At 44.5% G+C, this 576,716-nt stretch overlaps 1 protein-coding gene and 1 non-coding gene across 8 annotated transcripts; one reads left to right on the forward strand and one right to left on the reverse strand.

Moving 5' to 3' along the window:
- Window positions 1-12,331: 12,331 nt before the first annotated feature.
- TLN2 (talin 2) lies at window positions 12,332-459,607 on the reverse strand. Of its 7 annotated transcripts, XM_043555270.1 has the most exons (60): window positions 459,421-459,563; window positions 385,936-386,025; window positions 280,471-280,548; window positions 224,260-224,347; window positions 220,745-220,916; window positions 218,535-218,632; window positions 216,956-217,085; window positions 215,741-215,893; window positions 213,881-214,023; window positions 212,273-212,400; window positions 193,323-193,386; window positions 192,171-192,275; window positions 184,656-184,811; window positions 180,340-180,441; window positions 179,346-179,422; window positions 176,379-176,559; window positions 175,102-175,215; window positions 172,676-172,784; window positions 171,756-171,964; window positions 171,102-171,200; window positions 167,237-167,404; window positions 165,722-166,016; window positions 162,993-163,159; window positions 159,023-159,151; window positions 157,229-157,342; window positions 154,992-155,105; window positions 151,629-151,763; window positions 149,574-149,702; window positions 147,051-147,153; window positions 130,855-131,063; window positions 129,659-129,778; window positions 128,447-128,644; window positions 127,251-127,390; window positions 120,221-120,314; window positions 118,236-118,325; window positions 116,247-116,369; window positions 114,622-114,765; window positions 112,637-112,798; window positions 105,749-105,889; window positions 105,109-105,290; window positions 103,606-103,738; window positions 96,032-96,133; window positions 89,829-89,999; window positions 79,115-79,261; window positions 74,938-75,039; window positions 72,231-72,350; window positions 65,133-65,279; window positions 58,529-58,695; window positions 57,491-57,674; window positions 54,102-54,227; window positions 53,778-53,894; window positions 51,304-51,489; window positions 47,568-47,675; window positions 36,214-36,319; window positions 35,205-35,329; window positions 23,526-23,655; window positions 21,386-21,444; window positions 21,067-21,294; window positions 17,895-18,020; window positions 12,332-16,383 (listed from the first exon to the last, which is right to left on the reverse strand). In XM_043555270.1, the coding sequence occupies exons 5-60, from the start codon at window positions 220,878-220,880 to the stop codon at window positions 16,255-16,257; spliced, it is 7,674 nt and encodes a 2,557-aa protein (XP_043411205.1). In that variant the 5' UTR covers window positions 220,881-220,916; window positions 224,260-224,347; window positions 280,471-280,548; window positions 385,936-386,025; window positions 459,421-459,563; the 3' UTR covers window positions 12,332-16,254. The 7 variants fall into 7 exon arrangements, with proteins under 7 accessions (XP_043411205.1, XP_043411206.1, XP_043411203.1 ...); XM_043555271.1 differs by lacking the exon at window positions 224,260-224,347 and having other exon boundaries at window positions 21,112-21,294; window positions 459,421-459,607; XM_043555268.1 differs by lacking the exon at window positions 224,260-224,347 and having other exon boundaries at window positions 459,421-459,607.
- On the forward strand, window positions 322,526-322,629 carry LOC122469898. The gene has a single exon (XR_006293777.1). It is a non-coding gene; the product is annotated as a small nucleolar RNA U13 (small nucleolar RNA).
- Window positions 459,608-576,716: the final 117,109 nt, after the last annotated feature.

The following is a 576,716-nucleotide window of genomic DNA, read 5'->3' on the forward strand; positions in this document are numbered from 1 at the left end:
CCACATTTCCCCTGTGTAATCATAACACCAGTCATCCCGGATTAGGGCCCACCCAAATGACTTCATGTTAATTTGATTACCTCTGGAAGTACCCTATTTCCAAATAAAGTCATATTCTGAGGTATTGGGGGTTAGGACTTTAACATAGAAATGTCGGTGGCGGGGGGGGGTGGGTGGGGAGGGGACACAATTCAACCCGTAATAGTGCTTATGATAAAGAAAAAATGCAGCTCTGTCATGATCTCATTATGTAAGTACTAGGCATCTGCATAAACACGGACCCAGCACATGTAGGAAAAGTTGGTCAGCCAGATGTTCATATCTGGGTGGTGGAATTTAAGTTGATATTTATTAGCGTGCTTTCTTGTAGTTTAACATTTTTTACCTTGAATATAGGTTAGCCATATAGTCTGGTAAATATTCTGATAAATAAAGAGTTATCAGAAAAAAAAGAGTAAAGGTTGCAGAGTCAGACTGCCCGGACTCAAATCCTGCCCCTGCCCCTCTGTATCTCTGTACCTTTGGGTAACGTACTGAACCTCCCTGTGCTTCAGTCTCCTCATTTGGAAAATGGGAATGGTAAGTTGTACCTCGCAGGGTTGTATGAGGGTTGTGTACATGAATATATGCAAAGTGCTCACCGCAGACATGACAAAAACCTGAGCTGTTGTTCATTTATTGCAGCGATATTTCTGAGTACTACGTCTACAACTGTAGACAGGCATATGTGCACTATACCATAGTATAATAACGGTTAGCTCATAGCAAGCCCTTTCGACGGGCCAGGTAAGCTTCTAGGCCTTTCATGTACACTTGTGCATTCAAATCTCACCAACACTCCCGGACATAGGTATTAGTTCTATTTCTCTTTTGCAAGTGGGGAAACCAAGCCACGAAGACTATTAAGGGGTAGAGAAGGGTTGGAACATGTTGCTCCCGCCCCCAAATACATGCAGAAAGGGCCGTAGCAGGGCTCGGAAGATCAGAGTTTGCCAGGGGCATGAGCAGTCATGGCAACCCTGTTAAGGAAGAAAAGATAACATAGCGCTTCAGATAGGGGCGCACCTGCAGCCAGGACTTAACCAGGTGGTGTCTCAGCTGAGCCCAGAAGTGCGGATCTGCAGTTCAGAGTTAATTGGCTTCAAATGAATTCTTCCACCTTGATTTTCCTTTTATAATGACATTGGCATTCGTGTGTCCAGTCTCGTGTCCACCATCTGTTTCGTTCTCAAAAGGAGCCCATGACTCACGAGAATGAGGCTCACTGGGGCTTAGAAGCCCGGCCAAATCGCAGAGAGGAAGGGACAGAGCCAAGACCGGACTGGAAGTCAGGACTCCTGACTCCTGGCCCACAGCTACTCTTTCACAGGGCCCTGGAGCCCTGAAGGCACGTGCCCTATGTTTTAGGCAAGTGTGGGCCTGGAGGGTTTCCCCTGGAAGGAAGAGCACCCCCCCCCACGGCCCCCACGTTCATGGAACCTCTCCGCTGGCCTGCCACTCTGCCTGCACGTGCTTGGAGCTCAGGGTCCCCTGCTCTGTGCTGGCTCAGCAGCGAATACAGTGCCTGGCACACATCTCCCCAGGTGGACAGGGCGGCAGGGACCTGGAGACTGCCTGGTGTTTAAACCCTCCTGAAGCAGCAGAATCCTTTTCCAAGTGGAATTACACACGGAGTCCCTGTACGAATAGCAGATGCAAGCCGCTCTTCCGAAGCAGGTGTGGGGTCCTGACCTTCTGCTTCCCCTTCACGTACCTCTGCCCATGGGGCCTTCTGAAAACCTTGGCCTCCAAGAGAATTCAGGGTGAGAACTGCCCATCTGGTCCAAATCCCCCGTCTTACAGCTGGGAAGGCTGAGCCTCAGAGAAGACACCGCAAGGTGTCAGAGCCAAGGTCAGGAACACAGGTCCTTGGACTCTGAGTCACTGCTCTTGGCAATGTAGTATTTATTTGCTCTTTTCAGCAAGCATTTGTTAAATGACGACATAAACCTTCCTGGAAAGCCTTCCATGATTTTCCCCGCCCCGACCGAACTTCCTTCACCTTGAGAGGCTTCCTCATTCCTGGAGTGGTTGGTGCCAAGCACCTGGCACACACCTGGTCAAGAGCAGTCGCTGCTGTCTCTCCTATCACCATGGCCTGTTTGTCGGGCCCACTGGTACCCCAACCATGAGCTGGACTCACTGGAAAGACTGCAGCGGAGCTATGACACGGTTACATCACGGGGCGTCAGGGCTATGGGCCACCTTCGAAGCCCCCTCCACTGGTCAATTTGGCCAACCTTCACAACCGCCTACCCCACTGAAGGAGTGCACAGACTCCGGGCAGACGGACGAAGCTGGTGTTAACAACCACAAACACTGAGAACTATCGGAGACTTACCACTCACAAGGCGAGGCGCTGCCGTAAGCACTGTGCTAGCTTCGCTCCTCAGGTCTCATTTGGTGGCAAAGCAACAGAAGCTCAACTCAGATCAACATGAGCGTTCGGGCCAGAGTCTTGATCTGAAGTTTCATTTAAAAACAAAACAAAACAAAACAAAACAAAACAAAACAAAACAAAACAAAACAAAACAAAACATCCTTCCAGATTCACAGGGTGTGGGTGAGGGGGTTTTGTGCCTTGGGAGAGCATCCGCTGATCAGGAGATCGTGAGAGGCAAGGACATCTATGTCCCTTCTGGTCACTGTGCAATGCAGGCAGTGAAGCATGAGACTCGGCCAGCAGAGGACAGTGCCAGGGATCAGTGGGAAGTCTGGACGCGTCTAAACCATACACACTCCTTTTTGTAGCCTCCCTGGGTTTGGGTGAGCACCTGACTGACTCAAACCAGCGAGGGCTTCCTCTTACTTGGGGGAAGCCGCCACACTGGTGTTCCTTGTGTGTGCGAACCAGCTCCTCTCAAAGTTCAAAAGGAGTACAGGGTTAGTGGAAATGAAGAGTCCGTTTTCACACAGTACAAACTCCATCTGTGGGAATTTAGGAACTGTCACTAAAGAAACAGTAGCTCAAGTTACAGACATAATTAAGAAAACCAACTATGCCAAAATCCAAATTTGCAAACCGCATTATTCTCTTTGCAGAAGAATTCTGCTGTTTACGAAAACCCCTAGGGGCGCCTGGGTGGCTCAGTGGGTTAAGCATCCGACTCTTGGTTTCAGCTCAAGTCATGATCTCACGGTTAGTGAGTTCAAGCCCCATGTCGGGCTCTGCACTGTCAGCTTGAGATTCTATCTCTCCCTGTCTCTCTGCCCCATCCCCACTCGCTCTGTCTCTCTCAAAACAAAACAAAAAAACTTAATAAAAACCCCAGAAAACCTCAACACATGCATACATACATACATGTACACACACACACACACACACACACAAATTTCTTTTAAATGATGTTAAATCATGTAATGATTTTTTTTTATCCAATCTTTTCAGGAACAAATGGAAGATAAAGCAGAGAATTAGTGACAGCCTGCGTATTTCCAGCTCAGAAATGCCCCAGGTCTGAATCCCCAGGATGGGAACAGGAATTTGTTCCTTAATAAGAGTTAATCATTAGCCTTTGAGATTAAAAACAAAAAATCCCCTTGGAAATACTTAGCATAAATGTTTCACTGTTCTGATCTTATGGCCATAAGAAAATGCCATAAAGGGGTGTTGGTAAGAGTACAGGACTGCAGTCACAGGAGAGACCAGCCTTACGGAGACTCGCTGTACTTCTCTCTCTCTATCAATACTATTGATGAACGCTGTGGCCTGAGCCAGCTGGGTGACCTCTCTGAGCCTCAGTCTTTATGTCTGTAAACAGGGCCAGGCCTAATGCACATGGCAGACAACAGGTCTTGGTGTCTTGGGCCCAAGTTTCACCCTGAGTGGACTGGGGAAACGGCTTTGCTTTGAAGGACGCCAGGCTGAGCTGGGCACAGGGATGCGGGCCAGGAGGCCACCAGAAGCATCGTGCCGTCTGCATGGGCAACAGCTGTCAGACCACGAGGAGCGGGACACTCCTCTGGGGGGTTAGTGACCTTGGCTGCAGGTCAGACTCACAGAGTCGTTGGGGTGTGTCAAGTAGCCCTGCCTCATGGCAGGACATTGTCATGGAACTTTTGTCGTCATGGAGCATGGACCGCTTTAGGGTCCTCTGCCCAGGGCAACCCCAGCTATTTCAGGGCTCAAGCAATAGCTGATGTGCCTCAGGCCACACCCCTTTCACATACCGGGGACTCTACATTTTATTTTAGCTTCATAAACCCTCTTTTGTGCTTGGCAAGGTAGTAGATGAGCAGCAGGTATTTCCTGAAAGAATTTCATCAGTGAGGACACCGAGGCTCAGAGGGATAGGAAGCTTGCCCGGGCGCACACAGCTGGAAAATGAAGAAAGCATGATTCAGGGCCAGTTCTCTGGACTCCAAAGCCACTCACATCTGGGCCGGTAATCTCCGACCCGCGGGCCACATTCAGCCTGTACAGCCAGGAAATCGAGAATAGCTTTTACATTTTAAAGAGGTTGTAAAAGAAAAGAAAAAAGCTGTAAAACACAAAAACAAAAATAAAAACAAAACTCTGCAACAGACGCTGTATGTGGCCTGCCAGGCCTAAAATACCTACCATCTGGGGGAAGGGGTTTGCCAGACCGCAGTTAAGGCTGACATATGTCTAGTGCTGAGCTCACCCTGGGGTGGTCGGTGAAACGACTCAGGGTCATTGTGTCTCTCCAAAGCTGCATTGTCAAAAGGACCCTTCCAGCAGCTCTGAACCCTGAATACGACCCTAGGTCTCTGGAGTCTTTCGCAATACTTGTTTTTCTGGCTCCGTGTGCAGGTGGCACATACTCGTTTGGGTGCACCTGTGTTTGCTGGAGCATCACAGGGAACTAGGGGCTTAGCAATTTATCCTGCCATGTTCAAAGTCCTCCAACAAGGACCTCCCGTGGCCAAGGCCAGGGGCTGATTCCCCTTAAATCAGAAGCCAGAGCAAGAGCTGACCCAGTCCTGCTATATTCACTCTTACTTGATCGTCCCCCAAATTCTGTGAGGTCGAAGAGAAAGTATGGTTATCCTAATTAAAAAAGAATCTTTTTAGATGACTAAACTACGGCTCAGAGTATAGAGGTTTGCTCATGCACACAAAACGGCAGGGCCTCGATTGGAACTTGGGCGTCTCCTGATTCTAAACACCATGCTTTACAACATCGTGCTACAACAGCTTTGGGTGGTCATCAGCTCACTGCCCTGTGTTTAGACTAAGGATCCAAAACTTGGAGTTAGGCAAAAGAAAGACTGCATGGGGTGTGTTCTAACAGAGTCATTTAACTCTTATCTAGCCCTCTGGGGATCTATTCCTTTTTTACTCGCAAATGGGACACTGTATTATGTGAAATTGCATGAGACCAATAGTCACACGTGATTCCTGTCTTCTGGAGGCACCATGATTTTGGCTGGTAAAATAGGTTACAACCCAAAGGCTATGTTTTTGTTGCCTTATAGGGTAATTAATCTTGTAAGCAATTTAGCAAACTTACCCCAGCATTCTTTCAGGGGTGATTAATGGTTTTCTCTATTTTTTGAATGAACCTTGCCATTCTACTGGTTCCTTCTTTCATAAGTTAAATAAATCTTTGACACATGTTCACTATTTGTAGGAGTCATGAATTTGACCTTATCGCACGTCATATTTGGACATCCTTATCATGGTTACAAACGGGACTTCCAAGATCAGACCCAGCCAGCTGCTGGGGTTGCCTCGAGAGTCTGAAGAATTTTCTCTCTGTATAGGTCTGTTGAGAAGTGGTCCACAGTGGTGGAAAAACTTTGACCAACACATCCAGGTTTGGCTCTAAAGCCTGTGGACAAATTGTATGGCTTCTCTCACTCTGAGTTTCATTGTCCGTAGAGATTATACCATTTTATTTAACGAAAAATGAATCATGAATAACAACAGAGCACAGTGGTTGAAGATACAATTCCGAGCCAGGCAGCCTTGGGTTCACTGCTTGCATCTGCTCTTTTTTAAGCTGTATAAACTTGGAGAAAGTAATTGTGCCTCAATTTCCTCATCTGTAAAATGGGGTTGGTATCTACCTCGTAGGTTTGTAATGAGGATGTAATGAAGCAATGGAAATAAAGTTCTGAGACCTGTGACTGGCACATCGCAAGCACGTAGTGAGTGTTAGCTCCAGCGAAGAAAATGACAGTACTTATGAAGTACCTAGAGGAGCTCCTAGTATATGATTAATACTCAAAAATACTGGTAGCTGTCAAACATCAGGGGTGCCCTTCATCCAGGCTCAGTTGGAGTCACGGCAGAAGACAGACGGCCCGTTCACTGATGAAAAAGACGTTCCATGGAGTGAAGAAACGTGCCCAAGATCGCCCAGCCAAAACTAGAACCCGGGTCTCATGACCCCCGGCCGGATTTGGTCCCCTGCACAAAACTAAGGAGCTAGACACTGAAGTATGCTGATCGGTGTCATTCAGTGGTAGCTCAGCCTCCTCCCTGCCTTATTCTCCCCTGTGGCTTTCAGTTATTCTCCTCCCCGGGGAAATGCCTTCCCCTTCTGCCACAGCTACTTCTGTTTCACTTTGACTTCTCCTGGGGTGCCTGGGGTGCTGGCTGGGGGATGCCAAGTGCAGTCCTGGGAGCAGGAGAAGAGGGAAAACTATCCTACCTACCCGTCCCTACTTCCTACTCCCTGGGTCCTCAGCTCCACGCTAATGCCTCCAGACAAAATAGTGAAGGATTTCCTTGCCAAGTGATGAACAGAAAAAACAAACCTACACCATATTGCATACCCTGCATACCAGACATTCCTCAGATGGTTTGCTTGGTAGGTGATTGGCCAGACTTCTGAGCTCACCAGTGGCAGATGTCTATCTGAAAGGGAGGGAGGGAGCCTGGGGGTGGAGGAAGTGGGGGGCATGGGGGAGGGGAGAGTCGTGTTCCGGTTGATCATCCCAGAGTCCAAAAACAGGACTCAGACCTCTGCAACAAATTTGTCTGTTATCTTTTCCACCCTGATCACGCACGCCATGAGCTGAAATCCAGACATTACTGACATCATACTCTAGAGGAGTGTCATGGGTTAAGAGTCATTCAAATACTTAACCGAAGACCCACTATGAGTCTGGCACCACGTTAGGCCCGCGGGAGAACACTTGAGCTGCTTCTTGAAAGTGGAAGAAATGGGGTTTTCTTTGGCCACATTTCAAGATCACTTTTACGTAGGTGTGAGGGAAAGGGGAAGCAAAAGGTTGCCGAGCGCCTAATACGTGGCCAAATGCTTGTGGCTCTTTTCCACCATGACTGCTGGCCGGGGTCAGTCACAGTGTGCTGGGAGCAAGTCAGACTGAGCAGGCTTCAACGTGGTAGGGACGTACTGGTTAGGGATTGGGAATTCTGGAAGAATTAGAGTTAGACAAGTTGGCCGACCACGTCACCAAAGACACAGATTCTTTGTCTTCACCGTGCATCCTTGGGATGGGCTCCATCCCGAGGCTGGCTCAGCTGTGCTCAGAAGCAGCCTCTCTTTTCACTATTGATGTGGGGGAGAGAGAGGCTAACGCCTTCAGCAGACATTGCCTCCCAGCTGATTGGCCATATCAGGTTTTTCCAGAACCAATCACCAACCTTGGAGTGGTGTCCTTGGACCAGTCATGCCCAACCCTGACTAGGGTCCACTGGCCCCAAATGTTGCTGCAGCCCCATTGGGGGAAAACAAATGCTGGGGAGAGAAAGGGCAAGGTCCATCCAATGTATATCCCCGTGGGCTTGGAAGCAACATGATGTGCTTAAAACTAGGTCAACCTATAGTCCAGAGCCCCCGTGTGTGTTCTTTTCACTTCACGGTGCTGCCTTCTGTGGCAAAAAAAAAAAAAAAAAAAAAAAAAGGATGGATTGGGGAATTGAATTTCAGGTGCCCTTTTGAGGCAATGGAGCTGCTGGGGAAAACTTAAGAAACCCCTTCCTCCCACCCCAGCTTTTCCCCTTTCTACCAGATGGCCTCTGCATTGCACTGGGATTTGGGCCATGGGCACCATTTTGTAGGGATCAACTCACAGCATCCGAACGAAGTCCTTTCAATGTTTCATTAACAACCCCCTCCGGCCTGAGACCATCCTCTGGATTTTGCCACATGTTGGGGGAGTGTTACCAGGAGGTTTCAGGATATTTAGGGTCAAGATGTTTCCATGCAGCTGTGTTAGGAAGGGAACCCTAGGAGAGCAATTTTCAGAGAAACCGTTTTGACCATAATGTTGCCCTGTGGCACGGTGGGGCCCTGGGAGGCAGTGGGGGAAGGAAGGGGGTGGCTATCATGTGTAGGCCCTGTTTGGGAACAATTTTTTTTTTCTTTGGCCTATTTGAGTTCAAATCAGCCAGAGTCCAAAACAGCTGATCCCCAGGTCGTAAACACTGGTGCAAACGACATGGTCTCAAGTTTATCACCCGGGTCATCAGTCTTTAGGAAATATCTCACATATCCACAGCTCAGTTTTAGGAGCCGGGGCAGCTACGTGCCAAGATGTGATCCCCGCCTAGGACCTACATGAGGTTGCTGCACAGACGAAATATTACCTAGTAATGTTAGACAGGGTGTGCCACATGTGACAAGTGAGGAGGGGGGGCAGTCATTCCCCACAGATCCTTGAGCAGAGCGTCCCCGGCTATGCTGCGTGGGACATTTGTCCCTCCAAGTGCACTGGAATGAAAAGAAAAGTGCCTTAAGGCCAAATGTATCATACGCTCCTTTGGAGATATCCAGCGTACCCGACTATCTCGCAGGCCTGAAGACATCTCACAGAGGCTTCTTAAGGCACTCGCTTGTTTAATACTCTGTTTCTTAAAAGTATTTGCCAGAGGAAAGCCCCTTTTCCCTCAGGGGAAACAAGAAGGACTGGTTGGTGTCCCGTGGAACCACACTGCCCCCTGGGGTCAACACCAGCCAGGATGCACAATAAACTAGGGCCGTAAGGGTGCAGAGGGCCTTCCTCCCTGTAACCTGGGAACAGCCTGTGAGGGGCAGAAGCGTGCCACACCGAGGCCTCTGCCTCTACTTACCCTGCAGTGTCAGGCCTCTTCAGGTCCACCCTCTCCTCCCGTCTCCCTCCCTCGTCTGCCGGCTTAGGCCCCCCAATGTTCTGCCTACTCCTCCCGCTTGTCCAGCCTAATGGCTTCCTGGCCCCTCCAGAACCCAGTCCCTGCACCCTCCCAGCCTTCGGCCCAAGGGCTAGCAATGTGTGTCGTCTTCACCTCCCTGGAAGGAGACTGCCTTCTCCCGGCAGGTCTGACATCTGTGGAGGGAAGGACTGTGCCCTTATTCTCTTTCTACCTTTCCTCATGCCCGGAGCCCATCTTCCTCTCCCTCCCTGATCCCTCTGAACGTCCTATTTCAGGGTGCCAAGAATACAGTCGGAACCCCTTCTCACTCTGGGGTGCCCCGAGACCCAGGCTGTTTGCCCTCTGGTGAGCACAGAAAGCATGTCTCAACATTCGGTTCGGGGCTTCACAGAATCAAACTTCTCTTTCTAAAAATAAGACATAGAGCGAAGAGAAGCCCAAGCAGACAGGAAGCTCTTCTTGTGGCCCCAAGTGCTGGGGCCCCATTACTGTCCCTCTCAGGTGCCAGCCCCACAGGGCTTTTCTGTCCCCGTTTCCAAGCCAGCCAGTACAGAGGACCCGGGGCTGGGCTTCTCATTCGGGAGGTTCAGTTAGCGAAACTGCTGCAATCACACCCTGTGATTGCAGACAATGTTCAAATAAAAACCCACAGTTGCATTGCTCTCCACCATGAGACATTCTTGAGCACTGGAGATTTAAACTATTTTATTTTATTTTTTTTAATGTTTATTTTTGAGAGAGAGCGAGCGAGCACACGCAGGGGAGGGACAGAGAGAGAGAGGAGGACACAGAATTGGAAGCACGTTCCAGGCTCCGAGCTGTCAGCACAGAGCCTGATGTGGGGCTTGAACTCATGAACTGTGAGATCATGACCTGAGCCAAAGTTGGGATGCTTAACCGACTGAACCACCCAGGTGCCCCTATTTAAACGATTTTTTAAAACTTGAGAGATAGCAAGCGGGGAAGGGGTCAAGAAAGGGGGAGAGAGAGAATCCCAAGCAGATTCTGTGCTGTCAGCGCAGAGCCTGACTCGGGGCTTGATCCCACGGACTGTGAGATCATGACCTGAGCCAGAATCAAGAGTCCGACGCTTCACCGACTGAGCCACACAGGTGCCCCAGCATGGGGCTTTAGACTCAGGAAAGAACTGTGGTCTGAGAGAGAGAGAGACCCCAGATCAGGATTTTGGAGATGCCAGGTGGGAGTAAAGCCAAGGCTGGCTCTCAGGAACCTGCACCTTAAAGAACAAGCTCCTTAGGCACTCAGTGACTCCTGGGATGCCCCCTGCCTCCACACACTTGAGGACTTGCCATCCTGTCCTGTTCCGAATTGCCCAGCAGCCCCTCCAGCATGTCTCTGGCTCTGCCACATGCATACGGGGTTCTCTCTGCCCTTGAGGTTCCTTCCCCCTGCCTCTGCCTAATTTCTACCCAGCCTGCCAGGTTCTCCATATACTGTTGGTCACAAGCATGAGCTTTGGAAACAAACAAGTGTGAGTATCTGCTTTGCCACTCACAAGCTGCGTGATCTGAGCACAGCGGTTGGGAGATCCCAGTTCTGCCGGCTGTGTGGCCTCGGCTATGTGACCTAACCTCTCTGTGCCTCAGCCCTATCGTCTCTAAAATAATAAAGGAGTGCCTCTGTGTCGTGCTCTGTGTGGATGTGGTAGGGATTCCAGAGGGTAATAAGTTCCGTTCCTGGCATGTGTTAAGTGTTCAATAAACTAGCTATCTAGACATGAGTGCTCTATCTGCTCCCCTCTAAGTCAGTCCCTCCTGTTGTGGCATCTCCTGCCGGAGAGGCTCTCGGCTCACACCCTCTTTCCTTGCTCTCAAGTTTTCTGGCACAACAGCCTGGGCCCCGACGCACTCCTGAGCGGCTGACCTCTGTCAGTACATCTCCACGCTTCGATCACGAGTTCTCTGAGCTTCCTGCAGAGGGATTCATCTGATAACAATCCCAGTGTCCCAGCCGGATGCAGCGGCCCTTGTGCGGTGTTCCTGGCCGCCCTCCTCTCTGGGCCGCACGCCCCAAGCCCCGACTTCCTCCTTGTTCCCCTAAGCGATCCATCCTTCAGAAACCAGGCCTCTGCATGGGGTGGTCCCTAGTGCCTGGAATGCTAACCCCTGCCTCTTCTCTACCGGGAAAACTCCTATCCGTTAGGAGTCAGGCCGAATGCCCTCTTCGTGAGGCTTTTCTCAACTCCAGGGCTCTGGCCTCTTTGCTCAGGGCCCTGGCTCAAGTGTTGGTGACCTTCTCTACGGTCTCCAGTGTCCTTCCCAGAGCTGGCGATGGGGCACTCAGGTCTTTGTGGGCCAGCCCGATTTAGCTGCACAGAGGATGTGAATTCCTATAGCCGGCCTCCAACCCCTCGCCTCCCACTGCTGTGCCTTGCTGCCTTCTTGCTGTGCCCCTCCGCCAAACGGCCACAGCACCTTCCCCACTGCTGTGGAGGCAGGAAACGTAGGGGGCCACAGGAACACTGGCTCCCCTTGCTCCCTCCTGGACTGCACCTCAGGCCATCTGCAGTCTGAGCCCCATTTCCGTCAAGTCAAAGATAGAAACAAATCACCAGTTTGCCTAGAGATCCTCCATCACCATTTCAGGGAGGGAAATAATCCTCTTAGTTGTGAGACAGGGAGGGCACACTCTCCGTTGCCATGGTGATTCTCTGACATCGCCCTCTTGCAGAGTAGAAATGCCTCACAGTTTTCGGAGTGTGGCTTCCCCCCACAAGGATGCTGCCAAGCCATCTGCACTCCCCCCGCCCCCCAACACAGAGGAGAAGGTGCAATCCCTGTGGGTTGCATTTCAGCCTCAGCTGTCAGAGGTGAAGCTCATCTTCCTGGGTCAGGTGCCCCTCAGGGTCGGAGAGTAACGCAGGGTCAGCTGGGTACCACACCATGGTCACTGAGCTCCAAGCTGCTTGTCCACGGGGCCTGCTTCTTTCAGAGGAAAATAATCATCTTCCTACTTATGGTCTATTTCTCTGAATTTCCTCCAGAGCCAGCAAAGCTACATAGACAGTGGTCCCTGTGGCTTTGCCTCTGTCACACACACACACACACACACACACACACGAACTTCGTTCCTGTCACACACACATGCCTGGTTAACTGCGGGGTTGTACTCAAGGTAGAATTTCTCGCCCATAAAAAAAGGGCACATCCTCCTCCCTCTCCCCCACCTTCCTTCCATTTCCCAGGACATTTTCACACAGGCTCATTCCTTTAAAAGTTTATTTCTGGTGAATTAAAAAAAAATAATTTATGCGACCAGATCAATAAAGACATTATGACATAGGGCAGAGCTTAACTTTCCTGTTTGCTCCTAGATTTTGCAGCCAGGTGGGAAGGTGGTGGAGGGAGACCCACACTCATGCACTGTGGAACAAGGAGAGGCCGACGCTTAAGGGAAGGCCGAGCGGGACTCAGAGGAAGGCCAAATCCCAACCTCTTGTACAGAAATGTCCCTTCATTGTGTTTTTTTAGAGTCACCAGAAGCTCTGTCACATGCCTGTTCCTAATGACCATAAACATACCAAGCAGACGCTCAGAAAGACGGAGTTGTCATCTCAGGGACTTTTAAAGGTGGCAGAACCTTGCTTGTGGACAAAGACACCTTTCCCCCGAGGCCCCCTACTGGGGAGGCCAGCACCTGGAAGAGACCTTGGGGAGTTGGAACCCGAGCCCCTAGCACAGCTGTTAGGATCTTTGGGTTTCTGAATTCTATTTGCCTCTTAGCCTGAAGGGGACATGTGTCCCCAACTCCTTGGGTTCCCCTAAGGGTCTCAGAGGTGGCTACTCCCTTGGTCAGCAGCGGGGACACTTCCTCCATGAGTCTGAGAACTGAACATGCTCATAGTCTGTCCTGGGGTCTCAAAGCCAGAATCCCCTGAGGCTCTGCCATGACCCAGAACCTCAGAGCTTGGGGAGATGTGAGGGTTCACTGCTGAGGAGGAGGAGGAGGTGGCCTATGAGTGGGAGGTCCTCAAGTCCCCGGGGAGTGGAGACCACAGCTTGCTTACCACCATCGTCCTGCAGCCTGGTTCCTGCATGAGGTTTCGGCCTTGGGATTACTTTGGTGGTGGGGTTCATTGTCTTGGGGGATGGTGAAATTTGGTACTAATACATTGATAAGCTTAGAATAGGCTCTGGTTACTAGAAACTCACAGACTGATGAAACACCCAGAAAGCACATAGGGAAAGCCTCTGAGAAGCCCTAAGGGTATTTGTGATAAAGCATTTGCAGTGGTTCAGGTGGCTCCTCAGTAGGTGGCCTGGGGTCCCCATGACACCTGACTGCACAGCCGCCCAGGACTCAAGGTTCTGCTCACACTGACCTGCTGGGGCACCGCCAGTCTAAATAAGGGCTGGCTGCTTAACTGAATGTGGCTTTAAGCATCCTTACACTCCAAGACTTTTGAAAGGCAGAACCAAACAAAATCCAAACTCCCAAATCAACGAGCAGTTCTTAAGGCCAGTTCAGGTTCCTTTCTTGACCTTCTGAAATAGAAATTTTGGGGCACAAAGATCAGCTAAAAGCTTCGAAGCCCAGTGCCAGTTCCCCTCATGGGGCACACACCTGCTTTCCCTTCACAGGGACAGAAGCATTTCTATGCTCCAGGCCTGGGACCATTTTTACCCTGAAACCATCTTCTTGTTAGAGGCTCCTCAATGAAGGCTCACACCCCAAACACAAGTCATATCTGCCTTAGCTCCTTTTGAAGAAGAACCAGAAGCCCCCTCAATGCCATTTGGGATCATGTGCTGTAGAGCCTACTAAATAACTCCTGAAGCAAAGTCTTTCGACCATTTGATGAAATGGGAAGAGATGAAGGCAGCCACGAGGTCATGCACACACACACGTCTGCAGTGTGGATGAGGAAGGGACAGGTGAAAAACCAGCACCACGCCCGGTGATAATGATAACTGGGAACCAACTTCCCCAAAGCTCCTAGCAGCAGAACACTTGAGACAAGAGTGTATTTCTATAGGTCATACAAGAACAAGCTTGGTTTCATGCCTGTTCTCTCAAGTTGTAAAGGACAGGCCTCTCTGCTGCCTCTCTCTGAAGGGTTTTCTGTATCGAACGCAATAGAGGTTTTCAATGACTGAGGCAGGGACAGAGAACTCCCTGTCTGCCCTTGCCTCACTCCTGGGATGCCGGGATGTGACAGAGGACAGGTGGGAAGAGGAGAGGGAACCAAACAGCCTGGAAGAAAATATGGGGAGGGTGGGCCATGGAGGGGCTCCCTGGGTCCTGCTACATGAGGCCATTAACACACCTCGACTCTGAGCCTTTGGGTCTGATTAAGAGTCTCAGCACCCTGTGCCTGTCCAGGGAACATCTCTCGGGGAGAACCTTCATCCCTGCCAAGTCCAGGGGGCCCTCAGTTTTCATCCTGAGGTCTGAGAGGGTACAGCCCAGGGCAGGGAGGAAGAGCTGTACTAGCTACACTCAGGGAGAACCAAGAGTGTGTGAGCTTCTTCCTGAGAGGCCAGGGCTCTGTTGCTCCCTCCTCTTCAGAGCTGGTACCCACATCCCCCCAGTGCCCTACACTCTCTCCGCTTTTTATTTGTACTGTATTTCCTCTAACTTTCCACTTGTCTGGAAACAAATTTGATGTATAGCGCTTGCAAGTCTCTAATAAATACGGGCAATGGTCAGAGGTTTAATTAAATTTTAAAATTATGCCACAGGCTAGAGTCTATTAAAGCAGGACCAGGGGGCAAGGTCTAAAAGTTATGCCTTTTGAGGACCCAAGCATCCAGTTATCAGCTTTGAAACCCATGGACGTCTGTTACCATCTTCTTCCCTTCCCCTCATGAATTCTCTCATGGACGCTTGCTACCTGGCGTTCGGATCTATTCCACGAGTCATTCGTCCTTCATGTACTGTTCTGATTAAAGACTCAGATTAAAGGTAAATTCAAGGCCTTAAAATGCCCTTTTAAAGAAAGGGATCTGAAAGGAGAGCAAAACAAGAGAGGAGGGAAAGTAATACGAAATTCGGGAGGTGCAGCATCAGGAAGATGGACTCTGGATGTACCATACACCTTCCCTTGAAAGATGCGAGAGTGAGCAAGTCTACTTGTTAAAGGTTCACACTGATTTCAGTTTGCATCTGGATTGTAAGAATGTTAAGACACAGAACAAATTTGCACCTTGGGATGGAGGGCAGGGGACAGATTTTGAAACAGATGCCTTGCAGTTCTGAAATCTAACGATTTTGAGAGCAGAGGACCCCGGGTAGGACCTGGCAGTCACCAAGGAAGTGCTTTATTCTAGCTGAATCCCCACCTCGGATGCTCCGGAGGGGGTGTCGAGGGGACTGTCATCGGAGGACATGGATTTGTCATCAGAGGCCATGGGACTTGTATGAACTGAAAAAGTCTCTGCAGAGTAAGGAGCCCACACATTTTATTCCAGCCTCTGCTCACCGAGCCCTGACAGTCCCCCATACTTCTGCCCTTTGGATTACGGAGGAAAAAAACAATCGTTCAGTTTTTTTGGGCCACAGATTACAAGACGGGTCTAGATTGTACAAGGAGCTTACACACTGAGGCAAGAAAGCGTGCAAATGGGAGCAGGAATTCTCCATCCTCTGGGTGAGCCAGTGCTTGAGATACAGAAGGACGGCAGTGGCCCTCCTGGAGTCCACACTGGTTCACATTTCTAGCTTTTATTAGCCATGTCCAACTCCAACCTCCATCTTCTCCTGAGAGGGAGAATAATCTCTAGGATATCAATGCTTTCCCCCAAGCCATTATTTTTGTTTCCTCTTAAGATTTCACAGAAGGCCCAGGAGCAGGCCTAGAGAAGGACCAACAAAAGCAAAAGTGTCTGAGAACGACATAATACTGACTTCTCTTCTTTTTGGTAACAGTTCACGAAACGTGTGCCCCTCTCTCCTGAGATACGGTGAGGCATGAGGGGAGGTGGCGAAGGAGCTGTGGGTGGGACACTGTACCGTGTGACATCACGATCATGCAGCCGGTGCCCGACAGGACAGAGACGTGAGAATGAGCACTCAGGGCTCTGCGTTGGCCCCAGGGGAGGCAGGCAGTTTCCAGGTAAGTCCCAGCTTCTCAGGAACACTATTTGTTGCAAAGTCGTTCCCTGGGGCACGCCATCTTGGCTCTGGCCTTAGCCTTCATCCTCCCGCAGCTCAGTGGGTAGGAATTTATACTGCTGTTGGCGGATCTGTGCCAGTTTTTTCCTCGCTTCTTCCAGTTCTCGTTCTTTTTTCAACATCTCTTCCTGGGCGGCAATGATCTAGAAGGAAAAATGACAAGCTGGATGGATCTAGAACTCTCCAGAAAACTGCCCTCCCAACTCTACTGCTTGTCTCATAAGTTCCCATAGCTTCTGCTACACACAGCCGTACAATGGTACTAAGGATCTTAGTGCTGGAGACCAGCCTATGGGCCACAGTTCGGTTTTTGAGATCCAAACGACCCAAGAAAATTAAGTGGCTTCTGGCCAATGATTTAACAGCAAACATCTACTGCATCCCTACTATGCACCAGATGCTGTGTAAACACTTTGCACGGAGCATCCCATCATCCTCATGACAACACGGTGAAGTCCTTATTGAATGTCCCATTTTTCCAATGAGTAACTAGAAACTGAGAGATGTGGGTCTACCTTCCTTAACACCCAGCTAGTGGAGCAGGACTTGGCCAAGTGATGCTGAAGCTAAAGCTGGAGTCCTTAACCAATTGACAGCTTTCATATATTTGTTTCATGTTTCTAAGATATGATCTGAGGAGTAGCACTTAATAGATAACAGGTGAAAAAGGTAAGTAAGTGTTCAAGAAAGCCAAACAGCGTACTTTCCCGTGGGCCCTTTCAGAGCCTCTACTAACCATCAACGTGCTAGTCCAAGGTGGAGGTATAGAGGGCAGTCTTTCCCACCTTATCTGATCAGTCACTTTTCCTCATGGAACTTCTCATGGAACTAGCGCATCAAGAAATCGATGCTGATAAAAATGCACCCAGTGTATGTCTACTGGGAGTGGTTTGGGAAGAGCTGAGGAAGGCATGGGCATGAGTAACTTCTGGGCATTGATAAGAAAACCGATCATGTATAATGGATTTGTATTAGCACATATCCTAAACGGCAGGCCTGATTTCCTGAAGTTTGCTCCTCACTACCATGCACAAGAATGCAATCCTGTGTGAGTCTGAAGCCCAGCTGCTCTTATAAAAGTTGTGGGAAGGGGTTATCGTTCATTCTCTCTGTAGGGCCAAATATGTGAAGTGGGTAGTATCTCCAAATTCGTCATTTTATTTAAATGATAATACTACTGCCTTTCACTCTCTCTTCTTCCCCCTTTCTGTAACAGAATCCCTGATTTTTACCTAGCCACAGGGGTACTCAGAAAAGAATACTACATTTTCCAGAATCCTTTGCACCGGGTTGGTTGGCCATGTGACTAAAGGCTGACCAATGGTATGTGAGCGGGAGCAAGGGACGCAACTTCAGGGTCCTGTGGTCCCTTCTTTCTCCCTTTCTGATGGCTGGGAAGTGAGGGTGGTTACTGACCCATTTTGGAGCAAATGGCCAAGGCAACATCTCAGGGAAGGTGGGGGGAATAAGGCAGATGGATCCTGGGGATGACACACAAAGGAACCAGCACACCATCCACAGATTGCCTACACCCACAATTGTTTCCCAAAGGAGAAATACACTTCCATCCTGTTGAAGTCATTGTTACTTTGAGTCTCTGTAATAACAAAAGGCCCATCTCGGGAATAAACACTGTCTAGATTTAATCACAAACCTGAGCAATGCCCCCTACAAACTTTGTTTTCACTACAACATCGTCATCGTCAGCTTTGCCAAATGCTGCCTTCTGGGCTGCACGAACAAGATTATCTGAGGCTCTTTTCACAGCATTTCCTGCTGCCTGGAGAGGAGGGAAAAGCATACATTATATCATTAGAAACAGCCAATTTGGATTCACCAAGAATAGACATGAGAGTACAATTCATGGGATTATGAATGGCTTATCATCCAATTATAACACAGAATTTCTCTTTAGCAAGTATCCATCTGTCTGTCCAGCTGTCCAACGATTCTACCAATGCTGGCACCTACCTAACCTTCGCTCATTCACAGATAAATGAGATATAGTTCCTGGCTCCCAAAGAACACATACTTTTTTTTATCTTTTACTATTAAAAACAATTTTTTTTTAATGTTTATTTATTTTTGAGAGAGACAGAGACAGAATGCGAGTGGGTTAGGGGCTGAGAGAGAGGGAGACACAGAACCTGAAGCAGGCTCCAGGCTCCGAGCCATCAGCACAGAGCCCGACACGGGGCTCGAACTCATGAGCTGTGAGATCATGACCTGAGCCAAAGTTGGCCGCTCAACCGACTGAGCCACCCGGGCTCCCCAGAACACATACTTTTGAGGGAGAATTAAAATTATGTCCACAAATGATGGTAGCAATGTGAAACATGTGTTAATAGAAGCATGCCCAGTGGTCATCTCCTTGGTCTAGAAAACTATCTCCCGCTGCCCCATCCAATTAAAAAAACTCAAAGATGTGGTTCAGATAGCACTCTTCCTGTCTGCCTTGGCCTTACCAACACCTACTCACAGTGCTCCCTGCGTGCTCTGCACTCGCTTCTTTGTGGCCATTTCCACACTTGGGGTTGCCTCTCCCTTCCTGGACAGTGAGTCACTTGGGGGCAGAGGCTGTGACCGTTCTCTCTGCATCCCTAGTACTGGGCACACTGGATGCCCAGGGGTGGCACTCGCTGAATGCTTCTTGAGGGAATGATGGGCTAGGAAAGCACAACCTATCCCTGCATGGGAAGGCTGGGAGCCCCACAGTAACTAGGGCCTCGACAGGTCTATTTTCCGAGTCACAGCTGGGCTTTATGCCAAGTGCTCAAGGATGGGGCAATTGCTAGAGACAGGTAAAGAAAAGCTTTTTGATGTGAAGTCATACGGGCTTACTCTTAATGCTCATGAAGCATGGCCCTGGGGACTTGTCCTCTGCCCCCTGAGGTTTGGAATTTTCTTCGAAGGGTGGTCAAAGCTGCATTAAGACTCCCATATTCCTTGCCCAGGCCACCTCTGAGTCAAGGGCTTGTGTGTGGGGATTAGCCATCAGAAAGTTGAGTTTTTCTTAAAGCGAACTAGCTCATCTGGCTGGTGATCTCAAGTCACCAACAGGGACTACGAGGGCTTTTGCACAAGAAGAGAAGGGGAAGCCAATTAATATATATGACAAACCTGGTCTCAAAAGAGCTTTCTGAGTTTAGAGGTCATCAGTGCACTTTTCTGAGGCAGGAAATGGGGTCGAGTAACTTACCTCAGACCCTGCAGCTAGTATGTTACAGAGATGGGATTTGACTACAGATCAGTCTAGCCCCACGGGACCTCTGGGTCACTGCAAGGGACTCAGATAGGACACTGCAGCATCCAGTTAAATCAGCAATGATGACAAAGAGAGCGATGCTGTGCTCTGTCTGTGTAAGTCCTTGGGGGTTAGAAATCTCTTGACCCCACATCAAGAGATGTGGGGGTCACATCTCTTGACCTTCCTAAGAGCCAGTGAGGTATCTCTATCCACATTTTATAGCTGAGGCAAACTAAGGCCTGAAAGGTTTTGAGTCATCTGTGTTAAGATCACATACTTCATACATGGCAGAGGCAGGACTTGAACCCAGGTCTCTCTTAACTCAGGATGCTTTCGCCAGAAATGTCCCCCAAACCCACAAACCACATGTTCGTCAACATGAAGCTCCCCATTTCCCCCCTGGGTTTAGGGGAGGTGGGTGAGAGAGAGACTCAGGAGAACCCAACAACAGAAATACATGTTAGGACGTGCAAAATAAAATTAAAGTTCTGGGTTTTGGTGAAATTGTTCTCACACTTCTGCCATTTATGAGTTTATTCACGACGTATAAACATTTTTTTTCAGCAACAGAAACAGTCTATATCCTAAATACCTGGAAAATCTAGGAAACTGGAAACAAAACGTCCAAGGCATAAGGAAATTCTGGCATAATCAGTTGATGTAATATCATGCAATCATTAAAAATGAGACTCATGAAGAATGGACCAGTTAGCTTTGCATAGAGAAATTATGACGCCTTGTCTTCAAGTAAAAAGACCCGTATGATAAAATGTTACGTGAAAAAAAGCAGAATGTCTCTTGCTATGATTACAAGTAGACACAACTATTTTGTATAGACATAAAACAGGAAGAGAAAAAAATGATAACATTTGCCATGGGAAGATGTCGAGGCTATGTGGTTTTTTTCATTCAACCATTTCCTTTGCTGTGTTTAAAACACTTCTGTAATTAAAACAATCAGGAAAACGTATATGCACTGGGAGAGACTGGATTATAACCTACATAATAACCATGTCCTTTGGGCTCTGGGAAACCTTAGCCACAGTCGCATATAAATGCCTCAGTCCTTTCTCTGCTTTCTTTTGCCAACAGTGGAGGAGGGCCCCCTCTTGAATAGGCACCATCTCGGGTGTGACAGATGCAAAGATAAAGATGTGGTGCCTGTGCCTAACGAGTTCACAGCCTCCCGAAAGACAGATATAAAAATAAATACGGTGGTATCAGGTGACAGGAACCCTAAGAGTGGTCTGGCAAGGGGCTCTGGCAGGATAGAGGAGGGAATGACTGCCTGACATGCAGGAGGTCAGGGAGGGCTTTCTAGAAGAGGGGACTCTAGTGAGGAGTCATGAAGAACGAGCAGGTTGGGCTGGTGGGGAGGGGCCGGGACATTATGGGTGAGAGAGGGCCCCAACTCATGAGACCAGAAGGCACACATGGACAATGTCAGTCTGCTGGGGCAGCAGCTGTAGGATGCATGGCCGTACGTGGTAAAAATGAGAAAAGTAGGACAGCGTTAGCTGATGGAAGGCCTGGTGGGTCATGCCAAGGAAGTGAGACTGTCCCCGTTGGCGACACTTACCCGCTCCAACAGGAGTATTTTCCCACCAGCATCAGTGACCATTACCTGTAGCCGCCTCATGGCCTCTGAATCCTGGTCGGCCTTCACCTTGCAGGCCACGAGCAGCTGAGCCGTGGAAGCAGCGACCTGCTTGGCGGATGAGATGAGCTTCTCTTCACTGGCATGTCCCTGAACAGAGGCATTGGCCGCCTCACAGAGACTGCTGGTTGCAGCTGCCACCATCCGGGCCTGGGGACAGTTGACAGAGAAGTGACCCAAGGCCCAAAACTCCCTCAGGGGACCCAAAAAGCAAATGGGAAGGAAGGAGAAGGTGACTCACGGCAGAAATCAGCCCCTGCGACCACTGTCCGTCATCCGCAGCATTGGCGGGGATGGAGCCTACCTAGAGAGCGTAGAAATCCATAATGAGAGCCGGAAGGTGCAGGGTCATCTGCAGCCCCTCAGACTCTACCCTGCTCTGGAACTGGAGAGAACGACATCTCCTCGGACACACAGCAAAACCGGCGTGAGAAGGGAACACCCTTTCTCATGTGGGATTCTGCCATTCTGAGACTGCCTGCGGTCCACGGCGCCACAGTGACTTAATCTGAAAGGCTCAGAATGGTCTCCCTTTAGTTTCTGGGAAAACTGCTCAGGAGTGATGGACTGGGGCTGTCCTTACATGCTTATTTCCTCTGCTGACCTTTCTCCATTTCAAACTTGGGAGCCACTGAGCCCTCTTCTTTCAAGGGCCAAGGGAAACTTACATCTCTCCTGATCGTTGACCCTCAGGCCATGCTGTGACTTTCTGGCAGATGATGGGTGGGGGGAGGGGTGAAAAAAAAAGATAGTGCCTTTCCTTTGGTATGGTGGAGTGCAGACCTTGGTCTTAAGGAAATGCAGACTATTTCGTCAGGGGTGGGGAGAGAAGTAGGAAGCTAGATGTAAGATGATCTCTGCTTTGATTTAGAAATTATACGAAGAAGTGAAACATTTTCTGTCCAGATGTAGAGGGAATGGCTATGGGAGGAGACCTTTACATACCTTTACATGGTGGGAGGTGCCTGGAGAGGTCAGAGAGGAGTTCTCAAACCTCAATTTGAATATGAAATTAGGGATCTGCCAGCAATTATTAGGCACCATACCAGGGCTCGGTGAACATCAGATAAAACCCCAAGGTCCTGTCTATAAGCCTATAGTTTACTCAAGTCCAGGGGTGCCGCCTTTACCAACTTTCTCAATGTGTCAACAAGTTAGGTTCTCTTAGTACCTAGCAATCTGGTGCACGGTCAGCCCTTTATCAAGAGACTGAAATTTGTAGGTAAGATATTCCTAAAATCTTAAAATTGATCCATTTTTAGTCTTTACATATTGATGGGTCAACAAGTACTTGATTAAATAAGGTCAACACTCTGCTATATCTACAGAGCCTAAGGGAAAAGCACAAAGGGACAGACCACAGGCTGGCTGGAGAGAAATACAGATGTCAATAATGAGCAATAGAACACATGATGGTTTAGAAAGAGGAGCCGAAGTCTGTGGTCTGGACTACGACAAGGCTTAGCTCACAAGACACTTCGTGGAGGAAGACAGATGGCCACTCGTTGGACCTAACTTCCTGTCTATATTACAAGTTTTCTCAGGTCAAGGTGCAATCGTATCCATCTACCTATACACTGATGGCAAAGGCCTTTTAATATCAGGCAGAAATAATTGAAAACGATGGTGACCAAATTCCCCAAGCCCACAACCTGACAGGATTTCTGTAGTGCCTCTATATTTGAGAGGCTCTCTGCAAGGCGCGATTTGGATGGAGTCATTCCATGTTGTATGGGAACAACACCAGGGGTATTCTAAACTGTAAGACCCTCTTATATCCAGGAGTACTCTAATATACTAATAATCCTTTGGGTCACTGAAACAGAACTATGCTTTCATGCTAAAGCGGATGGAATGGGTTACTAGGGATGAAGCAGGTAAAAGAAATCTCAGATTTGAAACCAGACTGGCCTTTTTGATCAATGGGCTCAGGAAAATGCTAACTGCAGAGTTGGACGGCATTTAGCTCAGCAGTCCTCCAAAATGGATTGAGACGTTGGAGGTGGAAACTGTATTATATAAAGTCCCTGACCACGGTGCTCCTCCAGCCATCCGCTAGGAAAATATGACAGTTCACATCTTTAAATAGCTTAATCTACAGTGGGAATATAAACGTCTTGTTCAGGCCCTGATCACTGTCTGGAATGGGACGCTTTCCTTAACAAGAAGCAGATGAGAGGCCCAGCGGCCAAACCCGTCCTTCTGGAGGGCAGGCTTAAGCGAACAGAGTTTTCAGTCCGATGGGGCAAAGACGACCCGTTCGGTGAGGGAGGGCGCAGCACTGGTTTCCTCAGTGCGGGCCACGAGCAATCACATCTTTCCCTCAGCCCTCAGAGGCTCTTGCTGTGGCAATGTTCCAGCACGTGGCCAGAGGGGTTTACCCACCTTTCCTTGGGCCACCAGCTCCCTCTGGGCTGCCGAGGCCGATTTGACCAGGGCACTCGTGGCAGCGGCAATGGATTTAGCAGCTTCCAAAATCTGTTCTTCAAAATCCAGGGTCTCATCTGCTTGCTATAACAAAAGAAAATGGCGTCACATGCCATTCACATCCACAAAGGGTACTTTTTTGCCCAACTACTTACTGCTCCATCACCTGGCTCTTCATCCATTTATGTCTTTTGGCTGACAAACCACACCCAGGGCAGGTAGGCCTAAGCTGCCCCAAATCTCCATCTGCTGCCTCCCCCCTTCCCCGATTCTAAAAGGTACAAGCTGCATGGACATTCTACACAAATTTCAAATCAAGAAATTCTAAGACTATTTTTCCAGACCAGAATCTTTAACAGGATGTAAGTTCACTGTGAATAAACTACGCTCAAATTGCTCCACTAGCATCAACAACCGAAATTTAAATAATCGGTAATCAATTCTCACGAGTGGGTGGTAGAATCCTCTTCCAGACCTTAAGGCTCAAAAATGGGTTGAAACAATGATGAGGTGGCTAGGAGTTGTGAACAGCCTTATTTTTCTTGGGTAAAAACAAAAGCAAAACTGTATTTGCATCTTCTGTGGCTGAGCAGAAGGAGTTACTTACTAGCCACAGCTCACCAAAGGGGGGAAAGAAATCCAGGTGACATGACATCGAGGTGGAGCTTGTTCAGCCCCCTGGGAATGTGAGGCCCGGCTCCACCTGGGGAAGACCTCCGGCCATGACTGTGCAGGTGTTACGAAGCTAGGAGGGCCCTGCTCTAAGTTCACCAGCACCAGGCCAGCACAGCCCAGGTAGCTGAAGAGAAGCTCTGGTAAGTGGGGCAAGCCTAAGGACCTTGATCCCAGGCTGGCTGGGATGCAGTCTCACAATTTGGGGTGGTCACGCTGGATGCCCTCCGTGGTCCGCTCACCACTAATGTTCTGTGCACCTGAGTACGGTTAAGCCCCCCTTTGGTTAAGGAAAGTTAAAGGTGTGGCTGGTACCTTTCAGGCACTGCAGTGAGGGTCAGGTATAGCAATACTTTTCTTTGTGTGTTAAAATATACATGCCATTCACCCTCTGAACCAATTTGAAGTGTACAATGCAGCATCATCAGGTGTATCTGCAATGCTGTGCAATAGCAAAACGTCTTTAAGAGTGCCTACCACGTGCCAAATGTTTTGTTAGGCATTTCCACTTCCAATGCTTGTTTAATTCTGAGAAAGACGAAAACAAATCTTACACTGTAGTTATATTCATTCTCATATTCACAGTGGGAAAGCAGACTCAGGGAGCTAGAGTGTTGGGATGAGGTCATAGGGCTGCAATTAAGATTCTCCATCTCTCAGACTCCATGAGGATCTGTTCTTACTAGCCTGGTCACCCCTCTGGGCATCAGTGATGACTAACTTCATGCCAGAGGCTCAAAGTTGGTCGCTAATGGTCCCATATGGAACCTCAGACAGGATGGATACATAGGTACAATTTGTTTCCGTTCCCCATTCTTTATGACCACATCTTGAACTATGAGAGATTCCAAGCTCATTTTTATTTTTTACAAGTCATGTTATCAAAATAACATTTCAGTGCACGTCTGGTGAATCCAGAGAACGACGCCAGCATTTTAGAAGTTCTGAGAAGCCATACGTTCTTTCTTATCTGACCAAGTCTTGCTCTAGGAGCATTCAGGACAGAAGTGGGTTCAGTTGCAGTGGATTCATTTTGGAGTAAGGGAGTAATGGTGGAGTATAACATTTATTTACTGAAATAGAAAAACAACTCATCGTAAGACACTGGCATAAAAGGTACTATCATACGTAGGCCCCAAAGAAATTGCATTAGGCTCTGATATCAGTAGTTATCTAGTCAGTGACCTCGAATTAAGAACTTTTTTGGGAAATTCAGTCTACAAAAGAAACTCAAGTATCTAACAGATTAAAGCACCAGGGAAATCACGTAATTCTTGAGCCCCAAGGGAGCCCCCTCCACTGTGGCAGGGGAAACAGAAGCCCATGGTGGCTTCTGAATGGGTCCCAGATCCTGATCTTAGGCGGCCTCCAAGGTGAGTCCATGCACAGTGTGAAGTACCCCATCCGATTTCTGCTTTCTCAAATTTTGGGATCCACAAAAATGGAGTTTTCTTCCAATTAACTGCTAACTCTAAGCCATGGCTAGATCTTACAGAATCATTCTATTAAAACTAATTTTAAAGGCCTCTACCACGTCTCCTGCTGCCGTGAAGTTTTTTTGTAGAACACATGCTTGAAATAGATATTCAGCTTGGAAATATTTTTGACACCCACAGATTTTTCTTGCAGTGGCAACTGGTATAATGCCTGCTGATGAATTTTTGTTTTTCTTTCCGTAACGTCTCGATGTTTTCAAACGAACATGGCAGAGAGCCTCCTGTCTGGGAGACACTTGCTCTGACTAAAAAGTACTAGTTTCCCAAGAAAGGCTTAATAAAGCCGAACGGGATGACAACAGGGACAGAGGGCTAACGTCTAGACATTGTAGGCCAGGTTTATCCCTAAGACTAAGTGCCCATCTTTTCTCTCCTGCTGGACATAAACATCAACACCGGGCACTTCTTCATACCACACACAACTTCTAGCCTACAAGGTGGGATTCTCCCCAAGCCAAGGACACTCGGAAATGCCTAAGTGTCCCTGTCCATGCTGCCGTCTGCTTGGCTCTCACCAGCACCTGTGACGGCATCTGGGGGAAGGGCGGTGAGAGCTACAAGAGGAGGAGGGCACATGCTCAAGCGTGTTGCAGAAAAGGAAAGACACAAAGTGGCTTGGTCTTCAAAGGATCTTCCTACATAAAAGGATCACAACGAAATTGCAGGATTTGTCAACAGAACAAATCCCGCTGTAGCTGGGGGATGGCGGGCCATGAGGACAGTCACATGGAGCCGCTACAAGGAGAGCCTGAAGAACCCCGAGACCCAGGGCACAGGGAACTTAAGAAAAGGCTTTCATTAAACAGGCTAATAAACGGGCAGCCCTTGCTCAGAATCACCTGATGATCTGGTTCAAGATGCAGATTGTGTTTCAATAGGTCTCATTTCTAATGGAAGTGGGCTACTCCACGGGAAATGCTAGCCTGGGCTACGGGAAACAGACCCCAGTTAACTGAAGCCTACCCGCCTGACATTTCCTCCAGGACACGGACTGTGTTTTATTCCACTAATGTGGTCTCTCGAGTATACAATCAGGCAGTGTAGACTACATGATAAATGTTTGCTGAATGAATGTATCCATTCAAAACGAGTCTTCCAAGTTCTAGAGTTCAGCCAGAGGGCAATTTACATGGTTGGGGAAGGAGAAATGCATGGAGTAAGCGTCTACATCAGTAACTGTCCAGTCTGGGTTCCTCCGGGAGGAAGAAACACACATCTACACACTGGCTCCTGCCCCGTTCAAGGCCATGGGTTGTTATTTGTCTGCTCTGCCTTCACCCCTCAACCTGCATCCGTAGTTTGGTGTGACATCTACTCGTGCACATACGGACGCAAATGGCATTTCCAGCATTTTGCAAAGAGGCTCTTAGCGACGCAGTGCTGGTGAAAAGAGCACCAGATGTGCCAACAGAGAATCTGCTCTGCTTAAATGATTGCTGAATCTGTCTTCTCATCCTCTGTACAGTGTGCCCTTTTCCCTGCTCCCCTTCACTGTAAGAAAGCACTGGCCAGCTCACCGCCAGCCCTCAGGAGCTGTCCCTCCTGGACTGTCCACTAAGCCCTAGCAGAGGATAGACCTATCCTCCTCTTGACTTTCTGGTAGCTGTGGGAAAGGCCCAAGCACCCTTTTGCTGGTATTTTTCCTGTTTGGTGATCTCCTGCAGAGCTTCTCTTTTAAACAGTTGGAGGTCTGGGGAAGTGCCTCTGGGGAAAGGCCACGTTTTGGGCTGGCTCTCTTGATGCCTGCTTCCTGTGCTCAGAAGAACATGTGAGGCTCTTGTCTTGTTCTGATTGATCTAATGTGTCTCAGGAGCTTGAGGTTCTACTGGGGTACGAAGGGGGAGAAGAGAAGGGAAGGGAAATGGGAAGTCTTTACTCAGTTTGTATTTTGCCTTTTGGCCTTTCAGGCATTCTGAGGACATAACCTTTGGAGCAATTCATTTTCTGAACCTGCCTTCCCTCCTACCTGATAGGGTTGTTATAAGTACATTATAAATACATGTAGAGCACAAGTGACTCATAGCAAACGCTCAACAATTCCTAACAATTAATTTCATGGTGACTTCTCTTACTATCTTCGTGTTCTGTGGTTTTAAAAACTGTTCTTTTTAGACTTGGTGCTAAGCTACTCTGTTTTCCCTCTCTGAACCATTTTCCACTCATCATTTGGAGAAAGGGTCTAACTGCCACTTCTGATGACAACCTAAAATAACTACAAATAAAACCCATAATACACCAATGATGAATGAAGTTTCAAGTAACACACGATACCGACTGGCACTGCTTCCAGCTTCTGCCTCAACCCCCCCCCCCCCCAAGGAGATGGGCAATCTGGGGTTCTAGTCAGTGCCCTGCACTTTCTGACCACAGAGAATTTGCTGCCTTTCTCCAGGTATCAATCAGTTTTCTATTCGTTACTTACGGAGGAACCTCAGCTCTCTTGGTCCTGTAGCCTAGACGTGCTACAGTTCCAAATTAAACAGTTCTTAAGAAGGTGCTGACTTTCTCTCTTCCTTATTCTCTTAGTCTCCTCCATGGAGAAACCCTGCCTCCCTCAGGCCGCATCTTGGCCAACCTTCTCCCTGACGGGTTGTGGGGCACATGGTGCCCAGAGAAAAAATGTTTTGGTCTGTCGTCCTTTTACTTGCCATTTGTGAATTACATCCCTGCAGCCCTATGGCCCCTTCCCCCATGAGCTTGAAGGTGAGGTAGCTGAGGGTATCCATAGGAGATGGTCCAAAGGTCCCTGCCCTGGTGTCCGCCTCCCTCTGTGTAAACCTCCTTTAAGGGACTGCCTTGCTAAGAGCTGATAAACACAGGGGTCACCTTTCTCACAACTGGCTACAAAAACCAGACCACAACTCATGGTGCCATTTTTCCATTTAGAAATTGTGCTTTGTTCTGTGTTACCCAAAGTCCTGCAGAATGCTTGCTGTTAAAAACAAGGTCGTATCACATCAGACACTTTAAAAAAAAAAAAACTTTGGAAATATTTTTTAAAGGTGTGGACATTTTGCATATAATTTAAATATACTTGAGGGAAAAAAGGAGGCCAACACCAAGAACACACACAACACCAGGGAAGCATTTTCTTGCCAATTGGAAGCCTGAGTGGAATAGTTTGGCTGCTACCAGTTTGCTTCTGGTATTGAACTGAGAAGTGCCTAGGGGAGACCTTAGCCTGTACCCAAAAACTCAACTGTATAAGAGCCAAATCAGCTTTTCTTTTAGAGGCCACATGGGTGGGTTGTCTTTAGGACCACCACTCTTACTATAAATGAGAATTTATAAATGGGAAGATTCTTAGAATAACTAGACCTGCCAGGATCCCAAACCTGGACAGCTGGCCTCGTTCCCCTGAAAGCCCTAGGCAAACAGTAAACAGTCAAAATGGATGATGGAGAGAAAGGAGTGCCAAATGGTTTTGCCTCCAACTTGGGGAGGGACCACTCTTTGTACCCAGGTAATAACTGCATGTTCATGCAGCATCCATTAGAAAGGGTCCGAGCTTGCACGATTCGTATCTTAGGAGTGGTTTTCCCATGGTAGCTGTTGTTTTATTTGTTTTATTTTATCTTTTTCCTGATAAAAAGTAACACCACCGAAACCAACTTTTAACTGCTACTTCTGTTTGATGGAAAAATTATTAAAGATGATCGTGCTTTCAAAACAAGTCATGTGAGTGTTTACTTAGGAAGCACAGACAAAAAAGATAATGGAATGCTTTCAAATATCTCGATGAGATACATTCGCTGCTGTGATAGGAATCCTCTATAACTGACGAGAGTGTGACAAGACCTCCTGTTCCACACGGCCAGGAGTTACCTAGGAACATGGGTGGGTTGAGTTCCCCGCACACCTTTGCTTTTCACACTCTTTACATCTCGGGGACTGGCAGCCACTAGTGGCAAATGAGCTCAAAGCCCCCACTTCAGCCTTACAGAAAATGTCCTATCTGTTCCTACTGCTCCCTGAACACCTGGCTGCCCCTTCCCATCCACTCAGCTAATCAGTACAGCATGCTGGCCAACAGCAAGATTACAGAAAGAATTAAGAAAATCCCATCAGTTTTAACAAATGGGTTTCCCCTCAAGGCCCTTTTAAACTGGGTTTTTCTTTTTCGTTATTTATAATAACTTGTCATCTCTTTCCCATGACAGTTTGTCATTTTGGTCCAATAACTTTAACTGCAGTCAAAACCCAAACGCTGTCCTCTAGCTGCGTGAAGGTGGCAGCATCTTGCACACCCTCCAAACTGATCTGTTCTCAGTGGACAAGGATCCCAGGGACAGGTTCCACGTTATAACTCTGGAAGCTGGGACTCCAACACTGTGTTTCCCTCTCCTGTGTCATCACTTTGCTGCTGTCACTACGCATTCACTGCAAGCAACTTGGAGATGGCTTCTAGACCTAACAGGGGAAACTTTCCTGACCAACCTGTTCAAACCACTGGCTTGCCACCTGTGTGGGGCATTGCTTACACACATACTCAAATGTGCTCTTAAAAGAGCACTTCTCTGCTCCAAAAGACTGAGCTGTTGGCACAATGGTTCTCTTTCCAGAAAGCAGTGCTCAGTCTTCTGTTGAGACAGATCAGAATGAACTCACAAACTTCACAGGCGTTTCCATGAGGAGGAGGTCAAAGCCAACCAAAGGCGGCTTGCTGCGTGCCAGAAAAAATGTTTCATAATCCCAAACTTCCTGTTGCACCCAATTAGGCCATGGAATTACTTTCTGATTGTCAGCTTATTCTAAATATTATCACCTTCGACTGACCAGTTAACCTATCACAGGAAATGTGACAGACAGGGTGCACACTATCTTTGTTAGATACATTTAGTCCTGAGGTTTTTATAAACCCAGTGACTCACCATCCCTACAGTTAGTATGGCTGATTTGGTTTATATGTTTTGATACTATGGGCAGAAGGGAAATTTACAGAGAGTTGATCTGTGTTTAAATATTTGCTAGGAATTAGATTATGAAAATTACTAATTTCTAAATTGAAGATCAGGATGAAATGTAAATCTACGTGTGTGGGGGTTATAATGCTTTTAGCCCAGGTCACAAACATGGCCTGGAACCTTCCATTTTTTTTTTCCACTGAGCATATCCCTTAAGGATTCGTTACTGACAAAACTAAGCTATACATAATATCTCAAGCTCTTACGAAAACATCCACAATTATGATTTGTTTCTACAACAAACAAGAGAATCTAGCGACACTGATACAGGTCTTAAACGCTACAAGAAAAAAACGGAAATATAACATTATGAAATGGAATGAGCACCCCATCTTCTAAATCTGCTTGTGAGTTTAACATATGCTTTCCTGTTGCCTTATAAACTATATTAGGAACCCCCGGAGACAGGGCAAGACACTGTAGGAATATGTTTGATATATAGTTGGATTAAATAACAACCTAATATATCAAACATATCACACAGAGGCCTGCAGAAAAGGCATCCAGGTTTGACTGAGCTCGAGAAAAGGCAGCGTACTGCAGGCTACGGCTGCAGGGGGTGGTCACCACTGCCGCAAGTCCATTACCTCTCTGTGGAGCACAGTCTGTCTGTAAGTGTGGAAACGACACCATTAGCAACATTGTAGGTACACGCACCAGCCTTAATACCATCCGACCTTCTCTCCTTTTGCTTTGACACCATCTTCCCAAGAAAACAGTGGATCCAACTGTGCCAATTGGTTATTTGTGTTTGGCAGATCCCAGGCAAAAAGAGGTGCTGAGATTTTAAGGGCCTGAGGGGGGAAAAGGTGCCAGGAATCATCTTCATAAACCATGGAGCATTCTACTTTTAAAACAGGTGACCTGAGAATGCGGTGAGCAAAACAATTCAAACAGACAAAAAAAAATAAAACATTGCCCATCCCCGATACTATTCCTCTAAGCAGTGTAAGTGCTCTCCCGTTATGAAAGGAAAGCATTATTTGCTCTCTACTAAGGGCTTGTGTGTTTGTGTGTAGTTACAGGGATGGGAATGCGAGAGCAAATGCTTATTCACAGTATCTTGGGGATTACTTTTTTTTTTTTCAGTTATGGAAGGGGATGGAGAGAACCAATGAACCACAAAAGACTGGCTGCTTTTGGTGTCAGACTGGGAATTAAAAAAAAAAAAATGTTTATTTTGACAGAGTGTGTGTGAGTGCAGGGAGGGGCAGAGAGACAGGGAGAGAGAGAACCCCAAGCAGACTGCCCACTGACAGGGCAGAGCCCGATGCGGGGCTCAATCTCACGAACCACGAGATCATGATGACCTGGGCCGAAATCAAGAGTCGGACGCTTCACTGACTGATAAACTGGGGAAATGCATTCCTTTATAAAGGTAAGGAAGATATCTGATTTTATGCAGTTATTACCACATAGCAGATGGTTTTGTTCCTAGACAGGCACAAAAACCCTGGTTTGGGTTGAAGATTTCTTTAAAAGAATTTTATCGATAATATAATCCATGTGTCAGGAGCCTCTGGCCAATGGGTGGCGTAAGACTTCACTTCATTGTGAGGCACTCAGAAAGTACTGAGCACCCTTCCTAATAGGAATTGGGGAGCGGCCTAAGGTAGGCGTCCCCAAGGAAGAGACTCAGATCAACAGTTATGTCCACTTTGACCTTCACCGAAGGATTCCTTGGCTCTCCGTAAAGAGCCACACTGTAAATACAAAAGCTAGGTGACCCCAGGGCAGTGCAGGGAGCACCCACGCATCCACCTCTGCAGCCATCATTTATTTTTTAAGTGCTCTTATTTTTAAAACACTGTTTTACAAAATTTTAAAACCCAGGCACTCCCTGAATTCCACTGTCATTCTTGTACATTCCCCGCCTGTCTCCTCTGTATGTAAGTGTTGTTTACAGAGTTATACCGAGCACATAATTCTGCATCCTGTTTTTTTGTTCTGTTTTTTTTTTTTTACTTTACGTTTATGCCATGAGCAGAATCCTCTGCACACTGAACAGTCCTACCAACATTATTCTCAACAGCTGTGTACTTTTTCTTCAAGGAGACACTCAGGTCACGTCTAACTTCTTCCTACTACAAACAAGGCTCCAGGCAACAGCCCCGACCCCTTCCCCTCCCCCAGGTTTCTTTCTCTCTGGATTTCCTCCTTTGCACAGGAAGTGGCAGTAACAGCTCAGAGGGTACAGGCAAACCAAAAAGCTTCCCTGTGGAGCTGCCCCAGCCTCTGACATTGGCTAAACCCAGAAAACTGGTATGAACTGACTGTGTCATCCATAGCGCACATACAATGCTTCCAGATCAGTCGAGGCCACCTGACTCTGGCAAGGTATTTTGCCTCTGATCCTGCATGGACAGGCGTTGCTTTGTGGGCACGTTGCAAGGACCCGACGAGCCAACGCCTGTAAAGCACTGCTGAGCACATACTTGGTACTCAATCAGTGTGAGTCTTTTATTTTCTTTTTGCTAAGGCCATCAGCTCACGGGTCTATGGAAAAATTATTCTTTCAGGCATTCTCCTAGGAAATAGTAGATAAAAGTCTCTGAAGCATCTTTTTGGTTACTGCTTATTCAGTTAGGCACTGTATTCTTAAATTATCTCATTTAACTGTTATAACAACAATGCTATGGGGTAGGACCTCTAATTGCTGGGTTTTTTTCAGATCAAGAATCACGAGGTATATCAATGGCTGGACAGAGGGCAATTAGGACTCAGAGACAGAGCACAGAGGGACCTTACAAAAGGACAAAAGGAGAGGGATTAAAACAGGAGCTCTCAGAATCTGGGGAAGTGCTAATGTTACATGAGCACCAGGCTAATTCTCCAGAACAGTGTCAATTGACATGACTTCAGCAATAGCAGACGCAAGCTCTCCAGGAGAGGCTACTTGTGCTAAATCAGATGAGGAAAAGGGAAGACAAATTACACACAAAGCCTCCAAATCTTAGTCAACAGTTGCTTGCTTCTTAGTTGAATGCACATTTTCCATTTGCAATTAACCTGATTTATCAAGCAGAAATAAAGACAAAGCCAGAAAGTGGGAGCTGCCCCTATATACACATCCAGTTCTTAAACTTGTTGAGAACACCTAGGCCAATCTCAGACCTCTTAAGACCCTCAGGTTAGAGGCTAGTAGAGAGAACCCTGGTAACCCCTCAAATCAGAAAGCCATAACTCCTAAATTATATCTTGATGAGAGATTTACAGAAATGCCTTCACCAACTATCAGCAACTATCAGGAGACTGGTTCTAAGAATTTAATGGTTTTAAGAAGGTTCCCAAGCTCAATACATTCACTTACATGCTCACGTCTGTTTTACATGCAGCATTAACCTGGGTGCTGCTTTTGAGTGGTTTGGTGTATTTCAGTGCTCAGACTCCCTATTTTGGTTTTATAAAAATGGTAGAGTTTTAGGCATACCTAATCTGGGGGATCCAGCTTTTTCTGAGGGGAAAAAACCATATTTTACCTCCTAATGTTTTTGGGTCCTTGGAAGAGAAGTGAGGTGATGGGTACCAGCAGGGACTTGCTTGAATACAAAGAAAAAGAGGCCTCCTCTGATTCCACCGTCTTCTGGGAGAAGACAGCCGTGGGAGGTAGAGTGAAAGGTAACTGCTTCTGGACAGGACTAGGCTTTGCCCCTGGACAGCACTAGCTCACCATCCTTTTATGTATAATTGTCCTTCCTATGGCCCCATCTTAGAGTAAGTCCTTAAATGGCTGTTTCTCTTTAACATCTTAAGTTTTACATTTTTAAAAATTTATTTATTTTTTACAGAGAGACTGAGCATGAACGGGCAAGGGGCAGAGAGAGAGGGAAACACAGAATCCAGAGCAGGCTCCAGGCTCTGAGCTGTCAGCACAGGGCCCAATGCGGGACTCGAACCCACAAACCATGAGATCATGACCTGAGACGAAGTCAGATGCTTAACCAACCGAGCCACCCAGGCTTCCCTTAACGACTTAAGTTTTAAACATTTATCTAGATGACCAACACAGATGGAGAAGACATACCAGCCCACCAGTCTCCAGCATATACTGAGGAAGTCTGTTACTAGGTCCACTTTGAGGTCCACATTACCCTTTACTGATTTGAAGAAAAGGAGAGACCCCGCATTGCTATTTGCACTGCATTATGGAAACCAGAAAATTTGAGGGTGACAACGTCCCCTTCAGTAACAGGGACTTTCCATAGTAAGCATCTAACACCTGCTTTCTATATAGTGGAACTAAATTCAGATCCTAAGTGCCCTGGATTCTTCCTTTGGATACCCAAAGGTATTTTTCTGGGTGCTTAACCTGAAGGATCAACCCATGGGTTTTTTTCCATGCCCTGTAAAAAGGTGCTGGGCAGGTAGAGCAGGTCTGCCACTTGCCAGTCTAACCACGGGGAAGGGGACAGGCTCCCTGCGGGCACACCTAGCTTCACTTCACAGCCATCCACAGGAAGACCTATTGACATCGGACAAGCAGCCACACATGGACACTCACTTTCGGTTTGGCTCTTGGCTTCAGTTGCTCTAACTTCTTAGCAGCAGCCTCAATGGATGCCGCAGCCCCCAGTAATTCTGTTTCCGCGATGACAGTTGGGTCTTCTGGATCCACCCACTCTGTTCCTAAAATCAGTCCAAAGAGGGTCATTCTTGGTAGCTATGACCGCAGGGCTCTGGCTTCATTACCAACCATGTCTGGATTTACGTGCAAGGAGGCTCTGTCAGCCTACTAGTTGCAAAGTCCTAAGGGATCTTCTCTCCAGCTCTCACCGAGACCAGCTGGGCAAAGGGGGGCTCCTATCTGATCCTGCCGCTTGTGTAAGTCAGTTGTGTATACAGCCCTACCGCAGGAGCACTCATCGATGCAGTGTCAAAAATCAAGATCTCATGGTTCAAGGCCAGCTCGAGCCTTACTCTGACCTCTTTCTTAAAGCTCATGACCGCAAGTAACCATTTTCAAGATACTTGAGACGATGCGGACCACACAGATTTGTCATCCTCTTCTCTTGGGGACTCATGGAGAACCACCATTCACCTCAACTCAGACAAAGGGAACCTGATAAGAAAACCTTGCTCTGGTGAGGTGACTGCTTCTAATGTGACCACAAGGGGGTGTGCAAACAATGTACGGAGATGGTATCATTTCCTAGACATGGACTGTATGATTGAATGAGGATATTCTGATGAAGGCAAATGCAGATAAAAATAAAGGGCGATACCCTTAAGACAAGTGAGCTGCTCTAGGTGGATTATACCATTTAAGTGGAAGTACTTAATCAAAGGACTGGAAAAGAGCCTTGCTTGAGGAGGATATTACTTTGAAATTCTAACTCTATTCTCATTTGCTAAAAAAAACAAACCAAAAAACCCAACAAAAAAAAACCCCTACTGTATTCCTTCTGACTGTGTTCACCAAGAAAGGGCCCGTGTTGGCTGAGGGGTTTCTTTGCTCAGTTCACGGCCACTGAGTGGCGTCCCACGAGATGACACGAGAGAATCCAGCCTACCTTTCATGGCTTCTGCTGCCTGGATGAGCTCAGTCACGGCACCAGCGACGCGCTTGGAGAAAGCAGCCAGCTGGTGCTTGAGTTCCGGGGTGGGTTTCTGAAGAATCTGAGGATGAAGAATAAGTCAAATGCATAAGAAAGATGGTAGCCGTTGTGACAGCACACTCTTACTGGTGAACCGAGTTGGACAACCTGGTTTGAATTTGCAACTCTGCCACCCAAGTGACTTCAGAAACTTGGGGGAAAACACTTAAGGCTCACTGGCCTTCAGTTTCCTGTGAGAAATGAAAAGTTGGGAATTACGAGTTTTTCTAAGGTCCCTCTGGACACATTTCTGTAAGATCGTAAGTGAGATGAAGTCCTTCTGTGTCCTTTATTTGCCCTTTCTTTTGCACATAAACCAAACATATGCACACGAAAATTACGCACAGTTTAGGAACATTCCGAGTGAACGCGAAAGCCTGAGGTTACAGGTCAGATGGTACTTGTGACAAAACAAATGTGGGACCAGAAGAAATATGTGACTCCACTGGGGTCTCAGAGACAAAGTCCCAAGAAAGCACAACCTTCTGATCAGAGGGCAAGCTCTCCTGCGAGAGATTCTGAGGATTTTCCTTTTTTTTTTTTGAACTAGCTCAAAGGTTTTTTTGTTTCTTTTTTTGCCTTTTGGTGTTTGATGGGGTTAAAAAAGATATTGGCTATCCAACACCCAATCCAATTTATAGGATATCCTGTGTGAGGATTTCTTCTCCAATTCACTCAATGATGGGATGAGATCTTCACCATAAATTTACATTCTGACTTAAATCAACTTGCTCCTGCCTAACTCTGAAATTCCTCTTCCAACATTCTTTTTCTGCATTTCTTTCTCATGCTTCCCAGTGCTACTCTTCAGATTGAGAAACGCTCAAACCTTCAGGAGCAAAGCACAACGGCTGCCTCTCTCTGGATAATTCTGAAGCCTCGAGCCACAGATAAACATCGCTTTGGAACTGGACAAACTTGTGTTCACACACCTGGCTTCCTTTGTGCCTGGTTTTGGATGCTGGGCAGATTAATGAACCCCTCAGAACCTGTTTTCTCCTCTGTAAAGCTGGGATAATGCCTATTCCTCAGGATTGGCATAAAGATCAAAAGGAGTAACACATAAGAAACACCCCACACAATGCCTCCAACACGGCAGGTGTTCGTTAAATGTTAATTCCCTTCTTGGTGTCCCATACTCATTCTTAGGAGTCTGGAAAAGAAGTCTTTTGGACCCCAGAGATAAAAGAAAACTGTAAGTCTGGTTAAAAAAAAATCTGGGTTTGGGGGAGTTAGTGGGATTATACTTTGACCAGCACTGGCCGCACTAGTGTGTAGAAGACATTGTGTTATATGCCTGAACCGATTAGTCAAAGGTCTTTGAGCATCACTTTACATGCATCCATCACCATCCTCCTTCCTTTGGCAATCTTTAAAATTTATTTTCTATTTGCTACTGTTCCATGAATTCAGTTATTCTGCTCTTACTTTCTCACCCTAGGACTTATACATGTCACTATGTAGATACTAAGAACTCAGTACAGGGGCATCTGGCTGGCTCAGTTGGTAAAGCATGTGGCTCTTGATTTGGGAGTTGTGGGTTCAAGCCCTATGTTGGGTGTAGAGATTACTTAAAGAAAAATTTTTTTTTTAATTTTTTTTTCAACGTTTATTTTTAAGACAGAGAGAGACAGCATGAACGGGGGAGGGGCAGAGAGAGAGGGAGACACAGAATCGGAAGCAGGCTCCAGGCTCCGAGCCATCAGCCCAGAGCCCGACATGGGGCTCGAACTCACGGACCGCGAGATCGTGACCTGGCTGAAGTCGGACGCTTAACCGACTGCGCCACCCAGAGGCCCCTACTTAAGGAAAATTTTTAGGAAAAGAAAAGAACTCAGTACAATTCTGAGAATGAGTGAACAAATGAATGGATGGGTAAAAACAGAGCAACATACCATTGGGACAAGTCCTAATATGATAGCTTCATGGACCAGTTCTAAAACACTAGAACCATGGAGAGGTGGGGGGAGGAAGTTAAGTGTCTTTTATTCTCTAATACAGCCAGGGGTAGGCAGTTTAGTTAAGTAAAGGTTCTAGAGTCAACTTACCTATGTAACCCTGGTCTAGTTACTTTTCTTCTAAGCCTCAGTGTAAGTAAATTGCCTAGTAAATAGGCATAGCAACAGTCCTTTTGTTACCGACTTGTGGTAAGACTGCATAAATTAATATGTAATTTGATACAATATATATTCCCATCAGGGCTATTGATAGAATTGGACTGAAGTACAGCTTGGGCACCAGGGTTTTTAAAAGTCCCCCATGAGATTCTCATATATAGCCAAAGTTGTGAACCACTGCCCTAGACTCAAATGGTACCATTTGGCACCACTTAATCAAAGGCCTGTACTATTTTTTCCCCCCTGAAACAATACATGTTGTAAGTTCACCAGGTGAATAACGGTTATGGTTCAGGGTTTGAAAAGCTAAGTGGTCCATAGCCTTGTTCGTTGGTTAGTTGGTTTATCCATGGTGGTCAACACAACAAGAATAAGCAAAGAATTAAAAGTATGATGGGGAGATTCACAGTAAATGATGAAAGACTGAACATTCCCTACCTAAGATCAAGAATATGGTAAGGATGTTTGATCTCACACCCTTATCAGTATTGTACTAACATTCCTGGACAGTGCAATAAGGCAAGAAAAATAAGCAAATGGTACAGAGATGGAAAAGAAGAAGTAAAAGAATCTTTCCTTATAAATAATGTGAATGTCTATATAGAAAATTCTGAGGCATATGTAAACAAAAGCTTCTAGAATAAGTGAGTATAGCAAGGTGACAGGCTATAAGGTCAATATACAAGTATCAATTATATTTTTAGGTTCAACAGCAATAAAAAAATAAGAATTTTAAAAAAGCAGTATCATTTATAACACCATAAAAATTATGAAATACCTAGTGCTAAATGCGACAACACATGTGCAAGACCTGAATCCTAAAAACTATAAACATTGTTGAAATTATTAAAGGAGACCTAAATAAATGGAGATATATGCCATGTTTATGGATTAGAACACTCTTAAAATGTCGATTACCCTCAAATCTCCCCCACAATCCCAGTCAAAATCCCCAAAGCTTTTTTTTTTTAGATATTTACATGATGATATGAAATGCAAAGCACATAGAAGAGCTAAAACTATTTTGAAAAAGAACCAAGTTGAAAGTCTTCAACTACCAGATTTTAACATTCATATAAAGTAGTAGTAATCAAGACATCATGATATTGGTACTTGGACATATAGATCAATGGAACAGAAAAGAGTCCAGAACTAGATTTCACACATATAGTCAACTGATTGTCATTAAATGTGCTCAGATGCCTTTAATTCAATGGGGACAGAATCATTCTTTTCAACAAATGATGATGGAACAATTGGATAGCCATACGTAGGAGTATGAACCCTGGCCCTTTCCCCACATCTAAACCTAAATATAAGAATTAAAACTATATAGAAGCAAACCAAAGAAAATAATCTTAGTGATCTCAGATTTGGTAAGGATTCTCTGAGGACAAAATATAAACTAGGCTTGAAAACTTTAAAAATCATGAACTTGGAAGTTTATGTTTTATAACTTTAAAAACATTATGCTAATTTAAAGAAGCAGTCACATATACTGTGTGATTCCATTTATATGAGAAGTCCAGAATAGGCAAATATACAGAGGCAGAAAGAGATTAGTGTTTGTCTAGGTCTTAGAATTGGAGTGAGGGCAATGAACGACTGCTTAAGGGTATGAGGTTTCTTTTTTGGGGTGATGCAAATATTCTAATATTTTGTGATAGGTGCACAGCTCTGTAAAGACAGGAAAAAACAATTAATTTAATGCCTGAAATGGGAAAATTCTGTCATACGCCAATTATACCTCAATAAGGCTGCTCAAAAGAGAATCAATCGGGCATGCAAATAAAAGAACAGGAAGCTGGTGAGAGGTAGCAGAGCATGCCCCCCCGAAATAACCTCTTTGGTATATGGATTGTTTTGGGCTAATTATTGTGAGAAACAGACACGGGAGAAGCTCTGAAAACAGAGTAGAAGTTACTCTTTTGAGAGAGAAATTTACAGTGACAAAGCAAATCTTCCTCTGTTTAGAGTGTCTCCCTCTCCCTGCCTGAAGAGAAGGTTGACTCTTTATCATGAGAGAATTTATCAGAGGAGAAGGCACAGATTTAAAACTGCATAATCTCCTGGCAACCTCCAGGAGGTTTTTCCTGGCAACCTCCCATCACCTGTCCCAAACCAATTACACACCTTTTTTTTCACTGAACTGAAGATGGTCTTTAAGCCAGTGGTTTAGGCCACCTATGTAGTTACTCATTTTTCCCCTGGATACCTGCTATGCATCCATGAGGTACACAATGTATTTGTTTTTCTCTTGTTAATCTGCCTCACTACACAGGGTCTCAGGCAAGAACTCTGAAGTGTAGAGAGAAAATTATTTTTTCTTCCCTTATACCGAGATATAATCCTAAAAATAATTTGCTAACATAACTGATGCAAACAAACATTCAATTCATCTTATGTGTTTAATTATTTGGGATATAAGATCTATTTTGGCTTTACTTTCCTATTTTTCCAAGTTTTATCTGAGCTTTTTGTTTCCTTAACTCTCTGCAGCATTGTTATTTTCTTTTTTAATAACACATTTCCATCTCTCTCCAGACGTTGTTATGAAAACGACAAGGCAAACCACACCCTAAGAGAAAGGATTAAAAACAATCTCACAATTTGTATCTAGAAAATGTAAAAAATTCTCAAAATTCCATAATAAGACAAACCCAATGAAAAGCAGCCAAAAACATCTCAATAGGGACTTCACCAAAAAAGACATACAGAGGGCAAACAGGTGCATTAAAAAAGATACTCAACAACGTACATTAAAACCACAGGGAGACACCACTGCACACCCACTGGAATGACTAAAATGGAAAAGACAGACCATTTCAAGTGTTGACAAGGGTGTGGAGCAACCGGAACTCTCCTACTCTGCTGGAGGAAATGTAAAATAGTATAACTACTGTAAAAAAGTTTCCCAAGAAAGGAAAAAAAAATGCATACCCTATTTTATAAGTATTCCACATCCAGGTATTTATCTGAGAGAAATGAACAAATTCAGGCTCAGAGATTTATACAGAGAATGGTCTTGGCAGTTTTATTAGTAATCAGAAGCTAGAAACAACTTAAATATTTGTCTCTTCACCTAATGATGGACAAGTATGGCAGAACCATTTGATGGAATACTATTTAGCAATAAAAGGGGACAAATTATTGTCACACATAACAACATGGATAGAATTGAAAATATTGATGCTGAGTGAAAGAACCAAAACAAAGTATGTGCTATGTATCCCGTTTACATAAAAGTCTAGGAAGTATAAACAGATCTATAATAACAAAAAGACCAGCAGTGGCCTAGACATTCTGAGGAGTAATGGATACATTCGTTATTTTGATTGTGGTGATGCTTTCAAGGATATATTCACATATCAATACTCAAAATGCACACTTTATTTTTTTATTTTTAAAAAAAAATTTTTTTTTCAACGTTTATTTATTTTTGGGACAGAGAGAGACAGAGCATGAACGGGGGAGGGGCAGAGAGAGAGGGAGACACAGAATCGGAAACAGGCTCCAGGCTCTGAGCCATCAGCCCAGAGCCTGACGCGGGGCTCGAACTCACGGACCGCGAGATCGTGACCTGGCTGAAGTCGGACGCTTAACCGACTGCGCCACCCAGGCGCCCCCAAAATGCACACTTTAAATATCTGTTTATTGTATGTTAGTTATGGTTCAATAAAGCTGGAAAAAAAGTTAGGGGTGTGGTGGGCACATTCACTTACATCATCAAAGTGGGGTGATTAAAGACTTCTGTCTTTAAAAAGAAGAGCCTGGAGGGTGAGAGAGAGAGAGCCACTCCTTCGTATACTCTGGCTCTGAGAAATTACAAGTCCTATGGTAAAGTATCCTATTCAGACAAGGCAGGAGGAAAGGAGTTCTATTTTTATTCTGCCATTAAGTCAACATGATTTCTAATAGCAGACAAGAGACGGAACCAAATTAAAGCTCTGCTAGTGGAAGCGAGGGTAATTTTAAGGCTGTCAAAGATCTCACATTGTGGTTCAGCAGCAATATTGAACTGTGGTTGCTACACAGGCAATGTGGCTGCCTCTTGCAGTACAAACCTACTATGACAAACCAGCAGAGAGCAAATGCAGGAGGCCAACAGTGCTCACATGGGCGTGTCTAAAGCTTCACAGAGCAGCTCCCTGGACAGCAGGGACAGGGCTCTGCCTAAACTGGATCCCATTATTTGTTCATTGCTAACTAGATTCTCCAAAGGAAAGGATTCCCCAAGCAGGGGTTCTTGATTTGGAGTTTCTAAATTCCCAAAGAATCCAGCTGGGCATTTGGGTCTGGGGACCCTCTTAACAGTTTAAGGAACAATTTTGTGAATGTAATGTGCTGCGGTTTCTCTGATGCTGGTAGTGGGAGGCAGGAGATGGACTTTCAGCTCCGAGGGGTCTAAGAATGCTAAAATCATGATAGTTATTTGTGCCTAGAGAAAAACGGAGAATGGGATTGATAACGGATAAAAAATTATTGATATATATTTTTTAAAGTAGGGATCTAAACCAAATAGGACAAAGCATTAACAAAGTTAGTTAATTATAGTGGGTGGGCACGTGGATGTTGATATGGTTTTCTGTATTTTTAAACCCTTTCAAAAGTAAAAACTGAAATATACAAACCAGCCATTAAAGTTAAGAATCCTTGGCCCTAACGTATTTAAATCGAACAAGACTGAAGCAGCCTAACTTTCCCCACATTTTGATGTGCCTTAATTTAAGAAAAGCAGCAGCTCACTAAAGAAGCTCCCCGACCAGCTGAAAGTGACCTCAGTTTATTTCTGTAAATCGCTGGACACTGTCTCCAAACCTTAATTTCTACTTCTTTCTCTTTTTGTAAAAATTAGACAATTATCTGGCCTTTCTTCAGCTTTCAGGAATCTTACTAGTTCTCTTTCAACAATTAAAACAAGACGTCAACTTTACAAGAGATCCAAGGGGACTATCTCAAGATCTGTTACAGTTTTTAAAATTTATTTGTATTTTTTAAATTGTTTTTAAGTTTAATTATTTTGAGAGAGAGAGAGCACAAGCAGGGGAGGAGCAGAGACGGACAGAGAAGAATCCGAAGCAGGCACCGTGCTGTCAGCACAGAGTCTGAGGCGGGGCTTGATCCCACAAACCATGAGATCGTGACCTGAGCCAAAATCGAGAGTTGGACGCTTAAGTGACGGAGCCATCCAGGCGCCCCATCTCCTGTTATACTTTTAAGTTAACTTTCTTTTCGGAATGGAGATGCTGTAGCCATCCCATGAAGACCAGAAACGAAGAGGAGAACAGAATGCTGTGTGTTCATGTGAAAAACTCTAGTTTTTTAACTGTTTCTTTATTCATCACCCTCAAGGAGCCAATTTGGTATCTGACATGAATGCTAACTTCCCTGTTTGTGTGTCTCCATTTTCCTTTATTCCTTGCTGGGTTCTCCACCAGCACTGGCCTCAGTCTTGTGGCTCCTGGGCCTCTCACTGGTGTATAATCTTCCACACTTTGGCCTCGTGTTAGTCCAGATTTCTTCTCAGTCTGCTTTGGAGGAAGAATTAGGGCTAACGATATGAGAGATGAACTTATTCTCAGCTGCAGGCCCAAGAAAACTACAAACGTCCACAGCAGACGTGAAAGAACGCTGTCATAGGACTTCCGCAATTTTTAGTTATGAACTGCTATTTTTCCTATGTTTATGATAATCCCCAGGGAAGGCTTGCTCTCTTGCTATGTTTTTATTAGAAAATAACCTTCAAAGATGATGTCCAGCTTTCCAAAGAGACAAACATAAATATATGAACAAATAAAGGTATGATGCTAATTCATTCACATTTCCCTCAAGTCGGAACCATCAGTACCTGTCATGAGGAGGCAGAAACATCCTTGCAAAAGATGAGACAAGTTCTGCATGTTTTATACCATTTTTAACGCCATTCAGGCTTTCTTTCTATTAATGATTTCTTTTTAGCACTAGCTACCTTCACAAAATATACCTCAAAACAGCTCTGGGGAAACAAGACGTTTCTACTTCCACCATGATTCTGGGTCACAATGATGAAGACCGTATAGAAAGATGAAGAGAAACTCAGATGGCAGGCTTTTAACAGTCACCTCGACCATCCAACTTGACAACACATAAGGCTTAAGAGTCTCGTTACTCTAATAAATACAAGGAAGAACTCGTAACAGAAAACCCGTCAACTAATATGAGCAGCCACAAGAGAAGCACAATCTACTGCAAAGTGCAATTGCTCTTGCCTGGGCCCAGAAAAAGAAGGGAGTGGATGCTCCCGTTCTTGCTAAGCTCTGTCCTCCATAGTTAATCTCCCAAATCACACATGATGTGGGGTTTCCATGCACCAAGTGCCCTTCTTCCTCTTCCAGAAAAACCTGATGATTATCATTAGGCCCGATGCCTGATACAGTAATTAAGCGGCCATAAAACTGGGGTCTCTGAACGTGTGGACTGGGAATGGCTACTACAGCTTCCCTACCTAATGTTCATGGAGGCATTGGACCTCTTGGCCTTTTCTCGGGCAAAGAGGCCAATCATCCACCCACCCCCTAGAGGCCTTGTCTTCTTTTGCTCACCCAAACAAGATGCACACGGAGAGAAGAGGTCAGAGACAGGGGGGTGGGTATCCCTTTGGTAGATGTGACATCTGGCTCCCAGATATTGGCAAAGGGTCTAAAGTTGGCTTGAGGTGGGAGGGGACCCTCTGAGGGTTCCATTTTTCTTCCCTCCTTGGGAAAATTTCTCAAGTGCTGGCCCCTGCCCCTCCTCATGAAGGCAAAACTCCTCTCCCAGGTATAAGCTGTCTTGTTACTGCAGAGCACGACAGGAGACCTTCAGTCCATTAAACACCTTAAAGGCTGTTGCCTCCTTTTTATCCAGGGTGTGGCTTTGTCAGAGACACAGCTGGAGGTAGATGCCTCTGCAGTGACATTCCTGGTACAAGGCTCACCACGAGCAAAGCCGGAAAACACCAGCCTGAGGGCAGTGTGCCTGAGGCCTGGACCTACAGGCGTGAGGTAAATGATCAGCCCTGCACAGATACAGGCACAGGTGCTACAAGACATGGGGTTTGCTCAATAAATGGAGCTAGAGAGGGGTGCCTGGGTGGCTCAGTCGGTTGGGCATCTGACTTTGGCTTGGGTCAAAATTTCACGGTTCATGGATTCGAGCCCTGCGTCGGGCTCTGTGCTGACAACTCAGAGCCGAGAGCCTGCTTTGGATTCTGTGTCTCCCTGTCTCTCTGCCCTTCCCGTGCTCATGCTCTGTCTCTGCCTCAAAAATAACCAAACATTAAAAAAAAAAAGAGAGAGAGAAAAAGAAATGGAGCGGGGGGAAAGGGGCAAAATGAGGATCCCTCATTTAAATGAATACGAAAATCCCAGTATTTTCTTCCCTTCCAATAAATGATTAAGAGGAAAAAAAAAAGTCTGAGACAGAAAGCAATATGGGAAATGGGCACCCTGTGGGTGGAAAGCACACGTGAGCTGAGCCCCGAAGCCCGATCTTCCTGACATTCTCACGGATTCCTGACACTGTTTACCATCCGAGGAAACTCAAGTCTGGACAAAGCAGTAGTCATGCGGCTATTTATGTGGCACAGCTGGGAATCGAATGCAAAGATTCTAAACCTAAGCCTAACACTGCTTCTGCTGCAACTCCTAATTTTCTGATAGAACAAGGTTCTATGTGACTAAGACTATACGATTCCACCAAGAAAAAAATGCCTTTTGGAAGCCTTGCTGGCATCATTCTGAATACCCTGAATTTCCTGCTAATACGCATGCTCCGGACTGAACACTTTAACTCTGTTCTAACGCAGAAAGTTAGTTTGGTGGCAGAGGCTGGTGCCTTGTGAACAGGGACTGGCCAACGCGTTTTCTTGGCCCACATGCGATGATACACTGTTTTCTAGTCACCGGAGCTCAGGGCTTTTGGAACACAATGTTAGTAACCCCAGAGTGCCTCCACTCACAGAAGATACACTTTCACACAGACCACACTTAACCTGGGTGAAGAATCAAAGTAATGCTCCCTCCCTAAGAGACCTAACATGTTTAACGTCGGGAGGTAATTTAATTTCAAGGTGGCAGTGAAGTGCTGGAATGAGCCCGGGCCTGGAAGTAAGAATTGGGATTCGGTTCCAGGACTGTCCTAGTAGCTAGGCGACCTCAAGCAAGGGGCCGAACTTCTCGGGATCCTTCCTTTGCCTTGCTAGCCTCATATATTGGCGCAAGGACAAAATGAAAAATCTCAGGGCTCCACAAACGAAAGGCTTACAGTTGTCTGTGGCCTGGTGGTGATCTTTTTTTGTTTTTGTTTTGTTTGTTTGTTTTGTTTTTAAGGTTTGGGAAGGAGCAGTAAGGGAATGTGGGGCATCGTCAATTCTCTTCGGAGGCTGTGTCTGACTCCTGGACAAATTCTCTCAGGGCCTGCGGCAGACCTCCCCATGGCGGGTTTTGACAGAGAGAGACATGTAGCAAATACATTTCTCGGTTGCTCAGAGTTTGGCCCTTAGGATCTGTGGGGAACCTAAGGCGATATAAGCCCGAGGCTCCCATGTAGACAGTCCCTATAAGCCATGACCACTGTCCCCACCTCCCCTTCTGGCATTTTCCCTACCAGCCTTCTGTCTCAGCTCCAGGTGGGCACTCTAGGCTGACAGGAAGGTCATCAGAGGAAGGGAGGCATCATTCTCAGTGTGGTCTGAGTACTCATTCAAGGACAAGAGGCTGGTAGGTCACCTGCAGCACCGGTGAAATTTCTCCTTAACTCGTCATGGAGGCCAGGGTGGCTCTTTCTGGAGCTTTCCCTGTCCTCGCAGGATGGACTGGGGTCTTCCTAACAGGACCTCCCAACGTTGTTCCAGTGGTGGCTTTGCCTGTCCCACCCTCTGGCATGCTATTCTTGCCTCTTTGGTGCCAAGAGAGAGCCTGGCTCTCCTGGATGCTAACTGCAGCTTCTTCTAGAGCCTTCTTTCATCTCGATGTGCTGAAGCAGTGTGATGCTGGGCACTTTCCAGCTCCATCCACCCCCAGCCTCCCAAGTGGAGCCCGCACAGTGCTCTACGAGGTACTTTCCTGAGGAAAGGATGGTCTGCATCTAAACAAGCTCTTCCCCAGTCCTGGCCCGGCCCACGCCCCTCCTCACCACCAAGACGTGCTCGAGAAGGTCCAGGTAGCCAAGGGTGCACTCCGTCCCGTACCGCAAGGCTCTCGTGCGCACCTCCTCGCTGACATCAGGGTGAAAGGATGCTTGCTGGGGAGAGAAAGGAATGTGGACATCTTAAACAGGAAGAGCCACCTGGTGAGTGGACCAAGGAGTAAGGGGGGAGGGGAAGGCACCTGCCTAGCAGTGCTGACCAGCCCTGCACCCCACAGGGAGGAGACCTTGATTCTGGAATTCCCTCTGCCTTGCCCTCAGCGACCTCCCTGAGAAGCCTTCCGTGACTCCCTGGATAGAGAAGGTGGCCTGCCTCCGTGTTCTCCTGTTAACCTCACACCTGTGTCCACAGCAGGTTCTCTCACCGTATTTTGTGTCTTGGCTTTTTTAGTGCCCTGGAGCCAGACAGAAGCACCCGAGTCCTGTCCCTCCTCCCATCCTTTCTCCCTGTCCCCTTCTATTGCATTGTAAGAAATTCCACATGCACTAAGAAGCCCAGGAAAGGGTCATGATTAGGGCTTACAGCAGGACATGGGCTGCCTGTTCCAGGGTGTGCCTGCCTTTCTCCAGCAGCATGGGGCGGGGGGCGGTTCCTGAAGCCCCTCTCTGTTCACAGGCTGATCACACTCAGGCCCTCACTCCGTGGCCTGACCATGCTGCACTCACCATGTCTCCTCTGGCTCTTGGGAAACTTCAGATGGTAAGCTCCCCGCTACCTTCAGAGGGGCCGTAAATAACTCATCTCACATTATGCGCGGTGAGATAAGCAAACAAGGACGTATGGTTAATAGAGCACCCTGTGCTTTTTTTCTTGCACTTGTGACCTGTTGGCTTCATTCAATCCTGATATAACAGATGACACGCCCATTCACAGGGTTACCAGGTTAATCACAGTTAACTGTATTTTTGAAGAAACAATAAAACAATTTTTAATGTTAATTTGAGAAACGCCGTTTTTTATTTGCTAAACCTGGCAACGCTGCCCAGCCTTTCTTCCTTCCAAAGCCTTACCCTGGAAAGAACTTGGGGCTTACAAGAACACATTCAAAACTGCAAATACATCGCAAACCAGGACACGTATGAATCATACATTAGGATAAAAAGTCAAAGTGGTGGGGGATAGTGACTAGCCTTCACGTTTGTTCCGCTCAAGCCTTTCCGTCTAGGATTGGGGGATGCTGGTGGGAACACCTGTGGGTGCTCCCCTCACCTGCTCCCCCAATACACCCCAGAAAGAGTGGGGATAATCTGAGTGGCCAGGATCTATCATTACTGAGCTCAGTTTTGCCCACCTGAGGACTAACGGGCCGTGCCTTTAACCACTGCCCTGTGTCTCCAAGTGTGAGAATGGAGCCCATGTCTCGGGGAGGACACAGGCTATGATGCTACCTCTGGTATGGAGTGTGTCAGACCCCAATTTAGAGTTGTATGGGGACTGAGGGTGGGTGCTCTTGTCCAGGCAGAACTCTTTGGGAGAGCAATCTGGCACGAATTAAAATGCCAGACCATCTGACTAATTCCACTCCTGGGAGACGTGCCTAAGGAAATTATTCAAAGCATGGAAAAAACAGGTATGCCCAAAGATGTTCCTGGCGGTACGGTTTATGCATTATTTAAAAATGCAGACAACTGAAATTTCTGGTAACAGGGTAAAATTATATCCATTGACAGAGTATTTGTGGTCATTAAAGAGTCAGTTATAAGGACTCAGAGCACCAGAGACCAGAGCCATACGACATTAGCTGTAATAGTTGATTGTATTGTATATAATGCAGACATACGCACACGTAAGTAAGACGAGAAACAGACACAAGAATTAACTCAGGGTGTGGGGCAGCCCTTGTCGCCACCTGAGCATTTAGCGTAATCCTCCTTTTCTGATAAAATGAGCCAGGACGTAACTTCCTGCGCTTCCCTTTTTGCCCCCGCCACCCTGCTCGGCCCCAAAGGCCGTGCTGCAACATGCCAAGGTGGCCTTCTGGCTGGATATAAGGGCTTCTTCTTGATCCACTGCTCGGCTTCCCTGGTTTTCTATATACTCCTTATTGCACGTCCTTTCTGGCAAGCTGCCTCATTTCCTTGCTGCACTAAGTCTGCTAAGTAAGTGCTCTCCTCACAGAAGTCTCAGAGCTCAGCACTGACACTTGTCATCCAAGTCTGGCTTTGAGGTATGAAGCTCCGGCTGTTATTTTGTCCTGCGAAGTCAGGGTGGCCTGATCCGGGGGCAGGAAGACAGAGAGGAGCAGAGGCTGTGCAAATGGCACCTGTCCTTATCCTCCTCCCCTGAGAACAGGGGTAGGTGTGTCAGAAAGGGACTTGAAAATCGAGCCGCCTTCCCTTTCCCCCTTAATCTATTTCCCCTTTTCATTTCAGGTCTATTAACACGGAGACAAAGCACTTGTCACTGATCAACCTCAGCGTCGTTAAGAGAGGAAATAGCTGTGTGACCATGGTCATTCCCCTTAAACTCTCCAAGCCTGTTTAATCATCCATCAACTTGGGGTGATCCCTGGTGCCCTTCCCCTCCAGGATCCAATGACAGAATATGCATGCCAGCCTTCCCTGCATGTCATGGTGGCCTTCAGACCTTACCTTGCTAGAAAAGTACTATTTTCTGATTGAGGCCGTAACCCCTCTGGACAGTTGTCACTTCTGACAGGGCAGATTCCATTAAGTACATCATAACTGCAAACACTTACGGCTTTAGGAGAGTCTAAATCCCTGGCACAGCACACATGGTCCCCCATGAAAGTGGCCCTTCCACCTTCTACTGTCTTCTCCTCCCCCAACCCCCCCACACCGTCTCCCGTGCCTGGTCCTCACACACCCATTCCTTCAGGCTGGCTGCCTCACCGTCCCTCTCCCCAGACACCTCTCACCCATCCTACCTGCTCATTAGACCTGGCGCCAGCTCTCCCACAAGTGACTTCCCCACAAAGAACGGCCCTGTCTCCTCAGACCCCAAGCTGCAACAGCTGCTTTTTGAACTTCTGTGACTCATCCCCAACCCGCTCACCATGGTGGGGGGTTATCAATCAATCTGAGCAGAAGCCAGAGTCTCTGGGACCCAGCTGTACCCAGAAGTGTGAAGGTCTGGTGTGGGGTGCTCAAGGGGGCTGGTGGGAGGGCTCTTATGACTCACTTTCTTAATAGATTTAAAAAAAATAAAGTAAAGCTTGTAATGGTCAGGTCCCACCAGCACCCTCACCAAGGATGGGCTCAGGGCAGCTACCCTGCTTGTCTAGCCAAGGATCACGAGAGTTTCTGCAAGATGTCTGGCACAGAGAGTGAAAAAGGCTGTTCCCCAACATTCTGTCTTGTTCCTCTGACTCACTTCCTCCCCCAGTCATGGCAGAACCTCTCCTGGCCCAGAATGCTGACCTGCAGAGGCTGGAAAGGGGGGCAGGTACAAGTGGGATGTGTTTTTTGTTCAGAGGGCCAGAAGCCTCTTCACCTCTGTCAGAGCAGGCATCCTGCCTACTTGGCAAGAACGGCGAGGAAAAGTGGGAGGGTGAGCTAGCAGGCCGACTCCATCCCCTCTCAAACACAAAACTACGTTGGAGAGTCATTTCCCGTGGGCTCTTCAGCACGCATTTCGTCACCGAGTTTGAGGTACTGAGCTGCTCCCTTCTGCACACGGCCGGCCCCTCCCTGGCTCCAGACTGAACCAAATAGTCGTGACAGGGCATCATCCGGCCACCCAAAACAACACCAAGGCCTTTACCTTACAAGCCGTCAGCATATCTGACACGGCTTTCCGGCTCAGGTTGGCGGTGGCAATCACATCCTCCTGTCTGCATGAGTTCCCAGCGGCCACGGCTTTGGCTGTTGCCATGGTGATGCCTTTCGTCATCCTTATCGATTCTTCAGGTGATGATGTCTTTTCAGGCACCTCTTTTGACTGGAACACCTGGAAGTTGGAAATACGACAGGTGGAAAAAAAAAATGAAAGAAAAAAGACAAAGACAAAAATAAGTGGTTCTTCTCTGACCAGGATGCCGCTCACGGTCTGAAAACTGAGCCAGCAACAGGAAGAAACCGTCAAATGGCAGGAAATTAGAAATTTGAGTAATACTATTCTTGCTTTCAAGATGCTAGCACGGATAAGTCTTGCACACCTGTACTCGGCATTCAAGGGAACCATATGGTGAGGGAGACAGGTCTACAGCATTAACCTGTTCGCCTGCGGAAACAGACCCTCGGTATTTGTAAACTCTCCGGGGGAAGGTGGTGGTGTGGCTTCCCAGTTCTTGCCCCCCTCCCTGCTGGGGCTTCGGCAGCTCCCGGAAATTCTGCAGTTCTGATGCTGGTTCCTGGGCAGGACGGACCTGGACGCATCCCTGTGAACTCCCCTTTCTTTCTTTAAGAGGGTGTGGGGTTGGGGGAAATGAAGCATTCAGTTTCTTCTATTCTTAGCTTGTCTTACAAATATAACTGCATAATTGTGTGGAGGCGTTCATGTTGAGGGCGCCACAGTGACACTGTGAATTATTTAAAACCACACACGCATGCACACACACACACACACACACACACACATACACACCACTCTTTAGAGAAGCTGAAATAATTAACCGTGCTGAGTGAATATCCCACTTTAAAATTCCACCTGTCAGTCAAGCCAGCCATTTCTGCTTCAAGCCCATCTGTCTTGTCTCTCTAACATGAGTGATTGGTGCCAGGGGCTGTATGTTGCATGTGCATCTGTCCCTGCACATGAGTACTCCTAAACCAGTTGGGGTTGCTCTGTCCTCAGCCCCAGGCAACCACCTTTCAGCCAGGTAGTTTTCCCTGAGGCAAAGGGGAGAACCCAGCCAGCATCCTTGCAGCCTGTTAACCAGCACCAAACATCACCAGCCCCCTAAAAATGGGCAGGTGCAATTAAGCTACTCAGGACCATGCCTGAACGCTCAAGGGGAACGAATACCACATGTATGGAACCCTTTGCATTAATGTGGCCCTTTGGCACATGCTCCTTTGGAAACTTCCCACGTCTGCGGAGACACACAACCTCTGTCAATTCCAAACCACGTTGGCAGACTTCGGTTGACCGTGGGTAATGTCCCAGGAAAGCTCCCAGTTTCAAATCTCTTCCATTGCCACCATTAGCTCCACCCACACCTATCAGAATACAGACCCGGACTTTTGATAGGAAACATACAGCCCACAGAGGCAGGTGAGCGTCAAGAGGCAGTGCTTAACGACACCACCTGCAATTTTCAGTTTTTTCTTTGTGCAAGAACTGGGTTTAACACCAAGCAAGACCGGCTTAATTAAAAACAGGACAAGAGAACGCAAGGCTCAATCACCAACAAAACCCAACAGAATTGCTGCTTTATACTGCTGATCCACAGGGGCCTTCTGCCTTCCCAGGTGACTCTCTAAAGACGCAGAGTAGCTGGAAGCAAAAGCAGGTCCCCTGCTCCCCGCAAAGAGAAACCGAATCTGTGATCAGACCTCCAGTTAGAAAGAAATCTGTTTGAAACCCTCATTTTCAGCATATTTCTATTTCTAGGGATTAGGGTGAGTCAATCCACAGCCATCACAGGATCAAAAGAACAGGAGAGAATATCCATATCACAGGAACACCGGGACACCCTCACTATACAATGCGGGAACACGGCAAGAAAGAACACGCGGTCAATTTCCTGGAGATCAGAGGGACCACGCACAGAAAGATGCTGAATTTTACAGGCCAGTATCTCAGGTAAAGGCATTTGTGTTTTCCTAACAGGGCACCTCACCCTCTAAAATCCGTATGTGGGCGGCCGTGTGAGCTGATGCTAACGGCACTGGGAATCAGGAGGTGCTGGGTGGGCCTACACGCCATACACATCATTTAAGCTCAAGGTGACAGCCAACACCCATACCGAGTTTTCCCTTTGCCGGCAATCTTCTGTAATGCTTTAGTTTCAGTTCCAGTTTTAGTGGAACTAAACCTGAACAGTCCTAAGTGACACATTTTAATTGATTTCTTAATTACAAATTGATTGTAGACAAACGCTGACGAGGTCGGTTACACCCGGGGCCTCAATTATGCAAAGCTGCCGGCAGGCAGGTGAGTGGGCCTCCCGGGCTCAGGTGCCCCAAGGTAAAAAACCTCTTTATGCAACAAATCACTGAGATGTCTGGGGGGGGTGGGCGGGGTGTCAGCTCTTGCACGTGGATGCCCGAGGGAGGTGACTTCTGGCTCCTTACCGTGAGCTCCTGTTTCATGTATTCGATTGTGGCCTCGAGCGCCCGTGTGCCCCGGGTGGCCTCGTCCTCCACTGCCTTTACAGTCTTGAGGAGGGAGGTGACATTGGTCACCATCACCTGCATAGGAAGGAGAGGCCGAGAGAAAATGAGGAGCACCCTGATGTCTACTCCCCGCTCCTTTTAGTTCTGGCTCTGATGCCAGGAGGACAAAACGCTGCTGAGCAAGGAAGGTGCTCAGATGCATATGTTCCCATTATTCTTGGGTGTGCTTCTCTCATTCTGCACCGCCCGCCATGCCTGTCCCTGCTTGGCACCCCGCTGTACCTTGGCGGCCCCCTTGAGCTGGTACATGGAGGGGTCATCGGCAGGCTTGCTGGCGGCCCCCTTGGTAGCACCTATCAGATCTGAAAGGGCCTTGGCCACGTCTTTGATGGCATTGATCAACACCACCTGAAAGAAAGCAGACAGCCCAGGTGAGCAGCCCCAGCGGTCCCCTGTGGGCAAGACCAAGAGCACACGGCCCGAGGGCCAGGTGCGGGCATCCAGGAGGCCAGTCTCTATCTCGGCAGCTCCACAGCCTGCATCAAGGCAGACTCCCCAGGAGCCACCCCTGAAGATGCTGACGCAGGAGTCTCCCCGAGGGAGGCTGACGCTGAGCCGGAAGACAGACCCCACACACACCCAGCACGTTCGGACACCTCCCAGCCGGTAGTTGTGACAAGTTGCCTAGGAAAGGAGGCGACCAGCTAAGCAGACGCCTGAGAGGCAACGCTACTCACCCGCACCCTGAACTGGTAACCCCAAACATGGAGAACAAAACGCAAGCCTCGTACCCTGGCCTCCAAAGCGCCCGTGGCATCCTGCCTGCGTCTCCAGATTTGGTTCGTAGGATTCTGTGACTCAACATGCTACGGGCATACAGGTCTATCTTCCCCAGGACAGATCCCCCTCATTCCTCCTTCAGGGACTCTGCTCTTGCTCTCCTCATTACTCACGTCTCAGCTCACATGTCGGGCCCTTCGAGACCTTTCCTGACCACTCCCCATCCCCCACCCCCCACCTGAAATTCCATCAGCGCGTCCTTATTTACAGCATGTATCAGTACGTGGAATTGTTGTCTTCTCCCCCCACTGTGATGTGAGCTCCAGGCGGGCCAGCCTGGACTTGTGTGTGTTGTGTTTTGCGCTCGGAACGGGGCCTGGCCTGTAGCAGGCACTCAGTAAATACTCACGGAGTGACTGCATGGATAGGTGTGCACCCTAATTACACCGGACAGCATGTGGTATCTTCCCTCTCGTGACTCAACAGAGAACACAGGCCACCTTTACAGTGTGTGTGTTGGACCTGGGGTCTGAAGCACCAGCCATACTTAGGAAAGACGGGACACTGAATGCGTAACACGAGTCTTCTTAGCTCCTGCTGCTGTAATCGCAACAACCTCCCTTTACTTGAGGGCAGTGTTCCAAGCGCTGAGCCATGTGCGCTACCCATGCCCTCACTTAATCCTCACCCCTGCTGTTTCCAGTGGGAGCTACGGTGCTCCTGTCCACACTGTCTCAGGGCCTGGGAGCGGCAGGCCTGGGATTCAGACTCTAGTCAGCATGATCCCTAGGGTTATGGTCTTAACCTTCACACTTGGATTATGCTCTAGGGCTTCGGCTCCTCACGTACAAATGGCATTGGCAGTGCCACTGTATCTCACTGCCCGGCTGTGAGGGTGGCTGCGTAACATACATGAGAACACATCAGAAACTCTAGTGTCCCAGATGGCTGGGGAGCACAGTGACACTGTGCCTCTGCCCCTCCCACCTTTCAGGCTCCATCCTGTACCTTCTTACCCTCAGGGTACATGGAGCCTCTGGCAACCTCTGAAACACGGGGCAGAAGGGGATCGGCTCCTGAGGAAGGGCTGAAAGGTGTGGACCTCACTCACACTGATTCTGGTCATCACAGCGGGGAGGGGCAGCCAGGGAAGAACAAGGGACAGCGAGCAAAGTTTGCTGTTAACACCCAGCATGCACCGTCCCATCCCTGGTCACTGGGCATCTGACTGGTGAGTAGGCACATTTTTCTGAAAGGATATTTTCCACTAGAGATCTCATTAGCAGTTGGGGCTCTAGGACATCTACTAGACCATTTGGGAGGGAAGACTATATAATTCGATACATTTCCGTGTGTTCAAAGACTTAAATGCTCCCCAGCCTGTTCACTCTTCCTAAGGCTGAGCCAGGCTCGGAGAGTGTGGATTCCAACCTCACTGAGCGTTTTCAAGCTTTTCCTTCCTCCACTGGGTAAGAACAATACCACAGGTAGGCATTTCTGTGAATGCTTCAAATTCCAAGGGGCAGCCAATCGGAGCTCAGATGTTATCAGAGAGAAATCCAGCAGGAGGAGTGAAATGGCCACACGTGGAACGTTTCCTCATGGAGCTCTGCTCCACTGGAGGATGTCGGGCAGGGAAGGGTCATGGTCACATGCGAGCAAAGCTGACGGCCTTGTGTTAACCACAACAGTAGCTGTCGTCAACAGGGGCACTGGATGGTAGGCGGCTTCCAATCCAGTTTTGTCCACGTGGACCAAATAGACGAGCTAACAGAGTGGTTTAAGCAGTGAACACGGAGGTGTTTGCCATCTGATGGTGCTGGGATGGAGCAGAGGGGTTTTCGGTTCTGCCCTTGGGAACGGGTAGAGTCCGTTACTGGTAGCCCTGGTTGGCTACTGGTTCCGTAAAAGCTAAGGAGACATTTGCTGAGTATCCACCTTGCGCTGGAGCGGTGGTGGGTACTTGGCTCTCCGAGGTTAGCGAACTGTGGGTGCTGTCCCTCACCTGGACCACCAGGCTGAGGACAAAGGAGCGGGCAGATGGCGCTAAATCAAAGCATGGTTACAGGAGCACAGAGCCCTTCCCAGCCCAGAGCTCGTCCCTCCCCGTCCCTCCAGAGCCAGACTTCTCAAGGGGTGTCCATACATGCTGGCTTCCTTCCTTTCCCTCACCGGGCCACTCCACACAAATGGCGCTCGGTGGCACGACAGCCAGTGGCCAGCTCTCAGACCTTCACCTTCTCGACAACTCAGCCGTGCCTCCGGTGGAATGAAACACGCCCGCTCTTAGCATCAGGACCCCTGGCTTTCCTCCTATCAGCTGCTGCTGCTCCTCAATCTCTCTGGGCATCCCTTTCTCCTTACCACGGTCTTAAATGGTGTCTTCCTCAGCTCTGCCTTGAACCCCCCTTTTTCTCTTGCCTCATGCTCTTCCTCTCCTATGGCTGTAGTCATTGTCTGTATGGCAACACCCCTGAATCCACATGCCCTTAACTCTGCAGGCTTATGCCCCCTCTCCAGTTCCACCTGCACGTGTGTCTAGCACGGTCCCATGCCAAACCTGCCTTTGTCTCCCTGTCCATGCCGGCTGTCTCTCCAGGGAGCCACCATCCACTCACTCATCCCACCCTTTCCCTCTCCCATATACCCAAGGGGTCACTGTGCTCAATCCCTCATCAGTCATCCCTACCCTCGTGGCTGCCGTCACAGTCTGTGCCACCGTCCTGCCAGGATAAATGCCTACTAGCAGACCCCAAAGCAACAGACATACTCGCGCACCTACTGGTTACTGCAGAAGTTCCTATTTCGCCCTGGGCCTCTTCCGCGGTCTGTGGCGCAGTGTTTATGGGAACATGAGGGTGACTGACCTGCCCCCCGAGGCCCACCCATACCTGCGTCTCAGGGTCATTAGAGCCGAGGCTGGCGGCCCCCAGCTTGACCACTTCAGCGAGCTGGGTGATGGTGGCTGCCGACGACTGGGCTGCCTGGGCCAGCTTGTCCGGGGTGGACGCAGCCCCTGACACCAGTAGTTTCGTGTCTTCCACCAAGGCCTTGGCTGTCTTCAGAATGTTCTCCCTGAGAAAGGGGGGAGGGCAGAGGAGATGGGGACAGACAAAGGGCAAAGTTTGACTACCAGCAATTAGGAAGCAAAGAAACCCTTCATACGGGGCTTTTTGTTACAGGGCTTTGAAAAAGAGAGGTGATGTGTTTCCCCTCCCTTATCAGGGGTACTCATTTTCTGTGTAGGAAAATTGGGAGAGGAGAGCAAAGTCAGCCCAGTATCCACCTAGTCGATTAATAGTAAACTTCCACGAAAGATTCAGGCCCACCAGTTTGGCCCCCCACCCTGTAGCTCAGTGAGAGGTCAGCTGGGTCCTGGAATGGGTGACAGCATTGGCAGTCTCCTCCCTAGCCCGGCCCTGGGACTGAAGAGAGAGGAAGAAAGGTGACAGACATGTGGCAAGGCTACTGGGGAGGGGGGGTGGTTCTCTAACAGCAAGTGGAGACCCCCGCACCAGCCTCCAGGAGCAGGGCCTAAAGAGCCAGTCTGGGAGAGACAGGAGGCTCAGAGCCCCACTCCCCATTTATGTAAGAGCTAAATGTGGCTGTCCTGGCCACTCCCACGGGGGTTGGGAGCAAATGAGAGGCACATCTTTTCAGCTTGGCAAGTAGAAGATCAAAAAGCTGTCCTCTGCCAGAGCAGGCTGGGTTCAGGCTGTGAAAGGCACAAAGCTGGAACATGACTACATGTTTACAGTTGGCAGGAAGGGCTTGTTTTGATTATGTGGTTCACTTTCTCCCCTTGAGCATCTTATTGAAATCAACATGGATAACCGCATTTCTGGCTTCTGAGCAGTCTCTAACATCCATCAGGCCAGCCTGAACCTTTCCAGATCCAGAAGCCCCCAGGACGGCCTCCCCTCCCATACCTGTGGTCTGCAAAGGTCTCGTTGTTCTCTGCATTCAGGGTCCCTGCAGTCGCAAACATGATGGTGGTGTCCAGGTCGGCGATAATCCCAGATACGGCAGTGGCAGCTGTGATACATGCCTGGGTCCCCTTGTTCCCAGCCTGGAGAGCTGACAACACCAAGGACACCTGTAGGTACAGAGAGAATGCCAGGGGGAACAGGGAAATGAAAAAGATGTAACCCAAAGATTTTCAGACTCAAACATCACTGAAAAAAAAAAAAAACAACTCAAAAAACAGAAAAGGAGGGAATTCTTCCAAACTTGTTTTATAAAGCCCAAATTACCCTGATATCAAAGCCAGACAAAGATGCCACAAGAAAAGAAAATTGCAGGCCAATATGCCTGATGAACATAGATGCAAAAATCCTCAACAAAATATAGTGAACTGAATTCAAAACATTAAAAGGACCATACACCATGATCAAGTGGGATTTACTCCAGGGAAGCAAGGATGATTCAACATCTACAAATCAGTCCATGTGGTACCCCAACAAAGGATAAAAACCTTTTGATCATCTCAATAGATATAGAAAAACCAATGGACAAAATTCAATACCCCTTGATAATAAAAACTCTCAACAAAGTAGGTATAGAGGGTATGTACCTGAACATAATAAAGCCCACATGATAAACCCACAGCTAACATCATTCTCAATAGTGAAAAGCTCAGAGCTTCTCTTCTAAGATTAGGAACAAGATAAAGATCCCCACACTCGCCATTTTTATTCAACAGAATATTGGAAACCCTAGCCAAAGCAATCAGGCAATTCAGAGAAATAAAAGGAATCCAAACTGGAAAGGAAAAAGTCAAACCGTCACTATGTGCAGATGACATATTGTATACAGAAAACCCTCAAGACTCCATCTAAAACTGTCGGAAGTCATCAATGAATTCAGTAAAGTTGCAGGATACAAAAACAATACAGAAAAATCTGTTATATTTCCCTAATACGGAACCATCAGAGAGAAATTAAGAAAACAATCCCATTTATACAACTGCATTGAAAAGAATACAAGACCTAGGAATACATTTAACCAAGGAGGTCAGACACCTATGTATAGAAAAACTACAAGACATTAAAGAAAGAAGTTGAAGAAGGCACAAATAAATGGAAAGATTCTCCATGTTCACAGATTGGAATAATCAATGTTAAAATGTCCATACTAGTCAAAGCTATCTACAGATTCAACACAATCCCTATTCAAATTCCAATGGCATTTTTCACAGAAATACAACAAACAATCCTAAAATTTCTACAGAGCCACAAATGACCCTGAATGGACAAAGCAATCTTGAGAAAGAAGAACAAAGTTGGAAGTATCATACTCCCTGATTTAAAACTATACTTCAAAGTTACAGTAGTCAAAACATTATGGTACTGGCATAAAAACAGACACATGGATCAAAGGAACAGGCAGTCAAAGAATAAACCCAAGCATACAGTCAATTAATTTACGACAAAGGAGCCAAGAACATACAATGGAGAACGAACAGTCTCTTGAATAAATGATGTTGGGAAAATTGGACAGCTACATGCAAAAAATTTAAATTGGACCACTGTCATACAGCATACACAAAAATTAAAAAGGATTAAATACTTGAATGTAAGAAAGAAAACCATGAAACTCCTAAAGAAAACATAGGCAGTAAGCTTCTTGACATAAGTCCTGGTGATGAACTTTAGAATCTGACATCAAAAATGAAACAACAAAAGCAAAAATGAACAAGTGAGACTACGGAAAACTAAAAAGCTTCTGCACAGCAAAGAAACCATCAGCAAAATAAAAAGCAGCCTACTGAATAAAGCATTTACAAATCACATATGTGATAAGGGTTTAATACCTAAGATATGTAAATAAGACATACAACTCAATAGCAGAAGAACAATCTAATGATAAAAATGAGCTAAAGATCTGAATGGACATTTTCCCAAAGAAGACAAACAGATGAGCCACAGGTACATGACAAGATGCTCAAAGTCATTACCTATCAGGAAAATCAAAACCACTATGAGATACCATCTCGCACCTGCTGGCATGGCTATTATCAAAAAGACAAGAAAGAAAAAGTGTTGGTGAGAATGTTGAGAAAAGGGGGCCCTCTTGCAGTACTGGTGGGAATGTAAATTGGTGTAGCCACTAGGGCAAACAGCAGGGAGTTTCCTCAAAATATTACAAACAGAGCTATCATATAATCCAGCAATTTCACTTCTGGGTATGTAACTGAAGAAAACAAAAATTCTAACTCAAAAAGATATGTACCTCTAGGTTCACTGCAGCATTATTTACAGTAGCCAAACACTGGAAACAACCTAAATATCCACTGACGGACGAATGGATAAAGAAAATATGGGACCTATCATCCAGTGGGATATTATTCAGCCAGAAAAAGAATAAAATCTTGCCATTTGCGACAACATGGATAGACCTCGAAGGTCTAAGTGAAATAAGTCTGAGGAAGAAATGCCATTTGATCTCTCATATGTGGAACCTAAAATAGAATTTAAAAAGCCAAGGGGTGCCTGGGTGGCTCATTTGGTTAAATGTCTGACTTTAGCTCAGGGCATGATCTCACGGTCCGGTCTGTTGGTTCAAGCCCGTGTTGGACTCTGTGCTGACACCTCAGAGCCTGGAGCCTGTTTCAGATTCTGTGTCTCCCTCTCTCTCACTCTGCCCCTCCCTCCCTCCCTCCCTCCCTCTCTCTCTCTCTCAAAAAAAAAAAAACAAAAAAAAACCAAAAAAAAAACATTAAAAAAAAAAAAAAAGGCAAGCTTGCAGAGACAGAGAACAGATTGGTAGTTGCCAGAGGCAGGGGATGGGAGTTAGGATAAATGGGTGAAGTTTTTTTTTTTGTTTGCACGCATTGAATAAAAATTAAAACAAAACAAAACCCAACCAACCAACCTCATGGAAAAAGGGATCAGATTCCTGGTGGGAATCAAGTTGTGTTTTGAACAAAGGTGTTTAAAAGGCATAAACTTCCAGTTACAAAATAAGTACTAGGGATGTAGCATTCATCCATATTATACAGCAGGGTTAAGAGTAAATCTTAAGAGATCTTACCACCGGGAAATATATATATACATTTCTTATCTACATGAGATGGTGGACTGTAACTAAACTTCTTGTGGTAATCATTTTATAATACACAAGACAGATAAAGCATCATCCGGTACAGCCTACAGTTAGTGCCTTTGTCAATTGCATCTCAAAACCAGGGGGAGAAAAGTACAATACAAAACACTTAATTTCCTCTCTGGGACTCCACGCAGCTGATGGGTTAACAACACAGTTTTGGTGCCAACATCACAGGCTGAATACCAGTGAATATCATTCACTGGCTAAACAACTTTTTTTTTTAAAAATGTTTATTTATTTTTGAGACAGAGAGAGACAGAGCATGAACAGGGGAGGGTCAGAGAGAGAGGGAGACACAGAATCTGAAACAGGCTCCAGGCTCCGAGCTGTCAGCACAGAGCCCGACGTGGGGCTTGAACTCACAGACCTTGAGATCATGACCTGATCCAAAGTTGGACGCTCAACTGACAGAGCCACCCAGGTACCCCGGCTGGCTAAACAACTTGGGGCAAGCTGTTTGACCTTGGTTTCCTTCCTCATCTGTAAAATGGGGATATTATTTCTTGCCTATAAGGCTTGTTGGGAGGAATAAGGAGGGAGGACGTATGTAAACTGTCTAGCATGACACATGATCACATACTAGGTGATCAGCAGGGAGATACTTTTAATAGGATTACATTTGTGGAACCAGAAAGAAGTTCAGGCTCCTGTGAAAGGTGTGATCATTTGTGCCCTGCTCTGATAAGGTTTTCTGTAGAACAGCCTTCTGCTAACACTCGATATTCCTTCCTCTGGCTGCCTATCGATGAGAAATTCTTCATGGTCGACTCCACTGAGGCTAGAGCCCAGAGCAGACCTGCGTGCGTCACCTCTCCACCCCAACACTCCCTTGAGCTATATCACCTGTCACTAAATAATAATTCCAGTGACCTGAGAGTCCAGCAAGTTGGCTGTGTTCCCTCCAGTGCCTTTCAAGTCAGAAACCCTTCACTGCCACCTGCCACCCATCACCCCTTCTAGAAAACCCTCGCTATTCCTAGACATACTTTCCTATAACACAAAGCTAACCCCACGCCCTTGCGTACAATTCTCCCCTGCTGTCAAGGGAAGCTGAGTTCCTCCCACGACCAGACCAGTTCCACTTCTGTGGCTTCCTGCCACATTCTTGCCACATCGGCCAGCTCCTCACTTCCCCCGCCTCTCATGCAGTGGGTCTGCCCCCTGCCTGCTGTGCCTCCCCTCCCCATTCTCCAGCCACTAACTTGCTCATCCTGCAGAAGCCAGCTCAAAGTGTCAGGCGTCCTCGTCCAGAGACACGAGCATGCTGTCCCTGGCTTCGGGGCAGCTCATTCAGCACAGGTTAAAACAGCACGCGTCCAGCCAGTGACCGGAGGCTCTGAGTTGAGAGACAGTCTGGAGCTGTCGTATTAATCTTTCTGTGCCCACACACGCACCACCCTTGACTATGACTGGCTCATAGAAGAGTCTGCAAAGTTTCGTGAATGCATTTTCTAAAAATACAATGGCCGGGACAGAGGAGTTATAGCAACACTGAGAGGCACAGAGCTTGTATGCTCTCTTCCTTCTGCGCTGCTCACATCTTAGGAGAGGTGGTGGACACAACCCAGCATGCAGGGCAGAGGGCCCACTTCCCGAGCACCGGCCACATCCCAAGACTAGCCCACAAGGAAGAGCTTCTCTTCCTCCTTTGCCTGATTCTCCTTCCTGGAGTTAAATGCCACTATGTCCCACCAGGAAGAGAGATGGCCTGAGAATCAAGCATCTAGTTTCCAGAAAGAACTCTCTGAGGAGACAAAGGCCAAGACGAGTGATTATGAGAACGAAAGGGACGTTCTCAGCCAGATTCAAAGAGTACGGAAACAGTGTCTGCCTGCTACAAAAGCTGTGTGAGTTTACTGAGCAGCTACTAGTTCCTAGGGGACAAGGACACGAAGATGAGCAAGTGAAGTCTCTTGCGGCTGGTGGGAAGTTACAGACACAATCAGGACATGTAAGAAAGACACACCAGGTGGAGATGGGGGGCCAGAGCACGTAGCAAGAAAGCACCAAAAAGTCTGGTTTAGTCTGAACAGCTGATCCTCTGACTCTGAGCCTCCTCCAGGCAGGAGGTGGCAGGGACCCTCCGCCGGGAGAAGCAGTAAGACAGAGAACAGCTCAGGAAGATCATGTTGCTTGGACCTCTGCCTCCCCGCCTTCATGTGCCAATTCCAAGGTCTTCAACAAGGGAACCCGGCCAGAGTAACTTCGACAACAAGGCAGGGCTTTGAAAGGAGGGAGAATGCCTTCCTCCGGCTGAGAGATTTATTTCCTCATCCTGTGGAGTCCGAGGAGGCCTGGGTAGTCCTGTGGGCTGCAGGAGACGGCCAGGCGTTGCTTGGCTTCGGCTGGCAGCCCTGTACAGAAAAGCATCTGTACCGGCAGCTGCCAGGTGAGGGGTCCCCCACCCGGCCCTTGAGTCCTGTGGCCAGGCTGCTCAACAGGGCAGAGCTCTGTGTCCTGGGGACCCAAGAGAAGGAGAGGGAGAAGCCAGCAAAGCACAGATGCTTCGGCCTGCAAAACAGCTGTCCTGAAAAAGGACTCTTAAGAAATGAGCAAAGCAGAAGAGGAGTATACTTTGGGGCCATCAGGGAGCCACGGGAACGAAGGGATGCGGAGAACCGGCTTCGTCGAGCAGGGTACATTTCGTGGGAGGAGGGTGTCACAAGGCAGCTTACAGAGGACAGCAAGTATCTGTGACACGTTGGGTTGTGTGTCTGGCATGATGCCAAGCAAGCACCTTCACGCTTATCACTGCATTTCATTTTCACAACCCTATGGGCCAGGAAATGTATTTCTCTGTGCTCATTCTGCAGGTGAGGGTACAGAGGCTCAGAAAGGTGAGATAACTTAGCTGAGACCCTGGAGCCCCACTCGCTACACCATGGGGTTCTCTCCACAAACAGCCGCTGCTAGACTCTAAAAAGATCACACAGGATCCTGCTCTTTCAACCAAGGTGCCGTGCGACTTTGGGTGCGGTGCTCAACCCTTGCACACCTCAGTCTCTTCTGGGAGGAAGGAGGTAACCCGAAGAGAGCTTCAGGCCCTTCTTACTCAGTCCCCAGCACCTGGGAGCCTCCCTGAGAAGGAAGCCCAGGGGACGAGTGTCAAAAGGGGGCTCCTGGTACTCACGTGACTGTGATGTGGTCTGTCCAGTCTACCTACAAGAAAACCCATCAAGGAGGTGCACAGCCGGGGCCCTGACTTTCATGGGACAGTACGTCCCATGTTCGGAATTTCTCAGGGCTATGGATTACCCTGGCCCCCTTATGTGCCCCATCCCTGGGGAATCCCTGCATGTGGGGGAAGACCAGACCTGACTGGATCCTTTTTGGCATAGCGTCCCGCTTATGTCACTGGTCACGGTGGGCCATCGAGGGCGGGTGTGGGTGACCGTGGCCGTGTCTGACCTGAGGGCTGCTCCTTACCTTCTCTGTGACTGCACGGGCACACTCGATGAGCTCCCTCTTGGTGTAGCTGTCCGTGGGGCACACCTGGAGGGCCCCCGCCTTCTGCACCAGGAAGATGCAGCCGTGGCCCAGGTCCTGCACACGTGTGCGAATCTGGAAGCCGATCTGCGGAGGCAAGCCCGGGGTGGGGAAAGAGAAGCATGAGGGATTCTGCCATCGAGGTCTCCCCTACGTGGAAAATTTCTCCTACATCCTACGGGAGCCTGGCTAGGAAAATTCCACTGCTGTTAGGAGTCTGTGCTTGGTGGAGTATGGAATTTCATTGATTTCACTTCCCCTTTTAGAGACTGTAAAATGCCCACGGTCCCCAGGAAGCAGGCCTACACCTCATCCTGCTAGCCTAATGGCTTTCTGATATTTGCTACCTTTTCCAGTGAACTGCCAACTTGTATCTGAGCCACCTGATAGGGAGGTTCATTAGATGAACTCTGTGGGGGTAATTATTAGCCATTCAAGCACTTATTGAGCCCCTACTGTGTGTCAGGGCCTCTTCTAAGCAGGTATTGCATTTGCTTTCATTTATTCCACACAACAGTCCTAAAAAATAATTAGAAGTTCAAAATATACAGCTTTAGTAAGAAGCATAAAGCTTGCAGATTCTTGCAACATCGGGATGTTTCCAATCAGAACGCCCCCTTCCTCAGCTATATCCACACTGGGCCCAGGCTGCCTATCAGGCAAGGTTGAGGTTTCCTTAAAAAGGTATATTTTCAGAGCTAAAGGCTCAGCAGGCACGCATTCTTTTAGTGACCTCTGGGTCATGTGATTATAAAAGGTACTTGGCCTAAAAGAACCCAAACGAGCTCCACTATGGATAAGCTGCCAGCTGTCTCTTTATGGGGTAATAAATTCCACCGCCCAAAGTGTGCATTCCTCTGGCGATTTCACATCAATTTTCATTTGGGTCTGATCAATACAGCTGCCATAAATAATCTGCCCTCCAGCTGAAGTAAGCAGCTAAAAACAAAAAACCGTAAGCTCTCGTGAACAAGCATTATTTCCAAGACTCCACGATAGCAAGAAGCCGTGGCTTCTCCTTCCAGCTATTCTACCAAGAATAGCTGCTAAGATCTCTGGTGTCTCGAGTAAAAGCTGGGAGATCTGGACCACCTGGGTGCTATCTTCCAGCATCGTCCTATTAGGAAGGGGGGCTTTGGGCAGTCAAGGGGGCTGCAAATGTTAACTCTGTTATTGAAACACATAATGCTTTTGGGAAGATAGGTAATTCCCTTAACCTTTTAAGGCCGAAAGCATGTTTAAATCCATTTAATGGAAAATTGTCCTGATCCAGAAAGTGGAACTTCGGCTCTTTTGGGGATGCTGCGAAAGCTTCACGATCAGGCAGGCCGGGTTTCTTATGGACCATCTCCAGTCCGATTCAACCCACTCAGCAGAAATACCCCTGAAATGTAGCTGTTTGCTGTTGGTTTAAACATGAGGCCCAGCTGAAGTAGGAAGATGCCCCATGAAAGCTGAAAACTCAGCCTGGCTCTCGAGGCTTTTTCAGATCCGTGTACTTTAACCGGAAACGCTTGAGGCTCAGCACTAATCCATAGGCAAGAGCTCTGTGTCAAGGATGCCTACAGAGCTCTAAATGACAGGTGCTGCTGGGAAAGCACAAATGGAGGAAGAAACATATGATTTCAAAATAAAAACGACTTCACTAGTCAGACCTCAATGACAGATGAAGAGACTGTGCAGAGACTGTGAAGAGAAGTGATCAGAGCCACCCTCTGCCCCCTACCCCCCACCCAAACCTCTCATGGAAAGTCAACATGTAAAATTGATATCATCTGTTATTAAGTATACCTTTCCTATAGGAGTCAAAACTTCTATCTTTGACTCAATAAAAAGTCAACAATAAGGCTAAATGAGCCAAAGTTTAAATGTCAGACTCTGAAGGCCAGATATAGATAGCCTTGGCCACCAACTCATTTCTGTATTTTGCTTTGGCTGCAGTGTTGAGAAAATCCTGTTTTGTGCATAAGGCAAACAGGAGCGATTTTCCCCGTAGTCCCCTAAAGCATAGCAGGCAGAGACTTGCCTCAGCCTGACATCTGCACAAGCCACCCAGCAGCCCACGGTAAGGCGCTGGTGGCCCCCAATGGGTTACCATTTGGCCCAGAGTATGTTCAAAAATACACACAGGTTTTCCTAATAGTTTTAAAAATAGCTGAATTATGTTTAAAAAGTGAGCCTTGAGTCAAACATGCAGGACTTTCAAAGCGCCTCCCGGGGTCAGAGCTCTTAAGAGTGAGGTGGGTGACCTCGGTGCTAGTAAGGGCCAGGCCCAGAAAGAACATTCTCCGTGCTCTGCTCCTACTCTCTCCTTGGAACCATGCCTGAGCTTCCGGTCTGCACAGTGGTGGGTACCAGTGCCAGCAGAGGTCTCTTAAATCACTCTCAAATCACCCTCGGGGTATGAGGGAGAAGGGACCTGCTCCCGCACTGTGTCGAGCCTTGAAACCTATGGGCGGGCAGGACACTCGCATGCTCCCTCTGCACCCCTGCAAGAGGCCATGCTATGAAAAGCACCCCAACGTCCCGATGCTCAGCCTCTTCCTTGGAGGGGACATAGTGCACGTAGCAAAGGATCCTGTAAAGACGATTATGGAGCTGGGACACTGATCATTAGCGATGAGATTCCAGTTAGGAAGCCCCGATGAAGACCAGCACCAGAAAGCAAAAGGATGCGCCTAAAATAAGGCCACAGGTGTACAAGCCCGTGGAGTTCCTGGCCAATCCAGCCCTCAGTCTGGGTATCACGTCTGTGCCAGGTCACATGACTGCCTTCTTGGTTGCCATGCAATCCTCCTATATACTTGGCCGCACGGCCCTATGTGGACAGCATGCAGGAGGACGGAGGGTCACAAAGGACATGCTGAAATAGGGTTTGCGCACGTCCACAGGCCGAGGGCTGAACACAACAAGAAAGGGAGGCGTCCCAGGATGCCAGCCCCACTCCTGGCCCTTGGCCCATGAAGGCAGCATGGGCAGCAGAAAGGCCCATGGACCCTGCTTCTGGCCGGCCCTCTCATGGACATCAACTCCCTGGGTGAGCCAGCTAACCTCCCAGGCCTCTGGTCCCTCACCTGTGAAATGGGACAGAAGCTGCCCTACTTCCCGGGGCTGACACCCCACCAAGTCAAAGATATGTGTGTGAAAACATCTCCAAGTAGAAAGTGCCACGTGAATGTTCACTGCTGTGATAAGAGGAAGCTCGGTGAGGGGCAAAGAGCAAAGGCTGTGATGCCCTGGGTTTGAATCCCGGCATTTCCATGCATTATGTACTTACTTGAAACTTCACTTATTCCAAAAAGTCATTTCAAGTGGCTTCCACACTAACTCCTGTAGCTATGTGGTCTTGGACAATGTAAGCTCCCTGAACCTCAGCTAACCTGTGAAATGGGGAAGAACAAAGGACTGTGCAGTTGTGACGGTAAATGAGGCCGCAGCCGTCACAGGTGTGACGCGTGGTATGGACCTGATGAACGCCTCTCATCGTATTCTTTTCTACGTGGGACCGTCAGAGCAAGCGTTTACGTAAAAGGGGATGACAGAAGCAACGTACTCTATTGCAGTGTCCCAGAACATCCTGTACTGCTGGAGGAACATCCGAGAAAGGGAATGTGTTTTGAAGACTGTATTCAAAAAAGATAAGGGCTTTAAAAATGTTAACTTGTCAAAGCAACACTGCAATTCTCAGCAAACAGGACCAGTCCCCAGGGTGATCCGCCTTACCACCAGGGTGTGTTATAAAGGAATATTGCTCAGAGACATCCAACTTGGGGTTTTAAGTTGGCAGCTTTAGTCAAAGCGTTACTCGAACGGCGAGAAAAGCCTTCAATTCCCTTCTTGCCCAAATAAAATGGGCATCGTCTCCTGGTTTTATGCCTTGGTGGAAATTGGAAGTCTGGCCTTTATGAAATTTTGGATCAAATTTCAAGTGGAGGGGGCGGTCTCAGAAATACGGATCATCTTCTTTACTACATAAAACTAAACAAAATGTACAGATTTTTCTCAGGCTTCCAAAACCATCACATCTGAAATCAGGTCACATAACTGCCTGGGAGAGCTTGAGAACACTGAAGAGGCAACAAATGGCTATCATGACAGGCTTTACAAATTTCTCCTTAAAAGGAGAAATCAAAAGTGTACAACAGAAGCAAAGAATCACTTCCCACCTATAGAAACTGTGTCCTGGAGTGGAAAGTTTTAGAGAATTCTAGAGCAGACACTCGTCTCATTTTTTGGGAAAAGGCTGTGGTTCTTGCCACAGGCTCTTGACGAACGTTCCCGCCGGCTTTGGAGACAGGCAGTATTACAGATGGTCCCAGCAGAGTTTTCTCCAGAGACAAAGCTGTAGTCACTAGAACCTTCCCCCGGCATTTATATTCAGGACTTGGGGCTCACAGGATCTACATTTCCTTTTTTAAGGAGAGCAGTGCTCTTAGATCGTGAAGTTGCCTGAGGGTTTTAGTTTTTCTGAAGAAAGTAGTTTTCACGGTGATGTTAACCGGAGTTGCGTTTCCCATGGAAGCGGCAGCAGATAAAACTCCTGCTGGATGTTCAGAGGGCAGAATTGGGACCTGTCCGCGAACGGTCACATTCCAGGAAAGCCCAAAGCGCTGACTCGGCACAGCCTACAGGACTGCGGCCGGGGGAATGGCTTCGTATTTGCCCTGGGTATAAATACTTTCACATGCTGTGATGTGGGGCCCTCTTGGATATAAAACTAATTCCACAGTCTTGGAAAAAAAAAAAAAAAACTACATTGCTTTAGGGATCTCCCAACCTTCTCAGTTTTCCCGTAAATATCTGTCTGGCAAATGCACACAAAGAATTTTCCTGAGCAAGCCACTGGTAATTTTATATTCTCTCTGCCCCCTTTTGCTTCAGGTCACACTGCTCTTGTGTCTGGAATGTAAAATATAACTCAAGATGCAATGGTGAAAAGGGAGAACCGTAATGAAAACGTCAGCTGCTACAAACGCAGGGCCAGGAACTAAAGTCATTTTGTGTTGTGCTTTTAACGATACCTTTTCTTTCCCGGCTGCTCTGGCATTATTTTGTATTTTGCTTCATGCTCTGGGTTGCAGTAAGAAAACCTGCTTGTTTCACACATGGGCCGGGTAGCTGCGAAGAACTCAGATGTGGAAAGGTCTCCACAGATCATGGGCTCTTCACTCAGTAACTCAGGCAGGTCAACATCTGAACCAACCAGACAAATGTAGATTCCGTCTTGAAAGATTTCTGCAAACAGAGATCCGAACCTTCCCCACAGCCTGTTAGTGTTTCAGTCCTACAAAGCCTAACATTGCTTCCTTCTGTCCAAACTGTCCCTTTCTGTAACCCAAGTTCCCTTACATTTATTCAGGAAATTCAAAAGCACGAGTAAAATCAAAGGAGTTATAGGAGTCCAGATGATCTTACTAACACAGGGAGCCTATTTAAAAAAAAAAAAAAAGATTGGGCAGGGGCCACCTGTGTGGCTCAGTCGGTTAAGCATCGACTTCAGGTCATGATCTCACTGTTCGTGGGTTTCAGCCCTGTGTCGGGCTCTGTGCTGACAGCTCAGAGCCTGGAGCCGGCTTCAGATTCTGGGTCTCCCCCTCTCTCTGATCCTCCCTTGCCTGTGCTGTCTCTCAAAAAATAAACATTAAAAAAGAATTAAAAAAAATAACAGGACTGTGTAAAGAATCAAGAGAATCCTAACTGGGGTCAAGGTGGGGAGGTCTGATGATTTTTCTTTCTTGGTAGTAACTTAACAGACTCATTACAAACAGAATTATTCATGCTGCAGCCTTAATACTCAACCATACTGAAATCTCAAAATGCAGGCACTGTTAGAAACTTACATCATCCCATGCTAGATATATATGTATGCAAGTACATACATATGATACTCCTATTTACATGCGTTGTTACAACATATGTTAGCAAGTGATTTTGTTTTGGTCATTCCTGCATTATCTCTGGGAGTCTTTGTAAACACATACTTAGAAGGGACTCCTAGAAGAAATGACACCAAGTAACCTGGGGACACGGGCTGTCACCACAAAGAGAAAGGTAGATCAGTCACAGCCTTCCATCCTGACAGCACGCTTCATTTAGGAATATCATATACAGGATCTGTGCTTCATAAATGGCTATGCTAACTCCCACAGTATGTAGTTACCTTCATCTTCCCAGTGTCCCTATAATCGACTCCACTATTCTTTATTCCAGACTGAGCTTTCAGTCTCTAAGGAGCCGGGCGGTCGCTCGGGGAGGGGCACCTTCTGTGTGCTAACACTGGTATGGGTGCAGCATTCAGGCATGTGAAGCCCCCACCGGCTTGTTTGTTTCCCAGAGGACCACCCGATTACTTGGGGTATCAGAGATGAAAGCAGGTTCTTAGAAAGTGGCCTTTGGGACCAACTTCTCACCAAATTCAGAATCTTACAGGTGCAGGCATTCTAAGGCAAAGTCTGTGTTTGGCCACTAAGGAAAGTGCGTTTAGCGAAGGCAGGTAGGTAATACAGAGGGGTCCAAAGGAGATAATGGGGGGTAGATCTTAGAAAGCCACCAACCATATTCGGACAAGACTTTGTTACACAAAAGCAGGCTACCCGGCCCTTAATCAGAGGCAGTTAACTCCCATACTTGGTTCTTCCAACATCTCTGTGAGCCTTTAGAAACAGGAAAATAACTGCGGGGGATGTGCTAAGCACGGGGATGATGGCAGCATGTGTTCTGCCCTGGGAGCCAGGTGATGGGCTGGAAGGGAGGTGAGCTGGCCGAACACTCTCAGCAGAGGCCGTCTGTCTGAGAACCCGCATCCCCAGATGGACCCAGCTCTCAGCCTGTTGGCATCAGAAAGGACAGTGAGCTCTGGGCACAGCCCCGGGCTACTGGATCTGGACCTGGAGGGCTGGCAGGAGAGCAGTGAAAACTAAGCCTGGTTTCGGCTATCAGGCTGGAATCTTCTAGGGTGGAGCTACGCTATAGAGCATCCCCCGGGCGTGGGTACCAGTGTGCATGTGCTTCTTAAAACAGGGGCTTATGATGGCAGACCTCCTCTGGTTCCGCCGTGGCTGCTGCCATCTGGCCCTGGAGAGCCAGGTGCCCATAGTCACTGGTCATTTGTGAAGCCAGTCCTCCCAACTCCTCCGGGTTAGTAACCGACTTAGTCATCTGGAAAAAGAAAACAAGCAAGACACAAACACACATACACATACAGAGAAAAGCATGAGAACCACGTGTTAATATCACTGGAAGCCAAAGGGGTTCGTTCACTTTTAAGCTCTCGACTTGCGTGGGGGGCTGGGCACCGGAGAGGGCAATTCAAGCGAAGCCCATGCTGCGACGTGCACAACAGGCCAGGGCCCCTCTCAGGCCAGCAGGCCCTGGCCAGGCCAGTGGGCGACATGCTAGGCCCCGGCTGTGCAGCGTGGAGGCCGGGCCCTCACGGGCGTCCATCCGGGAGGCGAGCGTGGCAGCCCCTGGCCCGGCCGGCCCTGCAGGTCGGCAGGAGAGTTCCCCAGGGAAACACGGGGGGCACGGGCCCCATGCAGTGCACATCCCTGGTCACATGCTTCTGCAGAGAGCTGACCTGGTCTCTGGGAACCCAGGAGCAGGTCCCACACGGGCAAGAGGGCATGAGGACAGGGCTGTTAAGGAAATCATGACTGAGGAGGGACGGGCGAGCCGGATGTCTGGGAGGACGATATTCAAAGAGAATATAGCTTTGTAGTAAATTTGTGCCAAAGAATAAGGTTTCAGCCACAAATTTAGTTAAGAGTACACTCTAGAGCACCTGGGTGGCTCAGCCAGTTAAGCGTCTGACTCTTGGTTTCGACTCAGGTCACGTCTCTTGGTTTTTGTGAGTTCAAGCCCCGCACTGGGCAGAGTCTGCTTGGGATTCTCTCTCTCTCTCTCTCTGCCCCTCCCCCACTTGTGCTGTCTCTCAAAAATAAATAAACTTGAAAAAGAGTATACTGTAGCCTAAATGGTCGAGCTCTGCCTTTTCATTATCGGGATATTCAGTGTTTTCCTCCTGCTTCATAGAAAAACTTGCTTAAGTTTACCCTACAAGGCTAACACAGTGGTTTCTAGCTTTTCCTTTTCCTCCAACAAAATGCCTGTTGGTTGTCACAACAGCAGTTTTAACTGCCACCCGGGAAGATATCCTCATTCTCTTAAGAGGCTTTGCTCCTGCCCTACCCTCTCCTCTCTCTTGGTGGCATTAGAAGACTTTGGCTTCAAAGGGTTTTAAAAAATGTTTTAAATGGCTCCATATTCACGGAGGCTGGATGGGAACATGTAGCCATCTAACGCAGATGTACCAGAAAACATCACAGGCTTTCTGGCATAGGCGTGGGCTCCCAAGGAACACACACGCTAAACACCCTGCGAGAGGGAGGGTGCTTTGTGTGAGCCCTGGATCCCGGGCAACCTGGCATGGCGAAGCGGACCCTTGCCAACTCAGGGTCCAGGCCAGCCAGCCTAGGAGCAGACATGCCATCCCAGGCGGGGCTGCTCAAGAGCATGCACATCAAGGATCAGGATGGGCCTGCTGAGAACCTAGCCTGCGAGAGGTTCCAGAAAACGCCACGAGGCCACTCAAAATACCTTCATCTCTTGCTGTGCTGTGCTCTCTGCTCAGAGAACTTGGCACAGGAGGGCCGCCCGATGCGACCTGTGCCCCGCCCTGGAGCGCCCTGAGCAGAACCAGCATGGGCCCGACTCCAGCTCTTTTAGTCGCCGAGACAGGCACTGCTCCTGTTCCCCCTCCCATCCCAAATCCTTTTAAGTACCAATGAGCTTGGCACAATCACAGAGTTTCTAAGAAGGAGTAGCAGCAGCCGGGGAAGCCTTTGTGGTCCAAGCTCAACCTCTAGTGGACGTAAGACTACATGACAAAACCATCCAGAGGTGCTGGGTCTGGTGGGGCAGGAGCCAGGCCCGGACTCAGTCCCTCGAGCTGGGAAGCCACCTCCTCTCTCAACTCAGGCTCATGTGGCAGCAGCAGAGAGGCGTCTCCCAATATTTTATTCTGTGACCTCTGAGCCTTCAGAGGTTAAGAGGAGCTTTCTTACTACGTACTATGTATTTTTGAGGACACCATTTGTCATCTTTTGTATTATTTTTTTAGCATACCAAGATAGCATTCACTGTCTCTCAATGCCATTTTTATCTAAAGATGCATCTAATACAATTCTGATGGCAATACATTCTAAGAAAAAAGAAAAATTGAAAATTACCTCCAAAGGTTACATGCCTTCTGTTGTCTGGGAAATTGATTTTACAGACCCATGCTGTTTCACTGTGCCTGACAGACTAGCATATCTTATTGTCCACATACTGTAGCTTGATTCCATTAGACAATCTGTACTACCCCCATGTGTCTTCTCTTATACTGTAACTTGATAAAACATGTCCAGTCCTTGGCGAGGCGGATAGGATTTCTTTCTTTCCCCTTACCTCCAACTTCCTTCTCATTTTCTCTCCCTCCTTTGCTCCCCTGTCCTCATGCCCAAGTCTCAATTATCTGTAATTCCCTCTTGCAGCTTTTCCATGAAATCAGAGCTCCCGCAGACTGGGGCGTCTAGACCATAGGCAGCCGGAGAGATCACAGATAAAGCACAGAGCTGGGGCCCATAAGGAACGAGAAACACGGAGTCATCTCTCTCCAACACAGACCCTGATTTGATGACTCAGTGGTGGTAGTGGAGGACAACAGGGCAACCAACGGTGGGTGGGGAAGCTCTTTTCCTCTTACCATTTCCTGAGCTGTTACCGCAATGGCTTTGGAGTATTTAACCACAGTCGTCTGATAGTCGACAAATGTTCCCTTTGGTTCTGGAGGAGTGCCTTCATCCAGCTACAGAGGAGAGAAATAAGCACCCACATGTCAGGAGAGGACAGTTGAAGGGTGGACTGTATTTTACTAGAATCAGAACTTTGAAAATGGAGACGCGCGCAGAATTTCTTTGGCTTGGAGTCAACAGCATCCCTCAGCTTTGGCGATAAGGGCTTTAACAGAAGTGCCAAGATGGCACTCGGGGTACACAGGCAGGGAGGTCCCAAGCCTTGTCTGAGAGGAGAGGGAGGGCACTCCAGAGGAAGGACATTTCTGCCAACTCTTACCAGGGGAGGAGTCTGCCACACACAAAAGGTGGGGAAGATGTTCCAAGAAGCAGGGTTAGAGTTCAAGCATATGGCAGTGGGCATGAGCCAGACCCTTCTAGGGAAGCACAGAATGACAGAAGATGACTCAGGAGAGGAGGCAGAATCTACATCCTGAATGGCTTCCCTAGGACTGGTGTAGCCCACAGAATGTACACCCTCGAACTCTCACTTCTGATCTAGGTTGGGGAAGACAAGGAATTGGAACCACTAGGAACCACTTGCTGCTCATCTGACTGAAAGCAACAGGAATTGACAAATGGCCGACATCACTGTGGGGGGAAGAGGTGGAACAAGTGGGACAGTGACTCTGTCCCTTGAAGGGTTGGGGGCATACTGGTTCAGAAGCCCTGGTTCCAGGGCTTGTGAGGGGGCCTCAAGCTGGTCGCTTATACTCTGAGTCTCAGGTCCTTCAGTGGAGACTTCCTAGCGCCAGGCTGTTGTAGGGCACTTCAAGTGAGATGAAGGAAGAGATGATGACCAGGATAATGAAGACGATGATGATGATGATGTCAATGAGCACTATGACGATGAGAAAGGCAACCCATGTCTACCACCATCATCATCGATACTGTCGCCACTGACTGCAGAATGGTATTCCTGGTAAGGACGTAGAGGAAAGAGAAACGAATACAGGTAGAGGGAGTATAGTGAACAGAAGAGGGGCTGTTGAGAGCATGGGGATGAAGCTGGTCTGTCTGATGAAGAACCTTGAAATCATGGGGAAAACGTGGGGTCCGGGGTAGGCAATGACAGACAGTCTGAAGTCTGGGCAGAGACCAGGGGGCCTATCACTACAGCCTATGTGTGATGTGGCCGCACAGTTCGGGAATATAATTCCCATCAAAGCCTCAGCACAAACCCCAGGGTGGATCTGTCTAGGCTTCCTTGCCAAGGATAGAGCTGCTGTCTAAGTCTCCATTGGACTATGGGGACCCTGTTGGTCAAATGAGGACTGAGTTGTGGACTCCTTCTCTCTGTAGAGACTGACTGGGCATCTTCTAAGTGTCCAGCAATGTGCTGGGAGACTTCATACGAAATGTGGCCTAACTACAAACACACCAGGATGCTGGAGCTGGAGGGCAGCTCGGAACACAGGGGCTTCAGGCTACCGTGGCAAACTTACCAATCTGAGGACAGTGACACAATTAAGATCAAAGGGGCCGAATTTTTGGATTCCAGATTTCTTTAGTCTAAAGAACTTTCCTTTACTCTGAGATTTTAATTATAGCCTTCCTACTTTTTTTTGAGGGGGATGTTAAAATGACCTTTCTTGCAGGAAACAGTAGTGATGCAGATAGCAGGTTTTTTTTGTTTTCATCTCCATCCCTGATCAAAAAGAATAAACCACCACCACCACCATCTTATAACCCAAACAAAAACTCAAAACAAAGAAAAGGCAGTGGGTCACAAGATCCCCAAGGCCAAGGGCCACTAACCTCATTGAATGAGGAAATCGAGGTTCAGAGGGCTTGAGTTCTTTATCCGAGGTAGACCAGAAAGTTGATTACTTCATATTAACCCAAACCTTCTGGTGCTTAGACAAGGAGAGAGAATTCCAAAAAGAACCTCCACAGCAGAAGCACCAAAAGTGGTGTAAACTGTGTCCACGTTAGAATCAACTTTGGGCGCACGTTGGTTTTTTCCGCCAGTCTCTCAATGGCTTTAAGAAGTTCAGACAATGATGCTAACAGTGTATCAATAATGTAACCAAATAACCAGAACTAAGAATGTGTGCCAATCCTAATACTTCAACGCTTAGGGGTTCAAAGGATCTGGAATATCACTTAGCCCAAAGTGTGTAGCGATGGGCAGTTTGGGGTGAGCTGAATGAAAGGAGAATGGGGAAGAGGCACTAGGTGGTTCACTGGGCTTTGGCTGGCAGGTCTGGGTAGGTCCGAGTGTAGGGGTACCAATAAAATCCTACTTGTATACCCTGTGGAACTGAGGAAAAAAACCCCTTTGTTCCCGGCCTCTGTGGGTCGTGTCATTAGCAGTTACTAATTATTGCTATCAGTTCACACCGGACTTCTCTCCCCAGTCCTTCAGAGAGAATCAGGTGTGTCCTGGGCTGAGTGAGAGAGCAGCTGTCAAACGACTGACAGCAGCCAGTACAAGAGCTGCTTTCTTTGCTGAAAAGCCGTCACAATATGGTAAGGCTCAAAGGCTATCAAAAAAAAAAAAAAAAAAAAAAGACTTCAAGAATCTGACTTCCATATTCCAGGGATTGGTGGAACCCTTCCCCATCATTGAGGTGATTCTGGAAAATACCTTCTCCTAGGAAGAAAAAGGTTATCATTTGAATTTCTAATTTGTACTGAGAAAACCTGAGCTCCATTATTTAATAACCTTGGTAGGCACATGGCTTACTTTCAAAGTTCTGGTGTTCTGACTCCTGGAAGCCAAACAAACCAATGAAGACTTACCCAAAGGCCTTTAGAAAGAGAGGAACTTCACTCATTTTCTGCCAAACTGTCCATATTTGAGGCACGAGAAGCCCACAGCAGAAATTACTGGAGGGCTCTGACAAGGCACGCCTGGGGTCTCTGAAGGAGCCCCAGCATCTCAGCCTGGATTGTGATGTTTAAGGAGAATTATCCTAATTACAGCTTCGGGCTATCACCTCTTTATGGAGATATGAACCAACCAATCTTCTCTAAATTAGCAATTAAAGACCACTTATTATCCTGAAAAACTGTAATAATGTACTCACAGTCTGACAATGGACATTTCAAAACACAGACAAAATCTCAAGTTGTTGGCTGTGCTATCCCAGAATGGCAATTAGATGTTGACGAACAATTGTTAATTTTAGTGACTACCAAACTGCTAAGACGAGTGAAGGATTCCTTGGGGAAAGAGCAGGAGACACTCTCCAGTCTTACTTCTCTACTGATCCAAGTCAATGGAGGGGTCACTGCAGGAGAAATAATTCTCACATTATCTCCTATGCCCGTTGCCCACAAGAGTTCACTACAGGCTTTCACACATACTACTTCAGTGGTTTCTGCATTTGTAGATACCAAAACCATGGGGAGATTTAAAAAATACAGAGATTCTGGGACACCTGGGTGGCTCAGTCAGTTAAGCGCCAGACTTCAGCTCAGGTCATGATCTCATGGTTTGTGGGTTTGAGCCCCACATCGGGATCCGTGCTGACAGCTCAGAGCCTGGAGCCTATTTCAGATTCTGTGTCTCCCTCTCTCTCTGCCCCTCCCCTGCTCATGCTCTGTCTCTCTCTCAAAATTAAATAAACATTAAAAAACATATATAGAGAGATTCCTAGGCTCAACCCCACAGAGATTCCAACTGATTATGGCTAGGGTAGGGTCTTGGAACGTGCTCCCTGTGATTCCTAAGTAGCCATTCCAAAGACTAGCGCTTGGGAATCACTTCACTATTTCACTTTGCTGTTTGTTCCCCACGACATCTCTGTGAGGTCAACAGGGGAGGTAAATAATTATTTCCATTTTATAAGTGAAGGAGCCAGTGATACCTTCTCCATCTCCATTTTGTTTCCCCTGCATAAAACTGAAAGACAGGGTGAGAGTGGCTTAAAAAAGTAATGAAGGAATAATAAGGGATGAATACTATGGTGGACAGAGGATAGAAAATGTATACATTTATCAGAACCCTCAAGAGGAGGCTCACTGATATCCACTTTGGCCGACCACTCCTTAGAGAAAAGCACTTGGGGATCACGTCTGAGGGAAACTGAGGAGGAGATGGGGTCAAGGGGTGAAGGTGAACACGTGGATGCCCAGGCCTACCTTGCTCATGGCCTCTGCAATGGCATCGACCATGCCTCCCACCAGCCCCACTTCGCTAGCTGCTTCATTCAGTGTCACCATGATGTCATCAACAGCCTCCTTCATGAGCTGGGCGGCCTCTGTGATGGCGTCGTGGGTGTGCTGGGCCTGAGAAAGCAAAGGGGAAAGAGGATTGTGGGAAATTTCCATAAACAGAAGAAAATGGTGCTCAGTTTCCTCAGAATCACTTCACTGCTTTTAAGTATAACCTTCAAAAGACACAATACAAAACTGTATCTCCATTATGGAGCACAATAATGTATTCTGGGTTTTTCCTTTTATTATGTGGGTACGTTTGTGTGCGAAATCATTAAAAACCAGAAGGGAAAATAGAAAAAGATCTCTTTTTACAATTTAAAAGGAAAAATGGCAATATATGAAACAGCATCTTACGACAGGACCAGTTTTAAGTTAGTGCGTTCAGGGTAGCAGAAAGAGAATGCCACAGATTCCCAAATATATAAGCTGATGGGTTTAATTAAAAAAAAAAAACTAACATGGGGTGCCTGTATGGCTCAGTCAGTTAAGCGTCCGACTCTGGCTCAGGTCATGATCTCACGGTTCGTGGGTTTGAGCCCCGCGTCAGGCTCTGTTCTGACAGTTCATAGTCTGGAGCCTGCTTCGGATTCTGTGTCTCCCTGCCTCTCTGCCCCTCCCCTACTCACACTCTGTCTCAGAGATCAATAAAATGTGAGTTCTTTATAAAGAACTCGCCAAACTCCACACCCGAAAAACAAATATTCCAGTGAAGAAATGGGCAGAAAACATGAATAGACACTTCTCCAAAGAAGACATCCAGATGGCAAACAGAAACACGAAAAGATGATCAACGTCACTCATCATCAGGGAAATACAAATCAAAGCCACACTGAGATACCACCTCACGCTGCTCAGAGTGGGTAAAATGAACAAATCAGGAGACTATAGATGCTGGAGAGGATGTGGAGAAATGGGAATCCTCTTAAACTGTTGGTGGGAATGCAAACTGGTGCAGCCACTCTGGAAAACAGTGTGGAGGTTCCTCAGAAAATTAAAAATAGATTTACCTATGACCAAGCAATAGCATTGCTAGGAATTTACCCAAGGGGTACAGGAGTGCTGATGCATAGGGGCACTTGTACCCCAATGTTTATAGCAGCACTTTCATAGCCAAATTATGGAAAGAGCCTAACTGGCCATCAACTGATGAATGGATAAAGAAGATGTGATTTATATATTTAATGGAATACTACTTGGCAATGAGGAAGAATGAAATCTGACCATTTGCAGCAACGTGGTTGGAATTGGAGGATATTATGCTAAGTGAAACAAGTCAGGCAGAGAAAGACAGATACCATATGTTTTCACTAATGTGGAGAAACTTAACAGAAGACCATGGGGGAGGGGAAGGGGGAAAAAAGTTACAGAGAGGGAGGGAGGCAAACCATAAGAAACTCTTAAATACTGAGAACAAATTGAAGGTTGATGGGGGTGGGGGAGAGGGGAAAGTGGGTGATGAGCATTGAGGAGGGCACCTGTTGGGATGAGCACTGGCTGTGTATGGAAACCAATTTGACAATAAATTATATTAAAAATTAAATAAAATGTTAAGAAAATAATAAAAAACTAACATAAAGGAAAAAAGTGTTTACAACAAATGCACTTCTGTTCAAAGCTGCCCGATACCCTACCATTCCTTAAGACTGGATCATGTAAATTTAAGTATATGGCAAACAAACAAATCTGCAGAAAGGTGAACAGGTTTTGGAATTATGTCACAAATTACACTGTCATGAGGTTGGAGGGATGAGTGAGCGAAGTTCTCCAGGGACAGATGTTCATTCCGCAGGCAGACTCGCGAGCGCTCATGAGTTCCCCCCTGACCCACATTTGGAGAGGCTCTAATGACCACAGGCTTGCTACATGCAGGACAAGCACAGAGTAGGCGCTGGTTGAATACATGAATGAAAAGATGAACCAATGGTAATGGCAGGCTCCCTGAAAAACACCTCCAGTGGAAGCAAGATGCAGGACAAAGAACCAAGGTCCTGGCATCAGAAAAGCTGGGTTCTAGCTCCAGATCTACTTCTAACTAGCTAAGTGGTCCTGGCCTTTGCTTCCTCAGCACAATGGGAATAATGGTAACAACGCTCTGCCAAATTCTGGTGAGATGATATGGCTGCATCACTGTATATTTATAATAAGAGGAGTCTAGTAGGTGCCTGAGCCTAGGGAAGCTTGACCTAATGTCAGGTAGTCAGTGTGAGAATGGTGAGGTTCCAGGAGCTGGGGCCACCCATGCAATGGCCGTGGCTGCCCTGACGTATTTCAGGAGCGAAGACCTTTCCAAAGGCCCAAGAAATCGCACCTTCACTTGGGTGGATGAGAAGGCAAGGAAGCTACTGAGCGAGGGTCAACGGTAACTCTTGACCGATTAACTGAAGAGAAGAATTTTTAGAAGAGGCTGTGTGAGCCATGGGAACTGGCTCTGTGTGGAACTGAAAGCATGCCAAACGAGAGGAGGCCTTCCACAATGACATCTGATGGGAGGTGAAACACACATCTCACGGATGGTTACCTTGAGGCAACTGTGTCAGGAGGCAAACGCGAATCATTGACCATTGTGGCTTGCCCAGACTAGTGGCCATCTTCTCTACTTCACAGGCCTTCCATGGGGGCAGCCAGGCAGCCTCCCTCTTGGGACTTCTTCCCCCTGACCTGCTTCCCTGGTATGGTCCTGGCGGCCATCTGGAAGCCTCCTCACAGCTGCACCCTCTCACCTGAGGCCTGTAGCAGCTGGTTCTATTGAGTTTGCCTCTTTTCTTCCCTCCATGCAAATCCCAGCCCTCTTTCAAGGCCCAGCCTAAATACCACCTCCTCCAGCAGCCTTCTTGTCGTCCTCCCGTCAGCTTTCTCTGGGATTCCTGTAGCCCTGAGAAGCAACTCTGGAGTCAAACAGTCATCAAGAGACAAAGGCCTCAGAGAAAAGAACATTGGGAAAAGAGGCTCAATAATGAAAAACAATACAAGTACTGCCCTGCTCTCTCAGGAGATGTTCCTGTGAGGTCCTCGGCCACTGGGTAAGGCTAGCTATCTTGAGGCTGTATGCCGGCCATACAGAGCGAGAAAGGGCTGCCCATGGAGCCCCAGCCCCCTCAACATCTGATTTCAGCTCAAGCGGTGGGGAGTGATGGAGAGTCCAGTCATTTAAGCCCCAGCCACCATCTAGCTTCAATGGCAGGAGGGACTGAATGAGAACTACCTTGCTGAGCTCAGTCCACCTGCAGATCCACCAGAGAGCATACTAAAATGGTGTGTCTGAAGTCACTAAGTTTTAGGACGGCTTGTTTGGAGCAGCAGTGAACTGCTACAGCCCCTAAGGAGCGCTCCTAATGCAACCTTGGGGCCAGACAAGACTTCTCATAGGTGGTGTTCATGTTGAAGCAGAGACCCGGATGAACAATCCAGAGTCTAGCAGAGTTGACGGGGTGAGGATGGGAGAAAAGGGAGAGGCTTCCAGGCAGAGGACACAGCCTGTACCAAGGTCCAGAGGGAGGAGGGAACGTGGACTGCGAAGATGAGCCCAAACACTGTGTGTGAAGGGTCTGACACGGTGCCTGATGCACAGCTCCTGCCCCTTCTCCCACTAGACCGTGTGCTCCTTGCCAACAGTGGGCTCTGCTTCCCTCTAGAAGCACGGTATTCAGAGGAAATGAAGGGTCCGATCAAGTCACCAGGTGGGGCTGATGTAAAGGGTGACACATTAATTTTTTACTTTCACGCATAATTTTTTTAAAAGGTTGTTGGTGCCAATTTCCCCTCTGGAGAGGCTTGTTTAGAAATTAATGGAACCATCTGTTTTCATGCCGCTGAACAGGCACGGATGGCAGAGCTGACGGTGGAGACAGGGCTTTGTGGGGAGTCAGAACGGGACCCGGCCCTTCCTTCCTACCTTGAACCATCAACTGGGCTCCCTCGGGCTGCAGTGACCTGCTCCAGCTCTTCTGACTGGGCCAAGAATACCCAACGATGTTCCTGGGGATGCGAGCAAGATGCCAAGGGCTGGTGTGTACTTTATACAATGTAGGAGCCAGCCTGTGGACCCGATGTGACTTTCCAACTAGTTTCATAACCTGTGTTCCTATATCTCGGGTCAGGTATTTTTGCATTTGACAGTCACTGCTTCGTTCTAGGTGACAGGCAGGGGACCAGGAATAACAGTAAATGTCAAAGCACGTGACAGCAGGAACAGCAGGCAGCTGCTAACATTCCCTAGGGACTCCTCTGTGCCAGGCACTGTGCTCACCACTGTGATTCAGGTCCCGTTCATCCTCACGGCCCACTGGAAGGGGAGGGTTGGACCATGTCCCTGCCAGGGACCCCCTCTGACAGTCACAGTCTGAAAATGGGAGCTTAAGTACTAAAGCTTCCGGATCTGGTGGATGACAAATGCCACCCACCAGCGGGCCATCTGCTGAAACGATACCACTGGTCACGAGGAAAATGAGCAGATGGTCAGATCAGGTCAAATTTATCAGCGCTACTAGGAAAAAACCCACTAATGTAGGGAATTTGCCATCTACAAAGGGAAGTTTCCGCCTTTCCCCCCAAACGGGGTGCTTTTAAATAAGGTAAAGCCTCACAAGTATCATGTGGCAAAGGCAAGGGGCCTCAGGACTTGCTACTGTTCCCCGAGTTGGCTGGGTCCCCATCATTCAGTGCCTTCTTCTGCATTTCAGCAACAGCCCGGCCTCTAGTCTCTCAGCTCTATCTGCCATCGTGGGCTCCACTCTTGCCCATGAATGTGTTGCCAGTGAGAGTTCCCCAATCTGCTCCCTGGAGCTCCCCAGGGCCGAGCTTGCGTATACCTTCCAACACCTGGTAGCTTTTGCCACCAGCTGAGCCCGACCCTGGAACCTCACCCAGGGTGAAGCAGTAAAATATCTGCTGATCGGGGCGCCTGGGTGGCTCAGTTGGTTAAGCGGCCGACTTCAGCTCAGGTCATGATCTCACGGTCCGTGGGTTCGAGCCCCGCGTCGGGCTCTGTGCTGACAGCTCAGAGCCCGGAGCCTGTTTCAGATTCTGTGTCTCCCTCTCTCTGACCCTCCCCCATTCATGCTCTGTCTCAAAAATAAATAAACGTTAAAAAAAAAAATATCTGGCTGATCTGTGCTCTAGGTTCCTGGGAGGGAGACTTAGCCTTTCCAAGATCAAGAACTGCCTGTTATTCCCAGTGGGCCCCCTGGACTACACATTAGTTTATGCTAAGGAGGTGACTCATGGCGGCCAGTGGGCAATTTCAGGATGGGGGGCTGGTCGTGCTGGAAAGACCAACCATGCGATTAGAGGGCTGTGGCTTTGAGCAACATAATGCCAGCCTGACCTCTGCGGACATGAGGGGGCTGGAGACTGAATCACGGGTCATATGACTAAAACCAATCAATCAAGCCTACATACTGAAATCCAGCGAAGCTGGAGTGAGCCCTCTCTGGTTGGTGATGCATGTCAATAAGCTGGGAGGGTGACACCTTCTTGGGACGTGTTCGGGCACCCCCCAGACCTCACCTCTAGGTCTCTTCTTTTCGCTGGTTTGTATTCCTTTACAACAAAACTGTAACAGTAAGTAGAGAAGTCTCCTGAGTTCTCTGAGTCATTCTAGCAAATTATTGAACCTGAAGGGTACTGAGAATCCCTTGAATTTGTAACCATCAGGTCACAGTGAGGATGACCCGGGAACCCTGGAACTTAGGTCGGGTGCCTGAATTGAGGACAATGCTCTTAAACTGGGAAATCGGAACTGATGCCAGCGAGTTATTTCTAGAATTGCACTGCTCCAGGCATTGAGGTCACCCAGGCAGTGGCCATGGCTGCCCTGACATACCTCAGGGGGAGACGACCCTTCCAAAGGTCCAAGAAATGACATTTTCACTTTGGTGGATGAGAAGGTAAATAGGCCAGTAAGAGAAGGTAAATGGTAACTTTTTTTCTTGTTTTAATATTTTTATTTATTTTTGAGAAAGAGAGAGAGAGGGAGGGAGGGAGAATGCATGCATGTCAGTGGGGAGGGGCAGAGAGAGAAGGGACAGAGGATAGGAAGCAGGCTTCATGCTTATAGCAGTGAACCTGACGTGGGTCTCAAAATCACGAACCCTGAAATCATGACCTGAGACGAAGTAGGATGCTCAACCAACTAAGCCACCCAGGTGCCCCTGAATCTAACTCTCTTGACTAACTGAAAGACGAGAATTCTTTTTTTTTTTTTTTTAATTTTTTTTTCAATGTTTATTTTTATTTTTGGGACAGAGAGAGACAGAGCATGAACGGGCGAGGGGCAGAGAGAGAGGGAGACACAGAATCGGAAACAGGCTCCAGGCTCTGAGGCATCAGCCCAGAGCCCGACGCGGGGCTCGAACTCACGGACCGCGAGATCGTGACCTGGCTGAAGTCGGACGCTTAACCGACTGCGCCACCCAGGTGCCCCTAAAAGACGAGAATTCTAAGAGGTGGCTGTGTGAGCCACAGGAGCTGGCTAAGTCTGCAGAATTGAAAAGTCTCAAGAGTCAAGAAGAGGTCTCAACGGTCAGATCACAGGTGGTTGTCTTGAGGCAAACGTGTCAGGATGCAAAACTCTATCAGGGATGTGATGGAGGCAACTGGTAATTTAGGTTGATCGCTGATTTCCTGGTACAGAGAAGGTAAAACACAACATGTGCAGATTGCTTTATTTTGATGACAGAAGCCTGAAAGGTGACATTTCTTGCATGTTACCCTCTAGAGAGAGCCCCTATACAAAGACGTTCTCATTGATAAAAGAAGGCAAAATTGGACAGTGTGTATTTCTCTAAATCTCACTTCAAATGAGACGATCACTGGTGGCACAAAAGTGTCAGTGATTCTGCACCCCCACATTAAAGTCGAGTGCGTGTTTCCAGGGAGAAGTGAGCATTGCCCGCCAAGCGTGTGCCTTCCCATATGGGCTGAGGAAGGTACAAGAAGCAAGTTTTGGGGGCGGCAGCAGTGAATCACAAAACTGCTCTCTGAACTCCGAAAACGTAAACAACGCTTTCTCCACAGTGGGGCATCCAAACCCACAAAAACACGCCCTTGCTCTTGGCTGCCTGAGAAACGATCACCTTCTCATCTGCTTGTATGAGAAGCTCGCCAGGCCCGCTCCCCTTCACTCTGCATGCGTTAAGTCCCAGACCCTTAAACGGTCAGCTGAGAGTCTGTGAAGCCTCCTCCAGGTACCCCAAGCCTCTCCCAGGGCTGCTTCCTGTGCCTCCAACGACAAACCTCATCCCTGCCACACGGCCACGTCCCTATCATCCCGCAGGCCACCTGCGCACACCAGTGTCAGGAATGCAAAGACACAGTAGGCGCTCAACGAGGGCATACTTAAGTCCAACAGCAATCTGGGAAGTGGAGTCAGAAGGCTCAACAAAGACCCTTCATTATTTTAGATTCCGGAGGGGCTCCTTGTTACTGTTCCTCACAGCACAACACGGGAGAAACATCAGACTCGGTTCTTTTTTGGAAACACGTCTGAAGTCTACTTCCAAGGGAGTCTGATTTCTGTATGACAGTGCTTCAACTACAAAGCCCAGTAAAGCGGGCACAGACATCACAGGAATTTGGAAAATGGGAGAAGGCTACAGGGGGTTGGGAGACAGATGTCAATGTTAGCAGAAGGGAAAAAACCCACTAATAATTAGAAATGCCCCACAGTGTGCAGGGCTGTGGATACGCTGGAGGGTCTCAGGCAGAAGAAACAGGAGGGGCCCTTCAAGGAGGATGTAGGAGGGAACTGGGTGGGGTAGGGGTGAGTACAGAAGGGAGAACTTGGGGGTAGAGAATGAGTGTGGGAGGGGACTCCGCGGGGCAAGGGGGAGGCTACGCAGCAAATTCCTTGTAATCATATGACTCATTAACAGCAGGGTCTGGGGAGGTCACTTTTTTCTTTCTTAGAATACCTACTGCGTCAGGCACATTATCTCAGTCAATCTCTACAACTCTCCCTGAGAGGTATTCATTATCAACCCCACTGTCTAGATGAGGAAGCAAAGAAATGAATTCAATTATGTTGGACCCAAAGCTTATCCTCTTTGTCACCGCATCAAAGCCACTGATCATCATTTAACCGTATTTCCTCGGCAAGCAACGACCCACAACATCTAACACACACATCCATCACTGAAGACTTAGCAAGTAACACCTAGGGAATATTTGCCCAAAGAATAGCGCCCAAAGGGATTAGGTCCACGCATCAGGCTTCTTAGGAAAGGACCTAAAAGCCAACTTGTAGTGTCTTAGGCATCCTCTGTGACAAGCCTGTCAGGGTCTATAGACAGAGCATGGGCCGAAGGATGCCAGTCAGTGGAGACACACATGTAGCCACCTTGCTCCCGCCAATCATGTCTCAGCTTGTGGCCAATGCTTCAGGTCATTCGCTGAAAACTGTTCCACTCTCATGTCCAGCCACCATTTTCAAGCAGGTGATGTCATTATAAAGCTTACAGTGCTCACTACATACACTCCCAACCGTGAGTTTCTTGGTATAGAACAGAATTCCACATGGAGCTCTGAACTTGTAGTCCAAGTAGATGGGCTAATATCTTAAAAACCCAGAAAACGTGGAGCACCTGGGTGGCTCAGCTGGTTAAGCGTCCAACTCTTGGTTTTGGCTCAGGTCATGATCTCTGAGTTCATGAGATTGAGCCCCACGCCGGGCTCTGTGCTGATAGCGTGGTGGAGCCTGCTTGGGATTCTTTCTCTCCCTCTCTCTCTCTGCCTCTCTCTCAAAATAAAAAAAAAAACAAAACGTTAAAATAGCCCCCAGAAAATTCCTAATTCCAATTACTCTGCTGGGAATAAAAGCCTCTCAGGTCAGGGGGGAGACATGTGGCACTCAGCCCTGGAGAAAAGACAACCCAGAACTGGGTCTGGAAGGCAAATCCTGGCTTCTCCAGTTTGGGGCAGGTGCAAAAGGGGCTGGTGCAACTCAGAGGCAACTATCATTCATCCATCAGTCAAAAGGGTGTTCTTGTTCCTGAGGTTCAACCTCGCCATTTCAGCAACGAGACTTATTTTTTGTCCAGAACACTGGGAACAACTTGAGGGCAATGGCTGGCTCTGAATATTTTTAGCATCCCAAGAATTAGGCTCTTAATAGTTGCCAGATACATGACGGGTAAAAGTGCACACAGAAAACCCAAGTCTAAGAGAGTATGCATGGCGCTACGGGAGCAGTGTTTCTGAACTCTGGTGGGGTTGTCATCCCCACTACTCACAACAAAGCCCAACCTCTGTACAGTGTGAGGAGACCCGTCACAACACGGCCCAGTCTATCCTCCCACCCTGATGGCCCCACTTTCAGCACATTCCATATACACCAGACTGCATGCTATTTTCTAAAGGTATCACAATCCTTTTATAACCCCACGTACGCCTTTGCATATGCTGTTCCTTCTTTCTGGCACGCCTCTGACCACCCTTATGTACCAGGTAATTTCTTTTTGTGAGACCAACTTGTCACATGTCGCCTCTCTCCTGCAACTTTCCTCGACCTCTCTCCAGCCTTTGCTTTGGGCAGTCGGCCTGTGCTTTCACAGGGTGCAGGCTCCGTCCTGACTCCACGTCCACCTCTTCTGCGACGTGGGACAACTCACCTAACCAGTCTCAGTTTCCACATCTGTCCAGTGGGAACCTTCTCACACCATGGGATTTTTATGATGATCAAATATCAAGAGGATATGAAGTGTAAGGGGTGACACAGAGTCAGCGCTCAGTAACTGTGAGCTCTGAGAGGACCCATTTGTGATTCTGCCTCTTAATCTAGAGTCCTCCCTGCTGTACCATGTTGTCCATGTAAAGACCTTAGAAATGCAACAAAGCACACTAAAAAGAATAGATACATAATATGGATTTCTATAGCCTATAGGCAAGTATCCCATACAAATCTCTCCAGTCAGTAATCCCACAACTTAGTCTGCTTAAGTGAGGACCCATTAAGTTCAGATGGACCGTGTGGAGGCAGTTGCTAGAAGGTACCAAGAGCAGGAGGAGCCTCCGACCTTCTCACAATGTACGTGATGGTTTCACAAGTAAAATAATCACCCTGACACAAGTATCAACTCTGAAAGATGGCATGCTGTCACCATCTCTGGTCGCTTAGTAGCTGGGTGATACCTCTGGCTGTGGAAACATTCTACCTGCAAACTGGTAAGGGAGATTTCCATATTAAACGACTGTCCCCAAGGCAACAGAAGCACATGCCGTGGGTGACCTTGCATCGCATTTTGCTTTGAACTTGAGAACCGGGAATGGAAATAACATTCACTGGAAAACAACAGAGCTTTGCTCTGCGCAAGCTGGGTGTCACCACCGAGCAGGTGCCGGGCAGTATTAGTTTTTATTCCTGCAAACACCACACAATGTTTTTCTTCCCCAAGGACGCTTGCCTGCACCTTCTGTCATGGAAAATGCAACTTCTCAATAAGGCTTCATTATGTAGATCTCTCGGTTTTCCTCTTAAAGGTCCCTGGGAAGGCCAATCGAAGATTATTTCCCATCTTTGTGTGGGAAATCACATACAATCAACCGAGAACTGGAGGAGTTTTCCTTGGAGGAACACAACAAGGAGGAATGTGTCATGGCGTCTCAGTGGCCCTAGGTGAGTCCCTGGAATCCTGAACTGTACCTTGGGGTTTCCTCCACCTTCTTTGGCTGCATACAGCATCTGGAGGGCAGATTCTGCGAGCGTCTTGGTCTGGTCCAGCACAGTCATCTGCTGCTGATGGTCCAGAATCTTGGAGGCGACACCAACTGCGGCCAAGATCAGGGGCTCGAAGTAGCTTGCCAGCTGTGTCACCTTTTAAGACAAAAAAAACAAAAAAAACAAACAAAAAAAAAACGCCACAGATACATCATGCAATCACATGTGTCTCCTTTAGGGGTCGCACTGGTGGGGAGGGGACTGGGATGATGCACAGGGAGAGACAGACGTGCTGAAATTTGCTTTTTACACAGGCTGAGGCTTACTTTTTGTTTTTTTCTATTATTTAATATAATTCACTATCATGAATTACAGTCATCATGTTACACATTAGACCCTCAGACCTTATTCATCACTCAATTTTACTTTTAGAAGCACTTGCTCATTAATGAACTCTTGCTTGGATGTTACTTCCTCTGGGGAGCTCTTCATCTCATCTCTCATCAAGGCCCAAGAGTTAAGGAATTTGTTTCGTGATCCTGAGTCAGGCGTGAGCATTTTACAAATCTCACAAACTGTCAAGCTTTCAAAAGAACCAAAGAGGAGCATCTTAGGAACTCAGAAGAAAGGGGGACAGGAGCGGAGCAAGGGACCAAGGACCACTGAGAAAAGAAGCCTGAGAGCAAAGGCTTTCGAGGAAACCAATCCAACTGCTGTCTACCTGGAGCATTGTTGGCCTAACCATAGATTTGGAATAAAAGCAAAAATGATTTCACATTGCCCTAGATGTTCTGTTTGTGATTAGTCCAGTCCAGGAGAAGAAAAAAGCCTAGCCAGATGGCTAACCACCATTCCTGCTTAGGCCTCTCCAGTAGGTAATGTCATGTTGCTTCTGTGCTCACGAGAACCCACCCACTGGGTGCCGCAGAGCCATATTTATTTATTTTTACTTACTTACTTCTTTAATTAATTTATTTTATTTTTTATTAATCTTTAATGTTTTATTTTTTTGAGAGACAGGGAGTGAGAGTGTGTGAGTGGGGAGGCAAGGGAGGGACAGAGAAAAAGAGAGTCACAGAATCCAAAGCAGGCTCCAGGCTCTGAGCTGTCAGCACAGAGTTTGATGCAGGGCTAAAACCTACACACACGAGATCATGACCTGAGCCAAAGTCGGACGCTCAACTGACTGGGCCACCAGACGCCCCTCACAGGCATTACTGGGAATGTCCCACATGCGAGGCTTTCTACTAACAGCCCACCAAGCTTCACCTAATCCCCACAACAATCCTACCAGGTAGATACAAATGAAGAAACCAAGGCTTAGGTGGGTGGAGTAACTTGTTTGACCTCAAGTAGCTAAGACAGGGAGCTGTGAAAGGAATCCCATGTCCCAGACCACAGTCCAGATTCCCACCTTCTGCTCTACTGTTGGCTACTTCTCTTTTTTAGTTCAGCTCTGCTATAGTTGTAATATTGGATTTTAGAAGTTTATTGTTGGGGCACCTGGGTGGCTCAGTCGGTGAGTGACTGACTTCAACTCAGGTCATGATCTCACGGTTTGTGAGTTCGAGCCCCGCGTCGGGCTCTGTGCTGACAGCTCAGAGCCTGGAGCCTGCTTCTGATTCTGGGTCTCCCTCTCTCTGCCCCTCCCCCACTCATGCTCTGTCTCTGTCTCAGAAATAAACATTAAAAAAAAAGAACTTAAAATCTCAACACCCTCCAAACTGAATAATCCAATTAAAAAATGGGCAGAAGGTACGAATAGATATTAAAAAAAAAAAGTTCATTGTTTGTTTTTTAATGTTTATTTATTTTTGAGACAGAGAGAGACAGAGCATGAGCGGGGAAGGGGCAGAGAGAGAGGGACACACAGAATCTGAAGCAGGCTCCAGGCTCCGAGCTGTCAGCACAGAGCCCAACGCAGGGCTTGAACTCGTCAACCGTGAGATCATGACTTGAGCCGAAGTCGGGCGCTCGACAGACTGAGCCACCCAGGCGTCCCATTTGTTTGTTTTTTTTAAAAGTTTGAGAGAGGGAGAGAGAAAGCAAGCACACACACATGTGAGTTTAAGAGGGGCAGAGAGAAAGGGAGAGAGAGAAGCCCAAGCAGGCTCCCTGATGTCAGCGTGGAGACAGACATGGGGCTTGATCTCACAAACCTGGGAGATCATGACCAAAGCCGAAATTAAGAGTCAGACGCTTTAACAACTGAGCCACCCAGGCGCCCCAAAAGTTTCTTGTTTGGTATTTGTTGCTCTGTAAGGCATTTGAAATAAAGTTCCAGAATAATACAGTAATACCCACTTGCCTAGCATCCAGAATGCCAGAGTTGAACACTTCACCGTACTTGCTTCAGATACCACCATCTATTTCCACTCGGAAAAAACACAATGGCACTGACCACACTTTTCTGTTCCACTCCTCATTGTGCACGCCAATTACTAACTGATAAGTTAGCTCCATCAAGTGTATGTGAGCTCAGACATCTAGCCAGCAATTTCCCTTAATGCTTCTTCCCATTATGTGGAGGAATAAGGAGGACAGAGGAAAGAAGGCCACTCCTGAGCTGTGCAGTCACTGGGTCAGAAATGAAGCAGGGGGCAGGGGTTCATGCAGTTGGTGGTGGCTGGGCCAAGGTGGGAGTCCAAAATATTAAAGGTCATTAGAGCTCACAGTGAGACGGACCATCAGGCCAGCAGTAAACGTACATTTGCTCTTTTACAGTTCTCTTTAATCAGATGGTTTCAAAGCGCTTCCGCAGGGCTGCTGCTGGCCTTTGTGATGCTTTGGATGAATTTTAAAGGGGCTCCCTATCTGTGGGTCAGACATGATTGATTCCAAGGCACATGACTCGACTAGATTTTGGCCCCACTCTCTGCTTTGCCCAAACACCTTTGTGTAAGACCCAGCTTGCACAACTCCAGGTATCAGCCCTACACATTTGCATTGGATTTCACCCTCATCCCCTAGTAGGGTACTGGGGTCACCACCAAGGTGAACCACAGTGCACTAATGGGTCATCAGGGGGCAGGACTCAGGATGGGTCCTGTATGTACTAGAGGAATCAAGGTGTTTAGTGCATTAGAATCTAACAGGTTTTCTAGATTCTATTTATTTATTATTTATTTTCATTTGTTAATTTGATTCTTTTTTTTTTAATTTAAGTTTATTTATTTATTTGGAAAAGAGGGAGAGAAAGAATCCCAAGCAGGCTTCACCCTGTCAGCACAGAGCCCAATGTGGGGCGTGATCTCATGAACCACGAGATCATGGCCCGAGTCGAAATCAAGAATCAGATGCTTAACTGACTGAGCCACCCAGGAGCCTCTGTTTTTTTAATTTTAAAAGTACATTTCATCACTGTAACTGTAAAATGTCAAGGGCTGCTGTGTGTGGAGAGTAATTCAATACAACTGAGCTGGTGCCCTCACGCAGGCACTATGGCTTGGTGATGGAGAGAAGGCTCCAGTTTGAGAAGCCGCTGGATCTGAATCCTGTCAATTCCTTAAATGAGAAATCTTAGGCAATCTGCTTCCTATTACCAAACTTCTGTTTCCTCCTCTATAAAACGGGGATAATAGCACTAACCTCCAAATGATTGTTAGAAGGATTAAATTAGCATACATAACAGTACGCAGCACAATGCCTGCCATGGAGTAGGCACTTGATAAATGCCACATGTCCTTATTCTTCAAGTATTGTGGACAAAGGTTTTTGAAAGGATGTGCTTTTCCCTGTATTTAGGGAGCTTAGCAAAGACTCTAACACCTTCTGTTCTCGAGACAGGGCAGAGGAAATATCCTTACCTGGGGTAGCACCGAAATTAAAATAACACAGAATTTTGAGTATTTGTTACATGACGTGCATTGCTTAGGCCTAGGGTGGCAGAGTGGGTTGAGCGGTGGCCCAAAATAGATATGACCATGTCCAAATCTCTGGAACCTGTGAGTGCGACCTTACTGGGGGAAAAAAAGGTCTCTGCAGATGTATCTAAGGATCTTAAGATGAGGTCATCCTAGCTTGCTTGGGTGGGTCCTAAATCTACTAAAAAATATTCTAATAAGAGCCAGAAGAAGGGAAGACAAAGAAAAGAGCAGGAGACAATGTGACCAGAGAGGCAGACACTGGCAGGATATGGTCAAAGAACACGAAGAGTCACCAGCAGTCAGAAGAGCAACGAAGTGGGGCGCCTGGGTGGCTCAGTCAGTTAAGCGTCTGACTCTTGGTTTCGGCTCAGGGCATGATCTCATGGTTTCCTGAGTTTGAGCCTTACATTGAGCTCTGTGCTGATGGTGCACAGCCTTCTTGGGGTTCTCTCTCCCTCTCTCTCTCTCTCTCTCTGTCCCTCTCCTACTGGTGCTGTCTCAGTCTCTCTCAAAATAAATAAACTTAAAAATAAAAGGTAAAAAAAAAAAAATAACAAGAAGAGTAAAGAATGGATTCTCCCCTAGAGCCTCCAGAAAGAGTCTGGCCCTGCTGAGACCTTGAATTTAGACTTCTGCGAGAGATTCAACTTCTGTTGGTGTAAGTCACCCAGTTCTTAGGAATTTGTTATAGCAGCTCCAGGGAACGAATACACGTGGGTTCTGAGAGCTTGCGTTTATCACTCCCAAGTGAAGCTGACCCGGGAACTCCACCAGGGTGTCTCAACGAAGAACTGGAACCATGTAGGTATCAACTCTCAGTCCAAGACTCTTGTGGAAGGAGGGCCAAGGCTTCCTTTGTCCAGAACTCTCTTTTGGCAAGTGAGACTGGGTTAGCCCAAGGACCGAGAGTAAATTTGCCACTCAAGTGACACAATATATTACCTTTCTTTTGATATTGCCCACAGACACAGGAATTAATCTTCCAGACTAACAACAATACCTGCAGGGACAAGATTTGTTGTCCTCCAAGTCTAGATAGATTCTCTTTTCTTTTTTAAAACATTTTTTTCATGTTTATTTTTTAGAGAGAGAGAGAGAGCGAGAGCAAGCGCATAAGCAGGGGATGGGCAGAGAGAGAGGGAGACACAGAATCCGAGGCAGGCTCCAGGCTCTGAGCTGTCACCACAGAGCCCCATGCGGGGCTCAAAGTGGGGAATGGTGAGATCATGACCTAGGCTGAAGTTGGATGCTTAATTGACTGAGCCACCCAGGCACCCCTAGAAAAATTTTCTTACAAAGTTCTGACCAGAATCAAAAGTCACCGCTGAAGTGGAGTCTGGTTTCTGTGCCAAACTCAGTTCCCCGTGGCCAGCACCATTCCAGCAGTGGCTCCAGTCCCCTGGCTGGCAGAGCTCCGGCCTCCAGACCAGCCTCCCCTCCCGGCTCCTCCAGGCTCCTCTCCTGTGTGAAGAGGTTCACACAGGTGGACAAGCCCTCTTCTCATTATAAAGGAACTCAGCTGAGAAATGAAATTTGCCACATTTGAAAGCGTAGAGGGACCCTGGTCATTTTTAAATCTCAAAAACCTGCCCTTAGAACCAGCAGGAAGCTAAGTAGCCCTTCCCCTGTTTCATGATGTGAAAAAGCAACAATATTGATTTTCTAAAATCAATACCTGCTGAAAAGATTTTGGCTACCGAGTTCTCTTGATAGGCACATCGATACTGACGGTCACACTGATAAACGCTCGGAAACCCTGGAGGCGGTTCCAAATCCAATTTTTGCCCTCTCTCTGCTGAGGAGGCCCTCTCTCTGTCCAGCAGGCTGCTGGACAAGGCACCTACCCTTCAAAGATTTGCAAAATGAGTCCCAAACAGGCAAAATATCATTCAGCCTTTAGACAACGCGGGTATGAGCTCTCAGTTGAAGGGCTCCTTTGGACTGGCTGTCCAGCGAGGCCTGGCTGTTCAAGATGAAGTTTGCAAGGTTGCTTTGCTCCCCCATGTGTGAAAACAGGCACTCTATTAGAAGCCATGGGAGAACAATGTACCCCCATACACATGAGAATGAGGCCAGCCAGCCAGGGACAAATGGTGATAGAGAGCAGACTAGGGACATCAACTTTAGTCTCTGACTTATCCAGGGAGGTCAAGCACAACATGGGAATGTCATGTCTTGTTGGCTGGCAAGTCTGACCATAACCAGAAAGACTTCACTCTAGTTTCCGTCTGGATTCTAGCGGAAAACAGACCCCGGAACGGTCAGTGATCAATGACTGCCCCACACCCATCTCTCACGCACACCCCCAGCAGGGTCCATTACCTTGTGTCCTAGCTGCGCTGCTTCCCCCCGAGCTGCTGTGGCAATGGGATCGATGAGGTGCCCGATTTCCTGGACCACTGAAGTCAGCTGCTCTTGTAGGGCCTGGTAAGGAGAGAGGGCTGTCAAATTCCCCCTATGGCAGTTTACCACGTAGCCACACGGATTTATAAAGGCCCGTATGAAAGACATGGGAGGCCACGAGAAACGGATATCAAAATATCCACTCTATCTGTAGTGGATAAAAGCTCACTTGGGTGAGCCACACAGCCACCAGTCCACCCTGCCCTGCCCAGGGACCCTCAGCTCCCCTGGGCCACAGCCGCCCACGCTTCTACCCAGGGATGACACGAGGGAGGCCCCAAGGATACTTTTTCTACTGGCTCTTCCTCACTCACACCAACCACAGTGTTGAGTGCTGTTGCCAGTATCTTTACTTTGGGTTATTCAGCACAATTACTGGAAATAAAAAACATTTCCCTTCCAGGAAGGAAGACAATTTTATCCAAATGGGGAGAGCTACTGCTGGAGCCTCGGGGAAACCTCCAGGTGGCTGAGTCCTCAAAACTAGGAACTCCTTAAGGAAGGGGCGGGGGGCAAGAAGGGTGATGTGAAAATGACATCAGCTCTCAGAAAGCAGGACCATTTCCTAGACAGGACACGGTGAAAATGCCAGATGAGTAAACTGCTGAGCTCAGCTCAGGCTCTCAGGGCATTGTTTTTGGTGATGTGGATGCCAGTGTTAAAAATGGCTTTTGAGAGAAGAATTGGACTCATGCTGTCAAGAGATGGGGCAAAGTATCTGGATGATGAGGCCACATGATGGAGATGGGGAATTCCAAGCTGGTCACTGGAAGCTAGTGGCAGGAAAGGTCAGATTTGTAGGATTCTTCCTAGGAGCTTCACTTCGTAAGACTCAGCGTTAATATATCAGGACACTGGACATCTTAGGTCAGCACATGCTGGCATGGAATAGGGTACTTCCTGGCAAAGTGACGATGTCCTGCTTGTTGGAAAAGAAAGTCTGGCCCAGGCAGCTTCCCCTCTGAACAATGCTGCATACTGCCTGGGGCCTTTGAGCATGGGTTACTCAATGAGAAGAGCAGTGTAGTATGCTAAAGTGAAAAGAAAATCCTGGAGGGAAAAATGGAAAAACAGGGGCAGATGTGCAAAGAAACCTTCAAACTTCCAAGGGTCTTATGTAGCTCGTTATCAACTTTCTGCTCATAATGTGATTATAGTCAAGAATGCAAGAACATTCCAGCAATGTTATCTTATTACAGATGGCTTCTTAAAATAAACATGATATAAGTATGGAGCACGTATAGTTCAAAGGGAGGGATTTTCTTCCTAGGGAGGGAGTGAAGACAGAGGACAAGCTTTGGGACGGGTGGTGAAAGTCAGGGTGAGGGTGGGGGTTCCAAGGTGCTGGTCATCTTTGATACTTGATCTCGGTGCTAAGGGCTATACTCAGTTGGTGATAATTCATTAAGCCACACACTTATGATGTGCACACTTTTCTGTATGCATATCCCCCCTTTAAGTAACAGGTTGACAGTAATTCTAACATTCTGCACAGGGTAAGAATATTTCTTCTTTCTTTTCTCGGCATTGAGGGAGGAGGGTAAAGCTGAAGTACAATCGACAGCTCTAGTAAAAAAATGAGCAAGACCAACTCTGGGCCCACTACTTAGAGACAGCAGGCAAAGTTAATTGTTGATGAATTTGGTGGCAGTGAGGGACACATCAGTAAACAGACCATCCATGTTTTATTAAGCACCTCCTGAGTGTTGGCAGTTTTGACACAGAGAGAAGGAAGTATAAACCAAGGGTCTTTGAGCAGGTTAACGGGAAAAAAAAATCACAGAAGCCAAGTAGGAAAATCCTATTCTCAACTTTGGAAAAATTGGCAAAAGCAGGCCAAATGGCTCTATGAACACCAGAGAAGGGAAGGAAAAATAAGATAAAAACCGAGAGGGAGGCAAATCATAAGAGATTTGTCTCTTAAATACAGAGACAAACAGGGTTGCTGTAGGGGAGGCAGGTGGGGGGTGGGTTAAATGGGTGATGGGCATTAAGAAGGACACTTGTTGGGATGAGCACTGGGTGCCCTAGGTAAGACATCAATCACTGGGTTCTGATTTTTTTTTTTTAATATGAAATTTACTGTCAAGTTGGTTTCCATACAACACTCAGTGCTCATCCCAACAGGTGTCCTCCTCAATGCTCATCACCCACTTTCCCCACCCTCCCACCCCCATCAACCCTCAGTTTACTCTCAGTTTTTAAGAGTCTCTTATGGTTTGGCTCCCTCCCTCTCTAATTTTTTTTTCCTTCCCCTCCCCCATGACCTTCTGTTAAGTTTCTCAGGATCCACATAAGAATGAAAACATATGGTATCTGTCTTTCTCTGTACGACTTCTTTCACTTAGCCTAACACTCTCCATTTCCATCCACGTTGCTACAAAAGGCCATATTTCATCCCTTCTCATTGCCATTCCATTGTGTATATAAACCACAATTTCTTTATCCATTCATCAGTTAATATATCATCAGTTTATGGACATTTAGGCTCTTTCTATAATTTGGCTATTGTTGAAAGCGCTACTATAAACATTGGGGTACAAGTGCCCCTGTGCATCAGCACTCCTGTATCCCTTGGGTAAATTCCTAGCAGTGCTATTGCTGGGTCATAGGGTAGATCCATTTTTAATTTTTTGAGAAACCTCCACACTGTTTTCCAGAGCAGCTGCACCAGTTTGCATTCCCACCAACAGTGCAAGAGGGTTCCCGTTTCTCCAAATCCTCGTCAGCATCTATAGTCTCCTGATTTGTTCATCTTGGCCACTCTGACTGGAGTGAGGTGGTATCTCAGTATGGTTTTGATTTGTATTTCCCTGATGAGGAGTGATGTTGAGCATCTTTTCATGTGCCTGTTGGCCATCTGGATGTCTTCTTTAGAGAAGTGTCTATTTATGTTTTCTGCCTATTTCTTCACTGGATTATTTGTTTTTCGGATGTGGAGTTTGGGGAGTTCTTTATAGATTTTGGATAATAGCCCTTTGTCTGATATGTCATTTGCAAATATCTTTTCCCTATCTGTTGGTTGCCCTTTAGTTTTGGTGATTGTTTCTTTGCAGTGCAGAAGCTTTTTATCTTCATGAGGTCCCAATAGTTCACTTCTGCTTTTAATTCCCTTGCCTTTGGAGATGTGTCAAGTAAGAAATTGCTGTGGTTGAGGTCAGAGAGGTTTTTTCCTGCTTTCTCCTCTAGGGTTTTGATGGTTTCCTGTCTCACATTCAGGTCCTTCATCCATTTTGAGTTTATTTTTGTGAACGGTATAAGAAAGTGGTCTAGTTTCATTCTTCTGCATGATGATAATCCAGTTCTCCCAGCACCATTTGTTAAAGAGACTGTCTTCTTTCCAATGGATATCCTTTCCTGCTTTGTCAAAGATTAGTTGGCCATACTTTTGTGGGTCCAATTCTGGAGTCTCTATTCTATTCCATTAGTCTGTGTGTCTGTTTTTGTGCCAATACCATGCTGTCTTGATGATTACAGCTTTGTAGTAGAGGCTAAAGTCTGGGATTGTGATGCCTCCTGCTTTGGTCTTCTTCAATATTACTTTGGTTATTCGGGCCTTTTGTGGTTCCATACAAATTTTAGGATTGCTTGTTCTAGCTTCGAGAAGAATGCTGGTGCAATTTTGATTGGGATTGCATTGAATGTGTAGATAGCTTTGGGTAGTATTGACATTTTAACAATATTTATTCTTCCAATCCATGAGCACGGAATGTTTTTCCATTTCTTTGTATCTTCTTCAATTTCCTTCATAAGCTTTCTATAGTTTTCAGCATACAGATCTTTTACGTCTTTGGTTAGGTTTATTCCTAGGTATTTTATGATTCTTGGTCCAATTGTGAATGGGATCAGTTTCTTTGTCTTTCTGTTGCTTCATTATTAGTGTATAAGAATGCAATTGATTTCTGTACATTGATTTTGTATCTTGAAACTTTGCTGAATTCATGTATCAGGTCTAGCAGACTTTTGGTGGAGTCTATCGGATTTTCCATGTATAATATCATGTCATCTGCAAAGAGTGAAAGCTTGACTTCATCTTTGCCAATTTTGATGCTTTGATTTCCTTTTGTTGTCTGATTGCTGATGCCAGCACTTCCAACACTATGTTAAACAACAGCGGTGAGAGTGGACATCCCTGTCATGTTCCTGATGTCAGGGGGAAAGCTCTCAGTTTTTTCCTGTTGAGGATGATGTTAGCTGTGGGCTTTTCATAAATGGCTTTTATGATGTTTAAGTATGCTCCTTCTATCCCCACTTTTTTGAGGGTTTTTATTAAGAAAGGATGCTGAATTTTGTCAAATGCTTTTTCTGCATTGACAGGATCATATGGCTCTTATCTTTTCTTTTATTAATGTGATGTATCACACTAATTGATTTGCGAATGCTGAACCAGCCCTGCAGGCCAGGAATGAATCCCATTTGACCATGGTGAATAATTCTTTTTATATGCTGTTGAATTTGATTTGCTATTATCTTGTTGAGAATTTTTGCATCCATATTCATCAGGGATATTGGCCTATAGTTCTCTTTTTTTGCCAGGTCTCTGTCTGGCTTAGGAATCAAAGTAATGTTGGCTTCATAGAATGAGTCTGGAAGTTTTCCTTCCCTTTCTACTTTTTGGAACACCTTGAGAAGGATAGGTATTATCTCTGCTTTCAACGTCTGGTAGAACTCCCCTGGGAAGCCATCTGGTCCTGGACTCTTATTTGCTGGGGATTTTTGATAACTGATTCAGTTTCTTTGCTTGTTATGAATCTGTTCAAGTTTTCTATTTCTTCCTGTTTGAGTTTGGGAGTGTGTGGGTGTTTAGGAATTTGTCCATTTCTTCCAGGTTGTCCAGTTTGTTGGCATATAATTTTTAATAGTATTCCCTGATAATTGCTTGTATTTCTGAGGGATTGGTTCTAATAATTCCATTTTCATTCATGATTTTATCTATTTGGGTCATCTCCCTTTTCTTTTTGAGAAGCCTGGCTAAAGGATTATCAATTTTGTTTATTTTTTCAAAAAACCAACTCTTGGTTTCATTGATATGCTCTACTGTTTTTTTAGATTCTATAGTGTTTATTTCTGCTCTGATCTTTTTTATTTCTCTTCTTCTGCTGGGTTTGGGGTGTCTTTGCCATTCTGCTTCTATTTCCTTTAGGTGTGCTGTTAGATTTTGTATTTGGGATTTTTCTTGTTTCTTGAGATAGGCCTGGATTGCAATGTATTTTCCTCTCAGGACTGTCTTTGCTGCATCCGAAGAGTTTGGACTGTTGTATTTTCATTTTCATTTGTTTCCATATATTTTTAAATTTCTTCTCTAATTGCCTGGTTGACCCATTCATTCTATAGTAGGGTGTTCTTTAACCTCCATGCTTTTGAAGATTTTCTAGACTTTTTCCTGTGGTTGATTTCAAGCTTCATAGCATTGTGGTCTGAAAGTATGCATGGTATGATCTCAATTTTTGTATACTTATGAAGGGCTGTTTTGTGACCCAGTATGTGATCTATCTTGGAGAATGTTCCATGTGCACTCGAGAAGAAAGTACCTTCTGTTGCTTTGGGATGCAGAGCTCTAAATATATCTGTCAAGTCCATCTGAACCAATGTATCATTCAGGGCCCTTGTTTCTTTATTGATCCTGTGTCTAGATGATCTATCCATTGTTGTAAGTAGGGTATTAAAGTCCCCTGCAATTACCACATTCTTATCAATAAGCTTGTTTATGTTTGTGATTGTTTTATATATTTGGGGGCTCCGGTATTCGGCACATAGACATTTATAATTGTTAGCTCTTCCTGATGGAGAGACCCTATAATTATTATATAATGCCCTTCTTCATCTCTTGTAACAGCCTTTAATTTAAAGTCTAGTTTGTCTGATAGAAGTATGGCTACTCCAGCTTTCTTTTGACTTTCAGTAGCATGATAGATAGTTCTCCATTCCCTCACTTTCAATCTGAAGGTGTCCTCTGGTCTAAAATGAGTCTCTTGTAGACAGCAAATAGATGGGTCTTGTTTTTTTAATCCATTTTGATACCCTATGTCTTTTGGTTGGAGCATTTAGTCCGTTTACATTCAGTGTTATTATAGAAAGATAGGCGTTTAGAGTCACTGTGATGTCTGTAGGTTTCATGCTCATAGTGATGTCTCTGGTACTTTGTGGTCCTTGCAACATTTCACTCACAGAATTCCCCCTTAGGATCTCTTGTAGGGCTGGTTTAGTGTGATGAATTCCTTCAGTTTTTGTTTGTTTGGGAAAGCCTTCATCTCTCCTTCTATTCTGAACGACAGACTTGCTGGATAAAGGATTCTTGCCTGCATATTTTTTTTTTGTTCATCACATTGAAGATTTCCTGCCATTTCTTTCTGGCCTTCCAAGTTCCAGGAGGCAGGTCTGCTACTATTCTTACGTGTCTACCTTTGTAAGTTAGAGCCTGTTTATCCCTAGCTGCATTCAGAATTTTCTCTTAATCCTTGTATTTTGCCAGTTTCACGATGATGTGTAGTGCAGAAGATCGATCCAAGTTATGTCTGAAGGGAGTTCTCTGTGCCTCTTGGATTGCAATGCCTTTTTCCTTCCCCAAATCAGGGAAGTTCTCAGCTATGATTTGTTCAAGTACACCTTCAGCCCCTTTCTCTCTCTCTTCCTCTTCTGGAATTCCTATGATACAGATATTGTTCCATTTGATTGCATCAGTTAGTTCTCTAATTCTCCCCTCATACTCCTTTTTTATGTCTCTTTTTCTCAGCTTCCTCTTTTTCCATCATTTTATCTTCTAAATCACCTATTCTCTCCTCTGCCTCTTCAATCCGTGCTATGGCCACCTTCATTTTATTTTGCCCCTCATTTATAGCATTTTTTAGCTCCTCATGACTATTTCTTAGTCCCTTGATCTCTGTAGCAACAGATTCTCTGCTGTCCTCTATGCTTTTTTCAAGCCCAGCGATCAATCACCGGGTTCTATTCCCGAAGCCAAGACTACACTGTATGTTAACTAACTTGAATTTAAATTAAAAAAAAAAATTGCAGGCATAAAGGAAATAATAGAAACGAGCACAAAAGCTATACACACACAAAAAAGGCAGAAGGATCCCAACAATGGGATAATCGGTAACTGAGGGCAGAATCCTTGATCTCTAAAAGGACCACATGTGTAGAGTTTAATGCTAAATATGCCTGGTAGTTAAGAAGTACATTGGTAACACAGGACAGGGAAACATCCAAATTTACCTACTTTGGCCTGCTCTACTGATGCGTTAAACTGAATATTGTCACCTCACCTTACTGATATACTCTTATCCGACATTAATCATTTTCCCCCAAGTTTCAGCCCTATTTGTAATTTCCACTCCAGCAGTACATGTGTTCCTTCACCAAACCATCCAAAAACTTCCTAGGTTCGCTCCAGGGGAAGGTGCTTCAGTGATGAAATGCCAGCATCAAAAACGCGTTTGGTCCCACTCCCCATCCCCAGAGGCCTCGGATTCAGCCACAGAGCCCCGGCCTACCTCCACGGAGATGTCATCCCTTGTGGCCAAGCTCTGGCTGACAGCTGCCAGCGAGGCCTGCTCAATGTCGCGGATGCACCGGTTGATGCCATCGATGGAGTAGTCACACTCTCTCTGTCCAGGGGCCTTGTCCCTGGAAGAGACAGGGCAAGTCCAATAGTTCCTTGGGGTTCAAGTCCCACAACTTGCAGCAACACTGTTGGGGCAGGAGCCCTGTCTACCTTCTACCACATTTGATTGCTTTATTTAAGGAGTGAATCCTCAGGGCACCTGGGTGGCTCAGTCAGTTAAGCGTTGACTTCGGCTCAGGTCATGATTTCTCGGTATGTGAGTTCAAGCCTCACGTCGGGCTCTGTGCTGACAGCTAGGAGCCTGGAGCCTGCCTCAGAGTCTCTGTCTTCCTCTCTCTACCCCTCCCCTACTCAAGCCCTGTCTGTCTCTCAAAAATAAACATTAAAAATTAAAAAAAAAAAGGAGTGAATCCTTGACTCTTGCTTGGAAAGGCCTCTCTGCATAGCCCATGCATTTCTTAATTTAACACTTGTGCTAACTCTGTTTCTAGTGAGAAGGATAGGATGCTGTTCTTCATTTCAGGCTGGTGACAGACAACTGCTAATCCAACAATTTGGACTTCACTGGCTTACGTGAATATTTATAAATTAATACTATAAATAATATTATAAATAAAAACCTTTGTATTATAAAAAGGTCAGTGTGATTTCCACTGTAAACATACTATACTCTCTATGTTGTATACTATTTACAAAGTCCTGTGGTAAGAGTTCAAATATTTAGTGGATTGTACTTTGTGAGGCATTAAGAGAACCGTGGTGCTGAATTTCAAAAGCAATCGAAAAACAAAGTATAACCAAAGGAAAAGGATGCATTCCATGCTATGGGGTATGTGGCCAACTTAGAGATGTTATATTGACTCTGGGGATTTTTCAGGTTCATTCTATTGCCAAGGAGTTCAGAGATGTCCAGAGTTACCGTGGGACCTGGAATATTCTTTTTGCCTCTTTAGCCAAATAAGGTAACCTCAAATCCTGCTAAATACATAGTGGTGTTCTCTGCCTAAGCTCCTAGGTATAGACAATGTAGGACAATGGCTAGCCCTGGGACTAGAACCATCAGGCCTGGGGGTGAATGTGAAGATACTCCCTAAGTCCTTTCTGCCTGAATTCTCTCATCAGTAAAATGTGGACAATGGCAGTGTTTACCTTTCAAGGTTATGATGATGAAATACGGTAATACAGGTAAAATGTTCAGAACAAGGTTATGATGATGAAATACGGTAATACAGGTAAAATATCCAGATCTGACATACAATAAGTGTTTAAGTTAGCTATTGTGCCCAGTGCTACCACTGGTCCCAAAGAGATACATGAAAAGATGATGATAATGATCAGGTACATTGCTATGAAACCCAAGTCCCCCTGGATTTATCTACTTTCTGCCCTGTTCAGATGCAGGCCCCTAGCAATTTCTAGAGTAGAAACTAACCTGATAGATGTGATGAGACTCTTGATAGAGTCAGACACGGTGTGGGAATGTCCGGCTAGCACAGACCAGGTAGGCGGGTCTTTGGGGTTGATGGCCAGTGAGCGTGCAGTGCGAATGAGGTATGATGAGCTCTCCAGCATGGTCTTGGCTGAGACCAGGATCGGTTCCTGTGCCTGGGAGCCCTGAGAGCAAACAGCAGAAGGGTCAGAGGGCAGGGTGCACAGATTAAGTGAACAAGTTGGGTCCTGGAAGGTCCCTTCTTTCCCAAGTCACTACCTGGGTTCTTCAGAAAGTGACACAGAGGTTAGGAAACCATGAAGACTAGTTCACACACAGCCTGAATGGTGTGGACTTGGGTCCATGTTTGCCCTTAAATATCACTTTTGAGGGTGGCACATACCAAGAAAGAATCAGCCCTAAACTTAGGCACAGAGATTTTTCTCAGTACATAAAATTAAGGCATTACCACTTAAGATGTGCATACCTTGAGTTTCATGAACTCCGGGCATGTATCATCATGGACAACAACAACAATGTCCTACAAGACAGGGCTTTTGGAGCTCTTAACTGTTCATGCTCATTGAGTGCCACATAAACTAGCCACAGACTGAAATATTACCTTCGCTGCTAAGATCCCTACCTCGGAGCTGATCTGGGCGGGAATGCTGACAAACTCAGGGTTGGATGCGAAAGCTGTCAGGTTCTCCACAGCTTCGATCAAGGGTGCAGTGGCAATGCGACACTTATTGCGGTTGTCTTCAGAGAAATCCCCATCCAGGGCCTGATGGGAGAAAACACAGAGACATTAGCCCATTGAAATGCACAACCCGCTTGTGGCCACTGTAATCATCTCCTGTTGGAAGAACGTGGTTTAATGGGAATACTGAAAATGTTAGGGGAATTCCTAAGTAAGTAACTGGAGAGATCACGCCATCAAGCAGAGGGACTCAATTAGCAATTATAAGAAATAAAGTTTAGTATGTAGCTCAGAAGGCACCTGAGCTCAAAGTCCATCAATTTCCCACGCATATGACCTTCAAGCTGAACCATTTTCTTCCTCACTTTTCAGACTATAACCCTTGGGCTCTTTCCCTCCATTTTCACTCTAAGTCTATTCCCTTCCAAGTTATAAAAACACTTTACATTGTATAGCACTTTCAACTTTTTCTAACTTTTACCTGAATATCCCTGAGAGAATGATGGAGGTAGGGGTTCTATATCCGCCATTTTGAAATGAGCAAAATGGAATCCAATGAGAAGGAATGGACCAGAACTACCTCCAACAACATCGGCAAATCTCACTAACATATATTTACAGAGGCCAGCTGCAAAAATGTACTTACTGTATGATTCCATTTGTGCAAAGTACAAAAGAGGTTAAACTAATGTAAGGTGTTAGCAATCAAGTGACCCTTCACAGCAGGTGAGACTAAGGAGCACAAAGAGGGCTTCTGTAGGCTGGCCACGTTCTATGTCTTGATCTGGCTATAGCTCCCTACGTGTATTCAACTTAAGTTCACTGAACTCTGTACCTATGATATGTGTTTTCTTTCTAACCATCTTATGCTTCAAGAGCTTTTTTAAAAAAATAGTAGCAGGTAACACAGTGGCAGTGACTCATCAGTCACACTGCTGATTAATGGCCCAGATGAGAAGAATTCAGGAATATAGTCTGTGATCCGTGACAGGCTGCCTGACAAAGGGTTAACACTTGGATTTGAGGTTCTCCAAACCCAGACCCTACCTCCTGAAGAACAAGACTGTTAGAAAGCCTGTGATCCAGTGAGAGTATCCCTTCTTCTAGGCAAAGGGTTACTTTTGAAAAGGCAGTTATACTTGTAGAAGAACATAAATTTCTCCACTAGATGGCCAATTAAACTTTTAATTCAACTGTGATGAGCAATATATAAAAGCCAATTTGGACAATTAGTGCACAAAAAAACAGAGGCACCAGCATTATGGAACAAACCAGATCTGAGATGAGAGTGTTTCTATTTTTCAGGAAGGCAAGAGTAGACAGGCACGTATGCGATAAAGGCTATTTCTGAATAACAGCTACATTCCAATCAAGCCCTGGCTGCTGGGGACAATAATTATGCATCCACCATGCTAACATTTTCAGAGGAATTCCCGTGAGCCCTGCTAATTTACCATCATTACTAATACCACGCATGCCTTGCCTCTGCTCACCCATAGGCAATGACCCCTATTCTAACCTCACCAATTCTGCCAATCTTCCAGACCCAAGAGCAACCCTATGTGCTTGCTCACATCTCTGGCTCACATATATGGCCTCTGTTCTAACTGCCACTCGTGTGCTCAGTCAATGTGGACTTAGCACCGGTGACCTGCATGGTGTCTTGTTACTCTCGTCTTGTTATACTATCAACACCACTGACGCCTTGAGTCAGGCCCCGCCAGCCTTCAGAGCAATCTGAGGATAGGCTGGGAGGCAGGGCGGGTATTACACAGCAGGAGCCGGGCAGGAGTGGCCCCAGCACAGGCAAGCAGAGTAACAGGCAGATGGCAGAAGCGGTCTTCGGTGTCAAAGGAACTCAAATCCCAGCCACACCAGTGGCCAATGCCACCGCCTCTGGCTGGGATGATGTGGCTTCTAGCTCAATGGAAGATGCCAAGCCTCCCCTCAGTGATGCTCATGCTCCTGTTCTTACCTCCCCAGACTTTTCCCCACCCCTTTTCCACCTCCCACAATCATCTCAGCCTATTAGGAAGGCAGACATCTGATCAAGCCAGCAACCTTTCTTTACTTGAACTTGTTATTCAAAATGCAAAGATGATTAGCCGAGGTAAAACCCAAGAAGCAGTTTTCTAATTGTGCAGTTTCATAAACTGTACCAAGAGGTGAAGAAAGGACATATATTTTTTGAGCCTGGGCACTAAAATCACACATCACGCAGCCCACTGCTATTCATGGGACAGGACCTTGAATAATGTGGAACGGTGGGCCAAGCTACGTCAACCACTTTTTTTTTTCATTTTCGAAAAGGAAAAGCTAGGGGCATCTCAGTGGCTCAGCTGGTTGAGCATCTGACTGCAGCTCAGGTCATGATCTCGTGGTTCATGCGTTGGAGCCCCACACTGGGCTCGCAGCTGTCAGCGCTGAGCAGGCTTCTTCAGATGCTCTGTCCTCCTCGCTCTCCCTCTGCCCCTCCCCCACTCGGACTCCCTCAAAATAAATAAAACATTAAAAAAAAAAAAGGAAAAGCTATTTCCGCTGGAGGTAGCACTTAGCGTCAGAGAGGATGGTTTACACAGATATTATGTCATTTCTGAATGCCTCTTCCACTCTGGGGATGGCTGAGCCACGCAAGTAACCTGAATATGCAAATCTGCTCACTGGTGAAATTTTAAGCAGACGTGACAGTTTTCGTGTAGATATTCCATGTCACAGAATGTCTAGTACCCCAAAGACAACAATGAAAGGGGTGAAGTCACCGAGCCAAATGCCTAGGCCCCATCAGGACAAGGACATTCTTGACCCCTGGGCCAGCTCCTCTGAATGTTCCCTTAGCAAAATCTCACAGGAGTCTGGGAGACCTAATTTCTGCACGTGTACCGGAATCAAACATTCACGGACTTTAAGGGGTTGGGAGGGACCTTAAGACCTTAAAGATTTGGGACCTTAGTCACAAATCCCTAACGTTCTAGATGATAAAACCAACACCCAGAGACTGGCACGCTATCCAGGCTCAGGCCTCAAACGACAGCCTGGGACCCCTGCCTCCCTTCTCTCCTGACCTTGGACAAAGGCAATAAGGAGGAAGAGAAACCTGCAAAGTTTTTCCCTTTTTCTTCCGAAAACGAAACGAAACGAAACACAACGCAACCTACTTTACCAATCCAAACATAAAGATGAGCAACAACATCAACATCGATTAATGAGAGCTTGACCGGGCATCTTTGGTACATCCTGGAAATGCTTCATCGCAAAACCTGATCTTCAACTCCGCTGTCAGACTCAAGGCCACACTTTCACTTCTCCGAAGAGTAAAAGCTGTCGTACAACTTCTACCTGGCACCGAAACCTGAGCGACTGCACATTTAAAACAGCATTCCAGGGGCGCCTGGGTGGCGCAGTCGGTTAAGCGTCCGACTTCAGCCAGGTCACGATCTCGCGGTCCGTGAGTTCGAGCCCCGCGTCAGGCTCTGGGGCTGATGGCTCAGAGCCTGGAGCCTGATTCCGATTCTGTGTCTCCCTCTCTCTCTGCCCCTCCCCCGTTCATGCTCTGTCTCTCTCTGTCCCAAAAATAAATAAACGTTGAAAAAAAAAATTAAAAAAAAAAAAACAGCATTCCATTCCACATCTGTGATTTAAGACTAGGTAATGAGCTGAATGAAGAAAGAAAAGCAGCTGACCTCTGTGGGGTGACCAGTGGAAAGACAGCGACCGTGGGGAGGGGGTCTGTGTGCTTCTAACGTGTCTGGCATTTAGAGCAACCTGCCAGGGAGGAGGGTGCGGATAATTTATTCTTGCTGAGCCAAGCTTTGGGATTTTAAAGAACGCCCTTGGTAGCGGTTTAAGATTCCCGGGGGCACACATTCTTGGGGTGCTGACAACCCACCACAAAGGTCTGTTCCCTGGTCTTCAGTGTCTGTCTGGCCGGGTCCCCCTCCTTTCTTTGTGCCTATAGAGGTGCGGCAACTGGGATTTAGGGTTGGCCACATTGTCATGGTGAGAAGAAAAAGAGAAGCACTAGGAGGCCTAAAACAGAGCAAAATGCAGCTACCAGGGCAGCTGTCTTAAACTTTTAGGGAATTAAATATTCTTTTTTTTTTTTTGGCCGTCTGACAAGATTCTTAACCCTTCCTTAAAATAGGAAATCCACATTCCGTATATAGTGTGGTGAGCTGCAGTGAAATGACCGTGACCATTTTCCTCTGAGTAAATTAAAAACAAGGCTCATTGTCCCTGGCCAATCCTGCCCCGTCCTCCCAGGGGGAATTGCAAAACCAAGCACATTTCAGCCAGTTGAGGGGCATCAGGTTCATCTCTGGTCCTTGTGCACTGCTACCGGATCCCAGGGAGGTCACAGAGGCGAGGCCTTCGTCCTCCCCACCTAACGATCCCGCCGTACCCTCCTCTGATGTTCCTGCACAGGCCTATCTTTCAGGCCATCACAAGAGCTCATTTGCCGCCGGGAATTGCAAAGAGGGTTGGACACCGTGAGGGGAATCTGAAAAGAACAGGAGATCTTAGCAGAGATGCTTTATACAGAGAGGTCAGGACTTAATACCAGGAGGAGACAGAAAAGAAAGGTTCCCAGGAATTTCTATAGAACCGTTTCCTTCCTTCTTTCCCTCCCGTGGTCCGTCTAAATATGGTCTGTTTTCTAATGATCAGAAAATGGCCAAGCTCAACTGAAGTCAGTTAATCACACAGCAAGCGCTGATGATGTCACTCCCTTCAACTCTATTGCTGTCTTTCATCCTGCCACCCTCAACTTGCACACAAGGAGTGTAAACACGCCAAGGTGTTTCTTCCCAGGTTAGGCTGGATTTGAACAGGATGCTGGGGTGAGAGCAGGATCGAGAGCGGAAAGAGCAGGGGCTCCGGGTCTGGGCTGCAATTCCCATCTGCCACTTACTGGCTGGGTCACCTTGGGTAAGTCACTTAACCTGCTAGCTCCTAGTGTCCTGACTATAAAATGGGGGTGACAAGCACAGGGGATTTGTATCAATTGATGAGTAATACACACAAAACACTTGAAACAGGCTTTGTGCAAAGCAAGCAGCTAAAAATGTAAGCTTTCTTAGTCTCTATGAACTATGATGGTAATTAAGGTAAGCTGCCGCCCGGATCCCAGGGGCACCTGGTCATGGCTTTAATTTGTTTCCGACCTATCTCATTATTGTCTTCAAATAGGCAGGCTTTCCTTTGACGCAGGCTCTTTGTTTAGACAGCTAAGAAACTGCTGACAGGGCTAAGTGCCCCCTGCTCCCCCCCCCCGCCAGCTTGCTGTGTGTTCTCCCCTTTGCTTCTGGCTGGCTCAGCTTGTGGATGGACTTCTCCACGTTATTAAAGTGGCTCTGCGTAGTGCTAGGAAAATGAGGGGTGTGGTACCCTATCCTCTGGAGAGGACAGGGGAAAGTCCCATTACTCCCAGGCTTGCCTGGCAACAAAGCAGGTGACCCTCCCTCAATGAATGTGACAATCTTTAAGTAAATATTAAGCCTCCAGTGGCTTCCCCAACCTCCTATGGGGGTTGCTCACCTTCCACAACAGCCTCCTTTGGAGGTTTGGATGTAGGGGGCAACGTCCTGGGCTCTCTGCCTGTGGTCTGCTGTTCAGCTGTGGTTCTTTTCCCCACAAGGTTGGCTGCCAGCTGCAACTTGGTCCCCGCTCGGGGCAGACAGGATTTGTGACTTTATCACCCACCTATAAATACTATAGGCCAGCCGCTGCAATTCCTTGCTCACAAGGGCCCCTGCCCCTGCTCCTCCCCCAGCCAGTCCATGGCCTTTAACACAAAGATGAACTTGATAGAAACATGGGACGTTCTATTTTAAAAATCAAGTACTCCATTTCAAGCATTTAAACAACTTTAAACAGAATAGAGATCAAAGGATAGATTAAACTGATTTTTTTTTCATTTTTTTTTAATGTTTATTTTTGAGACAGAGAGAGACAGAGCATGAACGGGGGAGGTTCAGAGAGAGAGAGGGAGACACAGAATCTGAAACAGGCTCCAGGCTCTGAGCTGTCAGCCCAGAGCCCGACGCGGGGCTCGAACTCACGAACCGCGAGATCATGACCTGAGCTGAAGTCGGACGCCTAACCGACTGAGCCACCCAGGCGCCCCTAAACTGAATTTTTTTTTTCAATGTTTTATTTATTTTTGGGACAGAGAGAGAGCATGAACGGGGGAGGGGCAGAGAGAGAGGGAGACACAGAATCGGAAACAGGCTCCAGGCTCTGAGCTGTCAGCCCAGAGCCCGACGCGGGGCTCGAACTCACAGACCGCGAGATCGTGACCTGGCTGAAGTCGGACGCTTAACCGACTGCGCCACCCAGGCGCCCCCTAAACTGAATTTTTAAAGTGACTTCCCACAATCTTCCATTCCCTTCTCCCCTCCACCTTCTCTCTAGGTCCCAATAGATGTACCAAAAATGGCAGACCCTGTACCAGAAATTCCCTGCAGCAAATGAGCTCAAAACCACCCTACATTAGCTTACTGTTTGAGTAAACCCAAGGTATTTGCTACTCAAGCATAGTGCCAACAAATGTCTCACGGCCAACCTCTTCCCGATTTCTGCCCCTAAGCTTCCTGTGTACAGAATTTGGAGATGCCCTCCCCCATTATCCAAGGAGGTTAGTTGAGACCAAGGCTGTTGGTTTCTCATGATAAGGAGTCCATTAGTAAAGGACTCCTCCTTAGTGATTTGAATCAGGAGTGAAGCTTCACTAGACACAAGCCTTAGGGGACAAAGAGCTTAAATCCTGCAAAGATCTTTTCCGTCAGCAACAGGTGACACAGGGGTCACGAAGGTCTCAGCTCCGAAACCTACCTTGATGGTCTTCACCAGGTTGGCAGTGCTGTTGGCGACTTCCTTGGCTGACTGGACAAAGTGCCTCTTGGCCACTGGGTTGGCTGTCTTGGATGAGGCGATACGACAGGCGTTGCATAGGGCCGAGGTGTGCTTGGCGACAATTGTGGCCGCGGACAGAACCTGCAAAGTGTGGAGCTGGGTTGGGACATCCCATGCTCAGTGCCAAGGAGTCCACCCTGGTCTAGAGCCCTGGATTCCTCTTCAGCTCCCATATCTGTGTAACTCCAACATGTGCGTCTAGCTCCACCGCCCCCAAGTCACTCCAAGAAAGCAAGGGACAAGAACTACTAAGCAAGAGAGAACGAACAAAAGGAAAGGAAGTGATGCTTCCTTACTGGGAGAGGGCTGGACTCCAGAGAGTCTTAAAGGAGATGCAGGCAGCTATGATTCATGACCCTTGGCCAGCCAAGAGGCAAATGGTCCAGGATCTAGGCCAGTGCTGCCCAACAGGAGTAGAGTGTGAATGACATGTGAAATTTTAAATTTTCTAGTAGCCTCATTAAAATAAGCAAAAGGGTGCCTGGGTGGCTCAGTTGGTTGAGTGTTGACTACGGCTCAGGTCATGATCTCAAAGTTCACGAGTTCGAGTCCCGATTCGGGCTCTGTGCTAATGGCTCAGAGCCTGGAGCCTGCTTTAGATTCTGTGTCTCCCTCTCTCTCTGCCCCTCCCCCACTCACACTCTGTCTCTCTCAAAAGTAAACATAAAAAAATTAAAATAAGTAGAGAAAACCAAGAGAAATTTATTTCGGTTGCTTATTTAACTTGATAGAGGCACAATATTTCATTTCACCAGGTAATCGATTTAAGAATTTGAGATTTTACAATCTTGTCATACCAAGTTTCAAGCTCCAGTGTGTATTTTACACTTACAGCCCATCACAACTTGGACTGGCCACATTGCGAGTGCTTAATGGCCACAAGCAGCGTGTGGCCACCACACTGGAGCCCAGGTCTAGAGGAGGAAAATAAACATCAAGGTGTAATAGCTCCTCCTTCATGCACAGGTGGACTGTGGGCACCCGATTAAGGGGTCTGGGCCGGGCATCTTCCAGGCTCCACCCCCAACCCCAATGGCTCTTGTGAATCACCCGATCCACTTGGCTGAGTTTGGTAACACATCTTTGACCTTTATCGGACAGGTTGGGAGGTTAGGTGCCTCGATGCGTTCCACGCCAGCTCTCAGGCCTGCTATAGGTCAGAGGACCCCTCTATTGCCTCCTGAATGTAGGTCCTTCTCCAGCCTCAACTAGGCCTGTCTCAGGGTTCACAGTGGCTGTGGGACTCTCAGGCTGGCTCGGGGGGCCCTACAGACCAGGCCTTGTTTCTTCAGCACACGCAGCTTGAGTAAGTGAACAGGACTCCATGACACTTGAGTAAGGAGTGTTGCACGTATGGTCTAGTCCTAAAATGCCTCTGTGGGTCCTTAGTGTACTTTGGATTTGGATTCTGGCTCAGTACCACCGTCTCTGTGAAATGAACCTTGACAGCCCCTCCGAGTTCATCCCCTGTTCCCCCGTGCATCCCTGGTGCTGTCATCACAGCCCGGCCATCCCATCTTCCAAACTTTATCCAGAAGAGTGGGTGCCAGGGCAGAGGGGATCAGGTCCTCATGTTGACCCCTAGTGCTGAGCACAGAACGAGCACTCCACCTACGGCCTCTGACCAGAATGAAATCATGAGACTCCTGATGACTCTCTCAGTGATTACTTCACTCCTCCTACCTCCAGTACCTCGTTTCAAAGCACTGACACACTGGCACACTCACCACATTTTGCAATATCCCCCTACCCCCTCACGCTCCTGAGTTGTTATTGGCAGTGCTGAGTTTACCTGACTTTGAGAGTTCCGAGAGAACAGTATTCTTTAATCGTTTCTCACAGTCTCCTACCCACCTAGGACAGCTTAAGGACACACAGACCTCACACCCACGCCCTGTGGTTACCTGTGACGGGCTGCTGCCGGGGTCCACCAGGTTCTGGCATGCCATCTGGATGGCCTGGTTGGCCCTGGCAAACTGGATGGGGTCCACAAGGCCCTGGTGGCCCGCCTGGCTGTTTGGATCAGAGATGCCCACCAGGTATGCAGCCTGGAAACGGAGGAGGAAACCACAGCTCAGACTGTCTGTGCTCCTACATGAGCCTGTAGGGGACGACAGCCTGGCAATGCAAATGTAGCATTCTCAGGGGCTCCTTAGTGCACGGTGGTGAGGGTAATCTCATCAGTGAGGGTTTAAGGATACATGGGCCGATGGTGGCAGGAGTCTTCTGTAGGCTTCTAGGAACGAAACCTCTCCGCGCCTAAGAAAGCCTAAAGAAGCTTTTCTATGGGTCATGAGCAAGGATGAAGGCAGCCCTGTGTGCTGCTGGCAGCCATCTTATGAGCCTAAGGGCACCCAGTCTGTGTTGTGTGAAGCTGACTCTTTGACTGGAAGATGGGAGAAGCACAAGAAAGTGGGTGTAGACCAAAGGCACGAAGCTGCTAGGTCACTCAACCCTGGAGCCTGTCCTGCACGGAAGTTTCTGGTCTCACAGCCTAATGCATCCTTAGTGTTTAGGCCCGTATTTCCAATAGTAAGTAAGGAGAATGAGCAGGATGGCTCAGGAGGGCAAAAAAAACCCCCCAAAACCAACCAAACAAAAAAAGGCAGTATTTGCTCTCTAAGAGGACAAGAGGCTCTAAGAGAAGGTCTTCTCTTTAAAACCCTTTGGCTGGGTTAGTCAAATCACAGGCAGACAATGAATCTGTGAGCGGGAATCTTAACCTTAAGTCATTTCCTGTGAGATTTGAGGGGCAAGATAATTTCATCCCCCAAACTAGGGAATGTTTCCCTTTGGTTCAGTAAAATCTTTCAGGCTCAAGGTAATTGTCAAGTGACAAATCCTTCAAGGTAAATGCTGACAATTTTTGAAGCTTCAGTCACATGAACCCAATAATTATCAGAGATGCACAGGACAGTTGAACAAAAGCAAGGAACATGCCCGATCACATCTTGGCAGGATGGTATCTAATTTTTTTCTCCCTCTGATCCTAAAAAGAGCATGACTAAGATTTTTGCATTTTTAAAGCTTCAGAGAGAATGTGAATTATGTAATACCCATTTGTTTTCTCCTCATAACAACTCATCTCTAAAAATGGTCTTAAACACACACACACACACACACACACACACATATATACACACACATACACACACAAATCTGGCCTCTGAACCCTTATGCTGGGTCTGTGGTGTTCAGGGTCTCACTGTCCTTGCCAGGTTGCTCTGCTCCTGGGGGGGTAACTGGCTGATGTTTTGTCTAAATGCCCCAGTCATCACAGGAACCTCCGCCTTTACCATGGTTTCTATGATGGTGGTTGGAGAAGGAGCTGTGGCTGGAGCTCCCCCATGCCCCACTCTCCACAGGGATCTGGTACTCCCCTGCAGCTGGAGCTCCCCCATTCCCACCCCCCCCCACCCCAGACATCTGATATTCCCGGTATCCACAATCTACCATGGGACACAAGCAAAGGACATAGGCCTTAAGGCTAGAAGGCCTGCATCATAGGGCCTGGGGGCCAGTCCCTTACCTGGGCTGCAGCCTCTGTCAACCCACAGAGGGCCTTGGACGCAATCCCCACACACTCCCCAAAGGCAGGGAGGTCCCCGGTCTTGGCGTTCTGTGAAATCCCTGCCATCGACTCGCCCAGAACCTACAAAACAACCAACCAGTGATACTCTCTGAGCTTAACATTCAAGGCCACTTCATTGACAGTATTTGCCATTATTTTTCTTTATTCACATTAAGAGGAGATTTAAGAGAATTCTATCATTTCTGTTCCATACAGAGAAGTGAATAATGAAAGTATGAACCTTTCATCTAAAAGTTACCTACATCTCAAAGAGACATAGTATACACGAATCAATAAAGTAAAATCTGTATAGGGCATGCCACAAGTTAGTGGTCTAAACTGAGAACTGTTAGCTCCCAGAATATAAAAATCAGATACGTAAACTGTAGGTAGTCACACCCAGGAAGCAGAAGACATACTCTAGGTAATATTATTTACTTACTCATTGACAGCAAAATTTAAATATGTTTTTGTTAAAAAGTACACACATACACACACACACACACAGATGGGTGATCTGAACACTATTTCCTAATTTTTTAAGTATTTCCCCTTATTCTGAAAATCATTGATGTATTTTTTTTTTCCCCAGAGGTCTTTAAAATAACAGATAAAAGGGAGTTTAATATTTAAAATCTAACCCAGAAAGGTCAAGGATCCTACAGAAAGTCACATAGAAGACACATGGGCAGAGGCAGGACACCTGCCCCATATCTGGTGTTATGTCTCTCTGGGCCTCATCACGCCCCAAGAGGACAGGTCCTAGTCTACTTTCCAGAGTCACAGATGGTGGAATGAAGAAAAAAAAAAAAAAAAAAAAAGAAATTCCCTAAAAATGCTTCAGTATACCAAACAGTTCAGTTTACATAAAGACTGGAAAACAAAGAAGTTAGAAGGTATTGTTATGTGAGTTATTTTCCTTTCCATAACCCTGTATCCCTCTTTAAGGAAGAGTTTCTTTGGCTCAAAGTATGTAAAACATATGCAGCCTGCCTAGGCAATCCATAATTCCATAAAGGATGCTGGATGGAGCAAATTCTAGTCTCAGCCCAATGCACAGCAAGCCAGTCCTGCCATCACAACACAGATGTGCCCCCATGTCCCCAGAGCTAACATAAGAGTGATGTAGACAAACACACACTTGTGCTCCAAGCACAAACTTGGCATTGCCAGCTGCTCATTATCTGTTTCTCTCACTTGTATTTCACTGCGATGTGGATTTGAAGCATTCTTAACAACTCCGGTATTACCATCACAAGTTAGTGTTTCTCAACCTTTTAAGCCATCATTATTGGTCCACTGAGAAGTCTATTTAGCCTCCCCACCCGCAACTGCCACCCATATCCAAGTAAATACTAAGAAATAAGATTCTGTTGAGCAAGGTTAAGGTTTAGCAGGGGGTAGGGACACAAACGACTGTATTATTTAGATTTTCCATTCCTCCTACCTCCCCCACAAAACTCCAAGTTTTTCAGTCCCCTCAAGAATGCATGCCATCAACGGAAGGCAAAAAGAACACACAAGAGGGTCTCATAAACGCCAGGGTTAACTGACAGGCTTTCCCCTGCAAGTCGGTCCCAAATGAAAGAAATCTATGATTCGACTCACCGTAAGACTCATCCATGATATGGTCTAACCATTGTATCTCAAAGTGTTATTTCTGGACCGCATTGGCAGGGACCTGGGGACTCGTCAGAAATGCACAATCTCAGCCCCACCTCAGATCTACTCAATCAGAAACTCAGGGGTAAGGTCCAGTAATCTGTGTTTAACAAGACCCCTAGGTGATTCCGAGGCGCAGCCAAGCTTAAGAAGCATTTGAGCAAAGGGCTTCATGGTGAGGCTTCATGATGATGTAGTCACACAGAGTGGCTGCAGGCAGATACATACAAAACCATCTAGATTTTTCCCCACAATGAGGAGGAATGTTAGCACAGACAGCCTTACCTTGGAGTTTTCCATCACACTCTCAATGCAGTCAAAGTAAGAGAGGTCACTAACAGGTTCATTAGGATTGTCCAACATCCCCTTGACAGTCTACAGAAGGAAAACACAACTTCAAAAGCAAGCCAGTGTTACAGAATAAGAGAAATCCAACGTCATATGAACTAACAACTTCCCCTCCTTACAGAGAATTCTGGTCATGATCACTCATGTCTCCAGATTCTTGAAAGGAATTTCAAGGGTTTTATCTGTGACTTCAGATTTTCCGCTGGCAACAAAAACATAGACAGCAAGGAGGAGGATGTCTCAGGTTAGCTTCAACAGAGAGGAGAGTCTCCTGTTCACACATTTGGAGGAGAAGCACGGTATCCACAAAAGGGAGAGATTTTTTTCTTAAGAAAATCTAAAAGCTAATGCCCGACAATAGTCAATTAGCACAATTTCTCTGCTGAATAACTCCAAGGAGTTTATATTTCAAGGACACGTTAACTCATTTCTACTTCATCAGGAGAACCCTTAGTTTTCAGTTCTGGAAGCTTTTCATGAGTAGGCATGAAAGAAGGTAACCCTTCCAAACTGTCCACTGAGATGGTTCATTTATTTTTAATTCACAAAATATAGAAAATATTCACTCCCGTTGAGGTATCCGTCAAGGAGCCGGGTATGGGGCTTGCTCCTTTGTCTCCAGTCCACTGAAAATCTTCGCTAGCTCTCAGATTGTAATTATCCCCGACAATCACATACGAGGGAATTTTCCAGGGGAGGCGAGTCTGGGGATGTAGCCATCCAGCCTCCTCTCCAGTGAGGGAGAATGTACATTAGAACCCAGCAGCCTTTGGGGGCACAGCCAACAAAGACACCATCGTTGAGTTACCAAGGATTGGGGACGTCATGGTGGAAACTGCTGAGTTACTAAGTTAAAGATCTCAGGAAAGAGGGCAGCATAAAGAAGTTCATTTCATTCAAGATCCTCCTCCCACTCTTCACACAATAAAAACTGTTTTAGTCACAGCAACCCTGAAAGAGTCCTAATTTTGGCAACCAAGGATACAGTGAAAGGACAGAGTATTTGCATCTGTGCCCACAGATCTTAGACCCAGCTCACATATCCTATTTGTGGATGTGAACAGACCAGGATAGGGCAGTAATCTACCCAATGTAGGAAACAGCCTCCACTGTTTTCAGAATGTTTTAGGCCAGTGGTAACAAGCCTCTTCTCACCTCCAGCTGTGCACCCTGGCCTATAGTCCCCAGCAGACTGGGCCTCAATCAAACCATGCAGAAGCATGGTGGGTGTTCCCATGCTAATCATCCAGAAAACTAAAGGTACATGGGTACAACCAACCCCTATCTATTGAGTTATCTCTTTGGCTGTTTCAATATAATGTGCACTGCTTAGGACTGCTTTACATACAAGTAGGCACGTTGATTTTCCATTTACCCACATACATGCTAGAGGCAGACATGAATTCTCCATTATAAATAAACCCTGAGCTTGAATATAAATTGAAGAGCACCCACACTGTGTTCTGGGCCACTAGGGGTCCCACCATCGCCTTGATCCTGTAATAGGTGTTACTTCTGGGTTTCCACTCATGTGCCCCCTACAGTGACTAACATAAAATGAATGGGAAAGTCATTTTTACTCAAAAAGAACATCTATCCAAGTTTCTCCCACCTGCCCCAGCGTAACAACTCCAAAACTTTTTAGGTGGAAAGTGCCCATCTTCAGCCTGCACCCAGGCCTCTTCCTATTTGAAATAGAGAATCCTTGAACAAATTAACCCTTATCCTAGTGGAAAAAGGGGAAGCAGAAATGATACTCCTACCAAGTCTAATTTTGATTCCTTCCCACTCGGACTGAAACTCTGGCCCCAATAGTCTTATAAGAAGGATATAAGGCAAGAACAGAGAAGAAACTGACCCTTTCCAGAAAGGATAGAGAGCCACACCCTCTTCAATCCCCAGCAGCCTTCACAGGGACTTACCTCGAGCTCCCGCAGGGCATTATCACATTCTTTCTGGCCAGGAGCTTGCTGGGTGCACAGAGTGATCAGCTGATTGATGCTCTCTGTCACAGCTCTGGGACAGAAACAGATAAAGGGTTTTGTTTTGTTCTGTGAATACCAACATTTCCCCAACAGTGTTTTCTGGTTCACCAAAAATACAAATAAATCACTGTCAAAGATGGGGTCCCAGGAGCCTCGGTGGCTCAGTCAGTTAAGTGTCTGACTTCGGCTCAGGTAGTGATCTCTCGTGGTTTGTGGTTTCGAGCCCTGCGTCAGGCTCTGTGCTGACAGCTCAGAGCCTGGAGCCTGCTTTGGATTCCGTGTCTCTCTTTCTGCCCCTTCACTGCTCAGGCTCTCTCTCTCTCCCAAAAATTAGTCAACATTCAAAAAAATTAAAGGATGGGGTCCCCATGCGGGCTCTTCCACAAGGCTCTGAATGACCAAAATAAACCACAACCAGGGAAGATAGAATGAGTGCCCCCACTCTGCCTGTAATTATTCATTTGATTTCCCTTTAAAGGGTACTAATAGTTATTTTAAGAAAGTAGGACTATCTTTTAACATATTCACAGGAAAGAACTTACAACCAAGTTGCAAATAGCAAAGAAATCATATTAACACTGTTTTAAAATATCCTTCATTAGCAGCCCATAAGGAATAAGATGATCTGAGCTAGGCTATTTGGGATAGTCTTTGTATCATTTGGAAGGTTTTATGTATCTTAAAACGTAGCGGGCATATAGTAAACTGTGCTTATAATTTTAAAATCTCTTCTTTCCATGAAATTCTACATGATTTGCTACTTCCTAGAAGCTGTCCCCAAATTATTGTTTAAAATAGCTCTTTTCTTTAACATTAATAGGAATTAAAGACTCGTGTGATTTTACACGTGTTTCTATTCTTCTTAGAACTTGAGAGGCAGCTCAGAGTTTTTTCTATATTGGAAAGGATTCCACCTCTCCCGGGCAGCCTATGCTTACCTCCTGCCTAGGTTAGGCCATGGATCATTTACAAAGTCACGGTCCATTTTAATTTTTTAATAACGTGTGAAATATGGGTCCAGGTTCTTTTTCTGTGAGGGTGAGGGTGGCTTATGCAAGTCGAATTATTTCAGCACCTTCACTGAAAACGGCTGTTCTTTCTGCATGGCCTTGCTTTTCTAATTTTGTGGACAATCCCTGGGCCTTATTTATGTGAGTCTACCTCTGGACCCTATTTCATTGACCTATGTGTCTAACCCTTTGCCAATAGCACACTGTTTTTATCCTAAGTAAGTCTTAAAATTGAATAGCCTGTGTTTTAGACACGAAAAAAACAGAGTTGGGAGAGACTTCGCTAGGGGGATGCTACAAGTAAGGAGCAAAAACACTCAAACCCATGCCTATCTGCCTCCAAAGCCAGATCCACAACCATTTTTTCCGTAGGATCATCACTGGCCTACACTCCGGCAGGCCCTCAATTCCCTTCATAGTTACTAACCACTGCAGCTAACTCGCAACTTAAAACAAACAAAAACAAAACAGCACACTTGCTGTTCATTAACGCGGCCTAATATAAAAGATGTCTCATTTTATTAAATTGGCTTTGCAGCTTCCCACAGAATAACACATTTGATGGAAGATGATGTTGCCAATGCACAAAGGCAATCAGCTTAATTATTTGATGAGGAGATACTGCTTTGAATTTTAAATTTAGCTAGGGTGGATGGGAAGAGGAAAAAAACATTCCTGAACTCACGAAGGAATCCCAAAATAGTCTTTGTACGATGAACTCCATCAATTCATTTATGTGGGGGGCAAGGTGTTTAATTAAGGTGTTGTAAGGAAGCAACTGTGTTCTCCATGGTGCAAAGCCAACACAGAAACAACTGGGAGCAGGACAATCTAATTCTGGGCATCTTGGAGGGTGTGGTCCATGATGCCTTCTCTAGATGGGTCTCTCAGGGATCCAATGCCATTTTCCATGTGGCAGGCTTCAAGACATACTTCTGAGTGGACAGGTCGGCATGCAGGAGCATAACAAAGGGTGCAGAATGCCCTTGACTGTGATGACATGATCATGTCATGTGGAGGATATTTCTACGTATCACACAAGCTTTCCATTTAGCTTATTTCTTTCCCTGTTTCCTGTTTATCTGGCTTTTTTTTTTTTTAACCTAGTCTTCACATAAAGATTTTTTCCATTAAAAACTGTTGACAATTGATGAACCCAAGGAATACAGAGCTGTTTATTGTCCTATTGTTTTGACTATTTTTCAGACGTGAAAAATTTTCAAGTAAAAACTTGGGGTCAAAAAACACCAAGAGACCAAAGGTTTGTGGTTGGATAATCCATACAAGTGCAGCACAGCACTGAGGTCTGAATGGTCTATGGCTAAGGAGCATGGTTTAGGTATTGTTTTTCCCAATTTTAGTCTGGATTAAAGAGCCCAATAATAAAATGAGTGGCCCAGAGGCAAATGGTTACACAGATTTGACAGTGATAAATAGTATTTGTAGGTTTCAAACTATAGCAGTGAGTTATAAGATCAAAGAACTGGAGGCACCCCAAACGTGCAACGATAAAGGACTGACTCAATAAATGCCGAGTCTACAAGAGAATTCTGGGTTCCCATTAAAGGTCATAATGTATAGGCCTAAACTGTACTTTTTGTTATCCTTTTGTACAATTAAAAAAAATGATTAAAGCTACATAAGTTTTTTTTTTTAAATACAAAAAAGCTAAATAGCCACAATTCCACCATCTAGAAGTAGTGAGTGTTTCCTTGTATTTTGTTCTTTACTAGGCATATCTAGCCATTCTCAGTTTTAGAAAAAAACTGAAATCCATAACCTCAGATGTTAAAACAAGACTCTCTAACCTACACGTTGTTTAGAGAACAATTCAGAGTTCTCTAGTTTTTTGATTCAACTAGTTTGGGAGCTCTGGAGGGAAATTTTATTATTACTTTTTTCATGTTTATTTTAGTTTTGATAGAGAAAGAGAGCAAGAGCGTGAGTGGGGGAGGGGCAGAGAGAGAGGGAGACACAGAATCCGAAGTAGGCTCCAGGCTCTGAGCTGTCAGCACAGAGCCCGACGCGGGGCTCGAACCCATGAACCATGAGATCATGACCTGAGCCGAAGTCGCAGGCTCAAACGACTGAGCCACCCAGGCAGCCCGGAAATTTTAAACAGGTATGGAGATGTGCCAGCAGTAAGAAAGACAATCGACCAATTTGTGCTTTTGATGATCTGTTAAGCACAAATCATCTAATAAGGAGGTTGGCTGGGAAAACAGCAACATCAGACATTTCCGTTCCTTAAGCGACAGTGTCCTTAAGAAGGTGAGAAAGAGCCCCCAAATTCCACCTGTGCATATTCCCTGGTCCTGCTCTGCATAAGGCATGAGAATTAAAAAAAAAAACAATATAGTTTGTCTCTCTAGGAAAGCAAGGTGATGGCAATCCGGTTGGAGAGGCAGGATAATGAACAGATAAGGCACAAAGAAGGCGAGCCAAAGGAAGCAGGGATGGGGGTAGCACGTCAGACAGGATCCTGAACCTCCCAGAGGCCAGATACACTCTGGGCTCGCAGGCAGCACTGACGGAGGACACAGGTTCTTCATGGAAGGGAGAGCTCCGGGGAGGCCACAGCAATCAGAGAAGTCAGGCCTGAGCGAGATCCAGATTTGGAAAAAGGAAACAGAACATTCTGGAGGAGACCAACACACGGCCTAGTTTATATTTTCCTATTTCATAGTGTGGAAGTGCTGCTTGCTGGGTGATCCTTTTTCACTGTGTCTGGAGACAGGAGGAAGCCTGCCTGGCAGGAACCTCAAAACAAAGGGCAGCCCAGGAAGAGGAATCACTCACAAAGTTCTAAGAGACCCTCAGGGGACAGGAAAGCAGCTGAAAGACTGGCTGGGTCCCAAAGCTGGAAGTGGTGGGCATAAAGTCTTCTCAGCTGGGAGTTGTCCTAGCCAGGGTGACTGTGGTGTGAGCAGTGGTAGAGGTGAGGTGCTTAGAGGTACGATGTTCCCCCCACCTTTTGCAACTGCAACCTGGTTTTCCCTTTCTTTGGCTAAGTTCAGGGAGCATCAGACCAGCCCCTGGTCAGGGAAAAAGCTGATGAATGATTGACAAAGGGTTTCCAGCTCTACCCAATTCATCAGAGGAGAGTCTGAGCTCACCAACTATACAGGAAGATAAACAAACTGGGCACTGAACAGAAAAGGACTTCATCCCCACTAAGCATCAAAAACCAAAGGACTGGGCTCCTCAAATGCACCTGGGCTCTGATGCAGAATGGAGAACAAAGGAAAAGGTCATACTCAACTGCTCTTCCAGAGAAGAAAGAGTCTGGAGACCATAACGAATAAAGGATTCAAGGTTGCTGACCCGGGAGCAGGACAGGGCTGAGTTGGTCCAGGTCTGGGTCCTCACAATGGCATCCTTGGGGCTACTGTGTCATCCACATGACACACAGGCAGGGCTTGGTGTCTCAAGAATAGGGAGGGCAGTGGCAATAAGATACCTGGTTCTTAACTCCAAGGGCACTTACATGCAGGGTTGTTGCCAAGTCCAGATGGAAGGGGGTGAGCATGCTGTGTGTGTGTGCCCTCTGCCCTAACTCTACCAGGGCCATCCCGGTTGTATTCCCGGTGTGAGCCCAGCATCCAGGGCTGGACCTAGCCCATAGCAGGCATCTGGGAAAAATCTGCTAGCTGGATGAATGAATGCATGCATGCACCCCAGCTGTGCAGAGCTTTACCTCCAAAAGGGAGCTTGCCTGACTCAGGGGATCTGGCAGGAAGTTTCCACTGGGAAACCTCCTCAAGGAGCACAGCTTCCCAACATGTGCCACAAAGCCAAGGACAATGTGCCAGCACAATCATTTCATGTGATGGTTTTAAAGCACGTACTTGGCTATGAAACCATCAGGCTGGGAACTCCCTGTCAACGCTGAAAGCCAGGACAGAGGCAAGGAAAGCTTTATCACCTGGTCTCCGGGGCCCTTCCTCAGTGTCACCACCAGGGGGCCTTCAGACACCCACAGAGCCAGGACAGCAGCAATATTCCTTGAGGGCCTGGGTTTCCTTCCTTAACTGGCTTTCATTTACACTCTCCCCTTCTTCCCACAATTTAGGAAAGTGAACAGCGCGTTCTAAGTTGGAAACTATAGTTTTGAAACGACGCAAAAAATTGAAGATAATGAAAAACGTCTGAGTTCGGATACCTGGAAACATCAGTTGCCTTATCCAAAGGGTCTTTGTAGGAAAAAGAGGAATCAAGAGAGGGTTTTATATGAGAAACAGCTGCTCAACAGAGGAGACATCACTCCTTCCTTTCTCATCCCCTGCCCCTTGGAGGGCACTCACTCACTGGCACAGTCACAAAGCCTAAGATGGAGGTGGAGAGAGGGGAGGGTTTTTTCCCACTCCTAGTGGCTCTCACTATTGTTTGAAGCTAAAGTATACACATCTAAGGATAACTGTTTTCAAGGGAAATTCTCTAAAATTATCTAATTGCCTCACCATCCGCCAAAAGAAAAAAAAAAAAAAGCACTATATGCCAAGAGAGGACGAGACAGGTTTTAACCATGATCACCAAGATACCTTAATACTGAGAATGGACAAGAACCTAAGGATGATGTAGCACATACCCCCATTTTGCAGATGGGAAAGTTTAGGCAGGTTGAGCACTCCAGCCAATGTAACCAAGCGTGCCAAACGTTCGAGCCTGGACTAGAATTCAGCTCTGACTCTGAACTTAGCTTGAAGAGACAGGCACTGAGCACCCAGGAGAAAGACATGAAAAAAAAACAATAAGCAAGCAAGCAAGCAAAGTCAAGTTTAAAAAGAAAAACTGAGAAGTAGAATTCAAGCTATGCATTTTAAGAATCACTAATCTTCGGGGCGCCTGGGTGGCTCAGTCGGTTAAGCGTCTGACTTTGGCTCAGGTCGTGATCTCGCGGTTCATGAGTTCAAGCCCCGCATCCGGCTCTGTGCTGACAGCTCAGAGCCTGGATCCTATTTCAGATTCTGTGTCTCCCTCTCTCTCTCTGACCCTCCCCTGTTCATGCTCTGTCTCTGTCTCAAAAATAGACATTTAAAAAAAAAAAAAGAAAAGAATCACTAATCTTCACATTTTGAAAAGGCTTCCAATTATACTACATATTCTGGTTGCCCACATCTCATCTGTGACTGCTGTTAGCTTTCCTATGTATCAAGTTATGTCAAGGAATGCTACGAAAACATGCATGCCTACAGGACCAGAGAAACATGCAACACCCTACTCTCTTGGTTCAGGAAAATGAGTGTGGGTTTGCTTACACAAAATCTGCCTGGGCTGTCACTGCACTTTCTCCACGTACCAGCATTCAATCACCCGTTAGTGAGCCACAGTGGCCATAGAACAGATGTTGTATTGTATTAACCGCTTCCTCGGGTGAAAACAACGGGAAAGCAGGACACGGACAACATCCAGAACTCAGGCTCACGTTTTAATATTTCTCCCCACACAATTTACTCCCACCCCTACCCCATTCATCCTAAACTGGAGCCCTTCTGCAAGTGACAGATTATGTTTAAATCCATCTAATCAACATCAATGCCAGGCACATAGTAAGCGCTCAAGAAATGTTGAAGGCGTCATTGGGTGTTGTGGGCTTTTTGTACTTTGCAATATTTTCTCATTTTTTTTTCCAGTGGGCATATATCACATTCATAATCCCAAAGATACGACACTACTTTAAAAATGTCTATTTAAGCCATCATGTTTATAAATCAATGGGGGCCTTAAGCCTAAGCAAGCTGAAAGGCTGTAAAAGACAGAAGACCTCTTTAGTGGGGAAAGCACGTGAAAATAAGCCAGTTTAATCAAATGCCAGAGTCACGACTCTACCTCTGACAACAGAGAAACAGCACCTCGTCTGTGTTCAGCGACAGAAGCGCAGCAGGATGTCAGGCACGGCTCTACAACAGTGACATTATTTAAGCACACACGAAAGCACATTCTGTTTCCCTTCTTACCTTGCGGCAGCAGCCAGGAGATTTTTTGCATTGGGGGCTCCTGGATCTACAGAGAGAGATTTGGCAGCTAACAACAGCTTGCTGGATGCCATAGAGATATTCTTGAGGTTTCCAATCACTTGGATCTGGTCTTCTTTTGTCTGGAAAGTCGAAAGGAGGCAGAGTAATTAGGGACTGTCCATTTCTCCCGGGAGGCATTCAGAGAGCCAGGAGTACCATGTTCAAATGGAAGCAAGTTATGGAGACCGCATGTAGCCCGGTGAGTCTGCAGAGGCCTGGATGGTCGAGACGGTGCCCAGTGTCTACTCTCCCCCAAACAGATACCCTGACCAAGATGCACGCAACAGGACAGAAATCCAGCCCCAACTGGGTCAGCAGAGAGCTGTGCTGTCTCACAAGGGCAGGCATTAAAAGCGGGGGAGGGAAGGAGAGAGAGGGAGAGAGAGCACATGCACACCAGCGCACAGACCAGGCCAGGATTCCAGCATCCCGCTCAACAATGCTGGAGTTGTCGAGCAGCTCGTACATCTCGGCCTGGCACAAATGACTGCCGCTATCTAGATATTCAGAGCTGACCGCAGCCTAGAAGTTCCTGACTTGAGAGAAGTCTCATTTCTCACCTGGCTTACTTACCACCCGAGAAATAACCATTTGTAGATAACACAGCAAGCAACACCCCTGGGTGTCTCCTCTAGGCAGTTCACAGGAGCTCAAGAAAAAACAGCTTTGCAAGCTGACACCAGACCAGTCATGTCCCCTTGTTCTGAACAAGGGTTTTATCTGTTCATCTCAAGGAGGTAATTTTTAATCATTCGACACTTAGCATCAGACACAATCTCCTCAAATGGGCCCAGTGAACCTCAAACACAAGATTTCTCACCATATTATACGACCTATGAAGCACAGGACACAGAGCTGCCCTCCCTGAAAAAAGCAGAAATAAACCATGAACGCTGCTGCATGATCGTGGGAAAAGTTATCCGTCATCTCTAAGAAGCATTTCACACATAAGCTAATAGCATCTTTAGGAATGCCAGGCCTGTGAGGTCACAGAGTTTCCTAAGCAGCAGAGAGAACGCATCGGTGTGGTCTGCTGACAGGTTCCCTATTCCTGTTTGTCCAGCGGGCCCTCAAGGGTGAACAGTCCATCAGAGGATAGGTGAGGGTCAACCCCAGTCAGCCACTGCCACACTCACCTGAGCCTGGCCTGCCATCTCAATGCCAGCATCCAGGAATTCATCGAAATCATCACTGAACTTCCCAGAGGCTGCGGCCAGCTCTCCACTCTGGCCCCGGGTGGCATGGACCACTTCCCCAGCAGATTGGTTCAGATCAGCCGCAGCTTGGTTCAGTTCACTCTGGGCCTCCTGGAAAGGCTTCGTGCTTGGAGGTAACTGCAGGGGGAAGAAAGGCATGCTCCATAAGAAGTTTTACTTTGCGTGGTGGAAATAAGGAAGGAGCCATGGAGGGAAGGAGGACTCTTCAGGGACGCATTTCTGAGTCACCTAAATGAAAAGGCTCTGGTTTGAGCCCACCTATGTGAAGTATGACCTGTAACATACCAACGTTATTTCATTCACTGAAATTTACTTGAACACCTAGTCAATGCTAGACACAGTGGATTCGAATATGGTCTATCCTCAGGGGCTGTGGTCTCCTGAGTAGCAGAGCCAGGACTGACACGTGGGCAATCTGATTCCAGGATCCATGCTCTGAACCATCACTCTATTTCAGATGGAGCCTCTCAAAGCTTTAGCTTTCTAGAACACAAAAGCAGATGCTGTATTAAACCTCAAATCCTATTCTTCCAAACTAATAGCCACCAATTAGTAACCTTTGCTAACACAGCTTTTACGTGGACCAGAAGCATCACTGGCGGAATTGCCCTAAGTTCCAGAGAGGTTAGGGCTAGGCTCTATTAGTCACATTGTATACGCGGCTTGCATAGCTGGTATGTGCCAGGTACCAGGCAGAGAAGGGATGGATGAACCAAAGGCCCCCACTGAAAGGGGTGCCCAAAACAGCAAATAGGCTCCAAGATGCAGTTCCTTAGACAACTTGCTCTCTCAGTGAGTTCTGGACACACATCCCTCCACCACCTGCCTGTGACTGCCTGTGATGTCCTGATAACAAGCCAGATGATCACATACCCACCTTTCCTGTTTTCACCGGGAGGATACAAGAGCAAACAGCAACAAGGACTCAAAGCAAAAGTCAACTTGAAAAGCTCCGCCTGGGAACTTTGCTCATGGAAAAGCCAAACAAGGAAAGGCAAATTGAGAGGCAAAACAGGACTCCTAAAATGGAGGTTAGCTGCTCTGAGACCCCATGGAAAGAAGAAGACTCCTCTCACACCTACGGCGAGCCCAGTCCCCCAGGTGCCCCTTCTCAATGCAAAAACCTCTCACCGAGTCCACAAGCAGCTTCTTGCTGGACTCGCCAATGCTCTTCAAGGCCACGTCCACATCCTTCTGGCCAGGGAGACAATTCACGCAGTTATTCAAGGAGTGCGAGACGGCTTTGGCCACCTGAATACACGGAGGGAGAAAAGGTCTGTAAGAGAGTAGTTTCAGTGCAAACACTTGTGCAGATGTGCTGGGAACCAGCAGTGACAGTGCGCAGAGCTGAAAAGGATCGGGAGATTATCTGCCAGCATCCAGCTGACACTGTTTACCATTAAATCACCTCTTTTAGGCCTCTCACTGGGGTTAACATCCTGTCTTGGCAAAGGGTCTGACACGCTGATATAGTACATCTCGTGCGCACCCCATCACCAAACACAATTACTCAAACACAGAACTCTCTAATATTACATCAGGTTCTACCACAAAGATATCCACTACCAAAAGAAACACAAAGAGCCCCCTTCTTGAGAGCCCTGTGGAGGCCACCAAAGTGGAAGGAGGCCTTGAATTCTTTGGGTCGCAGGCAGGCCTGTGGCTGATTTCTCTCTGTGACACACAGATGCCATAACCCCCACACCTCACCCTGCTCAAGGGCAGGCGGGATGCTCTGAGCACTTCAGACTTGAACTTGGAGCTGCCCTCATGCTGCCTCTTTAGGATGTCCAAGGACTTGCTGTATGTACTGTTCTGTACCCTTAGGCAAAGGGTAACGTTTTTGGAAGTGGGCTGTGTCGTGTCTTTTAACCTAAACCACCTTCCCAGTTTCCTGTCTAGAACTTTGCCTAGATGGTCTCTAGCCCACAGGTTTCATTAGGCAGGCAAAGACTCATCCAAAGAGGCAATAAAGGGAGTAGAAACTTTGAGCGGACCCATTAAGTGGACCTACCTCACCTCCCGGACTAGGAAGAGGAATGTATTTAAGCACACCTGGGCCCCAAGCAAACAAGCCATACGTCCTGGCTCCCGAAGTTCCAAGGACAGATTTCAATAAAGGCCCCCATGCTCTCTGTTAACTCAGTTGAGCAGATCTCATATGACGGGGGCTACCAGACCAAAGTTAAAAAGTGGGTATCACATAAGGCCAGCATGGTTATACTACTTGGGAAGGTCTTGAAAACACCCATCGTTGAGCAATGTTCACACCCGGAAAAGAGTGACCACCTTAGCAATGACCGCAATTGCCAATTTCAGGGCCTCACCTGGGCTAGTCTCTGCTGACTCTCAGCATCTCCAGGTGCAATCAGGGCCTGCTTGGCTTCCTGGATGAGCATGGCTGAGCCCTCCATCACGTCGCGGGCTGAATCTAACATGGCATGCGTAGCTGCGGGGTCGCTCGTGGATGCGGCCACTCCACGGGCAGCCTGGGCCAGCGTTTTCAGAGCTTGGGCTGTCTCTCTTGCAGCCACCCCTAGGGATAAAATGCCACCAGACTTTCTGTTAAACTCCATCTAAAAGCCATACTTTATTTGAAAGTCAGCCTCTAGAGCACAGCTTCCTAGAAAGGAGAAGACCCTCTGACAGTGTGTGGTCCAGGTGGGCTCCAAATCACTTTTTATGAAATGTGAATTGCTATGCTTCTCGAAGGAGCAGCCCATACCACCGGCTCTGGGCCAATCCAAGAGACATGTTGTAACAAGTGGCAGGCTAACAGCGATTTCTCTCTGGTTCCCGTCACACACTCTGCTGTGCGTATTCCACGGACCTGTAACACCAAGTGCATGGGATCAAGTACACAGATGGACCACTCAGACGCACTTTTCTTCCCAACTGTTTTTTTATCAGGGCATGACTTAGATACAATCAAGTGAGCACTCCACATGTGCAGCTCAGTGAATTTTTACGTATGTTTACATCTACGTAGCCACAATGCAGATGGAGACAGAGCATTTCCATCACCTGTCCCCTTCCTCGGTCAATGACCTCTCGCACTAGAAATGATCATTCTTCTAGTTAGGCTAGTTTTATCTGTTCTTCAATCCCCTGTTGATGGAACCACCAGTATGCTGTGTCTGGTTTATTTCTCTGCCAGAATGCTGGGAGTTTCATCCATGCCGTTATATTCATTCCTCTGACTTGATATGTAGTATTTCATTGTACCAATTCACCATTTGTTTATCCTCTCTTCTGTGGGTGGACATTTGGACTGGTGTTTAGGGATACTATGAATTAAGCTACCAAGAAAGTTCCTGTAACTTTCCTGCATTTCTTTCATGTATGTAAGTGGACATAGGGAATCATTTCTCTTGGATATAACCTTGGAGTGGAATTACTGTGTCTTAGAGGAAGTTTAGCTTTAGAGGACACCACAAAACCTTTTCAGAATGGTTTTACTATGACGCGCTCCACCAGCAACGTATGAGAGTTCCAGCTGCCCTACATCCTAGCCAAAACTTGCTATTGTCAGATTTTTTTTATTTTAGCCATTCTGGTGGGCGTATGATCGTAGCTCACTGCGGTTTAACTTTTATATCCCTAAGGAGTAATGATGTTGAGTACCTTTTCATACACTCAGTGGCCATCTGTACATCTTCCTTTGGGAAGTGCCTGTTCGTCTTTATTTATTTTTTACTAATTTTTATTTTTCATTAATTTTTTATTTTTTAAATATTTATTTAAATAACGAGAGAGAGAGAGAGAGAGACAGAGAGACAGACAGACAGACAGACAGAGAGACAGAGAGTGAGCAGGGAAGGGGAAAAGAGAGAAGGAGACACAGAATTCGAAGCAGGCTTGAGGCTCTGAGCTTTGAGTTATCAGCACAGAGCCTGATGCGGGTCTCGAGCTTATAAGCTGTGAGATCATAACCTGAGCCAAAGTTGGACGCTTAACTGACTGAACCACCCAGGCACCCCCTGCCTGTTCATCTTTAAACTCACTTCTAAGGATGATGGGATGTGGGGATCAACTATGAATATAAACTAGTTGTTAAAAATTATAGTACCATCTGCCACAAAATGGACACGAACGTTCCTACGTGGCACTGAGGGCCTGGCATAGCCAAGCAGAACATGAAGGCTAAAGTGCCAGAGCATGTAACAAGAGAATCTGGACACCCTGAGAAATGCAGAAGAACCCACCTTAAAGCAGATCTCACCCAACTCCTTCATAGAGGAGGTCTATCACCGAGGCGTATCTTGTCTGTGACACACTTTCAGAGGCAGTGCCGGGGCTAGATCTGAGGATTCTTAAGCTTCTGGGTCAGACTCTCTGCACAGTGCTCTTTGGGGTAGAGAACTAGGAGGGATTCCTGCTGGAACATACACCATCTGCGTGAAACTGACACACATCAGTTTCTCTTGTGCTCAGCTTCGAGGTGACGATGGTCTAAAGCTTCAGCGGGACGGTCTCTGGGCACCTCTGAAGGGGGCCTTTACCAGCCGTGGCTTCTGCTGCATCAGCAGAAGCAGCAGGTGGTCGTCTCCTTATGGAGGATGAGGCGCCATAACACAGTAATGTGCGAGGCCCTGCATCCATAAAACAAGGCAACTTTGCAGCACGGCAGACTTGCGAATCTGTAAATATTTAGTAAGTCACCACAGCTGGGACATAACTCTACAATCTAATCAGGGCAAATTACAAAGCTGCCAATCCACCGTTTATCACCCGGCACTTCTGAATGCAACGTGCAGTATGAAAGAATTTTAAACAAAGTGTTTTTTTTTTTTATGGCAAAGGGGAAGCCCAGAAGAGAAAACACAAAGATAAATAAAGCGAACGTGAAGGAGAGAAACAAGCGGAGTGGAACAGTCAATTCCTTTTTATGTTTAAGCTTCTGGCACAGGGTTGAAGGATGCCCTTGCTCAGAAAGGCACCAGATGTGGTTAAGGCCTCATCCACCTCTGGCTCTGCAGCTGATTAGCTGTGTGGCCTAGACTGCTGTCTTTTCCCTCAGGGCCTCGGTTTCCCACCAGTTTTAGGAGGCTGAGATCACTGCTCTGTTGAAAATTCCAGGCTGTGATTTCTCGACATCTCCCCTTGTCTTCCCATTTATTATATAGTCTCCTGAGTCCATTTCTATTTGAGCTGTATACGACTTTGAAAGAATGCAACATTTATCACGTACAATTAGAAAAGTCACATTTATGCAAAAATCATTTACTGAAAAACCTTTTACAGACCCAGACATTTTTTTTTTTAAGAGGTAGAAACCAGAGGAGCTGAATGCCAAGAGCTTAGGCTAGTCTATCCCATGTGTTTTCTGCTGAGGAATCACTATGAAATCTCAAGGCACCTCAGGGATCCTCTTAGGAGGAATCAGGTTTCCAAGGAAGAGGAAGCTACACCATCAAAGGAATGGAACAAGAGGCCAGGAGCCCGATGAACATCTATGGCTATATACAGCTTAGTTCACAGCAACATTCTCGATGGTAATGATGACATTCATCAGGGTCAGGTCTGCAGGCAAATACCACCCTCCGAACAAAAAATGTTCATATAGTCCAGGGTACATTACATAGCCAGAATTGCCAGTGGACAACACAAAAGCAGACTACAGTCTCAATGACCACAACGCTTTGAAGACACAAATTATTTTTACGGTATTCTTGCTATCTGGATCTTAAATTACGTTCAGGAACAAGCATTAAGAAGATTCCTCAGTGATCAGCGATGCAGTGAAATTCTCTGTAATGGCAGCCACCGCTGATCAGAATTCACGTAGGTTGTGTGTAGACAGCAGTAGACGACATAGCAAACTCACAGGGTAAAAACCTGGTATGCCACAGGTTTTTAATCTGTCCTACAGGATCTGAAAAGAGGTCTATATGCCACCATATTCAGCCAAGCAGAAATGTGGTTTGGATACATTTGGATAGCAGCCCAACAAAAACACATCTGTGTTAGAATCTAGCCCAGCAGCGGCTGAGACCCAGGGAGACGCTGTCCACACGTACTTTCTCTCTCCTTCCTTACCAGCCATTTTCGAACTTACGAGGACTTGCCTCCAACAAGAAGAGTGACCCTGTTTTTCTCAGAGCCAATGGATGCTTCCCCTAAGCCTCTCTCTCAGGCAACTTTCTGGGTAGCAACTACCTCTCTGGCTCTAGACACCTCCCTTTCTTCAGGTTTTCTTGCTCTTTCCAAGGCTGCACATTCTCACTTCTTTCAAACATCTCCTTTGCTGCTTAGCCTTCTTCTTGTTAAATATTTGCGTTATCCAGAGATACTTGTGATAATTTTTCTTGCTCTACCACTCCCTCTCGGCAAACTTGTTCAAACTTCTTCAGTTTCAATTGTTATCATTGTATTCAACAGTTAAGAAACATCGTCCCCAGTCGAAACTTCTCTACTGAGTTTCTAAGGCAAATATCTAGCTGCCTAATGGGCACCTTGACCTGGAGATGCTTCAGACTGAATACATCTATAGTTGAATCTGGAATCCCTGAACTCCAGCCCACCATGCCTGCCCATGGCCCTGTGCTTCATTCAGCTCTCAGGCCAAACACTTGAGTGTCCATGTTGTTTTCCTTACTTCCATCCCTGCCAGTCCCTGACCAGTCAACCAACAGCTGTCAGGTCTCTTTTTCTTTAATTCATCTGTTCATTTCTTCTGCAGGCCACCCCCATCTCTCAGGTGGATGAATGCAGCAGCATTCACCCTCGTCTTCCTGCCTCCAACTTTGTTTCCCTCACTTTATCTGCATAGGAGAGGAAGGGCAACCTATTTAAAAGGCAATCTAAACTCTTCACTGTCTTCACATGCTCTTAAGTTTTAAATTATTTAAGGTGGCTTACGAGGCTCTTTAGGAGCTGACCCAGTCTCCCTTTCCATCCTTAAGTTTTTACTCCTCTCCTGCTTGCCTTTTGCCTGAACCCTCCTCAAGGTCACTTGGTCAGTCTTTTCTCTTCCCCTTGGGACTTGATACACACTGTTCCCATCCCCCCAACCACCCATTCAGCGCCTGCCAAAACTAAATGGTGCTACTTCCAGGCTATTTTCACACACAGACTAGACAGTCTGTCATCCTAGATGTTATCAGTATCAAATGATGGAACCTATAAAGGAGTCTTCCCTCCATTAAAGAGGCATTTCATCAGCTGTACCAAGCTTGGCAAGATTCCAGAAAGGTGTAGAATTTCTTGAAGCTTGCATCTCCCATGTACCCTATGCCTTGTAAGAATTTATAAATACTTTTCCTTCTCCTTGAACACTAAATGAATGCTAAGCAATCCTGAAAACCCTGATCAGGTGGCCAATTCTCTTTGACAGCTTCTCTTACTCTCCCGTTAGGACAAAATTCTTATTATTGCAGGTACTGTATTATACTATGGAGAACTCTTTTTGCACTCCTATTGTGCTCTGTTTTTAAAGTATTAAATACACAGAGTTTTAAAAAAATCAAAGAGGACCTTGGTTATCACAACGGCAGAATAACTTATTGCAGATAAATTCCCCCTCATTGGAAAAATCATACAAAACATCTATTTGATGGCAGTGGAGAGAGGCCAAGGCACTATGAGGAATAAGATTTTATTTTAATTTCATTTTTTAAAAGATTATTTTGAGAGAGAGAGAGAGAGAGAGAGAGAGAGAATGAGGAAGGGGCAGAGAGAGAGAGAGAGAGAGAGAGAGAGAGAGAATCCCAAGCAGGCTTTGCACTGTCAGTGTGGAGCCTGATGTGGGGGTCAAACTCACGAACCTTCAGATCATGACCTGAGCTGAAATCAAGAGTCTAGTGCTTGATCTTTCTAGAAGATGGCGGCTTAGGAGGACGCTGGGCTCACCGCACGTCCTACTGATCACTTAGATTCCATCTACACCTGCCTAAATAACCCAGAAAACCGCCAGAGGATTAGCAGAACAGAGTCGCCGGAGCCAAACGCAGACGAGAGGCCCACGGAAGAGGGTAGGAAGGGCGGTGAGGCGGTGCGCGCTCCACGGACTGGCGGGAGGGAGCCGGGGCGGAGGGGCGGCTCGCCGGCCAAGCAGAGCCCCCGAGTCGGGCTTGCAAAAGCGGAGGGGCCGGGCGGACTGTGTTCCGACAGCAAGCGCGACTTAGCGTCTGGGAGGTCAGAAATTAACAGCTCTGCTCGGAAAGCGGGAAGGCTGGAGGACAAAGGGAGGGAGAGCTGCTGAGCCCCCTGACAACAGAGCTCAGTTTGGTGGGGAACAAAGGCGCTCGCCAGCGCCATTTCCCCCGCCCATCCCCCAGCCGAAATCCCAAAGGGAACCGGTTCCTGCCAGGGAACTTGCTCGCTCCGCACAAACACCCAACTCTGCGCTTAGGCGGAGCCAAACCTCCGGCAGCGGATCTGACTCCCTCCCGCTGCCACAGGGCCCCTCCTGAAGTGGATCACCTAAGGAGAAGCGATCTAAGCCTGCCCCTCCTGCCCCCGAGCACCTTGCCTACCCACCCCAGCTAATACGCCAGATCCCCAGCATCACAAGCCTGGCAGGGTGCAAGTAGCCCAGACGAGCCACACCACTCCACAGTGAATCCCGCCCCTAGGAGAGGGGAAGAGAAGGCACACACCAGTCTGACTGTGGCCCCAGCGGTGGGCTGGGGGCAGACATCAGGTCTGACTGCGGCCCCGCCCACCAACTCCAGGTATACACCACAGCACAGGGGAAGTGCCCTGCAGGTCCTCACCACGCCAGGGACTATCCAAAATGACCAAGCGGAAGAACTCCCCTCAGAAGAATCTCCAGGAAATAACAACAGCTAATGAGCTGATCAAAAAGGATTTGGATAATATAACAGAAAGTGAATTTAGAATAATAGTCATAAAATTAATCGCTGGGCTTGAAAACAGTATACAGGACAGCAGAGAATCTCTTGCTACAGAGATCAAGGGACTAAGGAACAGTCACGAGGAGCTGAAAAACGCTTTAAACGAAATGCATAACAAAATGGAAACCACCTCAGCTCGGCTTGAAGAGGCAGAGGAGAGAATAGGTGAACTAGAAGATAAAGTTATGGAAAAAGAGGAAGCTGAGAAAAAGAGAGATAAAAAAATCCAGGAGTATGAGGGGAAAATTAGAGAATTAAGTGATACACTAAAAAGAAATAATATACGCATAATTGGTATCCCAGAGGAGGAAGAGAGAGGGAAAGGTGCTGAAGGGGTACTTGAAGAAATCATAGCTGAGAACTTCCCTGAACTGGGGAAGGAAAAAGGCATTGAAATCCAAGAGGCACAGAGAACTCCCTTCAGACGTAACTTGAATCGATCTTCTGCACGACATATCATAGTGAAACTGGCAAAATACAAGGATAAAGAGAAAATTCTGAAAGCAGCAAGGGGTAAACGTGCCCTCACATATAAAGGGAGACCTATAAGACTTGTGACTGATCTCTCTTTTGAAACTTGGCAGGCCAGAAAGAATTGGCAAGAGATTTTCAGGGTGCTAGACAGAAAAAATATGCAGCCAAGAATCCTTTATCCAGCAAGTCTGTCATTTAGAATAGAAGGAGAGATAAAGGTCTTCCCAAACAAACAAAAACTGAAGGAATTTGTCACCACTAAACCAGCCCTACAAGAGATCCTAAGGGGGACCCTGTGAGACAAAGTCCCAGAGACATCACTATAAGCATAAAACATACAGACATCACAATGACTCTAAACCCGTATCTTTCTATAATAACACTGAATGTAAATGGATTAAATGCGCCAACCAAAAGACATAGGGTATCAGAATGGATAAAAAAACAAGACCCATCTATTTGCTGTCTACAAGAGACTCATTTTAGACCTGAGGACACCTTTAGATTGAGAGTGAGGGGATGGAGAACTATTTATCATGCGACTGGAAGCCAAAAGAAAGCTGGAGTAGCCATACTTATATCAGACAAACTAGACTTTAAATTAAAGGCTGTAACAAGAGATGAAGAAGGACATTATATAATAGTTACAGGGTCTATCCATCAGGAAGAGCTAACAATTATCAATGTCTATGCACCGAATACCGGAGCCCCCAAATATATAAAACAATTACTCATAAACATAAGCAACCTTATTGATAAGAATGTGGTAATTGCAGGGGACTTTAATACACCACTTACAGAAATGGATAGATCATCTAGACACACAGTCAATAAAGAAACAAGGGCCCTGAATGAGACATTGGATGAGATGGACTTGACAGATATATTTAGAACTCTGCATCCCAAAGCAACAGAATATACTTTCTTCTCGAGTGCACATGGAACATTCTCCAAGATAGATCATATACTGGGTCACAAAACAGCCCTCCATAAGTTTACAAGAATTGAAATTATACCATGCTTACTTTCAGACCACAATGCCATGAAGCTTGAAATCAACCACAGAAAAAAGTCTGGAAGACCTCCAAAAGCATGGAGGTTAAAGAACACCCTACTAACGAATGAGTGGGTCAACCAGGCAATTAGAGAAGAAATTAAAAAATATATGGAAACAAACGAAAATGAAAATACAACAATCCAAACGCTTTGGGACGCAGCAAAGGCAGTCCTGAGAGGAAAATACATTGCCATCCAGGCCTATCTCAGGAAACAAGAAAAATCCCAAATACAAAATCTAACAGCACACCTAAAGGAACTAGAAGCAGAACAGCAAAGGCAGCCTAAGCCCAGCAGAAGAAGAGAAATAATAAAGATCAGAGCAGAAATAAACAATATAGAAACTAAAAAAACTGTAGAGCAGATCAACGAAACCAAGAGTTGGTTTTTTGAAAAAATAAACAAAATTGACAAACCTCTAGCCAGGCTTCTCAAAAAGAAAAGGGAGATGACCCAAATAGATAAAATCATGAATGAAAATGGAATTATTACAACCAATCCCTCAGAGATACAAACAACTATCAGGGAATACTATGAAAACTTATATGCCAACAAATTGGACAACCTGGAAGAAATGGACGAATTCCTGAACACCCACACGCTTCCAAAACTCAATCAGGAGGAAATAGAAAGCTTGAACAGACCCATAACCAGCGAAGAAATTGAATCGGTTATCAAAAATCTCCCAACAAATAAGAGTCCAGGACCAGATGGCTTCCCAGGGGAGTTCTACCAGACGTTTAAAGCAGAGATAATACCTATCCTTCTCAAGCTATTCCAAGAAATAGAAAGGGAAGGAAAACTTCCAGACTCATTCTATGAAGCCAGTATTACTTTGATTCCTAAACCAGACAGAGACCCAGTCAAAAAAGAGAACTACAGGCCAATATCCCTGATGAATATGGATGCAAAAATTCTCAATAAGATACTAGCAAATCGAATTCAACGGCATATAAAAAGAATTATTCACCATGATCAAGTGGGATTCATTCCTGGGATGCAGGGCTGGTTCAACATTCGCAAATCAATCAACGTGATACATCACATTAACAAAAAAAGAGTGAAGAACCATATGATCCTGTCAATCGATGCAGAAAAGGCCTTCGACAAAATCCAGCACCCTTTCTTAATAAAAACCCTTGAGAAAGTCGGGATAGAAGGAACATACTTAAAGATCATAAAAGCCATTTATGAAAAGCCCACAGCTAACATCATCCTCAACGGGGAAAAACTGAAAGCTTTTTCCCTGAGATCAGGAACACGACAAGGATGCCCACTCTCACCGCTGCTGTTTAACATAGTGCTGGAAGTTCTAGCATCAGCAATCAGACAACAAAAGGAAATCAAAGGCATCAAAATTGGCAAAGATGAAGTCAAGCTTTCGCTTTTTGCAGATGACATGATATTATACATGGAAAATCCGATAGACTCCACCAAAAGTCTGCTAGAACTGATACAGGAATTCAGCAAAGTTGCAGGATACAAAATCAATGTACAGAAATCAGTTGCATTCTTATACACTAACAATGAAGCAACAGAAAGACAAATAAAGAAATTGATCCCATTCACAATTGCACCAAGAAGCATAAAATACCTAGGAATAAATCTAACCAAAGATGTAAAGGATCTGTATGCTGAAAACTATAGAAAGCTTCTGAAGGAAATTGAAGAAGATTTAAAGAAATGGAAAGACATTCCCTGCTCATGGATTGGAAAAATAAATATTGTCAAAATGTCAATACTACCCAAAGCTATCTACACATTCAATGCAATCCCAATCAAAATTGCACCAGCATTCTTCTCGAAACTAGAACAAGCAATCCTAAAATTCATATGGAACCACAAAAGGCCCAGAATAGCCAAAGGAATTTTGAAGAAGAAGACCAAAGCAGGAGGCATCACAATCCCAGACTTTAGCCTCTACTACAAAGCTGTCATCATCAAGACAGCATGGTATTGGCACCAAAACAGACACATAGACCAATGGAATAGAATAGAAACCCCAGAACTAGACCCACAAACGTATGGCCAACTCATCTTTGACAAAGCAGGAAAGAACATCCAATGGAAAAAAGACAGCCTCTTTAACAAATGGTGCTGGGAGAACTGGACAGCAACATGCAGAAGGTTGAAACTAGACCACTTTCTCACACCATTCACAAAAATAAACTCAAAATGGATAAAGGACCTAAATGTGAGACAGGAAACCATCAAAACCTTAGAGGAGAAAGCAGGAAAAGACCTCTCTGACCTCAGCCGTAGCAATCTCTTACTCGACACATCCCCAAAGGCAAGGGAATTAAAAGCAAAAGTGAATTACTGGGACCTTATGAAGATAAAAAGCTTCTGCACAGCAAAGGAAACAACCAACAAAACTAAAAGGCAACCAACGGAATGGGAAAAGATATTCGCAAATGACATATCGGACAAAGGGCTAGTATCCAAAATCTATAAAGAGCTCACCAAACTCCACACCCGAAAAACAAATAACCCAGTGAAGAAATGGGCAGAAAACATGAATAGACACTTCTCTAAAGAAGACATCCGGATGGCCAACAGGCACATGAAAAGATGTTCAGCGTCGCTCCTTATCAGGGAAATACAAATCAAAACCACACTCAGGTATCACCTCACGCCAGTCAGAGTGGCCAAAATGAACAAATCAGGAGACTATAGATGCTGGAGAGGATGTGGAGAAACGGGAACCCTCTTGCACTGTTGGTGGGAATGCAAATTGGTGCAGCCGCTCTGGAAAGCAGTGTGGAGGTTCCTCAGAAAATTAAAAATAGACCTACCCTATGACCCAGCAATAGCACTGCTAGGAATTTATCCAAGGGATACAGGAGCACTGATGCATAGGGCCACTTGTACCCCAATGTTCATAGCAGCACTCTCAACAATAGCCAAATTATGGAAAGAGCCTAAATGTCCATCAACTGATGAATGGATAAAGAAATTGTGGTTTATATACACAATGGAATATTACGTGGCAATGAGAAAAAATGAAATATGGCCTTTTGTAGCAACGTGGATGGAACTGGAGAGTGTGATGCTAAGTGAAATAAGCCATACAGAGAAAGACAGATACCATATGGTCTCACTCTTATGTGGATCCTGAGAAACTTGGCAGGAACCCATGGGGGAGGGGAAGGAAAAAAAAAAAAAAAGAGGTTAGAATGGGAGAGAGCCAAAGCATAAGAGACTGTAAAAAACTGAGAACAAACTGAGGGTTGATGGGGGGTGGGAGGGAGGAGAGGGTGGGTGATGGGTATTGAGGAGGGCACCTTTTGGGATGAGCACTGGGTGTTGTATGGAAACCAATTTGTCAATAAATTTCAGAAAAAAAAAAAAAAAAAAGAGTCTAGTGCTTAACTGCCTGAGCCACCCAGGCATCCCAAGAGGGACAAGATTTTAAAGAGAAAAAAAAGCACAGAGAGGGAGGTACAGTGCCACTTTTCCCTTCAAGGCGTTCCTTAATTTGTAAACTGTTGCCCAGGAGCTGAGCAAAACTTCCTGCAATCTCATGGGGCTGGGAGAATTAAAAAGGACAGTTGTGAGCCCATGAAAGGCAATGTCCTTGGTAAACATCACAGATGCTTTGATGGGATGCACAAAGGGCTATCCCATAAAAAACAAACTGGAAATAGACCACACAGTTTCCAATCAGCTCCGTCCCTGCCCATATTACAGTGATCTGCTTAGATGTTCACTACATGCCAGAAACAAAGAATAATCCTCTGTAGGGAAAAAAACACAATTCAGAGCCTCAGACCATCTCTTCAATTTAAAGTATCCATGTCTAGCATTAGATTAAAAAAATATCAGCAACAGCAGGAGGTAAGACCAACGGCTGAAAACGGAGAAAAATGACAATACAGGCCCACAGGTGATCCAGATATTGGAAGTACTGGACCAGGACTTTCAATAACTTGTGAGAACTATGTTGAAGAAATTAGATGGCAAGATAGAAAATTTCAGCATCCAAAGTTTGGAAAGTGCAAGAAAACTATCAAGAAGCTTTTATCAAACTGAAAAATGGGACGTTTCAAATTAAAAACTCAGAAGAGGCTAAAAGCAGAGTAGACACAGCTAAGGAGAGGAACAGTGAGCTGCAGACTCATCAAAGGAGAATGCTGAGAAAAACACATGGAGAAGAAAAATTGCAGCAAACATGGGAAAGAAGAAGAGGTAGGCTAAACAGTGGAAATGCCCCATAGAGACAGTAACTGGAATCTTCAGAGAAGACAGAAAAAATGGGGCAGAATCACTACGTGAAAATACAGTGCTTGAGAGATTTCCAAAACTGATGTAAGATAGCAAATCCCATTCTCAAACAGTACTAAAACCCAAGGCAGGATAAACACACAATAAAACTTCTTTCATTCAAAAAGCTAGTAGAGGGGCAAAAGAAAACCATATTACCTTTACAAAAGGACACTGACAGCTGACTTCAGACTTGACTTTTCAGAAATCAAAAAGCCAGACGACAATGGAATAACATCTTCAAAGGGCTGGCATAAAATAACTGCCAACTTTAAATTTTATAAATGAAATTACCCACCAAAAATAAAGGCACGACAAAGGTGGATGCAGACAAAAATGGACAGAATTTGTTACCAGTTGACTCGTACTAAGGCAAATGAAGGGACTTCTTCAGGCAGAAAGGAAATAATCCCAAGTGGAGGCACATGGGAGAAGCAGGAAGGAACAAAGAGCAATGGAAGGGGTAAATATGGAGGTGACTCTAAATGGATACTGACCATATGAAACAATATGGAGACTGTATTGAGAAGACTGATATATCTGTGTAATTAAAACACACAAAAATGACAATAATGAATGAGAGGGAAGAAAGGTGAAGGGAGTTCAAGTGTTCCAAGATTCTTGTACTGTCCAGGAAGAGGTGAACATACTAACTCATGTTAGACTTTGAAAATCATAGGATAGTCAATGAATATACAACTAACAAGCTCGTCAAGGGCAGACAGAATGTAACAGATACATATGAATGTGAAGAAAGGCAAGAAAGGAATCCAGAACAGGTAAGACATTCAGAAAACAAATAGTAAAAGGCTAGATTAAAATCCCAATATATCAGTCATTACATTATAGGTAAATGGAACAAATAGTCCAGCTGAAAAAAAAGATTGTTGCATCAACAACCCCTCTCTCTGCAAAACAACAAATACATGATGCTTATAACATACCAGTTAAACAAAAGCATATAGCAAAGTTGACAATGGGACAAAACAGATCATGCACACCCTAATGAAAACAAACACACAAAACTATATACATAGAGCTATAAAACAGTATTAAAAAGAAAATCTAAGTGCAAGGACAAGACATATTCACAGATTAGAAATCTCACTAATATAAAAAGGTTCCTTATCCCCAAATTGATTCAATGTAACTCCAATTTAGAAAAGGGAAAAAATAAGCAGGTCTTTTTGGGGAGTGGAAACTGACAGGCTGATGGTAGAATTTGTTTGGAAAGGCAAAGGGTTAAGAATAGTCAGCACTTTGGGGCGCCTGGGTGGTGCAGTCGGTTAAGCGTCCGACTTCAGCCAGGTCACGATCTCGCGGTCGGTGAGTTCGAGCCCCGCGTCAGGCTCTGGGCTGATGGCTCAGAGCCTGGAGCCTGTTTCCGATTCTGTGTCTCCCTCTCTCTCTGCTCCTCCCCTGTTCATGCTCTGTCTCTCTCTGTCCCAAAAATAAATAAACGTTGGAAAAAAAAAAAGAATAGTCAGCACTTAAAGTCAGAGGACTTATATAAACAGATATTAATACTTAGTATAAAACCGCAGTAATTAGCAAAGTGTGGTACTAAGGTAGGAAGAAGCAATTAAGTCATTGGAAAAGAATCTAAAGATCAGAAACTGATTCTCATAAAAGTTCCCTTAACTAATGACAGAGAAAACTGAAGACTTCTGGGGATATGATGGTTGCTTCAACAAGTGGTGTGGGATACACCACTTGTTGTGTTTGCTCACATACAAAACTCAATTTTAGATGGATCGTACTTCTAAGTATAGAAAGTAAAACAACAAAGCTTCTAGACAGCGACAGAAAAGAGTACTTAATGATTCTGGAGGTAAAATTTTTGCAAAGGACACAGTGACTAACCTTAAGGGAAAGAGTTGTAAATTGAACTACATTAAAATTGTAAAAAAAATCTATTCACCAAGGAACAACTTTGAGAGTGAAAGGTAAGCTCCAAGATAAAAGATACATGGAAATGAAAAGGACTTCCTACAACAAATACAAAGATAAACAGATGTTAAAAATGAAAGTTTGAGTTATTTTTGAGAGAGAGAGAGAAAGGGAGGGAGGGAGAGGGAGAGAAAATGAACCAGGGAGGGGAGAGAGAGAAGGAGACACAGAATCCGAAGCAGGCTCCAGGCTCTGAGCTGTTAGCACAGAGTCTGACGCGGGGCTGGAACTCAGGAACCATGAGATCGTGACCTGAGCCAATGTCGGATGTTTAACGGACTCAGCCACCAAGGTGCCCCTCAAAGTTTTTTTTTTTTTTTAAAGAGCAAAAGACATGAACAGGCACTTCACAAGATATCCAGATGGCCAACTAGTATATGAAAAAATCCTCAATTGCGCTGCTTTTCAGGGAAATAAAAATCAGAACCATAATAGGATACTACACCCACTCAGCAGAATGACAATGGCTGACAACAGAAAGTGGAGACAAGGATGTGAACAGCTGGAACTTTCATACACCAGTGCCCGAAGGAAGGTAGTTAGAGCCAAGCACAGCCTGGCACCCAGCAATTCCATTTCTAGGTATCTATTAAGAAAATGCTTATTTATGCCCACTAAACAGCATGTCCTAGAACTGTCCACAGCTTTACCCATCAAAGGGATCAAGTCTCAAATAGGTATGGTCATCCAATAAAATATTACAGGAAGCAACAGAAATGTAAGAACTGCTGCCTACATCACATGAATCTCACAACGTAATGCCTGAAAAGACAGTGAAGACACAAGGACACATCTGCATGATTTCCTTCATAGTTACAAATAAGCAAATGAATTAATGCTGTTACAAGTCATGGGTGTTTACCTCTGGGAGACAGGAGGGAATAAAATGAGGGGCAGGGAGCAGAGGGCACATGTGAGTGTCGAAAATGTCCCATTACTTGATCATGGTGGTGATGTTTTGGGTGCGTTCCATTTGTGATAACTCATGAAGGTCTACATTTAGGACTTAACGCTCTCTTCTAGATGTATGTTATACTTCACAAACAGTGTGTGTGTGTGTGTGTGTGTGTGTGTGTGTGTGTGTGTGTGTGTTCCAAAGGCAAGCAGTACTACCGTGTAACAAAACCAACTATTTATAACTACTCCTCCCCATCCCAGAGTTCCCCATTCCTCTCCTAGAACCACTTCAGCTCTTTGAGCTTTCTTCTGACACATTTCCTCTTTCCAATAATGGGCTTATAATGAAACTTCTTGATGTTTCCATTTGAGGTAGCTATAGACTTCCTATTAGGTCTTCTTCCTACTAGGGAGATGTTTCCTTATATCCTGGTGTTTTTCCTAGAGCTGATAATTACACAAGCTGTTTCTTATACAGACTCCTGTTTAAGGGTGTCTCCTGCCTTTGGGGGTAACTGGTGTCTCCAATAATCAAACCTTCCCAAGGTTTTGCAGTACAAATCAGCTTGTTTCTTGTTGGCTGCCCTATCCTGGGAGGCCTTTAGTTCACTGGCTCCGTCTGCTACCACTCATCTGCCTCCTTCCATGTTTGAAAATTTCACTCAAATCTTATTGTCATCTTCTTTTCCTCTTTTTTTTTTTTTAATTCCTTTACTTCACTGGGATTTCAAGAGTCCCACATAGATAGTTCCAGAAGTTTATAATTACTGTTTGCTTACAGGCTAGTAGGGGTGATCCACAAATAGTTTGGAGTGATCATATTGGATTCATCTTATATGAAGCCTATTAACAGTATGAAGCCTAGTAACAAGCAAATGGAAAGTGCTTGAAAAATCTGTAAATCGCTGTTGAAAAACAAAGTCAGGTTCATGGTCAAGTCCATGAACACCAGCTGCCGAACCCCTCAGCCCACACCCAGGAGCCTGCACCTGGCCACAGGGAATCACAAAAAGAGTGAGTCTCACCTGTGTAGTGCTCATTGCCTTGCGCAGCACAGGTTAGGAGCTGAGCCATGGAGGAGCCCACTGCCTTAGATGTACTTCCCAGGTCTTGAGCACATTTTTCCAGCTATAAGAACATCCAAAGGGGAAGACAGCTTAGAAGAAAAGAAACATACACTGAAGTCTTAGCATAAAAACAATGCACATCAAACGTGGGCCTTAGCTTTTCCCCCCCTAATACCAGTAATGCTGAGTAGGGTCAAAGAGGGGAAAAAGCCCATGTTTCAGAACAAATTTGGGTTCATGCTCCTGCCCTCTACTTCCTTCCCCCACATGCTAACTGTGAGAGATTGGGCAGGTTACTGAACCTCGCCATGCCTTGGTTTCCTAAGGAGATCCTAATGCCTAAGCTCAGAAAGTTCTCAGAATCAATGTAGGTACTCAACAAATGGTAGCTATTAGCATTATGCCTTTAGAAGCTAATTTAGAAAGTCTGCAACAAATCCTTAGCGAGAAATAATTATGCCTTGGCAGGAAGTGGGCAGTCATCCAGTGGTACCACCTTCCTGGTGTGTGGGACCATTAACATTGTTAATTTCAATCTTTATACTTTGAGGAGTTCTAACCAGAAGGAAATGCAATAGAAAGAGAGGTTTGCCGTGGTAAATGAGATTATGAAAATGGGCGAAGTGCTTGCTTCCCGTGAATGGCACATCATGTTGCTTTGTAAAATGAATAAATAATTCAGAGAACAAAGTTACTGAAGGTCCAGGGTATGGATAATTATTTGATTACTAGATGAGGACAACATTTTGGAACAGAACCTCCAGGGACACCGCAAGAGTGCAGAAAGGCATCAGAGAGCATGTGCATTTTTTAATTCCACAACATGCTTCCCGAGAGGCAGTGCCTTCAAATAAAAAAGAGCCTGGTCCATTGCAGCCAACAATGTGTTATAATGCTGCACACACATTCCTTTGGGGCAAACAATTTTCTTAAAAATTACATCGTGTTTGTTGCATTCGAACTGACCAGTTGATTTACATAAAAGGCAGGATTCCTGTCATGTCAGCCTCTCTTGGGCTCCCTGGAGCAAGAGTTTGTAAAGGGTCATGCGGACCACATTACAAAGCTGCTGGCCCTACAGCCACTCCTGACTTCATCATTAGCTAAGCGACCTTAGGTGACTTAACTTCTCTGAGCCTGAGTTTCCTCGTCTTTACTACTTTGCAGTAGCTTGATTTCACACATATTTTCTGAGGGCTTCATATGTACCAGGCATTGTTGCATGGTGAATTTGGTGCTTTTTAATTCTCCTTCTAAGATTCCACAAGTTTTCAGTTCACCCAAAGAGCAGCAGTAGTCAAGAGTAGAAGCTCTCAACATGAGTGATCAAAAGCATGGGTTTTTGAGTCCTATAGGTCTGCATTCAAACCCTGGTTCTATCACTAGCTGGTAGATTACCACACAGAATAGTGACAACCTACCTCCACACCTCTGGTTTCTCAGCTGTAAGATGGGATTAAGAGAACTCGCTCATTAAGGTTACGACTAGATTGATTTTGTGTGTATAGAGTGCTTAACGAGGTACTTAATAAATGGTGGTATTTATTAGCAATGTTCAGTAATGTGGAAAAGGAGGTATGTACAAATGAGAAGACCTGGTAAAATCTTAGCCAAGAAAGCCCTGACAGGCCTCAGGAGGTACCATAACATCATCAAATTAGATCTCTGTTGCCATCATTCCACTGACTGTTGTGACTGTACTGTATTCAAGTTCTTTGTCATTGTCCATCCTGGTGACTTGCACTAAGGAAATGTTTTTTCAAATGACTATTGAAAGTATTTTCTGTGTCAACCTTAATGACATCATTGCCATCCATTTCATAGATGAAATATCTGAGACACAGAGGAGATCCAAGACTTATCTAGAGCTAGTAGAGGGTATAAGCTGGAGCTAGATGCTAGAACTCCTACTTTTTAAAAATTTATTTTATAAGTGTTTATTTATTTTGAGAGAGTGCAAATGAGTGTGAGCAGGTGAGGGACAGAGGAAAGAATCCCAAGCAGGCTCTAAGCTGTCAGCACAGAGCCTGATGTGGGGCACAACTCACAAAACCTGAGATCATAACCTGAGCTGAGCTAAGAGTCAGGACCCTTAACTGACTGACCCGCCCAGGCGCCCCTAGAACTCCTAAATTTTAAAATCTAGCTCCTCTAGCTGCAATGGACATTCTTTTTAAAAAATGCTGTGGGTTCACAACATGGGACTAAAACACTAGGATGTGTCTTGTTTATGAAAAGACTAATGATCATTAACAGACACTTGTTCATCCTCAGCCAAACCTCAAGCCACACAACCATTACCAGAGGCCCCTTCAGGGCCATCTTTTACTCAACCCAGTGCTTAAATATGGGGCTATTTTAAGGCTTTGCCTTCAAAATGCCAGAAATTCAAGCACACCAACTCCAGCTTCTAAAAATGCCTCACCATGATCGTACCATAAGGCAGAGTCCCACCCCCAGTGGGCTCCAGCATTTCCTTACCGTTTCCCCTGGAAGCGGTTTCAGTTGACTCTCCACAGCAGCCATCTTGGCATCCTGCAGTTCATTCTTAAGTGTCTGCACGGTGCTCAGAGCTGAGTCAATTTCCATCGGACCACAGGCTTCATGGGCCTGTCAACAGAGTTGGGAATATGTGTACCAAGGCTGCCGAGGAAAAGCATCCCTAGTACTTCGTACAAAATGCCTTTCTGGATGTACCCAGAGATTCTCCAACACTGGCAACAGGAAGCAAGTGGAGTAAGCGTTTCCTGATAGCACTTCCAGCCTCACTCAGGACCACAGTCCTAACGCCCCGAAATAATCAATTATGTATGCTTCAAAAGTGGATATACTTAAAGTCTCCTGGAAGCTATTTTGATCTGAAATGCATTTGCTGCTCAAACTAAGAGGATCCTTCTTCACTGTGTCCGGGTTCTAGAGACACAGCACCACGCACAGGATGTGTCCACAAAGAGACTTGAGAAGCATGTGGTAAGTGAATGAAGAAGGAATGAGTGAATGAACCCAGGACTATCGGGACAAGGCTTTTTCCACCTTATTGAATCTCTACAAATTTCTAGACTATAAACCATTACTTTTCCATAGTGAAGATTACTAAAGATTTTTTTCCTTAGTAATTGTTTTAAGAAAACTATTTCATTCTCTTGATCGTTTAAAATATTGGTCTTCAAGTACTTTGATCAAGCCCCCCCCCCACATGTTAATAAATTATATGTGTATAATTTTTGCTCAGTATGTCAAATACTGGTAAATCTTAATTTCTTTTTCTTTTTTTTTTTTTTTTTTAGATAATAGTGACAACAACAGCAGTAATAGTCACTGATTGATTGCTATGTGCCAGTATTACAAGGTGGGGAAACTGAGGCACAGAGAGGTTAATTAACTTGCTGAGGTCACCAAAAATTAGTTGATGGCAAGGCCAGAATTTGAATGCAGGTAGTTGGATTCCAGAGCCTATACTCCTAACCCTTACACTATATAAAACAACGTATTTAAAAGCTCTCAGTATCTTCCTCCCCAGTGGACAGTCTCGCTTGAGCCCCACTTTGGGGCTCATTGCTCCAGAGCAGTTGAGGTATGGATGACTCTAAGGCTCACTGAAGAAACTTGTAAAATGTACAAATTCAGGCTCCCTGTCCAGGCACTCTTATTCAGTTGCTCAGAGGTGAGGCCCAGGAACCTGCATTCTGAATGCTCCCAGGTGACTTCAGCACAGATGGTCCTTGGACCTCTGGTTGAGAAACACAGCTCAAGATTTTTTTTTTTTTTAAACTGAGTATTATCCTAAAGCTCTGGAAATTTTTCTATGGTGATAAGGCACACTGTTCATATCAAGAATTCAAATCAGCTTCTAACCTTCTTCCCTTTCTCACGTATGACGCCTCTTGTTTCTATAAAGGGATTGCTACAGTGAGGAAAAATGAATTCATGCCAGAATTTCATGCTAATAACACATCAAACAGTACAGTACTGAGGTCTATCGGTAAGTAAGTCCTAGAGACAGAAACTTACTAATCCCTAACTCTGTTCTGTTGAGGACCTTGTTAAGGTGAATGCTCCCATGTAAGGTGTAAAAAGATTTCAGGGCAAAACAGATACTATAAATGACACCCCTGCCCTGCTCCCTGGAATAATTTTGCTGCCTGAATAGTTGAAGTTCACAAAATAATACCTGCAAGATGCAATCACTTATTGTGGCTAGAATTTACGTGGCACCAAGAAACTGATGACTCCCTGTCTCCCTTAAGGTTGTGAAACATGGACCATTGCTTGTCCCAGGGCATGGGAGGGGGGAGCATGTAACCTACAATAGTTTAACGCAAGTCATGTGTAACTAGAAAGTGATAAACTAAGTCTAGGAGACAGTAGCTAAAAACGGTAAAAGCGAATCCCCATCAAGCAAATGGAATGGACGCCCCTGCCAGGAAACATGCCCAGCCGTGTTCAGGTCCTGGGTCATCCACAGGTCACACCCAGAAGTAAGGCATCTAAAGCTCCATTCCCAATGAGCTAACTGCTGGGACAGGGTCCACTTGCCTTCTGCGAGGCGGTACGTAGCTCTGCCAAGCTGGTGGCAAGGTTCTTGGCACATTGGCTCAGCTGCATGGCTGCAGCCTGGTCGCTCACAGTGGGCACCGCGGCTTTGGCGGAGGCCACCATCTTGCTTCCAGGCTGTAAAGGGAGGAGCAGAAAGTAAGACGACACCTGAGCAGCAAGAGCCCGAGAGCACAGACCAAACAACAAAGCCAGAAATTACTTTCCTCTATGACAAGGAAGAGTAAAATCATGTAGACTATCCCTGAAAATTGCCACCCCAATTCTAGGGTCAGGACATTGTAAGAATGTTAAAGAAAAAAAAAAGAAAAGGAAGAAAAAGACAGAGAAGGAAAGAGAAAGAGAAAGAAAAGAGAAGGAAAGAAAAGAGAAAGAAAGAAAACAAGGAAAAGAAACAAGAAGACAAAGACAAAGAAAGAAAGACAAAGAAAAAAAGAAAGAAAACAAAGAAAGAAAAAGAAAGAAAAGAAAAAAGAAAAGAAAGGAAAGAAAAGGAAAGAAAGGAAAGAGAAGAAAAGAAAAGAAGAGAAAAGAAAAATGAAAAGAAAAGAGAAAGAAAGAAAGAAAGAAAGAAAGAAAGAAAGAAAGAAAGAAAGAAAGAAAGAAAGAAAGAAAGAAAGAAAAAGAAAAAATATGTGTCATTGAGAGGGGGAAAAATTAGGATACTGGCTTGAAATTTCCATTAAAACAGATTGCAGACAGAGTTTATTAAATACATTTCTTTGTGTTTCTTAGAATAGCTCTTTAATCTGTGTCTGAAATATACCTAACAGACTACTTTAAAAGATACGGGCAGACAAAATAAAACAAAATGACCTGTCACATCACATCTCACTACCTAGGATATAATTTCACTATGCATGGATGTCTGTGTGCATGCATATATATCTTCAAAAATAAGATCATCCTCTTTATTCTATTTTTCAAATTTTTGTTTCACATGTTCTATATTTTTAATAGCTGTATAGTATTTCAATGTATGCATCTATTAATATTTCTCAATCCTGTGTTGTTGGGCATGTGTCCATTTTTTCCGGGGTATGATAAATGGCTTTGTAGCTAAAATTTTTCACACGTTCGTAATTTTCTTTGTATAGAACTTTAAAAGTACAATCTCTGGACCGAAGAATATACACACTTTTAGGGGTTTTAATATAGATGTTATAAGAATTTCTCTTAATAAAGCTGAAACAATTTAAGTGTCAGAAAATAAACATTAATGGCAGAAGTTAATACTTTTAATATTTAATTAACTCATGACGATTCATTAAAAAAAACAGCCTGTGGGGTGTCTGGGGGGCTCAGTCAGTTAAGTGTCCAACTTCAGCTCAGTCATGATCTCACAGTTTGTGGGTTCAAGCCCTGCGACAGGCTCTGTGCTGACAGCTCAGAGCCTGGAGCCTGCTTCAGATCCTGTGTCACCCTCTCTCCCTGTCCCTTCCCTGCTTGTGCTGTCTCTCAAAAATAAATAAATGTTAAAAAAAAAAAAACTTAAAAAAAAAACCCAGCCTGAGATGTCAGTAGATAACTTCACATAGTAACAACAACTGGAACATGAAATATTTAGCAATGTGACTATCAAGGAAATGCAAAAATCAGACGGTAAGAACTTCACTGAGAAATTGTCAACGAAGTATTTTTTAAATGCTTGAATTCCCAACTTGGAAAAGATGTATTGGAAAATGTGCTCCACGTACTGCTACATGGAAATTTAGATGCATTCAGCCTTCCAGAAGGACAATTTTACAACACGTGTGAATGAACTTGAAAATGTAGCAACTTTCTGGTCAATTCCATTTCTACTTCTTTCTTTCTTTTTTTTTTTTAATTTTTAATGTTTACTTATTTCTGAGAGAGAGAGAAACAGACAGACAGAGTGCGAGCAGGGTAGGGGCACAGAGAGAGGGAGACACAGAATCTGAAGCAGGCTCCGGGTTCTGAGCTGTCAGCACAGAGCCTGACACAGGGCTCGAACTCACAGACGGCAAGATCATGACCTGAGCAGAAGTCAGACACTTAACCAACAGAGCCACCTAGGTGCCCCCATTTCTACTTATTTCTAACCCTGCCTTATTTTTGTAACTATGTGATGTGTCTATGATAGCAAAATTCAAAGAACGAAAGAAAAAGGAAATCTAAGAGTGGCGATAGAGTGGACCCTGGAACATGTCTACATGGCTCTATCATACTACCCTAGAAGCCTTCCCGCAGTGGGGACAATACAACTGGCTCCAGGCCCTCCAACCATCTGAATGAAAAGGTAAGCACCTGTCCAAGTCACAATTCTCAATGTCCCAAAGATAAAAATAAGCCATTGGCAATCCTACTTCTAGGAATTTATCCTTAGGAAATAATTCAACAGGGGTACAAAGGTAGAGCGCAGATAAAGACCTTTATCCCATCGTCAGTTGTTTATGATGGCAAATAATTGAAAACAACCTGTATGCCTAGGGGTGATAAAATAGCTAAACAAAGGAGAGCCATAGCTGTATGCTAAATGCTCATAGTATAAATGTTAACATAAAAATCAAAGAGTCTATACACAATAAATCCCAATTAAAAAATGTATACATAAAATACGTATGTCTGCATGTAGGTATAACGTGAGGAAATAACATTAAAACTTTCGCGTTCTGTCTCTGCATGTTGGAGACAGGACACTTGAAAAATTAACCCAACAGATGTATCACTGGGTCCTGTAGTGACAGGTTCAACTAGAAAGGGACAGGGAAGAACATCGCCTGATCACTGAAACTGTTCAAGAGATACAAGCAGACAGAAGCGCTCAGGGATTTGAAGACAAGAAGTAGGTAAAGAGGGAGTTTTCCCACCACTTTTCTCATTTTGTTTTCTTTAAAATGAATCTACCTCTTAGCCCACAAAGACTGCCGACACTTAACTAATTGTACAATCGGCATACGAAAAGATCACAACTTCAGAGAAGATGCACTCAACACTTCTTTTTTCCTTGTACATGGATAATAGCATTAGACTCTCTGGAAACCGGCAAACTTCGAGCTATATCTAGTACCAGGCTGTTCAACAACACTTGCAACTTATTACATGTTTTCCCTCACAGAGGAGAAATAAAGATGAGCCTCCCAAGAAAAATGGATTATGGGCTGTCTCCCAGGGCAATTTCCCTGCATATTAGCATTTTGCTTTGCCAAGCTAAATCCACCTCTCCTGAAAATGGAAATTCAAAGGAAAGGCCTTCCAAGGTCTGCTTACTGCAAAAACTTCTCTGTGGCTGTGACATGGGGTAATTCTTCTCCTTAAGGATTAAGGGCACCTCCTACCTCCATGGGGGACTCTGAGTGGGACCAAGGCGAATGCTCCTGTTACCTGGAGGAAGTTCTGGCTGGAGATGATGAGAGCCAGCTGGGCGCTAAGGTCTTCAGCTTGGGCTTGGCTTCCTCTCACCCCCTGGACCAGCTGAGGGATGTGATCAGCCACTGCCTATAGGAAGCAAGGAAAATTAAAACAGAGCACACTCGGCACAGCGAATTACCAAAAAAGGGTGGAAAATGACACCAGTGATGGATGTTTTGGGGATGCGCTATTCCATGTGAGCAATGCTTATCACAAGCCTTGGATTTACCTAGCACTTTTAAGCTAGCTGGGTCCTTACCAACAACGAATCCTAACCCAGTGCCTCTGGGTAGCTGTTTCCCACACACGCTCAACCCTCAGCTCCTCATACCTTTAGGCACGGTACGAATCTCTATAAGGTGGTCTTAAAAGCATTTGCCCACTTGCAACTAATACCAATGTGGCTAATGACCACTTATAAAGCTTAACAGCCAAGGATCAAAAAGTCTCTCCAATTCACAGGCAGAGAAACCCAAGTCACATTGTCCAACGAGAAGAAACTAAGAGAACTATTCAAGTGCCAGCATAGGTCAGTGCTTTGATTCCTCACTTAGCAGGGATGCATTCTGTCCATCACCTTTCATTGCCACCATGGGTCGTCTTTGATTAAGTAGCCCTCTCATTTCTCAAACTGGAAACCCCAATGCCCAGGGTGGAGGAAGAAGCAGCAGTTTCTGAGGTGAGACCACTTCAAGAAACAATTTCCCACAACGCCCTAGGAGACCAGCCTACTACCTTTTCTGGGTTTTCTCCTCAGTGAGCACTCCTCATCTGACCGACCAGGTCCTCAAAGGTCATAGCACACAGTGGCCACTACTGCTGAAGAAGGTCCCAAGTGTACCCCAGTCTGGCGACCTATTTTTTTTTTTTGAACCCATTCCAGCAAAGGTTAAAACAAATATTTCCCAGAGATTTTCCTCAGATCCTCTTGAGGATCGCTGGCTCCCGTAGTCTTGTCCACTCTCCCCTCTGCACTGCAAGCTGATCAACAGTGATTTCCTTCCTGACAGTGATAGACACTGAGTATCTTCAGTCTCTGCAAAAAGGGGTGGGGGGTGTTTCATCCTGTAGTATTTTCCTGGACATGAGGAGCAAGCGCTCGTGAAGAAGGGTTTTCTCACCCACGCTGGCGGCTGAATTGAGGCTCTAACAGAAAACACCCTCTCCTCCCCTGTGGGGGCCTGACTCACAGAAAAACCCCGTCTTTCTGCATACAGTCCCGAGGACAGGGCCCTACTCCAGTGCTGAGACTTCTCTGCCAGAGTACATTCGCTTCTTGGTGAGGGGCTGGCCTCAGAGAACCTAGACTCAGGACGTGGAGGGCTCTGGGTGGTTCTCAGAAGCAAAGTCATTTCTGAGGTGGAAATGGCGACACCACTCACATGTGAACCGTTTCACAGAGCAGATGTGAAAAAGCAGACAGAGCGCAGTCAACTCCCAGAACCTTAACACAAGTACACCTGCCCACCCAGCCCCTGCTGCTCACCACAAAGACCTTTGGGAGACTCCAGTCAGACACACTGCCAACACAAGGTCAGTAGCTACGCAATTCCAAGTCGTGTCTGGCACCTTTCAGGGGTCTCCTGGGAGAGCAGACCCCCTGGGCCCTCAGAAGTGGCAACAAAGGTATTCACTGTACCCTTTGCAGTACGTTGGAATCAACGTGCCATCAAGGCCCGGGTCTCAGAAAAAAACATGCAACAACAGAAAGCCCTGAAGCACATCATCACTGAGGCCAGACAGGATAACATCAATCCTTAGGGTGCCATCGGTGCAAAGCAGGAAATCAACTCTCCTCCCAGCAAGCACTGAAGCTGAAGGCCCACCTCTCACGGGGAAAGAGGCACTCTGGAAATTCAATGCTTCATTACTATTGCAGAGCCCTAAAATGGCCTGGTCACTGATCCTCCTTGATTCGGTCTCTTGAAAAGAAAGAAAATCTAGGCAAAGGAAAGACAATGCTGGAAAAAGCATCATACTCTCCTTCCAAACAGAGGGCATCCACTTATGAGACAAAAACCAGATGTGTGTGTGTGTGTGTGTGTGTGTGTGTGTGTGTGCATGTGTGTGTACCTGGAACACAGGGGCTGGAGCAAACTGCATTAGGGGCCCAGATGATTAGTCTTAACTGAATTATCTGGGCGCGTGGCCTTGTAATGCTATCAGGGGGGTCTCCAGCAGATCTGGTGCTTGGGCGGCTGCAACCTCACCTTGCAGCTCTGAACCAGCTGTTGCTGGGCGGCGGGGTTCTTGTTGGACACGGCCGCGTTCTGGGAGGCGGCGATGGTCTGTGTGGCGGCGGCTGCGGCCTGCTTAGCTGCCACCTGGAGGACAGAACGACAGTAGGTGAGTGGGGCCATCGCACACACACACACATTTATAACTGCCCTACCATTAAGAGGCTGGCACAGAACAGCTGCACGCGTAGAAGAAAGAGGACTCCAGGCCCAGACTCTGCCTCCTGAATGCCACTGACAAGCCTCGTCTAACAATTGCCCTGTTATCTCCATTGGTTTACATTCCCTGGGACCAGAGAGAAAGACAGTCACACTTGATAGCTCAAGTTCCGGTGTTCATTTGTCTTTCTCACAAAGAGAAGGGACCGTTAATTCCATGACCACGATGGCACTGATAAGCGGCATCCAGTCTAAATGTTTTGGGGGAAACATTTTCTTCTCCGCAAGCAGCAGAAACGCTGGTGTGCTCATGGCTTTCCTCTTGCCACCCGTGTGAAGCCTTCCTTCAGAAAGGCCTGGGCTTCCCCACCAGAGTACGTAAGTGGGTTTGCTCGCTCCCATCCCCCTGGAAGGAGGCTGGTTTTGTTTCTGGATCCACCAGACCATACGGAGGAATTCCTCAGACAGGCAGGTTCTTGGCCTCCAACCTCCCAAATTTTGGTGTAAGAGTCTCCTGTATGCCTTTGTGACAGAAACTTGTTTTCTTACAGAGTTTGCACCTAGTGCTATTTCCTACCCCCCTCACCTCCCCCACCAAACAGATGTTCTGAAAATGACAAAATATTTCTTATTGCTCCATCCACACCTCTCCACCGAAGCCGGATCCCCATTCTTCACTCTTTCCAAGGTTCTATTTTCTACTGGAAATCCTGAAAGAGTCACTGTCTCTGACAAAATATGTATGGAATTTTTAGCTAAAGGTCCTTTCTGAACATGGGCAACCCTTAACGCCAGGGGAAAAAAATTCCTATTTCCTGCTGCAAAAAAAAAAAAAAAAAAAAAAAATTGAAATCTATTCAAGAATGCTAAATGCAGGGGCCCCTGGTTGGCTCAGTCGGTTAAGCATCCAGCTTCGGCTCAGGTCTTGATCTCACCGTTTGTGAGTTTGAGCCCCACGTTGGGTTCTGTGATGACAGCTCAGAGCCTGGAGCCTGCTTTGGATTCTGTGTCTCCTTCTCTCCCTCTGCCCCTTCCTGGCTCATGCTCTGTCTCTCTCTCAAAAAATAAATAAACATTAAAAAAAAAAATAGAATGTTCAACTCAGAAAAGGCTTTGCTTACTGAGAACATGAGCTGAAGTTGTTTTTCGAATATACTGTTACTGTGCCATTGAACCTAAATGTACCAGGTGCCTAAACCAACATGTCACATTGTTTCTAAGTCCCTTAACCAATAAACTAGATCGTCAATCTTGATTTAGCCTCCTTTATATGGGCAATGCCTTATTAATTTGGTTATTCTTTCTTTAAAAATTTTTTTAAATGTTCATTTTTGAGAGAGAGAGAGAGAAAGAGGGAGCGCGAGAGAGCGTGAGCAAGCTGGGGAGGGGCAGAGAGAGAGGGAGACACAGAACCCGAAGCAGGCTCCAGGCTCCGAGCTGTCAGCACAGAGCCCTACGCAGGGCTCGAACTCACAAACTGTGAGATGATGACCCACTATGGAGTCAGATGCTCAACCGACTGAGCCACCCAGGCACCCCATGTTATTCTTTCAGATAACTCTTGGCAATCTAACATAGACATTCTAAGAAACCAGCCTCTTTACCCACCTCCAATCTGTTGACAATTTTTTTCTTGATAGCATTCTGGGCAGCGGCGTTGGTTGCCACACGGAGACCTTCCGCAGCTTCTCTCAATCTCTGCTGCTGGTCTTCGTTCTCAGGATTGGCCGCAGCCCCCTGAGAAGGAGAAAACAGAGATTCTGAGAGGTCCAGAGGACAGCACGCCACAGATGCTGAACTCATGCCTTGAATTTTACTTTTTCCCGGTAACACAAAAGATCTGGAAGAGAAAGCAAATGCTTCGAGCAGTATCTTTACAATAAAGATGTTCATCTCCTAAGGACAAAAAATCTACTGGGGATGTTTCAAAGCTGTACCAGTAAACAGTAAAAATCCAATGGTAAAAATTAAACACTTGAGATCATAGCCTTGGCCATCCACGTAAATTGACTTGTGGTCAGCTATCCATGGTTTAAAAGGTGTTAACATAAATCTCCCCCATGCCCCAATCTCTCGGGGAGAATTTTATATTAACTGGCAGGACAGACGCTTGTCACTATGGAAAGATTTTCCTGTCTTGTGGCACTGGGTTTATGTGAACAGGCTGAGAATATAGTATAGACACAGGGGAAGGGGTAGAGAGACCAGGGGGACTGGGAATGCCGTCCCCAATACTATAAGGAAATGTTGTTCAGGAAAGACCATGCCTAGAAAGACTGAGTTGGAAAGTATAGCAAAGGAGAAAAGGTACTCAACTATACTTAAGTAATGAGAGATATCCCATGCCCCTGATCATGGCAGGGCAAGAGAAAGTCACCATGCACAGCCCATGGCCACCCTGTGTTGCTGTAGGTTCAAGTGTCTGAGGAATGCAAATGGATTTTATTTATTTATTTTTAAAGTTTATTTATTTTGAAGGAAGGAGGGGCAGAGAGACATAGGGAGAGAGACTCCCAAGCGGGCCCAGTGCTCAGCATTGCGCCCAACGTGGGGCTTGATCCCATGAACAGTGAGATCATGACCTGAGACCGGGAGTCAGACACTTAACCGACTGAGCCACTCAGGCCCCTCAAAATGGATTTTATTTAGATGGGTGGGATTCTGAAGTAGGGAAAAGACTAAAGGTAACGTAGGAAGAGGATATAACTTCACTGCATACTAATTCAACCAAGACTTAAAGCACATCCAACCTTCCTCTCCCACCTGCAAGAGAAGCAGCAATCAAGATGTTTCTCAGAGTCTGGATGTTCTGTGACCGGTTCTAAATGTATAGGGATGAATGAGTTTCTTTTCATCAACACTTTAGGGTGATAATATTTGCTCATAAGGTAGAGACAAAAACAGAAAGAAACTCACCAATCGTTGAAAATCAATTTTCAAATGTCTCCATTTTTCAAATGGCCAACTTGCCAAATTGACCATTTACAAGAACCCGTTTGTTTGTTTGTTTTTAACTATTTATAAAAAGGGTAGGGATTCATCTTGGCTGCAACAGTTTTAACATCTGTGACAGAAGTGTTCTGGCAATCCTTCAAAGGGAATCTTCCACTCTTTCAAACTGTAACCACTTTAAGTAGCCTTGATTTTGTGTTTCAGTAACTAAAAAAACCTCTACTTTTGCATCTCACATGTGAAAGATTGTTTCAGCTACTTTTGTCTTCTTTTGCGAGTTTAGGAAAATCATTTTATTCTTTTGGTCATCAGGTGTTTAGACCACTCCTATGCGAGCCTTCCTTTGGTATTTTGAGCAGCAGGAGACCATTTCTGCACTTGACTCTCAAGTGGGCATCTGGATCCTTCCTTAGCAACGTCTCTTTCATGAGGAATGTACATTAGATATGCGGTACTAATCTTGGTCTGGAATCTTAGTTACTGATTATGAAATGTATTTTTTTCTACACATTAAATATATTTCTTGGAGCTCTAACTATAACAGGTTCTTCAGCTTTGAACAAAATCCAGCAAATGAAAATAGTGTCGTGAAGACAAAGTCACCACACTTAACTACAAGAATTTATGAAACCACTTAACATTGTCCCATCTGATATAAATCATTAAAAATAAATACCTAAAAGAAACAAATTTCTGGTAACTTGGTGCATTAAGGTCTGGTGAGCCTTGTGCGTCTAGAAACCAATGTGCACACTGGCCCTGGCTCAATCTTGAGTATATGATGGTAGGCAAAATCTTTTTGAGTTTTAATTTTATCCTTTGTAAAACAAGGGTTGATTAGATTTTACACTGAGGTTCTTTTCAGTCTATCATTTTTTGTGAACGTGAAGGTTTGCTTAAAATAGCTATGTTTAAGGGCACCTGGGTGGCTCAGTTAAGGGTCCGACTCTTGATTTCAGCCTAGATCATGATCCTGGTCTTGAGATCAAGCTCTGCATCCACGATGAGCAAGGAGCCTACTTGGGATTTTCTCTTTCTCCCTCTGCTCCACTCCCCTAGTTGCTTGCGTGCTTGCATTCTTGCTTTCTCTCTCTCTCTCTCTCTCTCCCTCTCTCTCAAAATAAATAAACTTTAAAATAGCTATGTGTAGGGGTTCCTGGGTGGCTCAGATGGTTAAGTGTCTGACTTTGACTCAGGTCATGATCTCGTGGTTCACAAGTTCAAGCCTGGAGTTGGACTCTGTGCTGACAGCTTGGAGCCTGGAGCCTGCTTCAGATTCTGTGTCTCCCCCTCTCTCTGCCCCTCCCCCAATTATACTGTGGCTCTCTCTCAAAAATAAACAAACATTAACAAAATTAAAAAAAAAAGAAGAGCTATGTTTAGACTTAGAAATACAAGGGGCAGAACTTGTAAAAACCATAAAGAAATTAACCACTGCACGAAACCGTCATATATATTTTTGGCAAAAAGGGATGGTTAATGGCCGAACTTCTCAGCTGAAACAGGGCTCAGGGGACAGAGGAAGCAAGTTCAGATGCTGCCTCTCCTTGGGTTACTCTTCATCCTATTCGTGTTACCTCCAAGAAATCACAGTCCCTCAGGAACTACAAGGGTGAGTCAGTCGAGGAAGGTCTACGTAATTCACTGTGTGTCATAACATATTAAGAATTCACATACAAGGTATTCTATTGGAGGCTGGGGAGATAGGATAAGATGTGGAGACTTTCAATGAATCTTACATGCATAGAAACACATTAAACATGTTATCTGAGAGTATGAAACTGAAGATGCTTTTTATTTTATTTATATTTATATGCATTTTCTATCATTTCCACCAAAAACGTATGCTAGTTGCCTAATAACCAAAAGAGGAAGATAGAAAAATACAGCCTTATCCCTTTAATACAGTTCTCACCTAGAGGGAGGCATCAGAATCCCTTGTGGAACATACTTGCACAGTCCCACCAGTGACCTTGTGAATCAGGAGGGGTGGAATGGAGACACGTTCCATTGTAATGTTTCATGGGCAGGGCGGAGCGGGGGAGGGGGCTCTGAAACAGAGCCCTGGGATAAGAATCACTGGCTTTTAGAAGCATCATGCTAATGCATTACCGTCAAAAAGCAGAAAAGCTGACTCTTAACTCTTCATTCAAGCTGTTATATAACATTCAAGACTGCTACTGGCATTTGAAGAACAGTGAGGCAGGAAGCACTCTACTATGTAAAATCTTGACAGTTTAGTTGAGAAGTCAAATGGAGGGCAAAGTAATACTAAGGTTGTGGGCAAAAAACAGGCCTAAGTGAATCTGCTGTTCAAGATCTCAAGTTTAAATTCACCACCATTTGCAGTAAGCCGATGGTGATAACCCAGTGGCGAGAGAGTGCGCACTAAGCAGGAACTGTGTTGGCCACAGCTGAGTCAGCCCTGCTCCGCTTAAAGACTGTTATTCTCGTGTCCCATGCCCTTCTCCTTTCCCACTGGAACAAGGTTAAATGTTACAAAACCATATAGGTTTTAAACAACAAAAATGCACACTCAGCTGACCATTCTTTATCTTCAGGGCACCTTCCAAATCCTAACTCTTAATAATGTTCACTTTTCAATAGAACAGACCCAACATGATACCTTTGCAGCTTCCACCATGCGAGCAGTGGAATCAGCCAAGAGTTTTGCTGCTGCCAGGAGCTTCTTTGAATTCTCCATGTCGATTTCAGCTTCCGCATCTGACCTCATGGCGTTGACAAGGTCTGAGGTGGCTTGGGCCAGGACCCGGGCCTGACGCACCATTTCACCTACGGGATGGGATTGAGGAGGCCATCTGTTTGTCTGCTTTCTAAAGCTCAAAAGCAGCACACAGTCCAGTCTCCACTCCTCTAGCAAGAGGGGCAGAAAGAAGGGAGACCACAAGTTCCTGTCCTAAGCAAGGCTTATGTCCTTAGACCCAGGACTGAAAATACTCCCTATGGCTACTAGGATCATATACCCCAAACCCATCCAAGTTCCATCTTGAACAGAGAGGGGTAAATAGGACGCAACTAAGCAAAGGGGAACTCTTTACAAACAGCAGGCAGGGAACAAAATTATGTGGATTTGTTACGTGATTTAATAAATATTTATCTAGTGAATATCATTTAGCTCAAGAATCACTGACCCAAAACTCCTTAAATTCTGCATAATGGCAAAAAATTATCTTTAAACTTTGAAAGAATTTGTATGTTACCTAACTCCAGATGAATAGTATCACAAGATCCCCTGTATCTGTGTCATTTGGCTCTCACTAATAAGAAGCACAGACCCCAGATTCATGCTCAATTGCTAAGATTTGTCTTGGCTGAGTTTTCCCTATCAATTTTCTGTTTGCTCACTCTTTTCTTTCAGGCACCAGTTTTGATCTTGTTATTAGTAGTTGTTTGGTTTTACTGTACCATGATTTTACTGAAATCTACTTTAGAACTAGGAAGGATGTAAGAGTAGAGTTTAAAATAAAACTACTCAAATGTAAGGGAATTTTTCCTCTCACAAAGGTCATTTGAGAAGGATGCCGCACCACTGTAACATTAAGGAGGAAACAAAGCTTTCATAAAAAATCAAAATGTGCTAAATTCAAGGTATCGTGGATTGGATCCTGGGACAATAAAAGGGCAGGAGTGGAAAAACTGGTGGAATCTGAATAATGTCCGTAGTTAACAGTTATGCACCAAAGCTAATCTAATTCGGACAATATGCCATGGGTGCCATGGGAAGATGCTAAAAATGAGGGCAATTGGGAAGGGTATATAAGAACTTTCTGTATTACCTCTACTTTTTTCCTGTAGATGTGAAAATATTCCAAAATAAAACATCTATTAAAAAAGAAAGACAACAAACAACAACAAAAAAATCCAAATCGTGTAGAGTACTCCTATTTTCTTAAATCACATAAGGAAGATACAGAAAAGTTCAAGTTTTTGTTTGTTTCTAATACTTGCTATAAAGTATGGCTCTGTGCTGACAAGGAAGTAGGGAAACAAACATCTTACAAACTACCGGTAGGGTCACAAAGTGTGGAACCTTTCTGGAAAGCAAGTCCATATGTAAAAAAAAAAATCGTACGTATATATTGGCCCAGAAGTTCCACTATTTACATAGATCCCCAAAAGTAAACCAAGATACTTTTATAAAAATAGTTATTGTAATAATATTTTTGTTAAAGCAAAAGAAGCAAACCAAAAAACTTGGAAACCACCTAGATGTGCTTCAAGATCATGAGTTAAGTAAATTATCCTAAAATTCCATTCAGTAGAATATTATGCTGCCATTAAAAAGATGAGTGTATAGCTCAACATGAAAAAGATCTGTAAGACACATTAAAAGAAAAAGGTTTAAGACTATAAATAATGCAATTTCATTTATATGAAAACAAAGACAGCGCTATGCGCACATGCATGCAAACACACACAAACATGTGACTGTAGGAAGACTGAAAATTTCTGGAAACGTAAAACAGAAATCAGTGAGTTGCCAAATCTGGAGATTTAGATGGGATAGGGATGGGCTGGATCTCAGGAGACTTACCTTTTAACTAATAGACTGAAAGCTACATATTTTTAAATTTTTTGTACATCCTGACATTTGACATCTTAACGAAACCTTGCTGGCTAGAGACACTGCCCTTCTGAAGGCTAGCCAATTCTTAGAGATAGCCAAAGTCCAGCCAGGAGCACGCCTTTGATATGCAAACTGACCTTAGCTTAGAACCACATCCCCTCTATCTGGCCAGTACCCTCCTGGAGGCAATATCCCTGGCCTCAATCATCCTATGGCCCGATGCCAGGCAACTGAGGATCGCCTGTAGAGCACAGAGCCTGCTGAAGATTTTCAAACTAAGCAGTCCCAAGCGGTTTCCCCTGCCCTGCCTTCCCAATGAAAATCCCAAAAAAGAATAGAGCTTAAGCTCCTCCCCTCACTCCTGTCTTCTGCAACCTGACCAAACCCTTGTGACCAAACCCCTGTGACCCTGCAGGCATGTGGTAGCTTTCTCTTTGGGACTTGGGAGCAGAATACATTTTTCCTTCCAAGCTTCAGGCTTATCTCCTCCTGTGGCTACCTTGACTTCACCAGGCCAAATCCAACATGGAGGTTTTTGGACAAAAGGAATTTGCTAAGAATTTGCTAAAAAGTCTAATTAACTCTCTAAGGGCTGCTATGGATGGGCAAACCGGGAGACTTCCATCTTTCTCCCAGGCTCAGGGACGAAGTCTCCGACAGAAGCTCATGACACCTTGCCCTTGCCAGGTGACCGTCACCTTTCTTGTTACAATGATGACCATCGGGGAACCCCAAGCTGACCCGTCCACCCAAGCATCGCCCCTCACCAGCATCTCCCATGGAGCTGAAGATGCTCTCGGTGACACACATGATGGTGTCGGTGGCCTGGTCGTAGCGGCCGATGGGCTCGCCTCGGCTGGCAAACTGTCGCACGTGCTGCAGGAGATCGTGCAGGGCCTGGCTGACCACGCTGGCCGCCGCGCTGACCTGCTTCAGGAGCTCGCTGTCGTCGGTGGCCGCCTGGCAGGCACGGACACAGTTCTCCACCGAGCGGTCCACGAGCTTCCCTGCTTCGATCAGCTGCTCCTGGCACACGGGGGAGCTGATGGTGGGGCTCACCACCTAGAGGGAGATAGGAGCAGGTCCTGGGCACCGAGGGTCAGCTCTCAGTCCCCACCCCACATTAGCATTTCCACCGAGGCCCTTCCTGCTCGGGGCCTTGGGTCCTTACTCAGAGCACCAGGGTTTAAAGTGTACCATCACTGAGATTTCTTCTACCTCACAATTTCACCCTATCTTGGTGGTTTTTGATGCCCGACAATTGTTATCTTCACTGGTGATATGTAACTGTAGTATGAACTACTTCCAGAGAGAGAAATTTCTGATGTTTATGGCATAGATTCTCCTTTTAGGAACCTCTAGGTTGAGTCCTCTGACTTAGGATAACAAGACTAACAGGATTGTATTTCTTTTCCAGAGGTACTTGGAACTCTGTACCTCACGGTACTTTAAAGAACAGGGGGTTCTGTCCGTTTTTCTGTGGGTACTTTAACAGTGTACAAGGGAGGTAGGAGCGATACCATCAACACATCTGCCTGACACTGCAAACCCCACCAGAGGATAGGAAATGGCGGGCTAAGCCAGTCACGGATCTACAGAATACAATAGGTCATCAAGTTGAGAAATGGACACATCCCGTCTTCTGACGCATTGACACGCAACGGTGCCGAAAGGATACGTGAAACCAGACAGGCCTGAGATAACCCCAGTTCTGCCACTTAATGATTTCTGTGGCCGCAAGCTACTTATGAAGCCTTAGAGGCCTCAGTTTCCCTTCCGTAAACCGGTGGATGATATGCTGAACAAGGTGAAGTTTAACACCCAGAGTGTGCACATTGTGAGTGACAACAATGAACTCAATCCTGATTACCGTCACTCTTGCACTGTGCAGTGCAAAAGGGCTCCCCCAGATGTGCACGTTATTTACAAACCCATTCGTGACACTGTACTGCCTTCTTGTACAAAGCAAGAACCCTTGGTGTGCAGGAGTAAACAGGACACACTGAGAATTTCAAGGGGGACACATGGCAGTTTTCAAGTAGAAATGGCAATGAGACACCAAGATGTCCCAGTGCCTGAGGACTTGGGGAAAGAACTCGGGATGAAAGCACAATTGGGCAGTTATTGCCAAAATCCGGTCGTGTCACCTTGGAGACAACACCTAAGCAAGCTCTAAGCCTCAGACAGTTTAAACAAATTCTGCCTGTTTTCCCCCAGTAACTGGGGGCAAACAAGAGCACGTGACATTTTGAAGAAAGGGCTAGGGGTGCCAGTTGGCTTACCTTGGCGCACGCCACCAGCTGAGAGGTAGAAAGGGCACATTGGGTGGCAGCGGCAATCACCCTGTTCTGTAGGACCGTGTCTTCAGCTACTTGGGCGACATTCTTCGCCTTTAATACCAACATGGCGGCAGCATTGGCTACAGCTTTGGCCAAACTCATTAAAACGTCCTATTTAGAAAGAGAATTAAAAAAACAAAAAAACAGGCATTTACTATTTTTTTTTTATCACCCTTCACAGCCTAGAAATAAAATGCGGTGTCTGATGAAACATTTTATTGACATTCCATTTGAACTTTTTTTTTTTCCAGTACTTCATGAGAATATTCTTTCCATTTATTTTTCTGAAATGTCAACTTACCTTAGATGTAATTCAAGAAAGAGACTTGCATCCTAGCTACATAGTCTCCTATGCATTAAGGAACAAAGATTTAAATCTAGAATAGGTTGATTTGAGGGGAGAGTTTGTATTTTAACCACTGATTCACATTCATGTACTTCAACACCGAAAGTCTTAAGTCTCTTGAATATGTGATTGATGCAGTAGATCAGGAAAAGCTGGAAATCTATCCAGATGCCATAAATACAACATACTGTAGGAAGGATAGAATTCATGGCCTCCAAGTCATCATGCCCTGCTGTCACGCAAAAATTTATCATTTGGATTTCCATTTTGCACAAAGATCCAAGCTACTATCAAAAATTCAGCCACATCTCTGCCTCCAGAGGGCAATGTTGGACATGCACAGACATTACCTACAGCTCAAGAGCCAAGGAGTGCTCTGAACGTAAGTTATTCTCAGGGTTCCGTCGTCTTCTGGACAGGGATTAAATTATTATGAAAAGTGGAAAGGGAGCCTACATAAATAAACTAGCTATAAGCTACGACCTCACTGAAGATGCAAGGAGCTTTGAGCCTTTCTGTATCAGTTCATGCTTCAACTCAACAAAAAGGCACTCGGTCTGCAGGGTGGAGAATCCTTTGATTCAGCCCACCAGATTTGTCACCCATCTGTGTGGCCTGAAGAATAATCACTGTTACATTTAATTTGCTTCCTTTCTTTGAATAGTGAAGGTAGTTTATTTGGTTTGGAAATGCCTTCCCAAACATATCCCAAATATATGAGCCATTTTATTTTGAATGAACATGTCCAGGCTTTCTCCCAGAGGAAATGTGGTCAGCAGTCTTTATTAATTCATCAGATAATGAAAAGCACTTTTGATTCTGAATGCAAAGGGCACCCAAAGAGTCTTTACAAGAAGACATTTTACAGGAAGATATACTGAAAGGGGTGTTCACCCTGTACAATTTTACACAGAGCAAAAACTACATGCTATCCAGGCAAATCAGAAACCCATAAAATGACCACATACGCAGATTTTTAAATGGACAAAAACAAACAGTCTTAAAGGAACAGTTTAGTTCAGCCTTTATCTTTCTTTTTTTAAAAGGTTTGTTGAATGTCCAAGGAAAAAGCAAGGCCTGAGGTGCCAAAAAGTGAAGATGCTTTTGGGATCTGACTGGCACTTGTTGGCCACATAACTTTTGGAAATTGCTCCCAACGTGGCCTAAGTTACAGTTCTTGAACACCTATTTCAATGCTCAGTGCACACTCAACTTGAATGTCACAAATTATTCACAAGATTAAAAAAAAAAAATCTTTCCAAAGTAGGTCACAGTATTCTTTCGCTTGATATGAATTCGTCTTTTCACACAGGGACCAAGATTTGGTCATGTAGGCTCACGATTGTTCTAAAGGGCTTTGTTAGACTCATTTAAAGAAATCCTGTTCTTCCTATTAATTTTGTCCAAAAAAAATACAGTTAGAAAAAGAACGTGATACTACAGCTACAGTTGCTGACAAGGCCTTTGTCAAACCTTTCAACAAGACCCCTATTATGTAGCCCGTGTAAAATAAATCTTTGTTAACTCTGGGAACATGCAGTACATTGAGAACCCAAGAAAAGCTCTGAGATAAGATCTCAAGAATCAGAAAAATAGTGCATAAGAAATCCAATGTCAGAAAGCCAGGGGCTACTCATAACTCCAAGAGGTTACAAGATCACCTTACTACACTGATGTTTGCCTAGAGACCTTACAGAAATGGAAAGCAGTAAAGTAAAGCCTTTCACTGCTAAGAAAGTCTGCAGGACCTTACTGTGAACGTGAACCTGCGTTCCTAGCACCTCTAAATAGAAACAAACGACAGGGATCAGAGTTGGCATTTATACATGACAGTGTAACAGTCTGCCAAAGAGAGAAAGAAAAGAGAGAAAGGCTTCAACAATACAAGGATGCGTGAAAGATCTCAGGAAGAACTGTGACTTGCTTCTCCACCTTGCCAAACACTTTGGGGAAAGCAGTAATATTTTTGAGGAAAGAAAGTTGACCACCTCAAGATAATTAAGCCTAGTACACCAACAGCTGAACCTCATACTTACCCAATTCCTAAGTAGGTCCCTGCCTACCAAGAATTACCTGTGCTAATAAAACAATCAATGCCCAAGACAAGCGCAGTTGGGGGGTTTAGCCAAGGCCAAGGCAGGATAGGGTGTTTGCTTGAATTTAGTGGGATATATTTATGTGGTCTGGAGTAAATTCTCTTTCAAGTTAAGTCGTTACTGGCCATCCCAGCCTAGAAATGGCTTCCAAGAATACTGTTACCACCCATTATGGGTCTCACCCTCCAGCATGACTTCAGTGTTTAAGCACTGACTGTCTTATTGCATTGTAGATAGAACATGAATGAGTCCTATGGTCCCAGCATCACAACTATGTGCAAAGTAGGAGACAGCTACATCTATGGATGCAGGTACACGTTCCATGTATCCCAACATGTACAACCCTGTCTTAGTGTAACCGATGCATCTTGTGTAGATGCAGCTTGGTAGTTCCGGATGAAATGGCAAGCTGAATCGGCACTCGTGAATTAAGAAACTTGAACGCTACTGTAAAGCTGAATGATCTTTTTCCTCTGAATGCTGTGTAATTCCCTGACAGTAAACCTGACATAGGATTTGGAATAGGGCCTCTTCCAGAGAACCTGGGCTCGAACCATTAGGTTTCAACAGAATGGAGTTATGTACTACTCAAAATGAGGACGTCAGAGAAGGAGAAAGGCATGGAGGGCATGTGCCCACGAGTATGTGAGAAGCCCAGCTCATCGTAGCCCGAAGCTCCCCTCATCTGTGGTGGCTGGAAACAGAGGCAGACAAGCTGAGCTCCAGTCTGAGCTGGCAGCACATCAAGCCAGCTGCCAACAGTGGCTACAGCTGTGCACCAGAGGACAAACAGCACATATCCTTGGTATTGAACAAGAGTGACAAAAAAAAAAAAAAAAAAAAAAAAAAAGGCTTTCCCATCATGCTGGTTTGGGCTATGACACAGACAACAGACCCACCTCTGGATACAAAGAGCAGGGGCACCAAAGCTACCTGTGAGTGCAGTGTATGGGAGTCCACACTCTCTCTCCCATGGGGACTCTGGGCTCATTTACTTAAAAACCGCTCCCAGAAGATGAAACAAGCCTGGCCATGAGTTGATGATTACAGAGGTTGGATGGTAGACACAAGGGAGTTCAGGACATTATTCCCTCCACTTTTGTGTTTAGTGAACGCCCGGCATCCAGACTAACAAGAATAGCTAAGTAAGTGCTTTACAGTGATGATGCGGGATACGTAAGTGAAAGGAGTTTTTTAGTTAAAAATTTCTTTAAAAAAATTAACAGTGACCTCATCCCCAACGTAAGCCATCTCAATCTTATTCTTGACAGCCCACTGAAGATCTGATTTTTCACACATTCTCCCCATTTGGGGCTAGACCATCGCTTAGACTCCTTTCCAAAATTATGGGTTGCAGATATCTTACTTGGAATCGCTCATCAGTCTCATTCTCTCCGATCTGTCTCAGAAGATCCCCACTGGCTTGTCCGATGCTTCCAGCAGCAGTCAAAACTGTCTGTCGAGGCTACAACAAAGAGCACACACTGGTTGGAAAGAAAATGCGGTTCCTCCAAAGTGCCAACAGACAGCTAACCCCTCAGGATTGGCTCACCTACAAGAGAGTCTCAGACCGTCCGCCAGATGGGAGACCTAAATATCCTGGTACAATCTGTGCAAGGAAGGGCCTGATGTCTTATAAACCAGCAACAGGTAGACAGACTTGAAATGTTCAATCAATGAGTTTTGTTCGGCGGGTAGGGAGGTGATAGGCACTTTATGGAAATTAGGACACAAATTTTTATCCCCTTTGAATGTGTATTGACCATATGTGTTAGCTTCTGAAGTTGTATCTGATCAAGTACCCCGGGGTGAGGGGAAAGGGAAATTTCCTACTAAGAGCTCAACCGATCCCAAAAGTTGAACTACAGATTCCGTACCCAGTTCACCAACTCTATGCCCCACAGTTTGGTAACATGCCCCATCAAGATGGAAGGAACAGCTCAGGGAGCAACAGCCCTGTAGCACTCAAGGTGGCACCTGCCACCCAGAACCTGGGTGACCGTGTGCCCCAGGAGCTCACCTCTCCAGAAGTAGGCTGCACAGCTTTCAGCAAGTCCGACACTGCCCCCGCGAGGGTCCTCGCGGCTCTGAGCAAGTCCTCGCCACTGCCCACTTCGTCGTCCATCAAGGCTGCCAAAAGCTTCACGCCCTTGGACATCTCCGTCAGGTTGGAAGAAATGGTGGTGATTGCACATCCCACTGCTGTGTAGTCGGTGTCTGCAGGGTCACCTGGGACAGAGAAGGGAGGGTGGTGAAGGGTGAGGAGAGCCCAGATGGGCGATGGCATCAGCCCTCACTGTGCAGGAGTCGGACACAAAGCTGGATGCAAACAGGGAGACACATGGCTTCCTGTCTCCGAGGTGCTGCCCCTCCCAAATCTTTTGCCCCAAGGCCTCCTAAGCTGAAATACTGAGCACGAGCACTGGCATAGTCCCCAGGTCTTGGCGTCCCATGGCCCTTTCCGTTAGGTTCGTGTCAGCAGCTTAGGCCGGTCAGTTCTGTTCCTGAAGCATTGAAATGCTGCATCATGAGGCCAAGACATTTCTGGGCTCTCACCTGACAGCGCAAGGTGGGAGTCACGCTGTGCCACAAGACAGAAAGAGGCACACATGATGGGTCTATTCATCCAAAGCCAGTTTTCGACTGTAAGCCCCAGAAGGGAGACACTAGTCTCCATACACTTTGAGGCACGTCCATCATGCTGATGAACAAGGAGGAGAGCTACGTAAGTGCTTTTCGAAGGATGCATGATATCTATGGAAAGGAATGAGATGTTCCCCACCTTTCTCCTGGGTCAGTGCGGAAAAACTGCCTGAAGCACTCAGTGTGCCTAAAAATAGACCAGCCTCTCATTATATGAAAATCTGTTGTTTCAATCAAAGAAGAGTCCTTTTTTTAAGGAGCAAACCACAACACATCACGAAGCCCTCAGAGACTTACCGGCAGTGAGGTTAACTACTGAAGCTGTGCCAGCTGTGATCGCATCGACCTGGGAGTGGATTTCGTGTTTGGATTCATCGACTTTATTCTGAACCCATACCCGGGACGCCTGCAAAACAGACAAGTACGTGACACAGTCACTACAGGCATGGGATTGCCCAGGACACCAGAGAGGTCACGCTATAAAACAATACCAAGATTTTGTCCATACTCTGGTTACTGGGCCGGCACCAAAGAGGCCCTGAAGTCAGCCATGCCCTTCACAGGCCTCTTGCTCATTCACTGATGCTGGATGGCATGGGAGTTCTCCAGGTTTCTTCCACTGCTTTCTCTTTAGCTTTTAGGATCTTAGAAAAATTCTACATGGTTTTATTTAGGTAAATTCAGTAAAAAATAAGAATAATTAATGTCTCGTGATAATATTGCATATCAGCACAAACAATTGTTGATAATTTCCACCTACACTTTTAGCGAGAATTCTCACACTTTTAGGGTGAGAATTAGGGTATTTCAGCTCATGGGTGTTCTCTGTCAGCAGAAAATTTGTCTTTTATTAACAACATGAATGGGGTGTAGATGCAACACCTGTCCTGGAAGGACCTGGGGGTGGGTGGGTTAAGACCTCTCTTCTAGACCCAGTTCTAACACCAACAAGAGACATGACCTTGGGCAAATAGCATCTATGTCCTGTGCCTCCTGTTTCTTCTACTGTAGGAATTCAATGGTCTTTAAAAACCTTTCCAGATCTTCGACTTTATGTTCACTGGAAGCTATAAATAGCAAATTCTCTATTTCCTGGAATTTCTGGGGTTAGCCAATAAATGGTCGTTTACATTCATAAGGATGACCCTGTGGTAACATCAGATGCTGACTTGCTTCCCAAAACATTCCCAAAATATTCATCGAGATTTAGGATATGTGTAGCACTAATATTTTTTTGTATACTAGTTCTTTAAAAATTGGTAAAGCAACAATGTTAAGTCCAAATATTTTTTTAAAAAAATTGTGTTGTTTTGAGAGAGTGTCAGCATGGGAGGGGCAGAGAGCGAGGGAGACAGGATCCAAAGCACGAACCGTGAGATCATGACCCGCACCAACGTCAGAGGCTTAAGAGACAGAACCACCCAGGTGCCCCAAGTCCAAATATTTTAAAACTATCTCACAATAGTGCTGCATATGGAAGGATGTCTGCCTTATGTATTTTTACTCTGGAGTTTCCCCTTGCAAAATGTTTAATGATTTCAGGTACTTGGGAGACAAAACACTGAGTACAATTGCACCTGCAGGTATACAAGTATGCAAGTGAGAAAACACAGTGCGCAGGAAGGACTTAGAAGGCAATTATGCTTGCTGGCCAACGTGAGGCTAAATACTGCACTTGGCTCTGGGCTAAGATGGCCCTGTCAGTCCTAACTCGGTGGTTTTCAGTCATGACTGCCCATTAGAACCACCTGGGGAGATGAAAAAAGCAGGCCCTGCCCTCAATGACATGGATTGATTTGGGCCTCAGCCTTTAGCCTCAAAGCTCAAGTTTGAACCAACTTTAAGCTCCTACAGATAATTGGAATATGCAAAGCAGGGCAGAGAATGGCAGCGCTAGTCCTTCAGCAACTTTCATGTGCACATCAAACAGCTGGGACCTCCACTAACATGAGTTTCCTGATTCAGAGGGTTGGGATAAGGCCCCAGATTCCACACCTCTCAAGAGATCTTACATACTGCCAATGCCTGGTCCATGGGCCACCATTTGAGTAGGGACAGGCCAGAGAATTTCGTGCAGCAGCACCTACAGAAAGGCAGCTATTTAGCCGCCCTACTGAAAAGCTGAACACTAAGGCAGTGGTTCTGGAAGCACAGTCCTCAGATAGCAGCAGAGCACCTGAGGACTTGTTGCAAATGCAAAGCCTCAGGCCCTTCCCCAGACCTACTGAGTGAGAAAAGAAAGACATGGAGCTCAGCAATGTGTTTTAACAAGCCTTTCTAGGTGACTGATGCAGGCTAACGTCTGAGAAGCACTGACCTAACAGCTAATACTTGTTGAGCTCGGTGTGTTAGGTAGTGTGCTAAGAAGGCCACACACGACAGGATTACCACATCTTCACAAGGACCCCGTGCATGTATGACAAAACGGAGGCTTAGAGAGACTTAGTTGCCTGGATTCACATAGACACTAGCAGTGGAGCTGGGATTTGAGCCCAGATCACTTGATTCCAGAGTTCAAGTTCTTGGCCCCATGATTCTCTTCCTGTGGGTACAACCCCACTACGAAGCCTCAATATAGTGAAAACAAAAAAGCAAAAAAAAAAAAAAAAAACAAACCCTAGGTTTCCACTTCCCCTTTTTGGAGGTGAATGCAGACAGAATGCAACACCCAGCTTTTTTGCCAGGGCAGAGACACGGAACTGACAACCATGAATAATACTTACCATATCCTGGCCTAGGGGTGGCAGTGAATCCAGCTCGCTGAGGTCATCCTGGGCCTGCTGGACAGCGTGCATGCTTGTGTTGATGGTCCCCATGAGAGCCTGCTGGGCCGAGGTCTGCAAAGGCAGATGACCACAGGGCAGTCATACCTTGGCTGCTGGAACTGACACTACCCTTTATACAAAACAAGGCCAAACTGAACTCTGGGCTCAAGAGAGAGTGGCTCACGGTGGGTCTCAACAACCCCAACCGCGTCCCATTTCAAGCAAGGGGCTGATTGTATCAACAGAATGCTTGATATGGGTGTTTGCAATAGAGAGGTTATGATCAGGAGCATGTGGAGCTTAATTAGGTGACAAAAAGCCCAGAAAGAATTCTTGCAGGGAAGCTACCCTACTCTGAGTACTGAGGACAAAAGATCTCAAACATAGGAAACACACGTTACACACAGAACCATTCTTAGTAAATAAGGACAGATTCCACCCAAAACCCATAGTCAACATGCTTCTTCAGAGTCAAATTTCTTCTGAGCTTATAGGCTTTTCAGCTCTTAAAAAGTTCTTCCCCAGAAGCACATGATTCCTTGAGAAGGCAGACCAGACCAGCAGCAGGAGAAGAAGCAACAATTCACTCAGGGCAAAGTGTGGATCACTACAGACCTGGTCTATTTCTAAGACCTTCTAAGGGGTACCTGGGCTAGTTAGCAGCTTGATGCTGTGAAGGCAGGGAACCAGGGTTCTATAGCTCTGAATCACCAGTCATGTGGAGAGGTCATGGCTGTTCTCCAGCCCCAGAGGACACCTGTGATCAGGGAGTTACTAACCCACCTCCTTCCTTCCTTCCTTCCTTCCTTCCTTCCTTCCTTCCTTCCTTCCTTCCTTCCTTCCTTCCCTCCCTCCTTCCTTCCTTTATTTGAGAGAGAGAGAGAGAGAGAGAGAGAGAGAGAGAGATGGAGAGAGACAGAATCCCAAGCAGGCTCCAGGCCATCAGCGCACAGCCCCATGCCAGTCCATCTCACGAACCATGACATCATGACCTGAGCTGAAATCAAGAGTTGGACGCTTCACCGACTGAGCCCCCCCAGGTGCTCCAAAGCATCTGGTTTAACAGGAGCACTGGGGAGTCAGGCGTCAGGACGGCACAGCTGAAGAGCCATGGCTCAGATGGGAGTTAGTGAGAACACGATGACACACACAAGCTATCGCCAGGGCTGGTGTCCCCCCACCGCACATCAGAGATGGTGCACTGACGCGCAGGGCAAGCGTGGGGGAAGTCTCACCAGTGGGGGCATGTGGCCTCGGTGCATCTGCCCAACCATGACCTGCTGTTGCGGGGAGGGCATGCTGCCGACGTTGAAGGTCTCGGGCCCACTGGAGCCTGAGCGCATCACGGCTGGCAGTGCCACGGAGCTGTGTTCCACCTTTCCAGTCCGATTGAACTGCTGCTGCAAGATGGTAGACCTGCAGGGGACAAGGGTCTGGTCACTGGGAGGTGGCCGCTCGCAGGGAGTGTAATGATAAGATAGCATAAGTGCCACAGCAGTTAGCTGGGTTACGTTGTGGAGGTCAATTCAAAAGAGACATGCACAGACAGGACTGTGAATGAAGTGATACTCAAATACCCTGAAGAACCTGGAATCTTTTTTTTTTTTTTAAGTTTATTTATTTATTTTGAGAGTGGGCAGGAGGGGAAGAGACAAAGAGAGAGAGAGACAGAGAGAGAATGATATTCCCAGGCAGGCTCTACACCATCAGCATGGAGCCTGATGTGGAGCTCGAAGTCACAAACCGTGACATCATCACCTGAGCTGAAACCAAGAGATAGACGCTTAACCCACTGAGCCACCCAGGCTCCCGGAACCCTGCATCTTTTTATAATTATTACTATAAAGAACCATTCCCAACGGATTCATGATATAATGCAACTAGTCCTTCTTAAAGAATTTCATGCCCCTCCCCGCCCCCCTCCCCGGCCGCCCAAACCAACACACAGATATTCCTTTAACAACGATGTTCCAGGTCTAAGAAAAAGTTTAGGATACAGTGATCTATTAGTTGGTAAATCCTACCTGAAAGAGCATTCATTCAACAAATATCTACCATGGGCCAGGTTCTATTCTAAGCACTGGAGACACAGGTCATTTAGTCTTCTTGATTGAAGGGGGAAGTGTAGAAAGGAACTAAAAGAAAATCTCCCACAGCTTATCTCTCCTTCCCCAGGTCCAAGGCCACTGACCACAGAAGCTGTTTAAACACCTTTGGAGCCTTGATGATATGACAGACTTTGGCACCTCCTCCAGAGGACTTCACCTAACGTCTGGGAAGATTCCTAGGATATCTAGTTAAAAAAAAATTAACTTTTTACTTGTTGCTATTTACTTAGAACGAGAAGTAAAGGACTTTGAGCACATGAAGGTGGTGGATCTGCCACAGCTCCCCAGAGGGCACACCCGCAAAGGAGAGTCTGGGGGAGTGTGTGTGTGTGGGGGGGGGAGGGGCGGGGGGGGTTGTAGGGGGCAGATTGGGTGAGCAGCTGCACTAAGAAGTCAGGCCTCTGTTCTAGGGTTTTCCCACCATCAGAGATCATTCCTTATTGCTCAGGGCAAAATTCATGAGCCATGCTAGGATATCAGACAGCAGGCATCCATGGAGGGACAGTGGAAGGGTTGGCACCAAGGGGGGTAGATATAGGGGTTCCAGTAGGAAGTCATCTGCAGTCTGTGATCTCAGCTGATGTCTGATGCAGGGAAAAGTGGCAGTTCTTCTGATGGGGACCACTCTGGACCATTCCTCCTCTTTGCTGTGACCAAATCTCACCGTGATGCCCTCGGCAGTGGGAAGGGGCTACAGGAATCCCAGGCAGAAGAGGCCCCAGTGCTCTAGGCTCATACAGTTACTCAGCTGCTCTTAGAAGTCCAAGTGCAACACAGCCCTCTGAGGGAACAACTCACCCTGCCAAAAAGCACTAGCTTACTGATTTCCATCTACAGTCATTAGTAATTCCAAGGACTTAAGATGTTCTTCAAGAGGGCAGCAAGGATGTGAAATGCATCACATCACGTTTGGTTCCAAACTGTGTACTAAAATAGGGGACACAAGGAAAATCACCTTCAAGGTAATTATGAAGCAAATTGGGATAAAGTGACGGAGTGTGGAAATGTTAGAGATGCAATTATTATGACTTAGCAAGTTCGATATGCTTGAATATGCTAGAACTTTCTGGCAGTGTCCTAGAAGAAACATCACAAGATCCGAACTGATTCCTGACTCTGCCACATGTATGCATCTCAAGTAACTTCTGCGAGCTTTGGTTTCTTCAGTCATGAACTGGCAATGATATCTGGTCTACCTCTTACATCGGGGGGGTGTTATTGGGATCAAAGGAGACAGCATGCTAGATACACAGAGTGTAGACAAGATGACTTATTATTATAATGCTCTACGTAATGTAACAGGAGCAAGTGCTCAGACTTCCCCAAAGTATCGCTAATTAGATGTTATTTAATTTTAATACATCTCAGGTTCTTCACCTATAAAATGAAGTTAAATTGAGACTATTCTGAATTGAAAATGATGATAAGAGCAGGAAACATTTATAATGTGCCAGGCATCATTTTACATGCTTTATTAACAACTGAATCATCCAAATAAGACTTACAAGGTGGTACTATCCTTATTCTCACTTTACAGTTGAGATGAAGGGGCAGAAGAAATGTGTAATGTCCCCAAGGCCACACATGAAAAAAAAAGAGACCTGACATTTGAACCCACTTAAATCTGGCTCCAGAGTCCATGTTTTTAACCATTTGTGCTGCCTCATGACACACGTGGCACGTAGTAAGAGTTCTATAAACAGTGACGCCTCCATCGGCTAGACCCCTGCCCCACGGGCACATAACTAAACAGAGGCCCACTCTCCAGCCTTTGATGAAAATGACGCAGGTTATCAGATTTCACTGAGCTCTTGCAGAAGAGGATTCACGAATACTCACTGTGTCCAAAGATGGGAGTTAAAGACCACATCTTGCTCAGTGTCTCCCTGAAATCCATAGCCGCCTCCTCCCACAAGACATACTCAACACTGAAAACGATGGTCTGGGGACCACACTTCCAGAAGACTCCTCTATATCATCCACTGTCACCTCCACCATGTTTCGGACTTCAGGGTAACTGAGCCCCGAGGTGGCACGAAGAAACCTGCCCATTTAGGGAGAAGGGGGTTCTCCAGCATTCTTAATAATACTTACTTCTTCGGGGAAACAGACTCTTCCAGCATAGTCGACTCCTCATCCCCCTCTAATCCAAATCTATCTTTGCTTTGTTTCTGAGGTAGAACGAGACCAAAAACAAGAACAAGAACCCACAAAGTCAGCAGGTTTTGACACCAGAACCTCTGAAGATACCTTTTAGAAGGAGCTACACACAAGCAACAATATTGAGGTTTACCCAAAATTCCTTTATTGGACGAAGGGATAGGTGAACAAAAACAAAAGCGATACGAAATACATTATTTAACGTAATATAGAGATGTCCTAGTAGATATACTGATGTTCTGGTAGAACTTGGTTATCTCAGTGGGCTGTATCTTGAAGTCGTGGTCAATCATAGCAGGCCGCTATGGCATATAACCCCGTTAAAATTGGTAAAAAAAAATTTTCAGGAAAAATACCAAGAACATTTTCAGACCCTCAACCTGGGTTTTTTTTTTTTTTAATGTTTATTTATTTCTGAGACAGAGAGAGACAGAGCATGAGAGGGGGAGGGGCAGAGAGAGAGGGAGACCCAGAATCGGAAGCAGGCTCCAGGCTCCGAGCTGTCAGCACAGAGCCCAACGTGGGGCTCGAACTCACAAACTGTGAGATCATGACCTGAGCCGAAGTCGGTCACTCAACCGACTGAGCCACCCAGGCGCCCCTCAACGTGGGTTTCTAAAGAGGCTAGAAGGCATAACCTAACTACCTAGAGAGGAAGCTGCTGAGGGGTTAGCTAGTCTCATTCAACAGCTAAGTGAGGCACTACTGTTCACTACCTGGCAGTAATAACATAAATATGAACTGCAGCTAAAATGCAAGTTCTCGTAGGATCTTGAGACAAAGGACTGCACACGCAAGTGATCTGAACACTAATATTAAATTCGTGAATCAAGTAATTCAAATTAGGTTCCACTCTCCCCACCCAGGGAGCAACATCATTCAGTGTTCTAAAACAGCAGCTTTTCCAACGTGCATCAGTATGAAATACCTTTTTGAGGATGATGTCGATGTAGCCTGCAATCAGCTGGGATATTTGCTCTCCCTCAGTGGTTTGTACTGAATAGTAGCTTTCTTGATACTCCCCAAAATCCTGAAAAGACAGCATTAGAAGAAATAGAACTATGTTATATTTCCGCAGTTTTAAAGGTAAACGGGTCCAGTCTGGGAGCAAGATGACATAGACTCGCTTTTCCTTTCTCTTTGCTTCTAAACACAAATGAACACCCTATAATTTGTTCAACAAGTAGTAAAAGGGCTCTGAAAGCTGGAAAGGTAGACTGGCTAGAAACCACAGTACTTGAGAAACCACTGTCTGGGGAGTTCTTGGGTTTTCTTTTATAATCTATTAGCCTCAAGGATGGGTGCCTGAAACCCAGAACCTCCAACAGGCAGGATTTCAAAAATCTGTTCTTTCCCGCCAAAGGACCAGGAGAGGAAAAGCCCAAAAGAGATCTATCTGAGAGTCTCAACCCAGCTTCAAAACCTGGGCTGGTGTTCAGCAGCTGCTGAGCAGGAGAAGCCCAGCATCCCAGTCCCTGCTCCACGACCCAGACAGGCAGGTGGTCTGGCCCTTTTGCAGCAGCAGTCACAGTGAGGCCTTCTGTCTTCCTGCCCTCCACCCACTGGGAGACACAGAGACAGGCCTGTGGCTTCTGCCTACCCCAACAAAGGCCACACAGCAACAGCGGGTGCTCCAAGGAAGTGCTTTCCCAAACAGCACCATCAGGGTTTGAGCAGGAACCCCAGTAGCGTCACAACAAAGCAATCCAGAATAGCACTGCCAGGGCTCAGAAAATAAGCTGTCATTGTAAGCAAAGCCCACAAAAGGAGGCCACAACACTACACACTAAATCTAAACAAGGTGATTGTCAGATACAACAAAAATGAAGATGAAGAGTCTAACTTAATAACCAACGTGTCCAGCTATAATTAAAAAAAAAATCACTACTCATATCAAGAACCAAAGCAACTATGATATGAGTAAGAAAAGATCATCAATGGATGCCAATACTGAGCTGAATCAGATATTAAAATTATCTGATAAAGATTTTAAAGCAACCGTCATAAAAAATGTTTCGATGATCAATTACAAATTCTCCTGATACAAAAAGGAGGTTTCAAGAAAGAAACAAGTGAGAAGAACCATATAAAAATTATGAAAGTGAAAAAATGTAATAACCAAAACAGAAAAACTCACATGATAAGGTAAACACTGTGGAGACGACAGAGCATATAGTCAGTAAACTTGACAAAAAGATTAATAAAATTTAGTCAGTTTGAACAGTAAAAAGAATAGAGACTAAACAAAAGCCAACAAACAAACAAACAAACAACTTACAAACCAGACCTTCAGGGATCTGGGAGGGCAATAACAAAAGATGTAACACTCATATCATCAGAATCCCACAGTGAGAGAATGTGGGACAAAAAAAAGTATTAAAAGAAATAATGGCTGAAAATTTTCCCAAATTAAAGAGATACAGCTACAAACTCAAGAAGCTGATCACAATCCAAATAGAACAACTCCTAATAAATCCATACCAACAACTTAAGGAAGGGACACATTATCTACTAATGAACACCAACTTGAATGACCACTTCTACTCTGAAAGCAAGGAGGCCAAAAAGAAGCAGCACATTTTTCAAGGGCTAAAAGAACTGTCAATATTAAATACTATACCTATCAAAATTATCCTTTATGAACCAAAGGGAAATAAGGACATTCTCAGATGAAGGAAAAGTAAGAGAATCTGTTGTGAGTAAATCTACTTATCTTTAAAAAATGACTACTTATCTTTAAAAAAAATCTACTTATCATTAAAAAATGACTAAAGGAAGCTCTTCAAACAAAGAAACTGGTAACAGAAGAAGGCTGGGAAGTTTCCAAAGAAAACAACAGTGGGATAAATACAAATAGAAGTAAATGTAGTAACCTCTCCTTCACCTCATGAGTTTTCTTTAATTATATTCTATGGTTGAAGCGAAGGTCTAATACCATCTCATGTGGTGTTCAATGGATACAGAAGTATTTCTTTGAAGAGTTAAATTCAAAAAGCGAAGAGTGTAAAGAGACCAAAATAGAAGTGAGGTTTCTAGACTTTTCTTAAAGTGTAAGCATCCACACCTGTAGGCTTTGATTTTCTTATGTATATGGTAATATCTAGATCACTAAGAACACTAAGCAAAGATATAGGTTTGCAACATTATTAAGAAATAAAAATGGAGCTTTAAAAAATGTTTATATAACCTAAAAGAAGGAAAACAGAGGAAATATAAGCAGAGGGAGCATAAAGACAAAAGTACTATAAAATGGTAGCGTTAAGCCCTAACATATCAATAACTAGACTGAAATAAAAATGGTTTAAATAGGCCAATTAAAATAGATTGACAAAGTGGATTAAAAGAAAGCACAATCCAACTTTATGCACTCTACAAAAAACTTATCTCAAGTACAATATAGGTAGGTTGAAAGTAAAAGGATGAAACGATATATCATGCAAACATTAATTTTAAAAAGCATGAATGGCTCTATCAAGACAAAGCAGACTTCAGAGCAAAAAATGTATTAGGAACAGAAGAATATAATGATAAAACAATCTCTCCATGAACATGACAGAGGGATCTTAAATGTGCAGGCACCAAGAGAGCTTCAAAACACATGAGGTAAAAAGTGATAAAGATGAAAAAAGAAATAGAAAAATCTGTAATTCTTATTGGGATACCGAAGACTGGAACAACACCATCAACTAACAAGGTTTAACTGACATTTACAGAACACTCCTGTCAAGTACTCAGGGAACATCTCCTAGAAGAACCATATCCTGGGATGGAAAACAAATCTTAAAATTCTAAGACTTGACATTATACAAAGTATGTCCTTCAACCAAAACAGAATCAAACTAAAAATCATTAACAGGAAGACAACAGGAGAATCTCCAACATTTGGAAGTTAAATTAAGGCTCGGAGTGGAAAGAAATATCACATGTGACAAACTTTAATTCACCTTTAATAAACGGCATTGATGATATTCTTTCTCTCTTGTGCTTGAGGTAGTTACTGCAACTCATCACTATTATCTTCAAAGTAACTTTTTGTTTTCAACAAAGTGGAAATTGGACCTAGTTTTAAAGGACCAATAGCACTAAAAGGTATATAATAAAATACAGTGGGCCCCTGCCCTAGCCATTCCCATCTTTACTCTCCACCCCTCCCATTCCCACAGGCAACTACCTTGAACCCTTTCAGCAGTTTCTTATAAATAACATGGTTATATAGATGTCTTGATTTTTCTGTTTCACAAGTTATTCACAACTTCCTGTCACGTAAGACAAGGATACTGTTCTCTAAGTAGGAATACCCCTTTGTAAAGGCCATGTACCGACAGCTGTTACTGACTACAGGATAGAAGAAGGTATATTTTCTGAAGATTCCTTCCAAGTGGCAAGAGTCTATGAACCACTGATCAAACTAGATAACTAAAGACTCCCTGTAAAACCCCTTCCTTATACCCTTTTTTTTTTTTGATGGCCTATTGGGAGATCTTACCTAGATACAAGCTGATATTTCAAGCTGATATTTCACTAGAGCTAGAGGATAGTACACTTCAGGAGCGCTAAGGAAATGGACAAATTTCAACACTGATGTCTCTTATTACTCAACTAGCGCTACAAAATAACAGCCCTATCAATTCTCACATGTCAACGTAGCAATAGTTAAGGTAACAACACAACTATACTCTGCTAACAACTATTAAGGTCCGAAGGCCTGGGACGACTACATTCTCCCTACTTTCCACATATTTCACACTGCGAACTTTATCATCATCATCTTGTTTGATCTTAGCAACTGTGTCAAACACATATTATGATCCCCTTGTTAAAGCTAATGACATTAAGTCTCAGAGTGGACAGGCGACTCGGGCGAGGGTACAGAACTGGGAAATGACCAGCTGCTTTTGAATACTACCCCAAAGTCTATGCCATTGCCACTATACAGCATGCTGTTTCTAGGCAGGTTGGGAAAACACACCTCAGTGAGATGTCACAATGCTCAGGAACTTCCAAAACAATTAGATAAAGAGGGAACCTTGGATCAGCCTCTGAGCATTAGAAAGTTTCCTGTTAGGGCATGCTTAGACACAACATCAGGAACCTAGAAGACTGGACCAGTCCCTGCTGTCCCTGAATTTCCACCTCTGTCTCTCTCCACACTGCTCCCTGAGAAACTCAAGGGGCTTGCATCCCCTCTCCTGCCCCACAGAACCACCCAAGGCCATGTTAGTCCTCCCTGTTGCCAGTCTGTACCAGCGTGAAGCTCTTGGGTGAGGCTGCCCAGCGCTTGACGGTGGTGAGCGGCCACTCCTGTAGCACTTCCTTGGTCTTCTCATCCACGCGCATCACCGAGTCCTTAGTGATGCCCAGCAAGCGAGGCACAAGCTTGTTCTTGCCTTTCATCTTTTCCTGAAACAGGAAATACCAAGCATAGCTACAGTTTATCACAGTGAAAAACTAGAAACAACTAAAAAATTCAACAACAGGGGATTTCTTAAGTAAATCAGGGTATATATAGTCAAGTAGCCAAGTATTCTACAACCATTAACAATCCTATGATTGGAGGGGTTCCTGGGAGGCTCAGTTGGTCCAATGTCTGACGCTTGATTTTCACTCAGGTCATGATCCCAGGGTCGTGGGATTGAGTCTTAAGTTGGGCTCCATACTGAGTCTGGAGCCTGGATTCTCTCTCTTTCTCTCCCTCTCCACCCCCCTTTGCCCCTCTCCCCCACTTGCACACTCTAAGAAATAAACATAAAATTGTTTAAAAAAATATGATTGGAAAACAATTGGATTCACGGCAATAAGTTTGCAAGAGAGTATAAAGCAAAAACCGTTTGTATAGCATGATCTTACATAAAATAAAATTTTAAAAACAAATTTTTAAAGTAAAATTCAAAAAAAATTTAAAAATAAAAATTTCATTACATGATAAAATGGTCACGATGATCATCTCAAATGATTTGTATTAATTTTCTTGTGCTTTTTTCCTTGTTCTTCAAATTTCATTTAAAATCGATTCACTTAAAACTTCCCTTAAGAAATAATTTCACATTTATTTCTATTGTTATCAGGGAAAAAAAAAAAAACAACTTCCCAAATATTTGCTGAAACCTAGCAACGCCTAAATCATTATTCTCGGAGGAATAGACTTACAAATTACCACACACCAATTCTGTATGCATACAAAGGGATAGGCAATTTTAAAATAATAGACATGTGCTAGGTAGTTAATATTATCCATTAATTTTCAGGGCAACACTCAAACGTTGGGATCATCCTTCTCATTTTGCAAATGAAGAGAACAGCCACTTGTCCAAGGCAAATAGTAGTGAGCAGTAAAGCCATGATTTGAACACAAATTTGAGTAGCTCAAAACTGTCTCTGACTTCCAAAGTGGTCTGTCTACAATAGTGTACTGTATTCTGGTGAAATCAGAGAAAAGACAAAAATCCACCCCCCCACCCCTCCCGGCTGCAGCCCCCACTGGTAGTTCATAAGCCATCTGACAGTGAAGGTCAATGCACAGCTCCAGCTTCCTCCCAGGAGGAGGAGAGAATAAGATTGGGAATCTGTGTGGGTGTCTGAGAAAGGGAATAAGGCAGGGGAAGAAGCCCTCGGTGCTTAAGAAATGAACCCTGAGAAGAGTCAGATTCTTTGTAAGGAGAGGCTGGTGCCCAAAGGGGTGAAATCCATGCAGGGTGGGTGATGCCAGCTAGTCTAATCTGGCTTCAGGAGCCACATTGAGATTTAGGTGAAGAAGTTCTAGGCAGTGAGTCACATAGGGTTGGCACGAGCCCAGCCGCTGGGACCAGGAAGAGGAGATGAAATAAAATATGGTTTGCAGCTGTTGCTTTCAGCCTTTTCCATCTGCACCGCCCCGCGAGGGGCTCTGGGGTGAGGGAATACAGAATTGTGACAGATTACCCTGACCCTTGAGGAGCTCACTCTGGACAGGAGAGGAAATCATAGTGAACAAGCAAACAACGTAGAGTGGGCATTCCGTCAGAAGATCATGATTAGGGGGAAGGGGATAGAAGAAACTCAGAAAATGCTGAAACCCAGCACCAGAGACCACTGTCAAGGATAAAATTGCTTCAGGGCCTGCCCACAAAATGCACAGCAGCTGGAGAAAGTTAAAATCAAGAAGCACTCAGCTCAGAGCTACCCACGTTGGTTCTTCTATGAAGTCCTGCCTTAGACCCACAGCGGTAGAGCCTCCAGGTTAGGAGAGGTGCCTTCTTCCTCCCTGTATCTCCCAATCTCAGCCCACCCTACACCTGGCCTTTCCAACCTTCGGCTACACAGACCAGCATCCTTTCATCTCCAGAAGCAAACAGGCCGGGCAGGCCCCAGTAAAGACCGGTCTCTCATGCACAGACACACACAGGGACTGTAGCCGCACTTCTGTAGAAACTTCTCTCCAGGTGGTCCTCATTAGGTTGATTTTGTTTTGAAGGTGTCTTGGGCTTGCATAACTTAGAGGCAGGAGAAAGTCCGCATTCTACCAAGAAGGGGCAGGATTCATTAACAAGCCCCACCCCTCCTCTTTCTGGCGCATCTCAACCATGACTGTGGCCTCAGCCCTGGCGGCTGGTTGTGGTCAAGCCTGCTCTTCTTCTGACTCTTCCCACTGGTGTGGCGATTGGCTGATTCTCACATCACCTGTGCTTTACATGGGAGATTCAGAAATGTGTGAGAGGATCCAAGAGGGTTAAGCTTTTGGCATCCATTGGCTCTAGGCCCCTGATTTGGATGTGGCCTAAACCTGTGATCCAACTGTGCTCACGAAAATTCTACCTTGGCTTGGTTCCAAAGTGCTGGCTTATATGCTCTGCTCTGTTATCAGCACACATATTTCTTTTAGGGGCATAGAAGAAAGGGATGGCTGTTCAAAAGCAAAACAGTGTTAAAGATCCTGTTCACTGGCCATTTTTCTCTAGCAGCTGGCAATCTATCTCGACTTAATTCATGATCCCGAGAGGCTCCGAATGCCCCTCTGTGATGTTTTTACAGTTAAGGGGAGAAGAGGGTCAGTCCCCAGGTATCTCACCTCAAGGCTCTGGTTGTGGCCACAGGGAAAATTCAAGACAAATTTATAAATGAGACAGGTTTGCACAGTAATTTCTTGGAATAAAACAAGATCCTTTGCAGTTCATGGTAAATGCCTTATCCTTGCTCATGGGGTTTTGATTAGCAGATCAAGATAAAATGCAAAAGGAGCCAATGAAAGAGGAAGCCTGTAGACATTTATAGCTTCCGTTCATGGAAATCTCATTTTTTTTTTTTATATTATCTCATTTAAACTTCATAAAATGTCACAATTTTACAGGTAAGCCAACAGGCGTAGAGATAGAAGGTAAAGTAACTTACCTAAGGTAAAACTAAGTGGCAAAACCAGAATCCAAATCTAGATCTTTCTTTTCAAAGCATATGTTCTTAGCCACTGAGAATACTGCCACATAAAGCTGTTCCCTATGGACTCATTATATGGCTTATGGACATTCTCTACATCAGAGTCAGCAAACTCAGCCGGTGCTAACACCCGCTTTTTGCCTGCTTTTTTATGACCTAAGAGCTAAGAGTGAATTTTCCATTTTTAAGCAGTTGAAAAAAAAAATCACAAGAGGAACAATACTATATGACATGTAAAAATTATATGAAATTCAAATTTCAGAGCCCATAAGTAAAGCTTTACAGGCATCTAACCAAGTTCATTCATTTAGGTATTGTCTATGGCTGCTTTCAGGCCACATGGGCACAGATGAATAGTATGGCCTGCAAAGGCTAAGATGAACTATTTGGCCCTTTACTGGAAAACTTCAACTCTTGCTCTACATCATGGATGCTAAAAGCCCGTTAGAAGTTGAAAGATTCAGGAGCCAGGGATAAGGAAGATGTGGACAGAGTTAAGGGGCTGGGATAATCTAAAATTTATCAAATATCCTTACTTTCCAGGCACTACACTCTACAAGCCATGAACACAAGTTTTCAGATGAAAGAAATTGAGGCTGAGGGGGCTTATGGAGGGCTCTCAAAGTCATACGAGTTTCTGCTGTTTCCCACATAGATGTATGCTGCTTTCCTGGACTCCAGGCCAATCTTCCTGACTCCCAACACCCAGGCACTTCCTTTTATAACAACAAAATATAATGCTCTGAATATTAGGACAACATGTTTATGGATATGGACGAAAACATGATAGAAGCACCTATAAACATATCTAACCACTCTGAGAATATCTATGATTAATCTTAAGGTTATGATTGTGTTCACTATCAATATTAAAATGTTTCATAAGTTGTAATTTCATTGACTTATTTACATTTCTAATAGCCTATATAAATAAGGATTGAGAAGCTGTTCACTCATTTTTAACTTCCTAAATTATGCCAATGCAACTCTTTCACAATTAATAGCATGTTTAGGTTGGGGTTCTAAAGAAATCTGTTATGTTATTTATACTTTTAAAAAACTTACTATCCCTTAGCCATACAATGTGTGTGCGTGTGTGCGCGCACGCACGCGCTATTCTATGTGGGACGTCTTTTCATCCTATGTCTTAAATGATTGTGCTTATCTATACACACGCACGTATGAATTCATTACATTGACATACGTTTGTACATTTACTTGACCAACTTACTGATTTTAAAAATAACTCTAAAAGTTAAAATAACCGTGTATATTGTTACAACATGTACATAAACCTGTAGGCTGAAATTATGCTAAATGAATAGTTGATTTAATAATATTAACTGTTCTAGGGGCGCCTGGGTGGTTTAGTCGATTAAGCATCTGACTTTGGCTCAGGTCATGATCTCTTGGTTTGTGAGTTTGAGCCCTGCTTCAGGCTCTGTGCTGACAGCTCAGAGCCTGGAGCCTGCTTTGGATTTTGTGTCTCCCTCTCTCTGTCCCTCCCATGCTCATGCTCTGTCTCTGTCTCTCAATAGTAAATAAATGTTTAAAAAAATAATATTAACTGTTCTAATCCATGAACCTGGGACATCTTTCCATTTATTGTGTCATTTTCAAATTTCTTTTACCAGTGCCTTAAAGTTTTCAGTGTGTATATCTTTGACTTTCTTGACTAAATTTATTCCTAAGTAATTTATTGTTTCTGATGCTGTTGTAAATGGGACTGTTTTCTGTATTTCTTTTATAGATATTTCACTGGATATGAGGCCATCTGATTTGACCTATTGATCTGATTAAGGTTCATAATTCATAATATGAAATTACTCCTCAGCTGTACTAATTTTAAAATAGCGCAAACTGAGGTCATGCAAACTATTTATTAGGATCAATTTTAGGGGCACCTGTGCGACTCAGCTGGTTAAGCATCTGACTCTTGGTTTTGGCTCAGGTCATGATCTCACAGTGTGTGAGATCAAGCCCTGCATCCAGCTCTATGCTGACAGAGTATGGAGCCTACTTGGGATTCCCTATCTTTCTCTCTCTCTCTGTTCCTACCTTGCTCAGGCTTGCTCACTTTCTCAAAATAAATAAACATTTATAAAAAGAAATATTATGAAAACATTTTTAAATGTGTACAAATAGGACCACTGGGCAAAATATTAAAGTGGGCAGGTTGCTCACTTTGATCAAGTCACAAAATTAAAACTGAAGAAAACCAAAATTTGAATACCTAACATGCATATGAAAATTGATCTTGGCCTTTCTTCAAAGGGATGTTAATTTAAAAAAAAAATAACAAAGACAAGAAAGGAAGAAGAAAAGGAGAAGAGAGAGAGAGGGAGAAAGGCAATTTCCGTTATTTTCTTATTTTGCCTTAAAAGCTTTTGTAAAAGAAGTTTTTCTTTGTGTAAATCTGCAAGACCTTGCAATAACAAGATCTGTGCTCAGTCTCTAATTATTCTACTACCATAAGCATATTTTTCTCAGGCCCTAAATTATCCTTGGGGAACATTTTATTTTTTCTGGAACTGCTGCTCAAGTGCCCTTCCTAATTATTACGTGTAGTTTGCTGTGTGCTACGTATTTTCCTAAACTTCCTGAGCTACATGCACATCACTGGAACTGACTGTATCAAGTGTGATGGTATTAATGGAAAACGATACGAACGCAAGAGGTGAATTTTACACATAAAGGACTACAGAAAAACTCAAGAACATGGAAACCGACGCCAAAGCATCAGACATGCCGAGAACCTGTTTAACCTCTTAGGTACTGGGACTCAGCTGTCATCTACTGTTCTTCAGAATCATCCATGAAAAGCAGCTTTTTCTTCTATAACAAGAAGACCTTGCCATCCGTTCATGGTGATGATGTAAGAGCTGGGGTGATGAGAGCAGGTGACTACAGTTCCAACGGGCTCACCTCAGCCAAGCAGCAGAGTGCAAAGGCAGGGAATAAGGTCTTTGAAATCAGAGATACCTCAATTCAAGTCCTGCCTCCTTCAGGTATTAGCCTTGGGCCCCAGCTAACTCATTTGATCTTTCGGGGCCTCTTTTTCTCATTTGTAAAAAGAAAGTTATGGTAGTTCTTCCAGGGGGCTGCTGACAGGTTTGAGTAAGATATCCTTGGCACGTAACTGTTTACTCTATGTTCCTGTTGCTGTCTTGGGGGATGGAGTCATTTTTAACGATAAGGTGTCAGCCCCATTCAAAACTTCATGGATAGTTACAAACTCACACTAAATATAAAAAATTCAGCTTCTAAATTGTTTTTCTGAAAAACACAGTGATTCACCTATGCATTCATCATTTGCAAAGGCTCTGGCATTTTCGGGTGTAAAACCGAGAGCTGTTCAGTTTAAGGAACTCCTCAGCATGAAGCAGATCACTTTCTTTTCAGTGTAACATCTTTGTTTCTTCTCAGCCCAAATGAGGCAGCTTCCTCCAGTGGGGAGTTGAGTCAAGAAAATCATCTCTATCCCCAAACATCCTAGAGGACAGTATAACTTTCTTCTTCTCCAGTTCTCTTGAGCTGTGGGGAGAGCAACCTCCTTAAATCACTCTGACTCTGGCCTTGGGACTTCTGTCCCTGAAAGCAGCTGCAGCTCAGTGGGTAATACTCCCCTCTGTGTAAAGCAACATGAGAAACCCCACCACAGGGTGGAGTTTTCTCCAGGGCCAAGGGCAAAAGGCAGGAAGCCAAGAATCACAGCAAAACAAGTGGAAATCAATGAAACCTATTAGTGAGATGACTAAAATAGAGTATGTGAGGTCAGGATGGACCAAGGGGGAAAGAAGCTAATGAGAGTACTTTCCAGTCCACCTAGGAACACACCCATCAAGGGCCTTAGTCTTGAATTTCAAAGACCCACCTTTTTCCTTCTAGTAGGAAGGCACACAATTCCCATGAAAAGAGATCTGACGGCCACAAAAAATCGCCCACCTCAGGTCAATTATACAAAGTAAGTGCTGCGTTCACCACATCAATTCGGTATGCAGTGATCAACAGCCTGCACATAGTCCAGGGCGTTCTTGGTAATCTTAAAGTCAAACACTTCCAAAGGAGAGTGTTCACAAGCAGACATAAACGTGCCCCTTCGGTGACGTTGTACCATCAACGTCTGTGCCAAGGCAAGACACAAGTACCTGGAGGCCTGTGGGCGGCCAGGCTCCCTCACCAGCCTTAGAGCTCACACACTTCATGTCTGTCCCATGGCTAAACTGGTCACCACTGGCCAGCTGCTTCATCCGCAAATACTAGGGGTCTAAGGACAACAAACCCAGCTTGATAGCAGATACTTTAATAGCGGAGGTGGTAGAGGCAAACCCCCTCTGCACCCTGCCCACTTACCTTCACCAGGAAAAAGGACACACCGTACGTCCGGAGGGATCGGGCGAGTTTCACATACTTGACCTTGGCTTCTATTTCGCTCATCTCTCCACAGTTCTTATGCTCCTACAAGTGACAGCAGCAAGGATCAGTTATTGGAGTTCTGCCAGCAGGTGGACTTGGGAGAGGTGGTTAAGATATATGCCACGTACAGTTGCTGGGAATGATCAGTCATCAAGTTTTGTGTTGCAGACCTCTCCGTGACCCATGTACCGGCTGACCAAGGACCGGAGCACAGAGAAAGCTCGAATGCAGGGCTTGTTAACTAGAACTGGACCCCAAACTCCCTAGAGATGTTGTAACTATACACAGCAGTTCCCACAGGGCAGCATGGCAGACCAGGGTCCCTGAGTGTCATCAACTTCTTGGAGAACTCCATATCCCAATAGGTTCAGAAGCAATGCTTTCAATGAGAGCTACAACAATGTTCTCCAGGAGAGGTATAATTCTAACATGCATGCAAAATATGCAGTTTCCCAAAGACCCAGATATATAAATACCTGCATATTAGAGGGCTTGGAAACAAGACAGGGTAAAAAAAAAGTTTTATACACAGGAAATTTCTATTTCAACTTATATTTACATTTCAGTACCAAAAGCGACTGATATTCTGGATTCACTGGTGTGATTGTTGCATGGCAAAGCTGATAATAGGGCTTTTTTTTTTTTTTTTTTTTTTTTCACTCTTGGCCTAGAACATACAACTCTCTTTTAGGGGGAAAAAAAACAGATTTTAAAAAGATACAAATTTTCAAATTCCAAGCTTCAAAGGACAAATATCAGGACAAAGAAGCTACTTGTAGCTTCTTCCTCAGTGCATTTTAATAGCAAATCACCTTGTTTCCATGCTACCAAGATAATGCCTTTAAAATTAAATGTATGCACATTTTTCTCAGAAGGACTAAGTAACCTTTAGCAAGAAGGTACGGATTAAGATAATAAATCTGCCCAGAGTAGAACTGTCAGCTTCTTTACTCTTGAGCCACTAATCATTTATGATATAAGTAGAGTACATGCACGGGGTATGAAACTATTAGGTGCAGAGGCCCCTCTCATACTAATAGATGAGATAGGGAGTGAGAGGAATAATAAAGTTCTGTATATTTCCAATACCTGAAATATTCTCTTTTCAGCTCCTCTCTGCTTGATGTATTCTTTGGGCAGGAATTCCTTTAGACTGAGAGAGAATACAAAAAAAAAAAAAAAAAAAAAGTAAGGCATTTGTTCTATGATGTGAAGCAAAGAAAACAAACTTTTTGTACAACTCAGTTCACTAACTCTCCCAGTATTTGATGGTACAAATTAAGAATGGACTATCACATCCCACAAGGCACTTCAATAGGACACAAATATAAAACCAGTCTGATATAAAGAACAAACTAACGTTAAGAAGAAAGAAATTCCAGGGGCACCTGGGTGGCTCAGTCGGTTAAGCATCTGACTTCGGCTCAGGTCATGATCTCACGGTTCATGGGTTCGGGCCCTGCGATGGGCTCTGTGCTGACAGCTCAGAGCCTGAAGCCTGCTTCAGATTCTATGTCTCCCTCTCTCTCTGTTCCTCCCCCACTCACTTTCTGTCTCTCTCTCTCTCTCTCAAAAATAAATAAACATTAAAAAATTTTAAATAGGGGCGCCTGGGTGGCGCAGTCGGTTAAGCGTCCGACTTCAGCCAGGTCACGATCTCGCGGTCCGGGAGTTCGAGCCCCGCGTCAGGCTCTGGGCTGATGGCTCGGAGCCTGGAGCCTGTTTCCGATTCTGTGTCTCCCTCTCTCTCTGCCCCTCCCCCGTTCATGCTCTGTCTCTCTCTGTCCCCCCCAAAAAAAAAAAATGTTGGGGAAAAAAAAATTTTAAATAAAAAAAAAAGAAGAAAGAAATTCCATGATACATCATGAAATGACAAAGCAAAGGGTACAAGAGTGTCTTTGTGATAAAGGAAAGAAAGCATTTTTCATTTTATATCGTTAATGTGTATTTTTAAAACAATACAAGGATACACCTAGTACTAACTAAAATGATTCTCTATGGAAACAAGGGAAAAACGGCGCAAAGGGAACAAGGATGGAAAAAAAACCTCTGGATATTCCTTGTGTTACAGTTATCACTTTAGAACCACCTAGAATCACAAAGCGGAGGGAAAAAATTCAACCCCTAAAAATCCAAAGCAAACTGAAAAAAATCAACCTAGCAGTTTATCAAGTTGACAGTCTAACTACAGGGAGAAAAATGACTTTAAATAACATTGGAAAAAAGTCTTTTAAGTATACATCCCTCGTGAGATAGGTCTTAAAGTTAAAATGAACTGCAGAAGACATACTAAATATTGATAGCTTTATTTTAAAACTACTACCCTTTCTCTACTAAACACACAAATACACCACACACTACAAAATTAGGTTATATTGCATGATATATAATTAAGATAAAGTAAATGGTAATTACGTTAGTTGTAAGAAACCAAACTTGTTAGCAGATCAAAATAAAGCAAAAAAAAAAAAAAAACAAACCCAAAAAACAAAAAAGCTAACTGAAAATCTTGCAATCTTTCATTCAAATTGGACATACTGGTCTGAATGTCTGATTCATTCTTTTTTCTGAAAAACATTTTTTAGTATGTCCACAGAGGGAGCTAAAGGCAAGGTGGCAATGAGTACCCCCCAAGGCCTCAACCAGGCGGCCTCCAAATACCATTTCTTGCTAAAAGGAATCAAGAATCCCTGGAGAAGTGACTGATTCTAACTCTGGGGTAGGAAATGTATCAAATGTTCTTGGGGCTTCTTAGGCCTGAGATCAAAGAAGCTATCAAAAGGACACTGGACTGACATCAAGGGGTAACCATTGGCCAGTAAGAGGATGATGTGTAAAACCTTCTACAAAAGAAGAGAGATGATGACTCCACCATGGAGCTTCAACAATTTTAATTCACGGCCATTCCTGACTTCACCTATTCCCTCCCCAGGATTATTTTCAAGCAAATGCCACACATCATATAGCTAATTTCATGCTATGGGGCAATCAGAATGTCATAAAAATTGATGACCACAATGGGTAAAAACAAAGATCTATGAAATCCCATAAAGATCCTTTAAAATAATCAGTGGTCACCTTAATAGGTGGCTAGGGCATCAACTCTTACTGAAAACTGATTTAGGGCAAGAAACAAAGCTAACCAATAGAGAAGAAGAAAAGGAGTCCAAAATCATCATTTTATAGCTTCTAATGAAATAAGCAATAGATCAAAACAAGGCTGAGTGGCTGCTAAAATCAGTAAGTGACAAGTTAATGGAGATGGTTCAGTCTGATTCAAACCCACTTAATCGATTTTGTTATCAATCAAAGTAGGATAACCAGACAGCACATGTCTCCTAACTGATGTAACAGGAAATATACAGCCCCACCCAGGAAGTATTCTTGGCAATAAAGAGCAAGTAAAAATATAATTTAACCTGAATTTAATTAAGATGTTAAATCTAAATATTGGTTTACAAAAAGAGAGAAGAACATGGTAAGTGATACCACCAGGGTACAATAAGCCCAAGTCTAAGTTAGGCAATTCTATAAAGAGAACCCAGTTTCCTCACAAATAAACAGCTTGGTGGTAGATATGAAAAAGAGGACATAGTAACCGATTAAAAGAGTTTCAAAAAACATATTTACCACAAAGCTACAGTAATAAAAACAGTGGAGTACTGACCTAAGAATAGACAGGTCAATGGAATAGAATCAAGAGTCGAGAAATTAACCTTTACCTTTATAGCTGGTTAAGTTACCGCAAAGGAGTCGTTTTTCACTGGGAACAGAATCGTCTTTTTAACAAATGATGTTGAGACAACTGGATATCCATAAGTAAAACTATGAAGTTGACCCTCTACTTCACACCAAACACAAAAAGTAACCCCAAATGGATCAGAGACCTACATCTAAGCTAAAACTGTAAAACTCTTAGAATATACGGATAAAACAGAATATAGGAATAAAACCTTATGACCCTGAGTTAGACCAAGACTTAAGATACAGTAACAAAAGCACATTCAGTAAAAGAAAAAGTATGACTACATCAAAATAAAAAATCCCTAAGTCCAAGTGATATCATCAAGAAAGTGAGGAAGTATCCCGCAAAATGGGAGACGACATTGCAAATTAATGTCGTCCCTGATAAGGGACTTATATCCTGAATACGTAAGAAATCTTACAACCTAACAATGAAAAGACAACCCAATCAAAAAATGGGAAGGGGATCCGTAAAAACATTTTTTCTGAAGATACACAATTGGCCAAAGGCACATGAAATATACCTAATATCAGTAGCCACTAGGGACATTAAAAGAAAATTACAGTATGATACCACATATCCACTAAGAGGGCTACAATAACAAAATGGACAATAAATGTTGGCAACGATATGGAGAAATTGGAATCATGCATTGCTGGTGGGAATGTAAAATGGTGCAGCTGCTGTGGAAAACAACTTGGTAGTCTCTCAAAATATTAGACAGCAATTCTAATCCTAGGCATGTATCCATGAAAAATGCAAACATGTTGACACAAACATCTGTATATGAACGTTCCTAGTATTTGTTATAGCCAAAAGGTAGAAGCAACTCAAATGTCCATCAACTAATGAAGGGATAAACAAAATGTGGTTGATCCACATGATGGAACATTATTCAGCAATAAAAAGCAATTAAGTGTGATACAAGAGCCAACATGGAAACACTGTGCTAAGTGGAAGAAGTCCATTACAAGAGACCACATATGATGTGGTATCATGTATAGGAAATTTCTGGAATAGGCAAATCTATAGATAGGATCAGTGCTTGCAGAGGCTGGGGGTGGGGATGGGGATTTGAGGAATGGCTGCGAATAGACAAATGGTTTATATCAGGAGGGACAAGTGTTCTAAAATTAGATTGGGTGATGGTTGCACAATCTTGTGAATACACTAAAAACACCATACATTATAAATGGGCAAATTATATTGTATGTAAACTGCATCTCCATAAAGCTTTTTTTAAAAAAAAAATAGAAAACACAAAAACCCATATCAACCAAATAGAATTTGTAGGCTGTGTCTGAATCCTGATATGAAGTAAAATGTTATTTGTGAGACACTGGAGGGAAATTTAACAGTGTCAGGGTATTAGATGATATTATGGGATTATTTTTTTAAGTTTGTTTTTAGAGAGTAGAGAGCACATGTGTGCAAGCGGGGGAAGGGCAGAGAGAGAGAGGGAGACAGAGAATCCTAGGCAGGCTCTGTGTTGTCAGCACAGAGCCCAACGAAGGGCTCCACTCCGTGAACCATGAGATCATGACCTGAGCTGAAATCAAGAGTGGAGGCTTAACTGAGCCACCCCAGGCATCCCAGAATTATTTTTAATTGTGTTAGGTGTTAGGATAGATTTCTGGTTATATGTGTTTAAGTTTGGTTTTTTTTATTTGCCAGAAAAACATACTGAAGTACTTAGAGATGAAATAATACGCTGCCTGGAATTTGCTCTAAAATACTCCAGCAAGGGGGGGCACCTGGGTGGCTCAGTCAGCTAAGCCTCTGACTCTTGATTTCTGCCCAGGTCATGATCTCATGGTTCATGAGTTCAAGCCCTGCATCGGGCTCTCTGCTGTCAGCTCACAGTCCACATTGGATCCTCTGTCCCTCTCTCTCTGCCCCTCCCCTGCTTGTGCACCTGCTCTCTGTCTCAGAAGTAAACAAATGTTTTAAAACAATACTCCAGCAAAAACATAGAGGGGAGGTACTGTGAGGCCAGATTCTGACTACACTAACACTTGAATAATGAAGCCTGGTCAATCTGCAAACCATTTCCATTGGCAAAAGTTTTAAGTACGTTTTCTGGAATTTCAGGGATCTAGGGGCAGAGCAATCTGGATTTCTTCAGAGCCCAAGTCAGTCAGCAAGGGCAGGGTCTAAGAACGATCTAAGCAGCAGCACCTTGGATGTTATGACTATCATTAAGCAACTTCATGGACAAAAATGTGATTGAGAACTGGAATGCACCAAGATCGATCGATCTCTCTCTCTCTCTCTCTCTCTCTCTCTCTCTCACACACACACACACACACACACACACACACACACACACACAAGACTGAGTTACAGAGAAGTCAAGTAACTTAGCTGAGGTCACAGGACTGGTTAGGACTGAGAGCTTCTGACTTCCCAGAGCAAGAGCGGATCTACCCAACAACACAGTTTTCCTCAGAAGCACGCTGAAAATAACAGTGAAAAACCATCACGAGTGGACCACTGGACAGCAGCTGTTGTGCTACCAACAAAGGGAGGCTTGGCTATGGTAACCCAAAGCATCCCAAAAGGGACCCGAGCCAACCCCTCACAACAATGGCTTTTACTAGAAGAATGCCAGATGGCAGTGTCCAGTGGCCAGGCAGGGGTAGAACACGTTGGGCATTAATGTCAGCAAAGTTCTGTGTGGCAACAAGATGCCTCTGTTCGAACTCTGCAAAGTGACATTCCCATCCTTCAGTCGGTACAGAAAACAACTTCCAGAAGCTTGCACTAGAGGTTCAGCCTTGATGTCACAGGAGTTGACTTGGGAGTTTATTGTAAGGTATTTGAAAATATGAAGTGTGTGTGTGCCCATGTGTGGCATGTGTTTTTCTCCAGTAAATCAGCAAAGTTCACAGTGTCAGAGTGAAGCTAGGGGGAGCAGGCAGCCTGTCACCCCTGCCCGCCAGCCAGCAATGCAGCAGTTCCAGCCCAGTTGCTGTTGTGATTACCAAACCCGAGCTTGGAAAGCTCCTAAGCATCTGGGACATGCATGCAAGTGAAATCTGTCAGGCTTCTTTGAGAAAATGGGTCAGACTGTCAAACCTGATTGGACATTTTTCTCTTAATTAAGCAGGCTCTGGCCAAGCAAAGTCCCTCCTACTGCGTCCTTCAATATTCCCTTCTTAAAAGGGTAGCAGTCTCCTCCTCCAAACCTTACCCCGAGCCTGTTATTTATTTATTTATTTTTTAATATATGAAATTTATTGTCAAATTGGTTTCCATACAACACCCAGTGCTCATCCCAAAAGGTGCCCTCCTCAATACCCATCACCCACCCTCCCCTCCCTCCCACCCCCCATCAACCCTCAGTTTGTTCTCAGTTTTTAACAGTCTCTTATGTTTTGGCTCTCTCCCACTCTAACCTCTTTTTTTTTTTTTTACCTTCCCTTCCCCCATGGGTTTCTGTTACCCCGAGCCTTTTAAAGAACACCTTTTTCTGGGTGCACTTATAACATCCTTCATTTCCCTAGGATGGCGGGCTAATTTGAGCTCTTCTTACACGCTCAAGATCAATGAGAAATTGAAAGTCTGTAGCCAGTGGCCAACTCAGCTGTGTTTTTTGTCCACCCTTGCTGCTGACCATGCATCACATGATAATGTAATAAGCCAGCACCGCCCAGAAACTGCTAACCTGGTACAAAAAGAAAGCTACTGAATGCTTAAGAAAGGTAAACATTTTAAAAAAGTTACTAGATGTGCGACAACTGTAAAATACTGAAAAGAGGAAACCACAAAAATCTAAAAATAGCTCATCTTCGGATTGCTTCAGGATTGTCTTTCAATTCTCTCCTAGGTGACGGGGTTCATCCAAAGAAAACAACAAAAGAACCCTAACCAAGGGGATCCGCAACAAGAAAAAACTTTGGTCTTTCACCAAAAGACGAGCAAGCGAACGCAGAAGTGGCAAGTTTAATTGTAAGGTTTCAGAGATGTAGATATCCTATATTCTGTACTTTAAATGTCTTTTTGAATTATCAACAGCCTAAAACTATGTTGATAGAGGATTTCTGTTAATAGCGGCTGTTTATTAAAGTCAAACACTGTTTCAGGTGCTTTACATATATTAGATTAATTAAATTCTGACAAAAGCCCTTGGAAGAAAATATCCTATTTTGTACATGAAAAATGAGGTTCAGTGATGCTATGTTGTCCTTAACCACAACCAATAACTTAAGCCTCTTCTATGGTCTCCAGACACCACACTCCTAGCCACTCAACACTCTGATCCTTCCAAGTTATCCTTTAATCAACAAATCTACCATGTGATCAGTATTTCAGAACCTTGACACAAAGAATAAAACACAAGAAACACCAAATCATGTAATGATGAAAACTACCATAGCAGTAGCAATTTTTAGAAATGTCCAGAAGCCACTGAACAAGGGGAATTTAATCAACACATTTGGGGGAGCAGGGTCTAGACTCAAATCTAGATATTCACTTTTTTTAATATAAAATTAAAGCTGCTTCTTCAAGAAATTCCAAAAGAGGGATCTTAAAGATATTCTATGGTCTGGCAAGACATATACAAGTATATGAGTCAGCTTTGATTTTGAGAAATGTGGACCTGCTTCTCACTGGTCCCAGAGCTGCCCCAAGTGCATGAGCACAGCCAAGTCACCATTCTCTAAGCTGGTGCGATCATCTGCAAAGTAGATAGATTCCTTCCTAGGAGTGTTATTTCTCAGAAAGGAACACACAAAGCAGTCAGGTGTTTACCCAGCAAAGGGTGGAGACTTAGAGGGGTGGGAAAGCAGAAGGGTATAAGCAGGGGGGCAGTGTCACCCACAGGACACTGTAACACCCAGGTTTACTAAGTGCCACCTTCATGGTAAATCACCAAACGGCCAGCAACAACATTTCAAATTTGATAGCACCTAAAGTTCTCAAAGCCTGGTCCCAGGACCATCAGCATCAGCACTATCTGGAAATGGCTCAGAAGGGACAAATTTCAGGATTCATCATGGACCTGCCGAAGGAGGGGCTCTGGAAGCAAAGCCCTGCACTGTGAGTTTTAACGAGCACTCCACATAATTGTGATGTATGCTGAATTTGGAGAACCACTAACACTGTGGGCTGAAAGCTCAAGTGATGGAATCAGACACACTAGAATTTGAAGCCAGAGTCAAAGACGAATATATCTGTGCAATTGAGGGTACTGGTTAAATCCTGGCTAACTGTGGTGATGACAGGGGAGGAAGGAAACATCTTTTGAGCTGGGAAACACTTAAAGTGGTAAGAAGTGTAGAGTGGAGATGGCATGGAAGCAGCTCGGGAAAGGGTTTGAGGACCTAACCTCAGCCACACAGCAGTTCCAAGCTCCCGAACCAATCGCTATGCCCTTTTGTCTAAGGACTGGAACCTGTCCGGGGGCTCAGAGGCAACTTGGGGCAGACAGCAACTGGTTTGAAAGTCCTGGAGTCTGAAAGTAGTTAGGGAGGTAGGCACCAGCTTTAGGAGGCTGCTGCTAAAGGGGAACATGAAGGCACCACTGGACAGTCATGGCCTTCTCAAAGCAATAGGAGAGTCCTAGGCTGTCAGGCACACAATGGCAGAGGCAAACACTAAAGAAACTACGGGCTGGTAATGGTAAGGAACAGGAGGTAAGACAGAACGGATGAAAAACACAAGCTGCGGGGCCCCTGGGTGGCTCAATGGGTTAACCATTCGACTCTGGCTCAGGTCATGATCTCGCGGTTCATGAGTTCAAGCCCCACATTGGGCTCTGTGCTGATAGCTCAGAGCCTGGAGGCTGCTTCAGTTTCTGTGTCTCCCCCTTTCTCTGCCCCTCCCCCACTCGTGTTCTGTCTCTGTCTCTCAAAAATAAATGTTAAAAAAAAACCCACAAGCTGAAATGCCTCCTTCACCGTTAGTTTGAAAACACAATCCACAGCCAAATTATTCCAAAGACCAAGTCCAAAGAAGGAATAGGAGTTTGAACAAACGCCAAGAGAAAAATTGACTCAAGGCCTCCTACTGTGTCAAAAGCTTTGCTTGTTGACAAGAGAATTATGTTGAGTTTGTGGTGAAAAACTTCCAAGTCCACTCTGATTTCTTCAACAGAGATTCAGAGCCTGAGTTGCTTTGTTTTCTCAATAGAACACATCCAAGGCACATGCCCACAAGACAAAGGGCTATGGTCCTCAGGGCTGAGAGGGGTCCTCACTTGTTACCCACCTTCCCGTGCCCAACCACTGGCTATTTCCCCCTGCAGCACACAGCACCGTGGAACCTTGTATGAACTCCAAGGCCTGTTAATTTTGCCTTCGCCAGATGTTACATGTTCAACCTCAGTGAATCCAAGCTTTTGTTACCTCACAGACTATTTGCATTTTTCTTTTTTAAAGAATTGTTAATTGCAGAAACATTGGGAATATACCAATCATGTGGTCATATTTGCTTTCTGATTGCTACCTGTTTTTAAAGAGAAATTATAGATTTATCTGAAGTCCCAAACCATCCTTCTTTCTCTAACTATATTCACTTCCTTATAGTTCCCATGCGTATTTGATTATGTTTCTTCACCTCCTTGTGTCTATAAACAACATATTCTGTTTCTCTTTGTGTGTATTTTTAAATTCAACAGGTTCATTTTCTGAAATGTCTTGTTTCCTCTGTAAAGCACTTTGATGTTTTCATACATTTAAATTTGTGCCCCATCTAATGGACACGAAATGCTATACCCTTATTGATTTTGCATTTGGTTTACTTACGAGACTGAATATTTTTCCCTATCTTTATAAGTCAGTCGAGTTTCCTCTTTTCTCAAGTACCTATTGCTATCCAGGGGTGGCCATTTCCTTAGTTTTTTCTTTTCTTAATGATTTCTGGATATTAATGTGTTGTTTGTAGTGTGCTTTGCAAATATGCAAATTTCCTCTTCCACACTGTGGAGCTTCACTCTTATTTTGGTAATAGGTTTCGCCCAATATTTTAATTTCAATAAATATAGGTTTATCAACCTGTAGAACTCTTATCACCCAGCATCAGGAATAGAGTATTTTGATTACTATAGCTTTATAAGAAATTGGGTATTTATGTGAGTCCTTCAATTAGCCTTTGTCATTCTTCAGGCTTGACTGGTGCATGTTACTTTTTGATGGTTATATTGACAAATACATATAATCTTATAAGTTTTTTTTTTTACTCACATATGATTAACATACAATATCCTATTAGTTTCAGATGTACATCATAGCGATTCAGTATTTTTACAAATTACAAAATGAACCCCACTGTAAGACCATCTGTCACCATATAAAATTATTACAATATTATTGACCATATTTCCTATACTATGTTTTACATCCCATGACCTATTTACTTGATAACTGAAAGCCTGTATCTCAATCTCCTTCACCAATCCAATTCAACAATTCCACTTCTGGGTATTTAATGGAAGAAAACAAAAATACCAATTCAATGAGATGTAGGCACGCTTATGTTCACTGCAGCATTATTTATAATAGCCAAGATATGGAAGTGATCCAAGTGTCCATCGATGGATGAATGGATCAGGAAGATGTGGTGTATATGTACACAATGGAATATTATTCAACCAAACACAAAAAAGAATGAAATCTTACTATTTGCAACAACATGGATAGATCTAGAAGATATTATCACTAAGTCAGAGAAAGACAAATATGATTTCACTTACAAATGGAATCTAAACAACGAATGCACACACAAGACAAACTCACAGATACAGGAAACAGACTGTGGATTACCAGAGATGGGAGGGGTTGGAGGGTAGGCAAAACAGGTAGGAAGAGGTTAAGAGGTTCATATACATTTTAAAATTAGGTTTTCTCATTACTTGGTATGTGGGATTTGGATTAAAATTGAACTGCATTTTATAGATGAAAATGAATTGCTATTATGACATTTAGTTTTCCTGTACATTAATCTAACAAACCACTCCATTTATTCAGATCTTGACTTAACTCTTCAATGAACTTTTATCATTTTATTGGTTAGATCTTGGAGCTTTTTAGATACCTCTATTCATAGGTAAATCATACTTTTTATTCTAAAAGTTGTTTTTGTTTTTTGTTTTTTGTTTTTTGTTTTTGAGAGAGAGAGAGGTCAGGTGGGAAAGGGGAAGAGGGAGAGGCAGGGAGAGAACCTCAAGATGTCTCCACACTCACTGTGGAGTCAGAGGCAGGGCTCAATCCCATGACTGTGAGACCATGTCCCAAACCAAAATCAAGAGTCATACGCTCAAATGACCAAGCTACTCAAGCATCCCAAAGGTCTCTCCTTTTAAAAATTACATTTTCTTTTTGTATGTATGGGAATACTATTTGCCATGTATAAATAAATAGTATTATGTTTTCCAGCCCTGCAGGTGAGTATGAATACTATTGTTTTGGACCTAGGTGGTGATGAGCCATTATATGTTTATCTTTTTTCTAGGAGCCCTGATAATATTAACTCTAAGAAGTTTCTCTGCCGACCAAGTGGATTATATATGCAGATAATTGCATCACCTGCCCAGAGTGATAGTTCCATTTTTTTAGTCTTGCGTTTTCATCTTTTTCTCTTATTTTGTATTTTACTTATTATCTGCCCCTCCGCACTAGAATGTAAGTTCCATGAGGGCAGAAATGTTTGTGTTTTTTACATGGCTCTATCCCCAGTGCCTAGAAGGCATGCCATAAATTGCTGAATAAATGTTCCATTCCTACAAGAAACTAGTCATAACTGGCAGTTACATCAAAATACATGTCACGTTGCACTCTGTTTGATTCTGCTAGTTCCAAATTAAGGTGAGAAGGTTTTTTAAATTTTCTTTCTTTCTGTTCCCTAAAATAGCCTGATCCTAGATTAGAGCAGAAATTAATGCTATCGAAACCAAAAAAACATTACAACAGATCAATGAAACCAGAAGCTTGTTCTTGGAAAGAATTAACAAAATTGATAAACCACTAACCACTTTGATCAAAAAGAAAAAAGAAATGACCCAAATAAATAAAATCAAAAACAAAAGAGGGGAGATCACAACCAACCCAGCAGTAATAATAATAATAAGAGAATATTATGAGCAATTATATGCCAATAAAATGGGCAATCTGGAAGAAATGGACCAATTCCTAGAAACATATACACTACCAAAACTGAAACAGGAAGAAAAAGAAAATTTGAACAGACCCATAGCCAATAAAGAAATCAAATTAGTAATCAAAACTCTTCCAAAAAACAAGAGTAGAGGGCCGATGGCTTCCCACGCGATTTCTACTAAACATGTAAGGAAGAGTTAACACTTACTCTCTTGAAGCTGTTCCAAAAAATAGAAATGGAAGGAAAACTTCCAAACTCTTCCTATGAAGCCAGCATTACCTTGATTCTAAAACCAGAGACCCCACTAAAAAGGAGAACTATAGACCAATTTCCCTGATGAACATGGATGCAAAAATCCTCAACAAGATATTAGCCAACCGGATCCAACAATACATTAGAAAAATTATTCACCACAACCAAGTGGGATTTATACCTGGGATGCAGGGCTGGTTCAATATCCGCAAAACAATCAGTGTGATTCATCACATTAATAAAAGAAAGGACAAGAATCATATGATCCTCTCAATAGATGCAGAGAAAGCATTTGACAAAAGACCGTGTCCTTGCTTGATAAAAACCCTCAAGAAAGTAGGGATAGAAGGAGCATACTTCAAGATCATAAAAACCATATATGAAACACCCAACGTTAATATCATCCTCAATGGGGAAAAACTGAGAGCTTTCCCCCTACCGTCAGGAACAAGACAGGGATGTCCACTCTCGCCACTGTTATTCAACATAATATTGGAAGTCTTAGCCTCAGTAATCAGACAACACAAAGGAATAAAAGGCATCCAAATCAGCCAGGAGGAGGTCAAACTTTCACTCTTCGCAGATGACATGATACTCTCTATGGAAAACCCAAAAGATTCCACCAACAAACTGCTAGAACTGATCCATGAATTCAGCAAAGTTGCAGGATATAAAGTCAATGCACAGAAATTGGTTACATTCCTATACACCAACAATTAAGCAACAGAAAGATAAATAAAGGAATCTATCCCATTTACAATTGCACCAAAAACCATAAAGTACCTATGAACAAATCTAACCAAAGACGTGAAAAATCTATACACTGAAAACTATAGAAACCTTATGAAAGAAATTGACACAAAAAAATGGAAAAAGATTCCATGCTCCTGGATAGGAAGAATATAGTTAAAATGTCTACACTAACCAAAGCAATCTACATATTCAGTACAATCCCTAACAAAATAACACCAGCATTCTTCACAGAGCTAGAACAAACAATCCTAAAATTTGTATGGAACCAGAAAAGACCCTGAATAGTGAAAGTAATCTTGAAAAAGAAAACCAAAGAGGAGGCATCACAATCCCGGACCTCAAGCTGTACTACAAAGCTGTACTCATCCAGACAGTATGGTACTGGAGTAAAAACAGACATTTAGATCAGTGGAACAGAATAGACAACCCGGAAATGGACCCACAAACATATGGCCAACTAATCTTTGACAAAGCAGGAAAGAATATCCAATAGAATGAAGACAGTCTCTTCAGCAAGTGGTGCTGGGAAAACTGGGCCGCGACATGCAGAAGAATGAACCTGGACCACTTTCTTACACCATACACAAAAATAAACTCAAAATGGATGAAAGACCTCAATGTAAGACAGGAAGCCATTAAAATCCTTGAGGAGAAAACAGGCAAAAACCTCTTTGATCTTGGCCACAGCAACTTCTTACTCAACATGTCTACGGAGGCTAGGGAAACAAAGGCAAACATGAACTACTGGGACCTCAACAAAATAAAAAGCTTCTGCACAGCAAAGGAAACAATCAGCCAAACTAAAAGGCAACTGACAGAATGGGAGAAGATATTTGCAAACATCATATCAGATAAAGGGTTAGTATCCAAAATCTATAAAGAACTTATCAAACTCAACACCCAAAAAACAATTCAGTGAAGGAATGGGCAAAAGACATGAATAGACACTTCTCCAAAGAAGACCTCCAGATGGCCAACTGACATACGAAAAAATGCTCCACATCACTCACCATCAGGGAAATACAAATCAAAACGACAATAAGATACCACCTAACACCTGTCAGAATGGCTAACATTAACCATTCAGGCAACAATAGATGTTGGCGAGGATGCGGAGAAAGAGGATCTCTTTTGCATGCTGGTGGGAATGCAAGCTGGTGCAGCCACTCTGGAAAAAAGTATGGAGGTTCCTCAAAAAAAAATAGAACTACCCTACAACCCGGCAACTGCACTACCGGGTATTCATCCAAGGGATACAGATACGCTGTTTTGAAGGGGCACATGCATCCCAATGTTTATAGCAGCACTATTAACAATAGCCAAAGTATGGAAAGAGCCCAAACATCCATCGATGGATGAGTGGATAAAGAAGATGTGATATGTATGTATGTATGTATGTATGTATGTATGTACACACACACACACACACACACACACACACACACACACAATGGAGTATTACTCAGCCATCAAAAAGACTGAAATCTTGCCATTTGCAACTACGTGGATGGAACTAGAGGGTATTATGCTAAGTGAAATTAGTCAGAGAAAGACAAATATCATATGACTTCACTCATATGAGGACTTTAAGACACACAACAGATGAACATAAGAGAAGGGAAACAAAATTAATATAAAATAGCCTCGATCCTAGTTTTCATTTTGTTGTTTTGTGTGGTTTATTTTCAACGGGTAAGGCAATTTCTTTCAAGTTTAGTGATCTACTCAGATTTTCTCAGCATCCTTTTTGTGTCTATTTTCAATTTATTTTTTAGTTTTTTGGCTTCAAGCTTTCATTTCATTCTCTTAGGATTTTTAAAACGAGTTTATCTGAAGTTCTGCCTCATTTTCATTACCAATAATTTTTTTTTTGCCTTTTTCTACTTTTCTTTTTTCTTGATCAAACTTACCAGAGATTAACATATTAATTTTTCCAAAGCAGCAGCTTTGGGTTGTGTTGATTCTATGATTTCTATTTCATTACTTTCTCTTGACTAAAATCTTTTATTCTCATCTTGTTTTACTTTTCACTCTCTGAGTAAAGCACACTAAATTGTTCCACTAAAAATGTGTATCTGAAATTCTAATACTGTCTTTTTCCTTTAATTATTTTAAACTAATGTCAGGTGCACACAGGTTTCACAACTTATCATCCTGGCGAATTGGTCCTTCTATCTTTATAATGGCCTTCTCTGTCTCTACTTCAGTTTTTTTGGTCTTAAGTCCTATTTTGTGTGACATTAAATATGGCTTCTCTAGCTTTAACTAGTTTCCTAGGGCATTATTTTCTATATGCCTTTAAACTTTCCTCTGTCCTTAAAATGTGTGTCTTTTAGAAATAGTACAGAGCTATATAATATGAGAGCCTCTATTAATAGTTTCACTTACTTTTTCTTGCTAGGATGTCCAATATTTAGAAGTATTTCCCTTAATTTGTACATCTTATATACCATAGGGTGTGTTTCCATAATCGATCTGGCTCAACTACTCTTGCATTGGTCAAGTTGTTTGTATCTCCTCTCTGCTCTTCCTCCTTGGCACTGGTTTGGAAATTATGCCATCTACTCCTATTCTTTGAAGCTGTAAATCTTTCCCCAACGTTTTATTATGAAAAATCTCCAACACAGAAAATGTTGAAAGAATTATACAGTGAACACTCTATACCCGTCACCTGGAACTGCCCTCAGTTTTATCACACACACTTGATTCAAGGTCTAAAGTTTATCAGTGCATCTTACCTTCTTTGATAACAGTAAGATCCATAGAAGGCTTTGACTCTGATCACTCTTTCGAGTTTTCCACCATGTTTTTAAGGGGCCTGCAGTTCGTCATTATTACACTGGTTTTGGTGTTACTGCTGTTTTGAGCTAATTGTTCTTTACATTTGCCTTCTATTCTGCTAAATTCTTTCATCAACATTGCTTCTGGCACCATACCTTTGCCACCTTTCTTGAAATAATTCACAGCAGTCTCTATAGCCTGCACTGCAACTTTTGAAATCCTAAATAGACCACACTGCATTCAAAACATAGTTAAAATCAGAGCCAAGTTTCACCTCTCCATAGTAACAATTTCATGTTGATTTGCCAAGGAGACTATAGCCTCAAAAACAGCAAGGAATTAGCATATATTTTCCTATCTGCCCTATACCCAGCACAATAGAACACACATCCTAAGTCCTCCTATACCTGACACAATAGAACACACATATGAAGTCCTCATGGAGTGAAAGAATACCAGATGGTATGCTCTCTGCAAGCATTTTCTTACCACAGAAGAGCATCAAGTATGCATATGATTATTGGATTGTGCTGGGTCTATTTCACGCTCTGATAAAATATCCCTTTCTGGGGCTCTTTGCAGAGGACCTGAAGCAAAGGGTCATGGAGATAAAGCACATCAGACTCGATCTGGGACAACTGGCTGTTTTCTGGATTCTAGCTCTCCATGGCTCTGTGTCTTATTTCTGTCTCTGTCTCTCTTCCATCTATTTCCCCCGTACGCAGAGCAGACAGGAGCCATTTAATAATCCTTAAATCTCTGAAAACTGAAAATCTTCCAGAGTCTCCGATTTCCGTTGTTCTAAATAAATACCTTCACCAAGCTGGTACTGAGTCCAGAAGCCATTAAAGGATCTGAAGAAAGGTGTGGCAGACCTCACAGAAAGGTCCAGAGTAGGCAGACTTTGAGCAAAAGTGCTGTACAAATTTTTTAAACAGTGAAAGAAATATACTCGCTAATGTACCTTATTGAGAAGCTATGTGGCTGATATTTTGGCCTGGCTGGACCTTTAACCTGGCTCTGTGACATGTCTAACCTCTTCACCTTTTTTTTTTTTTTTTAAACTCTGAATTCGTTCAAGCGCATAGTACATAGGAGAGCCAGGTAGGAAAAAACAAAGGCTGGCAAAAATGGCCCAGCCAGTCACCAGGGACAGCTCAGACTTATTATCCCTGAAAACATTCTGAATTTCCAACACAGTCAGGGAAATGTGACCCCATTGTTTTGTTTTAATTAAAAGGAGACGAATATCCTCAGGAAGTTTTACCTGAACAGTATATGCAATAATGTATACAATTAAACATCTACATAAAATGAAAATGCCTCACTACCTAGACTAGATTTGGTCTAATTAAAAAGTAAATCAAATTCATAAGGAAAAATAATTGCCACTAGGCATAATAAGCTTGTTTTAATTTGGAATCTGAGTAAGGATACACATACCACTACAGGCATGAGCTTCTTACTATAATCTCAGAAAAACGAAACAGACGAATACGATTGCTTAACCTTCGTTACCACAGATTAAGACAAGGGGCATCTTTTACTGGAGTGTAAGTATGAGGTTTTCCAGAGGCCTCCAAACTGCAGGAGACACTGTTAGAGCAATACCAATGCTCCGATACCATTTGGAATCCCAACACAAGTAAGGCATCTGGGGTGTCACAGAACATAGAAAGGCAAAACTTCCCGTGGTTCCTGCAGGAAGGAAGCAGACCGACTGAGTAGTAACGGGCCCTTGGGAACACTCGGCCATAGGACTTGTTTGGAAAATACAGAACAAAGTCAGTGACACGACATGTGTAGGGCCATTCTCAGACTCAAGGTCACTCAAGGCCTATATTGTAGGCCAAAGCAGCACATTGGATAGGTTCCTTGGGGTTCATTAACATAAGGGGAGAGGGTGTTTTCTTTTGTTTTGTTTTGGATAACAACTCAGTTTAGCACAAACACTATGTTGTCCAAGCACCTCTGTCACCTCTGTCAAAGAAGTCAGGTTTTCTTCTTACTCTAGGACATATGCTGGTCCCAGCTACTTCCTACCAAAGTTAAAGTGGGATCAAGGGCCAAGTTGGCATTTATGTTATCCTTTCTCCTCAATGTACTTGAACACAATGCAGTTGATGCCCTACTCCACACATCTCATTTTGGCATATCCTACAGACAAGTGACGTCTGCCCCCAGCTGGCATTCAGCTCAGGTCCCACTACCAAAGCCTCTACAAGCTGCATTCTAGATGACAGCAGGATATTGATGTCAAGACACTCTGGATATTGGGGAAGGGGTTGCTCAGCCAAATGTTTCAACTGTGCTAAGAGGAAGCAGAAGAGGTCGGGGGGGGGGGGGGGCGGGGATAGGTAAAGAAATATTACCAGAGGAAGAAATACACAAAACCCTTGGAGAAGCTGATCAAAACACAGGGCAAGATCACTTCGAACTAAAGCAGCCTAAGTATGGCTGGGTCTGTCCTGTTGGACATTTCTAGGAAATTCAACCCTAAGGCCCATGTTCTGTGGGGCCATAATGTATCTGCTTTCTCTTAAATCTCCAAGTACTGAGCCCTCCCCCCAAACACCCCATCATTTTATACAAGACAGCCAAAGACCAGATGTGTGGAAGAGTGAAGTATTTAAAATTTTTTTAAATGCTTGTTTATATTTTTTTGTGAGAGAAAGAGAGGGAAGGAAGGAAGGAAGGAGGGAGGGAGGGAGGGAGGGAGGGAGTAAGCAGGGGAGGGTCAGACAGAGAGGGAGATATAGAATCTGAAGCAGGCTCCAGGCTCTGAGCTGTCAGCACAGGGCCAGACACGGGGTTCGAACCCACGAACCATGAGATCACGACCTGAGCCAAAGTCGGACGCTCAACCTACTGAGCCACCCAGGAGCCCTGAAGAGCAAAGTGTTTAATGTGTATCCCACACTTTCAGAGCAACGGAGATTTCCTCATATTGTAATAAAGAACGTGAAGCTCTTTTATGCTCTGTTGTTCTAATATAGGAGAGTCTTGCAAAGAAATTCAAGAGGACAAAATCTGGTCGAGTGTGAAAAAGGGATGTTCTGATGGGAGAGGTTTCAGAAGATGGAGGGCCTGAGCTCGCTGGGGAACTCCCGAGATATCCTAGGACAGACTAGACAATATCTAAGCAGAGCGCTACAGATTCTATGGTATCCATAGAGGCTCCATGCCCCAACTTGGAGCAGTAGCCTCTATAGTCATCCCAGCACTTAATTTCCAGGCCTCCTGCTTTTCCCAAAGACCACAGATTTGATCCTATACACAAATGAGGGAAAGCTAACAACCTCACAATTGACTGAAACTAGGGTATGTATTTTATGTATATGGCTCAAAAACACTGAAAAGAAGAGCAGAGAACAAGAAAAACAAAAGAAAAAAACAAAAGGTTATTTACTCTAAGAATCCGGGCTTGTGTTTATGTTCCACATGAGGTCCAAATTGTATCTGGGCTTGAAATCCTCCAAACTCACAAGCTTTCTCGAAGGAGACAGGGTGGGAGCCATTCAGGATATCATCCCGAGCCTGAAACACAAGAGGAAGCGAAAAGCATCAGGAGCTTGGGGGAACAAGGCAAACTCTCCAGGGACACAATTCTTCATCTGAGCACACCCTCCCTGTGGAGCAAGGGGAAAGTGCCAGCCAAATGGGACGCATCAGGACTCTGCAGGTGACTAGCACAACAGGATTAAAACAAAAGGAAAACAAGTCCTTACCCCAAATTGCCTATAGATAGAATGCATCAGCAGTACGCGGTTTATTAAAACTAAAGCTTCAGAAGTGAGTATGAAAAATAAAGAGGCAAGAGAAAAATTAACTAGAGACAAAATCAACCCAATTCCCATCCCCAGAAAAAGGCCAATGTAATACACATTGTTGGCAGGGGGAGAGAGAACTCCAATGACAGTAACTCAATACTACAGACATTTAAGGGAAATAAGCAAATTGCACAGTCCCAGAATCAGGAACTTACTATGTCTGAAGTCTTTCTCCCGGTTCCTGACCCATCACTGCTATTTATTCTTCTGTCTTTTCTTTCTCTAGTTAGGTGACCCCCAGACCACTCTCCAACAGGTGCTCTAAGCTATGGCTCTGAGCCTTTAACCAACAAGCATTTTCTATTGTCTTGCCATCTTCTTTCTTTCTAGCCTCCCAGCCCTCCTCCCTCCATGCCATTCCTGCACCCACCAACTCAAGGGTCAGCAAACTTTTCCCGTCAAAAGGCCACACAGTAAACATATTAGACCTTGCAGGTCATGTGGTCTCTGTAACAACTATTGAATTCTGCCACTGAAACATGAGAATAGCTGCAGAAAATATGTAAAAGTGACGAGATACTAAAGGGGTTCACCACTGTGTAACACAAACAAATGAGCTGTATTCCAATAAAACTTTATTTACAAACATAGCCAATGCTATGGCGGCATTTTGCTGATCCCTGCATTATTTCTAAGGGCAGATAAGTAGATAAATGGAAGGAGAGGAAAGGGAAGGAGGGAAGGAAAGAATCTAAGAAGAAAGAGGGAGGTTTTTCCTTGAGCCAAAGAAAGACCGGAGACCATCTGGTGTGAAGCCAACGTCTTCCATGTTAGCAAAGTGCGAGCTCTGAAAAGTTCAATGACTTGTCTGAGTTTCGACAATAGGTTAACAGTAAAGACATAAAAGGTTATGAAGAGAGTATCTTTCAATAATGAGAAATATGGATTTTTTTGGCCAACATTCACATGTATTTCAAGACACTAGCAAAGAAAGCTCTAGTTCAATAGTGAGCAAGTTAAGTGCCTCAAAGTCAGGAAAAGAGACAGAGAGATAGTACCAGCCACCGGGTCCCAATCTGAGATGCCAAAGAAAGGCACCACAACCAAACATGTGAGGAATCCCTCAACAGTGCCCAATGGAAACCACGTGCCACAAACACCATGGAGGCCACAGCTGAGTGTCTCTTCACCACAAGCCAGTAGCTTCTTGAAGTCTCCCCACCTTCAGTGAGTATTAAATGCTGTACCTGAACATAAAGCAAGTTCAGCTGCACAGGGTCTCTCGAGTCCACATTCTGATCGGAGTAGAAGAACTTCCTTCTAAGCAGCAACGTTTCATGTTCATCTACCCCTTGTTCTCTGAATGTTCGGCTGTGATCCAGCCAATTTACTGCAACACAACAAGACAGATCTAAGAACTGGGTTTATTCTTCCTCTTAGTTTGAAGGGATTTATCAAAAGAGAAGCGGATTTCTGGAACACCGATATTCAGTTATAAGTACTTCTATTAGAGCTGTGCTTTTTAACTTTGCAAAATAATTTCACATACGCCATCATGTACCATGTGACGCACCAAACACCAAAGGAGAGCCAATTCCCGGCCATTCCTCAAGTTCGTTAAAGCCCCACAGTCATAAGAAAATCAATGCTTTATGCCAAGACAGCCAAGTTAGCATTTTCCTTTAAGTCAATACTGGATACTTCAGTCTCATTATGTGAAATAATTTATAAACTGAGTATCAGGAGTTACCTCCACCCTTAAGCAGAAAAGAGGAGGAAAATAAAAGTCATGGGGAGGGAAGGGGGAGGGAAGGGCAGGACACTGAGGGATCAGGGTTGGTAGAACCCTGCCTGCGGCCCAGCTTGAATCTCATCCCAGAAAATGCTCACTTGTTATCTGGGTGCACAGGAATGGATCACCCCTCTATATTTTCTACAGCTCTCACTCCCAAAAGCCTCCCTGGGCTTAGCACACAACTTGTGAATAAGAAAGCATTACAAGCCTCACTGGGTTACAACCAACTTCAGCACAGGGAATGTGCGGGAGTGATCTCATCTCCTGTAGAACCTGAGAGAGTATCATGCACATTATAAAAATCCTCAAGATTTGTCTACCATCATCTCACTTGGAAAGAAATATGCAACTGGAAATCAAATGAGGTGAAAAAAAAAAAAAGAATGGAGAAAGGGTCAGAGGAAATGAAAGCCCCACTGAAGATCAATAAACGTAATGACAACGATGTCATCTTCCCAATGCAGCAGCAAGGACAATGAAAGGAGGAGCCTGGAAAGGTCTACATGAACTGTGCATGATCCTCGGTGGGGTGGGGAATGTCCTGCAACCAGGTGCACGTAGCATAGGCTTTCGGGACACAGGGGGTGTACATATTGGCTTTTCCAAATATTAACTGTGTGGCCACAGAGGACAACTTTCCTATGATATAATTACCATTTTGTAACCTCTAAGAAATAATGGATGTCAGCAATGGTCACCGATGGCTATTAACATCACAAAAAAGGACAAAAACCAGATACAACCCTCTGCTGGACGTACACTACACCACAGAAGGAGTCTTTACTTTAAATGTATACACACATACACATACACACATACACACACACACACACACACACGAATCTGATCAAGTCTCCAGATCCCAGGGGTTACAAGACACAGAAGTACATGTTAGCTGATACCACAACCAATAAAATCCAGATTGTAGAAAACTCTATACAAATAACTATCTGTTTTTTTTTCTTTCCAGAAACTGAAAGGAAAAAAAAAAAGAGAGAGAGAGAGGTGGAGGCAAAGTTGGAGACTAAAAGAGGTGTCACATCATCCAACCTTGTTTGGACCCCAGTTCAAACAAATAGTAAGCTTCTTTAGAAAACAGTGTGAATATAATTTGTTTATGAGATTACTTTTTTAGATGTGAAATGGCACCAGAGTCATTTTTTCCCCTTTTTTAAGGTATTTTAGTGCCACAGACCAAGATATTTATAGAGGGAATGAATCAACAGAAAACTCCTGCCCTGGGTCCCACCGGTGAAGGGAGGTAGGTGAGGCCCTTCGTGCGCCTGGCCCACATTTCCTTCTAGACACTCACAGTCATCATCCGTGTGGAGTTTTGCCTTCAGCTTCTCCATCTTCCTCTCGTCTCGCAACAGTGTCCTGTCTTTTTTTAGCGTACCCGTCCCTTCCTCTTTCTTTTCCTCAATCGTTTCTTGGATTAAAGAATATTCTTCATAGTTCGTTATTCCTAAAAATAGAAATGAGGTTACAATTACCAGGGATTATGAACCTGTCACTCCTTCCAGACCGGCACCCTGTGGTACTCAGAGCCGCCCCTTGTAGCAAAGGATCAGGGAGCCACCCATGGAGCACACATCGAGAAACTGGCCAAAAGGGTGGCTTTTCAGCTAATGAAGCCATGTTTAAAAGGTCACATTCGATTCTCCTAGTTTTCGACAAACAAGTATGGAGTAGAGATCATGCAGAACAAGGCAAGGCAATGTCAACCAAGCAGTGGCTGAAAGAGCACGTCTTCCTTTGCATGGAGAGAAGACTAAGACAGGCCAGTCTACTTTCTCCAAACATCGGAAGGGCTTCATGCAAAAAGCAGACACACTTGTTCTCTGAGGGAATTAAGAGAAGCTACAAGAAGAAAAGTTGTGTAGCAATCAATTGTATGGGCTGTCCCTATCAGTCTTCAAGGAAATACTGCATGTCAGTAATGCTTATACAGAAGCTCAGCCATGGGCAGGAAACTAAATTACAGGATTTAAAACATACTATCTTCAATTAAAAGTTTCCTTTTGAATAGTTACAGAGAGGGAGGGAGGCAAACCTTGAGAGACTCTTAAATACAGAGAACAAACTGAGGGTTGATGGGAGGGGGTGAGGGAGGGGAAAATGGGTGACAGGCACCGAGGGGGCACTTGTTGGGATGAGCACTGGGTGTTGTATGTAAGCGATGAATCACGGGAATCTACTCCCAAAACCCAAGAGCACACGGTGTGCACTGTATGTTAGCCAACTTGACAGTAAACTTTATCTTAAAAAAAGATACTGAGAGATAATAAAGGGATATATTTCTGCTCAAAAAAAAAAAAAGTTCCTTTTGTTTTTGAAAGGGAAATAAAATCTCTCAGTTTTGACTCAGTGAGACGTTCACGTGTTTACAATAACAGTTAGTGGGTTTACATATTTAGAGAACAGTGTCTCAGGAATGGGAGGAAATCAGTGGGTAAGACACCAAAAAGGAACAGGCATGTAATTAATGGCCAAACAAAAACTGGAACCCAGGCACGCCAATACTCGCCGATCCTGCTGCAAATGGTAACCAGGAGCTCCCCAACGGTCTTAGAGTCATCCACCATCACCGTTTTCACGGATCCATCCAGCATCCGGATTTTCTGAGGTCTCTGTTTCTTTTTATATTCCAAAATATCCTAGGGCAGAACCACACCAGCTTTTCACACTACATGGGAAATTAGGTCATCAACTTGGACCCTCTTCTGTAAAAAAATTTAATTTTTCCTAGCACTCTGATTTCCTCCTGCTAAGTTTTCATGAGATTTTTGCCACTAATACAGAAACTCCCATGCTAACAATTAACTGCTTCCATAAAGGTTTCTTAAAAATCTGACAGTGAAACTGTGCCCGGAGAAGTACTTTTTCTAGCTTACGGTTCTTGAAAACTAACCTCTGTTAATTTAAAGTAGCTGATGTCTCCCTGAAAGACTGTGGATGATCTGCTTTGAAGAGAATTAGCAGAGGCAAATTCCTACTTGTCATTGAAAAAGACAGTGGTGTGCTTCTCCAATTATCTTACAGTTACAGGCAGTTTCTAATACATATGTCACGAAGGAATAAATAATGTCCCCATGTTTCTTTACAGTGGTGGCATCAGACCCCAGAGAAGTGATTTGCACCATAATGCCAAGATCAAACAGGGGTAGTGGGCCTGGAAGTCACTTTTAAATGAGAGACCTTTTTTTAACTTTATTTCTTTTTTTTTTTTAATTTTTTTTTAACGTTTATTTATTTTTGAGACAGAGAGAGACACAGCATGAACGGGGGAGGGGCAGAGAGAGAGGGAGACACAGAATCGGAAGCAAGCTCCAGGCTCTGAGCCATCAGCCCAGAGCCTGACACGGGGCTCGAACTCGTGGACGGCGAGATCGTGACCTGAGCTGAAGTCGGACGCTTAACCGACTGAGCCACCCAGGCGCCCCTTAACTTTATTTCTTAACGATAGAATTATGCAACGGAAAATTACTTGGTACTTTATGGAATACTCAACAGTCTGATATCTGCATTCCATACGCTAAAACCCATTCTCTCAGACGTTAAACTGAGCAGACTATACAACACTTTTTACTCATTACCTCTCTGTACTTCCCAACAAAATCATTTTTTGTTACTGTTACTGATTGTTATTAAGCTTACCTCTAATATGAATTTTCTTAAAAAAAACAGAATTCTGAATAATATTCAATATTTGACTACCTTTAGAATTTTTTTTTTTTCACCACTAATTTACCCTTACCTTTTATCATCAGTCACTGGGATACTTCCTATACAGAAAGATGCTGTGTCTTATTTGGTAACTACCAAGTCCAACCATGGCATGTACCAACCGCTGTAAGCACTAACCCCAAGCTGCTTTAATTACTCTGTGGAGTTTCAAGAATCTGGACTGCTGATATTTTCTATCACTACCTGTACAACCCTTACAGAGTACGTTACATCAAAACAATGAATAAGTTGCCCTTGAAGCAAAACAGATTGCTGGGTCTCCCTTTTGCTTTGAGGCATACTAATATGTTGGCTTCTATGGAAAGCCGAGACAAAGTGACCAAAAACACACACAAAAAAACATGACATCTCCAGCATACCCCATTTCGCAACATGTAGTAATCCAGTGTTCTGCCTGCTTCCAGCCAAATTCCTTTCCTGGGGTCTTCATCTGAGAGAAACAGCCCATAATCAGAAGCTGGAAGATAAGGAGAAGAGAGAAAAATAAAAGACAGAATGACAATGTAACCATCATGGACTTCCAAGCCCGGAGTCTGCTGATTTGGCAGGATGTGGGTACCCTCCTTTTACCAGACAGGTTTCGTTTTGACAATGCGAGCAAGCCAATGGGCTAAAGCAGATGAGGAAGAATGAGACGTGAGCTGTAAAATCAACACCCACAGAGAAGGTTCATGTTTTTTAAAAAGAGTGGGCAGCAGCAATGTCTACAGTTTAGGCAAACATCAAGAACAGAGCAGTCCAGATTTCTATTTTATGCACTGGGCTTTGTTCCCTATCACTTGCTATATAAAAACCAGGCAGAGAACCAATGAAGAATGACAAGATAGCCATGGAGAAACTAAGGAAGTGATCACTTAAGCCCAAGGCCACTGAGGCAGAGAGAGGCCAATAGAGCCTTTATACTTCAAATAATCCCTCCATCACCCCAACAAAGCATTATAAAAGTCAAGCAAGAGTGGCCAGTGAGAGGAAGACTCTGCTCCCCATGCCACTAAATTACGAATACAGTTGGAAAATAGCTCTGTGTTCTCCACAGAAATCCCATAAGATGATCAGGAAGTATAAGAACGTGGCGACAGGAGGAAAGCAGTATCATTTCCTGTCTAAAGACTTCTGTCTTGGGGCACCTCGCTGGCTCAGTTAGGAGAGCATGCAAATCTTGATCTCCGTGTCAGGAGTGCGAGGCCCACTTTGGGTACAGAGATTACACACACACACACACACACACACACACACACACACACACACACATAGATCTTTAAAAATAAATAAGTGTAATAAAGACTTCTGTTTTCTGGAATGTAATTCAAGGTAACCTCAGAGACCCAAATGAGGGTCCTAGATCCTAATGTTTCTTAGAAAGACAACTCCAAGATCTATATAGGGCTTCATTTTCACCAGAGCTAAACAGCAATCCAGTCCAAAGAAATTTTTTTTAATCTGGGAGAAAAAGAGTAAAAGAAAAGACACGAGAAATGATTGGACAACCAAAATTTGGAGTAAGTTTGGGGATGGGGTATTTTTATTTTTGGGCAATCTAGAAATAACAGTGTTTTAAGTAATATAAATAATGCTTTTGGACCAAAAGTTTGGCAGTTTTAGGACATCTTTTTGAGAAAATCAATGCCTACATTTAATCATCTTTGAATATTTGATTTTCATGCTTCTAATTTTTTAATAAATTTTTAAAGTTTGTTTATGTATTACTTATTTTGTGCATGTGAGACAGAAAGGCAAAGAGATAGAGAGAGGATCCCAAGCAGGCTCTTCACTGTCAGTGCAGAGCCCGACACAGGGCTTGAACTCACAAACTGTGAGATCATGACCTGAGTGGAAATCAAGAGTCAGATGCTTAACTGACTAAGACACCCAGGCGCCCCTCATGTTTCTAATTTTTAAGTTTTATCCTGTTTTCACAGTAAAGGCTTATTAACTTGGGAATAATCCCAATTTCCCAAATGCCAATCAAACAAAAATAAAGGAAGGAAATCTAGAGAGTAGAGAAAGGGAAATGGAAAATAAAAACCGTATGAATGGCTGTTGTTTAAACTTGGATTAATAGTGGTTAGCAGTTCAAACTAACAGGAAACAAAACACACATTCATAGAGGCTCCCCACTCCCTTTAATGTTGGAGATAAAGTTTACAGAGCCCCTTCAAAGTACTTGAAATGTAAGGCTTGTTGTGTGTTCTGATGGCACTTCCAGCCTCCTCCAGGAAAAGAGGGCTCCGGTTATACATATGCAGTAACCGCTGGAAGAGGTACATTTGTACTTTGTGGGGTAAATGAGATCAAGTATCAAAAGGTGACTTGTAAACCAGAGAAAGCGATGCTCATGTATGGAAGGGTCATGATGATGGGCGTGACAATGACAATTCAATGGCAGTTTTGGCCACTGTCATCACAAAACTCAGTTGGGAGGCAAGTAGTGTCTAGGCTAAGAAGACACTTCATTTGAAGCATACAGACTAGGTGGTTTGGGTATCACTCAGAGCATCTGTTTCTTTAGCCACTAAGTAAAGAACATACAAACACATTTCAGGAAGCTGGTGAATAACCAATGGCTTACCTTGGCCAGTTTGCGCCTCAGGTACCCGTTCCCGAATGACTCGACATGCATCGTACACGGCTGTAGATGGTTCAAACTGCATGGTCTTTACCACATTGCAGTGGCGGACACAAATCTTTAAGGACAGGGCCACCATTTTCCTAGATGATGTGAAGATTCTCACTTAGAATGTCTGGAAAACACAGAGAGACAAACCCTGATGGTCATAATCATCTTGAAAAAACTGCTAGACTCTAGATCAGTTTTAAATAATTGCAGGAATAAAACAGCAATTAAAGAGAACGCTTTGGATAAAAACACAAAAGATTTTGAAAATTTCTAAATAAGACAACAGCTTGTAGTTCCAGGGTTATCGTTATCAGAGAGTGGCAAGTGGAGGCTCTAGGGAAGAGGATCCGTGGATTTTCACCAAGGCTCCTTCTCAATGATGCTCCCTACTTGGAGTTTCCAACAGGGAGTCTTCAGTGTGAGAAGCAGAGAGCCTTGGGCACCCACAGCTATCTCCTGAAGATGCTTCTGTTAGCAGCCTCAGTGCCCCAGCTCTCTCCCCACAGCTCCTGGGGAGAGAGAACAAATACCAATGCTCTCCTGGGTGCTCCTCAGGGCAAAAAATTTCCACGACACCATGTACCAGAAGACTTGGTGTCTAGGCCCAACTCCAATACCAGCATCCTGTGTAAATGCAAGCAAGGCCCTTTGGCCACTCTACTTTAATTTCCCCACAAGTAAAGAAGCCACAATGTTAACAGCCCTGCCTAACTCATAAAAGAACCAAACCCCCAAGAGTTCTCAATGGGAGCCCAATGCCCAGCCACAATCAGTAATGAGGCCAGAGTGGTTGATTTGAAACAGCCAGTGTGCTATATACATACTCTTCTGGGGTCTCTAAGGGAAGAAAATGCCACTTCAGTTGTTATTTTGTTCAGAGAAACTATCGGGATATTTCGCTTCTTGTCCAGTTTTATGGTTTTCGAAAGCATACAGGTTTAGCCTAGGTTTTATTTCATAAGTAATTTCTTTTTTATTTATTTATTTATTTATTTATTTATTTATTTATTTTTTTCAACGTTTATTTATTTTTGGGACAGAGAGAGACAGAGCATGAACGGGGGAGGGGCAGAGAGAGAGAGGGAGACACAGAATCGGAAGCAGGCTCCAGGCTCCGAGCCATCAGCCCAGAGCCCGACGCGGGGCTCGAACTCACGGACCGCGAGATCGTGACCTGGCTGAAGTCGGACGCTTAACCGACTGCGCCACCCAGGCGCCCCAGTAATTTCTTTTTTAAACCTAAGTCCAACAATTTAGTTCCTCTTGTGGTGGCTTATGGCTTATTTTGACAATGTGCTCTATTCTGTGGCCAGAAACTTACCCTCAACCCAAGCCAGCCTGAATCAAATGTACCTTCCTCAGGCACAAGAGGGAGGATTCTATTCTGCACCTGAAACACTGACACAGACTTACTTGGCTGTCATCCTGGCCGACAAAATAACGCACTTCAGAGTTAGTAGTTAGAATCCTAGCACCGGATACAGAACATAAATCCACAGCAATTTCAAGTTCTCATCCTTTCCTACCTTTTCTTAGAGAACCTACAGGTAGTGAACCTGAACCCCCACTGCCTTTATGCCCTCTTTCCACTTAAGAACGCAAACGCTAAGAAGCAATGAGGTAGTTGACACACAGAAAGAGAAACAGGCTGACCAGGCCCAGGGAGTGGGTGCCTCTAGGGCATCACTTCCTAGCATGCTTGATTGATTGCCAGCTTCCTAACAACAGGTACCTGGGTCAACTGGACACAGGACATTTTTAAACAGATGTTCTGGTGTTCATGGACAGGGTATTCCTAAAGCCGCATGAATCGTTGCATGAACCAACCATTTAGGCCATCCAACTATAAAGTCATTTTCACATGTACTTATGTTCTGAATGAACTGTCTGTAAAAATATTTCTTGAAGAATGTCAAGACACAGTTCTCAATCAACAACAGCAGTGTTCACTGGGAATCCTCCCCAAATGAATCAATTTACTACAGCCCGGGCAGTGGCTACATCGCTAACATGGCAGAAGAGTTCAAGTTCAAAATATTCAGTGATTTTCCACCTACAGTATCAAGGACTTTACAATATCATGCCATATATAAAAGGATAGATCCAACTCTGTTTTTATAGGCATATTTGTCTAAACAACTCCCCAATTTGGGAAAATAAAATTTAAACTCTAGACCTAAATTGACAAATTTACGGCAATGTAGAGATCACTGCATGAACAGTTTTCCCCCTGGGGCTGGTAACAATTGTGAGGTTTCCCGAACCGCTGAGATCCCTGAGCATGGCTGGTGGTAACAGTCAGTGGTAAAGGCTATGGGGGTCCTTGCTGTCATGGGTGCCATTTATGAAATGTACCAGGGAGGATGGGATGGTTAATCGCTTCCATTCTCTGGGAATAGCAAGTATTGGAAGTGTCCCTGCATGAAGGCTGCTCTTCCCAGGCTCATAATTGGGCTTTCTGCAGAGCAAATTAATGGTCTTTCTAGCCAAGCCAGGAGGGATTCAATCAAAGGAAAATACAGAGCCATGACATGGGGCTGAAAGAAGAACAGAACAGCAAGAGAATAAACACTGGCACTCAGAAGGAAACAGAAGATACATAGGGGAGCGAGGAGAAAGGGGCAGATGGAGAAGCAGGAAGCAGACAGCAGCAAGAAGCCTGCTGGATAGAACCTAGGGCTGTGGGTCAACAAGGAACACAGGAGAGCAGCCCAGAGATTTGGAAGCAGGAGGAGAGAAGCAGAATGTATACAGCAGTGAGGGAAAATCTCTATCCAAAATACATGCAAAAATGAAAAAGCCACTGACTGAGATTGGGGGAAGCTGCTGGAGGCACAGGTTTGGGTGAAAAATCCATAATGAGTTTTTTCAGGATATATTCGGTAGAGAGGTGGAACAGGGTCAAATACAAAGCAGGACACATAATGGTAGGGGGAAGTGGAGCTTATCATATTTAAATGCTCGGAACGAGAAAGATCACCTAGGGAAGTGAGCAAGAGAGAGACCTGAAGACTGTGTCCTGGAGCCAGGTTCTAAAATTAGGCCAAGAAGGGACCAGCAAGGGGGCCCAGTGGTGGGTGAGGGAGGAGAACCAGGAAAGGGTGGGCCCAGAAGAAAGTGCGCCAAGCAGGAGGGAGAGAGCACCTGTGCTAAGGGCAGATCACAGTTGAGGGAGGATGAGGATACAACTGAATCTGGCCGGCAGGTGTCTGACAACTGAGGTAAGAAGAGATTAGCAGAGAGGTGAAGCTAGAACAGCAGGTTTGAAGGAGAAGGGGAGAGGGGCTGGCACAGCAAGTGCAGACTTGTCTCCTCATCTCTTAGGGCTGTCTACTGGAAGGGGTGGAGGAACAGGCAGTGGTTCTCATTTATGCCCTTCAGGCTTATTTATCCAGGAAATACGTATCATGTAATTGCCACCAAGGAAGTCCGTATCTACGTAGCATCTGTACAAACATGGTTTCCACCTGATGATGGCCTGAGGGGCAGTCTCAAGACACCTAAGTGCCCTTCCTGGAGGCAGGTGCTTCAGTGTGCATGATCTCCATTCTGGACCTGCAAGAGAGGAGAGGTGGAGCCAAGTCTTGGTTCAAGGGCAGGGTGTTGGACTAGGAGGGAGTCTGGGCTCCAGGTTCACTCCCAGGTCTGACAATACCTGGGACCTTTGGGCCTGTTAGTTTTCCTCTTTCTGCTCTTTGGAAAGCAGTGGGCAAGTGGCTCCCAAGAAAGGAGTTTCCCAGCGACACTGGATGCTTGGCCAACTATTCCCACAGGATCCCCGGATCTTCTCATCCTAATATCTCAAAAATGAAGCCACAGATTGGAGACAACTATCCTTAGTTCAAGGTAGACTTTCAACACCATGAGGGACACCAGAGATTCATTACGGGATTCGCGTTCTCAACTTTTCTACCACTTTCAATGTTTCAACATGGGTACACATTACACAGCAAAACCAAAAAACGAAAACCAGTCACTCTCAGAGCATTGCTCAGTGGTCAAAACTCAAAGGCCCCAGTTTCTTCTTACTCCTGGCTCTCGGTTTTATTATGACTTAGTGTTCCCAACATGAAGCATGAAACAAGACCCATGATTTCCTTCATGGCAACGTCATAAACATGCAAATTCTGTATATAAAAATGCCTTATAAACTATAAGGTTGGATATTTTTTTTTTATCATGCAATATCATCCACACAGGCAAATCTCAAGGAGTTCTGCAACCAAAGTACACGGTCATTTAATCACCACTCCCAGGGCACATGGCACCGAGCCGTTTCTAGTTCCACCCATGACACAGTGAGATGCTTGCAAAACAGACACGTTGTGACATTAAGGGTCCTGACCTATGGCAAAAGATCATCAGATCAAAGCATGTAAGAACCTAGACGTCAAGTACATATGAGTATGTGTTTTCAACACTTAGGCGAAGTCTTACTATGTATCCCTTCAAGCCCTGAGAAAATCTCGTAGCTCAGACAAGATGCCATGATCAAGACGAATGCTCGTTCTCCAGTGAGATGTTCTCAGGGCAGCACAGCAGCCATGTGGCCTGCAGCTGACTCTCACCTCCACTCCCCTGTATCCTAACCCCTCTGGCTAATTCCTGCCTCTCCCGGCAGGGAGCCTGAGACAGCAGACCAGGTTTCCTTTTTGGGTTTGGCTGCAAAGAAGGTTCAGAGCTAACTGTGTTATAGTCTAACCTCTATCTCTATTTTATGCTATCTTTTTCTTTTACCCCAATTTGAATGTATCCTATCTTGCTTGATCTTAAGTAGTTTTTTTGTTGTAGTTTTGGTTTCTTGCTAAAGGACAGGGTATAGAATTCATAGAACATAGGTTATTTTCCTTTCCATAATTTCTTCTCATTCTGACCATTTTTTGCCCTGATTTATGTGTGAAGGTCACCTGGGGCCAACACAAAACCTTCCTGTGCCATCCATTGTGGCCGATGAGCCAATGGAACCAGGGGTGAGACTCTGACACTCTCCTTTTAAAGTAAACACTGGTCCCAGGGAGTTGTAAACAGCCCAGAAAGGTGGCGGCGGTGCAGACTGCCAGGCTCAGGCCAGTCCACCCTCAAGTAAACAAGCCCAGCCCAGCCAAGAAATGTCCACCATTGCTCAAGATGAGCACCCACCCCTCAGGGATCTCCGCTCTGTCAAGTGAGGCTGTGAGGTGCTCCAACCTTCCCAGTTCATGACCCTGAGCTGGTTACTTCACTGCGGTCTGCTTCCATTTCTTCCATAAAATGGGGGACAATAACCTGCAGGTTGCTACAGGAATAAATGGACACATGTCAAAGACACAAAGAAAGTGCCAGATAAGGGTTTCTTATTACTTGTCTTAGCCACAGTGGTTGGAGAAACACTGGAAGCAGTTTATTCTATTTAGCCACTGTCTGAGCTGCGCAATTCAATTTATTGTTTATTTTACATCTATTATGTAGTAGACATGATCATGGGCGTTAGAGAGCAAAGACAATCAAGATTCCTGTCTAGATAGCACTCCCCTTCTAGTAACCCTGTTCACTGTACAGTTCCTGTGTTCATCTTTATTCAAGCCATTCAACATGCTTTTTGTACATGCAGAATTACCCAAGGATGAGCCGGGAAGCTGAGTGTGCTTGTGAAACAAGGAACTCCTCAGGCTGTTCTCTTGGATGTCAGTCAGACTCCCCCAATCCAAGAGCCTAAAGGAGCAAAACTTCACCCTACGGTATGGGTCAGGGCTGGCATTAAAGCAAACCCCTGCCCTGGGGCTTGTCAATGAGTTCTGTCCAGGGGCAACCTAGGAGAGGGGCCACGGGGTTTTGCACACTCCTCTATGGAGCACAAGTGTCATACACAGCTGACAGGACAACAGGGCCAGGCTACCATGCCTCAGTAGGAGCCTGGATCCTGAATAAAGTAAGAACTGCCACCATCACTCTCCTCTCTCCACCTCCAGCCACTGACTCCATTCTGACCCATTGGAAGACCACTGTACCCAATTATGATGGCCGTCTCTGAACCCCTTCTTTAGGTCTGCTTTCCCCTCCAGCAAGCAAAATACAGCCATGTCTGATAACAGCATGCATTGCATAACCAAAAGTCAGCATAAAATGTGGGGCTATCATTCACCTCAATCTCCAGTGAGCAAATCTGCTCTCTTGATACACCCAGGAAGGATATTCCCTTCTCTCCATTCTTTAACCGATCTTCCCCAAGGAAGGAAGGGGAACAGCTCAGCTGACAAGTAAAAACCCTCCACTTGATGGGGTCACAGTTCCCAAGAGGTGCCTCAAAAGCAAAAACCAGGGTCTCGCCCTCTATCTTGCTTTCTTGTGCCCTCTATCTGTGCTCAGCTCAAACATTCACAACTTGCAGTACAGGATACTGAGCCCACCAGGCACATCTAGGTGCCTATGTGTCACCATCTAGAAGGGTGAGTCAAATCCACTGTTCACTGGGAGCCAGCTGGTTTTCATCCAGGGATGGGTGAGGAGGAGAAAAGGCAGAGTGTCCCATGTTGGTCTCACAGTCAGCTTTACCAGGGAGCCAGAGGCCTTCCTTAATAACCTGGCCTTCCCCCATCGGGCCCCTCAACCTCCCTCTTCCCAACTAGTGAGAGCGCAGACAGCAGAGTCTGAGTAGAGAGGCTCCTCTAGCCCCCCCACATTCACAATTCGGGAGAGAAACTCCAGCTAGCCCTAAGCTTGGGGAAAACAGCACAAGAACACGGCTGATGGGATTTCCTCACATGGTAACAGCCCACATAGAAAAATACCAGAATCATCAAGCTCCCCCTTTGCAGCCAGAGCAGGGAGACCCGAAAAGCAAGGAGAATATTCACATGAGGATCTCCTCTCTGGTCCTCCTTCATGGAAGCATGAGACCACGACTGTTTGAGTTTGCATACCTCAACTAGAAATAGCCCTTAAAAGGTCAGGTGATAATGGAACAGAGGGGAAATGATTAACCACCCACGCAGGTGTGAACTCAGCAGCAGGTCGGGCAAGTCAATAAAAATTCCAGCCAAGCGTTTGGCACCCAGAGCTGCTTTGCAAACCCTCCCTATGCCTCTTCACCCACAGAGCTATCGCTGTGTTCCCGCCTGTCCCGAGTACACCTGCACTAAGACACATACACAACAGGGTCTCAAGAATACATTTTCTGGGAGAGGTCTTCCTCCCTCACTGTTTTCCCACAGCAAGGACTGTATTATCACAACAACCTATGAATCTCAAGGCCCTAGCCCAAGGCCCACCGCACCGGAGATGCTCAGTAAATGTGGAATTTCTATGTCCTGCAGGCAAAGACTTAAGCAGATGTTTTACTAAGTTAGTCATTAGGAATTATCCACACAAACACCATGACTAAAGTATGATTGGAGGGCAAACACCAAGTGGGCCCTATTTCTACTCATCGGCAACTTACCCCATGGACCACAGAAGCTTAACCTCATGGCTTATAAGATGAAGTTCTCCGGCCTGGCAAAGGAGAAACTCAAAAAAAGGACCAAGGCCATAGCAGTCAGGAACACTTGGGAGGCTCCCTGAGGGCAGGGACCATGTACATTGCTCACTGTAAAGTACCTGCGCAGAAAAGGGCTCAAGATGTGTTTAATCCATGGAGGGCAGGGCAAGTCAGCAGTACTACCTCCAAGATGAAAGTCGAAGAATGTGCTCCCAGTATGGAGTATACAATGATGGGGAAAAGAGCTTTGATCCTATTTTCCATTTTCAAATGAAGAAACTAGGATCTTGAGATTAAGCGACCTCCCCAAGGTCATACTGCTAGAAAACCACAACCAGACCTTGCCATCCTGCCACGAGGATCTGCTTTCTATGTGGTGTGACGAGAGCCAACCAAGGATCCCTCTAACTTACCTTCCCATCTCCACTCACCTCTTGGCACTGCCATATGAAATTCCATCATTAATTATATCACTGGTCACAAAGATGTGCCCCCGGTTAAACCTGCTATGCAAGTGGATATCTGCATGTATCACTTATCACTGTCTTAGAATGTTGCGTTTCAGACCCTTTCAGACAAATTGAGAGCTGCCCTTTATTAAAGATGATGCCTAATTCCCAGGAAATTCTAAGGAGGTAGGAGGGTTACCGCAGACCAGTCCAGAGCTCTGGCGGGGCTAATAAAGGGCAGCGAGCAGAGAAGTGGGAAGAAAACGTGCTAAAACGAAGAGGAGCAGACACTTATGGGCTCACAGTGTTTTAACCTGTGCTTAGAAAGGATCTGAATGTGCACACCGCTTTGAAATGTATGGGTAATCAGGTTCAACCTGCTTAGCGTCAGGGTGGTCGAGACCTCCCATCCACCCACTTTCCCTCTTCCGTTAATGCTCTAAGAACTTTCCATTTTAGCAAAACAATGTCTTTTCAAATCCTGCACAACTGCCTTGGTTATTTTAGTTCTTGCGGGGTACCTCTATCTGAAATGCGTCATGCACCCCATTCTTCCTGGTTACTCACCCTATAAGCCCAAGCCCAGCATCAAGCTTGGCTTTCCTCGTCTTCCCAACCACCCCCGATGGAGAATTCCTCTCCTCTCCTAAGCTCGTGGGGCACTCACCTGTAACTCCTGCTCTAGCACCAGCCCTCTCGGACTCCAGTCCCAACTCCAACAATAGAACATGCTACATCTAGTGTTTATCTGGCCCTGGAGAATTCCACAGCACTTCCACATGTCTCCTCCCTTGATGTGCCTAAGAGTTTACAAAGTACAACAGATTTTTTAAATTTTATTTATTAAATTTTTTTTTTTACATCTCCATTTCACAGATGGACAATGTGGTAGGATACAGTACTCCTATGGAATATATCTTCATTTCCCTCAGACCACTGAGAAAGCTGTGGTGGCTTTCCAGCAATATCAGTGGTCCCCTGTGGTTGCTGAGACAGCAGAATAAATCATCTACACAGCTTAGTCCTCCTGTAGTCCACCTTGAAGCCCTGTTATTTGTTTCCCCTTACAAGTTAAAGAGGGAAGAAGGTTCCAAATTGAACTCTAATTTGAATTCTTGTACCCCAACTCAAATGATTTGAAGCTATTTACAAAAATACATAGGCTAGGGAAAAAAAAAAAAGGTCATGTCCAACGAAAAGCAGAAGAAAAATAAAAGTGACGGTTGAGACCAGGAGAACTGTGAATTATTTGCTACTTGTTTGGATCACTGGTAATAAACTCATCCCATTATTCATTTTTTTCTGACCCTTGGTGACAAGCCTGTTAAATCCCAGGAAAGCAGATTCCCTAGGCTACTGGCGATGCTGATAAACATAAGCTTGGTCACTAAGGCACACACCATGGGGATGGGTACACATGGACTGGGTTTTACCTGGACAAAATAGAGAGCTTTGTTCTATGAATCTGGAAAAAAATATTCACCGTGTTGCACACCAAAGCTGGTAGAACGAGTGCAAAGAACGTCAAGTTTCTTCTCAGGTCACATTCCTCGTGCTTGTGCTTATTTAATGCTAAAAAAGTATACACTGGGTTGTAGAGTATCTGCCAAAGCAGTGTAGGCTTGGTATTTAGCAATAGGGCACACCATCAAGTTTGGTTTAAGAAACAAACAAATCTCCTACTTCCCATCTCCAAATCCCTTTCACTACAAAGGTTTTTCAGCACTGATCTCTGACCGGTGAATTCACAACTGCAAACCCACAGCATCATACATCAGTCAAAAAGGCAATAGTGCATGGTTTTGGCAAGGACAGATGCTAAGGAAAAAATAGAATACTAAAAACATATTCTCGAGGCTTATCTCTATTAATCCATTAACCATAAATCAGAAGGGCATTTCTGTTACAGCAGACAGAACAATAAGGCATTTGTGAGAAGAACTGAAACCAATCAGGGAATTTGATGCAATTTACATTTCTGGAGATTCCAAGCCCATCACAGTAGCACTTCAGCATTCACACACGAGATTAGATTTTCCAAAGCATCCTCATTTTCTGTGGCCATTCATTCTGAGATCACCCCCCCATTTTATATCTGAAAATTGGAACGATTCAGTTAACTTACCTCTAGCCTGTGGCATCCCCAAACTCAGCCATGAAAGTCATCAAGTCCACCTGCCTGCCTGCAGGGTAGGTAAATCCTTACTCTAGCTTTCTTTCCCTTCTCCTCCATGTAGGAACTAAAGCTTGTATTTTTAAATTTCTTAATCAACAGCAGCCAACATAGATAAATAATTACGTGCCTTCATGAATTCTAAACCCTTTCTGTATGTCAAGTCCCTGAATCTTTAACATTACCCTTTGCTAAGGAGTTTAGACTCCACCCAGATAAGGCAACCAGGACAACTGAGGTTATGGGGCTTGACAGAGGCCCCTGCACTGTGGGCCCTGCCTCCTCCCGTGTGCTGTTTGAAACCACAAGAAACGTGGAAAACTCTGTTAGGAGAGTGGCCAAATGGGTTAAGGTTTTTGTTAATACTTGAATTTTCATGGGTTGCGTTACTAGAAATCACTCCACAATTCAGAGAGGTCTTACCTGCCCTGGATCATCAGGCTTAGGAGGTTATGTCTCTTAAGTAACAGGCACTCACAGTTGAAGGGAGAGATTTAAACCCAAGTCCTTCAGAATCCAGATTTCCTTGAATAGTCCCACCCACACATAAGCAATGCTAACATCTTGACTCATCTTCCACTGTTTATGCAGGATTTTAGGTGGTTGAGATCACACACTCCATGTCATTCTGTATTCTCATGTTTACCCCATTTTAATTATACAAGAATCATTTTCCATGGGATTGTACATTTTTTAGAAACTTTTATTTATTTTTTATTGTTTTTTTAATTTACATCCAAATTAGTTAGCATATAGTGCAACAATGATTTCAGGAGTAGATTCCTTAGTGTCCCTTGCCCATTTATTCCACCCCCCTCCCACAACCCCTGCAGTAACCCTCAGTTGGTTCTCCATATTTATGAGTCTCTTCTGTTTTGTCCCCCTCCCTGTTTTTATATTATTTTTGTTTCCCTTCCCTTATGTTCATCTGTTTTGTCTCTTAAAGTCCTCATATGAGTGAAGTCATATGGTTTTTGTCTTTCTCTAATTTCACTTAGCATAATACCCACCAGTTCCATCCACGTAGTTGCAAATGGCAAGATTTCATTCTTTTTTGATTGCCAAGTAATACTCCATTGTATGTATGTATGTGTGTATATATATATATATATATATATATATATATATATATATACACACACACACACACACCACATCTTCTTTATCCATTCATCCATTGATGGACATTTGGGCTCTTTCCATGCTTTGGCTATTGTTGATAGTGCTGCTATAAACATGGGGGTGCATGTGTCCCTTCGAAACAGCACACCTGTATCCTATGGATAAATGCCTAGTAGTGCAATTGCTGGGTTGTAGGGTTCTATTTTTAGTTTTTTGAGGAACCTCCATACTGTTTTCCAGAGTGGCTGCATCAGCTTGCATTCCCATAGAAACTATTAAAAATAGGTATATAATATTGCAATGCAAGTCATAATTTACTCAGTTGTATCTTTGCCTTTATATAGGCCCAGCTGCTTGTGAGTTTTCACTATTATAAAATAAGGCTGCAATAGGATTTTGTTTAAAAACTTTTGTTTTTTTATTTCAGCTTTTCTTAAAGTAGACTTGTTTTTAAGGATTCATCATTATATTTAAGGAGCAACCCAGAAGATATTAAAGACCAAAAAAATCTGAATCTATAGGTATTAGCAGTTTGATTTATGGGTTAACTAAACGAATATGCATTAACAACCAAGAAAGCCAATAATCAATCTAGATTTTATAGTTCAATCTAGCCCGGAGAATGATCCTGCTAGCAAGGTCTCAGGCTGGCAAGGACCATATCAAAAGATAGCATTGACAAAGGCGTGAACAGGGGAAAAACATCTGGTATGGGCAATAAACCACATTTACAGAAAAGAGGCTGAAGAAAGATGCTTAATATAAATTTTAAAATATATTGCTAATAGCAGAAGTGACAGAAGAAAAAATTGGAATAGACTCTACTAAAGCAAATAGTGGACATACACAGTAAATATCAATGCTTTGATTTCTGTAAGCTCAAGTTTCTAGAACTGCCTGGTGGATCAAACCATAATTACAAAGTTGAAGTACTTGGACAGAGTATCATTTTCTTGTACTTACTAAAGCCAAATTGCAAGTCTTGCGAATTCTACCAGTGCATTATAGATAAGATTTACATTTCCATATAATAAAACCAAAACAAATTTCAGTCTGTATACATAAATATCACCTCATCAGGAGCACAGCGAAGAAACAAACATGTCCTCTTGGGAGATGACATCAAATAATGAACTCCTAACAGCACAGTTGAGTATAGCACAACATCTTAAAGTACTCTTTTAAGGTAGTTTCCTTACGTATTATGTGTCTCTACAACCTGGACTAATTCTTGGAAAACAATCTTCAAAACATATAAAACTTATGATGGGGCATGTGGGTGGCTCAGTCAGTTGAGAGACCAACTTTGGCTCAGGTCATGAACTCACGGTTCCTGAGTTTGAGCCCCACATCAGGCTCACTGCTATCAGCCTGTTAGCACAGAACCCATCTCAGATCCCTTATACCCCTTCCCTGCTTGCACTCTCCCAAAAATAAATATATTAATAGATATATTCATAAATATATTAAGATAAAGCTGGAAAAATAAAAGAGATGCAGAGACCAACAGAGAGTGAGAAACAAAGGATAAGGACCCTTAAGGAAATAGCAGGACTGAAGAATTTCCTGGCTTCGAAAGTGTCAGGGCCTCATCTACAGGACTACACTACAATATGTTGTCATCTCTCAGTGCTGGCTTGTTATATGGACACGTATCATCAAATTCAACACCTAACACAGCATTATTGGTGGCAATGTTTCCTTTCCCCAACATTCATATGTTGAAGTCCTAAGCCCCAGAACCTCAGAATGGGCCCCTGCTTGCAGAGAGGGTATTTAGGGGGATAATCAGGGTAAAATGAGGTCATGAAGGTGGGCCCTAATCCAAAATGACTGGTGTCCTTATAAAAAGGGGAAACGTGGATACAGAGACACACATAGAGGGAAGGCAATGTGAGGAGACCCAGGTAGGAGATGGCCATCAAGCCAAGGAGAGGGGCCCACAACAGACTGTTCTCTCACAGCCCTCAGAAGGACACCCTGACCTGAGCCTTCCAGCCTCCAGAACTGTGAGACAATACATTTCCGTTGGTTATGCCACCAGTTTGCAGTTCTTTGTTACGGCTGCCTCAGTAAACTAATGCACTTAGCCAGGCTAATTATGGTTCAATTCAGATTTTAATTAGTATAATTTTCCTAAATATAGGAAATTAGTACAATTTTGACACAAACTGACAAACAATATAGTCAAATGTATGTAATTATCTGCAGAGAAATTACATATACGCTGTGTTTATTAACATGTAAATGTAGGCATAGATGCAGATATTGGGGTAGGCAAATGCACAGGCATATGGACATGGATATCTTCTGCCCACAGTCACAACAGTAGTAAGCTGTGGCAGGGATGGGGAGGGCTTTAACCTGGGTGTATCTACCTCTGGGGTCCACGGCTTGCTTCAATCCCACCGAACAAAACTAGACTGTAATGGAGAGAATGCCTGTCCTCATAGGATGGTGTGGTAGGAGATATGCAGAACTTAGGATCTTTATAGGCAAGCATGGAAGAGACTATGAAAGTGGTTTATGGGCAAAGTAAAACTATATTTTTTGAGTTTCGTTGATTTGGGCTTTAGTCATAATACACACTTTCCTCCAGGAATTAAATAAATTCAATTACAACACAAGACAACTTTCAACTGCTCTAATTCTGATGAAACTGAATGGTTCTCTTCCTTGTGAGATCATCCCTTCCCTTGGATAAAGAAGCAGGATGTTTCCCTGCCTTTTTATGCCAGGCAACCCCATAATATATTCCATTCCTAACCTGAGTCATTTTAATGACCTTCTGTGGAGTCTTCTCTCACATTCAACACAAACACCCTAAGTTGGAGACCTAACTATCTAGGGCACGAGTATCTCATGGACACAGCAAGAATTGAGACTCATATCCCAGGGCTATAAGGAAAGGCAGAGAGGGGACTGATAACTAGTCAATCAGTAACTATTTACCAATCACTTATAATGTACAAGCCACTGTGTTGAGTCCTTCAGGGAATACAGGAGATGGAATGAGACTGGTGCATTGCATTCGATGGGCTTCAACTCTCAGAGCACACATACGACCCACACCCACAGAGAAGACCCACTTAAGAGGTAACCAAGAAGTTCTTGAAGAAGAAGAAGAAGAAGAAGAAGAAGAAGAAGAAGAAGAAGAGGAGGAGGAGGAGGAGGAGGAGGAGGAGGAGGAGGGACTCAATCAGAAGAGCATGTGACTCTTGATCTCAGGGTCGTGAGTTTGAGTCCCATGTTGGGTGTAGAGGTTACTAGGAAAAAAAAAAAAAGTAGACACATGGCAGAGGACCAGAAACACCAAAGGGATAAAAGTAAAACTTTGGGTAGAGTCATGGAAGAATAACATCAGGCAGAGGGCAAGATACAAGCTCATACACGATGGACAGAATTGGGTAGATAAGGGAGAAGGTTCATGTTCCAGATGGCATTAGGAAAAGTCACTCTTCCACCCTGGGGAAGTTCTACTCTTTGTTCACGACTCAGTTGGTCACATTCCGTACTCCCCTCTCCAACAGTACTCACCACCCAGGACTTAGTGACTCCAGGGCCTAGTACAGAGCCTGGCAGATGCGTAGGTATGCCATGAAAACTGAACATTGAGTCACCTTTTCTCAGTCTACTTTCCATATGTAATGATAAGCTTCTTGAGGGCCCACAATGATTTCTTACTGTTCTCAATGTTGGACAGATTTTCAGCACGCAATTGATAAACAGGTGGATGCAATTCCTCCATCTGATTTCTTTCCTTTTTTTTTTTAATGTTCATTTATTTTTGAGACAGAGAGAGACAGAGCATGAATGGGGTGGGGGGGGTGGTCAGAGAGAGACGGAGACACAGAATCCGAAACAGGCTCCAGGCTCTGAGCGGTCAGCACAGAGCCTGATGCGGGTCTCGAACTCAGGACCACGAGATCATGACCTGAGCTGCAGTCGGACGCTTAACTGACTGAGCCACCCAGGCGCCCCTGATTTCTTTCCTTTTAATTACACAATAACAAGTATCTAAAAGAAATGATGGCTCTGTTAAAAAAAAATAGTCCAGTTCCTTCAGATTTGAGAAGATTTATTCTCATCTTAATACTACCACAACCTGTCAGCCAATTTGAAGCATACCCTTTCCATTGCCTTGACTAATAGTGAGATAAGCCATGTTATGGAGAAAACATATTTAGATTGGGAGTCAAAACACAGATTTGGATTGGGAGTCCACTGTCTGAGCAGTAACATGACTTAGGGTCTGTGTGACCTCCTAATTCCATGGTTACGCACATACTACATCTCAGTTCATGCAAAACTCACTTAACATATAGCAAGGATCTTATCACTGGAAGAGCCAAACCACAGTATTTGCTGCTACTATTATTACTAATGCCTAATATGCTATTTGGATAAAAACAAAAAATACAGAATTCTAAAAGGTTTTTCTTTGCCCTAAGAAGATACAAAATCAGATAACTGACAGTAGTCAAGCCAGCAGAGGGAAGAGGTAGGGTAATAGCTCTTCACTGAAAACCAGCTTAACATATCCTGTGTCTGCCATTATTTTTTTGTCTTTCTTGCCTAAAAGAAGGTCAGTGGGACAATTTATGACTCAGGTTTTAGATATAGAAAAACTTTAAACCAGAGAGATACTGTGGGTACTCTAGTTCTAAAGTCTTCTGTAGAACCGATTAAAAAACCAGACAATAAGTTTCAGCCCTGACTGCTTCTCAGGATGGCAGGAAGCCAACTACTTCAACTGGAACAGTGTACAAAATGCGTATTTCTTAAAGAATGCAGTCATCCTTTTATTCACCAACTTATACTCGTTGAGTACCGTTCATTAGACCAGATGCTGCTCCTTGTACACAGAGGACCCCAACAAGTAATACAGAGAGATGTGTCTGGAATAAAGGCCAAAGGCACTCTGATCATCAAAGTCTTTCCAGCAGCTTAATGATTCCAGGATGAAGTCAGGACTCTAAGAATTTGGGTGGCTTGGAATCCCTGAGGCTCCTGAAGGGCTCCATGATTAGTCTAGATGTTTCTGGATATTCCCAGGCAACATCTAAATGGGTGACAGTCAGTCAGAATGAGAACAGACCACAGCACAGGCAAGAGCCATCCAACCTTAGTGCCACCCCACATGGTGGCACAAATCCTGTGTATGACACTGCTGTGTCCTCTGTAAATTACTTGCCTATAACACTTGAAGGCCTCAAAAGAGCTGCCTGGGTTGTCCTGAAAGCTGAGAATAAATTTAAATTTGTGTGCAAGAAGGAGAAGAAAGTACAAATAACTTCCAACCATGACTTGCGAGGACTTTGTGGCCACTCTACTGTACCAGCAGTCAGTGGCAGCACCCAATGTAATCCTGTGGGTTCTCACATTATCAAACCTACCAGTGACACTGGAGTAGACAGATTTTAACATTACCACTATATATGCATATATACACACACACACATATGTACATATATTTGACTATTGAAAAAGATACCTCACTATAAAACTGTCAACTTGAAAACACGACAGACCATTATTTGTGCTACAGAAGGCTTAAATAAGACTTAATAAGAATTCATTGAGGAAGCCCTCTTAAAAATTCACAGGTTGAATCCCACTGTATGCCATAAGGTCGTCAGAGGAGCACTACCTTGAACTCTGAGTCCCCTATACCAAAGATTGTCATGAGAGCCCCAAACAGATGAGTGCTCAGTTTACACCATTATTTGAGTGGATGTCCACTTTCTCAGGGTCGGTCTTCATTTTAAAATATCATGGCTCCACACTGTAAAAAGATTTACCCTATCCCCCCGACTTTATACATTTGTAATCATCAACTTTCTAGTTTCCGGTCACCGAAGACCTATCCCTGATCAAAAGGTACGATCACCTTCTCTATACCAGGTTGCAGTAATTCCAGCCAAGTCAAAAAGCACAGCTTTCCCTCTGCCTGCCTGCCAGATTGCTGAAATGCAGAGAGCATGTTCACGGAGCTTCCAAGGAAGGAAGCACTGCTTTGCTTCCAAGCTCCCTGACCAGGCCTCCACCCTCCCTAGGAAAGGCAGGTGAGCACTTACTGGGGCTGGGCTTTAGGCTGCCCAGAGGGTCTCTATCCATTACTGTGGCTGACAAAGGGGAAATGTGGGAGGCAATGACTCAGGCAGACAGGACTGAAGCCAAGACTGGGAGAAAGGAGGGATAAGGGAAGCAGGAGAGACCAGGTGCAGAGAGAGCAGGGAGGCTGGATGGAAATTAAGCTGTGGGACACACAGGAAGCTGTAAGCCAAACTCATCTATTTGGATTTGGGGGAGCATTCAGTTACACATTCATGTTTCCCCTGTTACTATCCTGGATGAGAAAAGGATTGCTAAATATTTCAATGCTCCATTAGAAAAAAATATTATAATGAAAGATCCTTTTGAGTTTTCTGTTTACCTTTGAAAGACACATATAAATAAATTTATGGATAAAAAAAGTTTCTTTATTCTCTTTCCTCCCCAGTGGTGAATCTCTCCATGAGTCAGTCTAAATGTCAAAAGAGAAAGGCATCGTCTCAGGAATATATAAATATTTATAGACAACATTACTCTATCACCCCTGAAATGTTAAACAGAGCTATTTTTCCATTCTCTTCTTTATTGATTCTGTTATATGGTACATAAAAATCAGAAAGCAAAAAAAGGTTAATGGTATAATTCAAGTCACCAGGTCATACATCAATTAAATGCAGACCCCTTGAAATATTAAGTCTCTTTGTGACATATCTGCAGAGAGCATTAACAGAAACAAGCAATCCATGTCAAAACAAACCTAGCCTCAGACCATTAAAGAGTGGCTGTTCAAGTACCTCCATCTGTTATGAACGCCTCCGAGTCTGTGCAGTTCTTCCTCTGAGATGCTCTTAAGGCTAAGTTCTACCAATCTGACTGGGCTGGTAGGAAAGAGTGAACATCTGATGAGATGATTACAAAAACAAAATCCAGGGAGGGCGCTGTTAAGTCCTCACTCAGCTCTCAAAATATTTGTGTGGCCCTCCTCAACTTTCTTGCCTTCCATGAGACCTCAGGTCACATTTATGGATACCTCTTCTGGTACCTCAAGTCTGGCTCCACCTGCATAGACTTCCCTCTACCCTAATGATAGGCAACCTGGAAAGAAGCAAGAACTAAGATTACTGCCATATTTGCACAAATTGCACCTTCCTATAATTATGAGAAAGGTCCCATTGTATTATTAACTAGTTCTAGCAGTTTTTTTTTCAAAAATCAATTATTGTAATCTATCACATCAACAGACTAAAAAAGCAAAATCATTTGATCATGCTAACACATGCAGAAAAAGCATCTGACAAACTCCAATACCCATTCATGATCGAAACTGTCAGTAAACCAGTAATAGAGGGGGAACTTTCTCAACTTGGTAAAGATTATTTACAAAAAAACCCTATAGCTAACATCACACTTAACATGATAAAGCTTGAAGCTATCCCACTAAGATCATGTAAGAAACAAGGATGCCTCCTTTGACCATTCCTTTTCAACAATGTACTAGAAGTCCTTGCAAATGCAATACGGCATGAGACGAAAATAGAAAATACACAGACTGGGAAAGAAGAAATAAAACTTTATTTGCAGGTGACATGATCCTCTATGTAGAAAATCTGGAAGAGTTGACAAATTGGAATCATTATAGCAAAACTATAGGACATAATGTTAATATAAAAAGTCAACTGCTTACCTATATACCAACAATGAACAAGTAGAAATTGATACTAAAAACACAGTACCAATGACATTAGCACCTCCCCAAAAATGAAATACTTAGGTATAAATCTAACAAAGATCTGTATGAGAAAAACTATAAAACTCGGATGAAGGAAATCAAAGCAGTAAATACATGGAGGCATATTCAATGTTCATGGATAGGAAGACTCAATATTATCAAGATGTCAGTTCTTGCCCATTTGACGTATAGATTCAATGCAGTCTCTATCAAAACCCCAGAAAGTTATTTTAAGGATATCAACAAAGTGATTCTAAAGTTACGTGGAGTGGCAAAGAACCCATAATAGCCAATATGATATTGAAGAACAAAGTTGATGCTACCTGACTTCAAGACTTACTATAGCACTCCCATGTTCATCACAACATTATCCACAATAGCCAATGTATGGAAACAACCCCAGTGTCAGTAAATGATAAATAAATAAAGAAAATGTGGTATATATGATATAAATACACAATGGATTATTTGGCCTTCAAAAAGAAAGAAATTCTGTCATTTGCAACAGTATGGATGAATTTGATGAACATTATGCTAAGTGAAATAAGCCAGATAAAGACAATTATCACATGATCTCACTTACAAATTGAATCAAAGAAAAAAAAAACGTCAAATTCATAAAAACAGTAGCAAAGTGGGTGCTAGGGGCTGGTGATAGGGGAAATAAGGAGAGTTGGTAAAAAGGGTGTAAACTTTCAGTTGTAAGATAAATAAAGTCCAAGGCTCTAACAGTGGTTAACACTGATAACACTGTATTACATAATTGAATTTGCTCAAAGAGTAGAACTTAAATGTTCTTACCAAAGAAAAGGTAAATATGTGAAGTGATGGAGGTGTTAATTCAATGAGGGGATCCTTTCACAGTTTACACATATATAAATCAGTGAGCAGAAAGAGACCCAAATAGAATCCCATGGATATAATCAAATGATCTTTGGACAAAGGACCAAAGGCAATATAATGGAGTAGATAATTTTTTAACAAATGGTGTTGGCACAAGATAACCATATAAAAAATAATCTAAAGACACAATACATCCTTCATAAAACGTAACTCAAGATAGACCTAAATGTAAAGTAAAAATAAAAAAACAACCTTCTCGATCATAGGAGAAAACCTAGAAGACCTTGAGTATGGTAATGCCTTTTTTAGGAACAAGATCAGAGACATGATATATGACAAAGTTCACCGATAAACTAGGCTTCATAAAAATTACTAACTTCTGCTCCGTGAAACACATTATCAAGAGAATAAGGAGACTAGCCAAAGACTGGGAGGAAATATTTCCAAAGACCCATGTGATAGACTATTACCCAAAATACACAAATAACTCTTAAAATTCAGTAACAAACATCTTGATTAAAAAATGAATCCAAGACCTTAACAGACACTTCACCAAAGAAGATCTAAAGTGCAAATAAGCACACAAAAAGATGTTCCACAGTATATGTCATCAGGGAAGTCTAGGTTAGAACAATATACACACCTACACACCCAATAGGTGAGCCAAAATCCAGAACACTGACAACACCAAATGTTGGTGAGCAGAGCATGAGGAAAAGTAACAACTCATCTATTGCTGGTGGGAATGTAAAATGGTATAGTCACTTTGCAAGACACTTTGGCAGTTTCTTAGAAAATTAAATCTACTCTAGGGGCACCTGGGTGGCTCAGTTGGTTAAGCATCTGACTCTTGATATCTGCTCAGGTCATGATCTCATGGTTCGTGGGATTGAGCCCTACATCATGCTCTATGCTGACAGCATGGAGCCTGTTTGGGATTCTCCCTGTCTCTGCCCCACCCGTGCTTGTGCACACATGCACACACTCTCTATTTCTCTATCTCTCTCTCTCAAAACAATTTTAAAAAAGAAAGAAAATTAAATATACTTTTATCATCGGATCTAGCAATCACAATCCTTGGTATTTTACCCAAAGGAGTTGAAAACTTACGTCCACATAAAAACCTGCAAATAGATATTGATAAAAGCTTTATTCATAACTGCCAAAATTTGCAAGCAACCAAGATGTGCCTTCCATAGGTGAATGGGTCAATAAACTGTGGTACATCCAGATAATGGACCATCTAGCACTAAAAAGAAATAAGCTATCAAGCCATGAAAAGACATGCAAGAGCCTTAAATGCTTATTACCAAGTGAAAGACCATCTGAAAATACTACATACTGTAGGATTCCAACTATATGACATTCTCAAAAATGTAAAACCACCGATACAATAAAAAGATCAGTGATCTCAAGGGGGAGGGTGGAGTTAAATAGGTAGACCACAGAATTTTTAGGGCAGTAAAACTATTCTGTATATTATAATGATGGATATATGTCAACATACATTTATCTAAATTGATTTTATTTAAAAAAAATTTTTTAACATGTATACATTTCTGAGAGAGAGAGGCAGAGGGTAAGCAGGGGAGGGGCAGAGAAAGGGAGACAGAGAATCAGAAACAGGCTCCGGGCTCTGAGCTGTCAACACAGACCCTGACAGGGGACGGGAACCCATGAACCGTGAGATTGTGACCTGAGTCAAAGTCAAACGCTTAACCGACTGAGCCACCCAGGCGCCCCTAAAATGATTTAATGTGCCCCAAGACTAGGGGCGCCTGGGTGGCGCAGTCGGTTAAGCGTCCGACTTCAGCCAGGTCACGATCTCGCGGTCCGTGAGTTCGAGCCCCGCGTCAGGCTCTGGGCTGATGGCTCAGAGCCTGGAGCCTGTTTCCGATTCTGTGTCTCCCTCTCTCTCTGCCCGTCCCCTGTTCATGCTCTGTCTCTCTCTATCCCAAAAATAAATAAACGTTGAAAAAAAAAATTAAAAAAAAAATGTGCCCCAAGACTGAATCTTTAAACTATGGATTTGGGGTGATTATTATGGGTATAGGTTTATCCTTCATAAAGAAAAAATATATACATATGCCATTTTGTTGAGTGATGTTGTTAAGTGGGGTATGTGTGTGAGTGTGTGTGAACAGGGGATATATGGAATGTCTCTGTACCTTCCTCTCAACCTTATTGCACATCTAAATTTTCTCTAAGAAATTAAGTCTTTAAAAAAATTTGTTTCAGGAGATACAATTCTCAAAGTTCTCTTCTTTGGGGTATATAGCTAGGAGTGTAATTCCTGAGTCATATGGTAATTCTTTGTTTAATCTTTTCAGAAACTGCGTTTTTTAAAGCAGCTGCACCACTTACATTCCCACCAGACATCTATAGGATTCCAGTGTCTCCAAATTCTTTCCAACACTTCTTATCATCTGTCGTTTTTATTACAGTATCTTATGGTTTTGATTGGCATTTCCCCAATGACCAGTGATGCTGAGCATCTTTTTACGTGCTTATTGACCATGTGAGTATCTTCTTTGGGAAAACAGCTATTCTAATCCCTTGCTAATTTTAAAGATTACTTTCCTTTTTATTGTTAGATTATCAGAGTTCCTTCTATATTCCTGAGACTAGAGCCTTATCAGCTACATAATTTGCAAACATTTTCTCCCATTCTACACACTGTCTTTTCTCTTACTTGACAGTGTCCTTTCAACGCCCCCAAGTTTTTAGTTTTGATCAAGTCCAATTTATTTTTTTCTTACATTGCTTATTCTTTTGGTGTCCTATTTAAGAAACCATTGCCTGATTCAAGGTCAATGAAGATTTACAGCTGTTTTATTCTAAGTCTTGTAGTCTTATAGCTCCTACATTTAAAATCTTTGATCCTTTTATTTTTTATTTTTCTGGCGAGAGAGAGAGAGATTGACATTGTGTATGAGCAGGGGAGGGGCAGAGAAAGAGAGAGAGAGAGAGAGAGAGAGAGAGAGAATATGAATCTTAAGCAGGCTCCACACTCAGCACAGAGCCTGACACAGGGCTCAATCCCACGACCCTGGGATCATTACCTGAGTCAAAATCAAGAGCCAGACAGTCAACAGAGCCACCCAGGCACCCTAAATCTTTGATCCTTTTCGAATTATTTAAAAAAAATTTTTTTTTCAACGTTTATTTATTTTTGGGACAGAGAGAGACAGAGCATGAACAGGGGAGGGGCAGAGAGAGAGGGAGACACAGAATCGGAAACAGGCTCCAGGCTCTGAGCCATCAGCCCAGAGCCCGACGCGGGGCTCGAACTCCCGGACCGCGAGATCGTGACCTGGCTGAAGTCAGACGCTTAACCGACTGCGCCACCCAGGCGCCCCTCGAATTATTTTTTTAATATACAGTCTGAGGTAAGGGTCCAAGATTATTCTTTATCGGTTTTATTATTTGTGTATTCATTTATTTTAGTAGGTTCTACTCCCAACAGGGGGATGGCTGAGCCAGCCAGGTACCCTGCTCTTCATCAGCGTTTAAAACTAAGAAATAGCTTTCTCCCCACTACCACTGCATGGTGGAGATGGGGAGAAAGGCCAAAGAATTCCAAACCTAAGATTCATTTATAAACGAGGACAGAAGATAGCAACTGAACTTTCCCTGATGAGTCTGAAATCCCCTTTGGTAATTACAGAAGTTCGGTGTTCTGAGCACTGGGACAGAATTCAGCACTCTGATTTTCAAATGATAGTCAAGTAGAGGGAAGAGTTCAGTTATTAAGGGATATTGCCTTAAAACTAACAAGATCAATCAAATAAACCATTACTGAATACCAGTGATCTTAGCCTTTATCTGTTAGCCCCCTATCTATAATATAAATATGGCTAAGACACAGTCCCTCACCCTAAGGATTAATCTACCAACTTGGAAATAAGGATGGTTTCCCAGCAAGTGGTTCAACCTCTAAGAGTGAAGTAGTTCAATTACGTAAGCCTTGGAAAAAAAAAAAAAGTCTAATATGCTGGAGCCAACAGAGCTAATACAATATTCCAATAGAGGCACAATCTTCTGTGACACCAGATTTGATTTTATAGTGTTAATGACCATTCTGACAAATCTTTACGTGTGTCATACAATGGACCACCACCTCACCAAACAAACAAAAAAGACAGTTTCCCCAAAGACACAGACGAAGAGTTTCTCTGAATTAGGAATAAAGAGGTGTTAAAGTGGTCTACGCATCCTCAATTATTTTTAGAATGTTATGTGCTTTCTAAGGAATTTTCCAAGGTGTAAATGGATTAGAAGTCTCCATTTTAATGGCTACCGAGGTCTTGATTTTTTAATAGCCTAATGTTTCCCGTTTATCATGTGCTTCAAACACTGCCAAAGTAAAGAAAAGCATAACGTACCCAAAAAACATATTTGGAAAGATGTGGGAAGATGAGAACAAATATGCACCAATCAATATATCCCTTATTCTCAAGGGAACAAAACTTCATTAAGACCTGCACTGAGCACAACCTTGCAATCCAGATAAAACCGCGAACCTCAGCTCTTGGGCTAGCCTCACAAGGACCGATCTCAGAATTCCAGGAAAACTTTGGAAAACACCTCATTTGGGGAAAATAGAACCCCCACAAAACTACAGATATCAGTGTATGAAGGCAGGCCAAAAATATGAAGCTTTAAACACCAAAGTCACTACCGGTAATGTTGCGACCCGTCCTGAAGCTCAGCTCAAGGTTCTTCTCTTAGGAGAAGGATCCCCTTGAAAAGTATAATCTCACAAAATGTCTCATGTGACTGAGGTGGAAGCTCCAACTCACAGAGATATGTGAACACTCTTTAGTGGTCATCCATTTTATCTCATTTACGCCATCTAGGGACCACATGAAGTTCCTGACACCAAGGAAGTAGAGGAGTCTAGTGAACTCTACCTAAATTTTGGTCCACCACCTCAATTTCTGATACGAAACATGGAAAACAGAAGGTTACACACCACCAGAGAGGTCAGTCACCAGGACTGACTGGGGAGACCCTTCAGGTCACTAGGACAGGGAATTCCAAAGAAAAGATGGGGCCTTGGAATATGGTTATTTTATGACCAATTCTCCTAAGGCCACTTAGGATTCTGCTCTGATTCTACAAGTAATAAGCAAACTCTGCTCTCGTGTTTGGTCTTCCCCACTGACTGGATCTCCAAGAGGCTTCCCAATAAAAATTCCTCTGAAGAGCTCTCTGTAAGATACCAGACCCCTCCTCTACCCCAGTCCCTTAATATCTGCTTAGCTACAATCAACCAGGGTTTATGCGTGGAAGATCCATTTCCCACTTACACTGGCTGTCAGACTTTCTTTCCCCATACTTGGTAGACAGAAACATCCAACCCTTCTTCTGATACTGGATCTCAGCTACAGTAATCGGTTAGCAAGACTTGACTTAATATCCAGACCTTCCTTTGAAAAGTCTTTTAGACTTAGGGAAAGCAAATGGCCTCTACATATTCATCCATACTTACAGGAATTCCATTTAATTCAACAAGTACTTATTGAAAGTCTACCATATACAATGTCCTAAGTATTAACAGTATTTCAATATTTGTTCCTGTTTCAATAGCATTGTCTACCTGGGATTTTACTTAGAGCAGCCACTCCAGGATGACAATGCAGTAAAAGCCTGAATGTGTTGTTTTCACAGGTCAAGGATGCCTCAGTAGGTAGGTGAACAGCTTGAGAACTACAGTCATTTTAGTCTTGCCCTGAAGTATACAGTGAATTATCAGTAAAAAAGAGAACTGTAGTCCTCATCTTGTTACCAAGACTAAGCAAGTGCAATATGAGATTTAAACAGAGCAATGACTGTCAATTACCATCACTGTTAATCTTCCCTTTCTCAGTGGAAAGAGACTTCCTATGCTGGAACAATTATGAAATGCTTATTTCTACCTCAGGACTACAGAAAAAAAGAATGTTCACTTTCCACGTTGTTATTGATTTCACCCTTCTGGTAATTTGCTCTATTGAAAACTAAAGCCCTAGCACAGTCAGAGCCTTAATGAATTAAATCCAGTGCCAAATACTTCAAAGCTTCACTGGGCACAAGGCAGAGGAGACCATACCATTTCCACCTGGAAAGAATTGAGAGGGGCAAAAAAGCAAGCTGAAAATTGACTAATAAAAATCATTCATTCTGGGAAGTTTTAACATGACGCTTTCTTAAAAAAAAATGAAAACTTGGAGAAATTGGAAATGGGAAAAAAAAATAATAATGCACTTGATACCATAATGGCAAAATAACCCCAATTTTTAAAATTCAAATAGAGGTAATTCTAGTATAGATAAGAGACAAAATCCTTTGCATGCATTCAGTATGGCTCTATTTTTAAAATGATGTCTCTGATGCACAGCAGTTCAATTTCTGTGTTAGCCTCTAAAAAGCAGAAATCAATGTTTTACAATATGATTCTGTGTGTGGCAAGCCTCTTCACTTATCTCAAGGATAATTGCAACTATTAAACATTACTATTCTATGAATACAAGGTGAAAGCAGAAATAAAGACTTTGCTTATGTAATTCCCTGCTTGGCTGGCTCCCAAAATTCACCAACTCCCTCCATGATGAGGGACAAAGGGAAATCAAGACAGAAATGGCATATGTATAAATTCGCCTCTTGATGAGACCAACCGAATTATTTGGCATACAACTCCGTCCTACCAAAGGGCAGAATGATATAGTAAGTTGAACATCTAACCTTTCTTCCTGTACAATCCATGCAGACGATGGATCATCCCCTTAAGAATTCTCTTTTGCCAAGAAACAAAATGGTCTAACTACCAGAAGTGCATTAGCCTTGGGGGATAATGCAATTTTAAAAGGCATGCGTATTGAAGGCGTGGCCAGCATAAGCATCTCCTAAAGTGAGATGTTCCTTGTTTTTTTTTGTTTGTTTGTTTTTCCACCAGCACTCACCTTAGTCCTTCCTTTCAACCCTCAAACTAAGCCCACAATCTTACTTTTAGTAGGGCAGAGTTTAAAATACTTTTAATAAAACTGAGCATCTGCCAAGAAGAAAAACACTGGTATTCGTCCTTGTGCTGAAACTAATCCCACACTCCTGAAGCCCTTCCCCTCTATGTCCACCAGCCAGTATCAGACACAATTCATGACATCTTTAATTTCATCTGTATGCCAACTTTACACCAGCAGCCACAGATACCTGATCCAACTAAAAGCTCTCATTTAACCTCCCATGTAGCAATGCACGGACCTCTAAGAGCTCTGGGTTCCTGGACGAGACACTTATCATCTGAGTCTCACTCTCCTCCTGTGTGAGGGCAAGGTGATCTCAGAATGGCCTCCCAGCATCCAATGCCTTCCATGTGGCTGCATATCCTTGCTGTCAGCTCGCCAGTATCAGGGAGAAAGGGAAATTCAGCCTCGGGTTCTGGTGTTGTCTCAAGGGATTCAGAACTTGAGGATTAGGGAAGAAAATGATCAAGGGTGATAGTGAGTATGTCCATTTAGTTCCCACAGTCCAGTCAGTAGTGCTTTGGCCTGCCTGGGCCTTTGACTGCTAACTTCTAAGAGGTGACAGACCCATCTTAGCAGACGTCAAACTACATTGTCATTCCTGGAAAGTGGAATTTAAACATCTGTTTTTTACTGTTTGTTCAAATAGATGAAAAGTAACAAAAATAGAACTTTTGTAAGCCACAAAGAACACAATTCTATCAGATATTAGACTGAATTGTTGCTCTGAAAAATTATGTGTATCAAATAATTGGCACAAATACACGACCGGCTCCTGTTAAAATGTCTTTTATGTGCTAATGCCTCATATGTACACTTATATAAAAATCATCTCAAATGCTTGAAAACCATGAGAATAAATGATTTGAAGGAAAGGGCTAGAGGAAGACATGTGCTCTCAAACTCACCCTCCGGCATGTGTGAGGACATGGTATCTGCCCACATTGAACAACATATCTGTGTTGTTCAACACAGAATGCAAATGGATTTCATAGAGAACTCAGGTCTACCCCACCCACCCCCTCCCACCCCTGCCATAGCCTCCAGGTTCCTGGCCGCCCTCTATTGCACATCAACACAGGAGCAGCCTGCCATCTTTTCTCCACCATCCATTCCCATCTGCCCACACTTGGATCTCTGCAGTCTCCAGCAACATGACATCAGCAGAGCACAGTCTGAAAGCCAGGCTGGAGACACAAAAACCCAGATTGGCTAGATTTCAAACAGTCCTAAACTTTGAAAAGACAGGTGGCTGTATTTAAGAGTCCTCCCTGCCCATCAGCTTCAGCCCATGCTCCCCCCGCCACCCCCCCCAAAACATATGCTATGGGAGTTCCTGTCCTCTCCCTGCCCTTGCCAGGGCACGGTGGCCTAGCTGCTCCCAGCAGCTGCTGGCTTCCTCCAGACTCTCACACTGCACTCTAATGGAATGGCCACTGAAACCTCTAAGATCAGCTCATGGCAAAAGGCATTTCCTCCCAGTCCTTGTCCTAACCACAGCCTATGCCCTCTTCACCTTTAATTCAATTACACGGATGAATAATGCATAGTTAGGTCTCTGACAGTGAAAAATCCTCAGCTTCTAGTGCGGCCACCAAGGCCTGACCGTACCCCAGTCTAAGGGGAGCCACCACTGGCCAGCACTTTGAAGAGTTCCAGTTGTGATCAGGGTAACTCCAACTTGGAAGAGCTCTCTCCTAACACGTTCATTTAGGCATGAGTAACCAGAAAAGTAGGTCAGAGGCTTGAGTCGGTCTGAAGGCCGACATGCACGTCAGCTAAGACCCACAGGTTTTGTGTGGTTTCCAAGATTCAAACAATGACATTTACAGGTGGGTCCTGCTGATATGGCCCCCACCGGTACCCCCACATCAGCCTCGATGACAATACACCCTCCTGCATTTTCCAGTGATCCCCTAAACCCGACAATAGTTCCCCTGGGGCAGCCAGAAAGAAAAAGAAAAACCATCTAGGGTGTTACTGGTACAAGCAGCTTTCAGGTCACTGTGCTCCAGCAGTTCAAGGCAATAGCCTCTGATTAAGATAAGCTTAATCTTTCTTAGCTGCATTGGTTTTTGAGTGGTTTTTCCCCCCCATTTGGTCAGTAAATGTCCTATTAATGCGCTGTTTTTAGTCTTTAACTTTTTATTTTTAAGGTCAATCCTCTCCCAGTGTTTACTCCCATCTTGTGCTTATGTATATAGCTGCCCACCCCCACACACTTTTGACATTACACGCCGGACTGCCGAGGAACTGTCAACACTCTGGTGCTTTAAGACAGCTTGACAAAGCAGCAGCAGCAAACTGTCAAAACTTGCCCATTTCTTCCATCTCTGTCCTTCCCTCTTAACTGTGCGATTTTACCTCCTCTCCTCACCCCAGCCCCGCAAAGAGAAAATCCTATGCCTTTCATCTGGCCCGTTTCTGAGACAAAGCCCCAGAACGACGCACTCACATATCCTATCTTGAGATCTCCCTACTCCCAATCCTTCCTAGGCCAAACCATCCCACCCTTCGGTGGAGACCCAGAAAAGAGGATTCACCAAGGATAGAGGTGGCTTCCTCGATGAGGTGAGAAGCAACAAACTTGCGGCGGGATCACAGTCACTTTTAAACCCACCAAGAAAGTAATATTGCAAGCCATCGAAGACCACATTTTTTCATATTTGGGAACAAACATGGAAATACAGGACCATTTGCCAAGAGTAGACAAAGTTTCAGGTCAAACAGTGTGAACCTTCCTGGATCTAATGAAGGTTACAGTTAAACTGGCCGTTTAAAAACAACACCAATATATTATTTCTGAGTGGAATACAAAATTCTCAGGCAGCTCCATTATAAAACCATTGGTTAGGGCCCTTAAAATACACCCTCAGGCCCCCCAGTGAGGTATCGAATACCTCATTCCCTTCTGTGGTTAGAGTAACAGTGGAAATCCAGGAGGATCTCAGCCATCATACGGTTGACAGGAAAATTATAATAATATCCCCAACAAATACCAATTAAGGGCAGATCTAAGATGAGCAATGAGCTTACGGGCCACTCTTTGAGGGAATGACAAATCAACAGTTCTTCCAAAAATCAAAGTCCATATGCCCTTCCCTCATATTTTACTCTCCTACCAGGTATCTTCTCACCCCTAAATGAAATATCTGAACTCAAAAGATAAAGCAAAAACCAAAGGTTCTACATCTAATGAGAAGCAGCCTAATGATAGACAGCTAACTTGCTAAGAAACAGAGGACTACAAAAAAATGTGTATTCTGTATTTTTGTCCACATTAGTATTAGAAGTAACCTTAGAGCTGACAGTCTACACCAAATGGTGTTGGTGTCGATCAGTTATGATTTACACTTACGATACATTTACATTCCACATCTAATACTTCACGTATGAACCACAGAGTGAACTCACAACCATTATCTTAGCAACGTAGCCAACAAAACCTCATTTACAAATTTCTACTCAGTTTTTACCAATATGGAACCATTACTCAGTCACTGGGTGAACTGTGTAAGAGATGGTAATGTTTCTTTTGATTTACAAGCTATGAGATTTTCCATGAAAACAAATGCTTTTCCCCATGTGTTCAAACCAATAGTCCCCTTCATCCTTAGTAATGAAAAATCATCTGGAAAACATTCTAGAGTGCTATAGTATTTACCTACACTCACCTGATTTGGGATACCGTGTCTCCAAGAGCTGTGCTTCCATTGGTATGGTAATGTTTAATCCTTTTCCACTCTGGCATGGGTTTTCAGCAGAGGGCTCAGTTAAAATCTCCACCGCTCATTCAACAGTCACTCCATATGGATATTAAGTAAAGCAAATCCACTTAGTGATTGTGCCATGAGGAGGGGAGGCCATATTGATCATCCTGATTAGCCCTGTCAGCTGGAGAAAGACTTGCTGGCACTTAGGGCCAGCTGGGCAGGGTACACAGAGGCACTGGGCAATATCGAAGGCCTTCCAGCAATTGGTCTGGGCAGTGATGGATGCTATGTGGACAGCTTCTGGGGTTATTAAGGATATAGAACTGGCCCAAGAGAAACCCAAACTACATCTCATTTTATTAAGATAAAGTTAGATTACTCATAATACAGTGCAGGACTAAGGAAGCTTTTGTCTTCTTTATCACTGACATGGGCCAAAAAAAAAATCAATTTATATATTAAGTAAGACAACTGAGTATACATGTAAGATGAAGATTACAAAACCCAACTTGTCTGCACTTTAAGAACAGGATACATAAAACGATTGAGTAAACAAGTTATTTAACTTTACACTATTTACTCTGTATTATTAAGTTATTTAACTTTACACTATTTACTCTGTATTATTAATTTTATTGTTGAAAAGAAGAAAGGAGTCTCAGCTTTCTCTGTACTCCCTTTGTGCACATGAAGGGACACCTATTTAATAGATGAGGAAAAGACCTATCAGTCTTCAGCCCTCATCCTAACAGGCCAGCTTGAACGGAGACTGCATGCTGGGTACCACACCCCCCCCCCCCCCGCCCAATCCCTCTGGACCTGAAATAGTCCTCTCAACATCGCAAACAGTTGAAGTCAGAAATCACCAGAAAAAAATTCCCCTAAGTTTATAGACACATACAGACAATCGTTCACTCGTACTCTTTTCCATTTCTTCCCTTCCATGGCCCGTAAGAAATCCAACTAACCTTAACTGTATAACCTGGAGTAAATTATTTTAACTTTCTGATTCTCCATTTCCAAATTAAGACTAATTATCATTTCCACATTAACAATACCAATGTGTCCAAATCACAGGAACACCCCGAACGCTGGAGTAAATCAAATCAGTAATGCCTGGTAGAGTTCACTTTCAAAAGATGCGGGGAGCAGAGGGAAGGGCAGTGACCCACTCCAGCGCTCATCCCAGTCAGACCAAGAAAGACTGGCTCACGTGTGGTGCCTCCTAGGAAGGGTGACAGAAGAGATTTTCTTCTGGATAACATCAAGGCTTTCCTGAATGTGCATACATGTTATCTAAAGCGATCAAAGCGATTCTCCATTCCAAAATGACTTTATGTCCTGGCTCTCACCTGTTCAGAGTCTCCCATATAGAATTAGCTAGAAATTGGGGGTGGCAAAATCTCCAAGAGCTGTACTTCCACAGGTATGGTAATGTTTAATTCTTTTCCACTCTGGCATGGGTTTTCAGCAGAGGGCTCAGTTAAAATCTCCACCGCTCATTCAAACAGTCACTCCATATGGACATTAAGTAAAGCAAATCCACTTAGTGATTGTGCCATGAGGACAGCACCTCTAGATGTGGCCATTCCTTCTCAACGCCTACTAATGGAAACACGAGGTTCTGTTCTATTGGGCCAATTGTTCTAGGGTCAAGGTGATCTTCACAGCAAATAAGAGGGCTCCTGTCCTAAGAAATACAGCCAAAGTATCTCATGGTGAAGTGCAAAACTACATCATCTCGGTAACACTTCACAGTCATTTAAATACCTCCACAATCCCTTCAGGTGAACATATATATAGCAAATGCATAACTGAGTTTCACAGCAGGAGAACTTGAGCCTCCAATATATACTACAAATTTTTTTTTAATGTTTATTTTTGAGAGAGAGAGAGAGAGAGAGAGAGAGAGAGAGAGAGAGAGAGAACGTAAACAGTGGAGAGGCAGACAGAGGGGGAGACACAAAATCCCAGGCAGGTTTCAGGGTCTGAGCTGTCAGCACAGAGCCTGACATGGGCCCCAAACACACCAACTGCAAGATCGTGACCTGAGCCAAAGTTGGACGCTTAACCACCTGAGCCACCCAGGTGCCCCCCCAATATAGATTTTAGAATATGGGGCTGGGGGCACACAGGGTGGTTGAGTCAATGTCCCCAAGATACTGCAGTTTTATTTTTCTTGACCAGCAGAGTCCTTTCTTCCTTTAAGGACACGGTTCCTCTCGTTCTCAGTCACTGTATCCCGTGTTTCTCCGCGTCCTAGGAGTGTGGGACAGCCTAACGTGCCCCAAACGTTGTCTTTCCCACTGAGGATTCAAAAGGACACTGCCACACAGCATTATCCTGCACCTTCCGCAGGGTTTCCAATTTGTTTGTTGACACTCTAACCTCAGGCCTTGACCAATGACAGTGTGAACGAGTAAGTACTTAAGAGACCCCATCAATCCCTTAAGTCCCAAGGTACTATATGAGGCAGATTTATGGAATCTGCAAATTCACTTCAATGGAGCAACAATGGCAAGAGATATCTCTCCCCACAGACAGCTTCCAAAGGTTGTGATTAATGAGGCCACGGAAGCTCCTTCAACTGGGATTCCAGTAAATTGCCTTTCACCATGTGTTGACCAAATTAAAACAGAAGGTGCACCAGACACCAGAGCTTCTTGCACATGGAAAATTTTACTGTCTTGATTATAAACACTCTAGTTTATAATCTTGCTAATAAACCTTGCTAAGCTCAGGGCACCTGAAGCTGAAGGTCAATAAGCGGTCAAACTTCAATCTCTGCCATGCTGTATTGGTTGTGGTATTCGTTCCCTAGAGCTGCGCTAAAAACTACCACTAAGTGTTTATCTTAAAACAAAAGGAATTTATTCTTCCATAGCTATAGAAGCCCAAAATCTGAAATCAAGAGTTACTGGTGGGCCATACTCTCCCCGAAGTCTCTAAGGAAGAAGCATTCCGTGTCTCTTCGAGCTGTCTTCACACGGCGTTCTTCTGTGTCCTCTCCTCTTCTTATAAGGACACCAGTCATTGGAGTCATCTAGTATGACCTCATCTCCGTTTAAGTAACTGTGTCTAGAAAGGCTGTTTCCCAGTAAGGTCACATTCTGTGGTGTCAGGTAGACATGCATTTGGAGGGTCAACTACTCAACCCACTGCCATTATTAATGTAAAGGCAAGTCGAAGTGTTAGGACAAGAATTACCTTGATATAAAAAGATTTTGTAGAGCTACGAAAATACAAAATATTATATACATGCCAATCATGAATGAATAATGAGGCATGGGAGTGACCTCATCTAAGGAGACAAACCAAAGATGAGCTAAGAAAAGCCACAACTATGATTAAGCCAACACCAATAGCTTCCCCGCTTCTCTTTCACCCCTCTCCAAAGGAACAGAGGTGTGTTGTCTGAGCCAAACATGGAAATTAAGTGCCATTTTTCAGGAAAAATACACAGTACCAAGTCCCTCTTCGCACCTTTTAAAACCCAAGGAAGATTCATAGACAATGCATACCACACGTTTACCCACATTAATTGCTGTGCTCAGTTAAAAAAAAAAAAATCAAACACTTCAGCATTTCGGGCAACCTAACAATCCAGACTGAAAACAGAAAACAGGTCATAATATAAGCCACAGCTAGAAATGCTCATTTGCTTTTCCCAGTTACTCTGCAAAAAAATTCAAAGTGCAAACTGTTTATTTCTCTTCACTACTTTATATGCTGTGTGTTTAACTTGTAGAGTTAATAGCAACTCCAGGAGAGCCATTTTAATGCACACTTTCTAACTAAACCTTTCTTTTCTACACCTAAAGCTGGGAAAGGTTTTCAACATCTGCAGCACAATGTTTCACTCTGAAAACTAAACACATCAGGAGAAAAGTGACCAGAAAGCTTCAGAAAACCCTTTCCCATGTGCACTTGTCTAGGCTGAAGAACCACCACCTTCATCATTATGTACAGTGTTTGCAAGAAGGGAACTGCTGAATGTCTCACTCACCCAGCTCATTGCACGCTGCCGTTCCTCCTCCAGTGGCAGGTGGAGACTCATGTCCCCTCAACACATTAGTCAGGACAAGCAGCACCAGGACCCTGGGCTTCAGGGCAAGTCTGTGACTCCATGACAACCCTGCCCCCCCAGTAGGCATACAGAGTGCCATACCTTGCAACCTGCTCACAATGGTCACATCAAGCCCTCTGACCAGGAGGCTCCTAATGAGTCCTCTGTCAGCATTAGGGATCCATGGTCTCAGTCATCACCTCACAGTAAAAGGCACCTGTGTCCGAGGGCCTGCCTTCCTGCCACAGGGGTAGTGGAGAAGGCTGGGGGGTAGTGGAGAAGTCCTTTTCAGGAAGGACTTTTCATCACCAAGACTACCAACTCTGTTCCCAGTGCCATCCCCAAATGCTATAGAATAGGTTTCCCCTAAACAGAAGGTATAAAGTCCTTCCTTTACATCTTCGGCACTAAAATCTACTCCTCTCTCCCCCAGTACATTTGATTTCCAAGTTCCAGGGAAGGAAAATGAAAGGAAATCCCGATGGAGAGCCACTCAGTGTGACAGGCCCTTCACACAGGCAGGGGGTTCAGCAGTCAGAGAAGCAATGTGGCAGCAGGGGCTGTGGCTATGTCAGGCAGCCCCTCTGATCCAGGTGTGACAGCCCACACAGCGCTGCTCACAGAGGCATGACAAAGGGGAGAGAAGCCAAGGCACCCCCTGTTTGGGGTAGAGTCCATTTCTTCTTTCTTCAAGCCTTCTGTTACTTCTCTATAAACATGCAGCCGATGAAGAACGGGTACCTCTGCATGTTCGATCAGGGAGATGAAATGTCCACGTCACTTAGCCCGGTGGAGAGGGCAGACTGAGAAACCAAAACCTGGAAGTGATCACCTAAAGGTATTCAAGGGATGGTTCCAGAAGGACAACGTGCCAAGGACAAGCTTCAAGTCACTGTGGTCACCTTCCACCAGATCCTCTGGCCTCACTAGTAACACAGAGGTGGCAAACTGACATGGCCTGGCCAACTTCTGCTTTCTGCTCTGACACATCTCACCTGCTATACAATTTTCTCCAAATGCATAAAGCTGACAGGCTGAAAAGAAAGTGGCTGACCCCAACCCTGATAACGCCGGTGCAGTGTGATTTATCAATTGCCAGTCTAGATAATCAGAGGTTCAGGAAGCCCTACGTTCAACTTCACACCCCAATAGAGACATTTTACAGGCACATAGGGCCGCACAGTCATGTCTCCTTTTCTGAGCAGTTAGAAATCCCACGTGAAGACGCACACTCAAGTGACACTTCTACTCTGCCGCAGTCAGTCCAGATGGCTGACCACACAGGCCACAGCAACATGCAACCTCGGTTCTGCTCTTCTAAGTAATTATTATTCATCAAGTGCCTTCTAAGAAAGTAAGATTAATGAGGGAACTCAGACTACACCAAAAAGCAACAGCAAAAAGCATCTTCTTTAGTAAAGGTTGAGCCTTAAAAGTGTTAGGAACATAAGAGACAGATGTTTAGGTGAGAGATGGCAAAGGTCCTCGAACTCTCCTGAGATTCCCAGGGAGTGAAATTACCCAGGGAGACACCTGCAAACCACTAGAAGGCAGGGCTACGACCCACCTGAACAAACTATACTGAAAATAGCAAAGAAAAAGTTGCAAAAAATGGAACCTGGCTCACACTAACAATAAAACTAAAATGATTACATCCTCAAATAAAATAATAAAATTATTACATCCTCATGCTGCTAGGAGACAAACAGATCCATGAAATGACACCACATCTAGAACAGACACAACATTCATACATGAAAGAAGCTTCATTAAAGCTATCTACCAGGAGGAGCACCTGAGTGGCCTGAGTCGGTTAAGCCCCTGACTCTTGAGTTTGACTCAGGTCACGATCTCACAGTTCATGGGTTCGATTCATGGGTTCGAGCCCTGGGCCAGGCTCTGCACACAGAGCCTACTTGGGATTTTCTCTCCCCCTCCGGCTGGCCCTCCTGCGCTCATGCTGGTGCCCCCTCTCAAAATAAACATTAAAAAAACCCCAAACTACCAGGAAATGAAAGCATTTTCAAAAAGTGGTGCTAGGCAAACTTACCTGAAAAAAAAAATAAGTTAAATCATATTTCATACTATATACCACAGTAAAATTTACATGAAATTGAAAACTCTATTTTCACAATAAAAGCATACGACAGTTAAGACTTATGCAATTTACCGGAGTCAGACTGGGAAAGGCCTAAGTAAAAACAATGCAAGAGAAGGTATCACAATAACAGTTGACAATATAAAAAGTAAAAATATCGTTAAGTCACAAGATAGGCAATGAACTTTGAAAACTTATCTGCAGCATTACAAAAAGCTACTATCTACCAGAGAGATACTAGCTGGAGCTTAAAAAATAAATCCAGATAATAAAATATCCTAATACAAAATGGTTAAAGCAGAGTGGCAGCTTTTTCACAGAACACAAATGTCAAGGAAATAAAAAGGTCCTCACTAACACCTCCAAAATACACACCCAAAAAAGATACTCTCTATCATGTTAGCAGGGAGATGAACACCCACCATTTTGGCCAGAAACGTGATGAAATACACATTTCTTTCCATAGGAGATATAGCTTTTTTGGGCAGTCAATATGGTAATATTCTTTATGGGTCTTAAATACGGTCACACTGTTGAGACTGGTATTTTCAATTCTCAGAGTCTACTGAAAAGAAACAATTAGAGATAAGCGCAAGTGTATTTATGTTTGAGCACATTCATCACTGCTTTATTTCAGGGGAATACAAAATAATGAAAGCTACAAACAAACATGCATATACACATAAAAGACTGAAAAACATCCACCAAAATGTTAGTGAATTTCATTGTCCTTCAATTCTGGCCAAGTGATATCTAGATTGCTGTGTTTCAATATCCTACAATGTGTATATACAGTGGACCGTCTTATAGCCAATTTAACCAACTTGCCAAATTGAAGTAGCTCTCCCGGGGGTATGCTACACCTATTATTGACTGGTAAGCCTACACAGAATGTTCTTAAATTTGTTCAAGCGGTTTTGTTTGTTTATTTATTTACTTTTGAGAGACAGAGACAGAGAGTGAGCAGGGGAGGGGCTAAGAGAAAGGGAGAGAGAGGATCCCAAGGAGTCTCTGCGTCATCAGCACAGTGCCTGGCATGTGGTTCCAACTCACAAACCATGAGATTATGACCTGAGCTTAAATCGAGAGTTGGACAATCAACTGAGCCACCCTAGCACCCCGTAAGTCCACATTAACCTCAAGTCCAAATTTAAGTTCGCATGTTTTAAGTTGAGCATGTTGTAGGATTTTACGATCCTCATTTTTAACTGACTTTTGATAAAAACGAACTGTTATCCTCATTAAACTAATTTTGACAAACTGAACTTATTAAGTCTGATCACAACAAAAAGGTGGCTTCCTTCACATCCCTTTTTACAGTGGAGGAGGAAATGCTCTTTTCAGCAGCAAGGTGGAAGGGTGGTGAGGTGGAGAGAAGGAAAGGGAATACAGACAAAATCAGAAAGAGAGCCTATTTTAGAATTCTAAGCAGCAAAATCAAGCCTGCAGAAAAGTTTAGAACATTTAGATGCTGTAATGGCTAATTAGAAGGACAGTGCAGTAATGCACATGCTTCTATCTGTCACAGAGGATTTGATCAAAACTCATAAAAGTGGGCACAGTGTTCGAAAAATTCTAATAAGGCACTATAAATTCCAAGGGAAAACTAAACAGCTTATAAACAATTGAGCAAATGTTTTTTAAGCTAGCTGATGAATGTCATACCATTGCAAAACAAATGTTTTTAAAAATTGGGCCCATGCGGGGCGCCTGGGTGGCGCAGTCGGTTAAGCGTCCGACTTCAGCCAGGTCACAATCTCGCGGTCCGTGAGTTCGAGCCCCGCGTCGGGCTCTGTGCTGACCGCTCAGAGCCTGGAGCCTGTTTCCGATTCTGTGTCTCCCTCTCTCTCTGCCCCTCCCCCGTTCATGCTCTGTCTCTCTCTGTCCCCCCCAAAAAAAAAAAAAAAAAAATTGGGCCCATGGTATGCAGTAACTAATATATTTTTATTAAAGCCTTACTGAAAATAAAATACACATATTTAAAGGATATGAATTTTTACGTATACCTGTGAGATGATCAGGACTATGAAGCTAAAGAACATACCCATTACTCTCCCAAAGTTTTCCTGTACCCCCTGGAAAGCCCTCACTGCAAAATGTCACTTTCCACAGTCCTCAGGCAACCAGGGATCTGTTTCCCATCACCATACATTAGTTTGTGGTTTCTAGACTCTTACGTGAAAGGAATCACGTAGCATGTACTTTTTTGGTCTGGCTTCATTCAAGTGGCATTATTTTGAGAGCCACCCATGTTGCTACACACACCAATAGTTCGTTTCTTTTTACCGTGAAGTCGTATTCTCTTGAATGGACATAGCACACTTTACTGATCCTCAAATGGACACCTCAGGTTTCCAATTTGGGACTATTATCAATAAAGCTCATAGTAACAGGTGCATGTGTCCACTGTCCTGCCTCTGGCCTCCACATACAAGTCATTTTAAGGACATAGCTTACATTTCTCTTGGGTAAATACCAAAGGGTAGAAGGTCTGTGACACAGGATAGGTGGTAGGTTTATTCAAAAAGTGGTACTGGGCAAATTGTTTATCCAGAAAAAAAAAAAGTTCTATCATACCACTTACCATCAAATCTATGACGACATTTTTTCAATTAAGAGAGTTTGATTTTTAAAAAAAAATTTTTTTATGTTTGTTAATTTTTTGAGAGAGAGATTTATGGGGTATGAGCAGGGGAGGGGCAGAGAGAGAGAGAGAAGAAGACACAGAATCTGGAGCAGGCTCCAGGCTCTGAGCTGTCAGCACAGAGCCCAACGCGGGTCTCAAACCCATGAACTGTGAGATCATGACCTAAGCTCAAGTCAGATGCTCAACCGACTGAGCAACCCAGGCGCTCCAAGAGAGTTCGATTTTTTAATTAAAGCATAGGTAGGACACAAATAACTGAAGAAAACGTCCAACCATTTTCCAAAAGTATCGTACCATTTTACATTCTTGCCAGCCATGTCTGAGCTCCATTTGCTCCACGTCAACTACAAGTAGCTTTGTAGGACACAGGACCACTTGTCCATGCCACACTTTGCATATATAGCTTTGCTTACTTTAAAGGAGCCAGAGTGTAAGTTGACCATTATAAATATTTATTGAAGGTGGAATGTTAATTTCTGCCCTTATCGTGTAGCACAACTTATATGGAAAGGCACCAAAGTATGTTCATAAGAACAATGATATACATTCACTGACATGCCTATATGGCCTACCATATTCTTAATGTTATGTATTCCCTCTTATATATATCTTACAACAACCCTGTGAAGGTAAGTACTAAAATAAAACCATTAAACGCACTTTATATGTGAGTAAACTGAGGGAAAGAGACAACAAAGTATGACCCATGGTCATGGAACTAATGAGTGACAGACAGAGCCAGGACGTGAACTCCAAAGCCTGAGCCCTGAGCTTTGGTTCTTTACTATTACTTACAGCCCCTGCGACCATCTACACATTTCTGAATGCTGGTCATTTATCTCCCAAAGCAGCACACTTCTTTCCAGTTCTACCTCAGGCAAATGATTTCAAATCTTCAAGAAGGAGATTGGGTAATAAGCCTAGAATATCATTTTGAGCTAAGGAGTTAAATCCAATGCTGGATCCTTACAACACCAACATTTCCATGTAATAGAAAATCGTCCCAGCATGACAGAAGAGATATTGATAAAAAAAAAAAAATCAACCCAGTAGATAGCACCTATTAAGTGTGTAAGTCAGTCCAAAAGAGTGAGAAGACATTTCAAAGAGCATGCTTATTTTTAATAAAGTGCTTTTCCATTGGAAGATGAGGGAAAAAAGTCTCACGGGCAGGCAGACTCATTTCCATTGCAGGTCAGGCTGCCTCGGTTTTCCAAAACCCAAACCAGTTGCTCAAAGTCCTTCCCATGAAGATCCAGGGCTAGAAGATAAAACACCCTGATGACCTGGCTAAGAACTTCTTGGCATTTGTTGCCATCATGCTCAAGGGTAAAAACAGACGGCAATTATGCAGCCACTTCTTCGTTTAAAGAGAGCCTGAGAGTCCACCGGGGACCAAGGGCAGCACTTATGTCAGGGAGAAAACCTGGGAAAGAACACTTCCTAGCAGCAGCAGACCATGGCATCGACCACATCATAGAGAGTATTGATTCATCATCATCATAAGAAGGAAGGTTGGAAAAAATAACCAGCATCTCCCAGCTCTCTGATAAAAGGGAAGCAAATTACTAGCAAGACGAGGCCAGGTAGAGAGGTGTGCGCATGAAGGGGGACTGTTCAATGACCAATCAAAAGACAGCTACTGTCTACCAGGTGCAGAATACTGCGGCACATGAGACGGGGTAGGTGCATGGCACGGCTGTGGTCAGATACCTGCACTACGCAGGAGAACAGACCTCTACTACAATTCTGAGCTCATCAAGTGAGAGGAAGGGTCTACAGTGTGAAAAAGATGACCTACCCCAGTGACAGATCAATAATGATCCACCACCGACATGTTTGCCAACACTGATTAAGTACAGCCATGGTGCCAAGTCCTTCCAAAACACTGCCTCATTTAATCCTCCCCCAAATCATGTGAGGCAGTCATTGCTCATCTCCATTTCACTGATTAGTAAATTGATTGGGGTAAGGCCCACGACTCACTCCTGACCACATAGCCAGTAAGTGGTACAACTGGAAATCCAAAGCTTCTTTCTTCAACTCCAAAGCGGACGCTAGGCACGAAGTTACACAAACTCTCCCAAGCCATCAGACGCTCATTCAAGAATGCTCCCTCTGGTTTGAGAGAGCATGGAAGGGTCCCACAGGGAGTAAGGGGATGAGCTTCCTGAGAAACTCAAGGGAAAGAGTCAAGAAAATTACAAGACAAGGAAAGGCTTTGAAAGGCTGGGCAACTGCTTGGCGAGATGTGGTCAAACAATGTCACCAATGCGCACCATTTGCTTCATACTGCAAAGCTTTAGTGATACAGTAACGAGCAACTAATGCAGTCCCCACCCTCCAGGGACTCTGTTCGTGGGTGGAGGCAGAGACCTCCAAGTGTCTTGACAGAGTGAGCCTACAAGGCAGGATGTAATCCTGGGGCTCCGGCATGACCTACGATCGGTGGCATGGCGCTGCCCTAAGTCAATAGTATCAAGTCACTTTTCAATTCCGGCACCACTCATCAGCTTTAAAAGGGTTGGGTTTTTTTTTCTTCCTCAAATTTTTGATGATCCTTGGATTATATCTAATTATGGGATGAAAAGGAGGCTTCATCAATATTTTAATATCTGCCTATCTTAAATTGGAATATAGAATATGAATGAGATAATAAGATATAATTACCTCCATTCCCTTCCTTGCCCCCCCACCAACCTTTCCCCTCCAGAAGAAATCAGCTTACAAGTCATTATGTGGGAAAGAGGTGTCAAGCAAGGTGTGTGGGGGAGGGGGGAGGTGCCATGGTGGCCTAGAACAGAGAAAAACTACAAGAGACTCCATGGTGTTACACTGGAATTTAAAATACTGGTGTGAATTCATGGTTTTCAAGACAGATAGATGAAAAGAACCACCTGCACACACGCAGAGATACACAGAGAACAGCTGTGTGGGCTTAGCAGTGATGTGTGCACGCAAAGATAGATACACAGTTAATCCCCACTATTCGCAGATTCTGTATTTGCAAATTCACCTCCCTGCTAAAATTTATCGGTAATCCCAACAGCACGTTCCTCGATATTTGTGGACACAAGCCAAGTGGCAAAATGGAGTCATCTAACATACACACTCCAGCTGAGGTCCAACAAGAGGATGTTCTGCCTTTTGGTTTCAGCGCTCAGACTAAACAAGCATCATTTTTGTGGTTGATATAGGGTCAAGATATTTGCATTTTCATGTTTTTGTTGATGATTTAGCTGTTCGAATTGGCCCAAGTGTGGTGGAACACGGTCGAGTGTTCCTAGGCCCAGGAAGACTGCGATGTGCCTTACGGAGGGAAGGAGTAGGTTAGAAAAACTGCAATCGGGGGGCGCCTGGGTGGCGCAGTCGGTTAAGCGTCCGACTTCAGCCAGGTCACGATCTCGCGGTCCGGGAGTTCGAGCCCCGCGTCAGGCTCTGAGCTGATGGCTCAGAGCCTGGAGCCTGTTTCCGATTCTGTGTCTCCCTCTCTCTCTGCCCCTCCCCCGTTCATGCTCTGTCTCTCTCTGTCCCAAAAATAAATAAACGTTGAAAAAAAAATTAAAAAAAAAAACAACTGCAATCGGGCCTGAGGGCTGTTGGCCACTGAGTTCAATGTGAGTGATTCAACATATATTAAATATGGCTTATTTAAATAGAAACACACATAAAACAAGGTAATGTATTGATCAGCTAAAAATGTTGTGACCAGAGACTGGCAAGAACCTGACCCTGTATTTCCCCAAGGAGCAATGGTTCAACGTTCACTAATTCAGTATTTCCTCAGACAATGTAGACTGTAACTGCTGTGAATAACAACAATCTTATGTATTCCCTAGCTCTGTCCACTGAGAAGGCCTGGGACGGAGGATAGCCCAATATCAAAGCACACACCAGGGCCAAGATCTTGGCTTCAAATTACCTCTCTCTAATGCAAGCTACCAGGGCTCCACAGAGAAAGAACTGATTGTAGGGATGAGCTAAGGGAAGTTTTAAGATAAACACTGCACATCATATTAAGTAAAGAATTGCTCAAAGAATGATGGAGATGTGTCAAAAGGACACAGAAACCAGTTTGAAAGGGCTCCCACTGGCCAAATCAAGAACAATTTAAACACCAAAATGATAGTAACAGACCTACCTTAAGAAATGCAATATGAAAACGTGAGTCCATACCAACATCAATCAATGAATCAATAAACATTTGAGGAGAAATGAGATAGCTCCCAAGTTAGCTCCAAAGTACTTCCCTACAAAATAGTTATTCATAAGAACAAGGGGAAAAAACCTTTTCAGAGGCAAAACCTGGCCAACAGCACATCAAATGTGGGATGACAGGAGCATCATCAATACTGAGACACATCTGGATTGTGCACCACAGGACAGGATGCAAAAACCACAGAGCATCATTTCTGTGATATTCATGCCCAAGACGCAACACATGAATTTAACCATGAGGCAAGACACAACCTAAATGGAGGGATACACTACAAAATACCTGGCCTTTATCTTCAAACGGGTCTCAATCATCAAAGTCCAGCAAAGATTCACAGACTGTCCTGACTAATGAAGACAAAAGATATGTGACAAGTAACTGCCACAAATGATTCTGAACATGATCCTCCTGCTTTAAAGGATGTGCAAGGGACATGTGACACAATAGCATCTGAGGATTACGTGGTAGCAGTTTAGACGATTGCACTGTGGCTAGGTTCAAGGAGGTCCTTTTACAGTAAAAGTAATTGGAGGTGATCATGCATTAGGGCATCAGATGGTTCAAGGAATCATTCTTTGGGCTGTACTTCCAGCATTTCTGGAACTGTGTGAGTCTTTAAACATTTTTCTGAGTATTGGCGGGGTGGGGGGGGGGGAGATGTGTAACAGAGCAATAAGCACGGCAAGAATGAAGGACACAAGGGGCATCCCTCTATACTAAACTCTTCATCCGCCCCTAGAGCAGGTGCCATCACCACAAGCCCACAAACCCTGCAGACTTACTGCACCGGCCCAGCCTATCCCACATAGCCACCGTTCCTGCAAGAGTGCTCTCCACGGACAAACCTTGAATACTCACCCTATTCCTCATCTGGCTTCTGTTGAGCACTGCCAAGGGTATTCAGGCACTCCCTCTCCAGTCCTTACCTGTGTGGACAGCAGTGGACACCAGCAGCCACTCCAGCAGATTCTCCCATTCTGTCTGACCTACTCCTGTTCAGTCTCCCCCATAATCTCTCTTCCTCGCTTAAACCTCATGGTCCAAAAGTTCTTTCCCAGCCCCTCTTCTGTACACCCTTGTGTGGTGGATCTCATCTGCTCTCACGACTTGCATCCATCAGCTCTGCAGATCTGTCCTCTGCCCTCCTTATCCAAGTCTAGTTGTATCTTCAAGCCCTTTCATAAGCTTATCACCTTCTTTGAAAATAAACTCATCACTTCTTCCCTGCTACCATTGCTCTCAAACTAGCTCCCCTCCCTCCTGCATTCCTGATGTCAGGGGAACCGGCATCCACCCAACGGCCAAAGCCAGAAAAGAGACACTTAGCCTTGACCTGAGCCTCTCCTGCGCTCTCACATCCAACCACCCAAGTCTTGACTACGACCTCCTAAGACTCTCTCAAATTGGTTTTCTCGTAGGATGCCATCATTCCTGCCCAAATTACAACAGCTTCCCACTGAGCTCCCCACTTGTACTCTTACTACCCTTGAATACACACTCCACATCTCACTCAGTGGCCTTCCTAAAGGTTTCAGACTAGATCCTCCTCAGCCTTAACCATTTAAAGGATTCTGACAGCTCTTAGGAAAAAGTCTACACTAGATATCTACACTACATATTACAAGACCTACTTTCAACTCTATCTTAAACCCTCTGTGCCAACTAAACTATAGTATTTCCCATCTCTATCTTGCTAGCAACAATGCCCTAAGATCCAGCAAAATGCCTGGCATTTTGTAGATGCTCAATAAATGTTTGATGAAGGAATCTATTAGATGGGGAGGGAGGACAGGCCAACCTAATTTTTAACACAAACACCAACCTTCAAATATATACAAGTATTAAACAGATCACTCAAATCCTGGGCGAGCGTTTAACAAAAATGTCACATAGGGTTTGCACAAAATTATAAGCAGGTCAAGGTCCTTGAGGTTAGACGTTAAAGAGCAAGAAGACAGACATACTTCCTCACAGTCATTCAGGGAGGGGTTCTTGGTGTGATGTGTCACACCAGGACCCGATTCCACTTTACTCAATTCCACACAGTAAATGTGAAGCCCAGTGTCTATGGGGTGCTGACAGTAAACTCAGAAAGAGTGGAGCAGTGGGCCTACCCAGGGACAGGGAGACACATATGCACACACAAGCACACACGTGTGCACAGGGCCCAGAGAGAGTCAGGATGGCTTCACCAAGGGGTCAAATAAACCCAAAGGAAAGAAGACCAAATTACAGATAAAAATCAATTGAGAAACACTATGGAAACTCACTTGGCACATGACGGTGTGGAAGGCTGTTTCTGAACCTTTTATTATTCCTTATGTTTTCCTAAAACTCTACTAAGCTATGGCCATCCTGGAGGCTTGTTGAAGAAGAGAGGCCTATATGCTCCCAACTACTGCAACTGGCTTCACATTAGGGACTGCGGGGGAGTCCAAGGAGAGATGGAGTGAAGAAAAAACATGCAGAGGCAACGGAATTAAGGCCACTTTAGTGTAAAACCATCACTGAAATGGCATCAGTAATCTAATTAAGAAGGAGGAGTCACGCAGGCAGGCCACCATCAACCTTTCAAATCTCAGGAGGAGCTCCAGATGTCTGAATGACAAATAAAAAGCTACCATGACTTCTGTGACCCCATGATGGCTCTGATGCCTATTAAGCACTAAGAGAGATCTTTTCCACGTAGGAAAGAGTCTTGAGAGAAATCCAAGGGTGCTTGAAGGGCAAGAAAAAGCCTTCAAATACAAAAAAGAAAAGCCACGTCTGCAATATCCAAGGGACCCATGACCAAGGATGAGCAAATTACTACTGTGCAGACACAGCAGCACCATAACCACATGGAAAATTCATCAGGAGATAAGAAAAAGGCAGAGGGCAGTCCAATCAGTGACAGGGATGCCTCCACACTGACAGCCACAGCCCAGCATGAACATTGGCCATGGCAGGCTTGTGCTGAACATTATTATTAATTCCATTCTCAACAGAAGACATAGGTACAGAAAACTAAGTTTTGCCAATATTTTTAATTCTAGTAGGTGGTGGAATTAAGATTTGTACCCAGGTCTTCCCAACTTCAAAATCAACGACCTCCTGTCTGAAGTACTCCATCTACTCATTCCCTTGGGCATGACTGTTCCTAACCAGATGAAAGAGGCGGTGCCCAAGTAAACACTCATAGAAGAATGTGATAGTGAGGAAGTTAGATGGCAATACCGTGGTGAACAAAAGCCTTATCATTGTCCTTCCACTTGGGTTAGCACAACGAATGCTCAAGTAATGAATGATCATCACGGTATTTTGACCTACCATCCTTCGTGGAGAAAATATGTTCTCTAGGCCTGGATTCCACCATCCCTGAAGTTTTTACTATTAATCTACAGGAGTTCCTTTCCTAGTATTCCAATAATTCCAACCCAAAAAAGATTTTCTTGAAATGGTAAATGTTTCCTTACTGAGTTCTCTATGCTATCAGTAACACTATTAAGTAATACAGGTTAACTAACCACACAAGTGGCAAGGTGACACATTACACCATTTATTAGCCTCATTTGTAAGTCTATCAAAACGTATCCTGTGTGTCCAAGGAAGGGAGATTCTGACATACCATCCCTCAAAGGCCTATCTGTGGCAGCATGCATCTCTCAAGCGGCATTTCCTGAAAATGAAGACTGAGGCAATTCAGGGGATTGGCTCACTCAAAGCAGGGAGAGGCTGGACAGCCCAACACTGCATATTGCCCAGCTTCCTTTGCAGCTCTGGAGTCCAATGTGACAGACTCTCTCCACGAATGAGATGGGCTCACAGGCAACTTTGGTTTGGAAGTGAGTCTTGGGGAAAGAGGCAGGGTGTTAGGGCATCTACAAAACGCAAGGTCTCTTGGCAGAGAAGGCACAGGGAAGGAGCCAGCATCTCAAATACTGGGTTCCTAATTCGACAGCTTCCCACAGCCTTGGCAGTTTTCCTAGTTCTGGTAGGAGAAAATGGTTCTGGGGGTGTGGGGGTATCCTAGAGGCTTTACCTAGAGCCAATTCCACCTCCACACCTTCCAAGGATTCTGGAAGCACTCATCCTCTGCATTAAATCTACTTTAGCTTTAACTCCCTCAAGTAGATTCTGTGTCTAGTACAGGATATGTGAGCAGTAACAAGAAGCTCATCACTTTCTCTAGTTTATTAAATTCATAAAATATTAGGTATAAAATACCGAGCCACAAAGGATCAAGAAACAAACTCAATTTATTTTAATTATACTTTGCCATAATATCATTTGGGCTAGGGTAATTCCTATAAACCATAGTATCACACAATTTTATAAACCTAAACCCACACTGTAATTCACCTCATTCATAAACATGAGGTAACTTGACCTACTTTCTAATATATTCAGCTCCTCCTTGTCTGCATTAATCTGCAGTGACATTTTAAAAGTTGCTCTAATAATTTCCATTATATAAAAATGCATTTTTTCATTTGTGTCGTCTTTGATTTTCTTCCCACAAACAAAATACTGTTTTCTCAACAGTCAGCTGCAAATGTCGCAGGAAAACGAGAGGTACAAGGCAGCTGACACAACAGGATCACTGGTGAATGGGCTCAGTGTTGGGTTTCTTGATGGGGTGAGGGTGGGAAATAGAGGCAGGAATGAGATGACTCTGCCCTCACCCTCACACAATGTGCAATGAGGATTATGGCTCTCTCTTTGTATATAACCGATGGAAGATTAAAGAGTACCAATTTTATACATAAAGCAAATTCCCTATCAAACAATATAATGAGGTCCATGCTTCTCAATAATTCTCTCATCTCAGGTAATACAAAAAGAAGAAATCCATTCCCTCTCCCACTGACACCTTCCAATTATATCCACATGGAGACCATCAACAGCCAGCCTCCTGAACAGCCTGGGCTCCTCCCCTCTGATGGAGTCCTCTTTGATCCAATGTCCATAATCGTTTTGAGGAGGTCCTTCCTGGGCTCAAGAACTTTCTACGGCTCCCAAATGCCCAGATCAGAGGTTGGCAAACTATGGGCAACAAGCCAAGAATGACTCTTGCATTTTTAAATGGTTGGGGGAGAAAAATCCAAAAGAATCCTATTTCATAATACATGAGAACTGTATGAAATCCCAAGTTCAGCGCCCAACTCTACTTTGATTGGAACACAGCCACGCTTATTTATTTACGAATTATCTATGGCTGCTTTTTGTACTCCGACACCGACTTTAGAAGCTGCAACAGAGATGGTAGCTCAAGATATTTACAGCCTGGGTTCTCTGCCGGGAAAGATTGCCAACTCCTGCCCTGAAGTGTAACACTGAATGACTTTGGCCAGGCAACACTGGTGGTGAAAACCTGGATTCCACCAGGCTTCCTAAGCCTGATTTCTTCTACTTGAAGACAGAATGTCTATTCTGCCCAAAAGCGCTTCTCTATTTCTCCCAGACCTAACTTCCCTTTTTCGTTCCAGAGTTTGCTTCATCCCACCAGCTTGCAGACATCCTTCTCTCTCTTCATAAAAGGAGTCACATTATATACACAGTTAACTTCCATAAAGTTAGAAAAGAAAAATAATTTTAAGGGTGCCCAAGGCTATTCCACACAGCACTATTCATAATAGTGAAAGATGAAAAACCACACACGCCCACCAACAGGGCAGGCTGTGAAAGTAAGAGCAAACTCACACATTGGAGGACTGGGCAGCTGTGCAAATGTGTGTGGATTATCTCTGTGCACTACTCTGGCCAAGAGCCAGGATAAATTAAGCGAAAAAGGTCGGTAAAATATGTACAGTATACTATTGTGTACTGAAAAAGGGAGGGATATGTAAATATGAAAGCACACACATAATTGCTAGTATAAAAAAAAATTGCACAGGGGCACTGGGTGGCTCAGGTGGCTAAGCATCCAACTTCAGCTCAGGTCATGATGTTGCAGTTTGCGAGTTCAAGCCCCACACTGGGTTCCATGCTGACAGCGCGGAGCCTGCTCGAGGTTCTCTCCCTCTCTCTCTCTGCCCATCCTGTCCTCTCTTTCTCCAAATAAACTTAAATAAAGAAGAAGATAGCGCAAAGACAAACCGTATTTTTTTCAAATGGCACATATGGGGAGGGAGGAAACAGGACGGCAAGGCAAAAAGGGTAAAATCAAACCCCTCTGAATATTCCTCACGTTGTAGATGAGACTTGGAAACCATGACAAAATTGCACAAAATTCAATTGAAAAGGGAATCTCCCAAAACCAGAAATGAAATCAAACAATGAACTTAACTATATATACAGCTGGTGGCACAATCACAGAGGTAAGAACTATTCCAAACATCTTTACAACTAAGTCTGTTGTGTATGACATATCATGAGATACAGCAAATGAAAAAATATGGGATCACTGAGACCTGGGTGAGGGTGGGGGGGTGGTGGTGAAGAAAGAACATAGATATAAAAGTGATCAAGTAGAACCCTCTATACCTCAATTTTACTTAGAAGTATCTAGACGAATAATTGGTTTTACGTTTATATATAAGATACACAAACACAAATACACATATATACACGTATTCCCTAGTTTGGTCCACTGAAAAGATTCAGAAACAACGATGAATCCAATGAGAATAAACATTCTTAGTTTCTACACTGTGCCTTTTAAATACTCAACGGAACCAGAGTTCCTTGGAAAAGTGGCAGATCTAACTCGGGAGTAGGAACCAGGTAAGACAAGCCTGTGACACTGTGTCACACCAGAAAGGATACTAAAGAAGAAGAAAAAAACCTCAAATCTTGTCCAAAAGGATTTGGCAGCCAACTTGAGTTAGTTTCTGCTGGCCAGAATTGGCACAATTTGAATATCAGTAAGGAGATTACATTGAAATGCATCAAATTATATTTACACCAAAACAACAACAACAACAACAACAACAAAAAATAAAACTTCAGGGATCACTTTTGGAGGATGCCACCAGGGAACCCAGTGTATTTGAAAATATAGGGAATATCAAGCCTTGATCCTTGCTTCTATGAACCTCAAGGTAAACACACAATTGCCATGAAACTTCTCTTTAACTATTCTCATATATAAATAAGGAAGGAATGATAGAACGGACAATCACTATTTCACAATCACTAATGAACGAAAAGATACAGGCAATGATCAACGACCGCCAACATCACAAAAGAGTGAGACCATTCGTGACTATGAATTTAATGAAAATACACAGCCTACGTTTGATGTAGGCTTGACAAGACGGAAACAAACATCTGGATCTGAATGTGACCAAAACCTAAGCTTTAACAAATCATAAAAAACACAAGGAACAGAGAAACAGGTTAAACAGCACCAGACAGAAGAAGTCATTAAAATCCACAGTATGGGAAATTCCACAGCCTAGTTTCTCCACCTCAGCACTACTGACATTTTAGGCCAGATAATCCTTTGCTGTGGAGGGCTGTCCTGTGTCCCATAGGATTTTAGCAACATCCTAAGCCTCTACCCACTAGATGCCAGTAAGCCTCCCTACAATGTCACGAGTAAAAATATCCCTCAGCACTGTCATATGTCTCTCGATAGGGGAGGGAGATCATTCTCAGGCTTTCTACTCTAAAGGACAAACAATCCAGTTTCTTCAACAAACAAATCACAGGGGGGTGGGGGAGATGGGTCTCTAATCTTCTTCTGATCTGGACTGACTCCTTCATCAGTCAATTGCCACATGGAAGCCTCGTTTGGATCCTAATTCAAATAAACAAACAAACAAAAAGGATGTGGGGCAACTGAGAAAAGTCAAACATTAATTTGATATTTATTGACATTAAGGGAATATTGGTAATTTTTATGTTTTTAGTGTGACATGGTCTAAGTCTTACCTTGGAGAGACATATACTGAAATACTGATAGAATAAAATAGCAAAGAGGTGTTTCAAAATCAGGAGTGGGAAGAAAGAAGGGTACAGATGAAACAAGACTAGGATTAATCCTTGTTGAACCAGGATGGTGGACATACAGTTCACTATAAAATTCTCTTCGCTTTTGCATGGGTTTCAAAGCCTCCATAAGAAAAGGTATAAATAATCAATCCGGCAGGCAATTCCACTCCCACTCAGAGAGCAAGCAAGTCCTAGAAAGACCACGGAAGGGACATAAGAACTTTCAGACACTGAGCAAAACCCAGGGAACTAGGTTTCTCTTGGGGTCCTACCTGGATGCCCAAGCCGCTCTACTGTTTACAACATGGGCCTTAAACAAAAGCACCAATGACTTAGCAGCAAGCTCTCCCAGAGCTCAGAGAAAAGCCTGCTCTGTTGGGCTGACCAGGAGAGACAATACCAGCCCCTCATGGGGCATCTTCCCATGGGATGTTCAGGAGCAATTTTGTCTCCGAGGGTTTCTTGCTTTAAGTGCTGGTTTTAAAAGTTTATCCCCAGGTGACTGGGTGGATCAATCAGTTAAGCATCCGACTTCGGCTCAGGTCATGACCTCGCAGTCTGGGAGTTCGAGCCCCACGTTGGGCTCCGTGCTGACAGTTCCGAGCCCGGAGCCTGCTTCAGATTCTGTGTCTCCCTCCCTCTCTGCCCCTCCCCCGTTCACACTCTGTCTCTGCCTCTCAAAAATAAGTAAACATTGAAAAAGATTTTTTAAAAATAAAAGTTTACCTCACTTTTCATACCCTCAAAAAAAATTTTAAGAAGTTTACCTACAAGTAAGATGTGAAATTTTACTTACCCTGCAAGGAGCCCACACCCCTGCCAGCCCTAAGCAGCCCATCTCGGGACTTCTATTCCAGGTGAGAAAACACCACCTTCTCTCTTGCTTAACCCACTGTGGCTTATAGTCTGTTCTGCTGGAAGGGGCAAAACTGAAACCAATTCACTCAGAAATAAATGCTGCTTTCTCTTGGAAACCTACTCTACCCCCTTAGATATAGCTCCTTCCTCCAAACTTCCTCTCCTCCTGCTCATTGGTCAGATGCCTCTGCACCTGTGGAGTGTGGAGACCCAAGAGAACAAGGCCCATGTCATTATACTGTGCGGTGTTGATATGTATTTGTCCTTCCTAGTTCAGAAAACTGAATATGCTTCCTCTGAATCCAAACGTCTGAGAACAGTGGCCAACCAAGGAGACGAGGCCTCACTTTCACAAAGGTCATGTCCCGGGGCCTGCATCAAACTTTCCAAAGCGCTGGCAAAATGCACCACGCATCCTGCATGACCCCGATGCCTGGAGCCAAATGGTGTCCTACAGGGGAGATAGAATCGTTTTCACTACTTAGAGGTAAATAAATGGAAGAATATGTAACTAATTTGGGGACTATTTAGCATCAGGTAATACAAAGGTAATACAAAGCCCTTCTTCCCTTCTCTTGCTAAAGGGTTGGGTTCAGTCCCACTCTTCTAGAAGCTCCATTTCCAACCATGGGATGAAATTTTGATCAAGATTTAAACTGTCCAAGTAAGTCACTTTTACACAAAGGTCAAGTCACCTCTATAACTGTGAGGATTAGTGATCTTTGTAGAATGGAACCAAAAAGGTCTCACCCAGATTACAACCCTACCTGCTTAGCACCCTATCTTCTCCTTACAGTCAGTCAGTAAATATAAAAATTAAAAATAGTCAGCCAGAATTGGATCATTAGAAGTTCTTACTAGGGTCACCTTGGACTGCGTATCACTACTAAGTCTCAAAGCAGGAGAGATTACTTCTGTAACCATTGCAACAAGGTAAATATTGACCCCTATCTGTGCATTAAGACTGGACGTCGCTAAGGCTAAACAACTCTCCCATATGTAAATGAGGTGCAGCTCAACCGACTTCCCTTTCATTCACTACTTACTTGAGAGCACAAAGTGAGTAGGTCTAGAGGTTTGGAAAGTAAGCACTGTTTGCACTTCGACTGAAGACGTTAATGCTACTACCGCCTTCACTGAGCAAAGTGACAAAGAATAACGCCAACCACTCGTCCATGAGCTATTTGCCTAGAAAGCAGACGACCAACTCAAGACAGGTTTGAGGAGAGACTGCTTGTTCCACCTTACCCAGGTCTGCATCATGAGGAGAGCAAGCAGCTGGAGAAGAGGAAGCCCAACGCCGTGTAAGGGAGCCGCCTACTTTGGGCACCTGCCATCCACCTGGTCAGGACCATAAGCGTAATCCACCAAACACAGGTGAAGGGAAAGATTTACCCAGACCACCACATTCATAAGAAAATGAAGTGTTAAACGTAAATGTGATGGTCTTCCCAAACTCTCTTCTAAAAGAGCCACCAAAACACAATATACATTAAGAGGATCAAATGTACCAGACTCCCACAGGTATACTCCAGGCTCTAAAAAACTCTCTAAACCCACCAACACCATTGACAAAGCACCTTTTCCCTATTTACCAGCAGGGTTGAGTAGGAAGCCCCTGTCTCGATTCAAGTTCACAAAGGGAACACTGAGTAGGTAAGGAGAGTGCCATTTCCAGTCACAGACTTCTGCATAATGAATTCTTGGCCACACAGCATACCCACAACAAGGATGAGGGTGGAATTAAGCAGGGCTGGTTTTCCTTAAAACAGCAGCCATTTTCTCGGGGTGGGGGGAGGGTCCGTTGAAAAAAGTGTCCATGACATGGCAGATAAGTCTTTTCTCACCTAGGAAACCACAGCTGACACCATACCCCCCCCACCCAGCCCAGGATCTAAGAAGGACTTCCCAGGGGAGGCCTTGGATCAGTCTCTGATCTAGATCTCAACTTCTTCATGGAAGCAGTGTCCATAGTAATTTTTCTGTTCCAAAGGGCTGGTGTGAGCATTTCTGCAAACACCAGGCCTCAAATGCCTAGGTGCCTCACACACCAGATCCTCAATAAATGAAGGCTAATTTTAAAAACCAAGGTGATTACCTCTTCTGAGACACCAGAGCCTGAAGCCATTTTTCCAACAGTATTAACACTGATTAGCTTTTCCAGGCCATCAGCACTGACTTAGGGGTAGGCAGCATACCCTGAGAATTTAGACGGTTCTGGGTTGAAGGTGGAGGGTGGGGGGCAACGGGACTAAGACCTCCAAACAGAAAGCTGGTTCCTCGGAAGGACGGGAAGACTGAGAAGCTAGGAAAACTTGAGGCCGTGCCCAAGATGGCTGTTACCACCTAAAAGGGAGAATCCATTCAAACCTGCTCCACAGAGGTGCCAAGGTATGGGGACATCAGGCCCCAGAGAGGAAGGACTATAATCTCACCACGTAACTGGGCTGTGATGGCAACAGCTGCTACCCTCATCCCAACAGAGTAAATGCTGCTTCTTGCATTTAACATTCAGAATCAAGTCACAGGTAAATCACGGAAGCCCGTACTAAACGAGAGAATATAAATATCACCAACGTGGAGCATTAGAAAATCAAAGGTACAGCTGCCCCAAATGGAGAGGTAGATGATGGTGGGGGGAGGGGGTCAACAAGAAACAGCCTATGGAGGAGACAGAACAAGGATAGAGGAGGTTGCTGAGGGGGCAGGGAGGAGACAGCTATGGGACTGACAATGCTAATCAGCTGCAGGGAGGAAGGGAGAAGGGGGATGGTCAGAGTGAGCTCATCAGCAATCACAACAAGACACCATCAACAGCTCTTAAAACTGATCAAGTGAGAAAAGGTGCTGCTAGCAGAGTATTTATACATGTCCAAGCCACAAAAGTAAAAATGATCTGCAGGGGAGGAAAAAAAAAAAAAAAAGGTGGTTGCTTCTGAGAAAAGCAAGACTAAGTGAAGGAAGAGGTAAAGTAAAACCCTATTGCTTTCATTACAAGCCGTTCTGGAATGTTTTCCACTGTTAGCCATTTGCATGCATTACTTCGACTAACATTATATGACAGGCAAGATCCTCTAGAAGACTAATGTTTAGATCACAGCTGTAGGTTTTTTCTCAACTTACAGCAGGCTTCACGGTGCTGTGTTGAGTCCTCGCAGCACGCTTAAGCTGGCCTGCAGCATGCTTAAAGTCATGTTTAAACTCTGCGAGTAGACTAGTTATTTTCTGGTCTGAAAAGCTGTCCAATTCCGATTTGTTATAAACAGAAAGGCTTTGTTGATGATTTTAGGTCTTCAGAATATGGGACTTCATAGCTAAACTATGGGAGTTTTAAAAGTTTGTGTTCTATAGGAGACTATTTCAACGCAGACACAAATATTCCAGAGCCGTTAAGATCGGGAATGACGATCAATTCTTAGAAAAGGCTCAAATCTTGAGCTCTCCACAGGGCTAACCTTGAAAGAGATTAAGTGATGAGCCTCATTAGTCAAAAAGCATACAGAAACAGCACATTCTATTATACCCGTGAATTCCTAAGTTTAATGAAACACAATCTGGAAATTGTTGTTGTTCTGAAACATTTACTAAGCACAGACAGCAGAGTGAGGAGCCTCGCACATGACAGGGAACCCTGATCAAGGATGTGATGCTAATTAGGATGATGCTAATTAGGACTCCCAGCCACTCAGGGAGCCCACAGGGGGGTAAGCAAGTGGCAATGCCTCCAGTCAACCAGCAGAGTAATCTAAAGAATCCAGCTAATAATGGAGGATGGCAGGAAGACAAAAGTGCCTAACAGATTACATTTTTAATGAGGAAAAATAAGCATCGGAACTCACCTTTCCTGACGTCAGAGCTTTTAAGGGACTGATAATGACAAAGAGCTATGTAGATCCTGCTTTGAATTTTACAGATTCAAGACCTCCCCTAAACAGCACTGGGAATTAACGATTCCCAGAGAGTCAGAAACAGTGTTTTTCATTTAAAATTGGTTTTTAAATATTTTTCTTACAAGCCTGCAGGGAAAATGGAGATAAGTTCAGAATATTACATCTATTCTTAAATCCAGAATACATCACGAGTCATTAAGTAAAACGTTAAACAAGTCATTTGTCATATGTGCCCCCCCCCAAACACTTTATCAATTTCTCTCCTCTCTCATGCACATAACCCGTTAAGAGCACACGTTTATTCCTGTGAAGCATGGCTATCTCCAATTCTCAACGTTCACCCCTACAAGATCTCGCCCAGCAGTGCTTGGCCTTCTGAAATACTCAGAACATGATTGATTGATTTGATTTTTCATTCATTAAATTGTATTCAGCCTCAGCCTGGCCCACATCCCTTAAAGCAATTCTCCCCTCTCTGGTTTATGTCAAAATAAAAGCTTCTGCTAGCATTTCTTCATGACTTTAGACACTTTCAGCAGTGTCAAGATTTCAGATAATTTCTCGTATTCATATACATTTAAGACAAATGTTGCTGTTGTTTGGTATAGCTTTTTCCTAAAAAGGATAGTGAAATAAATATCCTCAGAAAGCAAGCCAAATGAAACATACAAATCAGGCAGTAAACCAAGAGAAGGGTTGACGGAAGGGAAAACAACGAGGTAATTCTGTCAAATTTCATTTAAGTTGCCAGAAAATAGGAATGTTAAAGGAATCACCAGGGGAGGAATTCCAAAGGACTGAACCACTGTGTTCCTATCAATGTTGGCCACAGTATGATTTCACAGAGCTTTCAAAAGCAGCCAGGATTATGTAGGCATCTTGAAATAGGTGTTATTACTGCTCCTTCCCCACAGTATTTTCCTCTCCTAGTGATTCAGTCCACTATTGCCCCTGTTCTCCACCCACCCTGCCCCCAGTCACAGCCATACACCCCAAGGAGAAGTAAATGGAAAGCCCAGTTTTCCCTTCTGTACAGGCCATGGCCTAAGAAAGCACTCGGCTCACTGCTCTCGGATCTGGAACCCAGGGAAAGGCTTATGTCTGAGGTGCTTCCTGCCCTCTGGGCCCAAGCCCCTTAACCAAACAGGACCTGTAGGTCCTCCAAGGACAACACACAACACCAGGACAACCAAATGGTTCCTGAGCAGGAGAGCTCCCTTACCCTTTCCTATCCCCTATACACGCGATCCCACTGCCCTTAGCGCAGAACTCTGGGCCGTGCCCTCCACCCCTCCCCAGTCCTCCGCTCCTCACACAGACTGTAAGCACTGGTCTCCCTGCAGGCAGGCATTCAGCCCACTGCACTCCTGCCTCTCAGCGTCCCCACACTGGAGGGGCACACTCATCTGTCAGATACTACCTGGCCGGGGGGCTGCCCACCATGGTGAGAAAGGAGGATTCTGTATCCTTTTATCCAACAACTTAAGATCCCGTCAAAATTATGTTTACAATGACTGCAAGATAGCTCACGGCTCAATTGCATGTTCATGTGAATCAGCCATTTTTATTTGGGTTTCCCAAGAGAATGGTCCCTTCTCTTCTGTTTGACCTCACCTCTCAATTCAACTAGGCTGTCACGGCATTTTCTCGCAAGAGCTATTGTGGACTACAGTACAGTTCTATCCTGCTTCAAAGGAATGAGACAGTTTTAGAGGCAGAACAGCCCTTAGCCATCAGTCAGGCATGCCAAAATTTCCCAAATGCCAGTCTTCAGCCAAGTGCTGGCTAGTTCATGGCTAACAGTCGCAGGTCAGCAGGGAAATGACAAAGAGGTGTAAGCAGAAGAGAATTTTCATGTATGAAAATGCTAAGCGCATGCCATCTAAAGACAAACGTAGGACATTCCTACTTTTTCAGTGTTAAAGTATCTGTTTTTTCATGAGATGTTAGATGCGAAGGTTTTTTTTTTTTCCAAATCTTTAATGATGAAAAATTCTGAAGCAAAATAGTATAGGATATAAGAATAGTGAAGACTCACACACTCATCCAGCTTTAATAATGATCAACTTTATATATACATAGCCAAAAACATATACTAGAAATTGGTCATGAAGTTTTTTTTTTCCTGTTCCACAAAATCTCAAAGTGTGGGAACGACTAATTGGGGCCAGCCCACACGTTTTACAGATGAAGATACGAAAATTGGCAAAGATCAGCTTGTCCCCAGTTGTGCAGCTGGTCAGAAACAGAACCAGTAAGCCTGATGTGCCACAATACGGTTTTTGAGAAGAGGGGCACAGCCAATCCTTCTTAACCTGTCAAATGTCAATCCAAGGACACCGAGGACCTGCCTTTTGTCCCTGCCGAGGGAACTTGGGACTGTGCAGCCCCATCTGGGACAATCAGAGTGCAAAACCCATAATCTATAACCCAAGTTCATTTCATGTTAGAGCAATTGTGTGCCATCCCTGGAGGGCTCCAAGAACCACCAAGCAGTTTCACAGTGCAACGACTACTAGAATTTTCTACGTTCCTTATCAAACACTCCAAAAATCAAACGTTTATAAAGCAAACAAGTGTGAATAAATGAGAATTCATGCTGTAAGGTTAAAAAACAGCTACTTATCCATTCTTCCAGGCTCCCATCCTCACCCCACCCAACTACGAGGTACAAAAAACAAACAGCAATTTAAGTAGTAAGACCAGACAGCTAGCTACACAGGCCTGCCTCAGAAAATATCAAATGAGACAGGCTAAGTGACAATGTTTCCACACTAAGTTTTATCAATGCAGGGGAGTGGCTAATTGGTAAGAAGATACATCTTTTTTTAATCTTTTTTTAAAATGTTTAATTTTGAGAGAGAGAGAGAACACGCGCACACAGAGGAGGTGCAGAAAGAGAGGAAAACAGAGAATCTGAAGCAGGCTCTGTCAGCACAGAGTTCGATGCAGGGCTCAAACCCATGAACCGTGAGATCATGACCTGAGCTTAAGTCAGATGCTTAACCAAATGAGCCACCCAAGGGTCCCAATAAGAGGATATATTTTTTAGGGATCACGGGGTGGCTCAGTCAACTAAATGTCCAACTCCCAATTTCAGCTCAAGTCATGATCCCGTGGTTCAGGAGATCGAGCCCCTTATCAGGCTCAGTGCTGAGCCTCTCTCTCTCTCTCTCTGAAAAGTAATTAAGCACCTAAATTTTTTTTTAATGTTTATTTTTGAGAGAGAGACCAAGTACAAGCGGGAGAGGGGCAGAGGGAGAGACAAAGAATCTGAAGCAGGCTCCAGGCTCTGAGCTGTCAGCACTGAGCCGGAGGCAGGGCTTGAACCCAAGAACCATGAGATCATGACCTGAGCCGAAGTTGGACTCTCAACCAACTGAGCCACCCAGGTGCCCCAACATTTGTTTTTTAAAGAAGATATATATTTTTAAAGGACTCACCAAAATTCTCAGTTTATGTAAAGAGTTGATTTCCCTGAAGATATCCTAAAGCATCGGAGAAGCCTTCAGCAGCAATACCTAAAACAGTAGAAATCATCAGAATCAAGTGATATTATAGATGTCAGTTTCGGGGGGGGACAATTCTCCATCTATACATTTGGTCATTTCCCCCCATACTAAGCATGAAAGGAAATAACTCAGGAAACAATGAATTTCCGCTCCAACACATGGGCTGGGAATTTTCTTTACCAACAGGGAATTGAGGTCCCAAGACAGTTATTTCAAAGACCAAAATTATGTTACTGTTGGCAAAGAGGCAAAAACTCATTCCTCCCCTTCCCTGTGGTAAAAATCCTTAATGGTTTTGAATTTAAACAAAGACCAAATGTATACATCTCCCCACCCACTTGCCCCACCAGTGTTTAGAACAAAAATCAGGCACTTCTCTCCTTTTTAAAAATTAGCTTACAGGAGCCTTTCTGGTCTCATTCACCCTTTTCCTACTCAGCTCCTCGAACGTGTCTATCAAGTGGTCCCTTCTTGCTTCAAGTGTTCCCATCTTATTCCCGATTCTCAGAGCCATTCACAACTGACCATTTAGCACCCCAGTCCCTGGGAACCCAGTCTGAAGCAGAGAAGCACCATCATCGACTGTCCAAATCAAAATGGCTCATAGCCACAGTTAACAAACAGGTATCTGAGTAAGAACATATATGTGAATCCTTGAAACAGGATAAACATTCAACTAAAGAACCAAGTACTTATATGAAATAGACCCAGGTACATGTAATCATACCTGGGTAGTTATGTAAGACTAGTTAATAAAAGGTGTTGGTTAGCTATTTGGGAGAAAGAAAAAATCTAGATCTCTACCTCTCTGGTTATAAAAAAAAAAACCAAACTCCAGGTAGAATCATGAGTCCTAGAAGAATATATAAACAAATAATTTTATACCACAGGGACAGAAAAGCTTATAAAAAAATTTTTTTTAATGTTCATATATTATTGAGAGAGAGACAGACAGACACACACACACACACACACATGACATGTGAGCAGGGAAGGGTTAGAGAAAGAGGGAGACACAGAATCTGAAGCAGGCTCTGAACTGTCAGCACAGAGTCTGACATGGGGTTCGAACTCACAAAGCCTGACCCAGGGCAGGGCTCGAACTCACCAACTGTGAGATAATGACCTGAGCCCAAGTCAGATGCTTAACTGACCGAGCCACCCAGAAAAGCTCTTTCTAAACAGGACATCAAAAACTGAAACTATAAAGGAGTGAGACACCTGGCTGGGTGAATTTTTTAAAATTTCAAATTTGTGAATGGCAAAAATGTGTCAAAAATAAAAACAAAGAACAAAAGGTGGTATTTTCATCAAAAAGTAAAGTAAGAGACTAGGTACAATATTTATACAGCAGACATATAAAGGCTACTTTCCTTATTAAGCAAAAAAATGAAGCAGTAAGAAAATAGTCCTGTCAACATGGACAAAGACGATTAATAAGCTTTCATTAAGAGAAGAATCCTAATACAGGGCGCCTAGGTGGCTCAGTTGGTTAAGTAGACAATTAACTCTTGATTTCCGCTCAAGTCATGATCTCACAGTTCGTGAGATCTATCCCCGTGTCAGGCTTCCTGCAACAGCACATGCTCTCTCAAAATAAGCATTTTCAAAAAGGAATCATAATAGCAATAAACATATGAGAAGATAATCAACTACACTAACAATGAAAACATACAGGTTTAGAAAATGGAGGATTTTTTAACCTATCAAATTGATAGAGATGTTAAAGACTGACCACAGCCAATGTTATAGACATAGTTCACGATGTAGTCCACCACTTACATAATTTTGTCCACATGTAAAATGACATATTCTTTGATCCAGCAATGCTACCCCTAAGAATTTACGGGTAGTTAATTGTGTAAGCAGAGAGATGGATATATATAGCACCGTAATTAACAGAGAAAACAAGTCAATGCCCTAAAGGTTCACAAATAGGAGGCAGGTTAAATAAACCATACAGATACTGAAAATAACGACTGAGGTTTGTATGTATTGATATGAAAAGATATCCACGTGAAACAGGTGAACAACCATGCACAGTATGATTCCATTTGTGTGTGTGTGTGTGTGTGTGTGTGTGTGTGTGTGTGTGTGTGTTCCTAGATGTCCTAAGACTCATCTAGAAGGATGTTTATCAAAATAGTTAGGATCACCACTGATTATCAGGATTTTAGAGCATTTTTTCTTCTTATACTGTATGAATTTCTTATGAGCAGGATTTTTCCAAAGAATACAATGAAGCCTTATCATACTCCAGGCTCCAGTGTAAAGTGTTACACTACATAGATTTCTACGTGCCTTCGATCAGCTTTCTTCTGAATTTACTGACATTTGTATCACACATGGCTTGTAATGAACATCGGTAAGAGTTCCCTTCCTCATCTCCAGCTCCTGTCCCTTCCCCAGGGCCACTTTGTCCTTGCATTTGGGTTTCTAAAGACACACCTGTATCCTTATTCTAAAACCCCCCTTTTTCACTTAACCTAGCTCAATTCAGTTTGTTACTTGTGACCAAAGGAGTACCACATAATACAGTGCTGCTTTTTATTTTCCATCTTCTCCATCATCCCATTCCATTTGAAAACAGAACAGTAAACCCTGTAATCACATCAATGAAGATTTAGGACATATAATGTCTTGTAATGGTTATGACTACAGCCAAAGTAACTGAAGCAGGAGACTCAAAGCTAGTGTAACAAAGGCAAAAGTATTTCAAGAGACAGGTAGATTCATTCCTGACTAGTAAGAGTGCTGATGAAAAGACTACCTGAATAAGAATAAAAACAAATGCGACATACTTGTCCAGATGGGCCATTTCTACGGTTAAAATATTCTCCACTCTCATGTTTTAACCACTTCACTGATTTATTTTTATTGGATTATGTTTATCTATGAAAAGCCTTTTTTTTCTATTTAGACTATAACATAATGTTTTCCCATAATGGGACCATTATGTTCAATTTATTTCCAGCAAACAAATTTATTCTTCTCATTGCCCTATTTTTAAAGGTTGAGAAGTTCCATATAATGCATGAATCCTCCTAATACCATAATTATAAACCTGGTTAAAAAGCTATAATCCCTTGTAGACATACAAATCCCTTTACAGGTGTGTTGGATGTAAAGTACAAATCTAATTAATCCTTCCCTCCATCTCCTGGAGGCTCCCTCTCAAAAAAAAAAAAAAAAAAGTCCCTAGAAAGTAGACAAAGGACAAGAACCACTATCCAATTTCAGTAATGAGTAATCATGAGACCTAACCAAGTATGTGTGTCTCCAGGGCCTAAGTCAGACAAACACACAGGGCCATGCACCAGCCTCTCTCTCCTCACCCCTCCCCGGTAGAAGGGTATCTTTCTAAATGGATGGTTGGGGGCAGGTGGACAGGGAGCCAAGCAAGTCCGCATCTGAGGCTGAGACACATCAGGCAGGATTGAGACACAACACAATACACTTAGGGGAGACAACAGCAGGGTGGTGCAAAGTATAGACTGACCCTGGATCACTTACTAGTCATTTGGCCTCGATGTGCCTTAACCTCTGTGTGCTTCAGTTTCCTCCTCTGTAATAATGCCCATCACAAGAGCTGTTTTGAGGATTAAAGAAGATAGTGTATGTAAAGCAACCAACAATGCTCAAGAGTCTAACATGGTCTTACTTGAGCTCAGTTTGGTGGGAGCAGCCTTGAGCAGAAACTCATTGTTTAGTGCCTACTCATAGGAAGTAAGGTCCCTAAAAGAACTCTGGAATAGTATATATCTATGCATGACACTTACCTATCAAAAGCGCTTCCTCTTTAACATGGATAAGACCTTTACAAATCAATAGAAACTAATTTTAGAGGTACCAGAAGCACATTAAAGAACTCTGCCTTAAAATGGACTTCTTTGGGACATCATCGGATACATCATTTGGCAGCTCCCTTTTTTGAGTAATTTGAGTACCACGCGGTACCTTTTCTGAGTAATTTGAGACAGGCGTAGGTAGAGGTGACCAAAAGATAGCAAACACTATGGACTTGTCACCACCCTCGGCACTTTAGGGCTGGACTTAACTGCTTTTGTATCCCGGGCCATTTGCTACTGAGAATGTATAGATACAGTTCTTAACTCAGTGCCTAAAGCAAAGTGCCCCCAAATGGTACATCCACTACTGATTATCATCTTCACAGCATTAAAGAAACAAAACACATATTCAGTAATCTGACTGAGACCATACAAAGTACTTTTTCACCATGAGGGTTTGATGGACATTTGTTTTCCACATTTTACTTGGCAGCATTTGCACAAGAATGTGGGGCCAAGGTGAAGAGGATCTGAGGAGGCAAGGACGTCTCAAGCCACAAAGGGCCTTCACAAGGCATGTGGCTGACATCTCATGACATGGTACAGATCCGAAGCGGCTAACAACACCTCTGTCCTAACATTTCATTAAAAGACAAGGAATAGTGTGGAGCGCCTGAGTGGCTCAGTCGGTTGAGTGTCCGACTTCAGCTTAGGTCATATCTCGCGGTTTGTGAGTTCGAACCCCGCATTGGGCTCTGTGCGGACAGCTCAGGGCCAGGAGCCTGCTTCTGATTCTGTGTCTCCCTCCCTCTCTGCCCCTCCCCCGCTCATGCTCTGTCTGTCAAAAATAAACATTTAAAATCAATCAATCAATCAATCAATCAATAAAAGACGGAATAGTGTAATAACACATTCAAGCTTTGTCCTAACACCATCAATATGAGCATAAAAATCAGGAGAGGGGCCCATATCAACATATCTTCAATGTTTTTGCTGCCCAACATTATTTAGAACATAACACCAAGCAAAGCAGAGAAAATCTAAATTGAGCTGATAAGAAGAGTATACAGTTGGCCCTTGAACAACATGGGTTTGAACTATGTGGGTCCACATGTGTGTGGATTTTTTTTTTTTTTTTTACAGATACAGCATTGTAAGTGTATTTGCTCTTAGGATATTAACATTTTCTCTAGCTTACTTTAAGTAAAGAGTCTGTAATACATACAACATACAAACTACGTACTCATTGACTATGTTATCAATGCAACTTGGGGGAGGGGAGAGTCAAAAGTTACATGCCCATTTCTGGCTGGGGGCAGGAGTGGCAGCCCATGTTATCCATGTTATCCTGGAGTCCAATGTACTACTTTTAGCTTGTATTTATCACTAACATTGGACACATTTACTCCTAATTCCTCAGGAGCAAAATCCAAGAAGCAAATAAATCAGATAGTTCTTCAGAGCCCTAAAATGCAGACTGGAAGAGACAGAGTAAAGACAAATTCTGAAAACAAAAATTCTCCCCATTGCCTAACACACCTACCACTTGCCAAGGATCTGTCTTGCTTTTTTCTGAAACCAGGAGAACTTTTTCTGTCTATGTACAGCTCCGTGTTTACAGTCCAGCTCCACTGTCAGAAGGTATCCGACTCCAAAGCGAAATGTCCAGTTCTGTTTTCGTGGCCCCCTCCCTGCTGACTTCCCAGCCAGAGGCTGGGTGCTGGGGTCAAAAGAAACCCAACAAAGCACAAGCTCAAAGCATCAACGCCCAAGGTTTCCAGAGAGGAGAAATGATAAGCTACCTTGCTCTGTGCAGGGCAAAGAAAAAAGCTCCAGCAATCTCTTTGTATTCCTCTCAAACCAGAATTCCAGCCAACTAGGAAGTCAGGGATGTTATAAGCAAAAAAAAAAAAAAAAAAAAAAAAAAAAGATTCTCCATAAATGTGTAAAAGGCTCGTTTCAACAACCTGAGTTTCTCCAATGCAGGACATTTTAGACACTTTAATGTGCAAATATTCATAGTGAATGAGTAGCTCCAACCTTATTTGTACACAGATTCCCTTACTCCCATGGTCTAGGTCCCGGGACAAGGGCCTCACACAACAGTTTGGAAAATGTTATAATGAGATTTTTATGCAAATGTTTATTGAAGGCTTACTCTGCTCTACTACATTCACAATTGCATGACTAAGCACAATGCCCTGAAAAGATCAATTAATGGGGCAAAGAATGTTAATGCAAAGGACTGGGAAGCTCATGTTCGCTATGAGGGCCAGAGAAGTGCTACAATTATACACAGTGACCTCACTCAGACTATAGGTTTATCGCAACCAGAAAAATTTGACTGATGCCATGAATTCCTTCTTGTTATATAATTCACCGTTCCTCTTTTCAAAACTTTAAAGGCACAGAGAATCACACTAAATTAGTAACATGAGCAACTGGAATGCAGGCTTCATAGGAACAGGGACTCTACTAGGTTCAGGGCTATACCCTGGCCCTTTAATAGGATGGGTGCAAAGACGCCCCACCAATACAGGACTATATGAAGAAAAGAATAAGTAAGCAATCTTATGTAAGTGTATCATTAACTCACTATTCACTGGCCAAAACATGCACTGTACATGTATTTTTCCTTATGACTTTTGGGTTAGAAGGAAATTTTTGTCTCTTGACTACCACATTCAGTATATTGTTACAGGCAATTATTTTCAATATGAGCCCAATTAACTAACATTCAAATGACTAGGACTTCCAATTAATCAGAGCTATGAAGAGAGTCTCCCTTGGGGAAAGGAAGAACAAACACATTCATCTTTTAGAAGTCTGCAACCACACACCAAAAAGCTTTCATCACCAATTTGCTGAAAAAAAACCAAGTGAGCATGGAATACAGACATCAAGAAATATCCTATGTTATTAATTTCAAGATTCTGAATGTAACCTTTAACATAACCCTGAGATGTTACACTACCTTCAAGTGAACAAATCAAAACTTCAATGTTTTTGCCAAACTCAATTCACTATGACAAAATTGCGCTATTTATTTATTTTGAGAAAGAGAGTGCAAGCGGGGGAGGAGCAGAGAGCCAGAGGGAGAGAGAGAATCCCATGCAGGCTCTGCATTGTCAGCAGCACTGTGGAGCCCAACACGGGCCTGGAACTCAAACTGCAAGATTGTGACCGGTGCCCAAGTCAAGAGTCGGACAACATAACTGACCGAGCCACCTAGGTGGCCCCGGGGAAGGCATTTTAGAAAAATGTCTAACAACTGTGTTTTTTCTTTAAGAAACAGAGAAGAAAAGAACAGGGAAATACTGCTCTAGTTCCCCCTTGGTCTTTCCAAAAATTAAATTGATTAGACCCTTCCCTACTCCCATTTTTGCTACCAAGCAGTTCGTGGCCAGGATGTTCCTGTTGGCAGTTTCCAGTCTTGGCTGGAGTATGTTCCCATCTATTGCAGCAGTCCTTCCCGGTGGCCCCTGCATGCCAGCTCTTCCCCACCCCCCGAGTAAACCCCCAGAATCCAAGACTGCGAGAAGCATGTGAGTTGTGTCTTCAGCTCCCAGGCTAGAGGGGCCGCCAGGGCCTGCTTCCTCCCTTCCCACCTCAACTGTCCTGGCAGTCAGCGCTCCTTCTCGAACCCTGCACCCTCTGAGCTGCTTCCACTGCGGTGGCCTTTGACCTCCAGTCTCCATGCTTAAAATGGCCTCCCCACCCTCCTACTCATCCGGTTGCCCATCAAGTTCCACCTACTCTGGGGAGACTTCATCAACCACATCTCTCTCTGCACTTCCCATACTATGTTGCAATCATCTATTTTAGTGTATATATTCCCCACTAGACTGTGAGCTCTTAGAGGCAATAATTGTGGCTTCCCCCCTAGTCCTTGCCTCAGCTGGAGCACAGCTCCTAACACACACTAAGTACTGAAATATCTGAATTAACAAATGTATCTTGTATGATTAGTAACTCTAAGACACTGAAAAAAAAAAATTAACTGTAAGACACTACAGTAAGGGGCTTCAAGAGGCTGGAGTACAGCAACGGAGTCAGGATGGGGTCAGGGGTATGAGCGTGTATATGCCTGTGCACGCATGTGTGTATGTGTGCGGACATACCTGCACAGAAAAAAAAAAACGGGCTGCCTTGTTCTATGATCGCTCTCCAACCCTGTACCTCAAAGTCAAGGTCCCAGTTAAAGCCCCCTTTTCCATTCTTAGTCCTAGGGATTGGCTGTTAACTTAGCCTTCCGCCACAGACCTTTCAGTAAGCTTCTCTGCTGTTTGACCTGGCGTCAATCAGGGAACTACATAATTGAGTACTCATTCCTTCTTTCCCATCCCGAAAGCAAACAAAGGCTTTATGAGGTTTAGAGATCAGAGAATGGGACGAAAAGATACCCCTCTACAAGCTATCATCCCATCCCTAACCCCTAAAGCAAATCTGTTTTCTTCCTCACTCCACCTTGGATGCTGGGAGGAAGCACAACCCAACACAGAAGACCAACAGTGGACCCAGATATACAAGAATAGGCAAATGTTAGCATCAACTATCTAAGCATTTCTTAGAAAGGTGGGGTGAAAAGCTGTAGTGAAGACGCCAAGAAGGTACAACCAATCCAGGGGAATATTCATTAGCACTAAAAAGAAATGAGCGATCAAGCCACGAAAAAGACTTGCAAGAATCTTAAACGCATATTACTGAGTGGAAAGCTAATGTGAAAAGACTTCGTCCTATGTAATTCCAACCACCAGACACTCCAGAAAAGGTGAAACTATGGAAACAGCAAAAAGATCAGTGGTTGCTAGAGACTGGGGAGAGGGAGGGATGAGCAGGCCGAGCAGAGACTTTGTAGGGCAGTGAAACTATGCCGTACGATACCAGAATAGTGGGTACATGGCATTATGCATTTGTCAGAGCTCACAGAACGTACAGCACGTGTTCACTGTGCAACAATGAACCCTAATGTGAAGTATGGATTTGGGGTGATTATGATGTGGCAGCGTAGGTTCATTGATTCTAACAAACGTACTGGTGAGGAATGCTGGTAGTTGGAGAGGCTGCGTATGTGTGTGGAGAGTGGGGATAGGGAAATTCCGCATCCTTTCTGCTCAATCTTGCTGTGAACTTAGTGCTCTAAAAAATAAAGTCCCTGAAAAAAGACATTAAAATTAAAAAAAAATTTTTTTAAACAAAGGAAAGTGAGATACTGGTTCTCCATATGCCCCCTTGCCCCCCTTCTACCAGGCACCAAAGCCAGGGAAAACCCTACAGGGGTCCTCACCACTGGTGGCAAGAGCCCAGGGACAGATCTGGGGTTAGACAAGGGGGGGGTTGGACCTTAATAACATTCTTAGCAACAGTGATAGAGAATCTGGCGTCCACCTATACATCACTTGTAGGTATCAGGAGTAGTGAGGTTGAACATGGCTGCCCATGTAGTGTTGGAACCTGCAAGAATAGGCCCCAAGAGGTGGTATCCTCCCTACTGTTATTCCCAGTGCCACCTCAACCTGTAATTTGAGGGCGATTACTCCCTATTAGCACCTTAAGAACTGCCTCTGTAGTAGAACAACTCAACTAAAGGACACAAAGGGAAAATGTGACTTCCTCCAGAGGCAAGCCATCTGGTTTTCCTCAACAGTGAAAACCCATCAACTGTAAGAGAATATCCCAAGGTTACAGCCAGAAGGAGGACAGGCTCAACTCCCATGAACAAGCAAAACGGCTCATTCCTCCAGCTCTCAAAGCCCGGATGTTTTGGGCGCTGTGAGCCAACATACAACATAAAAGCAACAGCAAGAATCAAGGTGCACTGTGAAATTTCATCAGCCTCCAGGCAACATAAAGGATCACAAATAAGAACATAGGGTCATTTGGAAGGACGGTTTAGCTAATCAAGAACAAATTAGCTACTCAGGTATACACAATGTGAAAATCAGGGACACTTATTTTTTTATAAATAAGAATCTATCATCACTTGGCTCTGATTAGTAGCTATTGTATCCCTCAAACTTCATCTTTCAAAAGCAATTTTGCTGCCCTAACCTCTCTTACTATGTGCACTTGGGTCTTCATAAATTGTCACCTGATGTATTTTTCAACTAAATCCCTCTTATCTTTTTTCATCTAGCCAATGATTCTTCATATACTCGTTACGGTACATTTCGTTCAAAACCAAAACACCCCCCCCCACCCCCCGCTTCCCCAAGCAAATCGTTTTGTCATTTAAACTTCCTCCTCTTCTCAGAACATATCCAAAACTAATTCTCCTTAGCCATGTCTCCTTCCTGTCCCAGATCTGTCATTCCAAAGGGTCTTGCTTCCCCCCGGAGATGCCCCTACTCTTGCTGTACTCTCAATTTCCAGGGATCTCATAGATTTCTCTGTGTAATTTGGCAATTCACTATATCATTTTCTAGTCAGTCTAATACAGGTCCTGTAGGATTCTAGGACTATGAAAAGTAAGGTATACTCCAGAGCTCAGTGCAGAGCCTGGTGCTGGATACCCAGGGCCAGAGGCATCTTGGTTCCTTTACACTCATGCTGAGTGAAGAAGGGCAGTGTGGGTCTCCTGGGCCTCACTTCATTCCCATTCAAAAAGCAGAGAGAAGAGCCTCCCTCATAAGCCAACCCAAGGACCACATGGGCCAAAGGCTGGGGTAAACATGCCTGCAATCAACTGAGTTTCTTCTCCTTCCCATGTGTGACCTCCTGGCTCTCTAACTGGCATAATATCTCTAAGAACAAGAATTAACACTCAAAGGGCACCTGGCTGTCTCAGTCCAAGAAGCATGTGACTCTTGACCTCAGAGTTTTAAGTTCAAGCCCCACATTGGGTGCAGAGATTACTTAAAAATAAAATCTTTCAGGGGTGCCTGGGTGGCTCAGTTGGTTAGGCATTCGACTTAGGCTCAGGTCATGATATTGCAGTCTGTGAGTTTGAGCCCAGTGTCAGGTTCTGTGCTGACAGCTCAGAGCCTGGACCCTGCTTCGGATTCTGTGTCTTCCTCTCTCTCTGCCCCTCTGCAGCTCGCACTCGGCCTCTCTCAAAAAAATAAACAGGGGCACATAGATGCCTCAGTTGGTTAAGTGTCTGACTTCGGCTCAGATCATGATCTTGTGGCCCATGAGCTACAGCTCCAACTCAGGCTCTGTGATGACAGTTCAGAGCCTGGAGCCTGCTTTGGATTCTCTCATTCTCTCTCTCTCTCTCTCTCTCTCTCTCTCTCTCTCTCTCTCTCTGTCTCTCTCTGGACCTCCCCTGCACTTGCTTGCTCGCTCTCAAAAATAAACATTGAAAAAAATTTTTTAATAAATAAATAAATAAATAAATAAATAAATAAATGGAAAATGAGAAATCACACCTTTCCTTTACCCTTCAGGGCATTTTTACCACTCAGAATTATCATATATGGTTTTAAAATATGTCTTCAAATTAAAGGCCGTTATTTTTGAGGGATAGAATTTCAGGACTTTTCTTTACCACTTCATGTACCATATAAATACTTAAAACTCCCTGCTAAAAAGTTCAATCACCCATGAAATAACGAGAACATTATAATGAATCCCTAAGTATCCATCACTCTGATTCCACAGCTACCAACTCCCAGCCGGGCATTCATCTCACCCAGACCCTTTCCGTCCTGTGTCAATCGCCCCCTCACTGGACATTCTTTTGAAGCAAATACCAAATATCATACCATTTCAATTTAATGGTTTTATAAAACTAGTATTTTTAAGCAGAAAATGAATAAAGCTGTTGTCACCTGGAAAAAATGAAAATTAAAATTTATGCCTATCAAAGTTACGGCCACCTCGTTCCCTGTTGCACACAGATGACCTAATAGAGATTCAGCAGGCCCGAGTTAGGATTCCTAGCAGCGCGGGAGGTGACTGGGTGACTGTGGGCAGGACACCCAGCCCCTCTCTGCCCAAAGATCTCTGCTCCCAAGGAGGAAACCAGGATGTGAGGGCTCTGAGGCTCCCAAATCATCTGCTGGGGCACAACTAGGACTTTCTACTTGTATGTTTTGCTGTCACTCCTGGCACCGGCTTGGCTAACCAGAGTAACTTAGTCTTTACGTAATTCTTTGTGAAAAAGGATTAATACATATTCTAGTAGCAAAGTCTTCTCTAGAAACCAGTTTCTTCCATATTACCCTTATACTTAAAAAACAAAAAACAAAAAATCCTTCCATTCTTTTTCTTCCCCAATCTCTCAAAATAAGAAGAAATACAAAGTAGAATCCTGCGTGAGTCTCTTGTCTCTGTTCTTACGGAATCAGTGAGAAATCTCATGCTCTGCCTCCACCCTTGGGCAAGATAACCTATAGAATTGACATGCTAAAAGTCACTGATGCAGGTGGCCAGAGGCCTCTGGGGATGGGATGACTCCCCCAAGGGTCCCATGATGTCCCCTACAAGGCAACCGAAATCCTTTAAAAATTCTTTTGGACCAATTTGTAATTCAAATAGAAAACTATTCAGGGCATTGTCCAAGTCATCTGCCTCACCATGGACTTTGATTCTCTGTATCTGTACTGCCCCTATCATAGCTAGTGGCCACACACGGCTGGAGAGCGGTTGAAATGTACCTAATGCCTATCGCTGCATGCCATGAATGCCAACTCCATAGATTTTGAAGACTTAGCACAAGTAAGTAAAATACTTCATCAATAAGCTTTATATATCTTGAAATGTTAACACTTCCAATGTACTGGATTAAATATTAAATTTAATTTCACCTTTTAAAAATGTGGCTATTCAATAGTTTAAAATTTTAAGTCTCCTTTCTAGTACAGTGCTTCTCTGGTTTCTAAGTCCTTTTCACGACATCACAAATATGTTTCATGTTAACCCAGCATAACTAGGGTTATTTGCATACAACCCTAAAACTAAACTTAATTCACTTGGACTTATTTTTAATTATCTTGTATATTTCCCCTAACAGTTCCTGTGAATTCCCATGAAGATCTGAATATTTAAGTGTTCCAGTAAGACCATTACAGCTACCTTGAGCATAAAATACCACACAATCATCCTAGAGACCCCTTCAGACTGAGAATCAAAACATTTAAAAAGCAATTCCAAGTCCCTATTTTTTATCTCATAATCAGAATATGGTAACATTTCTCCTGGCTGTTACGACCCTGGGTATTAGATTTTCACTCTATGCAGCTGACAAAATATACAAACCCACATATCTACTCTAAGGCGGGGTGGAGATGTATTGGCATTCTCCATAAACCAGGAGGAAAGCCACTCACCTGCTTTCTATTGGTTTCCAGGGCATGCAATCATAAACATCTGATTGAACCAAAGATTGAACACTGATTTTTTTTTTTAAAGGAAAAGTCAAACATCATGCCTGACCTCTGACCTGACCTCCTGACCTGACGGACAGTGGTCTTTAGGGTGTTTCCCACTATGTTTTCCTTGTGGTCAGCAGAGATCAGAGTAAGTTGGATCTCTCTTCTTTTTTCCATGACTCCATGGAAATAGATGAACTAAGTAAAACTTCCATTATCTAGCCCAGTGGTACCCAAAGGGTGGTCTGCCCACCACCAGTGTGGGGCTGGTCTGTAGTAAGTACAGAAATGAAGAGTAAACATTTGGAAACTTTTATAGCAATTTAACAATTTATGTTGGCTGAATGTAATAAAAAGTGCTTATATTTCATAGGTTTTTCCAAATATTTCATTTTTATTGAGTTTTACTGAAGTAGCCCAGCCCAAAACAACAACTATAAATTGAGTAACTAATCCTTCCTTTCAGAAACACTAAACCAACTCATCAGAATTCCCAATTTTCTAGTCACCTCATTCTACATGTGTAAGAGTAGGGGATAAGGTAACAAACACATGGGGAAAAGGGAGAAAAACTACCACTTAGGAGACATTCAGTGAAACAGAACATTTCCATGACACAGTTAAGGATGGGGATTTGTAACACGGTCATATTTGTACATTTACCATTACGACGCCCTATTTCTTCTTTACATACACACACACACACACATATAATGCTATGCATTACAAACCACATTGTGCTATAATTCAGTGGTGATGGGTCCTGACTTCAGAAATAACATATACAAACTCAAGTTCATATGCGGAATGATTACACATCAACTAAGCACAAATGTCAAGTGTTCATTACCCACAGATGGAAATTCAAGTGTTTTTTAAAAGCCAAATTGAGGTTAAAAGCTAAACATTTCTAAGTAAGGAGCCAATCAGTAAGCACTGAGGAACAGAAAAATGGAGAGGCAGCCCCTGAAGAAGTCACTATGAAGCCCGGAAGACAGATGGCCCCCAAAGTATCAGGAGGCCAAGCAGCTCAAGTGTGAAATGACTCTCATGCCCGCAGTCACTTCAGTTATATTTGGTCTCAACACTGGCTTCTTAGCCCCAGCTGCAGCCAACAGAGGGGATCCTGACAAGGCTGTGTCCCTCTCTCGTCCCTCTCACCCAAGGCTGGAGGACCCAAGCAGGGAGTCAGGCAGCTGCTGGCGCTCACCAGTGGTTCGGGAATCTAGCCAGCTACTTCCTCAAAGCCTCAGGGTCCTCACGTGGACAGAGCGCTAACAACAAAGACCTCTCAGGGTGAAGGGAGAGTGGGTTTTGTGAGAAGACTTGCAAATTCCAGCAAGCTGGAGACCGAAGGGAAGAAGAAACCACAGCCCAGAAGAGGAGGGGGGATTCCTGGAGAAAGGGGACGTTCCAGGAGGTGGACAGGGGAAGATGTTCCCAACCAAGAGCACTTCCCCCAGCCTGGACAATGGCAGCAACAGAGGAGGGAAGCTGGACAGTTGGCATCTCAGGGACCTGTATTTTCCAGGACAGATGGGAGGAGCATACCCTATTGAAAAAAAAAGGGGGGGGGTGCTGAGGAAGGGGCAGCATAAAGGGATTTAAAGCAAGGTGACAAATCTGCATACTTCCTGGAAGAACCAGAGCATGTGTGGCCCAGGGGCCCCACTAAGGTCACCACATGGGAAGAGAGCTGAGCAGAGGCCGTGGTTATCATGTGTGTGATTACCAGTTTCAGATGGGTCCCCAAATGTGGCCATGGAACCTTCATTCTTCCCGGCTCAGGGCGAGGGCATCAGGGAGCTGGAGTCCCTCAGAAGAGGTCTACTAAAGGACCAAGTGAAAGCAGGGAGACAGGCAGAGTGGGAAGACAAGGAGGAGTTGAGATAGGGAGGTTTCAGTGAGGTCAAAGATCAGGTGAGAGACAGGTCAACAGGGTGTCATCAGGGTGAGAAGATCAAGGGGCACAATTTCTAGACAAACCACACCTCATTCAGGGTGTGACAATGAAAACCGGAAGGTAAGGCCTCAACAGCAGGCCAAAGCTCAGTTTAGGAGCTGGGTGGTTAAAGCGTTCACGGACAGGTGCACACCACCTTGGGTATTTGGGGACATCTTTCCTCAGCTGTAGGATTCTTTTCCATGGCTGTGATTTTGCCCTCGAGGGGGTGGGCTAAACTCTTTGCTGTCCCAGAAAGTAAATCTGTCCAGCACCAAGGCATGGAACCCTGTGCCTCCCCACAGCTGGGCTCAGCATGGACGCCTTGGAGCCTCAAGCTTTCCGATGCTTCCAGAAGGAGATATCCAAGAAAGACATCCCAAGTGTAACTGGCCTGACACCCATCCCTAGGGAGGCCCTGTGAACCTGAGCCAAAGGGCTGGTGGGAGAAGAATGTCTGATGTACAGTGGAATCTCACAGAGAATAACTAATAGCTTTGAGGGAAAATGAAGAGCCTGGGGAGTGCACACAGCAGCTTCCTGGTGAGGTCAGGGCTGGACGTGAGAGAGGCACATGGCTAAGGAACAGTCCCTGGGCGAAGATGGAGAAAGGTGCAGCAGGAAGAGGGGTAGGACACACGAGGAGGGCAAGCGCGAGGTGGCAGCGGGGAGTTGGGTGGCCCGCCAGGGCAGCAGAGGCAGGGGGCCGCGAAAATAGCCTGGAATGAAAGCATTGGGAAGCAGCATGCTGGGCGCACTTTTGTCCCCAGTAGAATGCGCAGTCATCAGATACTCAATTTTCAGGTACTTCCAGACCTCTGGCTGGTACCACATAGACTTGGCATGAACAGTCCAGCATAGAGTGGATAAAACGGATTTTGGGGGTCAGAGGTCGCTGTCAGCAGCCCACCTTAGGGCATGCATGTGGGACCGAACTTCCAGGCAACAGAAGGCACCATTTCCTTCGAGAAAGAGGCTGTGCCTCGGGTCCAGCCAGAGAACCCAGAAGGAGGAACCTGACTTGTATTCCTTCACAGTGCCAGGCTACAGGTACGGCATCTCCATACATCAATACATGAGACACAGAGAGAACGAAAGGCAGTCCGGTACCTGTCCCGCCCTGGAACGTGGTGATTAAATGGAGAGTACAGAGTAGACTAAAAGACCGAAGAGACTCACCAACCAGATGAAATATTTAGTATTAAATATTTTTAGGTTTCATACTGGTTCATATGTTTTTAGGCATGGTAATTACATTTAGGAAAAGAACTTCAACCTTTTAGAGTTGCACATTGAACTATATACACATGCACACACACGGATGAACTGCCATGTTGAGGATTTATCTCAAAATAAGCCAGTGAGGGGGAAACTCCTTCCTCTTTTGTTCTTGATGAAACAAAATGGATCGTGTATGAGCCATGGGAGCTGGGTGATGGGGGCTTGCACTGGTCTTCCTCCTTCTGCAGATGTTTGCAATTTCCTATTAAAAAACAACATGGAGGCAGCATTGTTTTTAACTAATTGTGTTAGTATGATGACATTTCTGCAATGAACTCCGAACGCTCAAACTATGATGAGAGTGCTTTCAAGGCAGTTCCTTTAACAGTTCCATAGGAGTAGAGTATTTCAAGTTTTCCAAAGAAGCAAGACTGCCTGGCTTCAAGTACAGGCAGTCACGCTTGACAAGGTCCGGGGACAACATCTGCCCCAGCAGTGTGTCACCGTGACATCAAAATTTGGCACCTTCCCCTCTGAAGCCGTGAGCTAAGTTTGACTGATTCACAGGCATGATGGGCAAGAGACTCCTGTCAGGCTTTGTTGCCCAGTTGAGAAATCAAGCAATGGAAAGGTGCCAACTTTAGGGCCCATCTCTCAAGCACTATCACTGTGACTGGTATCCCCATTTTGAAACCACCAGCAATATGGCAATAATCCAGGGGGGAAACTAGGTAATTCCTGCCCTAAAAGTTAATAGCACATAATGTTTATCTCACTTCTGTGAGACCCACATCATGACCACATAGAGGACAGCTGGGTTGAAAGGTCAATCTCAGGAATTAACAGTCAACAGACCCAACCACCACCACGACCACCCCCCCCCCACACACACACACACCGTTCTATCACCAAACTCAGGGCATCTTACGTACTACCACTCTGGAGAACATGGTCTTAAACCAGTGGTTCTCAGCCCTGAGTGATTTTGCCCTGGGGAAATGCTAGCATCGTTTGGAAAATTTTTGGTTGTCATAAGCAGGGAGGGATGCTACTGGCCTCTGATGGTTAGAGACCAAGGACACTGTTCAACATGCTCCAACGTACTAAAGAGCCCCATATAAAGAATCATCTGGCCTAAAAACAATGTCAGGAAGTTAAAGTTGACAAGACCTGACTTAGGCAAGTAGAATTAAGTGTTAAAAGAATATTCAAACTTTTTCAGAGAAGGAGGGGAGGAGACAAAGAAAAAGACACAGAGACAGACAAGGAGAGAAAAAGAATTGACACGGTCTTTTAGAAGTCCTTTAAAGATTTCTACCAATATTCTTTAACCAGATGTGATATCTGATACCATATTCTCCAGTTTAATTCTCTTTTGTCTGCTAACACAAGGGGCCAAACACTTGAGAGACTACAACTGCCAAGACCAATATTTGCTTTTTTCCAACGGCCATGTTTACCCAAGATTATTCTGCTCTTGGTGAACTAGAAACCAACTGGCTGTTGACACACTTGGACAAGAGCCAAGGAACAGTCTGGCACCCTTCCCCAGGAGAGGCAAAGGGGGAGTGTGGTCCAAGAAGACCAATCTGTAAAAACCACCTAACCACTTTGAAATCACTTTGGAAACAACTTCCCATCAACAGGGCAATCCTGTTAACATTTTCACTAGCACTGGAGTCTTCAGAAGAGGAAAGAGAATGGGGAGATCACAGGAAGAAGGAAGACTGGGAAGAAGGAAGAAAGAGAACAAGTATCACCAAAGAACTTAACAGCACTTAGGGCGCCCGGGTGGCTCAGTCACTTATGCTGACGGCTCAGAGCCCGGAGCCTGCTTCGGATTCTGTGTCTCCCTCTCTCTCTGCCCCTCCCCAATTCACACTCTGTCTCTCTCAAAAAACATACAAACAAGGGCACCTAGATGGCTCGGTTAAGCGTCCGACTTTGGCTCAGGTCATCATCTTGTGGTTCGTGGGTTCAAGCCCCGTGTCGGGTTCTGTGCTGACAGCTCAGAGCCTGGAGCCTGCTTCTGATTCTGTGTCTCCTTCTCTCTCTGCCCCTCCCCCACTGCCCCTGTGTCTCTCCTTCAAAAATAAAAATTAAAAAAAAAAAAAAGAATTTAACAGTACTTTGACCTGAGGAAAGCAGAAAGGAAAACCAATTCACACTTTATTATTATTCTATCAACTGTAGCTTTAAAGCTAAGAGGGAGTATCTTTAGCTTGATTGTTAACTCTGAAATGTAAGCCATGACTGACCTCCACAATGACCAGTAATAGCTTCTCATTTGAATTCTACTGTTTGTATTTACATAAGTGGTGTGTTTACATAAGGAATTCCGGTATCAGAAATTCAGCTGCACTTAACGCTCACAATTACCAGACTTCTCACATGCCAAGAGCCATTTCACAGCCCTTTCCCTTTACCACAAAAATTCAGCTGTAGCTATAAAAACCATCACCAAGTTCACCTGCTTACATAAGACCCAAGGATTTCTGACTGGAGACTCTACCAGCCTCACATGGTAACTCCAGATGCTACCCATTCAAGAGAGTCTGGGCACCACAGTGTGTCTGAGCTGGCAATCCTGGTTTCCAAATGCCTGGGCTAATGTTTCTGCCTCTGGAGGAAACTTTCTCATCTCCTGGCTTCTTCTTGAAAGGAGTGGAGACAATAGACCTGTAGAAAGGTCAGGCCAATAGCAGCCCCCAAAAAAGATACGGTCATGTCTTAATCCCTGAAACCTGTGCACATGACCAGACTTGGGAAAGGTTGCAGATTTACCTTCTGATATTGAAGATACCGAGAAGAGATCATCCTGGATTACCTGAGTAGGTCTTAAATCCAAAGAGAAGTGCCCTACTAAGAGCCAGAAGACAAGGAGAAGGTAAGTCCATATGAAGACAGGTGTATGTTTGGAGTGAAGTGGCCACGAGAAGTTGGCAGAGGTCAGGAATGATTCTCCACTAGAGCCTTTGGAGAGAGCATGGCTCTGACAATGCCCCAGTTTTGCACTTCTGATCCCTGGAGCAATGGGAAATTAAGCTTCTGCTGTTGTGAATAAAACATAGCAAAATATGCCACCCCAAATTATGCTGCTCTGGTACACTCGAGCTGTAGGCAAGTGCAAAACAGTAAATTCAAGGGGAGGTTTTCTGTCACCTTCCCTTATCTACAAAAAAAAAAAAAAAAAAAAAAAATCCTAAAGAAATTCAATTGTGTAAATCCCCTCCCCAGGAGTTTTATCAACCAGGGAAGACGGACTCATTCAGGAGAGGAGACTAGAAGTCAACCCCACAACCAAACTGTAACACAGGATGCCATGTATCTATCCTTCAAAGGGCCCATTCATCTTCCCTAAAAATCATTTAGTCTTTCCTAAGAGGCCTACATCCCCCTCCGTTTTCCCTATTAATATGCTTAAGCCTGAATTCTAAGCTAACTCTTAGGGGTTACTCATTTTTACCCCACGTATAACTCCCATGTATACACGAGGTATACAGGTTAAAACTTCTGTTTTTCTCTTTTTCATCTTTTATTATAGGCAGTATCAGGTAACAACTCACAAGGGTAAAGGAAAAAGTACCCTCCGCACACATAAGCTACCCAGATTGTGGTAACTTGTGAAGGCAGCTGTCCCACCCCAGTATCTCAAAATGGCCAGGTCAAAGACACCCCTACAGGGGCTCCTTCCCACATCCCTGAATCGCTGAGGAAGAGACCTGGGGACAGGTATTCAGCCTTTAAGGCCAAGGATCTTTTCCAGAGAACTAGCTCTGGGGCAGGGTGTAGAGAGTGTTGTCTGTCCTAGGGCGGAACATCACCCAAAGCAACAACTCTTCCCCAAGGGTCTCTCAGAACAACCCCAACACCCTGTGGGCTCTCTGTTGTCAACCATTTTTGCTACATGTACTGAGGATTTCCCATGGGCCACACATTCTATACTTTCAAAAACGTTAAGAAGTAACTGCTTAGTCGGAGTTTTTATTCCATCATTCTCTGCCCTTTCTTTAAATTGCCACCTCTTACACAGATGGGCCTAAAAACACTTGCTTAGGGTAGCACCTAAGAGGAGGCACGCCCTGATTGGTATGGCTCCTGAGGAAACTGAGGCATAACTGTGACTTGGGTAGTTTGCCCCAGGTTACGTGGCCAGTCAGTGGAAAAGCCAGTACCACAACCAAGAGCCACCTTCGGGTCCTGTGTCTTCAACCCTGTGCCCACATACTACTCTGCTTCCCTACAGGCCATCAGGTCTGCTCTTCCCCTCCAACACACTGCCTACCACCAACCAGCCCTACCAGGCCTGCCCTGCTTCAGCCCCGCTATAGCAAAAGCCCTGTACGTCACCCCAGCCTCAGTCACTGCCCGGCCCCCTTTCCCTTGGCCCCTATACCTTATGGAGTTAGACGCTAACTAGGTGTATAAAAGTGCCCCTGCCGTCGCTCGAAGACCTCAATTCAATAGACAGCAGTGACATTTGAGCAGTTACATCGAAGAACCATAGGGGACAAAAGAAGAGGGAGTTCCAGAGGTCTTAAACCAAACAGGTCATCTGCAGCTACAAACCAGCTCAGACTCTTCTCAGACTTGATGATCCCCTATAAAGGCCAACAGCATTCAAGCAAGGTCTTGCCACCCTTTGTCAGAAAAACTATCACCCCAGGGGAGGTATTATCTGCTAACCACTCTGATCCTACCTCTTTCTTCTCCATCCAAATCCTCCCCCTCCCCACCCACAGTCCTACTGAATCTCTGGGACACAAAGGTTTACCACCTTGTCTGCAGGTGCTACCTTTAAGGGGCTTCTTTTGAATAACGTGTCTCAAACATCTTTAAAATGCCAAGTCTCTTGAACCAATAATCAGTGGCAGAGACCGGTCTTCACAGAATACTCTTAGATGCAAAAATGTTTTCATAGATCAAGATGCTAAATATTCATTCCTTATGCTAGGAAGAACTTGGAAACAACTTAATGATCCAAAAAAAGGTGATAAGTTAATGGTGTTTTATTTTCTCGACTGGTTATTATGGCCAGAAAAATGCTGCTTAAGAGAACTTGAGAAACTTCTTACTCCATAGTGAGTAGAGCAAAGAAAAACTTCTAGCATGATCACAATTACATGAACCCAAGGAATAAACAAACCAACCAATCCCATCAGGGAAAACAGGACAGGAAGTTAGTCAAAATACATTCTTGAGTGGTGGGGCTAAGGGTTTTTCTTTCTCTTTTACGTTTTACCTTTTTCATGTTTTTTTTTTTAATAATGAATATGCATCACAGAGTTGAGAATAAATGAACTTCACATTAAAAATACTACTTCCATGGCTGCTGAGTTTTCCAGAGTGATTAACATAAGGCTCTTCACAAACATGCACTTACTTCCCTCAGCTTCTATGGGTACTTCCCCATCACCCATGCACGCGCCCTTCCGGCCACACTTGATTCCTTCCTGTTCCCAGCATCCGCCTTCCACCCTCCACTCCAGCCCCCTCAATGCTTCTACACGCACTGGGGCATGCTCCCCTTCTATGTGCCGTCTTGGAACCCCTCCTGGATTTCACACCTTACAGGTTTTCTTACAAATTCTACTTCCGGGTGGTTTTCCCTGAGCACGTTAATTTTGTCATGGCATGTAAGATAATGCATGCCTCCCATTGATACATCTCTGTTCTCAGAGATGCTTCTAGATCTCCCTTTGTTGCCTGTGCACATAGCCCTAAGGAGTAGAGGTGCGTATGGGATCCGCTAACACGTGCGTGTGTACTTGTTAGACGGTGACAGCAATTCCAGAGCGGCTGTCACTGAGTGCTGAAACCCCACAGGTCTGCGTGCTGCGTAATGTCCCAGTTCACACTCAGGGCATGAACTTTCCCCTGACTGGCCTGGGCGAACAAAGTTCACAGACAATTGGAGAAGCATTAACAACATTTATTTGGTATACCAAAGATTTCATTAGTTTAGAATGGAAAGTTACCTAATTTAGAGAATGCTAGGCAACATTTGAAAACATAAGAGCACTTACATAATAAATTGCGCTAGGTGACAGATGATGTGCCTAAAAGAGCTTTTTGAAATACGATCTGTGACACAAAGTTGACATTATTGCCCAATAGAGAGTTTTTAGGGGATCTATGCTAATGGATATTTAAGAGCAACAATTAACATACCACTTCTTAATTAAGTGCTTCTGATGGATGGCTTGGGGGGTGGGGCACTGTCTGGCAGCAGTTGGACCCTTAAATTCCTTACAGTGCCACGTGTTAATCTGAATGAACTTGAACTTATTTCGATTACCCTGGTTTTCCCAGGCAGCCCATTTCAATGTTCCATTTGTGTGGGTCTAGGGTTATCTCACATAATGAATCAGTCCACACTAAAACCGCCTCGTAGCTCAAATCTGCAAGCAGTGGAACGTCTACTATGTGCCTCGGTATTGGCCAGCTTTCAAAGAACAGCAACCTGTATTTCCTACCCACAAGAAGTTTACAACCCACTGCAGAGGACAGGCCAACTCGCTTTTGGTCCCCAGCAGAGCGTTGCCAAGTCCCGGGCTTTGCAGTCAGAGAGCCCTGCTGTTTTCTGCCCGGGGAGTCGTGTGTTACTTCATATATTTAAGCCTCATTTTCATTTGTAAAATGAGAATGACGACCACGGCCACCTCTTCAGGTCCTTGTGAGGGAAGGGGAGGCGACACACATAAACTCCCAGGTGTAAGTGTTCACTGTTTACCTGATATGGCTGCTGTTGCTAACGGTGTGAAGACGTAACGTTGTGAAGAACACGGTAAACGTTTTACGTGGTAAATGCTTATACGGTAAAGTGTTTGCAGAACTTCCTTATCCCTGTCTATAATCTTGGTAGTTTCTAGATTGACATGAGCATGACCACCACCCGTGGGAAAAGGGCAACTCAGCCCTTCCCAGGGAAGATTCTGAGGGTCCCTCCTGTTACCTGTGAGACCAGCCTCTCAACCCCACGTGGAAACCAGAAACCTGGGCCGAGCCCTCCCACTATACGACTCTCACCGTGTTTACAGAGATTCACCTTATACACGGAAAACCCCAGACAAGGCTCCTGAAGGACCAAGTCTGTCCTCATACAAGTCCATACGGTCTTGCCTCATACAAGACCTATGGCTACAGTTTCTGAGCCTCTTAGTCTCCATTCCTCGTCTGTAAAATAGGACACACGGTGTTTCTAGCTCCAACCTTGGACGATGTTGGGACACGTGCACTCATTTTAAAAGTTAAACCACCACGACTGAGGAGACACAGGCTCTTTGTTCTGTTTTTAATTAGAAGCCCCTCAGGGACTCATTGACTGGCTCACCAAGTAGGAATTACACGTGTGGCACTAAGCTAGGCACTGGGCAATGGAGACACGCGTAAGGGCAGGGCTCCGCTGTAGAACGAGTCGCCCCATGATGCACGAGGGGAGACCGACAAACAAATGAATGCAATAAAATGGGATGCACAAGGGGGTGTCCACCCGAAGTGTTCCCCCAGGGGGACAGTGGTCAGGACACTGGTGGGGGACCCTGAAGGAACCACAGAAGGCTTCCCACAGGAGGCCAGGTGGAACGGACTCTGCATGGACAACAAGAAGCGTGGCTAACGCACGAGAGGAACCATGCTAACCAGGCAACACGTCCTCCGAGAAGTGGCACGAGGGTGCCGTCAGGGTGGCACACAGGGGCAGGGACCACCACCTGTGTTAAGTGCAGGTCACCGTCTGCTGTGACCCTAACGAACCCCAAAGGCAAAAAGGAGAACGACAACCCAGACCCAGAGTCAGGCCACCATCCCAGCCGGGCCTTGCAGGAGAATTACTCTGCTCCCAGCATGAAGTTAACCATTAACCAGGTCAGGCTGCAAGACACACGGGTAAGAGCAAACCCAAACGGTTTAGAGGAAAACAGTTTAAGACGCTAAGCAGACAAGCCTGTAATAGCCACATAGTTACCTGACACAGAGCCTATACTGGCTCTAGATAAAAATGAAATTAGAACACATAATCAGTTTCAGAGAAGACAACTTCTAGCCATCCAGGTATACCTACCAGGCGCCACGTATCAAGAGTTTGAGGAGGAGTAAGACACAGTCCTTAGCCTCTAGGGCCCTGTAAATTAAAAAGGAGAAAGCAGTAGAGCCTTCATCTAAAGGTGGTGAGAGCTATAAAAGGAAACCCAGACTGCTCTGGGGCACCTAACAGCCTGGGGTTCAGGACAGGAGGCACACGTCAGGGGAGCTTTGTCAAGGCAAAGAGTGTTTCATTCTGAAGATTGAGAAGCAACAGAAAAGGGGGAAGGGCCACCAAGGAGAACAAGGAGCACAGAGTTCCTGAAGGAACTGGAACCTCACACTTGAGGGAAGTCTCAAGAGGTTCACAAAGGCTGAGCCCAGGGGGTCAGGACTATTCCCGAAGATGGGTCAAGAGTGATGATCTGAAGGCTGAGGACACCAGCAGACCTCTAGACACGGTGACACAAAATGGTACCTGCTTTTGCAAGAAAAGACCTTTTTATCCCAACATTTTCCTCTACCCCGTATCAAGTGCCTGGCTCATTAGTGCCTGGAAATGTTGGCAATTGTTCCTGGAATGTCAGAGCCCAGTATGTACTTTGTGTTCAGCAATGCGGGAGAAGAGTGGAGAATTTAGCCACAGGACTCCCTAAAGGACTTTAACATAAGGCGAACTCACCTGTAAAATGGTCCCGTGGCAGAGACCCTAATGAAGGCATCCTAATTATTCCACAGGAGGCTCTGGGCACCTCTGGTGAAAGCATTAACTATTAAGGAGAGCATTGAGGAAATGTGGACACACCCGCTGAGGAGGGGCCTCCGTGGGGTGTGTTAAATTCCTTTGAAAACAGGGCCCCTGCTATAATTTGTGTAATCAGACCAGAGATTGGACTGCTGAACTGCTTCCCATTTATTACAATATCGTACTCCTGCCCAGGAAACCCCACCCAAGCTTTTGTTTGGAATTCTTTTTCTTGATTAGGTGTAAGCCCTATTATTCCCGCCACTCAAAAATAACACATGGGTCTGATGCAGCGTGGGGCGCAGTAAGAAATGGTTCTGGGAATCAGGCTGGCGAGCTCTTCTCTTCTCTCATTTTTGAATGAGGATTTCTTTTTCACTTCTGGCTCTGTAGAAGAGGGGAAAGCAGGGACTTTTTGTACAAAATGGAAAAGCAAATACTATTTACTCTCTGGAAAGAAACCCCGAGGCGGGGAGCAGGAGGGGGAGGAGGGCAGGACACTCCCTGGGTTGTACACACAGCGGCTCCGGGTCCTCCAGGCCCTGAGGTCTGGGCTGCAGCTCCGCCCACTCAGCAGGCAAGGGTGAAGGAGGCCTCCAAGTCTTGGAATCTTTGAAAAGGCTGCTCCTGGGGAAGTTTCTCCTCACTCTCACTGGGGCTCCCTCCCCTCCAGGCAGGAATGGCCAGGCTGTGATGCTCTCTGGCCTTTGTGATGCAATCTACCTGGGATCCAACCCCAAAGAAGGCTGAGGAGTAGGGCAGGGGTCATTGTCCCAACAGCTGGGAAACAGAATCCAGAGTGGTTCATTCATATAAAGAGAGACAGGTTGGTTACTAGGAAAACTTCATTTCCAAGCAATGACATTAGAAATGGGAAAAAGGATCCACCACTTATTTATAGCAAGTGCCTGAGCAATGGAGAAGTCTGTGCAGCCTTAAGGGACAGCCGTGGGTACCATGGGACCTGCCTCTCCTCTCCCTCCACCAAAGTTGTCAGGGCAGGCCTAGAGCCCTGATCCTGATAGAACCAACTGCCTTGTCAGGCCAGGGACCTCATGCTCTTGTGGCCTCAATTCAAAGGAGCCAATTTTGGCCACTAAGATCCTCCCCAGTAACTCTGAGCCACTCTATTTGGGGGAATTCTAGCTGAGAGGTCAGAAAATTAGGAGGTCAGAAAAACCAGGGCTGGGTAGCCATAGGGGGATACAGCCAAGTTACCAACAATCATGACCTTGCCAATTCATTTGGGTACCAAGGGGCTATAGGATACCCAAGGGGGGTGCCTGGGTGGCTTAGTCGGTGGAGTATCTAACTTCAGCTCAGGTCATGATCTCGCGGTTCGTGGGTTTGTGTCTGTCATCGGACTCTCTGGTGTCAGCACAGAGCCTGCTTCAGATCCTCTGTCCTCCTCTCTCACTGCCCCTCCCCTGCTTGTGCTCTCTCAAAAGTAAACCTTTTTAAAAAAAATCTCTATGAAAAAATAAGGGATACCCCGGGAGCAGAACCAGGAATGCGACAGCCCAGGAGAGCACCAGGAGGGTCTCCGTCCAATTCCCGTGAGTCCAAGGGCTCTTCAATTTTCCATCCTGGGAGATCTTCAAGACACGCAGGAACCCTCCCTGTTTACCAAACTGGTGAGTGGGTTTCTATCACAACCCAACATCCTTGTCTAATATAAGCATTCAACCTATGTCTGGGGCTGTGACAATAGTACTATCTCAGAGCTGGTAAAGCAGATCATCTTCCTTACCAGGTAATAGGAAAATATGGCAGCCTGGCTGCTCATGATCTAATATCCACAGGCTGGCCAAAGAATCAACAGCAAACCTCCCTTTGGACCAGATTGGCCAGAGAGAGCCCCTTAGAGGAGAAGAGACTGCTATTTGCCCATGAGGTGTAGGAAGGGTCTAGGTCAACAGTGAGGGCAACATTAATAATTCTTCTGTGAAGCCAGGCTTCATTACCACAACTCCTCTGGGCTTGGTCCACATCCGCTGGCCTCAGTTACTTACACTGAGCCCACACACAACTGGGAGAGGCTCTGTTGGCAAGAGAGCCTGCCTCGATTCTTGGTGATCCTAGGCAAATGCAGCAATCCCCAGAGGAGGCTACTTACAGCTCTCTTAACTCGCCTGAACTCTGTAAGGCAAGAGCCAAGTCAGGCTGCGGGAAAAGTCCTGCCTCTGAGCTTCCCCTGGCTCATGAGGAAGGGGACAGCCATCCACATCAGTCTGCATGGAATCAGCAAGTACATCCTGAACCTGTGTGATAGGTGTTCAGGGGTGGGGGTGGGGCCAGAGTGGAGGAGATGGAAAACAAAAATACAACACAATCAAGTCCTTAAGAAGCTTACTGTTATCAGAGGAATTAGGACAGGTACACAACCGGCCCCATTACATGCCTCAACACCCTAACCACTAGAAAATCTATGTAAAAAGAAATCATTTCTAACATGTGTATGCAAGGAAATTTTCCTTGAGAAAGGCAACTGGAACATAAAATGCCGATAGTTACATAGGCAAGATCAGTTTTAGGACACAAATATGATTTTAACTACTAAAATGAATTACAATGATGGCTTTGAATTTTTTTTTTTAAAGCATTAAAGTGTTGTCTTCTAATGTTATTTTACTCAGCAGCCTGATAAGCAATGTCCATTCATGAAAGCAGAGGTGCTCTGGTTGAAATGGGGGGGGGGGGCGGGGAATGGGAGTCCCAGGGTCTCACAGGAGCTTGGGAAGAATACACAGAGCTCCAGCGATCACAGTTGGAAAACCCTTCCTTTAAATGTATTCAGGACTTATGGCTTTCAGGCACACATGGTGGTTAAAAATTCACCTAATGAAGGTGTGTTTACAGGTAGAATCTACTAACAAGAAAGGGCTTGAGCTTACATTAGGAGCCTGTGGCTTTAACTGGGCCAGCCCACCTTCTGGCAACACAGATATGGACCGCCCCTGCCCCGCCCCTCCAACCACATGAAAGTGCCAGAACATCTCAAGTCTTGAATGCTATTCTCCTCTTTTACATCTGGTTCTTTACATCTCTCAATTCCCTGCCCCTTGCAGTCCCAAAAGCCCCTTTAAATCTGACTGCTAGGTAAGGGTTTTCTGAATGTCAACCCTACCAGTGTATTATCAGCACACATCTCTAGAACTTGACTCCATCTTCTTAAGGAAAACAAGACTTCCAGAGCCCAAGACTCCACCCTAGCCTGGGTTACTGCCACTGGCTAGATTGCAGTATTCCACCCACAGTCTCCTTCAGAAAAATTGGGCAAACAGGTTCATTTAAATCAGTCTAGCCCGAAGGGTGCTCCTAAGATTCTTGGAGAGGTTCTGTGGTCTAGGAAGTCCTCTGATGCCTCAACATGCTCCTATACATCAGTGACTTCTTTAAGGAAAAACCAAATAGAACCACCTTAATGAAACATGAACTCTTTTCTGTGTGTGTGTGTGACATATCCCACATCACCGCCAAGTCCTTTAGGAGGCAACCAGTGACATAAACATCCCCCCACCCCGTGATGATACTTAATTTGATCCTTTCTTATACATAGCAAATAGTTTCTTACATGGAAAAGAAAATCAGAAATATATGGAAATGAGCAAATAAATGGTGAATTTTAAGTCCCATTAAAATTAGGATGGTGACAAGGATGCGTGTGATTACTGTTTAACATTTTACTTCATCCTCTAACCAGAGAAATAAAACATTAGGAAAAGGCAGTCAATTGTCCTCCCCTCCCCGCAACAAATGAAATGTCTATTTGCCTAAAATGTAAGTGGATTAGAGAGGATTAGAAAGAGGAGCTTCTTAAAAAATGTCTAAAAAAAAAAAAAAAAATTCCAGGGGTGCCTGGCAGGCTCAGTCAGAAGAGCATGTGACTCTTGATCTCGGGGTTGTGAGTTCAAGACCCACGTTAGGTACAGAGATCCCGTAAAAATAAAATCTTGTTTTAAGTTTTACTGAAGAACACATAAGACAACACAAATAACAGAACCACCATTTCCCAGATGAGAAGACCCGATATTGTAAGATGGCAATTCTCCTTCCATCAGCTTATAAGGTCAACACAATGCAACCCACATTGCAACAAGATGTGCTGTAGAATTTATAAAGCAGAGTCTCAAGTTGAGCTGGAATAGAGAAAGCTTCAGCATGACTACAAATGCTTTTTCAAAAAAAGTGCAACGAAGAGAAACCTATCCTACCTAACAAGGCTAAACATACTGTACAAGTACGGTGACTAAAATGGCATGGTGGCAGCAATAGATCATTCGACAGGATAGAGAGCATAGTAAGCAAATATATAGATATTTAGGATACAATGAATTTGTCATTTACAAGAAATACTGAAGCGCACACTATTCGATTGTATTTTAAATCAGCACTGAAATAGCCAACTATTAGATACATTGTAATAGGAAAAGTCAATACCCACAAAAGTAAATATCCACAAAAACAAAAACTAAGTTATAGATTTACCACTAGGAAACACACAAAATGCCAGGTAGATAAGAGATTATGTGTGTGTGTGTGTGTGTGTGTGTATAAAGAAAAGAGGAAAAAAAGAAAAAGCAACCTATTCAACTAGAAAATATTAAGAATAGAATTTGTATTACAAAGCCAAGAAGACAAAAGTTCACAGATGTAGCAACACAATAGTTAAACCTCCTCCACTATAAAAACACAAAGACAGGGAACAAAAAGACACTATTACGAAGGATTTTTTGAGTTAGGAAATCAATTAACTTAGTCAATTACTTTTTTACTCTAAAGCTTTCTATTATTTAAATTTGCCTTAACAAGTTATTTCAAATATTGTTAATGACATCTTTTTAATACAACTTTCCCCCAATAAAGATTAACTTAAAGGAATACTTTCACTAAGTTCTTTCATAAATATTCACATTAAAAATAAAGTTTGCTTGCTATTTTTCAGGAATAAAAGTGAAAGGAATGTGGATAATTATCTGAAATATTTTACTTGAAACCTTCTCTTTGGTGCCCTCCCATAGATGTTCTGAAAGAGAAACTATGCAGTTCAAAGGGGTGTGCCCCTAGGTTTTTGATGATTATCTGAATGCCTGCAATTGTCAACAAAAAATATCATCCTAAGGGTAAACTAAGAATCTCACCAAGAAGAGACCTCATAATTCCTAATCTATGGGAAAGGTGTTCTCCCTCTCCCTCTCTCTCTCCCTCTGTGTGTGTGTGTGTGTGTGTGTGTGTGTGTGTGTGTGTGTGTGTGTGTGTGTGTGGTTAAGTGGGACAGCACTTTCACAGCTAAGGCTTCTTCAGAGTGTAAAAAAAATCCCCATCTCTGCCAAACCCTGAAGTTGCCTCAACACTTTCAAGAAGACCCATTGTGGTCTTGCTGGAGTGTGGAATTCAGGATCGAGATGCAAAATTATCATGTAAGTGACACTCCCTTACCGGAAAACAGAATCCCTATGGACCTTAACCTTCTAAGCCTGTCTCACTCTTAGGTTAAGAAACTGACACTCAGACATAATCCACACCTTTTCCATTCTTTCCAGAAAACAGTCTTTCCTGGCCTTAGTACAGTCCTACTGCTCATTTTACCTTTTTCTGAGTAATTAACAGATAACCCTAAAGCTGTACCTTTTCTCTTGGTCCAGCATCCTGGAAACAGAATACGCCTCTTATTTCAAAGGTCTGCAATTTTCCCGAGTTTTTCCATCAGTCAGAGCTACTAATGTTTTACTCTTTCTTTTCTAGGAGCATTTTTACTCTCTCTCTCTAACCCATCCTAAGTGAAAACTATGGCTTTCCAATATAAGTAGGGTTTGAAAATGCAATCAAATATCCAGTATCAACAGCTGACACAGAAGATCTCACTTCCTCACCCTACATCAAGGGAATCTCACCTACAGGACTTGTGGTCACTCCAACGGGTCCCTGTGTGCAGGACACACAAATGATGAACAGCCATCCCTCACATGTGCTCTCTTCTCCAGCCATGGTGAGGGCAAGGCTTCCAGATTCACTTTATCATGAATGTGTTCCTCAATTGTCATCATTCCAGGAACATCTGTTGTAGCAATTTATATTAAGCATCTTGACTGATTCTGGATAATGTTTACCTGTTTGCATCCATTTACTAACTACTTTTCTATCAGGAAATTGAATTCTTTGAAATCCTCAGGCAAGCCACGTGAGAAAAAAATAAAATTGCATGACAGAATCTATGTGGTTTCTATCACTTAGGTGACCGGCAAAAATCAAAGTTACATTCAAAGGTCTTTATCACAAGCTAATAATCACCTAGCACCAGAATTAAACAATAGCTATTAAACAGAAGCATCATTTATATAGTTTTTCCTGGAAACTCAAGTATATTGTCAATAACGAGGCAGCACTTTTGCACCTCAATTATATGAAGTCACCAAAGCATAATACAAAGGGCATGCAGTGAGCAAATACCTAGTCCCTTCCATATTAAATTATGGGTATAAAAATCACTTATTTTTATGTGCATTTTCTCAAAGGCTTGAAAGGACCTATTCCAAATTCTTACCCTTCTTGAGGAAAAAGTGGGAAAAGGTAATAATGAGACTGTTACATTCTATTTTTAAAGGATCTATAGGTTTTTGTGTTTTTTTTAACAATCTTGTCATTTTAAAAATAAGATAGATGCAAAACGCTGGCAAAGATGCAATGACAAGGACATCCAATGGAAAAGTCAATTGCTTGTGGCACCATAAATCAGTACAACCTTTTTCCACAAGGTGTGCAAGAGCTTTAAAAATATTTATATCCATTGACTCACCAATTATTTATTCTGTAAGTTTTCCATAATGTGGCTATGTCATTTTTTACAAGAACAGCAATCCAGCTTAATACGTTTACCGTATTACATCTTTAAAAGGCAGGCTCTGGAAATGCAGGCGAAACAACAGTACAGTTGATTCCCATTAGTTGCAGTAGTTACGTTCTTACAAAGTCACCACTAACCCCGAACTGGCCAATACTGGACCATTCCTCCCAGGCAAAATACGGGCCTTTAGATTCCTGGGAGCCTCCGGTCACCACATTTTCATCAACTGATCAAACCATGGCCTGGTTTTATCTGTGTTTCTTTTTAAAGACCTCTAGATTTATCATTAATACTGAACTCACAGCCAAGACCACTGTAACTCCCACCTGAAGGAAGCTCATCTAACACATGTATTTTCTCTATAAAGCATGGAACAGCCGTATTGCACTTAGGAACACTAGACAACACTACACTAAACTTGGGGGCAATTTCAAAATCAAAATCACCAATAAAAAAAAAACACACAAAAATCTGAAAAATGTGGCACTCAATAGGCCCTGAAAAGGACACTTGTTTACAGTCAGAGAGCTGAAAAAAGCATCACCTTGTTTGACCTCAGCTGGGAACAGATGCAGGAGGTGACTCCAACTTTTTGCCTCTCTGCACACGTGGGTGTCCAAGACTGACCGTCAAAGTGCCTAGAGTCATGACTTTCGGCTTGCCAATGAAGTTTAGCAAGTAGGCAAACCTGCAAATATGGGATCTGCCTGTAATTATCGTCAACTATATGGCTTTTTAAAAGTTATGACAAAATTCTCAAAAAATAGATGGATAGCAGAGTAAAGACATGTCCAGAAAAACCTTTTTGTCTGTTAACTCAGTGGTTCTTAACCAGGGGTGATTTAGCAATATCTGTAGACAAATGCTGACTGTCACAGTTGGGTCTAGTGGGTAGAGGCCAGGGACACTGCCGAAATGAATGATCCCAAAGAATGATCTAGTCCAAAATGTCAATACTGCCAGTAGTGAGAAGTCCTGGGAGGACCTCCTGTCCATATACAGATTTTTACATGTAACTTACTGCACCTTCTATCAATGTACACTTTCATGCCTAACATAAATAATCGTCAAGGATGGAACAGCTCATACTTTATTTTTGGTGGCCCTTGATGTTCAAATTTAACTAATGAAATCTTATCAAACCCCAAGAGAGATGCAAAGCAGTTCTAAGTTACACTGAGAAGTGGGACTTCTACAGTCATTCCCACGGAGCTTGGAATGGTAACTGGGTTAACTCCAACAATAATGTACAACAGAGAGCCAGTCTGACATCTATTTTCTGTTTTAAGAACAAGTAAAAAGCCATGTATAGCCAACTGCCCAAGGCTAAGCCAGAAACCGGTGAGGGTTTGAGAGTTACCTTGTTTGAGGAAGACAATTAAAATGTCTTACTAAGTCTGGGGGCGCCTGGGTGGCCCAGTCGGTTAGGTGTCCAACTTCAGCTCCGGTCATGATCTCGCAGTTTTTTCATTCCTGAGTTCGAGCCCCTCGTCGGGCTGTGTGTTGACAGCTCAAAGCCTGGAGCCTGCTTCAGATCCTGTGTCCCTCTGTCTCTGCCCCTCCCCTACTCGCAGTCTCTCTTTCTCTCTCTCGAAAATAAACATCAAAAAAATTTTTTTAAGTGTCTAAGTCTTAATGATTCTATGAAAAAGAGACCCACCCAACATATATGGTCTGCAAACACCCCTAACTGGATAAATGCTCAACACCTCCCTCACTGCCTCCCCCATGTGGATTCAATATTACACATTTATTCAGTCTTGAATCAATCCTGTTTTTAAATAATAAATCAAGTAATTTGTAGAGTGGCCTCCAAGGTTACTCAAGAGCATTACAAAATCACTGTGCTAACATAATAAGGGTAAGTAATTCCCAACTGGGAGACCGGCTAGCAGACCAAGAACTGCACTTTAAGTTTGGAACCTGAATTCTCAGCAGCATGAGTTTAGAGCCAAGTGATTCCTTCACCAGTCTTTAATTCTGCAAAGATGTTTTAGCTCAATTGTGCATAAATAAGCCTAAGGTATTATTTCCTGCTCTAAATATCCCCTGCTGCCAAAGGCCTTCAACTTCCTCCAGGATCCTACGGAACACGGAGATCCAAAAATTCTCCTCCACCCTTCTGGAACCCTTCTGGCCACTCTGGCTCCTGCTCTCCCCCCTTTCCAGCCTACGTTTGTGGCCCTGCGCCTGCACAAAGCCCTCTAAACCAGTACTCTTCAGACCACCAGGATCAGAACCACCCAAGGAGCTGGAGATGAAAATGGTATTCCCAGACCACTCTCCTGACCTGCAGATTAAAATCTTGGATGGAAGAATTGGGAGTCTGCATTTCCATTCCACCTCCTGGGTTTTTTGGGTTGTTATTGTTGTTTTTGGTTTTGTTTGTTTGTTTGTTTGTTTGTTTTTTGGTTTTTGTTTGTTTGTTTCAAGAATTATAGCCCAGCCAGTTGTTAGGACAAGCAGTGGGTTTTGTAAATGATACATCACACTCAATTCTACTCCTGAAACCAGTATTACACTGTATGTTAACTAACTAGAATTTAACTAACATGGGGGGTAGGGGGGATTCCAGCTCCAGCCACAGAGGAACACCCATGACTTTCTGGCAATACCACCCTTGTAGCTTTTATTTATCACAATTCCCTCTGTTCTAAGCACCTATTAATTGCCTAACCTTAACCTCTAAACCGGTTTTAAGCATCCTCCTTAAGCTTAATCCTCCAGTTCAGAGACATACTGTTTCTCTAAACTTCCATAGCATACTGCATAGGACATGCACCACATAAAAGTAGAATTGTGGATTTCCTGGCTTCCCCAACCAGACTGGGAGCTCAAGGGTAGGGACTGTGCGCTAGACCCAGGTTCATCCCTAGTGGCCAGCATAGCTCCTGGCACATCACAAGTATACCCATTTATTGAATAAACGGATGGATGGATGGATGGATGGCCTGCCTCTGAATGGCACTAGCGAACTTCAGCAATTCTACCTAACTTGTGATTAGTGTTAACGTGAACAGATAGATTCAACTGGATAACTTCCAACAGAGCAATCTTAAGTGAGCGAGGTATCTCTCTCAGGGAGCCCTACAGGAAAGAGAGGTAGTTCTGCAGAGACACTGGAGTTTGGCACTCTGTACAGTCTCAAACAAGCCAGCTCAGTGAGCATGTGCACTCCTTGTGAGGAGCAAAAAGAGATGATGGAGGCAAGAACGAAGACTGGTCACCAGATAAGTTCTTCTAGGCATGAGCACATGATAATTAAACATTCTTCTCATCAAAAGCCAAGACAAATGTTGTCATCAGGCCAAGAGGATCTGCCTATAAAGTCTAGACTCAACTCAAGATCATTTACCCTACAAATCAGAGCTGCCCCAATTTAAAGATGGAGTTGACATTTTTTTTCATTGTCAACCTATCCTCTGACCTTTCTAGTTTTATAGATTTTCCTTTGGGAAATCACTATACCGCAGCCACAGGACTTTGGAGTGTGGGCCCCAAACTGTGCTCCAGAGGTTGACCCTTACTGGCATAAACCCATCAGTACAACCTCATCTCTATTTCAATTGTGGGACATGCAGAAACCCAGGCCTAAGCACATGGCATTCCCCTGCCTGCCATGATGGTTAAGACTGGACCAGCGAGAGCAAAGCTCAGGTCCTTTGATTATTACACATGTGAACAGAAAAGCATGTAGCCTTGGTTGCTGCTGGCAGCCATCTTATCAATATGAAGACATCTAGGGAGAGAAAAGCAGACCTTGGAGAAGCATGCCTGCAACCTGAAAAGAGAGCCTTTTCTCTGTTTCTAAGCCAATATGTTATCTCAATGGGTTAAGCTAAATTGGGTTTTCTACTGGCCCAAGGAGCAGGATACATGTCCACTCCTATCATTCAACCTGATCTTTCACTTTTCTCTTAATACATAAATCCACCATTCCAAGACTCTGTACACAGTCCCAAACATTCTCACCCATTCCCACCTCCACACTCATGTGTGGCCTTACCCTAAAAGTTTCTTCCCTTATTCTCGGTTATTCTTGTCCTGTCTGTTCTTCTTGACTCAGGTTGGGATCCTATGCTCTCAGAGGGCAGACATCCAGGACCCCAGTTTCCTGGTCACTTCTGCATTGCCACCTAGAGTACATCACCCTTACTAGTTGTTATCCACGTTCTACCTTATACTTTTAAGTACCCTTTCACAAACACAGTCTTGCACTGAAATGTAAGCTCTCTATAACCCTTGCAACCCCTTGTAAGTGGCCCCCTTGCCCAATGTCTTGTGATTAGGAGAAAACCAATAAATCCTCTTTAGGCAAATTCAAAATGTGATTTAAGCCTCCTGATCACTGCAAGTCATAACCTCTTAATTCACATAGCAATGTAGAGGATAGAAAGGAATTTCAGATGGAACATATTTCAACATTACACAGTTGGCCATGGTCCTGTCACATTTCACAACCAGAGTGGCAGTAACAGCTGAATGAAGATCAGAAATTTACCAGGCTGCCTTCCCATCGACAGATCACTGAAGACCTTCCAAAGAAGATGCAGACTAACTCTGGGTTCTAAAAAGTATAGTCTCATACCTTTCAAACATATGTATAAAATCATGGTAGGGAAAGACCAGAATAGATTGAGAAACATGTAGGCACAGCCCCAGGCATCCAAACAACAGGCTGTGATCACCTCTCCAAGATTTTTATGTCCACTTTCACAGTTGTAACCCCAGATCCCTTTAGAGGGCCTGGGGATAGGTCAGTAAGATTTAAATGAGGGGCACGAAATAAACACATTAAGACTTATCACCATTATAAAAATGATTAGGAGATAACGAATAAACTGAGAAACAATGTCAGGGCCAAATACCATTCTCATTGAGGATGACAACAGGAATATGGGAAAAGGTCAATTAAGTGTGGTTTTGGCATTGGTGTGTGTGTGCAGGTGGGTGCACACACACACAAGCAACAAAGATGTCGATATAGCCAGAGAAGGGTTATTACCCTGGCCCACTCAAGGTCCAACCCTTCTATGTGTGGAGTGACAGATCTACCTGCACGTGGATTTTGATGTTCCACTTGGGAGTTATTTTTAATAGCACCTCAACATGTTTTTCAACAGGTTATAGAAATGGAAGCGCTACCTGATGAAATTTAAACCACTATAAATGATCTGTAAAGCCATACCTTAAAGATACACTTATCTATAATGATTGGGAGTTAATTAACAGGTAATGGTCCCCTCAATGACCAATGGTTTCTGTGACAAATGGCCAGAGCCACCATTTCAATACTGTTTCTTCATCCTCTCTCTTCCCTGAGTAACAACTGTCCTCTTCCTAAGCCCTAACTAGATTCTGAGGATTCTAGTTAGTCTGCAGGGACTGGTAAAGGAACTATGACATAAGAGATCAAAAGTCTATGGACTGAAGCATAGTTCCTCTCACAATCTCTGCATATCACATTACCACAAGGCATTTAGTTCTAGGTGCTCAGGTCTGTAAACGCTCTAAAAATTGCACTTTATCATTACTCATGTGGTTATGAGAGATGGTGCCCAAAGCACCCCCTGCTCTTAGGGACTCTGCCTTGACCCTGTGGAATGACCAGTCTGTTTTCACTTCTCCATCCACATTGTCCATGGTACCAAAATGGCTTCACAAACCATCAATGGCTCAGACTCTCACTGGCTCTGGGTGCTAAGGGGCCCTCTATCCTGTCCTGGCACCTGGACAGAAAGAGCAAACCTTAGGACAAAGTGACGTCAGAAAGATGGTCTCCTGGGATGCCTGGGTAGCTCAGTCAGTCAAGTGTCTGACTTTGGCTCAAGTCATGATCTTGCAGTTTGTGAGTCTGAGCCCCACATTCAGCTCTCTGCCGTCACCACAGAGACTGCTTCGGATCCTCTCTCCCCATCTCCCTCTGCCCCTCTGCCACTTGTTCTCTGTCTCTATCTCCGTCTCTTTTTTGCAAAATAAATAAACTTTAAAAAAAAAAAAAAAGGAAAAAAGAAAGACTATCTCATGACAGAACAGTCCAAACTCCACCTTCCTCTCTGCTTCTCTTTTGTAAAACATCTCCCCGGCTCACTCACGTCTGTGGGGCAAGAAATGAAAGAACCAAAATTAATATGACAAAAGCAGAGGGTCGAACTAAAATAGGTGCTATTCTATCAAGGGAAAACCAAATCAACTGCCCCAAAAATCTATCCACATTTTGAAATCTATTCCATGAATCCAACACAGAGGTAGATCAGCCATGCCTCACCTCAACTGTGTGGTTTTGTCTTGAAGGATAAGTCCCCAGCAAGAATCTATTTCCATGAAGCCACGTGGTTTGCAGCAACTGCTTCTCTTGGTCACCAACAGGTCAGAAAAGAACTCCCTTCAGAGTCCATGAGGACTGAAGTCAGTCCCTACCTACCTCCTTACATTGTCCGCCAGTCAACCAGCCACACCTCATATCACAGGACTTGCTCTTCCCCCAGAAGAAGCAACAGTTGTTCCCCCTTCATCAAGTTTCCAGTTTTCCAGAATGTTCCAGCCCCACCCAATGTCCTGCCTGTCTGGCTCTACTATTTGACAGAATCAGCACATACAGAAAGGAAACAAAATCCCAAGACCTGGGATTCACCGGCATAGCCATGTCCTCCCAGGGTGTTCTTTTCAAAGCACGCTGAAAGAACTACAAGATCCATCTAGGACACAAACACCCTTAGCTTACAGTTGACATTCTGATTATGTCTTAAACAAGTAAGAGTGCCTAGTCACAACAAGGCACTGTTAATACACCCAAGCAGGTTAGGTTGCATGAGGACTCTTGGATGATTCTCTTTCCCCTGTGCACAAGGCAACGTGGATTTCATGGGCTGGCAACAGGGCACAACTGTTCCTGAGTTGCTTGAGCACAAAAAAAGGATGTGCCAATTTGCCAAAAATATTTGCAGCCTCTGCTATGCCTGGAAGTCTGCCAGCAAAGTCAAGCAAGAACACATCTACACACACACACACACACACACACACACACACACACACATGACATACTGTGCAAATATGGGGTTACAAAGAGGTTGCCTCACTAGAGATGTTTCCAGCCCTATTTATCTGCCTTTCCCCCCACTCTTTCCCTCTTTCCTCCTCTACAGAAGAATGCGGACTCCCCCAGTATCTTAATCATTATTTCAACAAGCACCATGTGGAAGAAAGAGCAAAGAAGTGTATTATACTGTCTCTCACCCCGTAACTTTCCTATATACATCAGCCAATAAAAGAAAAGCCCTAACATCCAGTGAGCTGCTCCCTGAGGCCACCTCTAAATCTCCACGGAGATTTTGTTTGTTTTGGTAACTGTACTCAAACTTCCTTTATAAAGGCGCTTCTCCCAAAAAAATTTATGATCAGAGGGTAGAAGGTTAACTTAGGAATGGATGCTCAAAGAAATGACATATGTCCCAAAGCAGATCAGAGCCTGGAAGAGTTGCAAGGCTATGGAACAGAGGTTTGTCCTTTTCAGGAAAACATGACCCTTTGTGTCTATGCTGTGCAGGGTTTTTCTTCTCGGTGTTTGTGGGGGAGAAGCTGTTCTAGGAATACATGGTAAACCGGAGGTCTTCCTTCCTGGTTCTCATTGCTTAGAGTATTTGTCAAGATTCATGAAAAGATGCTAGAGACAGAGATGTCCCAGAAAGCACCAGCACTGTGAGTTCAGAAAAGAGGTGCTGTGAGCTCCAGGACAGAATGGGGACTAGCGAAGAGCCACCAAGCTGGGCTGGGACCATCCAATACACACCTGGTACAGGGCAGAGCTTTCCACTTTCTAGAACATTTTCATATTTTTAGAAGGCCTAGAAAAGCAAGGAACATATTTTTTTGAAATTTCATTGTAACACAGTGTTAACTCTCATCACAATGCTGTACATTAAATGCCCCAAACTCATTCCCCTTATAACTGAATGTTTGTACCCTTTGACCAACATCTCCCCATTTCTTCCATGTTCCAGCACCTGGCAACCACCATTCTACTCTGTTTCTAGGAGTTGAGCTTTAATAGATTCTGAACATAAGTGAGATTGGATCGTATTTGTCTGGACTTATCTCACTTAGCATAAGGCCTTTAAGGTCCATCCATGTTGGTACAAAGAGCAGGATTTCCTTCTTGTGGGTAAATGATATTCCATTGTATCCATATATACCACACCTCCTTTATCCAGTCTTCAATGAACATTTTTAAGGAATTTACATCCTGGAGTATTTAACATTAAGAAGAACAGGTTCAGGTAGGGAGTGACCAATTCTAACAACTACCGAGATCACTACAGGTAACTTTCCTCATTATTGTCTTTTTTTAGAGAGAAAGAGCATAAAGGAGCCAGATATGACTCCTCATTAAATCTGGGAATTTTAGGGCTGGAAGGACATCAGCTTCCCATAGGGTAGACACTCAAAAAGCCCACAATGCCCTTCATACCATCCCCAGGCTTTGCACGTGGGCATTCCCATCCTGAGTTCTCTTCTCATTCCTTGCAATCCTCCCTCTCAAGGCTCCCCACAGGAGTACTGAACACAGCATAAAATTATGCATGTGTGTAGTTAATCGTTGAATGAAAACTATTTGCCAAGGGCCAGGCATGTATCAGACGTTCCATCTTACACCATTTAATTAATGCCTGTCCCTCTCACTCGTCAATAAGCCCCTTAACAGCAGAGACCACGTCTACATTAGATACAATGATAACTACAGTCCTCAACATAGAGCCTGGCATAACTGGTATTCAGTAAATATAGGATGAATTAATAGAGCCCAACCACCTTATTGCAGAGTTGAGCATATGGAGTTCTTCAACAATTAGATGATGTGGACAAAGTCGTGCTCCTAGACAGCAACGTGCAAAAGACCAAGACCCAAGGCTTCCTCAAGAACACTGAGCGTGAAGGTTATCAAATAGTGCCTTGGAGAAACCAACTTTAAAGGAGGTATCAGATGGATTAAAAGGCTCTGAAATTGGATCGAGAGCACTGCATGCAAACCCCAGGCCAGTCCCTGGAGTGGACACCTGTGAGCGTCCTCGATAGTACTCATTTCCTCTTAACACTCTCTGCTTGCATTTGCGCTTCTGCAGAGACTGACTACATTTCTCAGCTTTGGGGTGCAAATCCTGGGGTCTAGCCCAGTGGTGGCATCCATTCCCCTGGGCACAAGGAATGGTAGAAGGCAGACACACAACCTCAACCTCCAGCTTTAGTCCATGTCAAGACTTCCACTTCCCCTGTTTCAAAGTTGGTGGGCTCTTCCAGGGGTGATGTAAGCACTCATTCCTAAGACCTAGACCTCTTGAGGGTATCTGTGCTTCAGTGAGTTGTAGACAGCTTGTGTGTGGCAGAGGCCAACATACAGAGGAAAGTAGAGCCAAGAGAATCCTAGAAGCATGGACTAGATCCCCAATACAAGCATGCATCTCTGGAACAAATCATACCTGAAGCCCATCCCATGGCTGGATTTCTCAGTCAAAAGAACCACTCAATTCCCTTTATGGTTTAAACCAGTTCAGGGTCAGTTTTCTTTTGTTGGCAAAAGAATCCTAGAATAATATTTGGTGTACGACAATGGTTAAGTAAAAGGGAGATACCATTTACTTCAAAAGGACATCTTACCGATAAACAAGTGAGAAAAGCCTCCCACCACGACTGCACTTCCCAAGTTGTAAATATTCTATGCATTTTTGTATTTTAAATTTACTTCTTTTTTATAGTCATCTCTACACCCAACATGGGGCCCGAACTCACAATCCCGAGATCAAGAGTCAAAATGCTGTTCTGACTGTGCCAGCCAGCCAGTCTGGTATTCTGTGCTTCTTATGGAAGGATTCATCACCAAGTTCTTCTCAATAATCTTTTCACCTAGTATATTATACAAATGGTTTCTAAATAATCTGCAACTTGGCAAAGCAGCTAGAGCAGCCAGAAGGTTAAAAAGGTTGAAAGTCACTGATAATGGCTCAATACAAAATGGAAACAAGCATCCCTGATGTTGTATTAAGTATATAAATAATCACGTCCACAGGCACAGAGTCATAGAGTTTATACTTATGTGTAAAGAATAGGACACTACAGATCCTTTCGTAGTTCCCAAGCGGGATGACTGGGTATTCACGCCGTTGTGTGACATGTGCCTCCCTAAAACCTTGTTATGACATTGGGATGTTACCCATCTGACATTCAGGAAAAAAAAATCACAGTACACGAAGACACCCACTGTATAAAGGGGGATATTATCTACTGTGGCCTCTTTGGCTCACTGTCTCCCCATCAACACCCCTCTCCACCTCCCCAGCCCCCACGCATGTTATACACAAGGAGGTATCTGGGCACATGAAGTACCAGTCAAGCATGGTGACCCCTGGGTGGTCACCCTAGGAGTGGTCGTCAGTAGAGATGGTTCCCTGCACAAGATCAGCCAGAGAAGAAGAGAGACAGGCATAGCCTTGTGAGAACTATGCAGGGACAAAACCAGAAAAGTCCGACTGTCTGAAATCCACGGGGCAAATTCCAAGGACAGAAATGAGAGAAAGGGCCAAGAAAGTCAAGGAAGTCAAGAGCATGAAGGAAGAGTGGGGAAGGAAAAGAGGAATTTGGCCAGGAGTGGACAATAATAGCAATGGTCAACACACAGCAAGCACAGCACTGCGCAAGATCTTCACCTGCATCAGTTCTCACTGAATTCTCACACAAACCCACGAAGGTATTATTCTTATTTTGATCAATTATGGAAAATGTTAAACATACACAGAAGTATGGAGAACAGTCATTATGAAACATCACTGTAACACAGCTGCCGAAGTCCCCCGTGCGGGTGGATTCTTAATGGATCTGGGCTCCTTCTACCTTCTCACCAGTGGCCCTGTCCCCAAGAACCAAAAATGCATCAGCAAATCAGGTCAACAAGCTTGGACAAAAATGGGAGTCAACCTCCTAATTCTGACTTCATAAGCTTATGGCCTGGTTCCTGAAACCTGCCAATCTTCCCTCACCTGAGGAAGAACAGCATCTGTGTCTGTTCTGTCCTCCACGATAACCGTAGCAAACATCCACGGGACAGCAGAAGAGAGTTTCCACATCTCAAAGTTCAGGAAATGATCTCTGAATCCCTCCCCTTCTCCATACATCCCATTAGGGACATACCAATGAATCTTCGCACTGAACTCACTGGCCACGTTACCCAGGAATATGTTAATTTTGTCTTTTCAACTAGATCACGCACTGCACCCCTGTGAATCCGCTGCCTGAACCCCTTCAAGATCAAATCCAAACTACCGCCGCCAGGCAGAAAGGCCGGCCATATCCTGGCTTCCACTTACCTCTCCAGTTTGTCACCATCCTAATACCCTATCAACATGGAACATCTTGGGACTTCCACAGTGAGCTCCCAGCCTGCAACTGTTTTCCCACCTCCTCTGCATTGACTGAGAGGCCTTCCCTCCTTACCACCACCCGCCAACATTCCCAACCAGCCTGGCTCTGGCTAACATTCCTTTCTTTCCCTCCCTCTGGAAGCCCTTTGTGATAAGCTATCCCACCCTAAGAACCGGATGGGTACCATGCCTCTGCAATCCTGTAATACCTGGTACATGTCTCTCTCTGCACACGTACCACATTTTATAGGGGTTGGGTCTTAGGTTCTCCCACCCCCACTGTTACAGAGTGCTTCTTGAGAAGCATTTACTCATTTTTTTAATTTTTTTGCTGTTAAGTTTAATGGAAACCCAGGACACAATGAGTTCATTTGGACTGAGTTTAAGTATGACTATTCATACATACCTGCACAGTCAACAGCTGGAGGTCTAGTAGTTAAATACAAATATTTACTTTTGCTCACCTTTTTAGTGTCCTGTGCCTAACAACGGGCCTGACACATAGCTCTTCAGATTATGTTTATTGGAAGAAACAAGCCAAAGGGGGAGATGATGACCAGATGGACAGCAGGAAGCATACTTTCAACTTTTAAAAATCTCTCCAAAGAGCTTCATGGCTAGTGGGTGTTTAGATGTCCGACTGACCCTTTGAGGGAATGAACACCTGAGTTAATGACCCATCATCCACTGGTACTCCTTCCTTCCAGTTCCACAGGGGGCTAGTAATCCTAGGGTTCAGGTTTTTGACAGACAGGTTTGGGCTCACCCTGCTCCCACCCTCCATGGTGATGCTGACTTTAAACACACCCTCTGTGAGACCCTTGTCTGAAACCAAGTACCGACTTCTTAACCCTCCCCACTAAAGGTGCACTATCACCCCCAACACGGACACAATGCTTTTCCAGACCTGGGCCTACTCAGTGGTGCATGTGTTAGAAATGCCACAGTCACCGCCCCCGAAGACTAAGCAAAGTGCACTGGTCCAGGTACAAATCCCACCCACCACCCATTCCTGGCACATAGAGAACAGGACAACTCTCTCCACATCCAAAACACGATACGTGTATAACATGAAAATGCTTCTGAAAGAGCACGTTTATCAGTCCTGCCTTGGAACTGGTCTACTCAAAATTTGACTAAGGTTGGGCGGGGTGGGTGGTGGGAAAGCACCAGGAAGAGCAAATCATCAATTCTTTCCCCCAAAGCAAGCTATGGTTTCTACTTTGAGGTTAGCCTTAAAATTTAGTTTCCACTGGTATGCTCTTTACAAATCACAACTGAACCATCCTTAATTCCCCACCAGAGGCAAGTGACAGGATACTGTACTTTAAGGTCTATTGTCATTTTATGTTTCCCTGAAAAATAAAGATGTTTTATTATGGTAATCAGCAGGTTATAAAGCACCCACCCTCTCTCCAGAGTAAATCAAATCAGATCTTCTCTCATAGTTTTTTTAAGGCATTCTATTTGTTCTCAGAAGCTTGAACAATTTCTCAGAATGACAGTCCTACGTTTATTGATTCACAAATGGCCTCAGTCTGTCACATAGGGATATTTTACTTCCCATACAAAGGGGTCAGAAGGTAGAATTTAATCTTTTAATTTACAGGTAAAACTTCACTTTTTTTTTTGTCTCTTTGGAAGTGTACATGGAACCATGTGAATGTAGGAATCCAAGTAAGACCCCAAATGTAAAACCAAGGAGGAAGGATATTCTCAAGGCCCCTCTAGCCACAGAAGACAGAATCTGCTTCTGTAAGTACATCTTCCTGAAAAGACTTCCCAGTTCCAAAATTTGCCACCAGTTTATTCATCTGACACAGGTGAGTTCCAGTCTCACACTTATGAAGCTTTGGACAAACTGTTACATGTAACGCAAAACACTTGGTAACAAGACTTTGCAGGGAGAGAACCTGGAGGAATGAGAGCTAGTGGAGTAGAAACGCTTCTAGGTGCTCAATACCACATGGCCATTAATGACTGTCTCCTTAAACTCTCGGTACAAGAACAGAGGTAATGTTCCAAGGGTAACCACCAAGACAGGCTGGTGTTTAAGGCCTGGGAAAAGCAGAGTTGCTGGACAGATAGAAAGTGAAGACATTTAGCAGCTTCCCGAATACCATACAAAGAAAAAGGGTGCCCTCAATCAATGTCTGAAGTGGGCTCTTAAGACCCAAAAAATCCCCTCAATACAGGAGCCGAGCCATCAGTCACGCTTGACGTTGATAGAATCACCCCTTTAAAACTACCCTTTGTACCCTTATTATCCATCATCTAGCCTTTTGCATGAGCCCAACCACAGGGTAAGCCATCCAGGACAGTGGGCTAGGAGTAAGGCCCAGCTGAGGGACTGAGCAAATAAATCACCTCTCCCCTTGAGGCTCAGTTGCCTTTTCCATGAAATGGTTAAGTTCTAAGCTTCCAGTGAGACAATCTTCTTTTATTAACTTTATATAGTGCATGGCCTGACTTCACCTTCCAGGAACTAAGGCCCTCCGGGTAAACTGGTTCAGCTTGTGGATTAAAAAAGCACCATGGGAGGACTAGCCCCAACCCCTGAAAATCAAGGTGCTGTTAGTCCTAGAGATCAAGGGACTACTTATTTATACTATTTGTTTAGAAAATGCTTTTTAATATTTATTTTGAAAGAGAGATAGAGAGCAAGCAGGGGAGGAGTAAAGAGAGAGGGAGACAGAGAATCCCAAGCAGGCTCCGTGCTGTCAATCAATGCAAAGGGCTCGAACCCACAGACTTTGAGATCATGACCTGAGCCAAAACCAAGAGTTGGACGCTTAAGCAAATGAGCCACCCAGGCACTCATTTTAGAAAGACATGTTTTTAAAAAAAAGAATGTTTTAAAAGAAAACCTCTTTTAAAAACAACATCACAGCATCAACAGATTGGTCAGGAAAGCATTCCATGAACTTGATAAAGCCCTAGCCAGAGAGCATCCATGCATCACTTTCCTCTCTCCCACAACAAAAGCACAGCTGAGCCTGGACAGCAGTGAGCTGACCTCCCTCCGACCACTACGCACACATCCACATGATTACAAAACTCCACACACGGTCCAAAGAGGCACGACAACAGATATACTGTGCCAATCAACAGTATTTCACAAGGAGGCAAAAATAAAAAATCCATTTCTCTTCAACTATCCTCAATCATCAGGAAGTCATTTTCCTTCAATCCTTTTCAAAAATGCACCCAGATTCGTGTCACAGAAGGAAAAAAAAAAAACAAAGAAGAAGAATATCAGAAGCACTTTGGGCTGAGAAAAGGGATACGGACCTTTACCGGAACCCATGATCTAGGACTCACAGGCATTTTAAGGGACTATCAAGGGTTCCTGAGTGGCTTAGTCAGATGAGCATCCAACTTCGGCTCAGGTCATGATCTCACAGTCCATGAGTTTAAGCCTCGCGTCAGGCTGTGTGCTGACAGCTCAGAACCTGGAGCTTGCTTTGGATTCAGTGTCTCCCTCTCTCTCAGCCCCTCCCCTGCTTGTCCGCTCACACACTCTCTCTCTCTGTCTCTCAGAAATAAACATTAAAAAAAAAAAAAAAAACAAAAAAAAAACAAGGGACAATCATAGAGAAATGGTTCCAAGCCTGGCTGTCCCTTAGTAACACCTGGGCAGCCTTAAAATAAAGCCCATGCCAGGGTCCCAACACTAGTTTAACTAGTCTGGACTGGGCCCTGACCATTTGTAGTTATAAATGCTTCCCAACTCTGCACACCACTCATTAAGAGGCTCTTCAAACTACAAAGCAAGTTAGCATTAGGCAACTGTTTTGCAGCACTAATTTCAGGATACGGGATTTCCGACAGAAACGTCAATCGACAACAACCAAACAGGAACAGTAATGACAGAAATGAAGTGAAGGTCATGTGTTTCCATGTGTCATTTTAAGGAAGAAAACTCCACAAGCACGTTAATGAAAACCAAATGCTAGGAATGGAGGGTGGTGGTGATTTCACAACTTTATGCGTTTGTCAGAAACCCATACACATACACACGACGGACTTATTGCATGGAAATTAAAAATAAATTTAAAACATACTCAGAAAAAAAAAAGTGATACATTCACTTATTCTAGGAATTCTCAATCTTCACTAAATGCTAGAATTACCCAGGGAGTCTTTAAAAATCTGGCTGTCCCGGCTGCACCCCAGATCAAGGACATCAGAACCTCTGGTGGGCATCTATAGTTTTTGAAGCTCCGCAGGTGATTCCAATGGGCAACCCTGTCTCCCAATTTCCAGAACAGTAAGAAAAATCAGGCCCAATGGACGTTAACACATATCCATAAAAACATGGCTTCCAACAAGTCATCACATCTTCTACCTTCCACCCATTCAGGGAAGTTCACTAAAACCTACATTTTTTTGTCTATCAACTTTTGTTTGGTTTCAGGATATCCTCGTGACCCACAAGACAAACAAAAGAGGTGCCATGATACCCACCAGCAGCCTACACCATCGTCTGCAAACGTGCTGAAAGGTTTTAAAGCACGGCAGTAGATCTGAAACATCAACAACTCCTGGATGAGCGGTACCGAGACACTGACTGCTGACCCCACCCTGGAGTTTTCTGATTCAGTAGGTCTCTGGGGTGAGGCCGCAGAATCTGCATTTCTGTTTGTCTCATATATATATATATGTGTGTGTGTGTGTATGTATATATATATACATACACACACACACACATAATACATGAGTTCATTCATTTAGTCTGCAAGAGCGCACGCACAAGCCTACACGGGAGGGGGGAGAGGGGGAGAGAGGGGGAGAGAGGGGGAGAGAGGGGGAGAGGGGGGAGAGAGGGGGGGAGAGGGGGGGAGAGGGGGGGAGAGGGGGGGAGAGGGGGGGAGAGGGGGGGAGAGGGGGGGAGAGGGGGAGAGGGAGAGAGGGAGAGGGAATCCCAAGCAGGCTCTGCACTGTCAGTGCGGGGCTTGAACTCATGAATCATAAGATCATGACCTGAACCAAAGTTGGAAGCTTAAGTGACTAAGCTACCCAAGCGCCCCACTCCCCTCCCCTCCCAGAATTTGCATTTCTAACAAATTCCCAGGTGCTGCTGCTTGGAGACCATGTTCTAAAGCAAAGTGAACTAAATAGAGACTTGAAAGCCAGTGCTGAAGCTAAACCAGACAGTTTTTCGGTCACGACAGCCACAGCGCAGAGACTACTGGTCAGTTTCAGTGAACAAGTTCTTTTTACAAAGTGACCTTCAGCAAGACATTACAAAGATCTGCAGGTAAGTAAAGCAGAACAGATTATCTCTCATCTAAAGGCAACGTGCTACTCAAAGGGTGATGCACAAACCTAGGCATCACCTAGAACGGGTTACAAATGCAGCATCTCAGGCCTTACTCCAAACCTTACTGGGTCAGAAAGTATCTGAATAGGATCCCTGGAATATAAAATGCACATTAAATCAGCCTTGACCAGTTCCCTCATTCACACCACCATTACTGAGCACCTACTCTGCATAAACCCTAGCAGTCAACTGCGCAGACAAGCCTTTACACTCCTGGAGCTTCCATGGGGCAAAGGATAAAACTCAAGCCCAGAGCTGTTGGACTAGGCAAGGTCACAGAGCCAGCCAGTGGTAGAGACAGGTTTAGAACCCATGTCTCTTAAACCCTGTACAGTAGAAATTATACAGGCCACTGCCTCTATCAATATCACAAACATAATTCCAAGCCAAGAGGATACCAAAAAATAAATTACAAGTCAGGGGCACCTGGGTAGCTCAGCCGGTTGAGCGTCAGACTCCTGATTTCGGCTCAGGTCATGATCTCACGGTTCATGGGTTCGAGCCCCATATGGGTCTCCAGGCTTAGCAAGAAGCCTGCTTGAGATTCTCTCTCCCTCTACCCCTCCCCTCCACCTGTGCACTCCAATAAATCAAAAAATAAATAAAGTCAGTTTCTACACATATTAGGAGACCTAATTTTTCTAATATTCATTAATGTCTACTCTGACCAAACATTGCTAGATTATATTGGCCAATGCAGGGTGTTTATGTAGATAGGTTTTTCTCAGATCTCAGAGCCGAATGAATAAACAAGTGTTAGGTGGAAAAAACATTTTGACCACAGGCATTACCTACTATTCGAGATCTTCCCTTTGGTAATTAAAATGGGACCCAGGCCCCATTAATCAAAACCAACAGCAAACATTTTGGTTCACATCATAAGCACACAGTCAATCACCTAAACCTCAAAGCCACCAGAATGGGGATCTTGACACATCACTAACTCCTAGTAATTCACAAGGTTCACTGCATGGGGTCGTCCTGAACAGCTGCCCACAGACTGCAGGACATAAAGACCAACTTCCCTGCCTGGGCAGAGTGCCAGGATGGCGGGTAGGCCTGGTGCTAATATCAGCAAACACCCATAAAGACATAAATATTGTCATGATTTAAATCCTCTAAGCATTGCCCACAGGAGGCAAACTTTCTTGTTCAATAATTAATGAGGTGAGGAAGAAGAATATTCTCAGAACAAAAATCAGCTAATTATCTTAGTCTCTCTAAATGTATGTGTAAAATAATCCTTACCGTCTAAAAATTTGAATTAGAGCTCGTAACTAAATGAAAATTGGACCCAAATGGATCACTGTTCGGAGGGGAGGGGAGGGAAGGGAAGGGAAAGCAGACAGACCCCAAGCAACACAGCCCCACCAGCTTTCCCTGACTCGCCCACCTCAAAGCTGCACAACGTGAGAATCACAGACCATCTGCTTCACAATCTTGTCAACGTTCAAAACACATGGTCCTGGGCCCAAGAGGTCACACAGTTAACGAACCTCTCTGAATGGATCCCTGAACACCTAAAATTTTGAGGCCAAGTACCCACCTGGCCTAGGTACAGTTGAAGGAGAACCGTCAGACTCATTACTTCATCTTACCTTCACAACTGTGCAGCATCGATATATCTCATTTTCTGAGGAAGATCCAATCAAAGAAGCTGAGTGCTTTGCCCAAGATCATACACCAGGTAAGCAACCATGGCTAAGACCCCACATTCAAGGTTTGTCAGCTCAAACCAAGGCATCCAATCCACACAAATCAAAGAACAGGCAAGCATGGTCCTGTTGCCCAATCAGTATTTACCATGTGAAGAGCAATGTTCTTAAAAGAAAAAAAAAAAAGAAAAGCAGAGATTTGGTCCCTTTTTTGTAGGGTATTTCAGGGGCTGTTCTGGGCCCTACTTACCAGATAGCGCCATGACTGCCAAGAGGGTCAATCACACATGCTGCAAGGGGCTGTGCTGAGCAGCTGGCTTTGTATGAGCACCACCTATCATGCCAATGGCCTGATGAAAGTTCACGTAGCTTCCAACTATTCCCAGTGAATACAATTCCAAGTAGCTTAGACTCTTCTTTCCATTAAGTAAACCTGGGTCATTCATCACCTGGGAGCTAGCCACACTCTCTCTCAGATGATTCCTAAATGGACTGGCTTCAGGAGACTCACCTGAGGCCCCATCTAAGCTGTAGATCCCTGAATCCCTTTCAGCTTGGAGATAATGATTCAGAGACAAATAGCAAATCCATTTTAGCACTGGGGTAAAGGAGACGGAAGTCTCAGGTTTCCACGTTGAGTGGGGAAGGCCCAAGTAGAACACAGAAACTGTAAGCCATGTAAGGAAAGATGGATAAATTCAACTCCATCTCCTTTTTAAAAATGTACATGGCAGGGACGCCTCAGTGGCTCAGTCGGTTGAGCATCCAACTTCAGTTAAAGTCATGATCTCATGGCTCATGAGTTCGAGCCCCACATCAGGCTCTGTGCTGACAGGTCAGAGCCTGGAGCCTGCTTCGGATTCTGGGTCTCCCTCTCTGTCCCTCCCCACTTCTCTCTCTCTCTCTCTCTCTCTCTCTCTCTCTCTCACACACACACACACACACACACACACACACACAGTAAACAAACATTAAAAAAAATCTCTTTAAATATTCAATGCAATACACACTATAAGTTCAATGACAAATGATCAACTAGGAAAAATTACTTGCAACTCTCACAATAAAGAACTTTCTTAAGACTTCCAACAAACGAACAATAAATAGACCAATAACCTAACAACAACAACAACAACAATGGCACCAAAGTATGACCATGCAACAAGGAAAGTCAGGAAAGGAGTTCTTTGAGAAGATGTTCAACCCCACTGATAAGAAAAACACGTATTAAAACTACAGCAGGACACTTTTTCATCTGTTGGAAAGACAGAGATCAAAAAGTCTAACAGTATGGATACAGGATTGGAGAAAGGAGAATTCCTTTACATCTTTCCTTGAAGGAGAAAAATTTGGTGTTGTCCGTCAAGCTGTAAAATCTCTAGTTCTACTTTTAGGATTTTACTTTATAGACAAATTCATGCATACACCATATACCATTTATTCATGGATGTTAAGAACCCACCAAATATCAGAGACCAAAAAAATATCTATCAATAGAGAACAAGGGAAGTTATGATGCATCCACTTGACAGAGGACTAAGCAGCCATTAGGGGAGCCTGGGGAACTCGGTTGAGCATTCAACTCTTGATTTCAACTCCAGTCATGATTCCAGGGTTATGGGATCTAGCCCTATGTAAGACTCTGTGCTGGGCATTGGAAACTGCTTAAGATTCTTTCACTCTCCTCCCTCTGCCCTCTCCCCCACTCATGCACACACACTCTAAAGTGAAAATAAATTTAAAAAAAATAGGAAGTTCTCTAAGTACTGATATGCAAAAACCCATGAAATAAAGAGCAAAACACTCGGAAGTAAACAGTATGTGATCACCTGTGATTTAAAATACATATAGTTGTGGGGCACCTGGGTGGCTCAGTTGGTTAAGCGTCCAACTTCGGCTCAGGTCATGATCTCGCAGTTCTTGGGTTCGCGCCCTGCATCGGGCTCTGTGCTGACAGCTCAGAGCCTGGAGCCTGCCTCGGATTCTGTGTCTCCCTTTCTGCCCCTTCCCTTCTCGTGCTCTCTCTCTCAAAAATAAACATTAAACATTTTTTTTAAATATAGTTGTATATAATAATATACACATACATGCACATTTGTCTACCCCTAGTTTATCTCTGGACAGACACATAAAACACAGGAGAAGCTGCCTGAGAGAAGGTACGTGACAGATGCAGGAAGGAGAATTACTGCCCCCACATATCTACCCTCCATTTGTGCTCTGCTTATTCAGGAAAAAATAAAAATAAAAATAAAAATAACTAAGAGAGGCAGAGATTGGAGACGGGGTGGTGTGAAAGAAACCAACTAGGTGTTAAGTTGTAGCCCATTCTCCCCTACATCTCTCTTCAAGTAAGTAATCTGACGGTACTTGTTAAAAACCCTGAAAATATTCCCTCAGCCCATGTAATTCCACTTCTAGCAATCTGTCCCAGAATGCTGAAAAAGCTTTTTATACGAAGATGGCTGTTGAGGTATTATCTCTCATCATTAAACAATGCGAACAATGGGTGTTGGCCATGCCTTTCAATAATACTCAGTTCTGCTACAGAGAAGAAGAGAATGAATGGATCAAACTTACAGGATACGTGACTTACAGAGGGTAAACAAGCACACAGCTTGTGTGACGTGGTAGCTACAAAGAAGTAGAACACATACACACTGAACATAGATAGGAAGGGACAGAATGACCAAGTGGTCACCCAGTATTCTTGAGCAAACACCCAAATATGGTCACCCATTGGTGACACCCATTCTGGCCCAGTTGGTGTATTATGGGAGAAGAAAAGCTCTTGGTGTTCAACAGGAGCTTTGATAAGAGACACATGTGGCCAGGAATGCTTCCTCCTGAATTCCTGCAACAGACCAAGTGTATGGGGTCCAAGAACCTTCTGTTTTCTGAGTCCTCTGGCTCATTCTCAGTTCTGTCCTTGTAATCACATCATCAGCAGGGAAGGGCATGGTGGCTAATAGACAGGATATACGAACACTACCCAAGCCAGCACACAAGTACTGTGGTCCACCTATCCTGCCGGACCTACATGCCTTAACCTAATCTCTCTCCTTGCTTCTTACTGTGTTTTGAGATTGACACAAACTGAATTAATTTCAACACTTTAATTTGGCCTGGGGGCCCAATTTTGACTTCTTGGATAATGTCTTCAGAGCCTACCATACCATCAGGATAATTTTCCACCACTACAAATATAGCAAATGATCAGGTCAGTTGATATAGCCACTGAAGTGGCTGTATCAGTTTAAACCACATTTACACAATTTGAAATAACATAAGCATTGTCAATATGAATTGGAAAATAATATAAATATAAACTATATTAAAAATTTCCTAATTTTATTCCAAGTATGCAAACATCTACTAAAAAAAACTTTAAGGAGGGGGTGGTGCCTGGCTGGCTCAGTCAGAAGGGCATGCAATTCTTGATCTCAGGCCCATGAGTCTGAACCTGAGAGAACTTAAATAAAACTTAATAAAAGTAAAAAACAACAACAACAACAAAAAACAACTCTAGGAAAAGCACTAAAATATTAACAACTGTCTCCAAGATAAATACCTGCATGTTGTGTTTAAAGTATTTGTTATATTTTACATGTTATTTTTATAATCTGGAGAAATAAGTTTTTAAATGTTGGGGTGCCTGGGTGGCTCAGTTGGTTGGGCGTCTGACTTAAGCTCAGGTCATGATCTCATGGTTCGTGGGTTGGAGCCCCGCATCGGACTCTGTGCTGACAGCTCAGAGCCTGGAGCCTTCTTCGGATTCTGTGTTTCCCTCTCTCTACCCCTCTCCTGCTCGCACTTTATCTCTCTCTCAAAAATAATTGTTTTTAAAGTTTTTAAATATGCACCGAAAGAGACTAGAAGGAAATCTATCAAAATGACAAGTTGCTGTGGGTTTTGGAGTAACTATTTTATTCTTCCGCTTTTGTATGAGTTCAGTAATGATCGCATTATACTTCTACAAAGATAAACAAAAAACACATTTTTCTCTTTGAGAAAAAGAGGCGGGCAGTGGTTAAAACCCTCAAGATAAAAGCCAGCCCATGAAGCAAGAGTTAAAGCCTTACTATACTCAAGCTATAAATCTCCGTGAACTCCAGGTTGAAATAAAATCTGTCAGAATCTTCCTATCTCAACTGTGGGAACAAGGTGGAAGTTTTCTGCAAGGTTCCCAAGGCAGGAGTTCATCTTTGGGACTGACTCGCTACTATTTCCCCAAGGATGTGAGGTCACTTCTGTCCCCGAGAGATATTAGAGTGCAGTGACCCTCCTGCTGTGCTCAAACACCTGTACACAGTAACAAGTGATAAGCCAGGTGGACTCTTGTAAGTAAGTTTTGTCTTAAGTAAGGTTTGTCTTAAGGCCACCTGAGTGACTCAATAGATCAAGCACCTGACTTAAGTTCAGCAACTGACTTAACTCAAAGTTGGTGAGTTCAAGCCCTGTGTCAGGCTCTGTGCTGACAGCTCAGAGTCTGGAGCCTGCACTTCGGATTCTGTGTCTCCCTCTCTCTATGCTCCTCCCCTGCTTACACTCTGTCTCTGTCTCTCTCTCTCTGTCAAAAAATAAAATAAACATTCAAAAAAAGTTTTTCAAGAAATTTCTTTTAAGAAAAGAAATTAAGAAAAAAAAAAAAAAACAATACAGGCCAGGGGTTTCTTGAGGCAGAAGCATGAGAATTTTATCCCCATCCCCAGCAGTACAAGGCCAAAGGTCTCAGTCTAACTCGTCAGGACACTCAGCGTCCCTCCCAGGAGAGACCAAATCTTGCCATATAGTCAACATCACCTAAAATGCTCTCTGCAGAATCCAAAGAAAACTCCAGATTCTAGCGCCCAACACTTCACAACCTCCCTAGTTGTACCAGCTGTAGGATGCGCTCCTCACCAAGGGTCCAAAATCCATCCCACATTCCCAACACCCATGTCCCTAGAACTTTCCCTTGAAGCCTTCCCAAGAATCAAAAAGAAGCTCACGGCTCAGGGTCTCTTTGGTACCATAAGGGCATGGGTGCACGTGCCTGCATGTGTACACAAGTTTATACACCGGAGATGCACATACAGGGTGTAATGGACTCTGCACAGGCCATCTGTTGCTGTACGTCACACGTACTGCAATACCCACACATACACTTAAGTCTATTTAACACCACGGTCCAAGTCTTCAGTTACTCATCGCTTCATCTGCACACATACAGGATAAGCTCCCTGACGACCAGAGCCGGCGTCTGTAACCCTTCCATCACCTGCCACACAGAAACACGATTACCAAACTGGCCAAGAGAACCAGAAATCACTTGGGACAGAGTCTGTCAGAGATTCATTTGGACCAGCATCCTGGTTGATGGAGACCTGAGGTTCTAAGTGTTTACTTCCCTTCGGAGGCAGGACACCTTTAAGATCTGAGGGACCCTACCCAGCAAATGAAGTCCGTTAAACTACTGCAGGAAGATTCTCTGAGACCACTGTAATGAGCCAGGCCACCCCACAGCAGGGGCCACTCCTGGGTCCTGGTGTTGGCTTCCCTGGGCCTTGAAGGGGACGCTGAGGAGACGCAGTAGCATAGCCCGAGGAACGCATGCGCGCAGACCAGCAGCCAGAGTACCCAAGAACGATGGCTACACATGTACATGCGTCCGTGTCTCAAGACAATGCACCAGTGTTTTCATACTCATTAGAAAAACAGATATGGATTTTTTCCCCTTGTTTTGTTTATTCCATTTGTTGAGTATCGACAGAAGAGAAAATAATAAATGCACAGTCTACCTGACCAAGCCCATCACTGCCACTCTTGACCACCCTTCATGCCCAATTCTGGCATTAATGCAGAACTAAAGCCTCACGGGGCACCTGGGTGGCTCAGTTGGTTAGGTGTCCGACTTCGGCTCAGGTCATGATCTCATGGTTCGTGAGTTTGAGCCCCGCGTCGGGCTCTGTGCTGACAGCTCAGAGGCTGGAGCCCGTTTCAGATTCTGTCTCTCCCTCTCTTTCTGCCCCTCCCCTGCACACGCTGTCTCCCTCTCCCTCTCCCTTCCTCCCTCTCTCATAAACATGTAACCACTTTTTTTAAAAAGAAAAAAAAAAAGAACGAAAGCCTTTAGAATGCTCCTCTCCCAACGTCTCTTCCAGCAGTTCCCACTGGCAGCACAGGTACTGGCCCAACACCACACCACAGAGAGTCTTGAGGACACAGAGGATCAGCAAGCCTTGGCAGGATGGCAAGGCCGTGATGTAGACAGAGAAGGCAGTGGTGCTGAGTGCTTAGAGAAGAGGGTGACATCCGGGAGGCCTCAGCTCTGCTGAACACCAACAGCACCTGGGGAGATACCACCCCCCTGGGGCTCAGTCAGTACATCCCTTCAACCGCCCCAGGGGTCTCTTGGGGCAAAACAGCCCACAAATGTAACTAAGCCCGGGTCCCATTTCCCGCAAGGCACAAGGGATACGCTATTACGAAAGGTACAATAAAAAAACCAAGTACAGGAAGCCAAAACAGGCAAGAAAAAGCAGAATGAGCCAATTCTCACCCATTTCTCATACCTGAGAAGATCCGACTGAACTCAGACATCACCACAGAAAAGAAATGGTCCTAACCTCAAGCACGGTTCTGCCAATGGCCCGAGAAAATATGTCCAGACAAAGAGGGTGGGGAGGTCCCTAAGGATCTGGCAAACGACCCCATTTCCAAAGTGAACACGGGGATGTATTCAGTCAATGCTAGTGGAACCGAGTCACAAACTCGTAAGCACAGGTTACTCACATGGTGCTTTTAAATCATCTCTAAAAGATGGGTATACATTCCAGGGAGTTCTGAGAACGTTGTACATATCCCCCTCATTTTGTACGAGAAGATGTGTCACCTAAGGACACATGGCTGGCTTTAGCAACTTAGCTGTAAGAAGCAGATTGAACATAGCCAAGAGGCAGGGCAGGGTTCTAGATAAAAAAGATTTATAGCCAGACAGAATAGGACAAGAGTCATGCGACCTTGAGCACGTGCCTTCCATTCCCCAAGACCCAGCCTCCTTACATGTCAAACTGCAACAGCGACAGCATTCTTGTAAAGAAGCTCTAACATGAACTAATGCACACAAACACCACGGTGGCAGCTAGAGTGAGGACTACAACATTGTTACTCTCATCCTTTCCAAAATGAAGGCAGATACTTTCTGACGTGAAATCCTTTGGATTCTAAGCTCTTCTCTATTCACCTGCTTAGGAGACCCATCATGGGCAACAGAAACAGACTGGAACTTCCAGATCTTACCAAAGTTTTTCAAACATCTGTAAAACTCCATGAAGAAAGGCAAACAGGGGCATCTGGGTGGCTCAGGTCGTTAAGCGTCTGACTTCGGCACAGGTCATGATCTCACGGTTCATGGGTTCAAGCCCCATGTCAGGCTCTGTGCTGACAGCTCAGAGCCTGCAGCCTGCTTCATGCTCTGTGTCTTCCCATCTCTCTCTCTCTCTCTCTCTCTCTCTCTGCCCCTCCCCTACTCACGCTCTTTCTCAAAATAAACATCAACAAAAATTAACAAAGAGAAGCAAACATATAATACACATATGAACACAACCCAACTGATGGCAAATTCTAAAGCCAGAGGTCCGAATGAAGGTATAGACAACCATGACTTCAAATGACATCAGACTGGCATCTGATGACAGGCACAAGGCTGTCTAAGTTACATGATTTTATCTATTCCTTAGGAGTTTATTTTTTTTTCTTTTTTTTTTTTTTTTTTTCTTTTTTCTTTTTTTTTTTTAATTTTTTTTTTCAACGTTTTTTATTTATTTTTGGGACAGAGAGAGACAGAGCATGAACGGGGGAGGGGCAGAGAGAGCGGGAGACACAGAATCGGAAACAGCCTCCAGGCTCTGAGCCATCAGCCCAGAGCCCGACGCGGGGCTCGAACTCACGGACCGCGAGATCGTGACCTGGCTGAAGTCGGACGCTTAACCGACTGCGCCACCCAGGCGCCCCATATTCCTTAGGAGTTTAAAGCCAAGGTGTGTGTCAAGTCGTATCTGAGGCTCAGAGAAAAGCAACTGGTTTTTGTCCCAGGAGAAGAGTTCCCCCAGGTTCTCAAGCCTGGGTTCTCTCTCCAGGCCACTCTGCCTCAGCACCACTGAGCTCCCGTGAGGAAGCCAAAATCGCTTCCTACCATACACCCCTGTGAGGATGGCAAGTATTCCATTAGAACAATCACTTGGAATATAAAATCCCTCCATTTACAGAGCTCCTATTCACAGTCTTTAAAAGGCAATGATTTTAATTTATGTACCGACAAGACAGTTTAATTCCCCTGCATAGAAAAGGCTATGTTATCAGAGCACAGGAATGCTGGAACGGCCCAGAATTCCCATAAACAAGGAGTCCCAGGTGGTTTTAAGGGCTCTCCCTCCTAAGAGACTATCAGGGTAGGGATTTGTATTTACAAAATGCCTAACTGGGAAGGAGAGAGTAGTGTATGTCAAATAACCCTACACCCTTAGCCCCTCAAAAGCAAATAGAAGCAGCACCTGGTGGGGGGGGGGAGGGGAGGGAGGAAGGAGGGGAGAGGGGAGGGGGTGTGGCGGACTCACTTCCCTACTGCTTTTGCCTCCAGGTCCCCAGCAAGACTGTGAGCTCTTCCCTGAGTTCTGTATGCTCAATATGGCTAAAGAATCCACGCTTACCTCACCATCAGAGAACTGGGCAATTCACTTGCCTTTAGTCTTTAATTTCTAACTGCCCCTTCCCCACCCCTTTTTTTTTTTTTTTTTAAGTAATCCATACAGTACTTACTCTTTAAAATTTATTGAAAGGTACCCACGGCCACTTTCCAGGTGTGCTCTTCGTGTGAAGTACGTGCCAGTTATTGGAGTGCTGTTCCAAGCATTTCCACTAAATTAAGTTGCTACATCTTACTCTTGTTTGCTTGATATTCCGATTACTAACAACAAATTCTCCCACTATGCCATGGCATTGTCAATTTCTCCCTGTGGCATTCAGTTACATTCTCTGTATATGAGAAACTACGTATTAAGGGCTAACAAGTGTTAGAATTATTACATGTACCCCATATACAGTGTTGCCGATTTTATTTTACAAGCAGCTTCAGAAACCGGGCAGACTTGGGTGTGAGACCCCAACTCCATCACCTGCTCTAAGACCCTGTTTTCTCGTCCCTAAAAAGTAACGTATACCTCGTTGAACATCACAGTTCCTCAGAGGCTGAACTAATATAATTCATCTAATACACGTAGCATAGTGCCCTTCTCTCAAAATGCTAGCTGCTAATAAAATGGTCTAGAACCTAAGATCAGCCAGCTATTTATCAATATGGAAGTGGAACCCTGTGACCTGTCTATCAGGTGTTAGGATGGGGTGTGGGAGGAGGCAGATGTTTTATCCACAGTGTTTATTTCAGGGCTTAAAAGATGGCTAAATACAGGATGACAACTACCTCGTCCATACCTCACCAAGAATGGTAACTCACATGACAGCTCAAAACTCCATGTCCCCAACTTCATTGCAATTGCCCAGTCTACCTTGTCCTCTCTGGGATAGATTTTCTCTACTTGTTGGCTTGAGGACTATGTTGAAACAGTTGCACAATGATACACTTTATAAACTTCTGGTTCTGAGAAACACCTGGCTTATTTAAAGCAGTTAAGAGTTACCTTCCTCAACTGTAGGTAACTTGTGAAGGCTTATCCCTGACCCTGGAACCCATGGGATTGTGTGTATGTTTGTGTTTTGGAGGCGGGGCAGGGAGGGGGGTGGGATGTGTGTGTGAAAGCAATTTCAAGGCAGACCATTCATTTTGTTAACAGTTTCCAAATCCTCTATAACATTCTCCCACATCCCAGCGGGGAGAGCGAAATCTTTGTCAAAGTCAAAGTTAATTGCACATCAGAGGGAGAAGATGCAATTTTCCTCTCTGGCTTTTGAACTCTGAAATTGACGCTTGGGAGTCATTCTGTCCTGAAAATGTCAGCTGCAGGAAAATACAACAAAAAAAAGGCAGAATAAACTAGCAAGGAAACCTGCCAAACAGAAGAACATTTTTAGAAAGCCTCAGGGGTTACCAAGTCACTCATTTGCTTTAAAATAAAAAAAAGTAATAATTTTAGGAAAGAAAAACAAAATAACCACCCCTGCTTAAAAAAAAAAAAAAAATCCTGCAAAAAGGTTTTCGGCCCCAAATACACCGCCAACAGCTAACAGCAAGACCACAGGGTGTGCAGGAGGGTGCTGTGTTTGGCTGCCAGGATCTGGTACAGACCTGCCCACACAACTGGCTGGGCAGCACCATGTTAAGCTGACCCGCATTTCATTCATGAGAACTTGCTAAGCAGCCTCAAATCTTACTTGGAAACCAATCCCTTGATGAACTCTAGAAACCAACCAACTCTATAGCTGGCATCCCCCACCAAAAACATTTCCCCAGCATTTACTGACACAGGTTCTTTTTAATTTTTTTAAGTTAATTTATTTTCAGAGAGAGAGAGAGACAGAGGGAGAGAGACAGAGGGAGAGAGGGAGAGAAAGAGAGAGGGAGAGAGGGAGAGAAGGAGAGAGGGAGAGAAAGAGAGAGAGAGAGAAAGAAAGAGAAAGAGGGAGAGAGACAGAGGGAGAGAGACAGAGAGAGACAGAGGGAGAGAGGGAGAGAGAGGGAGGGAGAGAGAGGGAGGGAGAAAGAGGGAGGGAGAAAGAGGGAGGGAGAAAGAGGGAGGGAGAAAGAGGGAGGGAGAAAGAGACAGAAAGAGAGAAAGAGAGAAAGAGACAGAGAAAGAGAGAGAGAAAAAAAGAGAGACAGAGAGAAAGATAGAAAGAGAGAGAGAGAGAGAGAGAGAGAGAAAGAAAGAGAAAGAGGGAGAGAGACAGAGGGAGAGAGACAGAGGGAGAGAGACAGAGGGAGAGAGACAGAGGGAGAGAGGGAGAGAGAGGGAGGGAGAGAGAGGGAGGGAGAAAGAGGGAGGGAGAAAGAGGGAGGGAGAAAGAGGGAGGGAGAAAGAGGGAGGGAGAAAGAGACAGAAAGAGAGAAAGAGAGAAAGAGACAGAGAAAGAGAGAGAGAAAAAAAGAGAGACAGAGAGAAAGATAGAAAGAGAGAGAGAGAGAGAGAGAGAGAGAAAGAAAGAGAAAGAGGGAGAGAGACAGAGGGAGAGAGACAGAGGGAGAGAGACAGAGGGAGAGAGACAGAGGGAGAGAGGGAGAGAGAGGGAGGGAGAAAGAGGGAGGGAGAAAGAGGGAGGGAGAAAGAGGGAGGGAGAAAGAGGGAGAGAGAAAGAGACAGAAAGAGAGAAAGAGACAAAGAGACAGAGAAAGAGAGAGAGAAAAAAAGAGAGACAGAGAGAAAGATAGAAAGAGAGAGAGAGAGAGAGCGAGCGCGCATACACAAGTGGGTAAGGAGGAAAGAGAGAATCCCAAGCAGGCTCCACAGTGTAGACCCAGAAGCGGGCTCCAACCCAGGCTCCGAGACCATGACCTGAGTCAGATGCTTCACTGACTGAGCCGCCCATGTGCCCCAACGTAGATTCTGTATTTCTTATTATCTTTCCTCTTATATAAAAGGGAGATGTCAGCCACTCAGACACCCCGGTTTCTCTATTGCTTAAGGGTCTCACCATTTGTCACTGATCCCAATGCAAGCACTTGAGTAATGTGTTCATAATGGGCCACATTGACCTCACTCCAGGGCCCTCATTCTTTGCTCTCCTCAACCACCACCACACAGACACGAATAAGTATGAGAAACCACTTATGGTCACCTCCCCCTTCAAGTTTCAGGTGTTTCAATACCTTTGGCCCAGAATTCAAATCACTGTCAACCTGTGTGAGGGACTAAAAGAACGACAGCAAAAAGAAGGCGTTGGCTTCAAGAGGCAACGCGCTCTCCTTCCTCCCAAACAAGCCACCAGGGCAAGTGGTAATTTAACCCTACACCCTGGTGAGGACAAAGTAGGCCAAGAAATTAACATACACAGTCATCTCAAAAACTAAATTCCATACAAAATTAACATGCCCTATCCTAGCAAAATTAAAACCGCTTAAAAGCATAAAGTTGAACAAAAAATCAAAACGGCTGCACTCATGCTTCAAGGAAGCTCTATTTTATTTTTTTTTTTTAATTTTTTTTTCAACGTTTTTTATTTGTTTTGGGGACAGAGAGAGACAGAGCATGAATGGGGGAGGGGCAGAGAGAGAGGGAGACACAGAATCGGAAACAGGCTCCAGGCTCTGAGCCATCAGCCCAGAGCCTGATGCGGGGCTCGAACTCACGGACCGCGAGATGGTGACCTGGCTGAAGTCGGACGCTTAGCCGACTGCGCCACCCAGGTGCCCCAAGGAAGCTCTATTTTAAACCAAGTAACCTTGGGGCACTTGGTTGGCTCAGTCAGCTAAGCATCTGACTTCAGCTCAGGTCATGATGTCACGGTTTGTGGGTTCAAACCATGTGTTGGGTTCTGTGTTGACAGCTCAGAGCCTGGAGCCTGCTTCAGATTCTGTGTCTCCCTCTCTCTCTGCCCCTCCCCCATTCACGCTATCTCAAAAATAAAAAATAAACATTAAAAATTTTTTAAATAAGTAACCTTTCCCCTCTCTTCTGCAAACCTCCTCTCCTCCCTTCTTAGCCTTTTTTCAGGAACTCTGTACACCCTGAAAACATGACAAACAAGGCTAACAGCTCACACACGATACCTGTTGAAGCCAGCCAGATCTCTATTTCCTTAGAACCCCCCCGGCTAGTCCCGTCCTCTGGGGAGCAGGGGTGGCAATCCTGAAGGCCTTAGGCTGCTGCAGCCTCCTCTGTCCAGTAAAACAATAAAACCCTGGTTGTTTTCCATCCCAGACTCTATCTTTGTATTACCAGTTCCAGCTCTGGAGCACAGAGGTCGACATTCGACAAGTTCACCCAGTAGGAGTGAAAAGAAAGTCATCAAAGAGATTAGATTACTTGATGAAGCATCCTATCTCAGTCATATTTTAATCCTTCTGATTTTCCAGCTAATTAAGGTTTAACAGGCTGGTGGAACCAATTCAAACCCATTTGCATTCCCGGGACCCACCTCCAAAGTAACTCCAGTCAACTATTTGGCCAACAGGACTTCAAGCATTTTCCGTGCACATGGCAAGGACCATTCAGCGAACACCTGTGATATGTCAAGTCCAAGTGTACAAACTCTTCACCTGTATCAATCCAGCTGCTGCTTTACACCTTCTCTAGGAGGTGGGTATTTCTAACGCACTTCCTGAGCACAGACAGGCTCAGAATGGCAGGCTATTCATTCAAGTCCATCCCCCCACCCCACTATGAAGTAGAAGGTCTACAATAGATGGGACTTTTAAATCAACTACCAACTGAACAATGAACCTCTTAAATGCACAATTTGACGCTGCTTTTCCCACTTAACGTTTATGGTCACCTTTCCATCCACCTCCTTGATCCCTGCACTGTGACTACAATTCATGTTTTTTTTTTTTCTTTTTTTTTTTTCTTAATGTTTATTCATTTTTGAGACAGAGAGAGATAGAGCATGAATGGGGGAGGGTCAGAGAGAGAGGGAGACACAGAATCTGAAACAGGCTCCAGGCTCTGAGCTGTCAGCACAGAGCCCGACGCGGGGCTCGAACCCACGAACCATGAGATCGTGACCTGAGCTGAAGTCGGACGCCCAGCCGACTGAGCCACCCAGGCGCCCCTACAATTCATGTTTTGAAGAAAGATTTAATTTATTGTCCCACTGCCAACAGAGTGGTAGATATATAAGCTATATACAATTCTCTGTCTTCTTCCATTCATGACAGAAGCTTTCAGGGTCATTTTTCTTTTCTTTTTTTTTTTTTTTTTTTTTTAGCCACTTCAGAAAGTTTCTGTGAGTGTTGTATACAAACATTTATGTGTGCACATGTAACTTTCTCAGCCCTCGTACCTTCAACAAACTTTAGAAAGAAATTTCAGATTCTTCCGAAAAGCAGGGAGGTAGACAAGGGCCATTCCTTTTCAGAAGGGACAATTAAGGAACACAACTTTGGGAGATATGTAATTCTACCAAAGTCGATCCTTGAGATTCTCCCAAAAAAGATGGCATGTATTCCTTAGTTCTTGGCTCAACATTTTCTTTCTCCTGTTTTAAATAGTGACTGAAAGATTTTTAAAACTTGAGGAACATTTTCTTGGAAATAGTATTTCAACTTCACATATGCACAATACACTCCTTGCAGAAATGATACCTTATTAAACATCATGTAGCCAATGTTACAGCTTTCAGCCATCAAACAGAAACTAGCTGCAACAAATTACAGGCTGTGCCCCTGCCACTTTCCTGTTTTCCCCCCATCCCTTTTGCTTCCCAGACTGATCCTAGCAACTGGCCTACCCTTCACGAATCAGCCTATCAAGACAGAAGGATACTGGAGTCCTCAATTTTCAATTCTCTATTTTGCAGAGAGGCAGAGCTTCCGAGGTTAAGCTTATTTAATATGCTATCTTCATCTCCTGCTAATCATTTAAATTGAAAAGGAACAGGAAGCCAATTCCCTCACTGTCTCGTGCGACGAGGCACTAGGGAAGCAGCTTCAAATGAGGGCGTGAGCAGTAACAGAAAAAGCAACCTGGTCCAGGCCAAGACTCCCTTCACTTGGCTCCTATGAATCCTTATGAGATATTTATAAATGTAAGCGAGAAATACCTCCCCCCCACCACCCCACCCAAGGGTGCTAGGCCAACCAACTCAGTGTGGCAGTGAGGTGTTTTTTATACAAAAAGCCAAGTCAGGACAAGAGGGTTTAACAGGGCTCATCAGGCCCACGTAGCAGGTTTAACAGGCACAGTTGTGGTCATTACGGTATGTTCTGGAGCCTGCAGGCTGAGCTCACCCAGCTCACCAGGTACAGCTCTAGGACCTTCACCAAGTTGCTTCATCATTTAATGCCTCAGTTTATCCCTAACATGGGAATAATATTAACTACCTCTGACAATGTTTATGAGGCTTAATACTACTAACCCCACTTAGAACTTTGGGCGGCACAAGTGCCCAATAAATCTTAATTTTTTTTTTTTAAGTTTATTTTTGAGAGAGACAGAACGTGAGCAGAAGAGAGGCAGAGAGTGCGGGAGACAGAATCCAAGCAGGCTCCAGGATCTGAGCTGTCAGCACAGAGCCCGACACAGGGCCCGAACTCACAAACCATGAGATCATGACCTGAGCCGGAGTCCAACGCTTAACTGACTGACTGAGGCACACCATCGTGTTTCAGCATTACACTCTATCCCGCACTAAAAAGACAACACCAACAGTGGCTCTCTACTGTGTGCCATGCTTTCGCATGCATTATCCCAATTGGTCCTCCCAACACCCTGATGAGGCAGACAGGAATGTAATAACGTCGTTTACAAACCTGGGGCTCAACCAAGTTTCAGCTCTTACCCAGTATCCTATGCTAGTGACCTGAAATCTGAAACGAAGACTATGGCCTCCAAAAGCCATGCTACTACCAACCCAAGCCCTATATGCCTTCCTGCCTCAGACATAAGCAACTCAAAGGAGGACATTTAATGAGTCTTCACGATGTGCTAGGCCAATGTCAGGGCTCACAGCAACGTGATGGATAGGAAAAACCATCACTCCCATTTTCCAGACAAGAAAACAGAGGTTTCAATAGCTCAAGAACTATGTGCAGGAAAATCGAACTATGAACTTAGGTAAGCCAGGAGAAGGCTATGGGGCCTCTCATCATTGCTTCAGCAACAAGAGAAAAAGAGGACCCATTTGCTCAACAAACGGTGCAAAGTAAACCTTTGTACCATCAAATCACTGTGTTCCCAAGAAGAGTGAACATGTTTGTTTGTTTTTCACAGTGGGAAATTTGCTAAGACAGGAAGCTCCTAGTTTTCTCATAATAGCACTAGCTGTATGTTTGACTTTTTAACAAAATTAGAACCTAAGTAGAATCTCCAAACAACCTCCAGGCCAAAGTTATTTTTGCTAAAAAGTAAATAGGCACAAAATTAAAACAATGGAGAGAGGAATAATTAGATTCATTACAAAACAGCAATCACCACTTCATTCTTCTCCACTGCCCTACAAAAGGGGGTGGGGAAAACAACCACAACCCCTAACAAACTGAAAAAGGAGAACAACATTTTTGCTTGGGGCATCTTTGTTTCTATATGAATTCAATGGTCTTTTTTCCAAACAAAAACATGAAACCTCCCATTTTATCCCAAACTGAAAACTTCAAACTTTACTTTGATTTCCACGGAGAGCAGTTTACGTGTTTAAAAACAAACAACAAAAACAAAACACCAACCAAAAAAAAAATTAAAACACACAGGGGCACCTAGGTGGCTCAGTTGGATGGGCGCCCAACTTTGTTTGGCTCAGGTCATGATCTCACGGTTCATGGGTTCGAGCCCCATGTCGGGCTCTGTGCCAGCAGCTCAGAGCCTGGATCCTGCTTCCAATTCTGTGTATTTCTCTCTCTCTCTGCCCCTCTCCCGCTCCTACTCGGTCTCTCTCAAAAATAAATAAACATTAAAAACATTAAAACACACACACACGACAAAGTGGAGGGCTTAGCCTTCAAGAGCAGTAAGGCTGGACCAACTAGAAGAGGTAAGGCACAGATGCAGCAATGGGGGTGGGGGATAGGGAACACTGAAGGGATAAAATGGGAGGAATGAGGTCATTATACCCCAAATTAGTAACAATCTCTGTTGCTGTCCTTGGCCGCAAAAATGTGTACCTCCGTCATTAACCCTCCCCCCCAAATCTGACTAGCTCAATCACCTGTCTTCACTGATCTCTGATCTCTAGTGAAACAGTACCAGTGAGGAGTTGCCCACCTGGTGTATTGGGGGAGGGGGGCAGTCCACACTATCTTCCAAGCTCCAGCATCAGAGCAATACCATTACTTGATCGTCCACATGAAACCCACGCCCACGTTTCCTCCTCTCTTTCCACATCTCTACAGAAAAACTCAGGACCACGTTTCTCAATACACAATTGTTCCTCCTTATCACTTAATTGATGACTTCACCTCCAACCTGAAACTCCACACAAAAAGCTCAAAAACTTACCGCTACCAAAATGATGCTAGGCACAGCTAGTCAAAATGAACGCATAATGTAAGGCAAAGGAGCAGTAGGAGGGTTGATCATCCGCCTGCCAGAACCCCTGTCCAATTAAGCCAGGAAAGCAGAGACTGATGGCATGGGAGGCAGAAGGACATCAGGCCTTCAACCAGGGGAAGAAATAGGAGGCTGGAAGAGAAATCCATACGGTAGCAGCTGTCTCCAAGCAAGCATGCATCCCAAGGGTAAATCAAAGGAACGGAAATAACTGGAGGTCAGTAACAACTCCATAAAGTCAATGTCTTCCCTCCTGTGACAGGTAAATTGTATCTTATTGGTAGTCAAAGCCAATCTTGAGTGAGATTTAGAATTTCAGGGAGAGCAGCACAGCTCCTAATTAGATGTTCACAGAATAGGAATAGGACCAAAATAAACGCACAACCCACGTGACAACACTCAGGACACAAAGCCAGGAGGGCAGGATTCTGTGTGTCATTTGCCTAGGGGAGAGAATGGGAAGATCACACATTATGCTGAACCCGATTTAAAAGCTCTCATTTCATTACAGATAGCCAACAGACACTTGAAAAGATGCTTGGTATCAGTCATCATCAGGGAAATGCAAATCAAAACCACGATCAGCTATCACCTCACACCTGTCAGAATGGCTAAAATCAACACCAGAAACAAGTGTCGATGAGGAGGATGCTGAGAGAAAGGAACCCTCCTGCACCATTGGTGGGAATGCAAACTGGTGCAGCCACTCTAGAAAGTAGTATGGAGATTCCTCAAAAAGTTCAAAATGGAACTAACCTATGATCCAGTAATCATACTACTGGGGGTTTACTCAAACAATACAAGAATACTAATTTCAAGGGATACATGCACCCGTATGTTTATTGCAGCATTATCCCCAAACTATGGAAGAAGCCCAAGTATCCACTGACTGATGAATGGATAAAGAAGATGTGGTAGACACATACAATGGAATGTTACTCAGTTATAAAAAAGAATGAAATCTTGCCATTTCCAAATGACATGGATGGAGCTATACAGTATAATGCTAAGCAAAACAAGTCAGTCAGACGAAGACAAATATGATATGATTTCACACAGTTGCAGAATTTAAGAAACAAAACAAAGGAGCCCAAGGCAACAAAGGAGCGAGAGAAAGACCAACCAAGAAACAGACTCCTCACTCTAGAGAACTGTTACCAGAGGAGAAGTGGGTGGGGGATGGGTGAAATAGGTGAAGGGGATTAAGAGTACACTTATCATTCTCACAGTTCATGAGTTCAAGCCCTGCTGGCAGCTTGAAGCCTGGAGCCTGCTTCAGATTCTGTGTCTCCTTCTCTCTCTACCCCTCCCCCACTCATGCTGTCTCTCTCTCAAAAATAAAAACATTAAAAAAAATCAAAAAAAAAAGAATACACTTAACATGATAAGCCTGAGTCACGTATAGGACTGTGGAATCCCTACGTTGTACACCTGAAACTAACACTGTATGTTAACTCTACTGGAATTAAAATGAACAACTTAATTAAACAGAACAGATTTTACAGCAGGACAAAAAAAAATGAAAACATCAGCTCTTATTTCTCAACACCATACATCAATTGTGAGCACCCCCATTTTCTCAGCCCTCTTTGAATACTGCCTTACCCTGTCAGTCAGTAAGAGAAGTCAAGCTGCAACCAGAACCGAGGAAGACATGGTCCTACTTAGACAAGTCACTTTACTTCTCTAAAACCTGTGTCTCCATCTGCAAAATGAGATGGCTGGACGAGATAACCAAGAAGGCACAGTGGAATTCTCTTGTCTTCAGTTTGGGGATTCTTCTGTCCCACTGTTGGTGACCTCTGGGCCATGGTTCTGTCATAGCAGAGCTTCCTTCCCCCCTACTCAGGACATAGTTGAAAAGGAAGCTGACAAGCATGGGTTTCAGTATGGCACTGCATGGGAGGGACATGTTACAAGTGTAGCTGGTGTAAGGCAAAACCAAGATGTATGAAGAAAAGGCAAACAGTGCCTAAAGGAGGCATGTCAGGTATGTTGTGGATTTCCTTTTTTTCTTTTAATTTTTTTTAATGTTTATTTTTGAGAGAGACAGAGCTTGAGTGGGGGATGGACAGAGAGGGGGAGACACAGAATCCAAGGCAGACTTGAGGCTCTGAGCTGTCGGCACAGAGCCCGACGTGGGGCTCAAACTCATGAGCCACGAGATCATGACCTGAACTGAAGTTGGATGCTCAAATGAGCCACACAGGAGACCCAGTGCTGGATTTACTTCTATTTTACAATCTATCCACCACCAAAAAAAAAAAAAAAATCATTCACAGGAGTCTGACATAAGAACACAAACATGTATACAGGGCAGTTACAATGAAGATAAAATTAAAAAGCATAAACCATATGGGTGTTTCCTCTGTAATCACTCAGTCATCGGTAGCATGTTCTACACAGTTAAGCCTAAGGATAACTTCCTCGTAATTAACAACCTTGCAAACCTCTCACATCCCTTCCTTAAGTGAAACTAATCATCAGAAAGCTTACTAAATTGGACAAGTAGGACCTGAAGTATTTCTCTCTTAAAGAAAAGGGGCAGCAAGACTACATATCACTGTTTCTTCAGCATCGTCAAAATCTGGAAACTACAACCATTTCTACTGGCAGTAAAATGGATCAATCACGATATGTTCACACAGTAGGTTACTCTCCTGGAATAAAGACGAACCAACTGTTGATAGTAACAGAGACATAGATGAATCTCATAGACAGCGCTGAACTCAAATCAGCAACAGGTAACTAATTGCTTTTACCAGCAATTAAATTTCCTTTTATCAGGAAGTCAATCAATTTCCTTTTATCAGGAATTAAAATTACATTGGTCGGGGGGCAGAAGGCTAGGGACAGCCGTCTACCATATGGATGTAAGCTCAAGATGAAAAAAATCAGAGAACTTGGATAAAAATCTTGGCCTTAGAATGGGCCTCAGACCCTGCACTCTGCAGCTATCCTTTGACAGAGGACGCAGCAAGTGGGTGGGGAGTTCAAAGTCACATGTGCTCTTACATGGCAGATCTGAACCTCAGCACCACACCAACTCCTCCCTGCACAGTGTTCCCAACTTACCTTTCCCCTCTCCTTGGTGTAAATGTCGCATGTAAGAAAAATACATGTTGCTGGTTCACTTTCTTTAGGTGAAGTTTGTGCCTCCCGGGTTTAGTAATTCCGCTCAGGATAAAGATGCAACTGACTAACACTCCCCAGTAGCTCTGCCAGTTACTTAGTGACGATACCCGTTGAATACTCACTCTAATGGCTGCTGAGAGATTAAATGCAATGTGTAACTCTCCACGCTTTTAACACTTCAATTATGATCACAACACGACACAGAATTTATTTCCCCGATTTGAGATAATACACCCAACCCGTACAATTGGTCATCTTCTGCCAAATGTGGTACCCAGGAACTGCTATAACCTCTTCAACAGTACGTGAACATCAGGCTGCATTTACATGCTAGTGACTACTCAATGAGTTACCACTCTTTTTTTTCAATTCTTTTTTTAATGTTTATTTGTTTTTGAGAGACAGAGATAGACTTGAGCTGGGGAGGGGCAGAGAGGGAGACACAGATTCCCAAGCAGGCTCCAGGCTCTGATCTGTCAGCATGGAGCTCAAGGCAGGGCTCAAACCCATGAACCGTGAGATCACGACCTGAGCCAAAGTTAGACGCCCACCCAACTGAGCCACCCAGGAGCCCCTGCATGAGCTACCGTTCTTAAAGAACTTCGTCTAATACAAGTTCTGAAAGATCTTTAAGGCAAACAGAGGTCACATTAAAACTTTGTTCGCAACATATCATACATACTTTTCAAGGGAGACCCCTGGGGAGCTTTCTGGAAGGTGTCACCCATTTGACCTTATTTAACAGAATTAGATTTCACTGACACAATGCATGAGGTTTTAGTTTTTTTTTTTTTTTTTCATAACACTACCAACATAATGCAATCAGGCAAAACCTCATTCATCGTCTATTCAAAACTTTGGCTCTCAAAAAGAGCCTCTGGGAAATGAACTACTGAGAAGAACAGAGAAACAGTTGGGGCTACGTGCCTATTAGGCTAATAGCCTTCAGGAGTTTTGTGACAAGAGGAAAAGGGGCAAGTCATTGCGTGCGCTGTGCATATAGACTCAACAAAAAAGTGGAAAGGTATGCGCTCCAAATTACAGGAACATTGAAATGGGAATTTCTGCCCACTCCTTAAGAAGGAGTTGTCTGTCAGTCTTTCTTTTACCTCAGTTGTGGGGGGAGTTAGTAAGTGATCTGGACCATTCCCTGCTCTTAGTAAAGACAAAAATCCATGAACTAGAGCCAGTCAGAGGTAGCGTCAACAGCCTGGGCTACAGGCTTCTACGGCACTCTCATCTCTAACTGCACAGTACCATCCAGGCTCCAGGAGGGTTTGCTAGTCCGTATTTACTGAGTGCCTATCTCACAGAGCTTCTTGCACACCCTACTGAGACTGGGCACTAAGCAAAGAACCAGCATTTATCATGTGCTTCCCATGTTACCAACACTCCACCAGGCCCCTTACGTGTCTTATGATCCCCCTGTAAGGCAAGAGCAATGGGCCATTTCACTGACGGGGAACTGGAATGCTGACGGACTTGCCCAAGGGCAGAGCTCAGGGTTGGGAGAAGTAAATCCAGGTCTCTGTGACTACCAGATGCCCTCCCTCCCCAGAGATAAAGCAAATCCACCACTTGGAACAGAGCATAGAGCTCTGTGACCAAGCAAAAAGACACCAGCACTGTGGTGAGAGAACAAGTCATAGAAGCTCAAGCAAGGAAGATACAATTGCCTACCTAAAATGCAGGTACTAGGTGGACCAGAACACTCTCCTCAAAGGAAGAATCATAGAAGCTGGGCTTTGAGGGACAAAGTACACACTTATACCTAGTAATAGGTGGACAAGCACAGCAGGCAAAGGGAAAACCTGGCAAAGGACCAAGGTCTATGGAGTAGAAGGGAAATTTGGCTGGACTGCACAGGGGGTGGTACAGGGAGAGGAGGCAGGAATAGGAGGTCATTCTTGTGGACAAGGACTCTGGCGGCCAACAGGCTTTAGATGTCATCCCTTTGGGAACCAAGAGTCTCAGAGGCCATCTTACTCAACTTGAGCTACTAATTCTGGGGCACCTGGGGGCTCAGTTGGTTAAGCAACCAACTTGAGCTCAGGTCCTGATCTCACAGTCCCTGAGTTCAAGCCCCGCAGCAGGCTCTGTGCTGACAGCCTGGAGCCTGCTTCGGATTCTATGTCTCCCTCTCTCTACGCCCCTCCCCAGCTCATATTGTCTCTGTCTCAAAAATAAACATTAAAAATTTTAAAACAAAATACACTGGGTGGCATATAAGTCCACAGAAATTTATCTCAGTTCTAGAGGCTGGTAGTCCAAGACCAAAGTACCAGCTGACTTGGTGTCTGGTTCATCTACCTGATTCATAGATAATGGTCTTCCTGCTGTGTCCTCAACACGGCTGAAGGGTGAGGCAATTTTCTCAGACTTTTGTAAGTGCCTTTATTAGGCACTAATCCCATTCCTGAGGGCTCCACCCTCATGACCTAATCACATCCCAAAGGCCTCACCTCCTAATACCATCACACTGGGGTTAAGGGTTTCAAAATATGTATGAGAGTGGGGGAGCACATAAACATTCCGTCCATAATAAAGGGCCTCAAAATGAGGAAGAGGAAGGTTTAAGAAAGACCAAGTGTTCAATTCTGCAGGTTAGATGCACAAAACAGATGTTACCAATCCATACCAAAGAGAACAGCAATACAGATCTTCAAATGTCCAAAGAGCACCTTTTCCTAAACACCCTGACCCAAACCTAAAATGCAGTACAGAAGATTTTGGCAGGATGGGGTCTCCTTCCGAGAAATTGAGCTACTGTGGACAAATTACACATCAACCAATAGCCCCCAATTTTATCTACCTTCATGCAAGTGCCCAATGCAAATAGGGCCCAGAAGTGCTGTGTGAAACTGGTGCTCAGTAAATATGGGGTAACAAACCCTCCTAGAATTACCAAACCCAAGAATTAGCAATAGTTGGTTCTACGTCTACCAAGCTAATACAATTACAGAACTTCGAAAGTCATCCCTTAGAAGAAAAATATCAAGTCTGAAAGGCAGTCGTGTCTCTGAGCAATTACCCTCTATATCTAAGTATATCAATAAACATCTTCACCGGAAAGGCAGAGGACTTGATTTAGGCCTGACAAGCCTCGACAGCAATCTAGGTTTCTATGACACTTTCTAGCTTTCTAGAAAAAGTCATCATGCTACTAAGGATCAGTATCAAAAATAAAGCAAAGTTAAACATAGAACAGTATTTTTTCAACCAAGAGACTTTTCTGAACCAAGAGATGCCCAGATAATGATCCGCGCAAAGAAAAGAGACAGAACATACTCAGCCAGAGGGCCCTAGAAGTTCTTTCAAAGGAATCTAGCTGTTTGACCATTGAAAGGCTAAGACTGATCACTGCCATGACAGACACAAACCATCCAGAGACCTCGAGGAACCATATGGGTGTGTCATGCATGAAATGGGTACTAACCACATACTTCTCAGCCTCCAGTTGTGAGCCATGACAGACACTTCCGTCAGGCATCAGCTGAGACCAGACACTGAAACCCAGGGCACCACAAGGAGGAAGGCAAGTCAGAGCCCCTCACAGATGGTGCAAAACCAACCAGGGTCACTGTGGTTTTAAGACGGTAGCTTCACAGGGGGCACCTGGGTGGCTCAGTCAGTTATGTTTCCAACTTGGGGTGAGGTCATGATCTCATGGCTCATGAATTTGAGCCCCACGGTGGGGTCTGTGCTGACAGCTCAGAGCCTGGAGCCTGCTTCAGATTCTGTGTCTGTCTGTCTGTCTGTCTCTCTCTCTCTCTCTCTCTCTCAAAAATAAACATTAAAAAAAATTTTTTAAATACATATTCTTTGGAGGGGTGCCTGGGTGGCTCAGTCAGTTAGGCCATTGAGTTCAGCTCAGGTCATGAACTCACGGTTTATGACTTTGAGGCCTGCATTGGGCTCTGCTTCGGATTCCGTGTCTCCCTCTCTCTCTCTCTGCCCCTACCCTGCTCATGATCTCACTCGCTCTCAAAAATAAACAAACATTAAGAAAATTTAAAAAGAAATGGTGGCTTCTCAGAAAGATATCCCAAAAGAGACCGTCTCAAGATCTATTTTCTTGTTTTCACTCAAGAAATCTAGGAAAATAGCGTTGCTTATTCCACCCTAGCTCCAAAGACCAGTTTGAAGACAAATTGCCTCATCCTCAGTTGGTTACATTAATCTCTAGAAACTCCCTAATGGTCCATCCATCAGTGAACTGGGGTTAATCCTTTACGTTCAGGGCTGAACTCCACCAAATATGGCTACATCCTCCCACAAAACCTCCTGTCAGTGGCAGACGAGAGTGGGAGGTGTTCCCACAGGGGTGCATAGGGGTGCGAGCAGGTAAGGGAGTTACAACATCAGTGTGACATGCTCTTCATGTCAAGTCCATCCTCTTAAAATATTTGAGAAGACTATCATTTTCACAGTAAAACAGAATGCACTATGGGATGGAATGTGAAACCCAAGCATTTGGTAACAAAACAAAGGGGGGGGGGGAGAAAAAGAATTCCAGGAAATTTTCACAAGCCTCCAGCAGGCAGTTTGGAGCCACGGCCCAACTCTTTTGGGGTACAGTGTTGGATTTTTGTGTGTGACAAAATATAGGGTAGTTCCTATATTCTCATCAGCCCTTACCCTTAGAAACATGTGTCAACATGAAACGCTGAGTAAGAGACTCCTCAGGTGCCCGTATTTTTTACCATGTTCACAGATCACTGATACCAAGTGCTGCTTGTAGCTGCCTCATCATATGATCTAGACACAGCACAATGACAAGGAGGGGGTCAGTGGCTGGACGTCACTCCTAAGGAAGGACAGAAGGAAAAGCCTGGCACTAAGCAGCAAAGACAGCACAAAGTAAGATTTCCACCAATATCGTAGGAAAGGACTGTCCGAGTGCTTCAACAGTGTAATACTATCTGGGGCCAAGGAGCCCTAGGTCAATCTGTGCACTTTAACTTGCACACTTACCTTTTCCAGACTTAAGCAGAGCATATGGTGTCACTTTACGCCATGTACTAGGATTCTCTAGACGTTGTTTTCTTCCGTGCCTATAACACACATTTTATTGATTCTCAGAATTGTTCAAGGGCCTGGAGGCATCCAGTGGGAGAGAGAAAGGGCATTTCCTGGTGACCAGGTGATCACGGTCTACTTTACCACAATAAGCAAGACACCCTACCAAACCATCAGCCTGGAGTGAGTCCAATAGCACCAAGCGTGGATTAATGGAGCAAAAGGAACACAGTTCCATGTGGAACTCCAGATTATAAAGATGACAAGTCACAGCTTAAGTGACAGGCTAAGTCCCAGGCCCAGCTCAAACAACTAGTATCTTATGATGTGTCGGGCAACATCTATCTGTTACTTATGTGTAAACATCACATACCCCTTTCTAGATCATCTCATTACCTCAAAGATCTCACTCTTGCATAAGGAGAGCATTAATATGTCCCTGTTTTACAGCTTGAAAAACAAATTCAGACACTGACTTGCCCAAAGGCCCAAAGCCACTAAGCCAACCCAAGTCTGACTGACCCTGAAGCGGTGTGCCCCATGTGTGCCCAGAGGGTGCGCCACTACCTCGCAGGGCTGGTACTTCTGAACCCACTCCCAGGGCCCTTGAGCAGAGAGAGCGCTCTAGTGGATCCCCAGGGCTGACACTGAAGAGCTGGCAGCACCCATCATGAGCAGGGACAGTCCCACAGGCCATTTGGGGCACTGGGACCACATCTTACCAGTTCATTTTGGAAACTGCGTAACTAAAGCAGCCAGGGATGACATCAAAAAGACTGATCAAGTACTGACTATTGGGAAGGTTCTAACCTTAAAATTTTTCCTTTCTGTTAAAAAGTTTATTTCACACGCCTTACAAAATTAGATTTTTAGATCCAGCATTAACTTGAAACTAACGTTCCTAACCCAACCCCAGCCTTCAGGTTTCCTTTTTTGATTGGGAAACAACAGGAGTGGAGAATGCATCCAAGGCCACTGGATTCTCTCTCTCAAGGGAACTCCAAGCAGTGAAGGGCAGAATAGAGGGAGGGCGTCCTAGGCACAGAGGTGGGAGTCAGCTCTGCAAGCCAGGCCCTCACCACCCCCACACACATCTAGGGTCCTGTTGGGCAATGAGGCACGCAAACGCCTCGATTTTTCGAGAAATTTATTTTCTGGGGCGCCTGGGTGGTGCAGTCCATTAAGCACCCAGGTCTTGGTTTCAGCTGAGGTCAGGATCTCATGGCTTGTGGGTTTGAGCCCTACATCAGCCTCCACACTGACAGCATGGAGCCTGCTTGGGATTCATTCTCTCTCTCTCCCTCTCTCTCTCAACCCCTCTTTCACTCTGCCCATCCTCAGCTTGTGCATGCTCTCGCTCTTAAAAATAAACTTAAAAAAACTTATTTTTCATATGAAATTATGAATCTGTTTTTCAGGTATGATAACTATGAGATTAGGTTCATTAAACACCTTATCTATCTTCCTTAGAACACAAAAGGGCAAAACTGTGCAAACAACGTGTTAAAGACATCGTGCTTCTCCTGCCTGGTGCAGGCTAAATCCTTGGGAAGACAATTCAATTGCTTACTGAGCATGCCACATTTTATTATGCTTCAATTACACAGTTCCTCTGATCAACCATATTAGCATTTAATTGCCATGCAATTAAGTCGTGGCACTAACTCAAGCTCATGGGCATTTCTGCTTTAGCCACGGCAATCAAAACAGTTGACCCAAAGCCCACCCTCCATTTCCTCACCCGCCTGTGCTCTGGCTCCCAGGCATTTGCCCTTGTTAGGATTATCAAAGTTGCATACAACACTAATTCTCCAACCTTGGTCACAGCTGGGGAAAGGAGGACCAGATTTCGGGTGGGGGCTCCCAGTGCCAACACCCCTGTAAAGAATCTGTTTACCTTACATGTGTGAGTTTATTTCTGGACTTCTCTACCCTGTCCCATGGATCTAATATGGCTGCCCTGACACCAACCCACCCCTACTCGATGGGGATTTGGTAATAAGAGGACAACTTCAAGATCAAATGTTGTTTTCAACTAGGTAAGTGGTTACCAGAGTTTGGTGTTCCATAGCAAAAAATCCCCACTCTTTTCCAAACTAGTTTGACAGGTAACTTGGGCTTTGAAGTCCTCCTCTAAGGAAAACACCTTGCGACATCATTTCATTAAAAACAGCCACTTTAGGGGCGCCTGGGTGGCACAGTCGGTTAAGCGTCCGACTTCAGCCAGGTCACGATCTCGCGGTCCGTGAGTTCGAGCCCCGCGTCGGGCTCTGGGCTGATGGCTCAGAACCTGGAGCCTGTTTCCGATTCTGTGTCTCCCTCTCTCTCTGCCCCTCCCCCATTCATGCTCTGTCTCTCTCTGTCCCAAAAATAAATAAACGTTGAAAAAAAAAAATTTAAAAACAGCCACTTTAGGGGCACCGGGGTGGCTGTGCCAGTTCAGAATCCGACTTCAGCTCAGTCGTGATCTCATGGTTTGTGAGTTCAAGCCCCACGTCAAGCTCTGCGCTGACAGCTCAGAGCCTGGAGTCTGCTCCAGATTCTATGTCTCCCTCTCCCTCTGCCCCTCCCCAACTCGTGATCTTTCTCTCAAAATAAATAAATATAATAAAATAAATAAACAAAAACAGCCACTTTAGGGGCATCTGGGTGGCTCAGTTAAGCAGATGACTCGATTTCAGCTCAGGTCATGATTTCAGTTTATAGGATCGAGTCCCACCTCAGTCTACACACAGACAACACAGAGGCTGCTTGGGATTCTCTCTGTACCTCTTTCTGCCCCTCTCCCACCCCTGCTCTTTCTGTCCAAAATTAAGTTTTAAAAAAAGGCATTTTAAAACCTAAAAAGAAGGATAAGATCTTTCAAATAAAAGGCAGATCTTTGAACTGATTTATTTTAATGAAAAATATATTTTTTCTCCTGTTGACTTTTAAACCAATCCATGCATCAGTCTTTGGGAAACACTGGGTTTTAAGTTCCCTGCCAACCCTTAAGTCACTTACACACAGCTCAGCAAGTGTTTTTAAGCTAAAAAGAAGTGACAACATTTAATAATTTGTCATCATTAAGTACAAAAAATAATCTGTAGTTCATTCATCTTACATACACGCTGAAATGACAAATGTATACATAAGCCAACAGTTGGGGGAGGCTTAAGAAGAAGCATTCTGCTTCCCTGGTATAATGTCTAAGAAGATTAATACCCTTTCTGAATGCCGTTCTACTCACACATGACTTTCAAATGATGTTTTTCTGCTCAACAATGGGAATGGAATTGGCCATTGTCACCTGGGACTCTAGGGTGTCACTCTAAGCCATAAAGATATTTAGAACTACAGAGTAAGGCCCATTTCTACCATATGAAAGCATCCAAGACCCCAGAGAGAACTCAGGAGACAATGTGACCGGTTTCAAACACATTGCCAATTTAAGACTCCCCCAACCTGCAGGAGAGCTTGCTTATTAAGAACACTCCAGAAAGTAATCAAAGCACCTCCTGGCAGGAGGACTCTCATCTTACCTAGGGTTAGCACACATGCTAGGAATTCAAAATGTTATTCTGAAGAGCTGGGTACCGGTGGGATGTTTGTAGAAGGATCCATGTGATTATCCCATGCAGACATCCATTTGCTCAAGACATATTTGCTGACCATTTCCTACTTACAAGGCACTCCTGGGGAGACTGGTCATTCTTCTCTCACCACTCTTAGAAAAGGTGTGACATGTCCAGTTTCCTTGAGTGTAGCCTAAGCCCTTTCGCAACCTGCCACTAGATGATATGCTTTAACAACTGTCATACTCTTAGAAGCTGTGACACACACAAATGATCTCAGAAAACAGAGAGATCCTTTCCTCCCAGAGATATCACAGTTGGCTGGAATTAAGGTTAGTGTTCCAAACAAGAGACAAATGAGGGAAGTACCAGGAAGCCTTTACTCCTGGAACATGGCCTCCACAACGGCCAGATCTTCACTGGTCTTGTTCCAGATAGTTTTCCCCCACATCTAGAACAATGCCTGCCAAAAAGTAAATGCTCTCTGTTTATGTGTTCAATAGAAAATAAAGGTTAAAAAAAATAACGATACTAGATCTGTCACTGACTTAGCCCTCATGTAATCGGCTTCAAGGCATTCAATGACCTTTGGTTAACCAAAGTCTGAACCAAGTTCAGACTACCCAAAGCACACGCTCTTCCCCGGCCCCACAGAGGCAGGCGCCCCACCACCACACATCACAGATTGCATTTGGGGACAACTTCTTTTACCTTCCTCACCCATCAGCTGTGAATTCCGTACTTTGCTCCTTACTGATTCACAAAGCCATCTTTAACCGAGCACGTGGAAGGAAAGACACGGACGTAGAGTTTCGGCTACCATCTATCTACACGGTTTGTACACAAAGACAGAGCCAACACTGTAGTGCTGACAAGTCCACCAAGTGCTGCAGCCTGCAGCCACCAGACAAACTCAGAGCTAAGACTTGCACACCAGCCATGCTCCCCACACCCCAGTTAGAGGATAGGAGGGCTCCAGTGGGCGCCACCTTAGGACAGAGCCGCCTGAAGAAAACTGGCTGAACAGAAGCATTCTTTGCTTACTAACATGACACCAGAGTATTGTTTAAATGGCAGGATTTCCTAGTACATTTTAGTACAAGTTTGTTTAAGATAACTTTTCCTGAGCATTGTGCATAGGCTAAAGACAGATTCACTAACAAAGTAAGATGAAGAGAAGAACAAGTGGGAGAAAGAAAATCTGAAGGTACCACTAAGAAACATGGCTTTCTGGTTTTGTTAGGTTATTACCCAACCAAAAGAGGACCATATTAACAATGGTCAAGCGTGGGGGCGGGGGGTACCAAAGGAAACACCATTTCCTCCTTTGTTGGCCTCTCCGCACTTACCACGGTTCCTCCCTTATGCCAATTACAACAGTGTCAAAGAACTATCAGAGTTTTGGGGCACCTGGGTGGCTCAGTCAGTTAAGCGTCTGACTTCAGCTTAAGTCATAATCTCACAGTTTCTGGGTTTGAGCCCCAAGTCGGGCTCTGCACTGACAGCTCAGAGCCTGGAGCCTGCTTTGGATTCTCTGTCTCCCTCTCTCTCTCCACCCCTCCGCCTCTCATGCTCTCTCTCTCTCTCAAAAATAAACATTAAAAAAGTATATGAAAAAAATAGAACTATCAGAGTTTTTAGGTCTATGATCTGTCTGGGGTTAATTTTTTTCATATCCTGTAACCTAAGGATCTAGGTGCCTTTTTTCCATACAGATATCCCAATTGTTGTAGCCTCACTTGTTGAAAGGAAGATTCATTCTCCAATTACTGTGGCCCGTTTGATGAAAATCTGTTCACCTGACATGTGTGGGTCCATTTCTGAACTTCTCTAGCATGTTCAATGGATCTAATATGCTTTGGAATTATACATAATACACTAACACAATAATTAATATAATAATATCATCTGCCCTGACACCAATGCCACACTGTCTTGATTTCTGTTGCTTTATAATGAACCTTGAAATGAGGTAGTAGAAGCCCTAAAGCTAGGTCCGGTTTCTAAAATCGTTTTTGCTACTTGGTGTTCTTTCCATTTCCACGTAAATTTTAGAAGCAACTTGCTGGTTTTTGCTACCTGGTGTTCTTTCCATTTCCACGTAAATTTTAGAAGCAACTTGCTGGTATCTTAGTAAACATTTTCAAATATGCTTTTGGGATTTTGATTTACATTACATTGACCTTTTAGGTCACTTTGGGGGGCATGATATATTAACCATATTAAGTCTTCTAATCCATAAATGTGGTCTCTAACTTTGTTTACCCAAAAGACCTACTAGAGTTAAACATAAACACAAAACCTAGAGCTATGACCCTGTATGCCAAGAAAGGACGAAAAGTTGGTCAATGGAAAATCTCTGCTAATTAGTTTACAATTTTATAGTTATTTCACAAGCTTTACATGCAATGGATTCTGCTGATGAATCAAGGTGCAGAATTGAACAGTTCCAGAAATGGGCAAATGTGGCACCCAAACCAGGTATTCTTTGACCCCAGTTTGGACCCTGAATCTTTGATACTATACAGCTTGCTGAAAACCATAAATCAAAGGGAGATTGTCATGACCGAGAACAACAACTGTGAGCCTCGCTACAGAAGGACCACCTGCTTCTAGAAACTAAGGCATCCTTATTCTTCCTTGTTCTTGGACAAGCTCACAGGACAAAGGAGGAACAGATCAAAGGACATGAAAATAAGTTACAAGCAAGAAAAAAAAAAACCTTTCTAGAAAAGCCCCAGCTGGAGAAGAGCCAAGAGAGGAAACAGGGCAGGGCATACAGGACAGTTCCACAGAGTACGCACAACCAAGGGTAGGCATACGGCCACCAGGATGGCTGGGAATTTCCAAGAAGGGAAAGGCTAAAGAAGGAGGTGGACATTGTAACTTCCTTTTTGCTCCACAGAAGGAAAATCCCTTTCCTAAGGCGCTTTCAAAGGTGGTGACATTTAGTGAATCCACTCTAATCACTCAAGAAGCCTCTCAGTGTATAAAAGCACATTTGGATTAAGTAGAGAAGTCAGTGCTACAAGTTTCAGTAAGTGGAAGATTCACGCTCAGTGTAGAAAAAATATAAACCACACCAAGATAGGTGAGAAGTCCTTGTTGATCCCAAGTATCTGTGGATGGTTAGTTCCAATCTCAGTGCTACAGACCAAACATTCAGGGTCAATTTTGAAGAGGGTCAGCCTGTTTGTTTCACACTCCATGGATGATTTGTATGCTTTTCTTTTTTATGCTTTTTTATGCTTTTCTACATCTCCGATTATCTTCAGTGAACACCTGTTACTTCTGAAATTAAGTAAACAAGATAAAATGGCTATTGAGGGTGTTTTGCTAACTCAGTTGCAGCAGAGCTCAAAGACAGGGGATGTAAATCCAGGTAGTACGGATCACAGTGGCCAGCTCATCAAGGAGTATTTGCTAACATAGCCAACAGAGCAGTGAGGTCAAAACCTTCTGGGCTTCACACAATGGTTTTCCTCTAGCTCATCTCTGGGATCCACGACAGCTAAAATCAAAGGCTCAGCCTCCATGTTGTTACCAAACGCTCAAGCATAAGAAGGGAGACAAAGGTGACATGAAAACCCAAGTCCAAGACTATTTATCACCCAGCCTTTGTATTTCACACTGACTTGCATTTTTCCAAGTGGCTGTTCTCCCAGCACAGCCTGTTCTGCCTGTGTGTTCATGTCCTCAAATTCTGTCTCCAAACCTGGATCCAGAGCCATAGATGATATCCCTCGCTCTCCTCCAGGTGGGCCAGAAACCAAGCAATGTATGATATACAACTTCAGACTTTATGGATCGATACAGTTGTGATAACTAATTTTCGAGTCCTAACTGCAGTTCATTCCTTTCTAAAATTCAAGGTTTAAGAAAAACCCGCATCTTACAAGGCCTGGTGCCTCTGGCAAAGAACCCGGTGCCCAGAGCAACTTGTCCAAGGTCATCTATCAGTTGGTGGCATAGGCTTGCCATCTTGGCTGACTCCCTACCCTTGGCTTTTCCCGTTATGTCAAAGACAGCTTTCCTCCTCAGAAACTTCAAAGCTTAAAAAAATAAACTCCATTCATATCCTCTCAAGCGGAAGCATTTGTTTTGGCAACTCCACGTTTTGAAGGAATTTAAGAAAAGTTGTCCAATTTAGTGAATTCAAGCTAGAATGCCCTTTCCTAGAAAGACAATGCTTATTTTGTCTTAAAAAGAAAGAAGGAAGTAGAAGCCTTGTCAACAGGAATAAGGCCCCTAAATTCCGTAAAGCTTCCTTCAGCTGAAGAAACTTGTAACATTAGACCAGCATATTCTTTAAGACACAGCCACCTGTCACTGGGCCTCCCACCAGGCCCATCACAGGCATAGGACAGAACACAGCAATAAAGATCACAAAGCCATGCCACATGCCATGCTGTGTCTCCACTGGCCCAACTATGCCCCAACTGCCCTTAGTTGGTTTTCAGCCAGTGTCTTAGTACTTGACCCTCTGCAGAAATAATGCTCAGTCACCAGTCCTCTGAGAAATAATCCTGTCGAAAAATTTTAGTCAAGCCTTTATTAGATTCCTTCAAAACAGATAATCAAAACTTAGTAATATTAAAAGATCATTGAGCTTTCGTTAGGTATAGCATAAAATCATTTACTACTGTAAAATCCTGCTGGTGTAACTACATCCAATTAAAGCAACAACCATCTTCCAGAGGCCCACTCCCTTCAATGTAAATGTATCCCTCTATCTCTGTCTTTTCCTTCCTGGGAATCACGTGAAGTCACTTCAGCCATTCCCATACCACAGTAGGTGGCCTTACGATTTAGAATCATGAAAAGCTCCAAGAATTAAGGTTTTTCCGGGACAAGATAAGCGCAAGCTTCATCTCTGGAAGAGCCAATCCAACAAATAAAGGTAGTATCCAACACCCTTGTGGGAGGGTGGCCCCTTCAGTAGAGACCTTGCTGGGACAGAATTGATGGACGTTCTCCATGGCCCATCGCGGATGTCCATCCACCCAGCCTTCCCCAAAGGCTTATTTGACAAACCCAGGCCAAGCAAAACATACATGACCTGCTCAGGATGAAAGGGAATAGAAGGGATGAATATAGCCCTGAGGGTGCCCAGGTGGCCCAACCCATTTTCTCTGGCCAAATGAAAGCAAGGAGCGGAGACAAAAGCTCCTCCTTTATTTAAAGCATAGAAGGAAGCTTACCTGTCTCAATCTCTTTCAGCCTTTTGAAAAAGATCCTTTGTCTTGTGCTCACTGGAATGATCAGTACCATGCCCCCTAGCAAACTGCCATTGCACCTTTAAGCAATCTCTTTGTAAACTCCAAACTTGCACGAAATGCCTTTTTCAGTGGCACTGTTCATGAGCAACAGAAGCGCTCTGGCAAGCTGGCAAGCCCCCTCAAGTTACCAAAAATCCCAACATCAAAATCATGTTGACATATGGACTGTGGCAGGGCCTCCAAGTTCAGAAAAGATGGCCAAGAGGGGCCTGTGAGAACGGTTTTTAAACAATGCTATCTTTCTTCTGCATCTTTAACTGCTCAAGAAGAACATGCATATTAAATAGCAGGGGAAAGGTATCCAATTGACGCAAAAATTCCTTTCCCCACAGCCCTCCCTCAAGAAGGAATTTCACATTGTGCCTCAACTCAAGTCGGTGCTGACAGGGCTTCAGATTGCCACAGTAGATACCCCTGGTCTTTCTCGGCCATTTTAAGGGCATTTTAGTCCACAAAACCCTTTTTCCTCTTGCCTCCCTTTAGGTTTACCTACCGTGAGCCTGCCTGTTCAGAAAGTACCAGGCCACCGCAAATCACACTCCCCTTGCCCAAAGGGACCCCTGTTTGATCCATGGCGATGCAGTCCTCTTGTTTTGTGGTATGGAGGCCAGCCACAATGCCTATTTAACTGAGCACAGTGGACACAATGAGTATTTGTTCCCCTATGTGTTCTATGAGCCATTTTGGCCAGGAAAACCCTTTTCCATTCATTTTAGACATAAAAAAAAAAAAAAAAAAATCAAATGGCCACCATCCATTTTGGATATTCGTCCCTCTCATTCTCACAGGAATTGTTGTTTGCAAAGAATTTGAGAAAGAATGTGTAAGGAATGGCAAATTTTGGCCCGCTACACTTAGTTGGCACTTCCGTACCACCTTCTCCGTTTCAAAATGTTTGCTTAAAGGAAGCCTGGTTTCAAGTCCTATCCAGGCCATTTCCCTATTCTTTTTTTTTTTTTTTTTTTTTTTTTCAGTAAGTCAAATAATGTCCCAGGGAGCATCATGACAGATTGCAAATATAGATGTAAGCCCAGAAAAAAATATCTGTCGCGTTATTCCTAGACTCCCTCATGAAGTCAGCACAGCATGTCTAACTCTGTCTGAAAGCCACTAGTAGCTAAGATCAAATCCTGTCTTCCACCGGTCATTTCATCATGAATGGTTTCAGACTCCCCTATATACCAGGAACACATCTCTGTTCTGCTTAACAATAACCCTTAGGCGGCTCTCCTGAGCGTATCCATTCCTTTTAAAGCTGTGCCGAATTTTTTAAAGGTTTAATTTTTTTTTTTAAGTTTACTTTTGAGCGAGAGAGAAAGCACATGCATGGGGGGGGGGGGATGGCACAGACAGAGGATCTGAAGCAGACTCTGCACTGGCAGCAGAGAGCCCCATGTGGGGCTCCAACCTATGAGTCAGATCATGACCTGAGCCCATGTCTGATGCTCAGGTGTTTCACACTGAAACACTGACTGAGCCCCCCAGCCACACTAGCCCCTCTTTTAATAATATTTCATGCCTTCCATACACTTGCCACCCCCCACGCCCTTCCTAAAATGTAATGGATTAGTGAGTAATACTTATCCGTAAGAAGAACTCATCTTTAAGGGAAAACATTCTACTAGTAATAAGCCAGTTGTGTGGAAAACATTCTATCAGGTTGCGGGAGTCACGTGGCACCCGAATTACCTCACACTCCAGTGACGGATACTCGGATACAGGTTAGACTCCTGGCTATCCCAGCTCTCCAAGACAAAGCCACCGACCCCAAACCTGATCTTAAAAATTTCTTCTGGCACATCGAGAGATTGCCTCACAGCCCCCGCGCTTTCTGGTGAAAACCAGTCCACTCTTGGCTGAACTCGTAACCTTTGATCATTCCGTGTCCCTCATTCCCCATAAACTTGCCAAGTGCACTTTTGCCAGGGAGCCACTAAGGAGACAAGAAAGGACAGAGAAGCTGACTGTGGGAGAACCTACCACTGACCATAAGGGCACTTAAAAAAACTCCAAGAGGGACACCCTGGTGGCTCGGTTGTTTAAGTGTCCGACTCTTGGTTTCAGCTCAGGCCATGATCTCACCGTTTGTGAGTTCAAGCCCCACATCAGGCTCCATGCTGGCAGCGTGGAGCCTGCTTGGGATCCTCTCTCTCCCTCTCTCCCTGCCCCTCCCCTGCTCGTGCTTGCTGTCTCTCAAAATAAATAATAACGCTAGAAAAAAAAGAAGAAGAAGAAAAAAAAAAAGGAGCTCCAAGAGTCAGCCCTAAAACTGACCAAGAGGCTCGGGGCCATGCTTTGTGGGATCGACAGTTTTACCCCCACTCACTTGGTACACCACAACAGCATTACGTGATGATTATTCAGAATCGTCAGGACAAACATTGTTCTAGAACACTTTTTCAAAGAAGAATCAAAGCAGGATTTCTAAAGCACTTAAATGAAACCAGTTTGAGAGCTTGCAAGATCAAGAACCTGTTATCTAGCAAGTTCACGCCACATTAAACACCTCACTCCACCAGGACGCTGGCATGGAGATGGCTTTGTGGTTTCACCTAGAATCCTTATTTTATTTGCTAGCACTGCTTCACATTATCCAAGCTCCTTAGAAAGCCACAGATAGCTTTCAGTCACTTCCAACACACAGGGTTTGTCCGCCAGCTTCTGTGTTATTTCAAATAGTGACTCCAAGTATAAAAATCAATAGCTTATGAGCCTTTGAATGACTTTCAAGACACCAAGTCTGAGCATAACCTCACAGACTGGGTCACTGGGTGATGTCCACTGTGTAGGAAAAAAGGCCAACACATCCTAAACCTACCAAGAAATATTTAGAAAAGCACTTTCGTGTTAGACTCAAGTACCAGAACATTTAATTGGAAAAAAAAATCTCATTCTTATTTGTAATTGGTATATAATTCTAGACTGTGACTTCTCAAGACAGAAAGCTTGAGCTTATTTCTTTAGTTCTCAACCACCAAGCAGAAGACCTTCAGTGCTCAGGCATCAGCACTGAGGAGCCAGAATGCACCTCAATACAGATAATACCTACAGCCCCATCACTAAGGAAAGAACATAGGCACTGGAATGCACCCCACCCCCACTTTTTTTTTTTTTAACTTTCAGTAAATACATGTTTTCAATTATAAATTGCTTCAAGTTATATTAGCAGAGTGGAGTCTCTCTCAGCATAAAATCCCACCCAGGGAAAAACCATCATCATCATAGGAGACCCTTGTTATCCTCGAGTGACCCACGGCAAGTTGAGTTCTGAGGGACGGCAACATCAGGACAGAACTCAGAGGAATGCTTTTCAAATGTCATCAACCAGAGAAACTGCTGGCCCTGGAAACAGCTTCTCATCTAAGAAGCAAAAACCCTGCCTCCCTAAGATGGCAAGTTCCAGAAGTAGTGGAGAAAAATACAAATTAGCATGCAGTTCACCCAAAGAGGTCCTGAAGAGCCATTCTAACAATCTGGCAGAAGGTCCACCTCATTAGCTTAATTTTGTTTCACCTCCATAGATTTCAACTTCTTCAATCAAGTCTATCATTTCCAATAGAAAATTAAGGAACCCTCACTCTCCTCCCCCAGATTTAACTATTAATGCCACTCATTGATTTCCCCAGGAAACATTCATGGAATCCCTACTATGCTTCAAGTCTGCCCTAGTAACAAGGGATGCAGCTGTGAATAAAGAAGGGCCTCATCTCCATGGACATCAGAAATGTCAACAAGAATTTCAACATACTGTGGTAAATGCAGTGATAGTCACTCGTTAAGGGGACTCATAACCCAGAAAAGGAGCAAATCATCATCTGGGGGGAGGGAGACACAGCCCAAGGCTCTTGGCAAAGAGACAGAGATCATGAATATAGAGCACAAACCATCCTCCCTATTTGGTTCCAGAACAGTTTGTTTTACGGCTTAAGAATATTTAACTGAAACAGAGAATGTGTGTGTGGACAATAGAAGGCAAATCAACTAAGAATAAAAGTCATAACCCAGAGAGAGGATTCATATATCCTCCTTATTTTAAACTGATTTATGTAAATTATAGCCAAATCCTTAGGAGGAAAAGCCCTGACAGTACATGAAAATGCAGGGGCGCCTGGCTGGCTGGGTCAGTAGAGCGCTCAACTCTTAATCTCAGGGTCAGGAGTTCAAGCCCCATGTTGGGCATGGAGCCTACTTAAGAAGAAAATGCATTCAGTCAATATTACACTTCCAGGAACAATCAAGCACTAATCCTACCACAACACCATATGGGAGCAGTGGTTCTCAAACCTGAACATGCACACACATCCCCTGCCGACCTGTTCAACAGCAGGTCCTCATGTACAAAGCCTGAGTGGAGCCAGAGCGCCTGCATTTTGAATAAGCTACCAGGTAACACAGATGCTGCCGGACCCACGGGCCCACACACTGAACGGGGAAGGTCAGGAGAGCCAATGGTCCTCGGTCCTGAATGAGTCCCTTCGTCACACACGGGGCTCTGTAATGACACCAATTCCCATCTTCAACTGAAACCTAGGGAGCCCGAATCTTAGAATATGGGGTCGCCTGACATCTCATCTCAGCTGTATAGGTGGTTGTGAGGTATAACCAAGCTCCATGAGCCATAGCCGAGTGGGCATTCTGAGAATTCAGTCACCCAGCTCATCTCCGAGCCCAACCCATGAGCCCGTCCTCTCTATAGACAGACAAAGCCAGCAGCTGAGGAAGATACATGGGGGAAACGAGTCAGGTACAAGACACCCAGCCAAGCTGGCCACACTGCTCAACTCAGTCATGGCGATGCCTGGACACAGCTTCCAAGGGCTGACAACTGTAGGCGAATCCATCCTGACCATTTTTATCCATTTAACTGCCTCCCAAACCCAGTGCTTAGATTGTTATCACTGTCTGTTTAGCTTCATAAAACATCAAGAAGAAAAGTAGATTTTTTTTTTTTTTGGCCTAGAAATTACAGATAAGGGGTCATCCATGATGAAAGACTGGAAAGCCAAAAAGCAAACATGCAATTAACCAGCCCGAAGCCTCCAGGCTCCAATCTTGAAAGGGCTCCCCAGCCACACCCCACCTTGCTGCAAAGTACAATTTTGTTAATAAAAGGGATCAAGTGGAATGCGGTCCTTCAGGGCTTTCTCACATGAAGTTGCTTCTGCAAAATGAAGAGTCATCATAGTTTGGCCTCTCCTGGTAGAGTAAGGTGATAAAGCTGAGCCCATTTGAAACACCATCATTATAGCCACTCTCCATTTAACAAGACACTTCAGATTCTGTTCCATGTATTCAGCCTCTTGCTCTCAATTTCTACTCATCTCATTAAAAGTTACATACCCTGATCCCCCTCTCTTTCTTGTTTATCCTGGCAGAGGGCAGGAAAATTTTCAACAGGGAGAGCTCACTTTATCCCTCAACTTGGAAATACCTTTTCCCATAAGAAGCTTTCCTAAGACTGGTCTCAAAAGTGCTACATGCAAGGTCAACAGGCAGGGCCCTGTTCCCCTCCTTTTTCATGAATTTTCTGGGGACAAAGATCCAAAGCTTTTTTTAATTTTAAAGAGAGAGAACACACAGGCAGGGGAGAGGTAGAATCCCAAGCAGTCTCGAGCTGCACAAGGGGCTCGATATCCCGACCCTAGGATCATGACCGGAGCCAAAATCAAGAGTTGGATGCTCAACTGACTGAGCCGCTCAGGCAATCCTCCAAAGCTTTCCTAACTATGTATGTGCATTCCAGGAGGGAAAAAAAAAAAAAAAGGCAGGAGCAGCTTGTAATTCCTACCACGTGCCACAACGTATCACATTCATCTCTATTCTTAGGGTCCTAGGAGGGTAATTGTATAAAGAAATGAAAGACTAGATAAATGACTGGAAATAACAGGATGAACAACATCCTGTCTTTCAGGAGTTCAGTTGTCTAGCTGGGAGACTGAGAAGGCAGCACACATTACAATCGGAAGTGCAATGAAAAACATCCAGGCTCAGAAGCCCAGTTGCACAGCTGGGAGGTGGTGAAATCGGCCTTTGGACTCCAGTCTTCTCGGTTCACATCAGCACCATCTCCCTTACTCCACTGACTTCTCGGTATTAGATGTGAACAGCTTACGGGAACAGACAGGGAGGAGGGCTAAGCTGGGGGCAGGGTGCCCTGGAACAGCGTCAGGAGGGGGCAGCATCTGAGCCACGTTTGGAGGACGAGCTGAAATGACAGGCTCTCGGGGCCCCACATCACTTGTTCAGCTGTCGGAGAGCATCTGCTCACAAGCGACTCCCCACTCACCAGTAATGAACAAGCATGGGGGTGGGGAGGGGGGTACCAAGCAGGATCTTTTCAAAGGATTGTCTTCTTTCCTTCTTTCTTTTACAACAATAACCTTAACTGCTAAGCCTGGGAAGGAAGAGACAAAAGCCTAAGCTATACAAGAAATATGCATAGTTTTCTTTTTTCCAACTTAAAGAGTATGCAGTGGGGATAAGCAGAAGTTACTGATAATTTTATCATGTCTATGGAAACAAGATTCTTGAAATGAAGAATCATCCAGAAAATCCCCCATGGGGCCTGAACTTCTGCCATGTAATGATTTTTTCCTTCTTTAGGGAATAAAGGTTAACAAAGTGTAGCCTTTTTTCTAAATAAGGTCACACCGTCCTTTCCCGGTCAGATATCTGCTCTGAGAATTAACATGTACAAATCCCCTGCTTGAATGGACAGCTACCTAATCTACTTCTGGAGAGGCTCATGCTTTTGTTTAAAACCCCCCAAGACCTGCCAGCTGAGATCCAGCCTGAAGCAGACATGGTAATTAATTTTCTCCAAGGGCCCACGTACAACCTCGGCCCTGGGCAAAGTCAGCCCTGAGCAAAGGACTATGGGGCCAGGGTGCCCCCTTGGCTGTGCTCCCCCCACCAAAACTGCAAGGGAACATACCAACTCAGGGGTCTTGGAAGTCTTGGGATAATTCAAGATGCTAAAAGCAGGAGGAGGAAACTGCACATGACACCCTCTTGGCATTTCTCCTGTCCTTTGGCCCCAATTTTGGTTCTTGGAAATAAAGGAATCCCAGCATCATCCAGAGAGTAGAGAAGGTGCATCCCTGATTTAGATATAAGAACAACCTTCTTCACCAGGATCCTCCCTTCTATCTGACATGGACATCCAGTGTCTACCTTACATTAGACTTTGCTAGTCCTGTGTTGGACCAGATTATGTGGAGAATAAAAGGGGCAGTGGTCACACGGATCTGGGTTACCTTTTTGTAAGGCATGCCCAGAACAGAGTCACTCCTGACAATAACCTGCTCAAACCCTGCTACAGTCATAAAAATCATAGAAAGGCAGGATACGGGAGAGGAAGATAGTAACTTACCGCCTGAGTATTAAGAGCCAGGCATGGTGCTGGGGTCTTCACGTGTATTATCTCCTTCAATGCCCTTCTCACAGCAATCCAGTAAGATGGGTAGGTTATTAGCATTTCCCAACTGAGCAAACAAGTTCAAGAGTTTTGTCACTGGCCTGTATTCGCAAAGCCATTAGATGGTACAGGCAAGATTTGAACCCAGATCCGTACGACAACTGTCTGGCTGCATGGCTTCTGATACAATTAAACATTCTGAGATGAAAGTTTACTGTTTTGGTGAGTTACCAATGCAGCAGCTGGCCGACAGCTGTTCAGGGACCATACTTCCCAGATCATGATTTATGTCCATTATCTGGCTTTTCAACTATGAACTACAAACATCCTACTCCATGTCCCCAAGAAGGCAGAAGGGAGCCCAAATCCAATGCTAGTAAGTTATTTCCACATTTCCAGTCCTTCAACCCCTTACAAGAAAGCCACATAAACACCCCAAATTCTCCAACATAATACACTGGGAAGGTCGCCAGAACATCGTCCCGGGCTCTTACACTCTTTCCAGAGCACCCCCTCAAAGTGAGGTCATTCGAGCTGTCAGAATTTATAAAGTTACCAGATTACAAGAATCCCACCCTAAAAGAAGGCAATTATTTGAGTTAAGGAAAAATATATGTACATTTTCATTTATGAATTTCATTATTTGGAAAGCATCTAGCTACGGCGGGGGGTGGAGGGGGAAATGCTCTTTAAAGAAGAATCATAAAAAGCTACTTATATATTGTAAAAAATTTTTTTCAAACAGAAGATACCTCCCAATGGCAGGATTATAAGGTAATTTTTATTTTCTTTTGCCAATGTGAATTTTCTATTCCATCTGTAATACCATGTATTACTCACACAGTAAACCAAAATTGTCCGATACCTTTGAATAACTTAGCCTGCTCATAAAATGACTGCTGGGCATTTGGTACATTATTGAAATCTATACATAATGAAAAGGAAATGAGAGGAAAACCAATTCCCTAGCAGCCCAGCCTTCTCCTTTCCCTAGTCCTCAAAGGCTAGTTATTTGCTTACTTTTCCTTAATGAAATGAGGCTTCATCCAGCTTCAAGTACATTCCTCAATAAGGCAAAGAACAGAGGAAATGCCCTTCACTGATGAGGACACCTCTACCAGAACGTTGTAGTGAGGTGTGGTTCCCACTGTCCTTAAGCCACAGAGTTAGAGCAGAGGATGCTAATGACCCCAAAGAAGTCTGAAAAGAATCTGCACGTTGGACAATCAGCAACTTCAACCCATCCGTTATGGGGCCACTGTTCTTCCTGCTTTATCTCAGACTCTGGATTGGTCAGTGTGGCATCCATTCATCACAGAACCAATTATATTAACTCAACTTTCTATATTCTTGATACTCTGGCACTTGAAAGCCTTCTAGACCTGGAGAGAGACTACCCCTCCCAGGGCTAGCTAATTCTTAGAGACAGCAAAGGTCTCAGCTGGACAATGCCTTTCATATACAACCCAACCAATCTAGAGTCTATACCCACCCCCCCAGCAGCCTCTTTATCCAACTGTCAAGCACCAAGCCTTACTTCCCCTGCCCTAAGTCATGCCAGGGCCAGGCACCACAGACATCATCTCTATGGCCCAAAGCCCACTGGGATTATCCCAAGCAGCCAGTCCTCAACTCTTGGCTCCGACCTTGCCTTTCCTGTGGAAGCCCCAGTAAAAGTGCTGCCCAAGGCTTTCTCCTCACTCCTATCTTCTACCTCCTGGCTACCCTGATGCTTCCTAAGCGGTGTGCTCGCCCCTCATCCCAACCCCACCTTGGGAAACGGAAGCAATAAAAACCATCCTTCAATGGCATGGGCCTCTCCCCATTGCCTATTTTCTGTAGTTTATGTCCTGGGCACCTAACAGCCACCGACCCTGAGCAACCAGAGAACACTTTCAAGCACTAAGCCAATGCCCATCACCAGGCCCATGTGCATGAAGTCACAGGAGGGCTATCTCTCTGAGGCCAAAATCAACTTGATTATTGGATATATCCCGGAAATTTTATATCCTGCCTGAAGCCCCGGTACTATCTCAAGGGCACAATTACAGGGATTCCAGCCAGAGGCAGACTCAGAGATGGTCAAATGAGATGGGACATGTCAGAGGGCAACAACCCGGGTCTCCTGACAAACAGCTACTACTGAGACCCAGCAGAGATTTTTGAATCACAAGGAAAAGGCCAACGATATTATCTCCTACTTCTTCAAGTATCAGAGCACATAAATATACTTCAGACATTTCCAAGAAAAACAGTTTTGCCTGTTATGGCAAGGGGGTGGGGGCGGGGGTGGGGCAGGGGGAAGAGACTTCAGTCATTTGGAACATTTGCTTTCTCAATTCCTTCTTCCTGTAAGACACCAAAATAAAAGGGGCACCACTGCATTGTCATCAGGTTACTTTCCATTTAGCCTAGATCTTCTCAATGCCTTTTTTTTTTTTTTTTCATTTCCTGAACATCTTACTCCTATTCCATCAACCTCAGCTTCCCTTCCCACACCTTCCCCAACACCCACTCCCCACCCAGGACCAGCATTAGGGCATACCTACTTAGTCTTTCTGTATTAGGCACAGAAGACTGGACATTAAAAAAAAAAAAAAAAGGGGGGGGTGGCAAGCACTTGACCTAAGTCCCCTCTTCATGCATAACTCTCAAAGTAGAAAAGCAAATGACATACCCGTGTCTTTAAAAATTAAGAACACGCACAGCCCTGAGAAGCACTTTGTGATGCCAAAGCACAGGATAAGGAACTAAATTATTAACTTCCTTTTGTGGAAGATGGAGTGTCTCTACATCTAGTTTTGCTAAGGCTGCCTACAATTTTTACTCTAATTCAGGCTCAAGCACCACCTCTGGGAATCTATGCCCAGGCATATTTAATTTTCCAAGCAGCTGTCTTCGGTATGTGCTAAAGGTCCACTGTCACTGCTGATTCTTCTGAGGACATGGGCAAACGTGTCCCAAGTCACGCAGAGATAACCCCCGCAAATAAGCACAGGCGTTACAACTTCCCAGGTCTATTAAAAAAAAAAAAATTGAGAAACAAATCAATCCATAAATCAAGCCATAATAACGGCCCCTTTCATTTAAAACCCCCACCTCAAGGATATTACCCAAGTCCTACTCCTTTATGTGCTCCCACTTTTTTTTTTTTTTTAGCAGTGTACTAAGATAGTCGGGATATACTGTTGCTTATATTGACCTATTAGATTTGCTGTACTAGATTTATAGAAAGTACCATTTTCCCTATTAATCCTCAAGTGGATTGCATGCAGTCATTTTGTTTGTTTCTGTAGTAACCAGAGGGAACAACAGATGGAGAGAGGTCAACCAGGTCAAACGTCCAACAGATGATGGTCCAACATAACAACAGTTGAACTGGAACAAGTTTGAGAAGCACTAATCCAGGGTGAGACTGGTCAAAATCAAAGTGGAAGTTTCCAGAGCTCTGGGAAGCACATACTTTCCACGAGGGCAGCCTCCAGCATCTTGAAAATCGCATTTATAAGGAATCCCATCATCAGTGGAAGGGCAACAACCATCATGGGTCTTACCAGCCTGAAATGCCAGCAACATACAAGCTGACCCAGCCTCATCAGGCCAACCTGGAGTCCATGTCTCACGACAAGAGAGCCACAGGAAAGAAACGCAGCGGCTGCTGCATCTGGACCGTCACCATTAGCATTTGCAGACCGGTCAAGCGTGCGAAAGGAAGAGAGCCCGTGTCCTCATCTCTCTTCCACTCCTAGGTAATCCGGAGGCAGCCAGCACAATCAGATGCAGTCAAAGGGAACGCACTGTTCACACCTCTGCGATGGTGCTTACCCTTGGCACAAGAGCAGAGGTCATGTCGTTCCAACCCCAGGCAAGTTCTTCCTCACAATGAGCTGCAGGCTCCGAAGACATCAGCCTTTCTGACTATATTCAAGAGCACACCTTGCAGGGAACAAGAGTGTCCACTTCAGGAAAATCCCTTGTGCCAAAAGCACTTGCAAAGTAGACACAATTTTAAAGAAGGTCCCCTTTAAATGCCCAGCCTCAAACACTCAGCTCCTCTAGAACCCACAGATCCCATACACGAGATCACCACCATATTAACCACGGGAACAAAGCTAACATGGTCATCTTGGGACAAAATGACATCGCGTGCCTCCCAACGTGATACACTAAGAGGCAAAGCCTCATTTACATAGCATTCCTGACAAAAATACATTTAACCATGAGAAATCAAATGAGGAATTCTACAAACTCAAACTGCTAAAAAATAATTGGCCCACAATATTTAAAAATGTCCTTATCGTATAAGGAAGAAAAAAAAGGGCAGAGCAACTGTTCCCAACAACAAAACTAAAGAGACATTAAACTGCACACAGTTTGCAGAATCCTGGGTTGAACCCTAGGTTGGGCGCAAGAATTTCTATGAAGGACATTACTGTGACAAGTGGCAAAATTTGAAATCAACTAAACATTCAGTAATAGTAGACCAACGTTCTAGGTCTGGTTTTTACAAATTGAATGGGTTATAAAAAGAAAGGCTCTGGGATGCCTGGGTGGCTCAGTTGATTGAGCATCCGACTCTTGATTTTGGCTCAGGCCAGGATCTCAGGATTGTGAGATAGAGCCCGCATGAGGCTGCACGCTGAGCGTGCCCCGCCTCTGTCCCTCCCCCACTCAGCACGCTCTCTCTCTTGCTCTCTAACATAGTCTTTTAGTAAAGAAAGGTTCTCGTTACTAGGGAAAACATTTAGAAGTGACGCGTTAGGATGTAATTTTCAAATGGCTCAGAAAACACAAGTGATGAAGAGAATGATCAAGCAAGCGTTGTAAGATATTTGTACCTGATCACTTACATTTTGGCTCTGTGGGAGTTCTTTGTATTGCTCGTGCAACTTTTCTCTAAGTTTGAAGTTATTTCAAAATACAGTCTTTCAACACAACACAAATTCAAGTGCAAAACGTTTCCACAGTAACGTCAGTCAAATAAGGCAAGGCCCCCTCCCCATACTACACTTCTCTGTCACCATCCACTCACCCAACAGAACCAAGGGACTATGCCCTTCCTCCATCTCCAAGCCAATGGACACCTGGCTCAAGCTCAGCCATTTACATTGGTCTCCTAGCAATTAGAAATTGAGATACAAGGACTGAGCCAGGAAGCTGTGAGGTAGTGAGCAAAACAGAGAGCTTCAAGTGCGCTGTCTCCATAGGAAGTGTAGGCAGGAGAGCTGATCTGGTTTTGTTAAGCAGAGAAGGGCTGGAACCATACGGAAATACCTGAGAGCTGCTCCCCAGAGAGCAAGGACAATTAAACATACACGAGCAGGCGGAGGGGGGGTCCCCAGTGTGCTCTTCCCAAGTACATAGCAAATGCTCAAAAAAGTTTAGCTTCAATACATACCTTCTGGACACCACTTCATTCAAGCTAGCTCACTTGTGTCTGTGCCTTGGCACAAGAAGCTTTGACAACAGACCCCCATCGGTGCAATGGCATCAGAGTCCCCCTCAACTACTCTACCACAGGGCAGAATTCAGACTGCAGCCACTCACCCCAATCCCATGCTTCTGCCCCCCTCTCCCCATGGGAAAGGAGGGCTCTTTTTGTTTTCCTCTGGCCCACAGCCTCTTATCCTGGGACAAACAGGCTGTAACAAAGGGTACAGCCTGAGACAGAAACCATTCCACCTCCACAGGGTATCACACAGGACAGCCAACAACAGGAAGGACAAGACTAGGGCCCTTATCAGTCACAACACATAGATCCTTCAACCTGTTTCAGCAACTAGCCTCCCCACAAGCCTAGGAACCAACACATAACCTCACCTGCAGGGCCTGTGACAGTGTTACATGCCATGGCAAAATGGACTTTGCAGATATGCTTAAGGACCTGGAGATTTTCCTGGAGTATCCAGGTGGTCTCAAGGGAATGCAGAAGGTCCTCAAAAGCTGACAATGTTTCCGAGCTGTGGCCCCAGGGAGACACAACGTAGCTCAATGTGAAAATGGAACAATAGGGTCACCAGCCAAGGCAAGCAGTTGTCCTTTAGAAGCTAGAAGAGGCAAAGAAATGGCTTCTCCCCTACAGCCACTAGAGAGACAACAGCCTTTCCCATACCTTAACATTAGCCCAGTGAGATACCCCTAATTCTACAGATTAGTAATCTAATACATCTGTGCTCATCTGTGATAGCAGCAGTAGAAAGCGGATATAGACCTTATTCCGTCCCCTGGACCTGAATGAATCAGTTTTCATCCTTTCTGAGAATTGGGAGTAATGAAACCTAGAGACCACCTTTTAACTTCCCAGAACCACCTGGGGCACCCCCAGAAAAAAACCTGGCACTTCAACCCAACTGTCTCTAAAGGTAATTCACAAAACGAAGTATCAGACTGAACTTACTTTGTATCATCTGCCACTATATTGTACAATGTTTTGCCACCAGAGTTCTTTTTTCAGTAATAAAAATAAATTATGTCCCAAGTTGCTAACTGGCAGATCCCAGTGGCCTAGGGCGCCGGCATCCAAGTTGCTCCACACTTCATCAGAAAACTCTCCCCACCCCCACTCCCACCCTGGAGGGCTTGGGCGCTGCCTCTGATCCCAAAGTGAAATCACCGTGGACTCCTTCCAGATTTCTGAGTCATCCTCACCATTACAGGTCCAAGCAGCAGCAGCTGGACTGCAAACTCAAACAGCCAAGCCCAAACTCAGCCCTGGAAATTCAGCTCCTGCACCAAGGTCATGGTCCCTCCTTCCTCCCACCTCATTACTTTCCCTAGCATCTTCTCCATTCAGCTGCCCTTTGGTCTCATGGGAGCCGCACAGCTGGTCGCACGAAACGCTGCCAAATGGAATCCCTGGAGGCAGCGATGCACTCGGGCTCTATTTAAGTGACGGCCTCCGCTCGCAGAAGGGCGTTCGAGGGCATGGTTCTATCACTGAAATATTTCTATTGAAGAAAACATCTGGGGGAGACAGCTACTGTCCTGATGACTACGTGATCTCATTAAGAAGGCTGGTGCCAAGCCTTGTGGCCATGGTCAAGATGGTTTTCTTAGAGGGGCACCCGAGTGGCTCAATCAGTTAAGCATCCAACTTTGGCTCAGGTCATGATTTCACGGTTCGTGGGTTCGAGTCCCGCGTCCGGCTCTGTGCTGACAGCTCAGAGCCCGGGGCCTGCTTCAGATTCTGCGTCTCCCTCTCTCTCTGCTCCTCCCCTGCTTGCGCTCTTTTTCTCTCTCAAAAATAAACATAAAAAAAATAAAAATAAACTTTTAAAAAAAGATGATTTTCTTAGAGCTGAGACTAGTTGGGCTTCCACTTTGTCATTCAATCATCAACTGTGTGGAGAGTGTGCCCCCAACCAGAGGCGCTCCTGCAGAAGGAGGTCAAGGCAGACCCAGGAGCAAAGAGCTTTAATTACTTTTGATGCTCTTCGCTTCATCTACTCAAAACCAAAGCCGACCAGGTCAGCTGCCCAGGAGATCCATCCAGAGACAGAGAACATCACTTTTAAAGGGAAGAGCCTAGGGGCACCTGGGTGGCTCAGTTGGTTGAGGATTCGGCTTCGGCTCAGGTCATGATCTCACAGTTGGTGAGTTCGAGCCCCACGTCGAGCCCTGTGCTGACAGCTCAGAGCCTGGAGCCTGCTGTGGATTCTGTGTCTCTCTCTCTGCCCCTCCCCTGCTGGTGCTCTTCCCTATCTCTCAAAAGTAAATAAATATTAAAAAAAAAAAATTTAAAGGGAAGAGCCTATATACAACAGCAAAGGCTTGCCCTAGAAGTGGTTCTGGCCCCAAAGACATCTGTTGGAAGCACCCAGTACGGCCGCTGTACAAACAGCCTGTTTTAGGGTGGGCAGGCCAGCAAAACTCACCCCACGGGGAATTTTATCAGCCTTTTATCATCCTGTCATCATCCACTGCTGTTCAACAGGAGATCTGACTCAGATGCCTGCTGACTTGCAGAGAGAGACCATGACTCGGCCCTGGAGAAATGTGCTTCTGACAAGTGTCAGTAATTCTGGGTGCCTGGGAGACCCCAGCCAGAGACAGCTCAGCACGGACCCAGCAAGCTTGTCAACGAACTTCCCTCTGAGCAACAACAGAGGCAGAGGAATTGGACAAGGGAGAGAGGCCAAGGCTGCCACGGGCAGCAAGGAGCGACCTCCAGCCGGACCCACATCTTTCCTCCCTGACCCGGACATGAAAAACCACTCAACACCAATGGGTATGAATGAGAAGCGGTGGGATGCAGAGAAAAGGAGCCATCAGGGAGGCCTGCCAAGTTCAGGGGGCCTGTGTGATGAGGTCTTCAACTGCAAAACCAGCAACGACATCTTGGCAAGACGCGCTGGTTCGAGACTCAGAAGCGCTATGAGCTCCCAGATCAGGCACAGTCATGGTTTGTTTGTCCGGTTGGTTTTTTGGAAGGCTTGTTGTAGGTTTTTGGCTTTTAACAGCACAACAACTTTTCAAGATGAACTGTCTATGGTGGTGAGGGCCTTCACACAGTTGTTAGGGATATAAATTAAGTCCTCTTTTGAAAGGTGAACTTTTAAAAGGTGTCTGTCTTTTGACTTGGAAATCCTACAGAAATGCCCCTCTGGTCTCCAGGTATGTGTTACAAAAATGTTGGTTGCAATATTACCGAGTAAATAAATGGGGAGAGGGAAGGCAAGAAGCCCAGCCAGCAGCAGGAGAACGAAACGTCACAGAACACCTTTTCATGTAAAAAAAAATCTTTAACAATTAACAGATTTACATTAACAGGCCATCAAGGCCTATGACACATCAATTCTTAAAACATGCTACGCAAAACATTATACTGTGTTTTTTGGCTTAAAAAATGCTTTCTCACAAAGGCCCATGAGGACTTCACGTGCAGTCCTGATACCACCTGGAAATTTTTTTTCCTTCTCTCAAAAAGCAGCGAGTTAATACCATTTGTTGTTTTTGAAACCAGCAAGAGCTCTGCCTGCAAGGAGGGAGAGGTAAAAACTGGATGAGTCTTTATGTTAATTAGAAATCATTGCTTTTTTAGGCCTTTTTCAATAGGGAGAAACATGCATTAGAGGGTCCCAAATGAGAACAAGAATGGTGACCAGATATCACCATGGACCCACGATTTCAGGCAAGGTAATAAAATGGTACTAAAAGCAAACCTCTGTTTGCTGGAATGGGGGTACCCATGGGCACTCAGCCACGGAAGGCAGGCAAATATCATTCTGCAACCCTCCCAACCCCAAATGCCCTTTAAGCAATGCTGGTTGTAGGGTTGGGACGGTGTCATGATTGACATGGACAGAATCTAGTCTTGAAGCAGAGGCAGGAAGTATATTAGTATCTGAGTACTATTTAGCACTACATTTGGATTGGGGGGGGGGGAAGCCTGTATCTCTGTCCCCTAAAAAAGGGGGGGGGGAGGGGAGCCTGGGTGGTTCAGTTGGTTAGGTGTCCAACTTCAGCTCAGGTCGTGATTTCATGGTTCATGGGTTTGAGCCCTGTGTTGGGCTCTGTGATGACAGCCTGGAGCCTGCTTTGGGGATTCTGTGTCTCCCTCTCTCTCTGCCCCTCCCCCGCTCGTTCTTTCTCAAAAATAAATAAACATTAAAAAAAAAAAGTACAGTCTAGTACTAATAAGGTGATAGGTCCCAAGTCGGGCATCAACACAGGCCCAAAAGGCTACAATACTTCACACAAGTTACCAATATGAGGAATATCAATATGGAGGATCAGTAGGTCCCTTAGACAGCTTTCCTTTCCTTCTTTTAAAATAACAGGTTGTCCTGGGCACCCCGGTAGTTCAGTCAGTTAAGCGTCCAATTTCAACTCAGGTCATGATCTCCTAAGTTCGTGAGTTCGAGCCCCTCATTGGACTCTGTGCTAACAGCTCAGAGCCTGGAGCCTGCTTCGGATTCTGGGTCTCCCTCTCTCTCTGCCCCTCCCCTGTGCATGCACGTTCGCTTGCTCTCTCTCTCACTGTAAAGTAAATGATTAAAATTTTTTAGATAATAAAATAAGTTGTAAATTACTTTCATAACTCTGTAAAGTAAAAGGAAATTAAAAAAAAAAAATACAGGGGCGCCTGGGTGGCTCAGTCGGTTGAGTGTCCGACTTCGGCTCAATGATGATCTCACGGTTGGTGAGTTTGAGCCCCGCGTCAGGCTCTGTGCTGACAGCTCAGAGCCTGGAGCTGTTTTGGATTCTGTGTCTCCCTCTCTCTCTGTCCCTCCCCAATTCGTGCTCTGTCTCTGTCTCTGTCAAAAATAAACATTAAAAATTTTTTAACAAAACACAGACCCGTTAGAGGGAACGATGTTGGAAATACTCAACCAACATCTTCCACCCATTTTGCTCTCTCCCATTACCATGAACACTTGAAGACCCCAAAGTGTACTTGTGTCCCAAGTACACAAAAGGCAAGGAAACGCCTACCATTGTGTGGACTTGTGAAAGCTTATAATTACCAGAGACCAATGTGACCACTGTTCCCACTCCAGTGTTTGCTGGGGGATTCATCAGCAGCGCTGATTAATTCACTGCTCTTCACATAGGTTACTTTAGATAAGCAAATGGAAGAAGGAAATTACTTTGTTGGGTTCATTTAACAAATGTTTTTGGAGCTCAAGGCTCAGTGCTGAGCCCTGGGACCCAAGGATGGATGAAGCATAATCCCTGTTCTCAAAGGGTTCATTTCTACCAAGCAACTGGCCTCCAACACAAGAGCTCAGCTGGAGGAAATGCAGCCAGACACAGGTGGAAAAGGACACTTCAGCCAGCCCTTGAGTGAGCAACTGTGATATGTGGACAGTACTCTAAGTGCATCATGTCTCTAACAACTCTGTCAGGTCAAAGTCCTCTCCATCCTTCTGCTGTTGAGGAAACAGACCCAGAAAACAGAAGCCACTTGCTCATCATTGGTGCCTGTGTGAGAATCCACAGCCCAGGCAAACACACAAGGGCCAAGGTTATCACATCACTGAGCCGGGAGGGGACCCCATCTCCCGGTTGCAGGAGCCCTGGCTCCGGGTGGAAAAGCAACCATGATTCCCCAAAACCGGAGAAGTAAGACGGAGCTGTTTTCGAGATCCCCTTCCCTCCCTTCCTGGGAAGGCCCACTCCACACCGCAGAGGGCAAGTATTTGTGTGGGTTGAGGAACAGTTTGTAAAACCATCTTAACAGCACCGTTCCCACCACTGTCCAGACCAGGAGTCCCCCCTGGCCACAGAAGCCTAGCTCTGTGGGTTCAACTGAATTCTACATTTGATGGGTACACAGGAGTATATACTTGAGGCCAAAGCAGAGGAGACTAACTGAAACCTGAAAACCCATCAAGCACTGCAATTGCATATGAGATCCATGACAGACCAAATAACCCTCTGCAAAGTAAAACTCCTTGGAGATTGTCTCTGATGCACAAATGCCACAAAATGGCCAGAAAATGGTCTTGAGAACACATTGAACCGACCTGACCCCTTGCCCTCTGCCTTCCAGCCATGAGCCATGGATGGCTAAGAAGTAGCACGGGCTCTGGGGACCCCTGGCAGCTATCAGTCCCCCTGGGTAGCTGGCCCCAAGAAGGCAGGCTGAGACTGGCAGCGGGGGGGGGGGGGGGGGGGGGGCAAGAAGTGGCGTCGGAAAGTAATACACAACTCGCTCTGCCCTGCCCGTTGCTGCCTCACTTCATTGACCAAGCTCCTACCCTGACTCAAAGGGCTTTGGAGTGCCTACAGAAGCAAAATCTTACCATTGACATGCAGGGAAAGGCCACATCCAGGGGTGTGAGAGGAAGATGGAAGCCAACACAAATCAGCAGCAACCCTACGGTGGTACCAGCCCTTAAATCCCATTTTTAGTGGGGATTCAGGTGGCAAGGCCAGAGGAGGAAGAGCTCAGCATGACGTCTGACAGAGGAGGCTGGACCCCAAATGCACCTGCTGTGTGAGCCAGCGAATTCCTTTATCCCAGCCTTCGTCTTGCCCTCTATAAAATGGTGACTGCCTACCTTATGGGCCGGAGGGAGGGCTGAGACACAAGACCACCTGCCAGGCACTTAGCCAGGCACCCGGTACATCTTGAATACTCCTTAAATGGCTGTTGAAAGTGCTCATCACTCAAGCGGTGTATCAACATGGCTTCTCGGGAAGACGTAACACTACCTGCGAAAATCTCGACTGCCGCGGTGCTGATCCGGCCACGACGCAGCAGGGTCTCATGCCAACAACCACGGGGCCATCCCAATGCCGGGACTCAAGACACCTACTTTGGTAGCAGCGACCCGAACCCCTCCAGCCACCCTGCTCACAGCCTCTTTGCCTGCTTGGAGGTTTCACACAGCTGCCAACATGGTCCCTCTCAACACCCCACTTGGGAACCAGGGTGGTGGCCCTGTCGATATGGCCTCTGCTCTTGAAAAACACCCTCCTGATTTCCAGAAATGCCGACTTACAGAGAGGGCACACTGCACAGAGACCCCACAGGATTTCAATGCACAAATTTGAGAAGCACGGCATTTCGGAGGTCACTGACAAAACCACAAGTTAGGATGACAATGAGACAGGGGCACATGGACACAGGTGAGGTAAGAGGTTCCCGTACTTTTCAGCCGGGCTCCTGTTTCAGTACACTCAGCCTCATGCAGCTGAGGGAGACAGACTGGCCAGACAAAATTCCATCAGTTCTCTGGGGGCTTGACAGACACACCTCTCGAAGCGTTCCCCAAGAGTCACACTCCAAGACAAGTGTCCCATGCTTCAAGAACCTTAGACCTTACTTCTCCAAGCGTGATCTATACAACAATAGCATTGGCATCATTTGGAACTTGCTAGAAATGCAGAATTTCAGGCCCCACCCAAAACCACCCAGTCAGGAATTTGCATTTTAACTGGATCCCCAGGAGACACGGCTGTATTCAGAACAGAACGATCTATCCACTTAGGGTTGTGACAGTGAAGTTTTCACTTTGTCTTTTTCTTCCTTCATAGAAGTGCCAGGACAGCAGACTGTGCCTACCTCAGCCACCAGCACATCCTAGCTACTCAAATATTCGTTGCATGAACCAACATATGAACGGGTGGTCTATCAAGTAACTGAAGAGACCAATGCTGTTGTTAAGTGCAAAGAAAAAGGCAGGCAGGGGTCCAAGAGAAAAAGACAAAGAGAATATGGAGGGAGGGGGTCTTTAAGTGAGTCAAATAAGGCCTCCCTAAAAGGGAGGGCGATGTGAGGATCAAACATGACAGAGAAGGGGGGAACATCTGGGCAAAGAGGAGGTCGGGCAGAGGGCCACCACCTGCATTTGCCCCCCCCTCAAGAATCAGTTCCTGTAGGTAAGTAAAGATGCACTGTCAACATTTGCCCTGGTGGTACAACCAAGAAGCTCCAAGGAGGCAAATACAGAAGGGCCGTGACCCTATGATGGCTGGGGGCAGAAAGGTGGTGCCTGTGGTCACCACTGCCGTTTCCAAGGCTCCTGGAGTTGAGTGTCAGAAAGCCCGGCAGCTGTGGCTGGAGGTCGTGACTCCTGGCCACCACCCTTCACCCTCCGAGTCCACGGGCCTCTAGCTACTTGCTAAGTAGAAACACGCAGGTCACTCACAGTTTTCAACAAGTTGCTCCAGGCGTTTGTGGGCAGTGAGACATCCAAGAGCCGGGGAACCCAGTCCAGATGTTACTCTACAGCAGCACGCTGGCAAAGAGGAGACAAAAGACAAAGGTCAGGGCAATGTTCTCCCGACACTGAATGACATCGATGGGGTTCAGGCTAGAAGCGGGCAGAAAAGGACAACAGGGAAGGTCAGTGGCCTCTGAGCACCATGCAGTTAGACTGCTGGCCTCCCCTCTGCCCTCCGTGTCAGGAGAGACACCACCACACCCCGATCCAATCTGCCAATCCCCCAATGTGGAGCCAACAGACAGCTGTCACAAGTCCTAGGAGGCAGTGGACCCAACCGGTCTTTACAGAAGAGAACAATCAAGACTCTAACAAGAGCTGCCTTGCCCAAAACTAGGAGCACGTAATGGCCATACTAGGAGCGGAATCACAGAAACCACGTCTGGAAAGCTTACACGTACCTGTGAATTACCTTCCTTAATAAAACTCACGTTTCTAAATGTTACTCTTATTCTGTCTGGCTCTTAACCGACAAAACGAGTCAAAACAGCCTGCATTTCCAAATCTTAACCCTTCCCCTAAATTCTCTCTCTGTAATCCCCGAAGACTTTCAACAGCCAAAATGAGACTCCTGGTTTTCTTCAAAAACAAAGTTTAAGAGAAGAAAACCTTTCACATTTGAGTACAAGGAGTCTAAAACCTTTGGTGGGTGGGTGGGTAGGGGGCGGGAAACACTGAACATCTAAAAAGTCTCAGTTTATGAGATGGAAGGAATATAGAACCCAAATGAAAGCTCTGTTCCCACACATCAGGTTTATATACCCCAGAGACCAGAAACCTCCCAGGAAATGCTCAGAGACCCTAAGTAGCAGTACATTTCAAAAATGGGTGGCCTTAGACTGTTGTCAAAGGTCATTTTGTTAAAATGAAATTGATGATCGAAATCCCAATTCTCTAGGAAATGAGTCCTCTGAGTGTATTTTTAAATTAACCTTCGTCTAATGATATATTTAAACCATAATCATCTAAATAGCTCTTTCCCTGGGGTTTTAGTTCCTGCTGACCCCGACATGTCAATATATGCTTGGACACATCACCCCTAACTTTGCAGACATGCAGGCAACTCATCCATAAAAAGAACGTGAATGGGACAAAACTCAGGTGTCCCTCAGCTACAGAACTCAAAAATTCCCTCTCATTGCTGGAACAATGCTTAAGTTACCTCACATTAAGTCAGCTTATACAAAGCATAATTACTCGCCTACTTTGAAGAAGTAAATGTCAGTCTTTATGAATTTAAATTGCCCTATCTCTTAAGGAAATAACTAGGAAGTCATAATAACAATAGTTGTGTTCTGTTTCTAGGGAGTTAGCTTCAGCAGGGACCAATCTGCCCCCACCCTCACTAAATGGGTATTTGGATCCGTTTCCCCAAAGGTCCAGTATTTATAGGCCAAAGTTACGGTTTCTCCTGCATCAAGTGGAACTTAGGCAATGAGGTCATTTGTTTTGAAACTACAGCAACCACCCCAATTTCCCCCCACCATTTAGCATTCTAGTTACTCTGGGTCAAAGAAAGGAAATGCAGCTTTGAAAGAAAAGGTAAAGACTGCTAGGCCGCCGGGAACACAGTCAAGAATTCCACCCTGGACAAGCCACGGTATGACTTACTGTTCATTTCCCTTTCAACACTCAGGCACACACAAATGTCACAAGTCCATGCAGACATACAGTTAGATCAAACCTATTTCAAAGTCTTCAACAGCTCCAGTATTCACCTAGAAAACGGAAAACGGGCCTGGGTGGCTCAGTCAGGTAGGCATCCGACCCTTAGTTTCAGCTCAGGTCATGATCTCATGGTTTGTGGGTTCAAGCCCCGCATCAGGCTCTGCACTGACCAGCACAGAGCCTGCTTGGAACCTCTCTCTCCCTCTTTTTCGAAATAAATAAATTTAAGAAAAAAAAAAAATGGGGGCGGAGTGCGCCTGGGTGGCTCAGTCAGTTAAGCATCAGACTTTGGCTCAGATCATGGTCTTACGGTTCGTGAGTTTGAGCCCCGCATCAGACTCTGTGCTGACAGCTTGGAGCCTGGAGCCTACTTCAGATTCTGTGTCTCCCTCTCTCTCTGGCCCTGCCCCACTCAAACTCTGTCTTTCGCTATCTCAAAAATAAACCTTAAAAAAAAAAATAGGTGGAACAAAAAGTAACAAGAAAGAAACAAAAAACAAAACCTACCATAATGGCAACATTATTCCTTATCCTTATGGAGAGGGAGGGTCCACAAATTCCTCTGAAGTATTAGTGACTCTTTCACCCAAAAGAACACAATGCCTTCAATTTCAAAGGGTTCACAAGCCCCCTGAAGTTTCTCTCTGTACGTGTGGCTGAGGACCCCTACTGTATTAAAATGTTAGAAGGATTCCCCTTTTCTAATTCTCTCCCCCTTGTAAATGGGGGTATCAAGGATAACCTCATTTACAAAGTGATCCACAAGAGCAGGGACCATGGAGAAAACTGGCTTCTGGCGGCATTTATGGTGGAAAAGTCACACTCTGCAGCTAGCGATGCTCACAAGGGTTTGGAGCCCTCTACATCTGTGATCCTTTGCTGAACAGTTTAGCAGGAAGCTTCCCAAAGCTACTTGTTTATGCTCGGTACTTGATTTTTCAAAACCAAGAATATAATGCACATCAAGCAACAAACACACTCATCATTGGGAACGCATACACAGGTACTAACAGTAACAAAAGCAGGAGTGATCTAAACAAAAAGTTAAGACACTGATCACCTCTGAGGTGAAAGGACATCTTGTACTATTTTGTCACACTGATTTCTTAACCTGGTTGTTGGCTTCACGGATGTTCGTTTTACTCTTCAAAATGTACCTATACGTTTTATATACTCTATGAATCGGTCACAAAGCAATTTGGGTAACTGGGGGTGGGGGGTGGGGGGGAAGACTGGAGTCAGTCAATGACAGGGATCTCCAGGCATTCTTGTCTCAGCCCTCATTTAAGACAGGCCACTAAGCCTGTGGAATGAGGCCTGTGCTTGTCAAAGGGTGGGGCCCACAAAGGAACAGTTAAAATTCTGGCTCCAGGGGCACCTTCTATAAATACACTTTCATTTTTAAACGTCCACGCCCTGGGACAGTCCTGTGCTCTGGGGCTGAGGCCATGCTGACCTCCAGGGCTGCCTGTCACTCTGGGAAGGGCTGGTGTTGGGTTTCTGCAAACCCAGTGGTCTTTCCTCTTACATGCTCTGCAAGGCTCTTTCCCGCGGCACATTCTGTTACCATGAACAAGCCCGGGAAGCCTTCCTGATCAGCTGAGAAGGGAGTGAAGACCCAGAGGCTTCTCCAAGTTTGGAAGAACCCTTGGCCACTCCGTCCTCAGCTGGACACAAAGGCCAGGGTTCCTTACATATTCTCCTTCGGATGCATCATCAACACTTGACCTTCCTGTGGAGAATTCTGCTCATTCAGTGAGTGATCAACTCAGCTGCTCATGAGGAAAAAAAATGGGTGAAGTGTCTGGAAACTTGAACAGTAGGTCTCAATTCCTCGCCCTTCCCACACACATACCAATATCCTCTTGGCCACATAAGGCAAGCAGGCAATTCAGAGATGACCCCTGTTTTGCAATCTCCCTAGCAGACTCGCCACCATTTTTATTTTCTAGTTACAGTAGACAAACACTGACACCATGACATCCAACATCTCAACGGGTTTGGGACCACTTGGACTGATATCAGAGACACACGCGCCTAATCAAGCAAGTGCCGCAGCCCGACATCTCCTGCTCAGAGTTTCTTCTCACTCAAGTCTGTGCTTTGAAAAAGCAAAACAGAAGCCAAAGTAAGAGTACAGAACACACTCTTTCATAAGTCACTTTCTTGCCAAAAAAAAAAAAAAAAAAAATCTCACTGGATTCTGCCATCTTTCGAACTCAAGACAGGCATGGCTTGCTTTCCTGTGTACGCACACATGAGAATTTGAGTGTGGGTGTATGTGCGGGTGTATGTGCACGTGCGTGTGGCACACACACATGCACACACACACGCGCCCAACATTCTTCTTGATGGATTCCAAACAATAGCTTCCAGGGAAACCATTGCTAGGAGTTCAGGAAAAGTAAAGGTCCTGCCAATTCCAGAAGGACAAAGGGTTTCAGCCACTAACAAGGGAACAAAATGATCTCATTGCCCCTTTCCCACTGAGACTGTAAGTGGGATCCTTCCAAATTCAGAGCGCTCACTTACAGGCATGGTCACTGTTTCCACACAATGGGACCCATGTGGAAGGACAGCCAAACCAGGAAACAGATTCCAGAGGTAGCCTTTTGATGTTTAACCCAGACAATCTGCAGACAAGGCTCTACAGCCAAGGTGGGGGCTGACACTCTCAGTGAGGAGCAAGACCCTGGCAGTAGTCACCGCATCTAACAGCTTGTTCCTTTAAACCAAGGCGTGGGCCAGGACTGAACATGGACTCTCCAATGACAGGCATGCATCTCTGGGGCACTAGACTGTGCTCAACTGTAATTCCTTGTGATTCCCGCATGCCTCCAAGAACACAGGTAATAAAAGGTCTCATGGTGCTTTCCCCCCCACGTGTCGTGGGTCATGGGACAGCACATAGTCCTACAGGGGTGGGAAGGGGTGGATGGGATACATGAAGGTAGCTGTTCGTGTAGCCCTCATGGGTTTGCTGCATTTATTACCCACCCAGAGGACAGGCACCGTGCTGAGTGGTGGGAGGAGGTGGTAGCTCCTTTTAAGGTCAAAAAAAATTCTGAAGATTCTTTCCTGCAAATGCCAACACACACACACACACACACACACACACACACACACACACACACACACGTAGCTGTGCTTCTAGTATCCTTGGAGATAGCAGATTAAGACACAAATGCTTTAAAATAAATTTTTAATTAACCCCACTATCTCCTACATACATTTTTAAAATAGCAAAAACAAACTCCACGACAGTTTCATTGCGTAGACAAATACTTCACACACATGAATTAAGGATCCCTTGAGCAACCCCCACAACACAGCAGCATGTGTTCTTTCTGCCCCAAACTAGGGCTGGGGTAGCGGCCGAGGGGTAAAAACGACCTCCACAAGCCCCCCCAAAATATCGGGCATACTTGAAGGCTACACTGTTGGAAGAAAACTTTAGGTCCCGTGTAAATATAGGAACTATTTTAAGTTATTTATCTTGAGAGCACAAACGAGTACAAGCAGGGGAGGAGAAGGGAGAGAGGCAAAGAATCCCAGGCAGGATCTACACGGTCAGCGCAGAGCCCGATGAGGGGCTCAAAGTTACAAACCAGGAAAGCATGACTTGAGTCAACATCAAGAGTTGGACTCTTAACCGACTGAGCCACCCAGGAGCCCCAGAGCAAGTATTTTTTTTAACTAAGCCACAACTTGCATCACCTGTCAGAGCTGCCAGACTTCTCCATCACTGCACCCCACCCAGGACCCCTCACACACTCTCCTGCGATACCCACTGCAGGCTTTGGGAAATCCGCTTCAGCGTACTTTTCATACTGTTCTAGAATCCTCTTTTCTCTCCTCTCTCAGCCCGGGGTTCCTGTCCAGCAAGGACTGCCCTTTCCTGGAGGCATCCCTACAGCACCTTACACAGGGTGCACAATAGGGTTAAAGCAAGTGAAAAATCAAGAGGAGGGATTAAGGATTCCTCACAAAGGAGTTTGCAGGCAACTAAGGGGAGGCAGAGTTTGGGGAGGATGAGGAGGATGGCTGGACCTGTTCTGAGTACAGCCTAACTCAGGGATTCCACATCCAGGTTTGAAAACTTACAACTGTAATAAAGATACGAGAAGAAAACAAAAAAAAAAATCCAACAGTCTTCCCAAAGGCCCAGCCCACGTGAGCAGCCTGGCTTCCCCATCCATCAGTCTGACAGCAGGAGAAAGACTCGAATTTAGACTCGAAACTGTTCATTTTCTTCTTTTCTGTGCCTTTCTGTTGCGCTTGTAGTGCTGGCCCCTTCTCCCGCCCTCCTCCTTTCTCCCCTGGGTGTTCCCTCCACCACATTCACAACAGAGTTCCAATTACTTACCTTGGGAAAGGGCACCCTGCACAATGAGACCCCTACCAGTTGGCTCCTGACTCCGCCCCTTCCCAGAGACTCACAAAGACACACCTACACGAACCACAAACCAGTCCCCAGAGTGTCTGTGGGATTCTCCCCACCCCACCACTTCCTGCCTTCCACTCACCCACTTGGGAGCCTGTGCCCAAGTCATTCCTCCCAGGAAAGCCCAACCAGCATCGCCGGATATAAATCTACCTTCCTCCAAAGTCCGGCTCACATCCCCTCCTCCCCCTCACACCCAGGCCCCCCTAGACGATCCCCAGGATGCTCCCAATCAAAATTAGTCTTTTCCTTCCCCTACCATGCCCTAGGCTTTTGTCTCACTGTGAGAGACCTTACAGCAGCACGTTAGCTTCTGGGTGCCTTTCACCCCCCTGAAAGACTTCCTGGCGGGCATGGATGCCACCACCTTCACCTTTGTGCCCCATAGAGCATTCAGTATAAACCTTGGCAAGCACTGAGGGCTCAGATACCTAGGATGTGACTATCACTTAGTGTTTCAAGGGTCTTTATGGGTGGCTCCCAGGGTGCCAATTTTACAATCAAGCCAAGCACACTAACAGCCTGACCAAGAAGATGAACATTAAAAAAAATAAAATCTATTTTTGAGAGAGCGACAGAGAGAGAGGGAGACACAGAATCCGAAGCAGCTCCAGGCTCTGAGCTGTCAGCACAGAGCCCGAAGCACGGCTCGAACTCACGGACCATGAGGTCATGACCTGAGCTGAAGTTGGATGCTTAACTGATTGAGCCACCCTGGACCCCGTTAAGAGTCCCCCCCTCTCCCCCCCCGCCCCCATACACCCTCTAACACAAGTATTCAGTCACACAAGTCCATCCGTCCTGGCTCGATTTCCCAAGGGCCGAACAACCCAACTGCCTCTGCAAACCCAGGATTTCTCCAGGACCTACTTGGAAAGCATGCGACTTGGGAACGCACAGGTACACTTTTCTTTATACAGGACACAGCTTCCGGATTAAGTAGCATTGCTAAATCAACTCCGTTTGTAAATTCACTCTGAGGCCGTGGATTTCTGGAGAAAGATTAATCTACACACTTCTTCTAATTCACTGGGTAGGTCACATGGGTCTAGAATTTAGACTGGTCCCTTGGTCCTCAAATGCAGCTGCTTAGGAACAGACAGAAAAGGCAATGTCATTAATGCTCCTCCCCGATGAGAAGTCTGCGTACATGCTCCAAGTACAATAAGGAAGCAATATAGGACCCCAGTCAAGAAGCCTCTGGAATCTTTTTTCCCCCAACACAAATGTTTCTCATTTGGTCCAGACCCTGTTTCAATTACACGCCAAGGCAAGACAAAGAAAAAGCCCACTACCTACCACCCACTCCTGCTTTCATGAAGACATTATAAATTATCTTTATTACGTCATACAGTAAAGTTGCCTCACATAAGGTAATGTTGACAAATGGTTACAGGAGCTGTTTTCTCAACAACGGCTTTACTCGTAGGTGTTCATTCCTTGGTGTCTGCCAGGCACCCGCCTTAGAGCTCTCCAGAAAACCAGACGGCATCGGGATGTGTGTCCCGTCTGAAGCCTTTGGCATTAATTTCTAAAGCACGGTCGTGAACATCAACATCAAAACACAGCTCCTGTGTAATATTAAACACTTTTAGAAACAAAAATTGACTGTCTTGCTATTCTAACTTTCCCCAGTCGGTAGTTTTAACTCTCAACATGGACTCCACAGGCCAACCCCAGCGTCACCATTCTGTTAGAGGCATTTCAAATAAATTTTTAACAGCATGCTGCTATCTCCCCTGGCACATTTCATAGATTAGGTCAAGTCTCAGGTAACACGTTTAAATCCTCAGGGTCCCACAACAGCACTAGGCCTGTCCCCTTTTGAGTGTTGGCTATAGGTTCACACTCCAGAAGGCAAGCCAGAAGCTTTCCCATTTAAGCCAGAAAGGAAGGAAGGGCAAACTTTGGAGTATTTCAGATTTGTTGTAATGTTTTGTTTATCTGTGAAACAGAAAGAGACACAGTACAAGCAGGGGAGGGGCAAAGAGAGAGGGGCAGAATCCGAAGCAGGCTGTCAGCACAGAGCCAGATGTGGGGGCTCGAACCCACAGACCGTGAGATCCTGACCCGAGCTGAAGTTGGACGCTTAGACAAGTGAGCCACCCAGGTGCTCCTTGAATTTTTTTTTTTAGCTTTTCATTTTGAGAGCCAGGGAGCCAGCATAAACAGAGGATGGACAAAGAGAGAAGGAAAGAGAATCCCAAGCAGGTTCTGCACTGCCCATGCAGAGACCGACGTGGGGCTCAAACTGACAAACCAGGAGATTATGACGTGAGCCAAAACCAAGAGTGTTGGTGGCTCACCTGAGCCATCCAGGTGCCCTCAGAAGTACCTGAACTCTTAAAGGCTAGAAATCCTTTACTATCGTTGTCTCTGTTGTTGAGTGTGTGAACTTACCCTTGATTCTACACCAAAGATAGATCTTTTTAGCTCCAACCAGAAATTTTAGATGAATAATTTGAGATCCCTGGCCCATGGCTCATCAAACTCTGCCAGAATTCCACCAAAAAGTGGGAGGAGCACCTGGCACTGAGAAGCAATTCACAGCAAGCATGAGATTGCCTTCATTTATCAAGTTCGATGTTCTAGCTTAAATTCAGATCATGCAAATTTTGCACTTATTCAATATGTGCTTTCTTGCTTTCATTCAAAAATAACCTTGTGTCTTCCAAATTTACTGAGTAAAATTAAGGCTCCAGTAACAGTCTTAGATTTCTCCTATGGTCTCCTATACCCAGCTTTACCACCCAGCACTTCCCCGGGAAGCATGATCTTGGCTCTGCCCTTCCTTCTACAGATAAGAAACCTGTACATACATTTGGTGACTTGACCAAGAGAGTGGAAGGCAGGCTAGGTATAGAAACCAGGTCTCTGGCCTCTCAGGGTTTGGGGGGGAAGGGGGGGAGTAGCTACCTGCCCCTGTGCATCCATAGATTCACCTCAACTCCTTAATTCATAAAGTCATGGTCTACTTCAAAAGTCTGCTCACACATCTGCTCTGTATTTACGTAAGTTTAATTTGTTAAGTGTCCTCTTCCAAGCTTACCCCATTTGCAAAATGTCACCTGTCACCATTTTCCGATTGTCCACCTATCCAACCTGTCACCGTTTTCCGATTGGCAACATCTCCTTCGCCTTCAGAGGATTTTGACTTCTCCCCTACTCACTACACACATGGTCCTCATCCACAACCATCAGCTAAAATCAAAAGGACAAGCTGCTTAAGAGACAAGTCCTCCGTGTGCAAAATCTAAGGAGAAAACCACAATCAACCTACTCAAGGGAGAACAGTCATCCCAAACACAATGCAATTCAGTTCACAACTGTGTTTACCACTTTCCCGTAAAAGGCCTTTGAGCCAGTTTTATCTACTCTAAGAGGTCTAGTAAACATTATTTTAGCTGCGTATTTCACATTTCAAAGCAAAAGAGCAAAGGGTTCATGCTATCTAAGAGTTGTGTTTATGAATTCCCAGGGTCACCATATACAGCTAAAACACTGGTTGGGTTGTGAACTGGGAAGAAAGAATTCTCCCCAAACGGGGCATATTTAGCATTTTTGGCTGTCACAACTGAAGGTGGGGTGGCAATATATGTTCCTGGCATCTAGTGGAGAAAGGTCAAGGACGGTGCTTACCATCCTAAGAGGCACAAGGCAGCCTCCACAACACAATGATCCGACCCAATGCATGGCGGTCAGAACCCTTATTAAAAATACAGGAAGCACCGGGGCCCCTGGGTGGCTCTGTCAGTTAAGTGTCTGACTTCAGCTCAGGTCATGATCTTGCAGTTTGTGAGTTCGAGCCACGTTGGGCTCTGTGCTGACAGCTCAGAGCCTGGAGCCTGTTTCAGATTTTATGTCTCCTTCTCTCTCTCTGCCCCTCCCTTGCTTATGCAGTCTCTTTCGCTCTCTCACTCTCAAAAAGAAACATTAAAACTGTTTAAAAATTTAAAAAATACAGGAAACTGGGAGAACATTGCGGCCAAGTCCTAAGTCTTCTCCCAATAGGCTGCTTGGTCTGGACGTAGTATCCGAATTCCTAGGTTTCTGGTTCACGATCACTCAACAGAGGTTGGCTTATTTCAGAGATTCTGCTCCTTCTAAATGGGATTTAACTGTTATTTCTCAAAGCCTTCCAGTATAGCAGGTCAAGCCTGAAGCTACAATCTCTTACTTGAAGACTTTTGTTCAGGGGCATTTCCCTACCTGTCTTCTCTCTCAGCCCTGTCTCATTTCCATGGAGAGGAGGAACCGTGATGAAAACAGCTTGTTTCTCTGTATCACTACCCACAAAACAAGTCCCTGGTCACCTCCCAGTTCACAGAAATGAAAAGCAGACAGTTCCTGGACCTGAGGAGCTCCCTCCAATTCTAAAATGATGCTTTGCCATTAGCCAACTCAAGACAAACGTGGGAACTTCATTTCAAATTCTGTCGTCTGCTTTGCAAAAATGTGTAAGCAACCAAGAGACAGCTTAGGGGGTAGACTCAGTATCAAGTCATTCCTTTATGGATAGAGACAACTTGCCACCTCCTAGCCATTCCCCAAGCCTTGCCTATTGGCTCTAGCTGAAAACGAGCCTCCCATGAAAGAAGCCCGATAACCGAGAGGCTGAGCCCCTGCATATGCAACTCACCTCTAGACCCCAAGAACTTCTAGAGTCAGAAGCGGTTTTCCAGGTAAAAGTCTCACTTTCAGAAAAAAAGGAATTTAACTTGTCTCATGTGGGGAAAGGATTAACATCTTTAAGCACCTCCTTAAGTTTGTCATTGTCCATGTGTTTTTCATACGGCCCAGGACAGTGAACCACCCACCCAGCCACGCTGCAAAGGAATCCTAACTGTCCCCATTTTGCACGAGGCCAAGGGTTCTCTGGATCGCAAGCTGGGACAGAGTAGCTGGGCTAACCAGCCAAGTGGGAGAAGACATCCAGAAGGAGAATCAAGAGAGAAGCTGGACTTCTAAGGCAAAAGGCAAAAACCACGTACTCCAGGAGCTCCAGTGTTTAACACATTTCATTTGCCTCCCACAAAAACTAAAACCACTCACCAAATTTCCTAGTACACACGTCACCTATAAGCCAAATGAGAGAGGTCATCCAAAGATTGTGGAGGGGGCAGGGGAGACCAGGGCCAACACCAGATGCCGACAGAGGGTTAATGTCCCAAAGCAAGGCTCCTTCTCAGCAAGCCCAAATCTGAACTCCTAACAAAAATGCCCAAGGATTTAGTCACGAGCCCTCCCCTCAGCCATCAGAAGGAATGGCAAAAATGCTGAGTGAGTGCTGAGCGCCAGAAGGATCTCATTTTCCTCCTAACTGTGCAAAGAATTTGCATTTAAAATGAGCATTTCATCAGACCTTCCAAGAATGCTTGAGATTTGGCTGCTAACAAGAAAACAAGTGATCCTGTACAACAGCACGTTTGTAATTATTTACTTGGAGCCAAAGTAGCCGGGTTCCCTAACAGACTGAAGACTGCTTGCAGCTAAATACATCTCCCAAGTCTGACAGAACTTAAAATACAGCCCAATTGCATTGACAAAAAAAAAAAAAAAAGGGGGGGGGGGGAGGGGGCAGGGAGAGTGATGCAAAAGGTAAACTCCCTGGTGACCAAACTCTACTTGAATCAATTTTCACTTTCCAGGTAGTATCACACTTACAAAGGAAAGTATTTCAGAAAATGAAGATGCATTCTAAGAACTCAAAAGGCAACTATTATGAACGTTGAACACCTTTCTTATTCTGCCATTAAGCGTGGAGTGCCAACCGGGAGAGGCACTGGGTGCCGAGGCACAAGTAACTCGGGAAACCCAACAGCAGGAAAATCCCTGTAGCCGGGAGGGCTACAGCCTGTACTCACGGGACCGGTCACCGAGTAACACCGGTTCTCAGCATCCAGACCCAAAAACCAGAGCTGTAATTCGTTTTGAAGAAGGCAAGGAGGAAGGGAAGAAAGGTTTCAGAGGGGAACACCACCAAGGGCCTCATCACTCCTCAGCCACCAGAAGTGGGGTCAGAAAGAGGGGAAGTCAGTGGGTGGCTTTAGCCTTGCTCCAGAAGAGGGACAGTTTTAAGGAGTTTATTAAATTCAGCAGAGACTTTTATCTTTTTTTTTTTTCTCACTAGCAACATTGGAGAGTGCAAAGATGCTACAAAAACATCAAAAAAAATGTTCAGAAAAGGGTTACCAGTGCCACGGGGCTGGGGGAAAGGCAAGAGGTACCCCTACTCTGCAGAGGAATCAATACTCCAACTAGCCACAGGGCCTGTGGCCACCGCCGACAGCCCAACTGTACAACAGAAAGAAAAATCTTGGGAGCCTCAAGATGTTTTAGTGTCTCTTTCCACATCCTCCTCCTTGCTACGGGGGTGGCTGTTCTGTGGTCAGGATGGCTTTTCACCAGAGCTGGATTTCCTAACAAGGGCATTTCAATTAAAGATGAGACACAAAGCAATACAAGAGGGCAAGAGAAGTCAGAGAATACAGTCCAGCCTACAGCCTCCATCCGTCCTCCATGTGGTTCCCATTCCCACCAAAGCCTCGCACCAAGCTGGCTTTGTGTTTTACGGTCCAGAAGGGAGGCCAAGACCAGCTAACAAGAGCCACACCCACAGCTCAAGGCCATTTCTTCCTGCTCATCTCCCATCACTCAGCACTTACACCACCCTTCTCCTAAAAATGACATCCCCTCCAATGAAGCAGATTGCCCTGCATCTGTGAGGTGTGATACCTCTCCAACACCTGTATCTGCCAACTCCCAGGCTGGGACTCTCCACCCTGAAGGTCCAGGAAGAGACATCACTGGTTCAGTACGAGGAACCCAACTGGCAATGGCGGATTCCAAACCAGACGCCCCTAACACAGGGTTGCCAAGAGCCAACTCCAAGCCTTACCCTAACTGGACCGCCCACAGGCCTTTCAGGAGACTGAAGCCAAGAGAGGATCAGCTGTGCACAGAACAGAGCATCACAGCAGTCCCTGCCACCCGGCCCTCTCCTGGGAGCTTTTGGGAAACCATCGCCTGCAATGCTCTTTCCACGATTTGGTTTTGTTGAGAAGACATACCAACCCCCCTTGTGGACCTTCTACCAAAGAAGAAGGTCCTAGACCATTACTTCATTAATTCAGGTAGGGTCTTGCCCACACTTGGACCCTCCCTTTTCTGTGCTCATCAGGCCGCTCCTGGGCTGGGGGCAATCTCCATCAGAGCTTCTAACTTGCTGAAAGAAAGGCCCCTCCGCTTGAGGACAATTTCAAAGGATATTCAAGGCTCAAGGAAGGTTGAAAGGTAGAGTTACTAGTTTAAAAAATACTTCACATTCCTTGAATAAGATGTGTTGGTGTTTTGTTATTCAATTATTTCTCTGGCCTGTAAGGTAGAAAGAGTCAATTGGGGTTTTTTGGTTTAAGAACCAGACCAGTGCTTTCCAAACGTTGCTGTACCAGGTGACCCTGTTGAGTTAGCAGACTCTCTGCATGGTGGTTTAAGCACTTCCATCACATCCACCGGTCACCAGGGAGCAGGGCGGGACTAGCAAGGGACAAAGAGAACATACCCATGCTGCTGGCTGAGGAGGTCTGGAGGTGGGAGAGAACGTCTCAACCCCGCATCTACCTCCCATCTCTTACTCAGGTAGTATCTTACCCACACGTAGACATTTCAGAGACACACCACAAATGGGACGGAAAAACCAGGACCAACCAGACAGGTCTCTTTGGATGATCAGCCTGTCACTTCTCATTACACCCAACTCAGAGACATGAGAAGCGCAGAGGGACCCAGGTCCCCAACATGACAGACTGCAAACTTACCATCTCTAATACCCATCTCAAGTCGTCAACGGAGAGGCGGGAGGATGACCCTGCCTGGTCGTCAGCACACACAGAAACTGGAAAAAGGACTCGGGCACAAAAGCAAGCTTTGTCCCCACTAGCCATCCCTCGGTAAGCCCTTGCTCTGACGACGACGCCAGCACAGCCACAGCAGGGCTGCTCCGGGAGCCGGCAGCCAATAAAGGCTCCATTGTTGCCTCCTAACAATCTCTCCCAATTCCAAGAAGGGGAAGCCAAGGCCCAACAACGGACGGTGAGGAAGAGTGAATCAGACCGGACGGTGCTGACACTATCGTCTGAGGAAACCTTTCTCACCAGCTCTCTGCAAGATATGCTTCCAAACTATGGCTATTTACACCAGGATGGATAGCTCAAATCACTACAAGAAAACCACCACAGAGAAGTTGTCCTGGGTGCTCAAGGCAGGAGACGACCGATGAGAGGCCCACCTAGAGCCAAGCAGCAGATGAGGCAAAATAGGACTTGCCCACCCTCCCTCCAACCCTCCCCGGGTTCCTCCACATGGCAGCTGGCCCCCACCAACGTGCAAGCAAGCGCTTGCCCGAGACTCACTGCCACACACCTCCCCTTTGTCAAGGTCCTCTGCGTGTCAGGGCTGCATAAACACAGACAGCACAGAGCACCAACACGCACCAGCCGGCCTCCTGCCCTTCCACACTCCCATACATCTTGTTCGCAGCAGGAACTCTCCCCAGACAGAGCCACTCTCCCAGGGAGGTGGATCCATTTGAAGAGGCTCTTTTGCCAGCGAGGCCTGACCCCTGAGGAAGAGGGGCCCAGCTCCTCTGCGTTAGAAGAACACACAGCTCAAAAATCTCCGGGAAACCCCAAGGAGAGCCCCCTTGACTACACTACAGTGCATGGGTAAACTCCACAGCTTCTCTAACATTCTCAGGTTATAGGACAGTTTAGAAGGCACGACGTCCTGCTGGTTAAGTCCTCTCCCACTCCGAATCCTCCTACCACAGCTTGGTGGCCTAACGCTACCATGTCAAGGAAGGTTAGATGCCCGTTTTCCTGCAGCAGAGCACCAAGAACGGGCAGAGCTAGAGAGAAGCCGGGCAGGGAGGCAATAGCACAGGGGGTACACCAAGCCCCAGAAACACAAAGGGCCACAAATATCTGTACTTCCAGTTTCCCAGAGTGATCAGAGCCTCTGAAAGCATACAGACTTATGTGATAAGCCCTCGTTCCCATCCCCAACCCCTGGGAATCTAAAATTAGCCAGCAAAGTCATGTATTCAGCCCTGTGTCTCCTACACTGCACCTGATAAGCGTCACTACCTCCTCTGGCAGTAACTTGTCTTGGGGAGTGCTATAAATACCACCTAAGCCTACCCGATGTGAATTATGAATACCAAGAATAGTTTCAGGGTTTCCAGGCACTGGCTATGTGACAGGGGTGTCAAATTCAAAGTCGCCAATGCAAGACGCCGACCCAGAGAACACTCAAATCCCTTGGGCCCAGCCCCGCATTCTTAGCCATGGGGAGGATCGACTCAAGAGCACATCTGCCTCCTGTTTGGCTGAGGCCGCTGCTACTGCAACTCTGGAAATCTAGTAAGATGCTCGTCGCCCCTCCTCAAATTGCCAGGAAGCATGATGCCGAAGAACATAGTATATTTGAAGTTACCCAAAAGGACCGTAGGGTGTTGGCCTTCCTGGATATAGAGCTCGTTCAGAGCTTTCAAAGGATGAGGCTCTTGAAAACACAAGGCTGGAGGGGAAGCAGGTACTGACTAGATGATCCCAGGCTATTATTTGTCTCCCTTGGAGCGTACCTCCAGGGGGATTTTAATTAGATGTTTGTGGAATCCTCTCCAGTTCTTCGCATTTCAGAGGTTCACAATGGCAGACTTCTATCCCCTCAGGAGCCGGGCTGGCTACACTGGTGTGGATGAGGGTGCTTGCTCAACAGCAGACAGCCAACAGGGACACCAGTGGACCTGGGTGTGGGACAAAGCCCTCAGCACAGGGAGCAGGTGAGGGAAGGAAGTGAGCTTGGAGGACAGAAGCCTGGAGAATGTGGATACAAGCCGGAGACAGGAGGGGTGGCCAAGAAGGAAAGGTCTCAGGAGAAGTCAATTCGGGGGAGTAATGTGTTCTAGCGGCAAAAAGGAGAAGGCGTTAAGTGAAAAGGATGATCAACGGCAAAAACATGGAGGACAGCCGGAGATCAAGCTGTAAGAATTGGCCAGTGAAAGCCTATTGGAGGCCTTCCAGACGGGGTTCTGTTGCAGTGATAACTGCCGAAGTTGAAGGGGAGGGGCAAGAGGCATAGGTTCATCGTTTCTGCAGTTACCAATGTACATCCAACTTGGCACTAGTCAAGTTGTCAAAGTAAAATAACAAATAAATCCCACCCTATCAGTTCACGGCCCCGGTGCTCTGACCACCTTTGTGCTAGCCGGTCCTCTCCCCGCTGTGCCTCGCCACCTTCTGGTCCTTGTTCCTTCTGCCTCTGCCACCCAGAACGCTCTCAACTGCCTTCTGACATCTGAGACAACTCAAGACCCAGCTGAAGCCGTACTTCCCTGAGCCCCCCCCCCCCCGGCGCTCCCCACCCCCCCCTTCCCTCCCCCTTCCTACTGGGGACGTCTTCCCAGACCTGCAAATTGCAGGGATCTGGTCTCCTTATTTCCTCACAGACTCCTGCAGGCAGAGTCAGGGTGTCAATGCTTCCATAGTTCTCTCAGCAGGTGCCACATCCCTTTGCCCATAACAGACCTTCAAAGAACAGCAAGTACGGCTGTTTTCTTTAAAAACAGTTATTTGTTTTCTCAAATTCCTTGTGCTTAGTAACAGACCTAACTACCGACACGTTACCCCCAATGTCAATGATTTCCCCAGCATGTTGGATGCTGTCAGCCCCTCAGGAAGAGCAGAAGCAGGCAATCAATCCATCTAGAGGGAATGGGAGGCGGAGGCAGGCAGAGGGAGAAAACAAGATGCGAGCATCCAGCTCTCCTGTCCCGGACCCGACTTGCATCCGACACCGTCAGAGGAAGGCAGGGCCTTGGGAAGCATGCTACACAAGCCACCTCCTCAGAGAGCTATCGTAAGGAGCTCAGTCCTTAGGAGGCTACCCTAGGCCACTCTTCCTCTGAAGCGCTGAATCAAGGAAACCAGCCTTCCAGGGTCTGGGTCAAACTAAGGAGCTGGACCTCAATGCTCCCAACTCCACATCGGCTCATGCCTCTGCCCTGGCCTCCCAGGGTCAAGCTCAAGTTCTGCAGAGGTGAAGCATAAGGAGACCAGTGACGGTGGTGCATAGATGCAGCACCCAACTTCTCAAGTCTTCATGTGCCCTACCCTCCACCCCTAACCACTGGACCTAACAAAGATCCCACATCCCAGCAAGCATTCCCAGCCAGGTCCCCACATCCTGGCGGGGGCACCTGGCCAGAGAGCAAGCAGCCTTGAAGAGGACAGGCGCCGAGGTGCCCTTCAGCACAGCCAACCAGAACATTCCAGTAAACCCAGAAGCCGGCAGCACTGTCCATCAATGTGTCAGGGCCTCCCCACGACAGGGGAGCAGCAGTTGAAGCCCACTTCGGGGGTCCCAGAGGCTTCCCTTCTTCCTTGTATTTCTGCCTCCCTCTCCCACAAATATTTGCTTGAGGACTGCTCTATAAACTGACATCAGTGGAAAGGAAACATCCGGAGTACAATCAGGGTTGAGTCATTAAATATCACGTAGTCCCTTGGGGAAGAAAGAGGCCAAAAGGAGCCACAAACTGCTAGGGCTTCAAAACCCCAAAATAAATTGTATATGCCTTTGCTGTTAACACAGTATCAGGTACACCAGTGTCCTTGGAGCCTTGGGAGGCCTCTTCTGCAGGCAGCCCCCCTCAGCTCTTCCACAGGCTCCTGGGGACCAGGGCTCCCCATCTGCAGGTGGGCCTGACCTCTGGAAAACAGAGCCAACATTGATTTTCTCCACCTACCCGCCAGCAGCTACAGGAAGGGCTCACACTGGTTGCAAATGCTGAAAACTATTATTTTCTCTCCTCCAAAATACTGAGGAAAAAGCCAGCCATTCCCAGGAACCAAAATCCAAGGGGGAGGGGTAAGTGAAAACAGCCAGGCAGAGAATAGAAGAAATGATTCAGCGTCGGCCTGACTTACTCAAGGCAAACACTCATCATCAGTTGCATTTTTGTGGAATTTACACTGTGAATGCTGACTCCAAGTACCACCAAAAAGAACAAATCCGAGGTCCACTGGTGAACGTGAAGGGACAAGAGAGAAACTTAGCATCGAGTTTCAATTTTTCACACTACATGACATCACCCCTCTACAGCCGGCTCCATCAGTCAACAAGAAACCACGGCCAAGGCAGACACAAAGTTGGCTCTGGGGAACCCCTCCGACACTCCGCCTGGATCCCCACTAGCAGGTATCCCAGCACCCACACACGAGTCAGTGACCTTAGATTAGGGCTCCTGCTTTGGGGCACCTGCCACATGCAGATCGTAGAACCGACACAAGTCTATGCAATTACTTGAAAACACAATTGGGGGAGGGAAGCACCTTGGTGGCTCAGTTAGTGAAGTGGCCAACTCTTGATTTCAGCTCAGGGCATCATCTCGCAGTTTGTGAGTTCAAGCCCCGTGTCAGGCTCTGCACTGACAGCACAGAGCCTGCTTGGGATTTTCTCTCTCCCTCTCTGTCTGGCCTTCCCCCGCTCTGGCTCTCTCTCTCCCCCCACCAAATAGATCATCTTAAAACACACACACACACACCCCTTTTTGGATCCAAGTTTTTTCTTTTCTTTTTTTTTTTTTCTTTTTTTTTTTTTTTTTCAACGTTTATTTATTTTTGGGACAGAGAGAGACAGAGCATGAACGGGGGAGGGGCAGAGAGAGAGGGAGACACAGAATCGGAAGCAGGCTCCAGGCTCTGAGCCATCAGCCCAGAGCCTGACGCGGGGCTCGAACTCACGGACCGCGAGATCGTGACCTGGCTGAAGTCGGACGCCCAACCGACTGCGCCACCCAGGCGCCCCACCAAGTTTTTTATTTTCTACTCCAAGCCCAATCACCTTCCTCTTTCAACCTGCCATAAACTCCACCCATCTTCTGAGATCTTTGTAGCTAACTACTGGCCTTTTTTTTTTTTTTTTTTTAATACATGATGCGTTGTTTTGTATTCATTGGGTTGCCCAAGTTTTGGCAAATAAAAATGCAAGATACCTAGTTAAGTTTCAACTGCAGAGAGACCACAAGTATCTCCCACATATGACCCCATCCAATATACGGAACACCTACTCAATTTTTTGCTGTTTATCAGAAATTTAAATTCAACTGTAAAGCCTCTATTTTATCTGGCAACCTCAGTTCCACATTCTCAAGAAAACACTAAAGCCTGACAACAGCTGGAAGCAAATTTTGGGAGCCCCCAGCTGTCGGCTCATTCCACACCAAGGATTAGCTAACGCAGAACACTGGCCTGGCCACTCTGGCCAAGGATGAGCAGAAGGAGGGGGAGGGCTGCCTCCACGCAAAAGAAAAGCCCATTCTCCTCTCCTTTACTCAGAAGGCTTACTTACGATCTCGAGAAAAATGTGAACTTAGCACCGGAAGCCAGACACCAAAGGACAGATATTTTCTATTTCCACTTCATGAGATACAGAATACAGAAACTCACCGCAACAAAAAGTAGAATGGCGGTTGCCAGGGGCAGAGAGGTGGGTGCATGGGGACGTACTGTCTACTGGGTACGGACTTTCAGTTTGGGATGATGAACAAGTTCTGGAGACAGAAAGCGGTCATGGTGGCCCAACACTGGCAATGTACTCAGGGGCTCAAGCGCTCAATTTTCTGTTATGTGTATTTTACTGCCTTCTTTTCCCCCAACTAGCCAATTCTCTTCCCATGTGCCAGTTAGCTAGGCTTTTCCCTCTCTGAGGTCTAATTCATCTCCAACCTCATGGAGCAGGTATCTGCGGCTAAGGATCGGTTTCCAGGGAAACTCGATCAGCACGACACAAGTGAACAGATGGCCCAGGAAGGAGCACGCTTGTCGCTCAAGGCCACTTCTTCGTGCCCACCTGGTCCCACCCAGCCAGGCCTCGAAACGTCCTGCAGAAGCACCACTCCTTCCCCACCTTCCCCTTTCCCTCTGTGTATTCTAAGGGCCCAGCACCATCCTAGGCCCAAGCTTCAACGGTCTGTAAAAGCTTCCAGGAACACAGCCCCCAGCAGCTCATCCCCACAGGCATCAGGGAGGTCCCCAGGGTGGCAGGATCCACGGCTGGCAGCCCCACACTAGCTCTGTCATTGTAACAAAGCAGCAACCAAGCCTTAGGACCCACAACTGGCCTTCAGGCAAATGAACAGGCCCAACCACAGACGAAAGACAATGAAGAGAGAAAAAACAAGTTCCACGCCTGGGACTCGGACATCGAGTTCTTGCCCACTTGCTCACACAGTGGGACACAGCGCCATACATCCCGACTCTGGAGAACCCAGGCCAGGGGCCATGTCAAGTAGACATCTGACCCAAAGTTGCAGGTCACGTGCCTCGAGATGGAGGGAGCGGTGGGGCAGGGAAGGTGTTTGACCCACAAGAAGATTTAGGAACCTCATATATGGTTCTGGTCTGCACAATTAGAAGTGAAAATACAGGCACAGTGCAGGACTACAAAATACAAACCTTTGAAAGGGTCCCAAGACTGGTTGGAGGCAACAGCACATGTTCCTTGGCTCAGCACTGGTCAATGCCTGGCCCAGCCATTGGGACTGTTGTAGACATGTCCTCTTAAAAATCCCGATTCTCCTCAGCCCCTACTTGCCCACCCTGTCCCTGGCCTGACCAGACCACTAAATGGGCATCATTACCCCTTAAGGCCAGAAGGGCTGAGGCAGGGCTTGGCGGGGGAGGGGGGGTGCGGTGTTATTAGGGGTATTCTGAAGCAGTGATTTTCTAACCCTCGATGCCTCAGAATAATACCAGTGATTCCCATTCCCATCCTGATTCCACTCCTGGCCTGCAATGGGGCTCAGGAATCTTCAGGTTTGTCAAGAACCCGAGGCATTCCGATGTAGAGGAATGCTCACAAAATCATGTTAGGTGGAAACAAAGCTGAATTCCCAACTGTAGATTCTGTAGGGGTCTACCTATGCTGTTTATACACAAATTGAACTTGCTCCCAAGTTCACCAAGGTATCTGCCTTGTATTAACAGTGATTTGGATCAGCTGCTGAACTTACCTGCTCCATCAGCTGTCCCTGTAATACTCTAGCACACCTGAGCGATGCCACTTTCTTGCCTCCACTCCCTCAAAGAGTATGGTCTGGTATTTAAGGGTGGTTGGCAAGGAGTACAAAGAACATTCCGGTCAAGGGGACTTTTCCCCAGACACACTGGGAGGTCAGCTAGGAAGCTAGCTAGCCAGAGTGGAGATTCTGCAGGACCCAATGAAGACAACAGTGGGAGTAGCGTTCAAGGAAAATAAAAGACAGGAAATCATGGAACCACGTATGTTTCATTGTGACTACTCAGCTGTGGAAAATACAGCCACTTTTCAACTTTCTCTTGTCCTTGCTATGCATGGCTTTGGCCAAGGTTCTGTGGTTTTCATTTTTTTTTTTTTTAACATTTATTCATTTTTGAGACAGAGAGAGACAGAGCATGAACAGGGGAGGGGCAGAGAGAGAGGGAGACACAGAATCGGAAACAGGCTCCAGGCTCTGAGCTGTCAGCACAGAGCCCGACGCGGGACTCGAACTCACGGACAGTGAGATCATGACCTGAGCCGAAGTCAGACGCTTAACCAAGCCACCCAGGCGCCCCTGTGGTTTTCATTTTTAAAGACAACTGGCACTCTGGGACCAGTGGCTCTGACTTTAAACTAGTCCTGATAGACCAAGTGCTGGGATTTCTTAACTCTTCTGCCTTCAGCCAGTGCACCTCCCTTCTGTCTGATCAAGCACCGCCTTCCGCCCCTAGGCTCCTAGCCGGGGAGGGAGGCGTGAGAAGGAGGAATGTCGCTATCAGGACCAAATGCTGGCACAAACCATCTGTCAGAAGCAAAGCATTCGGTTACACGCAAGACTTGCTTAGACCCCTTATGAGAAACCACAGCACCAGGCACGCCGGCACTCGTCACCCACCGTCCATCTGGGCCCCTCCTTTAAGCGGTGGTCCACCTCTAAGGCTTCTCTTGGTAAGTTAAGCCACTTCATTTCAAGCCTTGAAAACTAATGCTCTGTGACACACTATTTTTCCTACTGCCATACAGTTTAATACCCAGCATTCAGTATTTTATATTAAAATCGGTTATCATTGTTGCTTCACAGCAAATTGGTCAAAAGCCAATTTCCCCTAAAACCGCGAGAAGCTCAGATACCACCAAGGAATATAAAATAGAGTAAGAAGCCAGTTGCCCTGCAAAACGATATAAATAATGCCCTCTTCCTCCGAAAAGAAAAAAAAAAAAAAAAAAGCAGCCCCCTAGACAAATAAAAGGAATTGTGAGGTGGAGCATGCTCTTTCTCATCTGGTAAGAGGATACATTGCATTTTCACACTTTAAACTAGGTCAGTCCTTGGGTTCTGGTGGGGCACTTTTCAAGTACTTTCTTGCTTCAGATTTGGGCTAACAGAGGGGTAAGCCTGGAGACCCCTTCCTGAATCATTATTCCCAACACCGAAACCTCATTTCTAGTATTTTCTCTCCATGAAATACCTATGCTGCCCTGTAAAAAGAAGCATCTCTGATTAACATTAATCTGTGCCACATGACAGAAACATAAATGCCTTTTCCTGCCACTCATTTCAAGTGTTCCAACCCTTCGTCCCAAGTCATCAACCTGTCAGCTCTCTAACGCATTTTCCACACCAGTTTTGTGCGAGAGCTCCGTGACGGAGGGCACTGCAAACACACGCAGAATAAGCTGAATGCAGAGACCAGGTCCTTCGACCCTCCCCAATGCAGGCCTGATTGTGCCCTCCTCGGATGGCTCAAAGATGGTTCCATATTTCTAGAACCCCATTTGCAACACAGAGATTCAATTCAATAGTGGCTTCCTAATTCTATAAAGACTGGAATGTAAGTGTTTGAGAAAAGCTATATGAAATTTGGGCCTAAAAACTGGGTACTCAACAATTTTCACTGCTGTGGGCCTGGAGTCCACAGCACATGGGCCTCCCAAACCTTCTCCAGGTTTAACTCTAGACCCAAGGGGGTCCAGGGGAATCTAATGTAAGTTGAGAGTCTATGCAGGCTCACTGGGCCCAAGCAGAACCATGCTGGTTTAGCTACAAGTTCATGTCCTAAATCCATGGCCTTAGGGATAGTTAAAAACACAGATTCCTGGGCCCCTCTCCAGAGAATTCTGCTTTAGTGGCTCTGGGGAGGGGCAGCCCCAGGTGACTGAGTGCAGTCTGTCCCTGGGCCAACCTTAGCAGCACAGGCCTGTCCCCCTGTGACCAATGAGTAGCCAAGTTCTATTTTGGGGCCATGAGCCCCTCACAGTAGCATGTTAGGAAATGGTGAGGCTAGAAATCCACTCCTTTCTATTGGCTACAGCAGGAGCAAAAATAAAGAAGCACTCTAGCAGAGGTGGCAGGAAGGGAGTTCCCCTAATATCCTGAGGGGATTTGGCACTTGGGAAGGGAGAACTCTGTCAGTGGAACACTTCTGAGAATAGAGACTGGTAACACTGTAGGAAGTTAGGGGTCCATGCACTTGTCTGGACAATACCACTGGCTGTTGCCGTATATGCCCACACCCTCTGCAGCTTTGCACATCCAGCCCATGCTCCAGACTCTGCCCAAACCCCTCTGCCTATCCAGATTGAAGCCACCTGTCCCCACTTTAAACTCTTAACACAGTATCATTAATACCAACTTCCCAGGGCACCTGGGTGGCTCAGCCAGTTAAACATCCCACTTGGGCTCAAGTCATGATCTCACGGTTTGGGAGTTTGAACCCCGTGTCGGGCACCGTGCTGACAGTGCAGAGCCTGGAACCTGCTTCTCTGTCTCCCTCTCTCTTTGCCTCTCCCCTGTTGACACTCTCAAAAGTAAACATTAAAAAACTTTTTAAAACACCAACTTCCCAAATTGCATTCCACCGAATTAGTGGTTAGTCTATGATCTTAAAAAAAAAAAACCAAAAACAAAAAAACAAAAACAAAAAAAATTAAGGGGCTTTTGTACCAAAAACAAGTGGGGGAAACCGCAGATTACACAGATACACATTCATCATAGACATTAAAGGTTCTGAGAAGGTGTTCAATAAATAAACAGATTAGTTTTGTTTGACCCAGTATTTTCTAAACTCAACTGACCTAGGAATTTATTTGTGAAGGAAAGCCAACCTTGCAGAACTGATGATCCACAGAAGAGTTTGGGAAACATTGATCTACCCCATTCATTTAACAATTATTTCATTTCTTTAGCTTGCTCCTGGACTTTAAGGGCTCATCTTGTGTTACTTAACTCTGTCATTTGCAAATTATCTTACGTAGAATATCCTTTGAAACTAGCACGTCTTACATGCCTTTGAATTCTCAGCAGCCCCTAATGCAGTCCCTATATAATCAGTTATTGTAAAGTATTAGATCTAATGGTATAAGTGACGTATCGGTCACTTATGTAATGTCATGTAAAATTGATGACCCAAGCCACCAATACCGAACTATGACTAGAACCCAGCTCTTCCAAACTCAACTAGTCTTCTCTTTAAGAAAGCCTTCTTTCAAGCTCTAGCTGGCTTTCCAGCAGGTGCAACAACAGGAAGTATTTATGGGATCTGAATACCAAAGGCAGTAAGACACAATCAAAAGCAAGTACCAAGAAATGCAACACAAGAAGATCCAAAAATACCTGAGCTTGCTCAAGAGGAGGTAAGCACTCTTTGAAGGCTCCCCAGTGCCTATCAGGAGTTTCAGGCTTCACAGCTAAGTATCCAGAACAAGAAAAGACCAAGACACTTGTTTGCAGAGCTAAGACATTTGACGGTCTATTAGACTATCACATTAAGTATTTGAGCACTGACTTCTTAGAGAGCAACATTTATACATGTAAAGCCTGATTCTAATCAAACGCTACTTCAGAGTGTCTGTATCCCTGTACATGCATGTACATAGGAAAAACTGTTTGCTCCTAAGGAGATCCAGCCATAATACAGTGATAACTTTTTATCTCTCACACTAGCCGCCTCAAAGCAACATGCCATCAACCCTAGCATCAACACCAGAATCACCTGGGGTGGGGAGAGAAGAAGTTATTTGCCAATGCAGAATCAAGACCTCCTAAGGTAGAGCCATAGGTCCCTGCACTTTTGCCAAGTCCAGAGGCGTTTCGAACTCACAGTGTAAGGATGAAAACTGCTCTCCAGAGGCCTGGGGTCAGATAGGACTCACTTGATGGACTGCCTCCTGGGCATTTCAACACATCCAGTTCTGCTGTCAGTTTCTTCGACAAGGCCTCCCTGACTTCCCTACACGTGGCATCCACTCTCCTGTCCCAAAACTCCTTCAACTGCTGACCTGTACAGCTGACACTGAGCATTCTCCTCTGGACTCTGGCCACAGCCAGGGGCACTGGCAACTAGAATTTTGTTCAAACATATATTGTAGTTCATGGGACTTTGTCGTTCCTCACACAGACCCAGTGTGTTCTCAGGCCACACCCCAACACACATACACACACTGCGGATGCCAGGCAATACCACACAACCCCTTGTCCCCATGCCAGGTTCTGGCACGAAGGGTACCCACAGCAGCAGCTGGCTCTGATTCTACACCTTCTGCCCCACTCAAAGCATATCCAAAGCCATACAAGACAAAGAGAAACTCCTAGCAATTATCCAGCTTCCCATTTTCCAGGTCATCCACGAAGTTTAGTCCCTTAACCACTAATTAGTAGCAAATCTCTTGACAATTGGTGGTGACAAGTTAGTCAGGACACTGCTATTAAGAATCACTGACTTAGGGGCGCCTGGGTGGCGCAGTCGGTTAAGCGTCCGACTTCAACCAGGTCACGATCTCGCGGTCCGTGAGTTCGAGCCCCGCGTCGGGCTCTGGGCTGATGGCTCAGAGCCTGGAGCCTGTTTCCGATTCTGTGTCTCCCTCTCTCTCTGCCCCTCCCCCATTCATGCTCTGTCTCTCTCTGTCCCAAAAATAAATAAACGTTGAAAAAAAAGAATCACTGACTTAACTAGTCACGGATAGCCTTGTGCTGGTGTTGGGAATGGACACAAAGTAGAGATGACTAAGAAATGATGGTGCTTTGCAAGGTAGAAATATCAACAGAATAACAATCTTCAACGTCTGCATTATTGCTTTTTACGGGGTAAATTATTAAGGGAATACTCAGAAGTTCGAAAATTCACAAAAGCTTCTAGACAGAGGCTTTAAACAAGCTGCAACACTACTATTGTTGTGCTTTTATAAAAATCTCTCACATTATAGCCATGAACTATACCATCCACAGGGCCAAGGCCATCTGAATACTTCGTTCATATGGGATTTTTCAGGTTCAAGGGCACAGCAAGGGAAACAAGGATCTCCTGTCATTCAAAGCAAAGGCCACAAAGACCGCTTCTCAGACCACCTCATCTTGTCCTCTCAGTAGCACCTCCAAGACCTAACCTTGCCCACCTCCTCCATACCCCGACCCTATACCCATCCTCAGCCCTCCCTGGCCACGCCAGCTCTGCCCCCAGGTCACCATTCTCTACCACACCATTCGCTGTTAAGGTCCCTCCAAGACTCCCATCAGGAGACTCTCAAAGATTTCTTGAGTGGACGGTTAGCTTTGTTGACCACCTATATAGGTGAACCGCTGGAAACGGATACCCATTTTACCAGCACCCTATCAACTGATTCCCAGACTCTCCAACCAGCACGTGAGTCCAGGAAAAATGAGGGCAGTGCAATCAAACCCAAGTGCCTTCTCCTCCCAATGGTCTTTCATGTTGGGGTTTGGGAGTTAGGCGTTTTAGTGGATTTTGATGAGCTCTCTTGAGACAGCAGGGAATCAAAACCTAACAGAAAAATAAACCCTCTGTTATAGCTTTAATAAAGGGCTAGTTCACAGCCCAACAGATTTTCCTTTTGCCCAAGTTTTAACATTTTGACAAAGGATGCAATACTTTCACCAATAAAGGCACCGTCCAACGCAAATTCTAACAATAAAACTAACTGCAGTTTTATATTAGAACCAGTTAAAGAAGCAGGAAGGGCATGGACCAAAACCAAACACTGCAAGCAGAAGAAATACTAGAAGATATTTATTAAGGTGGCTTTTCGGAGAATATAAGAAACATTTGTTATTCAAGTAATTAACCATGTTAGGCCATCTGCCCCCCAAAGATGTCCACCACCCCATGGAACCTGTGCTTATTTTGCCTTACATGGCAAAAGGGGCTCTGCAGAGTGGATTAAGGGCCTTCAAAGAAGGGTCAAGGTCAGAAGGAAGTGGATGCAACAATGTAAGCAGAGGTCAGAGACCAAGTCTTGAAAATGCTATGCTGCTAGTTTCGAAGGTAAGGGATGACGCAAGGGCTGCCGGTGTCCTCTGGAAGCCAGGTAAGGTGAGGAAACAGAGTCTCTCTTCGAGGCTCCAGAGGTGGCACAGCGATGTGAACACCTTGATTTGGGAACCTCAGACCTCCATAACCAGTAAGTGTTGGGGTGCCTGTGGGACTCTGTTGGTTACTGTCCAAATTCGGCTCAGCTCATGGTCTCATAGTTGCTGAATTCGAGCCCCCATCAGGCTCTGTGCTGACAGCTCAGAGCCTGGAGCCTGCTTGAGATTCTGTCTCCCTCTTTCTCTGCCCCTTCCCTACTCACTCACTCACTCTCTCCCTCCCTCTCTCTCATTCTCAAGAATAAATAAAAACACTTAAAAATTAAAAAGAAATTAAATGTGTTGCTTTAACCTACTTACAGTTCATGGTGATGTTTTAGTAGCAAAAGGTTCTATTTTGGTATCAAAGCTTAAGTACATATTCTTGAAACACTTCAGCTCATTTTCAGTGAGAAACACTTTGCTTCTATGAAGTAGGAAATAGCATAGCCATTTTTCAGAAGAACAGAAGTAACAACAATTCTACCTCGTCAGCCTTTCAGGCAAACAGTGGTTTCGAGATTTCTAACGTCACTCATGTTCCCAGCATGCATCATCTCTTCACCACTGGCCCAAGGAGCAGACAAAATTAAGCTCCAAGTCAGGTCCTCACTGTGGGCGAGTTTGCAAAGTTCCGTGGTCAAAGAGCTCTCACCACAGCCAATTCAAGACACCCAAATAATGGCACTAAATACCAACTTTACAATAGACACAGCCAGCTCCCATGAGCTGGTACGAGCCAGCCGGGAAGTTAATTCCCTAATTTTCTGATTCACAGAGTACTTAATATACGCCTCGCTCTGAGAAATAATGGAGCACTAGGAGATTCTTTTGCAAAAAAGTATTCTATAAATACATGTTTAGCAACAGTACTACATCCCTCAGACATTCACGCATTAAAGGCTCGGACAAGCTCTGCACTTGCCATTTTGAAAAACCTAATTAGAACTTAGCTCAGTGTTTTATACTTGTATTCTGGAGGGGGTCCACTTGAAACTCCCCCCCCCCGTTAGAGAACCCCCCTCTATGCAAGACAAAATTAGGAGGTCACTGGGAGCACACTCCTTAAGACTTCCTAGCTCATGACCAATCCACCCCTGCTTGTATTCGAATACTTTTGCACTTACCAACATACAACACATCACTAGTTCAACAGAGCACACACCAGGAAATGCTGTCACAGAGCATTTGGAATAGGAAACGGGCAGGACACAGACCAAGTGTTTGGACAAGTTATCTATCATACACCAACATGACTACATCCAGAACCTGGCTTTGTTTCATGGGCCATTTTCCCCCAAAAGAGAAATAGCTTGGTTTCATAGACTGCTTCCTTCAGCAGTCTTTGCTGTAAGAGTCATTCATGTGTGTTTTCAGCATTTGCTGAGCACCACATGGGGAGGATCCAAAAAGGATTTAAACAGCCTCAAGAAGCTCAACTAGTGAAGGGCTACGACATGGGCACAGATATCACACGTTGCTTTGCAGGGCAACTCTTTTTTAGAAAGACCCATCAGAAGGAAACGCCAAGGGGTCAATAATTCCTGTTACGTGGATTCAAGGGGCCATAGCCAAGGGCAAGATGGGGGTGGGGAGCACAGGACAGAATAGAGGTTTCCCTGGAAACACTCCCCAGAGAAGGGCAGCCAGCACAGTCCTCCCCAACCTTGGGCACAAGGGCCACTCTACTACACCTTAGGCTAGGCGTCTACAGAAAAAATCCTCTGCCAGTTTTATTTATGGATTCGCAGCCACAACCGTGCTCTCGTCAAGTTCAAGATGCACCTCACCCAAGGAGGACAATCTACCCATATGCTTAGGCCTGTGAGAAGCCAGAAGGGAAGACATTGAAGTATCAGGGACAATTTGGTCTCTATCTCAAGTTTAATTACAAGGTGTACCATAAATTTCTTGTTGTTTTTTTTTTTTTCAGCATTAGATGCCAAAACCTAAGGCGTAGCCTACCTCTCACAGGTGGAAAGAATCAACTTCATCAGGGACCCAAATGGAGACTTGTAGGACAGAAAAGCACCAGAGATGGAGGAGAAAGGTGAGCAAGGACATCAAATTGAGAATGAACCTGGCAGATAGCACACTGTCTGGCACACAGTGGGTTCTTTACGATTTTCTGTTGGGTGAATAAACATGAACTTGTCAGAACTAAGTGAATGAAGAGACCAGGAAGGTTATCCTGCCTAGATTTCAAACCCAGAAATCCTCCACCTCGACTTCTTCCTTGCATGGTATCAGAGCTCCTGTCACAGCACAACGAGTTGCTGTCCCTAGATGAGCCTTGGTCACAGTTAACCCTGAGAGAGCTAGAAGAGAAAGACACAAAACACCTGACTGTCCCCTAACTAATGGCTTCTGACTTCATCCCAAAGCAACCTTTCAGTTGGAATCCAGGCCAAAAATCTTTGTATTCCCACAGGACAACTCCCTCCCAAAGAGGCAAAGACCATTAGGAGTAAAGTGGCTTTTCACAGTGAGGGTCTTTGGCCATTCACCAGAAACACACATTTGTTCCCACTGAGGCTTCCCAAGGCTGGTGGCATGCTCATCCAACCGGCAAAAACTGGGTAACATAGATCAAGTATCCTGTGTCTCAGCATCAGTCTGGGCCCAGGATAAAAGAGGTTTCTGTCACACATGGTAACTGCCATTGATGAGCCGTGGCTGCCTCTCCTACGAACAGCAGCAAAGCGACCTCATCCCGTAGCTATTGCTGGGTGCAGCGCACGACGAAGTGATGGCACATGGGCAAGGTACTGACGATCCCTAATCCTAGTTAGGTAGCATATTATAAATCTATGAATATACATGCATAACACTTACCACATGTACAACTACATCTAAATTGCAACCATGCTGCTTTAAGTTCTCTTGAGTACAGAAGGAAAATTTAAAGTAGGAAGCAGGACTTCAACTGCATCCACCATGTGCTGGCACAGCTGTTGGGACCACTCAAATGTTCAGGCCTGGCCAGCCAGGGGAGCCTCCCTCCCCAGAAGGGATGTCCCATTATGGAGGCAAGATTTTCGATGGAGGCCCTTTCTTTTTGAAGCTCTTGGGATCACCCCAGTCCCTTTTTCGGGTCATAGGTTTCACAGGGGAACTCAGCAGGGAGAGGACCACGGACCCTTTGGAGCCTCTAGTTACTGCTCAAGGCACTATTTTTGTGATTGTGTAAAAGCCTCATGAGCCTTATAATCATAATCATCCCCAGTCCCAGGCTCCAAACAGCAGAAGGTGAAAGCCGGATCCACCTAAGTCCCAACTTCGCTCTTGTTCCCACTGTACTGTCAACCAAGGGCTGAATAATTATTTCCCAAACTGTATGGAGCAAATAATAAACCCAAGGGCCCAGAGGTGAGGAGACCACCAATTCCTTAAGGTTTAAGAATATGTTAGGGGTTTGAAGCACAACTTTAGCACATAAAGTTGTGCTTCCATCTATGGAGAAGGGTAAGGCCAAAAGAAGTTTCCATAGGCCAAGACCCTTTAGCTAGACTTTGCTTTACAGACAAGGTGGTCCTTAACCTCCAAGAACATACACATTTCCACAGGGTCAAGTGGAATAACCTTCATTTAAACATCCTGCGAAATGCACAAAAACCAAGGAGGTCTGGTTGCTCCCCAGTGCCCCCTTTTTTTCCATGAAATAACCACTACTGGATTAAGTCATGCAGTTGACTATTTCTGGAGTAGCAAACAATGGCTCACTGCCAACATACCGGAATTAAGTTTGACTGTCTGACCAAGGCTTGCGATGGTTCTCGGAATACTTTTTGGCCCTGAGCTCATCCTACTAGACCCTCTCTAATACCTGCCTTGCCCGTGAGCTACTGGCACCCAGGCAGCAACCGCCAGAGGTGGAGGAGGGAAGGGGGAGGAAAGACAGAGCTCTGGTGCTCCTCCTACACCCACACACCTCTAAGTCCATGTGTGCATGGCCAGTCACAGCAGCAATGATTCGGTTTTGTTTATCAACACGTCTCTGTGGATGCTATTAACTCGGATCATTTCAAGGAGAAATTATCATTTAGGATGAGGAGACCGCTGTGCCAAGCTGGCAAACAGAAGCACACATCCATGCACTTTCTCAAAACATGGAGTTATATAGGGGGAAAAAGTGAACCTGATCTAAAAACAGACCCATTAGTATCCCCAAGCAGGAACTGGGGTGTAAGGCACACACCAATAAGGAGATGGCTCCCATGCCCCCAACCAACAATGCTAGGTCTGTGACCCTCACCCCAAGGGACCTGTACCCATATACACCTAGAAGCAAGACAGAGGGCACCTTTTTTATGTTTGTTAACATTTGCTTAGGTATTTACCATTTTGGATCCTCCATTCTCTTTGGAGGATCTATGTATCCATCTGTGTATTTAGAGAGAGAGAGAGAGTAGGGGAGGGGTACAGAGAGGGGGAGACAGAATCCCAAGCAGGCCCCGCGCTGTCAGTGCAGAACCCGATGAGGGGCTCGAACCCACAAACTGTGAGATCATGACCTCAGCTGAAACCAAGAGATGATGCTTAACAGACTGAGTCAGCTTTCTTCATGATGTTCCAGGTCAGAACCAGCAGCAGCCTGACAAGAACCTCCCTGCCTATGGCTGTGGCAGCCATTACAGATCATCAGTGTAGCCCCGAACCCGGAAACCCACTTGGGATTTGGCCTCAGTCTCACAACTCTGTCCTCTCAGCAACCACTCGAATAGCCACGTGGTCAAACACAAGATGAAGCACATTTGAGCATCAGCTTAACTCCTAACGCTGCTGTTGTTCAATGCACTCACCAGAAACATTCCTAAATCTGAGTGAAGATGTTCTTTTAAGAAATCATGATGGTAGGTTTCTTAAAGCAGTTTATCATCAATAAGAAATGAAACAGAAGCATGCAAACATCAAAGAGCGAACTTGATAAAAGTTCATTGAACAAACGTGTGAGGGTTTTTACTGAAATGCTAACGAAAATACATGAAAGAGACTTCACAGAAACTAAGAATTGTGGAGCAAATGACCAAATTCATACACAACCCACAATACCCTCCCCCCAAATAACCTGGCTCCTTCAAGCCCCTTAAGCCTCCTCCAGGGGGCCTGCTCCTGCAACACTGACCTTTGCTGGTTTCTCTAACACTGTCAGCTCCTTTCCCAGCTCATCGTCTATCCCAGGGCCTTACCTAGCAGCTTCCTGGAAGTGGAAAGAACTCTGATTCCTCTTTATGGACAGCCTGCTACCTACTCAGCTGTCAGCACAGAGCCTGATGTGGGGCTCAAACTCACCAACTGTGAGATCATGACCTGAGCCAAAGTCGGACACTCAACCAACTAAGCCACCCAGGCACACCATAGGTTTACCACTTAGAGGTCTTTACTCAAGGAAGCCTTCCCTGGTCATGTTTATGACCACCTCGTGCCCCAAGTAGGACTCCCCCCTTTTCCAATGACTTGGAATGAAATCCCACATCCTCATTTTGCTTTCAGGCGAGTCGTATGCAACACACAGCACAGTGCCTGGAATCTGTAGGAAACACTGATTCAATGAATTAAACAACTGCTTATTCATTAATCCATTGCGAAGGCAGACGATTTTTTTTAGAATTGAAGGTCAAAGAGGAGTTTGACAGATTTGTGATGCAAAGCATGCTGGGCAGTCACAAGAGATGGGTCTATGACCGAAGTTGAAATAATCAGGCACAAGCAACATCCTTGTAGAGCGGAGAAGACAAAAAACAATACCATGGAATAGGATACAAAACCCACAAGCCGTAAAATAAATGTGGCTCCCTACAAAAATTAAGTTTTCTTCAGGGAAAAGGCGAACGGTCAAATGGGCAAAGTATTTACAACACAAAGCAGAACGCTCATGTCCACACTACATAAAAAGCAAACAGAAACCTGTAAGCAATACCCAACAACACTAACCAATGAGCAAATGACCAAGAGATCATCAGGAAAAAAACGTAAGGGACTTTCATCGTGTGAAACTATGCTGAACCACACACACAGTCACCCGAGATAGCACTTTTATCTAGCAGACTGGCCACGAATAAGCATGCTAATTAACGCTGTAAGTGTGCTTACCACTGTGTTGGTAAGAGATCAGAAAAAAAATCAGTCCTCTCATACCTTGTTGATTAGACAATTGATTCTTCTTTGGAGGACAGTTTGGCACTACAAAATTAAGGAGGAACACACCCTCTGACTTCCAGGAATTTATCCCACAGATGTATTCACACTTACTACAGTTATGCGTGTTTCTGTCAACAGCAGTGTGTAAAATAGTGAGACAAGGAGCACCTGGGTGGCTCAATCGGTTAAGCGTCTGACTCTAATTTCGGCCTAGGTCACCATCTCACAGTTGTGAGGTCAAGCCCCAAGGCAGCTTCAGGCTGGGTGTGGAGCTTGCTTAAAATTCTTGGGGCGCCTGGGTGGCTTCGTCGGTTAAGCGTCGGACTTTGGCTCAGGTCATGATCTCGCGGTCCGTGAGTTCGAGCCCCGCGTCGGGCTCTGTGCTGACAGCTCAGAGCCTGGAGACTGTTTCAGATTCTGTGTCTCCCTCTCTCTCTGCCCCCTCCCTTGTTCATGCTCTGTCTCTCTCTGTCTCAAAAATAAATGAACGTTAAAAAAAAATTTTTTTTAATTCTCTCTTTCCCTGCCCTTCTGCCCCCGCACCCCCCCCATCTGTTGCACGTGCATGCTCTCCCCAACAACAACAACAAAAAAAGACGACTCAAATATAAAGGGCAGGTGATAGGAAGCTAATTAAGAAATCAATGCAATGGAACACTGCTGTTCGAGAATGAGAATGATCTATACAAACCAGTAAAAAAATTTAAAAGTTTAATACAAGTTTATTTGAGTCAATAAAGCACTTCAGTCATGTTGAGGATGGAAAAAGGCAGCTAAGGGAAAGGAGAAGGATTATTAGTAATAGACGCAGGCATGCACAGACTATTCCTGAAATAATATCCAAGATACTGCTAACACAGATGGTCCTTTTTTTTTTTATTTTTTTTTTCAACGTTTATTTATTTTTGGGACAGAGAGACAGAGCATGAATGGGGGAGGGGCAGAGAGAGAGGGAGACGCAGAATCGGAAACAGGCTCCAGGCTCTGAGCCATCAGCCCAGAGCCTGACGCAGGGCTCGAACTCGCGGACCGCGAGATCGTGACCTGGCTGAAGTCGGACGCTTAACCGACTGCGCCACCCAGGCGCCCCCACAGATGGTCCTTAAGAAGAGACCTTGGTTTCCAGGAGGCAGAGGGCGGACCGAGACTTTCCACTGCCTACCCCTTCCTACTGTTTCAAGTTTTTACCCCATGTACAATTTACCTTTGCAAAAATTAAAGTTCTACACAGAACGGGAAAGGAAGACAGGTGAACGCCAAGTACAAGTTTTTGAGTAAGGGAGAAAAACTAAGCAGGAGACCAGAATCACTCAAGCTTCCAGAAACCACGACTAGAACTAGGAGTAGGAGGAAAGAAGATCCCGCATACAACAAGGGTCCTCGTTGAGGAGAGACCTTGGTGGTAATCCTGACTCAAAAACAGAACACAAACCCCCCGCCCCCCCCCCCCCCGCAAGTAGACCCCAAGCAAGCAGGTAACATGGAGCCTATAAGCAAGGGGACTTGAGCATAAATTCCTATCATCCAGATTTGCCATTATGGAGACTAGAAGTGGAGGTTGTGCCCCAGGGAACTGCATTGGTGACAGTTACCAGTACAAGCCATTCGTCCTCTGGTTTTCCGGCCCTTTCAAGTTCTACACCTTTAAGGAATCAGTCTTCCTGGAGCAGAGAGAATGACCCATCCAGAGAGTTACCACAGGCTTGGAGTCCACTTAATAAAGCTAACAATAAGTTACAAAGCAAAAAGCCTCAGGCTTCTTTCTGTGTCCAGATGATCCCCTGGGTCCCCGGGGCCGACAGCTACAGGTGACAGACTGAATGAACCGCCCAGGCCACAGCCTCATCAGGGCTGCAGTCTTTCCAAAACCACCACTCTTGATCCCCTAAGTTTATACCCACAGTACCAGGTGGGGACACTAAGTTCAACAGCTCACCACTTCAGCCTCCCTGTTTGGGGCCTGTTTCCCAAAGCCTCTTTCCACAGAACTATCTGAAAATAGAAACCAAGTGACATAAGCTGTGGTCTATTTCAGCAATTATGTCACACACATCTGGAGGAGAACTCCCAAATGTCTGCCCAGCAAAGGCTTCTCCTTGGTGCTGAGTAAAACAGAGTCCAGACGCTTCCCTCCCCGAGCCAGTTGTGTGAGCGATTCCTGGAGTCAGCAAGTCTCCCAAGGAGTCCAAGAGTTCTAGATACACATTCTAGTAGGCAAGCCAAAGGAATTTAGTCATTTAATTGCATTAGCCAAGTACTAGTTTTAAATATTAAGTATTTAAAGGCACCAAACTATTTCTAGTAAGTTGCCAGCAACATGGTAAAAGCTTGATAACACCTCCTGCACTGTCCCAGCCTCTTAGAACTTTAGCCACAGGATATTTAAAAGTAAAACACACACCCATAACATACAGAAGCCTGTTTTCAAAGGGCTCTCACACAGGTAGATATGGTATGCGTATGGAGGATCCAGACTTCCAGCCCAACAAAAGTGTGGCTGAAGCATGGCACATCATAGGTACCCGGTAAATGGTCAATGAAGCAATCGAACCAGTGTAGCTTTACCAAAAATCCAAGTTTTCTGGAAATACGAGGAGACCCAAGACAAGCAGCTCACTCCCATTTTCATGCAGGATGCCTGGATTATAAAAGGTACTCAGTTTCAGAATGGATCCCGGCCCTCCATGGCTCTCAGGAATCCTTTAGATCCTTGGAAACGAATTAGTGTTTTTCCCCCTTCCTATCACACTAACTCATTCTCTTCAGCTGGAGGATTAACTTCCCCATCATGCTGATTATGCTTTTCCAAATATGGTCTTATGGGAAGTCTAATGAAAAGAATATTAAAAAAATATTTTAGTTAAACACACCCATCAACATTGAACGCACACAGCACAGCTGGTACAACATCAGAGTTGAGGCCTGCCAGGATTCATCATCAACAAGTTGAGGGGGTTATCGCGTCCCCTCCTGAGAGTGCTTATGTGTCCCCCCACAGCAAGAGACGGGCCTGGTACCACACCCAAGGCCCAGTAAACTTGACCTACCGTGCGCTCTTATCTCTGACATTTTGTTCAGTAGGGATGAAACCCAGTGAACAGTAACAACAAAACTGGCAGGGGGCACAGAACTGAATACACTTAAGCTTCAGCTCTTCCAGTTCGGATAATTTAAGGACCAGCTGATGCAACTTTCCTTTTCTCCCTTTGGAACACTGTTCCAAACAGGGAAAGCTTTAAAAAGCTGCATCCATCTGTATTTGCTGAGTTCTATACACTCCTTCAGCAATCAACCTTACACCAAACTCAAGCCACTTGTTAGTGAATGGTTTCACAATTCCAGAGCCTGGGACCACACGGGGTCCTTCTGGGCACAAACCCTAAGAAGCCCAACATAAGCAGCAAAGTCAGAGTTGTGGTTACTCAACCCCGGAGGCATCATTCTGTATCCTGGGGATAAGTCACATGTTTCAATTGTCTAATTATGTAATTATCTAGCTTCGGGTTTAGTATGTCATCAGTATGCAGTCAAATTAGATCCACAAATATGTTGAGGAGAGTGTTGGGCTTAATTAGGTGCTTACCCCTAGGGCTGTGCTGTTCTCATCGCAGATGCAAACCCTAATCCTATTGAACTAGGTCTTTCATGTATATACACATACACATAAACCGACTTCTCCTCCAAGGAGGAAGGCAGCACACACACTGCCCTATGCCCCCCCAAGCTCAGGAGGAGGGCTCCCAGGAGACTCTGGGTAGACACCATCCTTAATCCCACAGAATCCCACAGAGAGATCTACCTCTTAAAGGAGTCTCCTCCCCCACCCCACCCCAGGCCTCATTCCAGAGGCCCCTTAAGGCCATTACTTCTCAACAATAACCTACAGGAAGGTATCTAATCTCTTAGCTCCTCCCCAAATCACCACCATCATCTTGGTAAAAAAAAATTTTGTTCCCCACTTTACAACTTCTCTCCAGGAAGTCTTGGAGACTTCTAGACCAAACTGAGCTCTGCAATGTCTAACATGCATTATCAGTCAGTAACTGTCCCAAGCAACTTACGCTGAATTATTCATACTTGTACATTATCTCAAAATGGTTCCAACAATCTCACTGGTTGACTTTAAATGTTGAGCCACCTTTTATATTTTGTTCATGATCCCCATGGGATTAAGTAAAATGTAGGGCACGAAGAGATGCTCAATAAATACTAGTTTGGTTGACTGAGTCTCAAACAATGGAGATGGGTTCTCTTTCGTGTGTGTGTGTGTGTGTGTGTGTGCGTGTGCACGCGTAATATATATTCGATATATATATCGAAACTCCTGCAGCAATAAAGCCATCAGGTCCAAAAATGTGGGTGTAAATCATTAAGTCAAAAAAGGGCTAAACTTCTCAACACAAACTACTACTCCCGAGTAATCCAGATTAAGTGTAATTTAAAAGACAAACATAGGAAAGAAGTAACAACTCAAGTACTGTATTGGGGCTAACATCCTTTAAGCAGGGAGAGCTTGCACAGGAAGTAGCAGTTACGGAGTTGTCTTTGCTAGTCACTTTCTAGGCTTTAAATTCAAGCATGAATGGCCCAATAAAACAGATATACTGTTTTCAAACTCTTACCAATTTGCTTGTTTAACCTTTTGAGACACAGAAGAGTTGTTTAACCTGTGAGACAGTGTTACCTTCCAAGGTCAGACTGTAACAGGATTTTTCTCGTTGAGACACCAAATAGTATAAGTCATTGCTTAGGGGCACAAGGTGTTGAAGGTTTACGGATGAATCACTGAAATCTCCTAAAACCATCATTACACTTTATGTTAACTTGGATTTAAATAAAATTTGAAACATCATTGTTTACACTAGAAGTCTAATCAAAGTGTTCAGAACATATAACCATAGTCACCAAGACCTGCTTTTTAACCTGTATACCTCCAGAAAGCTCAAAGTCCACTAGAGTAAATTGGCTTTTTAGAATCTTTAAATTTGAATAATCCTAAAGTCAAAACCTGTTTTTCTCAACAGTTGGTACCAGGTTTCAGGAAATCTCTGCCCATGTATTAATTTTGTAAATATCCAAACCAGTAGTCTTAAATGAGTCACTTATAAAATAAATTAGGATATTTCTCAGGAAAATGAGAATTATGGGCCCGAATCATCCTTGACAAGAAAGCTGAACAGAGGTGAAAATACTCTAACATTTAGTTGTGTGTGCATCTGGAGGGTTTCTGTATTTCTGATATTACTGTGCAGAATAATTTAGAAATTCACAATGAAGATACAAATCAAGCTTCTTTCTCTAGCTTCTCTGAAAAATGCCTGTAAAGACACTAACCAGAGAGCAGGTCCCCAATGAACTCTGAATCTGTGATAGCTAAAAAATTCAAAGTTAACTCACCACTAGACAGTCTAGATAGTTCTAGAATATGACGGGGAGTGGGAGCATTCTTAATCAGGTCACACTTGCCAGAAACCAAACCACAGCAGTTAACTATAGGCTATCATAACACATGGGGTTGTTACAAACTGTAAGACTTTAGAGCTTTCAAGCACCTCAAGGGAAGCGTTCAGGCATTTTCACGAGCCAGTTCATTAGCTGGGCTTCCTAACTTCCTGGCACAGCCAATTCAGATACGCCACGTGAGACAATCAGGCCCATACAGCCCTCCCCTGACTACCAGGCACCTTCTCCACCTCCCCCCTGGGACAGTCCCATCGCAGAGCACCACCAGCAGGGATGCTTGGGGCTCACCCTAAACCCCAGCCAGAATATCAAGGGCAAGCTGACCAGCTGTCAAAATTAACAAGCTATCCCAGAGCCATTAAGACACAAGTCTCTCCTGAGAGGTTTTAACAAAACAAAACCAAAAAAAAGGGGGGGGGGGAAGGATGGGGGGAGGAAAGGGGCCTGTCCGAGAAGGGATAAAGAAAATATGATTATATACACAGGAGTGTTATTCAGCCATTAAAAAGGAAACCTTGCCATTTTTCACAGCACAGACTGAACTTTGAGGGCATTATGCAAAGTGAACCAAGTCATAGAACAACACAGATATATAATCTCACTTCTATGGGGCATCTTGAACACACACAACACCCCCATACAACTCAGATATAGAAAACAGGTTTTTGTTGCCAGAGGCAGAGGTGTAGAGGGGATGGCCAAAATGGGTCAAAAGGTACAAACCTCCAGCTATAAATTAAGTCCTGAGGATGAAACATACAGCATGGGGACTCTAGTTGATAATCCTGTGTTGTATATTTGACAGTTTCTAAGAGGAGATCTTAAAAGTTCTCATTAGAAGAACAAACAAACCGTGGTGCTAGATGTTAACTACTTTTTGGGATCGTGTCACGGTATAAATATCCAATCATTATGCTGTATACCTGAAACTAGTCAGGTTTTATCAGTTATACTTCAAGATAGGAAAAAAAAAAAAAAGACTGGCATCCAAGTTCAAATTATTTAGGAATCATGCTGGGGAGTCTCAAGTATCCCAGTCAGTGTTTGCCGGGGAAAAATAAAGGCAAAACATTTAGAAGGTTAAAAATTAAAAAACAGGGTTCCAGATCACACGCCAGAAGACTTGGGTTCAGTGAATCCAGGTGGATTTCACAAGTCTGCATTTTCAAAGCTGAGGTGATTCTTGAAGATTAGCCAGGACCGGGAATCCATGCATAGGAAATTCCTAGGACTAATAGCTCAAAGGACACATTATAACCTTACCTCCAGGACATAATTGCACTCTTAGAATTCCCACACTTGCAACTTAACACGGGACACAGGACGCCTGGCACATTCATCAACAAATCCTGACCTTTTCCAGAAGTACTTGCCAGCTTCCAAATGCCATCCTTTTAGAAAAAGCACAAATGATTTACTTTAATGTTTATTTTTGAGAGTGAGACACAGACAGACAGAGGTAAGGGGGAGAATGGCAGAGAGCACGACAGAATCTGAAGCAGGCTCCAGGCTGTGAGCTGTCGACACAGAGCCCAACAGGGGGCTTGAACTCACAAGCCCCAAGATCATGACCTGAGCCAAAGTCAGACGCTTAACCAACTGAGCCACCCTGGTGCCCAAGTTTTTTTTTTTTTTTTAAAGAGCTTTTATGGGGTGCCTGAGTGGCTCGGCCATTTAAGTGTCCTACTCTTGGTTTTGGCTCAGGTCATGATCTCAAGGATTGGGGGTTCAAGCCCCGCATCAGGTTCTGTGCTGACAGCGCAGAGCCTGCTTGGGATTCCCTCTCCCTCTCTCTGCACCTCCCCTGCTTGCTCACTTTCTCTCTCAAAAACTTAAAAAATTTTTTCAATTACAACATAAAAAGCTTTTATTCTTCTCTAAAGTATTCCCCATGTTTAGAAGTGGGAGAGAACTTAGAGATTTTCCTGTGAATATGGAAACCCAATGGTAACCCACTCCAGACACAGAGGGCAAAGGGGGAAACTGTCCTTGAAATGGTCAATGGTCAAGGAAGGCTGGCATCCTGTGCTATCTTCCTTGAGGCATGGTTACAATCCTGCCCCTCCTGCTGTTCCAATTCTCAAGCACAAACGTTCAGTCTATACCAAACACAGACCACAGAAACCAAGTAAAGAAGGAAATGACTTTGCCTCCATGAAGACACCCAACAAAAGGCATTTTCTGGCTATAACCCTTCACTGTTCCCATTAACTAGATTTGAGTTGCAAATGGTTTTGAGTGAAAGCCATCGGGACCACATGACACTCATCCATCTTCCAATCACTCCCCCACCTAATTCCTGAAATCTTCTGTAAAAATGTCTGCCCATCTACCCAGGAAGGGTCAAGTTTGTGAACCAGAATTAGTCTTCCAGGCAATGTAGGTCCCACCCTTTCTAGGAAACAGGCTGTGAAAATGATCAATCTTAAAACAGAGACCATCAGAAAAGGACTTGCAGAAAGGGGAGGGGATTAACATTCCAGACAAGCAGACTGAGGGTCCTTACAGCTCCCCTGCTTCTGCGCCCCGTGGGTCCATCTCTCTTCCAAAAGGCAAGCTCATCTTAAGTCAGTCGTCTACAGAAGTTTATTGGTGCCTTCCAAGTATCCAGCATAGAGTGACACTCTAAGAACACCATCAGCAAGCTTCCTGGTAGGGAACTGCCAATTTTAATTGTTTGAAGGGCGATGAATGCTGAGGGTGGACAACATTACAGAAAGCCAAGGAGACTTCCCAAGGATAAAGCCCCAAAGCCAAGATCTCATCTACGTGGTTGCTGGCCAGTTCCAGCGGGCAGAAGTTTCCAGAGTGTGGGCACAGAGGCAGGGCAGGGCTCACCAGGGATCCGGATCTGAAGGGTGTTGTCAGGAAGCAAAGGAAAGGCCAGACATCTCGAAGGGCCAGTCTGACTTGATCTTCAGGTCAGACCAAGTCCTCCTGACCTTGGCCTGGGAGAAGATAGCAGGGCACCTGGGCGGAGGCAGCAGGGCTTTCGGGGTACAGGAGCGCTGTGCCAACGGCACACTGATGGAGGGTTTCTACTGGAAAAGAGCCCCGAAAGCTTGGTACAGACTTATAATTTGGCCACATTACAGAAAAGGGAAAGAATATAGGACATCAAATTGAGGACGGGAAGGAAGCAAGACATGTTCTTTAGATATAGCAGGATGCTGCTCTCTGAAAAGTTAGCACAGACTGAATAATAAAGAAAACTGAAGCTCAACACCACTGCCATGAATCGGATTCCAGGATGGGAAGCAGAGCCAACAACTGCATAAAGACCCACACCCATTATACCCAGACTCCCCACACCATTAGGTCTCTCGTGGAAGTCCACACTTGACCATCCTGACAAGGTCTCTGCAAACCAGACTTGCAGTTCCCACTAGAAAGTTAGCAGGGCTGGGTTTGTTCCCAGGGCTCAGAGTAGAAGAACAGTCGTTGTTGGCTAAATTGAAGGTTCTCCACAGAGGTGATTTTGCTCCCCCATGGAGCAAAGCCCAGGGACATCTGAATGCCTCTTATGGGGGAGGAGGATGCTACTGCCTACTTGAGAGTGGAGGCCACAGATGCCGTTCAACATCCTACAAGGCACAGGATGGACTCTCCCCCCAGATGGAATTCAGCACAAAATGTCAATTGCACCGATGCTGAGAAACCCCGGGTCAGGTCAGTAACTTGATTTACTAACAGTGGCAGCAGCTGTTTCAGAGCTAGCGGTGGGACAGGCATCTCTGGACAACCCAGAGACACAGGCTTGGCACCCAGAAGGCTGGGCCTACTGCAGACGGGAAGGAGGCAAGAACACCAGGCTGACGGCACCTACCTGCACCCCAGCCACATGGCCAAGTTCTACCCAACTCTGACCCCGACTTTCCACTCTGCTACCTTTTCCTGCCACCTTCAACTCCCACTTGAGGGGCTCACCCCAAGTCATTCAGTAAGTGGAATCTCAGAATGGTAAACTACAGCAAAGCCAAGGCAACAAGCGTGGCCAAGGAAGATGAAAGGAAGGGAACCTCATACGGACAGACTTCTTCATGACCCTGGTCATGAACCTGAGCAGGGTCTACAAATCACCAACCCCCCACCCCACCTGCCCCGTTCCAGGGAGACACCACCCCACCCTGCCTCTGCAGACCTGTAATTCCTAACACCTGTGGACTACAGCAGGTTATCACACTCAGACCCCAAGATCAACGTGCACGGGCCTCTTCCCTCTCCTCCCAGATTCCACCCCGGGCAGCCTCCAAACCTCCAGCTGTGGGCCCTCAACACCTCCCATCAGTCAAGTGCTCTTGGCCCTGCCCCATAAAAAGCCCTCCCAACTAGTTCCCACCCCCCACACCTACCTCTAGCCTCTTTCCATCATTCATGGCAGTCTCTATCATTTCTCACCCATGTGGCAGCAAAACCTCCAGAGCAAAGCTTTTCAAATGTTCCCAAGAAGCTATGAATCAAGGGGGGGGGGCGCCTGGGTGGCTCCTTCGGTTAAGCATCTGACGTCGGCTCAGGTCATGATCTCAAGGTTCCCAAATTCAAGCCCCACATAGGGCTCCGTGCTGAGGGCTCAGAGCCTGGAGCCTGCTTCGGATTCTGTGTCTCCCTCTCTCTCTGCCCCTCCTCTGCTCATACTCTGTCTCTCTCTCTCCCTCAAAAATAAACATTAAAAATTTAGGGGCTGCCTGGGTGGCTCAGTTGGTTAAGGGTCTGACTTCGGTTCAGGTCATCATCTCGCAATCCATGAGTTTGAGCCCCCACATCAAGCTCTGTGCTGACAGCTCAACCTGGAGCCTGCTTTGGATTCTGTATCCCCCGCCCCCGGCCGGCGCAACACCGGCCTCTCTGTCCCTCCCCACCTCATGCTCTGTCTCACTCTGTCTCTCAAAAGTGTTAAAATTTTTTTATTTAAAAAAAATTTCAGATACTGTGGGGCAGCCGGTTGGCTCAATTGGTTAAGCATCCAACTTGGGCTCAGGCTAAGGTCTGGTTTTTGAGATTGAACCCCACATTGGGCTTTGTGCTAACAGCTCACAGCCTGGAGCCTGCTTCAGATTCTGTGTCTCCCATTCTCTCTACCCCTCCCCCACTTGCACTATCCCTCTCAAAAATATTAAAAAAAAATTTTAAAGGTGGTGTGAGGGAGGCTTGTTGCAAACACAGATTTAGTGGCTTAAAGCGGGGGCAAGAGAATCTGTTACTTTGCCAGGGACACAAAGTGGTTCTGACCCAGATGCTCTCAGACCCCACTGGGCCCTGCAATGTTGGGAACGTCAGCCCCTAAAGAGTTGGCATGGGGGTCCGTTCTTTGTCCCCAAACCCTCATTACAAGGCAGGGCTTTCCACAACAGCGTTTGCTGCAGGGAGGGGGGCTAGGGAAAAAAGCCAACAACACACACCAACGTTAAGCTGCAAACCAACAGGAAATCACAGAAGGAACATAATGCCAGTATGCCTCTGGCAGCTGCCACCCAGTGATGCCAGCGACCTCACTACGGGTGACTTGAGGCAGATTTCCACGCTTGAGGCTTAGTCCCCATCATACAATTCTCCAGCCAGGCTGAAGTGTATCCAGATCTGGCTATCCATATTGCCTCTTCTCTCACCCCAATCCTGGCCCCTAGCCGGTGTCCCTCTCTGCCCGCAGCCCGACCCACCTCCCCTTCCAATCAGAACCAAGGTACTGACTTACGTGCCCAGCTCCCAGGCTAGCTCCGAGGCACCAGAAAGGCAGCAACAGCTTCGTTCCTCTGTACCTCCCAAGGTATTTGCCACGGTGCCTAACAAGGGTTTGCTAAAAAGTAAATGAAACCCAGGCTGGGAGAAAGGACAGGTGAACCATTTCAGGTTGTGCCTTGGCCCCCCCATGAAGCCATCATGCGGCCATGGGGCAACACCACATAAAAGCAAAGACCAAGCATGCGAGTGACAGCAGGGGTCACCCGACAAACCCCACAGCAGTGTCTCCAATGCCTTCACCAGGCAGGATCCTACAACCAACACTGCCCCATAATCGTATCAGGCCGGATGTTTTCAGAAAAACTTTTCATGTGCTGGAGAAAGCCAATCCCCCTGACAAACTGTCCTCACCTTCACCCCGTAAGGAGGTATTTAACTGGTCGAGACACCTGAGAGGGAAAGTGAGGACCCAAAAGGCAGGGGGGGTGTTGAGACCACCCCATTGTTCTAACACCAGGGGGGCTGAAGGCTCTCTACCAACACGGCTTTAGCAGCTGTGGGGCAATGCAGAGGTTCTCCCCCAAACAGTGAGGCCAGATTAACTGCAGTAACTGTTACCAGCAACGATGCAAAAGCTACCCAGCGAGGGAGTACAGCCGAAGGAAGGCTGGCCGAGCACCCAACCCCACTGTGTGCCGCGCTTTCGCGAGGCTTTGTTAAACACAAGACATGGATGTAAAAATTCCCACCACTTACACAACGAAGCACGCATATGTTGTCTTATCCGTGGAGGGAGACAAATGTCGAAGTTGGAAGCTTTTCTCCCTAAGCCACAATGCCAACAGGTTGAGAGTCCTGTGTGCTGGTCTCCCCAAGTCCTCTTGGGGAACACCCCTTGTGAAATCCACCCCTTCCCAAGAAACATCCACCCAGTCCCCAGGATGCGAAGAAGGGTTTGTCTTGAGACCCAATTAAAAGGATCCGACTAAAGTCAATGCCCTTTACCTGTGCTGTGAAGTGGCTCCAAGGGTCCCCACCGTGGAAAGGGACATACCAACTCCCCGGCAAACATATCCCAACCACAGGCTAAGAGCACACACAGCTGCCGGCAATCTCAGCATATGTTCTGCCCTACGGGTACTTACCCCTGCCTGCACATCAGAATAACCTGGGGATCTTTCAAGATAAAAGGGAAGGCCTGGGCTGCAGGAGTTACTGATTAAACTGGCCTCGGGCGGGCAGGGCAGGTACTGACGTGGTTTAGAAGCTCCCAGGTGAGCCTAATGGGCAGTGACAAGGTAGACTCAAGGGCTGGTCCCCAGGAGGAAGCACAGAACAGACCACGACCGACTTCTAACGCGTCTGGTCCGGGGGCAGCTCCCCTGCCACCTGCTGCCAGCATCAGAGCTCACCCCACCCGCCCCTGCAGACCTCACTCTAAGAGGACAGGACCAAGCCCCTCTGAGTCCTCACCCCCAGCTGCTCATCCATATCCCCTTCCAGGCCATCAACAGGGAGGTGCAAGGCCCCGCATTGGGTCTGTGCTAACAGCTCAGAACCTGGATCCTGCTTCAGATTGCGTCTCCCTCTCTCTCTGACCCTCCCCTGCTCGCACTCTCCACCCCCCTCTCTAAAAAACATTTAAAAAAAATATCCAAATGCTCACAGTAAGTAGTATCAGTAGAATCAGGATTCAAATCTAGCTGGTAGCGTTCTAAGTCTTTGTTTCTAACCATTCTAAGATAACATCTTGTTATAATTATCAAATTCAGCTGTGGTGGAGAGGAAACATCAAGGGAAAGCAGAGTTCATTAAAGCCCTGAATTTGAGGTCTTCAAAAACAAAAAAATCAAGTTCATCAGTATAGATGGAGAAAACCTGATTTTTTTTTTTTTTTACTGACTGTTCCTGTGGAAAAGATTTGCGGTTTCAGAGACCATCTATTTATTCATATGCATCCGTAGGGCATCTAGTACAGGTCAGGAACGGGGCTGGGGGCTGGTGACAAGGAGATACAGGCCATACCCTCTGGGTGACTTTCTAAGAGCTAATATCCTGGGCTTCCTTAGTACACCTCCTCCTCGTGAGACCGGCCCAGGCCACCCTGCCCTGCGCTGGACACAGAGGGGGGAGACTTCAGAGAGCAGCTGACTGTGGGCTTGTCTAACTGGCAGGGGGTGGTGATTTGATACTGGTTTTAAAGAATGGTGCCCACACTCCACTCTGGACCCTCTCAATCAGTCTCTAGGAGTGGGTCCAGGCCCTGGCAGCTTACACGTTTCTACAGCTGAGTTGACAACTTGTTGCTCAGCCAGGATTGAGAACCAGTGGCCAAGAGACAGAAAAGGAGAAAAATCCAGCAACCCACATGCATGAGTTGAAGACGGCTGAATAAAAGCAACTCCCTGTAGCCTGGACGAAAGATGGCATGAAGGACCGGAGTGGGACATGGGGGCTTCCCTGTGGAAGGCATTCCCATATTGCTGTGGGGTGCCAGGGACAGGATTGCTGAGAGCCGACAATAGGAAGAGGCTACAGCAACCCTCAGGAGAAGGGATTCCTGGTACCTTCAATTTGGAGACCTTCCCCCAACCCTGGTTATCATGCTCTGAAAGCTGCAGAGCAATGACCTCCTGCTCAGATCATTCAAGAGTATAATCACCATGATACAGGAAAAACTCTTTTAAATTAAAAGCAACTAATTGCTTTTCAATCTTCTGGTCTAGAAACCATGGGAAGCCATGCACCCATGAGAGTGTACATTTGGGGAGTGGCGAGTTAAACTTCACATCCCTGGGGCTCACCTTCACCTCAGACATCTACACTTTAAACCATCCTCTCTGATGCAGGTGACCCATGGACTCTACTGTGAGAAGACCCCTGGGAGCTGTGTCTGATGCAAAGAACGAGTCCCTAAAACCTTCTCCGATCACGGCAATCCCTCCTCCTCCTCCTCCTAAACCTTTAAAATGAGTAACATTCACTGTTAAGTTCCAAATGTCATCTTCTGCTGTTTTCCTCCATATGCAGATATAGGTATAGGTGTAACTAAGCCCCGGCCCCAACCAGCAAATGGCACTTCACACCGCTCTCTGTCCCCGCACAGGGTGCTCAAAGGATGCTGTCTGAATGACAATCTTTAAAAATCAAAACTGGTCCACTCTCTGCCCTTCCCCCACTCATGCTCTCTCTCTGTCTCTTGGGGAAAAAAAAATTTAAAAAAATATTTAATCGACTCAGACTTCAATACCTTCTAAAATAAGTACTTAAAAATCTTTTAAATGTAATTCAACTAGCTGCCAAGTGACCTCCCCTGGCCCACGACTGACTTCACTGTGCACGGGTCTAACCCTGGACCACATGGCTTTGAGCATGTGGGCCGTAAAGCAAGTCAGCATTTGGATTTCCCACTTTCATCCAGCTCATTGGTTTTAGGGTTCTTCAGCTGGGGGCCTAACACACAATATCAAAATGAAGCAGAGTCGGGTCAACAGAGGACCTCGAAGGGCCCGGGTGGAGGCCCGTCTTTTGGGAAAGGGGCCTGATACAGATGAGGAGTCCCAGGGAGTGTGCAGAAATAAGGAATTCAGGCTCCCTCCTGGAACAAAGCAACCTTCACAGAAAACAAGGTTCTCTTCAACTTGCCCCCAGGAGGGCACAGTGTAAATTAACATGGGGAGGGTGCTCCAAAGGTCTGTTGTTTGTACGTGGTCAGCTCTGTTCCTTCTGTAAGCGGGCCACGAGGAAGGCTCCAGAAAGCAGCACACTCCCCAGGAACTTCAGGCACACAGCAGCTTCCTTGGGGCCTTCAAGCCAGTTTCAGATCTGCTAAAACCTAAGGCAGCACCATCCAATACAAGTATAACAGGAACCATATACATGATTTAAAAAGATCTTGTAGCCACGTTTTTTGACTTTTTAGTTAAAAAAAAAAAAAGTGAACTTGGTTTTTTGAAATATATTTTATTTAATCCAATATATCCAAAATATTGCCATTTCAGCTGAAATTTAATCAACATAAAAATCATTAATGAGTTATTTCACATTCTTCTTATGCCAAGGCTTTGAAATCTGGTATGCATTTTACATTTAACAGCACACATCTCAATTTAGATGTTCAATCTTCATTGGAAATGCTTGAGCTATATTTCGACTTCATAACATTTACAGCTGAAAAAGCTGATTCACATGTCCAGGTTATTCCAAACGCGCTTAAGTTTCCCAAAAACCATACTGAGAACCTGGTTTTAAATTTAAATTTAAATGAATTAAATAAAATCAGAGCTTGAGTTCCTTCGTCCTACTAGCCACATTTCAAGTGTTCAACACTTTGTGGTCAGTGGCTACCAGAATCAGACAGGATTAAGGTGCCTTCTCTCCAAATTATGTCACACCAAAAGCTTTTTCTTAATCATCAGGAGGTATGAGGGCTCTCACTGGACAAAAGCATGAGTGATTTGTTGTTGCTGTTGTTTTGTGAATGGATGAAGGGCTTTCTGATTCTAGAACAGCATTATCACCGTAATGTCCTTTCTCAAGGATGTGGGAGAGACTGCCAAGTACGACCAGGACAGGGGAGGGCTCTCCGAGATAAAGGGCATGGGAGCAGATTCCCAGTGTCTAGTATGGGCCAAACACTGCATTGAACATAGAACAGTCACTGTCCTATTCGGTCCCCACCATCTTGTGGGTGACCTATTCATTCAGTGGATTTAAAAAATAGGGATGCCTGGGTGGCTCAGTTAAGTATCTGACTTCAGCTCAGGTCACTATCTTGCGGTTTTTGAGTTCGAGGCCCGCATCGGGCTCTGTGCCAACAGCTCAGAGCCTGGATCCTGCTTCAGATTCTGTGTCTCTCCCTCTCTCCATGCCCCTCCCCCACTCACACACACACACACACACACACACACACACACACACACACACTCTCTCTCTCTCTCTCTCTCTCTCTCCCCCTCACTGTCTCTCAAAAATAAACATTTAAAAACATATTTTTTTAAATAAAGAATCCAAGATTGGCCACAATGGGGAACTTGCCTCAGACCCCACAACTTCCCAGGGCCACCCTTCCTTTTTCACTAGGCCATGTTAAGATCCAAGGAAAAGGGATTGAGGGGAAGGCATGCTATGTCCTCCCTACGCTGAATACCAGGTAGAATCCAAGACAGGCCAGAATGTAGATAACCTGAGAGGACAAAACCAAGGCGCTTGGACAACCCACACTGGTCTGAAAATGCAAGTAGATGGAAAAGTGGACCAAAAACTAAAAGGGAGGGGAAGGCCTGATAATCCCAGTTTTTATATGCTTGTCCTACTAAACGGTGATGCCGCCTCACTGCCCCCTGGGCCACTGGCACGGGTATGGCCAGAGTCAAGTGTTCAGTTTCCACTGCCAAGGCAAAAGCTTTCCTTAGCTCTAAATTCACACATGTTCACCCAGACTGGATTCAGTTCTTCCACAACCCAGATGCTAAGTCTGAGGTTCCCACAGGAGGTTTGCATAAGCAGGGAAAACCATTTTCTGATCCAGAAATTGAAGGGTGATCAAGTAATTGAAACAACATCCAAGAGGAAATTTCTATACATGAATATTGTCATTTAACTCAAAGCTTCTTGGCGAGCCCTTAATAAAGCCATGGTAAAGCAATTTTCTTAGCTTCTTCAGGCATTAGGGGAAGCGTAACATGCCTGGTCTGCAAGGCATAGAAAGCTTTGCCACTTCCTCTACAGAAATCCCAGAAACTAAACTGATGAGAAAACACATATTCTTTCTGATTCTCATTGAAGGGAAAAGGTGTGGAAGGAAGCGAGTCGGGCAAAGTAATGAGTTTAAGCAATATACAGAGGCAGGGTGAGCCCGATACAAAGAGGGAGAATCAGATATCAACTGTCCGATGCAGAATCATCCTGAAACCTTCCTGTCTTGGAGAAGAAGCAGGTGGCTGTGCCAAGACGCACTCCTACAACTGATGCCATCTCTGATGTATTCTCCACCTTGAGCTCCAAAAGTGATTTTGTAACTTGATGATCAGCATATAGAAAGACTGGTTAGACCTCTGAGCCAGGCTGCAAACTGCTGCCTGGCCAGGGTGCTCAGGGTATGGGGAGAAAGGAAATGGTAGCTTGGGGAAATGGGAAGAGAGGCAGAGCCCCCACGTCATTGAATCAGAGAACTCTAGACCAACTTCTATTTTCACATGAGGATCTTGCAGCCTGAGGGGGGCGGTAATCACCTATGGCACTGTCTACAACCAAAGCCAAGAGCCTTTACCAGCTAAGGTCAAGCTCTGATTCCAGGATACTTAAGCCACTCTCACCAGGGCAAAGGAGCAGGGCTATAGCTGGAAGGTCAAATGCAAATCAAATAAGCCTCTTTCACCACTTCCTAAGAAGCACCTCTTTGAAATGCAATCATCAAGGAAGATAAGGCTCTATTTCCCAGTTTCTGGGAGGGTGAGGACCTCACTTCAGTGGTTACCATACTCCAAATTGAAAGTTCTACCTCCAGTTAGTAAAAACATGATAAATTTAGCAATTTTATCTTGAAGACATGAATATAATGCATTGTATCCACTAAGCTATATACAAGAATGAGATTTCTTTCCATCTTTGCAATCTCTAGCTTTGCAATCCTTGCAGTAGGCTCCCTGTGATGTTCATCACATTCTGGTTTCATGCTTATCCAATAATAAATTGTTTTCTTTCTCTTTTACCTTTGTGGAGAGGTGTTCTGGATTGAGAAAAGATTTTGCTTTTAATTTTATTTCCCTAATACTCCTCACAGCATCACCTCCACCCAGACCTGACCTCCCTAAAGTTATTTTTAAGCCGTTTTCAACTAAAAGGGATACAATTATGCTCTTATGATGTGATTTACCCCAGACAGGGGAGGGGTCCCCCACAACCCACTCAGATACTGAGCAAAAAGATGGAACTGGGTCCTCTGAACATAGTTCGGGAACAGTCTCTTAGATCAGCCTCCATATACCCCAAGTGCCACGGATTTCCAGGGAAACGCTCCCCGCAGGTCACAGAGTCCCTTAGCTGGCTGGCTCCTGCCCTTAGCACCTGCTGCGCCCCCTGCCAGGAAAGCCTTGCAGCCACCCCTTCCTCTCCCTCTGGGTGACCCCCATCAGAGCAGGCATCCTGTCTTACTCTGCTGGCTATGTTCCCTAGCACAGAGCGAGGCATGAATGAATGGAAACCTTTAACTGTCCTTTTCTCCTTCAAAGTCAATACTATCTGACCATTCAGTTTGTTTCAGTTGGAACCATTTGCTCCATGAGGAAATGTTTCTCAGAGAGCTGCGTTTCAAATGGTAGAATGAAAAAGTCCTTTCAAGAGAAGAGTGCTCATCAAACATTTATTTTTACTTTATTTATTTTTTTTTTTGCGATCACACAGCCAGCAGACACACAGGCAAAAAACATCCGGGCCTTAGTCTTGCCACTTTGCTTTATTTCCTCCACGGAAACCTGTCTCTCTGTGAGGGCCTCAGCCAGTTTGGGCATGTCTCCCACTCCTCCTTGAGATCTGTCCATCTCTGCCTATCTTGGATAAGAAAGTGACTGTCAAAGGCATCCTGGAGGGATAATTTTTTGTGTGGGGTTTTTTTTTTGGGGGGGGGGGGGTGGGGGGAAGAAAAGGTTCTTCAATTGACTCTTTCTCAAGTCACAATCAGAGTGCTTTTTGCAGAACCCAGACTGAAGTGAGCTGGACTGTCCTAGCCATCCAGACTGCAGGGCTGGTTATCATTAATTATTACTGAGCACTAATGGAAATCTAACTTCATTTGCCCCATCCACTTGGCCTGGGTTGCCAGAACAAGAAGCCAACCCAATGTGAACTGCTTCGGGAAACGACCCACCAGAATGCACACCCAAATAGCTTTTGCTGCCTACCAACTGTACAGGAGTGGCTCACAAACCTTGGGGTGCATTAGAATACCCTGCAGAACTTGACCAAATCTGTACTCTTGGGCCCCAGCCCCAGGGTTATGATTCAGTATGGGGGCGGGGGGGGGGGTGAATGGGGCTGCCTTTCTTTTACATTCCCAGATGACGCTAAGGCTGCTGGTCCCAAGATCACACTTTGAGTAACCTGATGAACAGAGCACCTCAGCCACCAGTTGAATGACAGAGCCAGACCCTGGCTTCTTATCAGATGGACTGTGGTAAGACCGAGCCCAATGGTTCTCAAACCCATTTTCCTGAACACTGCCATTCTATCACTGAAATCAAAGCATGGGATTTCCCTCCGGTTTTCAAAGCAAATTAAACCACGGATACCACTGACTACTTGGTTTATTATGATCTAAAAGGATTTAATCTCTCAACAAATTACAAGTCTCTTGTTAAGACTTCACTGATTTCAACCAACACAACTTATTAGCGAGAAGCAGTTGTAATGGCGTGGCTGACACAGCCAACAGAACATGGAAGAACACCGAAATTCAGAGCACTTGGCCTCTAGCTCAAGTCCGACCTTCCCTAGGCACCTCCTTTGACCACTACAGCCGGATGGCCTACTCATTTAACAACATGCCCCTGGGCTGCTGGACAAAAGAATGGCTTCGCTGCCCTCAGAATTCAATCTACTGGACAAAATTAAACAGGCACACACATGAAACTATTTCAGACCACGGCAATGTGTCATCTATTGCTAAACCATGTGGCATAAATGATTGCAGGCTTCTGATTTTCCACACAAGCAATTAGGCATCACAGAAATCACTACATCCTCCCCATGCCTCTGCACTGAAGCCCTTTAGGATCCGTACTCAAGCCAAAAAGCCTTTGTAATGTTTCAGCCTTCCCACAATTTAATTTTAAAAACTTAATATGCATCTGTCCCTGTGGACCTTGGCAAGAGTGTATAAATCCATGCCTTCACTTCGAACACACACATTCTGCCCGTGTCCACCGCAGAGGTCTCCCCTGTCCTGGGTGCTATAAATCCTCTGAGCTGGTGCCTCGTGCCAAGAGAAGCAGCCTGGTGCAGCATCCCCAACAACGGAGCTATTTACCAGCTTGTGATTGGTCTTTCCTGACCTTTATGTGTAAGGTGGGCTAGCAAATGAAACCAGCAGATTAAAATAGTCTATTCCATTAAAAAAGAAAAAATACTGTTTTAAACGGAGGTGGGTAGGGCCAGCACATCTGGATCCAATCCTCATAAAGTTTCACAGTCTTATCATCTTCCCTCCCAGAGGGAAAGCAGCAGAGAGCACGGGGACAGAGCAGAGGACAAGCCAAGATCCCTGGATCCTGACCCAGGCTTTGCCACTAGCCCAACGTGTGACCTTGCATAGAGTTTCTGACCTCTCTGGGGCTCAGTTTCCTAAACAGTCTTCCAGGCCACAACACAAGTACTAACTAGTAATATGATTCAAGTGTGGGTGAATTCATTAATGACCTTTACTCTTCCGCTTGATTGTGTTTGCAAGGATTCCAATTCTCCTGGGAGGAGACACAGCCATTGTTCTTTTCTCTGTGGGGCACTTCGTTCCCCTTTTTTGCCTCCTCCCTTGTCTTCCACTCTCCCAAACCTGGCGGCCTGTCCACTTCCCAAGTTCAGCTTCTCAAAGCAGGGCTGGGATGAGAAAGAGCCCCCAGGAGAGTTTCCTGAACTGGCACTGTGCTCTGACTATAATGTCTAGCACAGCAGGTCTTGACTTCCTCAAATAAGCTTCTAATTGTCTTTTCGGAAATGTGTGTGGACGCTTATTTCAAACCATTTGGCAAGTGCCTCAGAGGGTATTTTCTCTGACATTGTGGTTGGAGGGGGGATTTAAGAGTCTGGAGGAGCATTAGAAAAACTGCACTCCAGCTGATCCTGTCCTTGGATGGAGATAAAACAACTTTTTCGGGCACCCACCACTGGTATGATGCAAACCCCCACAGGTCTCCAAAAATTACAATCACAGACTTTTACATTAGGACCTCGGTCTTCTCCCAGGAGCAGTAAGAAGGTGTCCTGACTGGGTTCGTGGACGCCAAGGGTTATGGCACACTTTAGTGGTCCCAGTGGTGCTCTCCTGTCCCCAGGCATCATTCTTCCCAGATGCAGTATTAACAGGACAGTGAGGGGGCTCCTGACAGCAGGCTGGAGACAGGCCCTGAGTTAGTAGGAACCGAGTCCAGAAGATGTGCCATGAGCATTCAGTCTGCATTCAGAAAGCGGAGTTCAAATCCCTGGCTTATCACCACATCCTCGTTTAAAATGTTGACCGGTGTCCCTGCCCTCTACGCAGGCCCTAATTTTCCCCAGATTTATTGTGTGTGCACATTCACCTTAGGGTCTTATTAATGTGCTGACTATGAGTCAGCAGGTCTGGGTTGAGCCCGAGAGTATCAACAAGTTCCCAGGGGGAGAGGATGTTGCTGGTCTGTGGACCAACTTGAAATAGCAAGGACAAGGAGATTTATGATCTAAGCCAGTGTTTCCCAAACATCCCTGCTACGAATCACATGGGTAACTATTAAATGCACAGATTCCAGAGCCCCAATCCAGATGGGCACAGGCCTGGTGAACTGGACATTTAACACACACTCAGGTGACCCTTATTATCAGAGAAGTCTGGGGAAGCCTGGTCTAGCTCATCTGCATCTCTCATTTTTAAAAAAAAAATTTTAATGTTTATTTTTGAGACCGAGACAGAGCATGAGTGGAGGAGGAGCAGAGAGAGAGGGGGACACAGAATCCGAAGCAGGCTCCAGGCCTCTGAGCTGTCAGCACAGAGCCCGATGCAGGGCTCGAACTCATGGACCTTGAGATCATGACCTGAGCCGAAGTCAGGCACCTGCATCTCTCATTTTAAGAAAGCTCTCACAGCCTATGGGAGCCCTTGCTTCTTTTTTGTTGTTCTCTTCAGGTAAGGTTACTTAAAATCTAATCTAGCTCCTGCTTCTGGGAGTCCTGTAGAGACATGTAGAGGGATGACAGCTCTCCCAAGTCCTGGAACACTTGGAAAAGGACCGTCTTTGTAGAGCCTGAGCTCGGGAATCCCCCAAGGGACTGAGGGCATCAGTAACTGGGTCAACACACCTCTAAATCATCACTCAACTCCCCAGCTAGAAAGCTCTGCTCCCACCTCAACCGTATCAGTCAAGGACAAAAACCAAGCAGCACAGCCCTCCGGTACAACTTCCCATTGCTGTGAAGATGATCCAAAAGAGAGAAAAATCGACACCTCAAACTCCTGTCCTGAGGTGGTCTATAAGGACCAGTGCAGCTCAGAGGTGAAAAACACATTTGTCCATTGACTCACCCTCTTGAACAAGTGACAGATAATTACCCAGAAGCACACACAGTCTGCTTTACGGTTCATTATCTCACTGAATCTTGGCAACACATCCTTGATTTGTCTGTTTTACCGAGGACACCAAGGTTTACGGAGGTCAGGTGACTCACCCAAGGTCACACGATCGTTGGCGACCACTGTGTAACAGGCTCTCACATGTTACCCTTTGCAACAGTCATCCCTGTTCTGGTTTGTTTTAATGCCTCCTGCTGACATATACCCTTCATGATCCTGCTTTCCATGAGGGCAGGGCCTAGGTCTGTTTTGTCCTGGGCTGTATCAACCATGCACCCTGTGGACACTCAGAAAAAAGGCTTGCCAAGCTGATGAATGTCTTCAAAGCCAAGGCTTATCCATGATAACAGGCTGCCTCTAAAACCACAACAAACAAACAGGCCTACCCTCATTTCAAAGACTCCCAGCTGAAAAAACAGGAATTTCTAAGACCTAAGTTGGAGAAAGGATGGCGAAAGGGAGTCAGAAGGCCAGGAGGATTCTTCTCCCGCTTCTGCCAGCTTGTCCTCACATCTGGACAAGCCACTTGAGCTCTCCACACCTCAGGTTCTGTATGGGCATGGTGGTTTAATTCATCCCCCAAACCTCTGTGAACTCCCACCCTGTACTGGATCTGGAGCTAAGAAGAAAATGACCTGGAAGAATGGATGAGAGGCCACATCCACTCCGCAGCGGCTCTTGCCAACTCCACTCCTCCCTCCCCACTGAACACCAACAGAGGTAAAGCACACAGAAGGGCTTTCAAAGAAGTACGGTGCAAAGAGGGTTATGGGGGATCGTTTGCATCACAGAAGGAATCTTTACTTGTCAAACTAATTCACTAAAAGGATGGCTATCATGACCGGTTCCCCTGATATATTTTTTGAGTCAGGTTACTTAAGTATTATTACATACAATAAGTGTCCTCCTTTTTAGGTGTGTAGTTCGATCGATTTTAACAGACGCATGGAGCTCCTGCTGTGGTTTTTAACAGTTTATTTCTAACTTTTCCAGAATATGTTATATAAAGGGACGTGGCGCGTATGGTCCAATGAAACAAAATTAATTTTAGCTCCTCTTTCTAAAAGTGAAGGTTCCCATTCTGCCAGAAGGAAGAACACAGAACTGAAAAACTTGTCTTGAGGGGCGGGGAGTGGGGGGATCAATTTGCAGAAACATCTGCCGGGCATGGAGCATAGAGAACTGTGATCTGTTATTCCACGCAACTGAATCCCCTTTACTAATAGAAGAGTCTATCCTCCAGCCCCCACTTCTCATTTACCCAGTTTTTAAATATGTACCCAGAGCCCAAGAACATAAAAATATTTCTACCAAAGGTCATCCTTAACTGTGCAGTTTAAAACCACAGAGCCTCCTTGAATGAACTCCAAAAATCTGTAATAAATTTCACATCCTATCATTGTTTCAAGGTAATTTACCTGGACAAAGAACATAACTTTCGTTTAAAGACTTAACTTAAAATGAACTGCATGAGCTCATGTAAAAAAGGGAGAGAGGATTATTCAAATACAACCCTAACAATCTATTCAAATTATGTCTTCTCTGCGGAATTAGGTCCTGGTAACTTGAGACCAAGACAACAGCATTCCCAGCCAGAAAATGGGAACAATGCAATCAATCTAACAGTGTTTATAACTTTATTATGGGGCCATAAAAAAACAGAACTGATTTCCAAGCCTTAGCTCAGTGGCACTCAAAACTTCAGTGTACCTAAGAATCTTCCAATAATGGAAACTCCACTTTCTTGGACCCCACACAGACCTGCCGAATTAGAATCTCTGGGGATTGGGCAGCTACAGTGTTTAACCTTAGTCCCACGTAATTGTGATGGTGGTGGCTAAGGACCACACCCTAAGAGATACAGCCCAAGCTAAGGGAGGATGTACTAAAACAAAGATGGTGAAGTAACTTGGACATTGATACTGAGTATAGGTTATAATCTTCAGGCTAATGGCCAAGGCTTAGAAAGGTTTTCGCTATGCATATCAGTAGATAAAACCGCCCAGTGACAATCTTTCATTAATGTGCGGTTGCCTGCTCTAAGTGTGGTTCCCAGACCAGCAGCTTGGCATTAGAAAGAAATTTCTGGAGCTGGGGGCCCAGGAATCCATGTTTTAACGTTTCTCCAGGAGATTCTTCCATACTGTGCATGCATGTTCCCGCACGTTTTAGTTAATGCAAATATTTTATAATGATAAATACTTGATCACAATTTTTTTTTTTTTGCCTTGTCCTCCTGCTGGTTTTATTTTTGCTTTGATAAAGTGATTTTAGTTAGCAGACCCTCTCAACTTCTCTCCCACCCCTTCCCCACTGTGGTGCAAAGTGCATATATGTGGCACAAAAAGTTCAAGCTAGACTTTCCACTAGCTGAGGGACAATTAGTATGTCCTGAACAGCCAAAGAGCTCCAACCAAACCCGTAAATATGGCGGCAGGGGCGATTATGAAAGGAGATCCCCTCGGGCTCTCAGTGGCCCCTGGTTCCAGCAAGTACCTTTCCATGATGCCTCCTAGGGTCTGCCATAAAAGCCAAAAACATCAAATAGGAACTTAGTGGTGTTGGTGGTTTATTTCCTTCCCTCCCCCTCCCAGTCACCATCTAAAATATTACATCTATAGTAGAGTGTACTTGTTCTTACATTTTGGAGTACATCAGAATCTCCAGGGGGAAACTTAATTAAAAATACAGATTCCTTGGTTACAACCTCAGCTTCTGATTCAGGAGTATTCCAGAGGGTCTCCTCAATCTGTATTGGAGCAAGCTTCCCAGAAAATTCTTATACGTATCAAGGTATGAAAATCACTGGTGTTATGGGAGAAACCTGGGATAAGAGTAGAAAATCTGAGCTTAAGTCAAACTTCCCCAGAATTTGGTGTGTAAACCTCGGAACACCTCAGCTTCCTCAGCGTAGAAACGGCCTGCCTTCTGGGGCTATTATGGTGGCAACACACGTACAAGGCCTCAGTGAAATACAAAGTGCCAAAAACGGGCTAAAACTGGTGGGTGCAGAATCCCACCACGATTACCAACTTAGCCTAAAAAGGTAGCATCAATAAGAAGCCTTCTACATCAGATTCAAAATCTGAGAAACAGGTCAGTGACAATCTGTGAAATGTCCTGACTCCTGTCCCCGCAAAAATGGTATGCCTGTGGCCCCTGAGTGGCTCACTCAGTTAAGCATCTGACTTCGGCTCAGGTCATGGTCTCTTACAGTTCTGGAGTTCGAGCCCCGCATCGGGTTCTGTGCTGACAGCTCAGAGCCTGGAGCCTGCTTCAGATTCTGCATCTCCCTCTCTCTCTGCCCCTCCCCACCAACTCTCAAAAATAAACAAACATTAAAAAACAATGGTATGTTGGAGCCATAACTCCCCAGCATCTCCGAATGTGACCTTATTTAGAAATAAGACCTTTACAGAGGTAATCAAGTTAAAATGAAGATTTGGGGGGGGGGGCCCTACTCCATTATGACTGATGGACACAGAATCAGACACTCACAATAAGACTGCCATCTACAAGCCAAGGAGAGGGGCCCAGCACAGATACGCTTCCCTCACGGCCCTCGGAAGGGAAGCACACAGATCTCGGACTTCCAGCTTCCAGAACAGAGACAATAAATTTCTGTTGTGTAAGCTGTGGATCTGTGGGGCTGTGTTACAGCAGCCCTAACGAAGGCAAACAATCTGACACCTCACAATTCAAAAAGAAATGCCCTTCTGCTGTTCCTTTTGTGGAGGACACTTGGGCCCCCAGTTGGGTCTCAGATTCCCCAGGGCTTGTTCTAATATCGTCACCATGTACATTCATAAAGCTCTGTGTGAACCACTTGTCGGGTTAGAGGGAGAGCCAGCTTTGACAGGGGGTGGTCCCAACGCTTCACTGCAGGCTGTGCTGTGGACTCTTGGTCTATGGCAACTGTCACAAAACCAGAGCTCTGAAACATCTGCAAGTTCACCAGCAAGTGATTTACCATCCTCATAAAGCTGTCCAAACCCAGCCCTGCACAGCCCAACTCACACTCCCTTTTTCCTTCCATCAGAGTGGCACCCACAGTCCGTGTCAAGCACCAGCTAGTCTGAGAGCTGTGAACCATCCTCGGTACTCAGGGGCCTGGGGATCTGAATCAAGAGGATCCTAAAGGCCTTCAAAGAGAGGATTGGCTCAAACTGAATGCACATTTCTTTCTCCCCATTTAGTAGGACAAGACACATGGTGGAAATATCCCCCTCAAAAAGGTCCTTTTTATATGAAGACGGAACCCTAGAGGGTCTTACCTAGTAACCAGAGGGGGGGTGGGAGAGCAAGCAGCAGACTGGTTCCATTGGGATGGTTGTCCTACACCAGGAAGGAGCTGTTTCTGTCCCATGTGCAAGGTCTACAGGGTGACTTTACCCCCTACATGCCCTTCTTGGGCAACCTCTCCTACGGTAATTTAAACACACACACACACACACACACACACACACACACACACACACACACACACGCACGCACACGCGCGCGCCCAGGTCACGTTCTCAGGGATTCCACTTAAGTGCGTCAGGTGGGGTTTGGGAACAGCATTTTTCATTTAATTCCAGTATAATTAACACACGATGTTAAATTAGTTTCAGGTGTACAATATAGTGATTCCACAATTCTATACATCACTCAGTGGTCATCAAGATAAGTGTACTCTTAATCCCCTTCACCTATTTCACCCCTACCCACTCCCTCACACACACACACCAAGTTCCCCTCTGATAATCACCAGCTGTCCATATTTAAGAGTCTGGGTTTTTGTGTGCCTCTTCTTCGTTTTGTTTCTTAAATTCCACATATGAGGGAAATCATATGGTGTTTGTCTCTCTCTGAATGACTTATCTCACTTAGCATTATACCCTCTAAGGAACAGGGCACATTCAGGGCAGAGAACCACAGCCATGAATTAAAGTCCGGGTCCAGCCAGACATCCCAAGGAGAAAGCATCTATGGTAGTCAGGAAAGTGGGATTCCACTTTGAGTTTTGCCAAGTGGCCCCGATAAGTCTCATCCTTCCAAGCTTCAGTTCTTTGTCAAAGGAAGAGAATGACCTAGAACTATTCAGGCCGCCCGTTTTTAAAAAAGTAGCTTCCTGGGGTGCCTGGGTGGCTCAGTCAGTTAAATATCCCACTTCGGTTCAGGTATAATCTCACAGTTTGGTTCTTGAGGTCAGGCCCCGTGTCAGGCTCTGTGCTGACAGCTCAGAGCCTGGAGCCTGTTTCACATTCTGTGTCTCTTTCTACCCTTTCCGTACTTGTGCTCTGTCTCTCTCTCTCTCTCTCTCTCAAAAAATGAATACACATTGAAAAATTTTTTTAAGTAACTTCCCTGGAATCACTCTCAGATGTCCCATAAAGACATGTGCCCTTTCTTCTTGGATGTACTAAACCCAACTGCTTTATGCTTGCACCTCAGGCTGCCTTTGGCTGATGCCTTAGCCTTTAACCCTGCCAGCGAGGGCCCAGGAGTGACAGGTGCTGAGCCCAATAGAAAGCCCTTCAAGGAGAAAATTAAGCCTCTTAAAGTGCCCTTGATGTAATCTCTCAAACCCAGGAATAATCCACACTCCTCTGGGAAGATTTGCCATGCATGACCTCGGGCCACACAGGAAATATCTTCACTTACAACAAACTTGGTCCTAGCCCCGAATGCCAAGTAATTATGGGTGGTCTTGCAGCAATGTAAATAGAGAAGACAGGGGTTGTCCTTTAAACACAAGACGTTTTGGGACTCTCTAAGCTGGGTGCTTGAGACAGCAGCACTGAGAAAACCATCGCCACCCGTCTGCAGGAACGCACTCTGCCATGGGCTCAAATGCAGGAGAGAAAGGAGACCTCTCTCCATGCAGTCGAGTGGACTCTGGGGACGAGTGAGACACCAAAACAATTCACCAGAACATCGAGGTCAATGATAGGTACTTCAGACAAGGGCATTTACTGTCTTCAACCCAGTGACAAAAGTTACCAAGCAGACCACTTAAGTGCCCCTCCTTCAGAGATAAAAACAAGAGGGGCGACCATGTGTCCACAGCGACCTAGCCTCCACAAGTGCCTTCTATCACTCAACAAGTAATTAGCAAGGAATGGGCTTCATTCATTCATTACTTGAATCTTTAACTCTTAACACTTGACCTAAAAAAATATTGCTCCCATGAGACACCGCTTTTCCACTTATTACTCACTTCCTTAGCTCAAATCTGACAAAGATTTTTTTTTTCCTTATCTAAGGCTAACCTGTCACCAGCCAAGTTTTCTACATCAATTACTCATTAAAATTGTTACCCACTATGTGCTAAGCATTGTTTTAGACACTTGGGGACACAGCACCAGATAGTTTCTCTCCCGGAGTTTATAGTCTAGTACCATGGGGCAGGCAATAAATGAATCATGCATATAATATCTGGGAATGATAAATGATAGGAAAACAAAAAGGGCAGTGGTTTGAGAGCAGGGGCTACAGGGTGCCAGGGAGACCTCTGAGGAGGTGCTAAGGGAGCTGGCTGGTAAGTGAAATGAAGTGTGAGAGAGCGCCCCCAACCTGCAGGGGCCAGGATGAGGAGATCCAGCAGGAGGGCTGGAGGTGGTGCAGCCAGGACACAGGAGAACGGGGTGAGGACAGTGGCATGGAAGCCTACTGAAGAAAGTGTCCCAGAGAGCGATCAGCTGGCTAACGGCTGCTGAGAGGCTGCAGAAAGGGACAAGGAAGAGCCGGCCCCCAGATATCAAGGGTGCCTGAGGAAGTGTGGCTTCGGTAAAGGGGGGAGGGCAAATTGGGGTGGGTCCAAGACAGACTAAGAGGGGAGGAGGTGGAGCAGAATGTATGCCAATTGTTTCCAAAAGGGTCACTATTAGAGAGGGTAGAGGAATGGATGAACCGCTGACAGGGGGGATGGGGTCAAGAGTGTGCTGTTGGGGCTGCTTTTTCCCTTAAGAAGAGGCATCTCTCGGGTGGGGGATTATCCATCGGACAGGGAAAAGAGATCACGCAAAGGAGAAAGGTGACACATGCATGAGGACAGAGCACAGGCCCCCAGGCACATGTGGCTACAATGCTCTGCGGTTACAAGGCTGTGTGGCTACAGGGCTGTGTGGCTACGGTTGTAGACAGACTAGCAGATTTCGCATGGGAAGATGATGACACCCGTTCCTAATTGCTTCCTTTTTCTCACTGAAATAAGCCGGTCATCAGCTCAAAGCGGGCGGGGGACAGAGACATAGGGCACCCCACTGTGCCAAGAATCCCCCTTGGGGTCTCTGGTCATAAATCAAGAGACCATACAGATACCTGAGTGTTTTCTCCAGCGCGTTCCTCAGCCTCAGGCAGGAGCACAGGAGGTAGAGGGTGGGGTTTTCCCAAGGGAGTTAGATGAAGGGGGGGGGAAGGGTCAGTCAAGGGAGTTGGTGTATGCAAGCACCTGTGCTAGGGCAGGGGAGGTCAGAGGAGAAGAGAGGGATGACGGTCAATGGAATCTGGAAGGGTCACCAGGTTAGAGGCCCTGGTAGGGGGGAAGGCTGGGTGGGACTGGATACTAAAAGGAATAAGATGAAAGAGAAAAGGTTGAGGGTCGGACTGGAATGCTTGTCAAGATATTTGCTGGAGGTCCACTTAATGATCATGAGAAGGTCTACAACCCTGTTCTTCAAATGAAGGACTAGTGGGTCGTAAAATCAATGTAGTGGGTCATGACGAGCATTTTTTTGAATTGAGCAAAATAAAAAGTCTAAGAGTACAGTATACGTAGTAAGGTTGAATGTTCGAGGAGACGTGTTCCAGTTGTGTGTATATGCTTGTATCAGGTCATTACATAAAACCTCTCTCCCTTGTGGACTGGTGTTAAAAATCAATCAATCCGTCAATCAATCAATAGAACACTGAAGCAAGGTTTCTCAACGCTGGCATGACTGACATTCCAGGCCACATAAGTCTTTGTTGTGGGGGCTGCCCTGTGCACCGTAAGATGTTTAACAGCACCCCTGGCCTCTACCCATTAAATACCAGCAGTACCCCTTCCTCCCTTCAGGCTATGACACACAAAAAATGTCCCTAGATGATACCAAATACCCTCTGTCTAGAGACACCCATGGGAGGGATGGCTCAAGTAGGGTAGAGGAAAAGATAACAAAGAGATGTGGCCGGGGCACTGAGTTGGGCAGGCAATCTATATAGATTTCAAGTCACCAAAACTGTTGATGGCACCACACGACTCGCTGTTCAAAAATTCTGATTATCAGGAACCCTAATAAAACATAATTAGGCAGGAAAAATGGTTTTAAATGTTTACAAAATTCAATTCTAAGACTTCCTGTAAGTTAATATATACAATATAGAACTGTAAAATAATTAAGCCAAACCTATAACCCCAAGATATTTTAGCAAACAAAAGTGAACTAAGGATCACAGAAGGGAAAGTGTATTGGATGTACTGCCGTATATAGGAAGATGTTACTGTTTTGATATTTTGATTATCATAGGGAAATCTAGATTCCTGTATCTGATACACCAGCCACTGGTAAGATTTTTATTAACATGTTTTCTGATTATAAGAGAAATATACCCTAAATATAGGGAAAATTTGGAAAATACGAGAAAGTATTTTTAAAGAATTTAAACATCTATAATCTCAACCACCCAGAAAAAGCCATTTGGTTTGCTCCATTCGCACAAAATGTCAAAAAAACAAAACCAAAAACAAAAAAAAAAAGGTTGAAGGAAGGCCAGATAAACAACATCTTCGAAAAATGAGGCGCCAGAGAACTGTAGGTGGAGACTCTCTACCTTGGCTGCATATTAGAATTACCGGGAGAACTTCCCCACTAATGCCACGGCTCCACCCAAACGAACACATCAGAATCCCGAGGTGATTCCAGTGCATAGCTGGAGTGGAGAGCCCTACAAAAGAGACCCATCCTACAAGTTTAAGCAGGATCTCCTTCATGAAAATTTCCCTCCTGTTTCACTTTTTCCCATACACCCTGCTACCATTACCAGTTTTGCTTTGCTCATAACTCACATGTGAAACCATTAGAAAATAAAAGGCACGAAAATTAAGTAGCTAAAAATAGCACAAGTGTTTAATCTGCTAAAGAATTTTAGAGTTACGTGATCAGTAGGGAGGGAAGGCTTTCAAAAGGGAAACTTCTTCTTGAGCTTTGGGTCTGCCAAGCCGCTAAGGACTTACAGACAAGTAAGGGACCCTGAGGACAGCCAAGCATGTATGTGCCACTGATAAGCACTGTTAGAAATGTGTCCCCTCTGGCAACAGTGAAATAAACACTTGTTGAAATTAATGGCTACTGCACTTAATTTCCTCCCCCAAAATGCACTAATGATCAGATTACAATGCAATTTAAGCAACATTTATCTCCGGTCACCATTTTCTTCACAATGCCCTTTACATGTAGCCAACTTTTAATTAAAAGAAATTCAACGACTTCAAATCTTGAATACGCATGTATGTTGGAAAAACAAAAACCACACAATCTCTAACAGTCTTCTCCACTCTCTCATGAGAATCCATTACAGAATATTTAAAACCATACTCATGAACTCTGACTTTCACTGTGGAGTACACAGATATCCATCTATCCATCAGTAAATCCCCAAACATGTGCAAAGGATGCAGGCAAGAGTTAATTACCACAACCCAAAATGTATTTCTCCATGCTTGGTAAAACTGATAAAATTGAGTGAATTTGCCTTGACTGGCATTCTAATTTCGACCCATGACAGGGCAGAGCCCTGGCTGGACAAGAACACAAGATCTGCAAAACAGGAAGCTGGTTTCTCTAAACCAGCAGTTTGAAAAGTATGGTCCATGACCAGCAAGATCAGTATCACCTGGGAACTTATTAAAAATGCAAATTGTCAAACCCCACCCAAGACTTACAGCCTGAAACCCTGGCCAAACGACGTGGCTTTTAGCAAGCCCTCTGGGTGATTCTGATGCATTCCAGCTGGGGAACCGCTGGTGGTATCTAAACCATGGTTTTCAAATGGTGCAGCAGAGCCTGGGTCCCAGTGGATTGAGACTCAGTCTCCCACCAGGACTCGCAGCGTCACCTAGGATGGACTTCTTCAAATGGGGATGGAGTTTCCACTGCTTTTCCACAGCTTTTTGGGGGATAACTGCCAAGAACTCGTAAATTCTATCAAGTTTCAAAAATCACACTAAGAGGCAAAATTACAAATGGTTCACGTGAAGCAGTCAGCAAGCTAGGGATCGTGTGGAAGGGGACCTGAGTTCGAATGCCAGCACAGTCATTAGATAGCACCTCTCTGAGGCTCAGACAGGAAAACCAAGCCTAAGGACATGTTGCTGCTATCTGAGAAGACTCTGCAATTGGCCAGACCTTCCCTCAGTTGGGATCAGACAAAGTCAAGGAAAAGGAGAACACTAAGAGCTTTCTTGATGTCTTATTGTCACTACTCCCCTGGGGGAGAGAAGTAAACAGCATTTCCTGAAGCCACCCTTTACGACCAAGGCAGCAGGCACGGACTCAAAAGTGGGAAATTTCAGGATGTTAGAAGCTAATTAACTACAAGTTTCCCAAGAGATAAAAGATTACTGCAGAAAACATAAGAGAAAGCAGGTGTAATATTGCTCACCTTTTGTTTCCAAAATGGTCCCAAACAAGTTTCGTATTCATGAACCAAATACTATTTTAAAGTGTTTCCCTATAGAAAAGCTTTTGTTTGAGCAAGTAAACCAATCAAGGTGTATATGGAGCAAGTTAGTCACCTCCCCTTCCCACTCCCAATTTTAAACAATCTCAAGTTTTATGTGTCCTTCACATCTCTCTCCAAGGTTATATACCTAGAGCTTCTTTTTTAAATCAGAAATAGGATCATACTAAATTTGATACTCTGTAACTTGATTTCATTTACATTTCATATGTTCTGGACATCACTTGCAAAATAATCCAAAATTATTATTCATCCTGATGGACATTTTATGTTGCTTCCCATTTTTTTACTACTACACTATTATTGTAGTATTTTTGTAATACTACCTTAAACATCATCACACATAGATCCTTGCATGCTGATGTTTTTATTTCTGTAAGACAAGACTCCAAATATGTGATTGCTGTGGCACATGGCGGCAAGTTCCAAACTTAGAAATTGCTTTCCCTAATCTTCTAGCAATTCATACTCCCAAGAGACTGTAAGTTGCCCCCCCACCATACATCTAAAAGAGAAGATGTTACCAGTTTTTTTTTTTCAATGTGTATTTATTTTTGAGAGACAGGGAGAGACAGAGTGTGAGCAGAGGAGGGGCAGAGAGGGAAGGAGACACAGAATCCGAAGCAGGCTCCAGACTCTGAGCTGTCAGCACAGAGCCCAACACGGGCTCAAACCCATGAACCATGAGACCTGAGTTGAAGTCAGCATTCAACTGACTGAGCCACCCAGCCACCCTACCAGTTTTGTTTTTAAGTGGGTCAGTTGGATGGACAGAAAACAAATACTTGTTTTAAATTTGCATTTCCCTGACCATCATGGAGGCTGAGAATCTTTTCACATGTTCATTGGCCATTTACATCTCTTCTTGTGGGAACTGACTATTCATATCCTCTGTTCATCTATTATGTTGGCCTACAAATACAACTTAATCACACACTCATTTCTCCCCCCACCATCTACTAGATATGTAAAATACAAATGAGTATCATCTCTTAGGAACTCGGTGTGTGAGGTTAGGACAGGATGTCTTCCGAGCATGAAGCACAAGGCAAGCCCTCAAAACAACTGGGTAAGTGAATAGCAGACTTAAGAGAATTTTGTTAAGACTGCAGCTAGAAGAGTAAAAAGGAAATACAAATATTCATTACTTTTCTAGATATTCAGAACAGCGTCCCTTTGGCTGAAATTAAATGGTTGGTTAAAGGAAAAACAAAACCATGCTTTTGGCACTGACTCTGAAAATCCACTGTGAAAAATGGGTGACAAATGAGCACAGTTTTAATTCATAGTTCCAGGTGATGCATAAAGAAAAGGCTGTGACAACCAAACCATTTTGTACCAGCCTTGTCTACCAGGTGTCATTCAAATGGCACCTGACACTGAACCAAAGGTTGTTAGGATGGTGACGGACAGGAGATGCCTACCTTGGAGTGCCTGGGTGGCTCAGTTGGTTAAGTGTCCAACTCTTGATTTCAGCTCAGGTCATGATCTCACAGTTTGTGGGATGGAGCCCCACACTGCGCTCTTTGCTAACAGGGAACATGCTTGGGATTCTCTCCCTCCCTCTCTCTGCCCCTCCCCCACTTGTGCACACGCAGGCATTCTCTCTCTCTCTCAAAAGAAATAAAAATTTAAAAAAGGAGAAGCCTACCTTAAGGATTTCGTTTCTTTTTTTGTGTTTTGTTCTCCACCCCCTCCAACATTTTTTGCCGTTCATAATCTGCTTATTGACGAAGGGGGCCGTGGAGAGGGCCTGCAGGCGGAGTTTGACAGAATGCAGATTCCTTAACTCTTAACTTTAGGCAAAACATCTGGTTAAACCTAGCATTTATCCCCATTATTTGTAATAGTTCTGTTTGGCTTATGTTTTAACTAGTCTCCTTATTAAATATAAAAGTAATAGGATTAAGAAGTTCTGGGGGAAGTACTGTAATTAAAAAGGCACCAGTTGGGTATGTTAAGCTGTAATTCTGGTCCTGCTTATTAAGTTTTCCTTCTTGCCTTTAAAATTTTGTGTACCCAATAAAAATGACTGAATTATTTAACTCTTTTTTAGTACTTCCTGTATTGGCCAAACACCACCCAAAATCTCCAAGAAAACATTATGACTCAAGAGTTCTGAATCCATAATGTCACAGATCACAAGTTTCAGACACTGTCCCAAGAGTCTGGGGCATGCCACACACACATCACACAGCCTGGTAAAGTGACAGGCAACTGTCCAAAATGCACTGGCGTTTTCTAACCTTTTGAAGTTATAAAATCTTTTTAACAACAACAAAAATGCAGGAACTTTGAGCAACCCATGAAGTTATAATATGAATCAGGCGAGAAGCAAGAAAGCACAATTTGTAACACTGTTAACAGCGGCATAAGAAATTGATAAATATTAAGGTAGTAAACTTGGGAATGAAGATGGAAGGGTGTGCAACTTCTCCTTTTTAATTTTTTATTTCAGCTTTATTAAGAAAACTATTTTAATTTTAGATACAGAGCACAAGTGCAGGAGCAAGAGAGAGGGGGAGAGGAGGGTGGGGGGAGAATCTTAAGCACGCTCAATGCTCAGCACAGAGTCCAACTCAGGGCTTGATCACATGACCCCAGGATCATGACCTGAGCTGAAACCAAGAGTTGGAGGCTCAAGCCACTGAGCCACCCAGGCGCCCCAAGAAAACTCGTATTTCTAAAATTTTTTATTATATAACATTTAGCACAAGCACACAATAAGTGACATATGTAGTCACAAGCATAAGGCTAAAATGAATAATACATTTTTAGATGTATAGTTTGATTTTTCTGAGCATAGTTGGTAAAAATTTAGATTGTTCACCATCTGTAACCACCCTTAACTGCTCTTGGGAACTAATGATCTGCTGGAAATGAGGGGTGGAGGAGAAGGGGAATCAGTATAATTTTAAGTTACAAAAGACAGAAACTAGACTAGAAATCTCCATCTCCCCCCATCACTCACTTATACCCCACTTTGTAAAACCTGACTTCACTTAAAAATACTCTAGGAAAGGGGCAAAACCTGACTTCACTTAAAAATATGCTAGGAAAGGGGCACCTGGGTGGCTCAGTTGGTTAATCATCTGACTTTGGCTCAGGTCATGATGTCCCAGTCTGTGAGTTCAAGCCTCGCAACATGGTTCTGTGCTGACAGCTCACAGCCTGCAGCCTGCTTCCGATTCCATATTTCTCTCTCTCTCTCTCTCTGCCTTTCCCCTGCTTGCTCTCTTTCACTCTCTCTCTCTCAAAAAAAAACATAAAAAAAAGGTTTTTAAATAAAAAAAAATACTCCAGGAAAGCGTGTTCGGTTTGAAAAACCCTAGGGGGGCCTGGGTGGCGCAGTCGGTTAAGCGTCCGACTTTAGCCAGGTCACGATCTCGCGGTCCGTGAGTTCGAGCCCCACATCAGGCTCTGGGCTGATGGCTCAGAGCCTGGAGCCTGTTTCCGATTCTGTGTCTCCCTCTCTCTCTGCCCCTCCCCCGTTCATGCTCTGTCTCTCTCTGTCCCAAAAATAAATAAACGTTAAAAAAGTAAATAAATAAATAAATAAATAAATAAAATAAATGAAAAACCCTAAACAAGGGGTGCCTGGGGGGCTCAGTCGGTTAAGCGTCTGACTTCAGCTCAGGTCACGATCTCATGGTTCGTGAGTTAGAGCCCCCATTGAGCTCTGTGCTGACAGCTGGGAGCCTGGCGCCTGCTTCAAATTCTGTGTCTCCCTCTCTCTCTCTGCCCTTCCCCTGCTCTCACGTGGTCTCTTTATCCCTCTCAAAAAATAAGCATTTAAAAAAAAAAGAAAAGAAAAACCCTAAACAAGTAGGGTTAGCAGGTGAATTCAAGACACAACTATAAGCCTAAGCTGATAAAAAGTATCCCCAGTAACTTATTTAACAAATTTAAGTTTAAAAATTTTTGCTTTCCCTTTGGGGGCAGAAGTACAACATCACTGTCAAAAACAGACACCTTTGTAAAAAGTAAAAAAAAAAAATGCATAAGAGTTTAATTAAAAAGTGTATCTCCTTGATAACCTAAGTGGGTACAAAGGCAGAGAAAAATCAGTGACTTCCTCAATCTGAAGAGCCCTGTGTTTCTGTGATTCAAGGTACCATCACTAAGACTGGGAGCTTTACGAAATAGACGGCTTTCTGCAATTGATTTGAGTCTCTTCTAAATGAGTTATGCTAATTTTGGATATAAATGTATCTTGGGCTCTGGGTGTTTTCCACAATTCCAGGGTTCAATGAAAAAAAAAATAGCATTCATGCAGGTGTCCCTCAAGGCCACGTATCACATCCACCACCCCTCCACAGTTTTTGTATAGATGTCCGAAAATCAGCAGTCAAGGAAGACAAAAATCTTGGAAACGCAATGGCTGACATCCACACTGGAGGCACTTAATGAAGTGAACTAGCGAAGCAGCAGCCTAATCCCTGACATCAGATGAAAGCTTCACATCCCCCCTTTTCTGTGATCCCTTGAAACCTCTCCAAAGATGAAGCCCCAAAGTGCTGACATGACCTCAATACTATGGCATCATTTCAATAAGACGCCAAGGAGAAAGGCTTGCATGTTTCTGCACTCAGCTGATTGTAGGTCAGCAAACACGCCCTTCCTCTGCCCCTACACAAAGCAGAGATCACAATCTGCTGTATTTCAAAAGAAAAGAATGCCCACAGCCCCACTCCTGAGAAGTCGCCAACTTCGCGCTCTGGAGAAGGGAGGAGGATAATGTGCAACCTGACGAATGCCACAAGTCAGCACACCCAGGTAGTATTAAAGGCAAATACGTGGTACGTGTTTGTCATTTATGTACATTTGGGGGCCCGTTTCTTCGGGGCATCATCCCTACCCTCCTCTTTGTGCCTTGGACCACGCCAAATACTTCGGCTCATTCTCTCGTCTTCTGGAAATAATCGGAGGTTAGTCTTCACCACGAGACACAGGGATTCTGAAACAGCCTCCTTTCCCCTATTCACCTCGACTCTTCACGGGCGGCCCAATTCCAAGTTTCCCCACGCGTCACCTGAAGCCCCAACTTCTGGAAACGCCCCCCTTAGCTAGCCTCCAAGAGCTGGCATCGCGGCATCGCGGCGAGAGCCGAGCACGCAGCCACGGGCGCTGCCGCTGTCGCCGCCGCAGCCAAGGAGGCGAGGCGAGGGGAGGGCCGCTCTCCGGCCCCGGGGACGACCGCGAGCCAGGCCCTCGGCCCCAACCGCTAGCCGGCTCGCCTCCTCTCCCTCAGGGAGCGAGGTCCCGCGCCGTGCGCAGCGCCCAAGCGAAGCCGGGCGCCGGGAGCACGCTCTGCACCGGGCGCCCGGCCGGGGGACGCCGCCAAGCGCACGGCTCCGGCGGAGCGCCCGGGCAGCCGCGGCGGCTGGGAAGAGGGGCGTGTTCCCTGCGACTCGGAGCCTGCAAGCCGCGTCTCGGCGGGACAGCGAGCGGAGGTGAGCCGGACGCGCAGCCCCTGACGGCGGCTCTCGGCCCTACACCCGGGCCGGGCGGGCCTGGCGACGCGTCGCAGCCCGCGCGCCCCTGCGGGAACAACCTCCGTGCGCTCCCTACGCGGCCGCCTCCGCTCCTGTCTCGGCGCGCAAACTTTCCCGGCCAGAACCCCTCCTGCCTCTCCTGCGGGGGCGCCGCGCTATCCCCCGGACCCCAGAAACCGTACGCCCCCTCCCTCCGCAGCCAAGACCCACTGAAAATATGGCGCCCTCGAACGTCGTTCCTCGGTCCCCTCAGGGAATCCCGAATTGCCAGTCCCCAGGACCCCCGGCTCCCAGTGGGCGCGAGATTGCAGCTTGCGGGGCCGAGGGAGGAGAGGGCGCCGCTAGTCCAGTGAGAGGCCAGCGGCAGCAAATCCAAATCCTGTCCTCGCTCTCGGGCGGGCGCTGCCCAGGTCCCTCAGCGGCCAGCAGTTTTGCTGGTGGCGAGATTGCCAAGGGGAGTCGTGGAATAGGCAGGTCTGAGAATCTGGGACTGGAGGAGCTCCGCACCGGCGGGCTGTCTTTGCCTCCAGCCTCGACCGGAGACTTGTTTGCAAAGTGGCGCTGGAGTCCGGGCGGCCAGTGCTGGAATGAAGCCGCTCCGCCCGCGCCAACTCTCCTGGCGCGGGGGCCCGGCCGGGGCCGAGGGGACACTCCATGCAGGCGGGGCCGCTTTTCAAAGCCCAGTTACCGGAAACCCAGCGGGAGCCCCGGAGGGGACTGGCTGCCCGCGGCCAGGAATCCGTTCTCAGGCGCCGGCTGCCAGCCTGTTTGCAAACCGCTGCGCCCAGGTCGAGTGCAGTGAAAACATACATGTGCAATAGACAGGTGCATAAATTTTATTTTATTTTTATTTTTTTTGCAGAAAGCCCTCCTAGGACATCAAATCTGGGAGCTTTGCGGGTTTTTTTCTGCATTGGCATCACTCACGAGATGCAAAAGGGAGGAAAAAACCACCCACATTTTCCTTCTGTAGAGGGGAGGGAAAAGACACGAGAAATTCATGCAACGTGCATGCAGCTGGAGGAAGAGGAAAACCCGAGTGAGCCGTGCGCCTTACCGGGGGATGCATTTACTGTCTCATTGCAGAGCGCCTGCCCCGGAGTGCAGCCGGCGTCCCCCCGCGCGCCCGGCGACCGCTCCGCTCCCGCAGCCGCTTCAGCCGCTGCCGCCGCCGCTGGCTCCGGGCGCGGAACAAGAGCCGAGGGCGAGCGCGAGCGCACGGCCCGCGAGCGCCGGGAGGGCAGGAAGCGCGTCATCACTCGGGGACGGCGCGTCCCCGCGCGGCTCCGGTCCAGCAGCGGCGCCGTGCGGCACCCGGGTTGGGCCGGCACGGTCACCTCCTGGGTCCCTGCCGGGCGGCTTGGTGCTGGGAGGATCCGCGTGGGGAGGCAACGTGCCGGCCGAGTTGCCGTGGGGAGAAGGGGTCGCAGAATGACCCAGGCTTTCCGAACTCGGGCTCCGCTGTGAGGGAGATAGGAGAGCAGGGGAAGCGGCGTCCATGGAATGGGGCCCCTGGGACGGCAGAGCGCTTCCCGCGGACCACTGGCCACCCTGGAGCCAGGGGCGTGGTTCCCACGAGAGTCCAGTGGCGCGCTCTGGGGTCCTGCTGCGGCGCTGCTGACCGGAGCCGGCAGCTGGCTGTCCCTTTCTGCGCGTGTTGCACACGCGACACAAATTGGTGGTCAGAGGTCACTTAGGGTTTTTGAGAAAGGCTCTCGGGACGGGGGGGAAGAGGGGTGGGGAGCACTCTCTTAATTCATAAGAAAAAATGTTCTCCTGCCTGCTATGCCTTTGAGTAAGGGCAATTATATACCTGTTACATTTACACAGTCATTAGGAAGCGTAGAATGACATGAAACAACGGGACGGTTATTAAGGGGACAAGGAGACAAATGAGAAAATACTGTGTACCATAAGATCTCATTTTCTTAAATTATGATAAATGGAGAGAGGTAGAATAAACTGAACAGATAAACACTGGACAGAGGTTAACTAGATCCCTCAGTGATTGGTGGAAGTGTGGGTGATTTCTCTATTCCTGCTTAGTTCTCTAGTTTCTGATTTTTCTGTCAGGAACACATTACTTTTATAGTTAAAAAAAATTTTTTTTAATATACCTTGCATTTTTTCCCCAGTCCAACACAAAATGAGTAGGATAGACCTCTCTTCCAAAGAAATAAGTAGCAAATCTCTCCAGTTACTCATAAATGAAACTATGGCAACTTTTAAGTGTTTTTTCAGAGCATGAAACTGCCGTTGCTATGAACTGGAGACTGGGTTGATTTTGTAAACTGAAACTATCGTGTAGAAGTCTATTGGGACGTTGGATAAGGCTGGACATTCTGTAAGAACAATGGCATGTTCTTGTCTGGGCTGATGAACTTGATTTTATTATGACCACAGAGAGTAATACATAATACATTTATGATGTATTATCAGAGTACAGCTTTGTAACTTACGGAGAACAAACTTTAACATCACAAAGCACAATCAGAACCAATGAATTGGCAACTTGAGAAAGTCCTAGAAGTTACAGGATGGAGACTTGCTAATTACACAGGTAAAATGTTTCTGTTCAAACCTTTCTTTAAATTTTTTTTAATGTTTTATTTATATTTAAGAGAGAGAGACAGAATGTGAGGAGGCAAGGGGCAGAGAAAGATGGAGACAGAATCTGAAGCAAGCTCCAGGCTCTGAGCTGTCAACACAGAGCCCGACTCAGGGTTCCTTCGAACCCACAAACTGTGACATCATGACCTGAGGCGAAGTCGGACGCTTAACCGACTGAGCCACCCAGGTACCCCCTGTTCACACCTTTTTAAACAGTCACCAGTCTAACAGAGTAACTGGTGGTGATGGCAAATCACCTCAGGGGATGGTTAAAAAGTAAATGTTGAAAAGTAAATTATTGAAAAGTAAATTATTCCCGTGAGAGATTAGTAATAAGCTCATTGAATTAATGCCACTTAAATTGTCCCTTGATTCACTGACAAAGAGCAACCGGGGTTTTGTAGTTCAAATGCCAGGTTTACATAAGAAGCTCATCAAAACTGAGAGAAAAATTGGTTGCAACTAAAGTAATTTTCTCTTCTACCTTAGTCCTTGGTTCATAGGGCTCGCTGGCTTCCCATCATACATCTCACGATCAGTTTTGTTCCCCCAATCTAGACTTAAATTTTTTTCCATGACTTAATTTACCCTTAAAGTCTCCCTGTGCTCTTCCTCTGCCTGCCGGTGAAATGCTGTTTAATCTTAGAAGGTAAGCTCCATCAGAGCAAGGATCTTACCTGCATCTCTGTGCCTAAACGCGGGTCTGGCACATGGTAGGGGCTCGATAAATATTTATTTCATGATAATAGCATGTTTGTTCACTGTCTACTTGGCTAGTTCCTAAGATGTTTAAAAATTCCTCTCTGCTATTAGACCATCAGCATAATCCTAGGATGGTTTATGGTTTATGGTTTACAAACCCCTAGAAGGGTTTGTAGAGTTATAACCCTGGTTTAATTCAATAATCTCACTCTTCAAAATAACAGCCAAATCCTAAGATGTTTCAAGCAGTGGGATGCAGGTATCTGAATATCTCATTATTAATCCAATTAGTCCTATTCTGTGGCTCTCCGAGATCAATCAAACCCCTTTCCCCAGTGAGAAAGAACATCAGTCCTAGAATTCTTTGCTTTAGTCCTGACTTCTAACCAACTGACTTTTGCACCCTTCACTTATTTTTATATTTTTCTAACCTCTCTATGACCTCAAAGCCATTTTCTATTTCTTTAGAAAAAAACAACTCTAACCATTCTATTGCCTAGCATTATGTGTTTCAACAAGTTCCCCAAAAGAAGTAAAATTGATTTTACCAGTAACTTATGGTGAGTGCTTTGAAATTAAGATTCCTGCCCTAGACCTGAAAAGATACTTATTTCTAAATTTAGAGTCAGCTACTAGTAGTCTCTTTCTGTACTAGTCACAGTGATCATAGGTCAGTAGAGACCAAACAAAAACTTCTTTTAACAAGTTTGCCTGCTTGGACTTTGTCTCCACCCAGCAGAGGGAAACGTGCTGGCAGTTTTCTTAGAGTATCTAGGACCGGAGATAAAACTCATCCCATCGACACAATTTACCAAGGCTTCATATTGTCTCACTTCCTGCCAAGCAGATAATTAGAAACTGAAAATGTATTCATTTTCTGTGAATAAAGAGTACAGCATTTGGGGAAGTAAATCAAAGAGATAGCTTCCAAGTGACTTATAAATGCATCTGGAACTACAATCCATTTTTTCCGCAAGCTAGAGCTGTAAATACCAAATAAGACATTGCTTGGTGTTAGAGCCAAATGCTACATTACTCCCCTCCTGTCATTGTACTATTCGCCTTAACCTCCTGACAACCTGTCTGCGTGTGTGTATACCTGAGCAAACCCAACTGTGTCATACTGAAGGGCCAGATGAAAGTTCAGTAAATATTGCTTCCCACTTTTGTTTATAAGGTCATAATTGGTGCTATGTGAAGATATCTTCTAGGGCATCCTTGACATACACGTCAACAGTTCATGACATTTTCCCCTTTTTCAAAATTGTTGTATCCGTTCTCAGGAGCAAGGTAGATGTGGGAACCACATTTTCTAAAAATTGCCTGTTACTCAGAACCAGAAATGAAAACAAGATGCTCAGGCTTCTATTTTCATTCAACCTCTTTAGGTTTATAGAAATCTCTCCATCTCTTTTCTTGTTATAAGTTCTAGGAGAGAATATTACCCGATAATCATAGAGGGAATATTACCTGAGTTTCAATACAGCATATAGTCAATAAGTTACTTTCATTTTATTTCAAAGGCAGATGATTGACACTTTGCAAGAATTAATGTTTTAGTTTTATGGGGCCCCACCTCATTCCTCAATATTTGGGATGGAGTGATAGATGCAGATTCAGATTTCTTTCTTTTCTTTTTTTTTTTTTAAGAGCAAATTGCTTACATAGACTCAGGAAACTATTGTTATTATTCTACCCATCACAGGACATACTTGATGATGATTTTTCTTTTCCTATGGTATATAGAACACACTATGGAATGTTCTTTAAATGCCCCTGAAGAAACACGCTACCTAGAAGAATATTTATTATGCTAAATTGGAATTCATATTTAAATAAAATAATTCATATTTAAATAAAATGTGAGGCAGGTTGTTTTTTGCTTGCTTGCTCATAGACTGGAGAAAACATGTTTGGGGTTACACAGTGGTTAACAATATTTTTATAGTATTTTTATTGTGGATCATCAAAACTGTTTAAATTATACATGTAACTTTTAAGTCTCTGGTCATGTGGGGTTTTTTTAATGTTATGTAAATATGTTTTCATGAAACGTTCTACAATGCAAAGGTACTATAGAAAGACTACAATTTAAAAAAATGTTTGTTTTAATCTGTGATCATAGCCAATTGCTTCTCTATCACGAAAACAAGTTGGATAAAACTGGTTTCCTTGTCTATGGAGATGGGTTTGTTTAACTCTTGTGAAAATACTTTCTTTAGGTATCAGACCAACTTTAATTTAAAAAAATATATTGATGGGGCACCGGGGTGGTCGTTGGGTTAAGTGTCCGACTTCGGCTTAGGTGGTGATGTCAAGGTTTGTGGGATTGAGTCCCACATGGGCTCTGTGCTGACAGCTCAGAGCCTGGAGCCTGCTTTGGATTCTATGTCTCACTCTCTCTTTGCCCCTCCCCCTTCCTCTCTCTTTTTCACAAATGAATAAACATTAAAAAAAATCTTGAAAAATAATATACTGGGGCACCTGGCTGGTTCAGTTGGCAGAGCATGTGACTCTTGATCTCGGGGTGGTGAGTTGAAGCCCCGCATTGGGTGCAGAGTTTAACAAATTAAAAAAATAAAAATAGCATATTGACTATCATGTAGGAAATATCATACGAAATCTACCTCAAATGAAATAAATTCTAAACAAATAAGATGATTAAATTTTGTCCAAGTCATTGTTTTTTTATGACAGAATTAAAAGTGAACTGCAATATAGAAAATGTACATAGAAATTAGATAATTTTAATGTAACTTTAGAGAGATAAGTGATGACTCTGTGTCTACATCAAAGATAAATATAGGGGCCCCTGGGTGGCTCAGTCACTTAAGTGTCTGACTCTTGATTTCTGCTCAGGTCATGATCTCACTGTTCATGAGGCCGAGCCCCACATGGGGCTCTGTGCTGGCAGTGCAGAGCCTGCTTGGAATTCTGTCTCCCTCTCTTTTCTGCACTTCCCCACTCATTTTCCCTCTCTCTCTCTATCTCTGTCTCTCAAAAACAAATAAATAAACATTTAAAGAAAGGTAAATATATCCAGCACAATTGTTACTTGCCTGTTTCTTTAAATCAAACTAACAAATATTTATTAAATTAGTGCCAGGACCCATTATGACCAAAACACTCCTCTTCCCAGGTGGGCAGAATACACCTGAATAAAATACAACCCTTGCCTTTCAGGAGAGATGGAAAGATGAGAGAGGACACACCAGATATTCAAACTGATTTTGTTCATAAGAGATCTTGAATGGTCTTTCTCCCTGAGGAAAGTGACCAGAGGAAAGTTCCAGAGGTTTAGAATACACACACACACACACACACACACAAAGATGTTTCTTCCTGACAGGACCAGTCCTTGATACAGAGGAATAGCTGTGGTCCTGTAGTCCCATGTTCCTGTGGCCCAGAGTAGCCCAAAGCAGCTGTCTTAGGATGTCAACTTGGTATCATCTAGTACCCACTTAAACCTTTAAGGTCAAGTACAAAGCAGGAGTTCTGATGGACTGGCTCATACGTTATTTGTCTCCCTATTTTGAATATTTTATTCAAATCTTCACTTTTTCTTCCTGTTCCATCCCCTGGATCTACCTTCTCCAAGTTAGGAAGTCTGATTGTCCTCACGTTGCCTCAAAAGGTGATTCCATTGACATTTGTCAGACTTTTGGCATTATCATGTTACTCTATTTTTATATTGCTACACTCAGATTTTTTTCAGTATAATCAGAAGAACATTTGCAAAAACTGTAGTAAAGTTGGCATGGTACAGAGACGTGTAAAAGGTAAGTAAGTTGGGAGAGAACTGGAAGAGATGGAAAAAGAAGGAAATATTCACTCAGATGATTTGTAATGCATCAGCACTTAACACTATCCTTTAAATATTTCCCCCAATGCAATTTGAATAAAATTAAAACAACCCCCCAAGCACCAAATCAACTATCTCAATTTTTTTTATCCAAAGATAAAATAGAAATAAGGGACCAACATCCTCCCTAACATCAGAAAGATTATTTGCAAAACTAATGGTCTCCTATGAAATTAAAGGGTTTTTATCTTTTTTAATGTATTCATATGTAGCTCAGAACCACCAAGGCTACTATGGAAAAAATGAGGCTCTTTATGTAATCAGTGGGATAAAGTGGTATTTTAATATCACTTAACTTTCTAATTCCACTCCACGACATTCTAACTTTTGTTTAATGACCCTTACTACGATAGCACCTAAGTATAGAGTACCCAACACATCAACTTTCTACGTTCACTGGGTTTCAGTCACACTACTAACTGACGAAAATCTTTTTTCATTATCCTTAGAACTTGGCACAGCTAAATAGATTTCTTAATGAGTCAGAAAGAAGACTGTCAAAATAAGAGAAGGGCCACCCTGAGGTTCCTTCTATATATGCCAAGAATAAAAAGGCATTAGTGAATTGGTGTTAAACCCCATCATTTTGATGATAAGTGACTCATCTTTTTGTTCTCTAAGACCTAGCACCCATAGCAGCAGTCACTGAATACGTGTTTATTAAAGAAATTTCTGTCATTTACATAAACTTTTTCAGTTCAATATGGCCCACAAACTGTTAATGCCCAGTTTACAACCGGTAGATGACCAGGGCATTAAGAGGAATAAAACCAAACTTACAAGGGCCAAGTTCGCAGAACCAATTGTTCTCCTTATGTAATGTCTCTATCCTCTTTTCAAAAAATTATTTGAGTAGTCTCCTTTCCATCCCTGTCCCCGGTCACCCAGTTCCTCTCTCCAGAGGCAATCACTTTTGCCAGTTTCTTGGGTATCCTTCCAAGATATTCTATGTCTATACAAGCACAAACGTGTGTTCACTTTTTTCCATAAAGGGTGACACGCTATTCTATTGTTTGCTTTCTTGGTTATTCTTTGTAGGTAGATTTTTTTAATTTTAATATGCAATTATGAAAATACTAAAACATGTGGCAAAAGTAGAGAGAATCGTACAACGAACCCAATGTATCCCCATCACCCAATTTCAACAATCTCAATACATTACCACTTACTTCATCTATCTTTTGTGTATGCATCTTTTATTTTTTTTTATTTTATTTATTCATTTTGAGAGAGACGGAGAGAGTGCAAGCATGAGCAAGGGAGGGGCAGAGCGAGAGGTAGAGAAAGCAGGCTCCACGCTGTCAGCATATAGCCCTACATGGGGCTTGAATTCCCCAACCATGAGATCATAACCTGAGCTGAAATCAAGAGTCAGATGCTTAACCAACCAGCCACCCAGGCTCCCCTTTTTGTGTATGCTTATTTTAGAACAAATCTCAGACATCATGTCATTTCACCCCATCCACTAAAAACATTCTATCTGCTCTTTAAATCATATAGATGTTTTCTTATATAAGCACATTAGCATTATCACACCTAATAAAATTAATAATAATTCCATGGTATCATCTTGTGCTCACTCTATATTCAGATTTCCCTAATCGACTTACAAATGCCAAACATCAGATTTTTTTCTTGTGTTTCTTTTCATGTAGAGTTTTCTAGAGTTGCCCATCATTATGTTTTCTATGGTACTGACTTCAAGAAAACTGCTCAACTATCCTGTGGAATATTTATTCTATACTCCAGATCTATCTGTTGCTCCCTTGCAGCATTATTTAACTTGGTCCTCTATCCCCTATTTCTTGTAAACTGGGAAGATGTCTCTTGGAAGTTGTTTCTGTCAACTAAATTAGGCTCCAGTTTAACTTTTGGAGAAGCACACTTCATAGCTGGTGCTGTGTGTCTCTTACTGCATTATATCCAGGGGCACATAATGTCAGCTTGTCCACATATCAGTGAAACTGAAATTGCCCAGTGGGGTCAGGGCCTACCATCCTGATCCCAACATTGTAAAGTTCCCATCAGGTTTTTATCAAGTGGTTTCCTTTACTGATGACTGTTGCCTGAATTAATGACTCTTTATACAAAATGGAGATCATTCTAGTTCTAGCATTAGTGTGTGAAAGAATATATTTGGTGAGAAATACCTTCTTTCCCTTCAAAAGTTCATGAGACCTTAGAATTCATTGAACTGGAATATTTACAACAAAGCTCATGGAATTAACATCGTCACAGAACATTAGCATTAAGAAGGCTCCAAATCACTCTAACTTCCATTCAAATGAAAATTGAAAGCCTGTAGTTTCAAAGGTTTTGTTTGTTTGTTTTTAGAGATTGAAAAAGTCTAGGTCCAAGGTGACTGAGTGGCTCAATGGGTTGAGCATCCAACTCTTGATTTCAGCTCAGGTCATGGTTTCAGGGTTTGTGAGATTGAGCCCCATGTCAGGCTCTGCGCTGAGTGTGGAGTCTGCTTGGTGGGATTCTCCCCATCTCTGCCCCTTCCCTGCTCAAACTCTCTCTCTCAAAATAAATAAATAAAAATTTAATTAAGTAAGTAATTAATAGTCTAGGTCCATTTAGGAGCAGCTAATATTGTCCCTTGGAGGAAGGAGGTTCTACAGTTATAAAATGTCCTAAATATAATCTATTGGGAATTTTTCCCATTTGCATGATAGGCCCATTCATATCTTCAGGAAGAAACATTCTCACCCAATCTGAAATTAAATATAGAATTATTCCATTTATAGAATGTTACAAAGATGGAAACAATACCCTCTGGAGATGAAATCTCCAGGGAGATGAATATTCTCAGAATTGCAGATGAGATCAAGCAGAGAACCAGTGTGTGGTCGGGAGGCTTTCTAAGCATTGGGCATTTCTCTAAAAGGAGGTGAGCCTCTCTTTAAGCAGATGCTCTCAAACTTGGACTCACTAGGCTGCTCTTTCAAATGCCTAGGCCTTGCTCCATGAGAGCCAGATACACTAAGTCTCTTCCTATAAAAGCATCCCAAGTAATAATGATGCAGTTAGTCGGGAGACAGCATTTGGGAAAACCCTATCCTAAGTGCCGGGAGGGTTCTGAGTTTCACACCCATGCCGGTTGAACATGGCCAAACAGAGTTGCTTCATTATAACACTATTTGTCCCTGAAGTGCTTCCTTAACAACTACAGTCCATGACACTACACTGTGAAGATGTATGCATTTTATCATACCTTGCTTGCAAATCAAAAGGAGGGCCCTCCTGCCAATGAACATCCGTGCACCTTACAGCAGGGGCTGGTCCATGTCAAACAGCCCTCTACTGGCCCTTGGGTTGGGTGTGTCCTGCAACAACCGCCTTATACTCCACCATGTCCTGCTTCCTGCCATTCTTTTGTGTTCTGAAGAAGTTTTGACCCATGATGGCTGGCAAAATGCACCAGTGGTAGTGAGACCCATCATACAGGAACAAAGGCAGAGCCGACGTGGGAGTGAGAACACATGTTGTATAGGGCTGAAGGCCTTCCAGGAAGTCACTGATGAAAAGAAGGGTAAGGAGCCGTGGGCCAGAACAGATTGGGGGAAAGAGACTTTCCAGAGGATGAGGGGTATTGTTGGATGTAGCAGCAGGGTGGATGGCCCAACAAGAAACTAGGAAGGGAGGCCCGAGACTTCAGAAGAGACTAGAAGGGAAGTGAGGAGGGCCCACCAGTGCATGCAGTTGGGAACACCTACCTCCACGGGCACTGCTTCATAACAACCGCAGGCAGCACTGTGTCAGGGAGGCAACCTCACCCCAGTTCACCCCCATTTCCTCACAAAATCGCTTACTCCTGCATTGGTCTTTAGGCTGGATAATGAACCACATATGAAGGAAAAAGCTCCAAAGTGTCAAAGGTGAGTTTGTGCGTGTGCCCAGGCATACTATACTTCCAAGCTCTCCAGGAAGACTAGGAAACAGGCAGAGACACTGATGCGGTGTGGACCAGCAGTTTCCCCTAGGATGGGCTACAGTAAACGAATTTGTGACTAAGTCCTCGAGGAGGGCTAGAGGGAAAATGTCCAGGATGGACTAGTTTTGCTTGTTTCCAGGCTGTATTGAGGAACTCCTATTCTAGGGAAATAAGATAAGTCTACAACACTAGAATGACTCAGTAGCAAAAAACTGGGAGCATGTCCCAAGTCGGAAGAGTCAAGAATAGGGGCGCCTGGGTGGCTCACTTGGCTGAGAGTCTGACTCTAGATTTCAGCTCAGATTATGATCTCATGGTTCATGAGTTCAAGCCCCACATCGGGCTCGCTGCTGTCAGCTCGGAGCCTACTTCAGATCCTCTGTCCCCCCTCTCTCTTTGGGCCTCCCCTGCTTGTGCACTCACTCTAAAAAATTAATAAATATTAAAAAAAAGAAGAGTCAAAGACAGGTGAGATGTGGGAGCATGAGATGCAGGGACTGGGATCAGGGAGAAGCCAAGCTTTGATCTCCTGAATCAGACTTGATCTAGAATGGATGGGACACTTGGGTTCCCTCTACATGTGTGTGCTTCAGAAACAAAGCAAGACCAAACAGAAGTTTTAGTTCATTAAAACTCTTCACTCTTGAGAACTTCCTAACGAACGGTGCTGGGTCATTCTATTAGGTATATTTCTAGTATCTAGCACTGTGCTAGGTACATGGAAAGTTCCCAGTAAATTTCCAGGATGAATAAACAAATAATGGGTGGAGCTCAAGCCAAATGACGTGTTCTGCTGAGCAAAATAAACGGCTGGAACTCTTCGTACCACAGACATCTCTAGCATCATCCCACTCCTGATACTTCCACTATGTTTTTAATCATAGCACTTATACTTGATTCATATTCATATATCTGTCTTGTCCCTGAGATCAAGCTTCCTGATGGCTGGGTTCCTGCGGGGTCATGTCTTACTTAACTTCCAGTCCTCAGTTCTTACGATAATACTTAGTATAAGTGGGTGCTGAGCAAATAGCTGTTGAAGGAATGAACAACTGGCAACTTGTCGAAGAACTCAGATCTTTAATACTAACCCAGCTCAGTGTCCTCTGAGCTGCCCTTTATGTCCCCTCCACCCCACAGTTCACCCTACATGTCAGAAGAAATAACTTATATGAAGAGGACAAAACTGAGCTGGATGGTTCTAGAATAAAAGGAGACCCTTAGCAGATCATGCTATCTTTTGGAAAACAGTGAGCACTATAATAGGCTGCAGTTATGGTTTACCAAACAACCCTAACAGAAGCTGAATATCACCAGTGTGGTCTGGTGTTGACTCTGGTGGTTTCCTACCCACATGCTCTTTGGTGTTTTTTGGGAAAAGACTCAGAAACCATTTCTCATTTTCACAAATGAGCATAGCTGGGGCTGGCCAGTCCTTCAGAAGAGGTGGTGGCCTCCCACATTGCCACAAATGGATGGAAAAGTTACAAAATATGAAGTTGCTCATAAGCTGAGGGGAATCTTTCTAGGCCCATGTCTTGACTGACTGTTTTGATTTTTTTCTTTTTTATCTTTTCGGATTTTTGTTTGGTTGTTTTTGAGAGAGAGAAAATACGAACAAGGGGAGGGAAAGAGAGAGAGGAAGAGAGACAATCCCAAGCAGGCTCCATGCTATCAGCACAGAACCTGATGCGGGGCTCAATCTCACAACCATGAGATCATGACCCTCTGACCCAAAATTAAGAGTTGGACATTTAACTGGCTGAGCTACCCAGGCCCCCATTGACTGACAGTTTTTAAGATCAAAGATATTTGTTTGAATTTAATTCTTCTGCGACTGAGGATCTATTTCAGGGATTCTGTTTTCTACTTTACCTGATTCTGTTCAAGATTACACAGATCAGTTCTGTGAAAAGTAATCCCTTTCAAAGGGAACTGTGTACTGAGGAGCAGAATAAGGCTTGAAATGGGAATCAGGAAATCCAGGTGACTTCACAGTAGATATGTGACCTTGGACATGTCCCTTGACTTTTAACATCAGAGTACTCTCATTTGCAAATTGACCCTTTCAGTCGAATGATCCATAATTCCACTCCTAGCTTTCTACCATTTTTCTATGCATCTAATCAACAGTGCCACACATTTGACACTTAAAATCCACTGCTTTATGCTGTAGTGAAAGCACATATCTTGTTCCCTCAACTAGAATGTATGCTTCTTAATGGCTGAAATGCATCTTGTACTTTGTGGTGATTTCTGTGGTGCATCCACGGAGGCACTCCCCTTAGGTGTGGGAAGTGTTGGTGGCTGATGCCTCTCATCTGAGTCTCTGGGGACAGTCTTCCCCTGGACTGAGGGAAGTGTGCAACTCAAGGGGACAGACACAGCGAGTGTCTGATGACTAGATGGTTGATGGTGGTGGTAGTGGGTGTGATAAAGGGATCCCTGAGGTTCTTTTGTGACTACATCGCAGTCCAGCCTCTTCCTCTGTTTATCCTGCTTTCCTTGCTCTTTTATTCTCCGGGACCTCCTACATGCAAATCTCAGACCCTGAGTCTTTCTGGGGGTCATAATTATGTTCCCCACTACCTTCGCCTCTTCCCTCATGTACCCATCATACCCCTGTGCAAGGTGAGTTAAAATGAACTGAAGTCCACAGCAAGGTGGGAGAGAAGCCCATGCTGGGAGACACCCTGTTCTTTGTCTCCACAAATACCGAACCTGACAGTGTTTCTCCTGGGGCCCAAATCTCCACTGGCAACGCCGGGAGCAGAGACAATGTTCTCCATTGGTCAGGCAAGGGGAGTGTTTTGTTACCGCTCATCTCTTTTCATGAGAATGCCTAATTCCTGGAAGCAGCCAGAGTGGAGGGACTGGGCCCTACATAACTTGACTAAGACCAACAGAATATTTAAAAGTTGGCTGGTCTCCTGGTGCTTCTAAAGCCAGAGAAAGACCTTGGTTTTCAAACTGTTTCCTCTTTCAAATGAAAACCAGGAGGAAAGTGGTCACACAGTGATGGTCTGGGATCCATCAGCATAGATGGTGTCAAGGTGCTCAGTAAAGCTTGCTGTTCCCTTCCATAATAAAGGGGAAAATCGCTTTAGGCAACTGCTGGCTCCCCACGTGTTCTAATACATTTACTTTGTTCTTGCTCTTATGAGCGTGTTGCATCATTTTAACCAGATTAATTTAGAATCTACACGCACAGCCACACACACATCTTTACCTTTGGAGCCGACTGACCGCATTAAATCATCTTGTATTCACATAAACCTTTCAAACGAATACTTGCTTTTGTTACGCAATATCATTTCCTTTCTGCTGTACAGTTTCCTTGGATAGCCAGGAATATCTGTCCCTCATTTTTTTCCCCTCATTTTTTTTCTTTTTGGTTAGAATCTCAGACATTCGATATGATTTATGGAAGCCTAGCCCTTTGAAATGATAAGACAATGAACTGCAGACTTGGGGCATATTTAAATAATTCAAACATTGTCTGATACTGTGCGGTTCCAAGAGGAAAGAGGAACAGCCGACACCAGAAAATTTCCTGCTGGACTTCTGCCAAGGCATAGCTGGCTGTCTTGGGGAGGTCCATCATTATGGGACTTTGCTGTTTGTAAATTTAATAAACGGCTCACATCTGCTTATAATATTATGGAAGTCTGTGCTAGAAGTATTATGTAAAGCACATGGTTTATTTTACAAATCAATCAGTGCTTTCTGTTTGCAGGGTTTGTCAGGGTGCACAGGAAAACACTACACCTGCATTTACAAGAGAGTCTAGGCCATGGCATCGGTGTCCTGCCGTGTGCTTTGAACCATAGTGTGATAGGGTTGAAACCTTAGTAGTCATCTAGTCCTTGCACAGCATGGCACAGCAGAGACCCAGAAGAGGCAGGGGGCTTGAGGACAGTTCACTCAGAGTTACTGACGGAGTCAGGGCTCAGAGGGTGTCACAGCCCCCTCTCCTTAGCCCCCTCCCTTCCTCTACTTCCTTCTTCCACTTCCTTCCTTCCTTCTTTCTTTCTTTCTTTCTTTCTTTCTTTCTTTCTTTCTTTCTTTCTTTCTTTCTTTCTTTTGTTTTTTACTGTTGTTTTTTAAGTTTCTATTTAAAGTTAGTTAACATACGGTATAATATTAGTCTCAGGTGTAGAATTCAGTGATTCATCATCCTTCCTTCTTGCTTGCTTCTCTCTGCATGACCTTAGTTCGTGGCACATTAGCAGCATTGTGGGTCTGGGCATGGTCCCTCTCACAGTTGACCCCATGGACTACTTGCTTCCTGCCCTTTAGGCAGCCATTCTGATGTGTTTAATGTGCTTTGTTTCCATTTTTATGAATCTCAAAAAGTACATATTTCCCCCTCCCCATCTTGATGCTATGCTTGGAGACCCTCCCATATTGATACATGCATGTAACTCTGCCACTACAGAGCTCCCCCAGGCCACAGATTGTCACCCTAGGGATTATCTCTGTATCCCTTCATCCCACAGTGGTCCACGACAGCCAATGTTGAGTTACTTGTTCTCTCTCAAGCAAAAACCACATTTCCCCCCTTATTAAACTTATAAGGCAGAAAAAGCCTAAGGAATATAAGCAATTTAACAGTGGCTTCAGTAACCGTTTACCTCTAGATAAATTACTGGTATGATTTAATACATTACAAACAGAAAGTGTTCAAAAGCTATTTTTATTCCATCACAGTGGGCTGAGTGCCTTAAAAATGTTTTGCCATCACAAATTTTGATTCTTAAGAGACATACCTTTATTGTTAGAGTTAATAACCTATTCTTCTCAAACTATTCCAAAATACAGAAAAGGAAGGAAACCTTCCAAATTCATTCTATGAGGCCAGCATTTCCCTAATACCAAAACCAGATAAAGACACCACAAAAGTGGGGGGGGGAGAGAGAGGGAATTACAAGTCAATATCTCTGATGAACGTAGATGCAAAAATCCCCAACAAAATATTAGCAAACTGAATCCAACAATACATTAAAAAATCATTCACCACAATCAACTAGGATTTATTCCTGGGCTGCAAGGGTGGTTCAATATTTGCAAATCAATCAACATGATACATCACATCAGTAAGAGAAAAGGTAAAAACCATGCCATCATTTCAATAGATGCATAAAAAGCATTTGACAAAGTACAACATGCATTCATGATAAAAAAAAAAAAAGTAGGTGTAGAGGGAACATACCTCAACATAATAAAGTCCATATATGAAAAACCCACAGTGAACATCATACTGTGTTGTGAAAAATTGGGAGCTTTTCCCCTAAGGTGTGGAACAGATGTCCACTCCGACCACTTCTATTCAACATAGTACTGGAAGTTCTGGCCACAGCAATCATACAACAAAAAGAAATAAAAGTTATCCAGATTGAGAAGGAAGAAGTAAAACTTTCACTATTTGCAGATGGCACGATACTCTATATAGATAACCTGAAAGGCTCCACCCCAAAACTGCCAGAACTGATCAATGAGTTCAGTAAACTCACAAGATATAAAATCAATGTACAGAAATCCATTGCAATTCTATACATTAACAAGGAAGCAGCAACAAGAGAAATTAAAAAACAATCCCATTTACAATTGCACCAAGAATAAAATACCTACGGATAAACTTAACCAAAGAGGTGAAAGACCTGTACTCTGAAAACTAAAACACCAATAAAAGAAATTGAAGAGGACACAAAGAAATGGGAAGACATTCCATACTCATGGAGTGGAAGAACAAATGTTATCAAGATGTCTATACTGTCCAAAGCAATCTATAGATTTAAAATGCAATCACTATCAAAATACCAACATTTTTCACAGAACTAGAACAAACAATCCTAAAATTGGTAGAGAACCACAAAGACCCCAAATAGCCAAAGCGATCTTAAAAAAGAAAAACAGGCACTTGGGTGGCTCAGTCAGTTAAGCATCTGACTCTTGATTTCAGCTCAGGTCATGATCTCGTGGTTTGTGAGATCAAGCCCCATGTCTGACTCTGTGCTGACAGTGCGGAGCCTGCTTGGGATTCTATCTCCTCTCTTTCTGCCCCTCCCCCTGCTCACATGGACTCTCTCTCCCTTTTTCAAAATAAACAATCACTTAAAAAAAACCTAAAAGAAAAACAAAGATGGAGTTATGACAATTCCAGGTTTCAACTTATATTACAAAGCTATAGGAATCAAAACAGGATGGTACTGGCACAAAAATAGACATCTGGATCAATGACAACAAATAGAAAGCCCAAAAACAAACCCATGATGATATGGTTAATTAATCTTCGACAAAACAGGCAAGAATATGCAATGGGAAAAAGATAGTCTCTTCAACAAATGGTGTTAGGAAAACTGGACAGCTACACGCAAAAGAATGAAACTGTGCCATTTTCTTGCACCATACACAAAAGTAAACTCAAAATGGAGTAAGGACTAGATGTGAGGTCTGAAACCATAAAAACTCTAGAAGAGAGCACAGGCAGTAATTTCCCTGACATCAGCCATAGCAACATTTTTCTAGATATGTCTCCTGAGGCAAGGGAAACGTAAGCAAAGATAATCTATTGAGACTACATCAAAATAAAAAGCTTCTACACAGCAAAGGAAACAATCAACAAAATTAAAAGGCAATCTGCTGAATGGGGGAAGATATTGGCAAATGACATATCTGATAAAGGGTTAGTCTCCAAAATATATAAAGAACTTATAAGCTCAAAACCTGAAAAACAAATAATCCAATTTGAAAGATGGGCAGAGGACATGAACAGGCATTTCTGTAAGGAAGACATACAGGTGACCAACAGAACCTGAAAAGATGCTCAGTATTACTCATCATCAAGGAAATGCATATATATATATATATATATATATATATATATATATATCTCGAGTATTATTCAGCCATAAAAAATAATGAAATCTTGCCATTCACAACATGGATGAATCTAGAGAGTATATAATGCTAAGCAAAATAAGCCAATTAGAGAAAGACAAATACCATGTGATTTCACTAAAATGGAGATTTTAAAAAACAAAACAAATGAATAAAGGAAAAATAAAGAGACAAACCAAAACCCAGACTCGTAACTATAGAAAACAAACTGATGGTTCCCATAGGGGAGGTGGGTGGGGGGGATGAGTAAAATAGGTGAAGGGTATTAAGAGTACACTTAGCCTGACAAGCACTGAGTAATGGATAGAATTTTTGTACACCTGAAACTAATATAACACTATAGTTAACTATACTGGAATTAAAAATTTTTTAGGGGTGCCTGGGTGACTCATCAGTTAAGCGTTAGACTTCGGCTCAGGTCATGATCTCACAGTTCGTGGGTTGAAGCCCCACATCGGGCTCTGTGATGACAGTTCAGAGTCTGGGCCCTGCATAGAATTCTGTGCCTCCCTCTCTCTCTCTGCCCCTCCCCTACTCACACTCTCTCTCTCACTCTCAAAAAATGAATAAAACATTTTTTAAAAATTGAAAAAAATGTTTTCATGCATGAAAGAGAAAAAAGTCTTCATTGTTAAAAAAAGAAAAGAAAGTTGGCAAGAGGATGGAGGAATGGCCCATTTTTCTGAAAGGCAGTTTGGTAATATGTATCCAAAGCTCTTGATCTGGTAATTCGGCCTCTGGAAATTTATCACAAGGCAATAGTAAGGAGGGAGATGCAAAGATTCACCAAAGAACGTTCACTACAGCATTTCTTGCAATTGTGAAAAAAGCTGGACTCAGTCTCATGGTGCCACAATAAAGGAGAACTCTATTTTACTAATTAATTTATTCAACACATATTTATCGAGTTCCTGCTGTGTGCCAGGCACGGGGCTAAAGGCTGGGGGTATAAACAGGATCATAACAGATGAGGTCTCATTCCGGAAAGTAATGAGCCATTAGACCTGATGCATTGGGAACACTCATGATAAATAAATGATAAAAAAAAAAAAAAAGTTAAAAGAAAGAGTATTATAATTACAAAGTGCAATGTTTGGTTTTTAGATTTATAATCATAGAGAGTCATTCAAAAAAAAAAAAAACAAAGGTGTTCCTGTAAGTACAACGTAATAGATATGATTTAAAAAAAAAAAAAATTACTCCAGGCAGCAGCCTGTCAGCAGAGCAACGGGCGCACCCTCGAAGGCAATAATGGTGCCCAGAGGCTGCCTACTTGGGTAGGTGAGAGCCAACTCCATCATTATAAACCAAGTAGTTCTTGGGCCACTGAGCTGGGAGCTGGGAGGTCTGAGTTCCTGCTAAGACATCATGAGGTCAAAGACAAGCTTCCATCTGTTCATGACTCCACTTCCCACCGTAAAATGAAGGTGCTGGACTTGGGGCTCTCAAGCCGATGATAGGGTCCCCTGTGATTTCCTTCAGTCCTGAAGTTATTCCTTTTCTTGTGATCGGGTTCCACAGACTGTCATTTTTCTTTTCTTTTTTTTTTTTTTTTTTGGCTGTGTTGTGACATGTTTGTGTTTTTAAACCCTCTGAATGACTGAATTGGGTCACTGCTCCACAAATCCAATTGTCAGTGTGTCACCTGTGGAAATGACTGGAAATACTTGATTGCCCATGCTGAGAACAGTGAAGCTGTGCTGTCCCCGTATGTCCTTAGGGTTTTCTTCTCCGAACTGCATGTGTTACTAATAAATAGTAAAGCTGATTCTGCCAATCACACACAAAACAGTCGGGGTTTTTATAATTATATCCCACATCCTCTTCCTATTAAAAATGTTTCCTTATATAGTTAATTTTCTACTTAACGTAGATTTCAAATTTTCTCCCTTTTTATTTTAGAATTAGCAAGTCAAATGTTATTTCAAAATAAGAGCGTATCATTCCATCAAAACCCGTGGAAGCATTTCTTATTAACTTCCTTTACGATAAATGTATCTGTTTAATGTTTATTTTTGAGACAGAGAGAGACAGAGACAGAACATGAGTGGGGAGGGGCACAGAGAGATACAGAATCTGAAGCAGGCCCCAGGCTCTGAGCTGTCAGCAAAGAGCCTGGTTCAGGGGCTCAAACCCACGAACCATGAGATCATGGCCTGCGCTGAAGTCAGATGCTTAACCGACTGAACCACCCAGGCGCCCCTACAAAAAATACCCTTTCTGGTTGCCAGTGTACAATGACTGGACTTTGAGTTATTAAAAATCCAACATGGTTCCATTTTAGGAGATGGACAGTGCCTAGATGTTTAGAACAACTGAAATATTTGCTGGAAATATCTGACGGGCACTTGTCTGTATGACATCTCACTTGCTTGTATGCTGTCCAACCCTTGCCTAGTATTTCTGGACTTTTTTACCTTTCACAATTTTAATCGATACAGTATTTGATCACGGCATCTTATGTATATTAACTAAGTTTTTCTAAAGGTGTAATCTGCACACCTTTGACTGGACAAACAACCTACTATGCTCGTTAAAATCAGAGATTCCTGGACTCAGTCTTAGACCCTACTAAATTAGAATCTCTGGGGTTGAGGATTTGCGATCTGAATTTGTGGACAACCCCCTCCAGCCTCTCACCAAGTGATTCTTACAAGCACTTAAACTTGAGAATCCCTAAACTTTATATTTTATAATTAAATTTAGCCACTCTCAAGTGTTTTATCTGCTCACTTGCAATTCCATTTTCCTTTTGTCCAATATGTCATAATTCCCAGGACTGATCCTTGAAATAGTCTCCACAATTAACCTTTCCTCCTGGAAAATTGGCTATTAATTTCCTGAGTGTGTTTGTGTGTGTGTGTCTAGTTTTATCCAGAAAGGTCCCATGGCAGGATCTCATTTCTTCACCACTGTTATTTTTTTTTTTTAATTTTTTTTTTCAACGTTTATTTATTTTTGGGACAGAGAGAGACAGAGCATGAACGGGGGAGGGGCAGAGAGAGAGGGAGACACAGAATCGGAAACAGGCTCCAGGCTCTGAGCCATCAGCCCAGAGCCCGACGCGGGGCTCGAACTCACGGACCGCGAGATCGTGACCTGGCTGAAGTCGGACGCTTAACCGACTGCGCCACCCAGGCACCCCTCTTCACCACTGTTATTATTTGGACCTTTTTTGGGGGGTTTTTTTTTTTTTTGTTTTTTTTTTTAAGACACTAAGGTCCTTATGAAGACAAAGCTGATTTTATTCTATGGTGGGTTCTGGAATTAGAAAGTCTTTTTTTTTTTTTTAAAGAGCAAAGGAAAGAAAATGACTGCTCATCATTCCCACTCAAGTACTTCTCCACTGATACTTGAGCAGCTTTAGATGTGGGTGGGGCACGCCCCCACCCAACATCAGCCTGCTTAGATCCTGCTCATGGAAAGAAAGGAGAAGAGAGAAAAGACTAACAGCACCTAAAGTCAAAGAACATGTTTTAAGAAGCAGATCATTGATGTAAAATATACTGGTCTTTCCCTTTCTCGCTGCAACCTCCCATCTCTCCCCTCTGAGAGTGAGTCCAGTCACTGGAATCTAGTGGTTAATTTTCTGACCAAATCTATCATATCACGAGTCACATATTCAGGTGACTTTCGGCCTAAGCAGTAAATATTTATTATCCCACAGTTTCTGTGGAGTCAGGATTCCAGAGCAGCTTAGCTGGGTGGTGTGGTTCAAGGCTTTCATGAGGTTGTAGTCAAGATGTCTGCCAGAGCTGCAGGCTTCTGACAGCTTGCTGCAGCCAAAGGGCTTCCCTTCATGTGCCTGCCAGGTTAACACTGGTTGTTGGCCCTCACATCCTTCCCAGGCAGACCTCTCCACAGGCTGCTTGCGGGCCCTCACAACATGGCAGCTGGCTTCCCCCAGAGGAAGTGATACAAGAGAGCAAGACAAAAGCCACAGTGCCTTTTAGAAGCTCACGTCTGAAGGCAGACTCCAACATTTCTGCAATTCCCTATTCAGTGTGGGAAGGATATGAATGCCAGAAATAAAAGAATCAGAAGGGAAAAATCTCCTTTGTGTGGGGTTAGTCCTGGGACAGGCAACAACGGAAGGCCCGTTCAGAGAGGCACCGAGGGAGCTTAGGGACATGGAGTAGCTTTGGGAGTTTTTCTCAGACTCTTAAACTCTCCATTTCTGGGTCTGAGGTCATTTATAGTGGTTTTTGAGAGCTTTTACCAAAACTCACATTAGAAAAATGGTTGGGATATTTAAAATGTTTTGGGTTTTGTGGCAAAAGACTGATGGTGAAGGAGGAAAGTAAAATTTTTGAATTCTCCAAAGATATACAGATTACAAGTAAGATTGTAGTATGCTATATCTGGATTTGGATTAATAATCTCCTAGGCTTGCCTAAATGTTTTGAGGTCCAAGATGGGCTAGTTGTGAGAACACGTTTCCTTGAGTCTTTAGGAATTTGAGGCACAGGAAGTAGGGATTATCTATTGGAAATATATTTTGAAATGGATCAGAAGTGTATTTGTAAGTCTTCCTCAACCCTGGGCATCTAGGCTTTTAATCAACTATTTATTTTTGCTGACATAGGAGGAAACAAAAGCCAGAACCAGCACTCTAGAGACTGGAGGCCTAATCTGACCCGGCCTCTGACATTATATATGATGCCTTGCGCCACGTTCTCCATAGGAATACATGGTTGATTATGCTTGTCTTCTTCTGTGTCAAGTAAGAGTCAAAATATCAAAGGTCCCATTATTCCTGAACAGCTTACCTAAAGACTAAAGAATGGGCCTGTTTAAGGCCCTGGAGTTAATCAGTAGATAAAGAGAAGGAGGTGGTAGGAAGGAAAGGAAGAGAAGATTTTAGAAACAGTTCAGCCACCAGCTCTGCGTAAGCAGCTAACTCTGGGAGGTGAGAATATGGAAGGAGTCAAGAAAGGAATTTTTCTGGCACAAAAACAGACACATAGACCAATGGAATAGAATAGAAACCCCAGAACTAGACCCACAAACGTATGGCCAACTCATCTTTGACAAAGCAGGAAAGAACATCCAATGGAAAAAAGACAGCCTCTTTAACAAATGGTGCTGGGAGAACTGGACAGCAACATGCAGAAGGTTGAAACTAGACCACTTTCTCACACCATTCACAAAAATAAACTCAAAATGGATAAAGGACCTAAATGTGAGACAGGAAACCAGCAAAACCCTAGAGGAGAAAGCAGGAAAAGACCTCTCTGACCTCAGCCATAGCAATCTCTTACTCGACACATCCCCAAAGGCAAGGGAATTAAAAGCAAAAGTGAATTACTGGGACCTTATGAAGATAAAAAGCTTCTGCACAGCCAAGGAAACAACCAACAAAACTAAAAGGCAACCAACGGAATGGGAAAAGATATTCGCAAATGACATATCGGACAAAGGTCTAGTATCCAAAATCTATAAAGAGCTCACCAAACTCCACACCCGAAAAACTAATAACCCAGTGAAGAAATGGGCAGAAAACATGAATAGACACTTCTCTAAAGAAGACATCCGGATGGCCAACAGGCACATGAAAAGATGTTCAGCGTCGCTCCTCATCAGGGAAATACAAATCAAAACCACACTCAGGTATCACCTCACGCCAGTCAGAGTGGCCAAAATGAACAAATCAGGAGACTATAGATGCTGGCGAGGATGTGGAGAAACGGGAACCCTCTTGCACTGTTGGTGGGAATGCAAATTGGTGCAGCCGCTCTGGAAAGCAGTGTGGAGGTTCCTCAGAAAATTAAAAATAGACCTACCCTATGACCCAGCAATAGCACCGCTAGGAATTTATCCAAGGGATACAGGAGTACTGATGCATAGGGCCACTTGTACCCCAATGTTCATAGCAGCACTCTCAACAATTGCCAAATTATGGAAAGAGCCTAAATGTCCATCAACTGATGAATGGATAAAGAAATTGTGGTTTATATACACAATGGAATATTACGTGGCAATGAGAAAAAATGAAATACGGCCTTTTGTAGCAACGTGGATGGAACTGGAGAGTGTGATGCTAAGTGAAATAAGCCATACAGAGAAAGACAGATACCATATGGTTTCACTCTTATGTGGATCCTGAGAAACTTAACAGGAACCCATGGGGGAGGGGAAGGAAAAAAAAAAAAAGAGGTTAGAATGGGAGAGAGCCAAAGCATAAGAGACTGTTAAAAACTGAGAACAAACTGAGGGTTGATGGGGGGTGGGAGGGAGGAGAGGGTGGGTGATGGGTATTGAGGAGGGCACCTTTTGGGATGAGCACTGGGTGTTGTATGGAAACCAATTTGTCAATAAATTTCATAAAAAAAAAAAAAAAAGAAAGGAATTTTTCCTCTCTGCAGCATAGTGATGACCGCGCATCAAGAGGGGACAATCAAAAGGAACAGTGCACAAAGCAATTACAACTCCCTTTGGAAGCCTGTATTTCTTCACCCAGGTCTGTGGTCCAGGTAAGGTTTGTCACATACTTTTACTAAGAGTTGGTCAGTAAAGTATCCAGTATAGTTTATTTTCTTCCCACAGGAGAATTTTTTTTTAAGTTTTTATTTATTTATTTTGAGAGAGGGAGAAAGCACGAGCAGGGGAGGGGCAAAGAGAAAGGAGAGAGCAAGACTCCCAAGCAGGCTCTGCATCGCCAGCACAGGGCCTAATACAGGGCCTGAACTCACGAACTTGAGATCATGACCTTAGCCGAAGTCAGACGCTTAACAGTTTGAGCCACCCAGGAGCCCCAAAGGAGAATTTAATAAAATTTTAGGAGTAGTATGCAAAGTGCAGGCATTCATATACAGTCATCTTTAGTTGAATCCATTCCTAGGACAGATTTCTAACATATAAAAACTATCTTTCATTTGATAGCTACTTGTCTGGGACCTTTGTGATAGAGTCTGCCTTTGATTTTATTTATCTGTACATTTCTTTTTTTAATCACTAAGCAGCTATGGGCATATCTCGATGAAAAGCATTGAACTTTTAACACATGGTCCTTTTGTGTATATCTGATACAAATCATCAGAGAAATCGAAAGTGTTATATGATGGACAAACAGAAGCCTAACTCTGCTCTTAAGAAACTCAAGTGTAGTGAAACTGCCCTCAACCTGGCTTCAGGAGATCTTGGCTGGAAAGCCCTCTCTGCCACCTTGAACCAGTCACTTAACCTTTTCAAACTTCAGCTCCTCAAGTGAAAAATGGCATTATAATATCTACCTAATGGAGATGTTGTGGGAATTAAATACAATGACATATGGGACAATGCTTGGCATATTCCCATTACATGGTTGTTGGCTTAATCCATGGTTATTGAATCAGCTTCTCTATTTATTTATAGGGTTCCCCCCAAATTTGTAATTCTTTACAAGTAGTTATTTAGAATGGACCATGAGCCAAGCATGTGCTCTGTGGTGAGAGAAAATAGCAAATAAGATGGCTAATGTCCTTGTTCTCATGAAGTTAACAGCCTACAGAGGAGTAAATAGGTCATTATAATAAAGGACGCCAAGTACTCTGGTGTGAGAAATCTTTTAATGCTCATATTGTGTTCATCCCAAACCTGCAGCCATGTAGCTTTCAGAGCCTGTAAACCCGGGAATGGAAGTGCTGGGCAATCTCAAAGGCAGCATGGTGCTACCTGACAGAGCCATTACTGGGCTCAAAATAACAGTTGGTGCCCTCCGTGACAAAACCCGGGAATGTAGGAGGGGCCATCCCTCATTTACCTGAGCAGCTGATGCAAGATTTTCTTCCCTCATGAGATTTTTAGAGGTTAGTTTTTGTACCTTCAAGACCACAGGTGAGCGTCAGCCCTTGCTTTATCTGTTTATTTAATTTATTTTTTTTATTTTTAAATTTTTTTTAATGGTTATGTATCTTTGAGACAGAGAGAGAGAGGGAGGCACAGAATCCAAAGCATCTCCAGGTTCTGAGCTGTCGGAACAGAGCCTGATGCGGAGCTCGAACTCATGAATGGTGAGATCTGAGCTGAAGTGAGATGCTTAACTGACTGAGCTACCCAGGTGCCACATCTGCTTTTTTTTTTTTTTAAATAATTTAATGAAGGAAACTTAACACGCCATAAAATCCAATCTTTTTAAGTGTACAATTCAATGATTTTTAGTACATTCACAGCCGTGCAACCATCACCACAATCTAGTTTGAGTACATTTCCCATTCACCCCCCAAAAGCAACCTCATGCCCATTTGCAGCCATTCCCTGTTTGCACCCCAACCCCCAGACAACAACTATTCTATTTTCCATCTTGACAGATTTGCCTCTTTGGGACATTTCATGTAAATGGAATCAAACGATATGTGGTGGTTTATGTCTGACTTCCTTTACTTGGCATAATGTCGACAACGTTGCAATATTCCATTGTGTGGGTATTCCTCAAGTTACCCATTCACCAGCTGATGGACATTTGAATTGTTTCTACTTTTTGGCTACTATCCTTGATTTCTCTTAGCCCTTCTGTGGATGGGTCTCATTTTCAACAGAATTGTCCTTGGTTTTGCACCAAATTTAAAAACACAGTGGCTTTAAAGGCTTGAAGCAGTATCCTCAGGTGGATTTCATTCTGTTTTTTTCCTCGGGTCATCTTTCTCTGAGCCATCTCTAGCCTTCTCCTGCCTTTCCCTGCCACTTCTCCCTTTTTCCCTTGCGACACTGTCACCCTCTCTTAACTGGTCATGACGCCTACAGCATGGTTCGCTGGCTAGAGCCTTAAGTGACAAGCCAGAACACCTGCTTGTAAGTCTGGGTTTAAGTCTCCTGTCAGCTAGACCCTCTGTGAGCCTGGGTGACTTCATTCTGAGAGAGACCGGTTAGAACAATTTTATTTTCTTCTGTTAGCAGTATCATTTTCTTAACATAAAATCTTAGTAGAATCCTAATGCATAACGGATTAAATCGGTAAACAGTTTGAAGTGAGGGGTGGAGTTTGGGATTCTGTTGACTCTGACTTGTGGGGTGTTCTGTGGACCTCAGAGCTCTAGAACACACGGTTTGAAATGCCCCAGGCTATTTCCATCCTAAGAGTCTACATAAGTGTTTTTTAAAAACTCTGATGATCCTCGCCCTTTTCTAGTATATTTATATGGAAGGCACCAGCAGTAGCGGCAAAAGTAGTGGACATAAGAATCAGAAGACTTGGCTCTAACACTTGACCTGGGTAACCTTGGGCAAATTACTTGACCTGAATCTTAGTTTCCTCACCTGTAAGTGGGAAATGGTAATAGATACAGTGATGTTACAGCATATGCACATTTAACAAACAGGAATTCAAGGCTACAATTGGCCCAAAGAGAAATTCAGTTATTATGCCGGCCCTGATTCTGTTTGCCCTCCATTCCATTTCTCACCCTCTCTACCTGCTCTGTGTCTTGGGCAGCGGAGCCCAGCCCCACAGCCTGCGTCTTCCAACTGTCTTCCACCAATGGGAGGTGCTAGTGGGACACTGGAGGGCAGGAAAAACAGGCTAGGGTCTTTCTCCCTCTCCTTTTTTTCTTGGGTGGCATCTTTTTGGCTCTACTTCCTGATGAATTGGCTTTCCTTGTTCCAGTGGAACTCCAGTGATCCTAGCCCCTAGGTTCTGGTTACACCTCCTCTTTCAGTTCTCCTTCAGCCAAGGGGTGGAAGAGGTTTCCAGAAGTCGGGAACTGCTAGGCTGCTTCACTCTCTTTTGTTTGGCCTCTCAGCTCTCTTCTTCTGAACCCTTCTACCACCTATGTAACCAATCCCCTGTACCTAGTGTGGTTTCTGTTTTCCTGTCTGGACACTGCTTGATGTAACAAACACTTGGTGAAACTGAGAGGGAGAGAATAAGAATCTAAACAGGTTGGACAACTCTGCTAGCCATTCCTCTTGATGAGTCCATGGACCCAAGCGGTGGGAGACATGAGACCCCCAGGCAGCCTCAGATCCTAGTGTCCCTCATTGGGCTTAAATTCGGGGAGAGTTTTGTTACATCTAGTTCTCTAAAGGCAAGTTAACTTATTTACCTGGACACCAAACCATGGGTTCTGTATTTTGTGGTCAGGAAATATCAGGGCAGGGATTTGACCTTTTCTGGGGACTACACAACTCAACCCCCCCAGAGAAGACCAAACTCTGTTGAGAATCATAGGACAGTATGAGAATCAGACAAAACAGTATAACTGAAAGCACATTATAAAGTGTAAAGTTTCAAACCAATATAGGGCATTACTATTACTTATATTCCAAAGCCAGGTCTTCCAGGAACAATGTGACTTAATATTATCTTTTTATGGGATTTAAGAAGTAACTTGAGGGGCACCTGGGTGGCTTAGTTGGTTAGGTGACCAACTTCAGCTCAGGTCATGATCTCACAGTTTGTGAGTTCGAGCCCCATGTCAGGCTCTGTGCTGACAGCTCAGAGCCTGGAGCCCGCTTTGGATTCTGTGTCTCCCCCTCTCTCTGTCCCTCCCCTGCTCACATTCTGTGCCTGCCTCTCTGTCTCTCAATAATAAATAAACGTTAAAAAAAATTAAAAAAAAAAAAGAAGTAACCTGAAGACTTTTCTAGGGTTTTCCATGGCTTTATACAAATGTTCCATAAAGGAGACAAGGAGAAGTCATTTAACCAGAGCAGTTTGGTTCTTTTACTAGAGAGACAAAAAAAACAAAACAAAACAAAACCAAAAGTAATGTTCTTTTTCTGTACAATTCATTGGAATTTACAGAATCATAAAAAGGCCACATCTCTCATTGTCTTGGAGATGAAGTTGGTTTGGGGAAAATATGAAATTTTTGGCTTTACTTGCTAAGCACACAATGCCAAGTGAATGTGTCTTAGTATTTCCCTGCATCTTCCTTCTCAAATTAACCCTAAGCTTAAATTATAAAAGGGAAAAAAAAATTCCATTTGTTTTTCTTTTCCAAGGCAGAAAAGTGATTTTTGACAACCACAAGATTTTCACACTGCTAAACCACAAATTATATGAATGTGAACTAACCCCCCCCAAATTTCTTCCTTTCAAAATATGTATCTCATGAACATCTATTTTGAACAAGCAAATGTCTCAAGTCTTTGTTCAAATCTTTAATCAAATTGCTTTCCTGGCCTGTCTTTTAGCACCAAGAACTGAACATTCTATTTGAATCAAATCAAATCAAATCAAATTAGTTTTTTTTACCTTTTAAGAGGTAAGAAAAGCTAATGAAGCTAATGGGACACCAACACTAGCTGGCCTGTTCAGTTTCTCATTTTCATTTAATAAAATGATGATGATGATGATGATGACGACAACGAGCCCCATAAGATTCCCATCTTGGCTTTCTTAAACTAGAATTAAGAGTTGCTAGCCAAACTTTGTAAGATGTGCTCCCTGGTTGCTGTGTTTGATGACTTTGCCTGGAAACACGTAGCCTGCTAGCCCCACAGAGTGATGACATACCCCTTTTCTTGCCTGATCTTTGTACCGGCTGCTAACTCAGCAATAGATCTGAATTTCTGTGTAGGTGTTCAGGTTTTAGATCTTTCCAATGCCTCAAGAAATGTAATAAAGAGCCCCAAATCAATTTTTTGAATAGTTTGAAATGCAGTCTTTTCTACTGAGACAAGCATTGACCGATGTTGCTAGACGCCTGCCCCCTGTGGGGGGCAGGGAGGATGGGGTGGGGAGAGACGGAGAAGGATGGGGAGGGACAAGCAGGGTCTGTTCTGTTTCACACAGGGCCAGAATCTTGTAGCACATGCCATGTAACCAGGCTAAGGACAAATAATCCCCATGAATACATTTTCAGTGAATTGACCTACATTTCACATTAGATAAAGCACACTTAAGTCATTAAATGAATTTCTCCCTCTGGTTCATTAGTTCTCAGCATGCTCTGATCTTTTACCCATTTGTCATATAGCTCGTGAAAGCTGAATATGGGGAAAAGAAACTAAATCATCACATGCATCCCTTTACCAGGTCAGGACATGTTCTCCATAGAGGAATTATTACAATGTTGGAGATTGACTGGGTCTCTTCTTGTTCTTGGCTAAAAGAGAAGCTACATTCGATGAATTGGCCTTATGGCATTCTGCCAAGCACTGTGCACATTAGCAATGATATGCCCATGCTCACATTTACCCAGGAGCCTCTAGTGCTAAGAGCTTAGACTCAGCATTGTGAGAGCCCTCGAGAATGGATCTAGTGACAGTTGAGGATTAAAGAGGTTGGCCTTTTTTAAATTCTCACGTGCAACTCAAACCCACTCTCTTTCTGCTCTGAAGATACTCATTGGGTGAAGACGGCGTTCCATCTGAACCCACTGTGAGTCAGCCTCAGGTAGTATTTGCCACAACCAAGTGGATGTATTTTTAAACTGCATTATCCTTGGTGTGGAACTCATGGGGTTTCATGAAGTTGTTGGTCTGCCTTTGGAAAGTCTGAGAAACAAACCAACATTATAACAATAGTAGTTGAGTGTAGTATTTGAATAAATCAGATCGGACACACAGGAGTGGTCTAAGGTACAGACAGGAGCTCTGCAAAGGAGGAAAAAAAAGAAAGCCTCATAAACAAGACTCATTATGTGTCATCAATGGCTGCCCCTAAAACTTAGGGAAGCTAGGCTGGCATTACTAAAGGTATAAGCAATGAAATAAAGGAGGTGCACTAGGAAGAACGAAGCTACGATATTTAAGAATTTTGGTCAGTACCGTAAAAGGAACACCGGCAAAGTGGAGCATGTTCAGAAGTCAGTAATGTAAAAGATGCCATATAAAAAAACTGATTCTATTTAAATAACATAGCTGAGCTCAGGGCTAGAGATACAGAGATAAATATGAAACGCTCCCTACCCTCAAGGAGGTCGCAGCTAGTAATGGCTAAAACACCTGACAATTTGTCATCAGGTAAAAAGAAGACTGTAGATGCTCAAATATTTGAAATACCATATAAAAAGGGGAATTAGTTCCATTGTATGTGGTGCTAAGGGTAGAAATAAATCCCGGGGTAGAAGCCACAAAGATTCATTTTAGCTCAACATGAACAAATAAGGTTGAAATTTCCAACCGTGAGAGCTGTCTAACTGTATAATGAACAGCTTGAAGAAATTGTGAGGTCCAGGTACTTAGTATTTGGGAAGGTTTGTGAACCTCTTGGCAGAAACGGGGGGGTGATGAAGGTGGTGATGGGGATGTCTACTCACCTACTCATTCACTATTTACCTACTATGTACTAGTATGCCAGGTACACTACTGTGTCCTAAATTTTATGGATATTCCAGTGAGCAAAACCCAAAATGCTTCTCTTAAGGTTGCTTAAGCCTAGAGGGAAGAGACAAATGGGAATCAAATAATCGCAGAAATGTACGGAAAACTGCAACTGGGAAGTGTTTGGATAGAAAGGCACGTGGTATTTACAAGCGCAGACAGCAGGGCTTTTGACCTGGTTGGGAAGGTCAGGGAAGATTTTAACGAGGAACTTTCAACTGAACTCAGATCCAAAGCGTGAGTGGGGGTAGAAAGAGTCATTCCATGCAGAAGGACAGACAGTGCGAGGTCCTATGAAGACACATCTCAGATAATGGTGTCTTGATGACTTTTCACATTCCTTTCTTTTTTACATCATTTACTTGTTGAATGGGTAATACATAAATGGAACAAAATTAAAAGCTAGGGAAGGGCCTGGAATGCAAATAATTCTCCATTTTTTTTCTGCTCTAGCTTTCCAGAGACAGTGGTTGTCACCAGGTTTTTCTGATCCTTCCGGAGGTATTAGATGCATCAACCAATATTCCTTTATCTTGCCTCCATGGACTTGTAGCATGCTCTACACCATTCCACATCTTGCTTTATTCTCCAGATGGTGGATCTTGAGGCTGTTATGGTACATTACAGCTACCTTGCAGGTTTTTCTGGAAGCCACACAGCAATCCATTGAAGGAAGCCCCACAGTTTATTTAGCTTCTCCTTTGGGAGGATTGTAGGCAAAGCAGCCATTAATATCTTTGTATGTACATAATTTTGCACATTTTTATTATCTATAATGAAAAATTTTGGCTTTTTTCTTTAAAAATATTTCATACCATTTCTGATTATAAAAGTGATACATGCTTCAGGAGAATATTTGAACATCGCAGAAATACATCACGCAGGATGTGAAAACACCCAAGAATCCTGCCCTCCATAAATAACCACCATAATTATCACTTTGCCTAGATGATTTCTAATCTAGAATAATTGAAATAGAAGGCACATGTGGCATAGAAAACAGATAGCAGATTCCAGAATATCTGTCTCTATGGTTTGGGGCTCCCATGGGAAAGAAGCTGGCAGAAAGTACAGATGCATTCCTTTGCCACATAAAGGGTTTTTAACTTGGGTTCCATGGATGGCTTTGAGATGTAGATGAGTTTATCAGCATATGTTTATTTTTTAACGAAGGGGTCTATAGCTTTCATCAGATTCTGAAAGGGATGTAAGACACCGCCTAAAAGTTAAGAGCACCCACCAATAGAGAAAGGCCATCAAGTAGGTTTCGTTTTGTTTCAAAGTGATGCTAATCTTGGCAGAGGACTCTTCCAAGGGTTCCTAAATTGTTGTAGAATTTGAACAAGTTATTTAGCCTCATCTATAAAATAGGGATAATATTAACAAATTATATGGTGGTTGTGAGGATTGATTAAGTTAATATTTACAAGCACTTAGAAAAGTTTCTACCAAATAACAAGGCTTACGTACGTATTTACAAAATAACCCTAGTGCATATGTCCCCTGCCTTCCCCAACCCCGATGAGAAAGCCAAACTCTGTAAGTCAAGAACAGCAGACTCTTGCCAAGTGGCCCCGACCTCCTGAATAATTTCTAATACAGAATCTACCCCAGGGCAGCATGCTATCCCTATCCAGGGATCAAAATGTATCTAGGTCATTTGAGGAAGTAGCTAGGCAAGAGGATGTTGAAGCCCTGCAATAAAGCTCAAGGTTAATTTTGCAGCTAGTAAGGAGAGTCTCTTATAATAAAAATGCAAATTACATGAGATAGATACATGCATGCATGCAGATGTAATACATATGTATGTCATATTTTGATATGAAATTATTTAACTTTCAACCGAGGGTTTTTTTTTTCCCAACAGCAAGAGAAAGAACTGTTCCTCTACACTAAACTGGCTGAAAACTCAGGATACGTAAGCAGCAAGAATTAGGATTGCTTTACTCTTTTCTCCCCACTAACCCCTTCCGAGATACACACACACTTCATACACACAGACATATATGCATTATTTTATTTATAGAAGAATGCAGTTGAATGGTGTTCTCTAAAAGGCACTTGAAATAGTTCAGAGACCTGAGGACTGCTGGAAAGCCCCTGCACACTTTAATCCCAGGTTCTGTATTTTTCTCTTTCCATCTCACCATGCAGCTCAGTGGTGTCCCTGCCCTGCACTGGCTACATTTTAGGCAGAGAATGAATTCAGTTGTGTCTGACAAGTACTTACGGATTACCTAGTCTGTGCCAGGAGTCTTGCACAAAGCAGAGACATCAGATGGAATCTTAGCTTGTCTGTAAAATCAGTTGCTTGAATTAGATGGTTAATCCATATTTTTTTTTCCAGCTCTGAGTTCTGTGATTCCTGTGATGCTGAGGTAAAACCAAGCAATTATTTGCAACCAAAAATTCTTTAGAGATACTTGTCAGTAGGCTTCCTGATGACGGGATGGCTACATAAATCCCATCCCCTCAAAGATGCTCCCTCCCCCACTTGAATCGTTAACAATGTATCATTGAGACTAAAAGGGTATCCTTAATAATGATGGGCTACTTGCACAGTGCTCCATAAGACAAGAATTGTTCACAATAACAGCGGGTCCAAGAACACTGCTAGTCGCACCTCTGTTTTCACAGGCGAGGAAGCTGAGGCTGAGACAAGTTAAGAGTGGCAGGATAGGGATTGGAACCAGGTGTGACTTCAGGTGGGGACTCTGTCTGCTCACACCACTACTGCCCTTAGGAAATGCTATTGGGCATTGTTCCTGGCACGTGTCCGAACCTTTCCTCCCTCCCTCTTGGGCAGGATCAGTCCTTTGTGTCTCCAACATCCTGTCCACTTTCAACAGACACCTGCTCCCCTCGGGACAGGCCATGTCCTGCATGTGATTGGCTGGCCTGCGAGGCTGCTTTTGGACGTATCAGGGCTCTGTGGACAGGCGTCAGAGTAGGCGGTTAAAAAAACACTCTTGCTCGCCTGTTCCCTAGGGCCCCAGGCACTTGCACTGATGGCTCTGTTCCCCAGGCCGGAAACGGAACCCCGACTTCTTTGTCCATCTTATCCCGGCATCAGCAGGCCCTGAATTGTTCATTTGAAACTCCCTGAAGGAAGCCTGTTATCAGCTGAACTTGTTCTTTTTAAGGTTTTGATCTCAGCAGAGATGAATGGGTCATTTTAAGTGCTTCTGTGTGTGGCTCCGAGAGACACGCAGTGGGGGCTACAGGGCCAGTCTGTCACATCAGTTGTCCAGGCCGAGCTCCCTACTGACCCAGCTGAAGCCAGTCCCCACGGGGACATTTCCAATGGTAATCATAAGACAACGTGCTTGTTTTATGTACTCTAGCAAGGCAGTGGGCATATTCTCCAAAGCACAGCCACCCTTACACAAACAGGTTGGGGCAGGCATGACGACCCTCCTTTATGGCTGAGAAAAGGGAGGAGGGTCAGGGATGGGAACTCATTTCTTGGAGCTATTAAGTTGCAAAGTTGAGACAGGAATGCAGATCCCCCGACACCAGGCCCTGTGATCTCTGCGTTCTGTCAGTCTTGGACCACCCTGTAGAGTTGCCAGGTTTATCGCTGAGACTCTCTTCTCCCTTCTGGTGGTCCAATGCACTTCATCAGCCAGCCAGGAATCCCCTGCCTTGGCATCAAGCTAAGACCCGGCTTTCCTTGCTGAAAGGCACAAGTTCTGAAACTGCCCTCTGTTCCATCCTCCCCATCAAGTCCTTCCCTGTCTTTCAAAACAGACCACAGCTCAGAGGGGAAAGTGACAGGATCAAATGCATCTGCAGATAGGTGTGAGTTAATAAATAATTATTTAACGTACATGTCAGGGATACTTTGGAATCCCCAAACATAGGCGTCTCGAAGGGTGGAATTTCAAGACCCATTTCTGGGCACACAAAATACATTGTACGGTGTCTGCTTACTTCTTAAACTCCATTCTAGATGCATCACCACGTAGATGCCTGGTTGGGCCTGGAAAGAAGAGGCTCTCCGGCCCAGGACATCATTTAAATGCTGAGCCCATGAGCAATGACAACACTATAGTAGGCAGATAGGATGCAAAAGATCTGTGGCCAATTCAAGTGCGGACAATGAATTAACCTGCAGACACAGCTGCTGAGAACAAAGTCAGGTACATGCTCCTGGGTCCCGTTGCTAGGTCTAAGGCTCTGCACATGTCTGAGTCATCTTAGAACCATTCAACCCTGTTCCCAGCACCAGGCCCACCAAGATGGTACAGCTCTGCTCCTGTCCTCTACTGCCCTCGCTCCCTAGCCTGCTTGTTCTGGAAGCCCAGTAATACTTCCGCATCAAGGGAGCATTAATTAGGGAATCCACTCTGAGACTCTGGGGCTCATGCCAGGCTTCTCACTTGTCAGCAGGAATCTTGGAGCTCATTGGTTCGCATATTCCCCCAAACACAAAACTCAGAATCTCCAGACCCCCTTTCCTCTCCACCAACCACTATTACATGTCTTTCCAGACCCTCTCTGAGCCTTATGCTTCCTTTCCTCTTACGATTGAAGTGTACCCTTCAGAAACAGACTCTTCTTCTTTCCTGTCTGCTCTGGACTTTGAGCCTCGCCTAGCAGTGCTTTCCCAATGCCCAGGTACTCTCTTCCATGCCAGGAGACCTTCCACTAATGTGCCATCAGAAGCCTCATTGTCAATGGGAATATGCTGCTAACCTTAGCTGGGCTCTGACCACAGCTCAGGCACCATGCTAAGCACTTGGCTTGTGTTATCTCATTTAATCCTCCTGACAAACTAATGACATAAGTACTAATAGTACCAATTATACAAGTGAAGAAACATGCACAGGTTAAGCTTAAGTAATTTGCCCCAAATCACATCGTTGGAAAGTGGAGGGAATGGGGGTGTTCTTGTGAATATAAACAATGCTCCAGGGCGTAGCCTTATGTCTCTATTTTTCCCAGCTGTTGAATACATTCTTTGAAGTAGAATGATGGGGTCAAACAGAAAGCGCATTAAACATTTTAATAACTCCTTCCAAACCGCGCACGAAAATGATTGCACAAATTATACCCCCATCAATAATGTATGAGAGCAGCTGTTGACCAACGTTCTTGCCAATAGTATTTTTTAATCTAGTCTCTGTCAGTTGGATAGGTAAATGATCTTGGTTTAACTTTTGGTCTTTGGTTAAGAGTGAGTTTGAGCATAACTGCGTGTTTATTGGCCAGGTATAGTTTTCTGTGCGGATACAAACATCAATTGTGCAACACACCTGATTCCTCCCACAAAGTCTGCATTTCCTTTATCGCCTGTTGGTTGCTGGCCTGAGCACCCACCAGTTACTCGAGATGTTAACCCAGGAATCGACTTGGGTTCTTCCCTTTCCTCTGCAGCTGGTCAAACAAGCCACATGGATTCCGCCTTATCAATGCCTCCTCTGGGATGGACTCCTCCTTGTCGTCCCTGGAGGCCCTCCCGGGATGCTGCAGTCCCTCATCACCATGTGTAGAACGGTCTCTGGGCACCGCTGCTGAGGCCACTACTGCACGCGCTTTGTCCCATGTCTTCTGCCTCACAGGCGGTGCCATTATTGCAACTGTACCTGATTCCCCCAGCTCGCACTTCACCATGAGAGAGCCCCTGAGGGCCCCCTCTTCTTGCCTTCTCTTTCCTTCATTCCAAAGCCCTTCCTACCTCCCCCACCTCCTGTGGAAGACTGCCTCACCACAGGCCCACTTCAAACCCCTGGGACCCAAGGAAGCCCCTGCAAGGTCAGCGAGCTCAGGGCAAGGCCACACTGACTGGGAGTTCACGTCGTGATCCATGGTCTCTCTGGGACTCTGACCACCTTTCTTTCTCTTTCTTTCTTCTTCTTTTTTCTTTTATTTCCTTTTAATGTTTTATTTTATTTTATTTTTGAGAGAGAGAGACACACAGTGCGAGCATGGGAGGGGCAGAGAGAGACACACACAGAATCCAGAACAAGCTCCAGGCTCTGAGCTGTCAGCACAGGACACGGGGCTCGAACTCATGAATGGCGAGATGGTGGCCTGAGCCGAAGTCAGATGCTTAACCGACTGAGCCACCCAGGCAACTCTTTTAAAAATCTTTTTTTGGGGGGCACCTGGGTGGTTCAGTCAGTTGAGCGTCCGACTTCAGCTCAGGTCATGATCTCGCGGTCCGTGAGTTCGAGCCCCGCGTCGGGCTCTGTGCTGGCAGCTCAGAGCCTGGAGCCTGCTTCAGATTCTGTCTCTCTCTCTCTCTCTCTCTCTCCCCCTTCCCTTCCCCACTCACACTCTGTTGGTCTCTCTCAAAATAAATAAACATTAAAAAAATTTTGTAATCTTTTTTTTTAAGTTTCTTTATTTATTTGGAGAGAGAGAGAGCATGCAGAAGCAGGGGAGGGGCAGAGAGGGAGGGAAGGGAGAGGGAGAGAATCCCAAACAGGCTCCTCACTGTCTGTGCAGAGCCCCATGCAGGCCTCAAACCCGGGAATCGTGAGACTGTGACCTAAGCCGAAGTCAAGAGTCAGACGCTTAACCTCCTGAGCCACCCAGGCACCCCTCTTTCCCTTTCTAACCCTGACTAGCCTCCTCTCTTTTTCTTTCTTTGGTATGTGTTTGCCTTTCCCTTTCTCTGAGCTCCCCTCCCCCACTTCTCTTATTTTCTGGCGTCTTTGCTTTACAGTCTTTCTTCCTCCATGTTTTCCCATTCGTGTCTCTGTTCCTCTTCTCTAGTGCATTTGAGTGCCTTCTGGCTTCCTCCCAAAGAGAAGAGGATCTCGGGGTCCCAGGTGGGAGGCAGGAGGGGACGGGCACCACCTGATTCTCCACTGCATGTAGACAACAAACAGCTACTTTCCCTTGTCTCTGGGGATAAGCAAGCAAACCTCCCCCAGAGCTGTGCTCCCCGGTCCCGAGGCTCACCACCATCTCTCACCCCCAAGAGTCCTCCTTCTCACCCCAGACTGCCATCACCTGTATCCCTGTACTCACCGTTTCCCTGAGACAGCTCATGCTCTGTTCCAGAAACCAGCCAACAGGACCTTTGCCCCCGAGCATCCCCCCTTTGGGGACCCTCTGCCACCATACCCATTTTTCCATCCCCACACTGTCCCCAGGAAAGGTTAGGACTGCCCCCAGACCTCTCTACCCATTTTCACCCGGATGCCAGCTGGAGTGGCATCTTTTTCAGGAACTCAGTGACACAGCACCCTGGAGGCTGGCCTCACTAGGTAAGAAACCTCAGAGATTAGTCACACAAATCTTGATAAAGCCAGGTGTATCTCATCTTCCTCAGAGGGAATCTGAGTTTCCTTACGCTGCTCACTTTTTTAAATGTTTTGTCTTAAAACACCTCTAAGTACATAAGAGGTAAAGAATAGGCGGTCGGAGATGATGTTGAGAAATGAGGCTGATGGGCGAGAGCAAAACAGGATTCTCCCAGCCAGACCCGGGGCGCATGCTGTAGGGGCAAGGGGCTGTTTCTGAGGAAGGCGAGGAATCAGATGGAACCCAGTGAACCACGATCTGCGGCTCAGAACCCTTGGTGACCCTTACAGTTCTAGGCCTGCATTAGCGAGCACGTCTGGAGCCAGATGGGCTGGGGTAGAGAAACCCCAAGTCCTCGCCGCGGGGGGGTGAAGAGGCTGCCTGCGCTCAGGTTTACTCCCCACCTGCAGTGGCCGGGCTGCCAGGGCCCTCCCCATGCCCTTGCCCCCCCACCCCCAGCCCCCTCTCCCCAGCATGTAGGACAGTTGACATCCTCAGAGCTTCAGGGCATCCAGGGCGGGGAATGAATAGCCCCTCTTCCTGCCCAAACAGCTGTCCCATTGGCCTCCTTGTTCCCTCCTCTGGTGCATCAGCCTGTTTAGATCAGGTTTCCTTTCTATTAGAAACACTTTTACTCTCAGCTTTGTTGAATTTAACTGAGGTTTGGATGTTTAAAAACAAAGTCAACATCTGTTTTGTGATTCTCCTGAAGCTCGTTCACAGTGTAAGTCTCTGCAGCTGTCTCCCATTTGTGCCACGGTTATAGGGTCTCCACCACCCCAGTGTTTTCTAGAAGGGCTGCTTCGTAAACATGGGCATGCACTAGAATCACCTGGGCTGACTTGTTGAACATGCAAATACCTGGGCTGCTCCCCACACCTACTAAATCAAAATCTCGGGGTAGGGGAGCAGGTGTCTACATTTTTTAACAAGCTGCCCAGGGGGGTTCTGTTGTACAACAAGCTCAAAACGATGATCTGTAAGGGGAGAGAATGTGGCCTCTGGGCGGGAGGCCTGGGCTATGAGCCTGACTTTGCTGAGTGACCTTGGAAAAGTTACTTAACCACTCTGTGCCCCAGTTTTCTCATCTTAACTTGGGGCTGATAGAACCTCCGCAAAGGGATCGTTGTAAGGAATGAACAAGGAAATGTGTGCAAATCTCTCCTAAAACACTGCCTTCATGCAACAAATGCTTAATAAACTAATTCTCAAGTCCCCAGCTTGTGGAGTGGAGCTCCCAGCGTCCTGTGTGCTATGATTGGGGCTGAGCCGGCTGAACACAGGAGGTGGCAAAATCCTGCTTTACCCATATCTCTAAGTTTTCAAAACTGTGTATTTTTTTCTTCCCACAAACAGGCAGCCACTCTGGGACGGTCTTGCTCTGCTCCTCTCCAGCCCCCGGACCCCTAGCAGAGGGCACAGGATGGAGAGGGAACACAAGAAAGCTAGTTCCATGACCCTGGCCTTCTCCCAGCCAGCTCAGGCCAAAGCATTTCTCCCCTGGAATTTGAATGTTTCCTAAACTAGCAACGCCATCCCCAAGGCTCCTGTGCTCCTGCCCCTCCTGGTAGAGACACTGCGTGTGCTTCTTCCCACAGTAAAGTCCCTGGACCTGTACAGGAAAACCTTGGTTTGCGAGCATAATTTGTTCCGGAAACATATTTGTAATACAAAGCACTCGTATATCAAGGCGAAGTTCAAGAACCTTGGCTCAGGTGTGATCATGTGACATTCAGCATCACGTCCCACTTGTATCGCCAAGACATCGCTCGTTTATCAAGTTAAAATTTATAGAAATGTTTGCTCATCTTGCGGAACACTCCCAGAACAAGCTGCTCGCCATCCACGGTTTTACCGTATTTGACAATCCGGTGACTCTGTGCCTGCACAGGCTAAGCACTTCACATACCACCTTCCCAGCAACTCCACGAAACGGGTAATGTCATTATGCCTGTGTTTCCGTCAAAGGAACTAAGGTTCAGGCATGTCCTGTCCCTTGCCTGAGTCCACACAGCTCATAGACGGTGCGGAAGGATTTGAACCCAGGTCTCTGACTCTAGAGTCCACTCTGACCTGCGACAGTCCTCCCGGGAGACACCTGCCTCTGTGTCCCTTTGCAGCATTTGGCCAAAGAATGATGCTGCAGGATGCTCCCTGATTGTACTTTTCATCCTTTCCAGTCACCCCATGCAGGGACCGCAGGCTTGTCAGTGACACACAGCCCTGGGCTTTGACAAAGCCTCTGAGTGAGGCTGAATCTCCTGCTAGCTGTGTGATCTTGGACGAGTTGGTTGGCCTCTCTGGGCCTCCATTTCCTCATCTATCCAATCTGACTCACGATGTGGTCTGCTCAAGGGGCTATTGTGAGGCTTATGGACCGGGCTTGGCTCAGTGTCCACACCAGTCCTCTGTGATACCATTTCCATGCGTCACCTACGGACTCACTTGTGGTTACCCTACATCCTCATCTTTTGAGGCAGAGGTTGACAAACCTGGGCTCAGTGGGCTCAGTCAGACCCATCATATTTTTATATGTCACAGGAACATTTTTTTCACATTTTTAAACGGTTGAAAAACAATCAAAGGAATAATAATCTTTCATGGCATGTGACGATTATATGTGACTTAAATTTCCATGTCCAAAAATAAAGTCTTACTGACATATAGCACGCCCACTCATTTACGCATTGCCTGTGGTTACTTTCACTCTACAGTGCAGGGTTGAGTAGTTGTAATAGACACTCTATCGCCAGCAAAGCCAAAAATATTTACTGTCTGATCCTTTACAGAAAATATTTGCCAATCCCTCTTCAAGGGCATAAGGGGCTCATGCTAAAAGCTTCTACATAGCCCTGTCCTGGGCTGTGAATAAGAAGGACCCTCTGGACTTGAGCCCCTGGCAGTAACTGAAGACCAACACGGCTTCCATGTAGGTTGAGATCATGTTGGAAGGAGTGGGTTATGGAGTATTGTCACAGTATAGGTTCTGGACACACTGAGGCAGCAGACAAAGGGAGTCAGAGAAAACAAAAAGAAGAGAAAGTCATTACCTGGGACTCAAAGAGACCCACAATTCTCTCCCAGCAAACACAATTCATCATCTGGTTTCCACAACATCCCAGCCTGCCTTGCATTGAATGGGACCATGTGATTAAGTCCTGGACGAGGACCTATAAGCAAAAGAGCAGGGCCAGCTTCCAGAACACTTCCTTAAAGATAACCAGCGTGTATTCTTCACCCCACCTTGGCTCTCTACCTTACCCTGTACCTAGAAGATGGCTGGAGTTCTAGCATCCATTTTGGACCATGAAGATATGAACCACTTCTTTTTTTTTAATGTTTTTTATTTATTTTTTTAATATGAAACTTGTTGTCAAATTGGTTTCCATAGAACACCCACTGCTCATCCCAACAGGTGCCCTCCTCAATACCCATTACCCATCCTCCCCTCCCTCCCACCCCCCATCAACCCTCAGTTTGTTCTCAGTTTTTAAGGGTCTCTTATGGTTTGGCTCCCTCCTCTGTAACCTTTTTTTTCCCCTTTCCTTCCCCCATGGTCTTCTGCTAAGTTTCTCAGGATCCACATAAGAGTGAAAACACATGGTATCTGTCTTTCTCTGTATGACTTATTTCACTTAGCATAACACTCTCCAGTTCCATCTACATTGCTACAAAAGGACAGATTTCATTCTTTCTCATTGCCACGTAGTATTCCATTGTGTATATAAACCACAATTTCTTTATCCATTCATCAGTTGATGGACATTTAGGCTCTTCCCATAATTTGGCTATTGTTGAAAGTGCTGCTATAAACATTGGGGTACAAGTGCCCCTATGTATCAGCACTCCTGTATCCCTTGGGTAAATTCCTAGCAGTACTATTGCTGGGTCATAGGGCAGATCTAATTTTAATTTTTTGAGGAACCTCCACACTGTTTTCCAGAGCGGCTGCACCAGTTTGCATTCCCACCAACAGTGCAAGAGGGTTTCCTTTTCTCCACATCCTCGCCAGCATCTATAGTCTCCTGATTTGTTCATTTTAGCCACTCTGACTGGCGTGAGGTGGTATCTGAGTGTGGTTTTGATTTGTATTTCCCTGGTGAGGAGCGACGTTGAGCATCTTTTCATGTGCCTGTTGGCCATCTGGATGTCTTCTTTAGAGAGGTGTCTATTCATGTTTTCTGCCCATTTCTTCACTGGATTATTTGCTTCTCGGGTGTGGAGTTTGGTGAGTTTTTTATAGATTTTGGATACTAGCCCTTTGTCCAATATGTCATTTGCAAATATCTTTTTCCATTCTGTCGGTTGCCTTTTAGTTTTGTTGATTGTTTCCTTTGCTGTGCAGAAGCTTTTTATCTTCATGAGGTCCCACTAGTTCATTTCTGCTTTTAATTCCCTTGCCTTTGGAGATGTGTCAAGTAAGAAATTGCTGTAGCTGAGGTCAGAGAGGTTTTTTCCTGCTTCTCCTCTAGGGTTTTGATGGTTTCCTGTCTCACATTCAGGTCCTTTATCCATTTTGAGTTTATTTGTGTGAATGGTCTGTCTCTCTCAAAAAGGAATAAACATTTAAATAAATAAATAAATAAATAAATAAATAAATAAATAAATAAATAAATAAATAAGAACCACTTCTTACAGATGGCACAACGGTGATCTGGAAGTAGGCTGAATCCCTAAGACTTTGAGAAACAGAGCCACCACTCTAAGCCTGAAGTGCTTACCTACAGACATTCACATGAGGAAAAAGCAAAGCAAAACAAACAAAAATACGTTTCTGTCTGTTGAGACCACTCTTATTTTGGAATTGTTACTCTAAGTCAAACTTAATCCTAACAGATATACTTCTCATGATGTCTTTTGGTGATAACTTCCTGTTTTTTCCCCTTTCCAGTTGTCCTTGACTTTTACATTAACAGATTTTCCCCTGTATCAGAGTATGGGGGAAGCTGTGTGCTGAGGGGACAGGCATCCTTGGGGATGGCAGGGGTGGTGCAGGAGGGCAGTGAGGTGCATGGGCTTGCGATTTCTGTGCTTTGGCCGCTTTCTGTACTTGCGTCCCTCAGCCCAGCAAAGGAGAACGGTGGCAGTCCCTTCCTTCATTCAGCTCAGCACTGAGCTGGGCACATCCAAAGAGGTTTCACTTTATTTTCATTTTTTTATTTCTTAAGCTAGCTCTTTGTGTCATCATCATTGTTTAGCCTATGATAGTTACCCAAATACTGAAGGCAAGCATTGTCTTTATAAAATTTACAAAACTGACACCTGGTCATTCCCCCCAGGGCTCCAAAACTTTGGTTAACCAACATCTCAGATTGCCCGGAAAGCCAATGTCCATGTCCTTAGTCCAGCCACAGACCCCTTGGCAGTGCGGCTGAAGCCAACCTCTTCTTTTCATCTCCTACCTCTCTCAGAAAACCAAAGTGTAGCCATGGCAATACCTCCGAAAGTCAGCCTTCCAGTGCCATCCTGTTTGCACAGGGTATCGCATTGGTAGGTCATTAAAGGAACCCTTCTCAAAGTCAAAAACTGGAATGGGGGTGGGATAGGGGCTTCAAGGCTTGATTACCAGCTTCCTCACTCAAGAGCAGGTGGTAGGAGATGCTGACCTGGACGGGGGCCTTGGGTGTTTATTCAGGCAGCTTGGATCAGGCCTCCGGAGGCAGGAGGAGAGTAGGGGTGAAAATGGGAGAGAGAGCACTGGAAGATCTGGTCCAGACCTCCCTTGCTCTCCTAATACTCTCCGTACAAAGTCAGGGACTGAATAGGATTACCTTTTGCATTGGGCTCAAATTCTTGTCTTTCCTAACTCAGGAACACAGGAAATAAATAGATCTTGATATCGTAGCATGCCTCTCCATCTAAACTCACTCCCAAACTCAGGAATCAAATGGATCGGATCGTGGGGGATATTTACACTTTACATTTTAGGAGGAAAAAATACGTTAGGCTGTAAGATAATAAAATATTTTTCTATCTAGTACCTAATGAGTCAGTTTTTCATAAAGATATAATTCTTAGGCTTATAGAACTAAATTTAGTACTTTAGAGTCACGTTTATTGAAACATTGCACCTTTTAGGCTGCTTATGTTTTATTCTATGGAACCAGAATGAAGACATGATTTATAATCACCGTTGTTTTCATGACCACATTTTAGCTACTACAGAATCAAGTTCAATTTCCTCAAACTGATGTTCAAGATCCTCGGTAATATTATTTTTATTTTCCACTGCAGCTAAGATATCTCACCGCCCTGCCCACCCACCACAAGTGCCTGATCTGTTCTTCCATTCTCTGTGCTGTGCGAGGAGCTCACCTCTTCCTCTCCCGGGCCTTCCAAATACAATCCCTTCTTTAGAGAGAAACTTTCCTGAACTGGAATCCTCAGAGTGCGGGACACAGACTTTCACACTGTAGAATATACCCCATCTCTTTGTTTTCTGAAGTTGCATGTTACAAAAGCCTCATTTTTAAGCAAAACTGTAAGGTACCTAAAAACGAGGTCATTCTTTTTCTTTTCTTTTCTTTCTTTTTTTTTAATTCCTTTTTCTTTAATTCTTTATTCAGTGTCAGGCCAGTAGCAGACTTTCAGTAAATATCTCTGAATCACTGCTAAATTTGCCACTTGTTCAAAGGCAGACATTTGACTTAGAAGTGCAGCAGGAGCAAATGGGAACCAGAGATAATAAAACGCTGTGAAATGCAATTTCCTGTTTTATGTAATGCCAGAGTCAAATATTTCTACCATATCTCCTAGGAAATATAGAATGAAATTGAAAAAAAAAATGTAAGGAAGCCACACTGAGCAGCTGCTAAGGAAGCAAAACGAAAGCACAAGCTTTCCTAAATGTGGACACACACAGGTGACAAGTCTCAGAGTAAAGATCAGCCTTCCCATGTGCAGAGCACCGATGAGCCCAGAGCTCAGCACCCAGAGCCTGCCCACACCTGTGCAGTTGTGGCTTCTCCTTCTATCTTTCCCTTTGGCTTCTGTTAACATTTAAACCCACTGCAGGTGACAGACTGCCTGACTGTTCTCCTAGCAGCCCAGGCAAAACGCCAGGGACCAGATGGCAGGACCTATGTCTGAAAGGGTGCATTGCTTTCAGCTTTTAGTGAGTGGGGGCTTTCAGCTCCAGTCCTGCCCTTCCTTGGGTCTCCAGCCCGGCAGGGGTAGGGGCAGCGCCAGTGTGTGGGGAGGAAGCATCCAGACTACATTCCCCAGATCTCCTGCCAGCTGCTTTTGGTGGGAGTCTGCCACTGAGGGGCATCAGCAGAGCCAAAGAGAAGAAAGCAGCTTACGCTGTCTCCTCCCTGCCGTGGGGCCTCTGACAGTGACAGCAGCCACAGGAATGTAGGCTCCATGGCCAGCAGCCCTATCAGGGGTAGTGGTGAAGCTTCCAGCAGCCCAGCAGCCAGGGCCTGTGGGCACCAGCGTCCTGATGTCTGAGCCACCCCCTTTCCCCTGTGCTCCCCCATGCCCTTCAATATCTTCGCAATCAGATCGCCGTGCAAAATCCTTCTCTGCACAAAATATGTAGAGCAGGTGCTGATTTCTTGACCAGACCTGACTAATATAGGTGCCAAGTTAAACTGTCCCAAACCTGGGTCCTGTGGACAGGACCAGGGGCCCAGTTATAGAATCAATCTGGGAAGCAAAGTGAAGATGTGCAGGGTGGAAACAATATCAGACCAGGAGAACAGCCACCTGCAGGAAGCTTCCTCTGCTGTTGACAGACATGAGTGAGGGCCCAAGGGCCAGCGAGGGGCCCAGCTGGGTGTTAGGTCAGTCCCAGTGCAAACTTGGGGCCTATCTCCAGAAGGGTTTCAGAAGGAGAAGGGAGGAATGGGGAGGGCACAGAGGCAGTGACAGAAAAGAGAGGACTGCTAAGAGGCAAAGTGGTGGCCAGATTACCAAAGACACACTTTGCTATTTCACTGCATGACTTAGGACTAGCCTTGTAGCATAGAGTACTGAGAAAATCGGATCTCATGCTATAACTTAAGAACACACATTGGAGTTCAGGTGGATTTGAGAATGCATTCTAACTTGGTAATATCTTAGGGTTAAGATGAACTTGAGGAGTTCAAGAAATTCAAATTCTGTTTGCGCGGTAAGTTTGGTGTTCTCCAAATAGAAGTTTCCTTTTTTCTTTCTAAGCGTTCCTCCGTCTCAAGCCTGCGCTTGATTCTATAAAATAACATAATGTAAAGGTGGGATGTGTCTTCCAAGAGTAGGTCAGAAAGGCTGTGACTTCCATCTTGCTAGTGCCCTCTCTATCTGGCTCATCCCATTTGCTGGCTTTGATGACACCAGCTACCATTTGTGAGCTGCCCTGTGGAGAGGGTTGTGTGGTAGGAAACTAAAGATGGCTACTGGCCAACAGCCCACGAGTAACCAAATCTTGCCAACAGCCTTATTATGAGTGGGCTTGGGAGCAGATACTTTCCCAGCTGGGTCTTGAGATGTCTGCAGCTCTGGTTGGTGCCTTGATTACAGAGGACCCAGCTAAGGCACACTCAAATTCCTGATGTATAGAAACTATGAAATAATGAATGTTGTAGGCCTCTGAGTTTGGGGGTAATTTATTACATGGCATAGACAACTAATACAGATACTCTACCTTGAGTCCAACCATGATGGGGGCTTCTCTCCCCTTCTACTCTGCCTGCAGGTCCAGAGCATGGGCTCCATTCAGCAGTGGATGGACACAGATAAATGACAAATGACCCATCCAGAGATTGACCCCAAGGAGAAGCAGGATCCTTTGAAAGAAGGAGGAGTACAGGAGATAAATGAACCAAGAGGGAGCAGTAGGGGAGTGGTTCCAAGAGGAAAGGTCCTTGAGAGCAGAGAGCTTGGCCCACACCTGGTAGAGGGGCTGGGTAGGGAGTTTCATTATTCATCAGGCCTGAATCTTAGCCACAGACTCAGGCATAGGAGAAATACTACAATGCTTTGTTTTTCTTAAATAAACTTACTTCTACCTAAAAGTCCACTTCCTGCTGGGCAGTCATCCTAGGGCTGTGCCACTTTTCCAGGGTAGAACAAAGGCTCTGGGTCTTTCTTGGGGTGAGGTCACCCCCCGCCCCCCAGGTATCGCTCAGCAGACCCCTGCTGCCCTAGTCTGTATCTTGTCTTCAGGTCTGCCTGTTCTGCTGGTCCCTCCCCCGCTTGGAGCTGGGGAGTCTTTGACAAGCCTTGGGCCCAGGCCTAGGAGTCAGCCCACCTGGGCACGATGCAGTGCTTCCCTCTTTGCTGCTGCCATGTTCTTGGTTCTTCCAGGGAGCAGGACACTGGTCCTCTCTCTTACTGGGAGTCCCAAACCACTGTCTCCTGAGATTTCTGTGCGTCTAAGACAATTCCTTCTATTTATCCTGCCCCTTCCTTCAACTCCTCCTGTTTCTTCCCAATAAGCACATGCTTTTGGAAATAAAAGCCAGGAAGACATGCCTAGAGATAACTACCTCTTCTTACTTTGCCCTGTATCTCCACTGAGATAAGGATCAAAGTCTTCTATCTGCTCAAATGGGGGAAGGGGAACTATAGGAAGAAAAAGATAATTTCTCCAAAACTTCTCCTGTCAGGGTTGAAGATGTTGAGAAGCTATATCCCTTCTGGAAAATTCGTGCCAATTTGCCCTAAGCTGAATCTAACCGTGAAGAATCAGGCAAACACAAATTGAGGAACAGTCTACAAAACAACTGCCTGTGCTCTTCAAAAAAAATGTTGCTGTCATGAAAAAAAAAAAAAAAAGACCAGGAACCACTCCAGAATACAGAAGACTCAGACAGGCATGACCTATAAAGGTGATGGAGATCTTGAACTGGAACAAACCAGGAGCAGGAAAAAATGCTACAGAGGATATTATTGAGACAATCATTAACATTTGAATATCCTCTATATGGTATTTATGGTATTATATTGATATTAAATTTCCTCCATTTGTTAATTATATTGTGCTTACATAAGAAAACATCCTTGCTGTTAAGATATTCACGGGATGTATTCCCAAGTAAAGATGTAAGATGTCTTCAACAGACTCTCAAGTGGTTCAGCAAAAAGTTTGTATGTATATAGAAAACAAAAACGAGGCAAAATGTTAGCAATTGGTGACTGTAGGCAAAGGGTATATCAGGAGGTTGGATTACTCTTAGAGGTGGAGGCAGGTCCCTGGGCAAGGTGGTAGGAGGACCAAAATGGACAAAAGCTACAGAGGCAGCCACTTTGAGGTGCTGAGATGAGAGAGCAGGTGATGGGGTACACGTTAGGTGCTCCCAGGAAAGAAAAGCTTCTGTGGAGGATGCAGAGTTGGCAAGGGGAATGGCTGAGGAAGTGGCAGGAGTTAGATTCAATTACGGAAAATTTACAGAGATGGAACGCATCGGAGGACTCTGGAAAATTCACAGGATTCTGCTGAGCGATGTGTGAGTTCATTGACCCAGTGTGTATCTGGGGGTGGCTTTGGATGGGATGTTTGGGAAGATAAAGAGCAAAGAAGTGTCCCCAGTTCTTGACCAATGGGTAAGTAGTAGGTGCAGCAATTTCTACTTATTTAATGTGATTCGACCAAGCAGGGCAAGGGACAAGGGGGGCTTGGGGTAGAAACTGGTGGTCTAGATAGTGTTGGCAGGAGGCCTGTACAGGTAGTGCAGCTGCCTCCCCTCCAGTGGAATCCTCCCCAGCAAGGCAGCTAGCTACGATGGAAGATTGATACAAGGCAGTCTGGCTGCTGTTTGACCTGGGATCACCTGTCAAAAGCAAATCAGAAAAGGCTGTAATCAAAGCATTGTCCATGTACTAAGGCAACAGGGACTATGAAGATCAGGCCAAACTCACAGGCTGCTCCAACCTTCTGCGTGGATGGGGGCAGGATGGGCAGGTGATGGCCCATGGTTGCCTTAGTGGTGCTAGGGGGGATGCAGGGATGCAGGGGACTGATGGCTAAAGGGCCTGGGGTCCATGGGTGTCACGAGGTTCGAACTCTGAAGGCTCCAGGCTCTCGCTGCAGCCAATCATGCATGGTACCCACATGTTAGCTCATCACTGTGTCTGGTAGGCCAAGGGCACTTCTGGTGACCTTCATAATCTGAGTCAGGTATGCTGGTGCAGTTGGCTCCAGGAGGCTAAGACAGGCAGCTTCGGACCTCCGCAAACCATCTCCCTGGTAGGGAGGTGTCAGAGAATTGGGTCTACACAGCTTAAAATTCAGAGCTCCTCAAGAGCCTGTGGAGTGGAGGGAGCGTTGAAAAGGGTAGCAGTAAAGGAGCTGTGAGTCATGAGGTGACATCAGGTGAGTATTTCACTCAACAAATTCAATCCCCATGCTAGAGGCTACAGTAGAGGGCTGAGGGACAAAGAGGAGGAGAAAGGAAGGAGAATGAGAGCAAGAGGCAGCATGAGAGAAAGAAAAAGAAAATAAAGCAACCCCCCAACCCCTGTATCTTTCTCTCAGCACCATTTATTCACCTTTGGCATGTGCCTTTTCTTCTGCTCCAGGACATTGACCTAGAAAACGGTGAGGCTTACTGGGAGCATATGTGACACTAGCACCCAATGCATTTAGAAGAAACTATTAGCCCCAAACTTCCTACCTGGGACTATGCAGACAAATGAACCTGTACGCTTAGTGAGCAATGACTTTCATTAGTAGAACAGGAAAGCCAATACCTGGCCCCACACTGGTGACCGATCCCTTTACTCCCAGTGTCCGGGCATGGCCCACTGGCCACACGTGTGAGGTGAGTGTGTGTGGGTACAGAGTCTCCTAGGTTTATGGGTTCCCTGCTCACATCCAGGACTAGTCACACATAGTTGTAGTTGCTGCATATGTGCTTAAAGCCCAGCTCATGACTACAGACTAAACAAACTCCCTCCCACAACACTAGCCACAGAGCCCCAAGTTTACAGGAACATCTGTATATACATAGAGAAAAGTCTAAAGGAGTAACGATGGTTACCTCTGGCCTATGGAATTAGAGAGGACCTTTTTCTTTCTACTTTGTATATTTCCTTTTTTAAATTAATTAGTTCATTAATTTGTATTTATTTTTTTAAGTATAATTTATCATCAAATTGGCTAACATACAGTGTGTAAAGTGTCTCTTGGATTTTGGGGTAGATTCCCATGGTTCATCACTTACGTACAACATCCAGTGCTCATCCCAACAAGTGCCCCCCCTCAATGCCCATCACCTATTTTCCCCTTTCCCCCACTCCCCATCCACCCTCAGTTTGTTCTCTGTATTTAAGAGTCTCCCCTTGTTTGCCTCCCTCCCTCTCTGTTTGTAACTATTTTTCCCCTTCCCTTCTATTTCCATTTTGGTTAATACTTTACAAAATTCTTACACTATTTTCATAACGAAAAATACGATACTACTGAGTACTGTAGAACCACCTTATACATTTTGAGTTGGATTGCATTAAATGTCTACATTAATGTGATAAAGAGTTGTCATCTCTAGAATAATTTATCTCCTCTTCCTGTACATGGAATGCTTCATTTATTCAATGTTAACTTTTGTATTTTCCAATAGCATTTGGTTATCCTGAGTGTGTGTGTGTGTGTGTGTGTGTGTGTGTGTGTGTGTGTGTTAGGAACAGAATAAAATATATCAGGTGACTTCTCTGTTTGTCCATAGGCCTCACTTGTAATACCATGAGCAAGGTACTTACATGTGAGGACACAGGCTCCATACTTGCTGGGGGAGTGGAACGGGGCTCCCAGTCCAGATCCAGATGATAGGAAGCTTGAACTGTACCAGGTCCCCCACATTCTAAAGGATGTAAACGGGGTGTGGACTGGATAAGCTGCGTGATACCCAATACATATTTCCATGAAGATTTTCCCCTTTAGGCAACTAATTACAACCTGAAATATACCACAGATACATACATTCATGTGAAGTTATGAATTGCCCCTTAAAATACTGAAATTTAACTTCAATCTAATGACTGTACTAGCCTAGATGAAGTACTCTTATTTCAAGGATCCAGGACTTTAATTAGCATTAAAAGCAATCACCCTCAGGCACTTTTGGAATGTGTCATGAATTTTTCCATTTCACACGCCAGTGGTCATTTTGTCTTTAAAGTTATTTATTTTTAATGGTTTAAAGACATTTTTTATTTTTTGAAATAGGAGTTCTTAAAGAAAATTCTGGCCAGATGAGTCTCTTTTCTCTCTGAGGCTCTAAGCCGGCTACCAAGCAGCATTTAGGTAGGGGAGAGTGAGCCCTCTGGAGTCAGATGGAGTTAGGTTTGAACCCCAGCCCTGCCACTTCTTGCTGTGTGTTGTTGAGTAATTATTTAATTTCTTTGTTGGGGAAGTGGAAACCCACTGGCTATTTTACCCGGGAGAATTTATCTCGGGGAACTGGCTGCATTCCATGGTGTTGGAGGATTGTACAAGCTAGGACTGTAAGAGCCAGGGGAACCCAGAGAAGAAGCTATAGTTCTCAGAATCTAGAAGCTGGGAGGGGGGGTGCTTGTGAAGCAGGAGCCCAGATTCCTGAAGTGAAGGACCATTGCTGGGAGGATGCTGATGGCACAGGAGGCAAAGGAAGGGGTGAGTGCCTTCTCCCTCTTCCTGGCACCTCAGTGGCAGTGCCTGCTGGGGCAAAGCAGAAATGAACTTTGCAGGGTCCCAGCCTGAGTCACAGTGCAGTGTAGAGAGTGGGCACGTGGCCTCAAAAGCTTGTTACGAGGACAAAGTGAGATAATTACTCCAAACACTCCATTTTGGGTGGCTTACTGTTAATAAATCACATTAAGGTCAAGACATAAGCCAGTGAAATCAGTGTCAAAGAATAACTAAGAGACATTTACCTTGCATGCAGAATGTTTACTCACATGTGGTGGGGAGCTAGTAGTCAGCCGGTAGGAAGAGGGGTGAGGCGAGGGTAGAGGAGGTGGGGAAAAATTGCCAAAGTCTGGAAGCAGTGGTTCTTTCCTGAGGGCACATTTTGGGTACACTGATGACCTGGCGGCTAGCAGAGGCCAAGCTGGGCATTCTTCTTTAACTAGACAGACTAGGAGTATCAGTTTATGGATTCTCCAGAATACCCCGAAAGCTTGGCTGTGGGCACACCTGGCAGACTGGAGTGCCAGTGTCCTTCAGGCTGGGTCTCGCCCAGCGCTTCTCAGCCTGGGCTGACCTTGGAATTGCCTGGGGAGCTTTGAAAAATGGATGTGCCCAGCCTAGCTCCATCCCCAGAGATTCTGAGGAATTGAAAGGGGGTGGGCGGTGGGCAGGGCTGGGCATCAGGATTTCCAAAAGCTCCCCAGGTAATTCTGAGGGGCAACCAGATCTGAGAACCACTGGTCTAAGCCAACAAATCAGTGTGAATGGGTGTTGTCTGAGTGAATACATCAATTACAAAAATGTTCAGTTTAATAAAGGAATAATTGATAGTGGGTCAATTTTTTTAACTTAAGAAAAAGAAAGAACAATTAAAGAAAAAGCATGAAATACTTTACTAAAGCAGTTCAAAGTAAAAAACAAGTAAATACTACATGCTCTTTCCCAGATCTATTGCACTAGAATCCAGGAGATATGGCTGGATATCTGGAGTTTTAGAAACCACCCCAGGTGATTCTGATGGTCAGCCAGGGTGGAAAACCCCCAAGTAAAGTACAGTTCATTAACTTTTCAAACATTCCTCTTGATATTAATATCAATCTTGGCCTACCTGGCCCTGGTGTTGCATCTGGGCTTAATTCGAATACATCTTCCCAACACCCCGTGCATCTTTGCAGCACATCATTCCTGGGCTTGGAAGGTCCCTCTGGCTTCAAAATCCCTGCAACTTTTTTGTAGTTGCAGGCTGTGATTCATTCACTGAAGGAAACAGTTCTGTGGTGGCCTTTTCCCATAACCTGAGGTTGAAAGAGAGAAGATTTCAGTCCCTCTGGGATCCAATTTCTCCCCGACCACAAGTGCCAAGGGTTAGCAGTGTCTGACAGCTAGAACAATCAACAGTGCAGTCCTGGGGAGGTTAAGTGACTGACTCTTGATTTTGGCTCAGGTCATGGTCTCACAGTTCTTGAGATCAAGCCCCGAGCTGGGCTCTGGGCTGATAGTGAGGAGCCTGTTTGGGATTCTCTCTCTCTCTCTCTCTCTCTCTCTCTCTCTCTCTCTCTCTCTCCCCCCCCCCCCCACCATGTGCACACTCATCTGCTCCCTCTCTCTCTCCCTCTAAATAAACAAACAAACAAACAAACATTTAAAAAATGGTGCAGTCCTAGAAAATGACCCTGTCTGGGGACAGCCAGGGAGGTGGGGCTGAGGTGGGGAAAGATGAGGTAAACCTAGCCCTTTGATTCTGAGTCCAAAAGGCCAACATGCCACGTGTCTTTATTCATTAGTGAGGAATGATACAAAAGGCATTGTTTCTGGAATGGATCAGGTAAACTACACCAAGGCCAATTCCAGGCCCAAAAGCTGCTGCAGATCCATCAGATGGCCCAGGGGCCCAGGTGGAGGCCCATCTGTAGTGTCCAGATCACCTCTGGGGCCAGACATGTCTACATAGGGTATTTAGAATAGAGCAATCTCATAGAGGGATCCCTCATTCATGGTCACAGAGGATTTTCCGTTGGCAATTTTGAAAGCCAACGTATACGAACACACTTAGCTAAATGTAGAGCAATTTGGGAGTGAAGTGTGATTGGCATGTGTTATCAGAACCATTTCAATGCCCACTTCAGTCAGAATAGAGTTATTTTCTTCTCATCTTATGGAGCAGTGTTGTGGGAAAAGCAAAGAGTGGGAAAGAATGAATTAGAAAATAGTGCAAACTATAAGTTTCAGCTGTGTAGAAAAGTATTTTTATGACTAGAAAAAGACTGGAGGGATAGATTAAATAATGAAATGCTAATAGTAATTTTCCTTGAGGGTGAGGCTTATGAATAATTTAAAATTTCCTCTTTGTTAATCTACATTTTCTAAAATTTCTACCAAATATATTTAATTGTCAAATTAAAACTCAAAAGTATAAGGACTGTCTTAGTCCTGTTCATGTGCTATAACAGAAAACTCCAGATGGGGTAGCTTATTAACAACAAATTATTTATTGCTTGCATGTCTGGAAGCTGGGAAATCCAAAATCAAGGTGGTCACAGATTCGGTGTCTTGTGAGAGCCAGCTTCCTGGTTTGCAGATGGATGTCTTCTCACTGTGGAAGGGGCAAGGGAACTCTCTGGAGTCTGTTTTATGGGGACACTTCCTTTATGAGGGCTCTGCCTTCTTGACTTCATCCAAGTCCCACCTCCTAATACCATCACCTTTGGGAACTAGATTTTGATGTATGAATTTTGGGGGACAGACATTTATCCTATAGCAATGAACTTTCTCTTTTTTAAAAAAAAAAGATTTATTTATTTTGAGAGTGGGGAGGGGCAGAGAGAGAGGGAGAGAGAGAATCCAGGCAGGCTCCGTGCTGTCAGTGCAAAGCCCGACACGGGGCTCCATCCCAGGAACCATGAGGTCGTGACCTGAGCCAACACCAAGAGTCAGATGCTTAACTGACTGAACCACACAGGCAGCCCAGCAATGACCTTTCTTAAAAGGAAGGAAAAGCTGTGGAGAAGCAGAGTCTCATGTGGGGTGGGGACAAGGTCATTGGCAAGCCAAGTGCCCAAGCCTCTGTGCCTTTGCACAGACATATGGTAAACTCGCACAATTTACCAATATCTCTACGTTGGTTGACTTGTTCACATCCACAAGGAAAAAATCAAATGAGGAATGTCTGAGGGGGAACATAAGGAAACCATCCTTGAGCCTTTGCCTTCATTTTTCACTGCGGAGTACCTCATAGGTCTCTGCAGAGAGTCTTAGATAAACACCTTTTTGATGTATTTATCTAATGAGGGAAAGAGAAAAATTTTAAGTGGTAGCCCTACACAGAGAAGGCTAATGAAATACAGTACAAGTTAAATATTTGCATCCTGGCAGGAGCTTTTATTTTCTGACAGAAAAGAAGGAAGAGCAGAGCAAACCCTGTTCACTGTGACACTCCCCAAATGAATTTTGACCTTCATTCCTCCAAAGAGAAAATTTCCACAGTTTAGTTCTCTCTCCATTACATTTTGAGGGCCTTTGATCTCCTCAAATCCATCCTTTAGGAATAGCCAACTAATTAATCTTCTCCCAGAAGCAGATGCTTCAGAAAAATGATAATTAGGAGGTGAGCAAAAAAAGCTTTCATCTCAAATATTTACTAATGAGTAAGATGTTCATCTTACCTCAAAGACCTCAAAGGCCCCAGAAGACCACAGAGTTCTGTCCACCCAAAGTCTGATTTCACAACACTCTTCTTTATTTTTTTCTTTTTCATCTCAGTTTCTCATATGGCACCATGTTTTGGTAAGCAGCGGAGTTTTGAGGAGGTCTTTGTTTTGATTCATGGTTTGTGATCTTCATTGTAGCAGTCAAGCCAGACAAGGATCACATCTTCTACTATACCTAATTAGGTGCCATCTGCTAACCAGTTGGGTAGCCATAGGAGGAGCCCCCAGCCCCCAAGGTGCAAAGATGGGATGGGGGTGGGGTGGGGTTGCACTGGAGTGGGAGCATAGAAAATGATGTAAGCCATATGTGTAGGAACTCCCCTTCCAACCTTCTGAACATTTTTGAAATTAATTATTTTCTTAATAGATAACATATGTTCAAGGCACACCATTCAAAAGGTGCAAAAGTGTATACAGTGGTGCTTAGTGTATTTCATGTAGGCACATTGCATATGGCCAGGCAGGTAATATCTCCAGGAACCCCATTCCCATGGTTTAAAATTTTTATGTATTTATATTTTCAAGATAAACTTTTTTCTTATTATATAAATGATATATCTTCTTAGGGGGAATGTAGAAAACACTGAAAAGTCCAAAGCACATAAAAATAAACTGTAGTCCCAGCCAACTAGCGATAACATCTGCCTACATTTGGATGTAGTTAGTGCCTTTCAGTTCTTTTAAAAACACATATATTTGCTAAGTGCATTAAATAACACAATTGCATTAACTAATTGCATTTCTACTTCCATCTGCTAGACCCTTGGCCTCCTCCTCCCAAAGCCCAGTGGTAGCCAGGCTGCAGAGATGGCTTTGTTTCCTGCAAATAAAACGCCATTTGCATTGGGGATGCCTGGGGTGGTGAATCCAACCTTTCCCTTGTCATATCCAATTACAGCTTCTCAGAGAACATTCCAATAGGCCAGGGAGTGGAGGCAGGGCTCTGGGTTTGGTCAGCAAACCTCAGGACTTTCTGGCAACTTAAAGCAACTTCCAGACAAACCCTATTCCCTTAGCCTTCTGGGGTTTTAAAAGAGAGTGGTTACCAAACAGCACAGGTCCAGGAAGAGGTTTTATCTATTCATATTGAGGTTAAAAAAAAAGCAATGCAATATTTGCAAAGAGTTAAATTTATTCAATATAAAAGGATTGTCTTTCATAATGTCCTACTTTATGGTGTTAAAATAGGTTTTTCTTTTAGGAAACTAAAAAAACAAATTTTTTTAAAAATAGAAAAAAAAAAAGAGGTGGCAACCCTTTATCAATGCCCTAAGTTATTTTTGAAATTTTAATGATCTGTGAAATCCAGAAGTCTCAAAATCATTGAACTCAATAGGAACATCTTATTGGATAAAACCATCCCAGGGAAGACTGTTACTCATTCATTTGACTGGCTCACCCAAGGTGCTCACTATGTTTCTTACGCTACCATTCACAAAGCTGGGGTGGGGGGTGGGGCAATTGGTTAGGAGTGTAGGGGTGTGCAGGTGGGTAGGGTTGAGGTGGGGGCTTGATTGGGCTGAGAATCTCTGGAACACTAGATCTGAGAAAGGTATTCACATTGGCTGCATTGCTGTTATTGCCTACCTGAAAGGAGGTGCTTTTAAGTCTTCTTGATATCTCTGAACTACTCACAAAGATTTTAAAAGTATCTGTGTTCTCATTTTATGGAAGAGGAAATGAAGACTCTCAGAGATTAAATTGCCTAAAACCACACAGCTGGTAAACTGCAGAATCTAGAATAGAATCCAGGCTAGTTGAATGCTAGTGACCCGATGTCTCCCAAAACACCACACCCAGATCACAGACCACCAGCTGAGGACCTCTGATCGGAGGTTTGAAAATGTCTTTATCCACTTCACTCTTCCCAGAAAACAAGACAAATATTAAAGGAGAGGAAGGAGAGGTATCTACTCAATTCTCAGTACACTTTTGTGGATAGGTCTGAGCTCCTTAGACCAGAGTCTTAATGGCTCCATTTAAAAATCAAATTGAAGAAAAATCATAAAGAGCTAATCCAATTCTGCATAGAAGTAGCAGATGAATTATCTCTGCTTACCCTCAGGTTCTCTTTTTGCATTTCCCCCTCTTTAAATTTACTGGCTTGCACCCTAACCAAGCTCAATTTGATTTAACAGAATCCCTTAAGGCTGAGTAATGAATATTTATTCACAATTGTATGTGCAGAGCACACAGATCCAGGCTTCTTGAACTTTAAGGTGCAAACAAATCTCCCATGAATCTGGTCAAAGTGCAGAGTCTGAGACAGTAGGTCTGGGATGGGGCCTGACAATTTCGCATTTCTCACAAGCTCCCAGTAGAAGCTGGTGCTGTTGGTTCTTGGCTGACGTATTGAGCAGTGAGTTTAGGTAAATACTGTGTTAATTCTTCTGAGCTAGATCCCACAACTAAACCTTCCTTCAGGGAAGATTGTCTCACAGACACTTCACCATACCGTGAGCTCCATCCTGAGCTCTGTGAAAGGAGTTTGAAGCCTCAGCAAACAATTGTGCAGTAGCTCTTTATTTTATGAAAGGAGATCTTCCTGATTTTCGAAGTCAGAAGAAAGGGCTTGGGAAGGAAAATTGGCTTATGATAGAAGCCACTTTCAAACACTTTTTAGCTCTCAGACTGTTTCTATCAGTTACACAAATAAGTGCCTAGTGTATACAAAATAAACACCATGCCTGCCTTCCTTCTTTCTTCCTCCTTTCCCATCTACCCACCCACCCATCTATCTCTCAGAAATGGGGAATTGTCTGGAAATATAGATGTGCTGGGAAGCAAACATTAGCTTATATAACTTGCATGGAGCTATAATTTAGAGAATTAGAATTTAACAAAACACCCTTAAAAGCTTTTCCCACAGTATGGCCCATTGAACACAGCTTTCAGAGATGAGGCTGGGAAAACCAACCAAAGGATATGTGTGCACTCTTATTTAATTGGGGGAATGCCCTAAATGTTGGATTTGGAATCTACCTCTTAGAGATTTACAATGCCTGCTTGTATATTAAAAAGTCTGAGAAGTACTTCAGTAGCAAAAAACATTCAAGTTTTGTTTAAACTTTGAATAAGATCTGCAGAGTTGGTCAGCTGAATGTTTGAGTTGTTTTTTTATTGGTCTGTGATAACTACTGAAATGAACTGAGTAAGCGTTTAGAAACTTTCGAGACGTTTGACAGAATAATTTAATGTTTGTTGACCCTAATAATAAAACAATCGAGCGTCTTTTTATGTGCCTTTTTATGTCATTTACTTGGTAATTTGTTTTTCTTATATTTTACCAAAAAAAAAAAAAAAATGGCCTGAGACAAATTGGAAACCAAAGAAAAAATGGTCCTTTGTCACAGAGAGTTTGAAAGGCATTGGCTTAAATCAGTTTTTCCAGAGGTATCTGGCCAAAGAAACCTTATTATTATAGCTACCCTGTTAACAGCTTAAAGGATTAGAGTTTCACACACGGTATTTTGAGAAATGTCATGCAAAAATTTAACCAGGCATAATTCAATCTTTCTTTAATAATTTCAAAAGCACTTCAGGATTTTGAGTGTCTCAAATTCCTACTTCAGAGCAACAATTCTGACTGTGCTGTATACAGCTGGGTTGTAATCTCACTTCCTAAACACATACACCACACGGCCCACCTGAGAATAGCGTTTGCTGCGTTTAAAGTCAGACTATGGTCCATACTAAGGTTACAGTTTTTGACAACCTGAGCAAAGGAGGAAATTTGTAAAAAAAAAACAAAAAACAAAAAACAAAAAAACAAAACACACACACACACATAAAAGACAGAGTGAGAGGGAGAGAAACGCGAAGTACTTAGTGCCAATTAAAATTTCATGCTTAGTCAAATCAAGTGCTCATATTTTAAAGAAATTTAAGACTGCAATATAAGTTATGAAAATTTTATTTCGTTTTATCATTCCTTCAAATCTGAGTTGAAAGGATTTTCTTTTTAAAAACCATCCTTATTTCCCCCACGTTACCTTCCTTTAGTGCTAATTTCATCTCTTCATTATTAATTCAAATTTGCAAAGTTAAAAGAAACCGGTTTCTCTGTTGATTATGAGAAGAGAAAGGAATGGCTTTATTTTACAATATACCCACAGGATTGCTTTTTAAATGTCTCTGTCAATACGCTGGTCATTTGTGTTTTGGGAACTTCATTTCCCAAACGTTGGATCCTGCCGGGTTCTGTGCTAAGGAGAGGCCCAGAGGCCAGAGGGCGAGAGGAGTCCCCCCACCCCCGACCCCCCGTTTCTGGTTTCTGGGGGCCTGGCTCCCACGGTGGAGGGGGGGCCCCCGCAGCTTCTTGCTCAGCTGGCTACCCGCCACCTCCTGCAAGCATCTGCCCAGGGATCCCTGGCAGTTCCCCGATGGCTGGAGCCCCTCCCTGGAGGTCCCTTTGCTCCCCGGCAAACCCCCACCTCCTCCCAGCACAGTGGGGAGTGTGCGCGGGTAATTCTTCCTCTGGCTTTGATTGCCCTGCACCCTTGATCGCATTTTCTCAGACTCCTAACACTTGCCTTCTGTCATCTTCCCCTTTCCTTCTTTCAGCCCTTCCAATCCTTCAGAAACCAGTTTTCCTCTATTACATCTTCTCTGAACTGTCTAGCAAGGTGCTCATCAGAAAACCACTCTGGAGAAAAACAGATATTGGCACCCTATTTAAATACAGGTGTATATGTGTTTGTGTATGCATATAAATAATGCATATGCATATGTATAATAATTATACAACATAATGCATTATATATATACATATACATTATGTATTTTATTATCCAATAAAGACTATCCTTGAAAAAACATTTTAAAATCCCTCTACCAAAAATTGTACAAAAAATCAGTTGATAATAAACTAATGAAATAAGCAGGTAAAATAAAGATAGCTAACAATGAATGGGAGTGAAAATCTATTTTTGTAAAATGTATAGGAACGGATACTGACTTTTAAAATATTACTGGGGCACCTGGGTGGCTCGGGAGGTTAAGCGGTGGATTCTTGATTTCGGCTCAGGTCATGATCTCACCATTGGTGGGTTCGAGCCCCATGTCAGGCTCTGGGCAGACAGTGTGGAGCCTGCTTGGGATTCTCTCTCTCCATTTCTCTCTCTCTGTCTCTCTCTCTCTGTCTCTCTCTCACTGCCCCTCTCCCACGTATGTGCACACACCCACTCTCTCTCTCAAAATAAATAACCCTACAAAAATAAAATGTATTGCTTAATGTATTTTCCTACAGTTTCACTTCTAAGTGGGTTGGATAATAGTTTCCCAAAGTGTGTTCCACAGAACAGTTGATCTATACATCGAAAAAAAGGCATTCCCTGTTCACGTAAGTCTGGCACTGAAAGCATGTTAAACTACTCTTTTCCAAGATGCACAATGTGTATTAGTGCCTTAACCTGTTTGGGACGCTATAACAAAAAAATCACAGATTGGCTAGCTATAAAAAACAGAAGTTTATTTTTTCCCAGTTGTGGAGGCTGAAGTCCAGTGTCAAGGTGTCAGCACGGTTGGGTCCCAGATAAGCCCCCCTTCTGTGTTGCACACTGGCAACTTCTCAATGTGTCCTCACTTGGCAGAAGGGGCTAGGGAGCTCTGTGGGCCCTCTTCTGTGAGAAGACTAACCCCATTCATGAGGGCTGCACCCTCATGACCCAAACACCTTCCAAAGACCCCACCTCCTAACATTACCACTTTGGGCATTAGGATTCCAACATGTGAATTGGAGGAGGATACAGACATCTGGATCATAGCAATTCATGCATAAATGGCTCTGAGGCATCCTGCAATAAAGATACCTGCTTAATTTTGTTGAAATCAAATTTTCCAAAATTTAATTGATCACGGAGGTTTTTTTTTTTCTATTTATCAATAGTAAACTATTGTATGTTAGAGTTTACCACGGACCAGGCATTTTGCAAGAATTATTTTCTTTAATAGTTCTTCCACTGCTGCGCACGCACACACACACACACACACACACACACACGTGTATATTATGCAATTTAAAAAATGGATATAATTGAAAGATAGCATTGTGTAAGCTTAAGGTGTATAACATGATGAGTTGATACATACATATATTGAGAAATAATTACCACAGTGAGCTCAGTTAATGCCTCCACCACCACATATAATTACCTTTTTTCTCTTTTTGTAGTGAGAACATTTAAGCTTTACTCTCTTAGCAACTTTCAAGTATATAATGCAGTATTCTTAACTATAATCACCATACTGTACATTATATCCCCGGAACTTATTCATCTTTAAAAGTTTATACCCTTTGACCAACATCTCCCCAGATCCCCACTCCCAGTCCCTGGCAACCACCTTTCGGGTGCCTATTTCTATGACTTCATTTTTTTAGACTTCACATACAAATGAGATCATACAGTATTTGTCTTTCTCTGCCTGACTTACTTCACTTAGCATAATGTTCATGTGTGTTGTTGCAAACGGCAGCATTTACTTCTTTCTCATGGCCAAGTAATATTCCATTGTGTATATATATATTACATTTTCTTTATCCATTCATCCACTGATGGACACTTAGATTGTTCTTGGCTGTTGTGAACAATGCTGAATTGAACATGGGAGGGCAGATAGCTCTTTGAGACAGTGATTTCATTTCCTTTGGATAAATATCCAGAAGTGGTATTGCTGGATCAGATCACATGGTAGTTCTATTTTTGTTTTTTGGGGAAACTCCCATCGTTTTCCACATTGGTTGCACTAACTTACATTCCCACCAACAGTGCACAGGGTTCCGTATTCTCCACATCTTCCACAACTAGTTACGTCTTGTCTTTTTGGTAATAGTCATTCTAACAGGTGTGAGGTGATATCTCATCATGGTTTTGATGTGTATTTCTCTAATGATGAATGTATCTTTTTGTCTACCTGCTGGCCATTTGGATGTCTTCTATGGAAAATGTCCATTTAGGTCTTCTGACCATTTTCTGATCAGATTATTGCTATTTTTGTTGTCGTTGTTACTGAGTCATATGAGCTCCTTGTATATAGGATAGATGATTTGCAAATATTTTCTCCCACTCTGTAGGTTGCCTTCTCATTTTGTTGATTGCTTCTTTTGCTGTGCAAAAGCCTTTCAGTTTGATGTAGTCCCACTTGGGTATTTTTGCTTTTGTTGCTTGTGCTGTGGTGTCAGATTTAAAAAAATCATTGTCAAGATCCACGTCACGGAGGTTTACCCCAATGTTTTCTTCTTCCTAAACAGTTTCAGGTCTTATCTTTAAGTCTTTAACCAATTTCGAGTTCATTTTTGTGAGTAGTGTTAAGGTAGGGATCTAACTTCATTCTTTTACAGGTGATTATCCAGTTTTCCTGATATTATTTATTGACAAGACTATCATTTCTCTATTGAGTATTCTTGGCTCCCTGTTAGCTGACAGTATATGTGCACACACATACAATTTCATCACTATCCCCGAACAGCCGTTGCTGGGTTTTTCTGAATCAAAGGAAATGTTAGGTAAAAAGATAAATTCTTCAGCATATGTTATGCTTCTCTCCTTACACATTTCACTCCATAGCATATTTGACCTCTTGGTATTTTAGTTATAAACATTTCCTTGTTCAATATAAATTGCATAGATAGCAAATATATGGTTTTCTTTAGCCAATGCTGGCAACACAGTGTGATTGACAGTATTTACCCCAGAAACTACTTTTCTTCACAAGATGTCCTGGGATTTAATCACAGAAAGATGTAGGCATAAAGAATTCTTTGGTGCTTTCCACATTTGCATTTAAATACAATACTCATCTTAAAGAGATAAATAAAGGAGCGCCTGGGTGGCGCAGTCGGTTAAGCGTCCGACTTCAGCCAGGTCACGATCTCGCGGTCCGTGAGTTCGAGCCCCGCGTCAGGCTCTGGGCTGATGGCTCAGAGCCTGGAGCCTGTTTCCGATTCTGTGTCTCCCTCTCTCTCTGCCCCTCCCCCGTTCATGCTCTGTCTCTCTCTGTCCCCAAAAAAAATAAACATTGAAAAAAAAATTTAAAAAAAAGAGATAAATAAAAATAACTGAAGTCCTCAAGGAAATAAGAGAAAAGCCCAGCTTAATGTCTTTGTGCTTTAAGCTGCAGGGTAATAATTGGAGCAATACAATATCCCACATGCCAAATGGCCTCCTGAGTATGGAGCAAATCTGAGCCAGACTCCATTCAGATCGCAGGCACCCTGTAATGTTTCGAGTTCAAGGTAGAGAACCACAGCACCATCATAAGAAAGGCTGCTCTCTTCTGCTCTTTATGTTAAAGTAAATCAGCTGTTGGAAAGAAGGTTTTTAAAATTTGTTCATGTGCGAACAAGCTTTCAATACATCCTGCAGCCGGAGATGTAAGCACAACTTGGAATTTGAATCCCGGTGGTTCCCAATAGGAGCCACAATTTGGATTTGGCCGAAAATCCTCAATCTGATTTTCCGGGACAGGCTGATGACAGCTGCTGGCCAGCGCTCAGGCCTGGCCTGGCAGAGCCTGCTTCTCTCCCCTTCTGTTTCCTTCCCTCTGCTTAGGCCTCTGAACTGCCCACGAGCTAACAGTTGCTGGAGGCGGGCAGAAAGGCCTGGCGGGGACAGGTGGCCCCACCTGTGTTTCTCTCAGTGGTGTCAGCTCCAACAACTGGTCACCAGGCTGGGAGATGGGCCGTGGGGCAGAAAGTCAAAAACAGGGATGAGGAGAAGGGGGGCCAAAGAGCTGGAGGGGGAGTTAGAGCCTGGGAGGGCAGGCAAGCCTGCTCAGCTGCTTTCATGTCAGGGCTTTGGCTCCTCTGAGGGATCTGCTGCCATCACTTAGCACCGGTGAATCAACAATAATTCTTTTACAAACATGGCCACAAGGTAGTTTTCTTCTTTCTTTTTTTAATTTTTTTAAATGTTTATGTATTTTTGAGAGAAAGAGAGCAGAGGAGGCACAGAGAGAGAGAGAGAGAGAGAGAGAGAGAGAGAGAGAGAGAGAGACAAAGAGAGAGAGAATGTGAAACAGGCTCCGGGCTCTGAGCTGTCAGCCCAGAGCCGGACACGGGACTGGAACTCACGAACCATGAGATCATGACCTGAGCCCAAGTCAGTTGCTTAACCGATTGAGCCACCCAGGAGTCCCAAGGTAGTTGTTTTAAATCCTGTGATCCTGCAATCCCAAGAAGAGTTTGAAACCTGCTACCCTTTAGTGACTCCACCAGAGGCCAACAACCACACACACTCCCAGCTCTGAGGTGAGTTCCCTCTGAGAGCACCATTCAGAAGGGCAAACCCCAGCAGCTCAGGTTTCAGAGAGCCATGCCAAAAGGCTCCAGGGGGAAGCCAGAGAGCCAGGGGCAGCAAAAGTGAGGGACAGTCTGAGCAGACTCCGGCCCTTCAGAGTCCTGGCCGGTTAACCTGAACATCGAACATCAGCACGTGCTCATCACCTAGAATTCTCACATCTCTTCTTTTCAGGTAAGACCCTGAAGGGCTCTGTGTGCTCACTTTTATGTAACCAACCCAGCTCTGATGTGCTGGGACTTCAGGTACCCGTGACTCCTCTTTGGAGGACTGCCCTGGGCTCCTGGATCCATTTGGCCACCTGCACAGAGAGCCCGGAAGGCCTGGGAGGTTCTGCCTGTGCCCTCACTCAACGACTCTGAAACCCAATTTTCTTACCTCACGTCAGTATGGACTCCAAGGCACATACAACTTGCCCTCCAGAGCTCCCCTGCAATATCAGACTGAAGCTATCTCCTGTAGGATTTCGTCTCACATCACTCCTATAGCGGAGAAAAAATAATTTCCCCTCTATCTTTCTAGATTCTTGGCTGGGACCCCCTGTAATAAAAGACAGATTGACAAGAGAAAAACAATTTTAATTATGTATGTGCGTATATACTTATGGGAGTCCCAAGGATGTGAAACTCAAAATAGTGTCCAGAGCAGGGCACTTTTATACCTTTTAGACAGTGAAGCAATATATTTGTGAACAATTGACAAGACAAAGGGACTTGGGCTAGGGTTAGTGATAGGGTGAAGAAGGAACAAGATTTGTTTATATAGCCTTCTTGGCCCTAAATTTCCTGTCTCTGGTAATAAGGGTGTCTCCTTCCTCTTGGCACAGGGAGGGTGCCTTTCACATGGGAGATCTGTCTTCTGCTTTTAGGGAGGAAGGGCGAGGGTGGAGCCACCTTCCTGCTTCTGCCAGTTTCTCGAACTCCTTCTGCTGAAGATCTGCAATATGCCAAGGTGCCATATTTGGGGTTAGCACGTTCTGAACTCCATCACACCTTTCCCTGCCTGCTTCCCCATCTCCTTCCCAGCTTTCCCAGGAAGCGCTTTCTTAATAATTCATTTGCACCTCATCTCTCGTCTCAGTGTCTGCTTCTGGGAAAACCAACTTAAAACAGGCAGTGTTTTAAAATCCAGGTGTTCCTGAGAAGAGTAGTGCCTTGAGGCATAGTGGTTTAAGACGTGAATGGGCCCGGCTGGCTCTGATTATTCAGTAAAAGCCGCCCTTGGCAAGGCAGAGCTTAATACAGGTGAGTTTCAGTTTTCTTTCACCCTCTGGAGAAATTCTTGTTGGGGTGTGGCATGAACCCAGGAACAGCCAAACGTTCTCATGGGTTTGTGGATTGAAGGGCAAAAGGAGAGCTTTGCCTGGGGCTGCCTCTGCCCAGGGGTGTTAAACACAGGGCACGGGCTCTGTCAGTGATGTGGGGACCACTAGGCTGGCCAGGCAGGCTTCTAGGCTTGGATTTCAAAGCGTAAGAGCTACCTACATTTCTGGCAACTTTTTATCACTACTCCCACTCTCTGTATAAAGAGAATGCAGGTTGGGGGAAGTTTGAGGCTGTGCTGTTTTAATGATTTTAGCAATGTTTTCCACTATCTGAGAAGCATAGCCGATAGCAGTGATGAAAAAATCCTTTCAATGGTCTTTCCCTCTAGGCACACAGGTATTTTGTTCTTACCTGTATATGGCTCTGTTACATATTTTAAAAAATTATGTGTGAACAAGGCACCGTTTACTGAATATAGAGACGAACAATTTGATTGAGCAGGACAGGAAATGTAAACAATGTGTACCTTCAGGCGTGAGTGAGAAAGTATGGTAGAAATAGAAAAGTCTAAATATATGAAATCAACTCACATTTATGTTAAATAGTCTGGGACCACAGTGCAAAGAATTTGGCATTAATTTAACTTAGTACTTAGGGCTGAAAACATAGGGTTTTGTTTTTAAAATGTGAGGAAATCTAGTCTCTGTTTACCTTAAAGTCCTAGATGTCTATGATTACTCATACTTTTTTGCTCAATTTGAAGCTGGGAAAAGGTATGGGTGTTAATAGTACATGAAAGCTTTTAAAAACTGATGCTAAACTTGTGGTTGTGAAGTATATTACGGCAGAGAATACACAATGCATGTGTACAGTTTGAGGAATTAATGACACCTACCCTTCAGCATTAGCAATTGAATGTACTAGTACTTTGAAACACTCTGTGAATCCTCCCCTCTCCCTGACTACATCCTTTCTTTTAAGACGTAATAGTTATCTGAGGGTTGATGGGGGGTGGGAGGGAGGGGAAAGTGGGTGATGGGCATTGAGGGGGGCACCTGTTGGGATGAGCCCTGGGTGTTGTATGGAAACCAAGGTGGCAATAAATTTCATGTTAAAAAAAAAGACATAATAGTTATCCTAAAATTGGTATCAGTCATTCCTTTGCTTTCCTTCACAGCTTCGCACATGGGTATGGAGACTTGTATTGTTAAGCTTTGCATGTGGTAAAACTTTATTATAAATGGAATCACATTGCACGTGTTTTTCTGTTAGCAGCTTTTATTTTTCTTTCCACATTGCTTTCGAGTTTTGTTAGCTGCCGTCCATTCATTTTCAGTGGCACTGCATTACTCCATTCTAATTACACCATCAATTTTAACTCATTCTGCTCTTGACGGGATTTAGGTTGTTTCTGACTTTGTGAAATTACAAATTGACTTTTATGAATTTTCCTGGTGCACATTTTTTAGCTTCTCTAGGGTATACCTAGGAGTAGAAATACTGGGTCTTAGGTACATGCGTCTTTAACTTTACGTGAGTTAATGTTATATGTGCGGTTCCCAGCCAGCTTTTTGAGAGTGAAACCGACAGTGTGAGCCCCAGGCATGTGGCACTACTCGTAATGGCCTTCGGGGGCAAGCCTCTGACTGGTGGTGGATGAAGCCCATGGATAAATGTCTCCCCCTTTCTTTTCACCGTGTATAATCAAAGATGCGTTTTATGCAGTTTCTCTCTCTCTCTCTCTTTTTTTTAATGTTTATTTTTGAGAGAGAACGCAAGCAGGAGAGAGGCGGAGAGAGAGGGCGAGAGGGAGAATCTCAAGCAGGCTCTGCACTAACAGCAGAGAGCCCAATGCCAGGCTCAAACTCAGAAACCGTGAGCTCATGACCTGAGCCGAACTCAGACGCTTAACTGACTGAGCCACCCAGGCGCCCCCCTCATGCAGTTTCCCCAATGAGGAGCCAGAGCATCTCCACTAGCAGCACAAAATGCATCCTTACCCCACTCTCACTCCTTTCCTGCTTCCATTTCCCCTTCTTTTCCCCCTCCAACACCCTCTCCAATTGAATGCTTTAAGTGGGCTATACTTTCTAGGAAACTCAGGCTAAGATACTTCTATTCTATTATACACTTTTACAGTTTTAAATTTCCTTCGGCGTATGCTCATTAGTTGTATCTCAGCACGTTATGATGTGCAGATCTTTTAGGGGAACGAGTGAATTCTAAGACTTTCCCAATTTTCACTATTATTTCATCACGGACCTGTTATTTATATGTGTGTCTTTATATTTTCAATTGCATGGATTTTAAAAGTTACATTTTTGTTATTAATCTCTATCTTAGGCACATTGTGATTGATTAGAGAATGTGTTCTGTTACACACTGGTTCTTTGAAACTTATTGAGACTTGCTTTATGGCTTACAACATGGTTGATTTCTGTAACTGTTTCATTTGTGCTTTAAAAAAAAGCCATTTCTTTGGTTTTGTTGCTACAGTATTCTATATTATTGTTCTCTTCAAATCCTCTGTATACTTACTGATTGCTTTTCTGTATGTCTAATCTGTCAATGATGGAGAGAGGGATGTTAATATCTCCTACTATGATGCTAAGTTTGTTACTTTCTCTTGGGCAGCCAATGTTTGCTGTATGTATTTTTGCTTTATATAGTCACAAAAGGTTAGTCAGGCCTAAAGAATGGAGTGGAGGACAAGAACATGATTGCTTCAGCATTTCAAATTCTCCTAGGCTGTTTGGAAAGGAAAGACATGGGTAAGCCTTGGCTGGGTTAGTTCTTTTTTAAACTAAGTAATGGGTGCCCAGGTAAGGAAAACCACATTTGTCTGTAGTAAGTTATTCTATATGAATACATGGATTTTCCACAGAGCTGAAGTTCAGGCCGATTAGATATCTAAACCTTTTGAAAAATTAACTGTTTTCCCTCCCCATCCTTCTATCTTGAAAAACTTCAACTCTGTCTAAATTTGAAACCAGTACAATGAAAGCACACACATTCTTCTTCTAAATTCACCAATTGTTAATGTTTTGTCATATCTGCCTCCCCCTCCCCCTGCATATGTTTGAGTTGAGCCATTAGAAATTAAATTGCAGGGGCACCTGCGTGGCTCAGTCGGTTAGGTGTCCAACTTCCGCTCAGCTCTGCCCCTCCCCCACTCATGCTATGCCTGTCTCTCAAAAAAAATAAACATTAAACAAAATTTAAAAAGAGAAATTAAATTGCAAGCCTCCTAGCTCTTCACTTCTATGTATTTTAGCATGTATCTCCCAAGAACAAAGATACTCTCCTAAAGAACCACAATACCATTATGACATCTAAAATTTTAATATAGTCAGTAAGATAATCAATAGAATCATCTGAGATATAGTCATATTCACATTTCTCAAATCAAACTCCAAAATGACATTTGTACTTGGTTTTTATTTTTTAAAACCTGAGTATTCATTTAAAGTCCCCATTGTATTTGGTGGTCTTGTTTTCTTGGTCTCTTATTCAGATGGCTCCCTTCTCCAAACCTGTTTTTGGTCTTTCAAGACATCAACATTTTAGGAGTCTTATAGAATGTCCCATTGCCTGGATTTGTCAGATAGTTTCCCTATGCCAAAGATAGGGTATTTTTAGCAAGAATACTGCAGAGGTGATCCTTCCCATACCTGATATCTGGAAGCAATGGTACAACCTGACATCATTGCCATTATTGGCAATTGCCATTATTGGTGATGCTAATTCTTTGATTAAGCTTATTAAAGTAAATTAACACAAAACGTAGTCTTTGTGGTGTCTATACTTCCATGAGTTCTGGATAAATATATAGGTACATACCCACCATTTCAATCTAGATATGGAGTATTTCCATCATCCTCAAAAGTTGCCTTATTCCTTTCTGTCTTCCATCCCTTCCCCCACCCCCAAATCCTGGCAGCCACAGATCTGATTTCTGTCACTCTATTTTTGCCTTTTCATGAATGTGAAATAAATGGAATCACACATTGTATAGCCTTTTGTGTTTGGCCTCATTCATTTAGCATAATGCTTTAGGGATTTATCCCTATTGCTGCATGTATCAATAGTTCATTTCTTTTTTTTTATTATTTTTATTTTTTAATGTTTAGTTTTGAGAGAGAAAAGACAGAGCGCAAGCAGGGGAGGGGCAGAGACAAAGGGAGACACAGAATCTGAAGCAGGTTCCAGGCTCTGATCTGTCAGCACAGAGCCTGATGCAGGGCTTGAACTCACAAACGGCAAGATCATGACCTGAGCCCAAGTCGGACACTCAACTGACTGAGCCACCCAGGCACCCCCACTAGTTCGTTTCTTTTTATTGTTGATGAGCATTTCATTGTACGGATATAACACAAGTTGTTATTCCTTAGCCAGTTGATGGACAATGAGTTATTTCTAGCGTTTAGCTATTATGAATAAAGCTGCTGCGAACATTCATGTGGAGTTGTTTATAATTCTCTAGAGTAAAGACCCAGGAATAGGGCTGCTAGGTTGCACGGTTAAATATATGCTTAACTTTGTACAAATCTCTCAAACTGGTTTCCAGCGTGGCTGTACCATTTTGCACACTGCCAGCAATGTATAAGAATTTTAGCTGCATTATATCCTGGGTAGCTCTTGGTATTGTCAGTCCTTTTCATTTTAGCTATTCTGGTTGATGTGTAGTAGAATCTCAAGACAGGGTGATGCTAAATTTACTTATGTGGTAAAGCAGTGCCCATCACATCTGTCCATTGTAAATACTCCTTTGTCATTAATATGCATTTTTTAGGTGATACTTTGAGATCTTGCATGTATTTTCTTTCATTCAATTGTTTTGGCATCTATTAATGAAATTTTCCCGAGTCAATTTTATGATGGTGATTGCAAAATAGTGATTTAAGAAAATTTTTTATTATTTTTCTGCATTAATTGAAGCTCTTTGGAAGAAAGAGTTTCTCTCCCTTCCCTCTCACCCCTTCGGATTCAGTGTCTATACAAATAGATTCTTTGTTATATTGTCCATCATAAGCCATTACTGCCACTATTAGTTTTTTTGCCCAGATTGTCCTGGATTTGACCATGGGACCTATTCAAGCTGGCTCCGGTGTCCTTTTGACATGTCTCCATCAGTCCTTGAGCATGCCTTTCCTTTCTAGAACAATAAGCTTTTCCAGACTCATCTTATACTTTCCTGGCACTAGTTATTTCTCTAAGGAGCCTGCTTTCTTTTATTGAGGAATGCTATTTAAAAAATTTTTTTTAACATTTATTTATTTCTGAGACAGAGAGAGAGAAAGCATGAATAGGGGAGGGTCAGAGAAAGAGGGAGACACAGAATCCGAAACAGGCTCCAGGCTCTGAGCTGTCAGCCCAGAGCCCGACGTGGGGCTCGAACCCACGGACCGTGAGATCATGACCTGAGCCGAAGTCGGACGCTTAACCGACTGAGCCACCCAGGCGCCCCGAGGAATGCTATTTAAACAGCAAATTCTGAACGTCCTTGTTATGGAAGTATCATTGTTTCTAAGTCTGTGCAGTGGGTAGACCTGGAACACATACTATATTTTAAAAAATAATATTGAGTGTTATTAATACCTCCAATTCAAATCCTATACCGTACGGATCTTTTTCATCTTCTCATATTTCACATTCTCCCACAGTGAGAATCTTGGTTCCCCAAAATACCAATATATTTACCTATTTTTCTACCCTACAATTACACACAAAATAGTTTCAAAATGTTCACACTGGTTGTTTTTCTAACAACAAACCTATTGAGTACACTCAAGATTTCTTTTGCAATTCTTTTTGCCCTCAGGAGGTTTTCAGCTCAGTCAGATTATATTGTTTTCAAGAATTACTTGGATTATTTTTTCTCGAGTGCTATGTTTGTTAGCAATTTGATATACAGTTAAATTCATGTGTGTCTGAATTTTAGAGTTTGATTCATTCATCCTTTTAAACTTTATTTTTGAACATAGAAATACATCTTCTTGGTTTAATAATGTAGGCCTTATCTTGTTTTCAACAAGATGGCTGATAAACTTCTCCTGATAACTTCAGAGAAAGTTTTATCTGTACAACCATCCCAAACAAATATTGGAATATGGGTCAATCTAATTTCAGAGGAAGGTTTCAAGTGACAACCATAGGACTCTGTGACACTACAAAAATAGTTATCAGTTCCCTTCCCTTAGATGGTAAGCTCCTTTGGAACATGGGCAATGTCTTTGAATCCCCAGAACCTAACAAATCATCAACACATAAAAGTTGTTCAATAAGTCTGCATCGAATGAATGGAAGGATAAACAAACAATTGGGCAGAAGGAAAGAATATCTCAACAAACTCAAATAATGAGCTTGCACCAACTACTTTAAATTTATTAGGACTGAATGAAGTGTGACACTTTCATTAGAAAAGTAAAAACACTTGGGGTGCCTGGGTGGCACAGTTGGTTAAGTGACCAATTTTGGCTCAGGTCATGATCTCACAGTTTGTGAGTTCGAGCCCTGCTTCGGGCTCTGTGATGACGGCTCAGAGCCTGGAGCCCACTTCGATTCTATGTCTCCCCCTCTCTCTACCCCTCCCCTGCTCACGCTCTGTGTCTCTCTGTCTCTCAATAATAAGTAAACGTTTTACTTATTTACTTTTTTTTTACTTATTTACTTTTAAAAGAAAAGGAAAACAACACTTGCACAAATGTATAGAATATGGGATTCCTGGCTTAACAGCAATGTAAACAGACCTGAGAGCTTTTGTTGATGCGTTATTATTGCTTAAAAAACTCAAAACCCTGATACATTTTTAGGCCTTGTTAAAATAATTATTTGTTATACTTGTACAATATCCAGATAGTCCCACTGCCCACTGCCCTGGTCAGCTGACCCTTAAGTGCTATATCCAATTCTAAATTACTTACGTTTTAAGCAGGACATTGACATAAACAAAGGGTTTTTAGGAGGGTGACCATGAGCATGGGGGTCTGAAAACCACATCAAGGTAGCAGATGGTGGAAGGTACCGGAGAAGCTTCCCTTGGAGAAGACTTTGAGATGAAATAACAACTCAACAAATTTGTGAAAAACATGGAAGTAAAAGATCAATTCCTCTGTGGAGCTTCAGATTGCAGAACTAAGATCAATTCACGTAGGGTCTAGAGGCTCACTTTAGCCCAGTATAAGAAAACAGTTTCTTACAGACTTGAACAGAAAGGGAATGAGTTCCCTCAATTTGGTGAGCTGCAGAGATGGTGAGGTCCATGACGTTGGCCAACACTGACTGTGATCATCTTTTCAGAATGTTAGAGGGGCATGCCCTGCTTTGAATAAAGTACCTTTATTCCAAAGGTACTTGAAGGAACTGTCCCACTGAAAGATTCCACATCCTAATCCTTTGAGTCAGTGTCATCGTTAAAGGTCATTGGTGTTAGATATCATTGGTTTGGAGGAATATTTCCAATACGAATAGATGTGATTTCTGTGTCACTATGTCACTCTGTGGCTCCAAGCTGTTTACTAAATCTAGATCACAAAATACCCATCCTTAAGATGCTTCGTGTAAAAAGGAATACCTGATGACCAAATCCATTTCTAAATTACTGCCTAATACAGTACTCTGAGAAATTCACAATCATTCACAACATACTAGAGGATGTGAGAAGAAAGTTGTTGTAACTTGAACTCAGAATTTCCTAAAGTTAATTGCCAGTGGAGCTCTCCATTTTTTACAAAATAAATATCTCTTCTTTAAAGGTTCCTTGAGGGGCGCCTGGGTGGCTCAGTCGGTTAAGCGTCCGACTTCGGCTCAGGTCATGATCTCACTGTCCGTGAGTTTGAGCCCCGCGTCGGGCTCTGTGCTGACAGCTCAGAGCCTGGAGCCCGTTTCAGATTCTGTGTCTCCCTCTCTCTCTGCCCCTCCCCTGTTCATGCTCTGTCTCTCTCTGTCTCAAAAATAAATAAACGTTAAAAAAGAAAATTTAAAGCTTCCTTGATAATGCTGCGTGCCTCCTTGTTTTTCTGTCTCGTCCATCTGGGGTCATCTTCAGATGTTTAATGCCGTTTCTGCAAGACTGAAGCTGCAAACACAATTATCTAAATCAGCCACAAGGTGGCTCTGCTTGTCTTACAAAAGAAGGCTACAAACACTTTGCCGCCTTGGGGGTTTGAGTCTGTGCTACAGAAGGGGGCAGGAACCCAGAAAACTGGGGTGTTACCTGTGTACACAGGTTAAGTTGGAAATATTGTCATCTGACTCGGATGGGAAGTTTGCAGAAGGATGTTTTAATAACTGGGGTTCTCTGGTCATCTGCCCAAGTTTCTATTTTTTTAGGATAAATTTCCATGAAGTTCTTGAATGTGACTCTTTTCTTCTAGGTGCCTGAACAGCAAAACGCCTGCAATCTGGGAAGAGCCTATTCCTGAGAAAGTAACTCTTTCCAACTAAGCACATTTTCATTTCCTTTTAGATATTTGAGAACAAAGGGATGTTGAAGCAGGAAGCCAGGACTGTTGGCACTGAGCTCTTTTGCATCATAACCTCCGGCTTAACCCTCTGTGCTGATGAATTCATTTTAATTAGCAGCAGCAGGAAGAATTCAATGGTGCTCTGATCCTGATTGCACCCTTTTTGAAGAATTGAATTTTGCAGGTGTATGCATTTGTGATGAATGGGAAAAATAATTGTCCTCAAGGCTAAGAAAAGGATATTTCTGACTGAGTTGAAAGAGCTTCAATGGGCTGTGTTGTGGGTGGGCAAGAAGGGTGAATGATTTCTAAGGGCGCCCAGTATCCTTGTGGTTGATAATCCTAAGGTCTTGTGTTCATGAATGATAACTTCTGATATCTCTAGAAAAATCTATCTTTTTATACCAGTTTTTTTTTTCTGTGCTGTCCACTCTGTTCTTTCTTTTAAAATCGTCTCTCAACTTTAGGATTGCATTCATTCATTTATTTGAAAACTTTAGCACTTACTCTTTGTAAAGCACATGTGCTAAGTGCTATAGGGGATTCGGGGATGAATTGACATGAAGGCTGGGAAGTGTGTGATAGACAAATACATAAAAAGTAGCAAGTTAAGGGGCGCCTGGGTGGCGCAGTCGGTTAAGCGTCCGACTTCAGCCAGGTCACGATCTTGTGGTCCGTGAGTTCGAGCCCCGCGTCGGGCTCTGGGCTGATGGCTCGGAGCCTGGAGCCTGTTTCCGATGCTGTGCCTCCCTCTCTCTCTGCCCCTCCCCCGTTCATGCTCTGTCTCTCTCTGTCCCAAAAATAAATTAAAATGTTGAAAAAAAATTAAAAAAAAAAAGTAGCAAGTTAGGAGCCAAAGGTCCAACAGAACAGAAAATGGATGCTGAATATGGAACTTTCAACCTGTAGATTCTAAACTAGAACACCGCATCCTGACGTGAAAGAGATCTCTTTAAAAGGGTCTCCCAGGGACGCCTGGGTGGCTCAGTTGGTTAAGTGTCCGACTTCAGCTCAGGTCATGATCTTACAGTTCATGAGTTCGAGCCCCACGTCGGGCTTTGTGCTGACAGCTCAGAGCCTGGAGCCTGCTTCGGATTCTGTGTCTCCCTCTCTCTCTGCCCCTCCCCTGCTCACACACTCTCTCTCTCTCTCTCAAAAAACAAAACAAAACAGAAAGCATCTCCCAGAGGGTTATCTGGACTCAGTTACCATTTATCCTGTTACATTGTCTACAAGTTCTCAAATAATTAAGGAAAGGAGGATCAGTGCTTTGTCACCTCAGGGTTCCAAGAAGGATATTACTGACAAAAAGGTAATAGTATCTGGAAGACGACTTAGCTGCTATTTTGGTTGACCAAAGACATTTTCTTGATATTTCTGCCCAGCATTGTATGACATTTGATATAGAAATATTTTGTCTTTTTCCAAATGGCATTTTCTTTTTTTAAAAATTTTTAATGTTTATTTATTTTTGAGAGAGAGAGAGAGAGAGAGAGAGCACAAGCAGGGGATGGGCAGAGGGAGAGGGAGAGACAGAATCCGAAGCAGGCTCCAGGCTCTGAGCTGTCAGCACAGAGCCTGACGCGGGGCTCGAACTCACGGACCACGAGACCATGACCTGAGTGGGAGTCATACACTCAACTGACTGAGCCACCCAGGCACCCCCAAATGGCATTTTCATTCCAATTTTTTGTTAGTAAAAATTCTTAAACCTGTAAGAATAGTACAATGAATATGCATTTCCTCAATACCAACATCTAGCTGTTGCTAACATTTTAAAGATATTAGTTTTATCTCTGTATATGTTTCCAAAATGTCTTGTTTTTTAAGTTTATTTACCTATTTTTTGAGAGAGAGAGAAAGAGCAGAGGGAAAGAGAGAGAGGGAGGAAGAGAATCCCAAGCAGTCACCATCAGCACAGAGCTCAATGTGGAGCTTGAACTCATGAACAGTGAGATCATGACCTGAGCCAAAATCAAGAGTCAGACGCTTAACTGACTGAGCCACCCAGGTGCCCCCCAAAATGTCTTTTAAAGATGTATCCCTTCAAACCAGGATCCAATTAAATCTCATGCATTACATTTGTTTATTATGTCCCTCTAGTCTCTTTTGAGCAAGGAGAGTCTCTCTTCTTAAAAAAAAAAAAAAAACCTACTTTTTGAAGACAACACATCAGTGGTTTTACAGACTAGGAATGTCCCATTTTCGACATCCATCTTATGGTTTCCTGTTGATGTTTTACGACTTGCTCCACTGTCTTCCTGTATTTCCTAAAAATTGCAAAGTTAGGTCTAAGATGACCCTGCACGTCATCTCTCTGGCTTACATTTTCTAAAAAATACATCTTTAGTCCTTTCATCTTTTGCCTGGTTAGCACAGGGAATCTGGGATTTTGCTACACTTTAACGACGTTCAGCCAGTGATGGAAAGGACAGCGAATGTTGGCAAGGACATGGAGAAAGGGGAGCCTGATACAATGCTGGGGGGAATGTGAAATGATGCCGCTTTGGAAAACAGTTTGTTTCTATAAAAGTTCAGCACAGGGGCGCCTGGGTGGCTCAGTCGGTTCAGCAGCCGACTTCAGCTCAGGTCATGATCTCGCGGTCCGTGAGTTGGAGCTCCGCATCGGGCTGTGTGCTGACAGCTCAGAGCCTGGAGCCTGTTTCAGATTCTGTGTCTCCCTCTCTCTGACCCTCCCTTGTTCATGCTCTGTCTCTCTCTGTCTCAAAAATAAATAAACGTTAAAAAAAATTAAAAAAAAAAAAGTTCAGCACAAATTTACCATATAACCCAGAAATTCCAGTCTTAAGTATCTGCCCAAGAGAAATACAAACATATGTCCACACAAAGACTTGCACATGAACGTTCACTGCTGTGTTGCACATAATGGCCAAAAAGTAGAAGGAACCCACATGTCCATCTACTGATGAATGGATAAACAAAATTTGGTATGTCCAGACAATGGAATATTATTCAGCAATCAAAAGTTAATGAATTATTGCAGTTCTTAAACAAATAGAACTACTATAATCTAGCAATCCCACTTCTGGGTACATATCCAAAAGAACTGAAAGCAGAATATTAAAGAGATATTTGTACACTCATGTTCATAGCAGCATTATTCACCATGGCTACAACATGGAAGCTGCCCAAATGTCCATCAAAGGATGAATGAATAAACAAAATGTAGTACATATACATACATATACATATACACATACATATACATATGTATGTATACACACACATACAATGAAATGTTGTTCAGCTTTATAAAGGAAGAAATGTTGTCACGTGCAGTAACATGGATGAATCTTGAAGGCATTGTTTTAAGTGAAATAAACCAGTCACAGAAAGAAAACTCCTATGTGATTCCGCTTACATGAGGTACGTAAGGTGGTCACATTCATAGAAACAGCAAGTCGATTGATGGTTACATGCCTCCTCGACCTCCAGATTCTAGCTGGGTTCAGCCACTGGGAGGCAGTGGTAGGAGACTGGAGGGCAGGAGGGGAGTGAAGCAGGGTACTGATTACTCCAGGTACTTCTTGAACCAGTTGCTGTGGACTGGTGGCAACCTTCTATCAAGGCCATAGCTGTCAGGTGGCCCTCTCTATAAAGATGTTCTCTCAGGATTCTAAGACCTAGTCCTTTGCCTTGTTCTTTTAAATCCAAGAGTAGTCATTTTCCAGGGCTACTGCATTGTACCTTGCCAATTTCTTTAAACTCTGCAATCGCTCTTGCAAAAATAATTCCTTTATTAAACGTACTTAAATTGCCCAGTATGAGTGTGCAATCTGCTTCCTGGCTGGGTCCTGAGTGGTTCATTGGTTTGCACCCACGTTTTGGTGGAACGCTACGTAAGTAGCTTCCTATGAAAAAGTAGAAGTATGAGAATTAAAATTTTGTAGATTTTGTGGATACGGTGTTTGGCTAGACAACATCCACTCTACTCTAGATAATTAGTTCAAGACAATGATGCTAACTCCACCCTTGTATCAGTGACTAGTTCAAAAGCGAGCATGGGACCCAATCTAGGAAAATGAGATGTAAGGAGAAGTCTTTGGGCGGGGGATTCTGGTGAAAGTTTTCTTGTTTTTAATAGAGAATCACAAGCAGATACATAGTACCAACTTCCTCTTGATACTGATGTGCTTGGAATGCCTGTGTTTATCTTGCTCGATAGATAGAAGATAAAGTAGCTGAAAGATAAAGTCAATAGCAAAGACATGAGTGGAGGGATGGAAAGATCCCATGTCCTTGATGTCATTGTTGAGCCAGTGAATTCGTGCATTCTGGAGCCAACACTACCTCTACAATTCCTTTCTGCAGAATAATCTTTTTGAAAAGTTATTTTTTGATTAAATTTAATTTTTTAAAATGTTTTTGAAGCAGAGAGTGCAAGCAGAAGAGGGGCAGAGAGAGGGGGACAGAGGGTCTGAAGAAGGCTCTGTGCCGACAGCAGTGAGCCCAATACAGGGTTCAAACTCATGAACCACAAGGTCACAACCTGAGCTGAAGTCAGATGCTCAACAGACTGAGCCACCCAGGTGCCCCTATTTTTTAAAATTTACATTCAAGTAGTTAACATACAGTGTAGTCTTGGCTTCAGGAGTAGAACCCAGTGATTCTTCTCTTACATATGACACCCAGTGCTCATCCCGGAAAGTGCCCTTCTTAATGCCCATCACCCATTTAACCCATCCCCCACCCACCCCCCCCTTCCATCAACCCTCAGTTTGTTCTCTGTATTCAAGAGTCTCTTATGACTTGCCTCCCTCTCTGTTTTTATCTTATTTTTCCTTCCCTTACGTTCTCTGTTGAGTTCTCAAATCCCACATATGAATGAAATCATATGATATCTGTCTTTCTCTGCCTGACTTATTTTGCTTAGCATAATACCCTCTAGCTCCATCTATGTTATTGCAAATGGCAAGATTTCGTTCTTTTTCATCACCAAGTAGTATTCCACTGTATAATCTAGCCTGAATCTGTGTTTCTGTAAATGACAGCTGATTTGCTGAATGTCTAAACTTGTCTTTATTTTATCTTCAAACTTTTTTTTAAATTTTTTTTAATGTTTTTTTATTTATTTTTGAGACAGAGAGAGACAGAGCATGAACAGGGGAGGGGCAGAGAGAGAGGGAGACACAGAATCGGAAGCAGGCTCCAGGCTCTGAGCCATCAGCCCAGAGCCCGACGCGGGGCTCGAACTCATGGACCGCGAGATTGTGACCTGAGCCGAAGTCGGACGCTTAACCGACTGAGCCACCCAGGCGCCCCAATTTTATCTTCAAACTTTAATGATAGTTTAGTTATAAAATTCTAGACTGAAAATTATTTTCCATCAGTATACTGTAGTAGTTTCAGACAGACTCTGAAGTGGGATTTCCAAGGTTCAGATCCTGGCTCAGTCATTAACTAGCTGTGTCTCTAGACCAGTACCCCATGCATCAAAGATTGCCAGATTTAACAAATAAAAATGCAAGATGCCACGTTACACACAAATTATTTCTAATTGCCTATGTAATGTACACAGTGGTAAAAGAAAAGTGTTGTTTAGAGCATGTTGGAACTAAAAATTATTTTTTATCTATACCAAATATCTGATGTATCTAAATTATATGCTTCTTTAATTATATTTCCCTGATGATTTGGCTCTCCTCTAATGGATCTTTGTTTTGTAGAATTTGCTTATAAAATTCCTTACAGGCACAGTCTAAGTTCCACTGCTTTGTAAAATAGCTTCTACAGTGGTCACAGCTAACTCCTGATACTCTTTCGTCTACTGAACATTACTGAACATTAATGAGCAAACACACTCAGTATTTGCATGGTGAGTCAGTTTACTGAGCACATACTGGCATGTAGAGTTAATAACTCTGAGAACTGCTCTCCAAATTTGATTTGGTGAAACATACAATACTATCTTTTCTGGTATAAGTTGTTTTTCCATTCTTCAGGATTGCATCAGATCTTTTGATGCATGACTTTTAAAAATGCTCACTGACAAAAAAAAAAAGGAGTATTGTCATCAAATTTTATTTCATTCTTTAACACTGCACATGAAAATTTTCCTTGCTCCCATGCTCGAAGAGTATTTAGTAACTATGAAAAATAATAAAATTCTTCAAGGGATTAAATCATTTTTAAAAAGAGTCATGGCAAGAGGAAGAATAATTATCCACTTCAAGTAGAAATTTTATATATACTTTTGTTTCTTTTAAGAACAGCATTGACATTTAAATGGATCAATATTTTGCCAATATTTTCTTTAATGTATTTTAAATGCATTCAGCAATGGAGTTCTAAAATAAAGCTGTTAATTCTTCTTTCAGCATGCATAATCCTATTGCTAAAGAGATTGAAAATTAAAAGCAAGAAATAAATAGGCTTCACACAGAGGATTTTTGGAGCCTTTTCTTTACCTTTTAACTATTATTTCAGTGCTTGAAATAAACTGGCATTCTCACAACTATATTTGTTAAGAGACCCAAAGGAGTTTTGAATACTAGAGAATTGAAAAACACTGAATGACAACTGTGTCAGGGGTATGAAAGACCACCCCTACACTCAGAAATTTGCTAATAGAACGTACCAGACACCACATATAGTAGCACTCATTATTACGACTTATTATAGTGACATACTTAAAACTCTGAGATCAAGAGTCGCATGGCCTACTGACTGAGCCAGCCAGGCACCCTGTAGTGACATACTAAGGATACACAGCCAGGTCATACAGGAAAAAGACACCAATGGAGGCTGGAAGAATCCACACACAGGCGGCCTTATTCTCTCTTCCTCTTATGGGGGCCACACAGAATGCACTCTTCCCCTAGAAGCATATATATAATATTTCTTCCCAGGGAAGGCCATTGGTATCTCAGTGCCCAATGTTTTTGGTTTTTTTTATTTTTATTTTTATTTTTTAACGTTTATTTCTTATTGAGACAGAGAGAGACAGAGTATGAGCGGGGGAGGGTCAGAGAGAGGGAAACACAGAATCTGAAACAGGCTCCGGGCTCTGAGCTGTCAGCACAGAGCCCAACGCGGGGCTCAAACTCAGGGACTGCGAGATCATGACCTGAGCCGCAGTTGGCTGCTTAACCGACTGAGCCACCCAGGCGCCCCCCAATGGTTTTTTGAAAGTGAATTTTTCCTTTAGAACAGTTTCAGATTTACAAAAAAAAAAAATTTACAAAGATGGTAAAGAGTCCTTATTCCCCATATATCTATTCTCCTCTTTATTAACATCTTACACTGGTATGGTGTATTTGTCACCACTAATGAACCAATATTGATACTCTCTTATTCACTGAAATTCATACTTTGTTCAAATTTACCTTAATTTTTTAGCTGATGCCCATTTTCTGTTCAAGAATCTCATCCAAGATGCATTATATTTAGTTGTCAAGTCTCTTCAAGCCCTTCTTGACTGAAAGTGTCTCAGACTTTCCTTGTGTATTGATCCAATTTTTTTTTTAATTAGTGGTGGTTACTTTCTGGACTTGGGACTTTGGTTAAAGGATAGTTTTTCCAATGAATAAATTATGAGAATAAAAGGCACCACACAGGGAATATAGTCAATGATACTGTCATGCATTCTGTGGTGACAGATGGTGGCTGCACTTGTGGCGAACATAGGACGACATATACAGAGGTTGAAACACTATGTTGTACACCTGAAACTAATGTAATAACATTGTAAGTCAACCCTACTCAAACATTTTTTTAAATAAAAAGGATAGTTTTTTTTCCCTTTCATGAATATGAAAAATAAGTGCTTTACTTGTTCCCCTCTTTTGGTCTTCCTTTAGCTAAGCCGGTAGGAGAGACCATAAGGAAATGTTCATCTCTTTGTTTGGGGTGAGAGGACGTATATGATTTTAGTTGGTGTTACCATTTAAGTGATGCACACACCAATAACTGGAAGAAAAGAAAAGCTTTAATTGCTAAAATTTGTAATTTATTGAAAAAAGCTGAATATAAGACATTTAGGATATTCTGACAAGGTCAACATAGGATCTGAGATAAAATCATTAAATATAAGGACGTATTCTGCATATTCAGGACATCTGGGAACCCTACCTTGGGGTGACCACCTCGGACCTTCCTCTGGCCCGGGTGAGGCTTGCTGCAACCCTAAAGATGGAGATAGCCTGGGATGCAGGGGATGGGTGGCCAGCCCCGGGGCCTCTAGTGATGCTAGACTTCCTCCTTTCATCTGGATTCTGGCCCTGGTAGGAACCTTGCTGGTACCCATGGGCTCTTAATATTTTCCATTCCTGGCTGTTTTACAACAATTCACCTCACCAAAGGGTTCACCTTTCCAGTGAGAGGAACCCAGGGCTGGTGAGTGGAGGTGGCCCACTGCATTCTGGGCTCAGGGGAGCCCCAGCCCAGTGCTTTGAGAAAGAGGTGGCAGAAATGTCTTCCCAGCCAAAGGAGACAAGCTCCCTGGCCAATCTGAGGCCTCACGGTCCCACAGGAAGCCTGGATCCACAGCAAGCAGGGGGACACCTTCTTGGTTCTATGTGGGACTCCAGCCCCATCCCTTCTAGTTGCCTTTACCTCGCTGAGCCCTACTGGCGCCTCTGCACAGTGAGGATGACGACAGTGCCCGTCTTTCAGGGTCCTTGTGAGGCTTGAATGCTGCACATTTGGGTCATGCAGGGAGCTTTAAAACACACCCAGCCCATGCCCATCAGAGATGCCGATTTAAGGATATGGGTGCAGCCTGGACATCAGTATTTTTTAAAAGCTCTCAGTGATTCACTCCAGCCACAGCTGGGAACCACTTGCTTGGATGGGAAAGCACTGTCCTGGGGACTCGTTACAGGTACAACCGCTACTTTGATGAGCAAGGGCACCACACCGCCCATTTTCTCGAACATGCAACCGCATGGATGCCTGAAATCCCCTGACAGAGTAAAGGGAAAAGCACTTTGAAAAGGCAGGTGAGGAGTCCTGCAGGTTTACTCTGTGCCTTTCCAAGTCCACCCTGCCCACAGACAGATGCCTCTGAGCCACCAGCCTGGTCCCACGCTGGAGCCCCACAGACCTGCCCTAGTGACCCCTCTGCTGGGTGGGCCAGGCCCACCCCAGAGGGACTCAGGCCTGTGGCTCCCTCCCAGACACAGGCCCTGAACCCGAGAGTGGGACCGTGAGGTGGAGGTGACCCCGCTCCCGTCACCCCTCACTGCATGTTGGGGTAAAGGGCAGCTGTCACTACCGAATTAACTGGGAGAGAGGCAGTGCCCCATACTGGGGAGGAGAGGATGTTCAGGGGCCCGGTGGGGAGAGTAACATCTGCCTTCTTCACCCGCAGAAGGTTCCACAGCCCAGAGGAAGAAAACAGCTGGAGAGCTGGGCCCCTCAGGGAAAGCAAGTGGGGAGCAGCACATCTTCTCACAGTGACCCACCCCCCAGGCCACCCCTTAGTGGCATATCCCAGAGTTAGTCTGGTCTTGGACACAGGAGGAGAGAACAGGTTCTCCCCAGGGGGGCAGCACAGCCCCTGCCTGAGGAGCTTCAGCCAAAGTCCAGGCCCCCAGCAGAGGCCAGAGCCCACAGCCTAGCTAGGCCTGAGGTTCTACAACAGGGCAGTGAACAGGCCTGGGCCTGGGGGCTGGAGTCCCCAAGGGAGACTTCACCAGGGGAGGTGGCTGGTTTTCCTCAGGCACTCGCTGGAGAAGCGGTTCTTCTGAGGTTTACTCGCTGTCCTGTGACCCCGGCTCCTGGCCAGGGTAGGGAAGGAGAGGGAGGGAGAGGAAGGGGGTGCTGTGTGGGGTCTTCATCCACTTATGAGGGTGACTTGTAGTTATGAATTCGCAAAGGAGATTTTATTTCCCCTTGAAAGTAGCAATTTAAGGTAGGTACTTTTCTTTGCAGTCTGTTGGGAAGTAACAGTGCCTTTTATGCCATTTGTCTATTTACTGAGGGTATAGTCCTTTTAGGTCCCAATCTTTTGGGGAGAGGGGGGATAGGGTTTTGTTAGATCTTCCACCTTGAGTGTCCTGGTTTCTCTCCTATCACCTCACCTCCATGAGGCTGTGAAAACTGAAGTTCAAGTTCACTTTCAAGGCTGGGAGGTGTATCACTGATTGGCTGACTTTACAAAAGTCCTTATGATAAAAGCTAGTTTCGAGGCTTAGATTATCTCTCCAGATTCTTGGGTTTGGGGCTTGAGTAGTTCTTATTTTCTTCCCAGCTCATCAGTGTATTTAAGAAAATTAAAAAAAAAAATTTCAGAATTTGTTTTCAGGAGGAAGCTTATTCAGGGTACTTAGTCTAGTTTACCACCAAAAATGGAAGTATTCTCAGTTTCTTAATCTAGAAGTTGGGATAGCTGGACTGGAAAAGAAGGTCCTAACATTTTGGGGACAGAGTCTTGAAGACTTGAAAGAAGATAGGGTCTGGGGGCTGACTCTCTTTCCAGGAAAATGTATATGCACATACACACAATGTGTGCACGTGTGTTCCCTTGAAGGTGTTCATGGGCTCAGGGTTAAGAACTCACAAGCCAACTGTTCTCTTGAGATCCCTGCCGGGACCGACTTTCCCTAGCTTTGCAGTGTTCTCTGTGGGGTTGAGGGCAGAGACTTTCCATGTCTCTTCCTGATAGGTCTGAAGAGCCAGACTTCTGTTTCTGGCTCAGAGTTTCCAGCACCTTCAGGACCTGCTGGGGAAGGAATCTGCAGGCTAAAGTCTCATGCAGAGCTGGAGCAAAACAGAGCTTGTCATTCATTTCCAAAAGATTTACTGAACTTGTTCTAATGACCTATTGCTGTAAAACAAACCGCCCCCAAACTTAATGAGTTGAACCAGAACAATTTTTTTTTTATCTTTCATGGTTCTGTTGGTGGCAGGGCTCAGCTAGATGGTTTTCACCTAGGATTTTTCATGTGGTTGCAGTCACACAGTGGCTGGGGCTGGAGTCGTCTCGAAGACTTAGCGTGACGGCTAGACATTGATATCGTCGGCTAGAATCTCAGCTGGAGTTGTTAGTTGGAACCCCTCATGTGGCCCAGGATTCCCCACAGCAGGGTGGCTGGGTGAAGAGGGTAAGTATCCCAAGAAGTAGAAAGCTGGGTAGAAGTTCTATTACACTTTAGGACCTAGCCTTGGCAGATGCAGGACACTTCTTGATGGCAGAAAAATTAAAGAATATGCAGACATGTTTTAAAACTACCATCTACCCCTTCAGCACTAGACAGACACTGGACAGGGCACTCGGAACAGAGTGGCGAGTCATAGAGACCCTGCCCTGATGGTACATATGGTCTAGTGGTGAAAATAAATGCTAACAGATTATTACAAATAAGCACACAATTGTAAACATTGACGAACACAGGGAGCCATGAGAAATTATATCACACATTTGTATGATCTGAGCCAGAGACCCAAAGGAGAATTTCCTCAAAAAGAGACACAAACTGCCAGCAATTATTGTTTAGTTCTTAAAGTCTATCTCAAATCTGTCCACTCCTCTCCAATTCCGCTGTCACAAAGCCACCAGCATCCCTCACGCAGACGATCACCCCAGGCTCCTGAGGACTCCCTGTTTCTATTCCTATCCCCAACAGTCCCTTCTCGTGGCAGTCAGAATGTGTTAAAAAACACCCCAAGTTAGATCAGGTTGCATTTTTGTACGTCTTTATTGAGTTATAGTTGACGTACAATAAATCACGCATTTTTAAGTGTAAGATTTGACGAGTATTAACATATGTACACACTCATGAAGCCATCACTACAATAAAGATAATGAACATACCCCCAAATTACTCATGACCCTGTGCAATCTAACCCTCCCTCATCTCTAATCTAGGCAATCCCTAATCTTCTGTCACTACAGGCTTGTTTGCATTTTCTAGAATTTTATATAAGTACATATTTTATATGTACTCTTTGGTATGGTTTAACGATTTCATTCTGTTATCAACAGTTGTTCCTTTTTATTGCTGACTAGTGTTCCTTTATATAGACCACACTGTGTTTCTTCATCTACTTTTGGTAGACGTTTGGGTTATTTCCGGTTTTTAGCTGTTACAAATAAAACCGCTGTAGCATTCACATAGAAGACTTGTGTGGACATACGCCTTTCTTTTGGGCAAATACTGGACAGTGGAATGGCAGGGTCATATGGTTGGTGTCATGTTTAGCTTTTTAAGGAATTGCCACAATATCTCCCAAAATAGTTGTACTATTTTACCCTCCTACCTGAAGTGTCTGAGCTTTGCGATCGCCCTGCAGGCTCTCCAGCAGTGGAAACGGTCGGTCTTTTGCCTACTAGACTTTCTAATATGGGGGGTAGCGGTGTCTCGCTCTGGTTTTAATTTGCATTCCCCTGATAACTAATGACATCGAGCATCTTTTCATGTGCTTTTTGTCAAGCTCACACACAGGTGACAAAGCCAGGACTGGATGATTCAGCTTACAACGATACGAGCCACTCCTCAATTTAGATCATTACTTACATAGACAGTGAATAGAAGAGTCAGCCAAAGATGTCAGCTCCCCATGGGTCTTGCCCCACACAGCAGAAAGGAGGACATGGAGACAAAAGGTGCCAGATGGCCGCAATGTGACATGTGGGAATCCCTGTTGCTGAGGAGCCATTTCTGGACGACAGCTAAGAGGCTTTATATTCTGCAGCTCTATTCTGGGGGTGAGTTGGGGGGCAGAAAGCCAGATCAGAACCCAGGAGGAGAGGAGAAGCAGTCTCATGAAAGCTTCTCAGGGGAGACTGCCTTGAGCCCCTCACAAGCCTCCCATCCTCTTCTGTTGTGGGAGGATCATGAGGCATTATGTCAAGATTCGGGCTGTGGTTCAAGCCTCTGTCTGTGGGGTCCACAGGGTCATGGCAAAGCTGTTCCCCAATGCTTATTTACCATTCATAGATCTTCTTTGATGAAGTGTCTGTTCACATCCTTTGCCCACTTTTATTTTTAAATTATTTTTAAGGCTTTAATTCTGGTTAGTTAACATACAGTGTTATACTAGTTTCAGGTATGCAATATTGTGATTCAACACTTCCATATATCACTATCTCTTGCACACTTTTACAACTGGGTTGTTTGTCTTGGGGCACCTGGGTGGTTCATTCGGTTAAGTGCCCGACTCTTGATCTCGGCTCAGGTCGTGATCTCACAGTTTGTGTCTGCACTGACAGTGTGGATCCTGCTTGGGATTCTCTCTCCTTCTCTCTCTGACCCTCCGCTGCTTGAGCTCTCTCTCAAAATAGATATTTAAAATAAAATAAAATAAAATAAAATAAAATAAAATAAAATAAAATAAATAAAATGAAGTGAAGTATAAAGTAAAGTAAAATAAAATAAAATAAAATAAAATAAAATAAATAAAATAAAATAAAATGAAGTGAAGTATAAAGTAAAGTAAAATAAAATAAAATAAAATAAAATAAAATAAAATAAAATAAAATTGTGTTGTTTGTCTTATTATTGAGTCGCAAAAGTACTTTAGTATTCTATATACAAGTCCTCAATTGGATGTTATATTTTGCAAATAATATTTCCCAGTAGGTGGCTTACATTTCTTGGCTTTCTTAGTGGTGTCTTTTGGAAAGTTCAGGTTTTACTTTTTGATGAAGTCTGGTTTATCAAACATTTTCTTTTATTGCTTGTGCTCTTTGCGACATAGCTAAGGAATCTGTTCCTGGCCCAAGGCCACAAAAGCTTTCTCCTGTGTTTTATTGTAGGTTCTAGAAATATTATGGTTTCAGTTCTGACATACAAGCTTGTGATACATTTTGAATTAATTTTTGTGTGTGATTTGAAATAAGAGGTTCATTATTTCCCCACATAGATATCTGGTTGTTCAGTGCCATTTCGGGAGAAGGTTTCCCTTTCCCTATTAGATTACCTTGGGAAATTTGTTGAACATCAATTAACCACATACACATGGAACCACGTCTATACTCTTTTCCATTCCATTGATCTGTATGGTTATCTTTATGCCAGTACCACACTGTCTTGATCACTGTGGCTTTATGCTATATCTTGGAATCAGGCAGGGTAAAGTCCTCCAATTTTAGCCTTCATTTGAAAAATAATTTTGGCCATCCTGGATTGTCTGTCATTAATACGCTTTTTTTCAAAAAATAGTTGGTGGCTTTTCTTCTTTTTCTAAGTTGCCTGTCTATGCAGCAGTTTTCTACAGTTTGAGCAGAAGCCCTCCATGAAACTTTCTAGGCCCGATGCATTTTTGAAGGATAAGTAGTTGCTGTCTGACAATTTCCCGAAAAATTATCCATTTTCAAGTATGTTTACCTAGAGGCGAGAAAAAGAATCCCTTGTAATTCTAGTTATCATTTTTTCCCATTGGTGGTTAATTGTCTTATTTGGGGAAGTATTTGTGCCCCTCTTTTTCCTTGACTAGGTTATATAATTTATTTTTCAAAGAGCTAATGTGCTTTAAAGTGTCATTTTTTAAAGAACTGACTTTTAGATTTATCCTTTTCCTGTTTTATGTAATATAATGCTTTTCCATTTTATTTATTTTTATGTATTTATTTTTTTAGCAGGCTCTATGCCCAACATGGGGCTCAAACTCATAACCCCAAAATCAAGAGTCTCATGCTTCATTGACTGAGCCAGCCAGTTGCCCCAATGCTTTTCCATTTTAACCTTTATTAATGAATTACTTCTTTCTGCTTTCCAGATTTTTGAGCTGAATGCATTAGATCATTTTAATTATTTTTTACTTAATAAAAGAATTCACGGCCAAGCACTCTATTCTGAGAAAGGTTTTTCCTGAATCCCATAGGTTATGATACTTGATGTTTTCATTGTTATTATTTTATGGATATTCTACAATTTTAGTATTCATTTCCTGTTGTACTCAAGAGGTAAGAAAGGTCTTTTACCTTTAATAAAGTGATCCTTTAAGAAATACTTTGGGGCCCCCGGGTGGCTCAGTCAATTAAGCATCAGACTTCACCTCAGGTCATGATCCCCCAGTTTGTGGATTCAAGCCCCGGGTCGGCCCTGTGCTGACAGCCTGAAGCCTGCTTCAGATTCTGTGTCTCCCCCTCTCTCTGCCCCTTCCCTGCTCACACTCTGTGTCTCTCTCTCAATAATAAGTAAATTTTTTTTTAATTAAAAAAAAAGAAATACTTTAAGATACATTTAAAAAGTGATAGTTTTCTCTATCTCTTTTAGTTTTGTTGATTATATCCAGAGAATATTGTCTATAATATTTTCAATACAACATTTCTACTTTGGGAAATCTACTGAGATTTTCTCTGTGGTATGAGAAATGGTCAATCTTATTAATGTTTCAAGGACCTTTAAAAAGGCGTAGTCTCTCTTTTTTCAATGAGCAGAGTATACCATCTATTAAGATTTACCTATCTTTAAGTTTAAAAACCAAGAAGGTATTTTTATGTTTAGTGGTAATATACTAGACCTTTGCCTCACAGCCCTTTAGAAATCATGAAGTCTTACCTATTTTTCCCTCACTTGCCTGTTTGCCTCTCTCTTTCTCTCCTATCTATTCTAAGTGAAATAAGCAAATTAGTTTGATTTTTAAAATTAGTTATTTTAATAACGGAAAATAACAAAAGTTCCGTGTTCTTAATTCAAAAGGCATGTGTTGAGTAGAATGGTTTTAGACTTCTTCCATTATAAAGAAAAGGTGTATATTGAGCAGTTAGTTTAAATTCACATAGCTTCCCACTCCTTTTTAAGAGATAGTGGACTTGCACATGTGTAAAAAAATAGACCATCTGGGAGGAGGGTCATTGGGGTGATTGTAATTGGGTGACAACCTAACAAATCATCAATATGTTTCTGGAGTAGTATGCATTGGTCAAGAAAGAAGAAGAAAGACTCACCTATATGAAAATGCGATCATCCCAAAACTCTGAGTGAAAGATGGAGCATATGTGTCCATGCAAGTTTGTATAGACAGAAAAAGTGACAGATGAGCAAGAGGTTTTGGCAATCGCTACTTCAGAAGGGTAGGGGGGCAATAAATTGTACGTTTTGCCTTTTATGCTAAGTTCTTCCTAATTTCTTGATGTTCATATGAGACCACACAAGTACAGTGTTTTATAATTTTAAAAAAATGTCCAGTCCTTCAAAAGTAGAGGATAAAAGTGCTCGTGTCTCTTATCTAGGTGTAGCATGTATGGCAGTACTATGGAGTAGACATTTTCCTTTCTCCACTCTTCAAAAGACCTCTCGATTCTTTTTTCATACCCCCTTTCAGAAGAGTTATGGCAAACCCACTACTCCTCTCAACTATCTTTGGCTTCCAGAAATCATCGACCTTGACGTCAGTCCTTAGTGAGAGTAATGGGCAATGTGTAGGTCCACCCCTACCCTTTTCCCCTAAAAAATCTATGTCTCATTAAGTGAATATGGGTAGTAATATAGTAATATATACAAAAGGCTACCTTGAAGCTTTTCAGAAGCAGTAATCATGCATGAATATTTTATAAAAAGGTAAATAATGAAATACGCTAGGTAACTCTTAGAAAAGACGACGGACCCAACTCAGTACGAGTGACCATTTCTCAAAGGTTTCTGCGTCCCTTTGACACCAGCCTGGGGATCTGGGGTGCATGGCAGATCCTGCCACATGGGGTCTGAAGTACAAAGGCTATGTTGGGTAGCCTGCTGATTGTGCAAGTCTGAAGACACAAGCAGGCACGCCTTGCGGTTTAGGCGCCATTTGGATGGTGATGTGCGAGATGAGTCTGGCGGGTAAGGCCATGCCCTGTAGAGACATAGTCCTGATAACTTGGTCGTGGACCTTGGAATGGGGGGCAGTCCAGCTGGTTTATCGGTTTCTTGGAGCAATTCTTCCATTTCCTTCACCTTGGAAGTTTCTGAGCAGCAGGCTTCCTCTCAGAACATTTTCAGGGATGAAGTCCCTAGAATCTAGAAATCTTAGGCAGAAAGCACCTTTTCATCCCAATTCTTTTTCATTTACTATAAGGATCTAGGTTCGCTTTTACCCTGCTTCCTAAGAGAACTGTATCATGTGAGAGTCACTGAGGGACTCTGGGAAACCACAGTTCATCTTCTTATTTTACAGATGAGGTCACTGAAGGTCAGGGAGGGGAAGGGGCTTGCTCAGTGTCAAACAGCTGACAGTAACACAACGTACGCAGACTTGCTGCTTTGTCTTCCAGCTTGCAGGCAATCAGATCGTTTATGCCAGTGAGCACGTCACTGATTTTCCCTGATAGTTTCATTTTCAAATACTCTACCTCACCCTCAGACAACACTGTTAAATTTGCTAGAACCTTAGACCTACTGGATGAGGCTGATGATGAAATCAAGGGTTTAACTCTCAAATTCCAAATCCGAAACGTTTTTAGATGTTGGAATCTTGTGGGGAATTTGAATAAAAAAACCTATAAATCTCCTGCCCGGAAAAGTCCTACTCACGTATGCAAATACATGTCTGCATACAATTTTCAGAGTTTTATAAGCCAACGTCTACAAAGCATAGGTTCAGAGTGCCTGGGCCCCAAGTAGACGTTTGATGGAGGAGAATGGAAGCGCCACGGTAGACAAGACTGTGCAAACGGGAGCCCGCAGCCCTCGCACCATAAGTACTACAATGACAAGTGACATTCCCTGCTTCACACCCCACAAAGAGCCTTTCAACTTTTACCCTCCCTCCCCTGTGTGGTCAGTAGTAGCATACCAATTTTGTCCATGCAGCAAGAGAGGATCAAAAAGCTCGGGGGACTACTCCCTTTTGCTGGAAAGTGGCAGAACCAGAACTAAAACAGAATTTTGTTCCCATCTAGCGTCTCCTCAGCTCTATGCTACTTGCCGCTGTGTCTCAGGATCCTTCCCGGAACAACTAAATGCCAGCCTCTTTTTTAACTACAGATCTTTTCGAGATCTTGTTTAAAAAACCCTTGGAAGAGCAATATCAGAAAGAGGTTTATAAAATAACCCTGGAGAATATAACCCTGTAAGCGATCCTCTGGGCTATCTTTCTCTAAGACCCTGGGGCAGGTCCCAGAAGAGACTGGCTGTGACTCAGGATGAGTTCTCATGATCACCAGGGCACATTCTGCCAAGGAAAGGGATTTAGGATCCCCCTCATAACTGTGCTTTCTCAAGAGTTATCCTAAGCAATGGTGCCTGACATGCCATCATTACAACTTTATTAGCATAGTTCAAAGCACTGCCATTGTTTTGAAAGAAAAAAGAACTTTTCTAGCATATTCTCGATTACCTCGTTCTTTTTCCCCCAAAGGAAAATTGAGAGATGGGCTTCCACGTGGAGGAGGCAGAACACCTGTCACAATCTTAGAGAAGGTGAGGTAGGAGAGCAAGAAAAGAAATTTTAATTATTTCCCAAGCGAAAAAGGAGTCTAAAACAGGATGGTGGGACAACACAGAAGTCGACGTGTAAGTCAGAGATTGCAAAAGTGGTACCAGTGACCTCTTCTATAATACTGCTCACCCACCCCAAGCAAGTGGGAACAGTTCAAGTCCTGTATAAAGTTCAAGGCTCACTACTTATGATCACTGGGCCCAACACTTGTACATAACTTGAAGAGACCAAATGGGGAGCTATATGCCTTTTTCACGGTGGTGTGAATTATTCTGGCCTTATGCCAGAGGACAGATGAGGGTTTTATCCGGAAGAAGTCAGCAGACTAAAATACTGTAAAGCCCTTGTTAGAGGAGAATGGAAAGCAGAGCTTTATGGGGAGGTAGGAGACACAAAGCTTCCTCATTTTGGAAAGAGATCAAGGGCAGTCCCTGAATAAAGCTTCTGTGCAAACCTAGAGATTCCCCTGTTCCTGCACAGGTGGCAGGTCCCAAAGCAGAGAGGTTGAGGGCCCAGAAGGTCTACTGAGAGTGAGCAATTTCAGAAGTGATACATTAGCCGTATCTGGTAAGAGGGTTAGGGTTCAGATTCCTGTATACTTCAGGCTGGATTCTTGGCAATTGGCAACAGCTTGGAAAGGGAGAAAGAACAGGGATGGAGGACTTGGACAGTCTTTTTGCCTTTAGTTATCTGGTCCTTTCTCCAAAAATGGACGAGAAATGGTTTTGAGAGAGGAGTGGGAGACAGACCATGAAAGCTCTAGACACCCAAAAGAGGGCTGTGAAGAGTAACGCAGCATCAAAACGGGAGGTGGAGTAGCTGGAAAACAGTCAAACGTCCTCAACAGGTCTAAGGCAGGCTGCAGGAAGGCTCCATACAGATTCTAGAAACACCTCTACAGAGAACATGGTATAGCATTAAGCTTGCAGGACAGGGTTCTACAATCCATTTGTAAGTCTGATTATTTCAAAAATGACCCCAATGAACCTCCCCCAGGAGTGGGAGAAAAGTACAGACCCCCAAGAGCTTCAGGCTACATTCTTGTCGGTCCATCCACCTCTCCCTTGGGAACCAGCTCAACAAATCACAAGCAGTCAGGGAGAGAGCTCTGGTGTTCACCTTAGTGAATTCTCTGGCCTCTTAGAAAAATGACAACTTGGAGTTGATTTTGCACAGGTGGAAGAGAATATCAAGGGAGTGGATGAACATACCTAGGAGGTGACTGGTAAGAAAGTATAAAGTAGTGAACATGCAGTAGCTGGGAGAGCAAACAGCGAAGTTCCTATGTTTCCTAACAAAGTCTAGAGCAAGTCATGGGACGGAAAGATTCCAATGCCCCAGAAATACCTTCCACAGGAGAGGGTGGTATGTTCCAAGGCAGGGCATGAGGAGGACGCAGAACATCTGTCAGTCAGAGGGTTTTGAAGGGGCGTCACCTATCTTGCTCCCAGAAAGGAGAAAGAGTAGATCTGTGTAAGCCATTCATGAATTTCAACCTCTGTTTCTTACGCATTTGCTCAGCGAGAGGCACACAGAGCTGTGCGACACTGAGGTGGCTTCCAAGGAGCCCGAGCTGGATTGGTGGAGTGGATATCAATCCCAACCCAAAGAGCAAAGAGGATCCAGGGCAAGGTGTTCACTTGGTGCCAGCAAAAGGAGGAAAGAAAGCGTTTCCTGTATTCTGACAGTCCTTCCTATCTTGGGGTGTCAAATGTTTTTTTATAAAATGACCCGATAATGCAAAGCTGCTTTGCTGTCTGAATTTTTGTCACCGTGTTCTCGCCGGGCTAGGTAAAAATTGTCGAGCCCACAATAGTTCTTTTCTTGGTTTGTTTACATTTCATTTGTCCATGAACTCTGAGACCAGCTGAGCTAGTCCACGGTATCCTCAGCTGACTTTTAACATCGTCTCAGGAAAAGGGTCGTCGGGAGCAGGGAACATTTGACAACTTCTCCCATATCAACGTGCATCTGCCCTTCCCCTTGTTTTTCTCTTCCGGGAGCAAATGGGTTTCTGGACCCAGGATTGGTTTGGAAGCATCTGCAGGTCCTTCAGATCTCTAAGGTGCTACCCAGGTAGGGCTTGTTCCCCTCCGTCACCACAACAAACTCTACCTCATTTCCAAATGACATCACTGCTCTATCTACAGTTAATATGTAGAAAGTTGCTGCGTAACATTTTCTTCTCTTTTCACAGGGACAGTGGGATAATTTGGAGATGGAGACAAAAAGAAACAGGAACCAAAGGAAGGAGGAACACCGACTACCAGCAAGAAGCGTTCCCTGGTACATAATGGAGCCCACTCTGCTCCTGCCCGGACTTGCTCCCAGGGTTTGAAGGGCCGCTCCAGGAAGCCATCTGCTTCCAGCTGTGTTGGGGGTGCAGGCCAGGCTCAGGGCATTAAGGTGCCTTCAAATACTGTCAGCGGGAGCAGCCAACGTCAAGAGATTGCTAAGGAAGGAGTTACAGATCTGACCATCTGACTTTACAACTTTGTTTCTCAAAAGTGCCTTCTGAGGCACCCTTCAGTCCCTGACCATGGCCTGTGTCTATGCTTCCGACCGAAATATAACACAAAATTTGAATCTCTCAGAAGACTGACTTGTCTAAACACCCTCTTCACAGAGTCCCAACCCATCCATGAAGTTGCATGGATGGTCTACGAGGGAGACTCACAATAGTATCCCCATCCCCCCAAGACCCTTCTCCTGAGGGGCAAAATCAAGGATAACAGCCGACCCACCACACATCTCACTCCACAACCCTATGCGAGACCCTTTGAGAGCAAAGATTCTCGACCAAGAGTCCATCTACTAGGTTAGGGGCCTAGAAATGGGGCTCCAAGTATACATAATACTTTCTTCTCTTTCTCTTTATAGAGTACTTTCTATTACTTTAGGTTAAACTGATCTTTATTCTCTTCTTCTTTTGTGTTCACCAGGTTTCCCACAATTTCCCTACCCTGTTCTCCTTCATTCAGGAAAGACCAGACAGTGGAATGGCCAAAAGAGAAGGGCCCAGAGGAGAGGTAGAGCTTTGTGACACCCCCCCCAACCCCCAGTAGAGGGGGACAGAATCAGAAAAGGAGAAAACATAGTTCCCCTCCCCCTGCTCCCTCTCTGTCTCGGGATACGGAAGTGAGAGCAGGAAACATCCATCACCCTGTCCCCCACACAGGCCCCTACACAAGAGCCCTGAAAGTTACCCCCAATTACCCCCCGGGGAACATGAGCACCTTCGGAGGGCTGACCTTGCAGCTAACACCTATATCACTTGACATGCTGCCCAGACACTTTTATCACCCGAGAAGATAAACACAGACCTCATTCTAGGGTTTGGTAACCAGTAGTCGGTCCTTCTCCCACCTCTGACACACCCATAGAAAAAAGGCCAGCTTGGAAAAGGCCCCTCCCTCTGCCATAGTTTTATCCTCAATTTAGCCTGAAGCCAAAGATTTCAGAAATAATACATGACCCCTCTCCTGAGATTGGGGGTGGGGTGTGGGGGGGAATCCAGCCACAATATTGGTCAGAAAACAAACAAAAAAATAACACAAGAAGAAGTTGTATTTTTTACTTTTGTGAGAGTTATATGGCTGCATCCCAGAGGACAACCAAGGACTTGTTTGAATAAGGGGAGAGTGAGAGCACGAAGGCTCTGGACACCTGACAGGAGAGTTCAGTGAGATCAGTTGAGGGGTCAAGGGGTGGGGAAGCCAGAAGACAAACACCTAAACTTCATGGCAGTCTACAGGCCCTGGGAAATGCTCCAGATACAGCTGGTAAGGGTGCCACCTGCCACAGAAGACGGGGGCCAAAGTGGAAAAGATGAGATCCCATAATCCACCCATGAGTCAATGGTTTCAGAAGTGACACCAGTTACTCCTCTCTAAGAAAGGGGGAAATGTGTAGGTAGATCCCCATAAACCTCTGATGACATTCCTAATCCCCAGAGAACTCCTTCCCTAGGAACAGGTTGTGAGCAAAAATGGAAGCCTGGGGGTCTGTCTGACCATAGTGCTAATTATCTGGCCTCTTATTGAAAACAGCTTAAAGCAGATTTTGACAGATTGTTGCTGAGGACACCAAGACACTGGGCATGAGGTAGGAGGCTGCTAAGACAATGGAAGAGAGTGTAATGCCCGAAGTTCCGAAACCTCCCACAAAAGACCACCAGAGTCATAAGTCAAAGCCAAGCGGCAAGGGTCGTTTATTGCAAGTTCGAACCTGGACCTCCGCTCACTCATTGCCGGTGACGCTAAGAGGCGAGGCCGACCGATCGGGACCAACATTCTTGATGAGAGTGTGGCTGACCGATCGGGACCAACATTCTTGAAGAGTGTGGCCGACCGATCGGGACCAACACTCCCAACAAGAGTGTGGCCGACGGATCGGGACCAACACTCCTAACAAGAGTGTGGCTCCGAACAGCCAGGGTACAGAGTTTTTAAAGCCGATCACATCGTTTTATCATTATCTGGGAACAGAACAGAGAAACAGTTTCTAGATGAGTTAGAAATAGTTGCCAGATGAGTCAGAAACAGTGATCGAATGAGGTGATTATTTTAGACTTTCTGCCACTAAGTTGCAACCAGTGGATCTCCTTGACCTTGTCTCCGATGCTCTTTTTTGAGCTTTTGTTTCCTTCATTGGTAAAGCCTGATTCACAAGAGTAAAAGCAAGGTTGTTATCTTTTGACCTTCAGTGTCAGAACAAAGTTATCTTTCAAGCTAAGCGTTAGCCCTACAGTACAATTTAACCCTTACAAGAGGTCAGAGGGGAAGGAGAACGAGAGCAAGAAAACAGCCTTGCACATTTCTGAAAGGAATTTAGGGAAAGTGCTGAGGAAAGATCTAACCATACCCTATGGATACAGTGAGGCCCACCGCAAAGCAGGCATGACAATAACAGTCCATCTGTATTTCGGACATTTCAGAAATGCATCTGTCCCCTGTCTCCCTGGAAAGGGAAAACGTGTAGATCCTGGTAAACCCAGGCAACCTTCCTGTTTGCCACTGCAGCCTCTCTTGGGCACTAAGATGAATGTCAAAGGAGGGACTGTGGATCTTCTTCACATTGGTTTGATGATGTACCTGAGCCCTTGCAAAGGATACCTGGTTTTTGGTTTTGATAAGGGAGGAGACAGAATTTGAAGGCACTCGTTGACCAAAAGGAAGACTTGAAGAATGCTCCAGCATTGAAAAGGGACCTGGAAGAACTAAGAAATAACAGCCACACTTTGCAGAAGCTCAAAACAAGAAGACCCCCCCTGAAGATATGGCCCAAAGATGCCGCAGCAGGAGGCATGTCCAAACACAGGCAGAACGAGAGCGCTTCATGAACCTGTGGCTCAAAGTGACATCAGCTACCCCTCTGCTGAGAAGGGGAAGCCATGTCCTTGTGAGACCTAGACCTCGTCTTTGTCCCCATGTCCTCCTTGGGCAGTAGTTTGGAAAGACAGTAAAGGCAAAGGGTTTTTATCTCACTGACTGTGACTTATGTGGGCTCTTGCCAAGGACAGCTGAGAGCTTAGCAGGCAGGAGGGATTACGTGAAGATCAAGGAATTGGGCTCCGCAGAGGAGCCTGCCATGTAGAATGCTGACTGTATAACAGAGGCAGAGCGGGAGCTGGATTGCAACACCCAAACCTCATAGACTCCAAAGCCCATCTTGGGAAAAGCTTCATATACAGACCTAGTGATGTCATCCAGAGCAGAGCAGGCAAGCTCCAAAGAACATGGGAGGCAGACCATAGTTTGGTGTTGAAATGTCTTATCTTTTATCAAATGACAATGACAGTACACCACAGGTGTGTGTGTGTGCGTGTGTGCGCGCATGTGAGTGTGCATGTGTGTTGTTTAATCCCCTTGAATAGATACTGATCTAGGAAAAGAGGAAGAAATGACCTAATTTCTCCCACAACGTATGTGTGGGAGGATGAAGCAGTCCCTGCCCAGCGCTCATAGAATACCCCATTAACACAACATTTTCGGGGAGGCCAGAAACTTTAACAAGTCTCCGAATCTTTAGCTACTACCCACATCATTGGGTTCCCAGTCCCCGGCATAGTCTCAACCAACAAGGCAGCTGTGGACCCAAATTTAGGGTGATAAAAATCCATCTCTCCCCAGTGTATGCACAGAGTGCCCTGCCCCCACCAAACCTTGCCTCCAACCACAGCCCAACCCCAAGTTCTTCTGCACTACTCCTGTCCTTTGCAGGGTACCGTGCAATTCACTAGCAGGGAGTTTAAGAGTAAGTAGATGGTTTCATTTATCTTTCCCCCCTCCTTTCTAGCCTAGAGCATGGCAAAGTCCAGCTCTCAATATTTATTTATTAAGGAATAATGGGAGAAAGGAAGAGAAGAAGGGTTGGAGAGCAGACAGAGACAACATGCTTATATCTAAATAACATAGGGGAGGAAGGATTCTGCTAAGCACACTCTTTCCCTCTTAAAGGACTCTTTTTGACCCTGTGCCTTCTTTTTCTTTCTTTCTTGCCCTTCTTCTTCCAGTGACAAATTCTCTTTTAGCTTTTAATGTCACTTTATCTCTTCCTGTGTTTGCTTTATTTCTACCCTTGTTTTCTAGATATTTCTACTATTCTTTTTCATTCTCTGCATATCTCGTCTGTTTCGCTGACTTTTTTCCTCCTCGAGCTCTTGTTCTATCATCTGATAACTCTTTTTAAACAGCAGTGACAGGGCCCCAGGAGAGCGAGAGGTTCAAAGAGTGGCCAAGCGTGAAAGGGCACCGTCTAACAGTTTCCCAAGGGCACAGGACCCATTCATCCTTCTCCCCTTGCGTTGTCCCATTGAAAAAGGAAGGACCCTTCAAGGCTTGTCCTACCCTCATCTCCCTCTGGGCTCCGGCTGCCCTTCGGATCTACCAGTTACCATCAACAGGGGAGCTAACCCTTCCAGGCGCAACCTGGCCCTCTGTCTGTCCTGTACTCTACCACCTCAAAGAGGCTGCCCCATGTCCTGAGTGGCACAAAGACCCATATTCCACAAAAGTCAAGAGAGCTCCCTGGTTTTTTTTCTCGTTTGCTTCCCCATAAGCTGACCGCTGAGAACTTCACACGCCCACATCTGGTCTTGGTTCAGAAGCTTCTAGGCCACTTTGTCAGACATGCGCAGAGGCTACCTCTCACAAAGGGGTGACTCCCTAGTTCCAGCTTCCAAGTGCAGCTTCACCCTGAGGTAGCTCCAGTGACCCTGAAGAGCCCTGACAGGGCAGTGCTATGTCTTGTTCCTCCTTGAATCCCAGCCTCATTGGGGAGTACCTCGCCACACTAAGTTCTCGCTGAAGAATAATATGATTTCCCTAAAGGCATTAACTTGTATACAAGTTCATTTTCTAGAGCATTATAATACAGAATGGGGTGAAGAGAAGGCAGAGACTGTGGCTACTACACCCTGGTGGTGCTAAAGGCATGGCTTTATCTGGAGGCTCAGATGGCAGGTTTTCAGACTGCAGTCAGTGACTGTCCATGAAACTCCTGCGTCTGGGATCCAATGACATGAAGGTGCACAAAAGGGTCTTCCTCCTTTCAGAACTCTGGGTCTGCAGCTGGCAAAAGGATGTTAGCAGGTGCGAAACCTGACAGCTAGAGTCACCACCTGTCTGATATTATGACCCTCAGCCGATGACCCCTGCTGCTCAGACACCAACCCCTTGAAAAGAATTAACAGTCTGACATTCTCCCAGCTCTTAAGATCTCTGAATAGCTTTGCTTCTGGAATTTCTTGAAATAATGTGTGTGGGTTTAATTCTTGCATTGTTGTTTAGATTGTCACACATTGACTCTACTGATTTGCAAGTGTGTTCCACAGTACCTCTTAAATTTAAGTAGGGAGGAATTGTATAACTATCTTATAGGTTTTGACTCTCAGACCCTGGTGATTTAGCTCTTGTTATTTGTTATTGAAGTTCCTGGTGTATCTGCATTTCCATCCTCCTCACGTTTGCTTCCATTTTTAAGAGACTCCTACAGTATTCAGTCATTTTGCTCTCTGGTCTTGAACCCCAACATGCAGAGACACCATGTCTGTCCAATGGGAGGTGTTTTCTAGTAAGTAAGTAGCTCCTTCCTAGTTGGCTGAGTCTAAAACTGTTCCCGACCTTTCCTTAGATCCTTCAGGGTCGGTTCAGTTTGGGCACTGGACAGGGTGTGAATGTGCTTTGGTGATCAGTTCTTAGAAGGACAAAGTTTCCATCCTTCCCAAAGTAAGGTTCCCAAATGCAATGGCCTGTGACTAACTGAAATTTCATTATTATCCTAATTTCCCAAAATCAAGCTATTGCCCTTTGGATCAAAGTGAACAAAAGTGCAAAATGGTAGTTAAGAGCATGTTTTGAGGCTAAGAGGGAAAGAAAGGAGTGAAGAACAGTAGGTACACAAAGGAGGGGTGCCCAGAGGATGAGAGCATACTTGACACTCCATGCTCCCCTTGCTCCCCTTGTGAAAGCCATCACAATGCAGGCAGAGGTGTCTCCTGGGAACAGCCCCATAAGGCCAGAGAGCCTAGTCAGCTACTTCCAGACTTATTCCAGTCCCTCTGTCTTTATTCTCATCATATCTCACACCTTATCGATCTCTCTGGCCATCTTCTCTGGTGTCATCCCTTTCCCTGTCCTCTCAGATGCCTCTTTGTTATTGACGCTCCCTCCTTTCTCTGTTTCCCTCTTTCATTCTCAGGCTTTCTCATGGTCTCTCAAATTATGCCATGACCTGCACCTATACAAGAACAAAAGACAGCAAAAGGAAGGAAATGATTTCTAATTTATGAACCGCCTCATGGAGCCAGGTTGATTCTGTAGCCCATGCTCCATCCTTGTTTCCTTTGGTCTTACACCAGGTTGTTTTATGGCCCTTCCAAATTCCATCATCATGGAAGCTCCACCACTTTGGAAACGGTGACCTCAGTCAATCTTTAACCTTCAAAAAGAATGTTCAATTCCATTCCGGAGGCTAACATAAGATCTAGCTACTTAAAGTCTGGTTTCTTCACACATACTTTTGCCCTTTTTCTTAGATCAGGTGTCATGCCTCCCAATTCTTGCTCCTACCCAACCCCAAACACCAGTTCAGCAGACGAGCATCTCTGCTGATTCTCACACCCTGCCCTGAAGCAAAAGGATTACATGGTATGAAATATTTCAAGGATCAACCTGTCAAGGCCATGTCAGATGTTGGCCCTAAAAGTAGACAATCCTGAGAGTTTTATGCCATTCTCATACCAGGTGAACTTTAACGCCAAATCCCTTACCCTATTAGAAAGTCACATTAGTTGTTCCACTGGACAGGGAATTCTTTGAGGCCAAAAACCATGGTTTCATTCCTCATGGCTTGCAATGAGGCCAGCAAACTCTCTAATTGATTGAAATAATTTCTCCAAATACATAAGAAAAACAATCAAAATTTATTTTCTATAGTGTTGTATTTAGGTTTGATAAGATATAAGAGGGAAAGCATATGCTTCTGCTACATGATCCAAGGCATGGAATGAATGGGATTTGGTTAGTGAGGGGAGAAGGGCAACAGGTGAATCCCAGACAAAAGATACTCATGGTTGCAGCAGAATATGCATGGGGCACGGATGTTCATTTTTGGTGACCCCAACTGCATCTGGGAATAAAGAAATCGGTGACCTGGAGATCCCTAAAACACAAAAAGTAGGTTTTCTTCCTATTACTCTCTTGTATTCAAGACAGCTACTGGAGAGACAAGAGACAGCTTCCCTTGTATTGGAGGAGAAAATTACCTCCGTATGTAGCTAAACAAATTATCTGCCCTTCCTTTGGTCTATATTCATTCAATTCTATAATAGAATATAAAATAATATAATAATATGATAAATCTATTACATTCTATCATACATTTTTTCTATAATAAGGTTTGAGTTTGGAGGTTAAATTTGAGGCCACTACACACTGACCCTACTAAGAGGCTTCACAGAGTTGAGCAGTTTATACCTATTCTCACCCCAAGGTCAGGATCTCCTGAAGACCACTTCCTACACAGCAAAGTGTGGGCTCGGTTACATTTCAAGCTCTCAGCTACCAAAGCTTTTGGTTTCCACCTTGAAATTTCTAGGGGGATCCCGTTTATGGTAGGGGTCCCTTAAAAAAGTCAGTTATCTTTACCAGGCCCTTTGAACCAAGAGTAACTAAAGTAACAGACACATTTCTAGAGGACCCCACTCTCTAAGGCGTGATAAGGTCAGAGTTCAGAGCTTACATTATCTCTTGACAGGTTTCCCGGCAGGGGCCATCATGTATCCTGGCGACATTGCCAAGTTTTCCTGTTAGGATCTTAGGGCTTCTTGACTGGAGTTCTGGGCGTGGTGGTTCATTCAGAAACTACAGGCCCATCCCCTCTAACAGTTCACTCTTTCATTCATAAAGCTTGTTGTGGATGGATATCTACAGCATGCCTCTCAGTGAGCTTGGCAGTGGGTATACAAGAGGACAAAAAGGAGGAGCTGAGGGTCATCCCTAGCAATAGCACCCAGGGCTTCCTCCTGCCTGAGGTGGTTTCCAGAAGCTGTTCCTTCTTCAGTTCACAATGTCTACAGTGTTTATTGTCTCTTCAAACAACCCCAATTTCCTATCTTGCCTCACTTCTTCCTGCCCTGTTTTCCTAGATCTTTTTTTTTTAATTATGGTAAAATACACATAATATAAAAGTTACCATCAGTGACACATATAGCCCATTCCCAATGGTGTGCAACTGTCACTACCATTTAGTTCCAGACCATTTTCACCACCCCAAAAGGAATCTCCGTACTCCTTAAACAGCCGCTCCCCATCCTCCCCTACTTCTCCCTCTTCCTCCCCCCACCCCATCCCTTTTACCTCCCTCCCCTCCTCACCATCCCCTCCACACCACCCCAAACAGCCACTAACCCACTTTCTGTCTCTTTGAATTCGCTTGTTCTAGATATTTCTTAAAAATTGAATCATGCAACACGACTTTTTGAGTCTGACTTCTTTCACTTAGCATAATGTTTTCAAGGTTCATCCATATTACAACATTTGTCAGCATTTCCTTCCTTTTCATGGCTGAATAGCATTCTATTGTATGGATATATCACATTTGTTTATCCGTTCATCAACTGATGGACCTTAGGGTTGTTTCTGACTTTTAGCTGTTATGAATAATGCTGCTATGAGTTTACAAGTTTTTGTTTGAACACCTGTTTTCATTTCTTCCAGGTAAAAGTCTAGGAGTGGGATTGCTAAGTTATATGGTAATTCTAACTTATTGAGAGATTTCCAGACTTTTTCACACAAGCTGTATCATTTTGTAATCCAACCAGCAATATAAGAGCGTTCAAATTTCTCCACATCTTCACCAGCACTTGTCCTTGTCCATTTTTACATTATAGCCCTCCTAATGGGTGTGAAGTTGTACCCCATTGTGGTTTTCACTTGCATTTCCCTAATGCCTGATGATCTTGAGCATTGTTGCATGTGCTTTCTGGCCATTTGTATATATCCTTTGGAGAAATATCCTGCTAAGTTTTTGGCCATTTTTTGGTTTTGGTTTTTGTCTTTTTGTTGTTGAGTTATAAGACTTTTATATACTTTGGAAAATAGATTCTTGTCAGGTACATAACTTTAAAATATTTTCTCTTATTTTGTACGTTTGTCTTTTCATTTTCTTGATAGTGTCCTTTGATGCACAAAGCTTTTTATTTTTTAATTAAATCCAGTTTATCCATTTTTTTATTTTGTTGCTTATGCTTTTGGTGTCATATCTGTGAAACTATTATCAAATCTAAGGTCATTAAGATTTACCCCTACAGCGTCCGGGTGGCTCAGTTGGTTAAGCTTCTGACTTCAGCTCAGGTCATGATCTCATGGGCTCATGAGTTTGGGCCCTCATGGGGCTCTGTGCTGAGAGCTCAGAGCCTGTAGCTTGCTTTAGATTCTGTGTCTCCCTCTCTTTCTGCCCTTCCCCCACTCGTGCTCTGTCTCTTTCAAAAATAAACATTAAAAAAAAAAGACTTACCCCTATTTTTCTTCTAACAGACTTATGGTTTTAGCTCATATTTAGAGCATTTATCCATTTTGAGTTAATTTCTGTATATAGTGTGAGGTAAAGGTCCAACATCATTCTTTTGCATGTGGTTATCCAGCAGTCCCAGCTTCCCCATTGAATGACCTTGGCATACTTGTCAAAATCAATTGACCTTGGATTTATGGCTATATTTCTGGAATCTCAATTCTAGTTTATTGATCTATATATCAATCTTATTTCAGTACTGCATTGTTTTGAGGTAAGCTTCATCGTTTTGAAATCAGGAAGTGTTAGTCATCCAAATTTGTTCTTCTAGTTCCAGATTTTTTGGCTATTTACAGCCCCTTGAAATTCCATATGAATTTTGGAATGAATTTTTCCATTTTTGCAAAAAATATTTGTTTATATAAAAATTATATTCAAGCTGTGAATTACTTTGGGTATTATTGCCATTTTTTAACAATACTAAGTCTTCTAATCCATGAACATGAGATGTCTTTCCATTTATTGATGTCTTCTTTAACTTCTATTAGCAATGTTTTGTAGTTTTCTGGGCACAAATCTTGTACTACCTTGGTTAAATTTATTCCCAAGTATTTAATTCTTCTTGGTATTATGTAAATGGAATTGTGGTCTTAATTCCTGTTTGGATTATTCATTTCTAGCATATAGAAATAGAACTGATTTTTGGTTTGTACCCTGAAACGTTGCTGAATTCATTTATGAGCTCTTCTAATGATGGCTTTTTGTGGGGAGGGGAAGAAGGGAGTTTGGTAAACTCTTTAGGATCTTCTGTATATAGGATCATGTAACCTGTGAACAGACTTTTCGTTCTTTTTCAGTTTGGATACATTTTACTATTTTTTCCTTGAATAATTGCTCTGGCTAGAACTTCCAGTACATGTTGACCAGTAGTAGTAAAAGTGAGCATCCTTGTTTTATTCCTGATCTTTATGGAAAAGATTTCAGTCTTTTATCGTTGAATATGACATTAACTATGCATTTTTCCATAAATGTCTTTTATTATGTTGAGGAAATTTCCTACTATCATTCCTAGTTTTCTGAATTTTTCTTTAATCACTGAAGCGTGTGGGATTTTGTCAAATGCTTTTTCTGCATTAATTGCAATGCTTATGTGTTTTCCTTCTTTATTCTATTAATGTGGTGTATTACACTGACTGAGTTGTGTGGACAAATGTCCACATTACAGGGATAAGTCTCTATGGGTTTTTAACACTCTAAGCTGTTTATCTCCCTTTTCTAGTTCTCCTATTTTACTTATTTCTGGCTGTATGTATATTATTTCTGGTTCATCTTTCTTAACATTTGTCACTCAGTCATTATTCTCTTTCTCTTTTATTACTTGTGTGTCTTGGGATCGTTATCTCAAATAATCGCTTTATATTCATCCTACTGTCACAGACAGATAAGAACCAAATTAACAATGGAGGGCAGAAGGACTCAAGGAAGAGGACACTGGTTGACCAATTACGGGGCAGAGCCCACTCATCTAAGACAAGATGAGGTCACAATGTCCATATTTCCCCCATGCCCAATCCTTATGGGTCCAGAATGTTGATCCAACTGGAATCTTTTAAGATTTTTCCCTAAAAGAATGGGGAGAAGGGCTACTATCTTTAGGGTATTGTCATGGACTACTGATAGTCTCCCTAACCAATGAGAACATGTGTACATAACAGCATTTGGGAAAGTTTAGAAGCATCAGGAAAGCCTCACTCTCTGAAAGAACCAGACTAATACCTGCTAATAATGCATTCAAGTATACCATTAGAGTTTCATTTCTTAGGTGAAGAGACTGACCTCTCTTAGAAATGTAACACTCTGGTAGATTAGATATCAGATATCTGGTAAACCAGATATTTTGTAAATATACATGAACAAGTCCAAAGAAAGGAAGAGAGCAAGAAGCTCAGGTGTACGTGAGAAGAGGTTTTAGGAAAAGGGAAGAGAGTGCACAAAAGAGCAGGTTGGGAAATATGTAAACATACTTCCCCATTGTACAAATGGGCCCAGGGTGAATTCTGAGAAAAGGATCCAAAAGACAGAAGTTACCTTCTATATGCTGGAGAGGATGTGGAGAAACGGGAACCCTCTTGCACTGTTGGTGGGAATGCAAATTGGTGCAGCCGCTCTGGAAAACAGTGTGGAGGTTCCTCAAAAAATTAAAAATAGACCTACCCTATGACCCAGCAATAGCACTGCTAGGAATTTACCCAAGGGATACAGGAGTACTGATGCATAGGGGCACTTTTACCCCAATGTTTATAGCAGCACTCTCAACAATAGCCAAATTATGGAAAGAGCCGAAATGTCCATCAACTGATGAATGGATAAAGAAATTGTGGTTTATATACACAATGGAGTACTACGTGGCAATGAGAAAGAATGAAATATGGCCCTTTGTAGCAACATGGATGGAACTGGAGAGTGTTATGCTAAGTGAAATAAGCCATACAGAGAAAGACAGATACCATATGGTTTCACTCTTATGTGGATCCTGAGAAACTTAACAGAAACCCATGGGGGAGGGGAAGGAAAAAAATAAAAGGAGGTTAGAGTGGGAGAGAGCCAAAGCATAAGAGACCCTTAAAAACTGAGAACAAACTGAGGGTTGATGGGGGGTAGGAGGGAGGGGAAGGTCAGTGATGGGTATTGAGGAGGGCACCTTTTGGGATGAGCACTGGGTGTTGTATGGAAACCAATTTGACAATAAACTTCATATATTGAAAAAAAAAAAGAAGTTACCTTCTATAATCAGAATGTGAGTTCTCCATAAAGAAGGCAAGTGCCCAGATTTGCCCAGGACAATTCATGAGACACAGGTTTCATAGTGGACGCTGTGAAAACATCTCTTTTGAATAACAATTCAGTTACCAGTTTCCAACTAAGTTACACTAAAGCTTTGCCAGTTTCCATTAACAAGGGAGGGAGCAGCATAAAGTATTTTAGAGTCTAAATTCTCACCTACCATAGTGGTAATAGTGTTACCAGCTCTCAACCTTTCAACATAAACCCATCAAGGAGTCAGTTTCTGGCTCCAATCCTAGGTCCCACTTTACACCCCCCACAGATTTGACTACTATAGGAAATTCCTGTCACATCTTTTTTTTCCTAAAACTTGTCTCATCCAAAATTCTCAGATTCTTATAAAATTGTCATGTCTAGGGAAATACTAACCCCTAAACCAAATATATCAGCTGTAAAAAATATCAGAAAGATCATATTCCAGTCAAGTTTTCCTATTTGAAATTGCCTTTAGCTTCTAATTTGCAGTAATTTCTTCCCTGATTTTAGGTTACTAAGCCATTTTTCTGCTGACAATTGGATCTGGTCCCAAGGATGACTTCCGTGGTACATGTCATGATGTCACCATCTTTGCCAAGCCCCTGTCAACCAGGGGAATGGACGTTCATTTCCACAGGGAAAGATGGAGAAACCAAAATAATCTCATGTCCATGTTTGATGTAGGAAACTGGAGTGGCTGAACCCCAGTGTTTAGAATATGAGTCATCTCAGGGTCTCATTATTTGAGAATCTCTCCTAAAGTAGCTTTTATGTATGAATTTAATTCAGTGATTAAAAAAACTGTTCACGTAGGCTTCAAGCTTGTCTACCTCCGTGTGAGGTTTAGATCCCTTCAGATGATTGTGAGTGGTGACCTAGAGGAAAGGGATGGCCATAGGTACCTAAGAAATGGGGAGAGGGCGCTGAAGAAACCAGCAGGAGGGCGCTGACAGAATAAGTCCCTCATTTCTCCAACCCATCTGCTGATGACACCAAGAGGAGGCATCCTGTCATGCGGAGCAGGTACTCCTAACAATCAAAGGAAGCATCCCTAAGGCAGCCAAGTCTAAGGCTTGTTTCAAACAGATTGTGTTTGAGATAAGGTAGGGAAGGATGTCAGGGTTCAGAAGTGACACCAGGACTTTTCTCATTTTAAGCCTAATTGGGAACATTCTTGACAATCACTAAGCCTCATTTTCTCCACATCAGAGCCACTTAGCAGTACACGCATTGTTTCAGGTCATTCAAATGGTGCCCTAAGTGAGGGCTAGATTTCAACTTTTTAGCTTGAGTAGAGAAGAGGCATGTGGGGAGCACTTACTCAAAGCAACTTGTACAAAAAGAGTTAACATAGCAGGCCTGAGACTGCTCTCCTTGAAAGGCCTGTGTGCAAGGTTGTCCCTTGGCAGGCATCTAAGAATGTGGGTTTTGGGAACTAGGATTTAGGGTTCTCACCACCCTAACTGGTAAGAGTGACCCACTCTGCCTAAACTGTTTGTACAAACAATGCGATTTGTGCTGAACACCTGCATTCCTTCTGTTGAGTCTGAGATTTTGATACACGGTAGGCAGAGGGTGTCTAACTAGCTCTCAATAAAAACGCTGGACACTGAGTCTCTAATGAGCTTCTCTGGCGCACAATATTTCACATGTGTTGTCATAACTCATTGCTGGGGGAATTAAGCATGTCCTGTGTGATTTCACTGGGGGAAAACTCCAGACTTTGTGCTCCACACACCTTCTCCTTTTGCTTTGTATCCTTTCACCATAATAAATCATAGCCATGAGTACAACTGTATGCTGAGTCCTGGAAGTCCTAGAGATTCATCAAACCTGGAGTTGATGTTGGGGAACTTTAATACACCACCCAGTTCTTCTTTTCCTTTATCCTCTTAGTTCTTATACCTAGGAAACACTTTGAGGGGGGGTAAGATGGGAGAGGAAGGAGTAAGGAACATTTCTGTCCTTCAATCCCAATATATTCCTTCTTGTCCCTTTCCATTTCTGCTCCATTCAGACACACCCCTTAAACCACTTATCTTGCCTCATCTCTTTCCCTCAGACTTACAGAAAGAAATTCTTTGAAAGAAGCTTGCCAACCATGACAGAGATGCCTGAGGTATTGTTCGTTCCTAGGGACTATCTTCCAATTGATAGTAGCATAGTTCCTGTATGTTGGTTCCTGATACTGTGAGCCTTCATTTCTCAGTCTTTACTGCCTCCTTTTACTTTAATCTTCCCCTTTTAAACTTGTTTTTCCCCTTTCCTCTGCAACAGTATCCCTCTACATTTTTTTTGTTTGTTCTAGAGCTATCCCGAAATATGTCTCTGACACAGTCTCAAAACTTCAATGTTTGTATGTCTTCCTCTCTCACAGCTGAATACATTTCAAAGAATTCTTTTCCAGGGAAGCCTAGAGAAAGAAACCATCTGAGTACATGAGTAGAGCTACTTAAATCATCTCTCTGTGAATAAAGAATATTTTTCTCTACTGGGCCCCACTGTGTGAGAAATAATTATGGAGATACTACCTGCTCCTGTTAAAATCTGTGCTTCAAACTGGTTGCCTGCAAGCTCACCCCTCTCAGCAGTAAAGTGAATATTCATAGGGGAACTGTACCTTGACCCAATACAGGAGTACCCACAGGCCAAGATCTCCATCCTTCAACCTAAAACCTCAAGAATTGGTTTCAAGAGGGGCTTCTGGGAAGGTGGCAGTGTAGGAGGAAGCTGGGCCCACCACGTCCTGCGGATCACTTAGATTCCACCCACACCTGCCTAAATAACCCAGAAAATCACCAGAAGACTAGCAGAATGGATTCTCTGGAGCCAAGTGCAGACGAGAGGCCCACGGAAGAGGGTAGAAGGGCAGAGAGGCGGTGCACGCTACACGGACTGGCAGGAGGGAGCTGGGGCGGAGGGGCAGCCCTCCAGCCAAGCAGAGGCCCCGAGTCTGGCTTGCATAAAGCAGAGGGGCCGGGCGGAGTGTGTTCAGACAGCAAGTGGGACTTCACATCTGCTCGGAGAGCGGGAGGGCTGGAGGACAACAGGAGGGAGAGTTTTTGAGCCCCGGACAACAGAGCGCAGCTTGGCAGGGAACAAAGGCGCTCGCCAGCGCCATCTCCCTTGCCCATCCCCAAGCCAAAATCCCAAAGGGAACTGGTTCCTGCCAGGGAACTTGCTTGCACCTCACAAACACCCAACGTTGTGCTTCTGCAGATCCATCCGTCTGGCGGCGGGTCTGACTCACTCCCGGTGCCGCAGGGCCCCTCCCAAAGCGGATCACCGAAGGAAAAGTGAGCTGAGCCTGCCCCTCCCACCCCTGTGCACCTTGCCAATTCACCCCAGCTAATACGCCAGATCACCAGCACCACAGGCCTGGCAGTGTACAAGTAGCCCACATGGGCCACGCCACCCCACAGTGAATCCCGCCCCTAGGAGAGGGGAAGAGAAGGTGCACACCAGTCTAACTGTGGCCCCAGCGGTGGACTGGGGGCAGATATCAGGTCTGACTGTGGCTCCGCCCACCAACTCCGGTTATACACCACAGCACAGGGGAAGTGCCCTGCAGGTCCGCACCACTCCAGGGACTATCCAAAATGACAAAATGGAAGAATTCCCCTCAAAAAAACCTCCAGGAAATATCGACAGCTAACGAACTGATCAAAAAGGATTTAAACAAGATAAAAGAAAGTGAATTTAGAATAATAGTCATGAAATTAATCGCTGGGCTTGAAAACAGTATAAAGGACAGCAGAGAATCTATTGCTACAGAGATCAAGGGACTAAGGAACAGTCACGAGGAGCTGAAAAATGCTATCAATGAGCTGAAAAATAAAATGGAGATGACTACAGCTCTGATTGAAGAGGCAGAGGAGAGAATAGGTGAACTAGAGGATAAAATTATGGAAAAAGAAGAGGCTGAGAAAAAGAGAGATAAAAATAATCCAGGAATATGAGTGGAAAATTAGAGAACTAAGTGATGCACTAAAGAGAAATAATCTACACATAATTGGTATTCCAGAGGAGGAAGAGAGAGGGAAAGGTGCTGAAGGTGTACTTGAAGAAATAATAGCTGAGAACTTCCCTGATCTGGGGAAGGAAGAAGGCATTGAAATCCAAAAGGCACAGAGAACTCCCTTCAGACGTAACTTGAATCGATCTTCTGCATGACATATCATAATGAAACTGGCGAAATACAAGGATAAAGAGAAAATTCTGAAAACAGCTAGGGATAAACATGCTCTAACATATAAAGGGAGACCGATAAGACTAGTGACGGATCTCTCTACTGAAACTTGGCAGGCCAGAAAGGAATGGCAGGAAATCTTCAATGTGATGAACAGAAAAAATATGCAGCCGAGAATCCTCTATCCAGCAAATCTGTCATTTAGAATAGAAGGAGAGATAAAGGTCTTCCCAAACAAACAAAAACTGAAGGAATTCGTCACCACTAAACCAGCCCTACAAGAGATCCTAAGGGGGATCCTGTGAGACAAAGTACTAGAGACATCGCTACATGCATGAAACCTACAGACATCACAATGACTCTGAACCCATATCTTTCTATAATAACACTGAATGTAAATGGACTAAATGCACCAACCAAAAGACATAGGGTATCAGAATGGATAAAAAAACAAGACCCATCTATTTGCTGTCTACAAGAGACTCATTTTAGACCTGAGGACACTTTCAGATTGAAAATGAGGGGATGGAGAACTATTTATCATGCTACTGGAAGTCAAAAGAAAGCTGGAGTAGCCATACTAATATCAGACAAACTAGACTTTAAATTAAAGGCTGTAACGACATAAGAAGGGCATTATATAATAATTACAGGGTCGGTCTATCCATCAAGAAGAAGAATTGGTTTCAAGTCCCAGGACTTGACCAGCAACAAGGGCCAACCTTCCCAAAGTCTCCACCATCTTGACCAAAGATTTGGAAACACCACACCCTTTCTTTTTTTGGCTAGCTCCTCTGGGTCCAGGTGACTGAGACACAGCTACTGTTTTGTTTTAAAACTAAACAATAATAACCTTCCTTCCCATCCCCTACTCCAATAGAAATCATTGTTGCAAAGGCAAAGACAATATGATAACACACATGCTGGGGTCTCAACTCCAGAAGGCTGTCAACTCCTGGCGGTGTTTCCACGGCTTCCAGATAGGGGTCCAAAGCTTTCTGGTAGGGTTTCCAAAAATTTCAGATGGGGGCTTCCTGGCTCCCTTTTAGAAGTTTTGGGATTTTATATTAAGATTTCAAGGAATTCTTTGTAGGAAGTATCAGACGTGTCCAAGTTTCCAAAGCTTCTGCACACAGGTTACAGGGCTCCCTGGAAAGGGCCATAGACTTCTTCTATGAGCTATTCAGAAGTTTCAGACAGCAGCTCATAGCATTGTCTTCAGTGCTAAGGATTCAGGGAGAAGCTGATTATTTTTATAGTTAGGGAAGCTTCTAGAGGGTCCTATCAGCATATGCTTTCCTCAGCCACCTCCTTTCATTCATTCATTCAGCAAACATTTAGAGAGTATCTACCACATCCTAGCACTGAACTGGGTCAAACTTATGACACATAGTATCAGTGCCAAGGAGCTCACAGACAGAGCTGCTCCTAAGGCTCTCCTGCGGGTGGGGGCTGCCACCATCCCTTCCTGCCTTCAGCTCCCACAAGCCCCCTAGTTTATACATAGCTGCGGTTCCCTTCCAAGCTGAACAGCTCAGGGTTAATCTTTCAGTTCTATGGTTGGAGAGGAGCTACTCATGATGGGAGTCTCCAGCAGCAAATTCGTTCCAAACTCCTTCAAAAAGTTTCCTAACACCTCCTACATGGAGTGGCAGTTGGAGAGCAAATCTACATCAGCCCACCAACTATAATTCTTAGGCCCTCTGTGACTTCTTGGCTATACTCTGAGGCAATGGTAGGGCTCTTGAAAGAGCAAGAATCTGAAAAGGCCATTTAGCCAAGCACTAGCCCTACCAGCCACACTTTGTTGGCCTGCTGGCAATATTTTTCACGCATTTTCAAATTTATTCCTGGAATATTTTCACAAGCCACACCAAAAGAGGAATATGTTCTTTAAGGCGACACATGTGGAGTAGTGTTAAGGCCTTCTCACCTTCAAGAGTTTTGCTCTGCCAGAACCTTCTTCCATACAGCCAAGATTTCAGCCAGCTTCACGACTCTATTCAAGGGAATGAGTCCTACTACAATGAAAATCCCCAGAAGATGTCCAGCTTTCGTCAGACTATTTCACACTCCTGCTGCGAGTGAGCAGATCCTTTCAGAAAAGATAAGTGAGGGAGGGTGCTGCCATTTGAAAGGAAGAGAAAAAAACAAGATGCACTGGGCACCTGAGAGGGAGAGGCAGCTTCAAGGGGTAAGGACCCCAAATGGATTTCTCTATTGAATAGCTGGCCATTGGGTCAACCCTGAGAACAAGATCCAAGTGAGTGCTAGAAGTGATCCCTTTAAGCAGGGGACACCCTGTCTAAGAGAAGCAAAGCCAGGGTCCACTGAGCACAGTGGGCTTCTAAACAGGGAGTAGGTCATCTCTGTCTTCTAAACGCCCAGTACTAGTACCCCCTAAACCCAGACTGACACTCCTCTCTGCGTATTTCCACACCTCTTCCATCCAATAGACCAGAAAAGCCCTGATGGGGTCTTTGAAAGTGTCACATAAGGGTTCTGGCACTATGAGAGGGAGAGATGAGGCTCCAGTAGAGGAATAATAACAGCTAACAGCCACAGCAGTATAACCCCTAACGCGATGAAGCATTCTATGTATTTTGAACTCACTTCACCTATGCAGGATCCCCATGAGGTCAGTACTATTTATGATTTCATTCCCATTTTACAGTTAGGGAAACTGAGAAACGGATTTTAAGTAGCTCATCCCAATGTCACACCGCTGGTATAATAGCAAGACTTGATTGCTGCAAGTCCCCCTTCTGACTGCTCTAACCCCTGGCCCTCTCCCCGGTGACTGGGAATTTCTCTCACGAGACTTACTTCCCATCACTTTATCTTCCTTTTAGTTTTTCACACATTGTAGGAGTTTAGCTGCTGGAGACCGCTCTGGGTTCCCTCATCATCCTGGAACAAAAGTTTCTTTCACTTTTCCATCCCTGGCCCAGGTTCATCAGTCCCTTCTAACTTGGCCTTTGTTCCGCTACTCCCTCCTGAAACTTGAAGCCTTGCAAACAGATAACTTTCTCCCCTTGTTTGGAGCTGGGAACTGAAGCAGAGTCTGCTGTGGCAAGAGAGCCAGCAGCCCAGGTCAGAGCCCCTGTGTGGCCAGCAGGGCCTGAGTGTGCCCCTGTCTCTGTCCCTGACCTTGTTCACCTTGCTTTTCATTACTCCTTCTCTGCTACCAAGCTTCTGGCCTGTCAGTCCTCCCACGCCATCCATCGTCCTTTGCACCTTTTTACTGCTGTATCTATTTGTTTCTCTCTGCCTTGTTTGCCTTCTGCTACAGATCTGTCTCTGGAATATTTTCTTCCCAGTTTACTCTTTCTGTATCTAGCTGAAGGTGTATCTGCGTCGGTTGTTGTTGTTTTTTTTTAATGTTTTATTTATCTTTAGAGAGAGAGAGAGCAGTGTGTGTGTGTGTGTGTGTGTGTGTGTGTGTGTGAATGAGAAGGGGAGAGAGAGAAGGGGACAAAGGATCTGAAGCAGACTCTGGGCTGACAGACTGATAGCAGCGAGCCTGACACGGGGCTCGAGCTCACGAACTGCGAGATCATGACCTGAGCGGAAGTAGGACGCTCAACTGACTGAGCCCCCCAGGTGTCCCTATCTGTGTCTTTTTATTGCCTTTTGTTTTTTTCTTTCAGGCTGGCCACAAGAGGGGAGCAGAGGCTCCCTACCCCAGGATAAAATCTGTTGTCTTTTAACATGGTTTCAAGGCCTTTGCGTCTGTCTCCAGCGCCAACTCTGGCCACTTGTGCCCTCCAACATGGTGCTGCAGCCGTAAGGAACTTAATTGTTTCCCTGAATATGCTCTGCCCTCTGCAGGTCATTCCTGCTGCTGGAGAGACTTTATCACCCCGAACCCAGTACTCCCCTAACTCCCGTTCCTTTAAGCCTCAGACACTGCTTCCTCCAGAAGGCCTTCCTGGCTGAGGCATCTCTCTTAATGACTGTTTCCATCCTGTATTTCTACAGCTGGAGCAATGATCACATCGACTTCATTTTGCCTGTTTGCTTATACCTTTCCCCATAGACTTAGATCTTGGAAAGCAAAGATTTACTCCCAGACTTACTTCCTTTCAACACAGTACAGCAAACGGCTTCTGGTATCGTTCCTTCCCAGCTATTCTCTCCCCATACCATCGTCTGAGACGCTGGCTCATTTTTGCCTAATTTGGGGATTCTACAAGTCCAAGTACTATCTGTTTCCTCCACACAGGCTCAGGAGACTTTGATCCCCTGGGCAGGGGGGAGGTGGGGGGTTCTTCTGGGGCTTCTCATGTCAACCTCTATTTTTATAATTAATCATGAAAGAAAGTGACGTTAGGTAGAGATTTTGTGGAGTCCATCCTTTTTAAAAAAATTTTTTTAATTAAAATTTTTTTCACATTTATTTATTTTTGAGAGAGAGAGAGAGAGAGAGAGAGAGACAGAGAGACAGAGCATGAGCAGGGGAGGGGCAGAGGGACAAGGAGACACAGAATCTGAAGCAGGCTCCAGGCTCCGAGCTGTCAGCACAGAGCTGGATGTGGGGCTTTAACGCCTAAACTGTGAGATCATGACCTGAGTCAAAGTCGGACGCTTAACTGACTGAACCACCCAGGTGCCCCTTATGGAGTCCTTCCAATAACTGTGTTGGTGGCTCCACTTATATGTAGGAAACCTGGATGAAACCAATCACAGATGAGTGACCGCGTCCACTGTCCCTAACGACAGTGTGCCTTCCTCCAAGGCAAGCACCACGTTGCATTCTTTTCATCCCTCGCCCAGTGCCCTGAGAAACATTTGTTGAAACACTTCGTTCATATGTGTATGTGTACGTGTTGTGTGTGTATATGGATGTGTGTACATACATACACACTATCTACATGCATGTATAGATACTTCTTTTACATAGACAGGTTTCATTCATATATATCTATATACACACACACACACACACACACACAATTTAGTAGGAGTACAGGTTAGGGATGGGATATGGGTCCTAGATGACAGACACCACTCTGGTTTTTCTGGATGCATCTGAGAAATTGTGTTTGGGCCATGAGTTGGGCTCAGGGAGGGCCCAATCAGTTTCAAACACCTTTAAATCTAAACCGTGAATGCTTGTATAGTCTCCTAAAGGAAAATATCTTCCCTAGCCGCTGTTGCTGAAGAAAAACTACCTCACTGCCTGGCAGAAGTGACATCCCAGTACCCTGCCTGTAGTCTCTGTTTATGAAGTGAGTATTTGAACATTGTCCAGTCAATTCACTTCTTTTCATCTCCGGATGCTCCCCGTCCCTAGAGCGGGGATGTGAGCCGTGGTATACCAAAGTTTCTAATGCTGGCTTCCCCACCAACCAGTGCCTCTGGCTGGACCCATTCTGTTCTGGACGCCTCTCAGCAGAGGCAGCCTCCTGCCGCCGACCCCAGACCCTGCTCCAGCAGCTGAGGGCTCGCAAGTGCCCCCTCTGCTCTGGCATGGCAGCGCCCGGCTGAGGTGCCCGTGGACACTTCTGTGCTCCAAGACTTTGCTCTCAGCTTTCTTGAGGAACTTAGGCCACGTCGCATGACGTCAGTCCCTCAATAGTCTTCCTGTACCTGATTTGTCTTAGCTATTTTATTTTATTTAGTATTTTTTCTTCTTCTTCTTTTTTTAAAATATGGAATGCTTCATGAATTTGCGTGCCACCCACACCCAGGGGCCATGCCAATCTCTAACGCCCAGGTGGCATCCTGATTTTACTACATCCGCTGCCGGAATGAGCACTTTTCTGAGCTATTTTAGACATTTACTCTACCCCCTGAATTCCAGGATCATCATATCCAATTTTGGAGCAAGAAACAAAAGGATTCATGAGGAGGTTTTTATTTTTATTTTTATTTATTTATTTATTTATTTATTTATCATAATTTATTGTCAAATTGTCAAACACCCAGTGTTCATTCCAACAGGTGCCCTCCTCAGTGCCCATCACCCACTTTCCCCTCTCCCCCACCCCCGATCTCAACCCTCAGTTTGTTCTCCGTATTTAAGAGTCTCTTATGGTTTGCCTCCCTCCCTCTCTGTTTGTAACTATTTTTTCCCCTTCCCTTCCCCCATGGTCTTCTGTTATTGTAACTATTTTTTTCTCCTTCCCTTCCCCCATGGTCTTCTGTTAAGTTACTCCAGATCCACATATG

Source organism: Prionailurus bengalensis, chromosome B3 (genome assembly GCF_016509475.1).
Source record: "Prionailurus bengalensis isolate Pbe53 chromosome B3, Fcat_Pben_1.1_paternal_pri, whole genome shotgun sequence".
Taxonomy (NCBI): Eukaryota; Metazoa; Chordata; class Mammalia; order Carnivora; family Felidae; genus Prionailurus; species Prionailurus bengalensis.

What these genes read in the sequence shown, in the direction of transcription:
- TLN2 (XM_043555268.1), bottom strand. Translation starts at nt 220,880, where the DNA reads ATGGTGGCCCTGTCCTTAAAGATTTGTGTCCGCCACTGCAATGTGGTA. An exon ending in CAGCTCCATGGGAGATGCTG is followed by an intron (nt 163,160 to 165,721) that starts GTGAGGGGCGAT and finishes CCCATCCCGTAG; the next exon opens with GTGAAATGGTGCGTCAGGCC. An exon ending in TACGTACCGCCTCGCAGAAG is followed by an intron (nt 149,703 to 151,628) that starts GCAAGTGGACCC and finishes CTCTGTTGACAG; the next exon opens with GCCCATGAAGCCTGTGGTCC.